Here is a 495,568-nt window from a genome sequence, read left to right on the forward strand (position 1 = left end):
AACCTGTGGCAGGCTCATACCTGGCACACCTCTGCAATGTCAGAAATGATTTGGATGCAAACTTAGGAGGTATAGTTAGTAAGTTTGCAGACAATACCAAAATTGGAGTTGTAGTGGGCAGTGAAGAGGGTTACCTCAAAGTACAATAGGAATTTGATCAGATGGGTCAATGGGCTGAGGAGTGGCAATGGAGTTTAATTTAGATAAATGTGAGGTGCTGCATTTTGGAAAAGCAAATCAGAGCAGCCCTTATACACTTAATGGTAAGGGCCTGGGGAGTGTTACTGAACAAAGAGACCTTGGAGCGCAGGTTCATAGAAAGTAGTCTCAGGTAGTTAGGATAGTGAAGAAAGTGTTTGGTATGCTTTTCTTTATTGGTCAGAGTATTGAGTATAGGAATTGAGAGGTCATGTTGGGGCTACACAGGACATTGGTTAGGACACTTTTGGAATATTGCATCGGAAAGATGGTGTGAAACTTGAAAGGGTTCAACAAAGATTTACAAGGATGTTGCCAGGGTTGAAGGATTTGAGCTATTGGGAGAGGCTGAATAAGCTGGGGCTGTTTTCCCTGGAGCATCAGAGGCTGAGGGGTGACCTTATAGAGGTTTTTAAAATCATGAGGGGCATGGATAGGGTAAATAGACAAAGTCTTTTCCCTAGGGTGGGAGAGTCCAGAACAAGAGGGAATAGGTTTAGGGTGAGAGGGGAAAGATATAAAACGGACTTAAGGGACAACCTTTTCACACAGAGGGTGGTACGTGTATGAGCTGCCAGGGGAAGTAGTGGAGGCTGGTACAATTACAGCATTTGAAAGGCATCTGGATGGGAAGGGTTTAGAGGGATATGGGCCAAGTGCTGGCAAATTGGACTAGATTAATTTAGGATATCTGGTCGGCATGGACGTGTTGGACCAAAAAGACTGTACATCTCTGTGACTGTATGACTCTGACTGCTGGACATCTATTACCAGCTCAGTCTCAGACAGAAGATGTTCCCCTGTTCTTAAACAAGTGACTTGCTTCACTTGCAAGATTAGAATGAAGAATTGAAGAGTTCTCCAAAATTCTCAATATTGTGGAGGCTCTGGCATACTACATCCCTGGAAAAGCTGACTGCTGCCTTGGAGACTCAGATCCAATAAATCAATGCTCAGAGGCTGCTGTAAATGCTCTTGGATCTGCACTTCATTGCTTTAGCCATAAGTGATCAACGTCATTGGGAAGGCAAGATGGGCACAAGGGATCTTGACTTCATAAATGGAAGTGGATGCAGGATCAGTTGTTAATTTTAAATCTGAGAGAGATCAATTTTTGATTGCAAAGGTATTAAGGCATATGGACCAAAGGCTGGTATATGGAATGCAACCACAGATCAGCCATGGTCTCATTGCGTGGTAGAACAGGCTTGGGGGCTAGATGGCCTTATCCAGTGTTACCTCGGATGCCCCTTTGGGGTGTGTCAACAGGAGAAGGAGTGATATACAGGTATCACAGAATCTTCCCCTCCAAATACTCTAAAGCTGCCCCTGCCCTCCGCCTCCCTCATGCCTGTGATCTCAAAGCATGTAGCAGTAATCAGGGAGAGGGTGAGCCTAGATCTGAGCAGGAGACTATCCACAGGTGTGGAGACTCTAGCCCAAAGACACAAGGGGCCATCTTTCCAAGTCAACAGGCCTAACTACAGAGCAGGCACCTGAATTCCAATTACAGATATCAGACCTACCTACACCTAGTGGGAGAGAGAGAAAGACTAGAACACATTGAGGGCACATAGGTATAGGTATTACTTACATCTTTATGAGTAAGCCATCGCATTTATAAATAGATATTTACTTGCATTGTCACAATGTATGGTGTATCAATACTCTTGTTATAGGAACTGGTTAGTCACATTCGTGTGAAGGATGAGCAGCCTCGTACCAAGGATTAAAAAATTTGCAATTGCAATAAGCTTTGATCACATCTGACAAGGAAGTGACTCTTTCACTACAATTACCCTCAGGTATCAGGGATCCTTGAACCTTAACTTTAAGGACTGCAGCCAAATTGTTTATTGTTAATGTGGATGACAATGAGGCTAATGGCAAATTCTAGGGAATGTACCAAGGCCTAGCCTGCACACATCATTCTATATATAACAGAAACTTTATTAGTTAGAACACAGAATCATTGATGGTTCTACAGGGGAACTTTCTTCCTGTGAAGTTGATTACTAGGTATGAACCTTTCAAAGGACTGCACTGACACTGAAGGCTCAGAGATGTTCAACGGGCAGCTCACATCTCCACTATCTCTCATAGCATGCAGTCTGCACAAAGAAGCTTCACAAAGCAGGGCATCTTACAGTGAAACACTGCCACAGAGGATATCAAGATAGAGCATATCAAGACAGCTTAATACCTCATGCAATCTTTGAAACATGGAAACATTGAAGATAATGGAAGGGTTAGAAGACACTTCTTCTGAATTCGTGTCAACCCGATATCCTATATGAGGCTTTGTATTATACATCACTCTGATTTCACATCCTCATGGACAGTTTCAACACTACGTAGCTTCAGCACCATGGGATTTAAGTACCCTGGTTTCTGGACTCTCCTGTCATAGAGTCATAAAGATGTACAGCATGGAAACAGACCCTTCGGTCCAACCTGTCCATGCTGAACAGATATCCCAACCCAATCTAGTCCCACCTGCCAGCACCCAGCCCATTTCCCTCCAAACCCTTCCTATTCATATACCCATCCCAATGCCTCTTAAATGTTGCAATTGTACCAGCCTTCACCACTTCCTCTGGCAGCTCATCCCATACACGTACCACCCTCTGTGTGAAACAGTTGCCCCTTAGGTCCCTTTTATACCTTTCCCCTCTTACCCTAAACCTATGCCCTCTAGTTCTGGACTCCCCCACCGCAGGGAAAAGACTTTGTCTATTTATCCTATCCTTGCTCTAGGGAAAACAGCCCCAGCCTGTTCAGCCTCTCCCTATAGCGCAAATCCTCCAACCCTGGCAACATCCTTGTAAATCTTTTCGATGCCTTTTTAAATGTTGTAATTGTACCAGTCTCCACAACCACCTCTGGCAGCTCACTCTACACACACACCACCCTCTACATGAAAAAGCTGCCCCTTAGGTCCCTTTTATACCTTTCCTCTCGCACCCAAAACCTATACCTTCTATTTTGGACTCACTCCACCCTCTAGGGAAAAGACCTTGTCTATTTACCCTATCCATGCCCCTCATGATTTTCTAAACCTCAAGAAGGTCACCTTTCAGCTTCCAACGCTCCAGGGAAAACAGCCCCAGCCTTTTCAGCCTCTCCCTATAGCTCAAATCCTCCAATCCTGGCAATATCCTTATAAATCTTTTCCGAATCCTTTCAAGTTTCACAACATCCTTCCAATAGGAAGGAGATCAGAATTGCACACAGTATTCCAAAAGTGGCCTAGCCAATGTCCTGTACAGCCACAACATGACCTTCCAACTCTTGTACTCAATACTCTGACCAATAAAGGAAAGCATACCAAATGCCTTCTTCACTATCCTATCTACCTATGACTCCACTTTCAAAAACCAATGAACCTGCACACCAAGGTCTCTTTGTTCAGCAATACTCCTTACCATTAAGTGTATAAGTCCTGCTAAGAAACATCCCATCTGCCATGTCTTTGCACATGGTAGGGGTTGCCTACCAGCTGAACAATTGATTCGCAGCAATCAAATGATTTCTGAACCCAACTCAGTTATATTGGAAGCAGGCTGCTGTGGCCTCTTGGGCTGTGTGATATATTGCTCTGTCCAGCCCTTGGACTGCCTTTCTGGGTTAATGTCCTGATCCTCTGCTTCATCTTCATCATCAGAAGATTGCTGTTCATCTCCCATTTCATCCACATCCAGGGTCAAGATGCTGGAACTCCCTCCCTAACCGCACTATGGGTGTACCTATGCCAATGGACTTCAGCAGTTCAAGAAAGGACCTCACCATTACCCTCCCAAGGGCAATTAGGAATGAGCAATAAACACTGACAACAGCCAGTGATGGTTACATCCCCTGGATAAATAAACAAAAGGACACATCCCTGTTGTGTCGGTTTTCATTGTGAAGAGCATGCAACTAATCAGGGTTTTGGTGTAAAACCTTAATTGCCCAAGCGTCAAAACCTGAACTTCAGGAGGCCTATGTGACCTTGGTAGGAACAGGTCAGCATTCTAACTTTGTTCTTTGTTCCTTCTGTGGGTTTCTCAAGGGTATTTCGATGGCGAACCCTGCCTGAGCTGGAGACCCTGGAAAGAAGCTGTGAGTACTCTAGTACATATCAGCTCCCAGGGTATCTGCTACAGGTCTACAGACGTTGGCTTCAATATCTGCAAACGATTTGAACATTAAAGGAGTGGAAGACTTTCCTGTTCACAAATGCTGCAGTGTGGTGACTGGGCACTGTCACAATAAGGTGGGTATAATCTATGGTATCCTGCACCTGGAGGAATCATTGAGGTGGAGACTGCCAATGCCTTAGCTGACTGCAATTGTAAAAGTGGAAGGATTTGTTGAGGTGGACTCTGACAAAAATGACATCAGTGGCATTATAGATGTACTCCAGAGTTGAGGATTAGTAAATACCACCGAAGTCCTCAATGATTTTCAGAAATGATCCACTCGTACAACAAGACAGCCATCAGTTTTGGGTTTGGCACCCAGTACTTGTGAGTGCAGGTCCTCCTCCCACTCCTGACATTTGAGATGATGGCACAGGACATCCTTAATCATTGCCAGTATTGTCATACAAACATTTGAAGATAACTGCAAAAAAACCCTATGCACTTCAGATCTCGCCATTTGCCTGGGCCTCTTTGATGCATCTTTTGCTCTGTTGCTTCTCCCACTGGAGGTTGTGTAGCAGCTGCTGGAGATTGCTATTCTTACTGATTTGCTAAATCTCTTATGCCACGCTCTCTGTCCTTCTCTGGTTTCTTCTGAGTAGGGACAAGGCCATCAGAAAGCCCAGCAAAGCCTCATCAGAAGATAGGGTGAGAGAGATGATGCAGTGTTATTGAAGGGTTGCTTTTGTCCTCGGGATCTTCAGAGGTGTTTTACACATTTTTATAACAATGTTCTGTGTCTAGCTAGCTTGCCTTTTTAGGTTTCACCTTTTGTGAAACTCTGCAGCCTTGTGTGATGACACTTTAGTGAATAATCACTATGTTAACTGAAATATATTGAAAAACTATCTAGTCAGATTGCAACTGGGATTTGACTTGTCTTGTAGTTCCATCAGTTGTAGTTATAACAAGTGTCAAATGGGGCCATCAGGCTCCCCTTTTAAATTCCTCATTGTAATAAAACTTGTTGAGTTTACATGACAAAGAGGCAATCAGTGCACACAATGCAATGCCCATGATTGTTTAAAGCCATCGCTTGTAATTCATTCTTTGACAGTTCCCGACCTCTGGATGAAGTGAGAAGTGAAGGTAGCTTTGTTCAATAAGGGACACCACAATTACTGCAATAGCTCCTTGCAGGGCCTCAAATCCAAGGTTTGCAGAGAAAAACAGTAACTTACAGATACTATTTTGCATGCACTCGCAGCTTTTTGTGAATTTGTTGCAGTTAATATTCAATTTGACATGGCAGGGTTCCAATTGGTCCTTCGTTGGGAGTGATTTAACTTGTGATGCATCAGATCTCTCCCATTCTTCATGTCCCTCTTCACGTTGTGTCCCTGTGATGCTGAAGATCATTCAGTTGCATTGAATGCCTGTACATCGCTACTAATTTGTCTGCTTTACCCCAGGATGCCTTGACAGTGAAGGGCCCAATTTCTTTGAGATGGTCTGGAGCCTCCCCATTTGGAGACCAGGGAAACTATGACCTGTTTGAACCTCTACTTTGAGAGCTCTAGGTTCCCTTTTATTAACTTTGAGGTCCTGGCCTATTACAGTTATCACAGTCACAATTTCCACAGTGACCAAATATAGGGAAGCCCATCTGCAGACATGATTTGCCTACAATCTCAAGGACCAAACCCTCAGGACTGACCCTGGCTCACCTCCTGGACTGATTTGACAGGAGAGCCATGACTGAAGCTGTGGCTGATTTGGTCCAAAAGCAGTTGTGAGTTTTGTTTTAATTCAGTCATGGAATGTGGACATTGCTGGCATGGAATTTGAAGACAGCAATGAGAATGTTAAATTGGGACATTGCTTAACTGAATTGAATTGAATTGAATGAATTAGGTTTATTGTCACACATCCTCACATAAGACCATAAGATCATAGGATGCGGGAGCAGAAATGAGGTAATTCGGCCCATTGAGTCTGCTCTACCTTTCAATCATGATAGATAAGTTTTTCAACTCCATTTTTCCGCTTCCCCCTTACCCTTGATCCCCTTGATAATCAAGAACCTATCAATCTCTGTCTTAAATATACTCAATGACCAGGCCTCCACAGCCTTCTGTGGTAATGAATTCCACAGATTCCCCACTCTCTGGCTGAAGAAATTTCTCCTTATCTCCATTCTAAAAGGTCTTCCCTTTACTCTAAGGCTGTACTCTCGGATCATAGTTTCTCCGACTAATGGAAGCATTTTCCCAACATTTACTCTGTCCAGGCCATTCTGTATTCTGTAAGTTTCAATTAGATTCCCCCTCCTCCTTCGAAACTCCATCGGGTAAAGACCCAGAGTCCTCAAAAATTCCTCATGTGTTAAGCTTTTCATTCCTTGGACCATTCTCATGAAGCTCCTCTGAATACATTCCATGGCCAAAACTGTGCACAATACTCCAAATGTGGTCTGAACAGAACCTTATAGAGCCTGAGAAGTACATCGTTGCTTTTATATTCAAGTCGGCACGGTGGCACAGTGGTTAGCACTGCTGCCTCACAGCGCCAGAGACCCGGGTTCAATTCCCGCCTCAGGCGACTGACTGTGTGGAGTTTGCACATTCTCCCCGTGTCTGCGTGGGTTTCCTCCGGGTGCTCCGGTTTCCTCCCACACTCCAAAGACGTGCAGGTCAGGTGAATTGGCCATGCTAAATTGCCCGTAGTGTTAGGTAAGGGGTAGATATAGATATAGATGTAGGGGTATGGGTGGGTTACACTTCGGTGGGGCAGTGTGGACTTGTTGGGCCAAAGGGCCTGTTTCCACACTGTAAGTAATCTAATCTAAAAGTAATCTAATCCTCTCAAAACAAATGCCATCATTGCATTCAACCTGCAAGTGAACCTTGAGAGAATCCTGGACTAGAACTTCCAAGTCTCTTTGCACGTCAGACTTCTGAATTTTCTCCCTTTTAGTAAATAGTCTATGCACCTATTCAGGAGGAGAAAGTGAGGACTGCAGATGCTGGAGATCAGAGCTGAAAAAATGCGTTGCTGGAAAAGCGCAGCAGGTCAGGCAGCATCCAAGGAGCAGGAGACTTGACGTTTCAGGCATAAGCCCTTCTTCAGGAATGAGGAGGGTGTCCAAGCAGGCTAAGATAAAAGATAGGGAGCAGGGACTTGGGGGAGGGGCGTTACCCTCACCTTAACCTCCTTCTACCTATCGCATTCCCAACGCCCCTCCCCCAAGTCCCTCCTCCCTACCTTTTATCTTAGCCTGCTTGGCACACCCTCCTCATTCCTGAAGAAGGGCTTATGCCCGAAACGTCAATTCTCCTGCTCCTTGGATGCTGCCTGACCTGCTGCGCTTTTCCAGCAACACATTTTTCAGCTCATGCACCTATTCATCCTACCAAAGTGCATGACCTCACACTTTCTCACACTGTAATCCATCTGCCACTTCTGTGCCCACTCTCCTAACCTGTCTAAATCCTTCTGCAGCCTCCCCGTCTCCTCAATGCTCCCGTCATTCTACCTATCTTTATATCATCTGCAAATGTAGCCAGAATGTCCTCAGTTTCTTCATCTTGATTGTTAATGTATAAAGTGAAAAGTTGTGCTTCCAACACTGAGCCTTGCAGACCACCATTTGTCACCAGCTGCCATCCTGAGAAGGACCCTTTTATCCTCACTCTGACAGCCAAGTTTCTATCCATACTAGTGCCTTGCCCCTAACACCATGGGCCCATATCTTACTCAGTAGCCTCCTGTGCAGCACCTTGTCAAAGGCCTTCTTGAAGTCCAGGTCGATACTATCCATCAGCTCTCCTTGGTTTATCCTGCTCATTATTTCCTATTCCTTTACTGAAACAGGCTATATTCTCTACCAATGTAAATGACTCCTGGTTGGGTTGGAGTCAATGACAGAGTAAAGCTGAGGGCAGAAGTTGCATCCCATCATATTTTTCTTCCTTTGAAAAGCTCGTGGAATATCTGGTCCTCTAATTGTTTGGTGGTGAAATTCCTCTTAGCATACTGATACTTTCTTAAATAGCCTACTTGCAAGAATACAGATCTTTACTTTAAGAGCTATCAAGAAGCTAAAATATTCTCCTTATATTTCAGCATGAAGAACATACTAAGTTGCTAAACAGTTCAAAAATATTCAAACCTACAAATATGCCTTGTAACCATGGGGAGAAATAGCCATATACCATAAAGTTAAACTTTGAAGGAATGAAGCCCTTAGGAATTGGACATTTTTCACAAGGCAATTTAAACTAGTCGTGCAAGTTAATGCATACAGAAAGGAAGTTACTTGTGTTTTTTTCCATTTGTTATTGTGCAATTTAGGTGGTGGCTTTATTTTGAGTCTGCAATTATTTTGTCAATCTCTCATTATCACTTGGTTAGAATCCTGGTACACCCTTTTGAATATCATTGTGAGGGTATCTTCACCACATGAGCTGCAATGGTGCAACAAGAAAACTCATCATCATCATCATCAAAGGGCAACTACAGAAAGGAAGTCAGTTAGTCTTACCAGTCCCTCAATGGATATAAATATAGTCTTGTATGTGTAAGAGATGTCTGTGATTTGTTTCCCTGAGATGTTGTAGTGTAGGACTGAACTCCATTTGTGACAAAGTACATATACAAAGAATATTTTTATGAATAAAGTATATTTTTGAAATAGAAAGAAGCTAGTCTTGCCAGTGATGCTCATGATATTTTTTTAAAACAATTTCAGCATCTAAATTGATGGATGATCTCAGTTTAACTTGAGGGACAAAAACCATTAAACTTTAACTAGATCTCTTAACCCTTGTTTACATGAGTGTCAGTATTCAGTATTCCAGATGTTTTCATTCTGTTGCTTTTCTAACTATGACACCTTAGTGTGATCTGTTTGTTCTCAAGATGTTTAAATATAATTATATAATTTAACACTGTTTAATTTAGTCTACTGTTTATAGCCTGAGCCATTTACCAGTGAAACAACTTCTTTTCATTATTTGACAAAGACTTGCTATAAAGTTTTAAATGGCTTTGTGCCTAGAAATATTAAAACTTGGCAAGTGCCAATGATGCTTAATACAGACCGATGTATAGTTGCATTGATTTTTTAATGACAGCCAAAATCAACCTGTCAAATGTAGATCAGTAAAGCATTTTCCATAGAATGTGAATTATACAATACCTAACAAAGAGTGTAATGTTCAAAACCTGGCAGGAGTTCTACTTTGGTACGCCCTATTTGGATGTCCAAAGAAGCAGATAGCTATAGGGCATTTTTAGCTTAATTCAAAATCCATTCTATTCTTTTTAAAATAAATAACACAAAAATGTATTGTTGTGCCATGAGCATTGTTTTTTAAATACCAATTGTGTCTTTTCTGATATTGTTTTCCTTGTGAAAGCATAAAGGTTACACATTTTTTGCAAGGAAGGATTGAGGTGTCCTTAGCAGATTAAAGCCTCAGGTGACATGTCTTATTCTTTCCCTGGCTGGGCCAATGTAATAGCTTCAGATAATTTTGCCAAACAGGTTAAGTAGAAACTCAAAGTGGAAGTTAAATAAAACAGTACTATTGTGCTTATAATAAGGTTCCTCCCTATTGCTGTAGCCTCTTCCTATCCTAGAATCCTCTAAGGTCAATATGCTCCTCCAATTTTGGTCTCTTGTGAACCTCTGAATTTCATCTTCATCATTGGTGACAGTGTGTACATCCAACTAGTGGGCGGCACGGTGGCACAGTGGTTAGCACTGCTGCCTCACAGCGCCAGAGACCCGGGTTCAATTCCCACCTCAGGCGACTAACTGTGTGGAGTTTGCACGTTCTCCGCGTGTCTGCGTGGGTTTCCTCCGGGTGCTCCGGTTTCCTCCCACAGTCCAAAGATGTGCAGGTCAGGTGAATTGGCCATGCTAAAATTGCCCGTAGTGTTAGGCAAGGGGTAGATGTAGATGTAGATGTGGATGTGGGGGTATGGGTGGGTTGCGCTTCGGCGGGGCGGTGTGGACTTGTTGGGCCGAAGGGCCTGTTTCCACACTGTGAGTAATCTAATCTAGTCACTATACTAGAATTCCATCTGTAAACTGTAAGTTCTCTGCCGCTAGTTGCTTAAATATACTCTCTAAAATCTATCTCTTTGACCAAGATTTTTATCACTGCTCCTAATCTCTCCTAAGGTGATTGGATGTCAGAGTTTGTTTGACAATGCTGTTGTGAACCACTGTGGGATGTTTATAAAACTTCAAAATAAGGGCAAATTGTTATGATATGAAGTTTTTTGGTGAAGTTCAAGCAATGTAGAATGATGATGGAATTAATGACAGAGTGTGCGAGGATTTGTAATGTCCACTTTGTCGAGATAGGTTGGGCAGCACAATCCTGACAGATAGAAAACTTGGGAGTGAGGGAAATGAAAAAGTTGTAAAACAGAAAAAAAGGAAAAGAGGAGAAAGGACAACACACCTAAATGGATGGGTATAAGTAAGAAAATATGCTAAATAAATAATGCAAATATAGAACTGAAGGTACCAAAGAAATAACGTTATTAAGGCACCTTAGACCTTTCATTGGTGGGCAGCACAGTGGCTCAGTGGTTAGCACTGCTGCCTCACAGCACCAGGGTCCCAGGTTCGATTACAGCCTTGAGTGACTGTCTGTGTGGAGTTTACATGTTCTCCCCATGTCTGTGTGGGTTTCCTCCGGGTGCTCTGGTTTCCCTCACAGTCTAAAGATGTGCAAGTCAGGTGAATTGACCATGCTAAATTGCCCATAGAGTTAGGTGCATTAGTCAGAGGGAAATGGGTCTGGATGGGTTACTCTTCGGAGTGTTGGTGTGGACTTGATGGGCCGAAGGGTCTGTTTCCACACTGTAGAGAATCTAATCTAATCTAAAAAAAAATTGCTTCCTTGATCACAACAATTATTACCTCATAAAATCTCAGCTCCACATTAATTGAAAATTAATCCCTGTAAAAACATTAGCATCCCCATTATTGCTTCATTTGGTACAATTTGATTGTTGACAAATGGTAATATTTCCTCTGGAATAATCTATTTTCCTCCAAAACCCTAAATGTGTGTGCTCATCTTTCTAACCACATTGCTATTCTGTTGATATCCAGACCGTTGCCTCATTTTCTGCCGTGAATTATTTTATTTCACAAGACCTCATTGCCTTGTATTAAATTGCACTGCACCTCTCCAAGCTCCTCAGCATTTTAGAACCAAAAAGTGGACATCAGGAAAACCACATGTATACTTCTGGGCAGAAAATCTGTCATCCACCTCATTAGATAAGACAAATATGAGGCATCTTTTACCAATGTCTGAAGGAGACATTGGCGCTTTTGCACAGACAAATGAGGAGTGAAATGCTTGCTGAAGTCTCCAACACTTGTTTTCTCATAGGTAATTTTCAAGAAAATCATTCCTACAGAATGGCCAAAGGTTGATGCCTGCGAGACATTATCATTTTATTCAAGAAAGGTACAAAGATGATGGAAAAATGGCCACAAGGTTTGAATTGAATTGTGAATCTAGGTCAATGAGATTTGTTAACAACAGGGGAATATAATGAATTTCCCCTTCTATGATTCTCACTGTCTCTTCGAAATACACTGTAATATTGTTTTATTTGTGATAGAGGCTGATGTCAAACAGTACCTTGAGGAAATGGCCACTGTTGACCTGTCCAAGGTTCACATTTAAATAACGGCCACTTACACAAAGATATTGAAAGTTTTTAATTCATGAAAACAATTCCTTTGGAAAATTACACATTTAGGTATATGATGTAACAAGAATTTGTTATGGCTAAACACTGGAAAATGTCTACAACTAATCTTTCTCCTCACAATCAATTGGAATGAGTTGGTATCACAGAATAACTGTCAAAGGAAACTGGAGAAACTAATAAAGTTTCAAGATGTAAAGAATTAACTGTGACAAGCTGCTGACAGAAAATATCATAGCTTGGTTGATAAAAGAAATGATAAAGTAACACCAGCTTGAATGACCTTAGCCCTGGTCTGCTGGACAGAATAAACTTGAGAGAAGAAACGACTTTGAAATATTTTTAAAAAGTGGTTCATTTGAAACAAAATTAATTGCATTTGCTCCTTAAACACTCCTATTATTACAATAGCATAAATTTGGACATACATTTTCCTACATTTAATATGGCAGTAATTGTTCTTAATCTCTTAAGATCTTTGGCACTAATTTTGTTTAACAGTAGCAAACATTTTAATTACTTTTTTTATTTGACAATACCCTTTATAACCCAGAATTTATTTATCTTGTTCAATTCTTTCAGAAAAATTAATGGGACTTTACAAGGTACTCCTCAACATTTGTCCACATTCATTGTCATATTTCAGATTTATTTGAACCTTACTGGTCACAGAATACATACTCTACCTTGACACAATTGCAAATGTAAATTTAATTCAGAACAATTTACAGTTATGTCTATAAATCAAAATATCAATTAGGACCTCACTGCCAATTTAAGCAAATGAACAGAAAGTACAATATGAGTGACAGTTACACAAAAACAAGTTACAAGCCAGTGTGTTTTTGCAATTAATGTGGAAGAATATTTTTCGAACGTGACCTGCAAATGTCAACTAAAGTGCACTTTAGTTAATTGTGATTATGAGTTTATTGATTCATCCACGCATTTCTGTTAACTCTAACAGTTTGTAAAACTGCAGCAATTAGAAATAATAAATCATATTAGATTTATGATTGCCAGCTTTAAGTTACTTTCAATTACAATAGCATGTAATTGTTACTGAAGAGTATTCCATTTGATTCACCATCAGTTCAGAACCATTTAGAATTAGTTAACTTTCCCCTGAACAACTCATTCATAATGCTTTCAAGGAGCATAGACCTTTCCACTCATAAAGACTTGAAAAACACAAGTTGCTCTGTACAGCCAAATACCCACAGTCCTGTTTCATTGTCCCAGCCGCATAATCACCAGAGTCAGTGCCCCTCCCATTTTCTCATTACTGATCTAAACTACTAGGTAAAAACAATGACTGCAGATGCTGGATGCATCTGGTGTTGGAAGAGCACAGCAGTTCAGGCAGCATCCGAAGAGCAGTGAAATCGACGTTTTGGGCAAAAGCCCTTCTTCAGGAATAAAGGCAGAGAGCCTGAAGGGTGGAGAGATAAGCTAGAGGAGGGTGGGGGTGGGGAGAAAGTAGCATAGAGTACAATAGGTGAGTGGGGGAGAGGATGAAGATGATAGGTCAGGGGCGGGGGGAGGATGGAGTGGATAGGTGGAAAAGAAGATAGGCAGGTAGGACAAGTCATGGGGATAGTGCTGAGCTGGATGTTTGGAACTAGGGTGAGGTGGGGCAAGGGGAAATGAGGAAACTGTTGAAGTCCACATTGATGCCCTGGGGTTGAAGTGTTCCCACCCCCACCCTCCTCTAGCTTATCTCTCCAACCTTCAGGCTCTTTGCCTTTATTTCTGATGAAGGGCTTTTGCCCGAAACGTCGATTTTACTGCTCCTCGGATGCTGCCTGAACTGCTGTGCTGATCCAAACTACTGCTGTCTATGTTGACATGATGTAATGCAAAGTCAGGCCTTCTAGTCTCAGAGCTATTCATTGTCAGGTATCACTCTGCAAGGGTCTGAAAGGGTTAATACTGCAGGGTGCCATTAGCACTAACCATTATGATGTTATACGGATCTGTGGGCAAAACAGCTTAAGATTGTGAAGGAGTGAGACTTCACATCGTGATCCTCCTCAAATCTCTAACAATATGCATCATATTCATTTTGAAGGAGTGGAAGATGTTTATGGATGGATTCTAATAACGTAGAGTGGCCATTACAAACTGACTACCACATGATCCTAGTAGAGCAAGGCTTTTATTCAATGGCAAGGACAGTCAAGACAATTGGAGAGCAGGTGCCACTGCACACACACAGATTGACATACACACATGTTGCTTCCAACCACCCTGATCCTATGATCCTGTAATCCTGCTTGTTTGTGGGTCAGCAGGGAGAAGAGAGGGTGCTAAGTATCATTTAGTCCCAGGTAACATAATTAAACACTCATTGCTGCCAAAGCAGCAATTTGCTGATCAATCAGACCCTCTCACTACATTGACACCACTTGTGAATTCCTGCTGTAATGTTTCAAGCTCTGGGCATCCAGGCTCCCTAATGGGTCACTCTGTCTTTCTCTGGTGAATGCTCGCTTCTCTGAATTAATATGAGTCCCACTCTCCCTCTTCCTACCAGAATGGACATGCTGTTTATAGAAAAGCAAATCCAAGAGAAGTGCAGAGCGCAGCAACATCCTTTATATTTGTTTAATTCAGCCTTACAAAGGCCTTTGACTCTTGCCAACAAGCAGGTCACTATGGAACATCCTCCTCAACTTTGACTACACATAAAAATTCATCATCATCCTCTCTGCCTGTTGTATAATGGAATGTTGTGTTCCTCACCAAAGAATCAACCAGAGATCCAACACGCATGCACACTGGGGATGGTAAACTCAGCATCGATGAGTGGGAGCAAGTGGTAAGATGAGAATTCTTGAAGTCAGACTGATGTGAGTGACATGAATGTGGTCATCATTGCGAGTTTGAGAGAGAGCATTAGCTGAAGCACAGAGGTTGAATGTTCGAACACGAGGATCACATTTGTGTTCCACACCACTAATGCTATCCACATGCTTCCAATGCATTCTGCTAATGGCTGTTCTAATGGTCACTCTAAAATGGCATCCAGCATGGTGTATACAAGAGGCTGCACTCACAGAATAAACACACCTTCGCACCTGTAACATAAAAGATATCAGGTTCTTTAAACCTGACACTTTTCATCATTGTTCTCACAGCAGTAAGCATTTCACATTTTTCGTAAGTAGAAATGAATATATAAGTATAAATATTTACAAGTTATGCCACTTCTAATGACCAAAAAGTGTTTTACAGCAAACTAAGTACTTTTGATGTGTTGTCACTGTTGCAATATAGGAAGTAAACTCTTGTTAGCAGAGCCTTTATTACTTATGTAATAATGACCATATGTGGGTCTTGTAATAATTTCTAATGTCAGTGACCATTTACAGGGCTTGGAAACAAACAAGTTTTGCTGAGCACTCGGTGATGAACTTGTCTTTTTAACACAAGCATTGAAAAGCAATGAAAATGATAAATGTGGCAAATGAAAGTGTGCAACATCTGAAAATATTGCGTTTGAGAATATTAGAGTAAGGAAAGCAAACAGCAGAAGGGAGCTTAGAAATAATTGTCAAGCAAATTTCTAAACTCTGCACTTGCATAATCTTAACTCGTTTTGAGTAATTTTCTTCTATGATTTGAAGACACCTGTACTGACATAGCATCAGAAATCTTGACCACGGTGTGCCATAATTTAAAACAGGATAGAATAATTTGACAATAACACACAATTATTTTGGATATTGGAAAGCTCGAAGCATCCCCCAAAAGTGTGTGTTGATTTATAAGGAGATATAAAACTGAATCACCAGTGTGTGCGGATAATTGCCATTTTGAAATGTCATCGAAATCAGATGCAAAGAGTGGTTATGTCTTAAAGCCATGTGTATTTTCACCACACAGCCCGTATCATATGTTTGATCACTTGTTTGAAGGGTGCCAGCAACTAAAACTTGCATTTGTAGAAAACTAAGGTTGAATACTAATTCGATTCTTGCATGAGTGAAAAGAGGGTCAACCTAGATGCTGAGTCGATATAAATACACGATTTTTGAAGCTGGAGGAATAGAGTTATCCTATATGCCAGGTCAAACTATATGTTATAACTCATGATAATTGTATACCTTGTATATTTTACTCATTTGGTTGCCACACCTTTAAGGTGCCATGTCTTCAGAGCCAGATGACAAGGGAGAGAAAAAAAACTCACAACAAAAGCAACAGAATACACAAAAAGGCATATAATTCCCAACCAGTAGTTAGCACAAAGTAGGTCAAGAGGTGCACATTATGCAGAAAGCATACATCTGTGTTTTTAAATTCAATAATCCAAACATGTATAGGGTCACTGTGTCATAGCAATTTTACTATTTGATTTGGGAATTAAGAAATTATTTCTCATTACTTTATTATTTGCAGGAAATGTTCTGTGACTGGGTAAACCAGACTGAAGATCCCTCCGTAATTACACATTCCCAAATATATATCACAACATACAAAGTTCTTACAGGGGAGATGCAGGAAGGATGTTTTCCCTGCCTGGGGAAATCTAGAACAAGTGGATACAGTCTCTGATTAAGGGGAATGGCATTCAGGATTGAGATGAGGAGGAATTTCTTCACTCAGAGTATGGTTGACCTTTGCAATTCTCTGTCCCAGCTGTCTGTGGCCATTCAGTCACTGAGCATGTTCAAGACCAAGATCAATAGATCACTACATATTAAATCATCATGAAATAGAGCATGAAAGTGGTGTTGAAGAAAAGATCAGCAATGATCTGAGTGGCAGTAGGTGCTCAAAGGGCTTAATGGCTATCTTCAGCTCCTATTTCCTGTGTTCATCTGTAATGACCACACTTGAGTCATACTTCTGTTTCCTCATTAGCTATTAACATAATTTGTTTGTGTGAAATTTCTATCTTTGTACTCATTTGTGCTAAACAGTACATGCTCTTGCCCAATTTCAGCCAAATTGAAACTGACCAGACATACTTCACAAATGAAACAAAAATAAACAAACTGCGGATACTGGAAATCTGAGACAAAACCAGAAATTGCTGGAAAAGCTCCACAGGTCTGGCAGCATCTGTGGAGAGAAATCACAGTTAACAGTTCTGAAGAAGAGTCGCTGGGCCTGAAACGTTAACTCTGATTTCTCTCCACAGATGCTGCTGGATGTGCTGAGCTTTTCTAGCAACTTCTGTTTTTGCTTCATACTTCACCAATGACCCTTACAAAGCTGGCACAAGTAAGACTTCCATGCCACCCATCTGGGCTAGATCTGAGCTGGGAAAGCACAGGGTGCCCTCTGTCAATGTAACCATTAGTACTCCAAAGATATACTGCAAAGATTCCAACTTCATGTTACAAAGATTGAACCACAGAAATTTATAAAACTGAAGTATGATTAACAGGATTAGTCAAGGTGATATTACTGTGGCATGACTAACAAAGATCATAACTGCAATCTCAAAACTTGAACTAGTTTTGCTTTTGTTATCCTCTAATTCAGCTAAATATGTACAGAATATATGCATTAAACTCTAAGACATTTAAAGGATTGCTTCACAATTACCAACATTCTGTGAACAATTATGCCACTTAATAGACTTCAGGGGAAATTAAGCTCTCATATATACAATTATCAGCATGAGTCATTTAATTTGTCACATGGATGCATAGAAATGCCATCTATAATTAACTAAGCACAGCTAACCAGGAAAGTAGTTAATACAGTGTATGACTGCAGCACAGTCACACAGTTTGTGGGCGGCATGGCGGCACAGTGGTTAGCACTGTTGCCTCACAGCGCCAGAGACCCAGGTTCAATTTCCACCTTAGGCGACTGACTGTGTGGAGTTTGCACATTCTCCCCGTGTCTGCGTGGGTTTCTTCCGGGTGCTCCGGTTTCCTCCCACAGTCCAAAAAATGTGCAGGTTAGGTGAATTGGCCATGCTAAATTGCCCGCAGTGTTAGGTGAAGGGGTAAATGTAGGGGAATGGTTGCGGGTCGGTGTGGACTTGTTGGGCCGAAGGGCCTATTTCCACACTGTAAGTAATCTAATCTAAAAAAACCATCGTAAAAATTGCTGTTGCTAAGTTATTTTATGACTGACTATCATACTTCTAGGCATTTTTCAACCTATTATTTTAATTAGAGTCACAGAGATGTACAGCACGGAAACAGACCCTTTGGTCCAACTCATCCATGCCAACCAAATATCCTAAATTAATCAAGTCCCATTTGCCAGCACTTGGACCATGCCCATCTAAACCATTCTTATTCATGTACCCATCCAGATATCTTTTAAATGTTGTCTTTGTACCAGCCTCCACCACTTCATTTGGCAGCACATTCCATACAGTTACCACCCTCTGTGGGAAAAAGTTGCCCCTTATATCCCTTTTAAATTTTTCCCCATTCACCCTAAACCTATACCCTTTAGCTCTGGGCTCCCCTAACCCAGGGAAAGGATCTTGTCTATTTACCCTATCCATGCCCCTTATGATTTTATAAATCTCTATAAGGTCAACCCTCAGCCTTCGACCTTCCAGGGAAAACAGCCCCAGCCTATTCAACCTCTCCTTTTCACTCAAATCCTCCAACCCTGGAAACATTCTTGTAAATCTTTTCTGAACCCTTTCAAATTTCACAACTTCCTTCCAATAGGAATAAGACCAGAATTGCATGCAATATTCCAAAAGTGGCCAAACCAATTTCTTGAATAGGCACAACTTAACCTCCCAACTCCGATTATACTCAATGTTCTGACTAATAATGGAAATGCCTTCTTTACTATCTTATCTACTTCAACTCCACTTTCAAGGAATTATGAACCTGCACGCCAAGGTTTCTTTGTTGAGCAACACTCCCCATGACCTTACCATTAAGTGTACAAGTCCTGACCTGATTTGCTTTTCCAAAATGGAGCACCTCACATTTATCTAAATTAAACTCTATCTGCCACTCCTCAGCCCATTGGTCCATTTGATCAAGATCCCACTGTATTCTGAGGTAACCTTCGCTGTCCACTATGGTGTCAATTTTGGTATCATCTGCAAAGTTACTAACTATACCTCCTACCTTCACATCCAAAGCATTTATATAAATGATAAAAAGTAGTGGATCCAACACGGATCCTTATGGCACACTGCTGGTGACAGGCCTCCAGTCTGAAAAACAACCCTCCGCCACCACCCTCTGTCTTCTACCTTGGAGTTAATTCTGTATCAAAATGGCAAGATCTCCCTGTATTCCATGTGATCTAACTTTGCTAACCAGTCTACCACGAGGAAGCTTATTGAACACCTTACTGAAGTCCACATAGGTCATGTCCACTGCTCTGTCCTCATCAATCCTCTTTGTTGCTTCTTCAAAAAACTCAATCAAGTTAGTGAGATATGATTTTCCACGCACAAAGCCATGTTGACGATCCATAATCAGCCCTTGCGTTTCCAAACACATGTAAATCCTGACCCTCAGGATTGCCTTCAACAACTTGCCCACCATCGATGTCGTGCTCACTAATCTATAGTCCTTTGGCTTTTCCTTACTACCTTTCTTAAACAGTGGCACCAGAGAATCCAACAGTATTTTTAAAAAGTTAGGTAATGATGTCTTTCAAACAGTGGGCAGAGGAATATTGCACAAGTCCATAAAACTTTCATATACTTTTATCACTCAGTGTAATCTCTCGATTTGAATGTCACTATGGTAGATTTTCTAAGGCTAATATGGATATGACATAAAAAAGGAGTTCAGGTTTAGCTTCAGAACAAAACTGAAGTGGATGGTCTCTCTCCAGATCCTATTATTACATGTCACTGCAAATGAGGCACCAACTTATGCACAGCACCAGGAAGCATGACGGCAGCTTGTGGAAGGGAAAATCACATCAAGAGAAGTGTCAAATGTGACAGGAGAGAAAATCTGTATTTGGTGAGAAAAATCAGAATGGCAACAAGGACTGTTTTTCTCACCAGGGGAAATGAAAAGAAAAACAGAAAATAGTCTCTGTTTGTATGGGAGATAAGTTCATCATTGTGGTGTTTGCTTTACTGATGTAAATGGATGCAATGAATGTGCAGTTTAGGAAGAAGATGCCCCATGTCTAATCTGCTCATGTCTTTGGGCTTATTCATCAGGTTCCAGGGTTGGGCTAGCCCTCCTGGCTTCTTTAAATGCATGTTGGTAGCTGACTCTTATTGCAGTGAGTTTGAGGATTCTCTTTCAGTCAAGTCTCATGGTTCAAGCATGTACACTGAAAAATGTTGCCATAATTAAAATCTTATCCCACTGGAGCTACTTTTGGTCATTTAGATTGAATAACATCAAATAAGCTTCCAGGGAGTGTTGCTGAACAAAGCGACCTTGGAGTGCAGGTTCACAACTCCTTGAAAGTGGAGTTGCAGGTAGATAGGATAGTGAAGAAGGTGTTTGGTATGCTTTCCTTTATTGGTCAGAGCTTTGAGTAAAGGAGTTGGGAGGTCATGTTGCAGCTGTACAGGACATTGGTTAGGCCACTTTTGGAATATTGTGCGCAATTCTGGTCGCCTTCCTATTAGAAGGGTGTTTTGAAACTTGAAAGAGTTTAGAAAAGATTTTCAAGGATGTTGCCAGGGTTGGAGGATTTGAGCTATAGGGAGAGGCTGATTAAGCTGGAGTTTTCCCTGGAGTGTCGGAGTCTGAGGGGTGATCTTACAGAGGTTTATAAAATCATGAGGGGCATGGGTAGGGTAAATAGACAAGGTCTTTTCCCTAGAGTGGGGGGAGTCCTACACTAGAGGGTATAGGTTTAGGGTGAGAGGGGAAAGGTATAAAAGGGACCTAAGGGGCAGCTTCTTCCCGTACAGGGTGGTGCGTGTGTGGAGTGAGCTGCCAGAGGTGGTGGTGGAGGCTGGTACAATTTAAAAGGCATCTGGATGGGTATATGAATGGGAAGATGAAAGTATGTCTACTTCAATGCCAGGAGTCTCCGAAATAAGGTGGATGAACTTCAGCATGGATTGTTACCTGGGACTTTGGTGTTGTGTGGCCATTTCAGAGACAAAGGTAGATCAGGGATAGGAATGGTTGTTGTAGGTTCTGGGGTTTAGATCTTCCAGTAAGAACAGAGAAAGTAGTAAAAGGGGGGAGGTCTGGCACTGTTAGTCAAGGACAGTATTACAGTGGCAGAAAAGGCTTTTGAGGAATTGTCTACTGAGGTAGTATGGGCTGAGGTTAGAAATAGGAAAGGAGAAGTCACCCTGTTGGGAGTTTTCTAAAGGCCTCTGATTAGTTCCAGAGATGTAGAGGAAAGGATAGCAAAGATTATTCTGGATAGGAGCAAGAGAATCAGGGTAGTTGTTATGGGGGACTTCAACTTTCCAAAGATTGACTAGAAACACTATAGTTCGAGTACTTTAGATGGGTCAGTTTTTGTCCAATGTGTGCAGAGGATTTCCTGATACATATGTAGATAGGTGAGCAATCGGCGTGGCCACATTGGATTTGGTACAGGGTAATGAACCTGACCAGGTGTTAGATTTGGAGGTTGGCGAGCACTTTGGTGAAAGTAACCACAATTCGGTTATGTTTACTTTAACAATGGAAAGGGATAGGTATATACCATAGGTCAAGAGTTATAGATGGGGGAAAGACAATTATGATGGGATTAGGCAAGATTTAGGATGCATAGGATGGGGAAGGAAACTGCAGGGATGTGCACAATTGAAATGTGGAGCTTATTCAAACAGCTACTGTGTGCCCTTGCTAAATATGCACCTGTCAGGCAGGGAGGAAGTGGCCGAGTGAGGGTTTTCTAAAGAAGTTGAATCTATTGTCAAGAGAAAGGAGAAGGTTTATGTTTGAATGAGACATGAAGGCTCAGTTGGGGCGCTTCAGAGGTACAACTTAGCCAGGAAAGACATAAAGAGAGAGCTAAGAAGAGCCAGGAGGGGACATGAGAAGTCATTAGTAGATAGGATCAAGGAAAACCCTAAAGCTTTCTTTCGGTATATCAGGAACAAAACAATGACTAGTGAAAGATTAGGGCCAATGAAAGACAGTAGTGGGAAGTTGTGTGCGGAGACTGGGGAGATAGAGGAAGCTCTAAATGAATATTTTTTGTCAGTATTCACACTGGAAAAAGACAATGTTGTCAAGCAGAATACTTGAGATACAGGCTACTAGACTAGGTGAGATGGAGGTTCACAAGGCGGAGGTTTTAGCAATTCTAGAAAGTGTGAAAATAGTTAAGACCCCTGGGCCAGATGTGATCTATCCTAGGATTATCTGGGAAACCAGGAAGGAGATTGCAGAGCCTTTGACTTTGATCTTTATGTCATAATTGTCTACAGGAAATGTTCCAGAAGACTGAAGGATAGCAAATCTCCCTTTTTTCAAGAAGGGGAGTGGAGACAACCCTGGTTATTATAGACTAGTAAGCCTTACTTCGGTTGTGGGTAAAGTGTTAGAAAAGGTTATAAGAGATAGTATTTATAATCATCTAGAAAGGAATAAGTTGATTAGAAATACTCAACACGATTTGTGAATGGTAGGTTGTGTCTCACAAACCTTATTGAGTTCTTTGAGGTGGTGACCAAACAGATGGATGAGGTTAAAGCAGTTGATGTGGTGTATATGGATTTCAATAAGGCATTTGATAAGGTTTCCCACAGTAGGCTATTGAACAAAATATGCAGCCATGCGATTGAGAGTGACTTAACAGTTTGGAACAGGAATTGGCTAGCTGAAAGAAGACAGAGGTGGTGGTTGATGAGAAACGTTCATCGTGGAGTTCAGTTACTAGGGGTGTACCACAAGGATCTGTTTTGGGGCCACTGCTGTTTGCCATTTAAAAATGATCTGGATGAGGGCATAGAAGGATGGGTTAGTAAATTTGTGGATGACACTAAGGTCGGTGGAGTTGTGGATAGTGCCGAAGGATGTTGCAGGTTACAGAGGGATATAAATAAGCTATAGAGCTGGTCTGAGAGGTGGCAAATGGAGATAATGCAGAAAAGTGTGAGGTGATTCACTTTGTAAGGAGTAATAGGAATGCAGTGTACTTGGCTAATGGTAAGATTCTTGGTAGTGCAGATGAGCAGTGAGATCTTGGTGTCCATGTACATAGATCCCTGAGAGTTGCCACCCAGGTTGATAGGATCGTTAGGAAGGCATACGGTGTGTTAGCTTTTATTGGTAGAGGGATTGAGTTTCAGAGTCATGAGTCATGTTGCAGCTGTATAAAACTCTGGTGTGGCTGCACTTGGAGTATTGCATACAGTTTTGATCATCACATTATAGGAAGTATATGGAAGCATTGGAAAGGATTCAGAGGAGATTTACTAGGATGTTACCTGGTATGGAAGGAAGGTCTTATGAGGGACTTGAGGCTGTTTTCGTTGGAAGACGGTTGAAAGGTGACTTAATTGTGACAAATAAGAATGTGAAGGATAGATAGGGTGGGCAGTGAGAGCCTTTTTCCTCAGATGGTGATGCAAGCACGTGGGGACATGGCTTTAAATTGAGGGGTGGTAGATATAGGACAAACGTCAGAGATAATTTCTTTACTCAGAAAGTAGTAGGGGCGTGGAACACACTGCCTGCAACTGTAGTAGACTCACAAACTTTAAGGGCATTTAAGTGGTTATTGGATAAACATACGGATGAAAATGGAATAGTGCAGGTTAAATGGACTTCAGATTGGTTCCACAGGTCGGCGCAACATCGAGGGCTGAAGGACCTGTGCTGCATTGTAATGTTCTATGTTCTATGTTCTTTCCCACTAATCCTATGTGAGTTTCATCATATGGACAGCATCAGCTCAAAAGGAAGACTCATCCCCAACAAATCTAGATGTGGGAAATAAGAATTATTCTATTAGCAATGGCCACATACCAAGGAAGAATTAAGAAGTTTTTTTTAAGATCTGTGTTTTTTGAACACTTGTTTCAAATAGCAAGCGATGAATATCAAATATTCACTATTCAGTTGATTCGGTTGTACAATGTAGAAATAACCAGTTACAAGTTACATTCTATTTTCATTTTAAAGTTTCAAAATAGAGAACGGTAAGCGAAGATAGCTAGTTGGATGTTTTATGGGCAAAGTCACATTGATTGAAACAAACATTGGGCAGGAAAGTGAGGATTTGGCTTAAATGCTCATTGACTGGCATTAGGATGCAATTAGGCTGTATAGCAGAGCCATGTTTCTATTGTAAATATATGTTGGGAAAAAGCCAGGACATGTCCATCTTCCGTAATTACACCGGCACCACTCCCCACCTCTTCCTCCGCTACATTGATGACTGCATTGGCGCCACCTCGTGCTCCCGCGAGGAGGTTGAGCAATTCATCAACTTCACCAACACATTCCACCCTGACCTTAAATTTACCTGGACCATCTCTGACACCTCCCTCCCCTTCCTGGACCTCGTCATCTCCATTAATGATGACCAACCTGACACCGACATTTTCTACAAACCCACCAACACCCACAGTTACCTGGATTACACTTCTTCCCACCCTACTTCCTGCAAAGATTCCATCCCGTATTCCCAATTCCTCTGCCTCCGCCGTATCTGCTCCCAGGAGGACCAGTTCCACCACAGAACACACCAGATGGCCTCCTTCTTTAGAGATCCACAATTTCCCTTCCCACGTGGTTAAAGATGCCCTCCAACGCATCTTGTCCACATCCCGCACCTCCGCCCTCAGACCCCACCCCTCCAACTTTAACAAGGACAGAACGTCCTTGGTGCTCACTTTCCATCTTACCGACCTTTACATAAACCAAATCATCCTTCGACATTTCTGCCACCTCCAAATGGACCCTACCACCAGGGATATATTTCCCTCCCCACCCCTTTCCACCTTCCGCAAAGACTGTTCCTCCGTGACTACTTGGTCAGGTCCATACCCCCCTACAACCCACCTTCCCGTCCTGGCACCTTTCCCTGCCACCACAGGAATTGCAGAATCTATGCTCATACCTCTTCCTTCACCTCCATCCAAGGCCCTAAAGCAGCCTTCCACATCCATCAAAGTTTTACCTGCACATTCACCAATATCATTTATTGTATCTGTTGCTCCCAATGCGGTCTCCTCTACATTGGGGACACTGGACGCCTCCTAGCAGAGCGCTTTAGGGAACATCTCTGGGACACCCGCACCAATCAACCATACCGCCCTGTGGCCCAACATTTCAACTCCCCCTCCCATTCTGCCGAGGACATGGAGGTCCTGGGCCTCCTTCACCGCCGCTCCCTCACCACCTGACGCCTGGAGGAAGAACGCCTCATCTTCCGCCTCGGAAAACTTCAACTCCAGGGCATCAATCTGGACAACAACAGTTTCCTCATTTCCCCTTCCCCCACCTCACCCTAGTTCCAAACTTCCAGCTCAGTACTGTCCCTAAGACTTGTCCTACCTGCTTACCTTCTTTTCCATCTATCCACTCCACCATCCTCTCTGACCTATCACCTTCATCCCCACCCGCACTCACCTATTGTACTCTATGCTACTTTTCCCCCACCCCCACCCTCCTCTCATTTATCTCTCAACCCTTCAGGCACTCTGCCTGTATTCCTGATGAAGGGCTTTTGCCCGAAACGTCAATTTTACTGTTCCTCGGATGCTGCCTGAACTGCTGTGCTTTTCCAGCACCACTAATCCAGAACATGGTCATTATCAGAATATCCACTTGGGGACATGCAGAGTTTCATCACCTCATGAAGCCAAGTTAACAGCAACTGAGGTATACTTGAAATGTTTACCAATTTATCTTCATTAATGGTATTACACTCAGATTCCCTGATCAGTGTTATTTAACAATTGTGTTAATCTATTTATATAAATGAGATAATGCTATTTGGAAAATCTAAGTGTGTTACTTAATCCATCTTGTTCTTCTATTATCAATGAAGTCAAACTACAAAAGAAAAATCAAAAAGATATTTGTATGTTCACCAATATTAATGCTAATTGATTAACTTTTTTTGTAAAACTGACCCTTTAAATACAGGCAGTTCTGCTATAACGCATCTTTTATTAATGCAAACTGGCTGTAACATGGTGAGTTGAATAGTTTCCAAAGTGCAAAATTTTAAAGTGTGTGTTGGTTGTAACATGATTAGATCACCAATACTTAAATGTTGTGTGTATTGCACAATTTTTGTATAGCACAGTGTCACACAGGAACACAAATATAACATTCGAGAAGAACTGCCTATAATGTTACTTAACCAATCAGGTAGAAAGTAAAATATTTGCCTCACTGAATTAACTATTAGCTTGAAGCACTGGCTGACACATACCCAATTTTATGCTACTGTTGAAGAAATAATTCAATTCAATGATTGAAATGAGGCAGCCAAAGAAGGAACAAATGTGTTGAAAAGAGAACATTGGAAGATGATTTTGACAATGAAGGGGAGAAAGAGATACCAAGGGGAAGGAGGAAGAAAGAGACTCTTGCACAAATGACAATCCTTTTACCCTTTAGAGCTGCTGACCAGTGCCTCGTGAAATTTAATAACTTGATCAGGTCAGGAAAAGTAACAGACTACACACTGTACTCCTTAGGCATCTAAACATAACAGCTAATTAACCCATCACACTGCACTCTTATTAACAGCAACACAAATACAAGATCTTATGTGATATGTGTCACCACCTCCTTTGATTGCAATTACTTGTATGTAGAACCTGCCAGCACTTTAACAGGATCATTCCATTGAGCCTGTGGATATCAACTGTCTGACACAACTGGGAGATAATTCTCAGTTACAAGCTTTCACCTAATTTACTCTAAATTGTTGTCAAAGAAACCTGTTTATCATACTCAGGAAGATCAAACAGATAGTATTGAGATTTGCATCAGGAGCTCATCCACTTCAAGTAACAGGACAAGAAGCTGCTACAGATGTGTCTAGTATTGGAGATAGCAAAGTCAATGGTACAGTGTTGATGTCAGGTTTGTACTGTGCAATGACACACTGGGTAATGCACATGCAATCAAGCCCTACTATTCCCAAAGTCATCTCAAAAGGCAAAGATATTTTTTAAATACGTGAGGTTCCCCAGTTTATCTAAATTCTGATCAGAGTCTCCAGACTTGAAACAATAACCCTGTATTCTCTCCAAGATGCTGCCAAACCTGCTGGGTTTCTCTGGTAATTTCTGATTTTGTTCCCAATTTACCAGTCTTCTAGATCCAGGCTGATTGAAAGTTTCTGCTCTTAATAAAAGTTACTATTTAGTCCATGTAATTATAATCTAGCTAAACAGCTATGAACCATAAGTTTATCATCTTCTAATTGATCTCTAAACCCCTTATAAACGTCCCTTTACACTCACAGACAGACATAGGCAGGAACAGAAAGCAAAGGTTACGGATCGAGGGAACCCTGGGAAAGCAGTTCATAGTCATTGTTCAGAGGATTTATAGAGATGATTCTTCAGATTCATTTGATGGTCAGAATGCTACTGCTCAGTTATTCTTCTCTGAATGCTTCCATTAGTTTGCAAGAGACAATGGCTGGTTGGTTCTCTTCTAAAAGGTCGCTGACTTATTAATCAAAAGTCACAGCTTACAGCAACTATTGAAGAAAAGATAAACAGTTTCTTTTCCAGGTTTAAAATGGCTTGCTGCAGAGAATGGAGAGAGATCTCCAATTGCAGGCTGTGGGCTTTCAGGTTTCTCACGTTCCAAGCATTGCCATTAGATTAGTGCTCAGTGGGGAGACAGTCCCAGGGAACAATAAAATGATGGGAGCTGGATAGCCCTGTCCCTGGAGTTGCTGTTTTGGTTTAGAAAGGAAAGTCTGCCAAGACGTTGACTTTCCTGCCCCATGACCATACCTGTTGCTTGTATAATGCTATGACAGGACAACAAAGCACATCTCAGAGATTCAGCCAACTGAGATCACTGGGCAGGGGCAATTTCCATGTGGGGTTGACTAACCCATGCAGTTTTTTAGCATTGGATCAGCTCACCACCTCTCACAATACTGGACTCATCGCATTACACTTAAGGGGAGGACTACAGCAGAAAGAGAAAAACAAGTTTAAGCAGCTAGGTATGAGGGAATAATAGGTAGATTTTTTTTCACTTTGAAAATCATTGCATTAAAAAAGAAATGACACCTATCTTGTAGATAAAAAGCATCCTGATATTGAGATAATTAATCAGATAATTATTGGTTAACATTTGTCAAGAATCAGCATTGAATTGAATGCTTAGCTCTCTGTGAAAATGGGAGTGAAGCAGTTCAGTCAATGCTGACAAAAGTATGCTCCTAATCAGAGGAGAAGTCTTGAATGGTTAGTTCCACTCCAATGTCTCAGGCTTCAGCCACTACAAAGTCATCTGGGTGATCTAAGTAGGTATTCTGATGCTCTCTGTGATTAATATTTGCCTATGTGATGAGCGACACTTAACCTGGAAGCAGTACCAACAGGGAGAAAGTCAATTCCAAAAGGCTGTCTGCCAAGACACAAATGTTACCCCCAGACAAAGAAGAGCTGCAACTTTAGGAAGGGAGTAGAGAAGGCACATTTATGAGGAGCTGTGCATGTGTTATGTACTTAAGCAAGAAAAGATGCTGATGATTGCATTAGGGCAGGAATTGCAAATTTGACAAATTCACTGCAAATGAGTTTTGACCAAACTGACTAGACCATGTAACAGGGTTTATTTAATGATTGAGATAAAGGAGTCTTGGGATGGGGGAGTTGGGATCAGTGCCATCAAAACTGTTTTGAACCTAGTTAAGGTGTTCCTACAAGAGCCTGCTATTCTAGCAACCTGTCTCGCTGGGGACTGCAGATAGACTTTGGCTGCTAGTGAATGACTCAAGGGTCAAAAGGATTGAGTGTGAAAATAAGAGTTTCCACATTCCAGAGACTAAAGTTACAGACGAACTTTGAACTCCATGTAATATGACAGGTCTATGGAGAGTGATGCAGGAGCTCAGGTTGTGTAGGATGTAGCATTGCTGGCTTGACTATTTAAAGAGAAATTGACTGATGTATTTAAAATAGCATTTGACTATTAATTCATGTATAATATTTGTTGTTCTGATACCTGCTAAAGAAAAAGATACAAAAAGTAGAATCTTGTTGGTAAAGATGCCTTGTAATCCATATTGTTTTCACCTGAGCAGTGCTGGGTTTTAGAGCGGCTCTTCATTCCAGTATTGGACGAGGGGTAGAAACTGAATTTTAAATGATCTGAAGAGAGCATGTTTCAATGATTACACAGCCTCAGGCCATGTTTTTCAATTAACTGTTGAACATTTTGTTGGCTGGCCCAAGGTTTAAAGTAACGATTTCCTCTCTTGCAGTGAGGTAGCTTACCTGTGATGCAGGTGGAAATATCACTGGAAGGCTATCAGGATTGAGGTTGATCCTGGGAAATCAGAGGTGGGTGGACAAGTCCTATTTCACCATTAATGCTCGACCATAAGCCAAGGAAGGCAACTTATTTGGGCCTTTTATGACTGTTTGGCTATGGTTGATACCTGGAGGAAATGTTTACCCTTCGATTGTAGCAATAATTGCCCATTATAATTGAAGGTCGGCATGTTTCTGTGTAATCTATTTCTAAATTTCACACATCTCTGGCTATGTGCTATTGATGTTTCGAGAAAATGTGCTTGGCTATGATTACACTGAGATGCATTTGCGCTATCAATTAATCACAGGCAGTAAGCATTACTGTTCAAGTAGAAAATCAGTAATTAAACCAACGATTAAGGTGCAGAGTGGATTAAATCAATCCCAGTAAAAGAGTTTGCATCACTTTCTTTTCCAGTGTTAAATGTGTGTGCTATTAAAGCAAATTTGAAGCAGAACTTAATTGTTACCCTCTGTAAGAGAATTGCTTAGCCATAAATCTGAACTATATCTATACTACATATGAAAGTGGTTTAATTTATAGAACCACTGGAATTCATTAAGAATAGCTAACACAATTGCTAGTCTTAAATTTATTGGAAATCAATAATGTTTTTACACAAACTGGCCAAAATGATAAACTTGTATCATGCATAATATACTTAAAAATATTGTAACATACGTTATGTGGGTTTGGATGACACAGAATCCAAGTAAGTTGACAAATTAAATGCAATAAAAGAACCTACTTGCTGCATGACTGAATTCTTCCACTTACAAAATGAATACACAATGGATAAAGGTGCAGAAAATGTGCCAGTACACTTAAACCAGGCTGGCTATTATGGGATTCAGGGTGATCCATCTGCCAAAGTCCCTGATATGTGTGGAGAAGGGTAATTGGTACCTAATTCATATTGTCATTTTTGTGGATGCATGATTTCCTGTGGTATTTCTCAGAGGCAATTTGTTCACAAAAATGCCCCCAACTCTTTTCCTTGAATTATGTCTCTGTTTGTTTACCTTCTAATTCCACTTCCTTCATTTTCTTTATTTCTGTTTTGCATTCCATGCTTTCTCTTTCCTTTTTACTTTGTTTTGTATGTTCAAACTTTCCCTTTCCATCCTTTTTTCAATTCACTGTCCATCTGTGACTGTTTTACACCTACCTTATTCTTTCTGAAGGCGCCATCCTATAAGGGTGCTATGGAAGTGGTTCCGATATTTATTGTGAAGATTAAGGACAAGTATTCGTATGCATTGTGTTCGGCTGGAACGCAGTAGTACCGTTCTTGTGCAAACCCAAGTTTTAAGAAAATCATGCAGTTGCAGCACTATTTAAACTAAAATCATGCTATAACCAACACAAGCTTGAAAACTTTGTACTTTAGAAACAGTGTCCCTAATTTGTCAATTGTGTTATATTGAATTTGTCTTAACGAAACATGTATTATAGCAAAACGACCTGTACATTTCTCCATTTAATTAAATTTCTACTATTCATGCTGGGGAACTGCTGAGCAATTAAGCCAGGGAGAGATATCTGTTTTACTTTAACTCTGTTTTTGTGAGAAATAAATATTTCCTGTTTGAGCTAAAGGTTCTGTTTAAATAAAACTTTTATGTATCCAGGGTATTGTCCATTCTTTATGGGTGAAGAATTCATGTAGTTTTTCCGATTGTGCTATTGACATGTCTTTTTATATCAAAGTATTTAAACAATTTTCAATTCATCTCATATCAGAATCTCTTTCTTCTCATTAGAACTCACTATCAACCTGTTATTTTATCCAGGGTGTCACAAATCCGATGCAATATGCTCTAGTGATGCCACAATATAAGAGGAATACAGGAGGACTGATTATATACCTACTCGAAAGTATAACATGTTAGGATTATATATCTGCTTTTATATTGTGATGATTTGATAGAGCTTTTATCTAAGCAGAGTTGGATTGGAGTTTGGATTCTTAATCTCAGTTTTGGTGGTAATGTTGCTGACAGTAATCTATATTCCTATGTGAATGTCCTGAGCTCATGCATTTAACTTTTGCTGCAGCAAAGACTGGAAGTTAAATTCATTTACTAAAAGTCTAGAATTGAAAGTCAGTGTCTGTAATAGTGACTCCTTATCACCCCATATTGTTCCAAACCACATCTGACTCAGCGATGTCCTTTCGGGAAGCACTCTGCCATCATTATCTCATCTGGCCCACATATGACTCCATACACACAGCAATATGGCTGACTCTTAACTGCTGTCTGAATGGTTTTGCATGTCTTTACATTCAAGGGCAGTGGGTGTAATGTCTCATTACAACCTCGGTTCAAACATGGACAAAAGAAGAGCTGAATTCGAGAGGTGAGATGAGAGTGACTGCCATTGACATTAAGGCTGTATTTGACAGACAGTGGCATCAAGGAGCCTGGGAAATATTCGAATCAATGGAAGTCAGAGGGAAATCTTTCTGCTCATTGGAGTCATACCTAGCACACAGAAAGATGTGATATATGGTCATTATATATTAGTCATCTCAGCTCCAAGACACCCGTGCAGAGGTTCTTGAGGGTAGTGGCTTCTGGCCCAATCATCTTCAGCTACTTCATCAATGACCTTCCCCAGGGGGACGTTCACCGATGATTACACAATGTTCAGCACCAGTCACGATTCCTTGGATACTGAAGCTGTCCACGTTCAAATGAAGCAAGACCTGGAACAATATCGAGGCTTGGGCTGAAAAGTTGCAAGTAACATTCATGCCACTTAAGTGTCAGGCAAGGACCATCTCAACAAAAAAGAATCTAGCCCTTCAATGTGCATTATGATTGCCGAATCGTCACTATCAACATCCTGGGGTCACCACTGATTAGGAATGAAAGTGGACTTGCCAAATGGATACTGTGGCTACAATAGTATGTCAGAGGTTAGGAAACCTGTAGCTAACAATTCATCTCTTGACTGCCCAAAGCCTGTTCACTATCTACAGGGCATGAGTCAAGAGTGTGATGATATACTTCCCACTTGCCTGGATGAGTGCAGCTCCAACACTCAAGAAGCCTGGCACTATCCAGGATGAAGTAGCTGACTTGATTGGCACCACATCCACAAACACTCACTCCATCTGCCACTAAGGCACTGTAGCTGCAGTGTATTCTGCCTACAAGATGGTAGGGGCATTAGTCAGAGGGCATTGAGTCTGGGTGGGTTACTCTTCGAAGGGTTGGCGTGGACTTGTTGGGCCAAATGGCCTGTTTTGACACTTAAGAAATTTGCCAAGAATTCTCCAACAGCGTCTTCCAGATTTACGACTAGTGCCAAGGACAAGAGCAGCAGAACTGGAGCAGTTCAGGAAGGTAGCTCATCATCACTTTCTCAAGGCCAACTGGGATGGACAATTAATGCTGGCTCAGTCAGTGGTCCCACACCTTTTGAATAAATGAAACAATTAGGAATGGTTAATAACTGCTGGCCTCTACTCTTGTACTGCAGTGATAATGCTCCTATCTCTGATCTGGAAGGCCAGCATTCAAGTCCCACCTGCTTCAGAGGTGTGTATTAACATTTCTGAGCAGGTCAATTATAAATATCTAACAAATGACAACCTTTCCAGTCACGCCCATGTAAAAGCAAAACCAGCAATGCAGCATTTTGCTTTTGTTTTGCATTTTGTTTGTTCAATCACGTTCTTACATTGTCTTCAAAACAACAGACTTTTTCAGTGATTTGATAACAAGACAGGCTGTTCGCAGAATGAGACCTAATCTTGGCGATCATCATATCGATACACATTAATCTATCAGATTTATAGGCACAAAATGTTGTTTGTCCATTCTGGCAGCCTGAAAATTGCACGTTCTTCTTCTCCAGGGGTGGCAACATTCTCAGTTATTAGGTGATGATTTGCATCATGGTGGTCACCTCTGTGATACATATCACATCGTGTGGCTTTGACACCCCATTCAGACATGACAGTTTCTGCTGTGTTGGTTGCAGAGAAAGGCAGTATATCAAGAAGGCACAATGCTTGGCAGTCTCTGTATTCTCTAGTTCCACTACTTGATCAGCTGAGCTTTTAATTTTAACTTACCCTTCCAACTCCCTTCCAAACAGTAAGCCTCCAGAACCTACGGTGATCAGCAACTGCCTTCCATCTAGTGTTCAGTGTCAATATTTGCCATCTTTATATCTCATTTGCAGGTACCCATGTAGCGGAGGTTAGGATTGTTAGGAGGTAGTAACTCAGCGATGAGCCCATCAGTACTGAAGACCTATCAATCACATAAACATGACTGAGCCAGAATATGCATTGTAAGCTTAGCAATTGGTGAATTCTGATGAAGTTAGCATGCTCCAGGATCTCTGAGTAGGCCTTGTCCTGCCAAGGATGCCAAGGCTATATCTGAGAACATGAAGCTGGAAGCTGTCCAGCCTTTTCCCCTGCCTGGTGTATGTTATCAAGGTCTCATATTGTTAAGGAATTCACTGAAGATGCAGGGTTGGTAGCGCCAGTTTGTTGCTCCCAGTCTAATAGCTGCAGTTCCTAATTCTCTTTCTCAGTTTGGACATAACAGCTGCAGTTTATTTAGCTGCATGTGTTGAATTCAACATTAATGAGAGATTGACGGTGATTGTGAAGCTAGGGTATGTGAAGCTGTCAATAATCTGCATTGTCAGCAATGATTGGTAAACGATTATGTGGCAACATTTGTCCTCCTGAAGGTTGGAGACAGGACTTCCAACCCTGACCTTGGAGAGATTCCCACCTTAGACAGCTATCAGCCAATCAGACTGGCCAGCACCTCTGTAGTAAAGCAGGGCCACATGGAACATTAAATACTGGTGAGACCACATGTAGTTTCATGGGTCTAAGGTGAAAATGTGTTGCTGAAAAAGCGCAGCAGGTCAGGCAGCATCCAAGGAGCAGGAGAATCGACATTTCGGGCATGAGCCCTTCTTCAGGAATGAGGAGGGTGTGCCAAGCAGGCTAAGATAAAAGGTAGGGAGGAGAGACTTGGGGGAGGGGCATTACCCTCACCTTAACCTCCTTCCACCGATCGTATTCCCAACACCCCTCCCCCAAGTCCCTCCTCCCTACCGTGCTGTTTGGTATCAACACGACTTCACAAACCAACTGTCCAGTCAACTGAGCTAAACCAACACCACCAATTCGCTATGAGCTCCATCACAGAAAAAATCTTTTTATAATAAATAAGACATTTACCATCACTACTTTATGCACCAAATTCAATGCCAATGAATAACAACACTAATGGTATAACACACTTCTCAGCTATTTCCAATCATTGAAATAATTCAATATGTGCCTAATTTTAACTTATTTAAAATGCATTTACTTATAATTAAGAGCTGGACCATTAGAAGAGTAATAACAGTCTGAGAGGACCTATTCTGATAGAATTCCTGTAACCTTGTAACATCAAGTATTGCCTGAGTGTTGTGTAAGTTTCAGTTCTGAGATTTCACTCTCATGGTTCTGCTTTTGACCAAGTTTTTTTTTTGTTTTTCTCAGTTGGGTTTAAGTTGCCAGTGTCTCATTTAGTTGGAATAATCTACCCTCTGCTGGCAAGGTAGGGAATAGCAGAAGGAGTGAAACCGAAGACGGGTATTAGCTCAATCCTTTAGGCAAATATTTTCTCCTCTCGTATAATTTTATTGAAAAATTGAATAAACCTGAGAACACCACTTGTGAAAAAGGTAGAACATTCACATAAACAGATTGCTGCCCCTATTCAAAGAAAAAAAAACTTTATCAAAGTAATGGAAAGTGAGAAGAGCCAATTATACAAGTCTATGCATGAAAATTTAATGCGGAATTGCCCAAAATGTTAATTAGTTGCAAAGGGACTATTTAATTCTGGATTAGCATTGTATACAGTAGGGTTTTATTTGGAAACATTGGTTAAGAAGTTATTTGGCCAACTGGGTTTCACTGTGTATCAGTGGTCACAGTAGGAGAAGGGAAGGGTGGTGTTGTAATGCAGAAGGAGTTACAGATGTATTATTCACAGCCAAAACACCCCAGGCAAAGCAATGTTAGTGGTATGGGCATGATAAAGGAAGAGTAATGTATATAAGTTCAAGTTTAGTAAAGAGACTGAAGAGTTGCTTTCATTTCATTATTAAGGCGTGGGCACATTGCCAATGTTTATTTTCCAACTCAAATTGAAGTGGGCAGTGAAAGGGAAGGGTAATCTGTCCCCTCTTAAAATCTGTCCTATGAGGCTCAGCATCGTACAAAAATAGCAGCAGCAACAGACATGACTAAAGTTTTACAAGAATTAAAGCTTTTCTAAAGTATGTTGAACATTGATAATGAGCACACGGTCATTAGAAACAGAAAAAGATCGATTAAAGCTTATGCATTGTGAACTTCTCTGTACATCAGGCTGACTTTTCTCACCACTGGTGAGAAGTGCAGATGCTGGAGAGTCAGAGTCAAAACGTACGGTACTGGAAAGATCACAGCAGGTCAGGCAGCATCCGAGGAGCAGGAGTGTCGACATTTCAGGCATAAGACCTTCATCATCTCCTGTTCCTTGGATGCTGCCTGACCTGCTGTTCTTTTTCCAGCGCCTGACCTTTCTTACAAGTCTCAGGCATTTGACATTCGGACAATGTCAGGGGATCTTGCCCCTCTCCACCCTGATGTGACCTAACAGGAGTCTGTCGCTGCCATGTTTGCCACCTCATTAGCCAGCAGATTCTAGACTTTGGAAGTTTCCGGATTTCAGTTCCGATCAGGCGGTTTGGACTGTGGACAGGTCGGGTAAACTCATGGACGGTTATGGGAAGACAGGTACACAAAGCTAGAAACTAGTCTGGAGCCACACTGAACCCTATGGAATTATCCAGAAAAGTTTCCTTTTAAAAAATAATTTACTCAATTTTAATCACTGTTACAAAAATGTACAGTTTTTGGACACTGCTGCTTTTCAGGTAGCCAGATTAGAGGCACTCTACCAGGATGATGGGCCTTAAATATGAGACGAAAATGTGTTGCTGGAAAAGCGCAGCAGGTCAGGCAGCATCCAAGGAGCAGGAGAATCAACGTTTCGGGCATAAGCCATTCCTGAAGAAGGGCTTATGCCCGAAACGTCGATTCTCCTGTTCCTTGGATGCTGCCTGACCTGCTGCGCTTTTCCAGCAACACATTTTCAGCTCTGATCTCCAGCATCTGCAGTCCTCACTTTCTCCTCTTAAATATGAGATGATCAAGAATAAATGTGTCAAATTATTCTAGAAAAACTTCTTGTCCAGAGAGTGGCTGGAATGGGACCAGCTACTTGATGGAGAAGCTGAAATGAATACCATGAATTAACTTAAGGAGAAGGTACAAAAGAGAGAAAGGAATAGACTGATAAGGAGTCATAGGAGAACAGCATACACTTATTGGGTCAGGTGTCCTGTTTCTGCACTGTGAATACTATGTAATACTGTATCACTATGGGATTGCTTGTCACCTGATCGGAAACATACATTATCAATGGAATGGCAAGCTCTGGAGCTGCTGTCTGCTCCTTGGCTTATAACTACATACAGTTGTTGCATGCTCAGTCCTGGCAATGCTCACTGGTCTCTGTGCTGCCCTGTTGTAATGGTGCAGTTAAACTAAATCTTAAACTAACCATTGCTGACATCTGTTATAGTTAAAAATCACACAACACCAGAATAGTCCAACAGGTTTATTTGGGAGCACTAGCTTTCAGAGCACATTATCTGATGATGTGTGATTTTTAACTTTATCCACCTCAGTTCAACATCATGGCATCTGTTATGTGAGCCCACTGGATTCTTTAATAAAATAAGGTGGATTTGCTGCCACTGTTTGGTGTTGGGGCCCGACAGTTGGTCTAGCACAGTAGAAGACTGATGAACCCATCCCAACAGTCACTGCATCAGAGGTCAGATCACTTTTCCTTCATGTGAATCCAAGCAAAGTGATGGGACTAGACAGAGTACCAGGCCGTGCACTCAGGGCATGCGCAGATCAACTGGCAGAGGTCTTCTCGGACATCTTCAACCTCTCCCTGCAGCAGGCCACTGTCCCTACCTGTTTCAATAGGGCCAACATCATCCCTGTGCCAAAGAAGGGCTCATGCCCGAAACGTCGATTCTTCTGCTCCTTGGATGCTGCCTGACCTGCTGCGCTTTTCCAGCAACACATTTTCAGCTCATACAGAATGTCTCAATGACTACCACCCAGTGGCCCTAACTTTAGTGGTCATGAAGTGTTATGAAAGGTTGGTCATGGCATTAATCAACTCCAGCCTTCCCACTACTCTTGACCCACTCCAATTTGCCTATCGGACAAACAGATCCACGTCAGATGCCTTATCACTTGCCCTTCACTCCTCCCTAGAACATCTTGACACCAAGAACAGCTGCGTAAGAATCCTACTCATTGACTACAGTTCAGCCTTCAACACTATTATCCCCTCGAGATGGATTGCTAAACTTAGTGATCTTGGAGTAAACACCACTCTCTGCAACTGGATCCTCAGTTTCCTGACCCAGAGGCCACAATCAGTGAAGATTGGGGACAATATTTCATCCTCACTAACACTCAACACTGGAGCCCCCAGGGGTGCGTACTCAGCCCCCTACTATACTCACTGTCTGCCCATGACTGCATCACCAAATACCAGACTAATGCCATTTAAAAGTTCGCTGATGACCCCATCATAGTCGGTCGAATCTCAGATGGCGACGAAACAGAGGTGGAAGACTTGGAAAAATGGTGCACTGAGAATAATCTAGCTCTCAATGCTGGCAAAACCAGGGAACTCATTATTGGTTTTCAGCAGGATGTTACTCATGCCCCCGACACATTAACAGCACAGAGGTGGAACGAGTGGAGAGCGTAAAGCTCCTGGGAGTGGTCATTCACAACAGGTTTTCTTGGATTCTTCATGTGGATGCACTGGTTACAAAGGCCCAACAAGGTCTCTTCTTCCTCAGACAACTGAGGAAATTTGGCATGACGGTGAATACCCTAGCCAACCTTTATAGGTGTGCCATCGAGAGCATTCTGTCTGGATGTATCACGACCTGGTATGGCAACTGCACCATTCAAGATTGGACATGGTTACAGAGAGTGGTGAACTCGGCTTGGACAATCACAAAGGCCAACCTCCCATCTATAGAATCCATCTACCAGGCCCACTGTCAAGGAAAGGCTGCCAGCATTCTCAAAGATCCATCCCACCCTGGCAATGTTTTTCTACAACCTCTGCCATCGGGGAGAAGGTCCATTGGGGAAAAGGTACAGAAGCCTGAACACGTGCAGCAGCCGGTTTCGAAACAGATTCTACCCTGCTGTTGTTAGAATACTGAATGGACTCATAAACTCTTAACATTTGCCTGTAAATGTGTTTTTGTTTTTGCTGCTGTTTACCTATTCTTTTCTTATCTATGCTATTTAACTCTGTGATCTACCTGTATTGCTTGCAAGACAAAGCTTTTCACTGTGCCTCAGTACACATGATAATAAATTCAATTCAATTCAGTTCAAGAAAACTAATATTGTAGTTGGTCTAATGAGAACATGCTCCATTAGAAGAGAAGACAGAAACAATAATTTTGCTTTGTTTTGAGAACTTGGAATAATTTTCAGGGTATAATTTGACTGATTATATCAATTTGGGATTTATATTGGTTATCGTGAAAGGAAAGCGCAGATCAAATTAAAATATGTGGAATAACATCTGCTATGGAACAATTAAAAGTTTGGGAACTGCAATAGGAATCGTAAAGTATATCCAGACATTGGATACAGTTTAAGAAAAGGAGAACTGTAGATTGCTTATACCAATTGATTTGATAGTTAAAGTATTTACACCTAATACCAGCAATAATTCTCTAAGAGAATAGGCCGCAAGCATTTGAGATGAGGCCCAGCAAATGTGTGGAAAATATTAGATAATGCAGAAACAAGCTAGGACATTGATTAGATTAGATTCCCTACAGTGTGGAAACAAGCCCTTCAGCCCAACCTGACAAAGAGTAACCCACCCATTTCCCTCTGACTAATGCACCTAACACTATGGGCAATTTAGCACAGCCAATTCACCTTTGGACTGTGGGAGGAAACCCACGCAGACACAGGGGAATGTGCAAACTCGACACAGACACTTTTCCAAGGCTGGAATTGAACCTGGGACTGTGAGCAGCAGTGCTAACCACTGAGCCACTGTGCCACTTGGCAGAGGATGTTGAACAAATAGATAGCACAACTTGATGGGATTGAATACTCCCATGAATTTGTAGCATCTCCAATGTTTTGGTTATCACTCAGTTGGTATTAGTTCTCAACTTCACTTACTTGATTCGCTGAATGGCAGAGAAGAGTTGGCAAGGAATAGGGAATTTGGAGAACAATGTGCCAAAATGTACAAGGCAAGAGCCTGTATTCCTGGGTCCACTTGCAAAATTGGTATATACATTTACAACTTAAGTTCAACATCTAGCCAGTAACTATGGGCAGAGAAGAATAAAGAGAAAGCTCAAATTCATTACCTTGACCAGACCAAGGGCCAAAACTGAAGAGCTGAAAGGGTTAAATAAGAGTTCAACAGTCTCAGTTTTTGGTTTAAGAATAAATGTAGATAGAACTGATGGAGCACAAATGTATGGAAAAAGGATAGGCTGGGGCAAGCAAGGCCATGGAATCAACAAAGACCTTGGATAAATGCAAACAGTCCATGATGTATATACTATGGGAGTATCGTACATGACCTGGAGTGTGTAAAAGCTGAAGAACGTGTGACCTGGATCAGAGCATTAATTGTACATTCACAGGTTCAATAATATCACTCTTCTGGCACCAAATTGCAATTAAATAGCAGGTCATTCTTTTTGCAAGAATGAACATAAAAATTAGTGTCAAGCAATCATGACCATGATATAAATTGCCTCCTTGTCATATCAGATAAGCATGTCTATGCAAACACTACCTTAAAAGTTTCACCTGGGTTCACCAATTCTGAACTACATTTCAAACTCGATGCTGGAAAGACAACACTTTGGAGCAGCCACGTTCACACACTGAACTGTAAGTCTGCAAAGGGTCAAGGAGGCTCTTTTTAGGAGGGGATCAAGCAGGCTTTATAGCTTTGTGAAGTTTACATAATTCCTCAGGATCATCAAGAAAGTGGGGATTTCTGTCCAATTGCGTTGATAGTGTCATGCCTGACATCTGCTTACTTATAGAACTCAATAATGTGCGCTTACTAGTCTGCAATGGATACAGTCCTTACTTAATATCAATATTTCTATGGGTTGTAGAATTTGCACTTATTCTTCGAAAAGCTTTCACGGTCTCACACAAAGTAACTTGCTCATCAGTTTGCTCTATTAAGATATCTTCCATGTTATGTAAGAGCTACCAAGTATTTGACTTTAGACTTGTTATAAATTTGGTTCGAACTTGGACACAAAAGTTGACTTATCAAAGAAAGGTAACAAGGACAAGCGTTTGACTTTATGCATTACCAATGAGTCCTAGAAAAAAATTAAATCAATGGGTGTCAGTTGGGAATAAACACAAGAGTATACAGGGCAAACCCCTCATAATTGACTGCCATAAATGGTGTGTTCTGCTTTTCATAACGAAAAGAATGATTCTTTTGGCAAAGTCATGCCAGTCACATTCTCAACACTAGGTGGTGCAATTGGCACAGAATACAGAACACAATCATTTGACATGAAATGTATATAGCAAATAGCACTCCGAAAACATGCATCGTTACTCATAATAAATTCCACAATAAACTATTTACTTAGAAGACTCTTAGCTTTCCCTTGGGCCTTGAATAATGTGTGTAATTTATTACACATTTTTCAAAATTCTGAATAAATTGAAATGTTCATTCAACAGAGGAGATGAATGCCATATTTATTTATGTATTGTCCAAACTTTTTAACAGAATCATTATCCAGAAATCTACAAACTATTGCCTCAGAATAGCAAAGCAATCATCCTCTGGGAAACCTCTCTGAAGTCAGCCACTTGACCGGAGAGTGAATCTGGAATTTTCTTGGTCTGCCACACACACTGTTTATTCACTTTGATAAAGACACGTGTTATGGACTAACAATCAATTTTAGTTACAATTTGCATAATATTGTATTGTAGTTACTCCAACTCAATTTCACAGCACACTCTTCTGCCTTGCACTCACTGGTCTAGATTCACTGTTAAGCAAATGATCAATTATTAACTTATTATTAATGCATTTTCAAATCCATTCATTTTTTTTTGTAAGCCCATTCAGCCTTATGAGATCTCTGTGTATCTCCAGTTGAGATCTTTCGGTGATCACTGATTTTAAATTCTCTGTTATCGGTGGCTGTACCTTCAGCTGGTTCAGTTGTAAGCTTTGGAATTCACAAACTAGACATCACCCCTCCCCCTCCACCGCCCCCACCCCCCCAACCTCCCCACTTTGCTTCTCTCTTCATTTGAGAAACTCTTTAAAATCAGCCTATTGGTCAGTTGCCTTAATATGTCTATTAGATTAGAGTCAAATCAATTCTGTGAAGCACTTTGGGAACTTTCCCTATGTTAACAATGCTTTGGAAATGCAAATTGTTGTAAACAGAATGGACAGATCAAATATCATCTCGATATGCCGTCATGGATATCCCTGTTGTAACAGATTATACCAGCAAAAAGCTGTCCCTCCACAGCCCTACAATCCACGGGTTGATTCCAATATGACTCTTATTCAGAACTTCTCCTCTTCAGAAGGAAGAATCATATCAGACTCAAAATGTTAACAATGTTTCCCTCTCCACTGATGCTGTCAGACCTACTGAGTTTCTCCAGCATTCTGTATTTCTATGTCAGATTTCTAGCATTTGCAGTGTTTACCTTTGAACTACAATACACCAACCTGGATAAAAGTCCTGTGCATCTGTCACATGACAGGAATTTTACTTCACGCACAACAGTTTAACAGTTTCACGAAAGAGGAGGACAATCGATTCCATTTGTTTCTTTGAACAACCTGGCATTTCCTCAGGAACAAGAGATGTGACAGTCTATAAAAACCTCCATCAACAATTAGTTTGTAACTGACTCAGGTAGGGTCTTTTGGCACAGTGGTAGTGTCCTTAGCTCTGAGCAAGGAGGACTAGCTTCAAGTTCCAGCTGCCCTGAAGGTGTGTCATAATATTTTAAAACAGATTGATCAAATATAATTGATCCCAGGAAATATCTGTTTGGATTATCTCCTTCCAGGGAAAGAAGCCTTTAAAGGACATGCTAATAAAGCACAAGTTCATGTTATCAAATAATATACTGCCAGAGCAGCTACAGCCAACTGTCCACTTCTCTGTCTCTCCATGAAAATTGTGTGACTGTGCGCAATGCATGTTAGTAAAAGGTCCTTTGTCCTGCACTGGATTACACTTAAGATGAACTTACATCCAGGCAGCTTGCTGTCGAAATGGGTGTATTTCTATGATTGCTAAGTCGAAATTTTGTAACTCTGGGAAGTAATGAATAAGTACCAATAATCTGTTCAGTTAGTTATTTATTTATGTATTCACTCATGGGATGTGGGCATCACTGGCTGGCCAGCGTTTATTATCTGCTCCTAGTTGCCCCTTGAGAAGGTGGTGGTGAGCTGTCTTCTTGAACTGCTACAGTCCATGTGCTGTGGGTTGACCCACAATGCTCTGAGGGAGGGAGTTCCAGGAGGTAGACCCAGCAAAAGTGAAGGAACACTGATATATTTACAAGTCAGGATGGTGTGTGGCTTGGAGGGGAAATTGCAGCTGGTGGTGTTCCCACGTGGATGAAACTGATCATGCGTTTGACAGGTTCCAAGGATCTTTGGTGATTTTTTTTAATCTGCAGTCCATCTTGTAGATAATATGCACTGCTATTGCTGAGCATTGGTGGTGGAAAGAATGGATCCTTGTGGATTTGGCACCAATGTGCTGCTCTGTCTTGGATGGTGTCAAGCTTTTTGAGTGTTGTTGGAGCAGCACCCATCCAGGAAATTGGGAAGTATTCCATCACACTCCTGACTTTGTCTTGTAGATGATAGACAGGCTTTGGGAGTCAGGAGGTGAGTCACACACAGCAATACTCCAAGCCTCTGACCCACTTTTGTGGCCACTATGTTTATATGGCCAGTCCAGTTGAGCTCCAGTTGGATATTGCTAAACCCCAGGATATTGATAGTGTGGATACAGTGATGGTAACACCATTGAATGCCAAGAGGCATTGGTTAGATTGTCTCTTATTGGAGATGGTCATTACTTGTCATTTGTGATGCAAACGTGAGCTGCTACTTGTCAGCTTAAACCTGGATATTGCCCAGATCATGTTGTATTTGAACGTTGTTATGGACCAGACCAAACTCCCTTCAAATATATCAAGGAGATAGCCTAGACCTTAACTTGTTCTTATTTAAAGGCAAGTGTAAAGTGCTGTGTTCCAGATGTAATTTGATTGGTTGTACTACCAAGCTTCAAGCAAAGCACACTTCATTCTTAGTCTCCAGTTAAAATACAAATAAAAGAAAGAAGAATTGATATAAATTGATGTGATGAGACTATGGCTTTAAGCAGTGTATTTTGTCTTTTTTTGAAGAAAGGTTTGCTCTATTGGAAAAATTAACAGACAAATAGATATTTTAACCACTAAACAGCAACTGTTCCTATATTGTAATATCCCACAAACACACCCTTGGCATAGGCAAATTCAGTAAAATAAATTGTCTCACATGAAATGTTTCCCCAGTCCAGGAGGAAAGAACATCAAGTGAAAATTCTGGCATAGAGAGTGAGAGCTCAAGCAGTTTGCTGTAATAGGGAGCGATGTATGGCAGCTTAAAAACCCCAACGGCTACTGAAAGCTAAACCAAAATCCTTGTTCTGTGGGAGCCTGACTTAATTCATTCATGCTGCTGCTATTGTTCCAACTTTAAAAAAAAACCCAAGGCCTCACAAGCTGTTTACTTTGTTCGCTTGGAACAGACCACTTATCACCTCTATCAAACTGTCTTCATAAAAAGGAAGGACAAAATACGCCTCTTAAAGCCATAATCACAAAATAAATTGCATACATATCTGAGGAGACTCAAATGGTGATGAATATTGTGCATTCATCAGCAAACATCTGACCTTACAATGGAGGAATGAAAGTTGATGAAGCAGCTGAAGATGGTTGGGCTGAGGACACTAGCCTGAGGAACTCTTGCAGAGATGTTCTGGAGGTGAGATGACTGACCTCCAACAACCACAAGAATCTTCCTATGGGCCAGCTATCACATCGACCAATGGAGATTTTGCCCCAATACCAATTGATTCCAGTTTTGCTCAGACTCCTTGATACCATATTCTGTTGAATGTCAAGGGCTGTCACACTCTCCTCACCTCTGGAATTCAGCTGTTTTGTCCATGTTTAAACCAAGTCTGTAATGAGATCAGGAGTTGAGTGGCCCTGGTGGAACCCAAACTGGATGTCACTGAGCAGGTTAGTACGAAAAAGGTGCTGCTTGATAGCATTGTTGATGACACGTTTCATTAATTTACTGACGATCAAGAGTAGACTGATTGGGTGGTAATTGGCCAGTTTTGATTTGACCTGCTGCTTGTGTACAGTACATACCTGGGTAATTTTCCACATTGTTGGGTAGATGACAATATTGCAACTGTAGTGGAACAGCTTGTTTAGAGGAACGACAATTTCTGGAGCACAGATCCGCAGGACTATTGCAAGAATCTCGTCAGGGCCCATTGCCTTTGCAGTATCAAGTGTCTCCAATCATTTCTTTATATTACATGGAGTGAATTGAATTGGTTGGAGACTGGGATCTGTGATGCTGGGGACAATTGGGGAAGGATCACACATTGAGAATTCTTACTGAAGATTGTTGTAAATGATTCAGACTTACCTTTTGCACTGCTGTACTGAGCCCTTCCATCATTGATTTTGATGATATTTACAGAGCTTCCTCCTCCTCCAGTGAGTTGTTTGATTGTCCGTTTACCACTCAACATGGCAGCACTGCAAAGCTTAAATCTAACCTGTTGGTTGTGAAATTGCATAGTCCTATCTATCACATACTGCTTACACTGTTTGACATGCAAGTAATCCTGGTTGGTGGCTTCATCAGATTGACGCCTCATTTTTAGATTTGCCTGGCGCTGCTCCTGCCATGCCCTCCTGCACTCTCCATTGAACCACTGTTGATCCCCTGGCTTCATTGGTAATGGTTGAGTGGGGAATATGCCAGGCCATGAGGTTGCAGACTGTGTTGGAGTACAATTCTGCCCAGTCTTGAGTTGCTCGATCTGTTTGAAATCTGTCCCATTTAACAAGGTGATAGTGGCACATAACATGGTGAAAGTTGCTCTCAATGTGAAGATGGGGCTTCATCTCCCCAAGGACTGTGTGGTGGTCACTTGTATTAATAGTATCATGGGACAGATGCATCTGTAGCTGGCAAGTTGGTAAGGATGAGGTCAAGTATATTTTTCCTTCTTGTTCATTCCCTAACCACCCGCTACAGACCCATTCTAGCAGCTATGTCCTTTTGGACCCAACCAGCTCAATCAATAGTACTGCTGCCAAGCCACTCTCGGTGGTGGATATTGAAATCCCCCACCCAGAGTATATTTTGCAACCATACCACCTTCAGTGCTTCATCCAAGTATTGTTCAACATGTTCATCATTTACTGATTCATCAGCTGAGGGAGGACAGTTTGTGGTAATAAGATGTTTAAACCGATGTCATGAGACTTTATGGGCCCTGGAGTTAATGTTCCCAAGGCAACTCCCTCCTGATTGTATACAATGGTGTCGCTATCTCTGCAGTTGGTCTGTCCTTCCAGTGGGACAGGACATGTCAAGGGCTGATAATGTTTGTGTCTGGGACATTGTGTAGTATTATTGCATGAGTATAACTATGTTAGGCTGCTGCTTGACTAGTCCCAATTTTGACACTAGTCCCCAACATTTTAGTAAGGAGAACTTTGCAGGGTCAGCGGGATTTTTTTAATGCTGCTGTCATTTGTGGTGCCAAGGGTGGTGCCTGTTGGTCCATCCAGTTTCATTTCTTTGTTGAGACTGTAGTCATCGACATAATAGAATGGCTTACTTGGCTATTTCAGAAGCCAGTTGAGTGCTAACCACAGTGCAGTGGTTCCGGAGTCATATGGAGGTCAAACCAAGAGCAAGATCAATTTTTCTGACAAATGACAATGGTTTCATAGCCATCATTAAACTCTTAATTCCAGATTTGCCTATTTATATGACTGTAAGTCTAAATTTTGTAACTTTGGAAAGTAATGTGTATGTGCAAATAACTGGTGAAACCAAATCAATGAAAACTTTCTTATGCCAAATTAAAAATCAATAATGTTCCAGCAGTCACACAATCCACATCTTTGTCATCAGGGCTTGAGCCTATAACCCACTGTGTAGAAGGATTGCGGGCTTCTGTCTTTGGAAGCAGTAGAAGTACCGTGAGGCAGGTGGGAATCCTACTGGCAGGTACGCAATCGTCTTCCAGGCAAAACAAACACACAACAAATCTTAGACCAGAACCAAGGAGATCCGTCACTGGGAATTATGTCCCTCCCTCAAATGCTAAATGAATAATGGTGGAGATGGGTTGAGGTTCTGTTTCAACCAGGGCCCAGCAAATGTAACAGCACAGGATGGATTTTAAGGTGGCACTTATGATGTTTTCATTCTTTTAATATTAAGAACAAAAATAATTTATTTGGTAATATTTAACTTCTTTTGTTTGTGAAATATTTATGAGATTCGCAAATAGATTTCATTTAAAATGTACATTGGCAGCCTTCAGTCTCATGAGATGATGGTTTGTACTTTGGTGGACAACTTGGCATTAAGTATTGCCTGGTCTGACTCAGGAACCCTACTCTAGATGGCAGTCTTGATTACATTCAACTGCAGAGGATGACAGGGGCCTGAGAAGGTGCACGATTCACTGGCCTTGTACCCTCTGAGCTGTCTTCTTGGTCAGATGAGTTTTCTGGTTTTCCTCACATTTTCCAATGGCCTCCAAACAGTCAGCCTTTTGTGATCATAGCCATCGATAACTGACTTCCATCGATAATCTGTGTCAATGTCCACAACTTTATATCACGCTTGCAGGTGTCCTTGTAGGATAGATATGGATGTCTAGCAGGTGGTGACCTAGTGAGCTGTTTACCACAGAGAAGGTCTTTATGAATGTGGTCTAGTCATTTGAAACATAGTTAGCTTCATAAGGAGTGCACAATAAATAAATTGGTGTGATAGAAGACTTGCAGCATCAGTGTCCTTGCCCTCAAAAAGTGATACCAAGGATATCTACCTGACAACAGAAAGTTGAAACGAGTTGGTCTTTGCTCTTGCCTAGTATCTGTTGTTCAGGTCTGTCTACTGTAGAGGAGTGCTTTTTGGATACATGCTTAGCAGGCTTGCAGTTCAGTGCTGTCAGGGAGGTTATTGCTGTCTCATACTCTGATACTAAATTCAGATAGAATCACTACAGTGTTTGCAATGCACAGGTTGAGTTGAAAACAAAAGGGACAGATTGCTGGTGAATATGGTGCCTAGCTATGAAAAGCTATCAACAATCTTTGATGCATCACAATACCAATACTAATTGATGGTGGTGGATCAAGACCTGGTCAATGACATTTGTCATCCTGATGCTGATGTTCAAAACAAACACTTCACACACCCTGAAGGTGTTCTTCAGTGAGTAATACCACTGCTGCGTCATTGGCCTATGGCAGTTCCTCACTTGGGAGTCGTACATTTTTGTTTTGGATCTAAGGCAAGCAAGGATTGGCAACCTCCTGGAGGTTCTGGTATGTATGCTGACACACTCTGTAGGTGGCGAAAGTGAGGACTGCAGATCAGAGCTGAAAATGTGTTGCTGGAAAAGCGCAGCAGGTCAGGCAGCGTCCAAGGTGCAGGACAATCGACGTTTCGGGCATGAGCCTGAAGAATTCTTCAGCATTCCTGAAGAAGGGCACATGCCCGAAACGTCGACTCTCCTGCTCCTTTGATGCTGCCTGACCTGCTGCGCTTTTCCAGCAACACATTTTAACACTCTGTAGATGAACTGAATGGATGAGTCAGTAGCAAAGAGAAGAATATGCCAAAGCTTGTTGGTGTCAGAACGTAACCTTTTTAATCCCATACGGATCTTGAAGGGCTCCATTGTAAACTCTTCAAAGCTGATCTTACCAAACATGTTGTCATGAAAGGAAGAGATGACACTGCACAGCTTTGGCAGGTAGCCAATTTTCTTCTAAAATAGGCCTCCTCTACTCACCTACTTGAAAGCATTGATGAGGCTGATGAAGGTAAATACTATGGTCTTGTTTGTTCATGGCATTCTCTTGTGGCATTCACATTGCCAAGACCATGCTGGTTATGGATGTTTTGGCTCTAGGGGATTGGTGTGGAGGAATAAAGAAGTCTTGCTATAGTTGTGGCTTTCAGTGGACACCATCTGGATTGCAGTTTAAGGAAGGAAATACTTGCATAGAGACAGTACAGCAAAAATTCACTAGGTTGGCTCCAGAGATGAGAAGATGAGAAGAAACTGAATAAATTTGGCTACTTTCTCTGGAGTCATAGAGTCATAGAGATGTACAGCATGGAAACAGACCCTTCGGTCCAACCCATCCATGCTGACTAGATATCCCAACCCAATCTAGTCCCACCTGCTAGCACCTAGCACCTTATCCCTCCAAACCCTTCCTATTCATATACCCATCCAAATGCCTCTTAAATGTTGCAATTGTACCAGCCTCCACCACATCCTCTGGCAGCTCATTCCATACACATACCACCCTCTGCATGAAAAAGTTGCCCCTTACATCTCTTTTATATCTTTCCCCTCTCACTCTAAACCTATGCCCTCTAGTTCTGGACTCCCCAACCTCAGGGAAAAGACTTTGTCTATTTATCCTATTCATGCCCCTCATAATTTTGTAAACCTCTATAAGGTCACCCCTCAGCCTCCGACGCTCCAGGGAAAACAGCCCCAGCCTGTTCAGCCTCTCCCTGTAGCTCAGATCCTCCAACCCTGGCAACATCCATGTAAATCCTTTCTGAACCCTTTCAAGTTTCACAACATCTTTCCGATAGGAAGGAGACCAGAATTGCACGCAATATTCCAACAGTGGCCTAACCAATGTCTTGTACAGCCACAACATGACCTCCCAAATCCTATATCCAAAAAGCACTCCTCTACAGTAGACAGACCTGAACAGATACTAGGCAAGAGCAAAGACCAACTCGTTTCAACTTTCTGTTGTCAGGTTGATATCCTTGGTATCACTTTTTGAGGGCAAGGTCACTGATGCCGCAAGTCTTCTATCACACCAATTTATTTATTGTGCACTCCTTATGAAGCTAACTACCCATTGTACTCTATGCTACTTTCTCTCCACCCCCACCCTCCTCTAGCTTATCTCTCCATGCTTCAGGCTCACTGCCTTTATTCCTGATGAAGGGAACGTCGATTTCGAAGCTCCTTGGATGCTGCCTGAACTGCTGTGCTCTTCCAGCACCACTAATCCAGAATCTGGTTTCCAGCATCTGCAGTCATTGTTTTTACCACCATGAAGCTAACTATGTTAGCTTATCAAACGCCTTCTTCACTATCGTATCTACCTGCGACTTCACTTTCAAGGAGCTATGAACCTGCACTCCAAGGCCTCTGAGATGGAAATATGACCTCGATGAAACATGCAAGATCCTGAAGGGGCTTGAACAGGAACAGACACTGGGAAGTTATTTCCCTTGGATTGAAGAATCTATAACATGGGACACTCCCTCAGCATAAGGAAATACACATTGAGATAAGGAGAATTCTTTCCACTCAGAGAGCTGTGAATCTTTGGAATTAGCAACCCCCAGTATTATAGAAGTTGTATCATCAAGTATATCCAAGGCTGAGAGAGATTTTTGGTTTCTCAATGAATCAAAGGTATGAAGAGTGAGTGGAAAGTGGAAAGGCTAAGATCAGCCAAGATTATACTGAATTCAGCCTTGACATGCTATATGCCCTTACCAATCATATTATCATGGAGAGAAGGGATTATACTGAGCAGGTTAGTTGGAACAGGCTCAACAAGCCATTTGTTCTACTCCTAGTTCTTGTGTTCTGAAATCACACTGACATTTGGACAGATGGATTCAGCCAAATTCTGCAGTCTGACAAGGGCAGCACAGACAAATGCTATTCTCATGATGTTCTGCAAGCAGATGTGCCGGTAATTAATGTGATCAATTAGTGCAAGCTGCCTTTCTTTTTGTATGAGGTTGAGATCTCAGCACTACATCTGTCCAAAGGCACTACCTCAGCAGAGACAGGGAAGCTTGTACAGATACTGCAGGAGTGCTAGTTTCATCTGCCTGGTTTTCAAGCAGTGTAGCATCATTACTAAGAGCTTTTCCAACAACACGGGAACGAATGATTTAGTTCATCTTAACCGTGGGTTCAGTATTTAGCTTTTCCATGACAGGCAATTTCTCCATAGTGTCTGGAGCTGTCTTAGTGACACTGGAGCACAATTTGAGGTAGTTTGATTATACTCGATGATGATCTTTGATTCCATATTCATGAAGAATTTCATTAAGAATGATCAATCTTTATCAGTAAATGAAATGTAATTCAAAATGATTCCAAACTTTAGTTCATTCTGCAATTGAATTGCTTGAGAACTGATGATAACACATTACATTCCAAGGAAATTTCATGGCAGTCTTGGAAATCTGTTAGTCATTAGAAACATGGTTGAATATCAAAATATTATGAACATATGTCAGAGGAATTTTGATTTAAATCCACAGATTCATACCAAAACATGAGCAAGAAATTTTCCATTTTGAAGAACATTGTGGAATTATTTTGCATGCATATTTGCATCTGCATGATTAACATATTTTATATAAGTTAATTGCCCAACTATTTCACTAATCTCAGAAATAACAACAGTGATCTCAACAATTGATGTGTCTTAAATATCTGCAAAAGAATGAAAAAAAACATCATTTTTATCTTTTATAAAGCTATATATTTTGAACTGGCGCCCATAGCTCTCTAGAATCTGTGAAACCAGGGACCCTGTAAAATTTGCAATAATCTTTATTAACGTTTATGTGGATTTTATGAGACATTGATGACTCTCACAAAGTCACTTTGACTTCATAGGCTCTAGGGAGCCCATGTGTTATTTGAAGTGTCCCATTTAAGAAGAATAGATACATTGTCACCATTACTAGTCAGAGTTAGAGTGGTGCTGGAAAAGCAGGTCAGGCAGCATCCAAGGAGCGAGAAAATTGACGTTTCGGGCAAAAGCCCTTCATCAGGAACAGAGGCAGTGTGGCTGCAGTGGAGAGATAAATGAGAGGGGGGTGGGGGGTGGGGAGAAAGTAGCAGAGAGTACAATAGGTGAATAGGGGTAGGGATGGAGGTGATAGGTCAGAGGGGAGGGTGGGGGAAGGTAGCAAAGAGTACAATGGGTGAATGGGGGTGGGGATGAAGGTGATAGGTCAGAGAGGAAGGTGGAGTGGATAGGTGGAAAGGAAGATAGGCAGGTGGGACAGGTTGGTGAGGGTGACATGAGGGTGGTGCTGAGCTGGAAGGTTGGAGCTGGGGTGAGGTGGGGGAAGGGAAATGAGGAAATCTACATTGATGCCATGGGGTTGAAGTGTTCTGAAGGGGAAGATGAGGTGTTCTTCCTTCAGGTGTCGGGTGGTGAGGGAACGGTGGTGGAGGAGGCCCAGGACCTGCATGTCATCGGCACAGTGAGAGGGGGAGTTGAAATGTTGGGCCACAGGGCCGTGGGGTTGATTGGTTTTTACCTTTTTACCATCACTAGTCAGAAAGAGGAGAAAAGAGGGGAAAGGAGGGGAAAGGAGGGGAAAGGAGGGGAAAGGAGGGGAAAGGAGGAGAACAGTGGAGAAAAGAGGAGAAAAGAGGAGAAAAGCGGAGAAAAGCAGAGAAAACAGGAGAAAACAGGAGAAAACAGGAGAAAAGCGGAGAAAAGAGGAGAAAAGTGGAGAAAAGTGGAGAATAGATGTGAAAAGAGGAGAAAAGGGGACAAAACAGGAGAAAAGAGGAGAAAAGAAGAGACAAAAGGAGAAAAGGGGACAAAACAGGAGAAAAGAGGAGAAAAGAAGAGAAACGAGGAGAAAAGAGGAGCAAAGAGGAGCAAAGAGGAGAAACGAGGAGAAACGAGGAGAAACGAGGACAAAAGATGAGAAAAGAGAAAAGAGGAGAAAACAGGAGATAAGAGGAGAAAAGAGGAGAGAAGACGAGGAAAGAGGAGAAAAGAGGAGAGAAGACGAGGAAAGAAGAGAGAAGAGGAGAGAAGAGGAGAGAAGAGGAGAAAAGAGGAGAAAAGAGGAGAAAAGAGGAGAAAAGAGGAGAAAAGAGGAGAGAAGAGGAGAGAAGAGGAGAGAAGAGGAGAGAAGAGGAGGAAAGCGGAGGAAAGCGGAGGAAAGCGGAGGAAAGCGGAGGAAAGAGGAGAGAAGAGGAGAGAAGAGGAGAGAAGAGGAGAGAAGAGGAGAGAAGAGGAGAGAAGCAGAGAAAAGCGGAGAAAAGAGGAGAAAAGCGGAGAAAAGAGGAGAAAAGAGGAGAAAACAGGAGAAAAGAGGAGAAAAGCGGAGAAAAGCGGAGAAAAGAGGAGAAAAGAGGAGAAAACAGGAGAAAACATTTTCTCCTCTTTTCTACTCTTTCCTCCTGTTTTGTCCCCTTTTCTCCTCTTTTCTCCGCTTTTCTCCTCTTTCCTCCACTTTTCTCCTCCTTTCCCTTCTTTTCTCCTCTCTTCTCCTCTTTTCTCATCTTCTCTCCTCCTTCCCCTCTTTTCTCCTGTTTTCTCCTCTTTGCTCCTCTTTATTCCTCCTTTCTCCTCTCCTCCTGTTTTCTCCTTTTTTCTTCTCTTTTCTCCTCTTTGCTCCTCTCTTCTCCTGTTTTCTCCTCTCTTCTCCTGTTTTCTCCACTTTTCTCCTCCTTACTCCTCTTTTCTCTTCCTTTCCCCTCTTATCTCCTGTTTTCTCCACTTTTCTCCTCTTTTTTCCACTTTTCTCCTGAAGAGGAGAAAACAGGAGAAAAGAGGGGAAAGGAGGAGAAAAGATGAGAAAAGAGGAGAAAAGGGGAGAATAGAGGAGAAAAGAGTAGAAAAGAAGGGAAATAAGGAGAAAAGAGTATCTGTTATCTGTAATCAAAGTGTCCCTAAAATCCTTCAAACCTACACTTTTTGGAATCGCTGCTTTTACGACCTGAAAAAAAAGCCAAGGATATCAAAACCATGTTAAAGGTGAAGTATTGTCACAGTTTGAGTAGATTCTTTCACCATTGTTTCCTTGGGGCATTTATGCAACAATCCCACTGCTGATCACCATGTTGTATTCCATGATGTGGAGCACTGGCAACTTGTGGTTAGGATAATACATTGCAATCAATCTTGCTTTCTATGCTGCCTCGTCTAATGGTCTATCTAACTATCAATGGTAGAGAATAACCTCCTGATCAGTCATAATGAAAAGAGACACTTGCTTTAACAACAAGGTCTAGTTTATTGTAATGGTAGCAATAAGGGCAAGTCGCATTAATTCATTAGGCATAGTTTCAAAGACTATCAAGAGCCAGAAATGGCACAGGTGTCTCCTTATCTTGCAGTAGACTGATTCTTCTTCATCCAAAGATTGTGTGACATCACGAGATTGGATGCAACTTAATATAACTTCAATGATAGCTCTCTCAGAACCATTATCTTCCACAAAACCAAGAACTTAAATGGAGCATTATAAAATTAAATGACACTGAGCACCTGGGGCATTATTGGGATAAATGACTGAAAGATTGGTAAGGGGTAAGGTTTGGAGATTGTTTTGAAGGAAAACAAGGTAGAGAAATGCAAGGAGAGAATTCCAAAGCTTGGTATCTAGATGATTGAAGGCACCAACGGTGGAGCTATTAAAATCAGGGGAACATAAATGCAGATATCTCAAGAGGGTTGTGGAGCTGGAAGGGATTACACAGGTGCAGGATGGGGAGACCATGAAGGGATTTGAAAACAATGATGAGAATTTTAAAATCAAGATGTTGTTGGCTCGAGGCCAATGTATGTCAGGAAGAGGGAATGAGGACCTGGTGCAAGTTAAGACATACAACAAAATACAGTGGGAAGTAAAATGAAACTTTTGTACATGTTTTTAACAATCGTGTATTAATCTGAACAGGAATAGTAAATACAATAATGTGGAAAAATCTCTTTTTAATGAATTGAACTGGTAAAACATTAAATTCTTGACTTTTATACAGATGTGACTTGATCTCAGATAACCATCTATGGACTACAGCATTTGCTTTTCAAAACCTCATAGCATTTTGTGAAAAAGAAACGGGATGAGATAATCAAGAGGAATATTCTCCGATGAAAGCACAAAGTCGATACTCCATGGGACTCTGCCTTTCCATCTTCAACCTTGATAGTGATTTCCTCAAATTCTCAATCTAAAAATAGTAAAACAAAAATCATGATGGAATTGTTGAACCTAATGCAGATTTATAACGTGACTTCCCAGTTTATAGCAAGCCATTTTATTAGACACTTGGATTTTAACTTGTAAACATGACAGGCTGTCATCAACTGAGAGCTACTGACATTTTTTTCTAACAGATGTTGCCAGTAAACCATGAATGCTGAAATATATGTACACAGAAATGAAATTGGTATTTTAATCCAAGTATTTATATGCTGATAGAATATAATTATAACTGTTCAATGATGCTTTGAAGGTATCTTAACTTAAAGGAATTTAAAGGAATCTTTTTTCTTCCATATCACAAAACTAAGTACAACTGCACTAACATATTACATGAAGAGTTATTGGTAACTAAGGCTTCACTTTAAGCTTCAAGAAAAGTGAAGTCAGTATTTTCTGGTGCTTTTAGAGGATGGCCTGATGACATTTTCTAATAACTAAGACTGAACTCACAGATTACATGGAGACGTTTGAACTGCTTTGTTCTCATACTTTATCATGTATTATTGGTTTATGACACATACCTTATCCTGTGTTACCACATCAGTTGTATGTTATTCATAAATAACACCTATCAAAAGATTTTATTACAAACATTTGCTATACGTAGTTCAGCCATTGCTGCATTACTTGAAGGATGGCTTCCCCCCCTCCAGACACCAGATCAATTTCCTGCCCTTACAACCATCCATCCTAATGACCAGGCTTGGTCTTAAATGCAAAGCACAGATTGGGACTTACAGATTCACCATTCAGCCTATTATGCTGACAGCTCCATTCTAAATATCATGAAAATGGTCCTAAGCTACATGTCCTGTGTCTGAACGAATGCCAAGGCTCCCTGACATCATTGGGAGAGACAATAATCGGCAAATCAAGAGCAGAGACAATAGGGAGGATGTGGAGAGCAATCAAGAGTGACAGGGAGCTATCATTAAATGTAGGGATAGAAACAACAATCTTCCACCACAAAACTCCGTAATCGCACAGTCAGCTACAAGTAAAAGAAAAACATTTACTTTTTAGGTCATGGATTGCAGATCATGACTTTATTGATGACAGGCTTATGATATACCAATCCTAAGGGTAGGCCTTCAAAGGTAAATTAGAACTACTATATGTATATGCACAGAGATATTTCAAGCATACACATTTTCCTTACTTTTGCATTACCTCCAGCTGAAAACTTGCCCATCTTTCCTGGATGCCATTTGGGAGCTCAGCAAGCAGAAACACCCAAAGAAATGGGCACTACAGACCAATATTTCCTACAATTTGAATAAAAGGGGGACCTGGATTTGAATCCAACTGAGCTGAATTTTTTTTAAAATTTGGAATTAAGAGTCTAGTGATTACCATTAATCCATTGTTGATTAGCAGGAAAAGCCCATCTGATTCCCTTTAGGGAAGGAAACTGCCATCCTTACCTGGTCTGGCCTACATGTGACTCCAGACTCACTACACTGTGGATGACTTTTAACTGCCATCTGAGCAATTAGGGATGGGTGATAAAAATGCTGGCCTAGCCAGTAATGCTCTCATCCCATGAATGAATTTTTTAAAAAAGGGACAGTTACAAAGTAATTTGTAATCCACAGATTCACACTAATCCTCTCCAGACTGTTTATTCAAATTGGTGGCAGCATCCATTTCTGGATCCTGACCCAATGTCATGCGAGCGATACAATTTTAGAATGCAAGTTGAGCAGGAAGTGAGCTCGGCACTGAGCTACTCAGGAGGCAGGAGCATCCTGGCAAAACGCAGATAGCAGCCATGTTATAGCCTGTTGAAGAGAACAAGCAGTTTCACAGAAGGCCATAAAGGATAAACTTCTGGTCATAATGGAAACTGGACCAAAACTAAGGCAACACACATATTCCTGTACAGACTGCCTGAGGCCTTACTGTCACAAAGGTCCTCATCTTTCCATCTGCAAGGAATCTGACAACTGTGCAACAACACACACTCAATCCTAGTCCATATCCAAACACACTGACCCCTTAGCAAGCACCTACAGGAACTCAGCAGGCTGCTCATTGGAAACAAGTTGGCTCCCCATTCACTCTCCATGGTGATATTTTGAACATTTCAAATGGTCCTGGAGGCATGGGTATTCTGAGTTAATATTTGGGACCAGGGTTTTCCATTTATGAGGCATTGAGCCTCAATGGCATTTGAAAATCCATCCCTGCCAGATTTCAAATCCCACTAAGGCAATTGGGAGACTTTAAATTCACTGAATGATTAAAATGCTAGCCTCAATAGTAATCATAAAATGAATGGAGTGGCTTAATCAGAGAATACCTACAGAGTGGAAACAGGCCATTCAGCCCAGCAAGTCCACACTGACTCTCCAAAGAGTATCCCACCCTGACCCATTCCCCTACCCTTTTACTCTACATTTCCCTTGACTAATGCACCTAACCTACACATCCCTGAACATTATGGGCAATTTAGCTTGACCAATTCACCTAACCTGCATATCACTGGAGTGTGGGAGGAAACCGAAGCACCCAGAGGAAACCCACACAGACATGGGGAAAATGGGCAAATTCCACACAGACAGTTGCCCGAGGCTGGAATCAAACCCAGGTCCCTGGTGTTGTGAGGCAGCAATGTTAACCACTAAGCCACAATGCAGCCATGCTGACTGTCATAAAACCCATCTAGTTCATTAATGTAGTCCAGTCCATGCATGAATCCGGAATCTTAGCAGTTGACTCTTACCCACCCTCAGATGCCCAGGTTCTGTCAAACTGCTCCAGAGAAATCAAATGTGAATGTACTGACACCACATCAATTGCAGCAATTCAAAAATAGCATGCAATCACCTTCACAAGGGCAAATAATATGAGCAATAAATTCCAGCTCACATCATAAGGCTGAAATAAATTAAAAGTGGCTTTTTAAAAAAAGAAATGTTCTGTACTTCAGTGTTTGCATCCTCAGGCGAGACTGATTTTCTTGGTCGTCTTCTCTTCTTGCGTAGCTGCTGATACTGTTGGATACGATGTTGTAGTTTCAGTTCGACATCTTTGGTTTTACAAATCCTAGACATAAGAAAGAAAACCACCATCAGATTTACAGCATCTATTTCATGCCACTCAAAATCAAAGTCACGTGAATAAAAACCTCCAGGAATTGGTCAGTCACTTTTAACAGAGGCTGTTAGTTTATACTTGTGCACACTGAGAAAGTTGGGGTTTGGAGTCTGGCCTGAGAAAGATGATTCCGATAGGAATGGGGAAAATGAGACTGCAGGGATGAGGAATAGTTGTATACATGGAGGAAGGGGAATGAGTAAACTGCTCAGTGAGGTGGGGGGGGGGGGTGGGGGGGAGCAGCAAATATGACTGAACTGAAGATGACGATGAAAGTAGCAAGATTGAACAGGAGCAGTAGTTCAAAGAGTTGGATATGTTTAAAGAACTGACTGATGCTGTAAAAACTACTTCATATAGGCATATACAAATTAGGAGCAGAAGTCCCCCTCAAGGGTAGTAACATCTGGATTACTCCTGGTGCCACGAGCTAGTGAGGGTAGGAATAGGAGGATCGAGCAGATGAATGCATGGCTGAGGAGCTGGTGCAATGGATCATTGGAATCTATTCTGGGGTAGAAGTGACCTGTACAAGAAGGATGGATTGCACCTGAATTGGAAGGGGAGTAATATACTGGCATGGAGATTTGCTCAAGCTGCTCAGGAGGATTTAAACTAGTAAGGTGGAGGTGGGTGGGATCCAGAGAAACAGTGAGGGCAGGCAGGAACAAAGCAGAGAACACAAGAGGACTGATAAATTAAGCTTCATTTACTTCAGTGCAAGAGGCCTAACAGGGAAGACCGATGAATTTAGGACATTGTTAGGAACATGGGGCTGGGATATCATAGCAATTACAGAAACATGGCTCAGGACTGCCAGCTTAATGTTCCAGGATACAAATGTTACAGGAAGGACAGAAAGGGAGCAAAGAGAGGAGGGGAAGTGACATTTTTGAGAAGGGACAGCGTTACAGCTGTACTGAGAGGATATTCCCGGAAGTACATGCAGGGACATTATTTGGGTGGAACTGAGAAATAAGAAAGGGATGATCACCTTATTGGTACTGACTATAGACTTCCTAATTGTCAGTGGAAAATTGAGAATCAAATTTGTAAGGAGATTTCAGTTATCTGAAAGAATAATAGGGTGGTTAAGGTAGGGGATTTTAACTTTCCAAACATAGACTGGGACTGCCATAGTGTTAAGGGTTTAGATGAAGAGGAATTTGTTAAGTGTGTACAAGAACATTTTCTGATTCCGTATATGAATGTACCTCCTAGAGAAGGTGCAAACTTGACCTATTCTTAGGAAACAAGGCAGGGCAGGTGACTGAGGTGTCAGTGGGGGAGCATGTTGGAGTCAGCGACCATAATTCTATTAGTTTTAATATAGTGACGGAAAAGGATAGACCAGATCTAAAAGTTGAAGTTCTAGATTGGAGGAAGACTAATTTTGATGGTATTAGGCAAGAACTTTCAAAAGCTGAATAGGGGCAGATGTTCACAGGTAAAGGGATGGCTAGAAAGTGGGAAGCCTTCAAAAATGAGATAACGAGAGTCCAGAGACAGTATATTCCTTGTAGGGTGAAAGGAAAGGCTGGTAGGTGTAGGGAATGCTGGATGACTAAAGAAATTGAGGTATTGGTTAAGAAAAAGAAGGAAGCATATGTCAGGTATAGACAGGATGGATCAAGAGAATTCTTAGAAGAGTGAAAAGACAGTAGGAGTATACTTAAGAGAGAAGTCAGGAGTGTAAAATGTGGATAGGAGATAGCTTTGGCAAATAGAGCTAAGGGGAATCTAAAGGGTAACTAGGGAGAGAATAGGACACCTCAAAGATCAGCAAAGTTCCTAGTTCTTTGAAAATAGAGTTGCAGGTAAATAGGATAGTGAAGAAGGCATTTGGTATGCTTTCCTTTATTGATCAGAGCATTGAGTCTAGGAGTTGGGAGGTCATGTCGTGGCTGTAGAGGACAAAGGTTCGGTCACTTTTGGAATATTGCATGCAAACTGGTCTCCTTTTTATTGGAAGGATGTTGTGAAACTTGAAAGAGTTCAGAAAAGCTTTACAAGGATGTTGCCAGGGTTGAAGGAATTGAGCTATAGGGAGAGGCTGAATTGGCTAGGGCTGCTGTCCCTGGAATGTCAGAGGCCGAGGGGTGACCTTATAGATATTTATAAAATCATGAGGGGCATGGATTGGATAAATAGACATGGTCTTTTTCCTGGGATACGGGTGTCCAGAACTAGACAGCATAGGTTTAGGGTGAAAGGGAAAAGATATAAAAGGGACCTAAGGGGCAATGTTTTCACACAGGGGGTGAGGTATGTGTGTGGAATTAGCTGCCAGAGGAAGTGGTGGAGGCTGGTACAACTACAGCATTTAAAAGTCATCTGGAAGGGTTTAGAGGGATATGGGCTGGGTGCAAACAAATGGGACCGATTATGTTGGGATATCTGATTGGCATGGACAAGTTGGACTGAAGGGTCTGTTTCTGTGCTGTACACCTCTATGACTCTGTGACTGTATTTAGTCCTCAAGCCTGTTCCACTATTCAATCACGATTGAATCAAAGCTGATCTGTGGGTTTTGAATTTTAGATTCCCATCTATCCCTAACATGCTAAGATTCCCTTGCCTTACAAAAATACCTACTGCATTCTTAAAAATTTTGATGATTTACTTTCAGTTTTTTGAGGGAGAGAATTCCAAATTCACATAAACCTTAGAAATGAAATTATCATAATCTCTGTGCTAAAAGGGCAATCTCTAATCTGAAAGAGTGCTCCCTCATTATGGACTGACCTAAAAGAGGAAATTTCCTTTCCACCCTTTCGAGATCTTCCACTATCTTGTAAACTTCAATCAATTCATGCCTCATTTTAAACTCTAGTGGAAACAAGCCCAGCCTATCCAATCTATCCTCATAAAACACACCACTCATTCATAGTATCAATCTTGTGAGTCTCCTCTGAGCCATCTTCCATTCTTCCTTAAAAAAGGAAACTAAATATTACACACAGTATGTGTGGAAGCGTACTATTCCTCATTTTATGTTCAATTCCTTTCATAAGAGAATATTCCATTAGCCTATTTGATTGCATGCTGTACCTGCATACTAACTTGTGGCTAATGCACTAGAACACCCACATCCTATTGTATCTTGGAACTCCACAGTCCTTCCCCACTTATGTAATGTGGGGAAAGCAAAGTAATAAGCAAAGTAATACTTTGCTTTTTCAATCTTGCTGCCAAAGTAAAAGATTTTGTGTGTTCCCACCTTGTGCTCTTTCTGCCAAAGTTTTGCCCATTCACTCAACCTACATCTTTATGTCTTCTTCACAACATACCTTCAGATTTATTTTGGTAGCATCTGCAAAATTAGTTACCATAGATCTGCTCCCCTTATCAAAGGCATTGAGAGAACTTGTAAAATGTTGAGGTCCAAGTATAGATCCTTACAGGACTCCATGTTTCACATCCTGACAATCAATAAAGGTCCATTTATGCATGCTCTCTATTGGCCAGCCTATCTTCTATCCATGCCAAAGTGTTACCCTGTAAACATAAGTTTTCATTTTCCACATAATCTTTGACCTGGCACCTTATCAAATGTCTCTGGCAAACCAAGTACAGTACATTTACAGGTTTCCCTTTATCCGCAATGAAGGTAACCCCTTCAAAGAACTTTAATATATTGGCTATAGAGGAATTTCCTTTCACGAAACCACGCTGATGCTTCCAGATTACTTCAAGTTCATAGTTATAGCTTTTAAATGATTGACTCTAACACATTCCTCATGACAGATGTCAAGCTAACTACCCTATAGTTTCCAGTTTGCTGCCTCCCTCCCTTCTTGAACAGAAAGGTTATATTAGCTACTTTTCAATTTGATGGAACCTTTTCGTGAATCAAAGATGTTTTGGAAAATTAACAGCAATGTATCCACTACCTCACTAGCCATCTCTACAAAACCCTAAGATGAAGTCCAGTGGACCCAAAGATTTTTCATACCACAGATGCTGTAATTTGCTTAAAACCATTCCCTTTCTTATTGTAATTTCATAACGTTCTTGTCTTCCTTCCACCTCCTGACTCTCAGCTATTACTGGAACTTTTTTTGTATCCATTATAGTGAAAACAGAAGCTAACTATTTGTGTATTTATCCTCTTTTTCCTTACTCTACTATTAACTCCCCATTGTCATTCTCTAGAAGATCATCACTCACTTTACTTACTACTTTCATTTTAAAACACCAATAGATACATCTTACTATCTATTTTTACATTCCTAGCTAGCCTCCACTCATACTCTAATTTCCTTCTTCCAATTACTCTTTCAGACATGTGCCATTAATTATAAACTGACCTATCATCTGACCTGTGTGACAATGTTGTAACTTTAAGAGGAGACATTGTCCTGGCTGCTTTTAAGAGAGAGACTGAATGAGAGGTGCTGAGCTGGCTGGGTAAGACCATTTGAGTAAACAGCTTGGGAGGTCTTGTGTTTTTGTTTAATAGCCTGAATGGGTGTGGCCAGCTCTCACAGATCAGGATTTTTGGGTTTTGGTTTTTCAGTGGCATCAGAAACTATTGGGGTCTCAACAGAGTTGGAAGCTTCAGTGAATGTCTCCTGGCTGCTACCCTCTGTTTCCTTTTTCTAAGATTAGATTCCCTACAGCATGGAAACAGGCCCTTCAACCCAACAAGTCCACAATGCCCCTCCAAAGAGTAACCCACCCAGACGCGTTCCCCCTAACCTATATTTAACCCTGACTAATGCACCTAGCACTATGGGCAATTTAGCATGGTCAATTCACCTGATCAGCACATCTTTAGATTTTGGGAGGAAACTGGAGCACCCGGAGGAAACCCAAACACGGGGAGAATGTGCAAACTATACACAGACAGTTGCCCGAGGCAGGAATCAAACTCAGGTCCCTGGCGCTATGAGGCAACAGTGCTAACCACTCAGCCACCATGTCATCCCTTGTTTTTCTTTCTCCTGGATAGGAGAATTGCATGTGTGAATGTGAATCTGATTTTCTTTTTTTGCCATGGGGTTTGTTTAAGGGAGGTTGCTATATTGGAAAGTTGATTAGTAATAGTTACTGCATCTATAATTCTGTTAAGTTTCCAATACAGTTAAGCTATTCTAGATTCCTCTTTCTTTGGTTGTATTTTAACTACAGCGTTTAAATGCAGAGTGCTATGCCTAATGTCAAGTAGCTTGACTTGTCACATTGCATCGGGAACAGGCACTTCAGATTTACCTTTAAAAAGGGGAAAAGGGTAGGCTCTGGACTACCTTCTTAAAGTGTTGTGAGGGGGTCTGGTCTGGTCCCTTAACACCTGCCACTTATCTTCCACAGTTATGTACTTTTCTCCTGCAGGTTGATGCTTGTACACAATTTGTTTAACTATGGATAGTGGGTGTGCTGTAAAATTTAATGAATTCTGAGTATTCTGAAACACCCTGTTAATTGTGTGTCACTATATCACTGTTGATTTGCCTATTATCTGATATAGAGTCAAAGAGTCATGCAGCACTGAAACAGACCCTTTGGTCCAACTACCAAGTTTCTCAAACTAAGTTGTCCCATTTGCCTACATTTGGCCCATATCTCTTTAAACCTTTCCTATTCATTTGTCTGTCCAAATGTCGTTTAAACATTGCAACTGTACCTGCATCTACCACTTCCTCTAGCAGTTCATTCCTCATATGAACCACCCTGTGTGAAAAAGTTGCTCCTCTGATCCCTTTTAAATCTTCCTCCTCTCACCTTAAAATTATGCCCTCTAGTTTTTAACTCTCCTACCCTAGAGAAAAGACCTTTGCTGGTCACCTTTATCTTATGCCCCTCATGATTTTATAATTGTCTATAAGGTCACCCCTCAATCTTATATGCTGCAGTGAAAAAAGTCTCAGCCCATCCGGCCTCTCTTCATAACTCAAACCGTCCTGTCCTGGTAACATCCCTGTAAATCTTTTCTGCACCCTCCCTAATTTAATAGTACACTTCCTATAGCAGGGCGACTGGATCAGTACATAATACTCAAAAAGGTGGCCACATCAACGTCCTATAAAACTGCAACATGACCTCCCAACCCCTACACTCAATGGTCAGAACAACGAAGGAAAACATGCCAAACACCTTCTTCACCACCTTGTCTACCTGTGATACAACTTTCAAAAATGTATGCAAATTTTCTATGGTCAGCCCCATGCTGACAAATGAACTCTATTCACGTCCAGTTACTTTGAGTTGGCATTCACAATGACTAAGAACATGGAGCCCGTGTAAGAGCCAGCATAGTCAATGTGTAACCGGACCCAAAATTTACTTGGCCATTCCCACAATTGTGGGGAAGCTGCTGGTGGTAATTTTTGTCCTTGTTGGCACTCTGGACTCTACCCCACCAATGTGACCATGTCAGCATCCAAACACAACTTCTTGCTAACATCTACATTTTGGAAACCTCTAGATGATCCTGGTGGAGTTCAGCCAGTATCTGGTAGCAACCTTTGCTCTGGACAATCACTTTGGTTTCCTGTAATAATATGCCATTCGCTACCGTGGTCTGGTCTCTCCGGGGCAAGAAAGTGTAAATTCTGGTTGTGTTGCTCCTTGGGTTTTCCCCATCAGCCACCAGCTGTTTCAATTTTGCCAGGATCGCATCTTTCTGTGTCCAACGTCTGATATTGTCAGCTGTGACCAGAAGTATGTCCAGAAAATTTAAAACCATCATGGTGTCTTCCAGTGGCAGTATCATTGGTGGTGTATCTGCAGGCAGAGGGCAGCTCAATGCATCCACATTCGCTACTTGACCGCCGGGACAGTGTTCCAACTTGTAACTATACATTAGCATTTTAACCCACTGCTGAATTTGGCCTGAAGCATGGCACTGCCTTGTCCTCCTTAAGTAGATCAAGCAGTGGTTTGTGGTCGGTTATTATGACAAATTTATGTCTGTAAAGGTATTGGTAGAACTTCCTTCCAAATATAACTGCCAAAGCTTCTTTCTCTATCTGGGCATTTTTATGCTCTACATTAACCAAAGTCCTGGATGCATAAGCTATTGGATACTCCTCTACATTGGGAGAAAGTTTGGTGCACTGACCTGTCCACCTTTGAAACCAGGTGCCAACTCACAGTCATCTCCTCCTACTGCCCCCTCAACCATGAGCTCACCTCCCATCACCAAATCATCCAAAACCTCATCACCTCAGGAAATCTCCCATCCACAGTCTCCAAGCTCATAGGCTCAGAACCCCGCACTGCCCAGTTCTACCTCTGGGCAAAAATCCACAAACCTGACTGCTCCAGTCGACCCATTGTCCCCGCCTGTTCCTGCTTCACCAAACTTATCGCCTCATATCTCGACATCGTCCTGTCCCCCTTGGTCCAAGAACTCCCCACATACATTCAGGACGCCCTCCACCTCCTCTGAGACTTTTGTTTCTATGGCCCCCAAAACCTCATCTTCACTATGGACATCCAGTTCCTGTACACGTCCATCCACCATGATGAAGGCCTCCAAGCACTCTGTTTCTTCATCTCCTGTTGACCCATCCAGTACCCCTCCACCAACACACTCAGGCGGTTAGCTGAACTGGTCCTCACCCTCAACAACTTCTCCTTCGAATCCTCCACTTCCTTCAGATCAAAGGCACAGCCATGGGTACCCGCATGGGCTCCAGCTATGCTTGCCTCTTCATTGGGTGTATGTGGAACAGTCCATCTTCCGCAGCTACACCATTTTCCGGCATCATTCCCCACCTTTTCCTCCGTTACATTTATGACTGTAATGACACCACCTCTTGCTTCCATGAGGAGGTTGAACAGTTCATCAACTTCACAAATATCTTCCACCCTGACCTCACATTCACATTGGCCATCTCAGACATCTCTCCCCCCTTCCTGGACTTCTCCATCTCCATTTCTGGCGACTGACTACAGAAGGACATCTACTTCAAACCCATTAACTCTCACAGCTATCTGGACTACACCTCCTCCCACCTTGCCTCCTGTAAAAACGTCATCCCTTACTCACAATTCCTCCGCCTCGGATGTATCCGCTACTAGGAGGATCGATTCTACTCCATTACATTCCAGATGGCTTCCTATTTCAAGGATCATAATCTTCCCTCCCACATTGTCAACAATGTCTAGTATATCTCTTCCACTTCCTGCACCTCTGTGCCTTTCAATCCAACTCCTCCATCCACAACAAGGATAGGTCCCCCTGGTCCTCATCTTCCACCCCACCAACCGCCAGATATAATGCATCATCCGCCATCTACATTCAGAACCCATCACCAGAGGTATATTTCCCTCCCCACACCTATCAGCATTCCTCAGAGACCATTCCCTCTGCGACTCCACCAACCCACCCTCCACTCCCGGCACCTTCCCTTGCCACCACAAGAGGTGTAAAACCTGTGCTCATGCCTTCCCTCTCACCTCCATCCAAGGCCCCAAAGGATCCTTCCACATGTGGCAGAGATTTTCCTGCACATCCAAACACCTCACCTACTGTGTCCGCTGCTCTCGACGTGACCTCCTCTACATTGGGGAGGCAGGAAGCTGACTCGCAGAGCGTTTCAGAGAACATCTCTGAGACACATGCACCAAACAACCCCATCGCCCTCTTTCCGACCACTTCAACTCCCCCTCCCACTCCGCTAAGAACATGCAAGTCCTGAGCCTTCTCCACTGCAAAATCCTAGCCATGTGATGCCAGCAGGAAGAGGGTCGCATCTTCTGCCTTGAGACTCTCCAACCACATGGCATCAACATTGATTTCATCAGTTCCCTCATCTCCCTCTCCTCATCCCAGATCCAATCTCCAACTTGGTAATGCCCTCTTGAACTGTCCCACCTGTCAATCTTCCTTCACACCTATCAGTTCCACCCTCTGCTCTGACCTATTACCATCATCTCCCACATGCGTCTACCTATTGCCTTCCAAGCTACCTTCTCCCCCAGCCCAAAACCCTCTCTTATTTACCTCTTAGCCCCCTTACCCCCCTCCCCCCCATTCCTGGCAAAGGGCTTATGCCTAAAATATCGGCTCTCCTGCTCCTCGGATACTGCCTGCCAGGCTGTGCTTTTCCAGTGCCACATTTTGACTCCTCTACAAGGGCCACCAATGAGCTAATGCCATCCTGATGCTGTATGGAGAGGCATCACATGACAATACCAGATCTCACTTGGAATCACAGTGTGCCTACATCTTAAGAGGATGACAGCTGATTCTTCACTTCCCTGAAAGCTATGGTTTGGCTACATGACCATTTCCAAGGCTGACCCTTTTTTAAGAGTTGATGCAAAGATGCCAGAATGGAAGCCAGGTTAAGTATGAATGTTCCAATAATAACTCACCAGTACAAGAAAAGAGCTAAGTTCCGGTATAGTTGTTGGAGCTGAGGCACCTTTGATCACCCTCACTCTATTCTCCAATGGGTACAACCAGTTGCATTGACTCTGTAGCCCAAGTAGGTCACTTGGGGTGCCTGGAACATACATTTTTCCCTTCTAAAGCATATGTTTGTCTGGGAGAATGATGATTTCCTTCGCTTTCCAGCCTTCTGATTTCTGCCCCTACTCTTGCCTAAGGCAATTGGCACTGGATGGGCATTGCAGACTCAGAATTGCTTTCTGGTCGACATGCAGTGTTGCCTTGCTTCCTTTGGTAGTTCCTAGAGCATCATGAAAACCTTCTGGACTCAACTCAGGCACCATTTTGTAATTGAAAAATGTTCAGCCTATCTAGATAAATCCTTCTGAACTAATTGTGCCCCATCAAGCTGGAGCTTGAGCCTTATGCTATAGTCAGTAGTAACTGAACCAGCTGCTTCTCATAAAAGAAGTTGTAGCCTTAATCTGTAAAAGTCCCACAGTATAGATTCTCAGTCTAGTCAGGGTCATGACTTAGTCAAAAATTCTCCTGGTTCTCAAACTAACAAGTAAAACCGATAGCATCTCAGAACTAGAGGAGTCTTGTGGTCATAATATTTCATAACAAAATCTGCCAACTCTCGAAATGTTTTAATATCTGGTGCTTTAGGGAAAGTTAGGCTCCTAAAAACTGAAAAGCTGTGGGCCCACAAGCTGTCAGGAAAATTAGTTGTTACTTTTCATCTGTCCCAATGTTGTTTGCCCAGAAAAATAACACATCCTTTCCAAATACTGGGCCCAGTCTTCGGCAGGATCGAACGAGTCAGGCTTCCCAAATAATGGAGTGATGCCACAAAGGCTTACCAAAACTCAAAGACGACTATTGTGAGTGAATTTCTTCAGGAACTTGCTTTTCTTTTGTTGCCACTGAAATAACCCCACAGAGGCCGGTATCCCGTTAACCATTCACTCTTTATTTACAGACCGATCCAGCTCCCTCAGAGTCAGCTCTGATTGTCAGAACGTCTGACAATCCTGTTTTTACTTGTCAGCCAAAACTCCCTGATTGGGCCAAATTAAAACCCCAATCAGGGAACTCATGTTCTGAGGTCCATCTGGCTGACCTCATTTCTGTATCCCTCTATCACAATAACCCTATGACTTACAGGAGCATTGTAAAACTGGATAGGACATTGAGCAACATTACAAGATCTTAATGCAGATAATTAAAAGCGAGTCAAGGAGGTAGCATTTAAAAAGAAGAGCAAGCTAGAATGGTGGAGAGGTTTCGTGAAGGAAAGGTCTTAGAGCTTAGGCAGATTAGCCAACTAATGTGGGAGTAAATAAAATTTAGAATTCCGAAGAAACCAAAATTGGAGGAATATCAATAGTGTAGATAAAGCAGACAAATAGAAGGTTTTGAGTATGAAGGAGATTCCTGAGATAGAGGGGCTAGTCATGCAGAAAATTTTAAACTCAATAAATTGCTTAATTAGGAGCAAAATAAATCAGTGAGCACAGAGGTGATTGGTGAATGGGACTTAAGTGCAAGTTAAGACATGAGCAGCAGAGTTCTGGAGGACTTCTAAGTTTCTGGAACATGGCATGTGGGAGACAGCCAAGTGTGCGTGTTGGAATGGTTCAGTCTAGAACCAAGCACATACGTGAGTGTTACATGGATAAACTCAAACATGAATTATGCCTCCTTCATTTTCCTGAATAAAGTCTGTCAATTGTCAAGTTAAAGGTGCCTAAAATGAACTGGGACTGTTCTTCAATGGAAGATATTGACATTTTGAAATGAATGTGAAAGATTCCATGATACTACTTGAAGATTAATTTCTAATACATCTAATTTTATCTTCTGAGAGGCTTTGCTATACACAAATTGATGTACCTGAGTACATTATAATAATGCCTACACTTCAAGGCTAATTATTTGCTGCCTTGAGGAAATGAAGATTATACATTAGTGAACATTTTGCTCTTGAACTACTTTGTTTTCCCTCTCTAAATCGACCATGGATTAAGATTCTAAAATAATGTTGTCTCTCTTCTTTTTTTTATCAAATAGAAAATAGTGACAATATCCAAGGCAGATTTTTCTTGTGTTTAGTCTTTGGCAGGCAACCTGGAGGAGCACTAACTGTGACCTACCTCAGTGTTGGACCTCTCACTGCAAAGTCTTTTCCCTGGGAACGGGGAGTCCAGAACTAGATGGCATAGGTTTAGGGTGAGAGGGGAAAGATATAAAAGAGACCTACGGGGCAACTTCTTCACGCAGAGGGTAGCACGTGTATGGAATGGGCTGCCAGAGGAAATGGTGGAAGCTGGTACAATTGCAACATTTAAGAGGCATTTGGATGGGTATATGAATAGGAAGGGTTTGGAGGGATATGGGCCGGGTGCTGGCAAGTGGGACTAGATTGGGTTGGGATATCTGGTCGGCATGGACAAGTTGGACCGCAGGATCTGTTTCCATGCTGTACATCTCTATGACTCTAAGTGGGGCTTTCTACAGCTACAATGCAAGCTGAAACAGGAACTAGTGAACTCGGCAGTCCCTAAAAAGGCAGTTGGAGCTTAGCTACATCACAGAACATCGATTTACATATTGATATGGCATACTGCTGGATTCAAGCAAAAATGCAAGTCCACCGGCAATAAAGGAGATGGTCAATCAGAATGCCATCCAGTTCAAATCCACCTGAAAACATACCAAGTCATACTTCATCATTTTATAGCCCTCCTTTCATCTATCAGGTGACTTGTAAATCTCGCTGCTAAGTGACAGACCTGGGAGAATTCAATAGATTTGGGTATCACAGGAATCATTAACAACATTTTCAATTGACTGATGACTTAAATATTCAATGGAACATGTTACATGAGCATACATGTATCACAAAAATTGTGATTACAGTTTGAACCATATTTGAAAAATTTGTAATCTTACTTCGGCTCTTTCACTTTCTCTTCATCAGACCTTTTCTGAATATTTACTTCCATACCAGACTTCAATTTATCTTCATTCTTTTGCTATATATTGAATAAACAATTAGAAAAGAACATACTTAATGACTTAGTGCACCACTGATTTTACAGCCTTACAATGCTCTCATCGCAATATAATGCAGCCAGATGTAAAACTGGTATTGCTCTCCATTGAGCTGAGCCAAGTGTCAGGGTAAAATAGTCCTTATTTAGTAGTGGAGAACGCTAAACTGAGGAGGCCTAATCTTAAGTGAAGAGCCAGACAATAGGAATTATTCTTTTTCATACAAAGGGAAGGGAATATCTCAAAATCTCTTCCCCAAAAAAATCTGCCAATGTTGAACAACAACAGAGATCAATAGATTTTTGTTGGGTTAGGGACGTGGACCAAAGGTGGAGAAGTATAGTCAAGGTACAGGTCACCAATTTACCAGGATGCTGCCTGGATTAGAGAGGATGAGTTATAAGGAGAGGCTAGAAAAACTCATGTTGTTTTCTCTTGCATGGCAGATGCTGAGGAGAGACTTGATAGGAGTCTATAAAATTATGAGATGCATATTTAGAATTGATAGTCAGAAACATTTTACCAGAGTTGAAGTGTCTACTACTGGGGGACGTACATTTAAGATGAGGGGGTGAAAGTTCAAAGGAGATGTGAGGGGCAAGTTTTTTTTACATGGAGTGGTAGGAGTCTGGGACACACTGTCAGGGATGCTGGTGGAGGCAGTGACAGTAAGGGTGGTTATGGGACTTTCATAGAAGCACATGAAAATGCAAGGAATGGAGGAATGTGGACCAAGGGCAGGCAGAGGGGATTAGTTTCATTTGGCATTATGTTCAGCATAACATCATGTGCTGAGGGGCCTGTTCCTGTGCTGTACTGTTCTATAATTAATTGGTGGACAAGCCTCAGATGATACATTGCCTACTTGTGTGATGACTACTCCCTGAGTTTTACCCCAGGCCTCTAGATGCTGGCATTAGGATGCCAAGCCTATACTTGGCGACAGTAGCGACCTCACATCCATTTTCCCATGGACTGCCTCTAACTGACTGCCCGGAGCCACACTGTGTGATTAAAGAAGGCATGGATAATCCTGATGGAGTTCTGTTACAAGTTGCCCTTTTCACCAACTATCAGACAATTTATGTCTTAATAAAAAGTGTCACTGAATTACTCAAGGGACAGATTTTACTGGAGTGGGAAAACCACATGGCATTCCCCACAAGACATTTTACCCAGCTCCTTCACCCTTCTGGGTGAATCAACCAGAGTGGCAAAAATTGGTAAATCTGGGAGATTTCAAATCTCAGTTTACCTCTTCGTCCTGTGGATATGCTGGCAATTTGCAAGTTATTTTTCCCATACTATTCAGTTCATTGTTTGTACCACTAGTTGCTTTACCTGACAGAATTCTGCTTGTTTAAGTTATTTGAAATGGCCAGAAATTAAAATCTGCTTAACTCCAGATCCAAACAACTCAAACAGAACTTGATGTAGCATGTGGTTACTAGTTTACCTGAATATTGACCAACGGCAGTTGCTCAAAATCTTTCTTTTCACATTTTATATTTGGCTTCTTCAATTCTTTCTTCTTCCTTTAGTTGAAAGCATGTAAAATTAATAATTAACACATGGCATCAAATATGCAGTAATTTTCAAATATCAAATTTCCTCCCCTTGTCTCAGTTTAGGAATAGGGAGCAGTATGGTGGCTCAGTGGTTAGCACTGATGCCTCACAGTGCCAGGGTCCCAGGTTCGATTCCCGCCTGGGGTGACCGTGTGGAGTTTGCACATTCGCCCTGTGTCTGCGTGGGTTTACTCTGGGTGCTCTGGTGTCTTCCCACAATCCAAAAATGTGCAGGTCAGATGAATTGGCCATGCTAAATTGCCCATAGTGCGAGGTGCATTAGTCAGAGGGAAATGGATCTGGGTGAGTTACTCTTCAGAGGGTCGGTGTGTTTCCATACTGTAGGGAATCTAATGTAATACTGCATTGGTTCAAGATGCATGAATCACGATTCAGGGCACACATTAATTCTAAATTGACATCAGCAAATTGACCAAGTCCTTCGACTGTTCCTCCAGAGCTGCTTGATGCTGACCAAGGAGTGACCACTATCTCCAAAGGAACACCACAAGTCAGTCAAAGTCCTGCCAACTTTTGTAACACAGTCCCTGTTTCATGCAAAAGCCAGATGACATCATCAAAAAGCTCATTAGGCCCTGACGTGAATGTATCAAACCAGGATACCAAATGTACTTTTGTTTCTATTTGTGCAGGCTGGAAGTTGCATTAACATTGAATACAGTCTTGAATTCCACAGGGAGGGTGTACTGACTTATGGTTTTCCATGCAATCTGTCATTCAATATCACTTTCATCCCAAAAATGCTGGCTGTGTAATTCTTTTTCCTGCATCTGATCAGGAAGGAGATGTGCATTCTAATTCTAGTGAAAGACACTGTTCTTCAGGCCCTCACTGCTGCTGAGCATCCCAACTTCAAACATTTATCACTGCACGTTTATTGTCACAGTGGCATTACACTGGAATTTGCTAGCTGGCACCATTGGTAAAGAACTGTCACAGCAATGACTGCAGAAGCTCAGGGCAATTGGAGATAGGTAACAAATGTCTCCAAGATGGTGTGATCTGCATCTGACAACAATGCTTTTTAAAAAAGGGTTTTTTAAAGAAAGGCTTAGATGGAATTTCTATCTGCCTCAGGACTCAATGAAAAATCCAAACTAGACTGTTCTAGGTATAGACAGGAATGTTGACATTTCACAGGAGTTCTTCCCACTGTCCACTGTTACTTCAGCGCGACTGATGGAAACCTTAAACAGTGTAAACAGAGTTCCGGGGAACTATACTGGATGGGTAAGCAGACCTTTAGAAATTAACCCACTTGGTGTTTTCCATTGCTCATCATCCCTGGTGACCAATAAGAGGTGAGAGAATTCAACACGACTACAAAGAAGAAACATAACCCAAGGCAGACGACAAGCTCAGCAAATCTTGACATAGAATTTATTCACAAACATGACATGTGCAAACCATACTATATTAAGGCTATGCACAAAGGACTATTTCTTTTAGCTGCCTGCTCCTGCAGGCCACATGCAAAATGGTCACATGCAATATTCTATTTACCTTTGTATTTTCTCTGGACAATTTTGGTCTTCCAGCAATTTAGATAAGACTGGAAACATTTTTCCTGTGACTTTTTTCCTCTGATGTAAAGTGTCATTCGGACCCTTGACATTTGCTTTTACTTCAAAGACTTGCTTTCTGTCACTTCTGTATATAGAATATTTTTTGACAAAGAAAATATTCATTGCATCAAGTTGAACAAAGGGAACCAGATAAAATTTTGAACACACTGAGGGTGAAATTACTATGACAGTGTAAAACAGGCTGTAATGAATTGATAACCCATTGCTAGGTATGAGGTAAGAAGTATCATATCCGCCAGACATAGATTGAACCAAATTATTATCAATAGAGGGAAAAAAAGGGGAAAAACAAAGCTCCAACCGGATTTCCTCCATTTCTTTTACAGAATGATAAACGCATACCCAATCAACAATGCTCCTTCATCAGGTGAAGTGGAGGGAAGGGTACAGCCATATTGCCAGGTATGAAATGGGCTGCCTTAGTATTACTGTACACCAATTTCATTAACAAATTGTAGTTGGGGGGATCTAAGATGGCGTCGATCTGAGAAGATCACACTGCAGAGCTTCACATCGCAGCAGGAGCAGGACGGTCCTTTAACCCACCCAACCCAGGTCATCAGGATTTCTTGGGGCGTTGGAAAGATTGTGGAGCCCCAAGAAACATTTAAAAATTGACTTACCTGTATTTTCAGCTGTCCAGAAATGCCTAAAAAGGGAGGAGGAGCATCTGAGGCTGGGCCTGCAGCTCAGCCTGCAGCAGCCTCAGAGCCAATTACTCTGCAGGACCTGGTGAACCAGCTCTCGAAATCTCGTGAGATGTTGGGGAAACAGATTGAAGAGAAGCTGGCTCCAGTCTCTCTCATGCTGCAGAAGCATGAGCAGCAGCTGGGAGACCTGGAGAAGAGGACGGATGAGGTGGAGCACAGGGTCACAGTGGTGAAGCTGATGCCGGTTCATTCAAGGAAGAGATCCAAGCCCTGAAGACGCAGATTCATAATTTGCGTGACCAAGTGGATGATCTTGAAAACAGGGGCAGGAGAAAAAACATTCGGGTCATCGGTCTGCCTGAGGGTAAGGAAGGTGAGCAGCCTGCGGAATTTGTTGAAGATTGGCTTCCGAAATTCCTTGACTTGGAGACTGGCATGAGAGGATTGAAGATAGAGAGGGCTCACCGGGTCGTGACATGGAGGTTGGGTCTGGGTCAACGCCCTCGTCCTTTCCTGGTGCAGTTCCATCATTACCGGGATAAGGAGAGAGTCATGGAGGCTTCCAGACTCCAGGGGAAGGATACAAAGGCCCTAATTTATGAGGGGTCTAAGATCATGTTTTTTCAGGACTTTTCAGCAGCGGTGATCCAGAAACAAAAATTGCATGATGGTGTCAAGAGAAGATTGAAGGAGCTTGGGATTCAGTACTCCCTGAGATATCTGGCAGTGCTTCGGATCACCTTAGATGGATCCGTGCATCTCTTTGACACATCAGAGAAGGCAAGAGACTTTGTGGACAAACTAACCTAATTTAAACAATTGTAGTAAGTATAAATATTGTTGCTTGGGTATGCGTTTATCATTCTGTAAAAGAAATGGAGGAAATCTGGTTGGAGCTTTGTTTTTCCCCTTTTTCTTTCCTCTATTGATAATAATTTGGTTCAAACTATGTCTGGCGGTGGTTAAGATGCACAGTTTAAATTTCTAAGTTAGCACATACCAAAGGATGGGTGGGGTATTTATTCCCCCCTTTGTTTTATAAAAGAATGTTTTTTTATTCATATTGATATTCTATGGGGTGTTTATTCTTTTTAGCTTGTGCTTGCGATGCGGCTCTAGCTGGGAGAAGTGAAGGTGGTTGAGATGGTTAGATGCCTATTTATGGGCAGTTCCGGACTGGTAGTTGGCCCCTCTGGGCAGCAGGTGAGTTCTCCTACTCAGGTGCTATTGGCGCTTTATATGTTGGTTTGTTTTCTGGTTTTTGTTGTTTTTTAAATAATTTTCGATGTTTGTTAAATGTAGTGGTTTTAGTTTATGTAGTTTTTATATTTGGTGGACCATGCAACACTAAGGCTCAGCAATTTGTGGTTCGGGTTCCTCCTCTCTGGAGTTTAAATGTAATTACAGAAGACTATGGCTAATGATTTGATTAAATGGTGTACCTGGTACATCAAGGAAAGTCACTCACCAATTAAGAGGAAGAAGGTACTCTTGAGTCTTAGAAAGGAGAAGGTGGATATTGCTTTGTTGCAGGGGACACATTTGGATGACAAGGAGCATCTGAAATTACAGCAGAATGGCTTTGACCGAGTTTATTTTTCATCATTTAATACCAGAAGTAGGGGAGTGGCTATATTGGTTAGGAAAAATCTCTCATTCAAATTGTTGGAATGTGTGAAAGACACATACGGGAGGTTTGTAATTCTTAAAGCCTTGATACATGGGGAAGAATATGGCATTTTAAATGTTTATTGTCCCTCAGCCATCCTCTTAAATTCTGGGTAGATGCTTTTTCTAAACTGATAAGTCTCAAGTCTCGGCACATCATTATAGGGGGAGATTTTAACTGCCGCATGGACCTCACAGTAGACAGGTTGCCTAAAGGTCCCTCGATACCCTCTGCACAAACTATTGGGTTTGTGTGGGAATTAGGATTGGTGGACGTCTGGAGGTGTCTCCACCCTACAGGTAGGGATTTCACATTTTTCTCCAATCTGCACAGATGTCACACGAGGATTGAGTTTTTTTCTGACCCGACCCCTGCAGTAACCCTGGATCTGGTGGCATCTTGTACGGTTGGTAATATTGCCATCTCTGATCATGCTCCAGTTTACCTCATGGTTAAAATTAAGGATGTTACAGTGGATTCAAGGTACTGGCGAATGGACCCCTTTATTCTCATGGACAGCAAGTTTGTGGAGTATTTCTCGAGGGAACTTCGGGCATTCCTAGACATCAACATAGGCTCGGTTGATAGCTCATCTGTTCTCTGGGAAATTGCCAAAGCTTATGCCAGAGGGTTAGTTATTTCATATTCCACAAGTAGGAAGCAGCAGAAGGGTGAGCAGCAATGTCTCCTTGAAGCACGGTTGAAAGCAGTTGAGAAGGCCTATTTTGACACACCTCATTGGTCAAACTACAGAGGATTACGGCACTGCGGTCTGCCCTAAATTTCGTGCTCAAGCACACGGCAAAGAAGGAGTTGGCTTTTGCAAAGCAAAGGTTATACGAGCATGGTGACAAGCCAGGCAAATACTTAGCATACCTTGCCAGAAAGAGAAGTGCCCCACAAACCATTACAGCGATTAGGGAAGGGAATAGGAACCTAACGTGATTCTAAAAAGATTAATGTGGTGTTCCAGAGATTCTACTCTAAGTTATATCAGTCTGAGAATTGTAAGGAGGGGCAGGCCAAAATGGAATCCTGTTTTAGAGATCTGAAGCTCCCGGGTGTGACTCCTGAACAGTCCTTTCTCAATGCCGCGTTATCAGAGCAAAAAGTGCAGGAAGCTGTGAGGCAGCTTCAGAGTAGAAAGGCGCCCGGTCCTGATGGACTTCCCAGTGAATTCTATAAGGAATTTATCAGTATACTGTCAGGCCCGATGCTGAATATGTTTAATGATTCATACAGTCATGTTTGTCTCCCACCATCTCAGAGAGGCCAAGATTTCACTTATCCTTAAAAAAGGGAAGGACCCGGAAGACTGTGCTTCATACAGGCCCTCTCGCTCTTAAATGTGGACTCTAAGATCCTCTCTAAGGCTCTTGCATTAAGGATGGAGACTGTGTTACCCTCTATTATTAAAGAGGATCAGACGGGCTTCATAAAGGGTCGCAGATCCTCCAATAACGTTTGGAGGCTGCTTAACGTAATTCAAGCATGCCAACAGCAGTAAATACAGGGATTGGTGATTTCTTTAGACGCAGAGAAGGCATTTGACCGAGTTGAGTGGCCGTACCTTTTCTATACTCTAGACTGGTTTGGTCTGGGTGAAGTTTTCATAAGATGGGTAAAGGTTGTCTACAGTGTACCTCTCGCAGCGGTCGTTACCAACGGGGTATGATCAAGCAATTTTAATATTTCTAGGGGCAGCCGGCAGGGCTGTCCTCTTTCACCATTACTTTTTACGTTGGTGATTGAACCGTTGGCAGAGGCCATTCGTGGGGATCTCAATATATCAGCTCCAGAAGTGGGGTCAAAATTACATAAGATCTCGCTGTAGGCAGACGATGTTCTAAGTTTCTTGACAAATCCAGCAGTTTTAGTGCCTTGCCTGTTACAATGCATTCACGCGTTTGGTGCTTTTTTAGGGTATAAGATTAATTTTGCTAAATTAGAGGCTATGCCTATGGGTGGTCTTATGAGAGAGCTGGCCCTTGAGAGTGACTATAGATGCCCATTTAGGTGGTCACAGGGGGGGTTGTGTGTATTTGGGCATATTCATTACTCCAGTTCTGGATTGGCTGTTCAAAGCCAATTTAACTCAATTATTTGAAAAAATTAAACAAGATCTCCAAAGATGGGAGGCACTTCCAGTCTCATGGTTGGGTCGGATAGTGCTTATTAAGATGAATATTCTCCCTCACTTGCTATACCCTATACAGATGCTCCCCCTGATTTTCAATAAACAAACACTCAGGAGACTGAACAATTGGTTCAGCTCCTTTATCTGGCACCGTAAACGGCCCCTCATTAAATTATCCAAACTGCAGTTGCCTCACAGATTGGGGGGAGTAGACCTTCCGGACATTAAAAATTACCAATTAAGCTCGCTTTTGGCCTACCTAAGTGATTGGGTTTGTGGGGACCCTCTTTCAATATGGCTAAATATCAAAGTCTCCCAGGCAGGATGCCCCCTTACTAGTTTGCTGTTTTTGGACAAGGTGAGGACAGTTAGGGAATATTGCCATAACCCGATAGTCATCAATACTGTTAAAGCATGGAGGGCAATTCAGCAGGGGGAAGGTAATATTGGCAAAACATCTTTGTTTACACCTTTCGTGGGTATGCCGAGTTTTGAACTGGGTGTGATAAACGTTGGGCAACTAGGGGTATATCTTGCATAGGTGATTTATTTGAGGGAGATGTAATGATGTCCTTCGATCAGTTCGTACGGAAGTACGAGTTACCTAATAGAGACCTCTTTCGGTTTTTTCAAGTTAGGGATTTTATTTAAAAAAGGACCACACTTTTGACTGATCCCTACAAATCTGACATAGAAAGAGGGGTACTAAGGGCTCAGAGTACACTCTCTGTCAGTATTCTATATCACCAATTGGGGGGTGCCACCTCAGATGAGTCTGATCGACTCTGCAAGATGTGGGAAAGAGAGCTGGGTGTTGAAGTTTCTTCAGAGACATGGGAGGATATTTGGGAGAATGCAAGGAAGATATCAATTTGCAATAGGACCCATGCTTTACAGTTGAAGATTCTCCACAGGGTCCTCTTAGCCCCAGAACGTTTGTCAAAATTTAAACCAGGGGTATCTTCAGCATGCCCCAAGTGCAAGGTCTGCACGGACACTCTTACCCATTGTCTTTGGTCTTGTGACAGGCTTCAAACATATTGGAGTGCTGTGGTGGGTACAATGGAGAGGATTTTAGGTGTAGGGGTGGAGAAGGACCCTATTTCGCTCCTTTTGGGCCTACCCATTGTATTTCCTGCAGACTCGCATAAGGCAAAACCTTTCAATATTCTTACATTCTGTGCAAGGAAGAATATCTTGCTAGGTTGGATATCAGAAAACCCCCCCAGGCCTATCGGGTTGGCGGAAGATTGTTATGGAGCATATTCCCCTGGATTTTCTCACAAATATGGTACACCACAAAACTGAGAATTTTTACAACACAAGGCAACCCTTTTTGAAATACCTGGACACAGATTTATCTGCCACACTAACAAGGGCTTTTATATAGCCCTCTAAATCCTGCTACTTCATATACCCATCCAGATGCCTTTTAAATGCTGTAATTGTACCAGCCTGCACCACTTCCTCTGGATTGAATTATAGAGTTGTAGAAAACAACTATTAAAAAAAAAGATCCACGACAGAAAACACATATCTTTGAAACCTCCAGAATCCACAGCTCCGCCAAACTTGTGATCTCCTCTGACTTCACCAGAGTATCTGGATGGGATCAGCAGCACAACTTCTCTCCAACAGGTAATCGGTCAAATATGGGCAAATTCAATGGAGAGGGAGTAAAGGTTTGGTAGTAGATGACTGGTTTATGTTTGGGACTAACAGATTCCCTTCATATTTTAAAGCACTCCAGCTGACTGCCCTTCATAACAAGAACACTGTTAGCAACCAATTCCATAGCTTTCCAGATGACAGCCCCTTGTGAAGATATTTATGGAGTTCATTGTCATGGCAAAAGTGATCTGGTGGGTTACTGCTGTGAGAGACACAGATCAGTGACCTTTGATTTCCATCAGAAGCTGATTCATCTGCTGAAGCTGGCAAGCACTTCATAACTGTGCTTTAATTTTTGCAGTGTTCTCTGCTTTATGTTACATATTATGAGTCATTAGACACAAAATCTATCCAACTTAGCAAAGTCAATTAAATGATGCATGGTATTTTCCTGGTGTACTTTCTTTCCTAGCACTGTGGGCCAATGAGAGGTCGTCTTGTGACAAAACTGTCAGGTACAACAAATGAATGAGAATCAGGATCAATTCAGCATTACAAAGACGGAGTGAGAGTCACACAATTCTTAGTATGGTGGTGAGGTCTGACACTGGGTTGGAAAACTGGGGAGACCCCGTCTCAGCCTTTTGTGGCACCCTCTGATATATTTTACAGGGCATCAGGCAACTAAGTAGTTTCCCTCATGACAGATATGCCCATGAGGGGTCCACCAGTCAAACTGAGCACCTGCAATTTAGCAACGCTCCTCAGAAGTGCTGGGACCATGGCTGGAGGAAGAGGATCAGGCAAATCAAAAAACACTGTCCTCTCAGGCAGTTCAATGGAGACTGGAGACGCCAGGGCCAATAAGTCAGGCAGGATCAGGTGCATGGGGCTGTGGGTGTCAGGGGAAATTGGCAAGGTAGAGGTGTCGGAGCAGCGGGGCAGAGGTAGCCATTTCCACCAAGGAGTTCCTCCATGATGCCTGTCGGAGGTGGTCTCCCCACCACGAATCAACTGAGCAGCTGACGTAGTTTACCTGGGGCTTGTCACATACACAGACAAATGGCCAGCCACTACCATGCCAGTGGCCAAGGGAATGGTGCCTTTGCACTTTCACAGAAGAGGCTCAAATGCCATGTGGGCAGGAGGGCCATCATCCGCCTTCTCCCTGCCTGTGAGTGGCATAGTATTGGGAAAGTGATAGGCACACCACCTTCTATCTTCATTTGCTATTTTACGGGACACACCCGGCCTGTGAGCTTATTCTTGACTGGTGAGATTGTAACATGAGTGAGTTTGCAATGCGTTTGGAGCTCATAGGGTGGCATGGTAGCTTAGTGGTTACCACTGCTGTTTCACTGTACCAGGGACCCGGGTTTGATTCCACCCTCCGGTGGAAGTTTGCACATTCTCCCAGTGTTTGTGGGGGTTTCCAATGGGTGTTCTGGTTTCCTTCCACAGCCCAAAGATGTGCAAGTTGGATGGATTGACCATGCTAAATTGCCCATAGTGTCCAGGAATGTGCAGGCTAGGTGGATTAGCGATGGGATATTTGGGTTATAAGGCAGTGGTGTGGGATGCCCTTCAAAGGATTGGTGTGGACTTGATGGGCTGAATGGCCTGCTTCAACAGTGCAGGGATTCTATGATTTTCTTACTATTTCTACACCTCAATGGTATTTGTTTAAGTCCTAGTTTACACTTGACAAGTTATAAAAACTACCCTTCAGTTCACATTTTCTTGTCATTTCCCTTTCAGGAATTAATTTACTGTTATTGCAGTCAAAAAATTGCTATGTTACAGGACAAAACTTTCTGTACCTTTGTGAAACATTATTTCTGATGATATTCATTTTGCTGCAGAGCACAGGTTTGGGTGGTGACTTGCAGCAAAACATATGGCCCCGCACTGACATTAGAGGTTCCATTGCTTTTTGCAGCTTTTTTTCACTCTGCTTTTCAAAGCAATTCCCCAGTGAATCTTTTATCTTTATTATCTTAAGGGTCTGCTTTACCATTTTAATGGGATGAATTGGATCTGCAGAAAAAAAAGAAACAACAATAAAAGTGTTCTATATTGCTCCTGAAGACTTTGACATGTAAAAGATCTAAATGGAAAAAAAAGTACAACCATTTTCCATTGTTAAAGAAATGTCTGCAGATATTGCTAAAAACAATCTTCCCAACCACAGGATGACAATTTTGGTGAAATATTTTAAAATTTCAAATCAAACGCATTACAAACTTGAACGTTCATTTGTAATGTGGCATCTTCTCACGAACAGAATAATTTCAGCATTTTCTGTTTTTATTTTGAATATTAAGTACCAAAGCGAGGAAGCTGTATTGAACTTTCATAGAGTTCTGGTTAGGTCCTAACTGGAGTATTGCATCCAGTTCCGGTCACCACACTTTGGGAAAGAGATGAAGGCCCTTCAAAGAGGGCAGAGGAGATTCACCAAAATGCTTCTAGGGTGGAGTCTTTCAGTTACAAACTTAGATCTGAAGAGTTGGGGCTGTCGTTCTTGGAGCAAAGGAGAGATTTGACAGAGATTCACAAGGTTTTGATAGGCTTAGATAAGGTAGACAAGGAAAAAACATCTTGCCATTAGCTGATGCCATAAAGACTGAAGGATGCAGATTTAAGATTTAGGGCAAGAGATGCAGAAGGATTGCTCCACAGAAGCCAACATGGGCGGAATAGTCTCCCTCTGAGCCATAATTTACTTGGTGACTCAATCATTCTATTAAAAAGATTGGTAGATGTACAAATCATACCTTTTTAGCATATGGACTATGTAATAATTCAGAGTCCTGTGCTTCCCATTTAAAGTGAACTGCTAACTAAGTATAAAATAATCATACGTGTACTGGGTCTGATTTTATTGGTTCTTGCTATTCGAGGAGACAATCAGCTATTGCATCTAATTTATCCAAACTTATCATTGTAAATGCATCCTTTTCCTTTATGGTGATGTATTTATTACAAGTCAATAAAATATGGAGCTGGAAAAAGCATCAGAGGAGTAGGAGAGTCAGCGTCTCGGGCAGGACCCTTCATCAGGACTAGGGAGGGGGAAGGAGACTTAGAAATAAATGGGGGGGGGGGGGGTAGGTCTGGGGGAAGGTAGGTGGGATGGCGATAGGTGGATACAGGTTGGAGGTAATAGTGATTGGTCAGTGGGAAGGGTGCAGCAGATAGGTTGGAAGAAAGACAGACAGGTTAGGTCAGGCTAAGGGGGCAGGGCAGAGAGGGAGGGCTGGACCTGGGATGAGGTGGGGAGGGATGGGGAGATTTGGAAGCTGGTGAATTATATGCTGAGGCCATATGATTTTAAGCTCCCGAGGCAGAATATGAGGTGTTCTTCTCCCAGTTTGCGTGCGGGTCTTGCATCAAGATTTTAGGGAAAAGATAGCTGATGAAAGAAAAATAAATGGGATTGTATAAATGAACGTTTACTGCTTAGGGTTTCTTAAAAGGCTAACTAGTTTAAAAATGTATTTATTACAATAATGTACTGTGAAAGAAAACTCTAGATTGGATAAATCATAAGAAACAAATAAAAGCAATGAAGATTTTTTTTGACAAGACACAAATTAATGTATTGTTCCATGACATTGAAAGGTAAGGAAATCAAAGGTTTCGGAGAGAAAGCAGGAGAAAGCAGGTTGAGAAACATTTCAGCCATGATCGAATGGCAGAACAGACTCAATGGGCTGAGTGGCCTAATTCTGTGCCTATATCTTATGGGCTTATAATCATATATGTCTCAAACCTTTTTAATCAGAGTTTTATGAATTGAAATGTTACTAGTCTTGGCTCCAAATGGGAAATGATTGAAGAATTTTGCGAGTAAGTGGATCAGATTGATGACTGACAAAGGGATTACTGGACACGTTCTCATGCTCCTAAGTAACATGCAACAAAATAACACTCGATTTCACCAGAATTCCTCCTAAAATGGCAGGTAATTTACAGTGCACACTGGGGCTTCATTGTACACATCATAGAAATCTGACTAGGAACTGTTAACACTTAAAACATGAAGTTGGACAACTGGTTGAGCCAACAGGACTACACCATAATATTTCACTAAGAAAAAGAAGTTATAGTATATTAATAAAATCTTAAACTAAACAATCACTATTAACTTAATAACATGTATGTTATAAACTCACGTATTCCTCCTTACTTATTCAGTAATTCTTCTATAGAACAAATCAATCAAAGTTATTTACATCTGTAAGGACTGGTCAATAGTATGTCAGAGCGTCCTGGAGAATTCGGCTGTTCTTCAAAGCAAAATGTCAAGTTACTATCGCATGACTGCAGACACTTCCACTAGATTCAAATGAGGCTTTTTTTTCAGCTTCTGTTCCCTCACAATTAATTCAAACTGAGTTTAAACCTTAGTTAAATTTTTAAAGTGATCTGCAAAAGATGCAAGAGTAAAGTGAGGAAAATCCTTTTCAATCAACGAGTCATTAGAGTATGAAATACACTGCCTAGTGATGGAGGCAGGTTCAACTGATGCATTCAAGACAGCATTGGATGATTAGTTGGATAAAATTAATGTACAAAAGTATGGGGAGAAAGTAGGAGATTGGCACCAGGCAACAGTGCTCATGTAATGAGTGAAAGCAGACACAATGGGCTGAATGGCTTTGCTCTGTACTGAAATGCTCTGATTCTATGATCTATATCCTTAATGGTCAATGATGATGATTAAAGTGGCTTTATTTTTACTCTGCTTACGGAGTAGAGTATCTGATTGACATTTATTTAGACTGTCTTTTAGCTGAGCTTCATACCACAAAAGATCCAAACTACAACTTGCAGCAAATATCCAAATAAATTGAAACCAGAGAACTTCCCTAACCTCAATCTCTCTGTATAGCCTTGTCTGGGATGGACCCAAATTCAACCTTTAGATTGACTATCCCTCATTTCCAATTTCTTCCTTGATCAGATTAATTAAATTGATTTTTTTAGGAACTTTCAGAGTTCGCAACGGTTGAACTTGAACTCCCAGAATTAAATAATCTCTCTGGTCTGTCCTTGTTTGAAAGCATTGCAAACATCACACACCCAGCTCTTTAGACAAGTAACCCTACCTGCTATTTTGTGGAGCCATTAGAAAGTTGCAGCACAAAAAGAGGCCAATTGTGTCTGTTAGCTGCAAGAAGAATTAGCCACTCATTCTCATCCATTTTCCAGTATTTGGTCCATGGTTTTGCAGGTTACAGTAGTTCAGGTACAGATCCAGGTACCATTTAAAAGCAGCTAGTGAAGGTTTCTGCATCCACTACCAAAACAGGCTGTGAATTCCAGACACCCATCACCCTCTGGCTGAAAATGGTTTTCCTTATGACCAATCTAGCCTTTCTATCAGTCACTTTAAATCTGTGTCTGCTGTTAATTCACTGCTCCACTATTGGAAGTCCAGACAGGTAGATCTACCCCATCCAGCCCCACAATAATATCCTTATAATTCTGTTGCTTTTGTTCTGTCTTTATTAAATAAATATGGGTCACCTTCTGAAGTGCAATTTCTTTCTAAGTATTCCATCCAACTCTGAGGAACTAAAAGTGGCATCCAAAAGATTAAAATGATTCTGTATTAGAAACACACAATAATACATTAATGCTGGAAGATACAAAAAAATTGCATTTTAAATTCTAACAACTCAAAGTCAAAAATATATTTTCAGATACCTACCTGTTTCTTGATTTTGAGTTTCAGAAATAAACTGAGTAGCATGCTGTCTAAGAAATGAAAGAATAATTTTGGTGCCTAAATGTACTATATCCAGAGGTGGAAACTGCAGTGGACAATTCCTCAGATTAAGTGCTTTAAGAGATAGTACATTTCCTGAAAACAAAACAGTAACATGAATTTAATATCATATTCTGCAGATAATATTATTTAGTTTTGCTGGTTTATAAAGTAACTCTTATGAACAGATATATTTTAGCACATGTTTTCTTCCACAAAATGAAAATAGTGACATTAAAATTAATGTTTGACTCTTAAACAATTATATAATAATCCCTACCTAGTTCAATCGGTAACTCTATGAGAGGGTTTGTCTCCAACAAAAGTGTTCTAAGACATCTGAAAAATAAAATTTCCTGATTGACTTTACGCAGTTAAAAAAATTCTACAATATCTTGCTATTTATATAACTAAAGTCTATAAATTTAAGAAATGTTGCAACAATCTATAAAATAGCAGAGGTATTTAATATATAATAGAAGAGATATTTTTATTACCTCTTCCCCACGCAATTCTTTTGGCTCTCAGTTTCATAATCTCCCAAATGAAGCCTTAGGTAAAGGAGCACAGTTTGTGGAGGGTGATAGCACCTTCACTGTTGCTACACTCTTTGTGTACTGCAATGAAGATTCAGCTTAGATGGCTTGTTCAAACCGGGCGGTACGATTTGCAGCCATAACCTCAGATTCAGGAATGAGAGAACAGTTGTGAAACTGACACAAACATAAGCCGATTCTTACTGAAACAGTGATACAGGGATGCTTGCTGTTAGGTACGTACCTCTTGCAGAGTTACATGAAACTGCAACAGAGTTGCTGCAAGTAGGGGCACTTAAACATAGAGGCATAGAAGATAGGAGCAGGAGGAGGCCAATTGGGCCTGTGCTACCATTCAACATGATCATGGCTGATCATCCAACTCAATAGCCTAATCCTGCTTTCTCCCCATAACCCTTGATCCCATTTGCCCCAAGTGCTACTTCTAGTTGCCTCTTGAATGCATCCAATGTTTTGGCATCAACTACTTCCTGTGGTAATGAATTCCACAGGCTCACCACTCTCTGGGTGAAGAAATGTCTCCTCACCTCCGTTCACAAATCCTCAAGACTGTGACCCTTAGTTTTGGACACACCCGTTATCGGGATGGTCCTCCCTGCATCTACCCTGTCTAGACCTGTTAGAATTGTATACGTCTCTACGAGATCCCCACTCATTTGTCTGAACTCCAGCAAAAACAAATCTAATCTAGTCAATCATTCCTCGCATGTCAGTCTTGCCATCCCTGAAATCAGCCTGGTTAACCTTCGCTGCACTCCCTCGAAAACAAGAGCATCCTTCCTCAGAAAAGGAAACCAAAACTGCACACAATATTTTAGGTGTGGCCTCACCAAGGTCCTGTATAACACTACAACACATCTGTTCCTGTACTCGAAACCTCTCGCAATGAAGGCCAACATACCATTTGCCTTCTTTACCTCCTGCTGCACCTGTATGCTTACTTTCAGTGACTGGTGCTTAAAGACACCCAGGTCCCACTCCACACTCCTCTCTCCCAATTTACAGACATTTAGGTAGTAATCTGCCTTCTTGTTTTTGCCTCCAAAGTGAATAACCTCACATTTTTCCAAATTGTACTGCATCTGCTGTTGATTTGCCCACTTACCCAACCTGTCCAGATCATGCTGGTGGATCTCTACATCCTCGTCACAGGTCACCCACCCACCCAACTTGGTATCATCTGCAAAGTTTGAAACGTTACATTTTGTTCCCTCATCCAAATCATAATATGTATTGTGAATAGCTGGGGTTCTAGCATCGATCCATGTGGCACTCCACTTCTTATTGTCTGCCAATTTGAAAAGGACTCACTAATTCCAACTCTTTGGCAGAGAGAAAACAATCAATTGCCTATCCATCTCAGTACACTTACTGCAATCCCATGCATTTTAATCTTGCGCAATAATCTGCTATGTGAAAGTAAGTCAAATGCTTTCTGAAAGTCCAAATATACCACATCAACTGGGTCCCCCTTGTCAACATTTTCATAGAATTCCAACAGATTTGTCAAGCTTGATTTCCCCTTCATAAATCCAAGCTGACTCTGTCTGATCCTGCGTCTGCTTTCTAAATGCTCAAAGTATTCTAAAAGTATACAAAGTATACATTTTGTATATAGAAACCAGTGAGAGAAGAAAGTGAGTACACACTTCTTATTTCCACCAGTCCCCACTCTGGCTAACCATTGAGTTTTACAGCACTGAAAGAGGCCCATCATGCCTATCGTGTCCACACTGGTCAAACATCCATCTCTTTTAATCCCATTTTAAGGCAGTGTTTCTGGGTAAGGGGAGGAGGGGTGTTGGTTAGCTCAATTGGTTGGATAGCCAATTTTTGATGCCAACAGTGTGGGCTTTCATCCCACACGGACTCTCCTTCACAGTCTGTCCCCTCATCTAAGGTGTGGTGACCCTCACCAGCATCATGAGAGAGAGCAGCTCTATGATCCAGTAGGAATATGATGACTAACTTTCAAGGGAAGATCCTACTTTTCCAACAAAGTTTACACTTTGTGCCCTCGATGAATCTTAGTCACTTCATTTTCACTTTGGTGGAATCTGGTTGTCATTAGAAAAGTCAACTTGTGTTATCATGAATTGTCTTCTAAGGCAATTCCAAAGCCATTGGAGGAGTTACCCACATTATGGATTTGGACTTGTGTGTAGGCCAGTGAGGTAAAGGGTGGCAGAAGGATGATAGTGAACCACATGGGTTTTTACAACAATTGATGATTTATATTCTAGATTTTAAGAATTAATTTAACTTAAATTCCACCTGCTGTTGTGGTGGGATTTAAACTTGTTCCTCCATAACATGAGCCCGGATCTCTGGCTTACTGTTCCGGTGGCAATCCCCCTACACACCATCTTCCCCAACTCTCACATCAGCTCAGCATTAGCACCCCAAGTTCTGAAGGAGATAGCTGAGGAAATTCTAAAGGTAGTGATCTGTCAGGAATCACTGGAGTCAGAGGTGGTGTGAGAGGACTGGAGAATGGCCAATATAACATCGTACTTAAGAAGGAAGGAAGGCAAAAGACAGGAAATAAAGCCCGGATAGCTTGATCTTGGTCATCGGTAAGATTTTAGAATCCATTTAGTATGAGATAACACAGCATGGTAAAATAGAGCTGAGCCAGCATGGTTTTATCAAGAAGAGGTCATGCCTGACAAATTTGTTAGAATTGTTTGAGGAGGTAATGAGCAAGTTAGACTCTTTTTTTGTATTTCCAGAAGACCTTTGACAAAGTACCGCACAGGAGGCTGCTGAATAAAATAAGAACCCATGGTGTGAGGGACAAAGTACTGGCATGGATGGAGGATTGGCTGACTGGCAGAAAGCAGAGAGTGAGGATAAAGGGGTCATTTTCAGGACATTCGTCAGAGACTAGTGGAGTTCTGTAGGGTTTCTTGTTGATACCACAACTACTCATGTTACACACTAATGATCTGGATGAAGGAAGTGGGGGCATTATTGCTAAGTTCTCAGATGACACAAAGAAAGATGGAGGGACAGGCAGTGTTAAAGAAGCAGGGAGGCTGAAGAAGAACATGGCTAGGTTAGGAGAGTGTGCAAAGGGGTGGCAGATGGAATACAATGTGGGAAAGTGTGAGGTTATGCACTTTGGTAGGAAGAGTAGAGGTGTGGATTATTTTCTAATTGGGTGTCCTTGTTCAGGATTGTCTGAAGAACGTGCAGGTTCAGTTAGCAATTAGGAAGGCAAATGCAAGTGTGCATTCAGTTCTAGAGCTAGAATACAAGAGCAGAGATATACTGCTGTGGTTCTAAAAGGCTTTGGTTAGACCGCATTTGGAATATTGTGAACAGTTTTGGGATGTGTACCTAAGGGAGGATGTTAGAGCATTTGAGGGGACCAGAGGAGATTTGCAAGAATGTGTAATGACGAGCAGTTGAGGACTCTGGGTTTGTACTTGATGGAGTTGAGAAGACTATGGGGGAATCCAGTTTTAACTTACAGACAGGCCTGGACACAGTGGATGTGGAGATGTCTCCATTAGTAGGAGAGAAAAGCACCTGACGGCACAGCCTCAGTGTGAAGGGTCACCCTTTTAGAACTGAGATGAGGAGGAATTTCTTCAGCTAGAGGGTGGTTAATCTGTGCAACTCATTGTTGCAGAAGTCTGTGGAGGCCAGGTCATTGAATGTACAGATGAACCTAGATTATCCGAATATCAGATTATCTAGCAAGATCACAAGGTCCCGATACTCAGCTAAACTATGTTATCCGGCATTCGATTATTCGGAATTTGATTAACCGAGCAAAATACTCTCCGCCCGAGTCCTTCGGAAAATCGGGGTTCTTCTGTATTTAAGATAGGTAGTAAGGCGATCAAGAGTAATGGGGAGAAAGCAGAAGAATTGAGAAATATATCCATCATAATTGAATCGTGGAGTAGACTTATTGGGGCGAATGGACTAATTCTGCTTCTATATCTTATGGTTAATGTCCCATCAATGACTTCTTGGGAAAGAAGCCCATTTGCTCCAAATCATGAGATCTGAAGATCAGATTCTTTGGTACCAATTCGGTCATCTGGGCAGCATTGGATCACTTTGACATGCTTGCTGATAATTTTAGACAAACACTGCTGTTGCATATCCCCCAGCTATACAAATTATTCCTTTCCTCGCATTCAAGACAGGATAGGCAGCTGAGGGGTGGGGTTCCTCTCCAGTACATTTATACAAAGACTCAAGGGAATTTGGGCCAAAATGTCCTTTAGGATATGAAGGATCAATTAGTTTTCAAATCCTGGATCCATACCTGTGAGTTCCAATTCTAGCAGGTAGCTTCTGCAGTCTATTCTTTCTCAAGTCCAACCACACTAACTGTGGCAGATGATCAAACAATTCGCCTGGCAACTCCTGAAGCAAGTTGCCCTCCAGATACAGATGCTGTAGGAGAGCAGAGCCATTTATACTAGGAATTATCAAAACAAGTTAAAAATGTTGACCAGTTTATGAACTTTACTACACTGCAAATGCATATAGGTTTGTCCAAAATGGATTTATAGCATGTTAAGATGGACATCTAAGCAGATAGGCAACATAAACGCAGACAAGATTATACAAAAATAAACAAATAAAATAAAATAAATTTTAAAATAGCAAATAACTTTGACTGATGGCGTCAAATTTAATGGAAATTATTCCCCCTACGGAGAAGTTGGTAGGTAGTGGGGCACACTCTTTTACCTACAATAGAGCTTAATAGAGAAATGGTTTTATCTGGCTCCTTTGCATGAAAAAGACTGCTCCAATTCTTAAAATCTATTGACGAAGTCACCTTTGGGGGGTTGTGACTACCATTAAATAGCAGATGTGATGATGACATTTAATAAGAAATATATGGAAACATGGTTTGACACAATGCTGAAGAATGAAACTATCCTGTTGACAGGAGAAAGGTCCTATTTCTAACTGAAGATTGCTGTATGAAACAATGATCCTTAAATGGTTAATATTGAAGACTGTATTTAGCTCTATCCAAACTGCTAATGTCATAAAAACTTGGATCTCAGAGGAGACAGGTCCATCTGTCTGAGTTTTACTGCATGGAAAGTAGCCCATTAGCCCATCATGTTTACACCAGTCATCAAGCACCTATCAGCTCTGTCCCATTTTCAGATGGCCCATATTCTTCAATGCTGTGGCACATCAAGTGATCATTTAAAATCTTTTTAAAACATTGTGATGGTTTCCACCTCTATCAACATTTCAGGAAGAGTTCTAGATGCCTACCACCGTCTGAGTAAAATAAATCTTCTGGAAATCTCCTCTAAACCTGTTTACCTTATATCTATGCCCTCTGCTATTGATCCTTCTATTAAGGGGGAAAAATCATTCTTATTTACAGTATCTATGTCCCTCATAGCTTTGTCCACTTCAGTCAGGTCCTTCCTTTAGTCTTATTTGCTCCAATGAAAACAACTTTGCCTATCACTTCAAAACCGCCTTGCTTCAGCCCTGGCAAAATCCTGGTGAATTTCCTTTGCATCGTGTCCACTGCAATCACATCCTTTCTATAATGTTGGGAGTAGAACTGCACGCACTAGTCCATCCATGGCCTATCTCATATTCAGCCCTATTATATCCTCCCTGCTCTTGTATTCAATGCCCCAACTGATTAAGACAAGTATCCTATATGTTTTCTTAACTACCTTATATAACTGTCCTGGTGCATTCAGGGATCTGTGGACATGAACATAAAAGTCCCTCTGCTCTTTTGTACTTCTTAGGGTCTGACCATTCATCGTGCACTCCCTTTCCTTATTGGTCCAAGCAAAATGCATCAACTCATACTTTTAAGGATTAAATTCCAATTTGCCATAGTTCAGCCCATTTGACAGCCAATCTATATCTTCATGTAGTAGAAGGCTTTTCTCCTTACTACTTACAATATCAATTTTCATGTCTGCAAACTTACTGATCAAATCTCCTACATTTATGTTTAGATCATTAATATGTACTACAAACAGCAAGGGACACCGCGCCAAACCCTATGGTATGTCATTGGGTACAGGCTTCAGTCACAAAAACAACCTTTGAAGATCACCCTCTGCCTCTTACCAAGAAACCAACTTTGGATCCATTTTGCTGAAAATGTGTTGCTGGAAAAGCGCAGCAGGTCAGGCAGCATCCAAGGAGCAGGAGAATCGACGTTTCGGGCATGAGCCCTTCTTCATAGTCCCACAACCCTGCACCGCCCGTTTCTACCTCCTGCCCAAAATCCACAAACCTGACTGCCCCGGCCGACCCATTGTCTCAGCCTGCTCCTGCCCCACCGAACTCATCTCTGCACACCTCGACACGGTCCTGTCCCCCTTAGTCCAAGAACTCCCCACCTACGTTCGGGACACCACCCACGTCCTCCATCTCCTCCATGATTTTCACTTTCCCGGTCCCCAAAGCCTTATCTTCACCATGGACATCCAGTCCCTGTACACCTCCATCCCCCATCACGAAGGACTCAAAGCCCTCCGCTTCTTCCTTTCCTGCTGAACCAACCAGTACCCTTCCACTGACACCCTCCTTCGACTGACTGAACTGGTCCTCACTCTGAACAACTTCTCTTTCCAATCCTCCCACGATTCCTGAAGAAGTGCTCATGCCCGAAACGTCGATTCTCCTGTTCCTTGGATGCTGCCTGACCTGCTGCGCTTTTCCAGCGACACATTTTCAGTTATAATTAGAGGTTGAGTAGGCTGGGACTTTCCTCTCCGGAGTGTAGGAGTTTGAGGGGTGACCATATGGAGGTTTACAAAATCATGACTGGCATAGATAAGGTGAATAGCAAAAGTCTTTTCACTAGGCAGGGGAATTTAAAACGTGATGGCATAGTTTTAAGGTGAGAGAGTAAAGATTTAAGAGACACCCAAGAGGCAACTTTCTTTGCACAGAGGGTGGCACATACAGAGGAACCTTGATTATCTGAACGTCACGGATGGGGAGTAATTTTTCAGATAATCAAAATACGGATAATTGAACGCCAGATAACACAGTTTAGCAAAGCATTGGAATCTTGCCATTGTGCTGGATAATCCAAATTCAGATAATCGAATACTGGATAATCGAGGTTCCTCTGCACATGGAATAAGTTGCCAGAGAAAGTGGTAGATGCAGGCACAGTTTTAACATTTACAAGATATTTGGAACAGGTACATGATTAGTAAAGGTTTACAATGATATGTACCAAACGCAGGCAAATGGGACTAGTTTTATTTAGAAATCTCGGTCAGCATGGACTACTTGGACCGAAGGGTCTGTTTCCATGCTGTTTGACTCTAATGACTCTATGAGTTGGTTAGATGGCTGGTTTGCAATGCAGAGTGAGGCTAACAGCATGGGTGCAATCTCCACACCAGCTAAAGTTACAATGAAGGATTCTCCTTCTCAATCTCTCTCCTTGCATGAGGCATGGTGACCCAAGTGTTAAACCACCACCAGTCATCTCTCTCTAATGAGAAAACAACCGTATAGTCAGGTATGACCATGGCGACTTTACTATTTACTTAAGCATCCCTTCTTATTTTCTTATTAAATTCTGCACATTCTTCACGATCCAGGATTCTCTGGTGTTTTGGTCTCACTCTTCACCTGTACAGGTACATGATGGCCTGCACTTTCACTATTTCCTTTTTGATGCTGTCCGATGTAGGTTCTCCTACAAGTAGCTGCTCACAGAACCTCTCTTACTGGCCTTGCTCCAACTCATAACCTTTATTTCTGAACCATTCTTGTCCTTTTCCATGACTAACCAAAATCTTTCTGAATTACAGTCACGATCACCCGCAATGCTTTCCTCATGACACTTCTATTTGCCTGGCTTTGTTCCCTAAAATTAGATACAGCTCTGTTGTAGGACTTCCTGCATGCTGTCTTAAAAAGCATTAAAAGGTATTACCAGCCCCCTATGTCTATCCCAGCTAATATTGGGAAGTTAAAATTCCCTATTATTACTACCCTATTACTTTTAGAATACTCTGAAATTATTTGCCCTTGCAATCTTCCTGACAGTTTGGTGTCTATAGTACATGCACAACAATGGTCTCTTTTTTGTTTTTAAGTTTTATCCATATTGCCTCAGTTGAAGAGTCTTCTGTGACATCATCCCTCTTTATTGCAGTAATTGACTCTGTCATCAATATTGCATCCCAATTCCTCTTTTACAGCCTTCCTTGTCTTGCCTGAAAACAATACACCCCAGAATAATGAGCTCCCTCAACCACATCGCCACAATAGCAAAGGCGTCACATGTGTTAACTCATTTACCTAATTCTTAAGACTCCTAGTGTTAAAAGAAACACCGTTCAAACTGGCCATTCTCCCTTATGTCTCAACTTGACCATATTTGCTCTGCCTGTCACAGACTAATTTGGCTTTTCTTCCACATTTGTCTGTTGACTACTCACTATTGTACCTTCACTGTATATCCCATTCCCCTGTCAAATTGTATAAACTACGCACGAACAACACCAGCAAAGCACCCATCCCCACAGGATTCTGGCCCCATTGCAGTTCAGGTACAACATGCCAGACTTGTAATACCCCCAACAACTATTGAAAGCTAAACTAAAACCCTGTTTTTGAGGGAGCCTGACTCCACCCATTCAGGCTGCTTCTATTGTTCCAACTTTTAAAAAAAGCCCAAGGCCTGATAAGTTGTTTACCTTATTGGCTTGGAACAGACTGCTCACTACCTCTGTCTCAATCTCTCTTCATTAAAAAAAAGATAGGACAGAAAAGCATATCATTTTCTACCTCGGCACTTTATAACCTCAGGACTCAACATTGAGTTCAACAACTTCATACCATAAATACTGTCCTCTATTTTGACAGCCACCACCCCATGTGTTGCTTTGCTCTCAAACCTATTTTCTGCAATTAATTTGCGTTCTATATCTACCTCTTAAAGTCATATGTCATCACACTGGGATTTCCCTGACTACCAGTCTAACCTTCCTTCCCTGACTGCACTTCCTTAAGTGGCATGGTGATCATATCGAAAAACATGTTATCCACCTAGCTCTTAGCTTCGTGGATTCATCGTAGTGCTTGCAACTGACACTCATACTCCAAAACACTTTGCTCAAGTGGGTCAAATTGACGGCAATTCCTGTAGGCCACGCAGCAGCGAGGACTGATTCCCCTGCCATACCGTTAGTTGAAACAAACTCTTACATAGAATCATAGAATTCTCTACAGTGTGGAAACAGGCCCTTCAGCCCAACAAGTCCACAACAATCCTCCGAAGAGTAACCCACCCAGGCCCGTTTCCTCCTACCGTACATTTACCCCCGACTAATGCACCTAAACTACACATACCATAAGACAAACAGAAAAATAATTGGGTTTTCTTTTTTAAAAATAAGCTAATCTCTTTCCTTTCCTTAATGCAAGTATAAAGTGGATGAAACAACTCAGCCATTACCCACCATTTAGCTTACTGTTTTGTGCCAATGTCAATTTTGTCTGCTGTTCTGAATCCTATTTGGGGTTCCTGTTGGGGTTTAGTTGCTGCAAATGAGTTCAATCTGGGCTTTGACTCTCAAGCTTTTATTGAGGAGCTCTACTGCCACTGTTCACCCCCAGATTTGCTCTGCTTCAACTGGTTCCCCTTCAAGTCAGAGGAGACTATAGTCTAGAAAATCATATTCTTTTTACATCCCAGCTCTCACTCAGGTCCACTCTCCCAGTCTGCTTCACAATGATTCTAACCACATTCCTCCCAGTCCCTAAGAGGTATTCTAACTGTCTTCATAACAATATCTATCAAATTAAACAACTTGCACTTGGTTACTCATCACATCCAACATCTCTTCACTTTCTTCCTATGATGCAATCACAGAAAATGCTCCGTTACCTCCTCCCTTTCACTGTTCAAAGTTCTAAACACATAGCATCATCATCACAGAGATATACAGCATGGAAACAGACCCTTCAGTCCAACTTATCCATGCTGACCACATCTTGTGAAGCAATTTACTTGTACTGTATTCACTGCTTACGATGCAGTTTCATCTGCATTGACAACTTTGTGAAACACCTCAGCTCTGTCCATAAGAATGACCACTGGCAACTTCAATACAGCACCTTGCCCTCATACCAATATTTCTGTCCTAGGTCTGGTGCAGCGTTCTTGCAAAGCCGGATGAAAAGATTCTCATTTTCTGCTTCAGCACTTTACAACCTCAGGACTCAACACTGAGTTCAACAACTTCAGATCAGGAATACTGTCCTTCATTTTGATGACCACCACCCAGTGTCTTGTTTTGCTCTCAAACCTATTTTCCGTTACTAACATCCATTCTATATCCCTCCTCTAGCACCAGTAATACTCGCTTTGCCTTTGTTCTAGGGCACTTTCACCACCTATTCCACTTACAACTCCCTCTTTGTCTAGAGCACAAACCCATCATTTTGCAACCCTTTCAGCTCCAAATGGATCATAATGGACCCAAAGTGTTACCTTGGTTTGTCTCTCTACAGAAGCTACCAACCCTGCTGAATTTCTCTGGCATATTCTATTTTATTGCATGTAACAGGAAGAATATCCACAAAGTACAACTGCACCCTTTTTCTTTCAAAGGAGTAAGCAAGTTCAGATTTTTTCTAACAATCATTCCAAGGCTTACTCTACTGATCCTAAAGGACAGAGTCTCCTGGAGGCAACAGGAGTCCCAGTGGCTTTATGTCAAAAATCCTTTCCATGCTGTCATCCTTCACTGTCTTGGGTCCATGTTCATATTCCATCACCAACCCACCTGTCTTTTTTTTTCCTCCACTTCTCTCAGCAACGTTAATTCCAAATTCTGCTTTCCTCCTTTGTTTGATGCCCAAGACACTCCCATTATTCACAACTAAGATTTGGGTAGATGTATTGAATTGCATTCCATGTGAAGTTAATTACAGGTTAAAGATTACCTTGACAGCTAAGGGACTCTTGTGGCACAGTGGTAACATTCCCTATCTCTCAGCCAGGAAGAACCTGGGTTCCTGTTCAAGAAGTGCACAATAATATCCCCAAACAAGTTGATCAGGAAAATATATGCATTACCTGCTGTGGTAAGTAAACCACGCCTGCAGTTGAAGTACAGAAGGACATGTTTACCAGCTGCCATAGAGTCATCTAGCACAGAAACAAACCTTTCAGTCCAATCAATCCACGCCGAACATAATCCCAAACTAAACTAGTTCCACCTGTTTAATCCTGACCCATATCCCTCCAAACCTTTCCTATTCAGGTACAGTCAGTTCTGTTATAACATGGTAGTTCTTGTGCAACCCTTGTGCAAGAAAATTGTGTAATAGCAGCATAATTTAAACTAACAGAGCTGGAATCACGTTAAAACCAATATACACTTTAAAACTTTGTGCTTTAGAAACAGTGTCTCCAATTCATCAATCATATTATAGCAAATTTGTGTTAACAAAACGTGTGTTATAGCAGAATGACCTGTACTTATCTACATGCCTTTTAAATGTTTCAACTCTACCTGCATCCACCACTTCCTCAGGAAGTTCATTCAACGTGTGAACCACCCCCTGTGTAAAGCATTTGCCCCCATGTCTTTTTAAAAAATCTCTCCCCTCTCACCTTAAAATTATGCCCCCCGAGTTTTAGAATTCCTCATCCTAGGAAAAGACATCTACCATTAACCTTATCTATACACCTCATGATTTTATAAACCTCAATAAGGTCACTTCTCAACCACCCTCCAGTGAAAAAAATGTCATGTCGTTCTTTATAACTCAAACCTTACATATTCAGCAACTGTGTGGTAAATCTCTTCTGAACCCTCCTATCCTTTCTATAATAGGGCGACCAGAACTGGACATAATACTCCAGAAGAGGCTTCACCAATGTCCTATATCACCCTAGCCTTTCTTAGTCAGCTATGTATCAAGCAAAAAAGGGGAGGGGAGTACTTAAAGCTGTGCAAATAAAGAGGTTTTTGATTAAACATTGTATTTCCTTGAGGTTGTACAACAATTGGAACAATATTCCTGTTGCTAATATCAGGGAGTGACATAATTTTAAATGGCAAATCCAGGGCAAGGCTAAATGAATGGAACTAATTGCAAGGATAAAGTTAGAGTGAAAGCAGTTGACAAATATCACAAATTTTGGCCATTAAGACTATTCACAGATGATGTATATTTACACTTCCAAAACCCAATCCTACATCATATATCATGCACATAGTTGACATGTTTTGTCACATCTGTTAAATTTAGGAGATTCCAACCAGATTTCACTGAATAATCGGATCTTATAGTATTTCCCCCAGTGCTTGCTGGGTTATTTTGGAACCTCAATCACTGAATACCTGGGTCCGAACTTTTATCAGGCTGCTGGGTCAATATTCCTGGTCGGTGGGTAGTTCAATGTATCCTGCCCCACTAGCTAGAAGAAGCAGTGCTCCGAAAGCTTGTGCTTACAAATAGACTTGTTGGACTAAATCTTGGGTGTGATTTTTAAACTTTGTCTTCTCCCAGTCCAATACAGGCACCTCCACATCATGGTTCAATGTACACTGACCTAAACATACGATCATATTCAGCAGAAACATGCCTTGCTTAAAATGGCGTTTCCGCCTACTGTTTAGATGAATTATAATGGAGATAAATTGAGAAATGAGGACATTTGGAGAAGGGAAACTTGTTCGATGTTCGAAAGGAAACAACAATTAGTTGGAGCTCTTCTCTAAACTTAGCTTTATAGCGTTAGAACAAAAGTGCAAAGGAACAACAGAGTGCAGAACAAATTGGCGATGGAAGAGAGAGAAACCAATTTACCTCGATACATCTTGGCATGTCAAACCGGAGGCAGGTGAGGTCTTTCCTGCAAAGATCAAGTGACTTGTCACTGCACCAGACATCGTGTAGCTCTCCACTTGCCGCCTCGCCATAATCCGTTACGGGGGTGCAGAAGTGCCGAGTTTCAGGTATTCTCCCGGAGCCGGAACGGACGACAGGCTGCTCCAGGCTCGTATTCATGGGGCGCTACAGCAATGGAACTAAAGCAATCCAACGCGCTCACCCCATATGAGAGTTTTACTTAGAGCAGGCCATTGACTTGACCCATCAGAACATATGGAATAAAGGGAAAGCGATTTCTGGGTCTTAAGATAACAAAAATCTCCGGAATGGTGGTGGGGGGAGGGATATTACTTTGGATTTTACTGAAGTCAGTTTTGAAACAGAAAAAAGCCGCAGTCAATGGAAAAGAAATGCTACTATTTATTCGGTTCCGGGAGCAATAGACATATCCCTCCCTCCTGCAACCTCCTCTCCTTTCAATGTTGCAGCAAAGCCCGAGTCACCATGGAGATTCTTGTAACGTTGTCGCTGTCAGCTCTCCTGCAAGCAGCCGCTGAACACCACCTCTGAATGACATGGAGACTGGCCATACGGACACACACATTGTGGAAATATCAGGGAACACTGACCACAGCGTGTTTCTCTATCCTGGAGGCACCTCAACCTGTTCCCCCACCTCTTATAACATCACAATCACAACTGTACAGCCACCGCAGCGCCTTGCATTTAGGTAGCGCCTCTAAGCAAATGAAACGTTCGCGGGGAGGTTTTCAAAGGAAAATTCCGAGAGCGAGCCACAGGAGGAGAAAATTAAGCCAGCTGACCAAAGTTTTAGGGATTGTCTTGAAGGAGGGAATTTCCAGAGCTTGGCGCCTCGTCACCGGAACACAAGGCCTCTGATGGGGTCTCAACTTAAAGAGGGAAGACACGAGGTCAGAATTAAGTCCGTACAGGCATCATAGATGGCTGTGGAGATTACACCGATTTTATTTTAAAGACAATGCTTCTTAGGGATTTGAAAACAAGGATGTGAATTTTAATATCAAGACAAAAAAAAACAAATTGCTGGAGAAAGTCAAGTGTGACAGCATTTCTGGGTCGAAAATACATTTAACATTTTGTGTGCAGTGACTGCTGAGTTTCTCCAGCAATTTGCTTCAGATTTCCAGCATCTGCTATTCTTTATTTCGAATCAAGGTATTGCTTGTCCAGTTCCCAATGTACGTCGGTAAACAGCGATAGGTGAACAGAACTTCCTATGAGTTAAAACACAAAATGCAGACTTCAGGTTGGTGTTTGGTTTGTTGGGGTAGAAGATGGGACAGCAAACAAGAATGAATTGGAATTGTCAAGTCTAAAAGCTAATGAAGGAATGGGTGAGGATTTCAACAATATATAAGCTGAGTTGGTTGCATATAAACATTCATACAAACCTAAAAGTTTGAACTGAATTCGTCCATTTGGCCCATCAAGCGTACTTACCATCTGAGAAGATTGTGATTGATTTGATTCTGTCAACCTGCTCTCCTGGTTACAGCCTATATCCTTTGAGGATCACGTTATGTAACAATCTCTCTCCGTCTGCCTTAACAATATTCGATGAGTCTGCCTTCACCAGTCTGAGAAGAGAATTCCACAGATTGAAGGCCAAGGCTTCTGAAAGATTGGACTGGGATTCCAATTGAGAGATATTTTGGAGTCATGAGCATCAAACCAACAATGGCAAACTCTCATTCCATGCTGTCATAAGTCTTCTCCCAAAACTCTACGACACCATTCCCCAGGGGATTCACACCAATTGAAATTCAGTCACTATGGTAAAAAGTATAGTATGTATTTCTCCCAAGACATTCTGAGAGAAGAAAATTCCCGTCATTTCCATCTTAAATGGAAGACCCCTTGTTTCAAATTGTTGCCCCCTAGTTCTATTCTCTCCCATAAGGGAAAACATCCCTTCAATATTTACCATCTCAGGGTCTTGTTTCAATGAGATCACCTCTCACTCTTCTCAAGTCCAATGAATACAAGCCTAGCCTGTCCAATCTCCTCTCATAAAATAACCCTCTAGTCTCAGGAATGAGCTGACTGAAACCTCTCTGAACTGCTTGTAATGCAATTATATCCTGTCTTAAATAAGGAAACCAATATAGCACACACTACTCTAGATACAGTCTCACCAATGAACTATACAACTGGGGCATAGCAGGAAAAACAGGAAGCAATAATAGGGCCCTGTAAGAAAGGTACAGTAGTAATCAAGGGTGATTTTAATCTACGTATAGATTAAAATAATCAGATTGGCAAGGGCCATCTGTGAGGGAAGTTTGTAATGTGTTTCAGGAAAATTTCTTAGAGCCATTTTTTGAGAGTCAACCATATTCTGGCTATTCTAGATATGGTAATACACAATGGGATGGATTAATGAATTACCTCATTGTGAATGTATCCCTGCATAGCACTGATGGTAACATGATTGAATTTTGCAGTTTTAAGGATAAAAGGTCCAAGACCAGCGGTTTAAACTTAATTAAGAGTAATTATGAGAGCGCGAAGACAGTTGGCTGAAGTGAACTTGGAAATTCGGTTTGGGGATAGGTGCGTAGAGATGCAGTGCAAAGACAAATGAGGCAATGGAGGTTGAAATAGGTGGCCTGAGATATGGATAGTTTGGAGGCTTATCTCAGGATCAAATGTGACATCAAGGCTGGGAACAGACTGCCTTAATCTCAGACTGTTGCCATGGAGAGAGAGATATAGTTGACATCTATGGTACAATGCTTGGAGTGGGAACTGAATGACTTCAAACAAAATGTGATACCTGAGCCACATAAGGAATTTTTTAGAATTAATGGGAAACGATTAAACAAAGGGAAAAATAAGCTGCAGTTGGAATATAACAAAACATGTCTGTGTGTTACAGTGTGAGTTAACACTGCTTTTCTTTAAAAATGGATCAAACTTGCTTTTATCCATTTCAAAGCAGACTTTTAGGTTTTAAACCAGAATATACTGAAGCATGCTAAACTCAATGTGTGGGTTTGAGTTAAACTATCAGAAGAAACCCAAAGAACAGGAAACGATCTTTGGTCTTCCACATTTTTGTTTGTGATATTGAGCTCGATTTTGCATCAACAGACGCCAAAACTGCTCATTGTTGCTCTGAAGCAACTTCTGGAGTCCGCAGTTAGCGATCGGTAATTCCACGTTTCTCCAGAGGATGCGTTATTAAAACCCTCCTCAAAATACAGAGGAACCTCGATTATCCGAATACCAATTATTCAAAAATCAGATTGTACGAAGGAGATCTCGAGGTCCCGATAGAAACATTACATCAAAGACATGTTACCAACAGCGATTACATCCTTTGTTTACATGATTAAACAGGCACCGTCTCTAAATGACTGACCCCCTGCCCTCTCTCTCTCCCCACACTTTCGCTGGAGTTTTATACAGGGGTGTACCCTAAACCTCCCCTTTCCCCAGGTAATCTCTCCAACATTGTCCTGTACAGGGCAAAGGTGGAATTTGTCAAAAAGTTGCAGTAAAAAGTTGTGTGTGTGTGCACGTGCTCTATTTGGAGACTTACCCCACAAAGGCAGTTGCAGCAGTCTTGTTGGTGTCCAGTCCAGCTGCCCCGGAGAGGAGGTAGGGGTGTATGGGGTTGGGGCGCGGTGTTGGGGCAGAGGCCCATGCGCTGTGTGCTGCTGCAGTGGCCTGAATGAGGAGCAGACTTTTAAAACTCCAAGCCCCAGGGGAAGGGCTTTTAATCGATTAACCGAATAATCGATTATCCGAATGAAATAGTGCCCACCCATCTTGTTCGGATAATCGAGGTTCCCCTGTAACTGATTAATTAAACAGGAGAGAACTTCATCTGCTTACTCTTAGTCTCACTTAAAAACCTTAAAACTGTTACACTTTTTAAAAATAAAGTGTAGCTGTATTTTAAGCAACATGCTAAATTTATATTCCTGCTAAACAGCTTTACTGAAACTGAAAGAGCAATTTTATATTTGGTCAATGAGACAGAGAGTCATACAGCATGGAAACAGGCCCTTCAGCCCAAGCTGGCCATGCTGACCAGGTCTCCTAAACAAAACCAGTCTCATTAGCCTGCATTAGGCCCATATCCCTCCAAACCTTGGCCTATCCGTATACCTGTCCGAATGTCTTTTGTCTATTGCAATCACTTCCTCTGGGCAGCTCAGCCCATATATACACACCACCCTCTATGTGAAAAAGTTGGCCCTCAGATACCTTTTAAATCTTTTTCCTCTCACCTTAAAACTTTATCCTCAAGGTTTGAATTCCCCTATCCTTGGAAAAAGACCTTTGTTGTACACCTTACCTATGCACCTCAGGATTTTACTAACCTCCAAAAAGGTCATCTGCCAGCCTCCTACACTCTAGAGTAAAAGGTTCCAGCCTATCCAGCCTCTCCTTGTAACTTATATGCTCCAGTCTCAGTAACATCCTTGCAAATCCTTTTTGCACCTTTTAAAATGTAATAATATCCTTCCCATAGCAGGGTGACTAGAATTATATGCAGTACTCCAAATGTGTCCTTACCAATGTCTTGTATGTTAAATAAGATTTTGCACAAAATTTCACATTTAAAAAATCTTCTACTAAAATTCCATTGTCATTTGCTTCCCGATGTATATAATCTAAAAAGTTAAAAGTCCAATGGTTGGTGCTCATTGATATGTTTGTGAGAATGTCTCAGTGATTGCTTCATTACCCTGCTTGATGACATCACCGTTGCTAGACACCTAGAGATCCATTTGACTTGCGGCAAGCATACCAAATGCCTTCTTCACTACCCTGTGACTCCATATTCAAGATTTCTTGAAAGTCCTGCCCTGATTTGCCTTACCAAAACGCATTTATATAAATTAAACTCCACCTGCCACTCCTCTGGCCCATCTGATCAAGGTCCAGTTGTACTCAGATAACCTTCTTCGCTGTCTACTACACCTCCAATTTTGGTGTCATCTGCAAACTTACGAACCATACCACCATTATTCATGTCCAATCCATTTATATAAATGACCAAAAGCAGCAAAGTAGTGCTTGGACTGTAAATACGAGTGCAAACACTAGCAATATCTTGCTAATCTCGTTTATTTCAGTTTTTGCTAAATTGCAGCACAGTAGAATGTCCAGTGTAGGAAAGATTACTCTCAGGCGCCCAATCCCCTGCCTCGCATAAAGGAACGCATTCGCCCATTGAGTGAAACAGCAATTTATTGTTGGGTAAGAAACACGCATTCCTGCTACACACACACACACAGACTGAAAGCATGCCCTTTTGATTGAAGTAAGTAACCCTTATGTTCTCGGATGACGCCGGTGGTCCAATGTAAATCCACTCGGTCGCTGAAAAGCCAACGTTTTCACTGGGAGAGGTCTTCCTGGGGATCTGGAGGAGGTGGACGTTCCAGATCGGCGCAGTCGTCAGTGAAGAACACAAGGTCCTGTGATTGAACAATAGGTGACACTGAAGTGAATATTGCACAGTACCGGCGCGTCCAACACGAGGGAACTACAACAAACACAAAACAGAAGTTGCTGGAAAAGCTCAGCAGCTCTTGGCAGCATATGATGGCTTTGATTTCTCTGCACAGATGCTACCAGACCCTTGCTGAGCTTTCCCAGCAACTTCTGTTTCTTGGTTCTGATTTACAGCATCCGCAGTTCTTCCCGTTTTTATTACGAGGGAACTAGAAACACATTAAAACAGGAGGGTTTGTGCTTTAAGAAGGAATTCGATAAATAATTGAAAGGGGGAAAACTACAGGGATGTGGATTTGTTCTGTGGAGGGTGGTTCAGTCTAGAAATACAAGCTACAACCTACAGTCCTTATCTTTGGTCGTTGCCCTTTGTAAGTGAACTCGACAGCAATAATGTGTGCATTACCCGGTAGCAGAATCGACTGATCAGGTTGTAGAAGCGCTTGATGCGTAGTTTCAGAAGTGCAATTCTCTTGAGCTCCTTACACTGGGGAGTAAGGAGATTGTCCAAAGAATAGAGGTGGTCGCGAAGTTTGGTCATCACACAAGAGTTCTGAAACGCGAACACAGGTGATCAATATTCCAGTTGCACACAATAACTACACCCCGAATTATCAGCTCCCTTCAAGTGCCAAGTACTTACGTGCACATTAATGTAGAGCTTCGGGAGGTTAGCAAGGCAGCGTTTCTGTGAAAGAAAGGTATTTACTGAGTTAGAATAAGCACTACACAAAGAAAGGTGAGGAAAAGCCAGCTTGGTTTGTGGTTTACCGTGACTGAGAAGCTATCTAATCTTCCCATTAACTCCGTGATTCGTTCACTTTGTCTCAAAACAGCGGAGTAGCATGTTGGCGGGGCGCAATCGGCGATGATAAGGAGCGTGGAGAGGAGAACGATTTTCCGTAAGAAATCCATAACTGGCCCTTTTCACAGCCGCCCGGGTTTGTATGAACTGGAAGTTTCCCCCTTGACTGCGCCTCCCTGCTTATTAACTGCAGGGAGCTGAACTCCTAGTTCTGAACCTGCTCCAAGTTAGGAAAGCGGCTTCTTACCCCCTACTTTCCAGGGTTTGGAAAGAACTCCAGCCGACGTCAGTCTGGATGAAGTGCCCTCCCCGGCAGATAGAAATAAGGATCAGGTTGCAATTGATCAAACTCTGGGATATGTTCCCAACCAGACCTCAACACGAGCCGCTTGTGGCAGAGTTGTACACTGGGCTGGTCAGGAACCGTTATGTTTCTGATTGTAAATCCCTTCAGATGGAATGACAAGACGCCTCACCCTTTACAATCCTGGGTAATACCTCTCTTTTCCCTCACCCTCCAACACCCACACAAACTCACATCTTCTCCATGTGTATCTAACAGTGAATCATCTTCAGGAAGGTAGGATACTAAATACCACGGCGATTTACCCTTCCAACATTTGTACCCAACAAGCTGGCCTAGATTCCATCTCAAATATACACGAGAGTACATGTTCCTCTATTTCATAACTGTGTCACATGAAGCTTTAGGAACCATAGACAAATGTTCCTTTCTTCCATAACACTGTCATGACGTATGATTCTCTGGGAACCATAGACAAATGCAGCCCAAAAGCAAGCCCTTTGTCTGCTGGCCCTTCGAAGAGGCAGTACAGTAAAACCCACTTCCCCACTCTGTCACTCCGTATCTCTGTAATGTTCCTTATTTCAATTATTTATCGAATTCCCTTTGGAAAAAAAAATGTTAAATTTGTGCTCACCACTTATTAACTACTTTCCAAAATCCTAACCACTTTTTACATACCAAGACTTTTCCCCAGGCTTTGCTTGTTAATGTTTCACTAGCCACTGGGTGCTTTCCCGGTGGGAAAATATAAAGTCTTAGCACAATGGGGACTTTAAACAACAACAACAGAAAAAGACTTTTCTTCATGTTGTCTGTCATTTTTTTTTGCCAATTGTATTAAATCTATGCCCTCGAGTGTTTTAAAGTTTTCATGATTTTATGCAACTCCACAAAATCTCTTCCAGACTTTCATAGCTCTAAGAAGAACAACCCCAGCTTTTCCAGTTTACCCTGGTAACTAACTCCCCCATCCCTGGCTCCATTATGGTCAATCTGAACTCAATTCTGTTAATGAGATAGCTTTAAACAGTGGTGAATCTCAAAAACTGGCCAGACTATTCTGTTTATGACTCCCTTAGTTTCGTACTTCTGATCTCTGGTGATGATTAACGTTCCTCAGACAGCTGTTCTTGCCATATTCTGAGATCCACACTCAGTACCATGCATCACCATGTATACACTCTCGATGGTCTGTCTCTCTAACAGCACCACCTCATGCTAGCACAGAGCTGCCCTGCCCCCAATTCATTGTCTGGCTCGTTCAACATTTGAACAAGAAATGTTTTCATTTCCTTTCAGGCATTAAGGGACACGAGATGCAACAACATGGTGGCACAGTGGTTAGCACTGCTGCCTCACAGCGCCAGAGATCCCGGGTTCAATTCCCGCCTCAGGCGACTGACTGTGTGGAGTTTGCACGATCTCCCTGTGTCTGCGTGGGTTTCCTTCGGGTGCTCCGGTTTCCTCCCACAGTCCAAAGATGTGCAGGTCAGGTGAATTGGCCATGCTAAATCGCCTGTAGCGTTAGGTAAGGGGTAAATGTAGGGGTATGGGTGGGTTGCACTTCGGTGGGTCGGTGTGGACTTGTTGGGCCGAAGGGCCTGTTTCCACACTGTAATCTAATCTAAACTCAGAGATACTCCAGACCCCTCTGGAACCTTCTTCCCTTCCCCTTCTCACTGACTCCATCCGCTCTCCCAACCCTTCTCCTGTCATGTATTTATCATCCTTTCCGACATTCTGCAGCCCGATGCTGAACATTCTGTATTCAGCAAAGTCCTCAGGTTTTCCCCCTCTACAAACCCAACTCAATGAATTTCAGCCATGACATGACATTGAACTCTTCTTCTGCTGCCTTTGGCTTTGTGCCTATTTCTTTGGACAAGAGTCCTTTCCCCATCTCACAGATCTCTTCACCCACCTTCAACACTCTCCCTCCACCTACAGCCCTCCCTCCAGTTTCTTGCCTGCACTCGACTTGTTCATTGAGAACTATTGACGTGACATTGATTGCCTCAATTTCTCTTCCACCCTCCCCCCAACTCCCTCTGAACTTCACACTCTCAGGATCAACCCTGACTGCATAATTAATCCTGCCAACGAGGCTGATGCTGTTGTCGTCAGGTGTACTGACCTCTACGTTGCAGAGGCTGAGCGCCAGCTCTCAGATGCCTCCCCCAGACCATAACTCCACCCTGGAGCACGAGGCTACTGTATCCAGAACAACCTCTAACCTCATTTCAGCTGGTGATCTTCCCCCTCCAAGCTGATAGACCCCAACCCCACACAGCTTGTTTCTACTTCCTTCTGCCCAGACAGACCCACTGTTTCTGCCTCCACCTGCCCCACAGAACTCAGCTCTTCCTACTTCAACTTGATTTTTTTCTCCCCTGGCCCAGTCCCTTCCCACTTATATTTGTAGTTCCTCTGATGCTTTACATCAGTTTCAGAATTGGCATTTCATGTGCTCCAGCCGCCTCCTGTTTACTAAGGATGTGCAATCCCTTTATACATCCATCCCTCATCAGGATGTTCTTTGGGCTCTCTGATTCTTCAATGACATCATCAATACTTCTTCCCTACAGTCTGAATTGGACAAGTTTATCTATTTCGCTTCCAATTTCCACCCTGCTCTCACCTTCACCTGGTCCATCTCAGACCCTTTCCTCCCTTCCTCGGCATCTCTGTTTCTGAGGATATGCTGGCCAACAATATCCACTACAAACTCACTGGCTCCCACAGTTACCTTGACTATACATCCTCATGCCCTGCTTCCTGTAAAGACTCTATTCCATTCTCCCAGTTCCTCCATCTCATCTGTTCTGATAATGCCAATTTCAACAAGGGAGCCTTCGAAATGTCCACCTTCATCCTCAAGCAAAGATTCCCCAGCACTGTGGTTGACAGGGTCCAACCCATCTGCTGCCCTTTGACCCTCAACCCCTCTCTTTCCTCCCACGACAGCAATAGGGTACACTTGTGTTCACCTGCCATCCCACCAGTATCCACAACCAAAGGAACATTAGCTGCCATTTCCGCCTCCTTCATCAGGATGCCACCACATATTCCCCAAGCCTACATTATCAGCAATCTGCAGGGACCATTTCCTCTGGGACAATCTAGTCCACTCCTCCTTCACTCCCAACATGTCCCACACTCCTATGTCACTTACCCATGCAATTGCAGAATGTGTAACAACTGCCCATTTACTTCCTCCCTCCTCAATATCCAAATTCCTACACCTTCCAGATGAAGCAGCGCTTTATCTGTACTTCAATCAATCCAGTCTACTGTATTCGCTGATCACAATGTGGTCTCCTCTACAGTGGGGAAACAAAGTGCCGACTGGGTGACTGCTTTGCAGAACACTTACGTTCTGCCCGAAAGAAAGCCAGCTGACTGCCACTTCAACACACCACCTTGTTCCCTGGCAAACCTCTCTGTCTCAGGCATGCTGCAGTGCTCCAGTGAAGTAAAGTGTAAACTGGAAGAACAGCACCTCACCGTCAGCTTGGCAACTCTCCAGCCTCTGGACTCAATATTGAGTTCAACAATTTTAAGGTTTGAGGAACCTTCTCCACTGTCCTTACCTCAAACCCCACACACCAGGCCCAGTCATCACATAGGCTGCTACCACACACAACCCATTGTTAGCTACTAATAGTCCACATTAACAACTATTCATTTCCCGACTGACCTTTAACCACTCCTTTGTCCGTCCAACTATTTTTCTTTCTCTTTGGGCTCTATTTCCATCTATCGTTTAAGCTCACCCCTCCCCATCTTCTGCATAAATACCAATGTTTTCCAAGTAACCATCAGTTCTGAAGAAAGATCCAAAATGTTAACTCTGATTTCTCTCCACAGATGCTGCCAGACCTGCTAAGTTTGTAGCAATTTCTGCTTTTATTTCTAATAATCTTCTTTTGGCATTCAACGGCATTACTGTTACTGAACATTTCATCCTCAACATTTTGGAAATTTCAGTTGACCAAATACTTCAATGTATGTGTGATGGAATACCTCATTCCTGTCTGCAGAAGTTGGCAAATATGAATGCAGATGATATGAAATTTGGTGGAGTTGTGGATAGTAAAGAAGGATATCAAAGGACACAGTGGGATGTAGATCAGCTGGAAAGTTGAGTGGAGAAATGGCAAGTGTAGGTTAATCTGGAAAAGTGTGAAGTAATGCATTTTAGGAGATCAACTGCAAGAGGAAAGTATACTGTATATGGCTGGATCCTTAGGAGCATTGATATACAGAGAGAGATCTTGGAGTCCAAGTCCATAGCTTCCTGCAAGTCACAACACAAAGTGGATGAGGTGGTAAAGAAGGTACAGTTTATGGCTTGCTTGTCTTCATTGATTAGGGCACTGAGTAAAGAAGTTGGCAAGTCATGTTGGAATTGGTCAGACCATGTTTTGAATACTGTGCATAGTTCTGGTCTTCATACTATTGGAGGATGTGGAGGCTTTGGAGGGGTGCAGAAGAGCTTTATCAGGAGGTTGCTGGATTGGAGTGTATTAGCTATGAGGAGGGATTGGACAAATTTGGGTGGTTTTCACTGTAGCACTGGGGGCCAAGGGGTGACCTGATAGAAGTATATAAAATTATGAGAGCACGGATAGGTTGGATAGTCTAAGTCTGTTTCTCAGGGTGGAAATGTCAAATACTGGGGATACGTGTTTAAAGGAAGAGAGGCAAGTTTGAGGATGTATAAGGAAAGTTTTCCAGGTAGTGGGTACATGGAACATACTGCCAGGGGAGGTGGTAGAAGCAGATATGATAGCAAAGTTTAAGATGCATTTAGACGCACTTGTGAACAGGCAGAGAATGGAAGGATACAGACCATGTGCACGCAGATAGGATTAGTTTTGAATTGCATCATGGTCAGCACAGACATTGTGGGCTGAAGGGTCTGTTCCTGTGCTGTGCTGTTCTATGTTCAATATAAGTACAATTAAACTATCACTCAAGAAGCTCAATGCAATTCAGCCCAAAACAGCTTGTTTCATCAACAACACATCAGCATCTTAAACGTTCACTTCAACCATTACCAGCTCCGAGTGGCAATGACATGTACAATATTCATGGTACACTGCAGCAACCCACCAAGGCTCCTTCCACAGCACCTTCCAAAGCCAAAGGCCCTGTAAGTTCAAGAATATGTGCAACAGGTGCATAAGAACACTGCCACTCACAACTTCCCTTCAAAGTTACACATCATCCTGACTTGGAAAGATTTGTCACCACTTCAAGGTCAATGGGTTATAAACAAGGAAATCCCCTCCTAACAGGACACATGGTGCAGATAGCATTTCCTAAAATTCCATTGAAGAGACAATAAACTAGTTAAAGATCTACGATGTATGTAAAATTTTACAATCAGCATTGTTAGAACCCTTGCTGAGTTTTCTTGTTTTATTCCAAATCAAAATTGAGTTGAAGGTGTGAACTGGGAATTGAGAGCTGGAAAAGACTTGTGGACTTCTGGCTAGTTTACAGTATAAGGCAAAGAAAAATAATTCAAGCATTTGTTTGTGAGGTTAGATCTACAGGCAAATTATAGGCTGGTTGTAGATTAAAGAGATTTCAACAGATCTAGTGAACCTAGGAAAAGCATGGTGTTTCAACAGAGAATAGAAGCTAATGAGTTCAGTACCTGGGAATTGGTTCCAGCAAGTCGGGAAGAGACCCCATGTTCAAGTAAATGGTAGTTGCTGAATGGTAATTGAGGCATCAGGAAGAGATACATTTGTTTAACAGGGCAGAACCAGAACTGAAGTTGTTAATTTGAACAATATCTCCCCTGAAAACAATCTTGTTCACTGACAAGACAGCATGAAGATCCATATTAATGAGGTGGAGGAAGGAAGTGAATGTACTGTAGCCAAATTTGCAGATGCTACAAATCTAGATGGAAAGGTTGTGAGCGGGATACAAAATGTTTACAGAGAGCTATTCATGGATTAAGCAAATGGGCAAAAATTGGCAAAGAGTATAATGTGGGAAAATATGATGTTGTCCATTCCGGAATGTAGAACAAAAGAACATAGTATTATCTAATTGGAAACAAAACTGCAGAAAACTGCAACACAAAGAGATTTGGGGGTACTTGGACATGAAAGACAGTGCACATCTGAAATAGTTAATCAGGAAGGCTAACAAATGTTAGCCCTTATTTCAAGGAATTTGGAATATAAGAATAGCGAAGTCTTACTTTAACTGGACAAGGTGCTAGGGAAGCCACTCTGGAGTACTATGAACAGTTTTAGATTAGATTAGATTCACTACAGTATGGAAACAGGCCATTTGGCCCAACAAGTCCACACCAACCCTTGAAGAATAACCCACCCAGACCCATTCCCCTACTCTATATTTACCCCTGACTAATGCATCTAACACTTTGTGCAATTTAGCATGGCCAATTCACCTGACTAGCACATCTTTAGATTGTGGGAAGAAACTGGAGCACCCAGAGGAAACCCATCAGACACAGGGAAAATGTGCAAAATCCATACAGACAGTCACTTGAGGTGGGAATCAAATCAGTGCTGTGAGGCAGCAGTGCTAACCACTGAGCCACCATGCCACCCATAAGTTATGGTCACCTTATTTCAGGAAAAATACTATTTCATTGGAGGCGGTTCAGAGGAGTTTCATTACGATGATCCCTGGTGTGGACCGTTTGTCTTACGAACAAAAGTTAGACAGGAGGGACTCTACTCACCAGAATTCAGAAAATGTGAGGTATTCTCATTGCAATATATAGGATTCTCAAGGGGCCTGACAGCATAAATGCTGAGAGGATGTTTCCACTCATGGGAGAGTCTTGGACCAAAGGGCATATTCTCAGTATAATGGGGTGCCAAATTAAGACTGAGATGAGGAGGAATTTCTTATCTCAGAGGGTTGTGGCTCTTTGGAACTCCTTGCCACAGACAACTGCAGGGGTAGAGTTCTTATGTATATTTAAGTCTTAGATAGATTCTTAATCAATTGGGGAATCAAGGGTTTCAGGAAAAATAAAGGAAAATTGACATGAGGAATGTTGGATCAGCTGTGACCCTAGTGAGTGGTGGAACAGGCTCAAGGGGCTGAATAGCCTCAATAGCCTATTCCTTATAGTCTAAGATTTGAAAGTTCTCTGCATAATCTGTTACACCATCATTTGGAAGCCTAGAGAGTTAGAAGTATTGCTGCTTTTTGCCTGGTTGGACTGAGAAGATTATTCGGATGAGGGGTTCCAAAAAAGTAACCAAGGAGCACACACCCATTCCTGTAAAGCAACACATTGTGAAAGGCATTTAAATAATCTGGCCAGTTCAGTTACCTTCTCTTATTTATTCCTTGACTGTGTTTGTTTGTCTTTTATGTGAATGAGTACTGAAAACAAATGTTTTAGGTTTAAAGTGGAAACATTAATAATATTACTGTGTTGTTTAATTTTCTTTCTGCTAATGACATCATAATTCAGTCTTTTCTTTAAAGATACAAAACTGGGGTCTGGAAATTAATTATTTGCAGAGTCTGGGATTGGTTATTCAAAAATCTGGTTAGGAGTCATTGAGTTGGCTATTGGGCATCTTCAGTAGTTTAATTTTACAATGTTGTGAATACAGAGGCAGAAAGACCAATTTGGTTTGGTTGACTGTGTTGCAAAAGCAGAAACAATATGTAGAGGGCAAACAATACCAGTGTGTTTTGGAGGTAATGTGACTGGATTATGAGAATGCCAGAATAATGGACAATGGCATACGTAATCCTGTATCTAGATGGAAGTCAGTTTCAGAAGTCACAGACCAAATGCAAATTCAGAGTGGATTCTTTTCTGTTCATGAAAAGGGGGATATTTGGGGTTGTGATCTGAAGAGACAGATATGACAGGTGGAGGGATAGGTAATGGTTGAGGAGACAGGGAGGCTGCAGAAGGACTTGCAAAGGCTAGGAGCGTGACCAACAAAGTGACAGACGGAATACAGTGTGAGAAAGTGTGAGGTTATGCGCTTTGGTAAGAAGAAGAGGTATAGACCATTTTCTAAATGAGGAAAAGGTTCTGAAATCTGAAGCACAAAGGAGACTTAAGAAAAATCCTGAACTAGGACTCTTAACATGCAGGTTCAGCTGGCAGTTAGGAATACAAATGCAATGTTCACATTCATTTCAAGAGGGCTAGAAAACAAGAGCAGGGATATGCTGCCGAGGTTGCATTATGGTCTGGTCAGACTGCATTTGGAATATTGTGATCAGTTTTCAACCCCATATCTATTTGGGGTTGTGCTGGCCTTAGAAGTGGTCCAAAAGTTCACCCTGGGGATAAGAGTTTGTCATATAAAGAATGATCGCGGACTCTAGGTCTGTACTGAGTTTAGAAGGATGAGGCAGCATCTCATTCAAACTTATAGAATCTGAAGAGGCCTGGATAAACTGGACGGGGAGAAGATGTTTCCACTCGTAGGTGATTAGAACTCCACAACACAGCTTCAGAGTGAAGAGATGACCCTTTGGAACTGAAATGAGGTGGAATTTTTTTAAGGTTGAGGATGATGAATCTGTGGATCACATTCCCATGGAAGGCTAAGGTGGCCAAGTCCTTGGGGGCACTTAAGTCAGAGATAGATAGGTTCTTGGGTAAGGGGTTTTACTTAGATAGATCAAAGGTTATGGGGAGAAGGCTGGAGAATGGAATTGAGAAATAGGTCAACCATAATTAAATTGTGGAACAGTCTTGATTGGCTAAATGGCCTAATCCTGTTACTACATATTATAATCTTATGCAACCATAAATAATCCCATAATCCTCAGGGAATTGAGGCATATGGTGCAGATGCATGGCTCATGGTGGAAAGTTGACTAGAGGACCTGACAGGCCAGGTAAACAATGCATATCTGAACTTGTAGAATGTAATTGTGTGATGAGGGTTGGTAGATTTGGCAGTTATCTTATGCAGAGTTCTGTAGGGGTCTATAACATAAAACGAAAGACAGTTGTTATCTTTATAAGCAATGTCTAAATCGTCCTTGTCATATGCTTAGTTGAAATATATGGAGTTCTGCCCCAACCCCACTGTAAGAATGGAAAGCTGCAGATACAGGCATCTTTGGACATGGCCAGAGATAATTGCTTGGCACTATGTGCTAACAGCAGGTACTGACTAATCAATGATGCCAAGAAAAATCTATGTGGCATTTCTTTTTCTCATTCTTCAAAACACACAAGTTGAAAAAGCTATCTCAAGTTAGAAAGACTTACATGATCGCTGGAAATCTCAAAAGAGCTTGCAGCCAATGAAGTTTAGTCATTGTTGGAATGTAGGAGATTCAGTAATCAATTCACATGCAGTAAAGTCCTGCAAACACAACTGTAGCATTGACTAGCTCATCTGCTTATTGTTATGTTGATTAAGGGGTAAATATTGATATGAACACTTGGGGTAACTCCCCTGCTCTCCTTTGAAAGAATGCCATTGGAATTTCTTTTACATTCACCTAAACATGCAGATTGATTTTAAAGGGAATACAAAAATCAAACATCCTTTGTGAAACATGCTGATGTACAAAATATTTACAATAAACTAATTTCTCATTAAATAACTCAATAGAAATGTTTCACTAAAACATAGGTGAAAAAAATACATCAAAGACATTCACAGCAAGTTCAATCCTATGTGTGAAATTATGAAGAGTCAGTATGAGTAAAGGAATTTTGCTGCAGTGCCTATTTTAATCAGTTTTATAGCGTGTACTAGCTTGTGACTTCACAAGTGGATGCTTGCAATGCCTGTGCCATGTGTTAAAATTTTGTCCTTGAAATTATTAAATTTATTTCAAAAGACACAAAGGGTTTTTTTTCAGTTGGTTGTGCTGGTGGTCATTCCCAATTATGGCACCTGTGTTTGAGCCCCCCAGACTAACCTCATACTTGAAATGTTTATTTAACTTATTTGGGAAAATAATATTTATTTTAGGCACCCTAAGATGCCTGTGGTCTCTTGGTATTGAACAAAATATGCTCAATATTTGAAGACCAAGTATAAAATATGTTTTGCTTCTTTGAAGTTTCTGTCTCTAAGGGGCAATGTTTTATTAATACATAGTTTGAATACTTTATTCCAATAAGAAGAAAGGATAATCTCTAAAAATAAGTAATTTCTTAAACATATAAATATTTGCCCAATTAGAAATAGTTAATACAATTCAATGGTATATTTAAAAAAGTATGATTGCAGAAATAACTTAATATTTATAAACCGTTATACTTTGTGACAGGTTAAAAATCAAAAACCTAAATGTATGTTTTAACAGTACTGTCCACAAATTCTTGCATTTTTTGGCAGTTGAAGAACATTTTAGGGGAAATTAAATGTCTGCTCATTAGTTTTAAAATAACTCCACAGAGGCCAGTTTCCCATCACCAAGTCACCCTTTATTTACATGTGGAGAGTCATTGACATTGATCCAGCTCCTTCAGAGCCAGCTCTCAGAGTCACTAGGATGTCTGAGACTTCTGTGCTTTTCAAAATAAAATTAAACTGTTTTTCATGCTGAACTAACCACACAGAGGCTGGTATCTTGTCACCAAGTCACCCTTTATTTACATGTGCACAGTACATGGACTCTGACCAATTAGCCAAGAGCCAGTCCCTCAGGAGTGGGGAGACTCTCTGAATCTCCCTTGTTCATTTTTTTCAATATAGAATCCCCACAGTGTCGAAACAGGCCCTTTGTGCCACCTAATCCACACCAACCCTCCGAAGGGTATCCTATCCTGACCCATTTCCCTACACTATTACTCTACATTTCCCTCGACTAATGCACCTAACCTACACATCCCTGAACATTATGGGCAATTTAGCTTGGCTAATTCACCTAACCTGCACATCATTGGACTGTGGGAGGAAACTGGAGCATCCGGAGGAAACCCATGCAGACACAGGGAGAATGTGCAAACTCCACACAGGAATTGAACTAGGGTCCCTGGTGCTGTGAGGCAGCAGTGCTAACCACACAGCCACCATGCTAGCCCCATTGTTTTCTTTCTTTCATTCTCCCACACTACCACTGTCCCCAAAGGGGCCCAACAGTAATGCTTATATTTTCCCCAAATGACCCGTGGCTGTGCAGTGACACAGTCAAAAGGTGCCATTATGTGAAAACTTTATTTATATTTTCCACAACCAGGAAAACACGCATATAGTTGGTGAAACATTAGCAAGCAAAGCCTGATAAGGGCAATGCTTAATTGATAAAAAAAAGAGTTGGGAGGTATGGGGAGAGAAGGAATGGGACACTCCTGATTTTTTTTTCCTGGTTATATATTTTTTAGTTAACATTAACAGCTGTACACAGTGAAACAGCAATTTTGCAAGGAGAGGAGAGGCAAAGCCAAGCCCCAAACCCTACCATTCAACCAGTTTTCAAGGAAATGAGGACAAACCTCAAATCCCAGTTTGAATCATCACAAAACAGTAATAAATACATATAAGACAGTCCAATTACATAAAAAAAAGTACATAACATACAGACCTGTCCCCAGCAACCCACCCGTCCCTCCCAACTTCCGGCTACTCTAAGGCAGTCCACCCCTACAACCCTTCTGGCTCTTGGTCTGTCCCATGCCCCTTCCGGCTCTCGACCCTGACACACCTTCCGACCACCTCTATGACAGCCTGTCCTACTTCCCCAACCTCCCAGGATCCTGATCTTATCTGTCAACCAGGGGTCCATGATTGGACCAGCTTAGCAGCCCCAATCAGGGAACTCATATTCTCTGAAATCTAGCTGGCTGATCTTGTTACAATCACTACAGTCTTCACTATTTATCTGCTTTTGGTAGCTGAATTACATGCTACACGTTCCACCAACCAGGGTTATTAATGCAGTAGTACAGGAATAATAGGACTAAGTTCGCACTTAAAGCCATATATTTGGTTAAGGGCACCACAACCTAATTGCGAGCTTTTCGTGTTTATTATATTTAAATCTAAAAACAATTATATGGAAATAATTAATATTATGGCTTCAATGTTATCTAAGGCAGGATAATATGGCAGGTCCAAAATTGGCAGTTCAGTGAAATTGAAGAAGCTGGACAGCCATGGGAATTTTAGCTGCCAGGTCTCATTTAATTAGTAAGTAGCTTTACTGATCACCAGCACTGTGCAATTTCCAACATCAGGACCACTGTTTAATGACTAAATTAATCTGTTAAGGGGAGTTCATGCAATTTATGCAAAGCATTTGGCTAACAAATTGGTTGTCTGCTTCTATACAGTGGCTGCAAAAAAGGGAAGCAGCTGGCTTGAAAATGCTGCTTGTAGCAATGATTCACATTCAGAAAGGAAATACTTACCTGAAAGTCACAAGAGAGCATTCTATGAAAGACAGCCTGGTTGGAGGCGTCAGAGAAAGTTAGCAGCATGAGTCGGACCTGGAAGAGTTGGGAAGCACTTCTGCAAGTTTGTCATCATCATTCCATTTTTCCATTAAAGATGAAGGGTACACAAGAAATCCATTCAGGATAGGATCCTTTCATTTGGTGCACTGTTACAAGTGGCTGGGAGACCACTCAGAGATGTACCATTCCTGTCACCTATTACATTTTGTTGTGAATTCTTTTCAGTCTTGGTGTTTGATGTGAAGCTTTTGTAGCCATTTATCATCATGGTGGCACAAATCCAGCCTGCTGACAATGTCACCATTTTGCTCCATCACGGGCTACTGTTGCGCTTGTTTGTAAACAGATGTGTCTGGTCTTCATGTCACACTTGCAAGCATCCATGAAATAGAACTTGGAGCATTCTACTGGCTATCTCACGTGTAGAAGTCCTTGGGGATGCTCAAGCACCCTCCATCCTGCAAACCTGTTCAAGTCAATTCAATCACTACTACTTGATAAGTACCGGAAATCTTAGACATTTGACAGACCTGTTGCATTCACAATTCTATGCTTCCATAGGAGTGTAAACAACAAAGATGAACATTGCTATGTTTTACAACAAAGCTGTCAATCTTCTTGCTTCAGGGCTTTACAGAAAAGCACTGGCCTCATAAATTAGATTCTTGGTTCTATGTGTCAGCTTGATGTTATTCCATGCACGTTTTGAGCATCAGTTTAGGTTATGGCTGTTTTCCTGATGTGTGCTTCGAATTTTGCACCAAGACAAATCCCACATTGCTGTTGATGCAGGGTACCAGAATCTGCTGACCAATTTCAGTAGAACATTGTTTAGTGTGACCAAAGGTATACTATATGCTATATTCTATCCCAAAACCACAGTTTCTTGAAGCTCACCATAAGGGAGAACAAGTTACAGGCCTGGGAGAAACAATCCCTGAGTCTTTGCAGTTCAGTTACAGTGAGAGTGCCTAGATTGACATTCCCAGGATGGATAAATTCTCTGATCAGAGTGTGCTGAAGAATTCAATTACATCACTGACACAGGAAAAGTCAACATGTATGTTGTCTCTCCATTACTTACGTTGCTGAAAAGTAAGGGTACAAGTGACCAATAGCAATCGTTGGTCCTTCTCATTCAGTATCCAAACATGCCAAGGTGCTGATGTGAGCACTGGTGCACAGGAGGGGTATGACACTTGTAATCAGACACTAATAAGAGAGAATTAAGTAGCTAAACTAATAATTTCTTAGTGAGGAGTAAATTGCTAATTGAACAGCTGGACTTGTCCAAAATAGTCAGTGCAATTAATTTGCTTTGACATCTATGAAAATGGCAAACGATGAACATTAATTGCAGTTTATGAAGAGCTGACCGTAATAAATGTAAGCAGTTTAATTGATACAAACTGGGAAGGAGACAGTGGTGTACTGATAATGTCACTAGGCTAGTAATGCAGAACCCCAGGCTAGTGGTCGGGGGCATGGAATCATATCTCACCACAGGAGATGGTAAATTCCGTCTAATTGATGTAAACCTTTTCTGTTTTAATTTTATTTGCTGAAATATATTTTAACCTGGATAATACTTTAACAAAATTGCATTTCTTGCTCAAAGTTTCCCAAACATATTACATTACCATTTTCCCTCCCCTACCCATTCAAACAATCTGAGCTCCCTCAGCTATTTTGTCTTGTCTGGCTCTAAATGGCTTTTATTTTGCATGCGTTTAAATGCTCCCTAACTTAAATCTTGGCTGCCTTTTATCTTTAGTGGTTTACCGCAGGGGGTACACATATTTCAAACAACATTTAAAGGTTTATTCAAATAGTTCTGCCATAACTAGCCTATTGCAGTTAGCCATTAAGTACAATTTATCTTCTGTTCATTTTTAACAGGAGAAAAGATCCATTGTACATCTTTGATAGAATTTCATTGCAAAAAAAAAGAGCAAAGCTTAGCAAATCAACATTCCGTCTATTCATCAAAATTCCTCAAATTGCCACATCCTGGCGTTTATATTTCAGGCTATTTAGAAGAAGAATCTTTTTCTGGTTACAGTTAATAAGAAACAGAAAGTATAATTTTGAGAAAGAGAAGCACCAGGACCTGTTGTAAATTGTAACAGATCTTTAGGGAAAGTGAGGACTGCAGATCTCTACATACCAAGGAATGACAGGCACACAATGCACTCAGGTTTCAACTAAAACACCAACTAAAGTTTGACTAGAAAGCAAAAGAACAAACTTGTAGTTATTGTGTGTTTTATAAACTAAAGATGTGTGAAATCACTTCACATTTGACTACATTTTAAGTACAGTCACTTTCATATTTTAGTGATACCATGCAACAATTTCCATACACATAGGAATTGCCTGATCAAAAAAAAATCTTTGATGAATCATGGTCATTTATCATCCTAGTTGTCATACGATACTGCAATAATGGAGCTTTTCATTCATCATGACACTCAATCCCCATTAAGTAGTGTGTAGCAGACTCCCACATAATGTAGCAAATAAAGTGAGATTGGCTTCAGGAATCTCAAGCCCACAGTCAAAATGCTTCTCCAAAGCATGCCATACTTCCAAATGCCATGTCTCAAATTAGTCATACACGGTGTGCCAGAATATTAATTTATAAACCAAATTTTCACACTTCATACATGACTGAATCTATGTCAACTCTTTCTACATATTTACAGCAAATTGCATTTATATAGTGCCCAAAGCAGTAAAATGCCATAAGGCATATACTCAGTGCAGCTGTTCCATAGATTAAACACTCACACACTGAAATATGGTTTCTACAGATTACTGTTGGCTTGGCACAGGTTGTGCCTTTTGTTCACAGTGGATTGGAGGGTTTGAGCCATAGGGAGAGACTGAATAGGCTGGGGCTTTTCCCCCTGGAGCATTGGAGGTTGAGGGCTGATCTTATAGAGATTTATAAAATCATGAAAGGCATGGATAGGGTGACTAGCCAAGGTAATTTTCCAAGGTTAGGGGAGTCCAAAACTAGAGTGCATAGCTTTAAGGTGAGAGAGGAAGATCTAAAAAGGGACCCAAGGGCAATATTTTCACACAGAATTTGGTGCATGAATGGAATGAGCTGCCAAAGGAAGTAATGGAGGTTGGTACAATTACAGCATTTAAAAGGCATCTGGATGGGTATAGTGGATAGGAAGTGTTTAAAGGGATTTGAGCCAAATGCTGGCAAATGGGATTAGATCAGTTTAGAATTATGTGGTTGATGCAGATAAGTTAGACCAAATGGTCTCTTTCTGTGCTGTATGATTATGACTGTGTGACTGTAGGGTGAAAATTTACCAATTGGTCGTGAACATTACCACTTTTGCTACTCAAGCATAACACAATAGTATGCAGGCTCAGCATCCTGTTAAAACCAGAGTTGAATTTCAAATCCATACTTAGTCACCAATTTGACTGTCTCAACCATTTCCTGCTTTACTTCTTACAAACTCAATTTTTTGCAATATCTCCCACATTAGTCTCCAAAACTCCATTTAACATGAATATCAAATTATTGAGAATTCCAGTGCCTGCATCCTATTCCATTCAAAATCATGCTAATATCCTAATTATTTTCCTACATATTAAAGTTTAAAATCCTCAATTAAGCTTTAAACCCCTCCCTGCCCTTATTCTTCCTGAATTTTCAATCAGACCTTTGTTTACAACATTTGCTCTTCCTACAGAAATCTGCTATATATTATCTTGACTTCTACCGTGACATTAAAATTGCCTTCAACTATGTTCCCACATTCTCTGTCTACTTTGCTACATCTTTCCATACTTTACAAGTCTCCTAAATTCTGCCTCATTAACTGTGCTTTGAGCCACTCCTAAATTGTTCTTGTAAAAGTTCTTCATTTATTTTTATTTGTGCAAGCTTTATCTGGACTGACAAAGGCATCAAGGATATCACTTTTCACCTATAGCCAGCTCATTTAAGTAAATAGTCAGGTCTGCATGTACATGGGACAGGATGTTCTCAGAGTGAGCACAGATCAAGAGACAGAATCCTTAAAGCCAGCATCTCTTAAAGTCAACTGGCTCCAATAAGGTTGAAGCATTGTGCAAAATTACAACAATTCTTTCCAAGATATCAGTTTGCAGGAGCTACCATAGAACAGTGCATGTCATTACACTAACCATCTAGGTTTTATAGGTAATGAGTTAAAGCTGCTTTACCTATTTCCAATGTGGGTTATGATTGAAAAAAAATGTAGTCAGACATATCCTATGTTCATAGGTGCAGAGATAGAATAAAATGTATGCAAAACTGGAAAACAATTCATGTACGAATATGCTTCTACTTTGCATGGTGAAATGTATGTGCCCACAGAGATGGCAAATAGCGATACAACTACCCACTCAAAGTACACATTGGTTCATAGATGCAGTTCCTGGGATGCATTACACTAAAGTGTTACTGCAACAAATTATACTGGTTGCCCCAATGACTTTATGCTATCCATATTATAAGTCCAACAACTGTGGGCTTACTGGCATGCAGAGATCTGTCCGTGGTCATGATCTATGGAATCAGTAAGACAATGACGAGGACTCCGGTTCACAAGGAGCAGAACTGGAAACTCCATTCTCCACTGGGAGAAGACAAACTAACTCTGCAATGCAGATCATCAGCTGACCAGCTCTGCAGCATCGGTCAAGCCAAATACATTTATTCATTTCAAACTTCATTATATTGAGGAACCAATGCAGATTACTTTCAGATAGACAATTGCTCACAACCCTCTCCAGTCATTGCTCATTAATACTTTAAGAAGCATAATGGTTGAAAAACAAGGGAAGTTGAAAGATGTCCATGACTGACATATGAGTAATAAATTACCTGTAAGTCATACAAAATGTTTAAGTCGGTCACTCAATTGATAGCAAATGGAATCCAGCACAAGTCACGAGCATATGCCCAGAATGAAGATTGTATCAAGTCGAAACATCAAAGGCCATGACAGTACAACGAAACAGATGTCAAATCAGAATAATGACATTTACTTTTATGTTCATTTAAATCGATTCATATTTTTAAAGAGTAAATTTTTACTTAAGGAAAATAGGTTGGGATATGTTATGATATGCATGACCCTTTAAGAGGGCATTTTAAACTGTTGTCAATTGTGACTACCAAGGCAGGATGAGATGTAATGAGATGAACTCAGTCTAAAGCAGCAACACAGTTTTAAACAAAACAGAATTTATTTACAAGATTGCTGAATGAAACACAAACAAGAAAGAACAGAATACAGAATAACTTAACCTGTCCTTAAACCCAACAGATTATCCCAACTTAATGACGCTGTTCCAAATACTTGCAACAATCCTCATAACGCTCCTTGGCACAAAAGGTAAACTCAAACACAGGATCTCACAGGAGAGATGTCAGAGAAAGTACCAGCCTGGACCTGCTTCTTTGGGTCCAGCAACTTCAGAACTGCCTGACTGCTTTCACTGACCAGCCAGACTAACCAGAGAAAAGCTGAGTTGGGAGAACCGGCCACTCCCCTTTCATCATACAAGTGTTTTTTTTTAAAAGCCTTTTTCTTGATGCAGTATCTGTTAGCTATAATCAAAATGGCTCTAAAACCCTCCAACTTTACACTATTCGGAGTCTGTGCCTTTGATGACCTTTCTGAAAAAAAGCCAAATACAACATAACCTTGTTAAAGGAGCAACTTCATCACAGTGTGTATCTTTAGTCACCCTACCTAAGGAAGGTATATACTTGCCATAGAAAGATTGCATTGGGGATTCAGTCGGCTGATTTTGAGGATGTCAATACTGTCCTAGGAGGAGAGATTAGTTCGACTGGCCTTGTATTCATTAGAATTTGAAAGAGAAGCTGATTGAAATGTGTAAAATTCTAATCGAGCTGAACAGACTGAACTCGGAAGATGTTTTTCCTGGCTGGGAAGTCACAGTCTGAAGATCCAGGTTAGACCATTGGGATTGAGATGAGGTAAAATTTCTTCACTCCAAAGTAGTGAACCGATAGGATTCTCTACAACAGAAGGCTGTGAAGATCAAGTCACTGAAAATGTTGAAGAAAGAGACATTATTGTTTTAGACATTAAACGTATCAAGGGGTATGGGGAGAAAGTGGGAATATGGCACTGAGACAGAGGATCAGCCATGATCCAAATGCATAGCAGAGCAGGTCCATAGGGCTGAATGGCCTACTCCTGCTCCTAATTTCTATGCTACTATTTTTCAATAATTTGTACATTGACATTGAATCGAAGAATGTAATAATTATCTACATTTATTAGTTTATCACTGGTATATTATTTTTATAGTATAATAATTTTTCCAGGAAGGCATTTTGGATAGTCCTTGATTTTTGAACATTTTAGAGTCATGGAGTCATGAAGCATGGAAACATATCCTTTGGTTCAACTTGTCCATGCTGACCTTGTATCCCAAACAGAACTCGTCCCATTTGCTTGGCCCATATCCCTCTAAACATTCCCTGTTCATGTACCTGTCCAAATGCCTTTTAAATATAATTGTACCCACATCCACCACTTCCTCTGACAGTTCATTCCATACACACGATTGTGTGTGTGAAAAATTCCCCTCAGGTCCCTTTTAAAATCTTTCCCCTCTCTCCTTAAACCTATGTCCTCTAGTTTTGGACTCCCCTACCCTGGGGAAAAGATCGTGGCTACTCACTTTATCCATGTCCCTCATGATTTTATAAACCTCCATAACCTCAGTCTCCTATGCTCCCGGTAAAAAAAAGTCCCACCCTATCCACCCTCGCCTTATAACTTAAAACCTCTTGTTCTGGCAACATTCTCATGAATGTTTCCTGCAGCCTTTCCAGTTTAACAACATCCTTCCTATAGCAGAGACCAGAAGCGTATGCAGTATTCTCAAAGTGACCTCACCTGTACGGCCACATGATTCCACATTTCCTAGACTCAGTGTTCTGACCAATTAAAGCAAGTGTGCAAAACACCTTCTTCACCACCCTGTCTACCTGTGATGCCACTTTTAAGGAGCCATGAACCTGCACTCCGGGAACATGACACCCTCCTCCACAGCCAGACTCAACACTTCAGGTTTTTTTGGTGGCAGCAAAGACCAGAGGCCCGATGGGAAGGTAGATTTTAAAAGATATTAAAGTTTACCTTGTGTATAGGCAGAGCGCACACTGAGCAAGAGCAGACATGGGGCCGCTAGGTAAGTGGTTGTTTTACCTGAAATACTACTCGGGTAGTGTCTCCGACCTGTCCCCCTCCTCTCGCCAAAACAAAACGGTTCTGTGCGCCAATTGGAAAGTTGACTGGTTTTTTTATCAGTAGTCTCATTGGGAATTTAGAATAGTTGGAATGGAGGTTAAGGCAGTTGTATGTTCCTCCTGCAGAATGTGAGAGGTAAGGGTCACCATTAGTGTCCCTGTTGACTGCATCTGTGGGAAGTGCACCCAACTCCAGCTCCTCGAAAACCCGTTAGGGAACTGGATGAACTTCAGATCATTCGGGAGGCGGAGGGAGTTATGGAGAGGAGTTACAGGAAGGTAGTCACACCTCAGTTAAGAAGAAGGTAGACGGGTTACCATCAGGGGACGGAAAGGGAATTGACAGGCAGTACAGAGATCCTCTGTGACTGTTCCCTTCAACCACAAGTATACCTTTTTGGATACTGCTGGGGGTTGGGTGCGGAATCTTACCAGGTGTAAGCAATGGGGTACAGGTCTCTGGCACAGAGTCTGTCCCCGTTGCTCAAAAGGGAAAGGGAGAGAAGAGCAGAGTATTAGTCATTGGGGACTCCATAGTTGGGGGGGGGGGGGGGGGCGAGAGGGACTCACGGTTGGTGTGTTGGTGTGTTGCCTTTCAGGTGCCAGGGTTCAGGATGTCTCTGATTGTGTTTTCAGCATCCTTGGGGGTGAGGGGGAGCAGCCCCAAGTCATGGTCTATATAGGCACCAACGACATGGGTTGGAAGACAGAAGAGGATTTGAAGCAGAAAGTGAAAGCTTAGATGTAGAACAAACAGAGTTGTTAACTCTGGTTTGTTGCCCATGCCATATGCTAGAGAAGTGAGGAATAGGGAGAGAGATGAGTTGAACATGTGCCTACAGGGATAGTGCAGGAGGGAGGGTTTTGGATTCCTGGATAATTGTGGCTCTTTCTGGGGTAGGTGGGACTTCTACAAACAGGATAGTTTTCACCTGAACCAGAGGGGTACAATATCCTAGTTGGGGGGGGGGGGGGGGAAATGCTCTTTGGGTGTGTTTAAACTAATTCAGCGGGGGGATGGGAACCGAAATTGTAGCTCGAGTATACGGGAGGTTCAGAGTAGTGAGGTCAGAACGAAGATTTCAAGATCACAAGAAGGCACCGGCAATCAAGAAGTTGGTTTGGCATGTGTCTACTTCAACACCAGGCGCATCCGGAATAAGGTGGGTGAACTTACAGCATGGAATGGTACCTGGGATTTCGGTGCTGTGACCATTTCAGAGACGTGGGTAGAGCAGGGACAGGAGTGGTTATTGCAGGTTCCGGGATTTAGATGTTCCAGTAAGAACAGAGAAAATGATAAAAGAGGGGGAGGTGTGGCACTGTTAGTCAAGGACAGTATTACAGTTACAGAAAGGACGTTTTAAGACTCGTCTACTGAGGTAGTATGGGCCACGATTAGAAACAGGAAAGGAGAGGTCACCCTGTTGGGAGATTTCTATAGGCCTCCAAATAGTTCCAGAGATGTAGAGGATAGGATAGCAAAGATGATCCTCGATAGGGGCGAGAGTTTCAGGGTAGTTGTTATGGGGGACTTTAACTTTCTAAATATTGACTGGAAATACTATAGTTCAAGTAGTTTAGATGGGTCAGTTTTTGTCCAATGTGTGCAGGAGGGTTTCCTGACAAAATATGTAGACAGGCCAACAAGGAGCGAGGCCACATTGGATTTGGTACTAGGTAATGAACCCGGCTAGGTGGTAGATTTGGAGGTAAGTGAGCACTTTGGTGATAGTGACCACAATTCAGTTAAGTTTACTTTAGTGATGGAAAGGTATAAGTATATATTGTAGGGCAAGAGTTATAGCTGGGGAAAAGACAATTATGATGCGATTAGGCAAGATTTAGGATGCATAGGATGGGTAAGGAAACTGCAGAGGATGGACACAATAGAAATGTGGAGCTTATTCAAGGACCTGCTACTGCGGGTCCTTGATAAGTAAGTACCTGGTAGACAGGGAGGAAGTTGTCGAGTGTGGGAGCCGTGGCTTAGTAAGGAAGCTGAATCTCTTGTCAAGAGGAAGAAGAAAGCTTATGTTAGGATGAGATATGAGGAATGCACAGCTATTTCTTATTGTTAAAAAAAGCAACAATCTGAATGTGATTGACACTCCTCAGAAAATACAGCCCAAAATATAAATGGTGTTAATAATATCTTTACAATATAATGTTATATTATTAGAGCCTCAATTGTTAAAAAGAAACATTTCTGGAGGTTTGTCATGGTAGCAATAGTCCCATTCTTCTACAGAACTTACCTTAAGCTTTCATTTGCATATTAACTGTTTTCAGAATCAATCTAAAGGGACTAGAAAATGGCATTAAAATGTACGAGCAGATGATTTATAAGTCTTTCCATTTCTGTCCATTAAATTCTGACATAAACTGAGATAGCAAGTATCATTCCAAAGATGAAGGCTTTTGAAAAAAAAACTTTGAATGCTTACAGGTTAAAAACAACTTCACACAAGATCACAGACTCAAAATGATTGCAGCCCAAAGGGGCCCATTCAGTCTTTTGTGCCTCCTCAGTTCTCCAAATGAGCAATTCACTTAGTGCAATTCCCTGCCTTCTTCCCAATATACTGGCTATTCCTCATTTTCAGATAGCAATCAATTCTCTTTGGAATACCTCAACTGAATGTACCTCCTACTCACTCTCAGGCATGAAAAGATATTCCGCATATCTTTCCTCTCTCATTAATCGATCCTTTCATGAGTGGGAATAATCTTTCCTAATCTGCCTTGTCCGAGCCCCTTATGATTTTTAGTATCACAATAAAGTATTATCTCTATTGTCTTTTCTTCAAGGCAACCAGTCCTACTTTTCCAAAATATCTGTGTAACCGAAGTTTCCAAACTGTCATGCCAACCTTGAAGCATTTCAGGCCCCTTTTTAATGCCTTCACATCTTTATTATATAGTTGCACCCAGAACGAGACAAGTTCAATGTAGCCTCTTGCACTTTATGCCATACTTAACAAAGCCTATGATGTTATATGCTCTTATCTGCTCAACCTTGTCCTGCAATCTTCAAAGATTTATGTATATATACAAACCGATCCTGCGTGCTCTTTAGAATTATTCATTTTATCTTATATTATCTCTTCAGGTTGTTCTGACAAAATGAATTATTTCACTTTTTTTTCAACATTGAACTTCAGCTGCCATGGTTCACCTGTTCCACCAAGTTGTGAAATTTTGAAAGTTGTGAAAGTTGTGAAAGTTCCACAATTTTGAAAGATCTACACTATTTTTCTCACAGTTCACAATACTTCAGACTTGTGAATAAATTACAAACCTTGAAGTTGTGTCCAATTATAACTATATCTTGCTTTACTGAAATAGCACGCTGGAAATCAAGCTCTGCTATCCCAGGAGTTGCCACAGAAGTTAAGTATTACATAAGATTTGCAAGATCCCTAATTTACCTGACATTTTAGACTTGGATTAACAGAAAAATACAGACCAGGTTTCTGTACTTAACAAAAATTACCATTTATTACAAATAAATAGATTCTAGCTACAGATAAACTACTATTCACATCGGTATATAACGCTACTAGTTAAAACTTTAACTCCCTATACACATATGCACAGTCAGATAGAGCGAGACAATAAAACATCGGTGCTAAGGTGGAGGGAAAAGCTGGAAAAGTAGTTCAATGGCCCTGTAAACAGGATTCACTTAGTTGATCCTTTTGCTTTACAGGTCTTGCTGTTCTTTTAATTCTCCAGATACTTTCAGTTTCTTACAAGAGGCACAGAGTGACTGATTCACAAACTGCAGAGTCTCTTCCTTGTAGATTAAAAGCAACAACTTATACAAATGTGGAAGAAAATAACTGGCTTTCTTCAGGCATGTTTTCTACTGAGGCTCACACCACCTCCCTTGTTAGAACGCTTCTGGCAATCTCTTTCAAACCCACGAGCTGTTCCGCTACCCAACAGCCAACCATATAGTTGTTAGTAGGCCTTTATCATCCACAGCTGGGTCTAACTCAGCAGACCAATGAACTACTTGCTGCCATCCAAATCTCACTCTGTACAGACCCATTTGTAACTTATCTCTCCTACTGCTTGAAAAAGCAAAAGGGTAAACGTTACTTACAATGATGTTCGGTAACTGGCTTTATTAAAAAAAGTGAAATAATTCATTTTGTCAGAACAACCTGAAGAGATAATATAAGATAAAATGCAGCAAACCCTTTCAGAATCATTAGTTTTAAAATAGTCCATTTCCATTCCATTCTACAATCGAAAACGTTAGATACAACACGAGATCTAGGTTGTGAATATACATCAGGAAGAGAACGGGTCTCACCATTGACCTCTGGGGCACTCCACCTCTTCCAATCCTAAAAAAAATCTATTGCACATTACTCTCTATCTCCCGCCACTCAATTTTAGAGATGCCATTGAGCAAGTTTAATCTGATCAATGTAATGGTAAAAATAAAACTTCATTCAATCGGCTATTAAACACAAAACAAAAGGTTGCTGGAGAAAATAGACAGAAAAAAGAAATTTCAGAGCAGTTTCTTTAATAAATGTTCTAGTCGCAACAATTTGTGAAAGGAATATTCGAAAGTGCAGTTATTCTTGCGTGTTTCACAATCATTTGCTGCTGCCGGCCAATGGTTGCAATGCCGAGTCAATCCAGGAGATGGCGAAGGAGACTGTTTTTGACCAGAACCTTACGGTAACATTGCTGCGGATAGTTTTCGGTGCTTTATTGTTATTCGTAAGAAAATGTAATACTTTACAACTACCATTTACTAAGAAGTCGGAAAAAAAGGCTAGAGGTGGGGTGAGATCCTTTGCAGAAATAGCCAAAGGTAAACTGTTTATATACACGCGTTTATTTTGTTTAGAAAGTTCGGACATATGCAGATAAGTTTGTGGGGTGAATTTGTACTTGCAGAGTTACATTTTACTTTGCTCAAAAACTACATGAATCCATGTAAGATTCTGTAAATCCATTGTTTAGATTAGAATCAGTCTGACCACTGTGGCACAGACAGTGTCACACAGGGGTACTCTCACCTTCAATACATTATCTGGGCTGACAGACACCAATTGTTAAAGTTCACTTGAGAATGTAACTTTTAAAAAAAAGTCTTGCGATTTACATATGAAAGAACTGAAACAAACATGCCCATTCTAAAAGATGAGAGACTTAACAAACAATCCAGATCTTTTTCAATATATAATTTCAGTTACATCACATTGTAAACTTGCTATATTTCTGTCTTACAATCTTACACTCCACAATCACCTGATGAAGGAGCAGCGCTCTGCAAGCTAGTGCTTCCAATTAAACCTGTTGGACTATCGTGTGATTTTTAACCTTTTATGTGCAACACACTAAATCAATTAGAATCACCAATGTTCATTTTAGTTCTTTTGGAAAAAAAAAGCCGAGAACAAAGCGTATTCTAGTGAAATAATGTTTCTCTAAGTAAAGAAGAAATTCATGGAAATATCGAAAAAGTTTACAAAGTCAAAAAGCTCGACCAAAAGTAACATGTTACAAAACGCAGGAGTTGATATTAACTTGCAATTGTCTTTTTGAAACGTGGGGGGCACTGGACAATTCCCCAGTCCCCTTTCCCCCAGATGGTACAAGGTACTTTGATCCACTGCAGTAAATGCCATGGAGCTTCTGATGAAAAGGAGAAAGGTAGGACTTTTCACAGAGACACTGAACCTCCCTTCTAACTGCAGAGTTGAATGTTTATGGGGATAGGCAGGTGGAGGGAACCTCCTGATTCCTGGAAATCCTGCGTAAAGCTGCATGTCTTTTCTGTAATGTGCTGCCCAGAACTGTACACAATGCTCCTGTAGTTTAACCAGGGTTCGTGTAACTGTAGCAATGCTTCCTTTATCATGCTGCCCTCTAGTGATAAAGGCTAACATTTCATTGGCCTTTCTGCCAATTTTGTACCTCACTTGCTGTACCTCACTCTTCAAGTGTTTGCAACACATTCGATTCCTGAATCGACTTGGATCTCCCCTATTGTTGTCTCCTCCTACTATTTGAAAGACAATTGGATCCATTTTTTGAGGGTCCAAAATGAACTTTGCTGCATCCAAATACAATAGCTTGCTTCATTTATCAGTGACTCTCATTTTCTTGAGGGCTGTTCCACAACTCAGGACATCTCCAATAGCCCATATTTCTGTAAAGTTGCCATAGTCCCAGAAGATAGATGACTGGTGGGGGTTCCTCCTCAGGCAAAAGGTTTGGAAGAGGTTGAGAAGACGGAATCTTCACGGTGACATCAGGCTGTGTGGGGATTGAACCCACACAATTGGCACCACAGCGTTGTAAATCAACCATCCAAACTAACGGCGTTGTAACACTCCTGGGGAGTAAGTGAGAAGGGCGGTCTCAGTCGCAAGCTATTGGTGCCAATGATCAGACTGTGTTCACACCCATCAGAACTAATAATGGCACGAATGTGAAGAAACGGGAGGGGGCGCTGGTGTTCAAAGCAGTGAACACTGGCCAGGATGGATACAGAATAGAAACCTACACAAGTTTCTTTGGTCGGGACACTGAACAGTTTTAGTTTGGAACTCCCCAGTAAAGTTGAGAAAAAAAAGAATAGGCACGAAGTTACAGGATATAAGAAAAGAGCGGGAGTATAACGATGATAGCGGATTAGCCATGATCATATTAAGTAGGAAGGAGGGTTGATGGTCCGAGTAGTCTACTCCTGCAACTATTGTCCATGTTTAGGTCACCCTGTGTTCCTATAGTCAGCCATGAGCAACTTTAAATATCACGCGGTTGCCATCAGGAGTCACTCGGTTTGCCGAGTACAATTTTGTATTTTCTCTCCTTCAGGTAAAGATGTTATTTGCAAAACGAGTAACTTTGCGCAGAAGGACTGCAACCTGCCCTTCGAGTTCACTGTCTCTTTCCCCAAACCTCGGAATTGCACGGTCAGCGCCAGCGGCATCCCTCCACCTCCAGAAGGGGAGATTCCCTCCTCCACGGCTTCTCTTTCATGATCGCAGACCCCACCCTCCCTTCCGACCACCCACAGGTCGGTCGGTGGGCCTTTACTGTGTGTGACTCAGTTCTTATATTTGACAGAGACGCGTAAAGATATTTTTTTTGGGGGGGGGGAGGTTGTTTGGTAGTGAAGGGTGCTAGGTAAACTCAATCGTTCTTATTGGAAAAATACTGCGTCCAGATTAAAGCGAGGCAGGATTTAGAGGGAGAAAATACGACCAGAAAGGGATAGATGCAGTTAAGTGTTTAGTGAATGGGTTGGGCTGGGGATTGTTGGGGGTGGTCTTCGAGAGACCTTGATGCCCATCTAGATCCCGGAGTCAGTCCTGCCCACCGACTCCCTGTAATGTGAATGAAGGGGCATCGAGGCATGCACTCGGGAGTTCACTTACTCTGTACTTCAGCATGACTCAAGTACCCCAGCAGGACACACAAGATATCAGAAACAAACACAAGGCTGAATAATGTTAATTGTTAACATTAACTGTTTCCCGCTCTCTCTCTCTCTATACAGATGCTGCCAGAACAGCTGAGTTTATTCAGCACCTTGTTTTTATTTTCCAGTATCCGCCGTATTTTGCTTTATATATAAAAAAAAACAAACGTGGGGGTGAAATAAAGTTTTATTTATCAAACACAGCTCACCTGAGCTGACCTACATGTGACTGCAGTCCCATGGCAATACGACTAACCCTTAATTAACATCTGGGCAAAAACAAATCCCAGAACTGATTTTATTTTGAAGTTTTGCGTTTAAAATGTATAGGCGGAAGTGGATCCTGCAGATGCTGGAAATCAGAGTCAAGGTTAGAGTGGTGCTGGAAAAGCACAGCAGGTCAGGCAGCATCCGAGGAGCAGGAGAATCGACATTTCGGGTAGGAGCCCTTCATCACTTTAAAATGCAGGGTGAAATCTGGGAGAATAACTCGCTGGTGAGAGACTCGGAGGCAAAAGGAAAAAAAAACACAGCTGGAATCCAAGATAGACAAGCTGGAGGCTGGAAGAACACAGCAAGTCCGGCAGCATCAGGAGGTGGAGCAGTCCACGTTTCAGGTGTAACCCTTCTTCAGGAGAGAGGTTCTGAGGCAGAGTCATCTACACAGATGCTGCCAGACCTGCTGAGCTTTTCCAGCAATTTCTGTTTTCTCACTGCTGAGAGAGGGGGGCCGATTTAATCAATCAATCTCCTCAGATTCAACGTTAATTCTCCACTTCGCTGTTCCGGGGTTTTATCCTTCAGCCTCATTGTTCTTGTTTGGTGGGGTGAGGGGACAGAGTCATATTAAGAACGGAACAATCACTCCTTAGACCCAAGTTTGAGATGACCTCATTTTAATTGGTAAAGCAAATAAAACACTGTTTCCCCAGTAAACCTTGAAACCATTCCCGAGATTGCTGGATATCACTCAGCATCCTCGCAACAGAGTGCAATCGACAAGCGTTGATTCCAACCCAGCAAGCTTTAAGAGTTAAAATATTTTATCGAGAGTGAGAGGGCCCCCACTTCAGGTGGTTAGAAATATTGCCGAGGGACTGGCAGTGCAACATTTACATCCTTCAGCATCGGGCTCGGGAGCAAATGGGAAACTGCTGAACGTTTCTCGTGTTTTAATGTCTTTGTAAGTAAGTAGGAAATTCACCTGGGGCTAGCTGACCGTCAGTTTTCACCATGGTCTGTAGGTGTGCAGCATCTGGGAGAGACGAGCCTGGGGCTTGTAGTCTGTCCCTCACCGCCGAGCTCACTCCAGTAGGCATTAGCACTTGGAGACATTGAGGAACGCAATTGCCCGTTTACTGGACAAGGTGGACTTTTAACAACAGGCGTTTCCCTCTGCCGCTGAGAATAAAATAACGAATGATAAAAAAAAACCCATCTATAGTCAACAATAAAAAAAAACCTGTCTGTAACCTCGAAATGGTCGGACGTAGATGGATCGCTGTCAGTGTCTGGCTGGCGGCGAGATGATGTAAACCCACCACACGAAAATAGTTGTAATTTAGACATGTTGAAGCGAGAGCGATGGACTGGGGCGAGGCGCAGACCCTTGTGTTTCACAGCAGCCACCCAGCAGCGAGGGGACAGCACCGTCCTGTCGGAGCAGCACTGAAAGGGTTTTTCTGAAACGCTCCTGCTTTCTCGCGCCTCTCACTCCCATCGCGTCCAAGGTTCACGGGGTATGCGCAAGAGCAGGAATATGGGCGCCAATCACTCCCACAAAACACCGGTATTTGACGAGAATGAAGATGGTAAGAGCTTGTTTTTATTTCCCGTTATCTTTCACCTTACAGCTTCTCACCCCGTGGAAACCACATTCTCTTCCCTCCCTATCTTTGGGGCGCCCACTTGCTACCATGGCTGTTCTGACCGTTCCAAGTCTCAACTTCTTGTAAGGCTGGAAGTACTTGCTTTTCTGCTCTATCTCTACATTTCGGTAGTTTTGACATAAAAAAACAATTTAACTTGTCCTCAGTACCGCTTACTGCACGAACACCCTAAATATTAAAGTTTGGAATCATCTCTTTAATTTCCTCTTTAAAGTTAATCTGCTCTGATTTTAGGATCTATTTTAAAGCAACTCTTAAGGCTGTCAATATGTTCAGAGGCTGCCACAGATCAGTTAATCTACAAGTGGCCAGCGAGTTCCTTTTGTTCCTTCTAAAGCGACATTAACTTTCATTTAGAACATCGGTTCCGATGGACCTTTTTTTTAAACATGGAGATGTGATTATCAATTAATCCATGGTGCGCAGGTAATTTTGTTCTGCATATGTAGGGAGGCAGAGATGTTGGTGCTCGTTTTATGGACCCTCCGTATAATCCAACTTGAATGCGAGCTCATCCAGGTAACACCGAATCATAGGACTTCAATTTAAACTTGAGCGGCCCTGTTGTTTGTAGCATTGCACAGTAAATAAACTGTGCTCGCAAGAAATCATGTTCAAAGTTCCATTTAAGACGTGTTACATCAGTGCAGTATGGAGCTATTGTTCATGTAAACATTTCACAGTTTACTAACACACCAGTTTCTGGTGTGATGAGTTAGTATTGTTCTGTGCTGTAGTTTGCTTGTTACTTTAAGAACAAGTTATTCTTCACTCGATTGTTTTTGACCAATAGACTAGATTGAAAATCTAATCTGTAGATCATTAAAAACAACTTATCAAATAGAGTTTGTGAACATTTTTGAATAACTAGCAGTGAATTAAAAACTGTTCTTTATCTGTCAGCACACTTTATTTGAAAAAGTGCTAATCTAGTCTTCAGTGGATGGTGGAGTATCAGTTATACTCAGACATAATCAAGTCGATTTTTAAAGCTGTTATCCTTCAGAAGGAAAAATGTCATCCAGCTCAAAGACTATAGAGCGTTGTTAATCAAAATTACCATAATACCATTGTTCGTTCACAAAGATTAATATTGTGAACTTTTAAAGTTAATGTCTTAGGCTAGAAAGGAGTGACAAACACTGTCAAAGTGGGACTCTTATCGTGCTTCCCAATATATTGATGTAAAATAATTTAAATACAAGAATCCAAATGATCTTTGGTATAAATAATGAGCCAAGACATTTCTTAGAATGATTCAGAACATCTATGAATTTGAAAGGACAATATATTCAGCTTAACAATGCTTTTGTAACTACTAACCATGATTAATGAAAATAATTGTCCATTGAAATGCAAAGCCAATTTGCAGATTTATTTTTAGAACTAATATTGAAAAACTCACTTATTCTTGATGCATACAAAGGATTAACATTACCAATGACACAGTTCAAAAGTAAGATGCCTCTATTTATCTTAGAGACAAGAGACTTTCCTCTGGGGACCATTAGTCTGTGGAATCCTCTTTGCCAAGAGATCAGTGGTTGTTGAATATATTCAAGGCTGAGTTGTAGATTCTTGACTGAGGGAGTCAAAACGGTATAGGGAATAGACTCAAAAGCAAAGGCCACAGTCGGACCAACTACAACCTTACCAAATAGTAGAGCAGAATGGAGTTCCGAATAAGGGTTACACCCGAAATGTTCACTTCTCCATCACCTGATGCTGCCTGGCTTGTTGTGTTCTTCCTGTCTCCTGCTTGTCTACTTTGGAGGGACTGAATGGCCCAATCATCCAGATTTGTATGAACATACGTAACACTGGAGTATCAGTGAATTACACTTGTATAGTAAGAAAACTGGTTTATTAAAAACCATTGTGACCATAATATAAATAAAATCAGTCATCACAATTCACAACATGATTATAGACAATCATTAAAATAATATGTATGATTTAAAAACTGCATAGTTTTGAATGTTTCAGAACACTAGACAAAACATGATCTTGCAGATTTCTTTAATTTATAGAATAAAAATGAAAAGTCAACTGCATTTTGTAATAAGATCCATAGATCATTTGTGTTAGATTGGGTTAATTCAATTCTGAAACATTTTCATACAGTTTATGAATTTTCTAAAGATTGGGCTGTCTCATGACCAATTTATTCTATATTATTTGTGAAATAATGTTTTTTCTACTTAATTCCATTGCACATTTGCTTCCACGCAGTTGTGGTAAGAAATGATGACAATGGGAGTGGAATCTACAAATATTATAGTGAAGTTCAGACTGAGCTTTCTCTGCTTTTCAACAGAGGAACGCACTTGGTCATTTGTGTCAGAGTAGCTTTGCTCTGTCTTACTCTGGATAGATTCAGTGCTTGTTTCTGAATGTTTGTGTATTTTTTAAAACTTATTAACATGCTTTTTCTTGGTAGTGGTAGCACATGTAAAGTAGTTGGATGTACGTAAGAGTTGGAGAGAGGTGTGTTTCATTTGCCATTCACCTGTTTCTCACTTGAATAATGGTCAGGTAGTGGAAGGGAAATCTGTTCAAGACTTTGTGAGCTATGTTCTTTATTTTGTGGTTCAATTTGTACCCGATCTCTTAGATAAAACAGAGGCTGAAGTAAATAAGAGACTTTTTATTATTCATGGGAGATCACATGTGACATCTTATTTGTATAAAAAATAAAGAAACTATCTCTTCTTGACCTGTAGCACCCTTTGACAGAATTAATCACACCATCTTTTTCCAACACTGCTCCTCCATCATCCAGCTCGCTGGGACTACCCTTGCCATTTTCCATTCTTCACTGTCTAATCGTAGCCAGTTATTTATATCAATGGTTTCTCCTCCTGTTCCCACACAGTTATCTCCCATATTTCATTTTACCTGCTGTCCCTCACCAACATCTGAAAATCCATATGTAGCACCCAACTCTACTGTTCACATTGATATCTTTCATTGATTACCTGGTTTTTGAGTGTTGCCTGACAAGGTGGCAATTGCTGGAATGGACTAAACTTTTATAAGCAAGAAATAACTTCATAATATAAAGGGTCAAGTCTGACATGCCAATGAGACACTGTATACTTCCTCACACTCTTTTCTGGCAAGATGAAGCCATAGAAAGATGGCTTCTTAAGTAAAGTTAATCCTTTCTTTCAGCAAACTCTGCCAATGTTCTTTAGCAGCACAGTGAGACCAAGAATATTATTACTGCGTAGATGCAAATATTGCCCTGGAATAGCTTGGTTTATTGTGTGATTTTAGTTTGAAGCACTAGTCTTCAACATAAACGGAATATTGTCATAAACCTTTAACGTCTGATATATTCAGTCCATTCATTAATGTCTTTATTATTATGACAAGTGAATTGAATTAACTGAAGATTAGGTGTCTGCGATGGGTATTTCAGATGATTGAGATGGATCACCCATTCAATAATTCTAGCTCTAGATCTTTGCAAGTGCATGAACCTTTTGTTTTACAGTGACGCATCGGGACACAGGGACAGAAATCACTGGTCCTGTGCTGTTTCTTGCCCATGCCCCTGGCCGTACACAGCAGGCTCCTGTTCACTGGGCTTTGATGTGCTTCCCCTCCCCTCACTGCCTATAATCTGAACTCTGTTGGCCCCATCACTTCTGTGGTTGGAGCTGCTCAAGGAGTCTTTTCCTGTTCGTTATTAAATTATCCACCAGCATTTATAGCTCGATACAGCAGGATAATGAGTTTGAATCTGTCCCTTTGATTGAGGGAAAACTTATGTTTGCGGTTGTTATGGGTATGTTTGCCTACATTCACCCCTCCACCTAACACTATGGGCAATTTAGCCTGGCCAATTCACCTAACCTGCACATTTTTGGACTGTGGAAGAAAACTGGAGCACCTGGAGGAAACCCACGCAGACATGGGGAGAATGTGCAAACTTGCTCGAGGTGGGAATTGAACCTGGGTCTCTAGTACTCTGAGGCAGCAATGCTAACCACTGTGCTACCATGCCACCATAAGTTGTTTTCTCTATGGACAGTAAATGAGCCAGATGGGCTTTTTTCAACAACAATCTGGTTGTTTTGTGGTTGTCATTACCGATAATAGCTTTTTTGAGTGTAATTTATTTAACTAATTGTATTTAAGTCCCCCAACAGCCGTCATGAGATTTTGAACATTTTTTTTGGATCATCAGTTCTTTCTGTGCAAATGTAACCACTATGTTACCTTAGTTAGGTTTGAATTTATAACGTGTCATTCATGATTCTTAAACCCTCAAAACATTTTCAATATAACCCCTGACATCAATTGAAAGCTGTCGAGTGTGTGGTGCTGGAAAAGCACAGCAGGTCAGGCAACATCCAAGGGGTAGGAGAATCGACCGCCATGGAACCATGTCAGTCTGTTGCTACCTCTCTTCTTGCCCTTGTCTCAGTTATTGTATCTCAAATATGGGGGTTACTTTTCGCTGTATTTTAATGTTACCAATGCTAAAAATATCAAGACAAAATACACCTACTGAAAGTATTTTAAGATAATTAAGCAATTTGATAGTGGAATGAGAGAAAAATTCTTTCCTCTAGTGAGTGCAACCAAAACAAACGTCATCATAGGCTTAACTGGAGCTAAGCCATTCAGTAGTAGTTTCAGGAAAGACTTAAAACAGAGTGAAATTCTTGAATAGGCTTCTTCTCTTCAGAATGGTGCTGAAGCTGCTGAGGGAACACAATTGAAGTTGAGATACAGATCAACCATGAGGAAGATAAAGGGCAAGACAGATATAAAGGGTTGAATAGTCTGCTGCTGTTCCATTGAGCTGGCCTTTGAATCTGGTTCAGTGCTTCATTTTCAAATAGACTGCTGTTGATTGGTATTGCAGACTGTCGGGGGAGCTTTCTGCATGGCCAAGCATCTTAGGAATAATTCCAATGAGCAGCGTCCCTTTAATAAAGTCCTTGTCACATAATGAATAGGTTCTGATGATCTAGGCCTTCTAAGCAGAGATGCAGGTTTGCTGGGACAGGTGACAAAGACAGAAATTTTGTCCGTACAGTATTCCATTAGTTACATGGTGTTGTGAAAATAGGCACATCTCCAGCCACCTCTGAACTTCAATCTGTTAGAGTCATGGAGATGTACAGCATGGAAACAGACCCTTTGGTCCAACTTCTAGATTAGTGGTGCTGGAAGAGCACAGCAGTTCAGGCAGCATCCGAGGAGCAGTAAAATCGATGTTTCGGGCAAAAGCTCTTCAAACTTGTCCATGCCGACCAGATATCCTAACCTAATCTAGTCCCATTTGCCAGCACTTGGCCCATATCCCTCTAAACCCTTCCTATCCATATACCCATCCAGATGCCTTTTAAACGTTGAAATTGTACCAGCCTCCACCACTTGCTCTGGCAGCTCATTCCATAAATGCATCACCCCCTGTGTGAAAATGTTGCCCCTTAGGTCTCTTATATATTTTTACCCTGTCATCCTAAAACTATGCCCTCTTGTTCCAAACTCCCTTAGCCAGGGAAAAGACCTTGTCTAGTTACCCTATCCATGCCCCTCATGATTTTATATACATCTATAAGGTCACCTCTCAATCTCCAACACTCCAGGGAAAATAGCCCCAGCCTATTGGTGACTTGGGAGAATAACCAGAGACTTATGATGCAGCCACAGTTTTTGTGAATCCCATTTTAGCCCCTTCCTGACCAAGAATTAAAGCCTTGATGTATCCCACCCTTCTGTATATAATATGCTTTAATATGGTCCTTGTGTGGGTGGATGGGCAGGAATTTCTGGGACCTTCTACTCTCTCTAACTATTGGGAGCCACATTTTAAAGCCACTTGGCCCGCATTTCTCTTTCTGATCGTGGGTACCCACTCTCCAGCCTTGGAAAACCTGAAGATGGCTGAGCAAAGGCAGAAGGCAACTCTAATTTGGTGACCATTCCCTTGAGTTCTTACTTTAGGGTGTGTCTGAGCACAGGGACACACTGCTTCCCAGGGATGCCCATAAGAGAAATCCACCTGACAAAAACTATATGGGTGGGGCTGGCTCAGGTGGTTAATATACAATTAACCCAGAGGAGTTAGTGGATGCAGTGCACAAGAGGATGATTGATTTCTTCCAATCTGCCAAAGTACCATTGTCGACTGATTCCTACATGACCCTATATAAATTTGTTTTACCATAGTGAGTTTGCCATCCTACAGGATGGTCTCTCTCACCCTTGAATGACAGAAATGTCCATTAGCTTCCTCATGTTAAAAGACACCAGTTAGACATCGTTCGTCCAACTCTGGATTAAGTGCAAAACCATGAAACTGCATCCCACACGTCTGTCATGGATCATACCAAATGGGCCTACAGCTCACTCTGCAAACTAGGGCCCCCTTCCCCTTTTTTGTATTGTGCATCCTCCGAAACCCTCATCTGAAAAACTTCTTAACACAAGGTGGTGTTAAACATTACTGTCTTTCACCCTCTACCCTCATTTTTTATTCTAAGTATAACTTCCTCACCATTACTCTCCTAAATGTTTTTTTTTCCTTTGTGTTTTCAATTCCCCTCTATCTTTGACTATTCTTTTACTATCTCCTCTTTCCCTGATCCATGATCCCTGGGATCGCAATGTCCAGCTTCACCCTTACATCTCCATTATGTAGTTCTGCTGCATTTTGTCCCTTCCTGCACACCATTGTGGCCCCTACAACCTTCTATGGCTGCACTCCACTTTACTCCTATCATTTCCCAGGATGATTCTAACAATTGTACCCTTTGAAGGACTATTTATTGCATTTTTCCTTTTCACTCAGCCTCCCTATTAGGTAGGGTCCCATTTGCCTGACCTAGTCAGGTTTGCTGAAATCAGTCAGTGTTGTTGCCTTGCATGGGTAAATTAGTCGACCCATTGAACTTCCATCCCTACACTTAAGTGTTGCATGACAGGATAGCATACACAATGAGTGAGATTTCTTATAAATGCTGGAGAGGCTTCAGTCTTAATATTCTGTTGGTGCAACTAAACATCCTTTTTTCTTCAGTTGGCTGTGGGAGAGGGCAGGAAAGTGGATGTGCGGAGTGTCAGATCAACCATGGTCTTACTGTATGGTAGAGCAGGCTTGAAGGGCAGAATGGCTTACTCCTGTTCCTATTTCTTATGATCTTGCAGTCAAAATGTTTGCGCCTCGTAGAGGTTTATAAAATCATGAGGGGCACAGATAGGAAATATAAATAAAGCCTTTTCCCTGGGGTGGGGGAGTCCAGAACTGGAGAGCAAAGGTTTAAGGCGAAAGGAGAAAGATATAAGACGGACCTAAGGGGCAACTTTTTCACGCAGAGGATGGTGCGTCTATGGAATAAGTTGCCAGAGGAAGTTGTGGAGGCTCGTAATTGTAACATTTAAAAGGCATCTGGATGGGTATTTGATTAGGAAGGGTTTAAAGGGATATGGACCAAGTGCTTGTCTAGATTAGGTTGGGATATCTGTTCGGCATGGACGAGTTGGATCGAAGGGTCTGTGTCCATGCTGTACATCTCTGTGGCTCGATGTTAAAGGAACCTGTAGAACATATACATGCCTCTTGATTAATGTTAACCATATTAATGTCATTTAGCAAAATTTAAAAGATCTGGCTATTTAACTTAATATTGATTTGGAGATGCCGGTGTTGGACTGGGATGTACAAAGTTAAAAATCACACAACACCAGGTTATAGTCCAACAGGTTTAATTGGAAGCGCACTAGCTTTCGGAGCGTTGCTCCTTCCGCTACCACCTGATGAAGGAGCGTCGTTCCGAAAGCTAGTGTGCTTCCAATTAGACCTGTTGGACTATAACCTGGTGTTGTGTGATTTTTAACTTTGTACATCCCAGTCCAACACCGGCATCTCCAAATCAATATTAAGTTAAATAGCCAGATCTTTTAAATTTTGCTAAATGTCATTAATATGGTTAACATTAATCAAGAGGCATGTATATGTTCTACAGGTTCCTTTAACATCGAGCCACAGAGATGTACAGCATGGACACAGACCCTTCGATCCAACTCGTCCATGCCGAACAGATATCCCAACCTAATCTAGACAAGCACTTGGTCCATATCCCTTTAAACCCTTCCTAATCAAATACCCATCCAGATGCCTTTTAAATGTTACAATTGTACGAGCCTCCACAACTTCCTCTGGCAACTTATTCCATAGACGCACCATCCTCTGCGTGAAAAAGTTGCCCCTTAGGTCCGTCTTATATCTTTCTCCTTTCGCCTTAAACCTTTGCTCTCCAGTCGACTAATTTACCCATCCAATTAAATCTGGTGTTGTGTGATTTTTAACTTGATATTGATAACTTAATCTCAGGTTCAGTTACTTATGAATCAAACTTAATTATTTTGGACTTGTTCCTCCAGTGGCAGCTTGTGAATTAAAAGCTGCTGTGACTGTGAACATGCATGTTTCTTGGTTAACACAATTGCACCTGAGAATGTCACTTCCTGTGTTAATGTGATAATGAGTATTCGTGACACGCTAATGAATGTTAAAGTGGTTCCTGTCCTTTGCAGTTCAGGAAATCCGAACTGCCTGAAAAGTTCTAAGAACTTAATAGGAAATTTTAACTGGTCATTGGGAAACTTACATTTGGCCTCCTGCCCAATTAACTCTATCCATCCACTCTTAAAAGTTCTGGGCAGGTTGCTCATTAACCCTTCTGACTGTAACCTGGGATGTTTGCTGATCTTTACTCCATTGATAACTTTCTAATGTCTTTAAAATGTACAAAGTACACCAAATTATCTGAAGTATGCACCTGATATCTCAGACTTTGGTTATTTTCTTCCATTTTTAAATATGTTATCCTCTTTTTGTCTTGGTAACACTTATCTGTAGAATTCCTACAGTGTGGAAGCAGGCCATTCAGCCCATTAAGTCCACACTGACCCTTGGAAGAGCATCCCACCCAAAAGCATCCTTTCCCTGTAACCCTGCATTCCACATGGCCAATCCGCTTAACCTGCATATCTTTGGACCATGGGAGGAAACCAGAGCACCTGGACGAAAGCCATGCAGATACTGAGAATGTGTAAACTTCATACAGACGGTCGCCCAAAGTTGGAATTGAACCTGCCTCCCTGGTGCTGTGAGGCAGCAGTGCCAGCCACTGTGCTGCCCCTATAAATGTAACTTGCTCTAATTTTTCTGTATGTACAAAAAACAAGGCTTGCAAAATAGTACAATAATTAAGGCGTCAGCTTCAATTAATGGCTGTCGGACTAGTTTTAAAGGTAAGTATGATTGGTAGTAAGATCCTATAGGCCAGCTCTCTATAACTTAACTGCATGTTAATAAAGAGGGCAGTGTGAAGGTGTAGAGAACTCCAAAAACACATTTGAACTGCTCTTGCTAAAGCAAGTCTAAAGTCAAAATTACGATGGGATTTGCAGCAAAACGCATTTGGAAATGTGGTTCAAACAAATGAATAAACACTTTGTAAATGATCAATATCAATCATGACCTATTGTTGGAATATACAGCTCTAATGAGAGCATTTCTGTTCAGCATTATAGTGTTGCTTAAGAGATTGAGGTTGCAATATTTAAAAAGACTTTTTTACATCATTCCTTTAGTCACTATTTCTAACGACTTTAATCATATCCAAGAAATGCGCTGTCATTTGTGACCTTTGCTGTAACATTCCTACTGTAATATTTTTAATCCTTAATGATAGGTCTCTGTTGTTATGGCCTTTATAATTTTCGTTTCGATATGTTTCCCGATTAAGAGTCCTATCTAAATGTCATCAGCTAGCTATTAATGTGACACTCTGATATACATGCTGCATTTTTGATTTATAAAGTGCAGTAACAAGAAAGAAATTCCTTACTTTTGCAGTTTTTGTATTTAGTATGGCTATTTTATTTCACATTACTTTCCTGTTTAGTTACTTATGAGTCAAACTTACTTGAAGTTGCTCCACCAATGGCAGCTCGGGAAATAAAGCTGTCGAGTTGCCATGTTGTTCAGGATGGCCACTTTCCCTTGAAAATTGTTGGTCCAGTAATAGGGTTAACAGCTCTGGAGCCTCAATCGTGCTACTAAGGGTTGTGGCCACTGTTGAAGAAGGCAAGGGCCTGCAACATACAGCAGGCAGGCGCATTAGTAAGAGGGAAATGAGTCTGGATGGGTTACTCTTCGGAGGGTCGGTGTGGACTGGTTGGGCCGAAGGGTCTGTTTCCACACTGTAGGTAATCTAATCTAATCTAAAACAAAGTAAATAGAAAAATAATGCTACTGAGGAGGAGAATTATCTCTGAGAAAATTGGTGGGTCCATGTTAGCTGCCTTTCCTTCACTGCTGGGATATAGAATTCCAAAGATTCACTACCTTTTTGAATAAATTTTCTTCTCATCTCAGTCCTAATTTATATGCCCCTTTGAGACAGTGTCCTCACATTTTAGATTTGTAGACCAACAGGTGCAAACTCTCAGCATCTACCCTATTGATCTCCTTCAATGGGATCACTTCTCATTCTTCAAACTCCTGAGGATACAGACCCAATTTGCTGAGTCACTCGTAAGACAACCCCCTCCTCACAAGGTCTAATCTATTGAATGTTTCTTTGCTCTGCTGCCACTGATACAAATACAGTTCCAACTCCTGTGGCTGGAATCTTGTCTGAAACCAATCTCACTGTTGCTAAAATGTCCTGATGCAGGAATGTGTTCAGGAAGTTAGTCTGTCTTGCTTACCCGCTCACCCTTAAATTTTGCTCCCCCACTTTGTTCCATCCTCATGCAAGACAATAAACCCCTCCCCTTTAAATTCTCCTCACAACTTTCTTTCCTACCTACCTTTTCAAGTTGTATCCAAATGTATTAATAATACACTCAGGCTTTTCATCAATGTCCCTAATGTAGATTGCAAATAGGCAAGAATCCAGCAGTGATCCTTGTGGCTCTCCAATAGTTACAGATTATCAACATAAAATTGATGACTCATTTATCCTCACCCTCTGAGCGGGATTGCACATTGTCTTGACTGGTGGATGCAACGGCGAGAATGTTAAGAGACAATGGTGCAAATGGCAACATCAGATATTGATCTTTCCCTTTGGCGTTTATAGAGTGAGTTCTGAATCTAATTAATAACCAGAGACAGACTGTGTTGTAAGTCTCACCCAGGACACTGCACTGGTCTGGGCTGCTATCTGTCTCTGGTGCTGGGTGACCTACCCAGCAGGAAAAGCCTCCCTTCCTAAGGTCAACCATTTGTTGTCTCTTCCATTTCCCAATTTTAATTTCCCTTTCTCATCCTCTAAGGAGCTGACATTCACTTCAGCTGTTCTCTTCCTTCTGAACTTGTTGAAGCCCCTACTATCTTTTTCCTCCTCGCTGGCCTCGATCACGTGGCGCTATAGCTTTAAAATTAAACCAGTTGTTTTCTGTTGTGCACGTAAAATACGACATTCAATTTATTTAATACAACATTACTGCTGGAGGGACTGAAGTAACAGTTGGATATTGTAATGGCTGGAAGGAGGTGTGGATCTTAGGATGCTTTTTTCCTAGCTGAAAGGCATTTATTATTCACTTATAATTATGATCTTGTAATAGTTGGTGCCATGAGTAATAAAAAAAAGTAGAAACAATTTTGCTGATCAGTGCTACTTGTAATTTGTCATATCCATGTGTTAACAGCAGAACGGTCACACTTACTAATCTCTCAGTCATATGCAAAATTGGTACCAGTCAGTTTTGTCTAAATGATTTACTGATCAAACTGTGCGCTTTTCCAAAAAAATTAATGCTTTAAGTTTTCATTTTTTAAATCCAAAACTGAGCTTTTGCATGATCATTCGCTTACAAAATTACATTGAGCAGTAAATCTCTTCCTCTACCCCAGCACTGTACTGAAGTGAAAGCTAACTAGATCCAGCCATGCAGTTGAACAATTTGATCATGAATTGATTGACAACGAGTATGAATTGTTTAATATGACTCCAGTCATCTAAAACATTGTTCAATTCCATGATCACTTACTCCAATGAATCTCAGCCTCTTACACTATCTCTCATGCTTCAGATTTGTTCTGAAAGTATGACTGATAAAAATGTAATTTTAAAAATGGCCGTGGTGCAGATTCCCAGTCAGTTATGTCCATGCTTGTTGGAAAGAGATGTCAACTTCACCATCAGTTTAGAAAAGGATTGCGACTGAGTTTAACAAGAAGAAATTTATTTTTTTGTTGTGGATCTAGTGAAGCTATTATACTGGTGAGATCTTGATAGGCAGTTGCCAACACTGGATGCTATATCCCACGACACTCCTTGAATGAATTAAGCAGCTTCATTCTGGATTATGAGGTTTTCCCAATTCAGATTTGTCCCTCCCCACTTCTCATTTTGAAGGACAGTTTTGTGGTGTGGTGCACATGAACTCTTCCAACTCCTTCCATCAGAAGCTTGAGCACATGCACAAGAGGTTCGGGAGCAGATTCTTCCTGATTGTTGCTGTTAGACTGCTGAATGGACCTCTCCAACTACAAATAATTTGATCTTGCTTTGTGCACCTCCTGTGCAGCCATTACCTATATATCTCACTGTGTCTAAGCACCCTATGATCTGTATGTCCTTGTTTGCTATGATCTGCCTGTACTGTGCGCAAAACAAAATTTTTCACTGTACTTGGGTCCATGTGACTACAATGTTCAAATCAACTTAAACTAATGGATGTGGAATTCTGTATGCTTTTCAAGTCAGGTATGTGGTTCGGCTGGTATTTTATCATTGGTACCCAGACCCATGTTTTTGTGGCTATGGAGCTTTGTAACTGCCCCAGGGAATGCATGAGAAGGTTACACCTCCCTTGAAGCAGTAACGTTGCCTATTGCAGCAGGAACAGGTCGTGTTGGAGATCTTCAGTTGAATAAGATCCAAGCTCAGAGGTAAGTGGCTTTTGTGTTCATGGTCTGACCAAAACTGCAGAGGTTCCTAAATTGAAGATGACTCTGCAGTAGCATTCAACTTTTCCAAATCTTTCCACAAATAACTCATCAATAGCAAAAACAATCTCAATCAAAATGGATCTAACAATACTCTTCCAGCACGAAACTGCTTTCTCATGTGTCTATTCTGTGTGCTCTTTCAATTGCAGTGGCCTCCTCTTAGATTGGCAAGATGTTCTGAGATAGAAAACTGATTTAACAGCAAATGCTGTGGGAGGGTGAGAATTGCAACCCTACCTTTTATCATGAGCTGTTTCCCCTCCTCTTTAGAAAAAAGGGGGAATTGGACAGCATGATGTCACTCTGTACACCATTATACGAAATGCAGTTCAAATAACACAAGCCGTTCCTTAATGGGGATGAGGTGATGTTACCAAGGCTGCCTCCTTTCATTAGCCTGTGTCATTTTCTCAATGAACCTCTGGATCAAAAATCTGTTTCCCTTTGGCAACATGAAATTAATGAAGTATTATTTAATTGTGGGGATATTTATATCCTGATGCAGCAGCAATCGAAAGATTATTGAAGTGAATCATAGTGAAGTGAATTGTAAAGAAATCAAATAGCAGGTTGATTGGATTTTCATCTTTCCTTGGTTTTATCTGAGGTAGACAACCAATATGCAGAATTAATAATATCCAGAGCCCATCATAAGAGAAATACAGAAACGTTTTAGAATGAAATTGAACTGATTCTTAATGACGTACCAGCAATGACTGAAGCTGCAATTAAAATACATTTCTGGCAGTTAATCCATTGATAAGGAAAATCCAGGTGAGTATCTTTCCCCATTCTAATTTGATTCTTTCGTTTACCTGAACTAAAGAATTTGGATATAAAAAGGTATTTCAGCTTCTTGAAAATTGCTCGAGTTCAAAATGAACAATCACAAAGCACTGCTCTTATCTTTTGTTTTAAAAAAGAAAATTGTGCATAAAAATTAAATATGTACCTAATGATCACTAATTTAAGTTAGACCAATCATTTAGTTTCCAACATGAATGTTGATAATAGAAATCAAACACAAAAGTGCTGATTTAAATATCTCAGCAATGCATGCGGCCAAAATGACTTAATGTCACTGTAAATTAATAGTCCTTATGGTATATTATGCATAATCTGACATTGTTTTATATATTAAAAAGCTTCTGAATCACCAGCAATGCCATAAGGTATTTAAATATCCAGTATATTTGAAGTGTGCCATGGCAGATGTGTAAATAATGTATGTAACCCATTCCCCGTGACACACGTTTGATGCTTTGCGAGATATATTTGGTACACTTCTCAGACATTAAATCCATTTAAACATCAGCTGTTAGAAACACTTGGAAATCATTACAACTCCACTTTGAAATTTTCAAACACTTCACACAAATTTTGAATTTCTTTCATTTTTCCCTTTTTTGTAATTGGCATATTTTATGAATGTTAGTTGATTCACTGAAGCTGACCTTTGCTTTGTGAATTTGGAAGTGAATTGGCGGGCATTTACATTATGCCCACCCAGTCCCAGTGTCCATTGGCTGTAACTGAATTTTGATTGGACACCACTGTATTTGAGCTTTCCAGCAGGCCAGAATGATGTTATCTCTGACTGTCAATGAGACAGTCACTCTAAGTTTCTGTTATTTGATCCTACCATGCAGAAGCAGGCAATATTAGCACCATCGCACTGTTTGTCATCCATCTTTGCTTCAGAAGGGTGAGTTTTGTTTTGCTTTAATTCACTTACAGGCCATGGGCATTGACTGGGCCAGTGTTTATTGCATATCCCTAGCTGCCCTGCAGGAGGTGGTGTTAAGTTGCTGCAATCCATGTGCTGTCCGTAACACTGTCAGGGAGAGAATTCCAGGCTTTTCTTCGCTGACACAGAAGGAAGGGTGATATATTTCCAGTCAGAATTGTGAATAGCTTGGAGAGGAATTTGTGGGTGATCTTCCCATATATGTGCTACCCTTGACCTATTAGATGGAAATGATTGAGGCTTTATAAAGGTGCTGCCTAAGGATCTTTGGTGAATTTCTGCAGTGCATCTTGTAGATCATACACACTGTTGCTACTGAGCACGGATAGTGGAGGCGGTGGATGCTTGTGGATGTGGTGCCAATCAAGCAGGCTGCTTTTTCCTGGATAGTGTCAAGCTTCTTGAGTGATCCACGTAAGTGGGGAGTACTCCATTACATTCCTGACATGTGCTTTATAGACAGTGGATAGGCTTTGGGAAGTTGGGAAGTGAGTTACTCATTGCAGGATTCCTAGACTCTGACCCGCTCTTGTAGTAACTATACATTTATATGGCTGTTCCAGTTCAGATTCTCATCCATGGTAACCCTTACAATGTTGAGAGTGGAGGATGAGGTTCAGAATGAGAAGAGAGGACTTCATTGCCACTTTTCTGAGCGTAGAGAAGCAGGAGGAGAACACATAAGGATTTGTCAGGCCTGTGAGTTTCCCAATGGTTACATGATGCAATCGACTGCATGCACTTAGCTCAAAGGGTTCCACATGTGAATGGGGTGGTTCCATAATGTGAAGGCTACTTTGATGTAAGGATCACTGCCTGGTAAACTTTGATCTTTTACATTGAGACAAACTGCAATCTTTCTCAGAAACCTGTGGCTGAGCCTGTCATTTCTGAACTTGCTTCTGTTCTGCACTGGGTGAGTTCGTTTGTGAACGTGATGTTGTTGAAATGGCTGCTTCCAAGATAATAGAACTCCTGACATGAATTGATGGGTTTATTGATAACTGTGACGATGGGGCCTTGAGCCTGTGGCTAAAGGCAGGTTAGTCCAAACTCTGTCATTTTCAGGTTTGTTGTAAAAATACAGCATTCTGAGGCTTGGGCAAAGCTGGAGCAGCTGCTGCTCTCTTGACTGTGTGCTATTAGAGCCTGGAAACTGGAGTGAAAAATACAACCATGAGCAGATCCAAAATGAGATGATGTCTCTATGAAAAACAAACAGCATTTTGAGGAGATTGGGATTGAGCCCTTTAGGACAAGTGGGCACTCAGCTAAGCCAGTGTCCCCACAAAGTAATATTTGCAAAGCAGAAATATAGCTCCCTCTAAAGAACTATAATCTCTGAGACCCACACAAGCATGTTGCCATGGTTGGAGGATGTGAGCTATAGGGGGAGGCTGAATAGGCTGCAGCTGTTTTCCCTGGACCGTCGAAGGCTGAGGGGTGACCTCATAGCGGTTTATAAAATCATGAGGGGCATGGATAGGATAAATATACAAAGTCTTTTCCCTGGGATGGGGAAGTCCAGAACTAGAGGGCATAGGTTTAGGGTACGAGTGGAAAGATATAAAAGGGGCCTAAGGGGCGACATTTTCATGCAGAGGGTTGTGCGTGTATGGAATGAGCTGCCAAAGGAAGTGGTGGTTCAATTGCAGCATTTAAAAGGCATCTGGATGGGTATCTGAATAGGAAGGGTTTATAGAGATATGGGCCAAGTGGTGGCAAATGGGACTCTATTAGCTGGGATATCTGCTCGGCATGGACGAGTTGGACTGAAGGGTCTGTTTCCATGCTGTACATCTGACTCTATGACCCTATGTAGCATAATACCTATACATTAAAAAAGAGGCTTACTAGAATTGTTCTCCTATTTGACTTTTCCAAAATGTTTTTGCAAGAACTTACGTCCAAGAAACATTAAAATGTACATCAGCAAAAATATATCGAATACAAATTTGGCAAGATAAACATTATAAACATTGGGAGAAAGTGAGCACTGCAGATGTTGGAGATCAGAGTCGGGAGTGTGGTGCTGGAAATATACAGCAGGTCAGGAAGCATCTGAGGAGCAGAAGAATCAACATTTCAGGCATAAGCCCTTCAGCCCTTCACCAAGCCATTCCTGATGAAGATTTGCTCCTTCACAGACAGGTACAGAAATCTAATCAAAAATTGGAATTTTGGTAGATTTTCAACCTAGGAGAGACTAACTAAAGGTCATCATTTAGGAAAAAGAATCCAGCAGCCAGGAAAGCAAAGCAAAACTATAAAATTGTATTATCAAAAGACAAGAACAATATTCTACAAATAAATATCAAAAATGAAACATTAAAATAGTAATGGAACCAGAAGGGATGCACAAAATAAACTCTCAATGACAGAAACGTGTCACAGTTACTTAGCTAAGTCACAGTATTGATGTATTAGTCGAAGAGGAGACAAAAAAGGTTGATATGACATTTAAGACAATGAGAAGATAATTGATAATTAATCAAATTCAGGAAGTATACCACTCCCTGTTTAGATTAATTTCATGCTTGCACAATAAAATGCTGAAAGAGATAGCAAAAATACTTCAACAAACAAACACATGCAAAATATATTGGAAAGTAAATAATACAATAAGACTTGTGGACAACTAAAATCATTCCTCTATATAAAGAGGTTTTAAAAAGAATATTTGAAGAATTCAGCCGGTTAGCTTAATTTTTACGAAATATGATGAACTCAAAAACATAGCATGTACAGGAACAGAAAATATAATAAGTGCAGTGAGTACAGATTTTCATTAGTACATTCCATTTAGGCTCATGACTAAACTGGTGGAGCCAGGCACAAGGAGCATTACACAGCAAGAGGGTGACAAAACTGCCACTGAAAAATTGAGGGTAGTCACTAAGTGTTGTATCAATTAATACTTGAAAGGGTTAACTGACATTGAAATACTCCATCCATCAGGATATAAAGTGGGAGGGGGAGGCGGGGGGGAAGTGAATCACTGTCGCAAGATAATAGTAATGTAGACTTTTAAATAGAGCCAGATGTCTCTTGAGGTATTTGGGTAATACAATGTAATGTAAACAGCTATTAAGTAATATGTAACAAACCTATTCCATACATCAAAACAGTCTCACTTCTACCAAAGACTTTGTGGTATCTGTAACACCAATTCAAGGATTGGCAGTGAATTACCCCAAAGCATCTCTCTCGGAAGGTTCAGGTGGACATGTCTACAACATAAATCCACATGGATATTTTAATATGCACCAACTTAAATTGGTAAAAAGGTGTTCCAAAGGATTACTATTGGGATCACTGTTGCTAATTTACCTAAATAACTATGACTCATCAGAATTACATTTTCAAAACTTTCAGTTTGTCAAAGTGGGTACTATTGTTACCACTGAAGAATAGTGAAACAAATTATAAAATTCAATTAAGAATGAGCATCTAAATGAATTTCAATGTAAGTAAACGTGAAGTTGTGTCTTTTGATAGGACAAGCAAGGAGACCGGTTACTGCTTAGAAAATCAGAGTCCAAAAGTGGGATTGTAGATGTGTGCAGATGAGATAAAAGCAGCACAGGTTAATAAGGGCATTGTTTTAAAAAAAACCTTCATTTTTTGGAAACATAAAGTTGAAAAGTAGAAATGTTCGACTAAACTTGTATAGAATTTGGCTCGATTATATTTGGAGTGCTGTGAACAGGTTTGGTCACTACATTGCAAAAAGAATATCAATATTCTGAAAAAGTGTAAAAAAGAATTTACTGTTTTTACACCTTTCAGGATAGATTGTACTGGCTGGGCCTCTTTGCTTTGTAATAGAAGCCTAAAATAATGGAAGTGTTTGACAAGAATTTACATGGTAACAATGTGTTTCCATTTGATGGGTAGATCAAAACTGAGGGCATAAATGTAAGAATGTCACTATCCAGTTAGGAGTTTAGGGGAAATGTCTTCAACCAGAAAGTTTTTCTTAAAAAAAAACAGTGCAACTTTCTGTGAAATGAAGCATTTGAGGCAAGTATTGTAAATAGAACATGGATAAAGGACAGCTAGATTAGTACACAATGAATTGAATGAAAGCCAGCAAAAGTTAGTTGGAGACTTTTCTTCTTCATTAATGTTAGCATAAATGTTTAGAGTTAAATAGTCTGTGCAATGCTGTTTATTTCTGTATAGTTTATTGCACTGAGTAAATGACAATCCAAGGACAGGGGTAGCAAGAAGAAAAGGATGTGTTTATACATTAGAGACCAAACGTCGTTTATTGTAAGTACGATTGATCTAATTTCTTTTGATTAAAATGTTTCCCACTTTCATTTAGCTACAATGTAGTAAACGTTTGTGTTTGAATCACAATATTACTTTTAGGCAATATCCCTTTTAGGTTTGAACAAAGTCATCTCCCCTACAATGAAAAAAATTATAGTTGAATGAGAATGCTATGTGGCATATGTCATTACTCATTATCTGTTTATTATTGGCTGAAATCTCTCCTGCATTCATGGAAGAACTTGAACAAAGATGAGAAAAATTAATTTTCTTTCAAATACTAAGAATAAAAGCTGCTGATTTAAATTATTAAATGACTTAAATTAGTATATTCAGAATGAGGACAGCTCCCCTGCCCAATTTGAGTTTATCTTTTGAAGAATTCTTTCTTGCTTGGTTGAAGAGAGAATAGTAATAATAGAAGGAATGTTGCTTTGAAATGGCAAGGCATTATTTTAAAGCATTGTAGTTATCTATTGATTACAATGTACACAAGATCAAATGCAAATGTTATTTTGCAGCCATATTCTATTTGGAGAATAAAAATTGTTACTTCAGAATGTGCATCAAAATCAAGCCTCTCTGTTTCCAATATGTCCATATATTAATGTGGCTCCTCCATGCTTGAGGTTGTACCTGTACATTCCATTAGGAGATAGAAATTTCTTAACATCCATTGTAAATTAATTCTATTTGTGTGAGAGTAGCCAGCACTTAGTTTAGAAAACTCTCCAAGACAGCCTTTCAAATTGGGAAGGTGGCCATAATCAAAAACCTCTCTCATTCCCAATTATAACCTCCTTCCAACCTGTTCTGTTGGGCAGAAGAGGTTGGAAGACATAAAAGCTGAAACACGCCAACAGACTCGAGAACAGCGTCTTCCCTGCTGTTATCAGACTTCTGAATTTAAATTTAAATGTTGATCTCGCTCCGTGCCACTTCTTTGCAGCTGTAACATTGTATTATTTGTTCTGTCCTAGTTCCCTAGTGCATGTTGCACAGTATGATCTGCCTGTACTGCATACAAAACAAAACTTTTCACTGTACCTAGGTACACATGACAATAATAAATTAAACATTTGCTGGCTTATTCTTAGAGTCATAGAGATGTACAGCATGGAAACAGACCCTTTGGTTCAATCCATCCATGCCGACCAAATATCCCAACCTAATCTAGTCTCACCTGCCAGCACCCGGCCCATATCCCTCCAAACCCTTCCTGTTCATATACCCATCCAAATGCCTCTTAAATGTTGCAATTGTACCAGCCTCCACCACTTCCTCTGGCAGCTCATTCCATACACTTAATCACTCTCTGTGTGAAAAAATTGCCCCATAGGTCTCTTTTATATCTCCCCCCCCCCCTCACCCTAAACCTATGCTCTCTAGTTCTGGACTCCCCAATCCCAGGGTAAAGACTTTGCCTATTTACCTTATCCATGTTCCTCATAATTTTGTAATCCTCTATAAGGTCACCCCTCAGCCTCCGACACTCCAGGGAAAACAGTCCCAGCCTGTTTATCCTCTCCCTATAGCTCAAATCCTCCAACCCTGGCAACCCTTTCAAGTTTCATAACATCTTTCCAATAAGAAGACGACCTCAATTGCATGCAATGTTCCAAAACTGTCCTAACTAATGTACTGTACAGCCCCAACATGACCTCCCAATTCCTATACTCAATACTCTGACTGATAAAGGAAAGCATACCAAACGCCTTCTTCACTATCCTATCTACCTTCAACTCCACTTTCAAAGAGCTATGAACCTGCACTCCAAGGTCTCCTTGTTCAGCAACACTCCCTAGGACCTTACCATTAAGTGTATAAGCCCTGCTAAGATTTACTTTACTAAAATGCAGCCCCTCGCATTTATCTGAATTAAACTCCATCTGCCACTTCTCAGCCCCTTGGCCCACCTGGTCCAGATCCTGTTGTAATCTGAGGTAACCCTCTTCACTGTCCATTTCACCTCCAATTTTGCAAACTTACTAACTGTACCTCTTCTGCTCATATCCAAATCATTTATGCAAATGACAAAAAGTAGAGGACCCAGCACCAATCCTTGTGGCATTCCACTGGTCACAGGCCTCCAGTCTGAAAAACAACCCTCCACCACTACCCTCTGTCTTCTACCTTTGAGCAAGTTCTGTATCCAAATGGCTAGTTCTCCCTGTATTCCGTGAGATCTAACCTTGCTGATCAGTCTCCCATGGAGAACCTTGTTGAACGCCTTACCGAAGTCCTTGGAGTGCAGGTTCACAGCTCCTTGAAAGTGGAGTCACAGGTAGATAAGATAGTGAAGAAGGCATTTGGTATGCTTTCCTTTATTGGTCAGAGTATTGAGTACAGGAGTTGGGAGGTCATGTTGCGGCTGTACAGGGCATTGGTTAGGCCACTGTTGGAATATTGCGTGTAATTCTGGTCTCCTTTCTATCGGAAAGATGTTGTGAAACTCGAAAGGGTTCAGAAAAGATTTACAAGGATGTTGCCAGGGTTGGAGGATCTGAGCTACAGGGAGAGGCTGAACAGGTTGGGGCTGTTTTCCCTGGAGCGTCGGAGGCTGAGGGGTGGTATGTGTATGGAATGAGCTGCCAGAGGACGTAGTAGAGGCTGGTACAATTGCAACATTTAAGAGGCATTTGGATGGGTATATGAATAGGAAGGACTTGGAGGGATATGGGCTGGGTGCTGGCAGGTGGGACTAGATTGGGTTAGGATATCTGGTCAGCATGGATGGGTTGGACCGAAGGGTCTGTTTCCATGCTGTATACCTCGATGACTCTATGACTCTACTTCCTTTATACTCTTCTAAGGATTCACTCGATCTATCCTATCTATACCTGACATATGCTTCCTTCTTTTTCTTAACCAAAGCCTCAATTTCTTTCGTCATCCAGCATTCCCTATACCTACCAGCCTTCCCTTTCACTCTAACAGGAATATACTTTCTCTGGATTCTCGTTATCTCATTTTTGAAGGCTTCCCATTTTCCAACCATCCCTTTACCTGTGAACATCCGCCCCCAATCAGCTTTTGAAAGTTCTTGCCTAATACTATCAAAATTGGCTATCCTCCAATTTAGAACTTCAACTTTTAGATCTGGTCTATTCTTTTCCATCATTACTTTAAATCTAATAGAATTATGGTCGCTGGCCCCAAAGTGCTCCCCCACTGACACCTCAGTCACCTGCCCTGCCTTATTTCCCAAGAATAGGTCAAGTTTTGCACCTTCTCTAGTAGGTACATCCACATACTGAATCAGAAAATTGTCTTGTACATAGTTAACAAATTTCTCTCCATCTAAACCCTTAACACTATGACAGTCCCAATCTATGTTTGGAAAGTTACAATCCCCTCCCATAACCACCCTATTATTCTTACAGATAGCTGATATCTCCTTACAAGTTTGTTTCTCAATTTCCCTCTGACTATTAGGGGGTGTATAATATAATCTCAATAAGGTTATCATCCCTTTCTTATTTCTCAGTTCCACCCAAATAACTTCCCTGGATGTATTTCTGGGAATATCCTCCCTCAGCACAGCTATAATGCTATCCTTTAACAAAAATGCCACTCCCCTCTCTCTTGCCTCCCTTTCTATCCTTCCTGTAGCATTTGTATCCTGGAACATTATGCTGCCAGTTCTGCCCATCCCTGAGCCATGTTTCTGTAATTTGACCAGGAAAATACGTTGGCAGAGCCACATAGACTGCCAGATGGGATGGTTTTGAGGCACATTCAGGAAGGAGAGGAGTGATTAAGAACCATTTCTTTGAATGGAGGATGATTTAAACATAATGTCACTGGAATGGATTGCCAGGAAGGATAGTTGCAATCACTATGTTGGATCACTTGGAATCATTGCATATGTTGAAATGGAAAGGAAGAAGGTATGGTATCGTGGAAGATTGAGAACTCCCTTCATTCAATCCTAATGTTGCGAACATGCTGTTTGATATTGTAGGATTTTGAGAAAAATTATGGAAAGGATATTCCTGCTTTAAACATTCATATGTTTGAAATTGCATTGAAAAAGTTCTTTCAAGATAGAGACAAGACGTATCTGTTACGTTGAACTGTTTCAAAACCTATGAACATGTGCTGACTCAGCCTGTAATCATAAGAGTGAGAATGTTTGCATACATCTAGTCCTAGATAACACGATGGGTTTTTAAAATTTCATTTATTTTTCTTATCGACATATTCAGATGTTATTACATACCTTTTTGGAGCAGCTGGGACTTGAAGCTGAGCCTCCCAGTCCAGGGATAGGGATGCTACCATTGTCCCAAGGAGGGCTCATTTAAGCTTAGTCCAGCTGTTGTTTCAGATGGGGCATCATCCAAGTACTAACCAGGCCGAAGTCTGCTTAGCTTCCAATTCAGACAGGATTGGGCATTTCCGGGCTAGTAACGTATCCTTCTAAAGTTAAAAACTGCTTCCTCCAACAAGACACATCATAGTAGGAGCCATTCAAGTTATCAACTATTTGGGGGGTGGGTGGGTGGTGGCGTGGGGAGATCTTTTGCTTCAGCTAAAGAAAATGGAAGAGTTTGCCCAAAACCTGGAGAAATCAACATTCATGGTTGGAAAATCACTCAGCAGTTTCAAACAGAATTTTTTAATTTACAAGCTGGAACACAATAAAGTTAATGTACAGCTAACCTAGGGTGCAACACTCCAGGGAGGAAACTGAGGAAAGCCACTCTAAAGGGAAGTTTTGACTGAGAGGTAAAAGGTGTAGAGAAATTTGAAGCTGTGCTGTTGAAGAAAAGTTAGAAAATATCAAAACCACGGAATCTGAAGAAATAAGGAACATTCTTTCACTCTCAATTTGCTATTCTGAAGCAACTACTTGTACGAGAAAGCATTGCCTATTATAAGCAGCTGCAGCTACTAGATCTTATTGTGTTAACCTCTTCACTTCAGCAGCAAGAAACTTGAGCAATGGACCCCCAACAACCCGTCACCAGAGACCCATTCTGACTTCCTCCTTCTGAGCTTCCTTTTGTCTTACCTATAATTCTCTGAGGCTGGGGAAATAATAATGGGGAAGCATGAAATGGCAGAGGAGTTGACTTCTTTGCAGCAGTTTTCATGGTACAATAGGACCCCAAAAAATACTATGGAATCAAGAGGGAAAAAGGGAAGAGGAAAACATACTCGGGGGGGGGGGGAATAATGGTACTAAAGGCCAATAATTCCCCTTATCCTATTAGAATGCATCCTAGGGTCAGTAGCTGTAGAGAGACTTGATGCACTGGTTGGATCCTTGAGAGATTACTTACATTCTGGAAAAGTGCCAGAGGTTGGAAAACTGCTGACACAACCCCTTCCTCATTTTCTTTTTAAAAGGGATGGAGTCAAAAGCAGACAATTATCGGTTGGTTAATTTAATATCAGTTATTGGGAATGTTACAATTGTTGTAATAGATGTAATAGCAGAACATCTGGAAATACATAGCATAATCAAGTTGAGCTAGCATGGTTTCATGAAGGAGAAAACATGCCTGGTAAGCTTCTTATGGTTCTTTTGAGAAGGAGCATGAAAGATAGATAGTGAAGCTGTGGTCGTAGAGATTTATAGGACAGCATGGTGACTCAGTTGTTAACACTGCTGTCTCTCAGCACCAGGGAGGTGAATTCCTGGGCAACAGTCCCTGTGCAGTTTGTGCATTATCCCTGTGTCTGTGCGCATTCTCTCTAATAAGAGAGAAGTTTAAAGACATAGGGTACAAATGTTTCACATAGATGGTGGTTTTGTGTGTGGAATGAACTTCTTGAGGAAGTGGTGGAGGTGGGCAGAATTACAATGTTTAAAAGACATTTGGATAAGTACATGAATATGAAAGGTTTGGAGAGATATGACGGCAGAAAACTACAGCACAGAAAGGTTTGGGAGTCTTCATGTATTAATCACAAAAAGCTATTATGCTAGTTGAGGAAATGTGGAAAGCAAATGGAATATTGTCCTTTATTTCAAGGTAAATGGAGTATTAAAAATAAGGGAGTCTTGTTAAAACTGTACAAGGCACTGGTTAAACCAACCTGGAATATTGATTTTTTTTTATCCCTTTATCTAAGGAAAAATTACATTGGCACTGGAGGCAGTCCAGAGAATATTTGCTAGGTGTTCCTGTGTATGGAGGGCTTCTCTTGTGAAGAGATGTTGAATAGGTTGGACATACATTCGTTGAAGTTTAAAAGAATTAGGGGTAACCTTTATTGAAACATACAAGATTCATAGGTGACTTGAAAGGATGCATGCAGAGAGGGTTTTCCCATTATGGAAGAGTTTGGGACTAAAGGGTATAATCTTGATCAAAAAGTGTAATGCTGGAAAAGCACAGCCGGTCACACAGCATCTGAGGAGCAGGAGAGTCGATGTTTTGGGCATAAGCCCTTCATCAGGAATGTTGGGGGGGCCCAAGGGGGCTATGAGATAAATGGCAGGTAGTGTGGAGCTGGGGGCAAGGTAGCTAGGAAGGCAATAGATACATGCAGGTGCGGGGTGTGGTGGTGATGGTGATAGGTCAGAGTGGAGGGTGGAACAGATAGGTGGGAAGGAGGATGGACAGGTGGGACAGTTCAAGAAGATGATGCCACGTTGGAGGTTTGGATCTGGGACACGGTGTAGGGAGGGGAGATCAGGAAACTGGTGAAATCAACATTGATCCCATGTGGTTGGAGGATCCCAATGTGGAAGATGAGGTGTTCTTCCTCCAGGTATCGGGTAGCTAGAGTTTGGCGGTGGATGAGGCCCAGGACTTGCATGTCATTGGTGGAGTTGGAGAGGGAGTTAAAGTGTTTGACCACTGGGCAGTGGGGTTGATTGGTGCATGTGTCCCAGCGATGTTCTCTGAAACTTTCTGCAAGTTGGCATCCTGTCTCCCCAACGAGAGCAAAAGACACAGTAGATGAGGTGGTTTGATGTGCAGGAAAACCTCTATCGGATGTAGAAGGCTCCTTCAGAGTCCTGGATCATGGTGAGGAGGGAGGTGTAGTTGCAGGTTTTACACCTCTTGTGGTGGCAAGGGAAGGTGCCGGAGGGGGTGGGGGGAAGGTGGTGGGGGCAAAGACCTAACAAGGAAGTCGCTGAGGGAATGGTCTGTGCAAAATGCTGATAGGGGTGGGGAGGGTCAGATATCTCGGGTCGTGAGGTCTGTTTATAGGTCCACAACCTTCAACTACCTATCGCATTCCCAGATGACCACCTCACCCACCCCCAACCACATTCCTGATGAAGGGCTTATGCCCAAATGTCGACTCTCAGGATGCTGCCTGACCAGCTGTGCTTTTCCAGGGACACACTCTTTCACTCTGATCGTCAGCATCTGCAGTCCTCACTTTCTCCTGGTATAAAAAGATGGTGGTAAGCTGTTTTGAACCACTGCGATTCATTTGGTGTAGATATCCCCATAATCCTTTTGCAGAAGGAATTCCAGGATGTTGACTCACTGGCACTGAATGATCAGTGATAATATTTCCAAGTCAGAATGGTGAGTGCCATGGAGGGTGGTTGTGTTCCTATGTATGTTCTGGCCTTGTGCTTTTTCTAAATAAAGTGGTTATGGGTTTGGGAAGTGCTATCTAGGGAGCCTTGGTGAATTTCTGCAGTGCATCTTGTATGAGCGATTAAACATCTCTAATGTTTTACAGGAATCAGAATGCCAATGAGCCCTCAATGCAACATGATTCTTTAGAAATTAGAATCCCTACAGTGTGGAAACAGGCCCTTTGGCCCAACAAGTCTTAAGAGTAACCCACCCAGACCCAATTCCCTACCCTATTTACCCCTGAGGAATGCATTTAACCTACACATCCCTGAACACTATGGGCAACTTAGCATGGTCAATTCACCTAACTTGCACACCTTTGGATTGTAGGAAGAAATCGGAGCACCCGGAGAAAACACGCAGACACAGGGAGAATGTGCAAACTCCACACAGACTGGAATCAAACCTGGGTCCTTGGCGCTGTGAGGCAACAGTGCTAACCACTGAGACATCATTCTGCCCTTTTCTCTGCATAAAAGCTCATGATTTCTTGATTATGATAAGAATTACACTAGTATTTCTTTGGCAAGTGCAGAAAAATGACCAGTGAGGTATCTTTCCACAACAGCATATTGCTATAAAGCTTCTGAGGGATTTACATAAATGCCAGGCTTGGATTTTATGAATTAGCTTTCCAGACATGACCTTTGCACAAGGAAGTGCATGTTGGTTATTCAGAGTCAGAAGTTAATGCACCTTGTACAACCTCCATTCATTTTGATGGATGGTGAAGCAGAGGGGTCCACTAACATCTCCACTCAATTTCTCAAACTCTTTCTCTGGCGCATGCAATAACTATTATCTGAGCACCAATTCACAAGATATAAACCTTCATTGTTAGTGAACAGTTAATTGGAATGAATTCTTCGACCTAACTGTCTTTAGACATTGAGGTCAAGGATCATGGATGTTTAAGTGCATTGTACTTGCTGTACACTTAATTTTATACAGTAAAATGTACCAGATATTTTATGGTTAGGATGGGCATTCATGCATTACAGTCCTGAACTCAGCCTTAATAAATTTACCTACATACTTAGTTTGGTACTTATCATAGAGTCATAGAGATGTACAGCACGGAAACAGACCCTTCGGTCCAACCCGTCCATGCCGACCAGATATCCCAACCCAATCTAGTCCCACCTGCCAGCACCTGGCCCATATTCTTCCAAATTCTTCCTATTCATATACCAATCCAGATGCCTTTTAAATGTTGCAATTGTACCAGCCTCCACCATTTCCTCTGGCAGCTCTTTCTTTTTACATCTTGTATGTCATCACCCTCAAGTTATCTAATAATAATACTCACTATTTAAAAAGCGTTTGCTTTACTAATTGCTGAAATTATAAATTAAGTTCCATCTTAAAGCCCAAGACATTTGGCCCAACAGGCCAGAGCCAACGTTTATGTTCCACAGGTTTCTTCACAGTTCACCTGTAGCATTTGCTTGTATTCTTTTCTCCATTAGGAAGGAAAGTGAGATTTTGATCCAGGAACAGTGATATAGTTCCAAGTCAGGATGGTGTGGGGCTTGGAGAGCTCATACATTGGTAATCCCTTGTTTCTGTTGCTCTTGCCCTTCTCTGTGATGCTGTTGAAAGATCCTGGGGTGAGTTGTGTAATGCATCTTGTACATGGTACATATTGCTGCCACTATAGCGGTGGTGAAAGGAGAGTTGAATGTTCAAGGTGGTGGCTTTGTTTGAGTGTGGCATCAAGATGCCGTGGAAAAAATTGAAATCAATGGGAATTTGGTAAAATTCATCACGGTCTTCAGTCATATTTGGCTCATACCGATGGAGTCCAGTCATCTCTTCCCAGGAAGCCACTGCAGGATTTCCTTGGGGTAATGTCCTTCACTCCGCTCCCTTTTTGGCTGTTTTATCAATGGCCTCCCATCCAGCACAGTGTCAGAAGGAAGGATGTTGGCTAATCATTGCATCGTGTTCAGTTCTATTTGCAACTCCTCAGGTAATGAAGCAGCCTGATAATTGGTAATTAACATTCACACCACACAAATGACAGGCAATAATAATCACGTTCAAGTGAGAATCTAACCATTTCATCCATAAATTCTGCAACTTTACCATTTGGTAAACACCTCACCTTCAGGGTACTGGAGGTCACTATTGACTAGAAACCTAACTGAATTTCCACATAAATACTCTGGCTACAAGAACAGATCAGCAGATAGGTTTGTGGCTGTAGAACTCTTACCATCTGACTCTCAAACACCATTTGTCAATTGCAAGCCAGAACACAGGAGTGTTATGGAATACTTCACAATTGCTTGTAATGAGTGCAGCTCCAACAATGCTTGAAGCTTGACAACATTCAGGACTAAGCCGATGAACTGCAGCGGTTCATGGAAGTGGTTCACCACCACTTTGTCCAGGACGTTGTAGACAGTGAAGAAGGCTTTCCAAGATTACAAAGGGATCTTGATCAAATGGGTCAATAGGCTGAAAAGTATTGGATGAATTAACAATTTAAATAATTGCGATCTATTGCATTTTTGTACAACAAACAGGGGTAGGGCTTTGAGTAGTGTTGTAGAACAGAGGGACCTAGGGGTTCAGGTACATCATTCTTTTGAAGTTTGTGTCACACTAGAATGGGTAGTTAAAAAGACAGTTGGCACGTTTGCCTTCATTACTCAGTTGTTTGAGTATTGGAGTTGAGAATCATATTGAGGTTGTACAGGACACTGGTGAGGCCTCTTTTGGAATACTGTATCCAGTTCTGGTCACCCAGTTATAAGAAGGATATTATTCAGCTGGGGAGGGTTCAGAAGAGATTTACCAGGATGTTGCCAGGTATGGAAGGTTTCAGTTATAAAGAAAGGCTGGGACTTTTTTCACTGGAGCGTAGGAGGTTGAGAGGCATCTGATAGAAGTTTATAAAATAATGGGGATATGGATAGAGTTAATGGTAGTTGTCTTTTCACTAGGATGGGGGATTTCAAGACTTGGGGCACATTTTTAAGTTAAGAGGAGAGAGGTTTAAAAAAGACCTGGAACAAAGTTTTTACACAGAGGGCAGTTCGCCTGTGGAATGAACTTAGTGTGGAAATGTAGGATGTGGGTACAATTACAACATTTAAAATATATTTTGGATACATATGTGAACAGAAAGGCTTGGAGGGATATAGATCAAGAGCAGGCGGGTGGGACCAGTTTAGGTTGGGATTATGGTTGGCATGGACTAGTTGGATTGAAGTCTGTTTCCATGCTGTATGACTGTATGACTCCAATGGCAATTGAAGGTGGCTAATAATTGCTGGTCTCGTCAGTAGTGTCCATATCCTATTAAATTTATTTTAAAAATTTCTTCAGACAAAGAAGTCATGCTTTGAATTATTATTTGGTTTGCTATTATACTTATTGTACACTGTTCCTGCTTCATCTTAGTCTTTCACTCTCAGAAGACCTATTATCAAGAGTGGACATTCCATGCGAGATGTTCCATATCCAGGACTCTTCTCAGTGGTAATAGTGAAGCTTGCACCTGTGCAATAAATACCTCAACCAGTTATTTGGTCTACGCTACTTTTGCAGTGAGAGCAAGGCCATATGCCAACCTCCGGGCTCAAAGTGGTATTGTGTTTTAATGTTGCAAGGAATTAATTTTCATTTTTCACCATCCATATTCGTTCTTGGTTACCCATAACTTGGGTGTAAATTGAGACATATTGAATAATTTCTTTGAGTCTTGTCAGTACAGTATGTGTCAACTGCTTTCTTTCACCTGATTTGGTGATTGGTTACAAGCTATCGTTTTCTGATTCTCAGGTATTATTTTGGAAATTTTTTTTCCTTAGTTCTCACCTTCCTTGGGCAAAAGACTTGCTGACATTGGACTTAAGAATCTCCAATCCTATCTACCTCTCATTGTGCAAAACTAAACAGAATGTACTTCCATGTCATCTCCAGGCTGCAATGGTGCAGCACCTAGTGCCCAATTTCACCTGATGTCTGCTATTTTGGTTTAGCCTTTTGTGCGGCCTACATATTGAAAGTGGGTGTGCCCATTTTAAGCCCATGGGAATCAAATTATTCTGAGGCACATAAGATTCTGATGTAGTTTTGAGCTGGAATGTGGGATGTGTAGGGCTTACCAAGTGAAACTGATCACAGCTGAAGGCCACTGCTAAACATGGGAACATTGTTGAACTATTTATGTCAGATTAGGATGAATAAGACTAGATTCTGCTTGTTTTGAACAGTAGAAAATTTTATATTCTAAACCTTTGTTTTAAAACTATTGTATAATCTCTCCCTTTTATTCTAATTTATGTATTGTGGTGAGCAACTCACTGGTGAAAATTGTTTTTGCTGTACTTTGCCAAAACAGTTCTTGATGTCAAAGAAAATTTATCAGTTTTTCATCTAACTCTCTTTTTCTTCTCATGAAGAATACCAGTCTTTATATTTTTCTCGTAGGCTTTAATTATCATTCTCGACATCTTAGTGATTGTCTTTTGCACTGTTTTCAAGGTCTTAGCAATGTTTCTAAAGTTGAAAGTCAAAACTGAACATAATATACTAACAGGTGTAATCAGTGGTTAGTGTGAACTTGTGCCTTTTGTAGTCTGTTGTGTTTATAAAACAAAAGGCTTTTCTTTACTGATTTTTGTCAACTTGTCTTTCTCATTACCAAAATGTGCAACTGCCAAATACTAATGTTTATTGTTTTGACCAATAGTAGCAATTTGATGTGATTCAAGTCTGTTTTTATTTCAAGAATATACTTCATTCATAAATTGCCTTTCTATATATTGTTCCTAAAGCAATTTGGTTCTGTACAGTAGCACACTGTGTGTAATAAACGAACACTGGAGTTTGACTCTATCCAACATCTCTTACTTGTGCAAGACTATATTTATATACCTTTGAGGCACCAGCAGGGTTTGATAACTGAACAGAGGCCTATTTGGTTCGGCAGAAAGACGTTAGATGGTAGTTTTCCCTCACTGTGCCTTGGCAGCTGCTGTTCCAACCATTAGTATGTCCTTCGGTCCTGGACCTTGGAATGTGTCAGTCTACAACACTCTGGTCGAGGTCAACTCCTTCCTCCGGAAAGCTAACATGTTTCGGGCAGACCAAAGATTGCCTCTCACGGAGTTGATGTTCCTCCAAGTGCTGTTGATGTTTATCTTGGTGTGTAAACAGACCAGATAGTGCAGAGTCCTGCGTCACTGGACTGTTCGGGACAAACTTCAACAAAAACTACTACAGGTCGTTTGAATATGACGCAAGCTTTGCTAATAAAAAGATTGGCTATAATGTGATTGACGAAGAGTTGACGCTGTTTGGATCACATGAACTGAATGGGTACAGCAATTTTCTATAGCAATCTTCAACAGCACAATTTTCTATAGTGGTTTTTCATAGTGTGGGGATGCAGAGGAATGCCACTGTTGAATTATAGCAGAGTGACCTGTACATCTCTCTCCGACTTCCTTTGCAATGGCACATTCCAGAAGGAGATGTGTGACAGTCTCTATCATTCCACTGTATGGGCGGCACGGTGGCACAGTGGTTAGCACTGCTGCCTCACAGCGCCAGAGACCCGGGTTCAATTCCCGCCTCAGGCGACTGACTGTGTGGAGTTTGCACGTTCTCCCCGTGTCTGCGTGGGTTTCCTCCGGGTGCTCTGGTTTCCTCCCACAGTCCAAAGATGTGCAGGTCAGGTGAATTGGCCATGCTAAATTGCCCGTAGTGTTAGGTAAGGGGTAGATGTAGGGGTATGGGTGGGTTGCGCTTCGGCGGGGCGGTGTGGACTTGTTGGGCCGAAGGGCCTGTTTCCACACTGTAAGTAATCTAAAGTAATCTAATGTAGCTGCTTCGAGAGTAGCATGCAGTAGTGCAAACAGTTTGGGTGGATCTCACTGGTAGTGCGTTTCTCACCACCAGCCAAGCAATGTCTCTGTGCTTGTTGGAATGTCCCAGTGGTGAGATATTCTGCCAAATGACTTTGACAGTCTGCACAGGGTACTACCCAACAGGATCCACCCTCTCCTTTTCTACCAGGGTCTCGATGACACTTTGTGCTGACTACTTCCTGATGGACTTGTGGCCCAAGGTGTTTCTCTTTACTAATTTCTCCAGGAAGCGGGGGTGATACAGATGGTCCAACTACTTGGAGTGTTCAGTGGCTGTGATTCAATGTCTTATTAAATCCTTCAAGAGACAGATAAGAGTGAATTGTATTGGTGTGTGATTGGATGAGGCCAGTTTGGGTAAAACACATGCATGATTGAGTTAGGAGCAGCAGTAGACCTTGTGACTCGTTCCAAGCCTATTGTGCCATATAAAAACAGGCTAACTTTGTGCAGCTTGTGTGTATACACTCAAGTTTCCCTGAACATAATTTACAAGTTTCACACAACTTAATTACTCTTCTGTTCTTATCCAAAGTGAATACTCTTACACTTTGTCACATTATACCTCACCTGCCATCTTGTTGTTCAATCAATTGACCTGGCTATTTTTTTTTGTGGCCTCTGTTCACCTAGCTCTCTATCATCAGCAAACACAAAGGGACTATGTATATTTTTAAGTCACTTATATAGATTTGTAAATTGATGTGAACTGGAACACCACTTCAGTAAATACTCTTGATTTTCTTATTGCAAACCTTGCATCAAATCCCACCTGTTGCTGCTGAGCAGAACAGTCAGTGGGACTCGACCACAATTTTTCGGCCATTGGAACTGATGGGGATTCAACATTTTACAGATTACACTAGATTGTTGGTTCCTGAAGTGTACACTGGTACAACTAAAGAAGGATTTCATCACGTGGGTGAGAATGATTCAACTGAAGAGATGAATGAATTCAACTGAAGTGCTGCAGTATCCTGTCTGTTGGCAACAGTCTTCATCCATGCTTTATCGCTAGACGTTGGCAAGATTTTATCTGCTACATGACAAGGTCTACTCCCTGCATCTCTGTGCATCTGTTGATATGTCAAATCTTGGGTCTGTTAGTTCCCAGGAGTCCTCCCCCACCATAAGTTATTTGTTCAGACCCTACTAACTGATGAATACAAAGCAGATATTCAAGTAGGCCTTCTCTCTGTCCATCACTCTGGTTTGAAAGACACCTTTTAGTTTATCTCATGCTGGGAGCCATGTGTTAACCTGTACTAGACAGTAGTATGGATAAGATGGTACATGAAGATTCCTCCCATTAGTTCAAGAATGATGTCTGATTTTAATAGCTTATATATGTCTCTTGTGGAGGCATTATCCTTGTTGTGCCTTGGTCATGACTACTTGGGATTGTTTGTGCTTTACCTGAAGGAAAGGAAAAAAGGCTTTTCGGCCTGTGGCCTCATATGATGCCTACAATCTCTTAATTTTGAGCAAATTTGAAAATAAAGTAATTAATGTCTATATTAAAATCATTCAGCAGGATTCAGATCAGCTGCGGACTAACACTAAACCTTACAGTACCCCTTTAGTAACAGTGTGTCATCCTCAAAATGATCTGATTATCCCTACACTCTCCTTTCTGTCTGTTAATCAACTTCGATCCATATTAGCTTACAGCGCTCAATCTGAACTCCAATTGTGTTTATTAATGTCCTGTATGGAACTTATTATCAAAAGTTTTATTAAAGTATACCAGTTGATTAGTTCTCCTTCATCTATGTGTGGTAGAAACCAAGAAATTTATATATATTTCCATATCATTTATTGTAACTGTGTTTTAAGTTTTTGCATGTAACATTTGAATTTTGTGTCCGTTAATAATTAAATAGTAAACCTGGCTATCTTGTAGCAGTTTCATTTGCTCCAGAACCAGCCCCACAGTCCCACAGTTTTAGATATCTAATGCCTCCCCCCCCACCCCCCCTCCACCCCACCCGCTACACTGCATCTGCAACCATCTGGAAAACTGCTCAGTTCTCCCATTCCTATGTTCATCATGTGGGTCCGAGCCTAAACTGGAGATTACTGCCATTTTAAATCTCCTTTGTGACCCTGTGAAATCTACTTTCAGGTTTTCATTACTCCTTTCTGCCTAACTCATTGGTACCAGTGTGGACCACAACCTCATTTTGTTCACCATCTCTCAAACTGAACTGCAGCACTCCATAGCATTCTTGACTCCCCCCCCAATTGAGACGCAACATGTGTTCGCCAGAGATTCCTGGCTGGAGAGACTGAATTCCCCAGGCTTTTATTCCTTAGAATTTAGAAAAATGAGAGGTGATCTCATCAATACGTATATTGAAGGGTCAAGTGGCCTGTTCCTTTTTCTTCTTTTTTCTTCCTTTTTATGGGATGTTGCTTGCTGGGCCTGCAATTATTGCCTAGAGGTTGGCTACGAGTCAGCCACATTGCTGTGGTGTCACCTGTAGGCCAGACCATGATAGTTCTTTCCCTGAAGGATATTCATGAGCCAGATTTTTAAAAAAATGTGATCACCAGTGGTTGCATGTTTTTCACATTTTGCCATTTGCCACCGTGTGATTTGAATCTGTGTCCAGAGAACATCGCTGTGAGGTTCTGGATAGCTCATCCAGTGACAGTAATGTGTTTTCAACACCTCCCTGTGGAGAAAATCAAGGCAGCAGCAGGATCCTGATCCTCATTCTATTTCTTATGAAGTCGTACATTTCACTTTCTGAAAACGTAATGTAGGAAATCAGATTCTCTGTCACAGTTCAAACTATTTGAAGTACATTGTCGAAGTATAAGCTTGTCTCGTATAAAGCTCCAGCAAGATAGGGTATGTTGTAATCAAACTGTTTCCTTTGTTTTCATCCATATGACCATTTCCAGTTTAAAGGCAGAAGCCTTGTTACAATATGGGTTTGTTGTAATGTTGATTCACTAGATCCATACTAAATTCAGTAAATCAGCTTCTTTGCTTTCTTCTTGATAAGTTTTTAGTATGAGAGTAGTAATATTGGCATTTAAATAATTTATATTGTAATGACTTAAAATGTTCTTTGAACTCTCGGCCTGAAGGAAAGATTCCCAGTGGAGGAGAGTCTGTCTAAAAGGTTGCTAGGCAAAGTAATAATTCACATTCCTGTTTTGTTATTGTGGCCATATATATTTAGTTATTGGAACTGACAATGTAGCCTGAGGAGAAACGTATGCTGTTTCTCCCAGCCTGTCACTGAATTTATCTGAATAATCAAAAACTATAAAAAATTTGGAGCTGATTCTTATTTTGATTGTGTTTCACACCCAGTCCACCACTGTAAGCATTAATTTCATTCATTTTGGCACAACAGTGTATAATCTCAACAAGATTTCCTGCAAGAATTTGCCAAGACTGGTTAATGTCCTGTTGATTATTTTGTTAAGGGTGAACAGTTGGAAGATTATTGATTAAATATTTTGAATACATATTAAAAGGGACTGCTGGAGCATATTATCAGCCACAAGAATTATATTTTAATTCCATAAGTTTCCATTGACTTTATTTACAGTGTGCCTTCAAGGGCTGGTTCATCCGTTAATGAGTTCATTTTGCTCATTTCTTACACTTTTTGGGATGGAAAACTACTATAGTAAGTGTGACATTGCTAAATTGGTTAAGGATAAATCAGGACCCTATTACCACCAACTGTAGTATAAACTCTGTACGGTACTTGTGGTGAGAGACAAGTATTATCTCCTTTTACAGATTGTGAAGGGCTAAACATCTTAAATTCAACAATTGGGCTATTTCTTAAAACAGACTGAAAGAACTGCGGATGTGATAAATCAAAAACAGAAATTGCTGGAAAAGCTCAGCAGCTCTAGCAGTATCTGTTAACCCTGATTTCTGTTCACAGATGCTGCCAGACCAAATGAGCCTTTTGCTTGGTTCTGGGGATTTGTATTTGATAAACAAATAGTAGATTTGGTATACTCCAGACTATGAAAAATGGTTGGTCATTCTTAAAATGATTTTGTTTTCATTTTTTTTCTCAAATGTAAAATGGGATTTATGGGACACTGGATGGATTGGTAAAAATATTTATTGCAGCATTCTGTAATAAAAATTTTCAAGAATAAGATTTGGGTAGTTTTGTACTTCACAGTCTGGCTTGGGACCATTTTATCATTTGACAGCACCTCCCAAATTCAGCAACCTCTACAACTGAAAGGACAAGGGCACCTGTTGCATGGGAACACCAGTACTTCCATGTTCCACTCTAAGTCACACGTCATCATGATGTGGAACCCCATTGCTCGCTCTTCATTGTTGCTATGTCAAGCACCTGGCAGCACTTTGGGAGCATGTTCACCGTATGGATTGCAGCAGTCCCAACAAAGCAGCTCCCCACCAGTTTCTGGCGATGGGCAATAAATGGTAATTAGTCACTATGAAACACTATCTTTCATCTCTACTTTTTGAAAGTGTTTTTCATCTGCAATTTTTCGGTGTAGTTGACATTCTAAATGCATATTGTGTTGAAAAGTATGTTTCATAATGCCATTTGTTCTTTGGCATTATTTAACTTGTATTTGAAAGACAAGCCCTTTTTCCCCAAAACCTGGAGCTGACAAATTTATCCAGAATGTGGGGTGGCATGTTGGCTCAGTGGTTTGCGCTGCTGCCTCACAGTGTCAGGGACCTGGGTTTGATTCCAGCCTCTGGCAACTGTCTGTGTGGAGTTTGCACATTCTTCCCATGTCTGTGTGGGTTTGCTACTGGTGCTCTGGTTTCCTTCCACATTCCAAAGATGTGCAGGTTAGGTGGATTGGCTATGATAAATTGCCCATAGTGTTCAGGGATGTGTAGGTTAGTTGCTTTACTCAGGGGTAAATATAGGGTGGGGGGGAGGAATGGATCTGAGTGGGTTCCTCTTCGGAGGGTTGGTGTGGACTTGTTGGGCCTAAGGGCTTGTTTTCACACTGTAGTGATTCTATGACAATTTTATTCATTTGGATTGTACAGTCTGCAGTGTATAGCTAATTTTCCACCATCATTAGTACCATTCAACAAGTCATATTTTATCCCCTTCTCCTCAAAAGCTTTTGAAAATGAAAAGAAGGGCAAAGGCAAAATTCAAAATTATTCAGACTTTCCTGCATTTTTAGCTTAAAACCAAATTTGTTACATCTTTTTAACTTTTTCTAATTCTGAAGGAAGGCCATCAACACCGAATGCTAACTGTTTTTCTCTCTACACTAAAAGCCTCCTGACCTGCTGTGCACTCCCAGCATTTTGGATCCTTAGATTTTTCTGCAGCATCTGCATGAGAGGTTGTGGAAAACAGTAGTACTGTAATTGGGCATTAATGTCATCTTTTGCTTCATGTTCTTTCTGTTCCAGAAAATGCATTAGCTTCAAAGGGTGAAAAAAATTTCTAATTATAACTAAGCTTGTTCTTTCTAAAAGAAGTTGAACTTTGAAACTGTTATTAATTATCCCGTTTGTTGATGCTTAGAAAATGGAATCACTCTTGTAACTAACAGCTGCCAGGAGCACAGCAGAGAGATTCACATTTTCCCTGTTTATTTCTTCAAACAAAAATAGCAAAAATGAATTTAAAAATATCTAATTACTGAATTAATAAGTCATGTGAGCTGATGTGATATACATTTCAGCAAGTACTGAAAATGGGAATGGGGATCATGATGCCCAGTTATTTGATGCCGGCAGCATGGAAATCTGGTTGTACAGGATTTTACTGTATTACAGACTCAAGGCAGCGGGCTGGTGCATACTGCAACTTTATTGAAAGCTGGCAGTCCCCAATTGGTGCCAAGTGGATGCCACATTACTATAGCAAACCAGGTAGCACGTTGGTACAGATTGAATTTCCCTCCCAAACATTCCCCTTTTTTCCAACAAAAAGAACAAAGAATAATATTACGGATTGAGTTGACCGTGTAGCCCACAATATACCCAACTATTCGTGTGCATTAGCAGTTTGTTATTCTCGTGAGAGTCTGCACATGCCTTAAATGCATGATCTTTAAATCACCCTGGTTTCTTATGGTATGTGTTCACATTGTCAAGGGATGATCGTTTTCAGAGTTTCATTCCATGTGTTTGTTGCTATAGTACCTGTTACTTCTAGGTGAAAGGGGAAAGTGAGGACCTGTCGGGACCAGTGTAGTACCAGTTACTTCTGCCCATTGTTGGGGTGACAAGGCCGTCTGGGGTTGTAGATGGTGTATGCCTCTTCCTGATCCTGTGAAGAAAGAACTTTTCTCCAGTTCTGTGTGTGTGCGTAGTTCTGAATGTATTTCTGTTTGTTTATTTCCATGGTGTATGATCAAGGTGACAAGTGCTCTATAAAGTTGCCATTTGGGTTGATGTTGTTGAAATCATTGAATGTTTGTGAACGGAGTGGTTTGTCTCTGCTCAACTCTGGCAATAGTTTGGCATTTTTGTCAAAATGAAATTTGGTTTGCACCTTTGTTGCCACACCTGCCTGTTACCACTTCCGGTTTCAGAGGTTATATTAGAATTGGAAGATCAATTTGATTGCAGTGTGTCATGAGTCTTTGTAGTGGAGCAAACTCCATGATTTCAGTTTTGCTACACGAAGATTACCTTGTGTACATTTGTGAGGGATTTGCTCAATTTCTTTGATTTCTCTAATGATCTTTACTTGCAGCTCTGGCTTTCCACTTGATCTGGGTAGTATGGAGATGTGTTGAATTTCCAACCCATTTATGAAACAGATGAATTCTTCACACTTGAACTGAGGGCCATTTCAAATTCTAAAGGTTAAATTTTTAGTAGATTGATGAAGAGATCATTTTGGGTTAAATGCTGCCTGCTGTGGGAGAGCAGTCAGCAGAAGTGCTTTTTTTTTCAAATTACAACTCCGTGGCCTGAGGCTGGGCTTGCCATCCAATAAAGAATGACAGGTAAGTGGTGGCAGGGCAGCATAGTGGCTCCTAGGATGACACAGTGGCTCAGTGGTTAGCACTGCTGCCTCACAGCACCAGGGACCCGGGTTCAATTCCTGCCTTGGGCGACTCTCTGTGTGGAGTTTGCACATTCTCCCCATGTCTGCCTGGGTTTCCTCCAGGTGCTCCGGTTTCCTCCCATAGTCCAAAATGTGCAGGTCAGGTGAATTGGCCAGGCTAAATTGCCCATAATGTTCAGGGATGTGTAGGTTAGGTGCAGTCAGGGGAAAATGTAAATGTAATAAGGTAGGCGAATGGGTCGAGGTGGATTACTTGTCGGAGGCCTGGTGTGGACTTGTTCTGCTTAATGGCCTGTTTCCACACTGTAGGGAATCTAAACTGTTAAAGCTGGAAAGCTGTTAGGAGTGCTTCTCACTCTAAAGAAATGGCAGCCTGTTGTTCAGGTCAGAGAGGTATGGCCTCTCTATCTTGAAGGAATTTTTAAATGTTTTGAATTTCAAAGCAGAATTGATAGTCAGCTCAGCATTGTGTCCCTTGGCAGCAGCTGTAACCAGGCAACTTTGAAGGGTCACAAAGTAAAACAAAAAGCAGAAATTTCTGGAGAAACTCAGCAAGTCTGGAAGCATCTGTGGAGAGAAAATGGAGTTGACTCTTTGAGTCCAGTGACCCTTGTTAGTGCAGGGTCACAAAATCTGATTGGAATGCTGGTTTCTGATATGCCAGCAGGACGTTACTTCCAGATAAATGGCTTAGATCCTGATGTCTCAATGGATTTTGAGGCCAACTGGAAAATTACATCCAGTCTCTCTGGCAGTCACCCTAAAATGGATGTTTTTCCAACCAAATTGATTATCTGTCACTTCCAGTGAGTAGTCCTGCTGACCAACCTTCAGGAAATTGACACATTAGCCGACAGTGTGAAATCCACCCTCCCACCCAATTTGTTCCTGCTGAATTTCTTGTTCCTTGACTTTTGAATACATTTTTTTGTTGAGTTCATGGAATAAATCTTTAACTATCAGGTTCAGAAATTCAGTAAAGATCCTTGGACAGTCCTTTCCAAACCAATGACCATTTACAACTTCCGTCCAGATGGACAGCAGATAATTGGAAACACCACCACTTGCAAGTTCTCTTCAAAGCCATCCTGACTTGATACAATATGACTCTTCCTTCACTGACATTAGGTCAAAATCCTGGAATTCCATCCCTAAGGACATTGTGGGTCAACCTACAGTGGTTAGATTACAATGGATCAGGAAAGCAGCTCACCACCACTTTCTCCAAGGGCAATTATGGATGGGCAATAAATGCCAGCCAGCCAGTAATGCCCTCATCCCTGAGTGAATGAAAAAAAACATTTTAAATTATGATGATTTTTTATATTCCCTAATGGTCAACTGTTGTAAAATTTATTGATCAGAATTATGATGGTAAATTTAAAGTGATGATTTTTTTATTTGGAGATATTTTTAAATGATCTCTCTGGATCTATTACATTATATGCATGCCCAACCATTCTGGGCTTTCCTGGAGAGTCTATTAATTTGGTGTTTTATCCCATGTTCTGGGTAAGGCCTTGCTGGGTGCCATGGATCTTAGATATCTTTTCTGTTGCTAAAGTTTTTTTTTATTGTCTGCACTTGCAATGTGACAAATTAATGATCTGTGGGACCCATCCAGCTGGTGTGTGAGCTAGCAGTATCAGGGGTGACACAGGCCATTTGGAGGCTCCGTGTCCGCGTGGGTTTCCTCCGGGTGTCCTGGTTTCATCCGACGGTCCAAAGATGTGCAAGTTAGGTGAATTGACCATGCTAAATTGCCCAGAGTGTGTAGGTTATGTGCATTAATCAGGGGTAAACATGGGGTAGGGGAAATGGGTCTGGATGGGTTACTCTTCGGAGGGTTGGTGTGGACTCATTAGGTCGAAGGGCCTGTTTTCACACAGTAGGGATTCTATGACTCGCCATGTCTACTCTCAGTGTCCTGCTCTCAAGGCACAATCCCTGCTCTCTTAAAGCTGGCAAAATCCTTGCACTTTCCCACACTATCTCTGCGCTCTCAGGTTCACCAGAACATACATCTCCTCTCCAGCCATTCCAAAATGTCCCTTACATTTTTAATTTGAGAGTTGTTCTCCTGATTATCATTGCTGTCAAAGTAGAACTTCAATTACAGCTTTAAGAATCAGAAATTTCACACTTGAATTCTTTTCCGAGGCCTCAAAGTTCTGGAATTTAGCAGAATTTGCAACACAGAAAGAGTCCAAACATCCTATCTCAATTTCAGAAGGGAAGGAAAAACATGTTTTCTATCTAATGTGCCTTGCAATAAAACCATCTGGACAGATTTATTGAAAATATTTGAAATCTCCTCTACGTCAGCTTCTCTATTGCTCAGCGAGATGGGCACCAAAGTAACCATGGTGTGAATTGAGTAGGAGCATTGAGACCACAATAAATAGGGACTGAGTAGGCTGTTCAGCCTCTTGAACCTGATCGCCATTCAATAGGATCATGGCTGATCTGACATTCCTCATTTCCACTTTCTTGCATTTTCCCCATAACCTGTTTGATACTTCATTTGATCAAGAAGGTTTCTGTTTCGAGTTTGACCCTATAATATTGGTACAATGGTACCCCTAAAGAAAATGTGATTAGAGCCACAGTTATATAACATGGAAACAGACCTTTCAGTCCAACACATCCGTGCCAACCAAACATCCCAATCTGACCTAATTTCCTTTGCCAGCACTTGGTCCATATCCCTCAACCCTTCCTATTCATATACCCATCCAGATGCCTTTTTAAATGTTGTAATTGTACCTGCCTCTTCCACTCCCCTTGGCAGTTTGTTTGATACATGCACCACCCTCTGTGTGGGGAACAAAGTTAGTGCTTGGGTTCTTTCTAAATGTTTCCCTCCTCAGCTTAAACCTATGCCATCTAGTTTTGGGCTCCCCTGTCCTCAAGGAAAAATGATCTTGGGGCTCATGCCCCTCTCCATGTCTGTTGTGATTTTATAAAATACTATAAGGTCATCCCTCAGCCTCTGACATTCCAGGCCTATTCAGCCTCTCTGTATAACTCTGTATAATCCCAGCAATATCCTTGTAAATCTTTTCTGCACTTCCTATACAAGTGTGACCAGAACTGTACGCAGTATTCTAAAAGTGACCTCACCAATGACCGGTGCAGCTGCAATATGACGTTCCAATTCCTAAACTTAAATGTTCTGATCAATGCAGGAAAGCATGCCAAATGCAACCTTCACCATCCTAATAGTGACTCAAATTTCAAGGAGCTATCTCTTGCATGCCTAGGTCTTTGTTTAGCAGCACTCCTACCATTAAGTGTATAAGTCCTGTCCTGGTTTGCCTTACCAAAATGCAGCACCTCCCATTCATCTAAACTCGGTATGTCAGTCTGCCTGTTGGTCCTCATTCCTGAAGAAGGGCTTATGCCCAAAACGTCGATTCTCCTGCTCCTCGGATGCTGCCTGGCCTGCTGTGATTTTTCAGCATCACATTTTTCAACAACTGCCTGTTGGTCCATCTGATCAAGGTCCTGTTGTACTCTGGGATAATCATCTTCACTGTCTACTACACATCTATTTTGGTGTCACCTGCAAACTTACTAACCATACTTCCAATATTCACATCTAAATCATTTTATATAAATGATGAAAAGCAGTCACAGGCCTTCAGTCCAGAAAACAACCCTCTACCTCCACCCTCTGTTTCAGACCTTCAAGGCAATTTTGTTTTCAATTGGCTAGCTCCCCCTGAATCCTATGTGATCTAATATTACTAACCAGTTTACCATGTGGAACTTTGTCGAACGCTTTGCAGTAATCCATGTGGACGTCTCTTGCTCTGCCTTCATCAATCATCTTTATCACTTCTTCAAAAACTCAATTAAGTTAGTGAGATACTATTTCCCACTGTTATGGACCAGGCCAGATCCCCTCAAAACATGTCAAGAAGGTAGCCCAGACCCTAACTTTGCTAGTTGTTTTAAGCAGGTGTAACAGTTGTTTTAAGCAGGATATTCCAGGAGAAATGCCGCTGGTCGAACCATTTAGTTTTAATTAAAACGGAATTTATTTACAAGATTACTGAATGAATGACAAAAAAAGGAACAGAATACAAAATAAATTAACCCATCTGAAAAACCCAATGGATTATCGTAACTTAATGATGCTGTTCCAAATACTTGTAACAATCCTCATAAACACCCCTTGACACAAAAGGTAAAATCAAGCACAGGTTCTTACAAGAGAGAAATCAGAGACAGAGTACCAGCCTGGGCCTGCTTCTTTGGGTCCAGCAGCTCTTTCCTTATTACTGCTAAAACCCAAACCAAGCCCGAGGAAAGCTGAGCTGGGAGAACTGGCCACATCCCTTTCATTTTAAAAGTGTTCATTTTAAAACTTGAAAACCTTCTCCCTGAGGCAGTATCTGTTAGTTATTATCAAGTTGTCCCTTGCGCCCCAACTTTTCAGAGTCTGTGTCGTATACGACGTCGCTGAACAAAAGAGCCAAAGACAGCATAACCTTGTTAAAGGAGCAGCTTTGTCACACCACGCACAAGCCATGTTGACTTTTCCTAATCAAGGAATCTGCACAGGTGGCCTTCACTGCTGTTATTCCACTATCAAAGTAAGATCAAAGAAATGTACCAAAATACTCCAACATTTTCATCTGGTTCGTCTTGCAGACCATCTTATTCAGTCTGTTTAGCTCTGCAAATGTTTATGGATAAAAATGAATTATTACACTACCTATAATGTGGAAACAGGCCCTTCGGCCCAACCAGTCCATACCGACCCTCCGAAAGAGTAACCCACCCAGACCCATTTCCCCCTGACTAATGCACCTAGCACTATGGGCAATGTAGCATGGTCAATTCACCTGACCTGCACATCTTTAGATTGTGGGAGGAAACCCACACAGACATGGGGAAAACGTGCAAACTCCACATAGACAGTCGCCCGAGGCTGGGATCAAACCTGGGACCCTGGTGCTGTGAGGCAGCAGTGCTAACCACTGAGCCACCATGCCGCCCTCCATACCAATGAAGCAAATTAAATGATTTTCTTGCACAGTTTCACAGACTAATTGAGAGTCAAAAAACATATTTTCACCAGTGCTTTAAAACATCCCAGAATAGTATAATAAAAATGGAATTGAACTTATTCATTCATCCTGAAATCTCTGATCCTGATGCTTTACATTTGAATAACACCCCTATCATTACAAAACAATGCATACTCTGACTCACATGAACAATGGCACTGTAGTTTTGTTAGTTATCTGTGAAAAATGTTGTGTATGTGAGCAGTTTTTGCCCATCACATTTTAGATGGCATGCTTAATGCATTGAAAATGTCTGGGTCATTCTTTGAAAAAGGATATAAAAAGACAAGATATAGATAAACTCTTTCAGAACAAAAAAAAGAGTTGGAGCTTAAATGTCTGTGGCATTCTATGTGAGGCTCACATAAATTTAGATTTGCAATTTCCAGCTTAATTATAGATATTCAAAGGTTAATGATTAGTTATTTCTAGCTTTTGTTCATTTAACAAACAATTATTTGGTCATTACAGAATTAAAATGTATTAACCAGGATTGTTAACTGCCGAGGGCATATTATAAATGCTTGGGGCATAAGACATTTGCTCATTGTAAATATATTTGTACTTTTCCAGTGGAATGTCTGATTGCCGTAGGTATTGTAATGGTGGGGGGTGTGGGGGTGAGGGGGGGGGGGGGGGGTGAGGGTGGAAGGAAGAAAATCTATCACACAGATCCATGGAATCCCTACAGTGTGGAGACAGGCTGGTTTGTCTCATGAACTAAGCTCATGACTCTGTTGCTACTCGCGGTCTTGGGAAGAGCACTTGCTAAACCAAGCTGTGATGCATCCAGAAAGGATACCTTCTGTGGTGCATCTATTAAAAAAAAACTGATAACAGTATTTTGTAGACAAGTTGCATTTCCTTAGCCTCCTGAGGAAGGAGAGATGTTGTTGTGCTGACTTGACTATCGCGTCGACATGGGTGGACCAGGACAGATTGGTGATCCTCACTCCCAGGATGCTATGGACCATCTCCGCTTCAGCACTATTGATACAGATAGGGGTGTTTGCTTCCTGAAGTCAATGACCAGCTCCTTCATTCTGTTGGAGAGATTGTTGGCTTTACACCATGCTGCTAAGCACACAATCTCATTAGTGACAGGGGTGGGAAGGTTGAAAAATGGCATTTTCCTGCAGGCCCAAAGGCCATTAAGGCAATCTGAGAGGTGAACAGGAGCAGACTGTGAAGGATGTCAATTCCTAGAGTGCAAGGACTTGTTGCAATGCTGGTTAACATTTCAATGGCCTGACAAGTTTGGTCAAAGTCAGCAAGTGCATCTTCAAATGACTACGTCTACTGTCACTGCACACACCTCTTGAGCAGATCAATGCAGCGCAACTCTATCACTCATCCATCCAGTCAGGTCTCAGTTCTGTACTCCACCTCGCCTATTAAAATACAGCCATGCTAGCATTTGTATTATTCACCTATTCTAGGTATGGCCGGCACATCAGCCAAACACACTGCAACTCACTGTGTCAGTTGTTATCAAGACACCACTGGAAACATAGAGGAGGGTATGACGGCGTATTATTGCCACTTGTCACTTTTCATCCAATTCCTGCTATCGTGACGTGCCATCTGCAGGTAGTGTGGCCATCAAGTTTTGCTTTTTGTCCTATACCTCTTCTTCCATGCTAACCCGCCCCTTTTGCACATTTGCTTTCGGAAAGCCAAGAGCCGCTGATGTAGGCAGCCACTGCAGCCTCAGTGTGAAAGGAGAGAGCCCAGTTCAATAAACACCATCCCACGAGCTGGGATTTGTAGCCACTAGCTGCAGGAGATTTAAAGAAGAGTCTGGAGTTGGCTTGGGTGGGAGGTGACGCGGCAGACATAAGTGGACCGCAGCCTGGCAAGAAGGAAAGGATCGCTCGTGAGCCAACTGACTGGAGGATGAATTTGCAAGGCTATTCTTCTGCAGATGACTCCAATAAGATTCTGGCAGACATGAGCTTAGAGATACTTGGAGTCTGATGAGAATTTGGCGCAAGGCTTCAGGGAGAACTTGGAGACCATCTTATCCAGCAGGGAAGTGAAGGCCACCTCTATGGCACCACGCTGTGATGCGGTATCAGGTAACCAATAGCTCAGCTTCTATTGCATACAAGCTGAAGTCTCCAGTTTCTCAATAGAGTCATAGAGATGTATAGCATGGAAACAGACCCTTTGGTCCAACCCATCTATGCCAACCAGGTATCCCAACCCAATCTAGTCCCACCTGCCAGCACCCGGCCCATATCCCTCCAAACCCTTCCAATTCATATACCCATCCAAATGCCTTTTAAATGTTGCAATTGTACCAGCCTCCACCATATCCTCTGGCAGCTCATTCCATACACATACCACCCTCTGCGTGAAAAAGTTGCTCCTTAAGTCTTTTTTATATCTTTCCCCTCTCACCTTAAACCTATGCCCTCTAGTTCTGGACTCCCCGACCCCAGGGAAAAGACTTTGTCTATTTATCCTATCAATGCTTTACTGTGGAAGCTCAAACTTCAGTGCTGAAGTCTGTTTTTTCTTTACAAGTTAGACTTTGACTGTGCCAAATTATTTCTGAAAATGTGAGGTGATGCTGAATTTTTTCCTATGGTTATGTATGGCAGGAAAACTCGATTGAGTATACTTTGTTGCAGAATCCTGCAGCTTATAAAGGGTGTTGCTTTTCAATCAGATTTTGTTTTCTTTTTCTAACATTTTGCTGTCTGTCGTTCTCCCAATTACCAGTCTTTCTGTCCACCTGATCTGTTTCAAAAAATGTCAAAATAAACTTACAGGAGGAAATAATCTTTATAAAGAAGTACAATCAAAGTTCCTTCACCCTTTTTTATATTTGCTCTCTTTTAACAAAAGAGAACTTCCCAGTTAGCAGATATTGAGCTACATCGCTGCTAGAGTTCAGTGTTATAAAGATCATTAGTAAATCAGTTACCAGTCAGATTGATTCAGTAGGAATTAACCTTCTGCTTATCAACTTCCTTGCAAATAATAATCTAAAATTGTCAATTGTTATTGGTCAGTACTAGCTAAATGCTGCCGTTTACAGCCAAACTGAGATACTGTAGAAATGTGGAAAAAAAGGAACAAGACCACTTGGCCTTTTAAACCTCCTCCACCATTTGGTATATTCACGGCTGATCATCCAACTCAGACCCTTGTTCCCGCTTTCTTCCCATACCCTTTGATATCTTTAGCCAGAAGGACTATCCCACTCCATCCTGAAAACATTCAATGTTTGGCCTCAATCGTTATTTGTGGCAGGCAATTCCACTGGCTCCTGACTCACTGGATGCAGAAGTTTCTTCTCATCTATTTGGATAGAAACTTTTTTTTGGGGGAGGAGGGGAGATAGCGTTCCTGCAGCTGGTTAGCGAGAGAGAGAGAGAGAGAGAGATTCCTGCTACCCTTCAAAGGAAGAGCATATGTCTGCTTCCTGAAGGACCCCATAAATCATGGAAGGCAGAGGAATATGGTAAGTGATCTGTAGGGGAGGGCTGAGGTGGTGTTCAGATTGGGATCATGAGGGAAGGGATGGTATGGCAGGGAGTGACTCTCAGTACATTTGTTCCCAGCTATAGATCTAATCTTTTGATTGGTCAGTGCTAAGTCTTTAATTTAGGAATGGCCATCTCAACACTAGCCCTCACTGGCTCAGGTGATAAGCTATTTGCCCAGGTAAACCGTTCAGACATGCTGTAAATTGGAAAGTTGACATATCAGCTATGATCTCACTGAATTGTGGCACAGGTTCAATGAGCTAAATAAGCTATTTCTGCTCCCACATTCTTTTCTTGTCAGTCTTCCTCCTTCTACCTTGATGGAGGTTGCATTTGTTTTGTGAATATGTTGGAGAAATGTTTAACTAGTGTAGGGCTTTTTTTTTCTGTTTCCAAGAATAATCTAGTACTTTTTTAAAGTATGTATTTAAAACAAAATTCCATTGAACCTTGAAAATATGACTGTAATTTGCTCTGTTTTTTGAGTTTAAGTAGTGCTAAAATTAATGCCAGACTCCAAGGTAGGTAATCATTTTTAAGTTTATTTATAAGATTGCTTTCTATTTTTAAAAAGTAAAATCAATTCCATTTTTCTTTCCTGTTGTCATATAATGTGCGTGTCACTGGTAGGACTAGCATTTATTGCTCATCCATAATTGCTCATGTATTGTATAACTTGCTGAGCCACTTCAGAGGCAATCATATTGCTGTGGGTCTGGAATCCCATGGAGCCAAGAGTTCTGCTCTTGGTGAATCAGATGGATTTTTACAACAATTGTTGATAACTATCATTGTCACCAATTTAAACTTAACTGGTCAGTTGTGAGATTTGAATCCATAACCACAGCACATTAGCCTGGGCTACTTTCTTGCTAATCTTGTGACATTACCACTTTGCCATCACCTTTCCAAATTAATGTGGGTGTGGAGGATCTGAAGAGATAATATAAACATTTTGACACTAAAGCAGTACATTGGTAACTAAGCACAGTGAAAATATGCAAGTTATCAGATATCACCATGCGGTAGTGAGTTGATTTTGTGATATCCTAACCATAATGTGGATAGATGTTGAGTATAATTAAGACAGGTGAAATTATATTTAAATTCTGGGATTAAATTTTGATTTAGTGTTACATGCGTAAAAATACAGTGAAGTGTTTTTATATTCAGTGTGTAGTGACACCATGCTCTGGTGCCATCATGAAACACTGAATATAATGCAAGATTTTACAGCAGTAGAATTTATCTTTTCCTCTCCTTGATACCCTCCACTACTTCACGTCAGCCGGGGTCTCTGTAATGGGCTTCAGGGTATCAGTTATGGGCCCGATTCCGCTATCGCTGCAATTCCTTTGTGTTTGAGCTGGAGCCATGGGCTGGCCTGGTCTCATACCATCTCTTCCTCTTTCCCTTCTCCCTCCCCCTCCCTCTTCTCCTCCCCCCTCCTCTTCTCCTCTGTCCTTCCTCCAGATGCTGCCACCAGTCAACGGCCTCCTCCACTGCTGACACTGAAGCCTTTCTAACCTCAGCGCCAGAGCCGGCCATGAATCTGGGGCTGTGTGGGGCCTGGCCCTAACCAATTTCCCCCTCCCCCCCCCCCCACCCCACGCACAGACTCAATGTGTTTTCTGCTGCCATCGATTGTCGACAGGAGCTGCCTGTGTTTCTGTCACTGCCATCCACGCTTGGGAGGCCAGACTTGCTCTCATCCTGCCAAAGATGCCAAAAAAGGCTTTTAAAGAGGGGGGAAAAAAATACACAAACAGGCAGACAGTGGGTGAGCCCCAGGCCAGGAGCCTGAACTCAGTGCTGCTACTCTGCTGCCATAAATAGAAGATGTAGAAGAATTTCTTTTTACATTTCTAGGAGGTACTTTAATAAATGGATTAAGCTGCTGATTACTCCATTCACTGAGGCAGGATGGATACAGAAAGAAATGTGCAAGTACTTACTGAGCTGGCTTGACAAAACTATAGTGCATAAAAGAATAAATTGTACATTAGAGTTATTGTAAAAGGCTAGAAATTTTACAGTCTAGAGAAAAAGAAACCATTTCCTGGACTGTGAGATTTGGCATTTTATCAAGAGCCAACTGTACAGCTGATGTGCTAGCCTGCATGCACCTCGCTAACGCAGCCAAACTGAAATAATTACTGAGAATAGCACAGGCAAAAGAGTCAAATGTCACCGCTGTGGTCCCACAGTGCCAGTCCCCAATTTGTCTCTGAGGTTTCAGTAGAGTGGAGACGGCAATCCAGAGTTCCCAAAGAGATTCAAATGCCAGAAATGAAATGTTCAATTGAGTAAAATGGTGTAATTATGGCCTCTCTCTAATATTCATTATGCATGATTTGTGGCTGTGAGTAAACAGATTTTTGGCCTCTGCATTCACAACTCCCAACCTGTGTAAAACCTTAGGCTAACATCTGTCACTCTTCAGGAACCTAAAGTTCTTTTTTTGTTTTACTTTTCTCCGTTATCACTCAAAGCACTTTATTTTAAAAAAACAATGTCATTGCTATTGTTCAGGGCAATAGTTCACTGTTATTTGATGCAGGTAATTGAGTTTCCACAGAAAACATAGCAACAACTTCATGGATGTTCACTTCAGTACTAACTATTGCCATATTTACAAACGTCTAACAGCAGCACACTAGCTCCCACCCCGGTATTGGAAGCAGCTATAGGCCTGAGCCCAGAGTGGTTAGAGTGAGCCTGAAGTGTCAGTGAGACAGGTCCACCAGCATCAGGAGCTGAAAGCCTGAGGGTTCTGAGACAGCAGGTCAAAATCGAGGAGAGTGAAGAGGCATTTGGATGGGTATATGAATAGGAAGGGTTTGGAGGGATATGGGCCCAGCTGGCAGGTGGAACTAGATTGGGTTGGGATATCTGGTCGGCATGGACGGGTTGGACTGAAGGGTCTGTTTCCATGCTGTACATCTCTATGACTCTATGACACTTAAAGACTGTTGAACGTTTACCTCTTATTCCTTTTCATTTTTCCACTAATACTAGGGTGGATTGTAGTGTTAACTTTTAATTTTATATCTTTATTATTCTACATATACTAAGAACAACAGTAATCTTTAAGTTTCTCTGTTACTACTTGTGCCTAAGTTTGTATCTAAGATGGCACCATTTGTGGCGACATTGCACACTTATCTGTACTTCAGTGCACATGACAATAAAGCTTAAATCAGATAAATCAAATCAAATATTTGGTTTACCACCAAACACACCAACGCTAGTCCTCAGTCCCTATTTTCTATGTCAGCTGTGGCTCAATTAATAGCCATCTCACCACCTAGCTAAAGGTTTGTGAAATTCAAGTCCAAGTCTAGGACTGCAGCATAAAGATCAAAGCTGGTTCTTTCACATACTCCTGAAGTTGTACTGAACTGATGGTGTGCTGTCATTTTAGCGGAGATTCAACCAAGGCACTGTCTGCTCCCACAACTAGACATAAAAGATCTATTTCAAGTGCTATTTCAAGAATGGACTGGTGAGTTACCTATTGACTAATATTTACTAAGTCAGAAGTCACACGACACCAGGTTATAGCCCAGCAGATTTATTTGAAATTGCAAGCTTTTGGAGCGCTGCTCCTTCATCAGGAGAAGTGATGGACCTCTGAGGGGAATTGACCGGGTGGGTGTGGAAAAGATGTTCCCTCTTGCATTAGAATCTAGATTTGGGGGCCATAGCTTAAAACTAAAGGTTTGTCCATTTAACAAAGAGTCTTTGGAATTTATTTCCTCAAAAGGTATTTCATGCATAATTTTCAATATGTTTTATGGCAGGGGTTGATACATTCTGGATTACCAAGGGGATGAAAGGTTCTTGGTCTGCAGGAATGTAGAATTGAGGTTAAAATCGAATCAGCCATGATCTTAATGAATGACAGAGCAGGCTTGAAGGCTCGAGTGGTTTATTTTGTTCTTTGTTCGCAAGAAAATTGACTGCCAAGTTTCCCACATTACCGCAGTGACTACACTTCAAAAAACAATTCCAGACTGGATAGTACCTTGGGGGACCCTGATGTTGTGTAAAGTGCTATGCAAAAACTCAGCATTTTCTGCTTTCAGCTTTTTGTGGATGAAAGGTGATCTAAAATGTTAACTCCATGTTTGAGCTGGTGTGGGTGGGGAGGAGGAGTATCTGATTTGTGATGAGGACCTTATGGGGGGCACTGCAGTACTGAACCCTGTCCATTGCTCGTGTGTCTAGGGTTAAAATTGGGATATTGTATTTGTTGCCTTTTGTGAATTATTTATGAATAGCTGTCTGTGCAGTGCAGTGTGCAGGCTACATGTTTAATCAGGACTGATTTTGACATGGTGTGTGTGCTAATTGATAACCTATTTCTGTAGATTAATAAATTGCTTTTGAACTGCGCTGTGCCTAGAACTCAGTGCCAAATTGGTAATGAAACGAAGGCAGTGGTGATTGAGAGAGCAGTCAGTGTGTGTTCCCTGTGAAAGTTGGGCTGTGGTTGATGGAGCTCAAACATGCATGTTAATCCACCTTAACTGGAAAAGTTGATAACAACTTAAACTTGACAAGGCTCCAAAAGGGCTCGCATTTTTAAAAAAAAACACAGCCCAAAGCTAAAAAAGCATCCTTGAATAATTGCCCCTTGCCAAGGCCCTGCTTCAAATTAAATTCATTATTTTTATTACAATTCAACATTTTTCCTTGGCATTCCATTCTGATTAAAGATGGATTTCTTGTGAAAACTGAATCACTCTTGTTCGCCTGGATCCACAGGAATATTATAAGAGACAGTGTTCTGCAACCTCTAATGGTTCCGTTTATTGGCTGGCCACCACAGAACTGGGAAAAGCTAGTGGGCGTGAGTATGGCTGAGTTTAACGTGGCCGAACTGGTCGTTTTATAGACTGACCTCCTCAGGCTGCACAAAAGGAACCCCAAAGTTTAATTTTCAAAATCATCTCCTGCCCTCTGATCTAGCCTGCAGGTAATGATCTAATGGCCATTGGGTGCCTCCAGTTCATCAGTGGCAAGACTGGGAAAACAAATTTGACTTAGACCTTTTGACTAGTAATGATTCTTATATGGTGCTGCTATTCTCCTGACTTTGTGCTGCTTTGGATGCAGTAAGAATTTCTAAGCCAAGGAGCTGAAGGATAGTATAGAATAAATAGTTACAAAATGGAAGGAGGTCATTCTGGTCAAATCTGCACTAGCTCTTTTTGAAGTGGCAATTTTCCTGGTGCCATTCCTCAGAATCATATGATGCGATATAATGAATATATTAATGTTAATTTAAAAAGACATCTGAGTGAACTTGACAATGTTTGTCATAAATTAGTGTAACAATATGTATAATGGAGGCTGATATCATGACAAAGCAATACCTCAATTTTTAAAATCTTATGATTGTGTTCAAATACCTCCTTATATTGGAATTTCCAACAGCTGTATGGTCCTCTGAAACCACGACACTTCTCTGATTCTTGCCTTTTGCACAGCTCTGGTCTTCTGGTCCACCATTAGTTGGGGTACCATCAGCTGCCTCAATAGCTCTGCCATTCCCTTTCTGTCTCTCACTCCTCTATTAAAAACAAACACTGGTGTCCACGATTTTGGACAATCTCCCAAAGTGGCTCGCTAGCAAGCTTTCGTCCAAATTAAGCTTATGTGAGTTGCCTTGGGATATTTTAACCAATTTTAAAGATGCTATATAAATGCAAAATGCCGTGGCTGTTGCAATTATATTTTCTCTCCCACAAGTCCAAAATGGGTGTAATTACAATATGATACTTTCACAGACAACTTTCATCATTCATACAAAGAGTGAAATTAAAGGGGAAAATAAAAGATATGGACATGTTGTGTCCAGATTATTTTCTTCTTGCCCCAGTCATGTGAGTTGCCTGCTTGTGCCTTTTTCTTTATTTTGATTTCGTCACAACTTTCTAAAAATTTGGATGCAATTTGGAGCAACTCAATTTTACTACTTGCTGTCACATACTTCCCACTTCCGTGTTTTTTTAAAGTTACACACAATGGTAATTACCTCCATAAACATGCTACCCTTTAATAGCATGATCTGACCACTGGATGGCATCATCCTTACTCCATAAATTCTGCAAAACTTTTTGAAAACTTTTCAACTTTTTTTCCCCTCCCTTAGTAATTGAAATTTCTAATTCCCAAAAGAAAGGGTTTTAACCAGTGTTTTATTTGGGGGGACTGGAAAAGACTGATTTCTCAATAAAATGATTAATGTTTGGGTGCTTGATTTAATGACTTGATTAATAATTGTGTCCACCCTTAAATACTTCAGGGTTGTTATTTTTGCCTGAACAAGTGTGTAGAGCCGAATCTTACGGGGACCTGAACCATCTAGGTTTTGATGAGATTTTAGGGTAGAATTGTGTGAGAGGCCTATCTCAATTAGGAGTAATTTACTCCATCTTTTGTGCACCTGCAAGAAGATTTTCTTATGATGCAGTGGCAAGTTGCCAATTAAGAAGGGTTAAACATCTTAATGGCATAATGTCCCTCCTTAGTGTCCACCTTCCTATCTTAGCGAATGTGCCAAGCAAACTAGACATTGAGGGACCTTGACATGCAGGTCAGGTCAGGCACCGGATGACTTCAGCTCACCATGAGATGTTGGCATTCAACATCTGTCCACCCCTCATTGTACCTCTCCAATCCACTCGCGGGTTACTTAGGATGTTTCAGACCTCATCCCTGGCACTGAAAGGCCGAGCTGGGGAGCAGGAACCCAGCTCATGAACTGGACCAGGCTGCGTCCCTGGGCTGCTCACTTGGTCTCTCAGCATTCATTTCACTTGGTGTCTACCTGCCTGATTGCACCATTAGTGACTTGCATTTCTGTGTTGTACCAGTTAGTATGGTCATATAACCAGACAGTGTACCTTGGTGACAAGCTGGCCTCTGTCAAAGGGGCACACATCTTGTACTATGTCAGTCTCTCACCTATACTATCTGCTCAGTAAATGGATTGTACGTGCAGCAAGCAGGCACCTGGTCTTAAAGACTTGGTCATAGAGGAGGCGAGGAGTTAGTCCTCACCAAAGTCTGCAGAGACACCCTTCAGTCATGGGGTCTTGGCACAATAAGTCCATTATCAGTCCATGGATTGGTCACAGGCATCTGGTCAGTGTTTTCAGTCAGGGGGCCTGAGCCTCTAGTTTTGAGTAGTGTGTCACGATCAGTCATGTGGGTCCACAGTGGACTGTCTGGGGTTGAGGGCTAATATGGTCAGGATCAGTTGGGTCTGGGCACTTCTTGTTCTGGGCTGATCGGTTAGATCACTCAAGGGGGTGGGCCACAGTCAGTCAGAGTGCCTCCAGAGAAACTGAGGGGAAAGGGAACAGGCCGCACAAGGGAGGCCACTACTGCAGATAGAAAATAGTTTTTTTGTAGGCTGAGGGGAATGTGAAGGCTGACCATTGTAAAGAGTGTAACTGTATTGGGAAGAGGGGAGGGAGGGACATATGTTCACGGATGTGGAAAACATGGACAAAAAAGCCTCAGTAAATGGGTTAGGTGGGGACCTAGGCAAGTATAAATCCCACCCAGGTTTCCATAGGAAGGGGATCTGGGAATTTGGATCCTCTGTGAACCAGGGGGAAGAAGCTGGAAACTACTGTGGGGGGGGGGGGGGGGTGGAAGTGTGCAGTGTGGTCTTCCATCATGCTGGAAATCAAAACTATGCAACAGGAGTGAAAGTCAGTGTGATTGCAGCCACAGTGGGTGGAGTGAGTGTCTTCACCAGTGAGAGTGGGAACTGCAAGGTTCACCAGCGTGAGCCACAACAACATCACACATACCCCCATACATTGTACACAGCACTGACCTGTGGGGTCCCAAATCCCTGGATCTTAGAGTATTAGCTTCCTGTGAGCTACACATCTCCACGTGTTACTTTGTTCACACCGATATACTTTGCACACAGAGGGCCTGTGATGTTTGACCATGAAGGGTGACGGTATAATCGAACCAATAACCTTAAGAAACTTTGTTCATCTTCTTTCCTCATACTGCAGCAGGCTCTTGACATCGATCCGTGATGCATTCTGCATGGACATGAAGTTTGGCGTTATGCTGGCACAGTTGTATTCAGGGCCACACAACAATCCAAACAAATAGATCATTCACCTTGTGACACATGGAGGAGACTGCACTGACTTACGTGCCACAGAGCAGGCAGCCAGGGTCAGATTCAAAAAGAGATTGCTGGAGAAACTCAGCATGTTTGGCAGCATCTGAGAAAGCCGAGTTAATGTTTCGAATCCAGTGTGATGATGATGCTCCATCAACAAGGTCATGTTGTCCTTAGATTTTTTTTTCCAGGAGATCATAAAAACAACGATTCCAAAACTTTTGGCTTTGGATGAGTTTTAGGGCCAATTTGTTTAAAGCTAATAAATACTGCCTCAGGAAAAAGGCTTTCAAATATAAGAAAAAAAAAACACTTGCTGGTACAATTGCAACATTTAAAAGGCATTTGGATGAGTATATGAATAGGAAGGGTTTGGAGGGATATGGGCCGGGTGCTGGCAGGTGGGACTAGATTAGGTTGGGATATCTGGGTGGCATGGACGGGTTGGACTGAAGGGTCTGTTTCCATGCTGTACGTCTCTATGACTCTATGAAAGGAAAGTGCCCAGTTCTCCCAGCTCAGCTTTTCTCTGGTTTGGTTTAGTTAGCACGCAGTAGTGTTTTGAGGCTGTAGGTCCAAGGAACAGTCACACGGAAGAGGGTCTTCCATGCTGCCATCTCTCTCTCTCTCTCCTGTAAGAACCTGTGTTTGATTTTATCTTTTGAGCCAAGGGGTGTTTATGGGGATTGTTGCAAATAATTGGAGCAGCATCATTAAATTGGGATAATCTGGTGGATTTTCAGATACGTTCTTTAGTATTCTATTCTGGTTTGCTTGTGTTTCATTCAGTAAATAAATTCTGTTTTGTTTATAACTAAGTGGTTTGACCTGCTAACTCACTCCTGGAATATCCACTGTACACTTCCTTAAAACAATTAACAAAGCTAGGGTCTGGGCTACTTTCTTGAAATGTTTTGAGGGATTCTGGCCTGGTCCATAACACCAGTGACCCTGTTTTGTTCTAAATTTTCAGCATCTGCGGTTCTTTTGTTTTATCTAATGCAGGGTCTCTTGTGTTGGCCCATTGGGAAGAGGTTGCCTCTCCTCTGCATCACCACCTCCAGGTTTGTGGCAGAGAATCACAGCTCTATCCTCCTCTTCTCTGACATAGTCAGAGTGGACTGTCTGTCACTGAACAGGAGCAGCTTTGAAGTACCAGCACTCATCCAGGGGCATCTTAAAATGGCCCAGTCACCAACGATGCTGGTCTTTCAGATATTCAGTGAGTGGTGAGTTATCCCTTGAATGATGTGAGGTAAGATGGAGCTGGAACCAGGTGAAATGGTCTCACTAGGGATGGGATCAGTAGTTGAGGTGAGTTTGCTCAGACAATGGCAAGGAATCTCTTGAAAAGACCCTGAAACCTAAATGTAATGGACAGTTAGGCAAAAAAAGAACTCGGCCCAAAAGAACTCATTATACAATGAGCTGTATAACTAATTTTGCTAGCTACATCTTTGGTCACCTGCAATAATATAATGTAACATATTTCTAAGCTCTTCTGTTTCCAGAAGGTAGATTTGAAAAATTATTGGAAGAGAAACTGGAGAATGAAATGCACTAAGCTGAGAGAATGAATATATTTTTTGGTTTCATCACCTGAATAGTAATTTAGCAGAATGGATCATCTGCTCACCAGCTCGATTTGTTATTTGTGAGGTGTTTGACTCTGCAATAGGGAGGTGATCTGTTCCAGGATTTATCCTGAAGATAAAAATGAAAATGTATCCTATTGTCTTTCCACATACTAATGTTAGTTCACCAAAGCAAAACAAAAGTGTTGAGCTGGAGTCAACATTCTGCTGTAATCCTGAATGTTCCAACGAGACTGGTAGTCAGTATGTCTAAGGAAAAGTAGTAAAGCTACTGATGGGGGTCTGGGGTGGATAGAAACACAAATGATTTGAGGAGGAATTGAAGGAGGTTATTGAGCATCACATTTTCTCCTCCATTACCAGACCAAATGTATCCATTGGTGAGTTCATTCCTTACAGTGACAGGTCATATCACTAATCACCTGTCATCCAAAAGGAGAATGAAGTTATGAGATAGTGAAGTAAAATTGAATTGATTTTTAATTAACTTTGTCACATAGCCAACTAAGTACAAAGAAGCTTTTATAAGATGGCGCCATAGGTGGCAACTTAAGTATAAAGGTGCCCAGGTACAGCTTCTTTAGTTACAAGATTAGTTACACTGTAACTAATGTCACCAACACATCTTGCCATCTTAAGTACAAGGTACATAGGTGCAACCCTTAGTTACAGGATAGAGATATGGGGAAAAGTAGTTACATTTACAATTTTACACTGTATAGCCATAGGTCAGAAAAAGAAGAACAAGACAAACATCTCAGTCTGTCTCCAATGACTGTCTGCAGCTGGGACAGTCTCCACATGGTCTGGTTGCTTTCCCAGGGCCAACCGAGCTACTGTCCTGCCTCTGCACCAAGCCTCTGCCACTGACATCCCCTCTGTGGACACATTGGTCACTAGCTTTCCTGCTCCAGCTCACCAACCCCCCTTTGGAGGCTGGGACAGGAAGTCTGAGGCCAAGTGTCTGAGAAGACTGAAGAGGAGGAGGAAAACCACAAAAGGGAGGGAGGATGGAAAGAAAAGGAACAGGCGGAGTGGACAAACTCTGCTGTCACCTTACCGGAATCAGAACCCCGAGAAAAGAAGAAAGGGCAAGTCAAAAAAAAAGGAAAATGTTGGCTCAGGAAAGGAGATGAGCAGCGATGTGTTCTCTGATGTACAGCGTGTATGTGTGGGAGACATTACATACAGAAGTATCTTAAAAAGAGTGGATGTGGCAATCCTCTGCTATGTGACCATAATGTTGCAGCTCGTTTGTTGTCATGTTTTGTTGATTTTAGTTTAAAGCATTTATGGTTCTGTGCATGTGACTCTAGACCCATGATGACGTGGTTGACACTTAATTGTCCTCTGGGCAATTTGAGATGGGCAATAAATGCTGGCCTAGAAGCAACTCACTCTTCCATGAACGAATTTTTAAAGAAGTATGCAAACCGAAACATTTACAGGGAAGCTACTAAGGACTTATGACAGCCACAAATTTTAAGGATTAATCTAGATAAAACAACAAGATATATTTTGAACTAATTGAATTTGTCAAAATGGTTTTGACATAAAAAGAATTCCTCTGCTACTTTTCACAGTTGCAGAAGCTTATTATGTTCAAAATAAAGATTACCCCGAATAAATCCCAGCTTGTGCTGATGTCTCGTATGAACATTACTTGCCACTGGAGTACCAGGTAATGCCATCTCCAACAAGAAAATCTATTTCTCCTTCATATTTGACAGTATAAGCCCTATGGTTCAACTGGAGTGTAACTGAGTCAGTGATAAGTACAATGGCTACAAGAGCAGTTCAGTGGCTTGAAATTCAGTCGGAGCAACTCATTTCCTTACTTCCCAAAGCCTGTCAGCCATCTAGAAGGCACAGGTCAGTGGTTTGATGGAATATTCTCCCATCAGTCTATCTGAGTATAGCTTCAGTGGTGTTCAAGCAACTCAATGCCGTCTGTGACAAAGTAGCACATATCTAGCCTCACATATTGCACTTGCTGGTAGCGGAGCAAGTGTAGGAAAGATGCACTATCATCTGCAAGATGCACCGTTGTAACTTGCAAAGGATCCAACCTGCTATACCATCAAAGCAAAACACATGAATAGGAAAGCAACCACTTGCAAGTTCCTCCCCATGTCATGTATCTTCATGGAATGATATCACTGTATTTTGCCACTGACTCCAAAATCCTGGTACACCCTCCCAAGCAACACTGTGGGTGTGCCTGCACCACATGCATTGCAATGACTGGAGTGATACTGAACACACGGTCTTCCCAAGGGTAATTTGGGATGGGGAATAAATGCCAGGCATGTCAGTGATACACACTTTCTGAAAAGAAAGCTGCTCCTCCGGCAGAGTACCAGAGCAAATTGTATTCTTGCTCATGAATACTCAGCTCAGTTTTCTGACTAACAATGATGAACTGATTATAAGTATGCATTTATATGACACAAGGAGGCAGCTTCTATTGCTAGATCCCTGTTAAAAGGAATGATAGATCAGCAAACCAATAAAGCACAAACGGATGATATAATGGAGCCAGCTCTGGGACCACTATGATAATAGTTCCAGCTCTACTGTGGAACTGGATTCTACATTGATGACAGTCTTTAATAAGCATTCATTTGATATTCTATCAAAACCCAGAGTATATGAACAAAGTAGGCCTAGTTTCTGAATATTGTGATTGTACACTCTGACAGCCAGTGAAAAATGCCATTTTACTTGAGCTGAGAGTTATTGCACTTCAATGTTCAGTCTTTTGGATTGTCCATGCCCTCACATCACATAAGCACCATTAGATTAGCATGTTAGTTGATGTGTTTTACAGTTGTGTGTTTTGAATAACACTGGTCATACACTACCCTACATACCAGACCACCTGAAAACATTACAATTCCAGGAAAAGAAAGCAAATGAATAAAGGAACAAAGTAGCATTTTTTGGGGGAAGGTAATAACAGTTTTAAAGTGCAAGCATTTGAACTTTGCTGATATTTTACATTAACATTCAATTCCCTGTGTATGAAGATGCTTCTTCACGATGATGCAAGATGACCATGGCTTTCTAATGGTCATGGAACTTGGTCAACACACACAGATCTGACACTGTTGTGCTTGTGAAGGGGGCATGGAGTATTGTTGAACCTGCAATCTCATTTCTATAAGAATCACTGGCAGAAGTGAATACAATCAAAAGGAATGACTATGATTCTATTTCCACAACCTAGGACAGTATTGAATGTCAGATAATTTGCTGGAATTACAGGATACTAATGGAAACTTATTGGAAGCTATAGTATTATTGAGAAGGTATATTCCTCTGCATGATCTAATCTTAAAGCTCTCATAGTGTTAAAATAAAACCTTTATGAACACCTAAACTTAGCTTTCTGAATATATCCTCCAGATTGACAGAGGACCTCAGTTGGATAAAGGAAAATGTTTGGGCCAAGTTTTGACATTTGGAAAACCCATTCTGGCTATGATGGATCATAAGTAATTGACAATTGTAAACTTGTGTTGTCGAATACTTCCAGCCAAAACCTCAATGAAACTTAGTTACAACTTGCTAACAATCACTACCCCATGCTGGGATCTTTTCTGATCAGATCCTTTGAGAGACACAGGGTGAGGTTTGATTTCTTCGCTTCGGAAGGATCAATTCCCAGAAATCCTGTGGAGGATTAAAGGGAACACTGCAGATGTTTGGCCTGAAAATGTATATCTGGTCAGGGATTCATCCTTGTTCAGTCCTGATGGTTTCAATCCAGACTAAAGAACCCAATGAGAAATTTGCTGGGTATGGAACTAGTGATTGAATCAGTTACTCAAGTATTATAGACTGATCACAGAAGGGAAATAAAGGTCTCAACATTTTATTCCTATTTCTGAGGGAGACCATGGGCTGTTCTGGCAATGTCATGGAATCAGAATCCTAGGCTAGCATTCTGAATCTCACCAGGGCTGATGATGAACTTGGAATTCCAATAACATCTGAAAGTAAAATGCTAATTGAATAGTGACTTTTATTTTGATAGTTAAAAGAAACACCTACTTGGTTCACTAATGTCCTTTTTGAGAAAATCTGCTGTTTTTACCTGGTTTGCCGTACAGTTGACCCACATGATTCTTTAAATAAGAAATGTTTTAGGGTGAAAGGGGCAACCTTTTTCACACAGAGGGTCGTGCGTGTATGGAATGAGCTGCCAGAGGAAATGGTGGAAGCTGGTACAATTATACCATTTAAAAGGCATTTGGGTAGGTATATGAATAGGAAGGGTTTAGAGGAATATGGGCCAAGTGCTGGCAAATGGGACTGAGTTAATATAGGATATCTGCTTGGCAATGGACGGGTTGGACCAAAGGGTCGGTTTCCAGACTGTACATCTCAATGACTCTATGTATTCAATTTTATTGAGCTGCTACAAGGCCTAGGAAAATGAATGAAAACAGACTACCACACCTTGACCTAGGAAATGCAAACTACAGCAGTGAGCCCTGCCCTGTCAATGCTGCTAGTACTTACCTATTACTGGGTCAAAACTGTGGAACTCCCACCAGCACAGCTCTGTGGATGTTCCTGTACCTATACTACAAGGACTGCAGTAACTCAAAGTAAGCCAGGGATGGCCAATAAATGCAGATCCCAGGAAACATTCCCACATACCTTGAACATATTCAGCATCGTGGCTCTGTGGTTAGCACTGCTGTCTCACAGCAGCAGGAACCTGGGTTTGATTCCACCCTTAGGCAACTGTCTGTGTGGTGTTTGCACATTTTCTCTATGTCTGCATGGGTTTCCTCCAAGTGCTGTGGTCTCCTTCCATAGTCCAAAGCTGAACAGGTAAAGTGGATTGGCCATGGGAAATGTGGGGCTACAGGGATAGGATTGGTCGGGGGTGGGGGTGCTGGGTCTGGGTTGTTTGCTCTTCAGAGGGTCGGTGCGGACTTGATGGGCCACATGGCCTGCTTCTGCCCTATAGTGATTCTAAAAAAAACTCCATAAAAATATATGCACACACAAACCCAAGCAGTAAATCTTGCCTCATGAAGTTTCAAACCATCTGAGTTGTTTTCTTCTTACCATTGATGACGGACCTGCCATAGTTTTCTGTTTCGTTGAAACCTATCACAGCTTCAAAAGGATTAATGATTGCTGCTGACCTTAGTGTCTCAGATACTTGAGGCTGGATTTGTTGATCAGCTGCAGCAGAACTTAAGTATTATTGGGAATTGAACAGAAAGATAGGAAATGAAATTCAAAGTATGAAAATGCAAAATTTTATATAATGGAGACAAAAAGCTCGAGGAGTGGTTCTTGACTTAGATAGAAAGAAAATTAAGGCACTTGGAGAGTAAGGGAATCTTTATTAACAATAAATTTTGTTGGTTGCAATAAGCTCAGTAGCAATTGGGAAAGCAAATTAGAGATTGAGAGGAAATAAGAGGTCAATATTGAGCTCAGCTACTGAGGTAATATTTCCATTTTCCAAATTATTGGTGCGATTGCACTTGCGTAAAGGTATAGATTGTCGATAGATCTGATTACCTCAGTGCAAACAAGTCATTGTAGCTATTGAAAGAATACAGAAGGGAGCAATTGTATAAACTGAACATTTCTTCATTGGAAAAGAGAAAGTTGTTGTATGTTCCCTGTGTTGCATGTGTAGCTATCATGAATTTTCAACTCACCATGTAGAAGGGTTACTGCCACCATCCTCTTTAAATGTAGGGATTTAAATGGCTGCCCTGTGTGGTAGAAGATAGTGAATTACTGGTCTAACCCGAAGACGCTGTTGTATTTATCAAGTATCAGTTTATTGCACCTTAGCAATTAGTGACAGGTTACTGTTGATGAGATAGACAGAGTCCCTCTTGAGGTGCAGTGGTAGTGTCTGTACCCCTGGATTGAGAGACCCAGATTTAAGTCCCACTTACTCCAGAGGTATGTAATAACATCTCTGAACAGGTTGATTCAAAATCGGTTAAAGGAAAATCTGTGTCTATCTCAATGTTACAAAGATCCTTTGGCCCATCGAGTCTGCATCAGTCAAAAACAACCACTGAGCTATTTTCATCCCATTTTCCAGCACTTGGCCAATAGCCTCGTACACCTTGGCATCAAAATGCACATCTCAATGCCACTTTAGTATTTATGTGAGTTTCTGCCTTGACCACCCTTTCCTGGCAGTGAGTTCTGGTTTCCCACCACTCTCCGAGTGAAAACATTTCCCTCACATCCCCTGTAATCCTCCTGTTCCTTTAAATCTATGCTCTTTGATCATTGATCCCTCCACCAAAGAATTCCTTTCTGTCTATGCCCCACATTATTTTATTTATCTCAATCATGCTCCACTCACTGTCCCCACCACTCCCAGAATCCTCCACTCCAATAAAAACAACCCAGACTGTCCAATCTCTCTTTGTAATTAAATCTCTCCAGCCCAGACAACATCCTGGTTAATCTCCTCTGCACCCTCTCCAGTACAATCCCATCCCTCCTATAATGTGGATTCCAGAACTGCACAGGTACTCTAGCTGTGGTCTAACCAACATTTATACAGTTCTGGCATAACTATTCCCTCCTCTTAAACTCTCTGACTCAGCTAATGAAGGTAAGTATCCTATATAGCCTCTTAATCACTTTGTCTCGCTGTCCTGCTACCTTAAGGAACTGGTGAATATATATACCGAGATCCCTTCTGATCCTCTGTACTTCCCAGGTTCTTACTTTTGTCATGTATTCCCTTGTCTTGTTTGACCTGCCCAAGTGCATGGCGTCACAATTATCCGGCTTGAATTCCATTTGCTACTAATTGGCCCAGCAGATCATCCTATATGTATCCTCCTGTAATCTAAGGTTATACCTTTCCTAATTTGCACCTTGATAATTTTCGTACCATCTGAAAATTTAATGATCAACCTCCTACATTCAAGTCTGATTCATTTAGTTTATTATGTATATGTACTACAAATGGCTAGGGTTGTAACACGGATCCCTGCAGGAACCCAACTGTCATAAAAACATCTTTTGACCATCATCCTCTGCTTCCTATCATTCAGCCAATTATGGATCCAATTAGCTCAATTTCTTTGGATGCCATTGGCTCTTGCCTTCTCTATCAGACTTCCTTACAGGACCCTATCAGGAACCTTGTCAAAGTCCAAGTAAACGGCACCAAATGGATTGCCCTCATCTACACATCTAGTCATCTCTTTAAAAATTGAAACAAGTTGGTCAGACATGACTGCCCATTATCAATACCAATAGCAATGGGTTGTTTTTGATTAATGCTTCTATTTAATATCCTAAGATGTTCTGCTCACAAGCCCATAAGTCGTCATCATAGTCATTTGTGCTTATGGCACTATGTTATTTCTTTCAGACCCATATACAACACTCTTTGTTCTTTGGGTCTTCTACATTCCTGATGGGTATGTTTCTTCTCTTGATTGGAGCTGATTCCATGTACATCATTAATCCCAACACAGAATATTGGATTGGCGCATGGAAGTGTCACCAGTGTCTACCATCAGCAGGAAAATTAATCAGGGTGAAATTCTTCCAACATTTGACTAAAAGAATGGACCTTTCTTTTTCATCTAGACCGAAATAGAATTTTCAATCACACTCTTTGGATCTTGTGTAATATGGGTACCAGTCATTGAATGACCACTCAGAATCAGTAATGTCTTCTCTGATGCATCTTCATGACAGGCTCCAGTACTGTCTGTGGTCTGTTCACCTTTGACAAGGAGAAAGGTCCTGTGCTGACACAGCAAATGAAAAATAGCCATCTTTTGTTTTTAACAATCAGGGGAAATCTTGCAGGAGTCTGAGCAATGTGGGCTCGGGTGTGATTTGTGGAAGAATTGGGTGAGAAGTCTGACAAGACTGCTCTGGGCATCTGGAGTATTTCGCTTCTGTCAAGTTGTGAGGCAGATTCCTTGCGTGGCAATGCAAGCTGCCGATCAAGGGAGATTGTAGCTTGCTAATCACCTTTATTAATGCTATAACCCACCCTGTTAGTATGCAGTTTCTGTGTTACACACGCACCAAACATGCTAGACATTGAGAATTCTCAAAATGGAAATCGGAGTGGGTACACGGTGATTTTGGATCGCTGTTGCTCTGAAAGGCCTCCATGTTGTGTCAAACATCTTTGGAACCGACCATACATTTCTCGGACACAGACATTGGCATCTGACATGTTCCAGCCTCTTACACTTCAATGCTGTGCCCCAGGCAGTAACTCTTGTTGAAATGCTGCATAGAGGACACTGTGTGTTCAGAGACACACATCCAGGTCTGGCACTGGGCAAAATTGCATTTCTAGGCTTTGCGCTTGCAGTCAATGACTCTAAGCCTAACTGGATGCTTGCAGCATCCCTACCATACAGTACCTTGATTTGCCTTTTTGCACTTTGCTCCTCAAAAAGATGTAAATGTAATTCTATATTGCCATGCTGTATAGTACAGACACTAAACCCAGGTAGCTCGTTGGTCTGGGGGAAGAGGATGCTCTCCATCAGCGCTATCCTGTTCAGCTGGCCTCCCATGTCACTGCCTGCTCTACAGGGTGCTAATTTTCCCTGACTTCCATCGCCAGAGCAAATGGCAGAAACCATACACGACATCTTTGATTGATTTGTGCACCTAGCCAAGCACTATGGGCTTTTAAGGGTGGTGCCACTACAAAGGCACTTGCAGAGGATGTCTGATGAGTGACAAGTTGTTCTGGGAACAGTACATGTTAAGGTGTGGCTAGAATTGACATGAGGGTCATCTAGGGGTGGGTGGGTATTTGATGAGTTGACAGTACTCCAAATCTCACTATTGCCCACCTTAAGGTTCCCCCCGTTGGTATTTTACAGCAAGAAATCTGCTGGGACTCACTAGAAATCCTCAAAAAACTTCATGGAATTTGCACTTAGCCAAAACAATGCAAATGTCACCCCAATGTGACTCAGTTTGAATTTCTTCAGGGCTCTGAATCCACAAGTTTTGAAACTCTCTTCAGGTGGGACTTGACAGAGGTGTTGGTGTTTTGATCCTCAGGCGATAAAAAGACTTGGATGGTCCTTCCATGGTTGGTTTCTTTGGCAGTGATTGTCACTTCACCCCATTAAAGAATGCCATCTGAAACTTTAGTTTTATCTTGGGCACCAAGGGCCTTCATTGTCACTATTCCCTTTGTTGTTTAACAGCAAATGGACCACAATTGAAAATAAGCGGAAGCACTTCAGTTGCCCTGAGCCTCCTGAAATCATCATCCTGCCACTTTTCGAATGGCTTTTAGAATGCATTGTGGGAGATACAGAGGGGTTAGCTGAAAGAACACTTTGGAATAAACATTAAGGGAGTTAACGGTTGCTCCAAGTAGTAGGGAGAGATTATTGGAGTTGTTTTTCAGACAAATTATTTTGTCACTGATGCCTTCTATGCAGAAAGTGGGAGAATGGTTTGTGGTCTGAAGCATTGCTCTTTTAGAGAAGAGCTACATGGTAGCAGATGCCTGAATTGAGTTTGTTCACAAAGACAGAGTGGAATTTGAGTACTCATTTGGCAGCTAGTTTGTTGTTTCTTGTTTTTTTTTTAGGAATACCAGTTAACAAACTGGCTGTATAATTCAGCCAGTTCAGGCGCCAGGTTCTCCCAGAAAAAAAGCAGAAACCAACAGCAGCAGGAACACATCGACTGTGGTCCAGCCAGCACAGAGCCAGTTCCCTCGACTGAAGAGTTTCTTAGTCTCCTGGTTATTTTTTTTGGGGGTGGGGGGTGGGGGTAGATCAGGCAGTTTAGAAATCAGTTCTCAATAAAAAACGGAATCCCATTTAACAAAACTGGCTTTGTAAACCAGCCAGTTTAGGAATCCAGTTCTTCCAAATAAAAGCCAAAACCTACAGTAACACACTGACTGTAGCCCAGCCAGCACAGAGTCAGGGGATTCCCCTAGACTTGAGGGGATTCTAAATCTCCTAGGTATATTGGTCAGCCAGGGCTTTCAGGTTAACAGTAGCACACTGACTGTGGCAGCTAGCTCTTATCACAATCAGCTGTTGGGTTTTCTTGAGTTGAGATCCTAATTATCTGGCATGGGGTGTCATTCAATTATTGTGCTTCTAAGGGCTTTGTAAACATTACCTTAGTGAAGTAGTCCTGACTGTATCTGTTCATAAGCAACTTGGGTTAGCAATGAGAAAGGCGTAAAGGATTGCCAATGTCTGTATTAAGTCTAGTATCACTATGTTGGTCTTCCCAATCTTCTTCTCCCTCAAAATAGATGAACAGCAATGAGGACTTGAGGTACATGCACAGGAATTGTTCTACTTAGAAAAACTTGAGAGGAGATTTGAGAGAAATCTTGAGGGATCTGAGAGAACTTTTCAAAGAAAATGTCTAAAAACATTTTACAAAGTGTCCGTACAAAAATAATTATGTAAAATATGTAGATCACTTCTGGATTTCTTTATGGGTGGAAACATTATAATCCAGTAGCAACCGTCCCAGAGTCTACACAGCATCCACTATTTCTAGAATGACTCTCTAATGTAGTCTAAGGTGTGGATTATTTGTCTTTTAATCCCATCAGTTTCTCCAACATAATCTCCCTACTAATTCTGATTTACTCCAGTTCCTCCCTTGTACCAGATCCTGTGTTCCTCAAGATCTTTGGGACACATTTTGTGAAGACAAAATCAAAGTATGTATTTAATTGATACAGCATGGAAACAGACCCTTTGGTCCATCCAGTCCATGTCTACCATAATCCCAAACTTGGTCCCACCTGCCTGTGCTTGACCCACATTCCACCAAATATTTCTTAATCATGTACTTATCTACATGTCCTTTAAACATTGTAACTGTACCCACATCCACCACTTCCTCTGAAAGTTCGTGCCACACACAAACCACTCTGTTTAAAACAAAAGCCTCTCATGGAATAAACTTCCTGAGGGAGTGGTGAATGTGGATACATTTACAGTATTTAAAAGTAATTTGGATGGATTCATGAACAGGTTTTGAGGGATATGGTCCAGGAGCAGGCAGGTGGGACTAGTTTAGTTTGACATTATATTTGGCATGAACTTGTTGGACCAAAGGGTCTGTTCTCGTGCCATATGATTCTGTGATTCTGTCTTTTTAAAATCTTTGTTAAATCTTCCATTTGTTTAAATTTCCCTTGTTTCTCAATGTAAGGGATCTACATTGGTCTTCACTAATCTTTTTCTCTTCAGATATCTGTAGTTTCTTTTACAATCACTTTGTATGTTTCTTGGAAGCTTACACTGTTAGTACCACAGTGTCGGCATCGATATAAGGCAGATTAGGATTGTTTTCGAATCTTCTCTGATATATCCAGCAGATTTACTCCAGCAAGTAATCAACAATTTCAAGGGAGGCAATAAAAAATAAAGAAGAAGAGGTACAGTCACAGAGAAATGATCCTGGAATTAAAATTTTGTCTTAGAGAATTATTACAAAACTGATTGAAACAAACCCCTACAATTTAGATTTTCTGACGCTATCATATTTGGTGCTGATAGCAGCTACAGACATTCAAATGCTTTCAGAAAAATTACAGTTAAGTTTCAATGTCATTGTGAAATTACCTGTTTCATGTTTGATCAACATGGTTCAATTTTGATCTTGTTTCTTTGCATATGGTTAACTCAGATAAGTAATGAGGAGCAGGTCAACTCGAAAGTGGTCCGTGCCTTCACCTGTCGCCTCATTCTTAATTTACATGTTATTTTTGGTAATATCCCCTCAAACAAAAGGTCAGTTTCCGAATATATCCAACTAGTACTTTGCTCCATTTCTACCTTCATGCTTTGCACCGTAACTGTCACTATGATGTTCAGTTGATTTGAGTCCTGAATAAAAAAACATTCCAGTACTCAACATTTGCATGACTGAAGCTACTCTTTAGAATGAGTGTCCCCTTGGCACTGATTCCATCTCCTGTCCTTGGAGCTTGCTCCAACTTGAACCAGATAATGAACCACTATGGGGTAGTCGGCTGAGCTTTGAATTCCCACATCTGATTCAACATGAAGCCTGCTCTCTTCTACCTGTAGGACATCACTTGTCTGTGTTTTTATCTCACAGTCACTCAACCTTCAAATGCATTTTTTTTTTGGTCAGAAGCTTTTCCATCCCTCTCCTAACATTCAAAACTCTTTTCAATGTGTACTTTTTCCAATCGTGACCACCATCACTTCTCCTCGTTTTATCATTTGATGAGTTCACTCCTGCTCTACAGTGTCTTGAGACATGTTTTTGTTGCCTGTAAAACACTTGTGTAAATTTCACTTTTTTTTATAAAGTGAAGAAAAGCAGCTTCAATGTTACTGTTGGCAATAGTACTATACTCCTTTCATAATCTTTGAATTTACTCCAAGTTGTATGTTTATATCTTTTAAATGTATCTTAAAAGTAGTGCCATTTTAATGGTGCAAGTTTTGTTTTCTCTTGTTTTTCATTTTACAGTTAACTTTGACCACTTTCAGATCCTTCGAGCAATTGGAAAAGGAAGCTTTGGAAAGGTAAATGATGTTTTCATGCTTTTCAGTGAAACAATAATTAATTGACCCAAATCTTCTAGTCTCCAGATGGTTTATGACTGCCATACCCCCAAGATAAGCTATGATATTCCTTAGAGGTCCCTGTGAAAGTACATTATAGGAATTGCATGGAAAATTCGAATTTCCATTGGGAAATATCTCCTGACGTCCTGACTGAGGTAGAGAGACTTGAGATGATTCTGTCATAAAGGTAATGGTAAATAGAAAGTTAGTCTACATGTGTAAACTCTTGGATAACAATACAACTGATATTCAGATAACTCAGATTGACCCACCCATCTACTTCCTGACACTCTAATTATACTCTGTTAATACCTTAACTCTCTCCAACCCAAGTACCTGACCGTGACAACATTTCCCACCAGCCCATTGTCCAACCCACCTCACCCATGTGCTAACCTATGTACCTCATCCATTCACAACCTTACCCACCAGCCATTCTACCCATCTTGACTACTATCCATCTGCCAACGTGCCACACCACCTTTATGGACATATATAATCTATTCTACCTCCTTAACCACTCTGCCTCCTTTTAACCACATGTCCATTCACCTTGTTCTCTTACTCACCCTTTTCCCTGATGCACTTACCTTCTGTCTCACTTTTTAAGAAATTTTAGGTCACTTAAAGCTATGTATCTATTGAGATAGGTCAGCTATGGCCATAGAAATGGGAATGTGGCTTTTGTGTGAATTTGTTTTGTGATGCTTCCTTTGGAAGTTTTCTGCTTGGAGTCCATTCTGAAAGAGTCTCGATTAGAAAACGGCTCTGATCATTTGGAGAAAGAGAGCCCTATGTTCTTTTGTCTAATCAGGTTTAGAAATAGGTTTCCAACTCTGATCAGAAGATTTGGGCCAATGATGTTGTTTAATCATTAATAGCATTTGGATGTATGTGAATAAAGATTACCTACAAAATGAATAATGTAGGAAAAGATGATTCACTTAATTTTTGTCTGCACTGTAAAAGTTGCACCATTTAGAAAGTTTAGGCTAATTTATTCTTCCGAATTACGATAAGTGTTTATGATAAGAATTGTCCACATGTTTGGGAATCCCAAACAAAGTAATTAAATTTTCGATTGATAAATAAAAAATGAACTGCACATACAGCAACAGAAGGAAATTCAACTTCAATATTTGTATATGCCTTGGAATAAGCTGTCCCTTCTGTGCACCAGTTGATATAATGCAAAAACAATAAAAAGAGTAGTGAGTAATTTTGATCATTTTGAGCACATCAAGCTCTCATTTACTGCTTCCTGGTTATCTGCAATAATGGTAAAGAGCCTGGTTTAAAAACTCTGACTTCAGCACCATGGAAACAGCAGCAGCACTGACGTGGAGAATTGTCATCAGGCTAGAGAAAGAAAATAAGCCCAATCAATAGCAAGCAGCTCTACCAAGGGACTTGGAAACTTAGTCCCTTGAGCCTGTTCTGCCATTCAGTGAGCTCATGGTTGATCTTCAACCTATCATGGCAAAGGGCAAGCTGCACACAACGTATTCTGGATAGAGAAAAAATTGTTTGTCAGCCCCATCTCGTTGTGAAAGTTAACGTTCTCAGTAAGCTACCTAAAAGTACTGCTTGTAACTACAGGACAAAAGCCTAGAAGCTCCATTAATATGTGCAGTGAGTGATTAAATTCATGCAGACTTCCAGACTTTGATGATGCGGTAAATTGCAAACCTTTGCACTGAGCTCCGAATTAACTAGCAGTGGAACATTTTGTGACATTAATCTAGGTCAACATTATTGGCATTTTGAAGAATAGGGGTAAAGTGAGCAAGTTAACATGGATTTGTAAAAGAAAATTTATGCCTCAGTAGTTTTATTGAATTCTTTGATAAAGTAGCAGTTTTTGTTGTTGAGGATAGTCAATGTGGTGATGTGTGCACATGGAACTTTCAAATATGGTGATGAAGTGCCACAAAATGGACTTGTAAACAGAATGAAAGCTCATGGCATTATGGGTATGACATTGGCTGACAGACAGGAAACTGAAAGCTACATGCAGTTATTTTTCAAACTGTAGATCTGCATACAGTGGTCTGTTTTGACATTACATTTAATGAACTGCACTTGTGTTTTAGAGGAAATGAATTCAGTGTTTGTAGATTATATCAAAACCCAAGGTAGGAAACAATGAGATGGAATGGGCCGTAACAGACTTCAGGAGGACAGGATCAGACATGAAGTAAGTAGACGTATGGGGCTGAATTTTCCAGTGGGTGTTGGGACCATAAACTTTGGGCCCATACAAGGATTCACACCCCACCCATGTCATCAGTGCGCATGCTAACAGAACCTTTGTGAATGGGTTATTGTCTAACACCTGATCAGAATGTTTTAAAAGTCTAACTTAAGCCACCAGCAGGTGTAGATCATGATCACTCTCGTATTCTGCATTACCTTTTACTTATTTGATGATATGGAGGCCAATATACCCCTTCCTTGAACCTGCTCCTCCATTCAATATGTTGAGGGCTGATCTGACTACTCCACATTCTCATCCAGCTCCAAACACCTTGCAACCCTTGATCTATCAATCGTTCCTTAAAAATGTTCAAAGACTGCTCTTTCACACCATTTTGAGGAATAGCGTTCAAAAGACTCACGACCTCCTGAGATAAAATTTCTCATAATTTAAGAAATGGACTCTCTATTTTTAAATAATGCTCTCTAGTTCTCAATCCTCCCACAAGAGAAAGCACCTTTTTCATATTGTCCCTGTCAGGACTTCTCAAGATCGTTACATATTTCAATTACGTTGTGTCTTCCTTTCCTAAACTCCAGTGGATAGGAGTCAAGCTGTCTGATCTTTCATCATCATGCAAATTTCCCATTCCAGGTGTTAGCATAGCTAACCTTCTCTAAATGGTTTACATAGATTTATATCCTTGTTTAAAGAAGGAGACCAGTGCTGTACACGTACTTCAGCTGTAGTCTCACCAATGCCCTGAATAACTAAAGTATAACTTCCCTGGTTTTGTTCAATTCTCTTGCAGCTTTTCTAATTACTCGCAATCCCTGCGTATTAACGTTTTGTGATACGTGCGCTAGGAGACCCAGATTCCTCTGCATTTCAGAGCTCTGCAATCTTTTACAATTTAAAAACTTATTTTATTCTCCCTGCCAAAATGGACTCTCATTACATTCCATTTTCTAGACCTTCGTCCACACTCATTGTTATCCCATTGTAGTCTCCTTATGTCATCTTTTCAACTCACTTTCCCAGCTATCTCGATGTCATCAGCATAGTTAGGAATCATACATCTGTCCCTTCATCCAAGTCATTTATTTAAATTGCAAAAAGTTGATGTTCCACACAGATTCCAGTGACACACCTGTTATGGACCAGACCAGATCTCCTCAAAGTATTTCAAAAAAAGTAGCCTGGACCTTTACTTTGCTAGTTGTTTTAAGCAGGTGTAGAGTGGATATTCCAGGAATGATGCAACCAGCCCAACCACTTATTTTTAAACAAAATAGAATTTATTTGCAAGATTACCAAATTAAACACAAACAAGGGAACAGAATATAAAATAACTTTACCTATCAGAAAACCCAACAGACCGTCCCAACTTAATGATGCTGTTCCAAATACTTGCAACAATCCCCTAAACACTCCTTGACACAAAAGGTCAAATCCATCACAGGTTCTTACAGGAGAGGTGAGAGGGAGGATTAGCATGGACCTGCTTCTTTGGGTCCAGCAGCTTCACCACTGACTGCCTGCTAAAATCAAACCAAATCAGAGAAAAGTTGAGCTGGGAGAACTGGCCACTCTCCTTCCATTGTAAGAATGTTTTTTTTAAACTTAAAAGATTCATCAAGTAGATTAAGCCAGATATTTCTGAGTCATGTCTTTATGACCTCCTGGGGAAAAAAAACAAGGACAACCTAACCTTGTGAAAGAAGCAGCATCATCATGCACCATTTGTTACACCTTGCACGCCAAAAGATTACTGTTTATGCCTCCTGTCTTGTTCCTTGTTAGCTAACCAAGTTTTTACTTTGCACAATAACATTTCTTATGATGCCTGATAAAATGCCTTCTGGAGATCTAAGTAAATTACATCCATCATTCCCCCTTTATCCACAGTACTTAATACTTCCTCAACAAATGAGTTGAGTAAATTGATTAAACATGATTTTCTTTTCACAGAACCATGTTGACTATGTAATTACCTTGATAAGTGCCCCAAAATAACGCATTTAACAATAGCTTCTATCATTATCCTGATATATTAAATTAACTGGTCTAAGGTTGCTCAAGTTCATTTTCCATTTTGAATGAAGGGGTTACATTTACTATTTTCTAATCTAATGGAGCCTTTCCCCAAATCTGGTGAATATTTGAAAATTTAAATCAAGGAATCCACTATCTCTCAAGCTGTTTCCTTTAATACCCTTGGCTGACGTTCATCAGGACTCAGGACTTCTCAGCTTGCAGCTCAAACGATTTGCTCAGGACCACTTCCATTGTGATGGACTTTTCTTCAATCTTCCATTCTTTCCAATCCTGACCTGCTTCCTTTAGGGTTTTTTCTTAGTTGTATCGCCTACATGAAGACCAATATAAAAGTCTAGTTCATTTCATCTGCCATCTCATTATCTTCCCAGGCTCACTTTCTATAGCACCAATGTTCACTTTATTAACACTTTTTTTGTGTTTTAATTATTTATCTAAACTCTTACTATCTGTTTTTAGATTTCTAGCTAGCTTTCTGTCTGCTCTATTTTTCAGTCTTTTAGTCACTTTTTCCCATTTATTATATTCTATCTTATCTTCTGACTTGCCAGTTCAGTTCTGGTGTCTTTTTACTTTAAGTTTCACACTTTCATTAACTTTTTCAGTTAATCATGAATGGCAGGTGGCCCCTTGGAAATTTTCTTCCTCAACAGTTTCTATCAATTCTTTTTATTCTGAAATATCACCTTAATGTCTATTTCTCTCTCTCGCATGCACTGTCTCTCAAATTGTATTTAGAATTTAACCATATTATGGTCACTGCAACCTAAGGACACTTTTACTTTAAGGTCATTAATTAATCCTCACTCATTGCACAATAACAGTTCAGTTATAGCCTGCTCTGCAACTCCAGAATGTGTGGTTCAGAGATACTTAAGTTTATGCATCAGAGGAATATAGGAAGTGAGTATGCAGATACAGAAAGCAACTAGGAAGGCCCTTATTGCAATGGGATTGGGCTATAATGATAAATAAGTCTTGTCACAATTGATTTGGAGGTACCAGTGTTGGACTGGGGTATACAAAGTTAAAAATCACACAACTCCAGATTATAGTCCAACAGGTTTATTTGGAAGCATTAGCTTTTGGAGTGCTGCTCCTTCATCAGTGCTTCCAAATAAACCTGTTGGACTAAAACCTGGTGTTGCGTGATTTTTAAACTTGTCACAATTGAACAGAAATTGGTGAAACCACACCTGAAACAGTGTGAACAGTTTTGCTTTCAATATTTAAATAATAATGTTCTTGCTTTGGAGACTGCACAGAGAAGATTCTGTCAATTCGCTCTTGGGTGCACAGGTTGTTCTGCGATGAAAGGCGGAGGAAATGGGGCATGTACTGTCCAGAGTTTTGAAAAGTAACAGGGGATCTCATCAAAACTAACAAAGACTTTGAAGGGGCTTGACAGGGTAAATGCTGAATGGTGGTTTTCCTGGGCTGGGGAATCTCAAACATGGAGGCTCTGCATTAGGGGTCAAACATTTTCAGGAGTGAGATGAGGAGAAATTTATTTATCCAGAGGATTTTGAATCTTTGGAATTCTGTAGCCCAGAGGGCTGTGAGCACTCTATCACTGAATACATTTTAGGCTGAAAAAGACACTGTCATCCACCTAGTACGCTACTCCTTCACCTTAGTGTTATTTTAGCCCTGAACTGCCACCTTATCCACTTATTTACTTTACCTACTTGTCTCAATACTTATCAAAATGGTTGAAGAACTTCTAAATATCAGGATATGGCACTTACTTTAAAAAAGGGAGGCATAGTTTCAGAACCAATCCTCTCCTCTGCTGGCTGTGAGGATTCATGGATTTGTCTGTGCAGCTTCGACTAGGAAGGCTCTAATCTAGAATTAAAACTGGACCACCAGGTCGGTGGGCAATTTTTATTCTCAAGCTGGATTAAACAAGAGTTCTGACTCCAATCAGATGTTTCAGGCCAGTATCTTTCCCAAATCAGTTTCCATATGTATTCAAAGGTTCAATTTCTCCTTAGATTTCACCTTTAATTTCAGATTTTCATCACTGATAAGTTTGTATCCTCTGCACAACTTCAATCCAATTCTTGCAGAAATGATACATTATTTACCAAAGATTCTAGCCTCAGTTGCTCAAATGTTATTATTCAATCCCATCTTCAACCACTTAGTTTGGAAGATAGAGGCTTGTCAGTCTAGCGTGGATCAGAAAGGCTAACAGGTTGGAAATGATGTGATGTAACTTTCTCAACTTGTTCATCTATATCTATCTATCTATCTATCAATCCACCATCAAATAACTGTTCATTTCACATAAACCTCAATCCATCTGCTGCTGTGCCACGTGTTGTCTTGTTGTGCAAGGTTTCTCTTCCAAAAATTGGGAAGTATGTTTTCTTATTTTAGCTGCATGCTCTCAGGATAGCATTAAATTCTTTACTGTAGGCAAAAGGCAGGCCATAAAACGTTGTCAGTGGTGTTCAGGTACAGTTTGACTTCACTTCGTTTTGATGTTATTAGGAATTACTTCGTTGAGTATCTTCTTTGGCTATTGTCAACGTGAGGAGAGTTTTCTTACGCAGTGGATGGTATGCATCTGAAATGAGCTGCCAGCTGGGTGCATTAACAACATTTAAAAGGCATTTGGACAAATACATGGACAGGAAAGGATTAGAAGAATATGAGCCAAGTGCAGGGAAATGTTATTAGCGTGGACGGACGATTTGGTCAGCGTGGACCAAAGGGTCTGTCTCTGTGTTATCGGATTCTACGACTCTAATGTAACCACAATTGATTGACAAAAGAATCCATCTGATATGAGAAGAATTTTTTTCAGTCAGAGGGTGGTGAATCTGTGGAATTACCGCAGTAGGCTGTGGAGATGGAGTCATTCAGTGAAGACAGATAGGTTTTGATTGGTAAGGGGATCAAAGGTTATAGGAGGAAGGCAGGATAATGGAGAATGTTTACCACCAATGTAAAATTTATCCTTGAATGCATGTACATGTACAAGTGACTGTTGAAGCAAGGACTGCATTGAGAGAATTGGTTAAGAAGAATTTTCAGCGCTATGAGGAAAAGATGGGAGGCATTGGGTGAATTGCTCCTGGTGAGTGCTAGACACGAAAGGGTGAGTGGTCTCCTCTTGTGCAATAGCCACAGTATGATTCCTTGGCCAAGATGTTTACTTTCTCAGGGAATGTTGTGGTGTAGGTGTTGACTGGGAAATCTCAATGTCTTACATACTGATCAAGTTTTTAAAAGCTTCATTGAGATTCTTGGCCAATCACAGTCTTCACCAAAGGTGTCCCAGCAAACTGGAGCTGCTGGCCAATTAGAGGCCAGCCATTTTTGGGTCTTAAGCACCATTTGAGTCCTACAATTCAGAGGATCAAACAATGAGAAGGTAGGTTTGTTCTGTTGCTTCTCATATGGTGGGGATTGCTGGGAAAGGGATGTCAATAGTTCAAAGTTAAGGATAGAGAGGGGGCTTTTAGCAGTCATCCATTTTCCCTGCATCATGATTGCCCCCCCACACTGGGACAAATGGAGGGCATCCTTCCAATCCACTAGACATGTTGCCCTGGTTATCCAGTTGAGAAACCAGACTCTTTTCTTGCCTGCTATAATTGGGGAGGCGGTGAGTTGATACCTTTTTAATTCAGTCATTAATTAACCATTTGAAAATATTAACTGCTGGTCAGTCAAGAAATTCCCTGATGGATATTTCTCCCAGCACTTAATTGGTGAGATGGTGAGAAGGGGATGAGGATATCTTCTCCATTTTGACACCTCTCTTACCCTCTCTAGGAAGGGGAAAATTATGTGTTGTTTGTAGCCTGTTGGGGTAGGTCAAAGCTGAAGAAAACAAGGAGGGAACTTGTAAAGGCCTCTCTGAATAACCTAAACGATTTTGGATTATATTAAGCCTGAAACCACACCATTGTTTCTTATCAAAAATGTGTAGGCACTGGCCCCAGTCAGGACTGGGCCTGTGATAAGGTTGCACATATTCATGAACTGGTTTTGGGCTAGGAAATTCAACGTGGCTCTGGAGTATAGGCCATAAGTGATTAGATTGCTTACAGTGTGGAGATAGGCCCTTCGGCCCAACAAGTCCACACTGACCCTATGAAGAGCAATCCACCCAGACCCATTCCCTTACATTTACTCTTTCATCTAACACTACAGGCAATTTAGCATGGCCAATTCACCTAACTTGCACATTTTTGGACTGTGGGAGGAAACCAGAGCTCCCAGAGGAAACCCACACAGACACGGGGAGAATGTGCAAACTCCACACAGAGAGTTGCCTGACGCGGGGATTGAACCCAGGTCTCTGGCGCTGTGAGGCAGCAGTGCTAACCACTGTGCCACCGTGCCGCCCATCTAGTGTTGCTAGAGGAAAACTGGTGCCAATCTTACCAAATGGCATGAGTATATAACATTTCAGAACTGTCATCCCTCAACCTGGCTTCAGGAAAATGGCCTAGGATAGAGCTAAGGGACTAGCTCTCCAGTGGTTGAATAAAATTCTGTGCTCACCATCAATGGAGCCGAAAAATTCAACCCATGGGCCCTGAATGTATTTGATTAGTTATTTCTCAATCATTACAAATTCAATAGTTAGATTTTGTGTTGGTCACGGTTGAAATAGCTCAATTAAGGCTGATGTTCATCACCAAGTCACCCTTTATTTACACATGGAAAATCCATGGCATCGACCAGGTTAGAATATCTGGTTGACATGGACGAGTTAGACCCAAGGGTCTGTGAGGTACACCTCTGACTCTATGATACTGGGTCAACTCCCTCAAAGCCAGTTCTGAGAGTCAGAATGTCTGATAATTTTCTCTTTTTAACCTGTCAGCCAGGTTAATCGCCCCAGTCGGGGAACTTATATTCTATGAGATACACCTGGCTGACCTTGTTACAATCACTACAATGGTTAATATGTGCATTTTATTTGGGGTTCTGCATCTTTGATTCTCAAATACCAGGGTTACAAACAAAAATTGTCACGTCCATTTTGTGAAAAACTGGCCGTCGAGAATTGGCAGTGACAACTCTCACTGACAATACGTGGGAATTACTGTATGAGATCATGACTGCATGACTAAGTGGTGAAGATCCCAGCACTCCATTCTCCAATATAGAGGAAATTTTTAATCTGTCATATGTTTGCACTGAGAGAGATAATGTGGACTTTTGAATTCTGATGTTTTTAGGTTATTGTTAGAATATCAAAGCAAGTGTCACCATTCTTTCCAGTTACTGAACTCATTGCAGTTCTGTGATCATGATCTGATGTCTTTCAAAATTATTACCAATGAATAATTTCACTGAAGTATTTTGATATCCTTGACATGTCTTTAAAAAACTGTTTAGCTGCTCCCATTACCCTCTGCTATTTTTCGCTTTGTAGTAAAACTCTACTTTCTATCTCAGCTGTTGAAGCAATCATGACTGCATTTGTTTTGAGCTGTGTGTAGTTTCTATTTAGAGTTAAGGGTTTTGTTAATACGTAGAAAGTCAAAGATCATAGCTAACGCTAACTGGGACTCGAGTTATTGTTTAGATCAGTGTGGTGCTGGAAAAGCACAGCAGGTCAGGCAGCATTCGAGGAGCAGGAAAACTGTGAAGCCTCTTGAGTTATTCACTGTATGTTGAATGCAATTTGTTGTGAAGTGAATACATAGTTTTATGAAATATGGAAACATGCTCTCTTTCCAACTATTCAACCTGTTTCTAGAATTGAGACTGCAAGAGTGAAAATCCAGCTTTGCACTTGGCCCATTCAAACTTTGTCCATGTGGAAGGTATTGGCATTCAAATGCCTAAAAGTGCCACTTGACCCAACATATTGGCCCAGTTGTCAACACAAAGACACCTGTCACCAAATCCACATGTGGTCCTGAGTGCCAGAAATGAAGAGATGTTATTTTCTCATCTAATAATGCCTGAAATGACTAGAATGTTAAGTCAAACAAGAGCCTAATTTTTTTTCAACATTTATATTTGTCAGTAAATAGACCTATAATCTGAAATTATATAAATTTGCAATGAAATCTGAATTTAATATTTCAATTTAACCTTTCCTAATGTGCTGACACTGTGGTTTTAAAAGGTGTACTTTTACTTTTTTTTTATTTGATGAGAGGCAGTTCCAAGCAGTCTGTTCGAAACCAATAAAGTAATTCGCTTATGAGGCTTTGGGTTTTTCTTAAATGGTTGGAACAATAGAAGCCACATGAAGGGGTGTCATCAAGCTCCCTCAGAACCAAGATTTTCATTTAACTTTAAGCAATTGCTATCATCTTGAAGCTGAATGTGGAACCTTATATACCACTCTCTGTTACAGCTAAAGGCTTGGGTTTCTTCCTGTTGCTAGAATTGCATGTGAGATAATCTATTTTATTGCATGTGCCTTTGAGAAAGATGTGTTTATGGAATGTTACTATATTGGAATAGTTGCTGTTTAGAAGTTAAATGACCTGTTATTCCGTTAAGTTTCCTAATAAAGTTATTCCAATTCTTCAGTTTTTTGTATTGTACAGTGTAAGAATAAAGTGTGTTTTTGCTTCAAATCTGGTAGGTTAACCAATCAAATTGCCTCTGGAACACAGCACCTCACACTTGCTTTTAAAAATAAGTAGTTGGGGTCTAGGCTATCTTCTTGACATATTTGAAAGGGGTTTGCTCTGGTTCTTAACACTAATTATGATTTGTGTAATTATCATGGACTGATGTAAACCTGAGTTGAAATTGGCTTGTATCAAAACAATAATCAGACATCCTTATTTATAAAGGAAATGATGGACTCATTGACCTGGAAATTCATTGGTGCAATGCATTTTTTTGCTGATATATAGCAGATGTCAAACTTTCAAGACTGAAGAACATCACCCAGACAACTACAACATTTAAAAGACATTTGGATGGATACATAAATTGGAAAGGTGTGGAGGGATTTGGGCCAGGAGCAGGCAGGTGTGACTAGTTTAGTTTGTGATTATGTTCTGCATGGACTGTTTCCCTGCTGTATGACTCTATGACCAACCAACTCATCAAGAATAATCAATAAAAACCAAAAGAACTGCAGTTGCTGGAAAAGCTCAGCAGGTCTCCCTCCCACCCTCCTCCTCTAACCTAACTTTAAAGTCCACAGGTTATTGACTCAGTGTTCTTGTTTTTGGAGACAGTGTACAGTCATGGCAGCGCAGGCGGTGGAATGTTCCTCCTGCAGGATGTTTGAGGTAGGGGTGACCACCGATACTCCTGCCGACTTCGTGTGCAGGAAATGCAGTCAGATCCTGATCCTCACCGAACGAGTTAGGGAACTGGAACTGGAGCTGGATGAGCTGATGATTATTTGAGAGGCTGAGAGGGTGATCGATAGAAGCTACAGGGACATAGTTACGCCGGAGAACAGAGGTAGCTGGGTAACAATTAGAGGTGGGAAGGGGAAGAAGCAGGCAGTGCAGGGTTCCCCTGTGGTCGTTCCCCTAAAAAATAAGTATGCAGCTTTGGAAACTGTTGGGGGGGACAGCCTTGCAGGTGTAAGCTGCAGTGAAGGGGTCTGTGGCTCTGAGATTCAGAAGGGAAAGGTGGAGAAGAGGAGAGCGCTAGTTATAGGGGACTCTCTAGTTAGAGGGACGGACAGGCGGTTCTGTGGACATGGGCGAGACTCTCGGATGGTTTGTTGCCTCCCAGGTGCTAGGGTCCGAGACGTCTCGGACCGTGTCTTCAGAATCCTTAAGGGGGAGGGTGTGCAGCCAGAAGTCGTGGTACACATTGGCACCAACGACATAGGTAGGAAGAGGGGTGGGGAGGTCATTCAAGAGCTCAAGGAGTTAGGCTAGAAGCTAAAAGCTAGGACAGACAGAGTCGTCATCTCTGGGTTGTTGCCGGTGCCACGTGACAGAGAGGCAAAGAATAGGGAGAGAGTGCAGTTGAACACGTGGCTGCAAGGATGGTGTAGGAGGGAGGGCTTCAGATATTTGGACAATTGGACTGCATTCTGGGGAAGGTGGGACCTGTATAAACAGGACGGGTTGCACCTGAACCAGAAGGGCACCAATATCCTGGGGGGTAGGTTTGCTAGCACTCTTCGGGGGGGTTTAAACTAATTTGGCAGGGGGATGGGATCCGGACTTGTTGTCCAGCAAGTAAGCTAGCTGTGTGTCAGGATGTCCAAGAGTGTAGGGAGGCTGTGGAGAAGGTAGCACTGACAGGGACTACTTGCGGACACAGAGATGGGCTCAAGTGCGTATACTTCAATGCAAGGAGTATCAGAAATAAGGTGGGTGAACTTAAGGCGTGGATCGGTACCTGGGACTACGATGTTGTGGCCATCACGGAAACATGGATAGATGAGGGACAGGAATGGCTGTTGGAGGTTCCTGGTTACATATGTTTCAGTAAGATTAGGGAGGGTGGTAAAAAAGGAGGGGGGGTGGCATTGCTAATTAGAAATGGTATAACGGCTGCAGAAAGGAAGTTTGAGGGGGATCTGCCTCTGGAGGTAGTACGGGCTGAAGTCAGAAATAGGAAAGGTGCAGTCACCTTGTTGGGTGTTTATTATAGGCCCCCCAATAGCAGCAGAGATGTGGAGAAACAGATTGGGAAACAGATTTTGGAAAGGTGCAGAAGCCACAGGGTCGTAGTCATGGGCGACTTCAACTTCCCAAATATTGATTGGAAGCTCTTTAGATCAAGTAGATTGGATGGGGCGGTGTTTGTGCATTGTGTCCAGGAAGCTTTTCTAATGCAGTATGTAGATTGTCCAACCAGAGGGGAGGCCATATTGGATTTGGTACTCGGTAATGAACCGGGACAAGTGGTGGGCTTGTTAGTGGGTGAACATTTTGGTGATGGCGACCACAATTCTGTGACTTTCACCTTGGTTATGGAGAGAGATAGGTGCGCACAACAAGGAAGTTTTTACAATTGGGGGAAGGGAAATTACGATGCTGTAAGACAGGATTTGAGGAGCATACGTTGGGAGCATAGGCTGTCAGGGAAGGATGTGGTGGAAATGTGGAACTTTTTCAAGGAGCAGATACGACGTGTCCTTGATATGTATGTACCGATCAGGCAGGAAAGAAATGGTCGTGTGAGGGAGCCTTGGTTGACGAGGGAGGTTGAATGTCTAGTAAAGAGGAAGAAGGAGGCTTACATAAGGTTGAGGAAACAAGGTTCAGACAGAGCAGTGGAGGGATACAGGATAGCCAGAAGGGACCTGAAGAAAGGGATTAGGAGAGCTAAGAGAGGGCATGAAAAATCCCTGGCGGATAGGATCAAGGATAACCCCAAGGCATTCTATGCGTATGTGAGAAACCTGAGAATGACGAGAACGAGGGTAGGTCCGATCAAGGACAGTGGTGGGAGACTGTGTATTGAGTCGGAAGAGATAGGAGAGGTCTTGAACAAGTACTTCTCTTCAGTATTTACGAACGAGAGGGACCGTATTGTTGAAGAGGAGAGTGTGAAACGGACTGATAAGCTAGAAGAGATACCTGTTAGGAAGGAAGATGTGTTGGACATTTTGAACAACTTGAGGATAGACAAGTCCCCCGGGCCTGACGGGATATATCCTAGGATTATGTGGGAAGCAAGAGAGGAAATTGCAGTACCGTTGGCAATGATCTTCTCGTCTTCACTGGCAACTGGGGTGGTACCAGGGGACTGGAGAGTAGCGAATGTTGTGCCCCTGTTCAAAAAAGGGAATAGGGATAACCCCGGGAATTACAGGCCAGTTAGTCTTACTTCTGTGGTAGGCAAAGTAATGGAAAGGGTACTGAGGGATAGGATTTACGAGTATCTGGAAAGACACTGCTTGATTAGGGACAGCCAGCACGGATTTGTGAAGGGTAGGTCTTGCCTTACAAGTCTTATTGAATTCTTCGAGGAGGTGACCAAGCATGTGGATGAGGGTAGAGCAGTGGATGTAGTGTACATGGATTTTAGTAAGGCATTTGATAAGGTTCCCCATGGTAGGCTTATGCGGAAAGTCAGGAGGCATGGGATAGAGGGAAATTTGGCCAATTGGATAGAAAACTGGCTAACCGGTCGAAGTCAGAGAGTGGTGGTAGATGGTAAATATTCAGCATGGAGTCCAGTTACAAGTGGAGTTCCGCAGGGATCAGTTCTGGGTCCTCTGCTGTTTGTAATTTTTATTAATGACTTAGATGAGGGAGTCGAAGGGTGGGTCAGTAAATTTGCAGATGATACAAAGATAGGTGGAGTTGTGGACAGTGAGGAGGACTGTTGTCGGCTGCAGAGGGACTTAGATATGATGCAGAGCTGGGCTGAGGAGTGGCAGATGGAGTTCAACCCTGCCAAGTGTGAGGTTGTCCATTTTGGAAGAACAAATAAGAATGCGGAATACAGGGTTAATGGTAGGGTTCTTGGTCAGGTGGAGGAACAGAGGGATCTTGGGGTCTATGTACATAGATCTTTGAAGGTTGCCACTCAGGTGGATAGAGTTTGTAAGAAGGCCTATGGAGTATTATCGTTCATTAGCAGAGGGATTGAATTCAAGAGTCGTGAGGTGATGTTGCAGCTGTACAGGACTTTGGTTAGGCCACATTTGGAGTACTGTGTGCAGTTCTGGTCGCCTCACTTTAGGAAAGATGTGGAAGCTTTGGAGAGGGTGCAGAGAAGATTTACCAGGATGTTGCCTGGAATGGAGAGTAGGTCGTACGAGGATAGGTTGAGAGTTCTCGGCCTTTTCTCGTTGGAACGGCGAAGGATGAGGGGTGACCTGATAGAGGTTTATAAGATGATCAGAGGAATAGATAGAGTAGACAGTCAGAAACTTTTTCCCTGGGTACAACAGAGTGTTACAAGGGGACATAAATTTAAGGTGAAGGGTGGAAGGTATAGGGGAGATGTCAGGGGTGGGTTCTTTACCCAGAGAGTGGTGGGGGCATGGAATGCGCTGCCCGTGGGAGTGGTAGAGTCAGATTCATTGGCGACCTTTAAGCGGCATTTGGATAGGTACACGGATGGGTGCTTAATCTAGGATAGAAGTTCGGCACAACATCGTGGGCCGAAGGGCCTGTTCTGTGCTGTATTGTTCTATGTTCTATGTCTATGTCTGGCAGCATCTGTGCAGAGAAACCAGAGTTAACGTTTTGGGTCTGACAACCCTTGCTTAGAATTGCCAGACCTGCTAATCTTTCCCAGCAACTTCTGTTTTTGTTGCCAAGAGTATTTATTGATATCACTTCAAGACAGGAGTCTTATTGATCAATAACATCTCTTTTTTCTGAACGAGAAATCTTGAACCTCACTCCAGGCTTTGATTGTCACAGAAGATGTAGCCAAACAGGTTGATTATCAACTTGTAAATCTTTCCAATAAACTATGGCTGCTGGTAAGAGCAGGAGAGTTTTTTGGTCAACCGCCTTGATGCAAAATGGCACCTCTCAAGCTACAGCCTTTGGTAACAAAGTGTCCAACTAGTAGCAGAACAGATTATAACCACAAGCTTATTTCAAAGCATGAGCTTTGTCTGCCACATTTGCAACATAAACATTGGAAACCTCTAAGTCTAAGCCCAGGAAAAAGAGCATTTCTGTCATGGTGAAAATGCCAAAAGAAGTTCAGAATCACAAGCCCCACCCTGAACCCAACATCTCTTGAAAGCATAATATTTTGAATGCATTTGAAACTCAGCCAAACATTCATACTGCTGGATGAATGTGCCACTAAGAAGTTCTATTGAAATTGCTGGAAAAAATGCTAATTACTTTCTTAACCTACCTTCGATGGCCTTGTGAACAAAAACAGTCCAGGTAGTTGTTTTTGTTTTAAATGTAACTGACAGATTTAGCTTTGTTTCCATTTTTAAAAAGGCTGAGGATTTACAAAGCTTTTAGATTATGCCACTTAACCAGGTCATAATTGCACATAAGGAGCATTTGATGTCTAGTCGATAAGTTTGAGACTCCTATTCTGCTATTTAAGGCTGGTGGAACAGCAGAACAATATCTGTCTGAATTTGTACCAAATGGCTGTGTTGAATTTTTATCCCAACCTGCATGATTCATACTCCACCCCCTCCACCCCTCACCCCCTCGACAGGTAGAAACAGGATCTGTCAAAGGTGGTCTCCAACTTATCAACATAGTTATTTCTATCTCTGTAGTCTGAGGCTTTGTCTCTCCCCACAAAAGGTATCATGTAATATCATGGGCGGCACGGTGGCACAGTGGTTAGCACTGCTGCCTCACAGCGCCAGAGACCTGGGTTTAATTCCTGCCTCAGGCGACTGACTGTGTGGAGTTTGCACGTTCTCCCTGTGTCTGCGTGGGTTTCCGCCAGGTGCTCCGGTTTCCTCCCACAGTCCAAAGATGTGCAGGTCAGGTGAATTGGCCATGCTAAATTGCCTATAGTGTTAGGTAATGGGTCGATGTAGGGGTATGGGTGGGTTACGCTTCGGCGGGGCAGTGTGGACTTGTTGGGCTGAAGGGCTTGTTTCCACACTGTAAGTAATCTAATCTAATTCAACTCATTCCTTTTCCTGCCCATGCTGAATGCTACATTTTATCCGACTTGACAAACAGATCATTGCTGTCCCCTTCTCTATCCTTTCTCTCAACCATTTTCTCAGCCTGCTTTGAAATAGCAAATATATTCATAGAAATTAAATCCAGCTCTCATTGACTAATGGATTATTAATTACTTATTCCTCAATTACAATGTCATCGAGGTGAGGCTTCTAAAACAATCATCTGTTGTTTGAGTTGGCCACTCTATATTCCTAAAGATGAGTTCTGAAATTGAGTTGGTGTGTGACACCACAAATCAGCTTCTTTCAGAGTTAAGAATTAATACATAATGGCATCCTGGCCTTGTTAGACTAGAGTATATGTGCATTGTAAAGATCCTCTAAAAATGGCCAAGTTATGAAAATGAAAGCTGTTAAAGATCTAAAACAAAGGCCTGCTCATACATGTTTTAGATTTTCTGGACAGTGGCAATGATCTCTTAGCATCTACTGTATCAAGCGTCTTTCAGAATCTTATGTGTTCCACTGAAACTGTTGTTTGTTCTTACAAACTGCAGGGAATGTAGGTGCAATTAATTCAGCCTCTCATCATAGGCGAACTCCCTCTGATTTTTCATCGGTACCAGCTTATTTTACCGTTTTAATATTCCAAACTCGTGCAGATGCTGCTAGATTAATCAAACTGTCTCTTGACAGAAAGCTGGTGTCTATTGGAGCCAGAGGCTGCATGACTCACTGAGGGGCTGGGATCTGCAACTGGATCCATCCCTAATCATGCAGAGGGTTTTTTCCCTTTATCCCAATGGCCCTGCAAGCTTCAGAACTTCATCGTTCATTACTTCTGTGCTGCCGAGGGCACATCCATATCACAGTGCTTTCAAGCTCCCCTGCCTGCCTGCCTCCCCCTGCCTACCTCTCCCAGAGTTCGTGCTGGCCTGATGTTGCTGCAAGTCCTCTGACTCTACAACCTAATGAGTAGTCCTGCCCCACAGAGCTAACGTATTGGGAAGCCTTGACCCTGGAGTCTATTGTTACAAAGTTGTGTAGAATTCCTTTGATTGAAAGGCAGTGTGTGATCCCTTTTAAGATATTGTGCTTTGTCTGTTTGTGGAAGTTTTCAAGCATTGTGCAAAGATTCCTAAAACTGAAACACGTGTATCGAAGGGCCTTACAGTTGGCAAGCAAAACAGCAATCTTGTTTTAATATTTCGACAACAAATAAATTAATTTAAACCAAGCCCTTAGATACCGAAAACCTATCACATTTAAATCTGGTGTTGACAAACTTGAGCCAACCTGATAGTAAAGAAATTAATGGGCAATAAAGGATATAAAAGATGCGGACATTTTGAAAACTGGGGGAGAGCCAAATGCCATCTGAAGAAATGAGAACCTTCCAGCTGTCAGAAAAAAAGCACCATCTATTCGTAAAGGTACACAGCACTCTTAGATAATAATCTTGACACCAGAAAATGTAAGAGAAGGCATTTTGGAAATGAAAATGACTGAGAAGATATTCAGAACAGAAGAAATTGCAGAGGAAACATCCCAGACAGCAGAATCATGAAAAGAAAGACTCGAGACAGAGGGACATTTCAGAAGGCACATTCTATGTGAGTTTTGAGAGACTAAGTTTTCATTTATTGTTTTGTTATGTAAGTGGGACTTGTATTTATTCAAACAACAAAATGTTAGAATCTTGTTTTAAGATCATAAGACATAGGAGCAGAAATTAGGCCATTCAGCCCTTCGAGTCTGCTCTGCTGTTCAATCATTGCTGATAAGTTTCTCAATCCCACTCTCCTCCTTTCTCCCCATAACCCTTGATCCCCTTCATGATCAAGAACCTATCTATCTCAGTCTTAAATATACTCAATGAGCTGGCCTCCACAACCTTCTGTTGCATTGGTGAGATCCAGCAAGGAGTGGTGAAGGCATCGGTGGAGTTGAGATCCCACCAGAGTGGTGACTTTCAGTGCAGTGGTGTAGTGAAGAAGACTAGTGCCTGGCCACCAGGCCCTTAACGGAGCACTTAATAAGAAGGAGTTTTTCTTTGTTTCTTCATTTTTTCGCCTTTAGATTCTTTTACTGTATTTTTGTAACAAGATACACATGACAATAAATACATCAAATCAAATCACTTCCTCTGGTGAGTTTGGTGGATCTTGTTTGTGTTCGATGTCAGGTTTATTTATTATCTCCAGTACTAATGTTTGTATTCGGACATTCTTTCCCATGGCAAGCTAAGCTTGCTTCAACCCATTTGTTGTAATATTGTAAACATTAAGAGAAATTTGAGACAGAGTTCTTCATTTTGAAAAATAAAATCCGTGGAATTTCTGTGAGCTTTGTTCTTCCTTGTAAGTTAGAAATCCTTTTCTCTCAGATTTCTGATGACCCTTCACCAAAATTGGTAAAGCAGGCAATCTCTGTGGAATTTTTTTCTCTGAAGATCTAATCCTGGAGATAAGAGAAATCACAATACGTATATTAGCAAGCTGTTCAGCTGTAACAAATTAAATGAATAACAGATGAAAAATTTAATTTAATTTTTGATATCTATAGTTGGGAATGATTATGAGACAGAACATTTATGTAAAATTTGCTTTAACACATTGTCTGCCAATGACCTTCATGTGAGTTACTCAATAACTAACATTACTCTCACAAAACAACTGTTCACCTTCAATGATCAGGGAAGTGGGGATTGTATCAGTTGCAGAACAGTACAAATAGCCAGTGATCCAATCATATGTCCATTCATTCCAGTCATTGTTAAAAATAGAAATTTGTCATGACATTAATGCCACAAAAATTAGAAGTATTATTACCTTGGGTAATTAATTCATACTGGGGTTTAAAAGCAACAGCAATGGAAGAAAATGAGGTCAAAACACTACATATTTAATGGAGGTTGAGAATTAAATCAGCTAACATGATTTTAAGAAGTGATATAATCTCAAAATATCTGGGATACTTTTTAAAACTTAATAAATATTTTGAGGTTTGAATGAATCCCATAGTATAACAATACTACAATTACTTTCCACAACATTACATTTTGAGTGGTTTAAATAATGCATTATGAAAAAAATTAAACAGTCATGGATTTAATGGTGATGATTTATAGAAAAGTTAAGACAAGGATGTGCACTTATCAAATCATGCATTTCTGAGATACATATACCAGAAACCCATGCACTATCACAAGACACTGTGGTATTGAAGTGACAATGCCTTCAAACAGAAAGCTTCATAGTAAAAAATATTTGGAATGTTGAGATAAATTAGTTTTTAAAAAATGATTTATTCATGGGATATGGGTGTCGCTGGCTGTGCCAGGATTTAGTGCCCATCAACTGGTGGAACAGTGGCTCAGTGGTTAGCACTGCTGCCTCACAGTGCTAGAGTCTCAGGTTTGATGCCTGCCTCAGGTTACTGTCTGTGTGGAGTTTGCACATTCTTCCCGTGTCTGCGTGGGTTTCCTCCGGGTGCTCTGGTTTCCTCCCACAATCCAAATATATGCAGGTCAGGTGGATTGGCCATGCTAAATTGCCCATAGTGATAGGTGCTTTACTCAGGGGTAAATGTAGGCTAGGGGAATGGGTCTGGGTGGGTTACTCTTCAGAGGGTCGGTGTGAACTTGTTGGGCTGAAGGACCTGTTTCCATATTGTAGGGAATCTAATCTAACCACATTGCTGTTGGTCTGGATTCACATGTAGGCCAGACCAGGTAAGGATGGCAGTTTCCTTCCCGAAAGAACATTAGTGAACCTGATGGGTTTTTCCTGATAATCAACAACGCCATCACTAGATTCTTAATTCCAGATTTTTATTGAATTGAAATTCCACCATCTGCCATGATAGGATTTCAACAAGACCACAGAACATTACCTGAATCTCTGGATTAAAAGTCCAACAATAATACCACTCGGCCATAGCTTCCTCTTTAATACCTTCAGATATTAAATTGCTAGACCAATGATTTTGGATAGAGGTGCCCTCTATTTAATGCGTGTTCTAATTGTGCATTTCCATTTCAGTGCAGCTTGTAAATTAGGGAAGTTCCCCAAATAGCACCTTTACTTTCGTTTTAGCATGATAATCATAGATTTTATCTATTCTTCAGAACACATTGCTGCTTCCATTCTCCAAATCTCCTCTCAGTGACCCAATGGAGCTACCTGCTTCTTTCTTGGCTGACTACTCATTCACTGGTTCGAATAGATGTTTCTTATAGCTAACTATTGCGTACAATCATTTCATTTCACAGACACATAGGAACCCCTCAACTACCCACTGACCATATCCAACCAAACCCAGCTTATACATTCAGGATCAGTGAGACCTTCTGTAATTATTTGTAACTTAACAAAGTGTTATGACATGAAAGTTAAACAATAGCATACATCTTGCAGTCAGTGACAAAGCAGTATTGCTTCGTGCTAACCTCAAGTGCTGCCTATGCAGATATAAAAAGATTTTGGCATGGATTTAGTCTTTCCCAATATTAAGTTAAATCCAACATCAGATCAGAGGGATCTCCAGATATACATCAACCATGATATCCCCAAGCAAGGAAAGCAGCCAATCACATTGAAGCATTTGCACAGACAGTAAACCAGGAAATTAAATGTATGAATGAATCTTCAACTTTTGATATTATTCTATACAGAGTGAAATTGAGGTTTGGTTAGACATGGAATTAATGTTAAGGCTAATTATTTTGAACAAATTTTTAAAATATGGATTTTATCATTGATAAATTATTCTGTAATTAAAATAACTTTTTCAGGGACTCTTCAAATAAATACGCTAACATTTTCAATTGTGAAATTAGTGTACGGTCAGAAGCACTGTTACACTTCACTTGATGAAGTGGGATGTTGTGAAGGTGAGACTATTACTGTGAAATGAAGGTTCCCGGCTGTTTAGTGATCTCTAATTGTAATCTACAGCATCAGCACTATGTCCCCTCTTAAAAATGTCTGAAAAAGCATCCTGCATTTCTGCAATTAACTGCACATGTGCAAACACCGATGTTGCCATTAGTTCCAGAGGACTAATGGTGAATGCTGTCGTTTTGCTATCAGCACTGTTACAAAACTCTGACCAATCTTACAAAACATCAAAAAACAAACGTTTCTCTACTTTTTTTACTGTGAAGTATTCAGTTCCCATACATACATCTAGCGGCAAAAGAAAGATCTCTGTTCCCTTTTAACCCAGGCATCCTTCCTATTCCTAGCAATAGGGAAAATGGTGGACTGGCTTCGCAATAAAAAGAATATACAGTGGAAGCAGGGATAGAACTGAACCCTGCACCTTTATTTTTCTCTCCCAGTAACTGGTGGACACCCCCACCAGTGTAGATCAGAGCAAGCAAACCTTAAACTTTGTTTTCAACCACCTTCCCATGAGTTGTCTGAGTTGGACTTCATTGTCTTTGAGAAGTAGCAATGTTGACCATGCCCATATGCCTGGGGCCCTCTTGAAATGGAGAACTAATCACCAGACACTGTCATTCATAACTCAATTGAACCAGTCTTTTACACTCACACTGAGCACCACCTTATGGTTCACAGTGGTTCATTGCTGCTGTCATAGATGATACAAAAGCAGATATAGTTAATCTAGAGGCATCATATGGTCTAATGGTTCAGCCCTTTACATTCTCTTCTAGCTCTGGTCTCTCCTTGATCTCCATTTTAGTAGGATCCATTCTGAAGTTCTGGGGTTAGCACTGAAACTGAGGGTATGAGAATATGTCCAGTTGAAAAGAGGTTAACTGGCTTTCATATTCTCACTGCCATACTTTATGGTCATTTAATGCAAACGTGCCATTTCCAGTTGGAAATGAAGTACAGCAATAATTGAATCAAAAAGTAGTTAAATGTCAAAAACCTTTACTTAAAATGGATCTACTCTGTATTTTCTACCGCAGGGTATTACAAACTAATGTCAAGCTCCATAATTTGGCTTTGAGTTCATTTGCCAAACTTGGATTCAGGAATTGAAAATAAATCCAGGGCCTGTCATTCAATTTTCTAGGACATCTTGATACGACTCCACTGTGTCTTTGTCTGACAGTTTAGCTTCAAAGAGGAAAGTCCTTTTTACATAGCATTTTACAAAAGATGTGTGAAAATAAATATTTGTAGCAGCTTGTATTTTGAAATGGGGAAATGTGTTTAATCTAATTTCACAATAAATTATTTTAAAAAGTACATTGTTCAATTGTCTTGACAGTTTCAGTTCATGTTTAATACTTTGTTGGGCAGATCAATACGTTTAACAAATATTTCAGAAGACAGAGGAGTAGTACCATCTTAGATAGAATAGTTAGAGAGGGCAAAGTGTTTGTTTTGTGTGGCCTATCCTTAGAAGAAATAGAATAAAATTTGTAACCTGCAATCAGGAATCTTATGCGATTCAATGTTATAGATGAGTTGAGACGAGACATCATCAATCTTCCAAAGATATGCTTATCCAGAGTTGGAAACCACACCCGAAGACCATTACAAGGAACTAAGAAAAAGCAAAAACTGCAGATTCTGGAAATTTGAAATCAAAATACAAAATGCTGGAGAAGCTCAATGGGTTTAGCAGAATCTGTGGAGACGGCAACAGAGTTAATGTTTTGAGTCCAAAGACACTGCTTTAAAACTGAACAGTTTAATAAAGCGCCTTTGGGTTTGAAATGTTAACTTTTTTTCTCTCTCCACAGGTTCTTTCAGGCCTAATGAAGTGCTCCGGAACTTTCCATTTTTGTCTGCAAAACAATAAGTTTCATCGGGCCAGTATTTTCACACGTGAAAGCCATTATTGAAGGCTAACTTCCTGTTTCTGGCCATTAACATGGAAACAGGACGCATGTTGTGTCCAGTCATGATCTAAGCCACCAAATTTATGATTCAGGTCAGATCGGACTGATTTGAAAGTCAATTGATTTGTACGATTACAGATTGCTATTATTTTTTTATTTATAAAAGAGATTACTTTCAGAAAAAATATTTTTCCATACTTCCCAGGATGCAAATCGTCAGTCCCCCACCCGCCCTAAATAATTAGCTCCTCTTTCCCACCTGCCTTTTCAAATAAGTCATTTCAAAACTAACCATTACATTTTGGCCCACCTGGCAATGGGCAATATTTTAACCTTTGTTGAAGAAATCTGGTTGACAGATATTTTACATTGTTATTAATTAGCCTGTTCAGATACTTAACACATCTCCAGGTGGAATTTGAACCTGGGTTGTATTTGGAATGTAACCTTGAAATTGGGTTTCCTGTCTCAGAGATAGGGACACTATCACTGTGCTACAATATTTGAATACCCAGCATTTGATGGCAGTGTAGATGGATTAAGACCCTTAAAGATGACTGTTTAATTGTGGAGCTAAGAGCCCCAATTGACATATTACAGGTGGCTTAGTGGGCAGCTTAATCCACTCCTTGTATTGTGGGAAACAGGCTGGGCAGGAAGAAGAGGGGTTGGGCATTGACATATTTTGCATGGCACCACCCTTCTATAGCCAAAGAAATGCTTGGCAGGGTGACTGTACTATCCAACCCATGATTAGCTGTGTTGTTTCAAGTTCTTATTTAAAAACTTACCAGAGATACTAATCAGTAAGGTGCGTAATATTTTTACTTCCTAATGCTGTTACAATATATTAGTTCAGCAAATGTAGGATTTAAAGCAATAGGTAAATCATTAGAACATTCTGGATACAATAGGATGCGACCAAACAGCATCTGCATTTTGGGCCCTAGACTTAGCTGTAAACAATGCTGTAGAAATTGTTTGTAATCTTATCTTATTGTACATTTTAAGCATTATATATTTTACTGATCTACTACTCCTGAACTTCACTCGATACATCAGTTAGGGTGCATCTCTTGCACGCGCAAAATGTTTAAAATCCCCTTGCACACTTGGACACGCACTATCCAATTGCAGCTGCCTGGCACGGTTCCTGACCTTTGCCCTGGACATGGTGGATCGGGGAAAATCAGTGCCCTGCTAAGTGTGCTGGGACATGGAGGTCCTGTTTGACAGGTGGTGTAGAGGAGGGATTGTTCTCTACCACCAGCCAGCAGAGGATTCCACCCTTGGAATCCAGGCATCAATCTGCATTCCTTCTAAAGCCAATATATCCTTCCTGGAGTGTGACTTTCCTTTCATTCATATTCTAATTTCATGCAGGTACATCTAATAACTTAGAAATTAATTTGTGTGATGCATTATTCACTTACATAATCAGGTAAAAATAATTTGTTTTAGTACTCAATGCGTGTGGTAAATTTCCAATTTCTTTGATGTATAGATGATTGTAGGGACAGGACATGCAGAAAAAAATGAATTAAATTTAAAAATCACAATTGCTGCAAACCAGATAGGTGATAGACTAGCTTTGTAAAATATTAATGCGGGGCTATAAAGGACTACTAAGTTAGCAATATCGATATTAATTGAATGTATCTTATACTCTGTTGAACCTCTTTGGAAGTTGATTTAAAAAATAAAGCTCAATGGTTTTTTTTTCAATAATAATTACATTTCACAATGATGCATGACTCATTATAATTACTTAAATATGTGATTGCTTACATTATTTCGAGTTCTTATTCAAATAATTGGCTAATATTCACATTTAGAAGGTACTGAACGATATTGAGCTAAAAATGTTATGTCGACTACATCAGTCAACCTTGTGGGATGTAACCTTGCGTGTCCTCCAGTTGTCCAGAGCAAAACATGCAAGGGTGAGATGGTGACTTCTATCTATGCTGTACTGCAACAGAACCATTGACAAGCATGGAAACCTCATGTTGAGGCAACATCTCAAGGTCCTCTGGCTGTAAAGGAAGAAGGCCTTGTTTTAAAGTGCATATGTACTGGTCTTGTGACATAGCATTTTGATTCTGTACAGAGTAAAGCATCCTGCATTTGGAATGCTGCATCAAAGGTGACACTTTTGTCACATTATTCTAGGATATCCTAAATCGATGGCACCACTGACCCTCCCTCATCTGATAAATATTCCATGGACAATGTAAGGCTGTAGGATCTCTGCACTGTTGCAGTATCATGAGGGGCACCTTCAGCTGGAAACTTTGCATTAGTAGCATGGTGGATAAATCACCACAAGTTATCTTTAATTCAGCTACTTTTCATATATCTTAGAAGACAATCAAATATTGAAACAATGATTTAAAGTTCATTGCATGTAGCAACCAAAATACAATCCTTCAAGTAACCAAGTTAAGCATCACAATTCCACTTGATTATTACCGGATTAATGGTGAAAATTAACTACAATTTTATTAACACTGCCTGTCTCAAAGTGTCCAGGGTTCAATCCTTGTGCAATGTTGTTCTTTGAAGTTCTGCTGTTGGATTCCTATGCAATTTTCTCTTTCAAATTTGTGGTGTGTCATGACTGATGATTCAATGGATTTGTCCATCCTCAGCATTGATTACATTTCTGGAGACCTCAGGCCTGTAGTTTGCCTTCTTAATAGAAGTAACTCCCCTGTTCCTTGTTAGATTCAGAGCTAGCTGTCTGGTTAAAACACAGCTTTTCCTGCAATTAATCCTTTCACTTAAGGGCATTCCTTCTGCAAGCAATCTCAATTGTCCATATGTCATGAGGCAGCAGGTTATTGAGTATTGTTATCTTCTCTCTCCTAGGAAACAATTTGTTTATGTTCATTCAGATCTTCCTTTCCAGGGATGGTTAATTCTCATGTTGCTTTTAATTCCTTTGTAACAGCTTCCCCTTGCCCCTTTCACGTCAAGAAATTGTTTATTCCAGAGAGAGTTATTGCTGCTGCTTTCCATGTATAACAAATCATCTTTGTTGATTCTTTCAATTCATGAAATTATGAAAGTTTTGAAGTTTACATTGACACAGTAGGCTGCTCCACACCCACCGGTGGTTACTGCTGGTCCTGGGCTCCAGGCGTTTGTTTTCTATGGGCGCTGCAAAAGTGCAGCAGCTACTGAGATGACGGCCGCTTCTATGTCTGGGTCCATTTAGGGCAGTTGCATTGGAACAATATTGGCAAAATCAGAAACAAAGCAGCTTCTCAGAAATATGATCAGTTGGCAGTCACAGCAGAGAACACTTATTTAATATTTAAAATATTGTCCTCAAAGCATTGGGATATGGAGGCCTCCTACAAGGAGGACAATTGGACCCCTCTACATGTACTTTTATACAAAGTTGATCTGATTTGGATGTATGCTGCATAAGCCATTTCTGTGTACTATAGGATATCATAAGTGCAGTAAGAAGAATGAGAATTTCTCCCAGCACACCACTGTCTCCACAAAAGGCAGCATTATATTTAAGCTAATAATATGGACATTTATCATCCGAAGTGTGAGGTGAGCAGTTTGTGATATTTGTATAGACTCTAGATTTGGAATACTTTTATGAATTGTTGAACTTAAGTGACGGTTTACAGTTCACCTGACATTACTTCTGTTTCATAGCCCTTACTGAAGGTGATTTGTCATGTTCAGTGACATGCCAAGATTGGTTGTGATTAGGATTTGTAGTTGACACTGTTGGTCAATGCATGAGGTTCATACACAGAATTCTGTGTTTGACGTATATTGTGGGAGTGCCTGATTAATGCCATTTTCCTCAAAGGACCTGACATTGCACACAAATAGAGCCCCAATCTTGGCCAATAAACCCATTATGGTTGTGGTGGTAGCTATTCTTTCATTGCCATTGCCCACTGGTGAATGGATCAGGATGTTACTGCTTCCTGGAGTGAGTTGCAGGTTCAGCTTCTCAATCCAAGTGACTCCACTCCCCTTCCACCAAACCATCATATTCCTTTCTGCCTTGTGCTCTCTGTCAAATCCATCGAGTTTGATCTTCCCAACATTCCATCCTACTCTTTCTAATGTAACTCTTCAGCTCCCCAGTTTACACCCTAAGTGCTGGGTCTATAGCTGACTTGCACCTAGCATTATGTACTGTCACCCTATCAAAGCCAGGGTGGTAGTGATTATTGATTACTCACTGCCCACAATAACCCGTGCTCTCCTGTGCTCTATCATATCCATCCCTTATATGTTGAGTTGTTCCTCCTTCACAATGTTTGTCCCCCCTGCATCCCAGCATGCTGCATTAAATCACCACATTTGAGTCCCCCAATTTCCCTGTCAAAGCAGTGTCTCTGGGAAACCTCTTTGACTTTCAGTTCACAAACCCCTGGGGAGACCATGGCCTCTGATGGATGTGGAATGACAGCCCTGACTGATGAGATCTCCTGCTCCTCAAGTGCTGCCTGAATAGCTGTGCTTTTACAGCACCACACTCTTCAACTCTGATCTCCAGCATCTGTAATCCTCACTTTCTTTTGATATCTGTGACTGACTTATTGTGAATCTCCAGACAAGTTGCACTAGATCAGTTAGACTTTCTATGACACATTTCCCCAGACTGTCAGGTGAGGAACTCTTGACTTTGAATGCCCCAATTGATTAACTGATGGTGTCCAAGCCCCTGAGCTCATATCAGATGATTGACTTGCTGCACTAATATCTTAACGATTGATGGTAGACCTTCCACGCCCTCCACCTCCTCCAAGACTTCCGTTTCCCCGGCCCCCAACACCTTATCTTCACCATGGATATCCAATCCCTCTACACCTCCATTCGCCATGACCAGGGCCTCCAAGCCCTCCGTTTTTTCCTCTCCAGACGTCCCCAACAGTACCCTTCCACTGACACTCTCATTCGTTTGGCCGAACTGGTCCTCACCCTTAACAATTTCTCCTTTGAATCCTCCCACTTCCTCCAGACCAAAGGCGTAGCCATGGGCACACATATGGGCCCCAGCTATGCCTGTCTCTTTGTTGGCTATGTAGAACAGTTGATCTTCCATAATTACACTGGCACCACTCCCCACCTCTTCCTCCGCTACATTGATGACTGCATTGGCGCCACCTCATGCTCCCGCGAGGAGGTTGAGCAATTCATCAACTTCACCAACACATTCCACCCTGACCTTAAATTTACCTGGACCATCTCTGGCACCTCGCTCCCCTTCCTGGACCTCTCCATCTCCATTAGTGACGACCAACTTGACACTGACATTTTTTACAAACCCACCGACTCCCATAGCTACCTGGATTACACCTCTTCCCACCCTATCTCTTGCAAAAATGCCATCCCGTATTCCCAATTTCTCCGCCTCTGCCGTATCTGCTCCCAGGAGGACCAGTTCCACCATAGAACACACCAGATGGCCTCCTTCTTTAGAGACCGCAATTTCCCTTCCCACTTGGTTAAAGATGCCCTCCAACGCATCTCGTCCACATCCCGCACCTCCGCCCTCAGACCCCACTCCTCCAACCGTAACAAGGACAGAACGCCCCTGGTGCTCACCTTCCACCCTACAAACCTTCGCATCAACCAAATCATCCGCCGACATTTCCGCCACCTCCAAAAAGACCCCACCACCAGGGATATATTTCCCTCCCCACCCCTTTCCGCCTTCCGCAAAGACTGTTCCCTCCGTGACTACCTGGTCAGGTCCACACCCCCCTACGACCCACCCTCCCATTCTGGCACTTTCCCCTGCCACCGCAGGAACTGTAAAACCTGGGCCCACACCTCCTCCCTCACCTCTATCCAAGGCCCTAAAGGAGCCTTCCACATCCATCAAAGTTTCACCTGCACATCCACTAATATCATTTATTGTATCCATTGCTCCCGATGTGGTCTCCTCTACATTGGGGAGACTGGGCGCCTCCTAGCAGAGTGCTTTAGGGAACATCTCCGAGACACCCGCACCAATCAACCAAACCGCCCCGTGGCCTAACATTTCAACTCCCCCTCCCACTCTGCCGAGGACATGGAGGTCCTGGGCCTCCTTCACCGCCGCTCCCTCACCACCAGACGCCTGGAGGAAGAACGCTTCATCTTCCGCCTCGGAACACTTCAACCCCAGGGCATCAATGTGGACTTCAACAGCTTCCTCATTTCCCCTTCCCCCACCTCATCCTAGTTTCAAACTTCCAGCTCAGTAACTGTCTCCTTGACTTGTCCGGACTTGTCCGACCTGCCTATCTTCTTTTCCACCTATCCACTCCACCCTCTCCTCCTTGACCTATCACCTTCATCTCCTCCCCCACTCACCCATTGTACTCTATGCTACTTTCTCCCCACCCCCACCCTCCTCTAGCTTATCTCTCCACGCTTCAGGCTCACTGCCTTATTCCTGATGAAGGGCTTTTGCCCGAAACGTCGATTTCGCTGCTCGTTGGATGCTGCCTGAACTGCTGTGCTCTTCCAGCACCACTAATCCAGTATTTGCTTTTCAGCATCTGCAGTCATTGTTTTTACCTTCTTAACTAAGGACTATTCCCATTAGATTTTGAAACATTGTTTGGTTGGAGCACATTCAGTGTGTTGGTTCAGTAAGCTGCTGGCACATGGTGCAATTGTAAATTGGATGTAGCTTGAGTCTTAGAGCAGCGCTTTGAGTGTTCATTGTTAGCAAACATGACAAGCTGCCTGACATTGCATCTGCACTAAAAGGCAAGGCAGAAGCACTATGAGCCATTAAATTCAGAAAGAAGCATAAATTGATAATTAGGCAAGGCAGAGATCCTGTGAGTAACCAAGTAAGTTCAAAGTGACTGTGTGCTAAAGAAGCAGGATTAAGAACCTTGTGCCAGTGCATGGGATAAGTGCCTTTCCAAGTGTGCAAAACAACTGGGCAGCAGTATTGCGTTGAAAGGTGTTGTGAGCTCCATGGTATTGTACTCTAAGCAATAAATTGCACTATAAGTGAGTCAGAGATGTACTGTGCTAATGTAGTGATGCCAGTCTCCATGGATGGAGATTGAAGGCACACTCCATGGGCACTGACCACCATGAGACATTGGAAATTGCTGGACAAGGTGGAGGCCTTGATGATTCCAGTGATGCTTTGCTGCCGGTGACCCATTCAGACTTCGATGTCATGAATTGTCACCGTTCATTTCTCTCCACTGCCTGTGAAAATAACAACTTGCATACAAATGAGGCAAAAATTAGATAATAATGAGATTTTAATGTATTCCAAAAGGCCCCTACTGCTCACCAGGGAGGTTCCCAGCTAACCTTTAAAATCTCACATGGAAAAGTGGCATTTTTTATTTCACCAAGAGTCCATTTTTTTCTGTTCTCAGCACAATTTCCCAACTGACTTTCCATTGTCCTATCGTACAAGGCAGGAACATTCTGCCCAATAAATCTTGATTCTCCATTCAAATGCATTCATCAGTAGGAAGCTGCTACATTTGTGCAGTAGATTTGAATTAAAGTCAAGAGTAGCTTTATTTGTCATTTCTACCATATATAACTGATGCAGTAAAAATGAGACAGCATTCCTCCAGGACCAGGGTGCTAAATGGACAGCACAAACTACACTATCATACTCAGGATGGCATAAAGTGCATAAGAAGTGCAAAACATGCAAGACAGCACAGTAATTCCTGACACATCAAGACAATAGCCACAGTGGGGTACAAATTACAGTGTAATAAAAGAATGATAATTAATAAGACATTGTTCTAGCAGCAATTCGAAGTCGTGCAAAGAGTTTCAGATGGAATAGAGTCGGATCATGCAGTGTTAAGGAGCCTGTTGGTCTGGGGGAAGAAACTGTTGCACAGTCTGGCCGCGAGAGACCGAATGCTCTGGTATCTTCTGCCAGATGGCAGGAGGGAGAAGAGTTTGAGTGAGGGGTGTGTGGGGTCTTCCATAATTCTCTTAACCTTTCAGATGCAGCGTGTGGTGTAAATGTCTGTAATGGAGAGGAGAGAGACCCAGATGATCCTCTCAGGTGTCTTCACTATCCGAGACGGTGCAATCCCTGAACAGGCAGTGATGCACAGCTCAGAGTACTCTCAGTGAACCTTCTGTAGAATGTGGTGATGACGAGGTTGGACGTGGGCTTTTCTCAGCCTACGCAGAAAGTAAAGATGCTGCTGGGCTTTCATGGCAATGGAACTGGTGGTGAGAGATTCTCTGACAGGTGGATACCAAGAAATTTGGTGCTGTTCATGATCTCCACAGGAGAGCCATCGATGTCCAGCGGTGAGCAGTTGTTCTGTGCCCTCCTGAAGTCAACAACCATCTCTTTCATTTTGTCCACTTTCAAAGACAGGTTGCTGGCTCTGCACCTGTGTGTTATTCGCTGCATCTCCTCTCTGTACGCTGACTCATTGTTCCTACTAATGAGACCCACTACAGTCGTGTCATCAGTGAACTTAATGATATGATTCAAGCTGTGCATCACTGCACAGTCATGTGTCAGCAGGGTGAACAGCAGTGGACTGAGCATACAGCCCTGGGGAACCCATGCTCAGTGTGGTGGTGTTGGAGATGCTGTTCCCAATCCAGATTGACAGGTCTCCCAGTCAGGAAGTCCAGGATCCAGTTACAAAGGGAGGTATTTAGGCCCAGCAGACTCAGCTTTCCAAACAGGTGCTGAGGAATGACAGTGTTGAATGCAGAACTGAAGTCTGTGAACAGTAATCTAACATAGGTGTCCTTCTTACCCATCTGAGCTTGAGCTTGTCCATTTCATTCTACACCCCCTTCTTGACAGCACAAGTCTTAATTAGCTCCAGACAACTTTTCTGATGTTGAAAATTATCTATTGCAAGTGTGAAACCTCACTTTTTCACGTATTAATTGTTGGAATTTCTTTTAAAACTACATTTGTACCCCTCATGTATTTTCCTCTCTCTCTCTCTCAATTCAATATTTCTTTTCCATCTCTCTCACCTTCTCTTTCAATGCTGAATGTAATTTGCACTTTCTAATTCAGACCTGGCATTCTGCATTTCCAAATACTTCAATCTGATTGCTTAAGGCATTATACAGTTGTTTATTCACTTCACCCAAATCCCAGGTACCCCTTAAAAGTTGGTGTGAAATTTCCAGTATATTAGATTGTCAGTATGAAATGGGTTTGAGCAAGTCTAACATTGAGTGTTTCATGTGGCATACAGGAGCAATATTTTGTAGCAATATCTTGTCACATAGTGCATAAATGGACAAAATATTGTGTATGCCTACAAATATTTGTAAAGAATAAGTACCATTTCCTTATTTATATTTTGCATGGCTAAGCATACATCAGCATTATTCTCTTTCCCTTTGTGGCTACTGGTGATTCTTCCAATTTTTAGTTAACTCTCAAAGCTAAGTTGATTTCCCAATCCTCTTATCTTTATGATTCCTATTGTACTCAGATTATTATTTTTAATGCTGCGGTTTCTCAATGAATATCTTGCCTCATTTACATGCCAAATTACGCAATTCTGAATGTCACTTAAAATATTATTTGTTTCCTGTGAACCCACCAAAACAAATTCCATTTAAGTCCATTGTTCTTATAATAATTAAACACGAATCATGTCTGAATGCTAAACTAAATGCTGACTGAAACAATGAATTGGTATAGCATTGAAAATTGGTATCAATTTTGATTTGAGGCACAGCTGTATATGTCTGAGCCAGCCTGTTACCCTGGCAACGGACCCTTCCTGTGGAATACAACCACCTATCAGCTGCATGTTATCTATACCTACCTATGATTTTCTTTCAAACCTTTACATTTTTTTAAAGGAAACTTAAAACTTTGAAGGTTCATACAAAAAGTCAAGTGGAGATTCAGAAGACTGGTTTTGCAAAACATTGGGTCCTTTACAATGACAATGACAGATCATTTTTAAAAAATTCCTAAAGTTGGATGGGGGGGGCAATACTTATAATTACAATTCAAAAAATGAAAGCGTATATTCAATTAAATGTCTCATTTCTAAATGCTAAAATCACAGAATCTCTACAATGTGGAAACAGGCCATTTGTAAGGTGCTGCATTTTGGAAAGGCAAATCAGATCAGGACTTATACACTTAATGGTAATGACCCGAGGAGTGTTGCTGAACAAAGAGACCTTGGAGTGCAGATTTGTAGTTACTTGAAAGTAGAATCACAGGTAGATAGGATAATGAAGAAGGCATTTGGTATGCTTTCCTGTACTGGACAGAGCATTGAGTGTAGACGTTGGGAGGTAATGTTATGGCTGTACAGGACATTGGTTAGGCCACTTTGAAATATTGTGTGCAATTCTGGTCTCCCTCCTATCGGAAGGATGTAGTGGAACTTGAAAGGGTTCAGAAAAGAACTACAGGATGTTGCCTGCATTGGAGGATTTGAACTACAGAGAAAGGCTGAATAGGCTGGGGCTGTTTTCCCTGGAACATCGGAGGCTGAAGGGTGACCTTATAGAGATTTGTAAAATTATGAGGGTTGTGGATAGGGTAAACAGACAAAATCTTTTCCCTGAGGCAGGAACTTCCCAAACTAGAGGGCATAGGTTTAGGGTGAGAGGGGAAAGATTTAAAAGAGACATAAGGCACAACGTTTTCACACAGAGGGTGGTATGTGTATGGTATAAATTGCCAGAGGATGTGGTGGAGGCTGGTACAGGTACAACATTTAAAAGGCATCTGGATGGGTATAGGAATACAAGGGGTTTAGAGAATATGATTTGGTTGCTGGCAAATGGGACTAGATTAGTTTAGGATATCAGGTTGGCATGAACAAGTTGGACTAAAAGACCTGTTTCTGTGCTGTACATCTCTATGACTCTTTAACTCTATTTGGCCCATTAAGTCTGCACTGACCCTCATAACAGCATTCCACCTAGGCCCACCTCATGCGCCACCACCCCCCTCCCCCACCCCACCCCCACCCCATCCACCACTTAGGTGGCACTTTATTGGTTGCCTTTTGAAAATCCAAATACACTATATCTTCTGATCCTCCTGCATTTACCAATATTGTTTGAATGCCTCTTATTTCATCACCAGCCAAATGGACAAACAGCTGAAAGGGAAATTAGCAACAAGAAGCTGTGACTGGCCATATGCATTGCCCTCATTAAGAGTGAGTAAAGTTTCAAAACCCACCTAAATTGGGGCCCAAGAACTCTTTATCAAACCCAGAGGAGCATTCGTGATCCACACAAGGACTTGAACAATGAATGTTAATCTAAATTTACTGAATGTCTTTCAGGTCGAGGAACTAGCTCCCAGCAGGTTTTGGGGACAATGACACTATATAATGAATGATATTGAAAATTGGGTCCAATAGCTCCAAATAAATGAACCCAATGCTTCTACGTATTAAGTGGAGGTTTGCAAACTCTCCAATCTCATGGAAAATGCACCTTTCTACTTGGACTGCATAATTCTAAAGTTTAAAGATGTGCAGGTTAGGTGGATTGGCCATATTAAATTGCCCATAGTGTGCAGGGATTTGCAGGCAAGATGGATTAGCCATGGGAAATGTAGGGTTACGGGGATGGTGGAGAGATACTGCAGAATGCTGTGATGCACAGGGATATGGGTATCTTTGTGCATGAATCATAAAACAGTTAGCTTCCATCTGCAGTAAGTAACGAGGAAAAAAATAGAATTTATTTCTTTGTTACAAGGGGAATGGAGTATAAAAGTAGCAAAGTCTTGCTGTAACTGTGCAGCGCACTGGTGAAATCACACTTGGACTACTGTGTACAGCATCGGTCTGCTTCAGGAGAAGTGTGCCTGTGTTGGAAACAGTTCAGAGATGATATACGAGACTGATTAATGGGATGAAGGGATCATCTTTTAAGAAAGGGCTGAGTAATTTGGATCTATACTCTTTGGAGTTTAGAAGAATGAGAGGTGATTTTATTGAAAGATTTAAGACTCTGAGGTGGCTTGGTAACATATGTGATGTTTCCTATTGAATGGGTCCACTCAAGTTTAGGACATTGTTTAAAAATAAGGAGTAGTCTATATCAGATGGTGACGTGGAAAATTTCTTTGAGGTTTGTTGGAGTTTAGAATTCTTTTCCAACAAATGCAATAGAAGTTGGATTATTCAATATATTCAGGTATGAGTTAGGCAGATTCCTGATTGACTAGAGAGTCCAGGATTATATGGGCAAGACAGGAAAATGGAGTTAAAGCTCAATTACATTTTATTAAAGGGCAGAGCAGGCTTGATTAACTCCATGGCATTTTCCCACTTCTGTCTATGATGCTCTTATACAAACTGAATAAGGAGTTCCTTTTAAGATCGACAGGGTCACCAAACCCCTGTTCACATGGGGTCTCTTTTATACTGATTACACATTCCTCCCACCTCCTAGGCTCCTAATTAGTATAGGATAGAGTGACTCACTTGCTTCCTCTGATGAGCCCAGCTCTGGTACAGTGCACTGATTATCTGACTGTGATGTAGAGTTTTGCCTGTCAGAAGCATGTGTTAGGAGATCACAGGTGTGATTTAAGTGCAATGAGTCTGCAATAATTATATAATTGTTAGACCTAATTAGCACTTCTCCGAACGAACAGGGCTGCACAAAATCTGGTGCCAGCTTTGGAATTAAATTGTACTGTTTGTATTACATCATTCCCTTGTATAGAAGACAGGCTAAATTCAACCCTATCTAGGCTGTATAAATGAGATGGGTAGAAAGCTGCCTGTGATATTATTAAAACACTTGTGCCCACCTTTGTTTTCACTGCTGCAATTTGATAGCATTGTGGTTCCCCAGTGTAGGACCCCATGTTTTCTCTCTCTACATGGTGCTTGTCAATTGGCACCTTGCATTCCCCAATCAGTATTCAACACTTAGGCTGAGGTTTTACCAGCCGTCCAGAGACAAGTTGGCTGGTAAAGTTGTGGCAGAAATTGCCTGGTGACAAGCCCAAAGTCTTCCTGCCACAGCACCATAGAATCATAGCGTGGATGCAGGTCATTTGGCCCATTGGGTCCACACTGACCCTCTGAATGGCATCCCACTCAGACCCACCCCCGACTCTATTCCTATAACCTTGCATTTCCCATGGCTAATTCACCTAGCCTGCACATCCCTGGACACTCTGGGCAATTTCCTATGCCCAATCCACCTAATTTACACATTTTTGGGCTGTGGGAGGAAATCGGAGAACCCGGAGGAAACCGATGCAGACAAGGGAAGAATGTGCAAACTCCACACAGACAGTCGTCCGAGGCTCGAATTGAACCCGGGTCCCTGGCGCTATAGGGCAGCAGTGCTAACCGCTGAGCCACCAGCACAGCATATTCCCACAAGGAATCTGCTGACATTTTACAGTCATTGGGATGGAGCTCCACCTCAGCATTGGGGTGAAGGATGGCGGTGAATGGAACTAAGTATGTTGAAGTGAGCTCCCATCATGTTCTTGGGAAGGATTCTTTATCACCATCTCCCCAGCTGCTAAGGCTGCTCCTGTAGGTCTCTCTTCTGGAGGATGATGCCCGCTGATCACCAGCACATTAGAAACAACTTTACACTTTCAGTATAGACATGCTGTCTTGTTGCTGCAATCTTAACAGTGGAAATCACTATTGTGGGCACTATTGAGCTGGCACCTTATAATCTGGCGATGTCCTCAACTGGAGTCAGCTTCAGGCAGTAGCCTCTTTGTTGACTATCTCTGGTAAATTTCCCTTCAGGGCCCCTACGTCTACCTGCATGACCATTGGACTGGCATTCTGACCCAGGTGTGGGACTGTCTACTTTTGGAGAAAGTCCAATGCTTTGTTTCCTCAGCTCCTGATGCTGTGGCCTTATGCTAGGTTCAATCTCACTCTGGGCCAGCCGCTGCTTGTTATAACTTCCAGGTTCAGGCGGGAATCCTTCCAGGAATTGAGGTGGGCAGATACTTCCTGTTATATTAGGTGAGACCTATGTGGTAAAATGGTCTGTAAATTATACTGCCTTACATTGGCTGTTTCAACCTGCTCAGTCCTTGAATGTTGCATCCACGTTCAATTTGGGACTGAAGTTTTATTCTCAAAATATCCTCTCAAAATTGCCACTGAGAAAACTCAAAGTTGATAATCATACCTACACAGCTCTGTTTTTTCAGGAATCAATCCAAATTGCAAAGAAGAATTACAATGATTAGTCCTGTAAGTCACAACTCACTGGGGTAGAATGCCAGAAATCGAATCTAACTATTCTTGCAGTCATCAAAAAAGTGAACATTTAATTAAGAGTTTTCCAATTTTACCTAACTGTCGAGCTTGGATTAAAAGAGTACGTTTTTTCCCATTAACAGGAAAATAAGTATTGATTGTAATTGAACTGTTTTTGACCAATGGCAAAAAGTAATTTATAACTCTTAAGAATTAATCAGTACCTCTGTTAAAGTTTTCATGCAAAAATAGGCAGACACAGAAAGGGATAAGGCAAGACATAAATATTGTTGGGTGATGTTATGAAGATGTGGGTTTATTGTAGCTTTAAGATTTTTAAAAGCTGGTAGAGCTACCTGACAGCACTAAGTGTTCTCAATAAGGTAACAATGTAACGCCCGGTTGAAAACTAAATTAGCTGATTGCCTGGAAACAACAAAACAGATTCAAATTAGGCCAATCAGTTTAAATTATATTCTGCAACATATCAAATTCCAAACAAGTTTGAATTAAGTATATTGACAATCTTAAAAGCCAATGACACAATCCAATGCTTTGGGGGTAAAAGACCGGAGGAAATTGAACAGTTGAGAGGAGAACTGCTCAGCTCCCAGCATGTAAAAAGACTGCCTGAAAAATAGCTCTCTTAAAAGTACTTTTATTGAACAGTAACCTGTGAAGCATAATCCCTAAGAAGAAAAGAAGACACAAGAAGATACAAATAGAAGAACAAAAAGCTGCCTGGTTTTGAGATAAGAAGTGTTGTTTTGTAAGTCTTAATTGAGAGTTTTATCTGACTAGTATTAAAGAAGGGAAGGTAACAGATAGGTTAGAGGAAGAAATTGTAAATAGTTGTTAGTCAATTATTGTGGGGAGACACTGTGGCTCAGTGGCTAGCACTGCTGCCTCGCAGTGCTAGGGACCTGGCTTCGATTCCCGCCTTGGGCAACTGTAAACGTGGAGTTTGCACATTCTCCCAGTGTCTGTGTGGCTTTCCTCCGGGTGCTCCAGTTTCCTCCCACAGTCCAAAGATGTGCAGGTCAGGTGAATTGGTCATGCTAAATTGCCCCATAGTGATAGATGCATGAGCAGAGGAATGGATCTGGGTGGGTTACTTTTCGGAGGGTCGGAAAAGATTGTTGGGCTGAAGAGTCTGTTTCCGCACCGTAGGTGATCTAATCTGTTATACTTTAAGAAATAAAGTTGTTAATTTTTACTTTAAGTAGTTTTTGACCTATTGAATTTTCACAGATTACTGCTTGAGAGAAATCTTTTCTGTGTTGCTGGTTTTAAATTAAGCAGGAGAGTTTATCCTGTGTCATAATAGTGGGAAGGGGTAAAAAGCATAACAGAATAGTCCTGACAACAGTCTGAATTATAGATATTGATAGGTTGTGTCCTTGATTTTCATTCAGTTCCTTTTGATTCTTTGGGAATTAGAGTAATAGAGATGTACAGCACAGAAACACACCCTTCGGTCCAATTCGTCCACGCCAACCAGCTATCCCAAATTAATCTAGTCCCATTTGCCAGAACTTGGCCCATATCCCTCTAACCCCTCCCTATTTTTACACCCATTGTGATGCCTTTTAAATGTTGTAATTGTACCAGCCTCCACCACTTCCTGTGGCAGCTCATTCCATACATGCACCACCCTCTGTGTGAGAAAGTTGCTCCTTAGGTCCCTTTTAAACCTTTCCCCTCGCACCCTAAACTTATGGCCTCTAGTTCTGGACTCCCCCAAACTGGGGAAAAGACCTTGTCTATTTACAAGCCCCTCATGATTTTATAAACCTGTATAAGGTCACCCCTCAGCCTCTGTCACTCCAGAGAAAACAGCCCCAGCCTACTTAGCCTCTCCCTGTAGCTCAAACCCTCTAACCATGGCAACATCTTTGTAAATCTTTTCTGAACCCTTTCAAGTTTCACAATATCCTTCCTAATGGACAGAGACCAGAATTGCACACAATATTTCAAAAATAGCCTAACCAACGTCCTGTACAGCTGCAACATGACCTCCTAACTCTTATACTCAATACTCTGACCAATAAAGGAAAGCATACCAAATGCCTCCTTCACTATCCTATCTACCTGTGATTCCACTTTCAAGGAGCTATGAATCTGCACTCACAGTCTCTTTGTTCAACTGCACTTCCCCAGGATCATATCTTTATGTATGAGTCCTGCTCTGATTTGCCTTTCTAAAATGCAGCACCTCACAGAGGGTTGGTATGGACTCGCTAGCCTGTTTCTATATTGTAGGGATTCTATTATTCTCTGGGTGGGAATGCCCTGAACACACACAGGTTATGCCACACTGCTTGAGTACTCACTGCTTTATAAGGCAGTCTTATGGATATAATTTACAATGTATTGCAGCAACTTGTTTTTAAAACTACAAACACTATCTTAAACAATTTCTCTAGTGTTTAGAATGAGGTCAGCCAGGTGGACATCTTAGAATATGAGTTCACTGATTGGACCAGGTTAACAGACCCAATCAGGGAGCCCTGGCTGACAGATATAAACAGGAGTGTCAGAGGTTCAGCTCACTCTAGGAGCTGGCTCTGAGCTAGCTGGGTCAGAGTCATGAACTATGCATTTGTAAATAAAGGGTGACTGGATCACGGGATAGAGGCAGTCATAGAGTTATTTCTGTTTCCTTGTTTTAAAGCAGTATCTTCTCTCATTTTAGTCCACAGATTTTTTTTATAAAGGTAACCTTTATGTGAAACATACCTTTATTATTTTCAGGTTCATTGTAAACGTGCAATTATATTCTGTGCATTTTTAAGGTGTAATTGCTCACTTCCTTACCATGTCACCAGTACATTTGGTTCTACAATTTTCTCAAACTATTGTAAACAAAAGAAGAAAATACTGATCAGAATAGTAAAAGGTCAATCGGTTGCAACATGAAGAAAAGGCTTTCTTTGTAACACAAAACTGTCTATTAGTGTCTATCACAGAATGACAGATATCAAATGGAGTGAATCACTTTACTATATTTTAGTAATTTCTGGGGTGAGTTGTCTCCCTATTTTCATTCCTAAATCTCCTCATCTTTCTCCCTGATCAGAATAACAATTAATGTCAAACAAGTGGATTTGATGTTGAGATGATAGAATGAGTATGGTATAAACTATTGCACAGTTCACTGACAAATGAAGAAAACTGAATTCAGATCTCATCATAGTTCAGGGGAAAGAACATGTAGAATGAATTGAGCAACCATAGAGTCAATTTGGTGTTGAAAGGACAAAAAGCAAAGGAAATAGTTGTGAGCAATTAGAATATTGCAACCAGTGCAGAAATAACTTTAATTTACATTTGTTGTTGAAAATTAGAAAAATTTGGAAACAAGCAGCAATAGCTGAATGCAAATTTTACTTTTGTAGATTCATGATCTCCTGGTGTGGGTTTACTACTGCCATTTTGCAGCATGGTCTCACTAATGTTAGCACTGCCAATGATACACTGCTGAGAGCTCGGGGCACATGACCTCTTTACAGTGTGTGCCCCTGCATTGTAAGCTGAATTCAGTCCATTACTGAATCTCTGACACAACGCCAGGACCTGTCAGATTCCGGCTCTCGTCTCATTTCTGCGCTACTGAGATACAGTGGAATTGCATTCAACAGACTGCAAATCATAGCCCTAAATTTTCAGGAGTTGACAAAGCACTCTGAGTGTAGTATTTGACACCTCTACCAGCACGTGTACTGGATATGGATTTGAAGCGAGAAGACTTTTTTTCCACCTGTATAGACAGTGATCAGACAAGACTCTGTTTAGTTTCAGCAGTTTTATTCGAGCGTGTAACATGGAGGTGTCTCAGTCAAACTGAAACATGATCTTCTTACAAACCAAGGCTTCATTCATGTTGGTCACATCAGCAACTGGTCTGCTTTGGCAGTTATCTGATTGAAATCTCGCACACACTGTTCATGCACTAAATGCATGATCACTGGCCAATCCCATTGGCGCTCATTTTGGTTATATTATACTGACAAGCTGTAGCCATGCCATGGCCACCTCAGGACTTTATTGACATCACTCCTTATTCCATGTAATGTACTAGTTACATGCATGTGTAGCTCTAAATTCCTATGTGCCAGCCAGACAGTGGCAACATACTAATTTAACCAGCTGTAAAAAATTGCATATGAACTATTTCTGAACCTCCTTTTGGGGGTCATTTAAAATATTTTACCACTACCAATCCTCCTTTTATTTTAGCTTTATCCTGTGCTCAGTTAGTGGTAGGTGATATATTACTATAGGATTTTTATAGAAGAGTCATTGTTCTTAGATAACAAAGTTTATTATATGATAGCAATAAGTACAACTATTTATGGTCAGGCACAATATCTACAACTTTAGGGAATTGGTGCACATACATCTGCTCCCACCAAAAACTGGATTAAAAATAATTGTTTTACACCCACAGACGTGTTCTATTCTTTCTACTATGTCTCACAAACTTGATTGCGTTTTTTGAAGAAGTAACAAACAGGATTGATGAGGGCAGAGCAGTAGATGTGATCTATATGGACTACAGTAAGGCGTTCGACAAGGTTCCCCATGGGAGGCTGATTAGCAAGGTAAGACCTCATGGAATACAGGTAGAACTAGCCACTTGGATACAGAACTGTCTCAAAGGTTGAAGACAGAGGGTGGTGGTGGAGAGTAGTTTTTCAGACTGGAAGCCTGTGACCAGTGGAGTGCCACAAGGATCGGTGCTGGGTCGTCTATTTTCTGTCATTTACATAAATGATTTGGATGTGAGCATAAGAGGTACAGTTAGTAAGTTTGCAGATGACACCAAAATTGGAGGTGTGGTGGACAGCGAAGAAGGTTACCTCAGATTACAACAAGATCTTGACCAGATGGGCCAATGGGCTGAGAGGTGGCAGATGGAGTTAAATTCAGATAAATGCGAGGTGCTGCATTTTGGGAAAGCAAATCTTAGCAGGACTTATACACTTAATGGTAAAGTCCTAGGGAGTGTTGCTGAACAAAGAGACCTTGGAGTGCAGGTTCATAGCTCCTTGAAAGATAGGATAGTGAAGAAGGTGTTTGGTATGCTTTCCTATATTGGTCAGAGTACAGGAGTCGGGAGGTCATGTTGCGGCTGTACAGGACATTGGTTAGGCCACTGTTGGAATATTGCGTGCAATTCTGGTCTCCTTCCTATTGGAATGATGTTGTGAAATTTGAAAGGGTTCAGAAAAGATTTACAAGGATGTTGCCAGGTTTGGAGGATCTGAGCTATAGGGAGAGGATGAACAGGCTGGGGCTGTTTTCCCTGGAGTTTCGGAGGCTGAGGGGTGACCTTATAGAGGTTTACAAAATTATGAGGTGCATGGATCAGGTAAATAGGCAAAGTCTTTTCCCTGGGGTGGGGGAGTCCAGAACTAGAGAGCATAGGTTTAGGGTGAGAGGGGCGTAGGCAACTTTTTCACGCAGAGGGTGGTACGTGTATGGAATGAGCTGCCAGAGGAAGTGGTGGAGGCTGGTACAATTGCAACATTTAAGAGGCATTTGGATGGGTATATGAATTGGAAGGGTTTAGAGGGATATGGACCGGGTGCTGGCAAATGGGACTAGATTGGGTTGGGATATCTGGATCGCATGGACGGGTTGGACCGAAGGGTCTGTTTCCATGCTGTACTATGACTCTCCTATTGTCACGCCCAATGTAACATAGATGCTATTCCCATCAAAATCGTTATCTAATACAGTGTGTTCCCACTGCCAAAGTCTTTCACCCTCATAGTTAACCAATTATACAATTAGGTACATAACTATATTTTATATTGCCACTCACCATCCCCACTAAATGTAGTCCAGATGTTTCTCCTATTACACTCCCTTCAGACCTGGAAGACTGGTGGTTTCTTGTGTGGGGAGTGTTGATTCTTGTCTCTGATCTATGAATTATCTCTCTTTCTGAGGATATTTTACCTCTTGGTTATCTTTAATCAATGAAATTGTTCTTTGTAGACCTTGTTGGTCCATTACATTATCTGGAGGACCTAGACGACAGCTGCTCTATTGAAATAATTACTTTCTTTCTGTAGTATCCTGGACATCTGAATCAGGTATCCTTTTTCTAATTGGAAGAGGATGTCTGTTTTCTGCCATTCCCTGCATGATTAGACTATAGTAGAAACGCCATGTTCTCAATGTTGGTCTGGCTCCCAAGAGACACATGCAGCTTATCTCTCTCAAATTATCAATCAGGCTGGACATCTTCAGTCTCCCATTGTGGTTGTTTTGCCGGGAAAGTAAACTTTTCATACTCTCACGTTACTGAAATATTCCTGTTCATTTAATACCATCTCATTCACTGGCATTGACTTTTATCTTTTATAGGGTAGAGGATTGAACATCCAGGTTGTACAGGACATTGATGAGGCCTTTTCTGGAGTTGTGTATGTAGTTCTGGTTGCCTGCTTTAGGAAGGCTCTTATTAAACTGGAGAGTGTTCAGAAAAGATTTACCAGGATGTTGCTGGGAATGGAGGATCTGAGTTATAAAAATTGGCTGGGATGTTTCTCACTGGAGGGTAGAAAGTTGCGGAGTTACCTTATAGAAGTTTACAAAATCATGAGGGTTATATATGGTAAATAAGGTGTGGGAGTTCAAAACTAGGGGCATATTTTTTAAGGGGAGAGGAGAGAGATTTGAAAAGGACATGAGGGGCAACGTTTTACAGAGTGGTTTGTGTGTGGAATGAACTGCCAGAGGATGTGGTGGAGGCCGGTACAGTTACTTTTAAAAAGCATTTAGAGAAGTATGTGAAAAAGAAAGATATGGAGGCGATAGGGGCCAAACCCAGGCAGGTGAGACTAGTTTAGTTGGGAACATGGTCGGTGCGGACTGGTTAAACTGAAGGATCCATTTACTTGACTCCATGGCGCTATAAGTCTGTGACTCTGTGAAGACAATGTTAAGCAACTCCCTTCGGTCAATCTATGTGATCTGACTAGACTTTTCCGTTGCTCCCGATGTGGTCTCCTCTACATTGGGGAGACTGGGCGCCTCCTAGCAGAGCGCTTTAGGGAACATCTCCGAGACACCCGCACCAATCAACCAAACCGCCCCGTGGCCCAACATTTCAACTCCCCCTCCCACTCTGCCGAGGACATGGAGGTCCTGGGCCTCCTTCACCGCCGCTCCCTCACCACCAGACGCCTGGAGGAAGAACGCCTCATCTTCCGCCTCGGAACACTTCAACCCCAGGGCATCAATGTGGACTTCAACAGCTTCCTCATTTCCCCTTCCCCCACCTCATCCTAGTTTCAAACTTCCAGCTCACTTACTGTCTCCTTGACTTGTCCGACCTGCCTATCTTCTTTTCCACCTATCCACTCCACCCTCTTCTCTTTGACCTATCACCTTCATCTCCTCCCCCACTCACCCATTGTACTCTATGCTACTCTCTCCCCACCCCCACCCTCCTCTAGCTTATCTCTCCATGCTGCAGGCTCACTGCCTTTATTCCTGATGAAGGGCTTTTGTCAGAAACGTTGATTTCACTGCTCGTTGGATGCTGCCTGAACTGCTGTGCTCTTCCAGCACCACTAATCCAGTATTTGATTTTCAGCATCTGCAGTCATTGTTTTTACCTTGTTGATTTTAACCCTACTGCGAATCCTCTTGCAAGGATGCCTGCCTTGAAGAAGTTTTCCTCCTCTCTCTACAAGAATCTCAGGGAGTCCCTCTCCCACTGCAACTCCCAGGTCATTTCCTCTGCTCTGAAGCTCTTCAACCATGTTGTGAAACAAACTCGGTACCACAGCCACATTTGCTTCCTCAGTGCATGCCTCCATAACCAACTCATCCCACACGGACTCCAGACCACCTTTAAACCAGCAGAGTTCGGACCCAAACAGGACAAACAGTACAGACTACAGATTCAAAAACACCAGCAACAGTTCTCCTTCAAGATCCTCCGCTCCACGCTTGCAGCAATGCGCCGGCACCTAACCTCTCTCCAGTCAGCCCTGCCTCAGCTGAGGGCCACACTCTCTCAGAATTGCAAAGGACCCACTCTGTACTACATCCTCAGGAGAATTCATACTCTCAACAAACAGTATTTCAATTCCATCTCAAACATCAAAAACTGTAAGTACAACAAACTTTTATCCACCCACCTCCATAACCAGCGCTCCTCAAACATTCCAGAAGATTCCCCTGGCCTCGGAAACGCCATTAGCCATGCGGCTGACGCAGCTACCACCCCCACGCTGAGTGATGATGTCACTTCCGCCCACATCATGGCCACTCCCACAGCCACTTCCGGCCCTTCACATCATCGCTGATGCCACACGCTCAGTGACTCCCGCCACCCCTACTGCCATGATCACCACCACTTCCGCCCCCACCAGCGTCACTCACTTGCATTGTGCTGACACGCCCCCCACAGACCCCACTGTCACTATCCCCACCCCCCAGAACCCCGAGGGGAACATTACCCCAGCTCATGCCTCCACCCCCATTCCCCTCACCATCACACCCACTCCAGGTACTGGCTCCGACCCCACTCCCAGCTCCACACCCACACCAGATCCCAGCTCCCGGCCCTGCCGAGTTTTCACCATCCCCCCAGACCTCCCCCTCACTGAGGACAAACGATCAGTCCTCAGCAAAGGACTCACCTTCATCCCCCCCCATCCACGCATCAATGAATTTAATACACGACGTGACATCGAACAATTCTTCCGTCGCCTCCGCCTCCGAGCTTACTTTCACAATCAGGACTCCCGCCCACCTTCCGAGGACCCCTTCGCCCACCTCCAGCACACTGCATCCACCTGGACACCCCGAGCTGGCCTATTACCTGCCCTCGACCTCTTCATTTCCAACTGCCGCCGGGACATTAACCGCCTCAACCTGTCGTCCCCCCTCCCGCATTCCAACCTCTCACCCTCACAACGCGCAGCCCTCCAATCCCTCTGCTCCAATCCCAACCTCACCATCAAGCCAGCGGATAAAGGGGGCGCAGTGGTAGTCTGGCGCACTGACCTCTACACCGCTGAAGCCAAACGCCAACTCGAGGACACCTCTTCCTACTGCTCCCTCGACCATGACCCCACCCCCCATCACCAAACCATCATCTCCCAGACCATACAGAACCTCATCACCTCAGGAGATCTCCCACCCACAGCTTCCAACCTCATAGTCCGGGAACCCCGCACTGCCCGGTTCTACCTCCTTCCCAAGATCCACAAGCCTGACCACCCTGGCCGACCCATTGTCTCAGCATGCTCCTGCCCCACTGAACTCATCTCGACCTACCTTGACACTGTCCTATCCCCCCTAGTCCAGGAACTCCCCACATACGTTCGAGACACCACCCACGCCCTCCACCTCCTCCAAGACTTCCGTTTCCCCGGCCCCCAACGCCTTATCTTCACCATGGATATCCAATCCCTCTACACCTCCATTCGCCATGACCAGGGCCTCCAAGCCCTCCGTTTTTTCCTCTCCAAACGTCCCCAACAGTACCCTTCCACTGACACTCTCATTTGTTTGGCCAAACTGGTCCTCACCCTTAACAATTTCTCCTTTGAATCCTCCCACTTCCTCCAGACCAAAGGCGTAGCCATGGGCACACGTATGGGCCCCAGCTATGCCTGTCTCTTTGTTGGCTATGTAGAACAGTTGATCTTCCGTAATTACACCGGCACCACTCCCCACTTCTTCCTCCGCTACATTGATGACTGCATTGGCGCCACCTCGTGCTCCCGCGAGGAGGTTGAGCAATTCATCAACTTCACCAACACATTCCACCCTGACCTTAAATTTACCTGGACTTTCTCTGACACCTCGCTCCCCTTCCTGGACCTCTCCATCTCCATTAGTGACGACCGACTTGACACTGACATTTTTTACAAACCCACTGACTCCCATAGCTACCTGGATTACACCTCTTCCCACCCTATCTCTTGCAAAAATGCCATCCCGTATTCCCAATTTCTCCGCCTCCGCCGTATCTGCTCCCAGGAGGACCAGTTCCACCATAGGACACACCAGATGGCCTCCTTCTTTCGAGACCGCAATTTCCCTTCCCATGTGGTTAAAGATGCCCTCCAACGCATCTCGTCCACATCCCGCACCTCCGCCCTCAGACCCCACCCCTCCAACCGTAACAAGGACAGAACGACCCTGGTGCTCACCTTCCACCCTACAAACCTTCGCATCAACCAAATCATCCACCGACATTTCCGCCACCTCCAAAAAGACCCCACCACCAGGGATATATTTCCCTCCCCACCCCTTTCCGCCTTCCGTAAAGACCGTTCCCTCCGTGACTACCTGGTCAGGTCCACACCCCCCTACGACCCACCCTCCCATTCTGGCACTTTCCCCTGCCACCGCAGGAACTGTAAAACCTGTGCCCACACCTCCTACCTCACCGCTATCCAAGGCCCTAAAGGAGCCTTCCACATCCATCAAAGTTTCACCTGCACATCCACCAATATCATTCATTGTATCCGTTGCTCCCGATGTGGTCTCCTCTACATTGGGGAGACTGGGCGCCTCCTAGCAGAGCGCTTTAGGGAACATCTCCGAGACACCCGCACCAATCAACCAAACCGCCCCGTGGCCCAACATTTCAACTCCCCCTCCCACTCTGCCGAGGACATGGAGGTCCTGGGCCTCCTTCACCGCCGCTCCCTCACCACCAGACGCCTGGAGGAAGAACGCCTCATCTTCCGCCTCGGAACACTTCAACCCCAGGGCATCAATGTGGACTTCAACAGCTTCCTCATTTCCCCTTCCCCCACCTCATCCTAGTTTCAAACTTCCAGCTCACTTACTGTCTCCTTGACTTGTCCGACCTGCCTATCTTCTTTTCCACCTATCCACTCCACCCTCTTCTCTTTGACCTATCACCTTCATCTCCTCCCCCACTCACCCATTGTACTCTATGCTACTCTCTCCCCACCCCCACCCTCCTCTAGCTTATCTCTCCATGCTGCAGGCTCACTGCCTTTATTCCTGATGAAGGACTTTCGTCCGAAACGTTGATTTCGCTGCTCGTTGGATGCTGCCTGAACTGCTGTGCTCTTCCAGCACCACTAATCCAGTATTTTCTTCATCTGTTTGCCTTCCACCATGAGTTTGGAAAGCCCAGTGAGTTTGTCTATTGATTGTAGTCTGACTGTTTAGACATTTTCTCATGATGGGGTCACATCTGTGCCACTGCTACTACTATGCCAGATAACCATTTCTAGTTAGTTGTGGCATTTGCCACCTCTCTCAGTAAGTGCTGCCAGCTAAAGGTTCACTGCCACTAATCCTGCTTTTGCCTTGGCTGTGTCTTGGACTCATCTAGTGATTCGTGGTAGAGGATACATCACAATAGAACATTCACAGAAAAGGCATTGCTCTTCGATAACAAGAAGGTTTTATTGCATGATAGAAATAACTATAACTACATTTGATCTTGCATTATTATTCGGATCTTAGTGAGCTTCTGCTCCGTCTGAAAACTTGAGGAAAACGCTTTGTCTCAGACTGTGTGACATCAATACAACTGGTGGAGTCAATCTAACATGAAAATTTAAAACCTACAAAACCATTTACATTGTACAAAACAGTTTACAATGCCTTGCATCCATGGTGCAATATTATCAAAGAGCAGCTCTTTTGTTTTGATTCGGTCTCTTGGATGCATTGAGTTGATTTCTCCTCGAGTACAGCACTTCAATTACCATCACATCAATTCATTCTGAAAGCAACATGCAGGCTACTCGGTGTTATTTATGTTATCTGATGTATGCTGGACTGATGAGGGAATAGAAAGCAGAGATTACCATCATCTTGCCATCCATAGATGATGCTGTTCTTACCCTCATGCAGGACTTAAGTTGGCACTGAAACAGGTGGCACAGCACACAGGCACCTTTGTTTTCTGTCTGAAGTAGGCACATCGTTCAGGATGGTGGCCACAGTTTGGAGGAATTTGCAGCAGTGTTGAAAGAATGATCTTCTGCGGTCTGCAAGTGTAAGTGCCACTACCTTCTCTCTGTTATCCCATACTCACTCACACTCTGCCACTGGACACACCTCCCACCAAGGGTCATGGTACACCACTCACAATATTGCATACAGCATCTTCCTTCAATGGCTCTGACCGAACTCATCACCTTACACCCAGCCCCTGCCAAACTATTCACCTCTACTGCCCTCTGCATTTACTCACCTCAGGACGAAAGTGCAGACTGCAGATGCTGGAGATCAGAGTTGAGAATGTGGTGCTGGAAAAGCACAGCAGGTCAGGCAGCATCCAAGGAGCAAGAGAATCGATGTTTCAGGCATAAGTCCTTCATCAGGAAAGGCTTATGCCTGAAATGTTTATTCTCCTGCTGCTCGGATACTGCCTGACCTGTTGTGCTTTTCCAGCACCACACTCTCGACCCTGACTTACTCACTCTTCTCTCATTCAGTTCAGCTCCTGACCGATCTATAGACCCCTTGTCTGGTCAAAGGACTTCTCCACTTAGACATGAACATAGTACAGTGCTGAGATGCTTGTGAGTGCTCAGAAAGCAAGCTAAGACTCTGTCATACATCTTATTTCAATGTACGAGACGGGTGCCTGTCCCTGCACTCACAGCAGCCGGGCAGCAACTTTGTCATGAAGAATTATCATAACTCTAAGTGTACTGGGACATATGCCAATAATCACAAGCCTTAATTTACAAGATGATCATTGAGCGATGTAATAAAGTATATTCTGGACCAGACCAAACCGCCTCAAAATATATCAAGGAGATACAGTCTAATCTAACATTTTAAAAGTTTATTTAAAAAAATTGTAAGGTGCTATGATTCTGTTAGTTCACTACAAGGCTTTAAGCAATACACAATATAATCTTAAAACATAGTTAAAAACAAACAAAAAAGAATTGGCATAACTTTAACTCTATTCAAATACTTAGCAAAATAATATGTTATTTAACTATTCATCACCAGTTTTCCAATATAGCAGCATCCCATAAACACACCCTTGGCAAAGGCAAATTCAGTGAAACAGATTTTCCTTACATGCTATCGCTTTTCTAGTCCAGGAGACAATAGACAATAGGTGCAGGAGTAGGCCATTCTGCCCTTCAAGCCTGCACCACCATTCATTATGATCATGGCTGATCATCCTCAATCAGTATCCTGTTCCTGCCTTATCTCCATAACCCTTGATTCCACTATCCTTGAAAGCTCTATCCAACTCTTTCTTAAACAAATTCAGAGACTGGGCCTCCATTGCCTTCTGGGGCAGAGCATTCCATACACCCATCACTCTCTGGCTGAAGAAGTTTCTCCTCATCTCTGTCCTAAATGGCCTACCCCTTATTTTTAAGCTGTGTCCTCTGATTCGGGACTCACCCATCAGCGGAAACATGTTTCCTGCCTCCAGAGTGTCCAATCCTTTAATAAATTATACGTCTAAATCAGATCCCCTCTCAGTCTTCTAAACTCAACAGTATACAAGCCCAGTCGCTCCAATCTTTCAACATAAGATAGTCCTGCCATTCCAGGAAGTGACCTCGTGAACCTATGCTGCACTCCCTCAATAGCCAGAATGTCTTTCCTCAAATTTGGAGACCAGAACTGCACACAATACTCCAGGTGCGGTCTCACCAGGGCCCTGTGCAGCTGCAGAAGAACCTCTTTGCTTCTATACTCAATCCCTCTTGTTATGAAGGCCAGCATGCTATTAGCCTTCTTCACTACCTGCTATACCTGCATGCTTACCTTCATTGACTGGTGTACAAGAACACCCAGATCTCTTTGGACTGCCCCTTTACCTAACTTGACTCTATTTAGCTAGTAATTTGCCATCCTGTTCTTGCCACCAAAGTGGATAACCATACATTTATTCACATTAAACTGCATCTGCCATGCATCTGTCCACTCACCTAACCTGTCCAGGTCACCCTGTAATCTCCTAACATCCTCCTCACATTTCACCCTGCCACCCAGCTTTGTATCATCAGCAAATTTGCTAATGTTACTATTAATACCATCTTCTATATCATTAATATATATTGTAAAAAGCTGCTGTCCCAGCACTAATCCCTGTGGTACCCCACTGGTCACCGCCTGCCATTCCGAAAGTTTATCACTACTCTTTGTTTCCTGTCAGCCAACCAATTTTCAATCCAAGTCAGTACTTTGCCCCCAATACCACGTGCCCTAATTTTGCTCACTAACCTCCTATGTGGGACTTTATCAAAGGCTTTCTGAAAGTCCAGGTACACTACATCCACTGGATCTCCCTTGTCCATCTTCAGAGTTACATCCTCAAAAAATTCCAGAAGATTAGTCAAGCATGATTTCCCCTTCATAAATCCATGCTGACTCTGACCAATCCTGTTACTGCTATCCAGATGTGTTGTAATTTCATCCTTTATAATTGACTCCAGCATCTTTCCCACCACTGAGGTCAGACTAACTGGTCTATAATTTCCTGCTTTCTCTCTCGCTCCTTTCTTTAAAAGTGGTACAACATTAGCCACCCTCCAATCCACAGGAATTGATCCTGAATCTATCGAACTTATCAGCCTTCAGACCTAACAGTCTTTCCAACACCAATTCCTGACAAATATAAATTCCCTTCAGTTCAGGTCCTTCAGCCACTACTACATCTAGGAGATTGCTTGTGTCTTCCCCAGTGAAGACAGATCTAAAGTACCAATTCAACTCTTTTGCCATTTCTTTGTTCCTGGTAATAAATTCACCTGTTTCTATCTTCAAAGGCCCAATTTTAGTCTTAACCATTTTTTTTCTTTTCACACACCTAAAAAAGCCTTTACTATCCTCCTTTATGTTTTTGGCCAGTTTTCCTTCGTACCTTATTTTTTCTTTGCATATTACCTTTTTAGTTATCCTCTGTTGTTCTTTAAAAGCTTCCTAGTCCTCTGATTTCCCACTCATCTTTGCTCTTTTAATTTTTCCCTTTATATGGTCCTTAACTTCCCTCGTCAGCCACGGCCACCCCTGCCTCCCCTTAGGATCTTTCTTCCTTTTTGAAATGAACTGATCCTGCATCTTCTGCATTATACCCAGAAATATCTGCCATTGTTCCTCCACTGCCATCCCTGCTAAGGTATTGCACCATTGAACTTTGGCCAGCTCCTCCCTCATAGCTCCATAGTTCCCTTTAAAGGAGAAAGGAACATCGAAAGAGACAATCGAGCAGCAAATAAAGAATTCGAGCTTTTTGCTGCAGCACAGTCAGAGCTGTCTCTATCAGTTTCAACAGCCAACTCTAAGCCCCAACTGACCCCACCCTCTCGTGCTTCTTTTGTCTAATTTAAACAAAACACGCAGGGAACTCAAAGCTGTTTACCCACTGCTCCTGAAGAAGATATTCCTCTACCATGGTGGCAACACCTCTGTACAAGAGAAACAGCACAGAACCAAGCTCTCTTAAAGGAACAGTACGATCATGGAAATTGTAGGAAACATCCAGGCAATTCTTTTATTCATTAATGGACATGGGCATCACTGGCGAGTCAGCAATTATTCCCTGCCTCTAGTTGTCCTTGAGAAAGTGGTACTGAGCTGCCTTCTTGAGCCACTGCAGTGCATATGCTGTACTTTGACCCACAATGCTATTAGGGAGGAATTCCAGGAATTTGACCCAGCGACACTGACAGAACAATGGCACGTTTCCAAGTGAGGAGGGCGAGTGGCTTGGAAAGGAATTTACAGATGGTGATGCTCCCCTGTATCTGCTTCTTTTGTTCATCTAGATGTAAGAGGTTGAGTGTTGCAACATGCTGTCTAAGGATGTTTGATTAACTTGTGGATAGTACACAATGCAGCTACTGAGAGTCAGTGGTGGATGGAATGGATGTGGTAGGTAGAAGTGGGTACTGCAGATGCTAGAGATTAGAGTCAAGATTGGAGTGGTGCTGGAAAAGCACAGCAGATCAGGCAGCATTCAAGGAGCAGGAAAATCGACATTTCGGGCAAAAGCTCTTCGTCAGGAATAGATGTAGTGCCAATTAAGCAGGCTGCTTTGTCCTGGATGGTGTGAAGCTTCTACAGTGTTGGAGCTGCAACTATCCAGACAAGTAGGGACTCCTGACTTTCCCTTGTTGATGCTAGGTAAGCTTTGGGGAATCAGGAGTGAGTTAATCGCTGCAGTGTTCTAGCCTTTGAACCACTCTAGTAGCCATTGTGTTTATATGTGAAGTTCTGTTCAATTTCTTGTCAATGGTAACACCAGGAACATTGTGCAATCATCGACCAACATCACCATGGCTGACCTTAGGATGGAGGGAAGGTCATTGATGAAGCAGCTGCAATTGGTTGGTGCTGTGACACTCCCCTGAGGATGAGATGATTGACCTCTGACAACCACGACTATCTTCAAATGTGTCAGGTATGACTCCAACCAGCAAAGCGTTTGCGTACACACACACACACACACACACACACCACCCACATAGACAAACATACCACACACACGCACACAGAAACACAGACACACACACATTCGCGCACACAGACACACACACCACCCACACAGACAGACACAGACACCCACATACAAGCGCACGCACACACACACGTGCACGCACACACACGCATGCACACACACATCCCCCCCAACAAATATTGATTGATTCCAATGTTGCTAGGGCTCCTTAATGCAGCTTTGATGTCAGGCGCTGTCACCCTCAGCTCACCTCTGGAATTCAATTCTTTTGTCCATGTTTGAACCAAAGCTGTAAAGAGCTCAGGAGGTGAATAGTCCTGATGGAACCCAAATTACACATCAGTGAGAAGGTCATTGCTGAACAGGTGCTACCTGATAGCACTGTTGATGACACCTTCCATCACTTTACTGAAGATTGAGAGGAGACTGATGGGGCGGTAATTGGCTGCGCTGGGTTTGTCCTGCTTTTTAGGACATACTTGGGTAATTTTCCACATTGTCATGTAGATGCCAGTGTTGTAACTGTACTGGAACAGCTTGGCTAGGGGAGCGGCAAGGTCTGGAGCACAAATGTTCAGTCATATTGCCAGAATGTTGTCAGGGTGCATAGCATTTGCAGTATCCAGTGTTTCCAACCATTCCTTCATATCATGTGGAGTGAATTGAATTGGTTGAAGATCTGTAATGCTGGGGCCCACTGGAGGAGACTGAGATGGGCCATCCACTCAGCAATTCTGGCTGAAGATTGCTGTGAAAACTTCAGCTTTATCTTTTGCACTGAAGTGCTGGGCTCTTCGTCATTGAGGATAGGATATTTGTGGAGCCTCCTCCTCCTGTCAGTTGTTTAATTATCCACCATCAATCACGCCTGGATGTGGCATGACTGCTGAGTTTAGATCTGATCTGTTGTCCATGGGACCACTTAGCTCTGTTTATCACTTATTACATATGTTGTTTGGCACACAACTAATCCTGTTTGGTAACTTCACCAGGCTGTCTCCTCATTTTAGCTATGCTTGGTGCTACTCCTGGTGTGCCCTGTCCTTGAACCAGAGTCGATCACCTGGTTTGATAGTAATAATTGAATTGAGGATGTGCCAGGCTATGAGGTTACACACTGTAGTGGAATATAAGGCTTCTGGCTCATAGCATCTCGTGTATGCCCAGGCTTGAGTTGCTAAATCTATTCAAAGATGTCCCATTTAGTGTGGTCATAGTGCCACACAAGATGATGGAGGGTAGTCTCAAAGTGAAGGCGGATTTCTCTCCACAAGGAATCTGCGATGATCATTCTTACTGATACTGTCATGCATTAGCAGCTGGCAGATTGGTAAGGAAGAGGTCAAGTATGTTTTCCCCTCTTGTTAGTTCTTGTTGGTAAGATGCCATTTTGGCCAAGGTATAAACAATGTGGTGGAAATTATCTACTCTGTCAGTTTGCATTTTTTTGGAAATATCTTCTCCTCACCTCAATTTTCAGTCTGACCTGTGCATTATTATAGGGTGTGTATTATTCAGATGCCACTAGTTCTTGCAATGAGATCTGGTTTTTAACTTTTGATTCAATTGGTTATACGTCTGCACTATCCGGTTTCCAACCTTATGGTACTCATTCAGAACAGAATAAACATTTTGAGTTAGTAAACATTGGGCTAAATGTTTTCTAACCCAAAGGACTCATTTCCCTAAAATCCTTTCAGCTTGTCTCTGACTTTATGTTATTGCTACTGAACCTTTGCATTTTTCTTTGAGAATTTAATCCTTGGGAAGATTTACTCCTCCATTCTGATCCTCTGTTTCAAGCTTTAATATTCCCAGCTCTTTTTTGACAATCCACTTACTACTGAAATACAGAACGGTTTTACTGTTATATTTTGCTTCTCCAGGACCAACATGTTATCAAATGGACTTAAAGTGGGGCCTAAACTAAAGCAAGGGAAGGCAGGAGCCATGGTAACACTTCACTGACAGGGGTTGTTGCCAGGACTGTCCTCCAGTTGAGGATTAATAATAGCAGTCAAGAGTGTAGTGCTGGAATGAGCTGCCAGAGGAGGTGGTATAAGGTCGATACAATTACAACATTTAAAAGGTATCATGAATAGAAAGGGCTTGGAGGGATATGGGCCAAATGCTAGCAAATGGGACTAGATCAGTTCTGGATATCTGGTCAGCCTGGACGAGTTGGACCCGAAGGGTCAGCTTCCATGCTGTATAACTTTATGGTTCTACCAATGAAAATAACCTTCAAGTGGAAGTGGGCAAAGAGTCAAGGTTAAGCCTGGCATTATGAGCAACTGCCCGTGGTCACTGGACAAGGAGGTTTAGACACGTGATTCAGCAGAGGTAGCCAGCTCCGAAATAAGGGATACGTGTGGGGAGAGAGTGAATGAGAAGATCCAGAGGAATGAGCCATCACCTTCATGGGAAACTGGGAGTTTGCTTACAATTAGCACAAGGGAATAACAAAAACCACCCAACGACTGCCAAATGTCAGGGTCAGGGACAAACTCTCCACTACTTCAAAACCATCGCCCTTGCTCCTCCATTTTGGAATTGCTAAAGTGTTCTCATTTATCTCCATTGTATACTTTCTTTGTCTAATTAACTAAAGTATATCGTCAAAACTACTGCTTCTTGATAAGCAACCAGAAAATTGTTACAAATTGTCGATTGCTTTTATTTGGTAACTATGATAATGAATCCCCCAAATTGAACAGAACTCCTATTAGACAGGATAGTACATAGCAGGGAATATCCTGCTCTCCCAGGACCAGAAGTGGAGGCCATGACACCAGACCACGCCAGCCTGGGCTGAGGTTACCACCCAGAGTAAGAAAGTCTTACCGTCTCCTCTCCAGTACCTCACACTCACTTTGTCTTTGTTATTGTACCCACCTTCCAATAAGGCTCATGCTCAACCACTTTACTACTTCCACTAACATCTTCCCTCCCTCAGTCTCACCCACCCTACCTATGGCACCACTAACCCTGGATGCCCTCGGCACTGCCACCTCTTATCTGCACTAGCAGTGCCACCCCTTCCTATTTTTCATAATTCCTGCCTCTTTCACATTGCTTAATAAAAATAGCTCACAATAGGGTAGACAGTCAAGCTAGGCGGTGATCTGTCTATCTTTTGCTCCTCACTGAGAGAACCTTGACTGAGAAACTCTTGCCTTACTGTGCCGGGAACCCCTAAGAGACCATTACACTTGCCTCCTGACAACTGTGATAAGCTTCCTGGTTCTGCCTGCTATAAATAGCAAGGCAAAATAGAGGACCGTAACCCTGGTATCTCTGGCTGAGGGATCAAAGGACAGAGAGGCAAGCAGGAACGCAGTGAGCATCCAGGTATAGTCAAAGTGACAGCAAGTGATGAGCTGAGAGATGCAGCCTGGTCTAGACAATGGGCTGGGGGCATGTGCCTGGGCCCACAATGCTGCAGCTTTGCAATTGGAGTTGTCCTGACAGCCTGCTTTACAGCATCAAAGTGCAGCAACATCCTGTAACAGGATCAGAGATGTACCGTGAGGTTTCTTAGAGGCTGGCATATGTTGGATGTCAACATCTGTGGATTTGGGGCTCGCACTGGTACCTCGTTCCAACATGGAGGCCATTTTGAGCAGGCCGCAAACTCTCTAACTCTGGTTTCCTGAATGAGAGTCCGTAACATTGAGCTTATTTGAAGAGTTTAGTCATTGGAAGGCTAATAATAAAACAGGCAAGTTGTGCTGTTAACAACACGTTTAATGAGTGCTAAGCCCCATCAATAGGCATCTTGCCAGTCCCAGCGAGAATCCTGCCAAACTGCTTGTGGCAAGCACAAAAGATGGCGGGAGTTGCTCCCAACATCAAGATGGGCCTTGCTGGACTTTTTGCACGATTCTGGGTCAAGAAGTGTGGTGCTGGAAGAGCACAGCTGGTCAGACAGCATCCGAGGCTGCCCTTTAGCTTTAGACCCCCCATCCTAGAAAACAAAGCCTTGACTATTCACCCTATCCATGCCCCTTGTGATTTTATAAACCTCCAAAAGATCACCCCTCAGCCTCTGACATTCCAGTGAAAACAGCCCCAGCCTATTCAGCCTCTCCCTTTAGCTCAAACCCTCCAACCCAGCAGCATCCTTGTAAATCTTTTCTGAACACTTTCAAAATTAACATTTTTCCTATCGCAGGGAGAACAAAAGTGAATGCAGTATTCCAAATAACAGGGGAAAATGATGGAATAACAGAAGGACAATGATTGTCTTATTTTCTAAAACATTGCATTCATAATAGGATAGTGTTGTGTCTGATAAATCTTTTCTTTTAAGCTTGTAGGAAGGCTTGTTAGTAATACAGTTAACTTAGATTTCATGCCACACAGAAAATACTAAATATGGAATACTAAAAGGACATAGTTTTGAAGGATACCCGACTTTGCAACACCTTCAGGACCCTGCCCACAAAGCAGGGCACTGACCTCCACCTGATATGTCTGGAACAAAAGTCAGCGACCATACAGGGCAGCTGTGGACTGACATGGCTTGTCTGGGCACAATAGGCTTTCAAAGATGGTATATGGATGCCAGTAAATTCTGATGAGTTATTCCAGGTATGGTAAGATAGGATAGATCTTGAGTGCAAAAGATGTCATAAGGGTGGGTTAGTAAGGTTTAGTAAGAGGTGAGAAAACAAGGTGGGCCTCATGGAGAAAAACCCTGCAAAAATATAGACACAACTCAGTCAGAACCATATGCCACCTGCTGTCATAGGGCAGCTCTTTCATTTTGATTCACCACCTTCAAGGGAAGTGAGCTGAGCTGATTCCTGAGGAATTGCATCATTAGCAGAAGACTGTGCTGGACCGAGGGTTGCTGAGTACAGCACTTCAATGACAGTCACTCCAATGCAGCATGCAGGTTATGTACTATCATTTGTGTTACCTGTTGCATGTTGGACTGATGGTGGAATAGAAAGTAAAGGTCACCATCGCCTTGCCATCCACAGGTAACATTGTTATTACCCTATATTTAACTCAACTGTGCCAACAATAGAGGTGGCTGCTCCTGATATAGCAGCACACACCAGTTGCAATCTGGAAAACTGTGTAAGTTGGCATCGCAAGCATGGTTAGGCATTCGAGCTGGACCGGAAGAACACCACAATGCACTTTTCTCCCTCCCTAAATTCATGCTTTACATTGATGACAGTTTCTCATTGAGGAAAATAAAGCTAAGATTTGCTACTTGGTTGCCAAACTCACTTTCCTCCTTTACTTCACTTTATCTGCTTGAATAGGTATCACAATATATTTAGCTTCACTAGGAATTGCATCTTTATCATAAGACAGTGCTCTTGTTGGGATTGCCTGTCCTCTAGCTGGGATTTCCTGTCCTCCAAGGATATTTTTGATCTGCAAAGGATTCACGTGATTGAGGGTCAGGAAGGAAAGTGGCGTTAAACCTGCAATCAGGTTAGCCATGACATGACCTTATACCATGGCAGAGTAGACATGAGGGGCAGAATGGCCTACTCTTGCTTCTATTTCCTATGTTCTTATGACAAAGTAGCCACTTCCATTTTGAGGTTTTGAAGGCTAGATACATTGTTTAGGTCTTGCTGATGAAAAGTGTGTATATTGTATCCATGGGTGTGGCCATTTCCACTATGACTCCCTCTACAAGTCATGCAGCATAAAGGAGGCCTTCCCAAGGAGGCTGTCAGAGTTTAGAGGTTAGATGTGGTTCCATGCAGCATTAGCCCTTCCCAATGCCAGTAAAATGGCAGCAGAGTTATGAAGTGGCTGCGAATTGACCAATTATTTGCTTCTATCGGCTATCTCTAATTGACAGCTGATGAGACCAATGATGATCAAGCCACAGATGATATGGAGGAGATGTGGGTTCCCATGTCTTCTGCCGCCATCTTATAAGCCATCCCACTTCGCAGTTTGTGTCTAAAGGGTTGGCAACATGGAAAACCCAAGTCTGAGCTCATTGACCAATCTTTCAGAGTGCATGGATGTGGTCATTCATTGAATTAAGAACCGATTTTTTGTTAGTCTGCTTGAATTTCTCTTCCTTTGGCTGTCCATTTATTGTACCCTTAAAACTACGTGAACCTCTTTTGGATAGTGTTTTTACAATAGAAACAATCTATCAGGTGAGGTGTTATTATTAACTTTAAAGTCTGTTGTGGCATATGAGGCTGTGTATTTACTGACAATTAGAATAATACTGCTTATAAAATGACAGGGTCACTAAAATAAATGCAAATTTAGTGCTGTGTAATAAGCTGTGTCAATTAAATAATATTGTCACTACTGTCATTGCATTTGCCACGTTTAACACCACTCAGTGTAATTGTAGTTGTTTGCTGTGCATGTCTCAAGAGTTTTTGAAGGCAATTCTAATTGGTACTTTTCAAATGGTGAAGTGTTTATTGGCTTTATATGTTAATTGATGTTTTGCTGCTACCTTCAACAAAACATACAATGTTCATCCTGTCAGCACAACACAATTTCCTTAATTGTAATGAAATATCAGACATTAAATGTGTGAAATCCCTAAGCGCTCTACAACGAATGGCCTTGCTGTTTCAGGGAAAGTGAAGTCAATTTGTTCATTTCAGTCTTTATCTGCTCCATTTTGTCCAGATAGACTGAAGAACTTGCTGTGATTTTATTTGAAAATTATTTTCTCACCAGGGCAAGTGGTTTTCCAGTCAAGATTACTTCAAGCAATTAACTGAAACTGGTTCCCGTGCAGATTTTTCTACATCATTAATCGCATCATTATTAAAATTTCAAGATTGCGCGCTTTGATATAAAATTTACTGAAAGAAAACTGAGTTGGTAACATGACAAACAGCTTCACAATAAAACGTCAATTATCTCTCATGTCAATTTGTATTCCCTGTCCTTTCAGTTTGAAGTGATTGAAAAGCATATCATGTTGTAAGATGAACCCTCACCATTATTCCCCATGTTGTAGAGTATAGAACAGAATGAAAGTCAATAGTCTTCTTCCCAGAAGCCTACCAATCCACCAAATCCAAAGGGGGTGCATTCTGGGAGAATAGTGGAACTTCCAAACTGCCTGCCTGAATTTGTACAGTCAGAAACCTGAAAATCTCTTGGTCGTCAAATGAGAAGTGGCCCTTGTCTTAAACACGATGTACGCTACTCTCTCCCCACCCCCACCCTCCTCTAGCTTATCTCTCCACGCTTCAGGCTCACTGCCTTTATTCCTGATGAAGGGCTTTTGCCCAAAACGTCGATTTCGCTGCTCGTTGGATGCTGCCTGAACTGCTGTGCTCTTCCAGCACCACTAATCCAGTATTTGGTTTTCAGCATCTGCAGTCATTGTTTTTACCTTAAACACGATGTAGTTCATTGCATTAAGTGGACAGGTAGAATTTCCATTGGTGTGGTAAACATTGTTGCAAAGACTATGAGGATGATCAAGTTTATAGGTATTATTCCTCTGAGATTCTAAGCTGTTCTCCCATTAAGTCTGTTTGAGATCACTGTAGTGAATGGTGATCAAGGCATTCTTCAGCATTAACCCATTCAGACCCTTACACCTTTGTCCAGCACACTGTGAATTGGGATCATAACAAATAGGGACTCTTGAGTGTTTGAAGTTATTGAATTTGAGTGATCTGTGTCTTTTTTGGACAAACAAGTACATAGAGATGCTGAAATACCATAGGAATGTTGGGGTGAAGAGGCTTGCATGGATTGTATTTTTAAGATACTTTGAATGGCACTAAGAGATCTTTTGGGAATAGAATATATTACAGTGAATTATTTGAAATTGAATCTGGTGAAGCTGAGAGCGTTCGATAAATTGAAGTAGAAATAAAGTCAAGCTTTTATAGGGAGAAAAGTGAACATCCAATCGTTGGAAATCGAAGTGGGGCAAGGGGAGACCTGAAATTAAGATGCTCGAATTAGTTACAGTTAGGAATGATAAAGAAATTAGAAGACTTGAAGTGAAATAAAGAGAAATGGAGAAAGCAAACCAAAAAGCAATGGATAAGGGACAGAATAAAAGAAAGGAAAATGGAAAGAGAGGAGAATGAAAAGAGAAGGAAGGTGGAATTTAGAAAGCTTGAATTCTGAGGGCACAGAAAAGCCAGACAACATGAGTCAGCCAGGAGTAAAGGAAGAATAGGTCAAAGCTCAGTGGGTGATTCTGATTCCAGTGAAGATTTGGTTTAACTAAATTTCAATGCTTATTGTCTACATTTCCTGAGGATAGAGAGAGAAGATCTTTCACCCCACTTGAAAAGGGAGCTATGCGGATGATATGTCCAAAAAAGATTTTGACTTCAGGGGAGATTGTACATGCAAGGTGTCAGAAGAATAACTTACAGATTATGAAACTGTTAAGGAAGCAAAACTGATCGCTTATGAGGATGTCCTGAAGCTTCTAATTATAGAACCACAAGAAAGAAACCTAATCAGAAATTTGTAAAAAAATTCCAAGAGAAAAAGAAATACTGAGATAGTGGTGGGTTTGAAGTTAAAGAAAATCTTTGACAACTTAAAGCAAAGTATGATAGAAGAATTCAGAAATAACGTTCCTATAATATTCAAAACTTATTTAGATGAGTGTGGAGTATCAAAACTCAAAGAGGCTATGGTTCTAGCAGATACCTATGACATCTCTCACAGACAGTTACAGTTGGGAAGATGGTTATGTGAGAATCCACAAGGAAGAAGAAGAAATAGGAAATCTGATGATAGAAGAGGTACAAATTTTAGGGAATAAACAGAAGGACACATATAATAAAAGAGTAATGAAAAAGAAAATAAATGTTTCCATTGTAATAAGACCGGACATATATAAGTCAATTACTGGAAATTGAATGTGAAACCAGTTTCAGTAATAGGAATGTTGAAGGAATCTTCAGAAAAGCGGGCACGGGACAGGAAATGGGTTTTAAAACCATAACAGTCGGAAAAAGAGAACATTTATCTTTAGACTGAAACAAGAAGAAAGCGATGACTCCAGACAGCCATGCAAATTCTTGCTTGATTAATCAAAAAGAGAATCGGGCTACCTGTGACGCTAAATATTTTATCTCAAAAGGAGAAATGTTTCCATATGCTTCAAATCAAGGAGGCAAATTATTAATTAAATTGAGACACTCCGGAGGAAGTCAGTCACTGATGCTTGCTGTATCAGGGATGAATGGAAGAAAATATGAATTGGAGTTGGATATAGAGGTTGCGCACCAATCTCATTATACAATGTTAGATTAATGAGTGATTTTGTATTTGGAGACATTTGTAGTTGTGAAGCAAATCCCCATAGAAAGAATTGATTTTTCTTTGGGAAATGACCTGGCTGGTTCAAAAATATTATGTTCAATGAGGGTGCTGGAACAACCAGTAGAGGTAAAAGAAATTGACATGCTATGAGTGGAATCTCCTGGACTGTTTCCTGGCTGGGTGTTGGGTCCATAAAATTAGTTAGGAAGGAAAGCAGTCCATGACAAAAGAATTGACTGGAAATTTAATTATCAGAAACAATTATTGAAAGTTTTAAAAACAGGATGAAAGTAAAGGGAATGAGGTCGATATGTTTAACTCATCTGCTTTGATAGAAAGTCAATAACTGGATCCTGAGTTGAGCCAAACAGTCTACTTGGAAAATTAATCAGAATCAATGCTGCATTTGAAAGATACAGTACTGGGTAAAGTAACCATAGTCCCAGAGGGTTACTCTCCCAATAGAGAGAGACAACTGGTGGTAGGTGTAACTTGAGGGTCACCATGTGAGGGATGAGGCTAAGAAGGCAGGATCTGCATGGTGACCTCAGTTGGTTTAGGAGTTGAACTCGGTTTGTTGCCGTTACTCTGCATCACAAGGCAGCAGTTCCACCATCTGAGCTGACCTCCTCACTCAACAGAGCAGCTAACAACTTACAAACCTTCAGCAAACCAGTCTGAGTGCATCGTTTTGTGATCCTGGCCAATAGAAATGTTTCAATATTTTGGTTTGTGTTTTCTTAAGTGACCAGTCGTTGGAATTTCCTGAGCTACTTGTAAAATTGTATTATAATACTCAGATGTAACTATGACTGGATGGATCACTGCCTATTTCTCATTGGCTGATATTTAAGGTATCTCTATTTTCTCATTAGTACTCCCTCCAACACCAACACTCAGTAACAGCACTGTACCCCATTATGGCAGCTGGTGAAACTAGAACTCATTAAAATGTGGAATTAAAAACTAGTCTGTACCAGCAAAAATTGCACTTCAGAAATTCACCAAAGCTCCTAAGATACTAGCTAGAAAAGCCAGGGCAGCAGATATGGGAACACCATCAACTGCAAGTTCCTTCCAAACCACTCACCATCTTGACTTGGAAACATATTGCTGTTCCTTCAATGTTGCCAGGTCAAAATCCTGGAATTTCATCCGCAAGAGCATTGTGGGTCTACCTATAGCACTGCAATGGTTCAAGAAGGCAGCTCACCACCACCTTCTCAAGGGCAACGAGGGATGGATAATAAATGCTGACCCTGCCAACAATGCCCACAATCCGTGAGTGAATTGAGAAATAAAGGACAAAGGATAATGAGCAGGAAGTATCAAAGTGGGGAAACTCTCTAAACTAAAAGGTCTTGCTTCTGGTCTTAATTTGGGGCAACATTTGCTCAGCAGTCACTGGGCAGATGTTATGATCACCAGAGGGGGGACAAGAGGAGACAGACAAGGGCATAATTTCCTGTTGTTTTTAATTTCAATCCCAGCATGCTGGATTGCAGGCATGTCCTTACCTACAGGTCATTTTGTAACTTATTATCGGAGGAGTGGGTTGGTGTTGGCAGTTATCTATCCACCTCGCAGTCTCTGTAAGAGAGTCTAGCACATTAATGTAACTTGTGCATAGTTGTTATCATGCCCTAAGCTACATATTGTTTAAAACAAGTGCTTCTATAGATGCCAATGCTCTGTCAGAGCAGTCCTTAGTCAAGGTCCAGCATGCTAGTGAATGGAAAACAGAGGTTCCATTAATAAATTTGAAATGGATGGGTAGTGGAAACATTTCAAAAGTTTACAGCTTCAGAAGCCTAGAAGTAAATGAGGTACTTACAGCTCAGAGCAACTGAATATCGTGAAACATAGCCACAGTAAGAGAAATCAAAGGCCAAAGGAATGCCTTAAAGCAAACATAAACAACTGGCAATGTAGCAAAGCCAGACTTAAAACAATAAAGAGGCATTTTAAAAGCTTTAGTAGAGAGAGTCTAATGGAAGAAAAAGTTAGGAAGCTACTGACCCATTTAAGGAAACAGCAACAAAGTTTTTGAATCCTCCATTTTACTCTCAAAGGCAGGATTCCTCAATCTTGACCATATAAGAGTAGAAAACCCTCCAGAACAGAGCTTTCTAATAACTGCATTGCTATATTCCAAAATTAAAAGCCATTTAATGCTAGGAAGACATACAACAGAGGTGATATATCTGGGAAGATTTTAATTTCAGAGATGAGCCAAATTGAACATAGACTGATATCTTAGAGAAGACAATCCTTAAAGTACAGAAATGCTTCCAAGCTTGCAAAGTCAATACATCTTTGTGTATTTAAATTCAGAAGTTTATATTTTTGGGAGTATAACTAATATTATTATGGCCTTCCAAGATATTAAGGAATCGACAGATACATATGAAGTTCTGAAAGCCTTTGACAAGTGCTTTAACTCTTTTACTCTGCATAAAGTTGAAAGAACAAGATTTAGTAGTAGATTTTACCATCCACATGATTTTATGGCAGTTAAAACTAGAATTCATAAGAGATGTTGGAATAACTGATGAGTAATGTTTAAGTTTATTACAGTCAAAAGAAGAGTTGACTCTATGGAGGAAGTTGTTTAAATGGTAAGTGAAGCAGAATTCTAGAAGCAGCACAGATTATTCATAAAAAGAGAAGATTGATCTTATCACACAAGATCAGCAGCATCCATTCAGTTTTCAGTGTATCTCCTGGCACACATGAGAAGACAATGCAGTGGGTAGGACAGACAGTAGATATGAGCAATCATTATCAGCACTGTGGCAAAAAGAAACTTCAAAGGAACAAGCAGTTCCCAGGTATTTTAAAAGAAAACATCTATAAAACAATGGATCCATTTCAGAATAAAAAGCTGAGATGAAACACAGTCACACAACAATAAAAATGTCAAATAGAAGTTCATGAAGTGGACCAGGCTACGATAGAGGAAAGGCCAAAGATATTCCTAGATGAAATAAGTAATCCAGACCTAGTTTTTGTGAAAAGGATATTTCTGTCATGGGATATCTTACTAATTTCACATTTGAAACAGAGGAATATGTAATTATATTGTCAGATAGTGTACCACGGTTGAAGAAACACTGTTTCTTCCCACATGGTCCAGGAGGTATAGCACTTAAGTTGAAAGCTATTTTGCAAACAAATCTGCAATGCAAGGTTGTTCAATAGCACAGAACATATACATACTTCATAATCAAGAATTCTCATTCTTGATCCTGAATATATGTTTTGACCTGAATCATCTTCAGATATTAGGAGTCAAATTAGTTAAAGTTAAGGAACAGCTAATCATGCAACATTTTTTCAAGAAATAGTCAATGAACAACAAGTCAAAGAAGTTCAGTTACTGGACAGTTGGTAGTGAAACATTTAAAAAGATTTCATAGTGCTTCCTCGGCTCATAGCGGAACCAAACAAAAAACAGAATCCATCAAGGTTCGTTATGTTGGCACACAAAATATGTTTCATACTATCAGCAAACTGGAAACCTGTAACTCTACTGGATTGGCAGAAATGTTTCCTATCGCTGAAGTGAGTTTAGATTTCATGATTCTGCAAGAAATTGCAATAATCTAGCCAATGAACAGTATACCTCAAATAAATAAACAGACAAAGCTTTGAACTGTTGCAACACAAAATACAACGCTGCTGCCATAAGCGAACAGTTATGACAGATTTAAGTCTGAAATCAGATGATTTGGAAAACTCAAGCTCAAATTTTATTGCCTTATTTTCCCAGAAGGGTTCCTCAATCCCATTGACACAGACTATACCAAGCAAGCAGTCATCGTCAAATAGTATGAGAAGGCAAGTGTTTTGTTTTCAGCAATGCAACAATCTTCATGAATGAATGAGAGCATCCAGATTAAGTATTAGTTTGAAGAGTCTACACACTTCAGATTGATCAATAGATTGAGGACAAATCTACTGAAATAGATTCAAGGTATGAACTCCATTGAACTTGGTGTGAATGACCAATATTCATAGTTTGACACACTAAAGGAAATTGCCTGCTTTGGAGATTCAGGATGAAGTCTGTACGAAAAAATACCTGCTTCAAAAATCCAGGGCACTGCAAGAATGGAAGAGCCTGTTTCAACGGGGCAGCCATCTTCCATGAAGGAAGTTCATGACTAACTGTCCTCTAGAAATTACAATGGAGTGATTGCTTGTTTCAGCAGGAAACTCCTTCCCAGGTACAGAAATCCAATAGATAAAATGCCTTCCAGTTTAGAGGGATTCATCAATCTCTCTCGGATAGGAATGGAATCAAAGTCAATTGTCACAGAGTCATAGAGCACAGAAACACAGATCCTTTCATCCAACCTACATTATTCCACGTACGTCCATATGCTTGTCCAATGATGACTTAAATGTACTTGAAGTTGGCAAATCTACTACCATTGCAGGCAAAGCATTCCCATACTCTTACTACTCTGAGTAAAGAATCTCAACTAGTCCCTGTGTTTTTAAAACTCTGTGTTTTTAAAAAAAGTTGACCCACTTTTTTTTATTTTTCTCCTCTCACCATAAAAATATCTTGAAATCCCCCACCCTTGGGAAAGACACCTGTTATTCACCTTATATATGCCCCTCATGATTTTATAAGCCTCTATAAGGTCACCCCTTAACCTCCTATGCTCCCGGAAAAAGATCTTCCAGTCTATCCAGCCACCTTAGTAACTCAAACCCATTATTCCCAGCAACATCCTAATAAATCTTTTCTGAATTCTCCACAGCTTCATAATATCCTTCTGACAACAGATCAACCAGAACTGGACACAAATAGTCTTCAACCCAGTTTCTGTCCTGTCAACTGTGAAGTCTTCTTTGATCTATGCACACTAAACTGAGAGCTTAGATTTTCTCAGCTTCTAATTATCTACACTTGCTAACCAAACAGCCCTAATCTTCAATTAAACATTTCTACGGAGACAACTTATTTCCATAACTCCTCTAGAAAAGAGACCATGCTTGCTTCTGACCCTTGTCAGTGCCCATAATCATCTAAGAATATCCAGTCTTTGGTTTCCTAAGCTAAAACTGATCCTTGATCATTCTGAGTCAAAAACAAGCTATGGCCTTCAATGTTTATTCATGTTGTAATCACCCAATATAAACAATTTCCATTAACACTGAAAGGGTACCCTGCTCTCTCTCATGCTAAGCAAGTTCTAAAAGATTCTCTGACTTTTTTTAAACAAAAAAGTCCTTCCTCGATGTAATCAACACCCAAATGTCACTATTTTGGAATCTCATTTCTAAAAGTTAAACATGCATAAAAATACAAATCACAAACTTTTCAAGATAAAACACAGTAAAATTGGGATAAGTCAAATTACAGAGGCCTGACCACAAACCTATGATAAATGAAGATTCAGATTAGCTGAGGAAGCTCTGTGCAGCCCTATTTTATCTACAAATATGCTTGATGTAAAAAAAAAGACAATGATGCACTAAATATGTGAAAAGGAATTTTTTTTTCAATTTGTTCATACATTGCAATGCAATGACTTTGTGCAGTCAAAGGTGTTATAAAATGTTGGGAGTTAGCTCTGGACATACTTATTAATGATTTTCTGCTTAGCTTGCTGCAGAGCTGTGTTTATGGTTGCTGCTTTTGTGCTGCAGAACAATATCTCAGAGCACTGCTACAAGCCTTTGAGGCCTCAGTGAAGAAAGCAGGTGGGTTAGCGGGCAGGCTTTCATCAGGCTCTGCAGGGTTACTGGCCTTTGCGGCCATGCTTGCAGGGTTCCACTGAGCAATCTCCAAACTGATTGTGGTTTTTCCATAATTTTGTGTGGCCTATGTTTGCTCCAATTGGATGTTACGGGCACACAAGCTGGCACATGTTTAAGGAACGCAGAGTTACCAGTCCAGAACCTCAGCTTACTATAGGCATTATTGTATCGGAGTACCTATTCCGTTGGCAGGAATGGCTGACAATTTCAAAACAACAGGGATTTTGGATTTTGACTCATTGCGGTTTTGTAGGGGAGAAAATTCAGCTGGCTAACGCAAGGCAGGCAACAATCACAGTCCACCAGTTACCCTAAGGTGATTTGTCTTGAAAATGAATGAGGGATGTTTGTGTGTACAAAAGTGAGAAGGGACCAGGCCAGATTATGGACTGAATATTTCTAATGGGACTCGAGGAAGTTGATGGTTGGTTTGTACGGTAATTGTGCTTAAACATTGACCTTTTACCATGTGCCTGATAGAGATGTCTTTGAATTATGATTGTAACTGATTCGCTATTCACTAATCAATTTTATGATACATGCATAAAAATGGTAGCCAAGATTTGGTTTTAAGTAAATGCAAATGCTATAGTAAACTGTTTGATTTCTTTAAGCAATGTTGATTTATTGTCTCATTTTCCTTTACTTTGACCAGGTTTGCATTGTCCAGAAGAGAGATACAAAGAAAATGTATGCTATGAAATACATGAACAAACAAAAATGCATTGAACGAGATGAAGTGCGCAACGTTTTCAGAGAACTGCAGATCATGCAACGACTTGAGCACCCTTTCCTTGTGAATCTATGGTAAGGAACTTCTTGTAATAATTAAATAAGCTCATAGAATGTGGAGATGGCAAAGATTAGAATAGATCCCCTACAGTAAGGAAACAGGCCCTTTAGCCCAACAAGGTCACACTGACCGTCTGACCACCCAGACCCATTCCCCTACCATACATTTGCCCCTGACTAATGCACCTAACACTATGGGCAATTTAATATGGCCAATTCACCTGACCTGCACATCATTTGGATTGTGGAAGGAGACTGCAGCACCCAGAAGAAACCCAACCAGATACTGGGGGAATGTGCAAACTCCACACAGACAGTCACGTGAGGCAGGAATCGAACCCAGTCCCTGGTGCTGTGAGGCAGCAGTGCTAACCACTGAGCATGAACCTTTTATTCATATTATAATAACAGTGCAAATGCAAGTAAATGTTAATTATGTTTAGTTGTTTGAATGCAAAAGTATTTGCGTATTATTGGCTTGTTATAAATAAATCGCCTGAACTCGAGTAAAAAATAGTATAATTTTAAAGTTTATCGATGACACAAAGCTTGGTAAGGCAATAATTACTGAGCACTCATTAGCTGCAGGCTGTAGCTGGGAACAAAGATAGACTGTGGAGTTCACAGGCTCGTGGATATTACAAATTAAGGTGGAAGAGTTTTCAAATCAATCCATGGGATCAGCCCTTGCCTCTTTCTTTAATCTCTTTCAGCCTCGCCACCTTCAGACATATCTGCATTACTCTAATTTTGGCCTCTTGTGCGTACCCTTATTTTATTCGCCACCATCAGTGCCATACCTCTGTTTGCCGAGGGCCTGTGCTTTGCAAATCCTTCCCTACCTTTCTCCAACATGAAATTTCCTTTCCTCCTTTAAAGCACTCCTTAAAACCTCCTCTGCTTTTTGTCATCTGACCTGATGGGTAAATTTAATGCCTGCCTCTACGGTCTTCCCATGCTACTTCCAATTGACACCTTAAAATGAGCAACTAACACCCACTCAATGGTCTTTTCCTCCTGGTATTCAACCAGCAGCTTGCAGGAGTCACACCACATGGGAAGCCTGAAAATGAGGCTCCCATGGGGGAGTCACACAGTACTTCTGACACACTCCCTCGTCCTCATACTGTCTCACCCATTATTATTTCTGTCTCTTTCACCTTTAGCCTAGGGTTCCTCAGCCTTTGGTAGGTGCATTGTTGGCAGCTGCCAATGTTTATCCAATGGTGTTGTCTGAAATACTCAGCAAACAGATGGACAGTCCCCCCTTAGACCCACCCCAATGCCCCCCAACACACTCACACATCCACACCCCCCACTAACCCCCCTACACCTCCATACACCCCCATCAAACACACCCAACTGCACCTCCACTCACCCATACACACCCACACAAACACCCACACACCCTACCCACATACATCCGCCCACACACACCCACGCACACTGCACAACCACACCCACCTACCTACACAGCCCTACATACCCACGCACACTCCCAAGCATTTGCACACACCCACACATGTACCATACACCCACACACACCCCCACACCACACCCCACAAACCTCCACACCACCAAACCCCCACACTCACCCACACCCCCATACACACTCGCACTCTCACACACACACCTCCACACATTCACATCCCCCCCAAAACCCCCACACTCCCACAAACCCTCACACTCACCATACCTCCCACACACCCCCCCCACACACAAACATACCACACACGCACACACCACACCCCACACTCACCCACACCCCCCCACACATCTACCCACACCTCCACACACATCCACCCCCACACAGCCAGACTCACACTCACCCATACTCCTACACACACCCCCACCCACACATTCCCACACACCTCCGCACCCCTACACACCCCCCCACACACCCACACATCCACACATTCCCACACACCTCCGCACCCCCACACACCCACACATTCCCATACACCTCCGCACCCCCACACACCCACACATTCCCATACACCTCCGCACCCCCACACCCACCCACACATTCCCACACACCTCTGCACCCCCACACAACCCCCACCTCTACACACCCCCCACCCACCCACATGCCTCCACACCTCCACAGACCCAACTACTCATACAGCCATACCTAGACACACCCTGCCACGCACACACCCCTACACTCCCCCCACTCAACCACGCACTGCCACACCTCCACACACAAACCCCCCCACACACCCACTTCCCCCCACCCACCCATGCACCTCCACACACTTACACACACACGCACACACACACACCCCTTACACCACACCACAACCCCTCTCCACCCAGAACACCCATCACTATCCAATCAGTTACCAACTTGTTGGACTTTCTGCAAAGAGGTGATGTGAGGCTTTCTGACCAATAGATGAGACCTCTGTCACCTACATTTCATGCCATCCAATTTCTCTTTGTGCGGCTCTGAGTCTTTATTTTTTTGATAAGTCCATCTCAGGATGTTTAATTCTGTCAAAGATTCTATTTAAGTGTAAATTTGCTGTATAAGTATGAAGCAATGGACTTTGGGAGGAACAGCACAGAGGGGCAGGACAGTTGAAAGAGTGATAGAATCATGGGGGCACTCAAAGTAGAGAACTCATTTGTAAGGTCACAGGGACAAAGCTGAGGTATATGACTAAATCAGTGAGTTCATACAAGGAGCTGACACAAGCATGATCATCTGAAAACAACCCCTCTTGTGCTTTAAATGATTCTATGTTGTATTCAGTTGTTTCTTAATGCACAGATGAAAAGAATTTCGAGTGTAATCGTTGCAACGTATAAACTAAAGTTCACTGTCAAAAAATGACAATGTAATCTGTATGTTGCTTCGCAAATCCAAAACCCTTTCAGGAATGTCAGCAAATGTAACATTAAAGAAATGGAAACGTATCATAATATTGACAGCAGGTATTTTAATAGGAGTGAATAAGACAACAGAAAGATGGGGTGAGCAGAATGCTTAATGTTTCGTGTTGCAGTTTTTGTCCTTTCAAGGCAGCAGCACAATGAATAAAGTTGCTTCTCTCATGTCTTGATCTCTCCACCCTAATATCCATGTTTACTGTCAAAACACTTGATCCAAACAATATACTTTTCATAAGTTTCATTTCCTTGGACCTGCCTGTGGCTGAAGCATGAGGCAACATTCAATATTGTGGCTTAAAATGACAAATATAAGCCATTCAAACTTCAATCAGCTGATTTATCTCCTCTTTTGGATTATTTGTATATCAGTACATGTAATGAGCTGATATGTGGAAGGTGGAATGCATGCATAGGGGTAGCAGTCTCATAGGGGAGGAGGATGTAATAGCTTTGCCGAGCTTAGTCAGACTTCATAGCTTTACAGATTGAAGCAAATTCAAAAGATGCTGCAAACAAGATTGACAGCAAGTGGAGTGAGGACTATATCAGTTATGAAATTTTTTTAAAAGGCTATTTTTTTCCTGATTGTGTCTTTGTGGACCAGAACATTAAGAAGCGACATAGTTTGGGTTAGGACCAAAAAATCATATGAAATGCAGAATTCGACTGCTGTGTAATTACACCTTGTTGTACAAAGGTTTTTTTTCATCATCAAGTCATCAGTGGACTTTTTGTGCCTTTCTCTCTATTTGCCTATGGCGACTGAAGCTAATTTATTAACACTCACAAGATTTTAAAATTAAATTAACTGTGACCCAATGTTCCATTCCTTGCACTGTCCTATTTGTGAGCATCAATATTCACCAAATATACACAGATAAGGATAAATACAAGTTAAAACTGAAGATAAGTCCAGGGTAAATACTTAAATGATGAACATTTATCTTAGAATGAATCCTATCAATGAAAATTTGCCTGATAAATCATCATAGTTACAATTAAATTCTTCATCCAAGAACCAAATTGTACCATGGTGACATCTGTTACGAGCTGCTTTCTCTCATAGTTACAGCCAAGCTGCAGTTTCCATAAGCTGTCTGAATTCACTATGAACTTTGACTGATGTCTTAATTCTCTCTTGGGCATATAGCCCAGGTCTATTCATCTTCAATAACAGTAAATCACTTACCAGCAAAACACTTGGAATGCTCATCATGTTCCACAGTTATATCAGAGAGGAGATAGGCCACACAGTTAGACTATTTGCATACAGGCTAAATTAATTAGTTAGAATTCTTTAGGGATGAGGTGATACATCAAATCAATATGATCCATGATGAGAGGATAGGCAAGAAAAGACTTGGTTGTCCGTCAGTTCTGGCTGGAGCTTTGTAATGGAACGTGCTACCAGTGCAAACAACATAGCGATTGTACAAATGTAACAACCCACAAGGGTTTTGTGTGACTTGACTAAGACGGCACATTGCTGAATGGTGGCAACAATATTTGTCACAATCCATAACTTTAAACTTTATCCATTTCTACCCATTCATCCATTCATTCCTCACTCACTAGCCCCATTTGAAAGACTTATGACATACAAATATGAGCCTAAATATGGCAAATGATGACACAACACCAGGTTATAGTCCAACAAGTTTATTTGAAAACACGAGTTTTCAAATAATCCTGTTTGAGTATAACCTGTTGTTGTGTGGTTTTTGACCTTGTCCTATCCAGTTCAACACTGGCACCTCCACAAGGGGCATGCCCCCTGCACTGTTCCACTTTGCCAGTCTTCTCCCAGATTGCTGCTCTGAGGCTTTGGTAGTTTCCACTTGGATTGACATTCCCAGCTGGAAGGAAGCAAAAGGGGAACCAATTATTCCTGCAATCAGCAGCAATGCATGCAGCATCAGTGCTAATCTGAAGATTTGTTCTGGTGTCTTCATATCCCACATCCATCCACCAGCATATAAATACATATACAGTTCAATTCCAATTAAATTAGTTCATTAAGTGCTTTGTATTCAATTTATTTCCTTACTCGAACATTTTCTCATTAATTAAATCACTTTCCAAGCATATCATTCAAGCTTACAATCATTAATTCACTAACACTACCTGATTGACTTTCTGAAAAATAATACATTACTATTCATTTCTGTTCTCGGCACTAATTATGTTTCTTAGATTTTGCAGTTTATTATCTATGCTTGCTTATTGCTTTTCTCCAAATAATTTCAAAATAAGTCTATTTAGAAAGAGAGTGTTGCTAAGCTTGGAAACAAATAGATGCTGCATTTGATTGTTTTGCTCCCAAGCATAAGGTCAAGTACAAATACCAGTTTTTATTTAGGGTAGCACGGTGGCTCAGTGGCTAGCACAGCTGCCTCACAGCACTAGCGATCCAGGTTTGATCCCAACCTTGGGTGACCATCTGTGTGGAATTTGTACATTTTCCCCGTGTTTGTGTGGGTTTCCTCCAGTGGTTCAATTTCCTTCCATAGTCCAAAGATGTGCAGGTTAGGTGGATTGGCCATGCTACATTGCCCATAGTGTCCAGGGATGTGTAGATTAGGTGGATTAGCAACGGAAAATGCAGGGTTACAGTGAAGATGTGGTTCTGGGTGGGTTGTGCTTTGGAGGGTCAGTATGGGGTGAATGGTCTGCAGTAAGGATTCTATGATTCAGTTCTTGGGTTGCTGATTGCAATCAGAAACGTTCCATTTCTCAGGAACAGTGACGTGAACTGACTTTTGGGTATTTTGGAATGGGGAGATATTTTGATCCATTTTAAAAGGTTAGGTGACAACAATCTGACTTTTGCTTTCATGCAGGCAAAACAACAACATCGGTGTAAAAATACCAGATACAGCACATCTCCATGCCGAAGGAAAGTATTCATGTAGACAGAGGAGAAAACATGAACTGATACTCCCTGAGATACAACAGCCCACATGAGAATCTATTCTTAATTATTAAGTTTTTCCTTTACAAAGAAGAAAAAAAATTAATGTAAATATAAGACATGAGTGACAGTGCAGGAGCGATAGACACACCAAGCAGTCTGTGGCAGAAATGTATATTTAACTTCTTGGTTTTGAATAGCTCATGTCAACTGGCAAGCAGCTCTCTCTTCATTTTGCGAAATTAGAAAATTGAAAGGCAGAAAACATGATATTTGCAGGAACTGAATGATCGGGAAATTAGTCAAGAGAACTGAGTCATGTTCTAGTTTAAATTGAATTGCGCAAGGTCAGAGACTGAGCAGGTATTTAGGACCAAGTTAAATTATCAATGGCATTCCATACCATAGTCGCACTGCACTAAAATCACGATCATAATTGAATGATAGTGCAGTCTTGAACAGTGAGGTAAAAACAATGACTGCAGATGCTGGAAACCAGATTCTGGATTAGTGGTGCTGGAAGAGCACAGCAGTTCAGGCAGCATCCAAGTAGCTTCGAAATCAACGTTTCGGGCAAAAGCCCTTCATCAGGAATAAAGGCAGTGAGCCTGAAGCGTGGAGAGATAACCTAGAGGAGGGTGGGGGTGGGGAGAAAGTAGCATAGAGTACAATGGGTGAGTGGGGGAGGGGATGAAGGTGATAGGTCAAGGAGGAGAGGGTGGAGTGGATAGGTGGAAAAGAAGATAGGCAGGTAGGACAAGTCCGGACAAGTTATGGGGACAGTTACTGAGCTGGAAGTTTAGAACTAGGGTGAGGTGGGGGAAGGGGAAATGAGGAAACTGTTGAAGTCCACATTGATGCCCTGGGGTTGAAGTGTTCCGAGGCTGAAGATGAGGCGTTCTTCCTCCAGGCGTCTGGTGGTGAGGGAGCGGCGGTGAAGGAGGCCCAGGACCTCCATCTCCTCGGCAGAGTGGGAGGGGGAGTTGAAATGTTGGGCCACGGGGCGGTTTGGTTGATTGGTGCGGGTGTCTCGGAGATGTTCCCTAAAGTGCTCTGCTAGGAGGCGCCTAGTCTCGCCAATGTAGTGGAGACCGCATCGGGAGCAACGGATACAATAAATGATATTAGTGGATGTGCAAGTAAAACTTTGATGGATGTGGAAGGCTCCTTTAGGGCCTTGGATAGAGGTGAGGGAGGAGGTGTGGACGCAGGTTTTACAGTTCCTGCGGTGGCAGGGGAAAGTGCCAGGATTGGAGGGTGGGTTGTTTGGGGGCGTGGACCTGACCAGGTAGTCGTGGAGGGAACGGTCCTTGCGGAAGACGGAAAGGGGTGGGGAGGGAAATATATCCCTGGTAGTGGTCTGTTTGGAGGTGGCGGAAATGTCGGCGGATGATTTGGTTTATGCGAAGGTTGGTAGGGTGGAAGGTGAGCACCTGGGACGTTGTGTCCTTGTTACGGTTGGAGGGGTGGGGTCTGAGGGCGGAGGTGCGGGATGTAGACGAGATGCGTTGGAGGGCTTCTTTAACCACGTGGGAAGGGAAATTGCAGTCTCTAAAGAAGGAGGCCATCTGGTGTGTTCTGTGGTGGAACTGGTCCTCCTGGGAGCCGATCCGGCGGAGGCGAAGAAATTGGGAATACGGGATGGCATTTTTGCAAGAGGTAGGGTGGGAAGAGGTGTAATCCAGGTAGCTGTGGGAGTCGATGGGTTTGTAAAAAATTTCAGTGTCAAGTCGGTCGTCATTAATGGAGATGGAGAGGTCCAGGAAGGGGAGGGAGGTGTCAGAGATGGTCCAGGTAAATTTAAGGTCAGGGTGGAATGTGTTGGTGAAGTTGATGAATTGCTCAACCTCCTCGTGGGAGCACGAGGTGGCGCCAATGCAGTCATCAATGTAGCGGAGGAAGAGGTGGGGAGTGGTGCCGGTGTATTTATGGAAGATCAACTCCTCTACATAGCCAACAAAGAGACAGGCATAGCTGGGGCCCATGTGTGTGCCCATGGCTACCCCTTTGGTCTGGAGGAAGTGGTAGGATTCAAAGGAGAAATTGTTAAAGGTGAGGACCAGTTCGGCCAAACAAATGAGAGTGTTGGTGGAAGGGTACTGTTGGGGACGTCTGGAGAGGAAAAAACGGAGGGCTTGGAGGCCCTGGTCTTGACGGATGGAGGTGTAGAGAGATTGGATATCCATGGTGAAGATGAGGCGTTGGGGGCCAGGGAAACAGAAGTCTTGGAGGAGGTGGAGGGCGAGGGTGGTGTCTCGAACGTATGTGGGGAGTTCCTGGACTAGGGGGGATAGGACAGTGTCAAGGTAGGTAGAGATGAGTTCAGTGGGGCAGGAGCATGCTGAGACAATGGGTCGGCCAAGGTGGTCAGGCTTGTGGATCTTGGGAAGGAGGTAGAACCGGGCAGTGCGGGGTTCCCAGACTATGAGGTTGGAAGCTGTGGGTGGGAGAGCTCCTGAGGTGATGAGGTTCTGAATGGTCTGGGAGATGATGGTTTGGTGATGGGGGGTGGGGTCATGGTCGAGGGGGCCAGTAGGAAGAGGTGTCTTCGAGTTGACGTTTGGCTTCAGCGGTGTAGAGGTCAGTGTGCCAGACTACCACTGCGCCCCCTTTATCTGCCGGCTTGATGGTGAGGTTGGGATTGGAGCAGAGGGATTGGAGGGCTGCGCGTTGTGAGGGTGAGAGGTTGGAATGGGGGAAGGAGGTAGACAGGTTGAGGCGGTTAATGTCCCAGCAGCAGTTGGAAATGAAGAGGTCGAGGACAGGTAATAGGCCAGCGCGGGGTGTCCAGGTGGATGCAGTGTGTTGGAGGTGGGCGAAGGGGGTCCTCGGAAGGTGGGCGGGAGTCCTGATTGTGAAAGTAAGCTCAGAGGCGGAGGCGACGGAAGAATTGTTCGATGTCACGGCGTGTATTAAATTCATTGATGCGTGGACGGAGGGGGATGAAGGTGAGTCCTTTGCTGAGGACTGATCGTTCGTCCTCAGTGAGGGAGAGGTCTGGGGGGATGGTGAAAACTCGGCAGGGTTGGGAGATGGGATCTGGTGTGGGTGTGGAGCTGGGAGTGGGGTCGGAGCCAGTACCTGGAGTGGGTGTGATGGTGGGGGGAATGGGGGTGGAGGCATGAGCTGGGGTAATGTTCCCCTCGGGGTTCTGGGGGGTGGGGATAGTGACAGTAGGGTCTGTGGGGGGCATATCAGCAGAATGCAGGTGAGTGGCGCTGGTGGGGGCGGAAGTGGTGGTGACCACGGCAGTAGGGGTGGCGGAAGTCACTGAGCATGTGGCATCAGTGATGATGTGAAGGGCAGAAGTGATGTCAGGTGTGATGCATGAGGAATTGTGAGGGGTGGAAGTGGTTGTGGGAGTGGCCATGATGGGGGCGAGAGTGACATCATCAATCAGCGTGGGGGTGGTAGCTGCATCAGCCGCATGGCTAATGGTGGAATAGGTTCCGAGGCCAGGGGAATCTTCTGGAATGTTTGAGGAGCGCTGGTTATGGAGGTGGGTGGATAAAAGTTTGTTGTACTTACAGTTTTTGATGTTTGAGATGGAATTGAAATACTGTTTGTTGAGAGTATGAATTCTCCTGAGGATGTAGTACAGAGTGGGTCCTTTGCAATTCTGAGAGAGTGTGGCCCTCAGCTGAGGCAGGGCTGACTGGAGAGAGGTTATGTGCCGGCGCAATGCTGCAAGCGTGGAGTGGAGGATCTTGAAGGAGAACTGTTGCTGGTGTTTTTGAATCTGTAGTCTGTACTGTTTGTCCTGTTCGGGTCCGAACTCTGCTGGTTTAAAGGTGGTCCGGAGTCCATGTGGGATGAGTTGGTTACGGAGGCAGGCACTGAGGAAGCGAATGTGGCTGTGGTAGTGAGTTTGTTTCACGACATGGTTGAAGAGCTTCAGGGCAGAGGAAATGACCTGGGATTTGCAGTGGGAGAGGGACTCCCAGAGATTCTTGTAGAGAGAGGAGGAAAACTTCTTCAAGGCAGGCATCCTTGCAAGAGGATTCGCAGTAGGGTTAAAATCAACGAGGTAAAAACAATGACTGCAGATGCTGGAAACCAGATTCTGGATTAGTGATGCTGGAAGAGCACAGCAGTTCAGGCAGCATCCAAGTAGCTTCGAAATCGACGTTTCGGGCAAAAGCCCTTCATCAGAAATAAAGGCAGTGAGCCTGAAGCGTGGAGGGTGGGGCTAGGGAGAAAGTAGCATAGAGTACAATGGGTGAGTGGGGGAGGGGATGAAGGTGATAGGTCAAGGAGGAGAGGGTGGAGTGGATAGGTGGAAAAGAAGATAGGCAGGTAGGACAAGTCCGGACAAGTTATGGGGACAGTTACTGAGCTGGAAGTTTAGAACTAGGGTGAGGTGGGGGAAGGGGAAATGAGGAAACTGTTGAAGTCCACATTGATGCCCTGGGGTTGAAGTGTTCCGAGGCGGAAGATGAGGCGTTCTTCCTCCAGGCGTCTGGTGGTGAGGGAGCGGCGGTGAAGGAGGCACAGGACCTTCATGTCCTCGGCAGAGTGGGAGGGGGAGTTGAAATGTTGGGCCACAGGGCGGTGTGGTTGATTGGTGCGGGTGTCCCGGAGATGTTCCCTAAAGCACTCTGCGAGGAGGCACCCAGTCTCCCCAATGTAGAGGAGAACGCATCGGGAGCAATGGATACAATAAATGACATTAGTGGATGTGCAAGTAAAACTTTGATGGATGTGGAAGGCTCCTTTAGGGCCTTGGATAGAGGTGAGGGAGGAGGTGTGGGCGCAGGTTTTACAGTTCCTGCGGTGGCAGGGGAAAGTGCCAGAATGGGAGGGTGGGTTGTTTGGGGGCGTGGACCTGACCAGGTAGTCGCAGAGGGAACGGTCCTTGCGGAAGACGGAAAGGGGTGGGGAGGGAAATATATCCCTGGTAGTGGGGTCTGTTTGGAGGTGGCGGAAATGTCGGCAGATGATTTGGTTTATGCGAAGGTTGGTAGGGTGGAAGGTGAGCACCAGGGATGTTCTGTCCTTGTTACGGTTGGAGGGGTGGGGTCTGAGGGCGAAGGTACGGGATGTAGACGAGATGCGTTGGAGGGCTTCTTTAACCACGTGGGAATGGAAATTGCGGTCTCTAATGAAGGAGGCCATCTGGTGTGTTCTGTGGTGGAACCGGTCCTCCTGGGAGCAGATCCGGCGGAGGCAGAGGAATTGGGAATACGGGATGGCATTTTTGCAAGAGGTAGGGTGGGAAGAGGTGTAATCCAGGTAGCTGTGGGAGTCGGTGGGTTTGTAAAAAATGTCAGTGTCAAGTCGGTCATCATTAATGGAGATGGAGAGGTCCAGGAAGGGGAGGGAGGTGTCAGAGATGGTCCAGGTAAATTTAAAGTCAGGGTGGAATGTGTTGGTGAAGTTGATGAATTGCTCAACCTCCTCGCGGGAGCACGAGGTGGCGCCAATGCAGTCATCAATGTAGCGGAGGAAGAGGTGGGGAGTGGTGCCGGTGTAATTACGGAAGATCAACTGCTCTACGTAGCCAACAAAGAGACAGGCACAGCTGGGGCCCATACGTGTGCCCATGGCTACCCCTTTGGTCTGGAGGAAGTGGGAGGATTCAAAGGAGAAATTGTTAAGGGTGAGGACCAGTTCGGCCAAACAAATGAGAGTGTTGGTGGAAGGGTACTGTTGGGGACGTCTGGAGAGGAAGAAACGGAGGGCTTGGAGGCCCTGGTCATGACGGATGGAGGTGTAGAGGGATTGGATATCCATGGTGAAGATGAAGCGTTGGGGGCCAGGGAAACAGAAGTCTTGGAGGAGGTGGAGGGCGTGAGTGGTGTCTCGAACGTATGTGGGGAGTTCCTGGACTAGGGGGGATAGGACAGTGTCGAGGTAGGTAGAGATAAGTTCAGTGGGGCAGGAGCATGCTGAGACAATGGGTCGGCCAGAGTGGTCAGGCTTGTGGATCTTTCCGTCTTCCGCAAAGACCGTTCCCTCCGCGGCTACCTGGTCAGGTCCATGCCCCCAAACAATCCATCGTCCAATCCTGGCACTTTCCCCTGCCACCGCAGGAACTGTAAAACCTGCGCCCACAGCTCCTCCCTCACCTCTATCCAAGGCCCTGAAGGAGCCTTCCACATCCATCAAAGTTTTACTTGCACATCCACTAATATCATTTATTGTATCCGTTGCTCCCGATGCGGTCTCCTCTACATTGGGGAGACTGGGCGCCTCCTAGCAGAGCGCTTTAGGGAACATCTCCGAGACACCCACACCAATCATCCACACCGCCCCGTGGCCCAACATTTCAACTCCCCCTCCCACTCTGTCGAGGACATGGAGGTCCTGGGCCTCCTTCACCGCCTCTCCCTCACCACCAGACGCCTGGAGGAAGAACGCCTCATCTTCCGCCTCAGAACACTTCAACCCCAGGGCATCAATGTGGACTTCAACAGTTTCCTCATTTCCCCTTCCCCCACCTCACTCTCGTTCTAAACTTCCAGCTCAGTAACTGTCCCCATAACTTGTCTGGACTTGTCCTACCTGCCTATCTTCTTTTCCACCTATCCACTCCACCCTCTCCTCCTTGACCTTCATCCCCTCCCCTACTCACCCATTGTACTCTATGCTACTTTCTCCCCACCCCCACCCTCCTCTAGCTTATCTCTCCACGCTTCAGGCTCACTGCCTTTATTCCTGATGAAGGGCTTTTGCCCGAAACGTCGATTTCGAAGCTACTTGTATGCTGCCTGAACTGCTGTGCTCTTCCAGCACCACTAATCCAGAATCCACAGTCTTGATCGGTATCTAACTGTGGATTCCTCCTGGTAGCATTTAGTTTGTGCAAAAGCAGGAAACTCCATTACCTCATTATTTAAGAGAGGTGGGAGGAATTTGGAGCATTACTCACCCAGAAATCAATCAGATTGCCAGGCATTAACCTTGCAAGCAGGGCTTGGTGGGTGACAGGAGATGCCTGGGAAAAGGCTTAAGGTTGCAATTTGATCGATGGGAGTGGGGGAGCATGTTCTGCCGCAGAGAGAAGAGGCTGCATTTCCTGGAAGAGAGGCTAAAGGCTTCTTTGAATGAGTGGGAGAGGACTCCAATTCCTCTTGACCCACAAGGAGAGTTGTACACAAACAGTAAACATTTTACTGCTTGGTTCCCAGAGTCCTGAAAACCTGGCTGGCAGCAGTTAAAATCAAAATCATGGCACATGCCAAATGTAAGTACGACCATGAAATGTCCTGCCCTCCTAAGTTGGTACAGAGGAGCACTGTACAAGGTCAACACCATAGCAATTGTATAATGTTACAATTTTATAAGGTTGGTAATTCTCTGGTTTTCAATCCAAGGCTCCCCAGATTGGTGTCAGGATATCAAGTTGGGTCAGGAGCTGAAAATTTGAAGTCTCAAGCTCTGAGGCAGAAATAGCCACTGTTGGGCCTGATCAACAGTGTAGTGGTCCTCCCCTTCTTTCTGGTTTCACTGAGAGGTCATGCCAATTTTCAAAATTGAAATGGGAGAGAAAAAGCACAAGCTTAATTCCTAACCACAACCTTTCTTGTCTATTGGGTAGATGCTGAATATCAAGGCCCATGAGCTTACCAGATCTTGCATTGTGTTCTTGTCCAGAAGCCAACTCAACAATTCTATCCATAGCTGGTTACCATTAGCCCATAAGAAGTGCTATCCTGAGAAAGGATAAATTAAGCATAAATGAAATTCTCATTTACTTGCATTGGATTTTCGGTGCTTTGCAGCCAAATATTTATCCCATAAAGTGTAATCTTGGTTGTAATGCAAGTAAATGTGGCAGACAATTTGTACATAGCAGAACCTCACAAATGGTAAATGAGATCATTAACCATTCAAATTGATGGGGGAGGAATATTGATGCAAATACCAGAGAACAATCCTACTTTTTAACCAATCAGTATAATGTGACTACAGTCCTCACTATTAGCAGAGCCTCAGTATAATATCTCACCTGAAATTCCCCAGTGCACTCTCAGTACAGTGCAGAAGAGTGCCAATGAAATACATATTCAAACTAAAGAATAGTTTCCCTACCAGCAATGACCTATGATGATCCCAAGAGCCAAACCGATGCCTAGCAAGCAGAAATCAACAGTGTGGATGCTGAAAATCTAAACTAAAAACAGAGGAAGTGCAGGAAGTACACAGCAGGCATAGTGGCATCTGTCAAGAGAGAAGCAGAGTTAATGCTTTGAGCTGAATATGGCTCTTTGGAACTTAGTAAGCCTTTGTTCTAGTATTTTATGAAGCTTCACAGGAGGCTCCCAAGCACTGAGGATGTCACCTAGACAGGGGACGAAACGTCTGCAACACAAATTCCCAGCTCGGCGAACAGAACCACAACAACGAGCACCCGAACTACAAATCTTCGCACAAACTTTGAATTTTTTGAAGTAATTGGGGAAGAGTGAAGAAGGGGGTTCTGCTGTATTTAGGAGGGCAGCAATCGTGGTCATGGAAATGCTCGGTTTGTGGAGTCCAAAGGAAATTTCCAAGCTTACCACTCCATGATCCTACCCCAGCACAGACTCCACCATGTAGCATAGTTCGTCAATTTCCCACACAAAACTGGCAGAATCCTCAAGGAATATGGCACCTTAGGCACTGATAGAAGAACTAAAGGACCTTAATATACAATGCCTTATAATAAGATCTTGTTTAAATACTCTGTTTAACTAATGATATGCAGCATATTCTGACTGACAGCGAAGAAATTAATTATCAGTGCAGTACAAAAAGGAATTTGTTTTTACATAACATTCTATCTAAATGTTTGGCAATTTTAATTAGAGTTACAGTTACAATTTCCATCGAAGGTTATAGATCCCAGTGGAAGTTCAAGATAATTGAAGAACTTATTAGAAGCAATGAATGGAGGAATACCGAATGTAATTATTTCCCTAAATGTGGGTGACCCATTTTTTTCTATCAAGCTGTAGCATTTATAATTATTAGCTGTTATCTATCAGATTCTTGGAACGAGCTTTAACTATATCTGTTTCTTATTGTCCCTCAACAAGTTGGATACTTGCCACAGAGTACACCTGTGGCTTCACCTGCTCAGGTAATTTGTCACATCGCAGCAAACACATGATTCTGGCTGACTCGGAGACTCTCCCCGCTCTTGCCTTTTGCCACAGGCATATTAGAAAGATAGCCATGGAAGGTGCATTCCCAGAAGCCTATTAACTGAATGGTGAGAGATTGCAGAGCTCTTTGAGGTCTCAGCGTACTCGTGCAGTAACAGTGCAGGAATCGTATATTTTCATAATTTGAAGGAAAGAAGTCAAAGTATTGTAAACAAATTTGCAGATGACACAAAAATAGATGTAAATGCAGGTTGTGAGAGATATATAAACAGTTCACACTCAGATATTGGTCGGCTAAGTAAGTGGGCAAAAAGTAGGAAAATGTGAACTTATTCACTTTGAAAAGGAGAATAAAAGAAGAATATCATTTAAATGAAGAAAAACTGCAGAGAAGTGTTGGCACAAAGGGTCTTGAGTGTACTTTTTACCTAAACCGAAAGGCTAGCACACAGATGCAGTAGGTAATCAGGAAACCTACTGGAATGTTTTGGAAACGCCGGTGTTGGACTGGGGTGTACACAGTTAAAAATCACACAACACCGGTTACAGTCCAACAGGTTGGACTGTAACCTGGTGTTGTGTGATTTTTTAACTTTGTACTGGAATGTTGGTTCTTATTTCAAGAGAATTGGAGTATAAGAGTAGGGAAGTCTTACTACAACTGAACAAATTGCTGGTGAGACCACATCTGGATAACTGTGAGCAGCTTTGGTCCTCTTGTTTAAGGAAAGTGATTTAATTGGAGAAGGTTCACTGAGATGATCCATGCTATGGCAGGATTGTCTTATGAGCAAATGTTAAACAGGTTGAGACTCTAATAAGGAAAGTGATATTATCACCAGACTGTTAATTTAGAGATCTAGGTACAATTCTGAGAACTGGGTTCAAATTCTGTCCATGGCAGATGGTGGCGTTTGAATCCCATAAAAATCTGGAATTATGAGTCTCATGAAACTGTAGTTGATTATTGAAAAACCCATCTCTGTCAGGAAGGAAACTGCTGTCCTTACCCGTAAAATAACTCCATAAAGGCCAGTGTCCTATCACATGTACATAGTACATGTGCATAGTACGTGACTCACTGAGCTCAGAGCCAACTTTGAGTAAACAGGACCTCTGACACTACTGTTTATATCTGTCAGCCAGGTCTCCCAGGGTTGGGGGTTATCAGCCCCAATCAGGGAACTCATATTCTGAGATTCACCTGGCTGACACATTCCAATCACTATAACCTGGTCTGGCTTTTATGTGGCTCCAGACCCAGACATCACTGGAATTGGATTGACTCTTAACTGCTCTCTGGGCAATTAATAATAGGTAATAAATGCTGGCCTAGCCGGTGAAGCCCAAATCCTGTGAATAAATAAAGGGATACTGGAATTTAGAAGAATGAGGGGTGATGTCATTGAAACATAAGAGGCCTGAGACAGTAAATGCTAAGAGGATGTTTCACCTCATGGAAGAATCTAGGTCTAGAGGACATGGTTTCAGAGGTAAGGGGATCCGTTTAGGGTTGAAATGAGGAGGAATTTCTTTTCTGAATCGTGAGAGTCTTTTTGACTCCCTGCCTCAGAGAGTTGTGGGGGCAGAGTCCTTGTGTATATTTAAGTCTGAGATTGATTCTTGATCAGGAGGGGAAAGCAGGAATTACAGATAAAAGCCAAGAGAGCGGACATGAGGACTGCTGGACCAGCTATGATCCTATGATCCATGTATGGCCAAGCAGGGTTGAGTGTCCAAATGGCCTACTCCTGTTCCTATTACTTTTAGTCTTATGGGCTTAATCCCAAACTCTTAGTGTGGAGGTATAGCAATTAGTTAGCAAAGGTCTAGGTTTAAGTCCCATCTGCCATAAAAGTGTCTCATAACATGTCTGAAAAGTTTGACTAAAAGTAAATTTTCCTGCAAGTTGCTCAGGAGTTCCAACAATATTTTACAAGTATATAGAAATTGCTGGAAAAGTTCAGCAGATCTGGCAGCATCAGTGGTGAAAAACCAGAGATAACATCTCAGGTCCAGTGACCTTTCTGCAGATCACAACATTCCAGCAATTTCTGTTTTTGTTTCTGATTTACAGCATCTGCAGTTTTTTTCAGTTTATTTTTTACTGACATATGATGTTTTGTATTATGTTGACATTATATTGTACCTAGTGCATCCACAAATTAGCAAGAGACAGTATTCTAGAGGAACTTTATAGTCAAGATACACTGCCATTTTCACTCTGATGCACAAATGAAATTCTATGCATGTGTATAACTCCACCCTCTGAAATGGCCTAGCAAAAATTACGGCTGATTTTTGTCTCTAACTCATAACTCAGATTGAAAAAACACATTGTTCTTTTTAAGAAGTATTGACATTTAATAAGCATTAAATATTGAAAGTATTGACCTGCCATCATGTATCCTGTAATCGATAGACTATTTGGTTGTTTACCTCCCTGCTGTTTGTAGGACATTGTTTTGCACACATTGATCATCTTGTTTCCTTCATCATCAGTTTCAAAAGTACTTCTTCAACTGGAAAGTGCTTTGGGACACCTTAAGGTTGTGAAAGGTACTACATAAATGGCATGTTCTTACTTTTTATCAAAAGTTCATTGTTGCTTAAATATCTGTAACATTGGAAGTGATAAGTAACGGTTACACATCAAGAGTGCTTAACAGGCCGTTAGGTGTTGTGAAACAAACAGTTGTTCTCCCCTCTCATCATTCGTCCCCTCACTCCTTTCCTAAATGGTTTTGGGCTTTAACTCAGAGGCTTGTGCACATATTCTATGTAAGACTTTGGTGTAGGGCTGAGAAAGTACGAAAGAGGAGTGAACTTTAAAAACCTTGAGGTTCTTCACCTCCCAATTAATAGGAGTAAGTTTTTACAGAAAGCAAAATGTTGTACAGCAGCAAAATGATGAACAGAATACACAAGTGAATTGAACAATGATTCAAAGTGAGAGAGTCCTCAAGTGGACAGGCAAACAATGCCATTATGATATCAAAGGTAAAGAACACATTGAAAATAGAGGAAAAAAATTCTAGACATGGATAAAATAAAAACAGAACATCTAAAAGTCCCTGAAGAAACAGGATTAGAAGTGATAATTTTTTTTTGATTAAATATGTGCCAAGGATTACTTCCAACTGAATTGAGTCATTCATTATTCAATAAGTGATTGAGGTAACCTCAAGCAAGGAGTACAATCATTTTAGAACTGTAATCCTTAATGGTTCATTTCTTTAAAGTGATTTGTAAATCATAAGAAAAAGAAGTAATACCACGTGTGAAGCAGAAATTGGTGAAACACCGAACAGATTTAGATCTTGAGTAGAATAAGCAAGGGAATATTTAACCAAAGAACAAGTCCATTGAATATCTAGAAAAAAATTCCATAGATTTCATAAGAAACAAAAAAGTATTCAATCATGTTTTTCATCAAAATGTAGTAGATGTTTTGCTAAAATGTGACATTGACTGTAAAGATATGAGCTTTATCCAGAGACATGATTGGGACAAAATAGCAAGCATCGGGCTGGAAGAAAGACAATCAGATATGCTTTAAGAGCAGAAAAAAGTACAACAGTATTATGTACTGTCACCACAATTATTCAATCTTTACAGAAAACAAATTTTAAGGAATTAGATTTGTTTCCACAGATATAGACTGGGGGCGTGAAAATAATAAAATTTTGATATGCTGTTATTTGCAGAATCAGAGGAGTCCCTACAAAATGTTGTATTGTATTGTAAGTAGTCATATTACACAAGGATCACAGGTATTTCTCAGAGAGAGTGAAAGAGAGGCAGTTGGCCATGTATAGATTAAGAGTAACAACTTCATAAGTGTGAAGTAAGCTAGTTTTGAGAAGATTTGCAGCTCAGGTTGAGGTTCTGGATGTAGGTTTGCTCGTTGAGCTGGAAGGTTCATTTTCAGACGTTTCATCACAAAACTAGGTAATATCTTCAGTGAGCCTCCAGAGGCCCACTGAAGATGTTACCTAGTATGGTGCTGAAGCATCTGAAAATGAACCTTCCAGCTCAGCAAGCAACCCTACATCCATGTGAAGTAAGGTGAGGAGGCAAGGACATATTATAGATCACAGCTCCTGGGCCTTGTATGTTTCACTGATGATAATGTTTTGTTTAATTTGCTGTGTTTTCTGATTTTAATTGTTAGTTGTGTGGGCAGCTGACATTGTGTGTGTGAATACCAGAAAATGTATGAAAAAATCCAATTGTACTTCTTTCTGATGTTGCTAAATCAATTCTCTTTAAATGTTAGAATCTGATCCATTATTAACTGTCATCTTGCAACAGGTCGATTAGAAAATATCTATAATTTGTAGGTGTTGTCTGATATTGCAGCTGCAGTTCACAGTTTTTCCACTTTAAATCATTCAAAATGTTTTGTTTTAAAAGATTTAAATGTCTTTTTCTGAAATTCATTCTACGCTACATAAAATTATCATTATTTTCACCTAGACTAGTTAATCACGTTTGTTCTTCTGAACACTATTAATTTTACACTGAAAGGGTAGTGTGCATGCTCAATGGGCTTCCATTTTGGCACTTTGATCTTGGTGCTCTATAACTTTGTTGACCATGGATATTGGTGAAATGGTAAGTATCCCAGGCCAATCATTATCTGTAATTATCCTCTTGTGAGAAATCAAGGACAAATGCTTGGCAAGTTAAGTGATAGGCCATTAAGTTTCCTCATTAAACACAGCTATCTCTCATTTAGCACTCTTAATGTGTTCCTGAAAAATGGGATGCTCAGCAAGAACAGGCTAAATAAAAATCACTTTCCCCCTAAGATGCCATATCATATGGGTAATTATTGCTTTAAGAACTTATTGAATGCCTTGAAGCTTCTAATTTTTAGTGACTTAATAGCTTAAAAATTTTCTAATTGTTGCTCAGCTATGAACTCTTTCTATATACTGCATCCTGTAAATCTGCTCACCTTCAAGAACAAGACCATAATGAATGGGAACAGGAGTGGGCCATTTGGCCCCTTGAGTGTGCTCTGTCAATCATGCTATGGAGATGTGTGTGTACTATTCCTTTAAGGGAGTTAAAAGCTAGCAGCGACAGCTCCAAGTGTTCTCAATAAGACACAATGTAACATGTGGTCCAGCTGCTGGGGTAGCTAGTTGCCTGGAAATGCCAAAACTGATTCGAATTAGGCCAATCAGTTTAAATGATACCCCAAAAAATACCAAATTCCCATCAAGTTTGAATTGAGTATATGGACAACCTTAAAAGCCAATGACATAATCTGATACTTTGGGGTATAAGACCGGGGAAAATTGAGCAGTTGGGAGGAGAACTGCCAAATGACCAACAGCTGTAGACTGCTAGTCAGAACTCTCTGAGACATACCTGTCTAAATAACAAGTTTGCACAGAGTAAAACTGCTGGCTGGTTTTAAAATTTGAATTTTCTATAAATCTTAATTGGGAGTTTTATCAGACTAGGTTAGATAGATAGGTTAGAGGAAGGAATTGTAAATAATTATTTGTTAATTATACTCTGTTATACTTTAAGAAATAAATTTGGTAATTTTTACTTTAAATAGTTCTTAGCCCCTCACCTTTTTACAGATTACTGCACGGGATAAATCTTTTCGGTGTTGCTGGTTTAAAATCAAGCAGGAGGGTTTGCCCAGTGTCATAACAATCAATAGGATCAGTCAATCTGACATTCCTCAGATTCACTTTCCTGTGTTTTCACCATAGCCCTTCATTCCCATACTGATCAAGGCTGCATGTTAATGTATCTATGTTTTAAATATACACAACGACTCTACTCCCAGAACTGTCTGTGGCAAGAGTTCAAAAGACTTCCAAGAAATTCTTTATCATCTCAGCTTTAAATTGGCTCCTCTTTATTCTGAGACTATGCTGTTTGGTCTTAGACTCTCCTGTGAGGGTAAATATCTTCACAGCATTTATCTTGTCAAGCCTCTTAAGAATCTTATATGTTTAAATGAGATCACCTCTCCTTCTTCTCAACTCCAGTGAATAGAGTCCCAACCTTTGCTCTGAAGACAATCTCTCCTGAACATGATCATCCGAGTGAACCTTCTCTGAGCTGCCTATCCTTAAATAAGGGGATGGAAACTACTCACAGTACTACAGATGTGGTCTCATCATTATTTTGTACAGTTGTAGTACTCTTATACTTTAAACCCCTTGAATAATGGCCAAAATTCCATAACCTTCCTGATTACCTTCTGCAACCTGTGTACTAGCTTTCTGTGTTTTTTGCTTTGTGTTGCAGCTTTCAGCATTTCAATAATATTCTATTCTTTTGTTCTCCCTTACAAAATGAACAACTTTGCATTTTTCCCACATTTATAATCCATTTGCCCTCCTACTTAACCTATCAATATCTTTCTGTAAACTATTTGCTAAAACAGTTTAATCTTTTTGTATAAACTCTCACAACTTCCCTTTCCACCTATGTTTGTGTCAAATTTGGATACAATACATTAACTTACTTCCTCTAAGTCATTAGTGAAGTGGCATGTATGTGACAGCCCTTGACATTAATGCCACATGTGACCAAGTGTGTCATCAAGGAGCCCTACCAAAATTGGAATCAATGAGTGTCAGGGTACAACCTCTCTAATGGTGGAGTCACACCCAGAAGATATATTATGTTTGTTGGAGCTCAGTCATCTCAGCTCCAGAACATCCCTGCAGGAGTTCCTCAGGGTAGTGTCCCACACCCAATTATCTTCATCTGCTTCACCAATGTCCTTCCCTCCGTTAAAAAGTCAGAATTAAAGATGTTTGCCAATGTTCAGCACTATTCATGACTCCTCAGATACTGAAGCAATCCATGTGCAAAGGCAATAAGACCTGAACATTATCCAGGCTTGGGCTGACAAATGGCAAGAAACATTTGTGCAATACAAATGCCAGGCAATAAGACAATGGTGTTGCCATCACTGAATCTCATATAATGAATATCCTAGGGATTGCCATTGACCAATAACTTCAACTGGACTTCCACTATAAAGACTTATACAAAATATCTGTTAAACACTTCTGCAGTTTCATTGTTTCCCAAAACAGGTTTCCCAAATACTTTTTCTAGGGGAACTATGTTCACTCTGACCTCTCCCTTCCTTTATATAAAGAAGCTTATTGTCAGTTTTTATATTCCACAAGAGTTTGTCCTTGTAGTTTACTTCCTCTGCATTTATTATCTTTTATACTCATTATCTTTTATCTCCTTTTCTGGAATCTGAATTTAGCCCCTTTGGGGCTGTCACTGAATTTGGCCTTCTTACATGCTTTTTCTTTCAACTTTATAATCTTCTTAACTTGCTTAATTAATCATGTTATATTCCTCTCTTAGAATGTTGCCTCTGCACTGGGGTGTATTTTTGCTGAGAGATATGAATTACCTCTTTAGGTATCTGCCACTACTTTTTTACTATCATGCCTGCTAACCTATCACTTTAGCTAGCTCTACCCTTAAGTTAAATACAATTGTTTCTCACCCATATTTCTTACACTCAAGATGAATATTGCACTTTATTATATTATGATCGCTACTTCCTAGGGTCTCTTTTATTTGTATGTTATTTATTAAACCTGCCTCATTACTCATTTACCAAGATAGACTGCTCCCTGTTTGGCTCAATGACCGACTGCTCCAGGAAATTATTCCGATTGCACTGTATGGATTTGGTATCATAGTTACCTTTTCCAATTTGATTAATCCAAGCAATGTGAAGATCAATATCGCCCCCATAATTACTGTTTTATTTTTCTATTCTCCTATTATTTGTTCATTTATAGCCCTTGCCATGGAGTGGCTACCATCTAAGAGCCTGTACACTACTCCTATCAATGTTTTCTTTCCCTTTTTCATTTTTACATCCACCCAAATGGACTGTACATCATCTGAGCTTAGATCATCATTTTATTTCTTATTAACAGTGCTATCTCTTCCAACCCTTCTGTCACTTTGAAAAGTAAAATATCTCTGAATATTATGTTCCTAGTTTTGATCTCCTTATAACCATGTTTCTATAATGGCTATAAGATCACATTCAGTTATCTCATTTTGTGCCATCAGTTCATCTACCTTATTCCAAATGCTTTGTGCACAAAGCCCTTAAGTTTGTTCTGTTGTCAAATTTCCCTATACTTTTATGGTTCCTTGGTGAAATATGACTTTTGCACATTCTATCTTTTCTTTTCATTTTCCGGTAACAATCAACCCCATCACTAAACCAGCAGTCTACCTTCTCCTCTACATTTTATGTTATAGCCTTTCATGGATTCCAGCTCGATTCAAATGGAATCTGTTCTATTGGAACAGCTCCCCCCTTCCCCAGTCCTGGTGCCAATGTCTCTCAAATGTCAACCCGTTTCTCTCACACCAGTTTTTGAGCCACTCATTTACCTCTTTAGTCTGTATGCCAATCAGTGGTTCATGTAGTGAAGCAGAGGTTATTGGCTTTTTGGTTCTGCTTTATAATTTAGCTCCCCGCCACCCCGATTCACTCAGTAGTATATCTTTCCTCTTTCTACCAATATTGTTATACCTATGTGGACCACGACACTTCTATCTTTACCCTTGCACTCCAAGTTCCTCTGCAGCCTAGATGAGATGCTCATTTGAGATGATCATTGCTCATTCCCCTGACAGCCTTGCTCTCGTCCACACAGGGAGCAAGAACCTCAAACCTATCAGACGAGCTAAAGGCCTGAGGCTCCTTTAGCACAACCTCCTGGATCCTTCTACCTGCCTTGCTCATAGTCACACCTTCTTGCTCCTGACCACTGACTAAATTTGAGGTTGTTAATCTAAGTAGTGTGACTGCCTCCTGAAACACACTGTCCAGATAATTCTCACCCTCCCTGTTGTGTCACAGTGTTCGAAGTTCAGATTCCATCTCATCAACTCTAAGCCGGGTTCCTCAAGCAACCAACAGTTGCTCCAAATGTGCTTACTGTGAACCACAATGGGGTTCAAAGCTCCTACATCATGCAGGTACAACACATTACCTGGCCCTGCACCTGTATTTTATTTACTTAGTTCTTAATGTGTATTTTTAAAAATTTCCTACTAGGGGTAGGAAATATAGTTGGTAATCTTTTTGATCTTTTGATTTGTAATCTGTAAATTTTTTTTGTATTTACCTTCAATCTGGAAGTAACCTATCGTAGTCAAATTAGCAGCTATTACCAACCAATGAACTTCTAGTTTTCTTGTGATATCACTGTGTTTCATACCGAGCCCTAATCCTGGGCTTCAGTTAATGTTGGGCTGTGTCTCATTGCTGACTGTATAAAATTTCTTGCTCTAGCTCAGCGAATAGTAGTATTCTGTCTGATAATTTTTGAGCCTCATTGTTCTTCTTTCCCTTTTCTCCAACAATGCTGGGAATAAAGTTATCCTCAGGCTGATCAGTCTACTGGCAAACAGAATGAGCCATTATGACAAATGTCACTTCTAATGCCTGCAATTCGAGTGTTTCATTTCAAAGGAAATCATTCAGCTTAAAATCCATTTCATTCCATGGATCATTTTGAATTCATTATTCAGGGTTATTTTATTTTATTACTCTGGTAAAACTAATCCTATGAGTGGTAATGATGGCCACGGCATGAGTCAATGCCACTTTGTCATGTAAAAGCTCTAATCCCTTTTACCAATTGGCAACTCTCATCAGTTTCCCTGGGTTTCACAAGCTGCTATTGATTCTGTTCTTTAAAAGAAAAGATACAATGCCAAAAATCAACTCTTATAGCCCTGTCACTTGCTCTTTTGGGAATGGTAGTTTAATGAATTGGATGTTCCATCACATTTTTGATTGGAATATTAATATCTTCATTTGATTTCTATTGGAGACTAAAATGTTACTTCAACTTTATTCTGCTGGCTTTTCTAATCATCATCATGGTTGCAAGTTGACATTTTATATCAGTAGAGTTAGTGGAATTTATCTTTTATTGGTCTACGCAAGAGGGAAACACGTTATTAGAAAAAAAAACAACTCCCCCAAAATAGTGACAACTTTTATCTATAGTTCACACTGATCAATTACTTTCAATAAACCGCACCTGTACTTACAGCCTAAACCATGGTCTGGAAGTGTTTAATCTTCTACCTTCATAACTAAAATAAGGGACTAGATTTTTCTGTGAGCTTTCAGACCTGGATGTTGTAACAAAATGCAGGTCTTGGTCAGTTTTGCTGCTAATGTCATGTGCTTGTGTTAAAGCAGGACTCCCATGCAATCCTTGTTGTGACTGCTAGCCTGGTGTAAGAGTTGAATTCTGACATTATGTTTTGTTTGGTTGCATCCCATTTATAGTTTCTGGTTGTATCTTTGGAACCAGGTTTCTTGCTTTATTGATCCCAGTCTCCATTCACCCTGCCTGGCTTGCAAAGATCTCTGAGTATAAATGGAGTTTATTTTATATAAATGTCAGATGCTGAATTCTGGAAAAGGAAATCAGAGCAGGACGTATACACTTAATGATAAGGTCCTTGGAGTGCTGCTGAACAAAGAGACCTTGGAGTGCAGGTTCATAGTTCCTTGACAGTAGAGATAAGTTGAAGTTAGATAAGTTAGTGAAGAAGGCTGAGGGGTGACCTTATTGAGGTCTATAAAATCATGAGGGGCATGGATAGGATAAATAAACAAAGTCTTTTCCCTGGGGTTGGGGAGTCCACAACTAGAGGGCATAGGTTTTGGGTGAGAGGGGAAAGATATAAAAGAGACCTAAGGGGCATCCTTTTCACACACAAGGTGATGTGAGAATGGAATGAACTGCCAGAGCAAGTGGTGGAGTCTGGTCCAATTGCAACAGTTAAAAGGCAACTGGATGGGTATATAAATAGGAAGGGTTTTGAGGGATATGGGCCAAGTGCTGGCAAATAGGATTAGATTAGGTTAGGACCTATGGTTGGCATGGACGAGTTGGACTGAAGGATCTGTTTTTGTGCTGTACATCTCTATGACTCTGTAGGACAGTTTTGTGGTAGATTCAACAACTGCACTTCCCAGGCAACTTGCTAACTTCTCGACCCTGGCTACTGTGCTAAAATTGGTAACAATTCTGAACGCTTTCGGATGTTGTTGACAGGTTACAATGGTGAGATAACTGCACCGAGGCCAGTATCTTGTCACCAAGTCACCCTTTGTGTGCACAGTACATGAGCTCTGACCGCCAGCTCAGAGTCAGTCCCTGGAATGAGGAGACTCTCTGAATATCCTGTTTATATCTTTCAGTCAGGTGTTACATTCAGGTTAACAACCCCAATCAAAGATCTCAGTCAATGAGATCCACCTGGTCTTTGTTTCAATCACTTCAAATGCTTTTATATTTTCTGTCATGTTTAAGCAATGTGTTAATTTCATTTCTTTTACTCCAATAAGTCCTTTTGGAAAGCTTCAATAGGTTTTGAAACTGTAATTGGCTCCATTTCCTATTCACCTCAGATTTTGAAATATCACACTCCTCCCCTCGTAGCACAGCACTTATTGACAAACGGATCAATTGATTACTGTAGCTGTCGCCCATTAGCCATCAGATATAGGTGGTGAATTCAGAAGTTTACTTTTATAGGAATTTGATTTTCAGCATTACTCATAGCTACAGCTTAGCAAGATCTCTCTGCTGTTCTTGGGCCTGAAGTGTTGATTTTAGGCAATCCATCATTTTAGCTGGACGTTTTTATTTTCTCAGCTTGCTCAGCTGCTTCTGCAAAGATAAATATAGAAAACATAGCTCCATCTTTTGTTAAATATTCTGCATTCAAATAGGACATTCATGACCTTCAAATTCAAGCTAAAAGTTTTGGTAGGAGAAAGTGAGGACTGCAGATACTGGAGATCAGAGTCGAGTGTGTAGTTCTGGAAAAGCACAACAGGTCAGGCAACATCCAAGGAGCAGGAGAAGTTTCGGATATAAGCCCTTCATCATTCCTGATGAAGGGTTTATGCCCCAAACATCGATTCTCCTGCTCCACGGATGCTGCATGACCTTCTGTGCTTCTCCAGCACTACAGGTTTGACTAAAGATTTTGGTAGCCATTTTTCCAATGTTCCATGTGTTTTGCAAATGTTCTTGATACTTTGGGGATTTATCATGATCTTTTATATCACTTGCATCATAGTAACATTCAGAAGATCACCATGTGTGGAGATACAGCAGTACAGCTCCTTTGTTTATTTTGTAAAAATTCTGCCTAGTGTTGTTCGTAACTGCAGTTCGAGACTTTTTTTTGGCTTGTATGCTTTTGCACTCCAGCAGTTTGCATGAATCCACTCACAAGTCAAGTACTCAGTGCTCGTGTTTTGATTATTGTTTCTGGAGTTCATCGTCAAATCTTGTCAGAGGAATTTTCCTGTCATTCTTAAGCTGAAAACACTGCTTTATTTTAAAAATAATCACCAGCACCATGTTTTATTTCTCCTGTTATTGGTAAGTCACACAACTTAAATGGTGGAGATTCAGTATTCTGCAAATCTCATGCAGGTTTTTTTTAACTGCTCGACCTACAATTTGCAGTCACAAATAATTTATGTGTTAAATCTGCTTCTATCATATTTCTTCGGGATTGCACTCTGCAGTTGGTCATGCAGTTTCATCTGCTCCTTGGTTAGTTTCAGATCCATCTCAATGTAGTATTGCTCTTGAAATAATTACCCACACTGGAAACAAAAAAATAACAAACATATGAGCAGATTGAGCATTTCTGGAATTATAACTGCTTCACATTTCTAAGATGATCTGCAACACATTCCCAAATATCTATTTTTTTTAATTTCAGAAGTTGGGAATGCATATTGAGGTTGTATGTGACATTGGTAAGACCTCTTCTGGAATATGGTGTCCGGTTCTGGTCACCCCATTACAGGAAGGATATTATTAAGCTGGAGAGGGTTCAGAAGACATTCCCCAGGATGTTGCCGAGTATGGAATGTTTGAGTTATAAAAAAAGGTTGGATAGACTGGAACTTTTTCCACCAGAGTGTAGGAGGTTGAGAGGTGATGTTATAGATGTTTATAAAATAATGAGACATATAGATAGAGTTAATGGTAGGGGTATTTTCCCTAGGATGGGGGATTTCAAGATGAGGGGGCACATTTTTAAGGTGGGAGGAGAGAGATTTGTAAAATACACAAGAGGGAAATTTTTTAGAGAGAGAATGGTTAGATATAGAATCCCTACAGTGTGGAAACAGATTCCTCGGCCCAACAAGTCCACACTGACCCTCTGAAGAGTAACCCACCCAGACCCATTCCCCTACCCTATATTTACCCCTAACTAATGCACCTAACCTACACATCCCTCAACTTTATGGTCAATTTAGTGTGGCCAATTCACCTAACCTGCACATCTTCGGACTGTGGGTGGAAACTGGAGCACCCAGAGGAAGCCTGCATAGGCAAGGGGAGAACATGCAAACTTCACACAGTCACCCAAAGCTGGAATTGAACCCAGGTTAATGGTGCTGTGAGGCAGCAGTGCTAACCAAGGAGCTTGCCTGAACTGCTGTGCTCTTCCAGCACCACTAATCCAGAATCTGGTTTCCAGCATCTGCATTCATTATTTTTACCTAGCAGTACTCACCACTGAGCCACTGTACTGCCCATTTAAAAGACATTTGGATAAGTACTTAAGAGGAATGGTTTGGAGGGATATTGTCCAGGAGCAGGCAAGTGGGACTAGTTTAGTTTAGGATTATGTTTGGCATGTGCTCATTGGACCGCAGGGTCTGTTTCTGTGCTGCATGACTCTGTGACAATATGACTATGATTCTATTCGTGGGATGTGGGCATTGCTGACTGGCCAGCATTTATTCCCTGAAAATAATGATAATGTTAATTCACTAATACTCTAAATATTGAACTCCATTGTCTAAGATGGGTTGCATATTATCTACAATGTATGGTTTTTATATTAATAAGGAAATGTGTGAAATTTGTTGTCTAGTTCCATTATTGCATTTTGCCCTGTTGGTAGATCTAGTGCAGATTCATTTCCTTCAAAAACTAGCAAACTTCTAAAACCTCATTCCTCTTTCATATCATAAATTTAAACTTACGATGTCACACCCCCTGTTGCTTTTGAACACACATAGAGTTTTTTAAGAATCACTACAGTGTGGAAACAAACCCTTTAGCCCAACAAGTCCATCTTTGAAGAGTAAAGCCAACCAGGTCCATTCCCCCTACCCTATATTTACCCCTGACTAATACCCCTAACTTACACATCCTTGAACACTATGAAACAACTTAGCATGGTCAATTCATCTAACCTGCACACCTTTGAACTGTGAGAGGAAATCCACACAGACATGAGAAGAATCAGCAAACTCCACACAGATAGTCACCCGAGGCTGGATTCGAACCCGGCTCCCTAGTACTGTCGGGCAGTAGTTCCAACTACTGAGCCACTGTGCCCCCTAATCTATGTGTCTTTCCCGGTGACATTGTCCTAATAAGCAAATTCTGTTTTCCACTGATTTACTCTCACTCACATTGTAAGGTGCAAAGCACAAGTCAGTCAGAATATTGCTCAAAAAAAGCTGTGGCTATTGAGTCGACAGATAAGCCAAGTATCTGATCTGCTGTAGAATACAATCTGGTGTGCTCATGCTTTCAACTTGCCATCAGTTTTTAAGCTGATAAGAAGATCACAAATGTAAAATCACTTTGCTTAGAGTAGGGAATTTCAAAGATTCCCTTCCTACACTTTACAAAGTGAGTGAGTGATTAATTTCCACCAGAATCAATATTTAGAGTTTATTTTTATCTTTGCGTGTTTTGAAAAAAAGATTCTTCAAAATCAACAGCTAAATTAAACCTGGCATGTTATGCAAATCACAAATAATTACCAAGTCGTCTTTTTTTGTTTTCTCGTTTTATTGAAACTAACACCTCAGTTACATTTTGCTGTTGAATTTCATAGAATCTCTACATTGTGAGGGCAGGTCATTTGGCTTATTGTGTCCACACTGACCCTCCACCTTTTTAGCAGTTGATTGATGGATAGTTTTTCTCTTTGTTTGTTTACAGGAAACAAGGAACCTCTATAGATGAGTATTTCTTCTAGACTTTATCTAGATTCTGTATGTTTGCCAAGTAATTTTACAATGTCATTTCACTCAGTAACAGGGTTAAATGAGTTGAGCTTTCATACTGATGCCTGGAAAAAAATCCTTTTAAATTGTTCAGGGGTTGGTGAAGAAAAATAAATCGCTCAAAGATTTTGGCAAAAGATCTATTTACTGGAGAAATGTAAACCTTTCATATTGCTGCAATCACAATTCCATTCTGAAGTAATGACACACAAGTTGCAGAAGTGTGTAACATTCCAAGAATGAATTTGTTTCAAAGCCAGGGTAGAGCTATTTTTATTAGCAATAGCTTGTTGTCATTGATGAGGTAAATCAGTTAGGCTTTATGTGAGGTATTCACGGTGTTAGTTTATACCATCGCATGCAAATGCTATGAAGATGGAGATTTTCATTGATGATCAAAACTGCATCATATATTTAAGCTTGCATTACAATCAAGCTTTTGTACAAAATTCAATACTGAGCTTTAAGGAACGGCACAAGTTTGTATTATACTTATAATCATGTTAAAAATTCACTTTTCCTTCATAATTCAGTGAAATAAAATGCTGAAGAGAGGGTTGAAGCTTAACAGAGGGTGGGGATATGTAACTTTTTCATCTAATAAATAGATAGTAAGTGTTATAACAAATCGTGTAACTTGACATAAAATTTATCGTGTTAAACATTAATATTAATAATACATGCAAATAACAATTCGGGATTTTAGTTCCTGTAAAATTTTCTGTTTTTTGCTCATGTTAAATTCCCTTAGCGCTATTGCAGACCAGTATAGTTCGCTATGGTTTTCTCCCAGGGTCAGTGTTTGGAAAAGTGCTTTTTTCTCTTGATACACATAAATGACACAGATATTGAAATATAGAGTAAACTTTTCACAGTTTGCCAATGATAGGAAACTTGACGAACAGTGAGAATGACACCAATCAACTGCAATATGACATAGATGGGCTAGCAGAATGGTCAGGCAAGTGGCAGATTGAATTGAATTGACAGGAGATTGACAGATTGACAGAGAATTGAGATGTGTTGCATTATGGCAGAAGGGATAGGAAGAGGCAATATGATTTGAATTATTATGAGGAGTAAGTAGTGTCCTAGAGACCAGAGATTTATGTACATAAATCTTTTGAAGGTAGAAAGGCAGTTAGCGTGTGGTTAGAAATGCATGCAAGATCTTGAACTTCATAATTGGTTACAAGACCAGCAGTTGTCCTGAACCCTTGAAGTCCTCTCGGTCTGGTTATCACATTTTAAGAAGAACATGATGGTCCTTCAAAGGACTCAAGATTTACCCGAATGATTCGAGGGCTGAGGGATTTTAACTGAGAGATGTTGGGATTGTTCTCCACCAATTGATTAGAGGAGATTAAACAGAGATATACAAGATTATGATAGGTAGATTGGAAAAGCTGTTTCCATTAGTTGGTGGTAGAATGATTGGGAAACACAGATTTAAGGTTTTGGGAAAGAGATGAAGAGGGATATAAGGAACAACCTTTTTAACAAGTGAGTGGTGGTGCGCTGGAACCTATTGCCATTAAGGGTGTCAAAGCAGAGATGATGATATCAAAGGAAATTGGATGGGCACTTGAGGGAAAATAAACCCGCAACTTGAGAATTTGACTTAGCGGATCTTTCTCCAATGTGTCAGCATGGACTCAGTGGGCCAAAATGACTCCTTAAGAGCTGTAATGGAACGATGACCTTAACATTCAGCATTGTAGATAATGTGTATTGATGCTGAACATTATAATATATTCAACCTTTAAATGAGTACAGCAAGAAAATGGTTATGCTGGTTGTCCAAAGGTCACCATAGTACACAGTTTTAGTTTAAATTTATGGGACGATTGCATTTGCCTAATCTCATTGCCCTTGGGGTGGTGGTGGGGTGCTGCTGGTTTGAACTGCTCCAGTCCATTTGGTGTAGGTACACCAGAACTAGTGCAAACAAGTGAGCTGCATCATGCTGGAGGATATCTAGCTTCTTGTGTCTTGCTGGAGCTGCACTGTTCCAGGTAGGTTGAAAGATTCTATCACAAGTGTGACTTGGGTTACATCTTGTCGGGAGTGTGGTGCTGAAAAAGCACAGCGGGTCAGGCAGCATCGGAGGAGCAGGAGAATCGACGTTTCAGGCAAAAGCCCTTCATCAGAAATTATTTCTAATCTCCAACATCTGCAGTCTTCATTTTCACCTAGTTGATTGTATCTTGTAGATAGTGCACTTTGTTGTGTCAGGAGGTGCACTACTCACTGCAGGGGTCCTAGCCTCTACTTGTTCTTATAGCCACAATATTCACATAGTTGGTTCAGTTTAATTTCTGGTGAATGGTGACTCCCCAGGATGTGGGGTACTAGTTTAAATGACAAAGGGTGATGGTTAGATTCTCTCTTGTCAGAGCTAATCATTTTCTGGCACTTGTGTGGTACAAATGTTACTTGTTATTGCCCCAAACCTGGAAATTGCCGAGGTCATGCTACTCATGAACATGGATTGCTTCAGTATCTGAGGAGCAGCAAATGGTGCTGAACATTTTGCAAATATCAGCCAACATTCCCACTTCTCACCATGCTATCGAGGAAGGGCATTGATAATGTAGTTCAAGGTGGTTGGTCCAAGGTCACTAAACTGAGGAACTCTTGAAGAACTATTCTAGCTCTAAGAGAAATGACCTCCAACAATCTCAACCATCTCCCTTTGTACCAGTTTAATGTTAAAAGATTAAATTGTACTATCTGTCTGGACATTAATGTAATGTTAAAGGGTTAAACTGTATTGTCTTTCTCCAGAAGCTGAACATTCTGGAAGTGTGTGGGGGTGACTGCAGGAATGTGGATGACTCCCACTTCATTTGGCCAGCCATTTCCTACTACTCTCCTGCTATTGTCAAATTAAACTCTCATTCAGTCCCTTCCATTCAGAAATGCTTTCATAGCCAATCAAATTCGTTTGCGTGATCATCCCCCAATATTGAAGTATATCACACCTACATTGTCCGGAGAAGTAGCGGAGCCAGAATTCATTTGCAGGGCTGCCCCAAGGCTAGAATATATCACACCGACATTGTCTTGGGGATTCATGGAGTCAGGAAATTGTTTGCTTAATGATTCCCCAGGATTAGTGCATTTACATTTACTTTATCTCTGAGGATGACCTCATCCTACCATTATTCTGGGGGTAACATGTGGTTATGGGGAGGGAGTGGCCAGACTCCTTGTAAGCATTGGATTAGTGGTGCTGGAAGAGCACAGCAGTTCAGGCAGCATCCAATGAGCAGCGAAATCGACGTTTCGGGCAAAAGCCCTTCATCAGGAATAAAGGCAGTGAGCCTGAAGCGTGGAGAGTAAGCATTACCAACTGACCTGTATAAAGGGAATGTATTTTCTTTATTCGGGGCCTCTTTTGACTTGACTTTGCACACCTACGAAGCATGTCAAAGGGGGTCACCTCACTTGTACAGGCTTTAATAAACTTGAACTGTTTGCAGAAGTTGGTGTGTGCGAATTGCATCTTGTATGTGTAACCTCAGGAAAAGAAAGTCACACTAGGACTACCATGAGCAGCGAGTTTTACCCCGGTTCCCATTGAGTCTAGTTTTACCTTGATGTCACACTTGGTTAAATGTAGCTCTGATATCAAGAGTTGTCACATCAAAGGAGATAGATCAATAAGTTGACTGTTAGAATTTGAGGAGCAGTATTGGTATTTGATGTGAGGCCAATAAATCACTTTTGTATATTTAAGCTGTTCCTGCTGTAATTAATCTAGATAATCAGCAAAGATTCAAGATGTTTGATGACTTAGCTTACAAATGCTGAATATGGTACAATATTGAGACCCCACATGACAGGAAGACATAATCTGAAAGCAAAAAATACTGGCAATCACAGCAGGTCAGACAGCATCTGTGGAGAGAGAGCAACCTAAAGTTTTAAGTCTAGATGATTCTTCTTCAGAGCTGATGTGTAGTGTGGAAGGGGCATCATGTATGCGATGGTGGCGGGTTGGAGGCATGGAGTGCTGGGGGATAGAAGCTGCTGATAGTACAGATTAAGTGACTAGAATGTGAGGATGGTAGAATAATGGTGTGCCTAACTGCCAGACTGGAAAGAACAGACAGTCCCACTGTGTTGGGGGCAGAGAGGACATGGTGACAGAGAATGTAACAAGTAAAGCCAAAAGAGAGTGAAGGAATGGGTGTAGATTCACAGTCTGTAAGTGCAGAACTCCATATTAAATCCAGAAGTCCTGAGGGACAGCATTTACATGTATTTGGAAAGGAAAGGACTGATCAGGGATAGTCAGCATGGTGTTGTGTGTAGGAAATCATGATTAGGATAGTGCTGGAAAAGCACAGCAGGTCAGGCAGCATCCAAGGAGCAGGAAAATCAGTGTTTCGGGCAAAAGCCCTTCATCAGGAATGAGGTGGTGCTTTTCCAGCACCACTCTAATCTTGACTCTGATCTCCAACATCTGCAGTCCTCACTTTTGTCGCGTGGGAAATCATCTCTCATGAAATTGATTGAGTTTTATTGAAGAAATATCAAAGAGGATTGATGAGCGCAGAGTGGTGGACGTGATCTATATGGACTTCAGTAAGGCAATCGACAATGTTCCCCATGCGAGACTGGTTAGCAAGGTTAGATCTAATGGAATAAAAGGAGAACTAGCCATTTGGATACAGAACTGGCTCAAAGATAGAAGACAGAAGGTGGTGATGTAGGGTTGTTTTTCAGACTGGAGGGCTTTGACCCATGGAAGTCCACAAGGATCGGTGCTGGGTCCACTACTTTTTGTCATTTATATAAATGATTTGGATGTGAACATAGAAGGTATAGTTAGTAAGTTTGCAGGTGACACCAAATTTGGAGGTGTAGTGGACAGCGAAGAAGGTTATCTCAGAGTACAACAGGATCTTGATCAGATGGGCCAATGGGCTGAGGAGTAGCATAGATGTAAGGTGAGGGGGATAGAAATAAAAAGGATCTAAGGGGCAACCTATTCATGCCAAGGATAGTGCATGTATGGAATGAGCTGTCAGAGGAAGTAGTGGAGGCCGGTACAATTGCAGCATTTAAAAGGCATCTGGATGAGTATATGAATAGGAAGGATTTAGAGGCATATGGGTCAAATACTGGCAAATGGGAACAGATTAGGTTAGGATATCTGGTCGGCATGGACAAGTTGGACCGAAGGGTCTGTTTCCGTGCTGTACTTCTGTATGACTTGATGCCTCTCAGGCCGTAACAACCCTAATCTGAAGATGATTCAGTTTATGCTGATTCGCTAAAGCATTGCAGCATGCTGAAGACAGACAAGTGGGCATGTGAGTAGGTGATTCCAGCACCTGCAGTAATTTGCTCTGACAGGAAGATTTAATCCCCGGTCTGTGCAAAATTACCAAACCTCTGTGGAACTACAACAATAAATTTCTCTCTGTATCCCAAACTCGAGAAAAGAAAACTCAGTTGGTGTACTTTCACTTCATTACTAGCTACCAAGCCAAGTTGAATGTGTTATATCTCTGTAAAGAACAAAGTTAGGTTCAATTATCAAAGAACTAATGTGACACACGTCTAATCCTTGGCATTGGCAGGTGATGTTTCCCTCATTCATGGTTGAATGTGTACTGGAATGAGGCATTTATTTAACCCTTAGATTTTTGCATCATTTTCAATTCTGTGTTGATGCATAACTGGTAGGTGACACTTGTCTATTACCTGGAGGGGTCGGAGTTTTCATCTCTGTTTCAGTTTGTGCAAGTGTTGTGTATCTGATCCATAATGATAGTATTTTTATTTGATATGCAGCAGAATCAATTGCACTGTATGATATCCATTTAATCTCAGTTACACCAAGTTTCAAATTGTAGTTCAGGTACAGAATTAGCCTTGATTCTGTTGGCAATGCATAACTTCACTGGGATTGAATACTGGTCATAAATCTGGTGCATGTTCCATTCACAGATTCCCACATTTTATAGCCATGAGAAAAGTATACATGCTGTAAATTTATCTGTATTGCATGTCTATGTAGGTATTTCCCTTGAATTAGTGAATGTGGCTAATAATATATTCCCATAGTCAGTCCATCGACCAGTTAGCAATTTCGATTTAATGACAGATCTAATCTTTATTAATGTAATGCCTTCGGGAGATATTTATGTAATCTCTGATAACATACTGTCACGATGAGTGATTTATCAAATCTCTACCAGTTTAGTTGTAAGTAACATCAAAAAACACCTTGCATTAACATGGCACCAACAGGTGGTGCACATCAAATGTTTATTTTGTGGTGTCAAAGGTTATATTTATAAAATCTCTGCTAGTGTGATGTCATTTATATGGTATAATGCTGCTTTTGGTTCTGTATTCTCAATAGGTATCATGGTTTGATGTTTCTCAAATATCTTTCTTTTGATTTGTTATAAATCCAAATAACCTAATTTTTCTGCCTTTTATTATCACACTAAGCATGATTTTGAGTAAATGAATGTAATCTTACTTTTTAATTATCACTTGCCATTTTACTGAAAAATGGGTATAAAAATGATCTGTCATATCATGTTCACAAATCCACATTGTGTTGAATTGTGTGCTGCAGTTGTGCCACTATTGTTAATACAATAGCAATGCTATCATTTTGTGATCAGACATAAGCTTAAAAGAATATTGCAATGTGATAAAGTGCCTTAGACACTGTATCAAGCTTCTTTAGAGATGAAGGATGTGTTGATAATATCTTGAGTGTAAATGTCATTATGACATTCAACGACAGATCGTAACTAGAGTCATAGAGATGTACAGCACGGAAACAGACCCTTCAGTCCAACTCATCCATTCTGACCAGATATCCAAACTTAATCTAGTCCCATTTGCCAGCACTCGGCCCATATCCCTCAAAACCCTTTCTATTCATATACCCTTCCAGATGCCTTTTAAATGCTGTAATTCTACCAGCCTCCACTACTTCCTCTGGCAGCTCACTCCATAGACGCACCACCCTCTGCATGAAAAAGTTGCCCCTCAGGTCTCCTTTATATCTTTCCCTTCTCACCCTAAACCTATGCCCTCTTGGTCTGGACTCACCCACCCCAGGGAAAAAGACTTTATCTATTTATCCTATTCATGCCTCTCATGATTTTATAAACTTCTCAGATCACCCCTCAACTTCTGATGCTCCAGGGAAAATAACCCCAGCCTATTCAACCCCTCCCTATAGATCAAATCGTCCAATCCTGGCAACATCTTTTTACATCTTTTCTGAACCCTTTCAAGTTTCGCAACATCCTTCCGATAGGAAGGAGACCAGAATTGCATGCAATATTTCAAAAGTAGCCTAACCAATGTTCTGTACAGCCACAACATAACCTCCCAACTCCTGTACTCAATGCTCTGACCAATATAAGAAAGCATACTAAATGCCTTCTTCACTCAACTAAACTGAAAATGGGAAAGGCATTGCATGATAGTTAGTATACATTTTTTCAATCATTTCCCTTTTCTCCATCACTATTTGATGTTGATAAGCAGATCATCATAGGTACTATGTAAACATTATTGATAATTGTTCTGATTTTCTGCATCCATGCGACATCTGAGTGAGATCTTAAACTTTCAGACTCTGAGACTAGACTGCATTGCCCTGCCACTGAAAAATTGTTAAACATTCCTTTAGCATTTTCTATAAATGTTGGTCACCTATTTAATCATATCAACTTTTTCATTTAATAAAACTAAGGTACTAAGTGTATCCTTTGTGGGCAATATGATTGTACAAAATGCAGGTGGCTGGAACATCTGCATGTAGTCTCTGGGTAAGACACTTGCATTATCTCTTGAGAAATGGCGTGAATGGATAAAAATGTCTACTTTTGCTGTTCTTTCAGGAGCTTCTGTGGCTTTCTGCTAAAAGTATTCCAGGAGATCAGGAAAACCCTGTATTGTGTTAAATCCCATAATTAGTATACAGTATATCTTTGAGACATGTTCAAGTTATTAGCATTAGCATGCCTCTTAATGGTGTACTGTATACTAACTGTGAGAATTGCAGCAATTTCGCATGAGAGTTGCAAGATGCAGATTAATTCAGATGGAGTAGCATTCCTACGTCATCTTGACTCCCAGCTCTAGGAAAGATGTTGTGAAACTTGAAAGAGTTCAGAAAAGACGTATCAGGATGTTGCTGGGATTAAAGGGTTTGAGCTATAGGAAGATGCTGAATAGGCTGGAGCTGTTTTCCCTGAAGTGTCAGAGGCTGAGGGATGACCTTATAGAGGTTTATCAAATCATGAGGGGCAAGGATAAGGTAACTGGACAAGCTGTTTCACATGGCCTTCCACAACTGGAGGGCAAGGGTTTAAGGTAAGATGGGAAAGATTTAAAAGGAAGCTGAGGGGCAACTTTTTCACGCAGAGAGTGGTGCATATATGGAATGAGCTGCCAGAGGAAGTGGTGAAGGCAGGTTCAATTACAACATTTAAAAGGTGTCTGAATGGACGCATGGGAAAGTTTTAGAGGGATATAGGCCAAATACTGGCAAATGGGACTAGATCAGGTCAGGAGTCACATGACACCAGGTTATAGTCCAACAGGTTTATTTGAAATCACAAGCTTTCAAAGTGCTGCTTCTTTGACAGATAAAGTCCAGTTCACCTGATGAAGAAGCAGCGCTCTGAATGCTTTTGATTTCAAAATAAATCTGTTAGACTATAATCTGGTGTCATGTGACTTCTGGTCTTGTCTACCCCAGTCCAACATCAGCACCTCCACATTGGCGCTAGATCAGGTTGGGATATCTCGCGGCGTGAACGAGTTGGACTGAAGGGTCTGTTTCTGTGCTGTACATTTCTATGATTCATTAAACAAAATAAATGCCTCTTTTATGATGGAATCTGACAGTCTTTTTTATTAATATATAAGCTAGCAGCTTCATAATCACTGAACAGCGGTAGAGGCAATGGGGACTTAGAGACTGAGGGAATGCACCCCAATCTTGTGATTTTCCATGCAGTAAAATATTTCCTGTACAATAGCAAATCAGTACAAAACATTAATTTATGCATTCCACACTTCATTGTCAGTAAAATTAATAATCTTAACTAAGAATGTATGCTATCTTATTTTGGAATTAACACCTAAAATCACATTTCAATAGATTAAGACAAGATTTCTTCCAAAATCTGCCTGATTAGTTTTGACTTGCTCTTTTTCTCATTTGGTCTTATGATAGCAAAATGATGACTCACAGTTTAGTGATAAATTTTGCTTTGATTTTACTCCTATAATTTCACTTTCATTTGAATAAGAAAGCACATTATTCACATTCTTTTTTTTTAAATATGTGTTTACTTCCAGGTATTCATTCCAAGATGAGGAAGACATGTTTATGGTGGTAGATCTTTTGCTCGGTGGAGATTTACGCTATCATTTACAGCAAAATGTGCATTTCAATGAAGAAGCTGTGAAACTCTATGTCTGTGAGTTGGCATTAGCCTTGGACTACCTGCAGAGCTACAATATCATCCACAGGTTAGTAACATTTGAAATAGAAAAGGTAAAATCACCATAGTACTAGAGAAGCATATAGTTTCTCTCTGAGGGGGATAACTAGTGGTGAGTTTAACCTCAGGATCATCACACCTCAGGCGAGGGAGCCTACCTGGTGACTATATAATTGAAAGCAGCTTGCCTTGTTGAATTAGTATTCAGTGTTAAATTAGATTGTGCTGAGGCTCTGTTGGTAGCACTCTTGCCCTCATTTAGATTAAACAGGTTCTTGCCCTCTCGAGGACTTTAGGATTGAAATCTAGGTTGGTAATCCAGTGCAGTGTTGAGGAAGCGCTTCACTGTTGCTGGTGTACCTTTTGAATGAGATATTAAACAGAGGTAATGCCCTCTGAGATAAATGTAAAAGATCCTATGACGCTATTTTGAAGGAGATGTATAACCAGTACTCTGACGAATATTTAGTTCTCCCTCAATCAACTTCCCAACAAAAAGCCAATTTATTTGGATGTTATCACATTGTTCGTATAGGAACTTACTTTCTGCTTCCTATGTTTCAATGAAGTTTCATTCATTGTAAAACAATCATAGCCTGAGCTTGTGAAAGACACTGTACAAATACATCTCTCTCTCTTTTCTTGAAAAGCAACCCAATAATAGTGAGTATCCAGCATCTGCACCTTCATCAAAAACTGTTTCATGAAATTATAGAGCATGCAGCAAGTATGTAAGACTATTTTCTATAATGGAACTAGTTTAATATAAAATATAAAGGTGCAATTTTTTAAATTTATGTTTTTCTTGTTTATTGAAATAAACTGTTGTGGATGGTTTACAATATATTATTATTTGGGAGCTTAGGTTCGAAAGTAAAGATAAGTTGATTTTTGGTTTTTAGTTTCCATGACATTGACTTGTTCTTTTTTACGTGTCAGAAACTAATTTTTTCCATGTGAGATTTAGAACAGTATTTCTGAGAACTGGTGTGATTTCTGCTGTGACTAGAGAAATAATTGCTGAAGTGTTTACTAAGCCAAGATTGTATAACCCAGAGAAAGAGGAACAGAGAAGTGGGTTCAGTTCAGAAGAAAGAAAATCCATACCATCAAATATGCTGTTTAGCATTTCAAAGTTGTCCTGTCAGAGAAAACTCAATGAGTGACTGTATCTCAGTGAGATAGAGAGAGAGTCACATCTGGTGAACATGCAGGAAGATGCCAAAGGAACCCATGACTATCTCGTCAGTTGAGTAAGAAATTAGAGTGCTGAAAGAGCTAAAGATGATTGGGGAAAAAGGTGTGAAAATTTTTTTGCTATTAACAATCAGGTATTTCCAAATCATTTTGTGTTTATCGATTAGAATGGTGCTGGAAAAGCACAGCAGGTTAGGCAGCATTCGAGGAGCAGGAAAATCCTGACGAAGGGCTTTTGCCCGAAATGTCGATTTTCCTGCTCCTGGATGCTGCCTGACCTGCTGTGTTTTTCCAGCACCACTCCAATCTAGACTCTGGTTTCCAGCACCTGCAGTCCTCATTTTCGCCTGTGTTTATCGATGTTACATTGTGTAATAAATTTGATTATTTTCCTTTGTTAAAAGTACAACGACAATCTTCTGTGAATACGTTCAATGACTGATCACCATGGTAACCAAAATCAAAAAATAAAATTCATTGTTTATTGTGCTAAGTTTCATTCTAGGATCAGACTTGCCCAGTGTTACCATCAGCTGGGATCTTAGCACTGTGTAAACTAAATTAAATAAATGGATGTCTTTACACTTACGGTGGTAAGTTCTTTGTATTTTCCAATGTGGTAGAAAACAGTGGTTTTGCTCGCTGAGCTGGAAGGTTCATTTCCAGACGTTTTGTTACCCTACTAGGTAACATCTTCAGTGCGCCTCAGGTGAAGCAATGCTGAAAATTCCTGCTTTCTATTTATATGTTTGGTTTGGCGATGTCATTTCCTGTGGTGATGTTATTTCCTGTGGTGAAATTACTTCCTGTTCCTTTTCTCGGGGGTGGTAGATGGGGGTCTAACTTGAAGAGTTTGTTGATATCAACAAACACATCAAGTTAGACCCCATCTACCACCCCCTGAGAAAAGGAGCAGGAAGTTACTTCACCACAGGAAATAATATCACCACAGGACATAACATCGCCAACCCAAAGAAACCCAAACCATATAAATAGAAAGCAGGAATTTTTAGCATTGCTTCACCCGAGGCTCACTGAAGATGTTACCTAGTAGGGTAAGGAAACGTCTGGAAATGAGCCTTCCAGCTCAGCGAGCAAACCTACGTCCAAAACCTCAACCTGAGCTACAAATCTTCTCAAAACTTGCTAAAACAGTGATTGTTAGAGGTTTGAATAATTGTGCATGTTTTCTTCCAAATGATACAAATGCTAATTCATCGTGAACCATATTCTTTATTATACGTCTGCTCTCTTGAAGGGTAGAAATTTGTTCACGTAGCAACACTTCTAGCAACACTAAACAGGTTATCTTTATTTCCCTGGAGACAGGAAATGCCACAAATTGCTATCTGTTTGATGAATGCTTTTGTTTTCTTTTAAATATTTAATTGCTGGATGTTGTCATTATTATATTTTGTATTTAGGTTATAAAAGCCCTGTCAGATATTATCTATGTAAAGATTAAACTTGTTGTGTAAGTACATAATTACAAAACCTCAGGGATCCACACTAATGTGGTTAGATATGTTCAATACCAACAGCATGTTGCTAAATTCTAAATGATGGATACCATGGTTTTCTATAAGGGCTTTTGGAACACTTCATTGTTGTAAATTGTACTAATTGTAATCCATAAAATTAACACTCACAAAAAAAATCAATAATGTAATACTTTGCTGTTAGAAAACAAACTCTCTAGCTGGTCATTGGCCATAATGAGAAGATGAAATTTACTCAAATTGTTCACTCAGTAATTCAGTTGCTGGTGTTTACTGACCACAACTGTTCATATATCTCAGACATTGGGTAAGTGAACACAATCAGGGTTTGCAGTTCTGGGAGTCCTAAAATGTATTTTTTTTTTGACAACTGTTAGCAGTACATGACTAGAAGAGGAAATCCTAGAATCTGTTATAAGGAATAGATATCTGGATGACAATGATCTAATTGAGCATAGTCAGTGTTTGATGAATCCAAATCATAGAATCATACAGTATAGAAGAGGCCCTTCAGCCTATTGAGTATGCACTGACGAAAAAACTACTACAAATCAGCACTGCAGTCCCACTTTCCAGTACTTAGCCCATAGCATTGAAAGTTATGACATTACAAGAGGTCATCCAAATACTCTTTATAGGTTGTGAAATTTCTTGCCTCATCTACTCTCCCAGGCACCCGTGCGGTAACGTGAATGCAGTCTATAACACCTCCACCTTGGGAAGCAGGTGACGGTGGGGAATCTCATTGCCTGGGCTGCTGGCATCTCCAGATAGTGGGAGAGGAATATGAACAACTGTGATCTAGCATTAGTAACATCCAGGATGTGTTGATGGGTGAAGGATTGGAACCTGTCACTCAGGTCCCCAGCAGCTGCTTGAAATGAGCCACTGGCATTCCAAATCAGGGAAGCTGTAACCATGGCAACCACCTGGCCACAAGTTTTGCTCCAGCAGATGACAAAGTTTTGATGATGATGGGCAGGATATCCTAAATCACCAGCTGCATTGTCCTTCCAAGAACTGTAGAAAATGGCAGCATCACCTGTAGATGTGACATCGGGGGCTCATTTGGCACTGCCTCAATGGGTGGATTTTCACCTGATGCTCCTTGCTGTGGATGTTGTGCAGTAGCCACACAAGATCTTGCTGTCCATGTTGTAACTGCTCTCTCCTTCAAATTGTTTTTGCATTTGAAGCAAGGCCTCAGGGACACCAAACACGGAAACGTCTGTGTCAAACGTGTAAGCAGATCATCTGTGTGTGATGCTTGGAAGAGAAAACTATTTTATGAACAGTGCTGCTGAGCCCTCACAACAATCTTGATGAAGCATCATGTTATGTCCAGGCACTGTGTGACATGAAGCTTCACAAAGATATTGGTAAAGAGCTCTGGGTGAAAAATACATTGCAGAACAAAATTATTCACGGTGCAGTTAATGAATGGATTTCAGGCAGTAGGCTACCCCCATCCCAAACTCCACCAATGAAAAGGTGCCTTGGGCATCACAAACCATGTCCTCTCATGCTTACAGTTCCATAAGCCAATATGACAGCTAGCACAGCTAGCTGTCATCTTTTCAAGCAATTAGGGATGCGTAATAAATGTTGGCCAGCTGGTGAAGTCACATGAATGAATAAAAATAAATTTTACAGAAAAACGTAGTCACCACTCAATAGTGGACTTTGAAATCAATGTTTAAAGTCTAAAAGGAAAATTGTAAAATGTTTTCTTGACATTGAGATTCCAATTTTAAGTTGTCTCTACATTGATGGCCTCCCAGCCAGGCATGGTAAACTCTAGGCCCATTATGGTGGTTCTCCAGCGATATGTAGCAGGCTGTCAGCCTGGCATGGCCTCAGCATGGACTTCCAGTCTCGAGGTGATTCCACAGCATTCTCCCGGCCTTGTGAATCATGAGGTGAAGCCTGGCATGGTCTGATGTCAAGGCCTGGTAAAGACTGGAGATTAGGTGCCAGCATGAACTGGGTGAGAAGTCTGTTGCTCTGAACTTTTTTTCCATTTTATAAATTTATTTCTAAAATCTGCAATGTTGGACTTTTTACTTCTCTATTTTCTTAAGAACTGCAACTGAACAAGCAGTATCTAGGGATGTATGTACCTATGATAGCACCGTTAGCAGTGACTTGTACATGTTTCACTCTACTCTTTTGAGTACATGTGACAATAAAGCTAGTTCTAATTCTAGTTTCTTAATTTCCTTACCTTTACTTATGTCTCTTTAAGGTGGAGAAAATTCTACTCTTGGATATTAAGGTAAGCGTGCCAGACAGTTTGCTTAAACATGCTGGAAGAAACCGAGTAATGGACTGTTTTGGACCTAAGTTCAATTTGATGTGAATGAATCAAAGATTAATCAAAGGGGCGGAGAGGCAATGACAAGAGGACAGTTGCTATTAAAGCTAACGTTTTTATAATTTGATGCTCAGAACCTTTATTTACATGACACCATTGTGAAGTGAGACCTGAAGGAAAGTAGGAGGTTCTTGCCAGGTCAAATCCTATCAACCTGCAGTCGACTTAGATTGATTATCGTGGTGCTGGCTATGTTTTCTGTGACTGCTTTGTAAATCTCTAAGGCTGAAGCTTCTTGCTGATAAACACTATTGAGTATGCAGTGAGATGGCAACGGGGGTAGGGTAGGAAGTGTTTGGGCTCTGTGCCTGTACAGGCTCACTCCCACTCACATTCTTCATATTCTTCATTGTTTTGTTTCTTCATTTCTCTTTTGTATCACTGCTCACATCTGTTCTGTGGGTGTAACGGAGATAGGCGGTTCGCGAGGGCCCGCTGAGGCGACAGTGTGGTAGATTCAGATGTCCATTCCTCGTAGCCATAGTTACCACAGCTTTATTGAAGGCTTCATCCGCAGTGGGTCTGGCCACTGGTGGCAATATGGTGGCTTTGGGCAACGATTTGAGCAATGCTGACTTGGTGAGTCTGGTCTGACCCTCCTGGCTGCAGTGGAGACGCGGTGGCTTCACTGTCAGCGTCGGCATGGTGGGTCCAGTCTTGAAACTCTTCCTTGGGCAGCTTCCGTGGCAGCATCCCATTGTCACTCCATAAACCCACAAAGGGAACACAAGATGAGCTTAGTCCTATCTTTGTCCCAATTATTTCTTTTTATAATTTCTATAATTAGATCAACACCACATTGTGGCAACTTATCCACATCTCACTGCACTTGGTTTCGACTCTTATTACTCATTCATGGGATGTTTGTTCCCCATTGTTAACTGGCCTTAAACTGAATAGCTTATTGGATCACTTCAGGGAGCAGTGCGGAGTCCACCATATGAGTATGGGTCTGGAGTTACACCAGACCAGGTAAGAAGGACAGATTACCTTTGCTAAAGAATGTTAGTGAACTAGATGTTAAATGAACAATTTGTAGTCTCATTGATCATGACCATGAACTTTCAATCCAAATGGATCCCTTCTATTTGAATTTAACTCCACTGCCATGGTGGGATTTGAAACTGCATTTCTAGAGTGTTTGCTGAAACCTCTGGATTTACTAGTTCAGTAACATAGAATAGAATCATAGAATCCCTACAGCATGGAAACAGGCCATTTGGCCCAACAAGTCCACACCGACCTTCTGAAGATTAACCCACCCAGACCCATTACCCTACCCTATTACTCTACATTTACGCCCGATTAATGTACCTAACTTACACATCCATGAACACAATAGGCAATTTAGCACAGCCAATTCACCTAACCTGCACATCTCTGGACTGTGGGAGGAAACCCATGCAGTCACAGAGAGAATATGCAAACCCCACACAGACAGTTGCCCATTAGTAATACACCACAATTTTTCGCACTGTACAGGAGATTGACTCCTATGTACAATGCAAGAGGAGACTAACTCATGTTTAGAAACATCCTGTCATCAAATACAACAATATACTCTCATGGCAATGAAATCACTAAGTATCCTCAATAGTTCATATTGCTGAAATTCTGTTTCTTAAAAATATCTATTAAACTCTGGAAGGAAATAAAATCAAACAACAGTGGACCGTACAGCAATAAAGATAATGTCTTTTATGTTTAGATTCCATACAGCTTCTGTTTTTTGTTTAAAAAATCATTCACAGAACACAGAAGCTCACTGGCAAAGTTGATACTTGTTGCCTATCCCTGATTAACCTTGAAACAATGAGAGTGAACTCGCTTCTTGAATACAACTCAATGTTTGCTCAGCTATTTCTGAGAGAAATGAAGAGCCAGTCTCATTGCTCAGACTCTGTCGTCATGTTTGGCCAGAGCTTGTAACAGTGGAAGATTTCTTTCTCTGAAGGACAGTAGTGCAACACATGAGTTTTTAAGAACAGTCGATGATAGTTGTCACTGATTATTTGATTAATTGAACTTAAATTCCATACTTGACATGAGGGGAATTTGAATGTATGTCTTTGTATCATTAGCGAATATCTTTGCATCCTATTCCAGTTTTACAAATACCATATTACCATTTCCAATGCTCTACATGCTCCTTATTCCTGTTCTTGAAGCTGTTCTATACATTATTTACTGTCATGGATTTCAACAATTAATAAAAGAAAACACCTCTATGACTCTATTCATTTCAAAGTACCTTTGTGCCATTTGTTGAAATCTGTTGAAAGTTGAAATCTGACCTGTGAGAATTCTGCGCACTGTCATGTTGAGACTATCAGAGGAAATAAAAACATGTGAACAGTGAAAACATCACAAAAATAAGTGTTTGATTATTGGCTAATGTCTGAGACTTCAAGGAAAATGAATTGAGATCTTTAAACTAATCTTTAAATTATCAAAGAGTCTAGACTCTTTCCACAGCAACAAACTTTTGAGTTAGTTAATTAAGTAGGAACAGAGAACATGCATAGACATAAGCATTGCTTAAAATTCTGATTGAACTTTTGATAAGAGATAATCAACCTGAAATATTTTTGGCATGGCTTATAAATTTTGTTGTCCATATTTGGATAAATATGTCATTTATTCTGCGTCACTTCCAGTCGAAATTCCAGGAATAAAGAAAGTAAACAGGGAACCAACCATATTGCTCATTGAGTCTTTCCCACCAATGTCCAGTCATGTTAGCCTAAGAAGTCAGCATTATTCCAACAGGAAATGCTGCCCACTAGCACTTCAGATGATTCAACAAAACTTATTTTGAGTTCCAAAGATTGTGATAAGATTGTTTTTATTTTTGTAACGTTACTTACAGTTTTAGTAATTCAATTTAACTCATGATTATTCAAGACTGTACAATATCTTATAGGAACTGAACCTGATACTTCCTTAATCTGAGATTAATTACAGCTATCACCAGAATGCTAATGAAGAGAGAGAATTTTGCTTGATTGGAATACAAGAACTTAATCAAAGTAAAATTAATATCTTACTCAAGTTTCCTTAATGCTTTCAAGTAATTTTGTAAAAACCATCAGATGTGCTTTCTTTATTTGTGTTTGTTTTTCATCTCCTTATCTTTTAAAATGAATGTCTACATCTGTTTGATAATATGGTCAGCAGGTCATGTGCAGGATTCCACAGCTCTACTGCATATGCCTACACTGAGGGTTTACTGCAGAGGATTTCAAACATTTTGATCCACAGATCTCTTATACTTGACAAAAAATCCCAAAGGCAACCTGCTAGTCCTACTTTCACCTTTGTTTTAATTAGATTACTTACAGTATGGAAACAGGCCCTTCGGCCCATCAAGTCCACACCAACCCTCCGAAGAGCAACCCACTCAGACCCATTTCCCTACATTTAACCCTTCACCTAACACTACAGGTGATTTAGCATGGCCAATTCACCTAACCTGCACATATTTGGCCTGGAGGAAACCCACGCAGACATGGGGAGAATGTGTAAACTCCACACAGACAGTTGCCTGAGGTTGGAATTGAACCCAGGTCTCTGGCACTGTGAGGCAGCAGTGCTAGCCACTGTGTCACCGTGCCACCCAACTTGGGCCACTTCCAAAAAAAAAGACTCAACAGATTTGATGCAAACTCATAAAAACTATATCCAACAGGACAGTGTGATGTGTCCAGTTTGTGAGTGAGGGTGCTTTCTGCTTTTGTGTACTAGTTTGGTTCACCCTTTCAGCTCCTGCCACTGGCCAGCAGCAATGCAAAGTGCCAAATGTATAAATCCCTGTGTCAGCGCTCAGCCTCAGCGAATCCTCAGCTGTGACACCTGAGGATGGCACACATGAACAGAAACCCTCACAACCCGGGTTAAGGAGGAACTGGTGGAGGTTTGGTTGTAAGATGCACAGTGAGCAGGCCACTGACATGTGAATACATCCTAGTCGTCATGAACCAAACTCTCTGCTATGAGCAAATTGCTCCTCTATCTTCTGGACATCTCAGCAGTACTGAAGGCTAAGTGTATAAACACCGACAATAAATCTGGAGTGGCAGGCCAATGTCTAGATAAGTCACCTTTTATGACAGCTCCTGCAACAATGGCAGAGGCAATGGAGTGCTTTGCATTTCTTTAGACTCATCTGGGGAGGTTGTGAAGGTGTCATTGACTTTAGGGCAATGCAGGGTCTCCATGAACCTTGCCCAACTCACTCCTTGGAGAGGATACTTCAGTTTAACTGCACAGCATTATCACAAGAAAACTATAGTTATGAATGAAGAGCCTAACTTTATTGGCAGAGAGTGGTTGCTGTTGTTTACAGAAGGACCATCCTGGCTCAATGTTCAGCCACCAATTAACTCAAGTCAGGCAGCCCCAGCTATGATCTCTCCACTTCAGTGGATGCTTTGAGCTTAGATTTTCTACTCAACAAAGGGTCAGAATCCATAATACCAAGCAAAGAAAGAAAATGAAAAGATGGACATTGATTGGCAAGTTGGAACATCAGGTTCACATACACGGGGCTGACAGATGAGTTATGACTCTCCTGCTTTGGATATTATAGCCTGAGATAATTGAGAAAGTTCAGAGACTACATGAGCAATGCTGCTATCAATGAGTGTTATATAGCTAGCACTATCCCCCAGAACAAACCATGGGCCTAGAGATGTCCTAGAGACATTCAATTAGGGCATTGGCACCAATTAGATCTGGTCATCACCAGATGTTTTTCTTCCAAAAAAACATTTTTAAAACCTGTAGCTGCCAGCTCACCAAGTCACTCCCTGATGTATACCAGGATGAGAATTCAACACTTGAAGATTTTTTCATTCAAAGCAGAATTGCTGACCTGACATCAACAACATACCCATTTAAATATCAACAATTCCTTGACTCAATTGAATAAATACTATCTGGCATTGCCCCACAGAGTGATGAGATGTCCAGAAGATATAAACAATTTGGATGAGAATATAGTAAATATCATTGGTCAGTTTGTAGATGACACCAAAATCGGTGGTGCAGTAGACAGTGAAAAAGGTTATCTATGATTACAAAGGGATCAATTGGGCCAATGGGCTGAGGAATGGCAGATGGAGTTGAATTTAAATAAATGCAAAGTGTTACCTTTTGATAATATGAATAGGAGCTGGGCTTTCATAACTAATGGTAGGACTCTGGGGAGTGTTGTCAAACAGGGAGACCTAGGGGTTCAGGTACATAGTTTCTTGAAAGTTGCATCACAGGTAGACACGGTAGTAAAGAAGGCATTTAGCATGTTTACCTTCATTGTTTAGACCACTGAGTATATGAGTTGGGACATTATTGTTGTGGTTGACCAGGACGGTGGTGAGGACACTTTTGTAGTTCTGTGTATAGGAAGAATATTATTAAATTGGAGAGCATTCAGAAAAGATTTACAAGGATGTTACTGGCACTGGAGGGTTTGAGTTATAAAGAGAGGATGGATAGGCTGGGGTATCTTTCATTGGCATGTTGAGGGATGACCTTATAAAGGTTTATAAAATCATGAGGAGCACAGATAAGGTGAATAGCAAAGGCCTTTTTCATAGAGTAAGCAAGTTCAAAACTAGAGGGCAAAATTTTAAGGTAAGAGGAGAAAGATTTTAAAGGGACCTGAGTGGCAACCTTTTCACATAAAGAGAAGTTAATATGTGGAAATGCCAGAGGAAACGCTGCATGCAGGTATAGTTACAACATTTGAAGGACGTTTGGACAGGTACATGAATAGAAAAGGGTTAGAGGAATTTGGGCCAAATGTGGGCAAATGGGACCAGTTTAGTTGGGAAACTTGGTTGATTTGGAGGAGTTGGACCAAAGGGTCTGTTTCCATACTGTGTGACTCTCTGGAATAGACTTGGAGATACCAAATACAATGCTGCACCCTCATCTATGGGATGCAAGAGCAGAAACATGCTGACTGGTTTGAGGTTAACACCACTGTGATATAACCTTAGTTAAAAATCACACAACGCCAGGTTATGGTCCAACAGGTTTATTTGAAAGCACTTGCTTTCAGAGCGCTGCTTCTTCATCAGTTGGTTGTGGAGTATAAGATCTTAAAGAACCACGTGATGAGGGAGCAGCGCTCCGAAAACTAGTGCTTCCAAATAAACCTGTTGGACTATAACCTGATGTTGTGTGATTTTTAACTTTGTCCACCCCAGTCCAACACCAGCACCTCCAAATTGTGGTATAACCTGTCATTGAAGTCAATAAATTCACTTTTATCAATCACAAGGGCGCTCTGACCAAGAATATTCTGATGCATAAAGATCTGCTCAAAGTAAAGTCCAGCAGACTGCCAGGTGGAACATATGCCTTGCACAGGGAAAACTGAGGCATATAGTGAGGGATCACAGGTCCACCAGCAAAGAAAATACCTCAATTGAAAACAAAGGCAAGGGAGGATAGCATCAACTTCAACAGTTGGCGAGATGGGTGGAACATGACTTCAGGGTTGAGAGAACGTTCTCCAAGGAAGCTCTGGCTGCTATAGAACACCTGCCAGTCATGGCAAAGCCAGATATCAAACTCAAAATGCAGTAAGTTAGCAAATGGGCAAACTCTAGGTGTCGGTGCCATATCACCTGAACTCATAAAGTACAAGAAACCAGCGTATGCACAAATGGCTCTATCTCTGTTGGAGGGAGGGAGTTATGTCCCACAATGTGTGTGTAACACGAAGATTGGGGCGTTATATAAGGGAACCACAGCAGTGGCAATGGTACGATGGCTCAGTATGATGGGGAAGTATCTGCTTCATTTACTTTGTTTCCAGTCAGCCTACAGATCCCAAATGAACACATTTCTCCTGAAACCCAGTATGATTTTAAAATTGGAAGATTTATGATCAATATGATATTCTTAATCCAACAACTGCAAGAGAAATGATATGAACAAAGACTGCAATGTTCTGTTTTGATTCATCTCACTAAGGTATTCAACCATGTGAGCAGTGTGATCTTGTAAAGCTACTAGAGAAGACTGATTGCTCCAAAACTACTCATTGCGAGCTCCTCTTTCCTTCACAATATGATGCAGATACGATGATGCTCCAATTATAATGGGGCAACATCAGGACTCTTTGAGACTCAGCACAGAGAATAGGACTGTTGTCCTGACACCAACAGTCTTTGGCATATTCTTCTCTTTGTTGCTGTCATATGCTTCCAGGTAATTTATATAGTCTGTCTACTTACTTACCAAAGCCGACAGAAAGGTAGATAGGTAGGAAGGTAACTAGATCCTTGATTACTGAGGGGATGAAAGACTATTGATATGCTGGAATGTTGATTTGAGATTAAAATCAGATCAGTCACAATCTTAGTGAATGACAGAACAGGCTGGGAGGGCCATGTGATCTACTGTTGTTCATGTGTTCATAAAGCTTTTCTGTCCAGCTCACCTGAGATCTAAGAGAAAGGTGTGCTCTATACTGATGGTGTCACACTAAAATTCCAAAGAACACATTCAGCAGCAAATGGACTGATGCTCTCATGCCTGTAGAGCATTTGGTTTGACTATCAGGGCAGGAATACGAATGTCATAGTTCAGGATATTGCCACGACACTTGACATTGTTGATTAGCTTCACATATCTAGGCTCCACAATTACCAGCAATCTGTCACTGCATTTTGAAATCAATGCACTGCAAAAACTGCAATTGTTTCGTCCAAGCTGAGTAAGAGAGGGTGGAACAGAAGCAACTTGATTGAGAGAACTAAATTGTGAGCCTATCAACCCTGCATCCTCAAGACACATTTCTCCAGACATGGACAACATATGCTAGACAGGAGAAAAGGCTGAACAGTTTACCACCTTTGCTGGTTTAGACAGTATCTCTTGGTCGAGCAAGGGCATGACCTCAGAGGTTTTGGAGCATGCTAATTCAATCAGCATATGCCAATTGCTCAGCTAAAAACATCTGCATTGACTTGGCCACATTCATCAAACAGAAGACAGCAGCATTCCAAAAGGCTAGTGGGCTGGCTACTGTATCACAACCTCCAAGGTATGCATACCATCATAAAGACCTGCAAGTGAGTTATGAAGAAGGCAGACACTGACACTGGGTGACAGTGAGGACTGCAGATGCTGGAGAGTCAGAGTCGAAAAGTGTAGCTCTGGAAAAGCACAGCAGGTCACACTGCATCCGAGGAGTAGGAGAGTCGAATTTCAGGCATATCCCTTCATCAGGAATGTGGAGGATAGGGATGGGGCTGGAGGGAATGTATGTGGAATGGCGATAGGTTGACAGTAATAGTGATAGGTCGGTAGAGAAGGTGGATTGGATAGGTGGGAAGGAAGATGGGCAGGTAGGACAGGGCAAGAGGGTGGTGCCATCCTGAGAAACACTAAAACACTGACACTTGGAGGTAGTTGCTGACAGCTGTGACCCCTAGAAACTGACTTAAAGGCATTCGAAGAAATGAGCAGAAATGAAAAGCATAGTTGGCCACATTGCAGGCCCAGAGAAAACAGAGACCTGTAAAATGTGCACTTTCTCAGCTCATTATCTTCCTGTGCAACAAATACAACAGCGATCCCTGTCCCCAGCCACAGTGGTGTCCTTGAAACATACACAAAACTGACCAGCATGATGCAAAACATCCATCTTACAAGATGGAAGGCAGTAGAACAGGGAATCTGTAATTTGTTTTAACTTTTAAATGTAATATAGTTCTGTACATTACTTGCTTTTAATTAAATACCATAAGTAAATTATTCATTCATTTCTGAAGAAAAAGTATAGACATGTTCAAGTTATAACATTTATACTACAAAAGAACAAGTTTATTTGAAGCATTCTTCTTCTGAGACACTAATATTTATTTTGCATCAAACAAATCAACAGGAACATAAAACTTGACAATAACATAAGATTGGGCTTGAGTTTATGATGAGTTGTACTGCACACATTGGAGGTGGTCTGGCTGTGTGACATTATGCAGGAGGAAATGAGGGTTTTGAATTGTTGGCTATATGGCCTCATCGCACTGCACATCAGTGAAGCACAGTTTGCACCAGCCCTTAGACATCCAGAAGTACCATCCACCTGTATGACTAACCCACAGGCCACACTTTGTGGGCTACTGCCTTAGTGGATATCGAGGCACTCTACATAGTTTTTTGCTTTTTTCTGCAGTCTTACTACAAGTAAAGTTCAAGTATAGAATTTGCTGTGGTTTTATGGCATTGTGCCAGGTGGTCATAAGTGGTTGGTAATAGCTTTTTCAAAGAAGTAATTTCACGTAACCGTTTTGTAATTCTTGATCTGCTTCCATTTTCACAATGAGCACCTACTTCAAAAGACAGTGTCATTTGCATGAAATTTCAAACATTTTCCAATACTTACTGATTTTCTGTGAGGAAATTATCGCTTGTTGTATATTCTGATTTTCTTTTAACAAAAACTGTCAGCTACAAAGTAGTCTTTCAGTGTTTCGGTTTTAAGTGTTTGGATGTCTATTATAGGCTCACTCATTTGCAGGCTTCATTTTGTACTATAATGGACAATAAGGATAGTTAAATGCAAGTGCACATCAAAGCTCTGCTTTAATACATAATAATTGCATGCAGGTACCCATTTAAATGAAATAAGGATTTAACATGCAGGGCTCCATTTTTTTCCTGCATAGTTTCAGTACATAATTGAGACAAGTGACAAGCAAAATGAATCTCATTACAATTCATACTTCTGTTGTTGCCATAAGATCAATCCCTCATGACATATTCTGTCAAGTGATTTGACTTATTGGCTATTCATGTATCCAACAAATCCAAATACGTTATAGTATTTCCCCATGTATACTGGACTCCTGTTTCTGATAGTGGGAGTCCACCAGAGAATTTCACAGCTAACACTCCATTGCCCAGAATGAGGGATGCTCAGAAGTAGTTTCAACATTTGCTATTCCATTTTAAAAATTTATTTCCCATCCTTAATTGCTCAGTGGCCAGTTAAAAGTCAACCACATTGCTATGGGTCTGGAGTCACATGTAGGCCAGTCTAGGTGAGGACAGCAATTTCCTTCCCGAAAGGATATTAATGAACCAGATTGGTTTTTTTTCTGAAAATCAGCAATGGTTTCATGATCATTAGAACTCTGAGTTACAGTTTTTTTAAATTGAATTCAAATTCGACCATCTGCCATGGCAGGATTCAAATCGGGGTCCCAAAAGCATTACTTGGGTGTCTGGATTAACAGTTCAGCAACAATACCACTAAACCATTACCTCCCCCCATTATTACAGTGAAGGAGGAAGTAAAACTCAGGATGGAACAAAAGAAGGTCAGGCGTAATCTATGGGGAATGTACCTCATCAAATGTTATCCATGTTAGGGTGCAGGTTTGCTCGCTGAGCTGTAGGTTTGGTATCCAGACGTTTCATTACCTGGCTAGGCAACATCAACAGTGGCGACCTCCAAGTGAAGCGAAGCTGTTGTCTCCTGCTTTCTATTTACCCATCTTCACACAATATCCAAATAATCCACATTCTCTCAGGACCTTGGTGAGTAGCTGACACACTACTATAATATAACCAGTGATTTATAAAGTTTCAAAATTTCCATGTTTTTCTTTTTTATTCCTCTTTTTAGAAACCCAAAGATCCCCAATGCAGCCTTTTAAAAACAAAAAGATTTTCTTTGAATTGTAAAAAATCTGTAATAAAATAGCACAAAGCAATATCAAAATGAGACAGAGGTTAAAAAGTATCAGTGAAATAGCTTTCAAAATACAGGGCTGATACATTTCTTCTCTAGTATTAAGTTTTCACCTTTTTGACCGCTGTTGAGGCAATATATAACCTGTAACTGGACGAAGGTACACAAGAGTTGAGTCAGTGAACTTGAGGAATCGAATATGCCTTGGCAGGTCTCAGTTGAACTGGGAAGGGTACCATGAACTTAGCGATCTATACAATTGCAAGAAGCTTAATCACTGCAAGTAGCCAGGGGGAAAAGGTTGTACTAACTGAGCTGCTATTATTATAGGTCATAGTTCTGCTTGAATACTAGTGGGGAGGTGGCTAGAATAGCAGGTCGGAGACTAAGAATTCTGCAGCGAGTAACTCACCCACCTCCCGAATGCCTATTCATCATCTACAAGGCAAAAGGCAGGAGTGTGATAGAATACTTTTACCTTGCCTGGATGGGTGAAGCTCCAATAACACTCAAGAAGCTCAGCACCATCATGATACAGACTATATGATTGGTGCCCAATTCACTCCCTTCATCACCAATACATAGTAACAGCAGTATATAGTTAACAGTGACAGCAGCCATCTGCAAGATGCACTGTAGTGACTTATCCGAGCTCCTTAGACAGCACCTTCCAAACCCCAAGCCTCGACCATAAGAAGGTAGATATAGGGGAATCCATCACATTCAAGTTCCTGTCCAAGTCACTTGTCATCCTGACTTGGAACTATGTTACTGATCCTTCACTCTCGCTGGGTTAATATCTTGGAACTCTGCCCCTGCCAGCATTGTGATGTATTGGCTCCATAAGGACTACAGTGGTTCAAAAGGAAGCTCATCACTGCCACCTTCAGGGCATTCAGGAATGAGCCTTAAATGCTAGCCCAGCAGACAATAGGCCTGTGAAGGATTATGTGTTCCAAAAGTGCTAACAGTGGCCAAACGACAGACCTGTTCAATTTATTGAGGAGGTTCTGGAGCCCGAAAATGTTATGTTGTTCTCAGATTCTTATTGTAACTCCAGTGAGAGATTGGTAGAACTCCCCCAGAAAATGATCCAATTAACCTGGTAATCAGCCTCTTAGCCATTTCCTAGGGGCTTTCCAGTCACTAGCTGGAATGTCAGAGTGACTGTGCTAGAATCTGCCAATAGAATTTCAGCCTATCGAGGTAATTCTGGGAATATAGCAATAAGAGAAGGTTTCCATTTTGTGACAGTCAGAACAGTCTCCTCAGAACCAATGTGCAGAGGCATGGCTCGATAATTTCACCATTCTCCATGTAGCATGGCTATAAGAACAGTCAAAGCACAGAGGTGCAGCTGAATGCATTGAATACCTTAGCTGTCATCAATGTAGCTTGGAAACAGCTGACACTATCTCCCACATCTTGAAATTCACTTGGGACACAAGGTAGATGGGAAAGTAGCTTCCATCGTCTCACATGAATATATATTTTGCTACCGAGTCAGAGAGTCATACACCACAGAAACAGATCCTTCGGTCCAACCAGTCCATGGCAAACATATTCCTAAACTAACTAGTCCCACCTGCCTGCTCCTGGCCCACATCCCGCCAAACCTTTCCTATTCATATGCTTATCCAAGTGTCCGTTAAGCTTTGTAATTATACCCACATCCACCACTTCCTCAGGAAGTTCATTCCACACACGAAACAGCCTCTGTGTAAAACATTTGCCCCTCATGTCTTTTTTGAAATCTTTCTCCTCTCACCTTAAAAATGTGCCCCCCTAGTCTTGAAATTGCCCATCCTAGGGAAAAGATAACTGCCATTAACTCTATCTATACCCCTCATGAGTTTATAAATTTCTATCAGGTCACCTCTTAACCTCGTACTCTCCAGTGAAAAAAAATCACAACCTATCCAGTCTTTCTTTATAATTCAAACCATCCATACCCAGCCACATCCTGGTAAATCTCTTCTGTTCCCTCTCCAGCTTAATAATATTCTTCCTAAAACTGGGTGACTAGAACTTGTCACAGTACTCCAGAAGAGCCTTACCAATGTCCTATACAACCTCAACATGATTTCCCAACTCCTAAACCCAAAGGACTCAGTAATGAAGACAATAGCACCTTAATTAGTTATTAAGGTGTGTAGCCTTCAGTTTATACAGGAATGCACCCAATGCGAGATCAAATGCCTAAAGGTTACAGAAAGCATGGCAAAATGTGCTGACTTGAGAGATCATACAGCAACTTATCAGGTTGAAGGCCACAAAGGATATTTGCAGAGCTAAGGAGAAAGAGACAAGGAGTTAATTAATTGGATAGCTCTGACCAAGAACAAACATGGCATGATGGCCCAAATGCTCTCTTTCTGTGCTATCCAGGTTACAAATGCTGATATTAAATGTTACTGATTTCAGAGCAATGAGAAATAGAATCAACTACCAAAACCTTATCTTATAGCTGATAGTTAGAGTTAATTCCAAAGTGCCTGAGCAAAACATGATCCAGATTTATTAATGATATTTCATTTACATTGCATCAGGATCTTTACAAAGTGAAGGTTACAGTTTTCTGATTCAGACTTAACCAGATTACTGTACAGTATCTAATTTTCATTTCTATTAAACAAATGCTGTCAGGGATTTGTTAAGATGTTTGATTTTGATATCTCAATATCAGTGTACAGCAGCTGAAAAAATATTCATCTTTAATCTCTGAGAACCTTTTTATTCTAACTAAATATGTAAGATTGCAGTGAGTTGTGAACTGTTGCTATCTGAGTTAGTTGTCGGTGGTTTCTCATAGTAATTTATTACATAGAGCTGCCTTTCAAAGTGGCTTTGTGCTTTTTAAGTCCTTTGTCCTTCTTTGACCCAATAGGAGAAATAATACAATGGCCACGTTCATGATCATTTCAGTCTCTTGCCTACTGTATGTCCTCCCCCATTTTTAACACTACTGAAGGAAACTTTGGAAAACTTTTACTGCTTTGTTAAAAAAATCACACAACACCAGGTTATAGTCCAACAGGTTTATTTGGAAGCATTAGCTATCGGAGCGCTGCTTCTTCATCGTGTGGTTGTGGTTCTTTACTGCTTTGTGCCTTCAAGAAATAATTTGAAAATTATTTCTTCTTTCTTCCTGTGTACGTTTGGGTGTGCAGACTTTCTCAACTTACTTTTGAAAACCAATTTATCTCCAGTGTAATTAATTCCAAAAATGGTTGTAATAAATACTACAGGAAACAACATAGAAACATAGACATTAGGAACAGGAGTAGGCCATTCAGCTCTTCAAGTCTGCTCTGCCATTCAAGTAATCATGTCAGATTAACCAACTCCGTACCCTGTTCCTGCTTTCTCCCCATACCCTTTGATCCCTTTTAACCCTCAGAACTATAACCCTCTTTCTTGAAAACATTCAATGTTTTGGTCTCGATCACTTTCTGAGGCAGAGAATTCCACAGGCTTACCACTCTCTGGGTGAACAAATCTCTCCTCACCTCCACCTAAATGGCTGTATATTAGTTCTGGACCCTGGTCATTGGGAACATAGATACACAGAAAATAGTCCTACAAGTCTTCTGGAATGCTGACCAGAACTCCCAAGGAAAATGGCATCCCTCCATTGCTGAAGTTAAGTTCGAAGACTTGTGGAATCAGTGTCAATTCTCTCTGTTTTTTCCTTCATGACTTAAGTCTCTATGTTCTTCACTGGCTTTGTGTTAATATTATCTTTCTCTGTTGATGGCTCTTTCTTTCAATGAGTGAGTACAAAAATATTCTTCAGTGAATCATTAGACTACCTATATCACCTACAACATTAATTTCCATTGAAATCAGTAGCAATGAGAACTGAAGGATGAAGGAAGTGGCTGATTTGTTACTGTACATTGTACATGGCAGCACAAAACAAAATGCATCCTCATGCACAAATCTCTACTTTCAATATTTTCATGATTTGGAGATACCGGTGTTGGACTGGGGTGTACAAAGTTAAGAATCACATAACACCAGGCTATCGTCCAATAGGTTTATTTGGAAGCACTAGCTTTCGGAGCGCTGCTCCTTCATCAGGTGGTTGTGGAGTATAAGATCGTAAACACAGAATTTGTAGCAAAAGTTTACAGTGTGATTATATATTGAAAAAGACCTGGATTGTTAGTTAAGTCTCCCATCTTTTAGAATGACCATGTTGGTATCAGTTCTTTCCTATGTAAATCGCAGAACTTTTTTAAAATTACCTTCTCAAGTGAACTTTAACAATTGGTGTCATGTCGGCCCAGATAATGCATTTAAGGTGTGAGGTGCCTGTGTGAGACTGTCTGTGCTACAATGTTCAGACTGATACTTCAATATTTTCTGTTATCTGAATTTAGGTCTCATTGTATTTTTATGACCATTGTCATATTTGATTAAACTTATCCAATCACAGATCCTCGTATAGTGCTCTATTGTTTTAGTTTGTGAGTCAAGTGACTGACTCAGAGAGAAAATTCTAGATAGAGACTAGATATGCTGCCCTTAGTTATGAAAACATGTACATTAAAAGTTCTGTAAAGTTCTAAAACATTTTAAGTTAGGAAATATGCCATTTGTATTTAGGACTTTGCATTAATTTGAGATAAGTAAGACATACAGCAACTCAATCTAAGGATATCATTCATCACCCAATTATTATCTTTTGCTCTTGATTGAGGAAAAAAATTACACCTTTGTGGGTTTTTTGTTAATAGATGGGTTCTAAAGGAAACAATTGTAGGGTCATACCCTGCACGAACATGACTGGAGACACAGTGGATGGCTAGTTGCTCTAGATACATTCGGTTTTTGGTCAAATGTTTTTGGTCAAACCAACAGGACTTAGTTGGGACATTAAAGGCTGATAACAAATACTGTAAGATTATATTTGACCCATCCCAATGTGAAGTGCAAAGTAATAACTTTTTAAAAAATAAATGTATCTTGCATTTTAACCTGTTAAATGCAACATAAGTTTGCATGCAGTCATTCCAATTGACATTCTGTACTGTAAAGAACTATATCAAACAGAAATAATCCTCTTTGCTTTAATTGTCAGGGCCAGGAATTCATCCAACTTAAATTTAGGTGAGAACTAAGAAAGAATTCAGAGTTTAATTTCTGACCATTGAACTCCCTCCAACAGCTTGTTGAAAGTCTACTTTGATGTAAGAAAGTCAAAGCAACAACTAACGTTGCTCCAAGTAAAGGCAAAATGCCGTCGGTGCTGGAGATCTTACATAAAAACAGAAACTCAGCAGGTCTGGCAATGTCTATGGAGAGGGAAACAGCATTATCAGAAAAGTCCGATTTTTTGGAACACAGCCAGGTTAAGCGTTGCCTGAGAGCGAGGTGGAAGAAAACTAAATCACAGTGATTTTAAAAGGAAAAGTCTTGGAAAAGCATCCAGAGAGAGAACAAAAAATTGTACAGTTACTGGAAAGTGAGTGGGAGTGGAACTAGCTGAGTTGTCCCTGCAGAGGACTGTCACAAATGGTCAGTTTCCAAGCTTGTAACTATTTTATAATTCCATGAGTTGTGTTTGAAGCACTGTCTTATTTATCTGGCCATGTTGCTATCAGAGTCAGGATCTCTCCCCTACATAAAGTAACTGCAGTAAAAAGGTTAGTGATAGAAAATCAGCTGTGTAGTATCCAGGTCAACTTTACAGCCTGCTGATTTGAACAGAAGGGTCTTTCAATCTTGCTCTTAATTAACTGAGATTGCTAAAAAAAACCGCCTGGGGAAAAGTGGAGGAAGAAGAGAGTAAAAAAAAATGCAAAGGTCACTTATGCTGATAACAAAAGATTCTCTTTGGCAAATAACAATATAAGCTGGATTTGATGAGCTTGTATAGTGCTAAGCATTATCAATGGGCAAAAGCTCCATTTTGGTTTCAAAAATTTAAGTAATCTTTTGTTATTTTTATTTAAAACTTGCGACATGATAAATTGAAAGAAGCTGAGTTCCTTGCAAAGTCATTCATCTGATGCATTCAAAAACTAAGATGGTGAAAGAACAGATGAGGGTTTAATTTGTAAATTAATAGGTTAGTGTTTCATCAGGGATCAAAGCGTGTGGAGGTGAAAGGCAGTTCCAGGCCAATCCCCACAGTGTCACAAACATTCAATCCAAGAAAGATTCCCCACTCCAGTGTGAACAGAATGGACAGGGTCAGTTAGGAGAGAGTTTTCCCATCACGGTTTGGTTCTGTCATGTACCTGCTGCTAATAGCCTTATTAATGAACCTATCAGCAAGAAGGGTCAGTCCTGAAGCCTCAATTATTTGCTATTTGTATTAAGGGTCGGGGAGGGGCTGTGTAATATATCCAAATTTGCTACTGATACCAAAATAAGTGAGTGGGCAAGTAAGGAGTCAGAAGGGATACATGGATTGTTTGACAGCAAACTTGACAATGGAATTTAATGTAGAAAAGTATTTGGACTTGCAATTCAGTAGGAAAAATCAGAAGGTAGACCATTACTTCAGTGGAGAGGGAATCCAAAACTCTGCTGTGGCATGAAACAGAAAACATTTAGCATACAGAATGCAGTAAGTAATTAAGAAGGAGAATGGACTTCTGACCTTCATTGTTAAGGCGATTGGAGTTGACAAATAGGGAGATATCTTTACAACTGGACAAGGTGTTGGTGAGTCGCAGAGTGTGCCACTGGAAAAGCACAGCAGGTCAGGAGGCATCCGAGAAGCAGGAGAGTTGACATTTCATAATGAAGGGATTATGCCCAAAACGTCAACTCTCCTGCTCCTCAGATGCTGCTTGACCTGCTGTGATTTTTCCAGTGCCACACTTTGTGACTCTGACTCTCTAGCATCTGCAGTTCTCACTTTCTCTCAAGGTATTGGTGAGGCCATACTTGGGGTACTGCGTACAGTTTTGGTCTTCTTATTTAAGGAAGGTTATCGAACGTAGTTCAGAACAGATTCATTAAGCTGATTCCTGGGATGAAGGAGTTAAGAATGGCAAAATAGGTTAGGCCTTTATTCATTGGAGTTTAGAAGAATGAGGTGTGATCTTGTTGAAATGTGCAAGATTCTGAGGGGGTGTGAAGGGTAAATGTTTAGAAGATATTTCCACTGGTGTCAGAATCTCAATATAGAAAATACAGTTACAAAATATAGAGGTACTTATTTAAAACTGAGATACAATGGAATTTCTTTTCTCAGAGTAGTGAATATCTGGAATTCACTATCCTAGATAATTGTGCAGACAAAGTCATTGGATGTATTTAAAAATGAAGTTGGGTTGATTTTTTAAACATTGAGGAGTTGAGGGCTACGAGGAGCTGACATGAAAGAGGGATTGAGCTTTGATGCAGATCAGTCATGATCTCGTAGAATGGTGGGGTAGGCTTGAGGGCTGAATGGCCTACTGCTGCTGCTATTTCTTATGTTCAAACATCTTACACATTAAGACAAATACAGAAGATAATGTTACACCACCCAATAAATGAGGTGGTGACAATGGAAAAGAAGCCCTAAAAACCAAAACCAAAATCAAAAAGTAGTCCTCAATAAATCTCAAGAGGAATCTTTTGAAGTCTTTTGGAGGGGGTGCTATTTGATTTGTGTCCTAGTTTCCAAGGGTTGGATTTTACAGAGTGCTGCATTTCTTCTGCCCACAAGCCCCTATTCCCAATAAAAACTTTGTCAGAAGCTCACCCAAGAGAAAGCTGTGAGAATTGCACCCCCATCTGGGTAGAAAGTCTAGCCTTGGAGAGTTGCCAGGCTATCCAATTGCCTCTGCGGTCCCAGGAGCATCAGGATTGACTGGTAGGTACTGCTGGTAGCCCAGCCCATTCCAGAACAGGAGGAATTTGTACAATGTGGACCTTGGTCTGGGGTAAAATAAAATCCTGTACTGTGCTGAAAGAGGGCATTCAGTGCATCAAATCTGCACCAACCCTCCAAAGAGCTTCACACCCCGAGCTAGCCCACAATGTTATCCCTATAATCCTGCATTTCCCATGGCTAATCCACCCAGCCTGCACAGCCCTGGACACCATGAGACAATTGAGAATCACAGAATCCCAAAATATGGAAACGCCTGACCCATTTCCCTACCTTATCACTCTACCTTTACTCCTAACTGATGCAACTAACCTACATATCCTGGAACACTATGGGCAATTTAGCATGGCCAATCCACCTAACCTGCACATTTTTCGATTGTGGGAGGAAACCAGAGCACCTAGAGGAAACCCACGCAGACACTGGGAGAATGTGCAAACTCCACACAGACAGTCGTCCAAGGCTGGAATTCAATCTGGGTCCCTGGCACTGTGAGGTAGAAGTGCTAACCACTGAGCTACCAAGTCACCTGTTGAGCATAGCTAATCTCTGGACTGTGAGAGGAAACTCACACGGATACAGGGAAACTGGAATTGAGCCCAGGTCCCATGCCCTGAGAGACAGCAGTGCCACCCATATCAGGCCAGCATCAGGGATGATGAAAGTGGGGTCTATGTTTGAGAGAGCACTGGGAAGGGTTTAAAGGTAGGTATGACCTTGTGGGGGAATGGGACTCCCTCTGATGGGCACAGGGGGCTCGCTAAAGAAGGTTGTCCCCCTTTCCTACTGAAAACCAGCTCTCCCAGAGAAAGCTGCCAGGCTATTTGCTCGGCTTGGGCCTAGCCCTGCCTTAAGTAAAATGTTGAAAATACCTTCCGACAATTTTCAATACAGAAATGTTGAATTATACTTTAGGCAATTTATGGAATATGATTTTTCCCTAAATAGTTTTGGGGTGGTCTCTACAGTGTTAGGAGAGGCAACATGTTGTGTCTAAAAAGCTTCCCACCTTCAAACATGCTACCAAGGGGCCAATGAAATATTATATGAATGTGAAAATTTGTATTTGTATGCAATCATGTTCATGGGGCTGGATTTCAAGGTGATTGGGGTTGGGGGTGAGGTATATTCCGCACTTCCCTGGAGCTAACAGACACAAAGGAGATCTACCTTCTAGTGAGAAGTCAGTACCGATGGGTTAAGCAGACAGAGAGGGGGCAATCACTCCTCAACAAAAGATATTCCTCCCCTGATGAGCTGCCGGCAGCACCAGAATTCAGCAGTGCGTACTCTTGGCACTACAAAATTGCCTCGGCGGAAGGAGAGAAAGGCACCTGAACCCAGGTAAAGTCAGACTTTTGAGGTGGGGAAATTTCAAGCAGGCTTGGTGGGGTTGGGGGGGGGGTTAATTGGATGGTGATGGGTTCACAAGGTTAGGCCAGGAGGAGCACAGTATCTTGGAGAAGACGCCCCTTAGCAAGTGAAGGACACCTCTCTTGAATACCGTCGAGAGTGTGTTGTTGGGAAACCACAGCAGGTCGAGGTAGTATCCGAGGAGCAGGCTGTACTTTCCCAGCACCACACTCTCGACTCTGATCTCCAGCATCTGCAGTCCTCACTTCCTCTCTGAATACCGTACACTACTCACTTCCACCCTGCCTTTACAAAAACCTGTTCAAAAGCAAGCTGTCCATCTTTGCCTGAATGCCTATGGTAGATGTTTTATGGCGTTGGTACAGTAACACAGGGGTCAAATGGCTTAGTACAAACGTAATTTCTTGTTAGTTATTCATTTAAAATGGCTGGTTTTAGGTTGCTGGTTTGAGCATCTGTGTGAGGCCCAGATTTAGGGTGGATATGAAGGTGGCATCTTTCCACACCTCATATTTAATGATTTAATGACCCCCTCCCCCCTCCCACCCCCTCGCACCTCTGTCAAAAGCAGAGCTAGTGGTGTGCTGTGAAATCTAACCCATATTTACTTTTGTGGTTTGGCACTGTGTTCTGACACTGATGTGAGTTTATAATATCACAGAACTTATCCTGAAAATACCTCTTGACATTTTTCTCTACAGAAGTGTTGAATTATCATGAAGGTGAATTATGAATTTTAATTTACCACAAAGGCAAGGTGTTGGGGAATTGCAGCTGTGATACTATTGGCAAGAAGCGATTGGAAGAATTTACAGACAGTGAGAAGAGATGAAATACTAAAGATCTAGACGGCATTAGACGGCACAGAAAATGCAGTAAGTGCTCAGCAGGTTTTGCAATATCTGCAGAAACATGAGTTATTCTATCAGATCTGTGCTGCCTTTCATCAAAAAGTTAGAAACTGGAAAAGTTAGAAGGAGTCGGAAAGAGATAGGTGGGACAAAGCCAAATACAGAGCTAGTGGAAAGACAAACAAAATCCCAGTGGAAAGAAAAGTTTCTTATGAGTCGGAGAAGTGGAAATGAATCAAAAATCATGAAAAAAAAGTATACTGATGGTCACATTGTAGAGTCATAGAGTCATTCAGCATACAAGCAGACCCTTCGGTCCAACCAGTCCATGTCAACCATAATCTTAAACTAAACGAGTCCCACCTGCCGGCTCTTGGCCCATATCCCTCCAAACATTTCTAATTCATGTACTTATCCAAATGTATTTTTAACCTTGTAACTGTAGCAGCAGCCACCACTTCCTGTTCATTCCACGCACTAACCACCTTCTGTGTGAAAAAAAATCCCCTCATGTCTTTTTAAATTTTTTTCCTGTCACCTTAAAAGTATAACCCCTAGTCTTGAAATGCCCACCCTAGGGAAAAGACACCTGCCATCACCTTATCCATGCCTCTCATCATTTTATAAACCTCTATAAGGTCATCCCTCAGCCTCCTATGCTCCAGTGAAAGAAGTCCCAGCCTATCCAGCCTCTCCTTCTAACCCAAACCTTCCATTCCCAGCAACATCTTGGTAAATCTTTTCTGAGCCCTCTCCAGCTTAATAACATCCTCCCTATAACAGGGCAACCAGAACTGGACACAATATTCACCAACGTTCTGTATAAACTCAACGCGACTCCTACACTCAGAGGTCTGAGTAATGCAAACACTTTAACTACCCTGTCTACATGTGATGCAAACTTCAAGGAATTATGTATTTGAACTCCTAGGTCTGTCTGTTCAACAACTCTATCTAAGACCCTATTTTTAATTGTATAAGTCCTGCCCTTGTTTGTCGTACCAAAATGCTCGACCTCGCATTTATCCAAATTATACTCTATCTGCCACTGTCCGGCCAATTGACATACTTGATCAATATCTCTTTGTAATCTTAAATAATATTCTTCACTGTCCACTATACCACCAATTTTGATGTCATCTCCAAACTTACTAACTAGGCCTTCTATATCCTTATCTAAATCATTTATATAAATGACAAACAAAAGTGGGCCCAGCACTGATCCCTGTGAAACCCCACTGGTAACAGGCCTCAGTCTGAAAAGCAACACTCTGCCATCACTCTCTATCTCCTGCCATTAAGGCAATTTTGTATCCAATTGGCAAGCTCACCTTGAATCCTATGTGATCTAACTTTGCTAACTATCTACAATATGGAACCTTGTTTATATGAAACTTTACTGAAGTCCAAATAAACCAAAGCTATTGATTGAGTTGTCTGCTCACTCTGTTCTTGAATTACGCTTGCCCATTTAAAATGTGAAGGTTTCAAATTTAAAATTCACAGACCAATATCGGTATTCTATAAGGGTAGCATTAACTGAAGCATGCTTGTGAAAGACTCTGATATATCCTGAGGATGTGAAGATATTAATGCATTTCCTTTTTCCCTTTGCATCTGTAATAACTGAAGAAACCAAACTCAAAAAGAACATTGTTTATTATTGAACACCAAAACGCTGTACATGGGCTAGTCCCAGCCCAGGGCAGACAGTCCTGCATCTGCTTTTTCTTTTATTTTTCTATATCCATGCAATTCTTTTCCCCAACACCAAAACTATATGTTTTAAAACTATTAACCACCACCAGTAATTTTCCCATATAACCAAGGGGTCTGCTTTATTTTTTAACCAACCTGTTCAGGGATGTTGTAAAGTACCTCTGGAGCAGGTGGGACTTGAACCTGGGTCACTTGGTTCAGAGTTAGGGATATTACCACTGCATCACATGAACTCACTGCGAAGGTGATTCTTTTTCTCATGATTTGGAGATGCCAGTATTGGACTGGAGTGTACAAAGTTAAAAATCACACAACACCAGGTTATAGTCCAACAGGTTTAATTGGAAGCACACTAGCTTTCGGAGTGTTGCTCTCCACCTACAAGTGCTATCACACACACAGCTGAGTGACTTTCCCACCGTCAAAATCACCATGACTGTGTTTTGTAAATGACTAACCCGACTGGTAATCAGCCCTGCAGCCGGTTTACTATTACCATGCAAGGCCTGCTATGGGCAGTGTAACCTTCAAAAGTGAGGTGGGGTGGGGGGGGGGGGGATTAGAGAGAGAGTGAAGAATGAAATCAAAGTGAGTTGGAGGGGAAAATAAAGCACTGTGTCCTTGCCGTGCCTACCCCTCTCTAAAGGCATCAGGGGTCTGCCTTAGTAGGTTTTTAAGCCTATTTTCTAACCTACCTCTTCAGAGACGCTATTGGAAGCCGATGGAAAAGGTGCGATGCAAACTCAGGTCCCTGGATTAGGGGTAGGAGCACTACCACTACCCCCCCAAAGAGCTGTCATGGGCCTGCTTTATTTTTGTCTTTCTAATACTCCAATGTCCAACACACAACTGAGCAACCTTCCCGTCTGAGTCTGCGTTTTCTTTCTTTAACCTATTTTCGAATCAATCAGAGATGTTATTACACACCTCTGGAGCAGGTGGGACCTGATCCCGGGCCTCCTAGCTCAGAAGTAGGGATACAACCACTGCACTACAAGAGCCCTAAAATTCTCGGTCTGCTGTGGTAGCATTTCAGCGCTGACCACAACACATTGCCTTGGTAATTAGATTAGATTAGATTACTTACAGTGTGGAAACAGGCCCTTCGGCCCAACAAGTCCACACCGCCCCGCCGAAGCGTAACCCACCCATACCCCTACATCTACATCTACATCTACCCCTTACCTAACACTACGGGCAATTTAGCCTGGCCAATTCACCTGACCTGCACATCTTTTGGACTGTGGGAGGAAACCGGAGCACCCGGAGGAAACCCACGCAGACACGGGGAGAACGTGCAAACTCCACACAGTCAGTCGCCTGAGGCGGGAAATGAACCCGGGTCTCCGGCGCTGCGAGGCAGCAGTGCTAACCACTGTGCCACCGTGCCGCCCAGGCTAATGACTCTACCACTTCACCACTGCTCTCCTGTAGAACCCAGGCCTCCCGCTTGGCAGCTGAGAATTCTACCACTGAAGCACCAATGCAGCCATCACTAAAGGTCTCAGGTGATCAGTTCCAGCTGGACAGGCCATTGTCTGTTACCATGGAAACTCATGCTCAATAAGCTCCACTAGGACATTAACCAGCAATTTCGCCATGGGCCTTATAGGGGTTATCACTGTAACATATATGTATTTACTGATAATGTTACTAACAGCTTCGATTGTAATGAAGGATAAGATTAAGTATTGGATAGCTAAATAATCGAAAAATCAACAGGCATAATTGTTTTGGCTTACTTAGTGCACCGTGAGGTCCTTTTCAATTTATTAAATTTATTATATTAAAGTACAAGCATAATATATATATTCCCAGAATCATTACTAAAGCATGCCAAATATTTGTGGAAATAAATTCATTTTCTGCTTACTTGTTCTTATTTGGAACTTTGGGTTAATTAAGATTAATATGAAAGAATGAAAAATGTTCCTGTCAGCAAAAAGCATTCCCATTTCAGGAGTAGCACAATCGATTTCAAAATAAAACAGCACCTGCAAGATTGGTACAACTCTGTGCATTATTGTAACCACAGTACAGAGCTTTACACAGTGACCGTTTTTCATATTTGTTCAATGATAGCAGTTTCGCCCCTTAATTAAAGATTTGTGGGTTCAAGTCTCTCTTGGTTATCCAAGCTGGCTTTAGTGCTGTACTGAGGGAAGGCTACAGTATTGAGGATTACGTTTTGCAGATGAGATGTTAAACTGATGCCTTATCTGCCTTTTCCTTTAAAAAACATTAACAAGGAGGTTCAGTTTCTACCCTGATATTTTTACAATCTACGTGGAATCGAACATGCCAAAATGTTCCTACCTGAAAGATTGAGACAGCGAGATTTTGTGTTTCAAACATTTAGTGTAACAAATTACAAAAGACAAACCCAAGGAAACACTTTTTAAAATAGGCAACAAATGCTTTAAACCACGGAATTACAATTTTGAGTGACTGTCTTCACTTTCCTCAGTTTTCAGAAAGATTCTTAAATCAGATGTAAAATCTGTTCTGATGATTATCCTTCTCCATGATCGGGCAAGAACAACTCTTCCTGAATCCTTAGAAGACTATAAGATGCATCACTGACTGGAGTTAGTCTCCCTCCTGCAACTAGCTTTGGTAGCTCTCAAAGAGAAGCAGTCTTTTCTCTCTGCTGATCACACAAATCTGCGGTCTCTCGTCACCTATCAAAAATGTATTTCCTTCGGAGTGCATTTTGTAATTTGTTACACTCGACATTTAAAACACAATCTTGCTGTCTCATTCTTTCAAGTAGCACCAGAAAGTTTGCATCATTTTTAAAAGCAGGTTGGGCTCTATGTAGGTTGTAACAATATCAGGTTAGAAACTAAATCTCCTTGTTTCTGATTTTTTTTAAAGGAAAGAGCAGGCAAGGCATCACTTTAGCATCTCAGCTGCAAAACATCTTCAATACTGTAGTCGTCCCTCAACATAGTGCTAATGTCAGCTTGGACAACCAAGTGAGACTTGAACCCATAACCCTTCAATTAAGGAATGAGACTGCTATCACTGAACAAATGTGAAAAATGGTCACTGTGTAGGGAAGCCTGCAATTTGATTTCAAGAATAGTTTTCTCTGTCCGTGATAAAACCCACAAACCTTGCATACATGAAGAAATGCTAATGAGCTATTCTTGATTCCCAGTCCTCACCTCAGAAGGAAATGGACAGTTTAGGGGTTTTGTGAGGTACTATTAGTGTCCCTGCCTCTGAGCCAGGAGGCCTATGTTTAAGACCCACCTGCTTCAGGTTGCCTCTGGACAGGTTGAGTCGAAAAATATCTACAACTGTTTATACTTAAGAGCCTCATTGGGACTGGGAGTCTCAGAGTCTGTCAATGGGAAACTCAGAAAGCCACCCTTGTCTCCAAGGGTAAAGAGCTTCATCATCTACACAATAAAGCAATCTATGCCTTCCTTTAATCTCTAACAATAAAAAAGCCAGACTTATTATCAGGCAGATTGAAGTTACCTGCAATTTAAAGAAACAGTCCCAAAGCATCGTCACCATTTTAAAGCTCAATATTATTGCCCAAATAGTGACTGTGCGAATCTGTATTGTGTATTCTGAGCATAAACAGTTTATTTGATTGATCTAATGTATCGATTGAATATTCAATTTTTTTAACTTCTAAGAATTTTCTTCTGAGTAGCTTTGTTTGAAATGAATTTGAAAAGTAAAAGGCTTTACAGCAATAAAGGTCATAATGGATGACTGACTACAAAAGAGCAAAATGAGTATTCTGAAAACATTTCTATTTTAGCTTTTTGCATTTATAAACTTTAGAAAGTGTCTTCAGAGAGTGGAACAATGAAAGAGACTGGGTGAGACAGGGGGAGTTGTAATGATGGAAATGAGGGATTGTAGGAAGAGAAATACGTAGAAGATAAAATGATAGGAGAAAACTTGGGGGCAAGAGAATGGGCAGAAATGAGAGTGATTGGGAAAGTGATGGAAAATAAGCTGCTGAGGGTTGGATATTCCTTATAATGACTACAGCCTTCGATGATTCATTCCCCTACCAGAGCCTATGATCAGCTAACATCATCGTGCAGAAGAATATGAAGCCAGAGGGAAAAGGTTAAATAACAGAAAGGGAAACAAAAAAAAAGGAGGGAAATATTAGAGCATAAAAGGAAAAAGACAGGAGCATAAAGCCAATACAATCAGCAAAATGTATTTATGTGTGTGTATGTGTGTGTGGAAGTGACCAACTTTTTTGACTTTCAAAATTCAACTCTACCTTGTACATAAACAGAAACTTATGTTTACTGCTTCCTAAGCATAAACATCACTGAAGATCTCCTGTAAGATGTAGCAGTCTTCAATTCAAATAGCCAGATCTGTGAGAGTATTTTATTACTTTCAACTAAAATTAGCATTCTCATTTGGAATCAGAGAAAGCAAATGTCATTGCTAAAAGCTGCCTTTCTCTTATCATTACTCTTGGGAATGGCTTTACATTCCAGTCGGAGCAGAATCGACTGTAGATTTTTTGACCTGCCAGCCACATGTTAACTATCATTGCATTCTAGGCTGTGCAAATTAACATTTGTATTGATTGGAAGGTTGTGCAAATCTCATTCATATGAAATTCCTACAATCACTCAAAACCGTACACCAAATTAAGAGGCAAAATTATTTCCTGAAACTATTAGCCTTTGAACAATTTTGAACAAGGATAATGAACTTCTAACATTGAAGTTAAGAATCTCTAAAATTGCAGGTTCTAATGCAAATTTCTAAACATACGAAAGCCATTTTTACAGTTAGGTGCAGTTGCTTGTTGAATAACTAGGGGAAGTAGGACTTCCATATAAACATCTTTAATTATTTAGCATTCGATTTACAATTGCGCCAATGCCACCAGGTTTATCTACCAACTCAGTGCCTACTTCTACCCACTGTTGGTGCTTCCTCTGTCAAGTGAATATTTAGGCCTCATTTTGAAATAAATGAGTTCCAGCTCACAACAACTCACTACAAACTTTTTTCTCTCAGGTTCTTTTGCCAAAGCCTTTAAATCTGATTTATCAATCTTTCTGCTGTAAGACATGAGTTATGCCTTAATCACTCGATCAAAACTCATGATTTTCTCTTTTAAAAAATCCTCTTTATCTTCTCTTCTCCAGCCAGCTGAACTTCTTCATCCCTGATATTATTCTGGTCACAGATCTCTGGTCAGAAAAAGCTCTTCCACTGCTACTCTCTGTCTTCTATGACCAAGCCAGTTCTGGCTCCATCTTAGCAGCTCCCCATGGGTCCCATGACTTCACCTTCTGAATCATCCTGCCATCAGGGACCTTGTCATAGACCTTGCTAAATTCCATATAGACAGCATCTACCATCCTACCCTCATCAATCATCTTTGTTACTTCCTCAAAAAGCTACATCAAGTTTGAGACACATATTCTTCCCTGCACAAAGCCATGCTTTCTATTGCTAACAATTTGATATTTTTCCAACTGTGAGTAAATCCTATCCCTAAGAATCTTCTCCAGTAATTTCCCTATAACTGCCATAAGGCTCACCTTCTTATAATTTCCCAGGTTATTCCTGTTGCCCTTCTTAAACAAAGGAACAATGTTGAATAGTCTCCTTCAGCATTCTTTGACAGATCCTATCAGGTCCTGGGGGCTTGTCTGTTCAATACTTTTCATAGCACTCAAACATTCTCCATTTTTATTTCTACAGAACATTGAACATAGAACATAGAAAAATACAGCACAGTACAGGCCCTTTGCCCACGATGTTGTGCCAAGATTTAATTCTGATGTAAAATATAATAACAACCTACACACCCCTCAACTCACTGCTATCCATGTGCATGTCCAGCAGTCGCTTAAATGTCCCCAATGACTCTGCTTCCATCACCACCGCTGGCAACACATTCCATGCAATAACAACTCTCTGTGTAAAAAACCTACCTCTGACATCTCCTTTATACCTTCCTCCTAATATCTTCAAACTATGACTTCTTGTACCAGTCAATCCTGCCCTGGGGAAAAGTCTCTGGCTATTGACTCTATCTATTCCTCTCATTATTTTGTACACCTCGATCAGGTCTCTTCTCTTCCTCCTTCTCTCAGAGAGAAAAGTCTGAGCCTATTCAGCCTTTCTTCAGAAGGCAAGCCCTCCAGTCCAGGCAGCATCCCCTAAGTAGCGGGGTGGGGGGGGAACAAACTGGATGTTTAACAAGGAAATTGGAGGGAAAGTTAGAACAAGGGAAGTCAAGAAAGACAACTGTATCGATAATGCAGAAAACTCAAAAAGGGATTATGCTGTAAGGTTGAGTGAAATAGGAGTTGATGGGAAGGGTGAGGGCAGTAACAAATTAAAAATACTATATATGAATGCACGAAGCATTAGAAATAAGATGGATGAGCTTGAGGCTTTTTTGGAAATTGGCAGATACGATATTGTGGGAATAACTGAGACATGGCTTCAAGTGGACAGGGTCTAGGAAATGAATATTCAAGGCTACACGAGATATCATAAGGACAGACTGACGGGCAGAGGGGGGGGGGTGGCCATGTTGGTAAGGGATGATATTCAGTCCCTTGCGCGGGGGGACCTAGAATCAGGGGATGTAGAGTCAGTATGGATAGAGCTGAGAAATTCTAAGGGTAAAAAGACCCTCTTGGGAGCTATCTACAGGCCCCCAAACAGTAGTCTGGATGTCGGATGTAAGTTGAATCAGGAGCTGAAATTAGCCTGTCGCAAATATGTTACTACAGTTGTTATGGGGGATTTCAACATGCAGGTAGACTGGGAGAATCAGGATGGTATTGGACTTCAAGAAAGAGATTTTGTGGATTGCCTCCGAGATGGATTCTTAGAACAGCTGATGCTGGAGCCTACCAGGGAGAAGGCAATTCTGGATCTGGTATTGTGCAACGAACCAGAATTGGTCAGAGACCTCGAAGCGAAGGAGCATTGGGAAGTAGTGACCATAATACAATAAGTTTCAGTCTGCAATTTGAGAGGGAGAGGGTACAATCGGAAGTGACAATATTTCAGTTGAACAAAGGGAACTATGGAGCTATGAGGGAGGAGCTGGCCAAAGTTCAATGATGTAATACCTTAGCAGGGATGACAGTGGAGGAACAATGGCGGATATTTCTGCGTATAATGCAGAAGATGCAGGATCAGTTCATTCTAAAAAGGAAGAAAGATCCTAGGAGGAGGCGTGGGTGGCCGTGGCTGACAAGGGAAGTTAAGAAACATATAAAGTTAAAAGAGAAAAAGTATAACATAGCAAAGATAAGTGGGAAAACGGAGGACTGGGAAGCTTTTAAAGAACAACAGAGGATTACTAAGAAGGAAATACGCAGAGAAAAAATGAGGTACGAAGGTAAACTGGCCAAAAATACAAAGGAGGATAGTAAAAGCTTTTTTATGTGAAAGGCAAAAGGATGGTTAAGACTAAAATTGGGCCCTTGAAGACAGAAACAAGGGAATATATTACGGGGAACAATGAAATGGCAGAAGAATTAAATTGGTACTTCAGATCTGTGTTCACTGGGGAAGACACAAGCAATCTCCCTGAGGTAACAGTGGCTGAAGGACCTGAACTTAAGGGAATTTATATTTGCCAGGATTTGGTGATGGAGAGACTGTTAGGTCTGAAGGTTGATAAGTCCCAGAGGCCTGATGGTCTACATCCCAAGGTACTGAAGAAGGTGGCTTGAGAAATCGTGGATGCGTTGGTGATTATTTTCCAGAGTTCGAGAGATTTGGGATCAGTTCCTGCGGATTGGAAGGCTAATGTTGTACCACTTTTTAAGAAAGGTAGGAGAGAGAAAGCAGGAATTTATAGACCAGTTAGTCTGACCTCAGTGGTGGGAAAGATGCTGGAGTCTATTATAAAGGATGAAATTACGACACATCTGGATAGTAGTAACAGGATAGGTCAGAGCCAGCATGGAATTATGAAGGGGAAATCATGCTTGACTAATCTTCTGGAATTTTTTGAGGATGTAAATCTGAAGATGGACGAGGGAGATCCAGTAGATGTAGTGTACCTGGACTTTCAGAAAGCTTTTGATAAAGTCCCACATAGGAGGTTAGTGAGCAGAATTAGGGTGCATGGTATTGGGGGCAAAATACTAGCTCGGATTGAAAGTTGGTTGGCTGACAGGAAACAAAGAGTAGTGATAAACGGCTCCATTTCGGAATGGCAAGCAGTGACCAATGGGTACCCCAGGGATCAGTGCTGGGACCGCAGCTTTTTACAATATATATTAATGATATAGAAGGTGGTATTAGTAATAACATTAGCAAATTTGCTGATGATACTAAGCTGGGTGGCAGGGTGAAATGTGAGGAGGATGTTAGGAGATTGCGGGGTGACCTGGACAGGTTAGGTAAGTGGTCAGATGCATGGCAGATGCAGTTTAATGTGGATAACTGTATGGTTATCCACTTTGGTAGCAAAAACAGGAAGGCAGACTACTACCTAAATGGAATCAATTTAGGTAAAGGGGCAGCACAAAGAGATCTGGGTGTTCTTGTACACCGGTCAATGAAGGTAAGCATGCAGGTACAGCAGATAGTGAAGAAGGCTAATAGCATGCTGGCCTTCATAACAAGAGGGATTGAGTATAGAAGCAAAGAGGTTCTTCTGCAGCTGTACAGGGCCCTGGTGAGATCATACCTGAAGTATTGTGTGCAGTTCTGGTCTCCAAATTTGAGGAAAGACATTCTGGCTATTGAGGGAGTGCAGCGTAGGTTCACGAGGTCAATTCCTGGAATGGCGGGACTACCTTATGCTGAAAGACTGGAGCGACTGGGCTTGTCTACCCTTGAGTTTAGAAGACTGAGAGGGGATCTGATTGAGACATACAAGATTATTAAAGGATTGGATACTCTGGAGGCAGGAAACATGTTTTCGCTGATGGGTGAATGCCGAACCAGAGGACACAGCTTAAAAATACGGGGTAGACCATTTAGGACAGAGATGAGGAGAAACGTCTTAACCCAGAGAGTGGTGGCTGTGTGGAATGCTCTGCCCCAGAGGGCAGTGGAGGCCCAGTCTCTGGATTCATTTAAGAAAGAGTTGGATAGAGCTCTCAAGGATAGTGGAATCAAGGGTTATGGAGATAAGGCAGGAACAGGATACTGATTAAGGATGATCAGCCATGATCATATTGGATGGTGGTGCAGGCTCGAAGGGCAGAATGGCCTACTCCTGCACCCATTGTCTATTGTCTATTGTCATCCTAGTAAACCTTCTTTGCACCCTCTCCAAAGCCTCTGCAACTTTCCTACAGTAAGGCAACCAGAACTGGACACAATATTCCAAGTGTGGCCTCACCAGCGACTTGTAGAGCTGTAGCAAAACCTCACAGTTCTTAAACTCTATCCCCCTGTTGATGAAAGACAAAACACCATATGCTTTCTTAACAACCCTATCCACTTGGGGGGCAACTTTGAGGGATCTATGTACTTGCACACCCAGATCCCTCTGTTCCTCCACACTACCAAGAATCCTGTCTTTAATCCTATATTCAGCATTTGAGTTCGACCTTCCAAAATACATCACTTCGCATTTATCCAGGTTGAACTCCATCTGCCATTTCTCAGCCCAGCTCTGCATTCTGTCTATGTTGCGCTGCAGCCTGCAATAGCCCTCTATACTATCGACGACACCTCGAACCTTTGTATCATCTGCAAATTTACTAACCTTCTCATCCAAGTAATTTATAAAAACTACAAAGAGCAGAGGCCCAAGTACAGAGCCCATGCAGGACCACACTCAACACTGTCCTCCAGGCAGAATACTTTCCATCTACAACCACTCTCTGCCTTCTGTCAGCCAGCCAATTCTGAATCCAGATAGCCAAATCTCCCTGTATCCCATACTTCCTGACTTTATGGATGAGCCTACCATGGGGAACCCTACCAAATGCCTTGCTGAAATCCATATACACCACATCCACTGCTCGACCATCATTGACCTGTTTTGACACCTTCTCAAAGAACTCAATAAGATTTGTGAGGCATGACCTGCTCCTCACAAAGCCATGCTGACTGCCTTTAATCGCACTATGCTTTCCCAAATAGTCATAAATCCTATCCCTCAGAATTCTTTCCAAAACTTTGCTGACCACAGATGTTAGATTGACTGGTCTGTAATTGCCAGGGATTTCCCTCTTACCCTTCTTGAAAAGAGGAACAACATTCGCCTCCTTCCAATCCTCCGGTACAACTCCCGTGGAGAGTGAGGAGGCAAAGATCCTCGCCAGCGGCTTAGCAACTTCCTTTCTCGCTTCCCGGAGCAGCCTGGGATAAATCTGGTCTGGTCCTGGGGACTTATCAATCTTAATGTCTTCTAAAATTTCTAGCACATCAACCTCATCAATCTTGATCTGGTCAAGACTGTATCCCAGCTCCTCTAAGTTTTCATTTATAACAAGTTCCCTTTCCTTGGTGAAAACCGAAGCAAAAAACCCATTTAGGGCTTCCCCCATCTGCTCAGACTCCACGCACAAGTTCCCTCCACTATTCCTGATTAGCCCTACCTTCTCCCTAATCATTCTCTTATTCCTCATGTGTGAGTAGAACGCCTTTGGGCTCTCCCTAATCCTTCTTGCCAAGCCTTTCTCGTGCTCCCTTCTGGCACTCCTCAGTCCATTTCTGAGCTCCTTTCTAGCAAGCCTGTAATCCTCTAAAGCTGTGCTCGATCCTTGCTTCCTCCACCTTACATAAGCTGCCTTCTTCCTTTTGACAAGAAGTTCCTCTGTTCTCGTCATCCAAGGTTCCTTAATCTTACCACTTCTTACCTGCCTCAGAGGAACAAATTTGTGCATCACTCGCAACAACTGCTCCTTAAATAGTCTCCACATGTCTGTTGTGCCCTTTCTGTGGAACAATTGCTCCCAGTCTATACTTCCCAACTCCTGTCTGATAGTGTCATAATTCCCTTTTCCCCAGTTGAATATTTTCCCTCGGTAATTGCTCTTTTCACTTTCCAAGACTATGCTAAATGTGAGGCAGTTGTGATCACTGTCACCAAAGTGCTCTCCCACCATGAGATCTGACACCTGTGCTGGCTTGTTACCAAGCACCAAATCCAAAATAGCCTCTCCCCTCATCGGTCTATCAACATACTGAGCAAGGAAACCCTCCTGAACACACCTGACAAAATCGGCTCCATCCAAACCATCTTCACTTAGGAGGTTCCAGTCGATATTGGGAAAGTTGAAATCACCCATAACAACAACCCTGCTACTTTTGCATTTTTCCAGAATCTGCCCATCTATGAGATCTTCAATCTCTCTGCTGCTATTAGGTGGTCTGTAGAAAGCTCCCAATGTGGTGGCTGTTCCCTTGCTGTTCCTAACTTCCACCCATAGTGACTCAGTAGACAAACCTTCCTCAACAACCTTCATTTCTGTAGCTGTGATGCACTGTCTGATTAGCAATGCTACACCCCTCCTCTTTATCCACCCTCCCTGTTCTTTTTAAAGGTTCTAAACCCTGGAACATCAAGCAACCATTCCTGCCCCCGTGAAACCCACGTCTCCGTTATGGCCAAAATATCGTAGTCCCAAGTATTGATCCATGCTCTAAGTTTGTCACTCTTATTTCGGACACTCCTTGCATTAAAGTATACACACTTTAACCAATCCCTTTGTTTCATCGCGAGAGAAACCTTCCTTTTAGATTCAATATATCCTGACACTGTCACGTCTGCAACTGACCCCCTCTCAGACATGTGGCTCTGATTCCCACCCCCGTGCCAAATTAGTTTAAACCCTTCTGAATCACACAAGCAAATCTCCCACCCAGGACATTTGTACCCCTCCAGTTCAGGTGCATTTACATTGAAATGCCATAGAATACTCACCATCCACCATCTCCTTCACTTCCTACAGTTACCCTGTCATTCCTCATATATGTATAAAACACCTTGGGATTAAAACACACCCATTCTAGGACAATCTAAACAGAGACACACATGAGAATTCCTAGAAGCATACCATTCCAACTGGAACTCTGTCAACAAACACATTGACTTGGATCCCATTGGATCTTTTCAAATTGTCAAATACGTTTTTTTTATTTTCTGCAAATTATTTTGATGAAAGCATCTTGGCAGCTCATGTGGATGATCGCCATGGTGACCAAATTGTAAAATTAAAACTATGGTCTATCAAGTCATGTTAGCAATTTTGAATCTGACTTGTTCAATATTACCATCAGACTAACCATATCTGTCCTGAAAAATCAACTTTTTGAATCCCTTCCACTGTTCAATTACCATTTCACCTGCAATTGGTAGTTTGAATCCATGTGGACCAGATACCTTTTCAACTCATTGAAGGTAATCATCCTGCTGAAGGGTCAATAACAAGGAAGCATAACTTTAAGGTAAAGGACAGGAGGTTTAAATGACATTTGAGGAAAAACTTTTTTACCCGGTGGATGGTAGGAATTTGGGGTGCACTGCCTGGGAAGGAGGTAGAGGTGTGAAACCTCACAATCTTTAAAAGGTACATGAGTAAGCATTTGCGGGCCAAGTGCTAGAAAGTAGAACTAGCATAGATAGGTTGACGGTAGACTCAATGGGCCGAATGGCCTCCTCTGTATTGCATGACTCCATGATGACTCTCTACGTCTCCTCCACTGAGATATTTTCCAGCTTGATTGTTCCTTGTTATTTTATTTCGTACAATCAGGTTCAGGAATGTTGTTTCCCCATGCCCCCTCATTGAAGCAAGATCCAATTTACTACTTCATCCCATAGAAATAGATGTAATACAGTCTTTTCTGTCATTAGGCTTGGAGACATACCAATCAAGAGTGCATCTTCTTATATATTTCAGGCGTTCCTCTCTTTCCTTGACTTTGTCTTCTACATTGTTTCCATTGAAGTAGCCCAGTATCATTATTTATAGTTCTTGCATCTTTCTGTAATATGACTGAAAATTGCTTTTCCATTTCAGTCCCACTATTTGGTGGCCTATTGCATACACCCACTATCAAATAGCTTTTCTATTATTCTTTATTTCTAACGAAATAGAAAGTTGTTGACCCTTCAACAGCATCATAACTTTCTTGTGCTATAATAGCTTCTTTAATCAATAGTTCTAACCATTTTTCTTTCATTCCTTGTCTTTTCTGAATACATGTTGCCAGCTCTCAGTCCTTCTCTTTCTTGTGTAAGGTTTCTCTTATTACCACCAGATCACTAAACTGTACAGAAATTTGATGCGAAGTGAATAACGTTTATTTAATTTTCATTACCTCAGACAAATAATAATGAAATGAAATAGTTTACAAGCAAGGCACATTGTAATTGGGTAAACATATGACATTGCTGTGCTTTTTCAGCACTACTCTCATCTTGACTCTAATCTCCATCATCTGCAGTACCCACTTCCACCTATATTACATTGTTAGATATGCTACAAGGTTAGGAATGAAATACATAAACTTAAATAATTCATAAATAATTGTTCTCCAATTTGCCTGAAAATTTGATGTTTTCAATTTTGCAATCATATTTTTGTCATTTGTCAGCCACTTTAGACAATTGAGTTCTTCATCCTATTAATCTGTTTGTGCAGTTCCTGTTAGATTTTCACTTTAGCGCTTTCTTGTCTTGCTATCAATAATTTAATTTTGAAGTTTAGCTAGTTTGTCTTGATAATTCTTTGCTTGAATCTTGCACAAGACCTCCAGGTGTAATAATGTGATTGCACCTTGCATTTACCCACATAGGAGCTGCTAATAGTACTTAAACACAAATTTCATCTGCATCAGTTAATTTTAATTAATTATTTGAAAGCAGTCTGCTGCTATATGTTGTTTAAAAGTAAAGCACATAGGACAGAACATTGAAAATGTATTAAAGTGTTTGAATCCCCTTTGGCCTTATACCCAAATACCATTCCACATCAGCTGGATAGAACATACAGTTGCTTGTGTGGGTTTTTAATCGCCATATAATTTAATGATTATAGGGAAAGAGCACATAGCGATAGAGGGCTTGCATTACACAGAAAGTAACAATTTTCAATTATATATTGGCAATTATATTAACAGGAAAATAGCAATGCTGTAAACCAGAGTGTGAGTGAACTCGCCACAAGAAGATACCAAGGATAAATCAGCAAGAGACAAAAGCAAACAAGCTTAATAAAGTTGGGTTGAGTAGAATTGATCAACAGAAAGCAAAGAGCAATCATCTTTCTAACTAACTATCCTGAAGAGTACAGATGGTGGCAGAATTGCATTTCATTGAAGACAGAATCCACAGAATCCAAAGGCTAATCTGAGGGCCAGCAAATCTAGGGAACTTTGTCAGGATCACTGATATAGAATCATGCAGTACTGAAGAGATCCTTTGGCCCACTGAATCTGCAATGACCTGTTGGGACTAATCACACATTCCAGCATTTGGCCTAAAGCCTTGAATGTTATGACTGTAAGAGGTGACCCCAGCTGAGAATGCGTGGAGAGGAAGAGAACATCTCTCTGTTGAGGTCATCTTGAAAGGTGGCAAGTTTTGGTAATGGGAAATGACCATCCAGTGACCATTTCCATCTAGAAGGACAAGAGAAGCAAATACATGGGAACACCACCAGCTGCAAGTTCCCCTCCAAGCCACTCACCATCCTGACTTGGAAATATATCATTGGCGCTGGGTCAAATTCATGGAATTCCCTCCCTTTGGGCATTGTGGATCAACCTACAGCACATGGTCTGCAGCGGTTCAGCTCATCACCACCTTCTCAAGGACAACCAGGGATAGGCAATAAATACTGGCCAGCCAGTGATGCCCACGTCCCACAAAAAAACAAAGTGATGGTGCCAGGGTCACCGGGTTGGCTATTGCCATTGCCAAGGCCCTCTCTAGGCCATCACAAATGCAGGAAGGAAACACCCATTCTGAGGGAACCATGTGAAGAAGCTGCCATGTTTCAGCTGGCTGTCTCCCCACCTGGTGACGATCCACCTCTGCACTGGTTAACTATCAGCAAGGTGGGAAGTGGCAACTAATTGAGTTATAAATTTGTTTAATTTGTCACCTTCCAGTTGTTGGGCAGAAAGTTCCTACCTTTCAGAATATTCCATGGTTGTGAGAGGGTATCAGCCTCCCATCCTCAGGCCTTCTCCTGCCATTTTACAACAAGCTATCAACAGAGAGCTGGTAACATTCAGGCCTAAGTGTAAATACCTAAATGTGTCCAACCCATTTAATCTGTATCTATATAAAAGTATGTTGGTTTTTTAGTGTTTTTCCTTTTTTCCAGTTAATCAGTGAAACCTCAGAATATTCAGCTAATCAAATTTGTCGTCCTTTTCTATTTGCCTTGGCAGGACAGCTCTCAATCATGGAATATGATATTCACCATATGTCATTAAATCCTTCTAAATCCAATCAGATAGCCATGGAATTCCTACAGTGTGGAAGTGGGCCATTGAGTCCATCAAGTCCACACTGACTCTTTGAAGAGCATCCCACCCAGAGCCCCCACCCTATTCCTGTGATCCTGCATTTCCCGTGGCTAATCCACCTATACTGCAAATCCCTGGACACTAAGGGCAATTTAGCATAGCCAATCCACTTAACCTGACTAGATATTGCTGCAGTTGTAACTAGTTAAACTGTTAGGCAACATATGAACTGGGAGAAAGTGAGGACTGCAGATGCTGGAGATCAGAGCTGAAAAATGTGTTGCTGGAAAAGCGCAGCAGGTCAGGCAGCATCCAAGGAGCAGGAGAATTGACGTTTCGGGCATAAGCCCATCTTCAGAGCATCAACAATGAACTCATGACAAAAACCGAAATAAATCATTTATATTTATTTGCTGTTACACCGACATATAGTGAACAGGTTTGGGATATTAGTATTCCAGGATACACAATGTACCTAATGAAGAAGCAGCACTCTGAAAGCTAGTGCTTTCAAATAAACCTGTTGGAGTATAACCTGGTGTTGTGTGATTTTTAACTTTATCCACCCCAGTCCAACGCCAGCTCCACCAATTCACAGTCTTTTCCTGTCACACTTTGGTTACCATGATTATGCACTATTTCTTTGTTCTTTTTCTTTAATATTCCAAAGCTCCATTGACATGAACCATCTCCTGTCAGGCCCAGCTATAGAACTCACCAGAAAACAGAGTGGTTCAGATGCAGACCATCTCAACAATACTCTTTCTCCACCGCAAGCATCAGTGTCACATGAATTAAAATCACTGTTTCCTAAACCAATCTTTGATCCACATATTCAATCTAATATTATTTACCTTGTACCAATTTGATTGTAACTCAGGGAGTGATCAATAAGTTCTTGCCTTGAGGTTTTGGATTTTTAATTCAGACCCTAGCTGCAAGATTCTCTCAGCAGTGCCTTTTTCTTTGTTCTGCCTAGGTTTTTGTGCCATTGCTGGCACGTGGATTGAATAGGATTCTACCCTTTCCACTCCGAATTCCTTTCCAGTCCAGAGAAGATGCCCTTAACCTTAGCAGGCAATGCAGCCTTTAACACACTCACTCTTGGCTGTAAAGGACTGTCTATTTCCCTAACTGTACTGTCACATGCAGCTATTATATTCCTTATCTCTCTACTGACCTCAATGGCCCCTGCACCGTAGTCAGGTTGCTCATGCAACCTCTTGGTCGAACAAACTGGAAGAACCTATTGAACATATTGGATAATTACAGGGGCTGAGGCTCCTCCATTGCTGCCTTTTTTTTATCCCCAGGCCACCTTAATTTGCACTCACACCCTCCTGTACCTGGCAGATCAGAAGTACCTCACCTCAGGGCCATGACTGTCCACTGGAGGAAAAGTGACCAAGTAACAGTTGTCCCACCGAAGTCACCATTCCTTCTATGCTGCACAGCCATTCTGATGTTCCATGCAGAGCGATTGATGTCAGGATGTCCATGACAGCATTGAGTTACTGTTCTGGAGGTCCCTGCCATGCACATGCCCTGAGGTCTGTGCAGCCAGGATGAAAGTTCAGGTGAATTCTGACTCTGGTGCACTGCAGAGTGCAGAGCTCAGCATCCAGCTCAACAACTTTGAAGTTCCTCAAGCTGCAGACACTTCCTGTGGATGTGGTTGCAATTGATCCCACATGGTACAGCTGTGAAAATACGATGTCCTGCCATCTTTATTGTGTTTCACTAAACTAATCAGGTTTTGGAATATCACTGCACTTATCCTCTAATGTTAAGAAGTTGTACAAGCCAAGCTGTAAATTTAATGCAATACTTCTCTCTCCCTAGTACCAGTTTAAACCATTGACTCCATTTAGAGGGTAAGAACTTAAAGCTCACCACCAACCACTTACCTGCCCAATTACTCTAAAGTCTTTGAACACTCACTAACTCCTGGAGGCTGAAAAAGCTCATTAAAAATAGCTCCTTCCCACTCTGCACCAAGTTCCTCAGTGAGTATTTGTTTCCAAATATAAGGTGCATCTAATTGTTCAAATGTCATCTCACTTATCTTCTATTTAAGGTAATTAGAACAGGTTTCAATACATTGTCATGCTTCCTTGATATTCTTTGTATTACAAGATTATCTGTGTTTATAAGGGCTTCATATAAGCAGAAACCGTGAATGTTTTTAAAAATCTTTACTTTCCCAATTTCACTAATTGAATACCCCTTAGTTTGTGCAGGTTTTCCATCTTCCATTCCAATGTGTGTAAGTTTCTCTTTATCTGCATTAAAGTCCATCCATCACTCTTCATCCTTTCTGCTTATTCTTGGAATGTCCGATCAATCACATGAATATTTGCCAACACGCCACTTAGCCCTGTGTCACTACCAAATCATAACTTAAATTAGGTAGATTCCTCTGTGTTATTTGTGAAATGTGGGAACAGCAGTTAAACCAATGCAGATCGCTGCTTAACATTCAGAGGCATTGAACTCTAGCCAAAGCTTTTCTTTATTCATTTACCATTCTATGTTTTGTTACTAATGAAGGTAGCCTACCACCGAACTCATTCGACAAACCTCAGCTCTTTTGAATGTTTCATGTGTAGAACTTTACAACCTGGCTGTTTAAAAATTTAACTGGGTATGTCCATTAGATTGCCCTTATCAACCAAGTAGTAATTACTTTACAATGCATGCTGTTTCTTCACATAAATGGTAAAGTTATCTTACGAGCCGATGGAACTGCTGCATGTTGCTCAGCACTTTCCCAAACTATGGAGTATTGCGGTCCCAAAGTGTACGGTTAGTAAAATAATCCAAGCGATGAGTTTATGTGGTAAACTAATTAAGATCAAACTGATGGAAATTAAGAGAGGTCTCCATAATTCAAGTGCAGAGTTCAAATCATGCCAAATTAATCCCTAGTAGGACTATAATTTTTAAGTCAGTAAATTGGATATTCAAGTCCCATTGCAATACATAACCTAGAATGGCACTAGAGGTTTTCTGCATTCTTGGAAGTTCCACATTTCAAGTGATTTTGATTTATTTATTTATTGTCACATTTGTTTTGTTACAAAATACAGAGAAAAGTGTGTATTGTCATCACTTTCTGCCGCCATGTTAAAACACAGAGAAATGAACCAAAACATAGAATATGAAAAAAAAAGTGTTCAACTTGACAGTGCTTGTTGTTAATTGCTCTGCTATGGGCCATCGGCCGGCTGCCCAGGCACGAGTCCCCATCGCTGCACTGCTGCTCTGGAATGAAATCTTCACCGCCATCTTGTCTCACCACTGAAGAGCGGTGTGCAGGTGGAAATGGTGCTTTATGAAATAATTGTAGTTAGGTATTTGGAGAGGGAAAGCAAAGCAAGAGAGTACACAATAAATGGGAGGTTATGGAAAGGGGAAGAGGTAGTGAGAGACTATGGACTTCATGTGCACAAGCCTCTGAAAATGACCAGACAGATAAGTGAGGCAGGAAGGACACAAATGACATGCCTTTCCTTCATTGAATTGAACATAGGAGCAAGGGTGTAATGTCAGAAGTTTCTAAGAAACTGGTTAGGTCACTGCTGCGGTTTTGTGTACAAGTGCAGTTGGCACATAAGAGAGAGTACAGAGCAAGTTTGTAATAACATTACAAGGGCTTGAAGATTGCAACTGTAAGAAAAGATTAACCAGGCGAGGATTGTTTACCTCAGAATAGAGCAGGCTGAGGGGGTGACTTAATTGACTTTTACAATATAATGAAGGGCTTGGATAGAGTGGACAGAGCAGACCTGTTTCCCCAACTGGAGAGGTCAAGGAGCACAGATTTAATATGGTTGACAGAAGAATTACGAGGGATATGAGGAAAAATATTTTCACCCAGAGGCTGGCAGATGTCTGGAATTTTGTTCGGATTAATGGTTGAGACAGAAACCCTCAAACTCCTTTAAAAGAAACTTGGATCACTACCTGAAGTGATGTATTCTGCAAGGCTGTGGAAGTGTGCCAGTAAGTGTCATCAGAATGGGTGACAATTTTATTCAGCCAGTAAAAACATAATGGCCTTTTTCTGTGCTGTACCTTTTATATAGTTCCATGGAGGTATCTTCCTCCAATCCATCACTCTTCAAACAATAAAACAGAATAACTTTTAGCGATTTTTGAGAAACTAGCAGGAAACTTGCCACCAGGATACATGAACTCCAACTGGCCACCAAAAGACATGTCCCACTCTCACTAGTTTCTCTACAAAGAAGGACACCACTTTGACTGGGACAACATACACGTCCTTGGATAGGTGAAACAAAGACACGCACGAGAATTCCTAGAGGCATGGAATTCTAACCAGAACCCTATCAGTAAACACATCGATTTAGCTCCTATCTACCTGAAAAAACGAACCAGAAATGACATCATCCACCTTAAGAAACTAAGCCCTATAAATAGAGAGGCAAGACATACCACCAGCGCTTCACCAGAGACTCTCACTGAAGATGTTAGCTAATATGGTGACAAAAATGTCTGAAAACAAACCTTCAAGCTCAGCGAGCTAACTTATTGACTTACAGATTAACTATCCAGACACCTTGTTTTTTTTTAATGAAACTTTGCTCTGTTCAAATTAACTGTTGTGCTTTACCCAAAAACGTATAATGGCAACAGTTTAAAAGTAACTCATTTGTTGAGTGGTAATGTAATTAACCACTTCACATGAGGAGCCATATACATCTCTTTTTGTCAGAGAAAGACAAGTGGTTATATAGTTTGAGGAGCAACTCTCCACATGGGCAAAGTGAGGAGCCAGATCTCCATGATCAATCATAACCTTGCAGAAATAGAACTCCCACTATTGGCATCATTCCCCACTTCAAACTAACATTCTAGCAACTGCTTTAGCCAGTTCTACATGGTTTATGAAGAGTGTGGTTTGTTTTGAGGTTGCAAGAAGCACTGAAACAATAGTATTTATATTTTTTTTTCTTTTCATTGACTGGATAACAATAAAAAAAATTCTGTGCTTCATGTTGTTAGTTTTGCTTTTTGTTTGCGAAATTATTGGAAACGAAAGTGTCTTGTATCATTTCTTGCACATAACTGGGAGGCTCAAGGCCAAATAAAATTGGCCTCATTCCTTATGATAGCTATTTGTTGGAGCTGTGGTATGTTTTCCTATTGTGTATCATGGACGATTTGTTGGAGCTATGGTATGTTTTCTTATTGTGTATCCTGGAACATTTGTTGGAGCTGTGATATAATTTCCTATTGTGTATCCCAGCCTATTTGTTGGAGCTGTAATATGTTTTCCTATTGTGTATCATGGACCATTTGTTGGAGCTGTGGTATGTTTTCCTGTTGTGTATCATGGACCATTTGTTGGAGCTGTGGTATGTTTTCTTATTGTGTATCCCGGACCATTTATTGGAGCTGTGATATGTTTTCCTATTGTGTATCCCAGACTATTTGTTGGAGCTGTGATATGTTTTCCTATTGTGTATCATGGACTATTTGTTGGAGCTGTGGTATGTTTTCCTATTGTGTATCCCAGACTATTTGTTGGAGCTGTCATATGTTTTCCTATTGTGTATCCTGGATCATTTGTTGGAGCTGTGATATGTTTTCCTATTGTGTATCCCGGACCATTTGTTGGAGCTATGGTGTGTTTTCCTATTGTGTATCCCAGACAATTTGTTGGAGCTGCGATATGTTTTCCTATTGTGTATCCCGGACCATTTGTTGGAGCTGAGGTATGTTTTCCTATTGTGTATCATGGACCATTTGTTGGAGCTGTGATATGTTTTCCTATTGTGTATCCCAAACTATTTGTTGGAGCTGTGATATGTTTTCCTATTGTGTATCATGGACTATTTGTTGGAGCTGTGATATGTTTTCCTATTGTGTATCCCAGACCATTTGTTGGAGCTGTGGCATGTTTTCCTATTATGTATCCCAAACTATTTGTTGGATCTGTGATATGTTTCGTTTCCAATAATTTCGCAAACAAAAAGCAAAACTAACAACATGAAGCACAGAATTTTTTTTATTGTTATCCAGTCAATGAAAAGAAAAAAATATATAAATACTATTGTTTCAGTGCTTCTTGCAACCTCAAAACAAACCACACTCTTCAGACTATTTGTTGGAGCTGTGATATGTTTTCCTATTGTGTATCATGGACTATTTGTTGGAGCTGTGGTATGTTTTCCTATTGTGTATCCCAGACTATTTGTTGGAGCTGTCATATGTTTTCCTATTGTGTATCCTGGATCATTTGTTGGAGCTGTGATATGTTTTCCTATTGTGTATCCCGGACCATTTGTTGGAGCTATGGTGTGTTTTCCTATTGTGTATCCCAGACCATTTGTTGGAGCTGTGGTATGTTTTCCTATTGTGTATCCCAGACCATTTGTTGGAGCTGTGGTATGTTTTCCTATTGTGCATCCCAGACCATTTGTTGGAGCTGTGATATGTTTTCCTATTGTGTTTCCTGGACTATTTACAGTCAGCCACTAAAGGAAGGATTGCCTTGAAGTGTCTTGATTATAATTTTGATGATCTGTAAATACTTCCACTTGCTTTGCCAACACATCTGACACTGTTAGAATCTGACGCTGTTAGAATCAAGGTAATACTGCTCTTAGGAACACCTTGTACTGTTTGAACACAAGCTGATGCTGGCACAAATTTGACATCGACCTGAGATAGAGATTTTTGCTTTCCGTCGCTCTACTGAGATATTGCTCATGATCAGCATTTTACTTTGAACAAGGTCTCTGAATTGCTGTCACATAATTGCCTAGAATGGGCAGAATCCTTCATGCCTCCGGCTTTGGAGTAGTGTAGGGACAATGGAAGAGGGGTCCCATTGAAACATTTCACTGAAAAGCACTGGGCACCCCTGACTGTGCGAATGTCTTAGAGAGAGCAGTGCAACATGAAGTGATCTGCAATTTAATTGAACTGCTTAAAGAATAGCTAAATGGTAATTACTGCAGTAACATGCAAAGTCAAAGCTATTGTGTAGACACGTTTTAATGAAAATGTACATGAGTCTCTGAGGTAAATCTGCCTGGTTTGGTGATTGATCCAGAAACCATCAAACTCATTCAAGAGGAACTTGGAGATGCACCTGAAGTGCAGTGACCTGCAAAGTTATAGATGAGTGCCAGACTACATTCCTACATATCAATGATCTTTCATCCTCTTGGTAATCAAGAATTTATTTGCCTCTGCCTGCAAAATATTTCAAGATTCTGCATCCACCACCTTCTGAGGAAGAGACCTCAGCACTCAAGACTCAGAGGTTGGATCGTATACAGCACACATGCACTGCTGGCTTACCATCATGTTGAGTAACTGTTATTTAACATTAGTCGAGAAATCGGGCCTGAGCTTGAATAAAGATCCAAAATAATCAACATTAGAACAGGTCTGTTACATCTGAAGGATATCCAAATACTGCCAGCAGCAAAAAGCAAGGTTTTGGTCTTTTTAGAGCTTTGATACTGAGTGTGGATCTCCTGAAGATAGATGTATCTGATCATCATGGACAAGTGCAGCCCCAACAACACTCAAGAAGCTTGACACCATCTAGGACAAAGCAGCTCACTTGATTGGCACCACATCCACAAGCATCCACTCCCTCCACCACCGACACTCTGTAGTAGCAGTGTGTACTACCCACAAGAAGCACTGAAGAACTTCATCAAAGATTCTCAGACAGATCTTCCAAACCCACAAGCATTTCCTTCCAGAAGGACAAGGTCAGCAGATATATGGGAACAACACTACCTTCAAGTTCCCCTCCAAGCCACTCACCATCCTGACTTGAAAATATGTCACCATTCCTTCACTAGTGCATGGCCAAAACCCTGGAATTCCCTCTCTAAGGGCATTGTGGGTCAACCCACAACAAGGGGACTGCAGCGTTCAAGGTGGCATCTTACTGGCAGCTAGGTATTGGCAACAAATGCTGGCCAGCTAGGGATGCCCATATACCACAAATGAATTTTTGAAAAATTATGATAAACATGTGTAAAACCTTGGTCTCACCTCGAGTATTGTCTACTGTTCTGAGCTCATACCTTCAGAATGACGTGAAGGCATTAGAGAGAGTGCAGAAATGACTCATGAGAATGGTTCCAGGCATAAGGGACATGAATCATGTAGGCAGGTTGAAGAAGCTACAGCTGTTACCCCTTGAGAAAACAGCAAGAGGAGGTCTGCTAGAAGAGAGACCAGAAGTCACTGATTTGATATGATTGGCAAATAAAGCAAAGGTGACATGGGGAAAAAAAACATTTAACACAACATATGGTTATGACTTGGAATGCATCACCTGCGAGTGTGATGAATGCAAATTTAATGTTGGCTTTCAGAAGGGAATTGGATTGTTATCTGTAGAGAAAATATTTGCAGGACTATGTGGAAAAGGCAGGAGAGTGACATAGGGTTAGTTGGAGAGAGCTGTCACAAACACAACAAGCTGAGTGATCATTTTCTGTGCTTCAACAATTCAATGATTTTAAACCTGCCAAGGCAATAAACCACTTTGTCAAAGTAGTAGAATTCTGAATGGTAGGCACATTAACTTATTAGATTGCACAGGAAAAACTATAATTTGTTACCTTTAATGCAGTGGTTTACTTTTGAGATCAGGGTGCCCACTGGTCACAAGAGACCTTCTGCCCAGCTGCTTGCCTCAATTTTAACTCTTCATCAACTTTCCATTATCCAATAACACCATCTTCATATCATTATCCACCAACCTCCCAACTGTGGTTAATGATACAAAGATGGTATTATTGGATAATGGAAAGCCAATGAAGAGTTAAAACTGAGGCAAGCAGCTGGGCAGAAAGCCTCTCTGCCCAGGGTGAGGGAACTACTTTGGAATAGTGTTCCCTTTTTGGAAAGATTCAGTATCAGAAGATCAATCTGATTGCAGATGATTAGCAAAACAAGCACATGAGGAAATGCTTCTCTCTACAGAGAATGGTCAGGGTTCTCAGCGTCTAGTTAAGGACTGCAAACTACGAGGATGTGAAAGGTTTCGGAGAATTAATTATATGTTGCGATAAACTTTACAGGGCTGGGAGAAGAGATGAGGGAGTGCGACTAGTTAAACTGCCTTTGCCTTAAAGGGCCAAGTGGCCTCTTTCTATGCAGTGACCATGCTATGAACTGCTACATGTCACTGAATCTTACTCCAATTCTGACCCAATAAGCAAAACTTTGGGGACAGAATGGAGGCATAGGAGACAGCTACCAAGGTGTCCTTCAGTTTTGACATCTCTGCCCAAAGAAGAGAAAGGACAAAATTAATAAATGCGTGCAATGTGTAAATGATCAGTACAATTCCAAAATTCAAGAAGCTGACACCAGCAGCCTGATTGTTTGACACTCCATCCATTGTTGCAAAGTGGCAACAGTGTGTACCATTTACAAGATGCATTTTGGTAACTCACCAAACCTTCTTTAACACTACCTTCCAAAATTTTGACTTCCACTGTCTAGAAAGGAAAGGGCAGCAGATGTATGGGCACATCACCAATTGGAACATCCTTTACAAGTCTCTCGCTATGCTCACTGGGAACTATATCACTGTCACTGGAATTCCCTCCCTTAAAGCACTGTGGGTGTACCAAACCTTAAAGGGTTGCAGCAGTTCAAGAAGGTAGCTCACCACCACCCTCTCCAGGGAAACTAGGAATAGGCAATAGATGCTGACCTTGCTTGTGGTGCTGATGTCCCTTTATTGAATTTTTCAAGAATGCATGTGTTTGTAAATACCTGCAGTTTAACAAACGCTTACAGTCTTTGTTTTAACTACTGCTCCTTAACTTTGTGAATGTACATAAGAAGTCCTCAATTTTAAACCCTAATTACATTAGGTGTAGGAATTGGTCTAGAATACAGGGTTGGCACTATTTCATCACTCTGCCTTTCCCAATCCTTCTAGGATCAAATGTTCAAGAATGCCAGTATAATTCTTTACGGGGAATTTGTGAATATAGTTGCCACTTTGAGTGAATTCCCTATTGAAAACCAATTTCTCCTGTGGCCGTACACGCTGTCTAAAATAATTGATTTATGATGAACTTTGATAAAGTGGCCTTAAATTAAGTTAAAAAAAATCACACAACACCACGTTATAGTCCAACAGGTTTATTTGGAAGCACGAGCTCTCGGAGTGCTGCTTTTTCATCACAACCACCTCTTAAAGGAGTAGCGCTCCGAAAGCTAGTGCTTCCAAATAAACCTGTTGGACTATAATCTGGTATTGTGAGATTTTTTTAAACTTTGTACACCCCAGTCCAAAACCAGCACCTCCAAATCATGACTGCCATAAGTTAAAGCATGCTGGGAAAGGAAAGCCAGCCTTGACCATAGTAACTGTGCTAATCCACATGCTGCAGAATCCAGACAGCCTGCAGCTGACCACAGATGGTTTGCGAACAAACCTTACAGCTGCCGACCCTGTGATACACACCTGAAGTTGAATTTGAATGGGTTAATGGAATGTCGCCCTCAGGACAATCAGGAGCATCATGTCATTCACTAGAAACAGAGGTGCCAGCACCCTTATTTGGTGGAGGCTATGTGCACCCAGCACCTACCATAATGCACATCTAATGGCCATCCTGCCATCAATGCGCCAACACCTGGCTGGGTCTGATTAGATTAGATTCCCTACAGTGTGGAAACAGGCCCTTGATTGTTCAGGGTAATTGAACCTGATAAATCCATTGGTAGATCCACAAGAGCCTCCCAAAAGGGCGCAAAGACTTGAAAGAATAAGAATTGCCACAAAATCCCACTCAGTGTGGTAACTTGAGAATAACTGCCGAAAGAGAAGGCACCTCCAAGGCCATCGGAAGAAGAGGACATCACCACATGGAGACCAGCCAAGTTCTAGTGTGGTGGGATTTGATATACAAAGCTAAGTTTAAGCATAAGATAGTTTGTAGTGTTTATCATAACTGTGTTCAATAAACTAATATTATTGTCTATAAGAGTTGACTCGCAGTTCTTTGCTTGGGGTAAGTGTTTAACCACACTGTATGGCAGGTATAACACTCTTGGAAAGAGAGGAAAACTATAGCCTCCACTCTCATTCTATGGACAAGAATGTGGCAGATTGGATGAGCTGCAAGTTATGGAACTCATTTGAATTTCATCTGACTGTTTCATAAACAGTTAGTGATCTGGCCCACCACGTTATCGCCCAGATGGCAAAATTGAAAATCATCCTCTACAAGTCCGGGATTGAAAATCATACTGTCACTGACAAACTTCCAAGCTTGCCAGTTTCCCTCAGTAATTATGTTCTAAGCTTCATTACAAATACTGCAAATATGCTGTGCACTTCGTTAACAATTTGCCACCTGTTTCCTCTAGACTGCCAATGCTATGGAGTACCACCCATTCCTCAGCCAGTCTGATAAACATTCAGACACTTCATCCAAATTTTATCACTGCTAAGGGAAATGATTTAACTGGACGTATCTGAGACATGAGTGAAAAACTGGGACAAGTTTATAAATAGAAACAAGTACTTAGGTTGGTATTGTATTCACCCTGTTTTACATTTTTGCCATAGCAGGAACAATTTTACTTTAAAGTTAAAATTATTTTATTTAGGTGTTTTGAAAGGCTGATCTGCACATTGTGATTTTACTAACTTTAATTTGCAGAGCAGCGTTTTGATAATTTAATAAGGCTGCTTTATTGCAAAACTCCTCGGCATATTGTCCTTAGAAATGCTAATTTCTGGAATTCTTCATAGTTATGGAGAACCAGGATGACCTCCAAACTGAATTTGAATCTTAATTGTATATTCTGACCCAATTTTAACAACCTGAACTGCAGGTAGACAGCCTTGTTTAGGGAAATCTAGCTTTATATCTGCAGCACAAGCACGTTGCAAATGGTAGTTAGCTCCTTCTACATGCTTGACAAATTATAAGACTATTGTACCAAACCTTGGCACACATTTAGGTGAGTAGCACTCTTCTAGGCCGCATTGGCAGGAGGTGAAAGTGAGGACTGCAGATGCTGGAGATTAGAGTTGAGAGTGTGGTGCTGGAAAAGCACAGCAGGTCAGGCAGCACTCAAGGAGCAGGAGAATCGATGTTTCTGGCAAAAGCCGAAATGTTGATTTTCCTGCTCCTCGGATGCTGCCTGACCTGCTGTGCTTTTCCAGCACCACACCCTCAACTGTATTGGCAGGTGGTCAACCTCATTTATCTTCTGCCTGTTTCACTTACTGCATTTTCTACTGGGACGTTGTTGTCAGATCAGCAATCACTGCCCTTCGCCTGCATTTCCCTGCAGGATGTAGTTGGGTTGCAAACAACCAAGAAATGTGCTATCAAGAATTGTAAATGATTGTTCAATGCTCTGTTGTTGAGAGAAATGTGGCTCACGATGATTTGACACCTGCTCCATATAATAAACTCTCCAGCTGGTTATGCATTCCATAACCTGTCCTGTCCAAGCAGTTACTGTGCTGCGATAGATGGTGTTATGATCCCAGCTGATGATAATACTGAGCAAGAGTGAAACAAACACAGAGAATACTTGCACAGTACTAACCAGATTTGAAGCATTAACTGCGTTTCTCTCTTCATACTTGCTTTGAATGAGCATTTTCTGTGTTTGTACAGGAATAAAAACTGGCTTGATAGACTGTAAGTTTTAAGTTTCTTATTGTTTACTGTGAAGGTCAATTACTGAACATATTCACAAGAGTCTGCCAATATACTTTTAACAAAAGATTATAAAAGTGTGTATAAATATAAAAGCAAATATGAACAATATTACACTAGACTAGAACTACTGGAACAATCTCATTGTAAGCATCAGAACATTGGAATAGGAACAAAGGGGAGGAATAGTCCATTGAGACCATTCTGTTAGTGCTCCTACTTACAGTATTAAATACTTGCTCTTTATTTCTGAGGATGTATCTCTTGGCTTTATATCCCACAGCCCAGGGAAACATCATTCTGCATCTGATCTTTCTATCCCTTCATTCGTTTGAACTCCAGAGACTACAAGTACACTGTCCTCTTTCCGAAGAATCGGTTTGGTGAACCTTTATCGCATTTCTTTTGTGGCAAGTGCGCAAAACGCCAGGTGCAGTCTTACCAGTACTTTAGACAATCGAAGCAAGATTTCTTTGTTCTGAATTCAAATCTTGCAGTCACAAAAGTTTACACACCACTTACCTTCTGAATTGGTTGCTAAACCTGCACATTACCTTTCTGTGACTTTTGAACAAAGGTACTGTGTTCCTTAGGACTTTCCAATCTGTTACCAATTTTAAGAAATATTCAGCACCTCATATTTATCCACAATATATGACATAGCTACGCTCTTGCCCACTCAAGCAGCCTCTGTATATCCTGTTAATATTTACAAGTTTGTAAATTATACAAAACTTGGTGGAACCTCATAGAATAGATTAGCATTTTGTTGTTACATATATTTTTACAAAGAAAATACAGTGAAAGGTTTGATAGGTAGCCATACCACAGTACCTAAATTGATGACAGAAATCATAAATAAGAAGGAAGAAAAAAAATAAAAGTTCATCACAGCTCAATTAATTGCTCCTGGTTTGGGGTACTTTGGCCACACAAGGCCAGGCTAAGACCACAACACTGGGCCGAGACCATCCTGCCATGCCAAGCCGAGACCTCCACGCCTGGACTAGACCTTTGCACCGGGACTCGACCTTCATGCCAGGCTACTGGAATACCCATAACAAGACCTCCACCTGAGACAAGAATACCATTCCAGGCCGAGATTGCGCCCCCCCCCCCCCCCCCCCCCATCCCCAGACAAGACCACCACACTGGGAGACCACCCCACCAGGCACCAGGCCAGACTGCCATACAGGACCATTGGAAGCCACCTTGTCACTGGGCCTGGGCCAGGAGAAGACTCCTTCCGCCAAAGTAATTAAAATCCTCGCCACTCATTTTCCCACCATGTTTTGTACTCTCTGCAAACTTATAAATATTACACTCTTTCCCCATCCATCCAAATCATTGATATAAGTATATATAACTGTGATCTCAAACACTAATCCTTGAGCTGCTACACTGGTCTCAGCCTGCTAACCTACGAATGATCCATTTATTCCTATTCTTTGGTTTCTGCCTGTTAGTCAATCCTCAATCCATTCATATACCCCTAATTATCCCTAATGCCATGGACTTGAATTTTGTTCATTAACTTCCTGTGTGGGTCAATATCAAAAGCCTTCTAAGATTCCACCTGTGGCACATCCACTGATACCCTATTTTGACTCTGCTAGTAACATTCTCAAAAAAAATTATCAGGTTTTTCAAATATGACTCCCCCTTTATAATCCATGTTGACTCTATCCATTCAGACACTTATTTTCTAAATATCCAGTAAACACGTCCTTTATAATAGAGTATAATATTTCCCTACTAATGATGTCACACCAATAGGTCTGTAGTTCCCTGTTTTCTCTCTTTCTTTCCTTCCTCTAACAGTGGGACTTAATTTGTAATCTTCTAGACTGTAGGCACATTTTTGCAGAATTTTAAAAATCGATCACCAGTGCATCTAGTATCTCTGTAGCCATCTGTTTTAATGTTTTAGGGTGAAGTTCTTTGGATCTCAGAAATTTGTCAAATTTTTTTCATAAAATAAAGAATGATTTGTTCCTTCTTTCCCTTACAGATACTTAAACCTCAGTGAAGTCTCTCCCATTTCTCCATGCTAAAGCTTCTTGTTGCTAAAGTTGGCTTATTTTCCTTGATTGGCTGTATTTTCAGTAGATGCAACTTTTTCAAACAATGTCTCTCCCCAAGACCCTTAAAACATCCTGCTCACTCAGCTCACTACTCCTTAACATGGGTTCCCAACAGACTTTTGCTTATGGAAATTTCTTCTCACTGTGACGATGCTGCTCCATTAACAAGGTTATGCTGTCCTTGACTTTTTCTCAGAGAGATTGTAAAAGCAGCAATTCCCAAAAAGTCTAGATTTGAAGGGTTTAGGGCCAGTTTTATTATAGCTAACAGATATTGCCTCAGGAAAAAGGCTTTCAAGTTGAAAAACAAGCACTTGTATAATGAAATGGGAGCGGCCAGTTCTCCCAGCTCAGCTTTTCTTTGGTTTGGTTTGGTTTTAGCAGTCTGGGTGTTCACTAAAAGCAGTCAGTCAGTTTTGAGGCTGTTGGGCCAAGAAACAGCTACATGGAAGAAGGTGTTCCATGCTGAAACTCTCTGCCATCTCTCTGTGTGTTTGAGATGATCTTTTTTTCCAAGGGGTGTTTATGAGGCTTGTTGCAAGTATTTGGAGCAGCATCATTAAGTTGGGATGGTCTGTTGGGTTTCGGAAAGGTTAAGTTTTTCTGTATTCTGTTCTCTTTTATTTGTGTTTCAATCTTGTAAATGAATTGTATTTTGTTTAAAACTAAGTGGTTTGACCAGCTGCATCACTCCTGGAATATCTGCTAACACCTGTTTAAAAAAAAAGCTAGCAAAGTTAGGGTCTGGGCTACTTCCTTGAAATATTTTGAGGAGGCCTGGCCTCGTCCATAACATTACCAATTTCCGAACATCTTTGGATTTCTCCTCAGCCCGGTTGCTTGGAGACTGTTAATAGCAGTGTCTCTGCTGTTAGGGGCCTGTTATCTTTGCATGAGTCCGCTTCTGGTGTAATTCTCCCTCTTTCTTTGATTGTTGTAATACACAAACCAGTGACCACCTTGAAAAAAAATCTCTCCAATTCTTGCTTTGATTCAATGTTCAGAACAATTTTTGGACATTTTTATAAACAAAAAGTACCAAATCATTACAGAATTGAAGGCCAAAAATCAATCTTTCCTCTGCTTTTGAACCCAAGTTCTCAATATAATAATACACTGTGTCTACTCCCGGAGCAACCTTTTCCATTATTTTTGCCTCTCATTTAAAATTGATTATAGGATCCCGAAATCATTAAAAATTACATTGATAGGGTGTCTACCGTGACCTCTGGTATTCCAAAGCATGTTAGGGCCAGGGATTTAATTTTGAAGTGTAAACTTTGAAATAAAGCAGAAAGGGTGGTAGCCAGTTTATGTACTGCAAGATTTCACAACCAGTAATGTGATAACTACCTGTTATAAAGTTGAATGATGTTTATAGGTGCTGGCTGGAATAGCAGGGAAAAGTTTCATCCTCCTCTTTGAAAAATAAAATCTGCACTAGGCCATTAGGCCCCTCAAACCAATTCCATCATTCCAGGTGGGATCAGTGTGAGCCTCTTCTCTAGCCAATTATCATTCATTGAGGTTGGTTCATAGGCACGGCTTAATCTTGGATTTAGAAATAACAATTGATCCAGCATCAATTAACTGTCTGCAAAAGAGAATTCGTTGGTCTTTCACACCCAAAAGGTTTAGTTTTCTTTGAAACAGGAAAGGGTTCAGAAAAGATTCACAACGATGTTGCCAGGTTGGAGGGTTTGAGCTATAGGGAGAGGCTGGAGCTGTTTTCCCTGGAGCATCGAAGGCTGAGGGGTGACCTTATAGAGGTTTATAAAATTATGAGGGGCATGGATAGGATAAAGAGACAAGGCTATTTTCCTGGGGTAGGGGAGTCTAGAACGAGAGGGCGTAGGTTTAGGGTGAGAGGGGAAAAGTTTAAAAGGGATCTGAAGGGCAATTTTTTCATGCAGAGGATGGTGCATGTCTGAAATGAGCTGCCAGAAGAAGTGGTGGAGGCTGGTACAATTACAACATTTAATAGGCATCTGGATTTGTATATGAATAGGAAGGGTTTAGAGGGATATGGGTCAAGTGCTGGCAAATGGGACTAGATTAGGTTCGGATATCTGGTCAGCATGGACGAGTTGGACCAAAGGGTCTGTTTCCATGCTATACATCTTTATGCCTATGACTCCATGACTCTCCTGCTTCTCGACAGAAATAGTGAGCTGAATTTAGGGTACCTTTGTCAGAGAAAAGCAGAATGGCAGCATGGAGTGTGTGTTTGGGCAGACTTACGCAGCAGTGCCCACATCCAGTTCCTGGCTTTGGAAAAACCTTCTGCAATTTGGTAGGAATGGGATTGGATTCCTGGCAGAGGAATCCCACACGCTGGTAATGTGATACCAATTAAGCTCTGAAATGAGCCACCTAATACTAAATATTCCTGAATGTAGCGGTGATTTAGCGGATGGCTAGTGATGTGATTTTGCCTCCAGACAGGTGATTTACCTGATGAGGCAATGCTTAGATTATTCCTATAAAATAAGGAATAAAACTGGATAATGTGGTATTGAAGAATGCAACAGACATTTAGTGCAGCTAATTATTATACACAAACATTAGATTACAGCAGGGCAGCACTGAGCAGCATCCAGTAACATGTCATTGCATAAGTCATCCTGGAATAAGATGGAGTATGAGGCCATTATACTCTCAGATCACATGCTATAATAGAGTGAAGATGTCATGAGCATCTTTCTGAAAGGAATATTGACTGGGAGACATAATACAACATCTCAGGGATTTAACAAGCCAAGCATGTGTCTCCTATGGCTCATGGAGGCTGCCCAACTCACCCTGTCAGATTTTCCTGAATCCTTGTACTTATCGATGGGTTTCCAGTGCCCAATCTAGGGATTGGAAGATGGGAAGAGATCCAGTGAAAACCATCCCCATTGCATTTGTCCTTTCCCCACCACCGTTCCTGCAATGACCACATTCTGCTCCACTCACTTCATTTTCAGAGATCCACCTTTCATCCTCTGGGTAGACCTCAGAGAATGTCCATCCTTTGGGAGCTTTAATTGCATGGATGACAGTAACCAGTTAATTGACTGAGTTATTTGGGCCTCCTGCACAGAAACAGCATGTTCCCGATGTTTCCATTCATTCTGTAACCACATATAGGGAGGATGGGGGTGCATTGTGGGAACTAAACTCTGCCCAGTGTCTCTCTGTCTTGCCGAACAGTTCCTCTTAATGTCTTATAAAGGCAAAAGGCTGTGGAATTATTCAGTTCTCATTATATTGGTGATATCAGTTCCGCAGAAGAGTCATGTTGGACTCAAACACAGATGCTGCTAAACCTGCTGAGTTTCTCTGTAATTCTGTTTGTTTCCTCTTAATAACTTCACATCTTAAGTCCATTTGTCCCATAATATTTTAATTTCTGCAGAGCACAATTCTAGTTTGTGTAACAAAAATGGAAATTGCTTGAAAAACTCAGCAGGTCTAGCAACATCTGTTAGCATTTTGGATCCACTGACTTTTCTTCGGAATTCTTCTTCCTTGTTCTGAAGGGTCATTGGATCTGAAACATTGACTCTGTGTTGTCTCCACAGATGCTGCCAGGCCTGCTGGGTTCTTCCAACAAATTCTGGCTTTGTTTTAGGTTTCCATTATCTGCAGTTCTTTGTTTTCTTGTGTAATTTCTACTCATAATTTAACTCTGGGGTCCAGGGGTCCTTCCAATAAATCTACACCATATTTCCTCCAAAGGTTTGTTCATCTTTAATAAGATGAAGGGCTCAGTACTCCAGGTGTGGTTTAAACACGGTTTTGCGTAGCTGTACCAGCTTTAAACATATATTCTACTCCTGTAGAAATCAAGAAGAGTACTTTCGTTAGCCTATGTAATTATTTCCTATAGTTGTTCACAACATTTTAACGATCTGCGTACATGAACATTTAAATCCCTTTGGCCATCTGCTGCTTTAAGATTTCATGGGCATTTAAATCATGCAATAGTCTGTTCTGGAGTCATTGAACTTCCAAGGTGAGACATTTCACAATGCCAAGAGCTAACCAACTGTATTCAAATAGGCCTGATTTCAGAAACTGGTACAGGGACATTAGGCTAGCAAATGAACTCATTCCTGATGAAGGGCTTTTACCCGAAACGTCGATTTTCCTGCTCCTCGGATGCTGCCTGACCTGCTATGCTTTTCCAGCACTACGCAAATCTTGACTCTGATCTCCAGCATCTGCACGACTCACTTTTGCTTCACCATACTTCCCATGACTTAGTCATGAAGGTCACCAGAAATAAATGACATTTTAATAAATGTGTATTTTCTATCAATTGGCAGATTTGAAAGACCTCAGGTGGATCTAAATAGACAGATGCCACATGAGGTCCATTTTCACAGATAAAAGAGGATAACCACAACTCTGAAGAAAATAATGCATATATTGAACATGAGTAATTATTTTGAAGCAACTCCTAAATCTATTTGATATTTCATTGTTAAGTTTAGAGCTACAAACAGTCGTAACTCTGCTGTTTAATTTCTCTAGGGAGTGCAAGTCACAATGTGTTTATTCTTTCTGCAGCAGATGTTCACTAAGAGAAAATCTGGTATGTCTCAGTGCTCAGAACTAGCACTCAGTGAAAAAGCTGTATGGCCGCACAACATATTTGAACTGACAAATATGCATGGCAAATTACTTGTGCAACTAAATGCTTTTGACAAGCATTACTTGTGGGTTTTTAAAGTGCTTTTGTGCCCTACAATGTCAAATGTATTTAATATACCTTTGTTAATTTGCAAACTAAGGGTGACTACGAAAATGGAGCTGCTTATATTATGTTATTAGTCTGGATAATGTGATCTACTTTTAGATGCCTCGTGCATGTTGGAAAAGAGCATAAATACTTTTCCCCCATATTGTTTGGGGAAGGATTTATGTAGCAGAAGTAAATTTGATAATAAAAATTATTTTCGGTAAATTAAACTAAGGTACAGAGTTTGAAACCAAAATAATAATCGTTTCATTATGATTGTACTACCACCAGAGATACAGTGTGCAGAGGGTGAGATGGATGAATTTGGCAGAGAATATGATCGTAGAGCATAATGCGGACCTTTCTGGGCTGGAGTTTGGTATGACTGGGTTGGGGAGTTGTGGATGGGAGTGTGACATGATGAAAAAAGGCAAAATGAAGGCAGATGATGCTTTTTCAATGAAGTGTAAATCATCACTGAGGGAACAGCTCATGTTTCAGCCTGAGGATGCTCTGAGCATGACTGCAAATAATACAAAGGAATTATTGCAAGGAGAACTGACAGGATGATTGGTGATTTGGAATCTCTTTAAATTGAATCAACAGTTTTAGTGGAGAAATTGTTCCATGTTGCATTCACAGTTTTTTCTCTTTTGGGTTATTATTTTAGGCTTTGAGAACAGAATTTTCGGTTGTTGCTGCAATTATAATTGAAAATATGAGCTTGTTTATTGGTATTCCTTTATTTCAGTGATTTGAACAGAAGGAAGGGCAGTTTTTAATGTAAGCTGTAAACTGGCTTTGATAAAATGGAGCCAAAATGCACAAAACAGGCTTCCCCAATTTCTAGTTTTAGTGTTGTAAATATTTTGCTTCAAAGTCCACATTGAATTAATATTAAGAAAACATGGATGATGGCACATTTTAAGAAAAAAAAGCACTATTGCTTTTTATTGGAATATTTTGTTATTTCTAAAATCTATAATGCCTTTTAGTTTTGGGGAACAATTTTATTTATTCATTACTGGGATTCATTCATTGGAATTTCTCTATCATTGTGTCAGATACTATACCCATCACACAGCTTCTGAATGTCACTCACCCACTATTTTCAGAAGTAAAGAACACTTTGTCAATGCTCCATTCTGACTCAACATACCTACATCATGTGTGATCTATTGCAAAACATATAATTCTAAGTGATGCAGTGGTGATATCACTGGACCACCATCCAGAACATCATCCTGTTGAATTAAAACAGAAAGTACTGGAGAAACCCAGAGACCTGGCAGCATCCATTTCTTTCTCCACAGATGCTGCCAGATCTGCTGGTTTTCTTCAGCTTTTTCTGCTTTTATTTCAAATTCTAGCATTCGCAATATTATAAGATGACAGCTGATCTGTTTGTGTTTCCAATTCCACATTCTTATCTAAACCCGACAAGCTTGGATTTTCTAGCCTGACAAGAATCTATATACTTCTGCCTTGAAAGTGTTCAATGACACTGCCTCCACCAATTACTGAGACAGAATTTTCAAGTCACGACTCTCAGAGAAAGGATTTCCACTCAACTCTGTCCTAAAAGTGTAACATCTAATTGTAAAAGTGTCTCCTCGTTCTGGATTCATCCACAAGCCCGACAATATCCTTTCCATATTCACATGGTGAAGACCACTCAAGATCTTATAAAATTCAATTAAATCATCCCTTGCTCTTCTAAATTCCAGTGAAAATAAGCCCAGCCTGTCCAATCTGTCCTCATAGAATAACCCCACCCATTTCTGGTATCAATCGAATAAACCTCCTCCGAATCTCCTCCAATGCATTTACATCCTTACATAAAAAAGGACAAAACCATGCACAGTATTCACACATGATCTCACAGATGCCCTGTATAACTGAAGCAGAGGATCATTATTTTTATGTTCAATTTTTCTCGTTAAAGGCTACATTCCATTAGCTTTTTTAATCACTTGCTGTCTCTGCATACTAATGTTTTCTGACTTGTGCACTAGGACACTTGGAATCCTCTACACTTCAGAATTCTACAGTCATTTATCGTTTAAACAGAGCTCTGTTTTCTCGTTCTTCCTGTCAAAATGAATAATTTAATATTTTTTCACATTGTACTCCAGGTGCCAGGTTTTTCCCCACTTACTTAATCAATCTATTTTAGTCTCCATCTTTGTTATGTCAAATCACGAAATACTGTGCTACCTATCCTGCTAATTTAGCTACTATTATCTTCAATCCCCTTATCTAAGTCACTGATATGAATGGTAAAACAGTGGGGGCCCAGTATAAACCACTGCAGGATACCACTCATCACGTCTTGCCAATCTGAAAAAGACCTATTCATGCATACTCTCTGTTTTCTGCCAACCAGCCAATCTTCATTCTATGCTAGTATGTTGCTCCCTGTACCATGAGCTCCAACTTTGTGCAATAACTTTTTATATGAATTCCTATCAAATGCTTTCTGGAAATCCAGGCATGGTCAATCAGTAGGCTCCTCTTCATCTACAACACAATGAAGAATTATTACCTTGCAACTTTTCAGCTCTCTCTCTTGCTTTCCTTCTTTAAAATAGTCCCTTAAAAACAATCTACCTCTTTGACAACAGTTTTAATCATGTCCCCAAGTATTTCCTAATGTGACTTGGAATTATGTTTTGTTTTAGTGCATCTCTGTGAACCACTTTGGCACATTTTATCACTTGAGGCATAGTATAACCATAGAATTGGTGTTGTTGCAATCATAGTCATGAATCATTTATGGAACAAATCAGGAAGAGATTGAAAATAAGAGCATAGTAAAAGAACTGCTTCAATATCAACTTTAATGAAACACACGCCAATTGAATAAAACACATAGAAAAGCAATTTTCTAATTAACACAAAACTTCAGGATTTTGCACTTTTTCATTGTGGAAACAGAATGGCACAGATTAATTGATTTAGTTGTCAAGTGTTGACTCCATTCATGACTACAGTAATAACCTTGGTTTCTAATTTTTTTTTTGTTCCAGGGACATCAAGCCTGACAATATCCTTCTTGATGAACACGGTAAGTTGATAAATCTTCTTTATCCTGAGGCTGAACTTTGTGGAGGTAACAGAGGATCCTGGAAGCAGTTGTATGAGATGGGGGCAGGGTTTGGGTTGCTGCAGGGTGTTGTTGTGGAGGCAATTGACCCTGCCTCAGTTAGCAGCAGAATCTGGGGCTGATTCTTGCTGGCAACAACCAATTAAGTTCCATTAAGGGTTACACATCCCACTCCAGCACTGGAGTAGCATCCATGATTTATGTCAAGCCATGCAGTTGAGCAGCACAGTGGCTCAATGGTTAGCACTGTTGCCTCGCTGCATCAGGGACCCAGGTTTGATTCCAGCCTTAGGTGACTGTCTGTGTGGAGTTTACATATTCTCCCTGTCTCTGTGTGAGTTTCCTTTGGGTGCCCTGGTTTCCTCCCACTGTCCAAAGATGTACAGTCGAGGTGGATTGGCCATGGTAAATTGCTATAGGGTGCAGGTTCAAATGATAGTGTGGAAGGCTGGGTGTGGGTGGAATGCTCTTCAGAGGATTGATACAGACTTGATGGGCCAAATGGCCCCTTTCTGCACTGTGCAGATTCTATGATTCTAAATAGAATTCAGAGGACTCACTCTGTTCCCCTCAAAATGAGTTTGAGACAGACGTAACACTTTAAAGTTTTTGGAAAAAACAGCAAATGCAAAGTGTGAATAATGTTTTTCACACAGTGAGTATTCAAGATATGGAATGCACTGCCTGGAAGTGTGGTTGAGGCATTCCAGATAGAAAAAAACATGATTATTTACAGAAAAACAATATGAAGGTGGGGCTTGAATCAAGAGATAGGGGCACCATCACTACGTGACAAGATCCCATCACTTAAATATATCATTGATATGACAATTAGATTTGCATCTGAACAAATCATGTCCAGTGCTTTTATTTGAACTGAGTGGCTTGGTTCTTCCCTCAAACCAGTTGTTAGGGGATCACAGGATTGTATTAAATTAAACTGGGATAAAATCTTTGTGTATTGAACTCGTGATGTACGAAAGCAAAATCTAAGACAACACCAAGTTAAATTGATAGCAGAATGTTTTAAGTTTCAGTACAGCATATTTCAGCAAACAGTATTTTGGAAAATACCTTTATATCTCATAATCAAGTAGAATTAAAAAGTTGGAGGCAGCAAGAAAGAGATTTATGGGACAGGCTAAGGTAAAATCTGATGTTTGGGTGCTTGCTGTGAAAGATAGGAAATGAATACCCATAATCAAAATGCAGGAATCTCCAGTAATGCATAGGTCATCTCACAAAGTTGTTCCAATGTTGTATTTTGCGAACTGAAAACATTTTTTAAAGAAAGTTTAGCACGAGAGGCCTAAAACATTGGCAATGTAAAAATGCACTACAAAATGTTTTTAAAATAGAAATTTCTAATCAGTTACAAGTGCCCTTTTTGGTGCAGACTTATGTATTGTCTAACATAAGAAGACTGAGATAAAGAGAGGAATAAGTGTATGGCTTCATGTATAATTGAAGCAAAAATATGTCTTTTAATAAAATAAAACTGGGAATGTATCATTAAGAGCAAATGGAAATGCATAACCTAAATTACATGATTGCTAAATGAAAATGCTGTTTTGAAATAGAATATTAAATAACCAGTCCAAGCTGGACTAGTTTATCTGTAAGCTGGTGGAATTCAATAAGTGACACTAGGTCAATTGTTTGAAAGATATCAGAAGCAGCTCATGAGGTGAGGCACTGTAGCACTGCCTCACTGAGAATTGAAAATATGTGTGGGCAAGCAGGATTTAGCAGCAGCAGGTCAAAGTCTACCTGAGCACGGTGGACACAAGCAGAGGGGACTCCAACCCACATGTGAATCCAGACCCACAGCAATGTGGTTGGCTGCTAACTGCCTGGAGATGGGCAATAAATGCTGGCCTAGCCAGTGAAGCCTTCATCCCATAAATGAATAATTAAAGAAAAGTGCTCCACATTGTTCTAGTTTGACAGCATAAGAAGGGCATAGATTTAGTAAGTGAAATAGAGAGAGGATGACGGTTTGATGAGGAGCTCAAGAAGAGAAACTGACTTTGAAAAGTGATTGATAGCTTTCTCTCTTATCTTTTGGAATCCCAATTGTGTTCTTCCTTGACCTGATTTTCTATGAAAAGTGAAAGGCAGGTATGGACAAGAAAATAAAACACATTTGTATTACGCAAAATGCCAACTGTGAAGGTATCACGTTGGGTAGTTAAATATCTACAGCTATAGCTCACCTGTCAGAGAGGTTACTGGTCATCAGTGAAATATAGTATTGACATCTAGGAAATAGGCAGATGCAGTCCTACTGAGGAAAACAGCATTTGGAATAACTCAACGAATACAGTATAGTAAAGGATCAAGTTGCAGTTGGGTGGAGTAGTCATAGGCATAACATTTTATGTAGGGTATTGTGAAAATGAAATGTTGGTTCTTATTTGTCATTCAGCAGACTTATAGCTTTCAAATAGAATTATAATTAACTATACCTTGAAAAGACAATGTATTTATTATTTGTTCGCAGAAAGAAAAGGGTAAATCACAAATGAGCTGTGAAATAAGACACTCAGATAAATTATATGTACAGTCTGTTTAAAAAGAGTGATAGTGCGTACATAACCTATATTTTCATGAGTATTAAAATAGCATTGCATCCAATTGCTAATACTATCAAAAACATACAGTATAATAATGGCAATTCAATGATGCAACTGAAGTATTAATATTCCAAGATGACATTTTAATATGGCAAGTACAAAAATAGTGCTAACTTACATAATATTTGAGAAAGTAGAGCCAAAACATACATTTAATTGACACAATAATTTGTCATTAAAGACTGTTGCTGACATTCGTACTGCAAGTTCAGGCTTGTTATGTAAAATTGAGAGTGGTTATGCTAATGTACCAGGCAGGTGTGGACAAATAACACAATTAACACCAATTGCAGGGGGCCTGGTTAGCTCAGCAAGACAGTTAGTTTGTGGTTTGATCAGATTCTAGCGAAGCCAGACTTGGAGACTGCCTCTTCCTCCCCCTGCCCCATTGTAAAATCACTATGTTATGGCCACCCTCAAATAATCGAGGATGTTACCTGCAGGGAAGAACACAAATTGTAAATGCATTCTGATGATGGAGTTTTTGGGTAAATGCTAGTTCCTTGACTTTTTTTTATCAGTCAAATTAAACAAATAATATAAGAGGCCTGATCTCATAGATACAGTCTAGTGAAGGCTGAATAGTAGAATGGCAATGAAAGCACTGAAGTGTCAATGAGCAGCATTACATGATTGGGAAATTACTGAAGACTAATAATTGTATATAGCTCATTTGCAGGTACAGCGATTGCAATGTATAATGATGCTGTTTCAATCTAAGTCATTAGGGCAGTGTAAAATTTTCTGCTGCCTTTTCACTCCCATGATTGTGACATACAGCCCAATGCTAAACACGTTGTGGTGACTGGTGGCAGAGCGCAAAGGTCAAAGAACAAAACAGTGTGACCTTCTTAAAGAGGAGGTGCGTTCTGGCTGTAGCAGCCTCTGGATCTGTTTGTGCTTGTTCTTTTTCACAAGGAAGCTGAATGATGGTTAAACAAGCCAGAGAGAAGACTTCCAGGTTCTCCTGCTGCAGTGCTAGAGACACTCATCCCTAAGATGGCCAGAGGAGAAAAGATGTGTATCTGCAGAGGGCCAGACACCCTCCAGATGTACATGTCAAAGGGAATGGCAGCAAATGGTGACAGAGGTCAATATCAGGGTTTGGCACCAAGGGGAGAGCTGCACTGCAGCAAAAATGGTTCTATAACCTCACACAAGTGAAACTTTCATCATCAAACTCACACTACTCAATGTATCCCAATCACATGTCCATAGCAATCTCTAACAATCAAGATTCATATCTAATGTTCTCCTCTGCCTCACATTATTCAAAATCTCATATCCATATCTTGCAGTTTCCACAAACTGCCAACAATTCAGCTATGATATGCCATTATTGCCAATGTTTCAACACATGAACTGATATGTTTCCTGCTGTCTTGCAGGGCAAGTTAACATTTAACATGAAGGAGCCTCAAAGAACTTGTGAGGGGTTCGGGGGTGAGGCCTTGGGAGGAAAAGGTAGTGTGGGTCAGACATGAATGGCATGAGAGCTCAGTGATTAGCATGGCTGCCTCACAGCGCCAGGGACCTGGATTCAATTCCACTCTTGGGTGACTGTCTGTGTGGAGTTTGCACATTCTCCTCATGCTTATGTGGATTTCCTCCTGGTGCTCCGATTTCCTCCCACAGTCCAATAACATGCAGCTTAGGTGGATTGGCCATGCTAAATTGCCAATAGCATCCCGGGATGGGCAGGTTAGGTGAGTTTACCATGGGAAAAACAGGGTTATAGAGTTAGGGTAGGGTGGTGGGTCTGGTGGGATGCTCTTGGGAGGGTCAGTGTGGACTCATGGGCCAAACGGCCTGTTTCCACACAGTAGGGATTCTATGAGAGATATATGGCTGCATCCTCTAAACCCATTATGGGGGATGGTGCCAGGCATTAGAGGCATTTAGAGAGGTTATTGCAACCAGCATCACTGAAGTCATCCTGAATAATGATGTTCAATTAATTAGATAGCAGCTCAAGGACTGATGATGGTCTGAACTTTAGAGGCTACCATAAAGGTGGGATCGGAATGCTGAGTCACTGGGCAAGAGTGAACTGCAGCAAAGCTAGCGGTGAACATGTATATCAACGTCCCAAAGATAAAGGCTTCACACAAGTTCCACTGCAGGACTCAGATAAGGACAGCATTCAAAGAAAAGGCTGATGGATTTGTGCACAGAAGCACTTGATGCATTGTTGTCAAGGAGCATGGAGTGGTCCAGCTACAAGTTAACATGAGACACTGCTCAGGGCTTAAATGGTGGCCAGGTCCATCAGAGTGCACAGCCCATCATAACGTAGCATCTGATGGCAGATGCCGCTGTCTCCATTGCAATACAATTAACAACAGCTGAGTTTTGCAATGGACTCCCAAACTGATGTCATGAAATCAGTAGTTATTGCTGTTTTGTACCATGCAGACTCAGACTGCTGCCCTCGTGCTGCAGATGGCAATGCTCACAGGACGTCTATAGGCTCTCACATGAGTTTCGCGATCTGTTCTCTGGCAGACTAGTCAGCTTGCTGAGCTCCTGTCCCAGGAGATTGGCAATAGTTTCACAGTATAGCAGGCTTGAGGAGCTGAATGGTCTATTCCTGCTGCTTGTTTCTATGATTCTACAAGGATTTATGACTCGAGAGCAGATTTATCTGCTCAGACACCTTCAAAAGCCACTCAACCTCTCACACACATCCAGCCCAACTCACTTGCTGAGTCAAATGAGTTGAGTGAAGTCTTCCAGGAGAGTCCACTGAATCCGCAGCAGTAAAAGAAAGACAAAACCACCTCACCTGTAAGGCTCAGGCTGATACTTTTAAATAGCATCAATGGGTGTTCCTTATGCAGCCAAATGACGTCATGATCTGCTATGTATCTGTGCTCCCTATGCTTGCACAGCATTCCTGTGCTGTTACTGGATTAGTGGTGCTGGAAGAGCACAGCAGTTCAGGCAGCATTGTGAACTGCTGTGCTCTTCCAGCACCACTAATCCAGTATTTGGTTTTCAGCATCTGCAGTCATTGTTTTTACATTCCTGTGCTATTGCCCACTCCAGATCTGGTGTACAGGGCAAACTGTGCTGGGTGTAAACAAAAGTCAGCCTCCTTCACTTTTAATATCTTTGGGCACTGCAGAGCTAAATGTTGCAACTCTAATCGTAATAATCCCTCTATAGATTGAAAGAAATTAAGTTTCTTCCTAACTTTGTGCTTCAGTTTACACTACTGAAGTAAGGGTTAATAATTTAATTCCACAATTAACGTATGATGTCGGCTAAGGAACAATAGGATAAAAATACAGTGTGCATCAATAATGAGCACATTGTACCATTTGTATGCAGTTCCTTTGGTAATGCTTTACCAAATATCTTACCATTTTCAATATAAGCTGGTCTATAAACTTGATTTTTAAAAAATGTACAAAGGGTTCTGCTATAGATCCATTTGTGAATTCATTACTAATATCAGATCATACCATTTCAATAAAATTAATTCAGTTGAAAAGTGAAATTTGTACTGTATTTTTATGTAAAGCTAGCAACTGATGGAAATTTATTCTGGTATTAGAAAGAAAAAATACCAGTGAGAAATCTGATTAGTTTTAAAATATAGAATTTCAAAAATATATAAATATAATTTGCAACATCAGCCTTTAAGTTAAATACAACACCCTTGGTCTAAGTTTAGATTCTCTGTTGGCAATATTCCAACTGTAGGTAGCTGTTTGTTTGGATAGATCTTCAGTAGAATATAGTTCGAAGACGTGTAATCCAGTCAAGTGTAGACGACCCTTCCATTGATGGCATTGCTGAGTGATTTAGACAGAATGACAGCCAGGTGGATTTTATTGAGTTCATCTTTTTAAAATCTGCAATTTCTAGTTAGGGATAAGAGAGGCCATTAGGAAAACTAGAACTATATCTCTGATCAATTTTGCAGAGATATGTCTGTTTAGTGATGTTAAAGTTGTGTTCTTATTTTCACTGTGTTCTTACACATTTTTACCAAAGTAATCCAGAGCAGATACTAATCCCTTTTTTTGGCAGTTTGGAGATTGTATTGCAAACAATAAACTAAGTTGTGCAAGACTGTAATTTATTATTCATTATTTTCACAAACTGAGAGATCAGTCCATGCTAGAAACAATTTCATCTCTAAAGACATGATGGGACCTTTTATGTTTCACAAGCTGTGGTCAAACATGCATACTCTGAAGTGAACTGATTGAGAGTTCAAGATTGGGTCTATGCTTTGTTCAGAATGTCAAAAGGCTTGTACAACCTAAGTTTAAAATTGAATATTTGGTTCTCGTGTGACCAGGCTAACTTCGACATTTTGAATCAAAAGTCAACTGGGAGAGCCACCCCAAAACCTTTTACTACCATTGTCACTGTCATAGTGATGCGAAAGTAGAATTTCAATGATCGTGAGGTCATTGTGGCACATTTTAGATCATTTTATACCATCATACAAACTAATGGAAAGCTTCATTGTTTGGAAATAAATACCAAAACTTCATTCATACTTGTCAACAGTGAATACCTAAGAGATATTGCTGTGAGTGGGATGAAGAAAGTGATTCCATTTACACCAGCAATAATGAAACTTTTTGCATTTTAAAATCTTTGCAGTTTTGTTAGCTAAGCTTCTAAGTAAATTTAGTCTGTCATAGCAAACCATTATTTTCCTTTTTTAAGATAGTAAGCTATATTTTTCTACCCTTCAAAAATAACCTTGGGTGGATTTTTCGTCGTTTATATAAATGATTTGGATGTGAACATAGGAGGTATGGTTAGTAAGTTTACACCAAAATTGGTGGTATAGTAGACAGTGGAGAAGGTTACCTCAGAGCACAAGGGGATCTTGATCAGATAGGCCAATGTGCCGAGAAATGGTAGATGGAGTTTAATTCAGATAAATGTGATGTGCTGCATTTTGGAAAAGCAAATCAGAGCAGGACTTATACACTTAATAGTAAGGTCCCGGGGAGTGTTGCTGAACAAGCAGACCTTGGAGTTCAGGTTCATAGTTCCTTGAAAATAGAGTCACAGGATAGTGAAGAAGGCGTTTGGTATGCTTTCCTTTATTGGTCAGTGCATTGATTATAAGAGTTGGGAGGTCATGGAATACAGCGTGCAATCTGGTCTTCCTGCTATAGGAAGGATATTGTTAAACTTGAAATGGTTCAGAAAAAAAATTTGCAGCAATGTTGCCAGGATTGGAGGGTCTGAGCTATAGGGAGAGGCTGAATAGGCTGGGGCTATTTTTGCTAGAGTGTCGGATGCTGAGAAATAACCTTATAGTGGTTTATAAAATTAGGAGGGCCATAGATAGGGTAAATAGCCAAGGTCTTTATCTTAGGGTTGGGAAGTCCAAAACTAGAGGTCACAGGTTTAAGGTGAGAGGGGCAAGATATAAAAGGGACCAAAGGGACAAACTTTTCATGCAGTGGGTGGAGCGTGTATGGAATGAGCTGCCAGAGGAAGTGATGGAGGCTGGTACAATTACAACATTTAAAAGGCATCTGGATGGTATATGAAAAGGAAGGGTTTAGAGGAATATGGGCCAAATGCTGGCAAGTGGGACTAGATTAATTTAGGATAACTGTTCAGCATGGATGAGTTGGCCCAAAGGGGCTGGTGCCATGCTGTACAGCTTTATGACTCTATGTCTGTCTAAATACAGCAGGGCTTCCAACAACAACATTCATTTGTACAGCATCGTGAATGTAAAAACACGTCTCAAGGTTGCTTTGCAGTAATGTTATGAAGCGAAATTGACAGCATGCCACCTAAGGACAGATGACTAAAAAGGTAGGCTATGAGGTTGCTTTCCAGTGGCACACCATAGGGATCAGTGTTGGGTCCCTTTACTGTTTGTGACATGTATAAATGATATCGAAGAAAATATGGGGTGTCCGGTGTTGCTGATAAGTTTGCGTATGACACGGGTAGTTGACAATGAGAAAGAAGGTCTTAGGTTACAGGAGGATATTAAACAGATTGGTCAGATCAGTGGCAGGTGTAATTTTGCCCTGATATGTGTGAGGTGATGCACCTTGGTTGAAGTAACAAGACAACGGAGTACTCAATGAATGGCAGGACACTAGGAAGCTCAGAGGAACAGAGGGATCTTGGGAGCTTATCCACAGATCCTCAAAGGTGGCAGAACAGATTGATAGGATAGTTAAGAGAGACTTGCATTTATCAGTCGTGGGCATGGATTTTATGGTTATGCAGAGAGGTTATGTTGGAGCTGTACAGGAATTTGGTTAGGCCCCAACTGGAGTACTATGTGCAGTTCTGGTCACCACACTATAGAGAGGATGTGAAACAAAGAATTGCAGATGCTGGAAATCTGAAACAAAAACAGAAATTGCTGGAGAAACTCAGCAGGACTGGCAGCATCTACAGAAGGAGGTGATCCCTTTAGAGGAGGTGCAGAGGAGATTCACCAAGATATTGCCTGGGATGGAACATTTTAGGTCCGAAGGGAGGCTGGATAAGATCAGGTTGTTTATGTTAGAGTAGAAAAGGGTAAGGGGAACCTTTTTGAAGTATATAAGGTGATATGGGCATGGACAGGACAGATAAAAAGCAGCTGTTCACTATAATTGAGGGGTCAATAACAAGGGGAGATGATTTTATGGTAAAAGGCAGGGGATTTAGAGGGGATTGGAGGCAAAGTCTTTTCATCCAGAGGGGTCAGGAATCTAGAATCCACTGACTGGGAGGGTATTTGAGGCAGGAAACCTCACAATATTTAAAAAGTACTTGGATGAGCACTCGAGATATCATAACATTCAAGGTATGGGCCAAGTGCTGGAAATTGGAGCTAGTGTAGATTTGGAGTAGGTTTTGTCAGTGCAGACTAGATGGGCCAGAGGGTCTCTTCTATACTATATGATTTCTATAAGGCCTGGCAGCTGAAGATATGGCTGCCAATGGAGACACAGAATTGGAGAAGAGAGATGATTGTAAGGTTGGAGAAAATTACAGAGGCAGGAAAGGGTGAGACCATGGTGGATTTGTTTACAAGCATCGTCATTTTTAAAATGAGGTGTTGATGGACTTGAACCAATATAGTTTAGAAAGTGCAGGGATGTTGAGTAAAGGGGAGTTGGTGTGGAGATATGAGTAGAGAAGTTTTAATGAGTTCAGGCTTATGGAGGATGGAAGATGAGAGGCCATCCAGAAATAGTCAAATTTCGAGTTAACAAAGGCATGGAAGAAGGTTTCAGCAGCAGGTGATATGAGTGTGGGGAACTAATGGGTCATATTACAGCAGTAATGTAAGTAATGTTGGAGGCAGGATGGACATTTATTTGAATGTTTGAATTGCAGTCAAGTATGACCCACAGGCTTGGAATGGTCTCATTCAGCTTCAGTCATCCACTGAGCGGCAGAATCGGGTCGATGGCTAATGAGCAGTGACATGGCTGTGACCAAAGACAATAGCTTTCATTGCTTTGAGACAGGCGGTAGTCTAGTGTTATTATTATCACTAGGCTAGTAACTCAGATATCTGGGTAATGCTCTGGGGACCTGAGTTCAAATCCCATCATGGCAGATATTTTTAAAGATATCTGATTGTGAAACTGTTGTTGCTCGCAGGCAAATCCATCTGGTTCATTCTGTCTTTTAGGGAAGGAAACTGCTGTCCTTACCTGGTCTGGCCTATGTGTGAGTCTAGAACTACACAATACGATTGATTCTTAACTACCCTCTGGTGGGTTAATGGGAAGGCTGTGATGGGAATGCTGTGATGGGAATGCTGTGATGGGAATGCTGTGAATTAACTTAAAAAAATAGTTGGAGGTGAATTTTGCTGAACCAGTTGTGACTGTTATACATAGCAGTGTAACAACGTAGAGTGTGTAGATGGGTTGAAAACTTGGAGGTGAGATAGAATGAGTGTTGTTGATTTACATTTGGAATTTGACATTATCTTTTGATTGATTCAATAGACTATTTCTGTGAGGTCTATCCACTTTTACGTCAGCTTCTTGTACGTTGGAGACAGACTTGCTTCATCACCAGTGAAGCCAAGAGAGGCATATTCCTGGAGTTTGCTGCAGTGCAGCAGTTAGCATATATATTACATTTTCAAAATACCCTTTTACCCTGCCTTGTCTGGTGCAAACAATTGTGATGGAATGGTTGAAATATTGATACTCAAACTTGAACATTCTGACTTACTGCAAAGTACAACCTAGTCAAATCTTTTTCCATTTGCCTCTTAATTACCTCTGTCTTCAATCTCGGAACAGTCAGTAATTGGGTTCAGATGACTTTTAAACAGTTCTAACGTCTTTAAGGATTTTTACCTCCTATTCTGCTTTATCACCTCAGCTGTTTGAATTTCATTTACAAGCTCAGTTTTCAGTTCCCATCAATTGTACGTTCTTGTATCTAATCATACGATAACCCACAGCTACGCTAATGTACTGCCCTCAGGAGATTGGTTTCAAGCAGAGCATATCTATCTTAGGTGATGGAAAACACTGGGGTTAATCCCCTATTCTGCTTCATTCAACCTCTAAAGGTAATAATCATGTTCCTGTATAAGAATGTACTCCTCAAAATGGCTTCCCATGCAAAACACTTCTATTTGAGCACTGGTTTAAAATGAATGATTTATATACAGTAAAGGACCTAGGAAATGTTGCCTCAAGGTCATTTAAATGGATTTGCAAAAGCGTTTTGAGTGAAGTGTTGAAATCAGGACATGACTACCAAATAAGGCAGTACAAAACAGATAAGAATCAAGACTAGTCACAAAAAGTCTCCCTCCTTTTTCATCTATTCTCCCCAATATTTACATGAAATGGTGCTACGAAGTGCAGGTAGAACATTAGTCATTAAATACTAGTCACTGTTTTAAAACATTTATTTTCTTGTGCTATGCTTTGCACTGGATCCATTGATAGCCACTACATGCTAATTTTCTGGCAGAGAAATATCAATTGCACTAATGATTTCTGTCACTCCTTTCGGAATGGTTCAATCCCTTTTCATTTGTTGCTCACAAGTACAGCGTGAGGCCCGAACTAAAATTAAAACTTGTTTTTGATTTATGAAATTACAGGAATCCCTCGGGCATGAATTTGATAAGGATCCCAACAGAAAAAAAATCTTCCTTTTTCTAACTTTGCTATGCTTTGACCTTTTGTATTGGTCCTCCTTTTAAAAACTTAATTGCAAAGATTTTGGTTAATGTTCTGTTAGTGTTTCAGGCTATATTCCAGCATTTTTAAACTTGTCCTTTTCATAAAAATAAACTTTGTGAAGCCTACATTTCAATATCTGTAGCAAATTACACATTAAAAAAAGAAAATGTTATTCAGATCCATTAGATATTCTTGTGAGCTTCCTAAGTGGTTGTAGTTTTCAAGAAGTAAATTTAATAAGTATTAGGTAAATAGAAAAATTTAATGGCTTCAGAGCTTTCTTTTTATATATTAGTATTGACATTATCTAGAGAATATGATCTTTCTGAGGGGACAGTGCTACAGATCTCAAAAGCAAATATTTTACCTTAAATTATGTCAGTAATTTTTTTTCTGCTGAAGTTATAGAGTCATACAACACAGAAACAGACCTTTTAGTCCAATTTGTCCACGCTGACCAGATATCCTAAATAAATCTAGTCCCATTTGCTAGCATTTGGCCCAAATCCCTCTAAATCCTTCCTATTCATATATCCATCTAGGTGCCTTTTAAATGTTGGAATTGTATCACCCTCCACCACACCCTCTGCCAGCCCATGAAAATGTTGCCCCTTGGTTCCACTCTCACCTTAAACCTATGCCCTCTAGCTCTGGACTCCCCCACCCTGGTCTATTTACTCTATTTATGCCCCTCATGAGTTTTTTAAACTTCTACAAGGTGATTCCTCAGCCTCGGAGAAAATAGCCCCAGTCTTTCAGCCTCTCCCTATAGCTCAAACCCTCCAACCCTGGAAACATCCTTGTAAATCTTTTCTGAATTCTTTCAAGCTTCACAACATCCTTCCTATACCAGGGAGACCAGAATTGTACATAATATTCCAATAGTGGCCTAACCAATGTCCTGTACAGTCACAACATGCCCTCCCAAGTTCTATGTTCAATGCACTGACCAATAAAGGCAAGCAAAGCAATTGTTTTCTTTACTATCCTATCTACCTGTGACTTTCAAGGAGCTTGAACCTGCACTCCATGGTCTCTTTGTTTAGCAACAATCCCCAGGACTTCATGATTAAATGTATAATTTGTGCCCTGATTTGCCTTTCCAAAATGCTAAGTTACCCACTATCTGCCACTTTTCAGCCCATTGGCTCACCTGATCATGATCCCATGGTACTCTGAGGTAACCTTCTTGGCTGTCGACTACGCCACAATTTTAGGGTCATCTGCAAACTTACTAACTGTACCTCCTATGTTCGCATCTAAATCATTTATATAAATGATGAAAAGCAGTAGACCCAGCATCGATTCTTGTGGCACACCACTGGTCACAGGCCTCCAGTCTGAAAAGCAACCCTCCACCACCACGTTCTGTCTTCTACCGTCGAACCAGGTCTGAATCCAAATGTTCTAGTTCTCCCTCCTATCCATGTGATCTAACCTTACTAACCAGTCTATCATGAGGAACCTCGTCGAACACCTTATTGAAGTCCTTATAGACCACATCCATTGTACTACCCTCATCAATCCTCTTTGTTACTTCCTCAAAAAACTCAATCACATTTGTGGGACACATTTTCCCATGCACAAAACCTTGATGACTATCCCTAATCAGACCTTGCCTTTCCAAGTACATGTAAATTCTGTCTCTCAGGATTCCCTCCAACAACTTGCCCACCACTGATATTAGACTCACTGGTCTATAGTTCCCTGGTTTTTCCTTACCACCTTTCTTAAATAATGGCACCACGTTAGCCAACTTCCAGTCTTCTGGGCACTTTGCCTGGGGCTTCTGATGATACAAATATCTCAGCAAGAGGCCCAGCAATCACTTCTCTAGCTTCCCAGAGAGTTCTAGGGTACACCTGATCAGGTGAGGATTTATCCACCTTTATGAGTTTTAAGACATCCAACACTTCCTTCTTTTTAATTTGGATATTTTTCAAGATGTCACTATTGCTCCACGTTTCCTATCTTCCAAATCCTCCGCCACACTAAACACTAATGCAAAATATCATTTAGTATCTTCCCCATTTCCTGTGCCTATTCTCTTCATAGTTCCTCTTTTGTCCTTAATGTATGTCTGGAGTCATTGAGTCATAGAGATGTACAGCATGGAAATAGACCCTTCAGCCCAACCCGTCCATGCCGATCAGATATCCCAACCCAATCTAGTCCCACTTGCCAGCGCCGACCCATATCCCTCCAAATCCTTCCTATTCATATACCCATCCAAATGCCTCTTAAATGTTGCAATTGTACCAACCTCCACCACATCCTCTGGCAGCTCATTCCATATATGTACCACCCTCTGCGTGAAAAAGTTGCCCCTTAGGTCTCTTTTATATCTTTCCCCTCTCACCCTAAACCTATGCCCTCTAGTTCTGGACTCCCCAACCCCAGGGAAAAGACTTTGTCTATTTATCCTATCCATGCCCCTCATAATTTTGTAAACCTCTATAAGGTCACCCCTCAGCCTCCGACGCTCTAGGGAAAACAGCCCCAGACTGTTCAGCCTCTCCCTGTAGCTCAGATCCTCCGACCCTGGCAACATCCTTGTAAGTCTTTTCTGAACCCTTTCAAGTTTCACAACATCTTCCCGATAGGAAGGAGATCAGAATTGCACGCAATATTCCTAACCAATGTCCTGTACAGCTGTAACATGACCTTCCAACTCCTGTACTCAAGAAAGGAAAGCATACCAAACGCCTTCTTCACTATCCTATCTACCTGCAACTCCACTTTCAAGGAGCTATGAACCTGCAGTCCAAGGTCTCTTTATTCAGCAACGCTCAGGAGGACCTTACCATAAAGTGTATAAGTCCGGCTAAGACTTGCTTTCCCAAAATGAATCCCTTTGAATTCTCCTTAACCCTATTTGCCAAAACTTTCTTGTGTCCCCTTTTTGCCCTCCCGATTTCCCTCTTAAGACTTCGATTCCAGCCTCTGGCAACTGTCTGTGTGGAGTTTTCACCTTCTCCCCGTGTCTGCATTGGTTTCCTCTATGTGCTCCAGTTTCCTCCACAATCCAAAGGTTAGGTGGATCGGTCATGCTCAATTGCCCACAGTGTTCAGGGGTATGTAGGTTGGATGGATTGGTCTTGCTAACCTGCCCACAGTGTTCAGGGGTATGTAGGTTAGGTGGATTGGTCATGCTAAATTGCCCACAGTGTTCAGGGGCATGTAGGTTAGGTGGATTGGTCATGCTCAATTGCCCACAGTGTTCAGGGGTATGTAGGTTAGGTGGATTGGTCATGCTAAACTGCCCACAGTGTTCAGGGGTATGTAGGTTAGGTGGATTGGTCATGCTAAACTGCCCACAGTGTCAGGAGTATGTAGGTTAGGTGGATTGGTCATGCTAAATTGCCCACAGTGTTCAGGGGTATGTAGGTTAGGTGGATTGGTCATGCTAAACTGCCCACAGTGTCAGGGGTATGTAGGTTAGGTGGATTGGTCATGCTAAATTGCCCACAGTGTTCAGGGGTATGTAGGTTAGGTGGATTGGTCAGAGGTAAATATAGGGTTGCCAAATCGATCTGGGTGGGTTACTCTTCAGAGGGTCAGTGTGGACTTATGAGGCCAAAGGCCCTGTTTCCACTCTGTAGAGATTCTATGATTCTATACGCCTATTCCCTTTATACTCTACTAAGGATTCACTTGATTTCTGCTGTCTATACCTGACATATGCTTCTTTCTTATTCTTGACCAAAACCTCAATTACTCTAGTCATCCAGGATCCCCTACACTTACCAGCCTTGCCTTTCACCCTAATGGGAATATATTGTCTTTGGACACTCAGCATCTCATTTTTGAAGGCTTCCCATTTTCTAGTCATTGTTTTACCTGTGAACATCCACTTCCAATCAATCTTTGAAAGTTCTTGCCTAATATCTTCAAAATTAGCCTTCCTCCAATTTAGAACTTCAACCTTTAGATCCAATCTATTCTTTTCCATCGCTACTTTAAAACTAATAGAATTATGCTCACTGGCCACGAAGTGCACCCCCACTGACACCTCAGTCACCTGCTTTGCCTTATTTCCAAAGAATAGATCAAGTTTTGCACCTTCTCCAGTAGGTACATCCACATACTGAATCCAAAGATTTTCTCATACACACCTAACAAATTCTTCTCCATCCAGGCCCTTAACATTATGGCAGTCCCAGTCTATGTTTGGAAAGTAAAAGTCCCCTACCATAACCACCTTATTATTCATTCAGATAACTGAGATCTCCTTACAAATTTGTTTCTCAATTTCCCCCTAACTACTGGGGGGTCAATAGTACAATCCCAAAAAGATGATCATCCCTTTCTTATTTCTCAGTTCCACCCACGTATTGCCAGGAATATCCTCCATTAGTACAGCTGTAATGTTATCCCTAATCATAAACACCACATTCCCTCCTCTCTCAGCCCCCCACTTTTCTATCATTCTTATAGCATCTATAGCCTGGAGCATTAAGCTGCCAGTCCTGTCCATCCCTGAGCCACATCTTTGAAATTGCTATGATATCCCAGTCCCATGTTCCTAACCATGCCCTGAGTTAATCTGCCTTCCCTGTTAGACCTCTTGTATTGAAATAAATGCAGTTTAATTTATTAGTCACACCTCATTCTCTGCTTTGTTCTTGCCTGCCTTGACTGCTTGACTCATAGAGCATCGAACATTACAGCGCAGTACAGACCCTTTGGCCCTCAATGTTGCACCAACCTGTGAAACCAATCTGAAGCCCATCTAACCTACAATATTCCATTTTCATCCATATGTCTATCTAATGACTATTTAAATGCTAATTTAAGTTGGCGAGTCCACTACCATTGCAGGCAGGGTGTTCCACACCCCTACCACTCACTGAGTAAAGAAACTACCTCTGATATTTGTCCTATATCTACCACCCCTCACTCTAAAGCTGTGCCCCCTTGTGCTAGCCATCACCATCCGAGGAAAAAGGCTCTCACTGTCCATCCTGTCTAACCTTCTGATTATCTTGTATGTCTCAATTATGTCACCTCTCAACGTTCTCTCCAATGAAAGCAGCCTCAAGTCCCTCAGCCTTTCTTTGTAAGACCTTCCCTCTGTACCAGGCAACATTCTGGTAAATCTCCTTTGAACCCTTTCCAAAACCTCCACATTCTTCCCATACCACTGTGACCAGAACTGTATGCAATACTCCAAATGTGGCCACACCAGCATACGGCTGCAGCATGACCTCATGGCTCCAAAACTCAATCCCTCTACCAATAAAAGCTAACACACTATATGGCTTCTTATCAACCCTATCAACCTGTGTGGCAAATTTCAGTGATCTATGTACATGGACACCAAGATCTCTCTGCTTATCTACACTACCAAGAACCTTACCATTAGCCCAGGACTCTTTATTCCTTTTGCTCCTTCCAAAATGAATCACCTCACACTTTTCCGCATTAAACTCCACTTGCTCCTTTTCCCAACTGTAACAGTTTCAAACTAATCGCTTTTCCCACTATCTCCCAGGACTCCCAAACCCCTCTCTATGTTTTTACACCTTTAAAGTTTAACATAGAACATAGAAAAGTACAGCACAGAACAGGCCCTTTGGCCCACGATATTGTGCTGAGGATTAATCCTAATGTAAAGCAAAATACCTTAACCTACTTACCCCTCAATTCACTGCTATCCATGTGCATGTCCAGCAGTCGCTTAAATATCCCCAATGCCTCTGCTTCCACCACCACCGCTGGCAACGCATTCCATGCATTCACAACTCTCCCTGACGTCCCCTCTATACCTTTCTCCTAATATCTTAAAACTTTGACCCTTTGTCCAGTCAGTCCTGCCCTGGGGAAAAGTCTCTGGCTATTGACTATATCTTTTCCTCTCATTATCTTGTATATCTCAATCAGGTCACCTCCCTTTCTCCTTCTCTTCAGAGAGAAAAGTCCGAGCTTATTCAACCTCTCTTCATAAGGCAAGCCCTCCAGTCTCGACAGAATCCTGGTAAACCTTCGTTGCAACCTCTCCAAAGCCTCTGTATCTTTCCTGTAGTACGGAAACCAGAACCAGACACAATATTCCAAGTGTTGTCTCATCAGGGATTTGTAGATCTGTAGCAAAACCTTGCGATTCTTAAACTCGATCCCCCTGTTAATAAAAGCCAAAGAATCATATGCTTTCCTAACAACCCTATCCACGTGGGTGGCAACTTTGAGAGATGTATGTACATGAACACCAAGCTCCTTCTGTTCCTCCACACTGCCAAGAATCCTATCTTTAATTCTATATTCAGCATTCAAGTTTGACCTTCCAAGATGCATCACTTCACATTTATCCAAGTTGAACCCCATTTGCCGTTTCTCAGCCCGGCTCTGCATCCTGTCTAACGTCAGCAACAAAATATAATTAAAAAAGAACCCACTCTACTCACTTTTGCAGATTTACAAAAGAAAACCAGTAAGGTTATACTTTATCATACAGAATCCACACCAAATAAAATCACGGTCTCTTATTCTCCTAAATCATTGAACTTTTGTCAGAGAAGCCAATGTAAAGTTGTACTTAAGACATCAATGGACCAGAGCGCTCACCCCTGCTTCCGAAGCTATAAAGCTTACCAGGATCTGTATTCCTGAAATTCCTGAATATCAAAATGGATATTAACCTCCAAGTTGAGAACACATTGTCCAATGTGGCAAAGTAACTCCGCTCTTGCCTGCAAATCCTAATTTATTTTTTTCAACAATTCTTTGCAAGTTTAAATACTGACCGCTGTTCTGCCAACATGTTTCTTTCCAATATTGTGGATGAAAATGTTACATTTCTTCCCTTTGTTTTTGCAGAGAATTTCCTTTTTAAATTCAAATTGTTTGTTTTTTTTTGAAGGGCATGTTCACATCACTGATTTCAACATAGCAACAGTGGTGAAGGACTCTGACAAAGCCACATCAATGGCTGGGACCAAGCCATACATGGGTAAGCAGCATTACAATCAATACTTAATTTTTATAAGTACTAAGTAATAAAGATAATGAATTAGAAGTAATATCAAAATGGCAAGTCCAGGGTTTTCAGGAGATTTGAAAGTGAAAAATATCAATATAATTTTAAAAAATATTATTATGACTAGCATCTTCCCTGGTTGCTGAAAACTGATAAAATGGTTCTCAGAAAATGCTGATTTAAGCCAAAACACTGCTGTGACATTTTAGGAGATTTTAAATTGATTTTTTAGAAGAAAGATATAATAAAAAAGATCTTAAAAATATAATTTTATGCTGATTTCAGCACAGTAATGTTGGCTTAATGACCCCTGGCTCTGATGGATCATCTGAAATATCTTTGAAAATTACAATACAAAAAATATCCTGATTCCAAACTGAGCCAAATAACCAGTAGGGCAGAAACAGAGCAGGAGGAAAAGTGGGAGAGAGATTTAATAGCCAGGAAACCTGAAAGTATGAAAAAGTAACAAAGTGCTGGAGAAACCCAGTAGTTCTGGCAGCATCTGTAGACAGAGAAACAAAGTTAATATTTTGTGTCCAATAGGCAAATGTACACTTGCTATAGTCCTACAAAATCATAGGGCTGCTCTCTCATTAGAAAGAGAGAGATGACTGGTGCTGGTTAACCTGAGGGTCACCACATCTCAGGCAAGGGAGGATGTTGAGAAGGAGAGTCCTTCATGGTTACCTCAGCTGGTGCAGGAATTAGACCGACGCTGTAGGTATTGATCTACGTTACAGACCAACTGTCCAGCCAAATGAGATAACATATACAGTATTTAACAAGATCGCCTCTCATTTTTCTAAACTTCACTAAGTGAAGGCGCAAAATGCTCAATGTCTTGTCAGATGGTTATCCTTCCATTCCCACAATCAATCTAATGAATTTTCTCTTGTCTGCCTCTAGTGCCGGTAGATCAGAGGATCAATACTGTCAACAGTATTCCAGGTGTATTTAAGTACTGTCTTGCGTAGTTTTAGCACAACCTCCCTGATTTTATACTGCATTCTCTTTCAAGTAAAGACCAACATTCCATTTGCCTTTCCTATTACCTGCTGAACTTCAATACTTACTTCTTGGGTTGTATGCATGGGGAAATTGAAATCCTTCTGTGCTGCACCTTTCTGCAGCCTTTCTCTATTTAAGTAATATTCAGATCCTCTATTCCTCCAAACAAAGTGCATAACCTCACATTTTCCCACATTATATTCCAACTGCCAAGTCATCAATATTGATTGTAAATAAATGTGGTTCAAGCACTGATCCTGGAGACATTCCCCACTACTTGTAGTTTGCCAACCTAAAACTGCTGCCCTTATCCCAACTCTCTGCCTTCTATTTGTTAGCCAATCCTCTATCCATGCTAATGGACTATCTTGAGCTCTTAATAAGTGGCCTAATATCTGATACTTATCAAATGCTATATGGAAATCCAAATATATTTCATCCACGGCTTCCCTTGCATCAATTCTATTTGTTACCACATCAAAGAATTATAATGAATTTGTCGGGCATGAGTTTCCCTCATTGAGCAATGCTGACTCTGCCTACTTATATTATGTACTTCTGAATGCTTTGCTTTGACATTCTTTGACATAGACACTTCTCCAGAATCTAAGCAACTTCATTTAAATTCTAGGATGGATCCTGTCAGGTCAAGGGGATTTATCAATCATTTAACATTGAAATAGTCAAGCCTAGTAGTAATAACGGCATGGATGGGGAAGAAAGAGAAAGAGCGAAAAAGTTCAGAGCTGAAAAGAAGGGCAAAAAAAATTTGGAAGAAGTAGGTAGAAAAAAATGCTGAAACCGAAATTTAAGGAGGGAATTGTAATGAGTGAAATCTATTTTGTAACTAATTTCTGATTTTGTGGTGGGGTATGTGTACCATGTATAGAATCAAGGATATAATTGTTCCAAAGTATTTTTAATATTTGCAGAAGGTATCTGCCAGGCATAGGTACTGCAAAATCATAAACATATTTCTAAAGAATGAGCTTATGTTTGTGTTATTAATAGGGTTTATTGACCAGCCTGGTAACTTCAGAAATTTAATATAACATAGAGTCATAGAGATGTACAGCACGGAAACAGACCCTTCAGTCCAACTCGTCCATGCCCACCAGATATCCTAAATTAGTCTTATCTCATTTGCCGGCATTTGGCCCTTATCCCTCTAAACCCTTCCTATTCATATAGTCATTCAGATGCCTTTTAAATTTTGTAACTGTACCAGCCTCCACCAATTCCTCTGACAGTTCATTCCATACATGTATGACCCACTGAATAAGAAAGTTACCCCTTACATCCCTTTTCAATTTTTCCCCTCTTCACCTTACACACAAACCCTCTAGTTTTGGACTTCCCTACCCTGGAGAAAGAATCTTGAGTATTTACCCTGTCCATGCCCCTCATGATTTTATAAACCTATCAGCCTCCGACACTCCAGGGAAAATAACCCCAGCCTATTCAACCTTTCCCTATAGCTCAAAGCCTCCAGCTCTGGCAACATCCTTGTAAATCTTTTCTGAACCTTTCCAGTTTTTACAACATCTATCCTATAGGGAGAGAACAGAAATGCATGCAGTATTCCAATTGTGGCCTAACAAATGCCCTGGACAGCTGCAACATGACTTCCCAACTCCTATACTCACTCTACTGAGCAGTAAGGGCAAGAATACCAAACACCTTCTTCACTACCCTGTCTACCTGCAACCCTACTTTCAAGGGACTATGAACCTGCGCTCCAGGGTCTCTTTGGAACCATAAGGGTGGTTAAATAAGTAGGTTAGGCACACCAACGTCCACGGTGTTACTGAGGGTCCTTATCCAGACTGAGGGAATTATCCCTCCACACTGCACTATCAGTTTAATATAGAGTTGTGAGATCAGAAAAGGTATCATTTAGCTGAACTGCTTTAACTACAAATTGATTATTTTATTCACAGGCTTTGAAATCAAAATTACTCGACTGCCAAACTTGCAAGTTTTCTGAATGAAATATAGTTGCTTTATTTCCTAATTAAATGATAGGTAGTATTTAAGACAGTGGCAAATGTAAAGAGGCTGAAGGTAAATTAGATCACAGAAAGGATAAAGATAACCCATAATTCACGAGGATCTCCACAGTTGTATAATTCATTTCTGATATCTCATCTGTTGGTAAATGTTGAAATTCTTTGCCAGAGACATATCCTCTTTCTTGCAAGCTGGTGTAATTATATGTTCCCTCAACTAGAAACTTGCAAAGTATTTAACATTGAATTACATCCCATTTACAATCTTAGCAAACATCATTAGTGCAGATCAATTTAAAAACTGCAGTGTAGTATAAAACTGTGAAAAAAGTTAAATATCTGAATAATGGCAAACAGTCACAGGGGCCAGGCTTGATCTTTTTAAGGCAATCATACAATTAAGAATATTAGACATTCACCATTAAAATAAAATGATTGGGAATTCAATGGCAGTGATCTAAAATGGAAATGAAGTCAAACTGTTCTGTGCCCTGAAGCCAATCCACATGCTAAGAGTAGTTATGGGTAGTTATTTTCTGTGTTACCATTGATAAACTTTCACTGATCTTTCCCCATGTTCTCATGTTAATGTACAGCTGAGTATTTTGCTGAGGTTTGTAAATGTAAATGAGGGCCAGCATACAAATTTTATCATGTTTGTCTTCCAGTCTAATTTGCTATAACAATGCTGACTGTAAAAGTGGTATTGACTGTAATTGTAATTGTGTGTCATGCTCTAGTACAGATCACAGTTGAAGAAATTGATAGAACAACACATCGACGTTAATAAAAATGAAGCATCAGTATTAGTTGCATTAAACTGGCTGTGTTGGAGGAAAGAAGCAGCTACAAAGGAAAGCTGACAAGGTCCAAGCTGATAAACCCTTTTGCTCACAGTGTCATGTTGCAGCTGTGCACAGCATTCAGCCGTCAAGATGATGGCATTGGACCTTCCCCCTGCACCCCTGCCTCCATCTCCTTCTGGAATGCCCATCTGGAAGGACAGGCAATGGTGTTTGATGAGGCGCATTCCAAACAGCTCCATTTCCCGGGTTGTGCACTCTATGGGTTGTACCCAAGGTTAACACTGAGATTACTACTGTTGGAAGACAATTAGTGAAACCTCAGCGAAAGATGTTTATCAAATTGCCCAAATATAGTTGGTTCTTGAATTGCAAGAACTTGCCTGTGCTGAAGTGCAGTGAACTGACATACTTCATCCTTCAGTACGCTCTCTAATTTCTATCTGTGGTGTGTGAATCTCTGAGGACTGTGCGTGGTATTGACCTCCGAAACCGGACATCAACACGTCGGTTTGCTGATTGGCAAGTATGGAATCTCAGAGAATGTTCATTCCAATGTTCAAGACTGTAAAATCTAGATGATTTGACAGCAAGACTAGCCCTATAGCACCTAAAGAGATAGCAAGGCTTTTAAAAAGGGACACAAGACCTGAAAGAAAAATTCCAAACCTTTTTAAATTCTGGACCAAAGCATTAGTATTAGCAGAGAGTGTGGGTGCTTCTGTTAGAATTTGAATGAAAAAATTTGCAGCCAACCCAGATCTATCAACACCTTTTGCCAATGTGGTATGGTTAAGAGTTGGGAAGCTGGCGCAGTGGTGATGTTAGGGGCTAGTAATCCAGAAACCTAGACTCATGTTCATGAAACCTGAGCTCAAATTCCACTACAACAATAAGAAAGGTTCATTAGTTATTCCGTTGTCAGGGCTCACCATCAGAAATGGGCAATAAATGTGCATCTTGCCAGTAACATTCACTTCCCAAGAATTATTTTGTTTTAAAAATGAAAGAAAAGGTCCACATCATGATCAGATGTGCATCTGGACCCTCTTCCCAGCTAGGAATAGCATTCATGCTAATGTCTCAGTGCAAGAAGAAATTTAAGTTTTAAAATTAACATTCTCTGCTGCTGCTTCCCCTGCAGCACTAATGGATCCAGAATTGTTTCTGATACTCAATTTCAAATTCACTTGCCCATTATTTTAATAGAAGAACATGTTGCAAACATGTATCTCAGAGGTACATTGGGCAATTTCAAGAACATTGTAGTATAAAATGTTGCAAGTACAAAATCACGGAGTAGCCTTAAAATAAAAAAAAACTTCAAATTGGTCTTTGACTATTTTGGGAAATGAATTGTAGTGCATTTTAACTTTATAGTCTTTTGCTGCTCAAATGTGTTGGCCCTTAGGAAAGAAAGTTAACTACAATTAATTTTGGGCAAACACTTTAAAATATGGAATTGATGCAACTGAAAATAAATTGAATGTTTCAAAGCAGTTATTAAATTCAATAAAACTGGTTATCAGTCAAAAATGATACAACAGGCGAAGCTTTTAGATCTATTTCATTTGTTTTCTTGGTTTTACTTCGCATCCTTTACTTTTCTTTCCTCATAAATCACTTTCTTTTAAGAGAGAGCCCATGTTGCAATAAATCAATTGTGATTGGACATTTCAAGTCTCTATGGAAAGCTTCCTTTTAGCGTTTCCTGTAATTCGGAGGTCTCCTCTGGATATCAGTGACCCCGAACACAGGTTTGTTTGATTTCTATTAATATAATCATCAGACAGTTTAGTACTCTCAGTAGTGAATATCTGCTCTGTGCTTCAGCTGCACAGTTTCTCTGAGAAACCAGGCAGGATTGGATGGTTGATCTACCTTTGCCTGAGCTCTTTCAGATACCTGACCAAGTTCACCCAGCTCCATGCTAAAAGACATCTCTGCTTTTTGCCTGGTCCATTTCAGCATTAGCAACAATCATGACTAGCCCATTTCTCCATTAACAACAATCTGTGACCAGCCTGTTTCTCAGTTGTGACAATCTATGTTTGGCCAGTTTTCAGCCTCCGCAATCCTCATGAGAACTGAAAGATTCCAATAGCAACTTCTTCTGGACTTATTTATTCTCATGGAAATTGGGCTTTGTTCCAGTGTTCAGTTCTGAACAAGAGACATTCGACCTGAAACCTTGACTCTGCTGTCTCTCCAAGATGCTGCCAGATCTGCTGAGATTTTCCAGCAATTTTTGTTTTTGATTGTTCCACTACATTTGCTCTTTATCTTCCAGCTGCCGAATCAATAAACTCCTTTTAATACCATCTGCTTAAAACATTGTAACAAGTCCCTAATGTAGCACATTACAAGATACAGTATGAATTTATTAAAAAATTACACAGCCTTCCTTTTCACTATGTTCACTGTAGTATGTTGGAGAAAAGACTGGGTCAGTAACGTATAACATACATTTTGATTCCATCTACGTAGTTCTTGGTTTCTTGAGTTTTTACAATCCAATCCCACAATATTAACACCAAGGCCACAGTGATTGGGAAGCTCTTTAATTCCCCCATTGACCATCAGTTGTCTTTCATCGTCTCTATCTTTTTGATTTGTATCTATAATTTTTAGCATTGAATAGTATATAATATTTCTCCTCATTCAGTCCATGCTTTGCTATAGTCTCTCAATTTAACATTGAAGCTATTGATACAATCTCATTATTCTAAGTCAGGATGAACCTGGCCCTGTAGCTGTGTCCAAGACTTAGATCGATAGTGAAATGTAGGGTCATGCAGAGTATCCATGGCATTATACTTTGAGCAGGAGGGCTTAAATGAAATTAAAGCTATACAAAGAACATTTGGCTGAGGAAAACAGCGCAAGTGTAATGGCAGATCTGTCAGTGGAAAGCACCATCACATGGGGAGGTTTCAGTCACTGAGCCAAGTTCCAGCGAAGCCAGGTTATCAATGTCCTTACTCGTAATAAGACTGCACATGGCAAAAATCATTATCAAAAGGACAAAATCTGAAATCCTTTGGAAATACTCCAAAGGCCAATAGCAAGCCATTGGCATTCTTTGCTAAAGATGAAAGGAGTAGAGGATAAAAAGGCAGTAGTCAAGTAGGAAGGGAAGTTGAACTACAGATGAAACAACAACTTGACCTTTGACCACTCGTTTGGCTGTCAAAGTGAAGGTTATGCTGTTGTGTGAGAGGTTTATTTTTCCAAACGCTACCTCTACTTCACTGCAGTGTGTCTACAAAGAAAATAAAAGTAAAACATGGGAGCAAAATTAAAACAGCAGAGAAATTACTATGACATCTCGTAAGTGCTCAATGGCCAGTAGGGAAAATGAAAACAGACGTTGCAGAATTTACTTTATTGTTATTATTATTTCTTTGTAGTGCCCTTTTCATCCAGTTCTTGTATGAAGCAGATCCCTGAGCTACCCTGCAAATGTCCTGGATAGTAAAATAATACTCATTCAGTGGTATCCCCATGGCTGGAAAATGACATGGACTGTATGATGGCATAACTTCTACATCTTTTCAATGAAAGTTCAAACCATTTCTGGTTGGAGATCCTTGCATTTTCAGGCCAACCAAAATTACCAAACAGAGCTCTGATCCACAATACAGATTCTTCTTCCTTCTATAATTGAGACAAGAGAAACTCAGCAGATCTGACAGCATTTAGAAAGTGAATGTACTATAGTCAAGTTTGCAGATGACACAAAATAGATGGAGGGCAAGTGATTAGAATTACACAGAGTCTGAGAGGGATATAGATAAATTAAGCGAGTGGGCAAAAACTTGCCAGATGGAATATAATGTGGAAAAAATGTGAGATTATGGAAGAACTTAAATGGAGAAAGACTGTAGAAAGCTATAGAACTGTGGGAAATGGGAGTCTTTGTGCATATATCACAAAATGCTAACAATCCAAGTTCAAAAGAGAAGACAAATTAGAAGTGGACTTTATTTTAAATGGGGTGGAGTGTAAAGGTAGGAAGATTTTGCTAAAACCATACAAGGCAGTAGCTAGACCATAGCTGGAATACTATGAACAGTTTAGGGCCCTTTATCAAATGAAAGATATACTGGCTGTGGAGGCAGTCCAGAGAAGATTCACCAGACAGATACCATTTATGAAGAGATTGTCTTAGATGAGAGGTTCAGTAGGTCAGGGCCCATAGTGATTGGAATTTAGAAGAATGAAATATGATCTTATTGAAACATACAAGATTCTTAGGATAGTTTTTTTAAAAAAAAGAAGGGCTGTTTCCCCTTGTGGAAGAATCTAGGAGCAGAGTGCACAATCTAAGAATTTTTCTTTTCTTCATTGGTGGGATATGGATGTCACTGGCTAGCTAGCAATTATAGCCCGTCTCTAGTTGGCCACCTGAGCATTGGTGATGGTGAGCTGACATCTAGAACCGCTGCAGTCCACCTGCTGTGAGTTGATCCATAATGCCATTAGGGAGGGAATTCCAGGATTTTGACCCAGTGACAGTGAAGGAACGGCAATATATTTCCAAGTCAGAATGGTGAGTGGCTTGGAAGAGAACTTGAAGGTGGTGGTGTTTCCATATATCTGCTGCCCTTGTCCTTCTGGATGGAAGTGGTCATGAGTTTGGAAGGTGCTGTCTGAGGTTCTTCAGTGTTTTTCTACAGTGCAGTTTTATAGATAATACATGCTGTGCGTTGGTGATGGAGGGATTGGATACCTGTGATATGGTATCAATCAAGTGGGCTGCTTCATCCTGGATGGTGTCGAGTTTCTTGAGTAATGTTGGGGCTGCAAATAGGGAGTAGTCCATCACACTTCTGACTTGTGCCTTGTAGTTGGTGGACAGTCTTTAGGGAGTCAGGAGATGAGTGACTCGCCACAGTATTCCCAGCCTTTGATCTGGTCTTGTAGCAATTGTGTTTATATGATGACTCTAGTTGAGTGTCTGGTCAATGGCAACCCCCAGTTGTAGTGGGGAATTCATTGATTGTAACACCATTGAATGTTAGGGGATAGTGGTTAGATTGTCTCTTATTGGTAATGGTCACAGCCTGGCATTTATGTGGCATGAATGTTACTTGCCACCTGTCAGTCCAAGCCTGGATATTGCCCAAATCGTTTTGCATTTGAACATGGACAGCTTCTGAATCTGAGGAGTCGTGAATGTTGCTGAACATTGTGCTATCATCAGTGAACATCCCCACTTCTGATTTTATGATGAAGGAAAGGCTCTTACAGGTTGAGCCTGGGACACTACCATGAGGAACTCCTGCAGAGATGTCCTGGAGCTGAGATGACTGACCTCCAACAACCATGACCATCTTCCTTTGTGCCAGGTATGACTCCAACCGGTAGAGAGTTTGCCCCCAATACTGATTGATTCCAGTTTTGCTAGGGCTCCTTGATGCCACACTCAGTCAAATGCAGCCTTGATATAAAGGGCTGCCACTCCCACTTTGCCTCTGGAATTCAGCTTTTTTGTCCAGGTATGAACTAAGGCTGTAATGAGCTCAGGAGCTGAGTAGCCCTGGTGGAACCCAACGCGGTGTAACTGAGCAGGGTATTGCTGAGCAAGTGCTGCTTGATAGCACTGTTGATGACAACCTCCATCACTTTACTGATGATCAAGAGTAAACTGATGGGGCGGTAATTGGCTGGTTAGATTTCTCTTTTTTATGCACAAGACATACTTAGGCAAGTTTCCACATTGCCGGGTAAATGCCAGTGTTGTGACTGTACTGGACGAGCTTGGCCATTGGAGCAGCAAGTTCTGGAGCACAGGTCTTCAGTACTACTGCCAGAATAATGTTGGGCCCCATAGGTATCTGCAGTATCGAGTGTCCCCAACTATTTCTTGATATTGCATGAAGTGAATTGAATTGGCTGAAGATTGGTATTTATATTGCTGGGACACAGATGAAGAGGAATTTCTTCTCTCAGAAGATTGTGATTCTGTGCAGTTCTTTACTGCAGAAGGTTACCATGATCGTATCATCAAGTATAATCAAGATTGAGATAGAAGGATTTGCAATCAGTAAGGGAGTCAAGGTTATAGTGAAATGGCAGGAACGTGGAGTTGAGGATTATCAGATCAACGATGACCTCATTGAATGGTAGGGAAAACTCTAAGGGCTGAAGGACCTAATTCTGCTTCTAAGTCATATATGAACTTATTAAGTTTATATTTCTAAAACGATTGCACTCCTTTGCTTGTGTGTTGTTAGATAATAAATAATTAATATCTTAAGACATTTGGAGTATCTCCTTTGGTATATGTCTGATCACAAATTCTTGTTTACACTTCTGATCCTATTTTTTTCAAGTGCTTTCAGATGTTTTACTGTTCCTTCATCTATACCTGGAGTTTTCCCTGTTACATATCAACTTCACAATATTCTTTATCTTTGATATCATCATGTTTTGCACTTTGTTTGCCTCTCTGTCTTGAGGATTCCTTTGATTTGGACTATCGTACAATTCACTTGCATGTTCTATTTATCTTTCTGCTACTGCATCCCTTTCAAACAATGGTTTCAAATCAACTTCGTCTTTTATGCTTTAGTTATTATCCCTTCCTATCTGTCAAAGACAACTGAGATTTTAGAATTCAGAAACCTAAGAAATGTTTCGCCTAAATTAATAAAATATTATTTTATGACAGTCAGCTAGACTCAGCAATGAGATCAACTATTTTTGATAATAACCATATTTGGACCTGGAATTGCTACTTATCTCCACCAGATAAATCCTTCTGCTTCTTTACTTGTTCCATTCCTTTGCCTTGCACCATAATCTGTCTTACCATTAAATCACTCCTACCTTCCATTCAGTCATAAGCTTTCCCTTTCATTCTTTCTCGTGTCACCTTCCCTTGAGCCCCTATCCCATACCAATGCCTCTGTACCTGATACTTTTCAATTTTTTTCCAACTTTGATGAAGGCCCAGAGACCTGAAAATGTAACATTTTCCCTCTCACCAAATGACCGGCCTGCTGAGCATTTTCTGCAGTTTCTTCTGGATTTGAGATTTGTAGCAGCTGCAGCATTTTGTTGTACAATAGAAAGAATGGGGCAACACAAACAATTCAACAGTGAAGAGAAAGTGCACTTAACAATGTCTAATGTAATGTCATCTGAAGATTAGTAATAGTGACTCAGATTTTTATTCCTGATCAAGTGGGACATTTCTCAGCTCTGTAAATCTAACCTGCAAGAAAATAGCCCAGAAGCTGAGATTTTTGTTTTGGGGAGGTGGAATTGTCTGGGAGTGGGCTGGATGACCCTGGAGCAAGTGTGGAGGATTTTGGGTGTGCAGGCAGAGAGGGCAAAAGGTGTACCCTGATGCTCCAGAATTGCAGTAAACTTTTAAAAAAAGCATAAAACATCCTCCACCCTTCACATCTCACCACCCTCAGCTCTGCATACACTCCCATGACCCTGCCATACCATCTCATTGTTTCCCCAATGTCCCTACATTCCCTCCATACAACCCCATGACTCCTCGTAATCTCAATGTTAGTCTATGCCCTTCAACCATCCCAGAAACCCTCACATATGCTAATCTATGACTCTTGATCCTTTATTTTTAAGAATTAAATGGGTGGGGTTTTAAATGCCTTGACAATCTCAGAGTTCCTTTTGACAGTTGTCTTTGACTATTCGTTTTGATAATTTGGATAATTCAGAGAGTTTGACAGTTTGAAATTGTGCAATTTCTACACACATTCATGTCTATTTCTACAATGCTATGGGGCACCTTACCTTTTCCTAAACATACTTGACCTCTGCCCAAGGGTGCCTAAGGGACATGCCCAAAGGAGTGCTATACCTCTCCAAAAATGTACTCTGGTTATCCAAATGAATCACCAAAGTTCTGCTGTTATGTAAGCAGAAGTCTGGGTCTTCTGAGGGGGCTTACATAATCTAGTATATGCAAGGGTCTGGTCTAGTGAAAAAAATTGTATGTAATAAACAAGATGTAGTTTAATGCAGGTTATAAAGAAAAGGCTCAACACAAAATTCAAAGACCACAGAGAGGATCTAGCCTGAGTTCTGCCTTCCCCAACATCCTCCTATATACTCTCAACAATCCTCATGACATCAACACAGTGGGTGGTGCTTTTTACACTCAGGCAAGTCTTAACCCGTTCAGAGTCTTTAAAACTCACAAACAACATCTGCCAGGTCTAATACTTTAAAGATTTTTAAAATTCAACCTGTTCAGGGATACCATGACACACCTCTGAAGCAGGTGGAACTTCAACCCAGCTTTCAGGCCAAGAGGTAGAAACACTACCATTGTGGCACAAGCTTGCCAGCAGATCAAAATTAAACACATTCTAGGCACCTGGGTCACGAAAATCGCACGGACAGATGCAGCTGCTGATTTCTATGGGCATTGTCTGCAAAAAATGAAAGAGCTCAAAATGTGCAGTGTTCAGTGGATAGAGGATTTCAATCTCCTCTGCCATATTTGCAGAGGTGGAGAGGCTCTCTGTCATCAAACAGGGTGCTTTCACCTGGGCATTGGTGAAGTTGTCAGATACACTATATAAAGTGTAGTTGGCTTTCTTGAGACGTAACTGAAACTACCTCTGTCCAGACGCGACATGAGTAGAAAATGGCCTTTGCTATTTTGTGTAGATAATGATCCATTATAGGACCTAATATAGCCCACCTCATCTGCACCTGCAGTTCGGTATCATCTTGAGGTCAAGGTGACTTTAATGTTTGCCACCCACCCCTCAATGCAAAGTAGTTGTGACATCTGTGTGTATCACTTGCTGATAAACACATGCCAAAACTCATCCTGCTGGAGCTGCAAAGATTAGTAATCTAGTTCAAGTTAATCAGGAATACTGGATATATCGGCAAACATAGTTGGCCTTTTTCCATATATTTCCCTTCATGTGGATCTAGAAGAACACAAGTGTTCACAGCTTCACAGAACTACTGTGGATCATTATGAGTGAAGCAAGTGGTCCAGATTGGTGCCACAGTGACTGGAGTTGCTATGATCACCAGCATCATGCTGCAAGAATCAACATGAGGCCAAAGGTTGAATTTAACTTTAGGTTAAAGCCTCCATTACTAGTGCAGTGTTGGTGAGGTCAATTATTTTAGGCAATTTCCACTCCATCAAATTGGCAGCATTATAAATGCCTCCGCCATGGCTATAGGGTTCAATTGCACCAATACGCCAAGGTCTCCTTAGCACTTCCCAAACACTTAACTTCCACCATTTAAAAGGGCAAGAGCAGGAAGGACATCGGAATATTTTCACCTCCAGATTTCACAAAATGTCTTGCCTTTTCCTTCCCCCTTTTTTTTTAATGCAATGTGGGCATCACTGATTTGGCATTTGTTGCCCATCTAATTTTCATTGAACTAAGTGGTTTGCAAAGGCCAGTTTGGAGGGCAGTTAAGAGTCAACCACATTCTTGTGATTCTGGTTTCACATGAACTAGACCACATAAGGATTTCCTTCCCAAGAGAACATGAGTGAACCAGATGGGATTTTGTGACAATCACTGATGGTTGCCAGCTTTCAATTCCAGATTTTAGTAATTGAATTTAAAGACCACCAGCTACCAAATTGGGACTGGGACCCATGTGCGCACACATTTGTGTGGAGCTGTAAATTATCACTCCACTTTTAATACCACAAAGCCACCCCCCCCCCCCCCCCCCCACCCCGCCCCAAGTTAGAGAATGCCACTTCATCATTGTTGGGTGGAAATGCTAGAATACCTTACATCACATTAGTGTGTTAACAATGACGTTCAGCATTACTGTCTTAATGGTTAGGCAATAAAAGCCGATCTGGCCAGCAACACTCACAATCTAAAAATGATTTTTACAAATTTTTGAGTCAGTTAGATACAATGACAAATCAGTTGCATACAAATTCTTCTGAAAATGTGAAAGAAAATTGATATTCCAGACAAGCTGTCCAGAGCATCTCTTGAGGTCATCCTTTGTAAATGACTCCATTAGAATGTTAAAGCTATCATATTCAAGCAATGAAGATCAGCGCCAGTTACCATGGCTACTGCTGCGTATCATCAAACATTGTATATATGTAGATCTTTAGAGATTGGCATTTCAAATATCCATCTTCAAAGTGAATGCTTCCTTTTGCTTTTGAAGGATTTTTTTGCTTTGCAACAACGCTGACTTGTATTTATATTTTGTTTTTAAGACAACAAAACATCCCATGGCACTACACGGTTTTATTATAAAACTGAATATGACACAGTGTCACGTAAGAAGATATTGGGAAAATGACAAAAATCAATAGCTCGCTTTGAATGACTGTCTTAAAGGAAGAGTTTGAAGGAAATACATACAATTGTGTTGCAATAAATTAAATCCTGATAGGACTTGAAAGAGTGGATACCATAACGACCTTTCCCCTTGAGGGGAAAATGGAGATACAACTTACCAATAACAGGTATCACTTTTAGAACAGATATTGAAGGTTTTTTTTTGACAGTTCTTAATATATAGAATTCTCTTCCCCAGAAAGCAGTGGAGATTGGGTCATTGATTTTTTTCAAGGCTGAGTGAGTTAGATGTTTACTAGACAAGAGAGTTGAGGGTTGTGGCACTGTGTAGAGAGGTGGACATACAGAATAATGGAGTTCAGAGCACATTGGCCATGCTCTTATTGAATGGTCAAATGGCCTACTCTTGCTATTACATCTTCTGATCCAATAGAGAGACAGAGAAGGTTAAAGAGACAATGACAAAGATTAGAGGTATGGCAGATGAAGGCATGACAAGCACTGATGGAGCAATTGAAAGTTGGGGAATGCTGAACAGGTTGGAATTAAAGGAATACAGATGTTACCATTGATAATAGAGCTAGAGGACATGACTGAGATAGGGAGTACTATGGTGGGATTTGAAAGGAAGGATTAGAATTTTAAAATTGAGATATTGGTTAACTGAGTGCCAGTGTGGGTCAGCAAACACAGGAAAGATAGATAAATGTCATCTAGTGTTTTGGGATGATCTCAAATTCACAGAAGTTCAAATGTGGACATTAGCCAGCATTGTATTCAAACAGTAAAACCTAGCAGAAAATATTAGGGATGGGGTTGAGTCAGGCGATATTATAGAAGGCAAAATAAATGATCTTAGTCATGTCATGGCTATGTGGACAGAATTTATTATGGATAGAATGTGTGCATGTCATATTGTATCAAGGAATCATAAAAGTGTACAGAAATATGATAACAGAACAAAACCTTAATGCTTGGTATCTGTATACGTGTAACATTCAGAAGAATGTAGATAAGCTGATGATGCAAATTGAGTCAAATGAATAGAAACTCATAGCCATGATGGAAATGTGGTTACAAGGCAATCAAAACTGGCAACTTCGCATTCAGGGATATTGGATCTTTTGGAAAGACAGGAGGGATAGGAATGATGGTGGATAGCACTGTTTGTAAGAGGTGAAATGAGGACAGTTTTGAGAGATGATCTAGGCTTGGATGATTTAGAGTCTGCGTGAGTGGAGGTTAAAAAAGATGGCACTGGAAAGAAGACATTGATAGGATTAGTGTACAGAATCTCAAACAGTAGGCACTCACGAGGAAAGATTATAAATCAACAAGCAATAGGAGCATGTTGAAAGAATAGAACAATAATTATGGGTGACTTTAATCTTCTTGTTGATTAGGTTAATCAAATTGGAAAGGTTAGATATGACAAAAATTCATTTTGAAAATTTCATCTGTGGGATGGGAGTGTCTCTGGCTGGCCAGCATTTATTGCCTATCCTTAGTTTCCCTTGAGAAGGTGGTGGTGAGGTGCCTTCTTGACCTGCAGCACTCCACTGCTGGAGGTTGACTCACAATGCCATTTGGGAGGGGATTCCAGGATTTTGACCCAGGGACAATGAAGGAACGAGTCAGAATGGGGAGTAGCTTGGAAGGGAACTTGAGGGTGGTGGTGTTCCCATGAATTTGCTGCCCTTGTCCTTCTAGATGGAAGTGGTTATGGGTTTGGAAGGTTCTGTCTGAGGATCTTTGGTGAATTTCTGCAGTGCATCTTGTAGATAGTACACACTGCTGCTACTGAACGTTGGTGGTGGAGGGAGTGGATGTTTGTGAGTGTAGTGGCAGTCAAGCTTGTTGCTTTGTCTTGGACTTTGTCAAGCTTCTTGAGTGTTGTTGAAATTGCACTCTTCCAGGCAAGTGGAGAGTATTCCATCATACTCCTGACTTGTGCATTGTAGGTGTTGTACAGGCTTTAGGCGGTCAGGAGGTGAGTTACCTGCTGCAGTATTCTTAACCTCTGACCTCCTTTTTTGGCACTATGTTTGTGTGGTGAGTCCAGTTGAGTTTCTAGTCAATGGTAACCCCAAGGATGTTGATACTGGGGGATTCAGTGATGGTAACATCATTGAATGTCAAGGGGCGGTGGTTAGATTGTCTCTCATTGGTAATGGCCAAAGCCTGATAATTGTGTGGCATGAATGTTACTTGCCACTTATCAGCTCAAGGATCTGGATTAGTGGTGCTGGAAGAGCACAGCAGTTCAAGCAGCATCCAAGTAGCTTCGAAATCGACGTTTCGGGCAAAAGCCCTTCATCAGGAATAAAGGCAGTGAGCCTGAAGCGTGAAGAGATAAGCTAGAGGAGGGTGGGGGTGGAGAGAAAGTAGCATAGAGTACAATGGGTGAGTGGGGGAGGGGATGAAGGTGATAGGTCAAGGAGGAGAGGGTGGAGTGGATAGGTGGAAAAGAAGATAGGCAGGTAGGACAAGTCCAGACAAGTCAAGGGGACAGTTACTGAGCTGGAAGTTTAGAACTAGGATGAGGTGGGGGAAGGGGAAATGAGGAAACTGTTGAAGTCCACATTGATGCCCTGGGGTTGAAGTGTTCCGAGCCGGAAGATGAGGCGTTCTTCCTCCAGGCGTCTGGTGGTGAGGGAGCGGCGGTGAAGGAGGCCCAGGACCTCCATGTCCTCGGCAGAGTGGGAGGGGGAGTTGAAATGTTGGGCCATGGGGCAGTGTGGTTGATTGGTGCGGGTGTCCTGGAGATGTTCCCTAAAGCACTCTGCTAGGAGGCGCCCAGTCTCCCCAATGTAGAGGAGACCGCATCGGGAGCAATGGATACAATAAATGATATTAGTGGATGTGCAAGTAAAACCTTGATGGATGTGGAAGGCTCCTTTAGGGCCTTGGATAGAGGTGAGGGAGGAGGCGTGGGCGCAGGTTTTACGGTTCCAGCGGTGGCAGGGGAAAGTGCCAGGATTGGAGGGTGGGTTGTTTGGGGGCGTGGACCTGACCAGGTAGTCACGGAGGGAACAGTCTTTGCGGAAGGCGGAAAGGGGTGGGGAGGGACCTGGTAGTGGGGTCTGTTTGGAGGTGGCGGAAATGTCGGTGGATGATTTGGTTTAAGCGAAGGTTGGTAGGGTGGAAGGTGAGCACTAGGGGCGTTCTGTCCTTGTTACGGTTGGAGGGGTGGGGTCTGAGGGCGGAGGTGCGGGATGTGGACGAGATGCGTTGGAGGGCATCTTTAACCATGTGGGAAGGGAATTTGCGGTCTCTAAAGAAGGAGGCCATCTGGTGTGTTCTGTGGTGGAACTGGTCCTCCTGGGAGCAGATCCAGCGGAGGCGGAGGAATTGGGAATATGGGATGGCATTTTTGCAAGAGGTAGGGTGGGAAGAGGTGTAATCCAGGTAGCTGTGGGAGTCGGTAGGTTTGTAAAAAATGTCAGTGTCAAGTCGGTCGTCATTAATGGAGATGGAGAGGTCCAGGAAGGGGAGGGAGGTGTCAGAGATGGTCCAGGTAAATTTAAGGTCAGGGTGGAATGTGTTGGTGAAGTTGATGAATTGCTCAACCTCCTCACGGGAGCACGAGGTGGCACCAATGCAGTCATCAATGTCGCGGAGGAAGAGGTGGGGAGTGGTGCCGGTGTAATTACGGAAGATCAACTGCTCTACATAGCCAACAAAGAGACAGGCATAGCTGGGGCCCATACGTGTGCCCATGGCTACCCCTTTGGTCTGGAGGAAGTGGTAGGATTCAAAGGAGAAATTGTTAAGGGTGAGGACCAGTTCGGCCAAACGAATGAGAGTGTCGGTGGAAGGGTACTGTTGGGGACGTCTGGAGAGGAAAAAAACGGAGGGCTTGGAGGCCCTGGTCATGGCGGATGGAGGTGTAGAAGGATTGGATATCCATGGTGAAGATGAGGCGTTGGGGGCCAGGGAAACGGAAGTCTTAGAGGAGGTGGAGGACGTGGGTGGTGTCTCGAACATATGTGGGGAGTTCCTGGACTAGGGGGGATAGGACAGTGTCAAGGTAGGTAGAGATGAGTTCAGTGGGGCAGGAGCATGCTGAGACAATGGGTCGGCCAGGCCTGGACATCATCCAGATCTTATTGAAATTGATCATGGACTGTTTCAGTATCTGAGGAGTTACGAATGGTGCTGAGCATTGTGCAATCATCAGCAAACATCACCACGTCTGACCTTATGATGGAGGGAAGATCATTGATGAAGCAGCTTAAGATAGGTAGGCCTAGGGCACTGCACTGAGGAACTCCTACAGAAATGTCCTGGAGCTTAGATGACTGACCTGCAACAACCTTGACCATGTTCCTAAGTGCCAGGTATGACTCTAACCACCAGAGAGTTGGCCTGAGATACCCTTTGATTCAAGTCTTGTCAGGACTCATGATGCCACACTCAGTTGAAAGCAGGCTTGATTTCAAGAACTGTCACTCTCACCTCACCTCTGGTGATCAACCCTTTTGGCCATGTTTGAACCAAAATGTCAGGAACTAAGCGGCCCTGGTGGAACCCAAACTGGGTGTCACTGAGCAGGTGCTGCTTGATAGCACTGTTGATGGACAGTCCTATCACTTTACAGATGATAGAGAATGATTTGTCCTGCATTTTATCTGCAGGACATACCTGGCCAATCTTCCACATTGTCGGGTAAATGCCAGTGTTGTACCTGTACTGGAACAGCTTGTCTAGGAGAGTGGCAAATTCTGGAGCACAAGTTTTCAGTACTATTGCTGGAATTTTGTCAGAGTCCATAGCCTTTGCAGTATTCAGTGTCACCAACTATTTCTTGATATCACATGGAGTGAATAGAATTGGGTGAAGACTGTTATCTGTAATGCTGGGGATCACTGGAGGAGGCTGAGATGGATCATCCACTTACCAATTCTGGTTGAATATTGGTGCAAATGCTTCCACCTTATTTTTTGCAATGATATTCTTGCCGTGTATTAGGCGTAGCTTCCTAGAGCGATGTGTCATGGAGGGAACCAGGGTGCACTCTATCTTGGGTTGGTAATGGGCACCAAGGCAGATTTGATAAATAAACTCTGAGTAAAAGATCCCTTTGGAACTAATAACCATATCATGACAGAATTTACTGTTCATTTCGAGAGTAAGAAAACTGGGTAAGAGAAATCAGTGTTTAACTTAAATAAAAGGAATTACAATGAAATGAGGAAATAGTTAGCTTCTCGGTGGATAGATTAGCAGGAATGACAGTGAGCAAACAGCAGCAAATACTTAAGGAGATAATTTATGGATCTCAGCAAAAATGGGCCTCAGTAAGGAGCAAAGAATCTGAGAGGGATAAACCAACTATGGCTAACCAAGGAAGTTAAGGAGAATATTACATTAAAAAGAAAGGAGGACTAAAACGTTAACAGAGAAAAAAAAAACAATGAGGGCAAACTAGCAAGGAATATAAAAACTGATATAGGAGCTTCTTTAAGTGTATAAAAAGGAGGAGAAAAGTCAAAGTGAACATAAACCCCTTCGAAAGTGAATGTGGGGAGACAGTAATGGGGAACAAGGAAATGGCAGAGGAATTAAACAGATATTTTGCAACATTCCTCACTGTGGAAGAACATTCCATTGATACCAAAGAATAGAGGGGAGAAACTATCATCACTAGAGAAGAAGTATTAGAAAAACTAATCCAGTTTAAGATAGACAAATTCCCTGGTCCTGATACCTTGCATCCTAGATCCTGAAAGAAATAGCTACAGAAATAGTGGATGCATTGGTTATAATTTTACAAAAACCCTGGAGAAGTACCAGAGATTAGAAAACTACTAATGTGACACCCCTATTCAAAAAGTGAGCATGGCAAAAGGTGGGTCACTATAGGTCAATTAGCATAACCTTTATTGTTAGAAAAGCAATTATTAAGGAAGTAACAGAATATTTGGAAAATCATCATCTAATCAGGCAAAGTCAGCGTGGCTTCATGAAAGGGAAATTGTGTCTGACTAATTCATTGCAATTTTTTGAGAATGTTTCAACCAATGTGAATACTGTAGAGGGTAACTAGTTGATGTGCTGTATTTGGACTTCCAGAAAGAATTTGACAAGATACTTCACAAAATGCTAAGTTGTAAGATAAGAACCCATGTTGCTGGAAGTAGTTTATTGGCATAGATAGAGAATTGCCTAATGGACAGGAAAGAGCAAATAGGGAAAAGGAGATCATTTTCAGGTTGGTGAATCATCACCAGTGGGGTTCCATAGATATCACTGCTGGGACCGCAATATTTGGATGTTGTTTACTATATATGAATATATACATTGTTTCCGATATATAGTAATGACTTGGAAGAAGGAAATAAATGTACTGTGGCACAAAAATAAATGGGCAGGCAGGTTGTCATAGAGATGCAAACAGGTCACTGAGCGATATTGGTAGGTTAAATAAGTGGGCAAAAAACTGGCAAATGGAGTGGGAAGATGTCCATTTTGTAAGGGAGAACAGATTATTATTTAAATGAAGAAAATCTGCAGAAAGACGCAACACAAAGGGATTTTGAGGTACTTATGCACAAAACACAGCTAACAAGTGCAGCAGGTAATCAGGACAGCTAACAGAATTTGGACCTTATTTTAAGGGGGTTACAGTTTAAGAGTAAGAACGTTTTGCTACAACTGTACAAGGTGCTGATGAGACCACAGCTGGAGTAATGTGTGCTTTTTGGTCTCCTTATTTCGAGAAAGGTATTACTTCATTAGAGGAAGTTCACTGAATGTTCATTGGGATGATCCTCAGTCTGGAGGGGTCTAATGAGCAACCATTAAACAGGTTGGGACTCCACTAATTGGAATTTAGGAGAATGAGAGGTGATCCCATTGAAACATATAGATTCTGAAGGGGCTTGACAGGGTAAATGCTGAGACAGTGCTTCCCCTCATGGAAGAGGCTAGGACCAGAGGGGCATAGTCTCAGAATAAAGGGGAGCCGATTTAAGACTGAGATGAAGAGAATTTCTTCTCTTTGAGGATTGTGGGTCTTTGGAATCCTTGCCACAGAGAGCTGTGGAGACGGATTCCTTGTGTATATTTAAGGCTGCAGTAGATAAATTCTTAGGTGAGTCAAGGGGTTACAGGAAAAACAGGAAAGTGGATATGAGGAATATCAGAGCAGCCATGGTCTCATTGAATGGTGGGGTTTGAGGAGCCAAGCAGCCTAGTCCTGTTCCTATTTCTTATTGTCTAACAAGACAGATCTGACATTCACTGTATGAGGACTTGCAGGCATGATCACAATCATACATGGTTCCCTCTATGTCTCTGAATGCACTCATGTGCTGCTAGTGGCCTTACGGCATTCACTGTTTATAATCTAGCCATTCTCTACATCTTCAGAATAGAACTGTAACCGAACAGATACATAGGAAAGGATCGACAGCCTGGGTCTCATCTGTTTTGAAAAGGAAGGCTGAGGAGTGCAAAATCTTCAACATTATGAATGGCTCTCTTAGCTAAAGTTTCCTTTTGTGGAAATATATAATTGTGCTCAAGAAATCCAACAGAGAATTCCGGAGGAAGCCTCAATTCCTAAAGAATGGTAAGAATGGGGAACTTGCTACCGCAATGGTTGAAGCAAATAGAATCAATATACTTAAGGGGAGATTAGACAAGCATATGAGAGAGAAGGGATTTTGATAGTAGAACAATTAATACTGAAGACAAAAGTTGTGAGCAGTTTTGAGTGGAGCATACAGACTAGCATGGACTGGTTGGGCCAAATACTCTGTTTCAGTCATGTGTCTCCTTTGTGATCCAATATCATGATAATATTAGGCAGCTCTCTAATATCTACAAGGTTGCAGAATAGCCACAGATCCATCAAGTGCCTGACAGGTTCATAGGACAGTGGGTGAATTCTTACTTTTAGCATTTCAACAAAGTATCAGGATAGTAGAGCTATCTAGTCTTTTTTTTATTTATGGGGTTTATTGGGTTCCCAAAGCTCAGAGTCCAATCATTGTCACCCACCATATATTACTGTAGTCCCTCACAACTGTTACAAAATAAATTCAAAGGACTTCCTCTCCCTCAATGCACAGATGGCTTCCAACAAAATGTCAATGCTAGATGTGCTGCTAGTGGTCTTACGGCATTCAGTGTTTAAAATCTCGCCGTTCTCTACATCTTCAGGGTAGAACTGTAACAGAACAGATCAATCCAGCTGAAAAAGCTGATCACCTTCTCCTATGGATAATAGCATCATCAGGAATTGCCTGAACAGTAATTAGGAGTGCTAAAACAAGGCTAGACATTTACAACACTGGTTGTCAAGAGGATGACTGGGGTCATTAAAACACACTTTCATTGTCTGAACAAGTTAGGATGGACTTCACAATATCTTACACTTCATATATCCCAATTATTTTTAAAATGATGACAGCATGGCAGTGATAATTGTTTTTTTTAATGCAGATAGCTCAAATATGAAACAGCAAGCTTGGAGAACTGATACTGACTTTCTGATTTTTACTAATTAATGGATGAGAACTAGCAGCAAAGGGCACGATCATTGATGTGATGTTATATTGTGGCAAATAGGAAGCTGATCTGCAATTAGATCTACAGTCCAAATAATACTTAATGAATCATTGGCTGAGAGCATTTCCTCTCCTTTCAGTGTGACAAAGGCATGTTTTCAACTTAGCTCCTTCATCCTACCTGCCAAAGGCTGAACTACAGCTTCCCTGCTCTAACTCAGGTTAAAATGTTGCTATGACAGTAGTTGACAATAACATAATCTACATAAATCCATCCAGCCACCCACCTGCTTCAGGAGAGGGTTGGGTAGCTTGGTTGGGTGATTTGTAGTGTAGAGTGATGCCAACAAAGATGGGCTCAATTCCTGTACTGGCTGAGGTTACCATGAGCTCCCACTTTCTCAGTCTTACCCCTCAGCTGAGGCATAGTGACCCTACGGTTAATCTCTCCACCAGTCCACCAGGAATTCTAATTCAGTCATCTTTCTCTCTCTCTTATGAGAGAGCAGCCCTCTGGGACTATGGTGACTTTCCTCTTACTTAGGCTGACAATTTTAATGCCTGGTAATTAAAACTACAGAATGTCTGAAAGGAGTATAGTCGAACAAGTAGCCATTGGTTTTAATTGTCCAGTCCTCTGGATTTTGGCTGTGAAATTGGATGACAATCAGGCCTCCACTTTGGTTCAGCCTGGAAATTTGGAAATATTGATGTAGTCCAAATAGGTATTGAAAACTTCCATGAAGTTTGAGACTCTTGATTATAAAACCCCTGAGCAAGATTGCATAAAGGGAAGAAATAGAATTCTTAATTGTTGATTATAAAGCTAATCAATGAACTTCAGCAGTGTTTGCCTTTGCATGTAAATATATTCATTACGTGTGAAAAAGAGAAGAAATTGAATAACATCACATCATCAGTGGATGCAAAACTAATCAATTTTGATTGACTAAGCATGCACTGAATAGTGACTTGTGCATTTGGCAATGTCTCCACGGTTGGTTTGTCCTCTTGACAATCTGGCAGTAATGTATTCCTTGCTGCTTTGCTCTATGCGAAAGTATCAAAACGATATTTCAAATGAGTTTTGCTGTGATCAAATTTTCTGCAAAATGCTGATTTCCAGAGAATGCTCTCATCTATATAATTGCAATTCCTTAACTCAGATTTCTCATAATTCTAAAATTTAAATTTGGAACATTTTACAACCTACAAATAATGATCTGATTTGCAATTTTCTTTGCCTTTTGCCTTATTGTTACATTCGCTATGGTATTTCGAACTCAGTATCATTTTCTGCAAAAGGCCTTGTTTCTATTCTGTCTCTGACTTTCAGATGGCAAAGATGATTGAAATTTATCATTCGATTGCCATACCAACTATTCCAAAATATAATAACTTGTAACATCGCTTTGAGAAATAATGTATTGTGGTTTTGAATAAGCCTTCAAGCCACTGCACTACTGATCTCCTGAGTCAGAGACAAGAATACAATGAGGGAGAGTTGTGAAGCCTCCTGACAGATGGGATCTGTGATGCCAGACAGTTAGGAGGACAGTGAGACTGATTGTATTAAAAAAGAAAACAACTTTAGGGGAGATGTATTATACAGGTTTGAGAAAGTAAATGTCGAAGACAACATGCAGACATATTACCCTGTGATCGGGTAAGAAATCACATGAGAGACAGACATCATGACTTCATTAAAGTTTATTCATAATTCTGTAAAGCTGGGTATAGTTCCTTAATCAGCAATGAACTACTTACTTTTAAAAACTGAACAATTTCTGGTAGCTAGACTAACCAAACATGTAACACTCAAAATATCAGAGATATTAGCTAGTGACCATAATGTAGGGTGAGTTATGTTGTCTATTTCTGATAAGGTTTGCACATTTTGTAACCAAACAATGCAGCTTCCACAAGGGGAGGAAGTCACAAATTAATAGTAAATACCCTTTCTTGTAATGTTGAAATTTCATAATTAACTTTATAACAATACAATCATAATTAATTTATCAATAATTAACACTTTATTTTGTATCAGTTAGATTTATTAGCAGAAGTGTGAAATAAAACAGCTAATTTTGAGCTTATTCATTTTCACCAATGTGAATTTGCTGGTCTTCAGGCTCTTCTGCCAAACAGATGCCCTCTTGCCTGTTCTAATGTTACAGTCTCACTCCTGCTACAGCATTTGCAAGGAATTGGTATGTTGGCATACATTCAACTGGGAATGTGCCAAAGAAATCAAAAGAAACAACCTGTCAACCTGAGAAAATGAGTTGGGATTGGAATAGATTCACAGAGTTTCCACTCTGAAGAGGAATCGTGGATGAGTAACGGCGCAGGAGACCATCATACCTTCATTACCTCTTCAAATGAGCATTATTGCCTACTGCCATTCCAGCCCATGTACACGTGCACATGGATTTTCTGTTAAGCATCAATGGAGGCAGAGAGAAATCCTGGTTGTTTGTTGTACTCCTTAGCTTAGAGACACTGAGACCAATTATCAAACCTCCACTGCAGTCATCACTAAGATTAACAAACTCAGTACTGGCTAAGGATCAAATCTATGTGCTTTTTTGTCACTTTCACAAAACACAAGCTCTTTGCCAACTGAGCACTTAGGACAATGGAGACCTCCTTTCTTTGGAGAACTCATAAAATCTTTCTGAAATCAATTTTGACTCAATTACATTGCACTTGTACGACTGAGTTTTTGCAGGCGCACCATTTGAAAGACTGTTAGCTGACTATTAATCAGCTGTTCATCGATCCTCATTGTGAAACATGTGAAGCATGCAGAAATCCTAATGACAGTCCTTACTTTCTGGTATATTTTGTAAGGCAGCCATCATTACTGGCAAAGAGCCACATAAGCATAAAGCATTTCATATCGGACACTTCATATCATTATCAGGCAATTGATTGATGAGTAAAATCTTAAAGGTAAAAACAATGACTGCAGATGCTGGGAACCAGATTCTGGATTAGTGGTGCTGGAAGAGCACAGCAGTTCAGGCAGCATCCAAGGAGCTTCGAAATCGACGTTTCGGGCAAAAGCCCTTCATCAGGCATCCTGATGAAGGGCTTTTGCCTGAAACGTCGATTTCGAAGCTCCTTGGATGCTGCCTGAACTGCTGTGTTCTTCCAGCACCACTAATCCAGAGTAAACTCTTAAGGCAATCACATTTGAAACCAAAATCTAATTAGAATGAATTTGCACCCCATTTAAGCTACTAGCTGGGTAAGACCGAGAAGTTCTAACTCTAATTGAAAATGTAAGTAAATTTCAGAAGGCTACAGTATTCAATTTGTTTTATTTCTTGTTTGTAAACTATCAAATCTTCACACTTCTTTTCTAATCATGCCAACATTGTAATAGAAACCTGCTGGCATCTGTTTAAGCAACCAGACAAACCCTGTTAATTCATTATCAGTCATAAAACACTTAGAATCGTATAAGGTAGATTGCCCCCTGTCAGTGAAAGCATAAATTGTTCATTAATGCTGCAGATAAATGTAACACATTTATGTTCTTCTTGACAAAATAATTGATAACTGCCAGGCTGGCACTGGGTAGTCTTCAACCACAGAAGTTTATAATTATATAGTTTGCAGCTAATCTTGGGATTGTAAATTATTACGTTGCAACACACTTTCAGTTCCGACTCCAAAAGTAACATGACTCCGTAGAGTTATACAGCATGGAAACAGACCCTTCAGTCCGACCAGTCCATGCCGAACATAATCCCAAACTAAACCCACCCACCTGTTCCTTGCCCATATCCCTCCAAACCTTTCCTATTCATGTACTGACCTAAGTGTCTTTTAAGCATTACAACTGTACCCACATCCACCACTTGCTCATTCCACATGCGAGCCACACTCTGTGTATAAAAAAAAATGCCCTCATGTCTTTTTAAAATCTCTCTCCTCTCACCTTAAAAATGTGCCCCTGGTCTTGAAATCCACCCTTCCAGGGAAAAGACACCTACCATTAAACCTGTCTGTACTCCTCAAGATTTTGTGACAGATTTTTAGCTTTTGGTCTGGCTTTACATGAACAGATGGAACTAATGGTGAAAATGAAAATAATAACAGTATTATTGAGAGGAGTCATAAGCAACCGGAATACAGATAATGGTTCAGAAAGTTAGTCAGCAGGATTTAAATTGCAGTGCCAAACTGCACTCTACTGATCATCACATTGTCTCTGTTTTAGATGGGAGACCCCCCTGATTTTTAAAGTGACCTCTAGTTCTCGATTCTCCCATGAGGAAATATTCTCTCCACATCAATCCTTTCAAAACCCTACAGGATTTTATATGTTTCAATCTAGTTCCCTCTTGTTCCTCTGAATTCCAGATCAGTTACCTCAACACCACGTATCTTCAAGTACCACGTATCACCTGATGAAGGAGCAGTGCTCCAAAAGCTAGGGTGCTTCCAATTAAATCTCTTGGACTATAACCTGGTGTTGTTTGATTTTTAACTTTGTACACCCCAGTCCAACACTGGCATCTCCAAATCATATCTTCAAGCCTAGTCTGTCCAACATAGCCTCATAAGACAACCCATCTATTCCAGGTATCACATTTCACATTTTTCCACACTGTATTCCATCTTTGTCTATTCACCCATCCTTTCAATATATTTTTGTAACCTTTCTTATCCTCCCGAATGTGTTACTGTCCTTAATTGCCCCTGAAAATGTGAAGTTGAGCTGCCATCTCGAACCACTGTGGTCCATTTGATCTGGGTGTACTCACAAAGCTATGAGGCAGGAAGTTCAAAATGAAGGAAAAGCAAAATATTTCCAGGTCAGGATGGTGAATGGCTTAAAGGAGAATTTGCAGGTGATGTTCCCATATATTTTCTGCCCTTGTTCTTGTAGGTAGTGGTGGTCATAAACACGGAAGGTACTGTCGAAGAGGCCTTGGTGAATTTTTGCACTGCATCCTGTCAATAGTACACACTGCTGCTACTGAGTGTCAATGTGGAAGAAGTGAATGTTTGTAGATGTGGTGTCAATCAAGTAGGCTGCTTTGTCCTGAATGGTGTCAAACTTCTGAACATTGATGGAGTTGCACTTGGCGAAGCAAGTAGGGATTATTTCATCACATATGTGCCTTGCGATGGAAGACAAGGAGAGTCAGGAGTTGAGTTACTCACTGCAGGATTCCTAACCTTATATGGCCAGCTCAGTTCAGTTTCTGGTCAAGGAGAACCCCCTGGATATTGTAATAGGGGATTCAGCAATGGTGATGACAACAAATATAAGGAGCGACAGTTAGATTTACTCTTGCTGGAGATGGCCATCACCATGTTCTTATCAGGCATGAATGTTAATTGCCACATGACAGCCCAAACTGGATGAATACTTGCCCTGGTCTTGCTGTTTTTGGACATAGAGAAAGTGAGGACTCCAGATGCTGGAGATCAGAGTCTAGAATGTGACACTGGAAAAGCACAGCAGGTCAGGCAGCATCCGAGGAACAGGAGAATTGATGTTTTGGGCATAACCCCTTCGTCAGAGGTGGGAGGGAGCGTTGAAGGGGGCTGAGAGATAAATAGGATGGTTAATTAGGGGGAAAGATAGCTGGAAAGACAAAAGGTAGATGCGGGTGGTGGGATGATGGTGATAGGTCAGAGGGAATGGTGGACTATATAGGTGGGAAGGAAGATGGACAGGTAGGACAGGTCAAGAGGGCGGTGCCGATTGGAAGGTTGAATCTGGGATGAGGTGGGAGGAGGAGAGATGAGGAAACTGATGAAGTCAACATTGATTGGAGGGTCCCAAGGCGGAACATGAAGCATTCTTCCTCCAGGCGTCAGGTGGCTTGGATTTGGCAGTGGAGGAGGCCCAGGACTTATGTGTCCTTGGAGGAGTGGGAGGGGGAGTTGAAGCGGTCGTCTACAGGGTGGTGGGTGTGTTTGGTGGGTATGTCCCAGAGATGTTTCCTGAAATGTTCTATGAGTTGGCGTCCTGTCTCCCTAATTTAGAGGAGACCACATCAAGAGCAACGGACACAGTAGATGAGGTGTTAGGATGTACAGGAAAATCTCTGCTGGATGTGGAAGAATCCTGTTGGGCCTTGGACAGAGGTGAGGGGGCGGTGTGTGTGTGCAGGTTTTACACCACTTGCCATGGCAAGGGAAGGTGCCAGTAATGGAGGGTGGATTGGTGGAGGACATGGACCTAACAAGGGAGTCCCAGAAGGAATGGTCTCTGCTGAATGCTGATAGGGGTGGCGAGGGAAATATATCTCTGGTGGTGGGGTCTGAATGTGGGTAGAAAATATGGCAAAGGATAATGCGCTATATCCGGAGATTATTAGGGTGGAAGGTGAGGACTGGGGATGCTGGGGGGAAGGGTCCATCCTTGTTGTGGTTGGAGGGGTGGGGTTCTACAGTGGAGGTGTGGGAAGTGGAGGAGATGCCCTAGAGGCCATTGTTGACCATGTGGGAGGGGAAATTGCGGTCCTGGAAATAGGAGGCCATCTGGGATGGAGTGGAATTGCTCCTGGGAAGGAGGCAGAGGAATTGGGATCATACTTTTACAGGAGGGAGGTTGGGCAGATGTGTAGTCATGGTAGTGAGGGAATCGGGGGGTTTAAAGTAGATGTCCGTGTTGAGTCGGTCACTGGAGATGGAGACAGAGATGTCCAGGAAGGGTTTGGCGGTGTCCGAAATGATCCAGGTGAACCTGAGGTCAGGGGAAAGGTGTTCGTGAAGTTATTAAACTGTTCAACCTCCTCATGGGAATATGAGGTGGTGCCAATACAGTCATCAATATAGTGGAGGAAAAGGTGGGGAATGGTGCCAATGTAATTGCGGAAGATGGACTGTTCCATGTATCTGACAGAGAGACAGACATAACTGAGGCCCATGTGAGTGCCTATGGCTACCTCATTGGTCTCAAGGAAGTGGGAGGATTCAAAGGAGAAGTTGTTGAGGGTGAGGTTCCATTAATTGAATGAATGTGTCGATGGAAGGGTATTGGTTGGGTTGGTGTGAGAAGAAGAAATGGAGGGCTTAGAGGCCTTCGCCATGGTGCATGGATATATATATATAGGGATTGGATGTCCATGGTGAAGGTGAGGAATTGGGGACCGGGAAAACTAGAGTTATTAAGAAGGTGGAGGGCATGGGTGGTGTCCCTAATGTATGTGAGGAGATCCTGGATCAAAAGGGACAAGACAGTGTCAAGATATAAGGAGATAAGTTAGGTGGGGCAGGAGCAGGTGGAGATGATGAGTCAACCAAGGCAATCAAGTTTGTGAATTTTGGGGAAGAGGTAGAACCGGGTGGTGCAGGACTCCAGGACTATGAGGTTGGAGGCTGTGGATGGGAGATACCCTGAGATGATGTGTTTGTGGATGGTCTTGGGATGGTAGTTTGGTGATGGGAGGTGAGATTGTGATCAAGGGGACAGTAGGAAGGGTTCATGAGTTGGACATAGGCTTCTTCAGTGTTTGAGGAGTCGCAAATGGTGCTGAACATTACGTAATCATTGACAAACTTTCCTATATCTGAGTTCATGATGAAGGGAAGGTCATTGATGGTGGTTGGATGGTTGGGGCAGCATAGTGACTCAGTAGTTAGCACCGATGCCTCACTGTGCCAGAGGACCCAGGTTCGATTCCAGCCTCAGGTGACTGCCTGTGTGGAGTTTGCACATTCTCCCCACACCTATGTGGGTTTCCTTTGGGTGCTCTGGTTTCTTCCCACAATCCAAAGATGTACAGGTTAGGTGAATTGGCCAGGCTAAATTGTCCATAGTGTTCAGGGATGTGTAAGTTTGAGGTAAATGTAGAGTGATATGGTAGAGGTATGGGTTTGGGTGGAATACTCTTCAGTGGGCTGGTGTGGACTTGTTGGGCTGAAGGGTCTGTTTCCACACTGTAGGGATTCAAGGATATTACTCTGGCTCATTTCCTGCTTACCACCTTCTACTTTCATGATAAAGTGAAGACATATTTTTTACATAGTTCTTTTACACAGAAAGCAAAAATGCTGTAAGACATTGAATTTTTACAGCATATGCTTTCCATTGTACTGGAGTTTTATCTGAAGCTTTTGTCAGGACTTTAGTTCAATCCCTTTTGGATGTTGTCATTGAATTCCTGTCAGTTGCATACAATGTAGTTCATTTGATAAAACTGTCGAGTGTAAGTTTAAAGTTATTGATATGTCCATTGACATAAAAATCTTGTGCTCATCAAATTACAAAACAAGGAAGAGACAAAAAGACACCGTTAAGCCAGAGGAGCTCTTCAATGATGAGAATAATGCATGTTAATGAATTAATGCAATGTGAAAAGGTATTACTGATTCTGCTGAAACCATAATGATTTCCTTTGAAGTCTTGCTTGTATGAATGTCTTCCAACATCGTAATGGACATGAACCATTTCAATCCCCTATACTACAATGTGTAAGCATACGTTAGCTGATTTTATCTCCTCTCCATCTCTTTTTAGCTCCAGAGCTTTTTCAGACATTTTTGGAAGGAGGTCCTGGCTATTCATATCCAGTTGACTGGTGGTCACTGGGCATTACCTCTTATGAACTATTAAGGGGCTGGGTAAGATGCACTATTCAAATCTTATTATTGCCATGCAAGATGTCAGATCATCTCCCCTGTTGATAACTAATTCTGTAAGGAACTAACAATATAAAGGGATTGAATTCTAAACTAAAAGCTGTAGAATATACATATTATATTATGCAATCTATTTTTTTCACAACCATTGTAAATTAAATTTATGTGTTAAACATGAATATATGTATATAACTCTCCATTGCAACAATCTCTAGTGTAACATTGTGTATGATATGGTGTGCAATTAACAAAAGTTACTATCTGAACAGTGTGGTAGACAGAATGTATTAAATGGACTCATAAACATGATAACAGCACAACCAGGAATATCTCCAGCTTTTAGTTTCAATACACGAGGCTAGGGGAAGATTGTTGTCTGATACGTGGGTCATCCCCATTCTCATTTGAAAGCAATATTCTGAAGTTATTAGGATAACTATCTTACTTGTATTTCGAACCGATACAAAGCACAATTGCGGCAACTAAATGTTGGGTTAGATTTTCATGCATATATGTCAAAATGGAAATTGCAGGCTTCCTGACTACATTTCTGCCACCCCAATTTTCATCAGTGTGGGTAAGGAATGCAGGATGATTTGGGTCATGAGCCCATACCCTGCACTGCCAACTTGGCCAACTCCTCTGAGGCATCTCCTGGATCCTGCAGTTGTATGGAGTCAGGCAAGCTTTTACCAAACTCTTGGTTCATGGTGCCTTAAAGTGCCATGATTATCAGTCAGGAGGTGGGAACCTTTTGAAAAGTTGTTCAAAGGGTCTTATTCTTGTCCCTTAGAATTAGGGTACTAGTGAATTAAGGGACAGGAAACCCTCAACTCAGAAATTTAGATTGAGCAATCTAGTATTCTTTTAATCACTTTGATTTTATAAATAAAATATGCGATTTTAGCATTGTTACCTAGACCGCAAAAAAGCAGGAAAGATTTAATCTGACCAAGTACTATCCCGTCAATTCAGTCTTAATCATCAGCTGAGAGACAATGCCTCTGACAGTGCAATCAAGCAGCACTTAATCAACAATAGCCTGCTCAGCCATGCTCAGTTTCCATAAGACCATAAGACTGGAGGAGGCCGAGATGGTTCATCCACTCAACACTTCTGGCTGAAGATTGCTGTGAAAGCTTCAGCCTTATCTTTGGCACTGTGTGCTGGGCTCTTCCATCTTTTAGGATGGGGATATTTGTGGAGCCTCCTCCTTCAGTGAGTTGTTTAATTGTCCACCACCATTCACGATTGGATGTGGCAGGATTGCAGAGGTTAGATCTGATCCATGGGTTGTGGGCTCACTTAGCTCTGTCAATCACGTGATGCTTATGCTGTTTGAAATACAAGTAGTCCTGGTTGGTGGCTTCACCAGGTTGACACCTCATCTTCATGTATGCCTGTTGCTTCCCCTGGCTTACCCTCCTGCACTCTTCATTGAACCAGGGTTGATCTCTTAGCTTGATGGTAATGGTTGAGTGCGGGATATGTCAGGCCACAATCCACATCACCTCGTGGATGCCCAATCTGGAGTTGCTAGGTCTGTTTATCCCATTTGGCATGGTGATAGTGCCACACAACTTGATGGATGGTACTCTCAATATGAAGACAGGCCTTTGTCTTCACATAAACTGTGCAGTGGTTGCTCTTACCAATATTGTCATGGACAGATGCATCTGCAGCTGGCAGATTGGGAAGGATGAAGTCTTGTTGGTTCCCTCATAGAACATAGAACATAGAACAATACAGCACAGAACAGGCCCTTCAGCCCACGATGTTGTGCCGAACATTTGTCCTAGCTTAAGCACCTATCCATGTACCTATCCAATTGCCGCTTAAAGGTCACCAATGATTCTGACTCTGCCACTCCCACAGGCAGCGCATCCCATGCCCCCACCACTCTCTGGGTAAAGAACCTACCCCTGACATCCCCCCATACCTTCCACCCTTCACCTTAAATTTATGTCCCCTTGTAACACTCTGTTGTACCCGGGGAAAAAGTCTCTGACTGTCTACTCTATCTATTCCTCTGATCATCTTATAAACCTCTATCAAGTCACCCCTCATCCTTCGCCATTCCAATGAGAAAAGGCCTAGCACTCTCAACCTATCCTCGTATGGCCTATTCTCCATTCCAGGCAACATCCTGGTAAATCTCCTCTGCACCCTCTCCAAAGCTTTCACATCTTTCCTAAAATGAGGCGACCAGAACTGCACACAGTACTCCAAATGTGGCCTTACCAAGGTCATATACAGCTGCAATATCACCTCACAACTCTTGAATTCAATCCCTCTGCTAATGAACGATAATACTCCATAGGCCTTCTTACAAACTCTATCCACCTGAGTGGCAACCTTCAAAGATCTATGAGCATAGATCCCAAGATCCCTCTGCTCCTCCACCTTACTAAGAACCCTACCGTTAACCCTGTATTCCGCATTCTTATTTGTCCTTTGAAAATGGACAACCTCACACTTGACAGGATTGAACTCCATCTGCCACTCCTCAGCCCAGCTCTGCATCATATCTAAGTCCCTTTGCAGCCGACAACAACCCTCCTCACTACCCACATCTCCACCAATCTTCGTATCGTCTGCAAATTTACTGACCCACCCTTCGACTCCCTCTTCCAAGTCATTAATAAAGATTACAAACAGCAGAGGACCCAGAACTGATCCCTGCGGAACTCCACTTGTAACTGGGCTCCAGGCTGAATATTTACCATCTACCACCACTCTCTGACTTTGACCGGTTAGCCAGTTCTCTATCCAACTGGCCAAACTTCCCACTATCCCATGCCTCCTGACTTTCCGCATAAGCCTACCATGGGGAACCTTATCAAATGCCTTACTAAAATCCATGTACACTACATCCACTGCTCTACCCTCATCCACATGCTTGGTCACCTCCTCAAAGAATTCAATAAGACTGGTAAGGCAAGACCTACCCCTCACAAATCCATGCTGGCTGTCTCTAATCAAGCAGTGTCTTTCCAGATACTCATAAATCCCATTCCTCAGTATCCTTTCCATTACTTTGCCTACCACCGAAGTAAGACTAACTGGCCTGTAATTCCCAGGGTTATCCCTATTCCCTTTTTTGAACAGGGGCACAACATTCGCCACTCTGCAGTCCCCTGGTACCACTCCCATTGACAGTGAAGACGAAAAGATCATTGCCAACGGTTCTGCAATTTCCTCTCTTGTTTCCCACACAATCCTAGGATATATCCCGTCAGGCCTGGGGGACTTGTCTATCCTCAAATTTTTCAAATGCCCAACACATCTTCCTTCCTAACAAGTATCTCCTCTAGCTTACCAGTCCGTTTCATACTCTCCTCTTCAACAATACGGTCCCTCTCATTTGTAAATACTGAAGAAATGTACTCATTCAAGACCTCTCCTATCTCTTCCGACTCAATACACAGTCTCCCACTACTGTCCTTGATCGGACCTACCCTCGTTCTCGTCATTCTCATGTTTCTCACATACGCATAAAAGGCCTTGGGGTTATCCTTGATCCTACCCACCAAAGATTTTTCATGCCCTCTCTTAGCTCCCCTAATCCCTTTCTTCAGCTCCCTCCTGGCTATCCTGTATCCCTCCAATGCTCTGTCTGAACCTTGTTTCCTCAACCTTATGTAAGCCTCCTTCTTCCTCCTTACAAGATATTCAACCTCCCTCGTCAACCAAGGTTCCCTCACACGACCATTTCTTTCCTGCCTGACAGGTACATACATATCAAGGACACGTCGTATCTGTTCCTTGAAAAAGTTCCACATTTCAATGACATCCTTCCCTGACAGCCTGTGCTCCCAATTTTTGCTCCTCAGATCCTGTCTCGCAGCATCGTATTTACCCTTCCCCCAATTGTAAAACCTGCCCTGTTGCACGCACCTATCTCTCTCCATAACCAAGGTGAAAGTCACAGAATTGTGGTCACCATCACCGAAATGCTCACCCACTAACAAGCCCATGACTTGTCCCGGTTCGTTACCAAGTACCAAATCCAATTTGGCCTCCCCTCTGGTCAGACAATCTACATACTGAGTTAAAAAAGCTTCCTGGACACAATGCACAAACACCGCCCCATCCAATCTACTTGATCTAAAGAGCTTCCAATCAATATTTGGGGAGTTGAAATCGCCCATGACTACTACCCTGTGGCTTCTGCACCTTTCCAAAATCTGTTTCCCAATCTGTTTCTCCACATCTCTGCTGCTATTGGGGGGTCTATAGTAAACACCCAACAAAGTGACTGCTCCTTTCCTATTTCTGACTTCAGCCCATACTACCTCCAAAGGCAGATCCCCCTCGAACTGTCTTTCTGCAGCTGTTATACCAGTTCTAATTAGCAATGCCACCCCCCCCCCCTCCTTTTTTACCACCCCCCTAATCTTACAGAAACATCTGTAACCAGGAAACTCCAACAACCATTCCTGTCCCTCTTCTCTCCACGTTTCCGTGATGGCCACAACATCATAGTCCCAAGTACTGATCCACGCCTTAAGTTCACCCACGCCTTAATTTTTGATACTCCTTGCGTTGAAGTATACACACTTGAGCCCATCTCTGTGTCCGCAAGTATTCTCTGTCTCCACAGCCTCCATACATTCTTGGACATCCTGAAAAACAGCTAACCTACTTGCTGGACTACAAGTCCGGATCCCATCCCCCTGCCAAATTAGTTTAAACCCCCCAGAAGAGTGCTAGCAAACCTACCTCCCAGGATATTGGTGCCCTTCTGGTTCAGGTGCAACCAGTCCTGCTTGTACAGGTCCCACCTTTCCCAGAATGCAGTCCAATTGTCCAAATACCTGAAACCCTCCCTCCTACACCATCCTTGCAGCCCATGCGCTCTCTCCCTATTCCTTGCCTCACTGTCACGTGGCATCGCAACAACCCAGAGATGACGACTCTGTCCGTCCTATCTTTTAGCTACCAGCCTAACTCCCTGAGCTCCTGAATGACCTCCCCACCCCTCTTCCTACCTATGTCTTTGGTGCCAATGTGCACCACGACTTCTGGCTGCACACCCTCCCCCTTAAGGACTCTGAAGACACGGTCCGCCTGCCACAGTCTAGCAACCATGTCCTTTAGGACTTGACCAGCTTGACCAGTAGTACTGCTGCTGAACCACTCTTGGTGGTGGGCATTGAAATCCCCCACCCAGAGTACATATTGTGTCCTTGCCATTCTCAGTGCTTCCTCTAAGTGTTGCTCAACATGGTGGAGTACTGATTCATCAGCTGAGGGAGGACGGTATGTAGTAATCAGCAGGAGGTTTCCTTGCTCATGTTTAACCTGAAGCCACGAGACTTCATGGGGACCAGAATCAACCTTGACGACTCCTAAAGCAACTCCCTCCCAACTGTGCTGCCCCTCTTTTGTATTTTCCTTCTGCTATGAATTTAATCACAAACCAATTTTATGCATTCTGCAAGTGCTGTGGATGATTCTCACTTTCATTATTATAAACAACTGTGGTTCATTTCACAGGAGTCACAATCTATTAGCAGCAAGTTGATTTTAACTTCCATTCTTCATTATTGTCAGTGCAACTGGAGAGATACTTTTTAATTACTGTGAATAAAATATATTAAAAGCATGTTGTATACAGCAGAAATAATTTACTAAACTATGTTTTAGTCAAGAAACGACACGGCTTGCATTCAAAGTTTAAAGTAATGAAAAGCAACAACTGTGATTGGTTCAGTTCTCAAAAGAATCATCATTCAACACTCCATCTCATCAGCAAGAACATGCCCTAGCAGTTCCAGTCCTTGTTATATTCCCTCCAGGGAAATAAAATAAACATTTCTGTCACAATGGTAAGTATTTTGCTCCAAACATGGCTCATCTTTGAACACACTAGTCCTTAATCCAGTGTAAATAAACATTTAACAGTAAGCAAATACTTTTTAAGATTTAATGAACCAAAGCGCTTAATCGCTGTTTTTTGCTTTCTTTTTTCCTCATGTTCAATTCCTGAGTGCATTGGTTCATGTAATCCAACCACTGTCCATCCATTATCCTGTGCAGTAATTACCAGCAGGCTGTTTGATTCTATGAGTCCAATCCTCACCCAACGTTTGTATTAGCACACTTTGAGCAGAGGTCAACCCCTAATAATAAAGACCCCTGCCTGATTATCCAACATGGGAAACAGTGAAAATTGGCAACTCCTTTCACAGAATCACAGAATTGTTCTATTGCAGAGGCCGATTGTGTCTGCACCAGATCTCTGAGCATTTAACAGAATACCAGTCTCCTGTCTTTTCTGCAGAATAGTACACATTGGCTCCATTTAAATAATCATTCAGTTCCTTCTTACATGCCTCAATCGAACCTGCCTCTAACACACTTCCAGGCAGTGTACTCCATAATCTATCTACTCGCTGTGTGAAAAAGTATTTTTTCTCACCTGCGTCTTAGTTCTCGATACATTTACAAATGACAGATTTTAGTTTTCCTTCTCTACTTTGTCCCCACCCCTGAAGGGATGGATCAAACCTGCTCTAAGTCTTCTCATTTCCAAGGAAAACAGTCCCGGTTTCTTCGACCATTCCTCAGAAGTGAATGATCTCAGCCGAGTACAATTCTCATGAGTCATTCTCATAACCCGAACACTAACTCTCTCCAGTGCATTCACACCCTTCCTATAGTGTAGTGAAAAAGCTGAGGTCTAATCAGTGTCTTATCAAAGTTCATCATAATTGCCTTGCTTTTACTCTCAGTGCTCCTATTTTTGATGTCTCGAATACTGTATGCTCGATTACAGCTCTCTCTACCTAACCTGCCATCTTAAGTGACTTATTTACATATGGACCCAGGTCTGTCTGTTCCTGCACACCCTTTGTTTTATATTATCTCACCATGTTCTTTGTACCAAAGTACACATAGAGTCATAGAGATGTACAGCATGAAAACAGACCCTTCGGTCCAACCCGTCCATGCCGATCAGATATCCCAACCCAAACTAGTCCCACCTGCCAGCACCCGGCCCATATCCCTCCAAACCCTTCCTATTCATATACCCATCCAAATGCCTCTTAAATGTTGCAATTGTACCAACCTCCACCACATCCTCTGATAGCTCATTCCATACACATACCACCCTCTGCGTGAAAAAGTTGCCCCTTAGGTCTCTTTTATATCTTTCCCCTCTCATTCTAAACTTATGCCGTCTTGTTCTGGACTCCCCAACCCCAGGGAAAAGACTTTGCCTATTTATCCTATCCATGCCCCTCATAATTTTGTAAACCTCTATAAGGTCACCGCTCAGCCTCTGATGCTCCAGGAAAAACAGCCCCAGTCTGTTCAGCCTCTCCCTATAGCTCAAATCCTCCAATCCTGGCAACATCCTTGTAAATCTTTTCTGAACCCTTTCAAGTTTCAGAATTGCATGCAATATTCCAACAGTGGCCTAACCAATGTCCTGTACAGCCGCAACATGACCTCTCAACCCCTGTACTCAATACTCTGACCAATAAAGGAAAGCATACCAAATGCCTTCTTCACTATCCTATCTACCTGCGACTCCACTTTCAAGGAGCTATGAACCTGCACTCCAAGGTCTCTTTGTTCAGCAACACTCCCTTGGACCTTACCATCGAGTGTATAAGTCCGGCATTTTGCTTTCCCAAAATGCAGCACATCACATTTATTTGAATTAAACTCCATCTGCCACTTCTCAGCCCATTGGCCCATCTGGTCCAGATCCTGTTGTAATCTGAGGTAACCCTCTTCGCTGACCACTACGCCTCCAATTTTGGTGTCATCTGCAAACTTACGAACTGTACCTCTTATGGTTGCATTCAAATCATTTATGTAAATGACAAAAAGTAGAGGACTGAACTTCCTGGGCAACCTATCCAGTCATTTGACCAAAGTGTCAATATCTTTTTGAGGCTCTGCACTGTTCTTCTCACAGTTTGCAATTTTCCTCAGTTTAGTTTCACATGCAAACTTTGGAATTTTCCTCGACTCACTCAAGACTGTTAGTATATATCAGGAAAAGCAAGGCTCCCAATAGCACTTGCTAGGATATTCCACTACAAACCTTCTTCTAGCCCAAAATATACTCAGCTAAACTAGTATTGATACAGCTATTGTCCCTTTTCTTCTAGGGACCTCTTCTATTTCCTCACAAGTCTATCAAATCTCTTTTAGAAATCCATGAACATCACATCAACAGCCTTTTCCTCATCCAATCTCTTTGTTTCCTCTTCAAATTAAACCCAGCAAGTTAGTTAGACTGTTTTCCTTAAGAAGTCCCATGCTGACTCTTCCAAACCAATCTATAATTTCTCGCATGACTATTAATTTTATTACAGATAGTTTTTTCTAGTAGTTGGACCACTGCTGAATGAAATTGAATCAATAATTCCTCAGTCAATCTCTACAATGTTACATACTGTTTGTGATTCTCCAGTCCTCTGGCATCACCCCAAATCCAAGGAAGTTTGAAGTATAATTGTTAATCAATTTCCACTGTCATTTCCTTCAATATCCTTGGAAGCATCATATCTGACCCTGATGTCTTATCAATGTTAAGCACTCAGAGCTTATCCAAATACTCTCTCCTTATCAATTTGAGTTTCCTCCTCTGTCATCACGATCTGGCCAGCATCTACCTTGCAGCTAATGACAGATACCAAGTATTCATTTAATACCTTAAACTGGGCCTCGAAGTGTGAGTCCCCTTTGTGATCCTTAATCAGTCCAATTCCTCCTTTTTCCACTATTTTAGTATTAATGTTCTTATAAAGACGTAATGTCCTTTTATGTTAGCTGTCCCTTTTCTTTCCATAATCTCTCTTGCTTCCTATATTTGCTTTCTCACCTCTCTATTGAACCTCCTGAATTCAGCTTGATTCTTAATGTTATTTACTACCTGCCACCCGCTATAAGCAAACCTTGTCTTCTTTAACTGCATTTATCTCATTTGTCATCTCTATTGAAGTCCATCAGTTGATTATTCTTATTCTGGATTGACCAAAGCCATTTTCTGCCTTTATCCTGTACCTTATGTTATACAGATCACTAGTCCTTAGATGTTTCCCACTGTTATGTGATCTAATTAGCCAACCTCATTTCCAAGAGCCAAGTGTAGCGGTTGCTTTTTTCTTATTGGACTGGAGATGTACTGCTGTCAGAAATTCACCTGAACATAATCCAGGAATACTTGTCCATCACTGTCCCTTACACTCCTACCTTCCCAGTCAATGTACAGGTATTTAAAGACCCCATGGGTTACGTTTTGGAGTCTTATTGGGCCGAAGGGCCTGTTTCCACACTGTAGGGAATCTAGCTATCTAATCTAAAAAATACTTTATGATGTTTACACATCTCTGCCACTTCCTTGCTGACCTTACAACCACACAGCATCAACATTGACTTCACAGTTTCCAAATCTCCCCTTCAACCCCCCCCCCCCCATCCCAGATCCAATCCTCCAACTCGGGACTACCCTCTTGACCTGTCCTGTCCATCTTCCTTCCCACCCTCCCCACCAACCTATCGCCTGCATCCACCTACCGCCATCCCAGCCACCTTCGCCCCAGCCCCATCCCTCTTTACCTCTCAGCCCCCTTCCCCTTCCACATTCCTGATGAAAAGCTTGTTCCCGAAACATCGACTCTCCTGTTCCTCGGATACTGTCTGGCCTGCTGTGCTTTTTTTCCAGCATCGCACTTTTCGACTCTGACTCTCCAGCATCTGCAGTCCTCACTTTCTCCAACTGACCAATAAAGGCAAGCATACCAAAAGCCTTCTTCACTATCCTGCTTCCACTTTCAAGGAACAATGAACCTGCCGCTCCACGGTCTCTTTGTTCGTCAGCGCTCTCCAGGACCTTATCATTAAGTGTATAAGTCCTGCCCTGATTTGCCTTTCCAAAATGAAGCACCTCACATTTATCAAAAGTACAAAAAGTAAATGAGTGGCACAATGAAAATTTTGCAGCCTGCTAGCGAGACTGATTATATTAAGTTACTTGGATTTGAGGCTTGTCATCACTGCATGCTTGTGCTTTTGAAGGTTCTGTAGAAGGATGGGGCAATTGCTTATAAAAGGCTGAGCAGCATGAGAGACTCTCTAGCTGAGCTGCTGGCTTTGAATAACAAAAGGGACTGAGGGAAGTGTCTGGGGTAATTATACAAACAGAAAGTCCCTTAAGGAGCTGAATTCAGCAAGAGGAGGATAGGACTGGAACCGCTAAGGCATCAGTGAAATAGAATGAGAAGTATGAAGCTAAGTGGAAATGAATCAATGATAAGAATTGAGAGAGGCAGAATTTACAGAGCAAAGTGCAAGGTCAAGAAGATGGATAAGATAGCAAACATAATTAAAAATGTGAAGTATAGGGCTAGAAATGTAAAGTCAGGAAGGATGAAGTGAGAAACCAAACAGAATCACAATATTTTGGATTAGAACATCATAAACCTGCAATTAAAATGCCAAGACCGATATCTGTGCACCTAAAGCTCAATGGGCCTGAGTTAAATTTGGGGATTTTGCACTTGGCTGAATAATTTGTAATTCATGCCCATATATTAAATACTCCTGTATTACAAGGTGTCAGAAAGGATTCTGAGGGATAGGATTTATGATCATCTGGAAGAACATGGCTTGATTAAATGCAGTCAACACAGCTTTGTGAGGGGCAGGTCATGCCTCACGAATCTTATCGAGTCCTTTGAGGATGTGACTGGAAAAGTTGATGAGGGTCGAGCTGTGGATGTGGTGTATATGGACTTCAGCAAGGCATTTGATAAGGTTCGAGGAGAAAGTGAGGACTGCAGATGCTGGAGATCAGAGCTGAAAATGTGTTGCTGGAAAAGCGCAGCAGGTCAGGCAGCATCCAAGGAGCAGGAGAATTGACGTTTCGGGTTTGATAAGGTTCCCTATGGTAGGCTCATTCAGAAGGTCATGAGGTTACAGGGGAACTTAGCTGTCTGGATACAGAATTGGCTGGCCAACAGAAGACAGTGAGTGTTAGTAGAAGGAAAATATTCTGCCTGGAAGTCTGTGGTGAATGGTGTTCCACAGGGCTCTGTCCTTGGGCCTCTACTGTTTGTAATTTTTATTAATGACTTGGATGAGGGAATTGAAGGATGGGTCATCAAGTTTGCAGACGACACAAAGGTTGGAGGTGTCGTTGACAGTATAGAGGGCTGTTGTAGGCTGCTGCGGGACATTGACAGGATGCAGAGATGGGCTGAGAGGTGGCAGATGGAGTTCAACCTGGATAAATGGGAAGTGATGCATATTGGAAGGTCGAATTTGAAAGCTGAGTACAGGATTAAGGATAGGGTTCTTGGAGGAACAGAGGGATCTTGGTGTGCAGGTACATAGATCCCTTAAAATGGCCACCCAAGTGGACAGGGTTGTTAAGAAAGCATATGGTGTTTTGGCTTTCATGAACAGGGGGATTGAGTTTAAGAGTCATGAGATCTTGTTGCAGGTCTGTAAAACTTTGGTTAGACCGCACTTGGAATACTGTGTCCAGTTCTGGTCGCCCTATTATAGGAAAGATTTGGCTGCTTTGGAGAGGGTTCAGAGGAGGTTTACCAGGATACTGCCTGCACTGGAGGGCTTATCTTATGAAGAGATGTTGACTGAGCTTGGACTTTTTTCATTAGAGAAAAGGAGGAAGAGAGGGGACCTAATTGAGGTATACAAAATAATGAGAGGCATGGATAGAGTCGATAGCCAGAGACTATTTCCCAGGGCAGAAATGACTAACATGAGGGGTCATAGTTTTAAGCTGGTTGGAGGAAAGTATAGAGGGGATGTCAGAGGTGGGTTCTTTACACAGAGAGTTGTGAGAGCATGGAATGCGTTGCAAGCAGCAGTTGTGGAAGCAAGGTCATTGGGGACACTTAAGAGACTGCTGGACATGCATATGTTCACAGAAATTTGAGGGTGCATACATGAGGATCAGTGGTCAGCACAACATCGTGGGCTGAAGGGCCTGTTCTGTGCTGTACTGTTCTATGTTCTATGAGGCAGTAGGTGGGAACATTGTTTTTCTCATAAAGTATGAAAGAATTTCATACTCTGTTTTGAAAGTTTAGGAGGTGACTGGAAATGTTCTGTATTGGCACACTCACAGCAATATAAACAACAACCTGCAGCCAAGTGATGAGCAGAATAAGAATAATTAATCTCTTCCTTGTTAAATTCCCTTTTGTACTGTTTGAATTGTTGTTGCAGACATGCAATACCAGCAAGCTGAAGGTGCCAACGTCCCACATGACCTGTCCCTGTCAAAACTACTTTCACTTAATTTCAAGAGAGCAGTTTGGAGCTGTTGTTTTCTCATCCAAAGGGGGATATTGCTCACTGAATAAATTTCAAATATGCTTAGCATTGCAGGGAAAAAATAAATCAACTTACAATGTTTATAAGGAGTGGTACAACAAAAACAAAAGCTGAATTTATATAGAAGCTTTAGTGTTTAAGAAGATCCACACCATTTTATAAAAGTATAATCAGACAGAAATTGACACAGAGCCTCATTGGCAGAGATGACTAAAATAGGTTAATAGATTAATTTTACAAAGGGTCTTAAAAGTGGAGAGAGCAGTGTGGAACGGAGCAGAATTCTAGAGTTTTGGATCAAGTGGCTAAAATGGTTTGTGTTCCAATGAAGTTTGTCACTTGAGGGTCTATTCTGTACATTGGAGAGACAACCTTTTCTCTGCTGGCATTTTGTTGCCTATAACCATTTCCCCTCACCCATAGGGCGGCACGGTGGCACAGTGGTTAGTACTGTTGCCACACAGCGCCAGAGACCTGAGTTCAATTCCCGCCTCAGGCGACTGACTGTGTGAAGTTTGCACATTCTCCCCGTGTCTGCGTGGGTTTCCTCCGGGTGCTCTGGTTTCCTCCCACAGTCCAAAAATGTGCAGGTTAGGTGAATTGGCCACGCTAAATTGCCCGTAGTGTTAAGTGTAGGGGAGTGGGTCTGGGTGGGTGCACTTCGGCAGGTCAGTATGGACTTGTTGGGCCGAAGGGCCTGTTTCCACACTGTAAGTAACCTAAGTAACCTAATCTAAATGAGTGACTGCCGTCTGACTTTAGTAAGCTCTTCAAGCTGTTTTATTTACATCACTATACATGATACTGTTCCCTAAATAATTTTCACACTGGTACATCACTACCTCATTGTCATATCCATTCTTACAGTACTACATTAAAAGTACAGCACCCAATAATGAGACATAAAGAGAGATAGATCTTAGGAGATCGGAGTTGGGGAATACTGAGATCTTGGAATATTATAAGCTGGAGAAATTTTCATGTATATTGATGAGTGTGTCTTGAATGGATTTGAAATTATAAATTGGAAGCTTTTGAGGCACTGGGTTTAATATAGTCAGATAATAGGAGTTAAGCAAGGATAATCAATTCTTTCACAGATAATATTTGAGCAACTTCAGAATATAGATAGTCATTCAGTTTTAAAAGAAGATGGTTATCAACAAACAAAATAAGATTTAGCTCAAGCCGAAGGTGAAACATTTTTAAATCAAGATTCTTTTATTTTTTTAATCAAATGAAAAAGGGAGTATTTTGATACTGAAAGATTTAGTTCAAAAACATGTTTGTAAACCTAAAAACTACACTGATTTTCAGTATGGTACAATGACACAATTTCTAATAAAGTTATGTACAGGAATTTTAAACTTTGTCCTCGGAAATGTTGAATAAAAATACTAAAAATGGCTTCATGTTTCAGATGTGTAACTCATTAGAATAAAATATGGGTTAGTATGTTTGACTTGCCATACCAAGCAAATTTATACTTTTTAATCCGTGAACCTTGTCATTTACCAATTTTGATTGTGACTATTCATACTTTATTACATTTCTTTACCGATAGGAAGTAAAAGGACATTATCAGTAAAGGCTCCTGACACTTACTGCCTCATTTAAAAGAGTAGACCAAGTAAATGTTAAGCATTTCTGTTGTATTTTATCTCACAGAGACCATATGACATTCACTCCAATACGCCAGTGGAAGAAATACTTCTCATGATTAATACTGAGAAAGTGCACTGCTCCTCCACGTGGTCCAAAGGCCTGGTGACATTAGTAAAAAAGGTAAAGATTAGAAAGAAAAGGTCATGATATACACTTTTACAACTGAAACCAAGATAATTTTAGATGGAAAATAAAGCCTCAATACTTCATTGCTGCAAAAGATTAAGAGTTTTAAACAAAAAACTCAATGTGTGAAACTGTTTGGGTTGCAAAACAAAAAGAATTTCAGTGCGCTTCATTCAGCAGGAAGAAGGTGAGAAACCATTAAAAACTATTTAAAATACCTGTTGGTATTCTTCTGGTCACTATTTAAAATGCACATTGTAGTTCAGTGGTTGAGGCAGATGGGTACAAGAGTCTGCCAACTGAGGTTCCCATCGTAGATCCTCAATTTAATTTTAGCTGGGAAAACAGGCTGACTGAAGGCAAGTCAAAAAGCTGTAGCAGCTCTCCAATGGGGAACAGATTTTTTCATTCAGGGTGTCAGAGGGATCTAGAATGTACCTCCAAACCTCAAAAAGGAAGCCTGCACCCTTCTTTGCCTCAGCCCCCTAGTTGCAAGAGATCCTTCTAAAATGCTTCCTCACCAACTTATCTCCTCACCAGCATAACTTCTCAATGTTCATTGTAATCGGGACAGATGAATGGTTTTTGGTCCCCTCACCTTCTCTTTCCCTATGCCCATCGGACGTTCATTGGAAGGTAAGGTAGAGCTTATGATTTTAGTTTGGGAATTTTGGGAACATAGACAAGTGCTGGTCTGATTACAAATAGTCTCGATAAAGTGTATGCTCCTACTGTTTCTCATGATTATGTTGGGTTGGTTAACCAGAAGAAGGAAATGAGGAATCAGTTTATTACCATAACTTGGATTCCAGCTACATATCTTGGAAATATTCTTCATGACCACCTGGCTCCTGAAACTAGATTAAAAGTCAATTTCTCTAGATAATTCAGTCCTTACATGAAATGAATTACTGTGGATAACTGCAAACAATATTTCTTCCAGTTATTTTTCAAAATCATTTTCCTTTATGCAAATTAATATGAAACAATTAACGATTCAATATTTTTTTTAAAAATCATTCATGAGATTAACATTTCATTGCCTATTTTAATTCATTGTGGGAAGGTGATGGTTGAGCTTTCTCTGTTTAATGCAAATGTGTAGCTTTCTAGCTGTGAGACTGTTTTGTTAAAGCTATTTTCTAAGGTCTGAATCATTGAATGAACAATGCAAATTAAATGAAATAAGTTTTTTTCACTTACTAATCAGCAAAGACTACAATATAGAATATATCCATCCAATAGTACAGTTATGCAACAATCCTAAATTGCACTTAGCACCACTCATATCTAATCAATTACTTTAAGCCCAAGCAACTATAAGCAAAAATCTCATGCATATATACAACAGTGGGTTGTAAACCCAGCAATGACTGCTTCACTGACAATGATCCAAGTTGCCTTCCTGATTACAGGAGTGAATGTTTTAGTAAAAATGTCTTCTACACCTTTAGTTTTACTAGGACTTGGCTCAGCCATCAAACATTTCAATACAATTCAATATCATTTTATTGTCAGGTGTACTATCATTTTAGGTTTATGCAAAGCTTTTACAATGTCTGGATTAGTGGTACTGGAAGAGCACAGCAGTTCAGGCAGCATCCAATGAGCAGCGAAATCGACGTTTCGGGCAAAAGCCCTTCATCAGGAATAATTGCCCGAGACATTGATTTCGCTGCTCGTTGGATACTGCCTGAACTGTTGTGCTCTTTCAGCACCACTAATCCAGTATTTGCTTTCCAGCATCTGCAGTCATTGTTTTTACTTCATCAATGTCTGCCTACTTATAACTACATCTTAGGTACAAGTACTGAGGTACAATTCTTGGATACAGCAAAGGAATAAAAGTAGTTGTATTACTTAGAGTTGAAAAATAAGTTAAAAAATAAGACACCATTAAAGGTTTGACATCACATTAAGGTAGGAAATTTCTAACAGACCAGAACAGTGTAGCAGCTCAGTGCAGGAGCTCCACACAAGGTCTGACTGCCCAGGCCAAACCCCAGTCCAACATACATTTCCCGCTCTGCTCCAAGCCCCGGACCGCTCTAAACCGGCATTCAGCTGTTCCAAGGCAAATGCCAAGGCTGCCTCCCCTGCGCCAGTCATCGCATGGGACTCACAGCCTGCGCACTGCTCCGGGGGCTACTTTCCCACTCCCTGCTCCAGTGCTGTTTCCCTACTCCCTGCTCCAGTGCTGTTTCCCCACTCCCTGTTCCAGTGTTGTTTCCCCACTCCCTGCTCTGGGTCTGTTTCCCCACTCCCTGCTCCGGTGCTGTTTCCCTTCTCCCTGCTCCGGTGCTGTTTCCCCTCTCCCTGCTCCGGTGCTGTTTCCCCTCTCCCTGATCCGGGTCTGTTTCCCCACTCTCTGCTCCGGTGCTGTTTCCCCACTCCCAACTCCGGGACTGCATCCCCACTCTGGGGCTGTTTCCCCAATCGCTGCTCCGGTGCTGTTTCCCCACTCCCTGCTCCGGTGCTGTTTTCCCACTCCCAGCTCCGGGACTGCATCCCCACTCTGGAGCTTTATTCCCACTCCCTGCTCCGGTGCTGTTTCCCCACTCCCTGCTCTGGGTCTATTTCCCCACTCCCTGCTCCGGTGCTGTTTCCCCACTCCCTGCTCCGGTGCTGTTTTCCCACTCCCAGCTCCGGGACAGCGTTCCCCACTCCGGTGCTGTTTCCCCACTTCCTGCTCTGGGTCTATTTCTCCACTCCCTGCTCCGGTGCTGTTTTCCCACTCCCTGCTCCAGTGTTGTTTCCCCACTCCCTGCTCCGGTGCTGTTTCCCCACTCCCTGCTCCGGTGCTGTTTCCCCACTCCCTGCTCTGGTGCTGTTTTCCCACTCCCTGCTCCTGGACTGCATCCCCACTCTGGGGCTGTTTCCCCACTCCCTGCTCTGGGGCTTGGAGCTCACACGCTGTAGGAGGGCTCACTGCTTGCACCATCCCAGGGCTCATGACCCATGCGCCACTCCAGGGTCTGCTGCTCTGCGAACGTTCTGGCAGCACCTACAGCTCGCCAGTATTCACCTCCAGTGCTGAGGGGTTGAGAGGGAGTAGAGAGAAAAGAAAAGGAAAAAGAAAATAAAAAGAACTGGTGGAGCAGAGGAGCTCTGCCGCCATCTTGCCAGGATTTATAATGCCACGATTCTGGATTAGTGGTGCTGGAAGAGCACAGCAGTTCAGGCAGCATCCAAGTAGCTTCGAAATTGACGTTTCAGGCAAAAGCCCTTCATCAGGAATAAAGGCAATGAGCCTGAAGTGTGGAGAGATAAGCTAGAGGAGGGTGGGGGTGGGGAGAAAGTAGCATAGAGTACAATGGGTGACTGGGGGAGGGGATGAAGGTGATAGGTCAAGGAGGAGAGGATGGAGTGGATAGGTGGAAAAGAAGATAGGCAGGTAGGACAAGTCCGGACAAGTTATGGGGACAGTTACTGAGCTGGAAGTTTAGAATTAGGATGAGGTGGGGGAAGGGGAAATGAGGAAACTGTTGAAGTCCACATTGATGCCCTGCGGTTGAAGTGTTCCGAGGCGGAAGATGAGGCATTCTTCCTCCAGGCGTCTGGTGGTGAGGGAGCAGCGGTGAAGGAGGCCCAGGACCTCCATGTCCTCGGCAGAGTGGGAGAGGGAGTTGAAATGTTGGGCCACAGGGTGGTGTGGTTGATTGGTGTGGGTGTCCCAGAGATGTTCCCTAAAGCGCTCTGCTAGGAAGCGCCCAGTCTCCCCAATGTAGAGGAGACCGCATCGGGAGCAACGGATACAATAAATGATATTAGTGGATGTGCAAGTAAAACCTTGATGGATGTGGAAGGCTCCTTTAGGGCCTTGGATAGAGGTGAGGGAGGAGGTGTGGGCGCAGGTTTTACAGTTCCTGCGGTGGCAGGGAAAAGTGCCAGGATTAGAGGGTGGGTTGTTTGGGGGCGTGAACCTGACCAGGTAGTCGCGGAGGGAACAGTCTTTGCGCAAGGCGGAAAGGGGTGGGGAGGGAAATATGTCCCTGGTAGTGGGGTCTGTTTGGAGGTGTCGGAAATGTCAGCGGATGATTTGGTTTATGCAAAGGTTGGTAGGGTGGAAGGTGAGCACCAGGGGCATTCTGTCCTTGTTACGGTTGGAGGGGTGGGGTCTGAGGGCGGAGGTGTGGGATGTAGACGAGATGCGTTGGAGGGCATCTTTAACCACGTGGGAAGGGAATTTGCGGTCTCTAAAGAAGGAGGCCATCTGGTGTGTTCTGTGGTGGAACTGGTCCTCCTGGGAGCAGATCCGGCGGAGGCAGAGGAATTGGGAATACGGGATGGCATTTTTGCAAGAGGTAGGGTGGGAAGAGGTGTAATCCAGGTAGCTGTGGGAGTCAGTGGGTTTGTAAAAAATGTCAGTGTCAAGTCGGTTAATGGAGATGGAGAGGTCGAGGAAGGGGAGGGACGTGTCAGAAATGGTCCAGGTAAATTTAAGGTCAGGGTGGAATGTGTTTGTGAAGTTGATGAATTGCTCAACCTCCTCGCGGGAGCACAAGGTGGCGCCAATGCAGTCATCAATGTAGCGGAGGAAGAGGTGGGGAGTGGTGCCGGTGTAATTACGGAAGATCAACTGCTCTACGTAGCCAACAAAGAGACAGGCACAGCTGGGGCCCATACGTGTGCCCATGGCTACCCCTTTGGTCTGGAGGAAGTGGGAGGATTCAAAGGAGAAATTGTTAAGGGTGAGGACCAGTTCGGCCAAACGAATGAGAGTGTCGGTGGAAGGGTACTGTTGGGGATGTCTGGAGAGGAAAAAACAGAGGGCTTGGAGGCCCTGGTCATGCGGATGGAGGTATAGAGGGATTGGATATCCATGGTGAAGATGAGGCGTTGGGGGCCAGGGAAACGGAAGTCTTGGAGGAGGTGGAGGGCGTGGGTGGTGTCTCGAACGTATGTGGGGAGTTCCTGGAATAGGGGGGATAGGACAGTGTCGAGGTAGGTAGACATGAGTTCAGTGGGGCAGGAGCATGCTGAGACAATGGGTCGGCCAGGGTGGTCAGGCTTGTGGATCTTGGGAAGGAGGTAGAACCGGGCAGTGCAGGGTTCCCGGTTTATGAGGTTGGAAGCTGTGGGTGGGAGAGCTCCTGAGGTGATGAGGTTCTGTATGGTCTGGGAGATGATGGTTTGGTGATGGGGGTGGGATCATGGTCGAGGGGGCAGTAGGAAGAGGTGTCCTCGAGTTGACATTTGGCTTCAGCGATGTAGAGGTCAATGCGCCAGACTACCACTGCGCCCCCTTTATCCACTGGCTTGATGGTGAGGTTGGGTTGGAGCAGAGGGATTGGAGGGCTGCGCGTTGTGAGGGTGAGAGGTTGGAGTGGGGGAGGGGGGACGACAGGTTGAGGCGGTTAATGTCCCGGCGGCAGTTGGAAATGAAGAGGTCGAGGGCAGGTAATAGGCCAGCGCGGGGTGTCCAGGTGGATGCAGTGTGTTGGAGGTGGGCAAAGGGGTCCTCGGAAGGTGGGCGGGAGTCCTGATTGTGAAAGTAAGCTCACAGACGGAGGCGATGGAAGAATTGTTCGACATCACGGCGTGTATTAAATTCATTGATGCGTGGACGGAGGGGGATGAAGGTGAGTCCTTTGCTGAGGACTGATCGTTCGTCCTCAGTGAGGGGGAGGTCTGGGGAATGGTGAAAACTCGGCAGGGTTGGGAGCTGGGATCTGGTGTGGGTGTAGAGCTGGGAGTGGGGGCGGAACCTGTAACTGGAGTGAGTGTGATGGTGGGGGGAATGGGGGTGGAGTCATGAGCAGGGGTAGTGTTCCCCTTGGGGTTCTGGGGGGTGGGGATAGTGACAGTGGGGTCTCTAGGGGGCATGTCAGCAGAATGCAGGTGAGTGGCGCTGGTGGGGGCGGAAGTGATGGTGACCAAGGCAGTAGGGGTGGCGGAAGTCACTGAGCATGTGGCATCAGCGATGATGTGAAGGGCAGAAGTGATGTCAGGTGTGATGCATGAGGAATTGTGAGGGGTGGAAGTGGTTGTGGGAGTGGCCATGATGGGGGCGTGAGTGACATCATCAATCAGCATGGGGGTGGTAGCTGCATCAGCCGCATGGCTAATGGTGGAATAGGTTCCGAGGCCAGGGGAATCTTCTGGAATGTTTGAGGAGCGCTGGTTATGGAGGTGGGTGGATAAAAGTTTGTTGTACTTACAGTTTTTGATGTTTGAGATGGAATTGAAATACTGTTTGTTGAGAGTATGAATTCTCCTGAGGATGTAGTACAGAGTGGGTCCTTTGCAATTCTGAGAGTGTGGCCCTCAGCTGGGGCAGGGCTGACTGTAGAGAGGTTAGGTGCCGGCGCATTGCTGCAAGCGTGGAGTGGAGGATCTTGAAGGAGAACTGTTGCTGGTGTTTTTGAATCTGTAGTCTGTACTATTTGTCCTGTTCAGGTCCGAATTCTGCTGGTTTAAAGGTGGCCTGGAGTCCGTGTGGGATGAGTTGGTTACGGAGGCAGGCACTGAGGAAGCAAATGTGGCTGTGGTAGCGAGTTTGTTTCACAACATGGTTGAAGAGCTTCAGGGCAGAGGAAAGGACCTGGGAGTTGCAGTGGGAGAGGGACTCCCTGAGATTCTTGTAGAGAGAGGAGGAAAACTTCTTCAAGGCAGGCATCCTTGCAAGAGGATTCGCAGTAGGGTTAAAATCAACGAGGTAAAAACAATGACTGCAGATGCTGGAAACCAGATTCTGGATTAGTGATGCTGGAAGAGCACAGCAGTTCAGGCAGCATCCAAATAGCTTCGAAATCGACGTTTCGGGCAAAAGCCCTTCATCAGGAATAAAGGCAGTGAGCCTGAAGCGTGGAGAGATAAGCTAGAGGAGGGTGGGGGTGGGGAGAAAGGAGCATAGAGTACAATGGGTGAGTGGGGGAGGGGATGAAGGTGATAGGTCAAGGAGGAGAGGGTGGAGTGGATAGGTGGAAAAGAAGATAGGCAGGTAGGACAAGTCCGGACAAGTTATGGGGACAGTTACTGAGCTGGAAGTTTTAACTAGGATGAGGTGGGGGAAGGGGAAATGAGGAAACTGTTGAAGTCCACATTGATGCCCTGGGATTGAAGTGTTCCGAGGCGGAAGATGAGGCGTTCTTCCTCCAGGCGTCTGGTGGTGAGGGAGCGATCCTATTGTCGTATGAACAATTGTTTTAATAGGTCCAATGGTATTCCAAGTTTTTTGCATGAACCCATGGATAAACGTTCTCAGTCAAGTTCCGTTCCCAGGTATTATCAGAAATGGTTGAGCGTTTAGTTTTTCTGAAATCCTATCATCCACCTTGCACCATCTATGAATGTTTTGTCCCAGTTACAGTCTCATTCAGCTCAAGGTCTTCCTTATTTGCCAAAAAGGGCTTGCAACATTCAGCAGTACAGTGAACTTTGAGAGGATCTTTTGGTCTTGCAAAGCCATGCTGGTTCAACTTAGCTAATTTTTGATATTTGTCAAGGGGTGACACAGTGGATCAGTGATTAGTGCTGCTAATCACAGCGCCAAGGACCCAGGTTCTATTCCAGCCTTGGTTAACTGTCTATGTGGAGGTTGCATTTTCTCCCAATGACTGCATGGGTTTCCTCTGGGTGCTCTGGTTTCCTCCCACAGTCCAAAGATGTGCAGGTCAGGCGGATTGGCTATGCTGAATTGCCCGTAGTGTCCAGGGATGTGCAGGCGAGGTGGATTAGCCATGGGAAGACAGGGTTATTGGGATAGGTTATTGGAGTGGGTCTGGGTGTGCTGGACTCCAGAGGGTTGGTGTGGCCTCAATGGGCCGAATGGTCTACTTTCACACTGTTGAGATTCTATGATGATCTTATATCAAATATGTACTTGTAAATAGAAGCCAATGAGACAATCAGGCTGGTCTGGCACACAGGTCTAATTGTATATAGACTAGACTGGGTAAAAGTAAATTGGTCACAAAGGACAATGCGAAACATCTCCTCCCTGATCCCCAAATTAACACCCCACAGGAAGTGGTTAGAAAATCCTGCTATCTCTGTCCACATTGATAGCTAGTACATCATTTGATGCAGAACTTGTTACAAACACAGGAAAGTCAACTCCCACCTTTGACCAACTCAGAAAATTCAGATGTAACAACATTAGGCTGACCTTTGGGACCACACTGTTCATAAGATCTATGTTCTCAATACCTCAGTGCATGACTGTGAAACATGGACAATGTACAGCTGTCAAGAAAAGAAGCTGAACAATTCACATCTTTGCTGTCGGTATATCATGCGTGTGTCCTGACTGTGCAAAATCACGAAGGTGGCAGTCTTCTCAAAAGCAGAGCTCCCACGTTCCTTCGCACTTATCAAATAGAGACAACTTCATTGGCTAAAGCATGTATGCAGAATGGAAGATAGTCACATATCCAATGACTTTATGCTTGAGCCAGATGCCCAGTCGGTTATCTAAAGCTCATTTCAAAGCTTGCATGCATGAATATGATGTGTTAAATGATGATTATCACACGGAGAGAGACTAGCTGACGACGGAGAAAAATGACAATACCACCTGTTATCCGGCATTCACCATCATGATAACCAGCAACTACTGTCGGTTGCTAACTGATACCAACACTGTAAACAACAACCTTCAATGACCCCTGGTAGCTTCTAGTATGGAACTTGCGGCAGAACCTGTCTGTCAAAGATTGGCTCTTAAGCCAACAGCCAATTTCCACCAAATGAAGACAGTCCATTAAAAAATGAATTGTTTGCTCTACTTCCGTTATCTTTTGTAGATGGAAGAATGCCAGAGTGGACAACAAGGTTCCTACCCTACATCAGTAGTGGGGTTTGGGTTTTAACAGCAATCAACTTCATGGTTACTTTTAAACTGATTACAATTTTTATTTCCACATTCATCTCCTTCACCAGAGTTAAAATTCTTCCAGATTAGACCGATCTGCTGCTCAACATTACACTTCCATATGCAATGATGGTAGTTATGTTGCAAAATCTTAAACTTTGGAACTTTTCTTACTTGGATGCATTTCAAACACTTGTGACACTTTTTTTTCTTTAAACCATCAGCCAAATAAAAATGTTGAAGTATAATTATTTTATTTCATATTAGCTGCTTGTGAAGGAGCCCGAATGTCGCCCATCAAGTCTCAAGGACATTCAGAATTCTCCGTACCTGGCAGACGTGAACTGGGATGCAGTTCTGGAGAAGAATCTCCCTCCTGCTTTTGTTCCAAATGTGAGTTAACAATCAGAAGGCAAAACATAATAACTTTGATGGACATTTCTCTTGCTGTAAGTTATTTTGTCATGTGCTGCAGAAAATAGACACTTTTAAAAAAGCTTTTAGCAGTCTTAGTTTGAATAATAGGTGACGCCAACTATTTTATGCAGCTATTATGCAGCAGCAATACTAGTGGTGTTCACTACTGACAGGCTGCTGCTGTCAAGTCAGAAAGATGTTTTGTCTTTCACATCAATGAGCAATGTGGTGTATGCATTTCAGTATCAGTCTGATGCTAAGTATGTAGATTATACACTGCAAAGGTTGGTGGATGTGATGTGAGAGTGATTGAGCTTGATATCAAGGCCACATTTGACCGAGTATGGTATCAAGGAGCCCCAGCAAAACTAGAGTCAATGGGAATCAAGGGAAAACCTCTCTACTGGTTTGGCGTCATACCTGGCATGAACACGATGGTTGTGGCTGTTGAAGATCAGTCAACCCAGTTCCAGGATATCTCTGCAGACATCTCTGCTGGGTCAAAATCCTGGAATTCCCTCCCAAAAAGTGGGTCTACCCACAGCAGGTGGACTGCAGCAGTTCAAGAAGGCTACCACCTTCTCAAGGGCAACTAGGAACAGGTAACAAATGCTGGCCAGCCAGTGACACCCATGTTCCACAAATGAATTTTTTTAAATTCCGTTTTCAGATACTTCATCTATGATTTTTCTTCCATCACAAAATGAGAAGTGGTGATGTTTGCCTCTGATTACACAATGTTTAGCACCATTCAAAACACCACAGATACTGAAGCAGTCCATGACCAAATTCTGCAGAACCCAGATAATATCTTGGCAAATAACATTCACACCACACAAGTATCAGGCAATGATTTTCTTTTTACATTCCTTCATACGATGTGGGTCAGCATTTATTGCCCATCCCCAATTGCCCAGAGAGCAGTTAAGAGTCAACCACATTGACAATAGACAATAGGTGCAGGAGTAGGCTATTCTGCCCTTCGAGCCAGCACCACCATTCATTATGATCATGGCTGATCATCCTCAATCAGTATTCTGTCCCTGCCTTACCCCCATAACCCTTGATTCCACTATCCTTAAGAGCTCTATCCAACTCTTTCTTGAAAGTATCCAGAGACTTGGCCTCCACAGCCTTCTGGGGCAGAGCATTCCATACACCCACCACTCTCTGGGTGAAGAAGTTTCTCCTCAACTCTGTTCTAAATGGCCTACCCCTTATTTTTAAACTATGTCCTCAGGTTTGGGACTCACCCATCAGCACAAACATGCTTCCTGCCTCCAGAGTGTCCAATCCTTTAATAATCAGATCCCCTCTCAGCCTTCTAAACTCAAGGGTATACAAGCCCAGTCGCTCCAATCTTTCAATGTAAAATAGTCCCACCATTCTGTGAATTGACTTCGTGAACCTACGCTGCACTCCCTCAATAGCCAGAATGTCTTTCCTCAAATTTGGAGACCAAAACTGCACACAATATTCCAGGTGCGGTCACACCAGGGCCCTGTACAGCTGCAGAAGAACCTCTTTGCTTCAATACTTAATTCCTCTTGTTATGAAGGCCAGCATGCTATTAGCTTTCTTCACTGCCTGCTGTACCTGCATGCTTGCTTTCATTGACTGATGTACAAGAACACCTAGATCTCGTTGTACTGCCCCTTTACCTAACTTGACTCCATTTAGTTAGTAATCTGCCTTCCTGTTCTTACCACCAAAGTAGATAACCACACATTTATCCACATTAAACTGCATCTGCCATGCATCTGTCCACTCACCTAGCCTGTCCAGGTCACCCTGTAATCTCCTAACATCCTCCTCACATTTCACCCTGCCACCCAGCTTTGTATCATCAGCAAATTTGCTAATATTACTTTTAATACCATCATCTATATAATTAATGTATATTGTAAAAAACTGCGGTCTCAGCACTGATCCCTGTGGTGCCCCACTGGTCACCACCTGCCATTCTGAAAGGGAGCAGTTTATCACTACTCTTTGTTTCCTGTCAGCCAACCAATTTTCAATCCAAGTCAGTATTTTTCCCCCAATACCATGCGCCCTAATTTTGCTCACTAACCTCCTATGTGGGACTTTATCAAAGGCTTTCTGTGAGTCTGGAGTCACACATAGGCCAATGCAGGTAAGGATGGCAGTTTCCTTCCCGAAAGTACATTAGTGAACCAGATGGATTATTCTAACAGTCAACAATAGATCTCCAACAAGAAAAAAATCTAATAATTGCCCTTTGGCATTTAATGGCATGAATATCTCTGAATACCCGACTATCAACATCTGGGGAATACCATTGATCAGAAACTGAATTGATCATAAAATATGGTGGCTATAAGAGCAGGTCAGATGCCAGGAATCTACTAATGAGGAACTCACTTGCTTTTTTCCAGTCCATTATCTACAAGGAATAAATCAATAGTGTGATAAAATAAATTCAATTTGCCTGGATGAGTGCATTTCCAACCACACTCAAGAAGCCTGACACTATCCAGGACAAAGCAGCCAGTCTTTTGGCACTACATCCACAACCATTCAGGCCATCTACCACTGATGTTCAGTAACAGCAGTGACACCTACAGGATGCACTTCAGAAATTCACCAAGCTTCCTTAGACAGCACATTCCAAACCCATGACCACGACTGAGTCCAGCATGTGGAAAGAGTGCATTATTTGTTCCACGCAAATGACATTCAGGGCAGATGAAAAGCAATGAGTAATTCTCCTGACAGCTTGTGGACCTGCAGCTTTTTCCATTATTAGGAGGCTAACTTTCCCTGAGGCACCAGATACTAAACCTTTCAAGAGTTGACTGATTTCGTTAGAAATATTACAACCCCGAGCCACCTCTAATTCTGAGACATTATCATTTTCACTCAGCAATTTGAGAATCCACATTGGGATTTTTGATTAGGTTAAGATGAATGGCAGAGGTATATGACTTTGGTTTAACCATTAATGAGATGCTGAGAGACCGTTTGGTATGTGGGAGTAATGAAGTAACCATGCAGAAGTGCTGACTAGCTGAAACTCAAGTGGCCTCCAAACAGTCACGACAACTGGCCGTATCATTGAAAAATGCGGTAAGTGGAGCATATCAGTTCTAGTGTATATTGATGGAAGTGGACACCCTCTCCAGGCTGACTGAGCTTGGCGAACATCACTGGGATGAAGGCAATTACAGAGTCTCACTCCGGACATATCCTGAACAGAGGGATTGTTGGTCAGCCTACAGCAAAAACCCAAAACAAAGCCAAGCCTTGGCCAAACAGTTAACATTATCTTGAGGATCCGGGCCAGCAAGCCATTGTAGTTGCTGTCGGTAAGCAGCCTCGAGACAGGAAGGATCCAACTGGACCTAAATTGAGTAAAAGAACTCATAGACCAGTTTTCAGGAGAGTGCACACTCTGGAAAGCCCACCTGCATCTGGTTTAGAATGGGTAAATTGCTTAGCAACATCCAAATCAGAACCAACCAAAATAAATGTCTAGTGAAATGGTCACCCAGTTCTAATGGAGGTCGATACCAGCGCAGCTGTTTCAGTGATAGCAGAACCAGTCTATAACAAAATTTGCTCTGGATTCCAACCCTTAGGTTTGCACAAGACCTTGGCTTGACTGAGAATCTATACTGGGTGTCTTTACAGATTAAGGGTACAAATTCAGTTGCAGTCTCTTACGGAAAGCAGCTGGTTCCATTACCACTGATTGTAGAAAAAGGCTCGGGCCCAAACTTGCTGGAGTGAAATCGGTTGAGAAAGATTTACCTAGATTGGCTCAACCTTTTTTCAGTGAAGAAACAGCAATCATCCACTTAGGTGTTGGCACACTGATCCCAAGTGAGTTCTGGTATTGACTTGGTTACACGTAGATTGTGCACATCCTTTCATGGGTTCAATGTTCTTAGTCATTATGGTCATCCATTCAAAGAGGCTGAACTTGCATAGAGTTCATTCATCAAACACGGGGGGTGACAATAGAAAATACATGGGTTCCTGGAAGTGTTGGGTCACAGATATCGGGCTATCATTTACCAGTAGAAATTTGAGTATTTCCTAAATTCGAGTGGTATTTGACATTTAAGGACAGCTCCATACCAAGCATCATCCAATGGCCTAGCAGAAGGCAGGCTTAAAGAAACAGCTAACAGCTTCATTAGGTACCAAATTGTCCCAGTTCCTATCTGATTATAGGACCATCCCTCATGCAACTACAGGGGTGGCTCTAGCAGAGCTACTGATGAGAAGAAGACTCTTCACCAGGTTAAACTAACTTTCCCAGACCAGGCACAGAGGGTGAAACAGCATTAGGAACGCTGATGCTGAACACAAAACATGAGAGAGACAGTTTACTTCAGGAAATTGCAGTTTGGTGTAGGAACCATAGGAATGACCCTGCCTGGATAAGAGGCATTGTCAATATGAGATCTGGTCCAGTGATGTATAAAGTTCAGGTTGGTGTAATGGTCCTGAACAGGTACATGGAACAAATGAAAACTGCAAACTCACAAACATTGTAGGTGCAAAACGTGCCCAGCTCCATGACAGCCTTTTGGACTGTTCTGGAACCTCTGGCTCCCCCCTCTCTGTCAAACATTGAAGAAACCATGGAATCTGAGGTGAACACAGCAGACATTGCTGCCTCAACACCTAAAGAAGAGAATGAACTTCTCCCGAGATGCTCTGGGGTCCAGCGATGAGCTCTGTATGTTACACACCACCGGAGGCAGACTTGGAGGAACATGAGCCAGTGCTAAGAAGCCGAGGAAGAGCTACAGACAAAGAGTGGGCCTGTGTCCTCAGACTCTGAGGGGGAGGAATTGCAGTGATTGTAATGAGGTCAGCCAGGTGAACCTCATAGAATATGAGTTCCCTGATTGGGGCTGTTAATCTGGTCCAATCAGGGAGCCCTGGCTGACAGATTCAAAACAGGAGTTGATCACACAGCATTGCCCTTTGATGTGAAGGGCAGTGCTTGTCACTGGCCACTCGGGTGTTTTCCTATCTTGCTGATGGTGGAAATTGAATAAAGATTTGTGCACTTTGTGTCTTTCACTGTGTCTCACACCTGCACACACACACACACACACACCATGGGTGCTGGGGAAAAATTAAGCACTACCGCGGTTAGGCGGTAGTGTGGGGGTAAAAGGGAACAAAAAGGAAAAAAGAAAAAAAAAACGTTAGTTTTTAGCATTGTCCTTTGATGTGAAGGGCAGTGCAAAAAAAAAGAAAAAAAAGAGAAAAAAAATAATAAACGGGATGTAAAGATTCGTGCACCTTGTGAAAAAAAAATACAAACAGGAGTTGATCACACAGCATTGCCCTTTGATGTGAAGGGCAGTGCTTGTCACTGGCCACCCGGGTGTTTTCCTATCTTCCTGGTAGTGGAAATCGAATAAAGATTCGTACACTTTGTGTCTCTCACTGTGTTTCACACCTGCACACACACACACCATGGGTGCTGGGGAAAAAAAATAATAAGCACAACTGCAGTAAAAAAAAATAAAACAAAACAGGAGTGCCTTGTCAAGGACTCTCCTCTTTTGTGTCAGGGAGGGGACTGACTCTGAGCTGACTGAAAAAAAAAGAAGAAAAAAACAGAAGTACCAGACATCCTGTTCATTCTGAGAGTGGGCTTGGAGGGAGCTGAATCAGTGTCAAGGACTCTTCACGTAAATAAAGGGTGACTTGATGACACACTACCTGCCTCTATGGAGTTATTTCAACACCCTCCTTCTCAAGTGTCATTTAAAGATGAACAATAAATGCTGGCAGAGCCATCAATGCTCATTTCCCTTAAGTGAATAAAAAAGGAATGTCCATTTGGCTATTCACAACAGGCAAGGTTCTGCCATACTCAGCTAGCCCATGCCTGCAAATTTCACAGCAGTGCCTCATATTTGAAGTGATTCTATAATTAGACATTTGCTAAACAGTCATGAGAATGTGAAACATTATGCTGACAATTTATTTAAGGTTGTCTATTGGGCTATAGTGTAGCTCACTGGACATACTATAAGCTGCATATATCAAGATACAAGACCCTGCTATTCTGGCAGACAGAAAGTACATATAGTACATTTGTTTCAGCTCAACAAAATAAGTGACAGTCATTCTCTGGTTCATTGCTCAGGGTCATGCCTTAACCACTCAGAGTCAATTTGTCTAGCTGAAAGTTTAAACGAAACTTGGCAGTTAAATGTCAGTCATCAGTAACTCAATCATTCTTCATTGCAATGCCTTTTGTTCACTTGACAACTAACCAGCTACATCCTTTCATACCCTATAAATATTGTTTTCACTTTACCTTGGAATTTCTTATAAGATGTCCTGATGAGAGCAAATTGAAAATCTTCATTAAAATATCTTTTCTTTCCACAGTATTCCTGTACTGCACTAACAAATGACTATTTCTGTATTGTTACATTATATTAGCTGATGAGTATTGCTGAGAAAAAGACATGCTGTTGAAGCTCTACATCTTTACTTCTCAGAACAGGCTCAGGAAAGGTAAATTTCAAAGGGATCAGCACTTACACTTTATAAGTGAAGGATGCTGACTGGTTGACAGGTCAACTCTTGTTGAAGCAAAACTGTTAGGTACGCACCATCCTAGTTAACTATTGCCTGCTGGGTTTTTGCTTTATTCAAAAACTAGCACAGTGCCTCAATCTCTTTATTTCTCTGCTGAGGATAGGTCTTTTTAAGTTAATACACATAATTTCCAGTAGGTGAGCCAGATGCATGTTCAACTGATGACCTTAAATTAGTTTTTGTGTCATTCATAACACACTCAAGGTTGTTCACTTTGTGCTGCTCAATCATTGACTCACATCTAACAAATGTCTTTGTGTTCTGATTTTGGCAAGTATGAGCTTGTTGACGACAGTCATTCATCTCCATGTTGTGAATAGCTGAAAGGATGTGCTATTTGATATAAGCTGCCAGTTGGTGGGATATATGGCAAATGTACCCGATAGTGTACTAATGCAGAAACTCAATTATCACATTAATCATTGTGTAATAGGCAAAATTCTGGCTTGATGGCACATTCTGCCGGTGTTAACTGCTGTGTTTCTGCAGAGTAGCAGTGTGGAATTGTTAGCTTTCCCTGTTGTTCAGATGTTTTGAGATATATACTGTTCCAAGGTAACTTACGGTAGACTTTTCAAATTGAGAAGTGATGTCTGTAGGTCCATTTGTATGCACCCACAGTACACAAGGAGTAGCAATCTGATCAGTGCTAAGCAAGAGAGTGATTTGGTGACACAGTGCTTAACACTGCTGCCTCACAGCGCAAAGTACCCACGTTTGACTCCAGCCTGGGGTGACTGTCTGTGTGGAGTTTGCATGTTCTCCTTGTGCCTGAGTGAGGTCCTGTAGGGGTGCTCTGGTTTCCTCCTACAGTCCAAAGATGTGCAGGTTAAGTGGATTAGCCTGCTAAATTGCCCTGTAATCTCCAGGGATGTGCTGGCTAACTAAATTAGCCATGATAAATGCGGGGATATAGGGATAGGGAGATAGAGTGGGTCTGGGTGTGATGCTCTTTGGAGCGTTGGTGCAGACTTAATGGGCTGAATGGCCTCTGTAGAGATTCTATGATTATCCTGCAGGATAGCTTTGATGAGCCCTAATACACTATCAAGCTTGGATGAATAGAAGGCTTGGGCTTGATTGATGAAATTGCAAGTAAGGGCAATCTCAGAAAGCATCCAGCTGTAAGAAGCTCAATGCACATCTTTACCAGTGAAGTTAAGCTTGTGGTAGGCAGCGGTAGAAAACCTGTTAGCAGATTTCTCAGTTGGTATATTGCCTGTGCTTCAGGACTTTGTCTCGACTGCAAGGATTCTGCATAATTCACTTGATCTCAGATATGCCACCTGCATTGTGATCCCTGCATCTGGGCTATTGATTCTATAGTCACAGTTTTTAGTAGCCCCACCTTTCTTGGGAGGTACTGGTGCGATAATATAACTGAACTAGTACTCCGAAGTCTCAGAGAAAATTTTGGTGGTTCAAGTGGCAGCCGCTGGAATATGGATTCACTGCAAGAATGATCATTTCAATCTGCAATAAAGAGAAGGCAGTATCCTCACCATTATCATTGGGAGCAATACCATTTTGTCTTTCTGACATTGACTGGCCTACTGTCCTCCTTAAACACTTTGCTCCTCATTTCTGAGGACCTGTCTCAATTCTAGAGTATAATAGCCATGTTCTGATAGCAGTGATGGAGAGAAGGAACAAATGGATACAGGTGAAAGATAGAAATCTGGATAGCAGTCAGAAAGAAAGGGAATAGGTAACACTAGAAATTGAATAGTCAGAGGATTAGTAAAGGGGATAGGAAAAGGGTAGAAACAGATGCTGCGAATTAACATGAAAATCGTGAACCTGCCCAATGGGTAGGAAACTCAAAGGAGTCCTGTTCCATTGCACCTGGAAGCCACAATATCCCACCTTTAAGAGATGCTGGCCAGACAGGGGCCCCATATCTATTCCATTTCAGCAATGCCTCCAAGTGATGTGGCTGCTGTCGTTTCAGTCCCAGATCAGCAATAGAGGCTAGGGGAAACAGGTACGTGGGGTGAACTCACCAGGACCTGTAAGGTAGGCCCTGACAAGGGAGTTGGCACAAGTGAACAGCTGGTGGAATGTCATCAAGCAGAGGTGACCCTTTTACACATGGGGGTGCCCTCTGCGGGCGTAGGATTCCAATGAGGAGGAACACCTGAGCAGGATACCAGCATGTATCAGTGATGGTAGCAAGAGGCCCTGATATCGCCCTTAATGGTCACCTAAGGGCCTCAATTGGTGCAAGGGCCGGCCAATACCTACCCACGCATCAGTGGAGGCTGGTCGGTAGCTGCCACACTAGCCCCCCCATTTTAACCCCACAGCATCTGGCAGCAAGGAGCTGTGTGAAATCCCAGCCTGAGGATGACACTTAACAGAAGAAGCCAAAACAATATTTTGAGGGAAATGCAGAAATTAGATGCTGTATTTTATGGACCAAGAGGTTAACCAACAGCAGACAATGGACATGTGACAGAAAAGAGAAACAAAACCAGAAAGTGCTGGAGAAACTCAGCAAGTCTGTCAGCATCCATGGATGGAGAATCTGTGCTTCCTCTCTCTCTACTGATGCTCCGACCTGCTGAGTGTCTGCAACATTTTGATGTTTTTTTCTTTCAGATTTCCAGCATCCACAGTATTTTGCTTTTGTGTGGAGTCCGAGTACTGGAGAAACTAGGGAGTCTGAACAGTGCCAACACAAGCTGGGCAGTCAGCGTGCGGTGTGATTGTTGGGGTGGTTTAGAAGATTAATAGAAGAATACAAAGTTAACTTGGCTGTAGAGATCAAAGAGTTTCTGGATGATGGGGCAAGAGAAGACTGAACTGGGAGTTAGAAGAAGAGGAATATCTCTTTGAAAGGCGTCTGAACTGGTTGGGGAGTATGGTTGCTGTGAGCTGATGCTGGAGGAGGTAAGGTGCCATTGTGAACTATGATGGTCAGGTTTGGATGGGGAACAGCAGCAGCTAAGCAATTCTTTTGGGGCAGGCAGGCCATTAAAGATTCAATTGTAATTTTGTTCTCCATTCTTATCGGTCAAAACAAATGAAGGGATGCTATGAATACCAACCACTTAAGTCACAAAGATTTTGTAATCACTCGCTTTCCCGCGTCAAGGTTGTTTTTGAGCTGTCAATTATTTGGGAGCTGAATCAGCTTTTTAAGAGCTTTGATCAACTTTTGCTAGTTTTCTAGGTTGGCATGCTTGCTATAACCATCACTGTTAACAATGTTAGCATTCCACAGATTTGCATTTTCCTGGTGGTATTTTATCTTGCAGATAAAAACCTTAGGGCAGAGTGATCACTTACTGCCATCCTGATACTCCCATGATATAACAACAATGGAGTTGTTGACTAATCATAACATTCAGTCATGATCAATTAGTCCACAATAAATGCAGACATATGTGTGGAAAGCCCCAGTGGTGCACAGCTATGTGACCCAAAGATTCAGTGTTCTTCCTAAGGTCACTACAGCTACCATCTGTCTCGCCTCAAATTAGTTATGTACTGTATCAAAGAGTAAGGTTTTAATGGACATTATAACTCATGTCTCATTACCCATCTACTGTTATTTCAAAGTTGTTGTTTCAATCTGGATTCAATACCATGCCAAAGAGCCGACAGGCATATCAACGCCAGAATCCATTCAACAATTCATGGGAGAGAGCTAGCTGTCTGTCTTAGTAAAATAGCACCATAAGACAGGTTAACATCAACGTCTGACCACATATATTTCTGCCAGAAGTACAAAAAGTGCAATATCACAATGTCAATCCAAAAGTTGTGTTAGGAAAAGAAGTGGCAAAATTTGCTGATGCTGACTTAAAGCAGATTGACAAGAAGGTTGGATCCTGACAAGTAGTTCATAGGGGAAAAGGAGCTGAGTGGAATTAGACATTAAGATATGAGTAATTGAGTCAGGAAGGCAGAGCAAGTGCAGACTAGATAAGACACAAGTAGCTTTAGTGAGGCTAAATTGAATCCTTAATGCAAGGAGCCTGAAGACTAAGATAGATTAAAAAGTGAGAGTACACATCATATCATCCTACAGTGTGGAAAGTGGCCATTTAGCCCACCCCACCACTCCGAAGAGCATCCACCCAGACCCACTCCCCCTACATTTCCCATGGCTAATCCACCTAGCTTGCACACTGTGGGGCAACATAGCATGGCAAAAGTGATGAAGGGCTGATTGCCCCAAACATCAATGCTCCTGCTTCTCGACCTGCTGTGCTTTTCCAGCACCACACTCTTAGCAACTTAGCGTGGCCAATCCATCTAACCTACACATCTTTGGAGTGTGGGAGGAAACCAGATCAACCCTACATGGATACGGGGAGAATGTGCAAACCCCACACCGACAGTTGCCCAAGGGCGGGATTGAACCTGGGTCCCTAGCACTGTGAGACAGCAGTGCTAACCACTGAATCACTGTGCCATCCAATAGTCATATAGGAGTATGATAGCATAGCTGTGACTGAGACTTGGCCACAAGATAGGCAGGATTGGTAATTCAACCTATAACCCTTTTTATAGGGTTTTCAGATGAGATAGTGAGGGGATTAAAAGGAGAAGAAGTTGTATTAGTGATTATGGAATCAGTTCTTGCAATGACGAAGGAGTGATATGTTCAAAGCATCTTCAACATGTGGCCACCTTGGTAAATTAAATAATACAAAAGGGGAAAACATGCTATTGGTTGTGTACTAAAGGCCCCCAAATAATAAGAGAGAGATAGGGGATAACATTTATAATCACAATTCAAAGAAGTGTAAATACAATAAGGTACTAACAGTATAGGATTTTAATTATCCAAATATAGGCTGGGATACTTACAGTGTTTAAGATAGGAACAGAACAAAATACTTAAATTGCATCCAGGGATTTTTTTTTAACTCAGCATATATAAAGCCCAAGTGCAGGCTTTTCAGGAACTAATGTTGAAGAATTGAGCCTGGGCAGGTGGAAGGCATGACAGTAAGACACCATTTTGGATATAATGGCCATAACTCAGTAAGATTTTGGATATTTATGGAAAAGGATACAGCTGTGCTGAAATAGAAGTCCTAAGTTTGAGAGAAGATTTGTAGCTCGGGTGCTCGTTGTTGTGGTTCTGTTCACCGAGCTGGGAATTTGTGTTGCAGACGTTTCGTCCCCTGTCTAGGTGACATCCTCAGTGCTTGGGAGTCTCCTCTGAAGCGCTTCTGTGATGTTTCCTCCGGCATTTATAGTGGTTTGAATCTGCCGCTTCCGGTTGTCAGTTCCAGCTGTCCGCTGTAGTGGTCGGTATATTGGGTCCAGGTCGATGTGCTTATTGATTGAATCTGTGGATGAGTGCCATGCCTCTAGGAATTCCCTGGCTGTTCTCTGTTTGGCTTGTCCTATAATAGTAGTGTTGTCCCAGTCGAACTCATGTTGCTCGTCATCTGAGTGTGTGGCTACTAAGGATAGCTGGTCGTGTCGTTTCGTGGCTAGTTGGTGTTCATGGATGCGGACCGTTAGCTGTCTTCCTGTTTGTCCTATGTAGTGTTTTGTGCAGTCCTAGCATGGGATTTTGTACACTACATTGGTTTTGCTCATGCTGGGTATTGGGTCCTTTGTTCTGGTGAGTTGTTGTCTCACAGCACACAAACCAACAGCCACTCTCAGCCAAACAGAGAACAGCCAGGGAATTCCTAGAGGCATGGCACTCATCCACAGATTCAATCAATAAGCACATCGACCTGGACCCAATATACTGACCACTGCAACGGACAGCTGGAACTGACAACCGGAAGCGGCAGAGACAAACCACTATAAATGCCAGAGGAAACATCACAGAAGCGCTTCACAGGAGGCTCCCAAGCATGGAGGATGTCACCTAGACAGGGGACGAAACGTCTGCAACACAAATTCCCAGCTCGGTGAACAGAACCACAACACAGAAGTCCTAAACTGGAGAAAGCCTAATTTTACTCAAATATAATTTGGCCCAAGTGGTCTGAAAGTAGCTATGTACAGAAAACATAAGTGTCAAAATGGTGGGAGGCATTCTAAAAGGGAATAGAGAGAAAGGGCAAATATGTTCCCATAAAGAAAACAAAAAGGTGGGAACATACTGAAGAAGCCTATGTATTATGGGAGATAAAGATTAGGATTAAGAAAAAGAGAGAATCTCATGGCAGATACCAAGGGCTCATAGAGCAGGGTTCATAGAGAAGTTTAAAATATTCATGGGACAACTTATGAAGGAAATTAGGGAAGCAAATAGAGTGCAAGAGAAAACATTGGTGAGTGTTACGGAGGCAACCCCAAAGAGTTGTACATTTTTATAAAGAATAATTAAGAAAGAGTAGAGCCCATTAGGAACCAAGAGACAGTATGTGTATGGATCTGAATTCTTACACAACAGTAAAGGATGACGGAGTTCTAGATGTAAGTTTTAAGAACACTGGAGTTTTAGAAGGTATTAATATAGAAAGAGAAGAGATTCTAGTGGGTTTATCAATTTTAAAAGCAGATGAATCTGCAGGCCGAGTTGCGATGTGTCCCACATTGATGAGAGAAACAAGGTAGAAGATTTCAGGGATCCTGGCTGGTAATTTTCAAATCTTCTCTGGCCTCAGGAGAGATGTCAGATGACTGAAGGACTGCGAATATTGTTCCATTATTAATAAAAATGAATAGGCCAGGAAAATTATAAGCCCAATCAGTCTCACCTTGGCAGTGGGGAAGCTGTTAGGTTTCCGTCCTTTAGAATTCATTCTATCTAACGTGGCAAGTTGGATCCAAAATTGGCTGAGAGGCAGGGTGATGGTAGAGAGATGTTTCTGTGCCTGTTTCCAGTGGAGACCCACAGAGATCTGTGCTGGGTCATTGCTGTGACGTATGCAATGTAAGGAGTATAACCGAGCAGTTCATGGGTAAGTTAAAAATTGGTAGTGGTGGTAAGTAGTAAGGAAGATAGGTGTAAAGAGCAGGAGGATAATAATTAACTGGTCAGGTGGGCAGAGAAGTGACAAATGGAATTCAACCAAGAAAAGAGAGGTACTGTATTAGTCTTGGGGAGGATTAGCAAAGCAAGTGATTAGATATGAGTGACATAACAGTGGAAAGAATTCCAGATCAAGGAAGCTTGGTGTATACACACACAGATCTCTGAAGGTAGCCAGGCAGGTGGATAAGGTGGTTTACAAGGCATGTGGGATGCTTCCTTTATTAACCATTGAACACAAGAGCAAGGAGTTTTCATTGGAAATGTGCAAAAAGCTGCTCAGCTGCAACTGGAGTACTGAATGTAGTTCTACTTATTGCATAGGATTTGATTGCGCTAGTGAAGGTGCAGGGGAGGTTTGCCAGGATGCTGTCTGGGCTGCACTGTCTGAGCTATGAGGAATGATTGGATAGACTGGGTTTTGTTTTATCTTTGGAGCAGCAAATGTTAAAAGAATCAAAAATTATGGGGCAACAATTTAATGTAAGAGGAAGAAGGCTAAGGGGAGAGTTGAGAAAATTGTTTTTTTTTTCACTCAGAGGGTTGCAGCAGCCTGGAACTCACTGCCTGAAAAGGACCCTCATAATATTGAAGCAGTAGTTAGATATTTACTCATGTTGCTATAGCCTCCAGGGATACTGGCCAAAAGCTAGAAAATGTGATTAGTTTTGTCAGCCCTTTGTTGACTGGTGGAGACATCATGGGGTGAATGTTTCTTTTGAGATTCTCTCCCACGCAGGGAGTTTTCATGCAAAAACAAATTTAACTTATTGAACGCTAAACTTGCATGAGTGACGATAAATTAGTGAAGTTGCTAACTTTTCCCATTTGTTCACTTATAGAATGTTGGCGAAATGGTCAGCCTTCATTCAATGATTTGTCTCTGAAGCCGCAAGGTTCTGGGTCCAAGCTCTAGTCCCAGGCTTGAGCATGAAAACTAAGGGTGGCACGGTGGCACAGTTGTTAACTCTGTTGCCTCACAGTATCAGGGACCCACGTTCAATTCAGCCTCGGGCGACGGTCTGTGTTGAGTTTGCACATTCTCCCGGTGTCTGCGTGAATTTCCTCTGGGTGCTCTGGTTTCCCCGCTAGAGTCCAAAGATGTGCAGGTTAAGTGGATTGGCCATGCTAAATTACCCATAGTATCCAGGGATGTGCAGGCTAGGTGGATTAGTCATGGGAGATGTGGGGTTATGGGGTTCGAGCTGGATGCTCTTCAGAGGGTCAGTGCAGACTTAATGGGCCAAATGGCCACTTTCTGCACTGTAGGGATTCTATGAGTCTAAATAAAAGAACTGTGGCTGCTGGAAATCAGAAACAAAAAACTGAAATTGTTCGAAAAACCCAGTAGGTCCGTCAGCATCAGAACTGTTCTGAAGAAGGGTCACTAGACCTGAAACATTAACTCTGCTTTCTTTCGACAGATGCTGGAAAGAAAGCAGAGTTAATGTTTCAGGTCCAGTGACCCTTCTTCAGAACAATTCTGATGCTGACGGACCTGCTGTGTTTTTCCAGCAATTTCTGTTCTGGTTCTATGATTGGAAGGTTGGCACTTTTGTACAGTACTGAGGCAGTGCCACACTGTCACAGGTATTGTCTTTTGGACTAAATAACAATCTTACGAATTACCACCACCAACAACCCCTCCCCCAACCCCCACCCTGCCCCAGCCCCTCACTTCCACCAAATCTGTCTGCCTGGGTGGATGCAAAGGATCTCATGATACTATTATGATAAAGAGCAATGGAGCTATTTGTACTGTTCTGGCCAATATCTATCCTTCAACATCACCAAATCGTGTTGTAATCATATTGCTGTTTGTGAGAATTTTCTGTGAGCATAATGGCTCCTATATTCCCTGCAACGAAACCGTAACACTTCAAAAGACTTAACTGACTGCAAACTGCTTTGAAACATCCAGTGATCATATAATTTGCTACATAAATGCAATTATTTCTCTTTGCCTTCAGCAACTGATTGCCCTTTTTACAATTTGTGATGTATTGTTCAGCAATCCACAATCCAGAACAGAAATGATTCTGTTAATTTAACATCCCGTCATTACCAACATGAATCATTTTCCAACTGATTTCCATCATCTTTACTTGCCATATGAATTCGCAATGATTAGGGAAAAGGTGAAGAGGTAACCATTAAATGCAATTGCTCTTTATAATGAATCATTTTTTGAAAAAGGTGCTAACATTGACCAATCAATCCTTAATTGACTTTCTCCTCTTCTCCTTCCCTCTGTCGCAACAGAAAGGGAGATTGAATTGCGATCCGACCTTTGAACTAGAAGAAATGATACTGGAATCCAAACCACTTCACAAGAAAAAGAAAAGACTGGCTAAGAATAAATCTAAAGATTCTGGGAAAGAAAGTTCCCCACTGGTAAGATGTCTTCATTGTATTTCACACAACAGCAGGTTATAGTCCAGCAGGTTTATTTGGAAGCCCAAGCTTCCAAAGCACTGTTCCTTGATCAGGTGGTTGTGATGAAGGAGCAGTGGTCCGAAAGTTAGTGCTTCCAAATGAACCTGTTGGACTTCAACCTGGTGTTGTGTAATTTTTAACTTTGTCCACCCCAGTCCAACACCAGCTGTTCCAAATCTTGATTATATTTGACACTTCCCTGTAGCGCTATGGATTGCCAGTGACAGTGACAGATTTACTTATAACACTGAATTAACTTTTGTAAAAAAAAAGCATTAAAAATTGACATCCCTCTGGCGTTTCTGTAATGCCTTCAGATTTTCTCAGTTTTTCTGAAAATTATCTGATCTCACTTCCAAAACAAAACAAGTGGCACCATAATAAAAGCGCTCTGACATTGTAAAGTAAGGAAATAAATTATGTCTTATTTTTCAGTGATCGTTAAAACTGGTGGAATCAATCATTTCCAAACTTTAAGTGAGACTTTCGCAGCTGACATGATGTTTTCTTGTATTTTGAAATTTCTCTCTTGCAATCACTTTTTCTTTCATGTGATATTAAAGAACGGACATCTACAGCAGTGCCTGGAAACAGTCCACAATGATTTTACCATTTTCAACAGAGAAAAGTAAGTGCAATAATTTCTTAACCAATCCAGCTGTCTGCTTCACATCTGATTTATTAAAAGGGCACTCATTTTCCTCAGTGCTGCCTCCCCTAATAGGATAGCTCATGATTCCTTTAATAAAGCTCCTGCCATCCATGCATTGTCTCCACAAGTAAAAGTTAAGTGCAGAAGTTATTATGAGTGGCAGGCCTGCAATGAAGCAAGCCAGATCACAGAAACATTATGGTGCAGAAGGAAACCATTCAGCCCATCACATATGTGTTATCGAGCCCCTATCCATTAACTAGTGCTAAACAACTGCCTTTTCTTTATATCCTTACACACCATTACTATCCAAAAGGATCCATTTCCTCTTGAATGTCTTAACTGAAACTGCCTCTAACAGATATCCAGGCAGTGAATTCCATACCCTAACAATTCACTGTGTGAAAAGGTCTTTCTCACATTATCTTTGTCTTATTTTCTCAACACTTTAAATCTATGCCCTCTCATTCTTGTTTCCTTTACAAGTGGAAACATTTTCTCCCTATCTACTTTGTCCAGACTGCTCATGATTTGAAAATCTCAGTCAGATCATCTCTCAGCCTTCTTCTGTCCCTGGAGAACACTTCAACTTCTTTAATCTATCCTCATAGCTGAAGTTTCTCATACTCAGAAACTTCCTTCAAGTGCATTCACATCTTTCCTATAATGTGGCACCCACACCTGTACAAAATAGGACACATGAGGCCTTGACCTCTCATTTGTCCCTCTCAGTCACTTGTAGGTCATAGAGATGTACAGCACGGAAACAGACCCTTGGGTCCAACTCATCCATGCCGGCTAGAAATCTGAAACTAATCTAGTCCCATTTTCCATCATTTGGCCCGTACCCCTCCAAACCCCTTCTATTTATATACCCATCCAGCTCCTCTTAAACATTGTAATCATATCAGCTGCCACCACTTCCTCTGGCAGCTGATTCCATACATGCACCACCTTCTGTATGAAAACAGTTGCCCCTTAAATCTTTCTCCTCTCACCTTAAACCTATGCCCTGGAGGGATTGGCTGTTCACACTATCCATGACCCTCATGATTTGGCTAACTCGATATTGAGCTATGAATCCTTTTATTTTGTGGCAGATACACTCATAATCTCTGATGTACAATATGTGCAAGCTTTATTGAGAATAATTTCCACATGATAAATTGATGGAGCATATTATTTGTTGGTTAGAGAAGTTGCTTAAGTGAAATCAAGTGTTGGGATGCACTGGTTGTGGGATGGGGGCATGGTTTTTGTTTTGGGTTGGGGGTAGTTTATAAAAACTGACACTCTAAGCAATAGACTAACAACTGTCCTCAGTGACCCTTACAAGCTGCATTCCCCAACCTCCAGCTGTTTCTGTTGTTAGAACTTCAGAACACAGTATTAATACTAGACATGTTATGGCTTAATAATATTCAATGCATTTAATCAACTTCATATTTGTATTGACATTCAAATCCTGGTTAAGTGTTGTGATGATACTCTCAAATTTTAATGAAATTTTAGTTGGGATGCAAGAAACCTTGATTACACCCTCTGCCAGACACAATTCTTCCACATCCTATAAAATTTCTCACCAATGTTTCACAAAGAAATCCTTGTCCAATCTAGTACTGAAACCTACACCCTCAATATCTTCTAATACAGGTGAACCAGTGGAAACAGTAAAATTTGGAAATGAATGTACAGTCATAATGGAGTTCCATTTTGAGGTATACAAGGCCAGTGTGAGGTATACAAGGCCAGTATGAGGTATACAAGGCCAGTGTGAGGTATACAAGGCCAGTGTGATGTATACAAGGCCAGTATGAGGTATACAAGGCCAGCGTGAGGTATACAAGGCCAGCGTGAGGTATACAAGGCCAGTGTGAGGTATACAAGGCCAGCGTGAGGTATACAAGGCCACTGTGAGGTATACAAGGCCAGTATGCATCATTCATAAGTTTCACTGGTATTTCCTTCCAGGCAGTTGGGATTAACCAGCTGTTGATTTTGGCCAGCTGTATAAAATGTGGTTGCTACAAGAAATGTAACATAGAAAATAGGAGCAGAAGTAGACCATTCAACCCTTCATCCAGCTCAATAGCCTGTTCCAGCTCCCCCCCTCCCCCCTACAACCTTTGATCCCTTTATCCCCAAGTTATCCAACTCCTTCTTGAAATCATACAATGTTTTGGCCTTGCCTACTTTCTGTGGTAATGATTTCCACAGGCAGAACCTCTTGGTGAAGGTATTTCTCCTCATTTCAGACCTAATTAGTATACTGTGACCTCTGGTTCCAGACTTCCTGCCATCAGGAATATCTTTCCTGTATCAACTCTGTCCAGGTCGATGACAACTTTATAGGTTTTCAGGTTTCTATGAGATCCCCCTCATTTTTCTGAACTCCAGTGTGATACATTCTAACCTATTCAAGCCCTCCTCATATGTCAGTCCTGCCATCCCAGGAATCAGTTTGGTAAACGTTCACTGCACTCCCTCCATAACCAGTACTTCCTTCCTCAGACAAGGAGACCAAAACTGCACATAATATTCCAGGTGTTCTCTCACCAAGTGTCTATATGAATTGCAGAAAGATATCCCTGCTGGTGTATTTGGGTCACCTTAACGTGAAGGCCAACATACCATTTGCCTGCTTTACTGCCTGCTGCATTTGCATGTTTACCTTCGACAACTGGTGTACAAGGACACCCAGGTCTCACTGTGTACTCCCAACTCTCAATTTATAGCCATTCAGATAATAATCTGCTTTTCTGATTTTGTTACCAAAGTGGATAAGCTCATATTTATCACTCATTTTCTCACTCACTCAGCTTGTTCAAATTGCACTGAACCATCGCTGCATCCTCCTCACAGCTCACACTCCCATCCAGCTTTATGTCATCTGCAAATTTGGAGATTTTACATTTTGTTCCCTCATGTAAATCATTCATATATATTGTGTATATCTGGGATCCTAGCATTGATCCCTGTGTTACTCCACTAGTCACTGTCTGCCATTTGTAAAAAAGACTTATTTGCTCTTAGTCTGTTTCCTGTCTGCCATCCAGTGTTCTATCTATTTCAATACACTACCCTCTGTCCAATGTGCTTTAATTTTACACATTAATCTCTTATGTGGGACTGGCTCTCCTCCTCAACTCTACTCATTACATAGAGACATAGTGTCATACAGCATGGAAATAGACCGTTTCTGTGACCGTAACCAGTCTGAGCTGAAACATAATCCCAAACTAAACTAGTCCCACCTGCCTGCTCCTGGCCCATATTGCTCCAAATTTTTCTTATTAATATATTTATCCAAGTGTCTTTTAAATGTTGTAATTGTGCCCACATCCACCAACTCCTCAGGAAGTTCATTCTACGTGCAAACACTCTCTGTGTAAAGAAAAATTGCCCCTCATGTCTTTTTTAAAAGAATTACAGTAGATTTGTCAAGCATGACTTATCTTTCATAAATCCATGCTGTTCCTGCCACTATTTTCCAAATACTCAGCTTCTGTTCTTTCATGATGGACTTCAGCATTTTTCTCATGATCAACCTCAGGCTGACTGGTCCATAATTCTCAGTTTTCCCTTTGCCTCCCTTCTTAAGTCATGAGGTTACGTCCTCCGATCTTTGGGGTGCTGTTCCAGAGTCTCTAGAGTCTTGGACGATGACTAGCAATGCATCCAGTATCTCTAGGCTATTTTTTAAATATTCTGTGGCATAGATTATCTGGGATTTAGCAACTTTCAATCACATCAATGTCCCCAAGGCCATTTCCCTACTAATACAGATTTCCCTCAATTCCTTCTGCTCACTAAATTCTATGCTGCCCAGTATTTCTGATGTGTTAACTGTGTCTTTCTTTGTGAACACTAAATCAAAGTATGTATTTATTGGTCAATTGTTCTTTTGTTTCCTATTATAAATGTTCCTGTTTCTGACTGTAAGGGACTTATATTGTCTTCACCAATCTTGTTTGTCTTCTCAAATGTCTCATTTAAACATTCATCTCTCCACCCTGGAGAGATATTGATGTATATATACACAGATCATTGAAGGTGGCTGTACAGGTGGAAAGAGCAATTAAAGCACCTATTATCCTCAGCTTCTTTATAAGGGGTAGAGGGTACAAGAGAAAGAGGCAATGATGCCTTCATCCTTGATGAAGGGCTTTTGCCCAAAACGCCGATTTTCCTGCTCCTCGGATGCTGCCTGACCTGCTGTGCTTTTCTAGCACCATTCTAATCTAGACTCTGATTTCCAGCATCTGCAGTCCTCACTTTTGCCTCATTTAAAGCTGACTCTACCACACTTCCAGGCAATGTGTTCCAGGTCCTAACTACTTGTGTGAAAGCTTTCTCTCATCTCACATTTGCTTCTTTTGAAATTTGCTTTAAATTTATGCTTCTCATTCTTGATCTTCTTAAAAATGGGAGTTTCTCCCATTCTATCGATGCAGCTCACTAATGATTTTGAAAATCTGATTCAATCTCCTCTTAGCCTGCTTGTCTCCAAAGCCAACAGTCCCAGTCTCTTCAATCCATCTTCATAAAAGAAATTTCTCAGGCTTGGAATCATTCTTTCTCTTCTACACTCTTTCCAATGTGTTTAAGTCCTTCCTATCATGGGGTGTCAAAAACTGTGCACAATACTCCAGCTGAGGTTTAGCAAATTCAACATTGCCTCTTTCTCTTTTACCTATATCCCTTATAAAGAAGCTGAGGAAAAGTAGGTGCTTTAATTGCTCTTTCCACCTGTACAGCCACCTTCAATGGTCTGTGTATATATACATCAATGTCCCTCTGCTCTTGCAACCCCTTTTGAATGGTACCCCCTATTTTCTATTGTTTTTCAATGTTCTTCCTAGCAAAATGCATTTCTGCACACTTCTCTTCATTGAACCAATCTACCATCTTTACTTCCAATCTGTCATCTTGTCTCTGTTCTCTTGAAGTTCAGTATCTTCCTTACAGTTTACAATTCTTCCAAGTTTTCTGTCATCTACAAATTTGGAAATTGCCCTCTGTATACAAAGATCATTAACTCCACTACAAATGTTCCTCCAGCACAAAAAGAAAATCCATTGTTCGTAACTTTGTTTCCTATCAGAGAATTCGGTATCCATGTTGCTACTATCCTTTTTTATTCCAAGGGTGTTAACTTCCTCACAAGAGTATTGGAGCTATATTAAAAACTCAATGCTTTTAAAATCTACTTACTTGCAATGCCTCCAACTCATTCTGGGTTAGGGCATAATGTTGATTAGTTCAGCACTGGTTGTAGTCATGTGTAATGTGTCATGTGCTGTCCTTTGTGGATTTTTGTCTCATGAATCTTGTGAATATCTTGGGTAGGATGCGTTTCTACTTCAGTTTTGCAACATAGTTGTTGAATGCTTGTCCTCAAAGTGATACTTTAAAAATTACATAAGCTTACAGCTAATGACTCTTTCAATTAAGCAATTATCTGCTATTGTAATACCATAAATATTAGTATGCACTGGACTAGTTTAATGTTTAAGATTGGATTTATCAGTCAATTTGTGGAGGATATTACTTTTCTTGGGGTTTAACTGTGCATTTTTCAGCTAACCATTGCAGAGACCACATACAAAATATATAATGCATTTAATATTGATTCTAGGGTGAATTGAGTGAATAGATTATAATCTATTATAATCAGGTATTTATGTTTGATAATATTCAAAGCGGTTCCCATTGCAATACAGGAAGGCGATTCATGAGAAAGAAGTCATTGTATCCTGAGATGCAGTTAGAACATTCCAAGTGAAAGGCTATATTCATCACAAGGAAGGAAAGGAAATGATCCAGAATTCTTACCTTTGTGCTTTACTCAAGGGTTCCAAATGAAAAAGCTACATTTGGATGGAGAGGATCCAGCCATGATATCATTAAGAGCCTGCTGACTTGATAACTAAGCTCACAATTTAAGAATATTGATGTGGATAAATTATTAGAGGGGTGCCACTGTCTACAGAATGATGAGCCACTAATTACAGGAAAAAAGGAGAGAACATTTGATATAGAATAGTAAGCGTGGAAACATTGTCACAAAGTATTACAGCAGTAGATCAGAAATTCTTGTTCTTTGTTATCACGATGATATTTCAATAACAGTTAGGATGTGGGGATTACTACTATTTTGAGGAAGATAGATTTGGGTTCTAGTTGCTTTGAGATGTTACATTGAAAATTCTGTAGACACCTTAACACTCCATGCAGTGAATATCGGTGCCTCCTTCTTAACTATACACAAACGTCATTTTACGGTCTTCACTTTTCAGGTTCAGAAAATCTCGGGCAGAGGATGGACAAACATCGAAGATGGAAAATGAAACTTGCAGTCAGATGCATGAAAAGACACAGGATGGTCAGAACAACAATGTGCTTGAACCTTTCTACACTACAGTTCCTAGCTAGTCTACCAGAAGTAATCTGACCCTTCTAAGGACTTTAATACTCTTTGCTTTACAATGACATTATTTCTGTGCATGCCTTGTAGTTTAAATCACCTCTCCCATTGGAAAACAGCTCGGGTGACTAGCTTCTGAGCAGAAAAAATTGAGCTTTTCCTAGGCTGGAGTGGAAAGGGATATGTTGGCTGGCAGAGGACAATCATCTTACAGAGAGAAGAGACAAATATATATCTTGAACTACTTTGAAGTTAATTTTCACATAGGTTCCTTTAAACACACTAAGAATGTTACAGCACCAATCTAAGCCTTTGAGAAAAATTAACTTTTATGCCTTGTCTTTTAAAGCGGTACATTTATATAACACGATAATTTCACTGACAAGATTCATACTCACAAAAAGATTATTTTCTAGTACTTACTCCCCTTGACATTCAGAACTAAGTACATTTGACTTGGTAGTAATGTTTCAGGCTCACTTAGACTTTTACAAAAGTTTTATGAATTGAGTTTGGGATTTTATTTCTGCACGATTAATTCTACATTTTGTAAACACAACCTGAACAGTGTGGTTAATTTTGGCAAAGTAAGAGTAATGATTGAAAAAAAGTCAATAGTCTCTAAATTGAAAAATGTACATTTTTGTTAGCAATAAATACTAGGCAAAGTTTATATTCTGCCTTGCCTTATGTAAATTTAATTTTCAAAATTAATAGCCAGCTTCTTCTTCATTATTATCTTAAATAATTTATATCTCTCCAGTGATTTGATTTTTTTATTTTAAATTTAATTTTGTACAAGTTGAAAGAAATGTAAATACAGTGTTAACATTATATTTAAAGACTACAATTTACACCTGCTATTAGCTATTCGTTACCAACAGACCAAGAATCTCCTGGTGGGACAAGACATTATCAAAAGACGACAAACATTTATAAATATTAATGCATTGAAGTTGTGACAGAAAAGATTATTGCATGTTATTTTCACTCTTTATTTTATTACATTTGGGTTAAGAGGAAATTGACAGCAATTAAGTAAAAGAGCTCAATAGGGTGCATTAGAGCTCACGAGGCAAGATTAAATGGGATCCAATGGCAGTCTCATGCAGCAATTAGAGAATTGGTGTGGAACCTTGTCAGTAGCATTAGCAGCAGTGATAACCAAGAGAGCTCCACAATCAATGCAAGACCCCAGGTCAAAGGTGAGTCAGAGAATGATGGTGGCCACAGGAGAGGGAAAGATCCAAGTGGCTGTCAGTGGCCTCCTCCTGAGGCCAGGTTGCTCGATCAGACACTGAGTACCTAACAACAAAGGCATCCTCTCTGGAAGGCTATTGGCAAAACTGACAGGTTTTGGTGGGAGGGCATGAGGATCAACAGGAAAGCCATGTAAGTCCTGATTAATTCTTGAGCCACTGCTAATTTGTGATAATTTAAGGGTTAACTGAGCCTAATTGTTAATGAGCCTAATTGACACCCCACTGCTGACAGACAGGTTTCCCTCTTTAGGCACCTCCCAACCAACTTAATTGGGCACAGTTTTCCAGATTAGGTCCTCCTGCCTAATTTCCCTCCCCTTCACCTGTTATCACGCCTACTCCATTGGCATCAACTAAATTCCATTCCAGATTTTTATTGTGGCCATAGCCCTGCAAATATGAGATGTACACACAAGTTGCTACTTGAGTACTAGACAATGACAAAAATCATTGCATTGGAGATCACATCATTACAGAGACTGGAGTTTGAACAGTAGTTTTCTTCTGTGACCTGCTATTAAATTATCATTGCTGATTTTAGAAATACTGTTAAAAAACTTTAAAGGGGGTTCTTAAAAAATGATGTGGTTATTCCAAATGTGACACAATAAAACACAAGATTATTTTAGTGCACACATTAAGTGGTGGTTGAATAATAGTTATTGTTTTTGATAACTGTTTCTGTTATGTTTCATTTTGGTCTGTACCACCTTACTTGAATAACTGCTATTACTTGAGTCTAATTGAAGAGCAGTGGTGCCTTGAATTAGATTTAGCAGTAACCCAGTAATCAGAAAGCAGCAATGTTACATGATAAAGGAGTAACTTCACAACCGAGTTCATATGACAATATCATTAATTATTGGATGACAATAATTACGGATGACAATTATATAAAATCAAACACAAAGAATGCTGGAGAAATTCAGTAGGTCCGGCGCCATCTGCAGAGAGAGAAAACAGACAGGACTTGAAATGTTAACTCTGTCTCTCCGTTAGAAATGCTGCCAAACCTGCTGAGTTTCTCCACTTTGTTTCAGGTTTCCAGAATCTGCAATAGTTTGCTCGCATTTGAAATAAAGAACTAAAACTGACTATAGTTTAAGTATTTTCCCAAACTTAACAGATTAGTTTCTCTCAGTATCTGCTATTCTGAATAAGGCTGAGCTCAAACACAAATAATTTTTAAAAATGAATGAGCTGCAGCTGGTTTAATGAGCTTAGCCTCTCTTGCTGATTTGTAATCTTTTCCCAATCTGGGGCAAGTGGTTTCATCTAATCTTTGAGCAATTCTCCTGCACTGGGTCTTAATCTGACCCCTGATTACCTCTCCCCAATTCTGTTCAACCCCAAGACTCTTGGATCTCTGTTTCTGCATCCACTTACTAACATTAACATCTTACACAACTTTTGCCACAGTCTGTAATGCAATGTCAGTTTCATTATAACAAGGCTCAAGACCCAATATCTGAAAGCCTCGAGCTTCATTAATCAGCTGCTCCAGTGTATCCTCAATTCACCTAAACATGGACATGATAGAATTGCTATGCCAGCATATGGAACACAGTTTTGGTGTTCTATGTTTATGCACCAAAAGGCAATTCAAGGTGACATCTCTCGAAAACACTACAAGTTGAACGTGCCTCTGGGGAAAAGCAAAAGTGGCCAGATTTCTATAAAGGAATCTAATTGGGTATCTTTATATTCAAAATAATGGCTGAACCAAATATCAAATTCAAGTTGCAATAATCCACACTGCAGAAATTCAGTGTGACCATTACTCACTGAGCAACTTACTCCTTCAGTCAACCTAATAATTGAAAACCACTTCCAGGGTGGGAAATCGACACTGTACTACGATAAATATTAAATTGTTAGCTTACCTCAGTATTTATCGGAAAGTGAACAGGTACACGTGACATTAGATGAAGAGACCAAATTAAAAAGGGCATAATTTTACAGGCCTTCCCACCCACTGGCATGTTTGGAACTCGGGGATGTGGGGAGGGGGGGGGTCAAATTTCACTAAATTTCTCTCAGTGGTATTCTCCTACCCCTCACCAAGCTGTCTGTAATGGTGACGCATCTAGCCATCCCTGTCTCAGTTGAGGACTTCTACCAATCAAATTGTTTACAATTTCAGGTTTGCTCCCCATCCAGAGGAAGTGGTAAGGTACCACCCTGGCAGGTTTGGGGCTCAGGGTGGGGAGGGGTGGCATCTCCCTCGCAGGGGCTCCCTCCTTCTTTGACCACTCCATCAAGACCCTCACTCCTTCACCCACTCATCTCTCCATGATGTTGTAAGATACCTTGCACTTCCTGCTGTTGTCCCACACGATTGTTGGGACTGCATAGCTGCCAGGCAACCAAATTGGTCATCAGCTCTCTGAGGTGGGACTTCTGCCTGAGGAAAGGCTGGAAGCATCACTTCCAACCATCGAACTCTCCTCAAAGTATTCGGTGACTGGGCTAGGTGCTGTGATTAGGATTGAAACCCCACCATCTGAAAGATACTGGCCATAATGACATTTCAGATAGCAAGATGGAGATAATTGATAAACAGTGTAAACTCATATGAAAAGATGTTAGAGCAGGAGATAGCAGAGGGACAATTGCATACATATAATCGGAAAATGTAATCCAGGGTAATGTGGTAAATGCCACCCATTTAGGTTTTCAAAAGGTCTTCTGTAAGGTATCACATTGAACATTCATGACAATGGTTTGCATCAGACAATAAGTCATAGAACAGATAGCAATTTGGCTATAAAATAAAAACTGGAGAGTAGGGGTGAGGTTTGACAAAAGGTACAAATGATCAATACTCAGATTCCCTTGTTCATAATTCAAATAAACAAGGTTGGTCTTGGGAATTAGAAATATTATCTTAAACTATGTAAGGCATATTCCTGGGCAAGCCTCCCTAACAAAACAATATTTAGTTAGAGGTGGGGTTTCTTCACCTCAAGAAAAAGAAGTTCCACCAAAGCGAGTTTCAGATCAACCGGCTATTGCCAGCTTTCGAGTACTCGTGGTGCCATTTTGAACAATGGTCACTACCTGAACTGCACTTGGGCTTGCAGTGATGGATAGTTAATTTTTAAATGTTTCTGAGTTGGGGAGGGTGTCTGGTAAAGGTGTGGGTTGCCAATGTTTAACTGGCCATGCAGGGATGGGAGGGGTTTAAACTTTGGCCAGAAAGGTCTCTAAATGGGCTCAGATAACCAGTTTCGAAGGGATCTTTCTCGCACCATTGGTCTGTGCAGATAAATTTATTGGGCTGCTCAGTGAGTGGTGGGCCTTTTCTGCTGCTTGCTGGCTTGTGGTGATGGAACCATTCCCCTTATGTGGATAATACCTGTCCACATAAGGATCTCAAGTTTGAGTTTGATTTATTGTCACATGTACCAAGATAAAATGAAAAGTGTTGCTTTGTATGCTAGACAGGCAGATCATACTATATAAAGTGCACCAGGGTAGCAGAACAGAGTGCAGAACATAGTGTTACAGCTGCAGAGAAGGTGCAGAGAGACAGCGAGAGATCAATATGAACACCTGAGAGGTCTGTTCAAAAGTCTGATAACAGCAGGGAAGAAGCTGCTCTTGAATCTGTTCATACACAGATTCAAGCTTTTATGCCTTCTACCCAATGGGAGAGGGTGGAAGAGAGTATATCCGGGGTTAATTGGGTCTTTGATTATGTCGGTTGATTTCCTGAGGCAGCGGCAAGTATAGATGGAGTCAAAATTGAGTTGGGGGTGCAGGGATCCCCCATTAGACTGTGGATCTGCTGCCCATTGGATTTACCAAGCTAACCCACACAGCTGTGTTAAATCCAATCTTTAATTTCAAAATTTATAGCCAAAACCAAATTAGGAAACATGGTAACTACTGAGGAAGAATGGACAATTATACAAGAGCACATGAATAATTGGCAGATTGGATGTGTAATTAATTAATTTAGACACAGATTGGATGCAGGGAATTCCTGGCTGACCGTGGTATCAATCATTTTATATCCAAATAATGTTGTATTTCTCCCTCAGGAAGTTCGGCACTATCAATCTTTGACAGCCTAATTACAAAAATAATTTCAATTTAGAAAGAAATGAGGTGCATTTTCAGAGGAAGATTAAGAAAACTCCATGAGTCTTAAGAGAATGCACCTGCACAAATCATTAGAAGTCAGAATGATACTAAATAAATTCATAAAACAGTAAGTCAAATACTGGGGTTAATTTCTGGAACAAAATACAGAAAGGTTATGTTAAACACAAATCAAATCTTGATTAGACCACACTTGAAGGACTGCACGCATTTATAGTCTCCATGCTATAATTATAGTGTCTGTGTTATAAAGGAAACATTAAGAGTCTTGTGGTACATTGCTAGTATCTTTACCTGTGGGTTGGAAGACCTGGGTTCAGGTTCCATCTGCTCCACGCTGGTGTTATTACCCATTTGAACAGGTTGATTAAAATATCTATAAAAGGAATGTGGAGGGGAAAAAATGCAAAAACCTTTTCGCAAAACCAAGAGGACATACTTATCAGGAATGTTAATAAGTTGAACTCTTTTCTCCAGAATTAAAAATCTAGGGGATGATCTCATAGAGGTCTTTATGAAAATGTTTGATGAGTCAGACGAGATGTTTCTCTTTGTGGGAGGAAATAAAACTAGGGTCTACATACATATGATTGTCATCAACAAATCCCAAACAGTAAGTAATTCAAGAGAAACCTCTTCACTGGAAAGTAGTAAAAATGTGAAACTTGCTACCAAATGGAGTAGTTGAAGCCGATAGGATTCCAGAGAACGTTAACAGCAAATGAGAGAAATGGAAGGATATGTTGATGGGGTTAGCTGAAGAGGTGTGGGAGGAAGTTTATGTGGAACATAAATGCCAGCAGATGCCAGTTGGGACCAAATGGCCTGTTTTTGTGCTTTAGGCTCTATGTTATACACTGTAAAAATTGCATTGGAAATCCTGTTACCTTGTTAATGTGTGTGCTTCCTTAAATGTAGTATCTGTTGTGTTCAATGTCAAGTCTATACAATAAAGTGGAACATTGCACATAGCCTGCTCATATTTTCTTCAAAATTACAATGTCAGGAATAAAACTTATGGTTTAACTTGTCTTCAGGTTGGGCCATGCTGCACCATAGCAACATCAACTGCCAGCTGAGCATATGTAAAACAGGCAAACAAGCCCACCTGGAGCAGATAACCTTTGTAGTCTCAGTATCACTGCCAAAAACTGCAGGGCACCTTGTGAATATAAATGAGGATTGAACTGTGTCTGATTAAGGGCTTTTTGCCAAAATGAAGAAAACCTAATGGAGTATATTACTTTTTTTTAAGCTTTGGACACCATAGTGCATGAAAAATCAGCACAATCCCAACTTCTGCTGCAACTTTAGGGTAACTAAGAACTGCCTGACTCAATATGGCAGCAGCTGAACTTTAGACACAGCTTCAATCCAGGAGTTCCTGGCTGACCTCGATAAGATTATCAATCATTTTACATCCAAATGATGTTGGACTTTTCTCCCCAGAGACGTATTACAGCTTTGAGCTGCCAAACTTTAAAAGCCTAATGACAATACAACACGGTATTATTGTGGCCTCCCTCAACACTGTATATGACATAGTTACCCAAAAAGCCTACCTTAATCAATAATGTCCTGATCTTATTTGATCATTATAAAACATTATTAAATCTGTTAACATGGAATAGCCAAATGAAAAAGAAATTCTTTGCAAAGTGGAGCAAATGATGATCATCTATATAACACCTTTTACGATTTCATTACAGAAGAAATGTTTCCCCAATTTCTAAAGCTACCACATGATAAAGGTAATAACTTTAAAAAAATCAATCCAGCATTGTTAAATGCAATTATTTTCCTGAACTAAAGATCAGTTTACTTCTCCATCTTTAAAGTGATGACTAATATCCTACCTTTTGCAGAAGAGAAAAGTCTCAATTTCCCTTAAAGCATCTTGAAGCTTATATTTCCATTGCATGTTAGGCTCCCACTTGCTTATTTGGCTGGTCTTACTCGAAATGGATGAGGAAACCAGTCTAGACAGATTCCAGGGCCCAAACTCTGGGGAGAAGCATTGGGAATTTTTAGAAAAGCTTGTTAAACTACTTAACATGTCCTGTGCAAAGATGGAAAGTGGGCTTTCATAGCTGAAAGACCAAATTACAGGACCACCAGATTGAGGGAGCACCCGACTATAATGGGACATAAGTAAAAGTGATTTGAAAAGGAACATTTAAAAAAAATTATTCGTGACTCTTTCATCTAGGCCATTGATGGGGGAATGGGGAAGGAGGTTGGGGGATCTCTGCTATGGGCAGCCAATTGCTGCTTATATATTAAGGAAGGCCAGGAAGCCTTTGAGCTTACCTGGAGACCTAGTTCCCCAGTCTGCCACTGAGAACTCACTTGTATTCAGCAAAACTGGCCACTGCCTTCATGGCAAACTGGAGACCAACAGGAATAATCAAGGCAGTCTTCTTTAATTGCAGTTATATGGACTCTTAACAAACCTAACTGGCAACCTGTCTTAAAACTCCCTCCACAAAAGTGGCCAGAGATGAGAAACCAGCACTCTGCCTAGTGGCTGCCATTTTGGGGCTGGTACACACCTCCAAACATGCTCCAAGCCTGCTCAGAGTTTCCAAATTAAGTTGGTAGGTTTGTAAGCCATTTCCCAGCACCTACAAATAATTCTAATGGCACTGGATAATGGTCCTACAGAAACCCCTGTTGCTGTCTGAACAAGCATGATCATATCATGGAACACGGTATATTGTGGTGACAGCATATAGGTACTAAAGCCAAGCTAATGGGGAGCTGCTGGAAGAAGACGCTGAGCACTGAAAAGGGACAGCATCATGGCAATACTCAAACGTTAGCCATGAATTTGTCCAGGTTCAGAATCAAAGTTACAACTGCAACCAAAACTAAAACGTCATAATCAAATCTAAAGTCTACAAACCCGTAATGAAGTGCATTAACTCTTCTGATTCTATGGCTTTTAAAAAATAAAGCAGTTTACAAGAGACTCAAGACAATTCTAATTTTTAAAAAGGCAGGGTGAAAATCACTGAAAACATTACAGCACAATACAGCTTAAAACAATAGAAAAACACTTTTTTATACTAAGAAGGCATGACCTGTGAACCAAAGAACTGTGGATGCTGGAAATCAAAAACAAAAACAAATTCCTGACAAAACTCAGCAGGTCTGGCAACTTATGTGGAGATAAAGCAGAGTTAATGTTTCCAGTCCAGTGATACTTCTGAAGAACCTGTGAACAGATGTTGGTCAATTCTATCATTATCTTTTCACCCAACAGTTCAAGAATAAAAAAAAGGGCACATGTGATGTCATCAATGCTTTTCTCTTTGGTGCAAACACCACCGACACAAACCAGATCCTTTAAAGAGGCAGCAATTTGTAACAATGAAGAAGACAGAAACAAGAGTACAGAGATTATGAAAGAGCATAAAGCTACACAGAAAGATGGAAATCAAATATCGAACAATGGAACTGGCAATCCATTGACAAGCTTTCAGAACTTATTTGTTTAAAGAAAGAATCAATCTTAATGGTTTATCAGATAACTGACAAAGAGTGAGAAATGGTCAAATTTCTTCTTGCTTAATGTGCTGAATGGTTAAGAAGAACAAAATTCTCACGTATTTGTGATGATGGCTGAAAAATTCCTGAAAGAAAATTCAGAGATCAATTTCAAGTCAATTTCTAGATATAATGGACTTGAATTCACATCATGCCAACAATGAAGTGAAACAATAGTTGAATCTGTAGGCAGGTGCCCACACAAAGGTAATAATATGATTTCACTAACACTAGCTTGTGGAATTGGTCATTGCCTATTAGAAAAGCACTGCTGGACAAGTTTGAAAAACTTACAGAAGGCCAGCAGCATCAGTTGGGTCTTGACTATGCAATATGTACTGGAACCATTAATAGGTTCCATTGGAACATCCAAACCATGAAGGAGGAATAGCTTGTCTCATCCCCCATGATGGTGTCCAATATTTCATGACACACACAATCTATATTGGACTAAAATGTGAACAAAGTCTAATCACTCAACAAACCCAAAATGTAACTCAATGTTGCTAGCAGCACGTGAAGAACAGCCAGCCAAGGAACACTTCTAAAGAAACTTTCAAAGTTCCCAATCATGGCATGAAATTCAAAAGGTATCTTCGTGTTACAGCTTGCAGGCCCAAGTCAGACAGCACATGTATGTCATCAGAAAAATGAATTATTTCACCTCCATCCCTAATGATAAACCCCAAAAGGAATTGGATAATATGCACAGTAACCAAAGATCTATACTAAAACCCATGCAAAATCACCCTTTATGCATCTTACAAGGGACATACCAAGAAATTGGGACAATGTGGTGAAGTCACAGAAGATAATTTCACAAAGGGTCCAACATCTCATTTATTGGCATTGTCCATCTTAAAGGACAATATAAATTCTCAGGATAAGCATGCAAAACCTTTGACATTGATGAAACCGATGGACTTCCTATCATTGGTCTATCAGCATACACTGATCTACATATTATTACAAACCACAAGGTGATAAATCCATCAGTTGCAACTCCAAAAAATTCCAGACTGTAATATTAAGTCTAGCTATAACCTGATTAATGTTTACCCTGGCAGCTACCATGCTATCGGCGATTTTAAAGATGATGCAGGCCTACATTTAGACTGATGCTCAGCCAAGCGTCAATCCACCTTATAAGTGCACATTTACATTCAAGCTGAAGCTGGAATCAGGTTCCCTGGTACAAAACATCATTTCACAAGTTGAACGTCATACTGATTAGTGCAGCGCCATCATGCATTTTGAAGAAAGATGGCACATATAGGCTCGTGTTTAGATCTAAGGTGACTAAACATTGCAGCAAAACATTTTCTAACCCTAGCAGAGTTTAAGCCCAGTGTTCAAGGGCAAAGTATCTTTCCAAGCTTGATGCCAAGAGTGGACATTGGCCCATACACCTTTCAGTAAATACTGTCCCACAGAGTACCATCTGGATTATCCATCAGGAAGGGCATATTTAAGGAAGGAGGCACTGATGTAGTGATAATGTCACTGGGTTAGTAATCCAAAATATAGGGTAATGTTTTTAGATTACTTACAGCGTGGAAACAGGCCCTTCGGCCCAACAAGTCCACACCGACCCGCCGAAGCGCACCCACCCACACCCATTCCCCTACATTTGCCCTGCACCTAACACTACAGGCAATTTAGCCTGGCCAATTCACCTGACCTGCACATTTTTGGACTGTGGGAGGAAACCGGAGCACCCGGAGGAAACCCACGCAGACACGGGGAGAATGTGCAAACTCCACACAGTCAGTTGCCTGAGGGGGGAATTGAACCCGGGTCTCTGGCGCTGTGAGGCAGCAGTGCTAACCACTGTGCCACCATGCCGCCCACTGCCGCCCATGTTCTGGGCACATGGGTTCAAATCCAACCATGGCAGATGGTAAAATTTCAGAATGATAGCCATGCTCACTAGAGAAGGCCTCATTGTCAGTTTATTACCAGACAATGCCTATTATGTTTGCTCCTAAAGGCTAACTAGTTCAACATTAAAGTTTAAAATCACACAACACCAGGTTATAGTCCAACAGGTTTGATTGGAGGCACTAACATTCGGAGTGCTGCTCCTTCATCAGGTGGTCGTGATGAACCACCTGATGAATGAGCGGCGCTCCGAAAGCTATTGCCTCCAATTAAACCCGTTGGACTATAACCTGGTGTGTGATTTTAAACTTTGTACACCCCTGTCCAACGTCGGCATTCCCAAATCATTACTTCCACATTGAAAGAGTGACTTTTTCACGTTAAATAGTTTTATATATATTGATTTAGCAAGCATTCCATTGTTCTTAATTACCACAAACCATTAGAAGAGATTTGTTGAAAACCTCATGCAAATGACCCTTCACAACAATGGTACCTGCTTGTGAAGACCATTGTATGATTCAGAAGAACAATGTAAAACGAGTTCCCAAATGGCCATCTCTGATCCTCTAAGCTGACTTACAAACCCTTCTAAGAACAAAGATATTCCTTGAGACCTCCAATAAGTACTATTGAATCTGAAGATTGTCTCTCCATCGGTTTTATACATTCTATTCACAGCTAAGCACAGCAGATCCAACAAGTTACATCAGATGATGGCCAGCTGTAACAGCACAAACAGATCATCCTCAGTGGGTGGCCTGAACATATTCAGCAGGTTCCTGAGAAAGTGTGCTCTTTCTGGTCATTCAGAAACAAACAAGAACTCTTCAAGAATGCAATTGTCAAAGGTAAAGTTACAATGGTAACTTTATAAGCTCGAATCAAGGCATGCTGTACCATAAACATGGAGGATCACATGGTAGCAGACCAAAACCAAGAGATCAGTGCATTCATCTATATATTGGCCCAGCACCAATAAGCTCATCGATCATAAGTCAAGTCGTATAAAATATGTCAATTCCATCAAGAATGCAAGAAATTCTCCTTCCCCAAAAAATTCCTCTGGGTTCTGATGCAGATATCACTGATGTTTTCAATGTCCACACTCACCAAATTTCCCTTTTATAACAAATTAACGATAACACAAGTGCTATGGTTGTTGACACATTAACTGCCTTGTTCAATATGTTCAGTATACTGCAACAAATTGTGTTACAATTGACTACTGCACACTTCTAAGATGTGCAGGAAGTGGAATGTGCAATATATTACCTTTTCTCATTTGTACCCTCAGTCAAACAGTCTTGCAGAACTCAGTTTGGACTGTACAATCCATGATCATTAAATGTAAAGTGACTTGCAAAGATTTTGGATTGTTATGTTGTCTACATGCTACTCCTCCAGACAATGGTTTATCCCCACTATAGCTCTCTTGTTTCAAGACAGACCCACCCACATTTTCCCTTCCTCACTATCACCATCCAACTACACATACAAGAGGAGGAAAATGCCACAAAAGCACAATCAATGATCATGCAGATAGTTATCCCAATCTTAACCAGCATATTAGTTCAAAACTTTCATACAAACATGTAGATTCATGTCATTGTGTTCAGCCTAAAACATAAAGCCATGGCAATGAGGAATGGTAAAGTCCTGAGAAGAAATAGGTGACATATTTGAACTGCATTTCGATAACCAGCCATCCCACAGAATGACAACTCTGAAAATAAAATACCAGACAGCAACCCTAGATGTATTACAACAATTTACATTCCATCCACAATGACAGACAGCATACCTCAGAGATAACCTACACAGCCACGCCATGGTTACTGGTGTCCTCCGCTATCTGAAAGTAGAGCATTCCTAGGAAACCTTTCATAAGCCGAAAATGGTGTAAAGCGAAGATGCATGATTTATATGGGAAAAATTCAGTCGTTTCTTGTAAAATCAAAAATCCTCTTCGGATTCACGAAAACAGGCACTAATGTAGGTCTTTCGCAAAAGCAAAGTGGCGTAAAGTGAACATTCGAAAAGTGGGGGATACCTGTATTGTCGAAGAACTCAATCTGGTCAGATCATACATCCACTGTTGTGTTATCTGAATATATAAAGACAATATCTCTATGTGCATCATTGTACGTGCAATGGTGGCAATTTATTAAAGAGGACTGGAAGATGTTGTATTATGGTTCCACTTCACCCAGGCACTATGTCTATAAGTTACATGACCTTATGAAATTCTGGTATAAAGTTATCCACCTCACCTTTAGTCACTCTCTCTGTGTAATGTCTTCAGTCAGTTATCTGTATGACAGGTACAGTAACATTAGTAAGCACAGAACTTGGAGTGTAAGTCTGTGATATTGCATCTATGTCTCAACAAGAACCACATTCTCTGCGGTACTCATTAAACGGTCTAACATACAGAAAATCTCTCTCATGAAGGAGAGATACCTTTAGCTAAGGTGAATGACAGTATTACAAGTCTAAACCTCCAAACTAAACATTATGGCTTCATGTTAGTTTTGTAAAAATTAGCATTCTATTACAATAATTCTTTCTTTATATGAGCAAGAAGCTGATACTCTGTTAACCAATTAAAATCCCCCTAACGAACACGTTGAGGAAAGGTCAATTGTTCCAAATGGGATATCTTTGGTGCTGCAGATAATTGTTTTCCATTTTAGAAAAGAGACAGATAGCCACACCGAATCGACCACTGCTCAAAATTCCCATAAAACACGCAGGCTCCCTTTGTGCTGGGACAGAGCTTTGTCTGTCTGCCATGCTTGGAAATGGAAAGGTGCTCCTCATTTGTTTTGCTATTCAAACATGTTGGCATTGAAAGCCCACAGTGTATTGCACTCATAGGAGGGACTTAGTTCGGATTATTGAATCCTCTTCGTTGTACCTGTACTGTTTGTATATTTTCCAACGTCACAACTAGATTTAATAGGCTATAAAAAGCTCAGTTCCAGCTGAATGGTAATCCATACATAGCTGTATAAAACTCCAATTTCATTGATGTTTTTGGTACGACATATTAGATTAGATTACTTACAGGGTGGAAACAGGCCCTTCGGCCCAACAAGTCCACACCGCCCCGCCGAAGCGCAACCCACCCATACCCCTACATCTACCCCTTACCTAACGCTACAGGCAATTTAGCATGGCCAATTCACCTGACCTGCACATCTTTGGACTATGGGAGGAAACCGGAGCACCCGGAGGAAACCCACGCAGACACGGGGAGAACGTGCAAACTCCACACAGTCAGTCGCCTGAGGCGGGAATTGAACCCAGGTCTCTGGCACTGTGAGGCAGCAGTGCTAACCACTGTGCCACCGTGCCGCCCTATAAGAGTTCATTAGGAAAGATCTTAGATTAGATTACTTACAGTGTGGAAACAGGCCCTTCGGCCCAACAAGTCCACACCACCCCGCCGAAGCGCAACCCACCCATACCCCTACATCTACCCCTTACCTAACACTACGGGCAATTTAGCATGGCCAATTCACCTGACCTGAACATCTTTGTGATTGTGGGAGGAAACCGGAGCACCCGGAGGAAACCCACGCAGACACGGGGAGAACGTGCAAACTCCACACAGTCAGTCGCCTGAGGCAGGAATTGAACTCGGGTCTCTGGCACTGTGAGGCAGTTGTGCTAACCACTGTGCCACCGTGCCGCCCATGTTGTATCCTGTCATTGACCTCCTTGTCAATACATTAAAATTGTTCTATTAATATTCTTGGCCCATCATATGAACTGAAGTTGGTGGAATTTTGCTGCTTTTAATCAGCTGCTTGAATCAAGGCTTGGTTGTAATAGGAATATCATTTTAAGCTTATGAATACTTGATAATATCCTTACCAGGTCCCTCATGTACAATAATTATTCATAGGCTCACTTTGTAGACACCACAAAGTCTAACGCCTCTAAATTGAACTCATTTGTATGAAGCAGCTTTTACTAATTCACACAGCGCCAGTCTGAGATGAGTTTAGGGTCCAATGAAATAATCTCTCCATGGTTGTGCACAAACCATCAATAGATTATCCCCACTAATTCTCTAAAGGAGACTAAGTATTTTACTCTTGAGTATTGTTGATAAAGAGAAATGCTGTCAAAGCACTGTCTTGCATTCAACAAAGAAGTGTAAGAAACAAGAGGCAAACAACAATTTGTACTTCAAGAGAAGAGGCTGTTAATTGGTTGGCAATTAGATTCTAATTGGAAGAGGTGTTGACATGGATACAATGTACTAGGGAACAGTTACGTGCTAAGCTTTATCTTAAATTCAAAACAGGCAAGTTGATTGTGTTCAGTCAAGACGTTGTTCTGAGGAATGCATCAGGAAATGTTGGTCCAGTTTTATCCAATTAACAAAGATGAATTTTGTGGACTTATGCTTTCTGTTTGCAAAGGGCAGAAGCCTGCATATGAATATGTATACCTTGCAGCTTGTGCAATTTTACACATTTGATATATAGGAATTAGGAGCAGGAGTAGGCGATTCACCACTTCAAGCTCATTCCACCATTTAACATGATCATGGCTGATCTTATCCTGGTCTCAACTCCACTTCCCTGCCTGCTCTCCTTTCTCCCACTATTCATCAGAAACATTCTTTACTGAATCTGATGGTTGATTCTATCTCCACTGCACTCTGGGCCAGTGAGTTCCACAGATCCACAGCCCTCTGAGAGAAGTGAGAGTTTGACAGAGGTTGTTCAATCACAGCACGTAACATTGGCCATAATGACCTGAAGTTTCAAATCTCATCATTTGCCTTTAGTGAAGTTTTCGGCCAACAGGCTTTGGGTTGGGAGCTTTCCAACCAAAGCAACACAGATGGCTTCAGCATTCCTCCCAGCCAGCAGTAGAGAGGAGCAATGTTGAAGTCTTGTCAGCTTTTCCAGCAATAAATATTGTATTCGAAAGTTTAAAGGACCATAAACCAACTTGATGGCTCCTGTGATGAGATTGGGTAGCAGGTGGGTGGAAGAGATGGTATGCTAGATTCATGATAAGGTGCCAGGTGGGTGAGGAGATACAGGTGGCAGGGCAGTTAGGGGTTTGGGTGCCAAGTGAATGGGTGGGTGGATATTAGATATAAGTGCCAGGTGGGTGAGGAAAGATGCTAGTGGTTGATGGTTACAGGAACCAAGTGGGTGAGGGGGGGTAGAGTAGCAGTTATATGGATAAGGGCTTAGGATCCTGGCGTCTGGTCTGGGGGAGACTCTCAGAGCTGTCAGTGTGATTCTAGTTGGGGAGAGTGTTGATAGGAAGCAGGGGTGACACATCAGAGGTGGGTGTTGGGTCACTGAGGGAGGTTGCCAGGCCTGGGGAGTCAGGCAAAATGGGTTTGATGGGATGGAACTAAGAGTTAAGAGGGTGTCAGGTATGGAAGTGGCTGGGGATTGGGTCAAGAGAGCGCAAGAATCACAACCATAGGGGGTGACCAGGTTGTCAGCAGTGAGTTGGGTTCAATTTTATTCTTCACCATGAGTACAGCAGGTTTTAATCTTTCTGAAATTTCTTTGCATGCTATCTAAGTCAGAGAATAGGATCTTCCTGAAATGTCAGAATCTAACTCAGAGTTGGGGATTCTTCCCCACCCAGCCCCCAGTCCAGATGTACAGCTCTAGTCTGCTACAATAAACATCTCCCTGGCAGAAGATCAGGGACATCATTCTGGGTTTTATGAGCATGGACCGGTTTGATATGATCCACTAGTTAGATTCATAGATTTGCTACAGTGTGGAAGCAAGCCATTTGGCCCATGAAGTCCACACCAACCTCCAAAGAGTATCCTAACCAGCCCCTCCCTGCTGTCCTATCCCTGTAACTCTGCATTTCCCATGGTTAGTCCATCGAGCCTGTCCATTCCTAAATACTAAGGACAATTTAGCATGGCCAAGCCACCTCAGCTGCACATCTCTAGAGTTTGGAAAGAAACTGGAACACCTGGAGGAAACTGGAACATCTGGAGAAAACCCACGCAGATACAGGGAGAATGTGCAAACTCCATACAGACTGTCACCCAAGGCTGGAATCGCACCGGGTCCCTGGCACTGTGAGGCAGCAGCACTAACCACTGACTGGCTCCTGTTGTTGGAACATATGGATTTACCTGATGTCACAGAGACATTGAAATGCATTTACCACATTACTTATCTGTGCAGTAGGTGGAATGTCTATTTGGCTTGACAGCAGAATCCTATGAGTGAGGAATACTCACTATTCCACGTGTGCTCAAACCTTTGAGGCATCAGGGTAAACGGAGATTATCTGGACACTTGTCAGGAACAAAACTGGTGGCCTTGGGCAATCTTGAGCAACGGGGAAGCAATTCTACCCCTCTGCAGGTTTCATGGAGCTAGGCCGAGTTTTTAAAGGACCTAGGTGCCTCAAAGGTGTCATGGACCACATCTATATGAGGAACCTTCTGAACATTAATTTAAAAAGATCTGCCTTTTGCTGCCTAGGTTAAGTTATATCTCCCAGATCCCCCACAGCCTCTCGTTCCAAGACATGACATCCAAAGTCCCTTACACTCATGAAAGTTTAGGACACTTTCTTACCTATTCAATCGTGATATATTGTACATAGGTAACAAGCTCTATTGTGACAGAAGCATGTGTAAAAACAGTTAAAATATTAAAATCATTAATTGAATACTTTCCACTATGTTAAAATTAAAACCTTTCTCCCTATATCCCTGGCAACAGAGATCCCACCCTTGAGGACACTTCCTCCCACTGTAGGCAGGTGGGCTAAGCTAGGAATTTTCCCAACACATGCTACCAACATCAAAAGTTGAAAGTTAGTGATGATTACTTGCAAATAGCAATCAGCAATTTCACTGTAGAATTACATATATAGAACAGTTACAAATAAAAATTAATGAACACTGTGATCAGTTAATATTAAGCCAAGATTTCTTTCCTTTACTTATTTACAGGATGAAGGTGTCACTAGCTAGATCAGCATTTAGTACCCATCCTTAATTGCCCAGAGGGCAGTTAAGAGTCAACCACATTGCTATGTATCTGGAGTCACAGGTAAGGATGGCAGTTTCCTTCCCTAAAAGGACATTAATGAGCCAGTGGGTTTTTCTGACAACGGATTCATGGTCATCACGAGATTCTTAATTCCAGATTTTTATTGAATTGAAATTCCACCATCTGCTGTGACAGGGTTTGAACCCAGGACCCCAGACCATTATCTGGATCTCTGGATTAACAGTCCTACTGTAAATGTGGTTCCTCTTTTCAAGAGGGGAAATAGGGAAATCCCTGGCAATTACAGACCTGTCAGTTTTACGTCTGTGTCAGTAAGGTTTTGGAAAGAGTTTTGAGGGCTAGGCTTTATGACTATTTGGAAAAGCATGGTGTGATTAAAGGCAGTCACATGGCTTTGAGAGGGGCAGGTCATGCCTCACAAATCTTATAAAGTTCTTTGAGGAGGTGACGAGACAGGTTGATGAAAGTCGAGCAGTGGGTGTGGTGTAAATGGACTTCAGCAAGGCATTTGATAAGGTTCCCCATGGTAGGTTCATTCATAAAGTCAAGAGGTATGGGATACAGGGAGATTTGGCTGTCTGGATTCAGAACTGGTTGGCTGACAGAAGGCAGAGAGTGGTTGTAGATGGAAAGTATTCTGCCTGGGAGGTCAGTGGTGAGTGGTGTCCTACAGGGCTCTCTTCTTGGGCCTTGGATCTTTGTAGTTTTTATAAATGACTTTTTTGAGGAGGTTGAGTAAGTTGAGGAGGGTTAGTAAGTTTGCCGATGACAGAGAGGTTGGCGGTGTGTATCAAGGGCTATTGCAGACTCAGCGCAATATTGACAGCATGCAGAGCTGGACTGAGAAATGGCAGATGGAATTCAACCTGGATAAATATGAAGTGATGCATTTTGGAAGGTTGAACTTGAATGCTGAATATAGGATTAATGACAGGATTCTTGGCACTGTGGAGGAACAGTTGGATCTTGGTGTTCAACTTTATAGATCCCTCAAAGTTGCCACCCATGTGGATAGGGTTGTTAAGAAAGCATATGGTATTTTGGCTTTCATTAACGGGGGGGGATCGAGTTTAAGAGTCATGAGGT

At 41.6% G+C, this 495,568-nt stretch overlaps 3 protein-coding genes across 6 annotated transcripts; 1 reads left to right on the forward strand and 2 right to left on the reverse strand.

Annotated features, from left to right (window-relative positions):
- Positions 1-54,030: 54,030 nt before the first annotated feature.
- LOC140485468 (uncharacterized) lies at positions 54,031-99,787 on the reverse strand. 2 transcript variants are annotated; one of them, XM_072583671.1, is made up of 10 exons: positions 98,899-99,787; positions 90,365-90,495; positions 85,803-85,861; positions 85,466-85,618; positions 81,567-81,783; positions 73,597-73,743; positions 71,961-72,039; positions 70,403-70,485; positions 57,933-58,053; positions 54,031-54,970 (listed from the first exon to the last, which is right to left on the reverse strand). In XM_072583671.1, the coding sequence occupies exons 1-10, from the start codon at positions 99,097-99,099 to the stop codon at positions 54,872-54,874; spliced, it is 1,290 nt and encodes a 429-aa protein (XP_072439772.1). In that variant the 5' UTR covers positions 99,100-99,787; the 3' UTR covers positions 54,031-54,871. The 2 variants fall into 2 exon arrangements, with proteins under 2 accessions (XP_072439772.1, XP_072439773.1); XM_072583672.1 differs by lacking the exon at positions 90,365-90,495.
- Positions 99,788-104,151: 4,364 nt separating this feature from the next.
- On the reverse strand, positions 104,152-105,929 carry cytl1 (cytokine like 1). 2 transcript variants are annotated; one of them, XM_072583675.1, is made up of 4 exons: positions 105,780-105,929; positions 105,080-105,124; positions 104,843-104,989; positions 104,152-104,399 (listed from the first exon to the last, which is right to left on the reverse strand). In XM_072583675.1, exons 1-4 carry the CDS (start codon positions 105,912-105,914, stop codon positions 104,319-104,321), a joined length of 408 nt encoding a protein of 135 aa, XP_072439776.1. In that variant the 5' UTR covers positions 105,915-105,929; the 3' UTR covers positions 104,152-104,318. The 2 variants fall into 2 exon arrangements, with proteins under 2 accessions (XP_072439776.1, XP_072439774.1); XM_072583673.1 differs by lacking the exon at positions 105,780-105,929 and adding an exon at positions 105,208-105,482.
- Positions 105,930-133,665: 27,736 nt separating this feature from the next.
- On the forward strand, positions 133,666-482,970 carry LOC140485652 (serine/threonine-protein kinase 32B-like). 2 transcript variants are annotated; one of them, XM_072584023.1, is made up of 12 exons: positions 133,666-134,506; positions 204,893-204,948; positions 274,922-275,073; positions 314,435-314,608; positions 380,118-380,155; positions 398,851-398,940; positions 430,099-430,202; positions 444,216-444,332; positions 453,421-453,546; positions 469,394-469,525; positions 470,131-470,195; positions 476,519-482,970. In XM_072584023.1, exons 1-12 carry the CDS (start codon positions 134,437-134,439, stop codon positions 476,652-476,654), a joined length of 1,260 nt encoding a protein of 419 aa, XP_072440124.1. In that variant the 5' UTR covers positions 133,666-134,436; the 3' UTR covers positions 476,655-482,970. The 2 variants fall into 2 exon arrangements, with proteins under 2 accessions (XP_072440124.1, XP_072440125.1); XM_072584024.1 differs by lacking the exons at positions 133,666-134,506; positions 204,893-204,948 and adding an exon at positions 259,089-259,173.
- Positions 482,971-495,568: the final 12,598 nt, after the last annotated feature.

The sequence above is a fragment of the Chiloscyllium punctatum genome, chromosome 14 (genome assembly GCF_047496795.1).
Source record: "Chiloscyllium punctatum isolate Juve2018m chromosome 14, sChiPun1.3, whole genome shotgun sequence".
Taxonomy (NCBI): domain Eukaryota; kingdom Metazoa; phylum Chordata; class Chondrichthyes; order Orectolobiformes; family Hemiscylliidae; genus Chiloscyllium; species Chiloscyllium punctatum.

Bases quoted from the DNA above. Each gene is read 5' to 3' on its own strand.
- LOC140485652 (XM_072584023.1), top strand. From the start codon at position 134,437: ATGCGCAAGAGCAGGAATATGGGCGCCAATCACTCCCACAAAACACCG. The intron at 275,074-314,434 runs GTAAGGAACTTC...GTTTACTTCCAG, and splicing joins CCTTTCCTTGTGAATCTATG to GTATTCATTCCAAGATGAGG. The intron at 430,203-444,215 runs GTAAGATGCACT...TTTATCTCACAG, and splicing joins ATGAACTATTAAGGGGCTGG to AGACCATATGACATTCACTC.
- LOC140485468 (XM_072583671.1), bottom strand. From the start codon at position 99,099: ATGAATACGAGCCTGGAGCAGCCTGTCGTCCGTTCCGGCTCCGGGAGA. The intron at 81,784-85,465 runs GTAGGTATCTGA...TTTTTTCTGCAG, and splicing joins AACTCAAAATCAAGAAACAG to ATCCAATTCATCCCATTAAA. The intron at 72,040-73,596 runs GTAAATAGAATA...TTTCAACTAAAG, and splicing joins TGTCCAGAGAAAATACAAAG to GAAGAAGAAAGAATTGAAGA.
- cytl1 (XM_072583673.1), bottom strand. From the start codon at position 105,351: ATGGATTTCTTACGGAAAATCGTTCTCCTCTCCACGCTCCTTATCATC. The intron at 105,125-105,207 runs GTAAACCACAAA...TTTCTTTCACAG, and splicing joins TAGATAGCTTCTCAGTCACG to AAACGCTGCCTTGCTAACCT. The intron at 104,990-105,079 runs GTAAGTACTTGG...TTCGCGTTTCAG, and splicing joins AGCTCTACATTAATGTGCAC to AACTCTTGTGTGATGACCAA.